Source organism: Cheilinus undulatus, linkage group 24 (assembly GCF_018320785.1).
Source record: "Cheilinus undulatus linkage group 24, ASM1832078v1, whole genome shotgun sequence".
NCBI lineage: Eukaryota > Metazoa > Chordata > Actinopteri > Labriformes > Labridae > Cheilinus > Cheilinus undulatus.
Window position 1 is genome coordinate 3,753,913 of NC_054888.1, and position 538,359 is coordinate 4,292,271.

A 538,359-nucleotide genomic window follows, 5' to 3' on the forward strand; every position below is an offset into this window, starting at 1 on the left:
GCGGCCTGCTGCATTCTAGATAATACAGACAGATCTCACTGGTAATGACTAAAAATGTCCTGTAGTTTCAGGAAAATACAAATACTACTGCAATAATATTTCAATCAGACTAAAATGTTCATTTAATTTTTGTGTATTTGAAAATCCGGCCCCCAGAGTTTTTGTTGAGACTAAATCTGGCCCTTGTGCAGATGTACTTGATGACCCCTGCCTTAGACCTTCCTGTGGTAGCACTGGAACGACCAGGACTTCAACCCTAGGACTGAATCTTCCACCGAGCTGAGTCTGGTGTAAAACGCTTCTGTTGCAGGGAGTTCACTCACCCCTGTTGCAGTATAGACTGCATAAACTAGACCGAGTCCGATGAATGGATCCATCTGGTGTGCACTAAACGCTCAATGGTAGGCCTTACCTCTGATATCAAGGGGGCCAGGAGGCTCGCAACTGCCAGAGCCACCCCCTCAGTGGCGTCCATCAGGGCTGGACCAGAAGTAGGAGTATCCACCCACACTGGTCTCACCAGGGCGCCTCACCTTGATTGAGCAACGGCAATCCCAGGCCTAGTCAAACTCGCCACATCGCTGGCATGTGAGGGTCCTCCTGAAGAAAAGTCACATTCCAGGTGCCGACCTGGAAAGACTGGTCCAAGCTGAGCCAAAACAGAACCGAACACCTCAGCACCCACGAGAAACCTACCTGATCGACTCTTCTTGTGAAAGGATTTCCTCCTCAGCCAATAGCGAGGGTCCCAAGGGCTGAAGTGTCAGGAGTACTCATGTTGTACTCAAGACCAACCTATCCGAGGCCAAGACTTGCCCAAGATCAGAGTGCACCGAGACAAGCTGAGACTGAGACCAAGACATTCAAAATGTGGTCTTGAGACCAGTCTCAAGACCAAGACCAGTCCCGAGTACTACAACACAAAGGAGCACTACCCCTGCACTCATCTTTCATTCATAGGTGCTTATGTGTGATGTAGTTTAAGGGCTGGGGGGTGCAAACCCCATGCCCCGAGGTCCCAGAGGCAAGGGACATGGACTTCTTTCAGATGTTTACTGGGATCTGTAAAGGGGTCTGCTACAAGTAGCTAGCAAAAATCTGTCACAAAAATAATAAGACATTAAAAATAAATAGGTCTTGACTTAAAATCATCAGGAAGTAATCAGCTGTAACTGTGTTAATGCCCAGTCATCAGGCAGAAAGTGGTAAATCTGATAAAACTGTGAGACTCATCAATACTCATCAAGGAGCCTGGTTTGGTGCTTGACTTCAAAAAGAAAAATATACTCTCTGCTTTCAAAGTGAACGGCCAGAATCAATTTGACATAAATGAGGGTCTGGTTCATCCATAGACATAATAAGCTTACACAGATCAGTCAGATAGTAAAAAACACAACAAAAGACAGAGAAAACTGGATCAATGAGCTGCTAACGTGGTTTCTGTAGACTTAATGAGTCTATCTGGGATCACAGTCAACACAGCTCATCCGTCATGTCAGTCGTCCGTCCCACAATGATAAAGGCTGGAGTGAACATAAACCTAGTATTTGAGGAAAAGTTCCCCTTCTGTACAGTTTCTTCTTCATGATTTGCAAAAATACTTTCGTCCTGACAGGAATTGAAGCTGTTATTTATTATACCCATTGACCCTTAAATCAGCTGTTTTCTCTTTGAAGCATGGCTTAGCTAAGTATTTCTGGTGTTCTGCTGTATGGCTCTTTATGTTTTAGACTACAGGATTAAATTGCCTCAAAGTCACTGCAACCTTACAATGTGTAATGTCACATTGACCTTTGACCTCCAAAATTGAGTCTGCTCACCCTAAAATCCAAATATAGGTTTAAGGTCTAAGTCACACATAAAACAAAGGTCCTTCAGTGCATTCTTGAAAGAAGAGTGCTCACAAGATTTAAGGTCTATGACCTCCAAAATGGAATCATTTCATCAGTGAGTCAGCGTGAACACTGGTGCCAAGTTTAAAGAAAATGCCTGAAAGTGTTCTTGAGATATCACGCTCACAAGCCAGGATGAACATGAGGCCCAGTGACCTTACCCTGTGACTTATCACCTCCAAATTCAGCCGTTTTATCCGTGAGTCAGCGTGGGCTTTGTGCAAAGATTCAAAGAGCCTACTTTAGATATCATGTCCATAAGTACACCCATAGAGATGAATCAACTCAAAAACATAATAACTATGACTATATGGGGTTGCAGATGACAGTTTGCTACCAAAACAGTCATGTGTAACCCCAATTCCATAAAAGTTGGGACGCAGTGTAAAAAGTAAATAAGAACAGAATGCAATGACTGTCAAATATAATAATTCCATATTTCATTCACAGTAGAACATATCAGCTGTTCAAACTGAGATGTTGTACCGTTTCATGATAAATATTTAAGTTTGATGGCAGCAACACATCTCAAAAAAGTAGGGACATGGCCACAAAAGGCTAGAAATGTAAGTGGTGTAAATAAAAAAAAAGGCTTGAGGAGCAATTTGGTTTATTAGCAACAGGTCAGTAACATTACTGGGCATTAAAGGAGCATTTTAGAGAGGCAGGGTCTCTCAGAAATAAGGCTGGGCAGAGGTTCACCAATCTGCAAAAGACTGCAGCTAACAATAATGGAACAACATAAGCTAAGGGAAGATAAGCTAAGATAAGCTAAGCTAAAGTAAGCTGAGATAAGCTAAGCTAAGCTAAGATAAAAATAAGCTAAGCAATAATAAGATAAGATAAAATAAGCTAAGATAAGCTAAGATAAGCTAGGCTAAGATAAGCTCAGCTAAGGTAAGCTGAGATAAGCTAAGCTAAGCAAAGATCAGATAAGATAAGCTAAGGTCAAATAAGATAAGATAAGCTAGGCTAAGTTAAGCTTAGATAAGATAAGATAAACTAAGTTAAAATATGCTAAGATAAGATAAGCTAAGATAAAATAAGGTAAAATAAGCTAAGCTAATTTAAGCTTAGATATGATAAGATAAGATAAACTAAGATAAGCTAAGCTAAGATATGCTAAGATAAGATAAACTAAGATAAAAGAAAATAAGCTAAGATAAGATAAAATAAGAAAAGGTAAAATAAGCTAAGCCAAGTTAAGCTTAGATATGATAAGATAAACTAAGTTAAACTAAAATAAGCTAAGCTTAGATATGCTAAGATAAGATAAGATAAAATAAGATAAGTCGCTTTGGAGAAAAGCGTCTGCTAAATGACATTGTAACATTGTAAAATAAGCTAAGCTAAGCTAAGTTAAGCTTAGATAAGATAAGATAAACTAAGTTAAACTAAGATAAGCTAAGCTAAGATATGCTAAGATAAAATAAGCTAAGATAAGATAAAATAAGCTACGCTAAGCTAAACCAAGCTAAAATAAGCTTAGATAAGCTAAAATAAGCTAAATAAGATAAACTAAGCTAAGCTAAGGGTTAGGGACTATTTCAGCAAGACAGTGCTACACCACATACCACATCCATCACAACAGCATGGCTTCACAGGAGGAGAGTGTTGGTGCTGCATTGTCCTGGCTGTAGTCTAGACCTTTCACCAAAACAAAACATTTCATAAAACGAGAAACTCGGGCAAAGAAAACCCAGGACTGTTGAGCATCCAAAACTCCAACAACAGCCTCCTCACTTCCCAGGCATCTGCAGACTGTTGTTAAAGAAGAGAGGATGCTGTACAGTCATAAACATGGCCTAGTCCCAACTTTTCTGAGATGTGTTGCTGCCATCAAAATCAAACTGAAGTGTTTCTTTAATGAAATTGTCAAATTTGTAAGTTCAACATCTGATTTATGTTCTTTCATGAATAAGATATGGGTCTATGAGATTTACTAATAGTTTCATTCTGTTTTTAATCACACTCTACACAGCATCCCATCTTTTATGGAGCTGGGTTTGTAAATATTCATGATTAAAAAGTCCAAATTTAGACTTTGCATTATTTCTACACACTCCATCCTACCACAGCTCTGCTCTGAAGCATGTTTACTCGTCTCCTACATGATCGCTGGTGTTATTTTCAGTGACAAGCAGCCGACTCCTTGCATACCAAACAGCACTGTTTAATTTCCTATCATTGTCTTTTTAATGATCTGAAGTCTGGATTTAATGAACTCAAGAATGTAAGTAACAAATAAAGCAGAGCGAGGATGGGAATACGGCTGCATGATTTAGCTTTAGAAGAATCAAATTCCAGCGTGTAAACAGAGGAGCGGCATATTGAAAATGTCACATTAGCTATATTTATTAAAATCTCCCTGCTATGCCTCACTGTGCTCTAGATTTCCTGGTGGTGCGATAAGTTTTTTAATGAATTGGCCACCATCCAGCAGCACACTATTACCCCGACAATAGCAACCTCTGCTAAATATCTGTTGCCGATTTCAGCGCTGATGTGGAGTGCTAAATACAGAGATGCCATTAGTGGCAGTCCCCAGACATTATCTTGGCTGCGCCATCTTGACATAAACATTTTGGAGGCAATTAAAGATTGCGTGCGTGTGTGCGTGCAGAGCTGTCAAAGTGCAATTACAATGACGATGTCCTTAAAGCTGCGGACAGCTCAGAAGAGGCCGTGATGTTTCTGGAATGTGATTAATGTGTTTTCAGAAGGACCCATGCAAAAATCCCACCCACACGCACACATGAGATGGATGTGAGGCAGTAAATGGCTCCTAATTGATGCTCTACAGCCTTTGTTTCATTATTTACAGGCTCGCCTCATTATTCCAACATTCCCGGCTCTAAGTACTCCACAGAGCTGCTTCCATGATATAAACAAATAAAAACAGGAGACCAGAATAGCAAATGCTCCGCTTCATCATTATGGAAGATGTATGAGTGTGAGAGTGTGTGTGGTTGTGTGTTGGAGGTTTGTTTTATGAGAGCGACAGTCACTTTCAAATGTTCTGGTTGACCATAATTGGAATAGAGTGAGAGTGTTTATGCATGACTGTGAGTTTAAGTGATAAATACGGTCACCAACCCAACCAAAACGGAAAAAAGTTCAAGTTTCTGCCCAAAATAAAACAAGAGGATATCAGTTCTTTTTTAAGTTTCTATACTAATCCTGTAGGACACTTCACACTTACACAGCCCAAAAGCACGAGGACAGGGACTGTCACTCTGGAAAGGGTTACAAACCATTACTAAAGCTTTAGGGCTCCAGTGAACCAGGGTGAGAGCCATTATCCACAAATCGAGAAAACTTACCTACCAAAATGACTCCGATGGAGGTAGCTGGGGTGGAGGACGACTCATCCAGCAGGTCTGAAAGGAACCCAGAACATCTAAAGACCTGCAGGCCTCACTTGACTCAGTTAAAGACCCTGTAAAGTAAAAATAAATCTGTGTTTAGGTTTGTCGTATGATAGATCACTGTGTTATGAACCCCCAGGTCAAATTTCAGTCACATAAAGCATCTCCAAGTTTATAAAATTAAGCTTCAAATCATGAAAAATGAGGCAGTAAAACCTGCTCCAGGATGGTGTGGGCGTGTCTGTTGAATGAGCTGAAACCACGCCCACTCAGGACACGGGTAGTCTGCTGCATTAACCCCCTCACTCATGGTGTCATACCTGGAAAAATATTTTCCCCTAAAAACATGAACCAATAAACAAAACATGCATAACTATAACTTTGCAGTGAAACATGAACATTATAGAACGGTACAAGAGTACAAGACTGAATTCCTTTGCACAAAATGAAGCAGAAGTCCCTGCTCCAGGTGACAGCTTCCTTCCACAACACTGTAGTGTTAGAGGGGCGGGGTCATTCTCTACTGTGGGCTCATGACATCGTGAGCCCAAATATTGGCCCCGCCCACATGAAACCAAGCCAGGAAAGAGGTGAAATGGCCTAAATCCAGAATTCAGTCTCATGTAGATCTCAGAGTTTTCACATGTTTACAGCAACCAGATTCCAACATTTCTAGAGTTTCAAGACAAAAACTTTGGATTTCACTTTACAGGGTCTTTAAGGTCAGAGTCCATGATTCAACAACAAGAAAGAGACTGGGCAAAACCACTGCTGACCAACAAGAGCACAAAAAAACATCCTGATGTTCCAAGACTTTTGGGAAAATATTCTGGGGACTGATGGGAGAAAGGTTGAACTTCCTGGAAGGTGTGCATCCTGTTACATCACACAGGACCAGGACAACGGCGTGTTGAATGGAGAAGGCTGCTTCTGCGAGTAAACGACCAGTTAGCTCAGCCCAAACACCCACACAAACTCTGCGAAAACATAAAAAACTAAGATAGTTTTATCTGCTGAAGCCTTTCAAGCTAAAAGAGAGTGTGACGGACGCAGGGGGAAATCGAGGATAAATATCGGTGGAGCATTTGAGAAATGGAGGGAGCTTCGCTCGGCGCTCGGGATAAATACCGATCCAGAGATGGCCGTCTTTCTGTTGAAAAGGTAAGGCATCACTCTGGACCATGAAATACAATCTAGTGATTTATGTTGTATAAACCATACGCTACATCACGTTAGCTTGCTTACAAAGATGCTATCCAAACAACAAGATGTCACGTTGCTCATTTAGTGTTTTCCAGATGATATTGCATCTTTTTCTTGCTTCCTGGCGCTGGACTCGACTTACTGAGTTTATGTTTTAATACTTAGTTCGTAAAATATCTTCAAAACATAACTTCAGCCAGCTGATATCTTCGATCGAGGCACCATTATCAGAGCTAAACAATGTTAGCCCTGTTGCTTCTGCTCAACAACTCAACTTCACTAACCTCCTCTGTATACATGATGCCGGTAAATCACCTTGGTCTGTGTGTGTATCAGCTGATAAACCGGAGGCTCGTCCATGAGCAAGGAGCACGCCGTCGTGGACAAGCAACACAATGTTGTAGTTTGGCTAATGGCTGGTGGTGTCGCTACACTGATATTTTTCTAAATCTTGCATAGAGCCCCTTTAATGGGCACTTGGTATGCTTTGGAAGGATCTGCAGCATGCATCATGGAGGGATACCTGGAGGGATGGGGAATGGGCCTGGCGCAGGTTTGGACGATGGCCATCAGGAGGATGTAGCAGGACAGGGCCAAGGTTGATCCCAAAAAGGTGCCGAACTGACATGCATGCCCATGCCTGACCTGACATATTTAAATCAATACAAATCAACCTGGATTTTAATTAATAAATATAATGAAATCAGGAGACAATTAAGATTTATTTTTGGGCTTTTTATACCTTTATTTGACAGAGGAGGACAGTGGGTTGATTCGGAAACAGGATGAGAGTGGTGAGGGACATGCAGCAAAGAGCCACAGGCCAGATTTGAACCCAGGCCACTCACGTACATGGGTCGCACCTTCGACCACTAGGCCGTCCTCATGCTCCATTATTTCACTAATTTAATGAAAGAGAAACATGCAAAGTCTTTGGTCATTAGACTCCATCATGAAAACTTCACGTACTTTAAAAGGTAGTGAGGAAACTTATGAGGTGGCTTGGATGAGAAGGCTGAGGAATTCAGGCTGAAATGAGGTAGCTGGGGTGGAGGAGGGTTACAAAACGACTGGCTGTCAGTGAAAGAGAGAATGACAGACTTGAAATATGATGGGTGCATTATGATTGGTCAAACAAGGTTGTGGCAGAATCTGATTGGCCTGGTACCTAAGAGAGTGAACACCCGTAATCAGCTGATCACCAGAGCGGGACAAAAGACAGAATGGAAGAAGCGGTGACTAATGAATAAGTAGAAATAATCTTCCTGCTTGGGCTTTCGCTGAGCTCACAGACTCAGTTACCATCGTAACTGACTCAAGGCTTAAGTTAGCTCTCTTTCTGGAACAGGCCTGGCTCACCCCCCATTTAAGGGTTAACAAATTCAAGGTCTGAAATAAACCTGGCCTCCACAGTAGTAGTAGTATAGGGACATCTCAGTCAGTGAGGCTGCACAAGGACTGGCACCCTGGGCAGCTTTAGGTTTGGTGTTGTGCTTAAAGCCACTTCAGCAGTGCTCAGGGAGACTTACTGAGGTAAACCTGATAGACAGGGCTGTAGCAGGAAGGAGATGTAGCTAACATGTAGCACACATGCAGCTTATGCTAAAGCTGTGACAGTGCGAGTCAGATCTGAGCTGCAGGAAAACAGGCACTCAGTTTGAAACAGCTGTGGGACAAAAGTTGTTGGGACGGAGCCAAAGAAGCAGAAAGAGTTGTCTCCTTAACTTCACAGTCTCTAAGTGTCCCTGAGAAGGCTTCCATCACCATTCAGCAAAAAGGCTTCATTATAATCAGCCACAGTAAAATCAAATGACGTCGTTTTCACATTTACAACCTCTGGAAACGTTTCCGAAAAGTTTGAGACGTAAAAAACTTTGAATTGCTGCCATAAAAGAGGAAAATGAAATTATACTGTCTTGACATTTGTAAGGTGCAGGTATTTTCTAAACCATTACTTCTGTAACATTAAAGGTGTTAATATGTCTCATAATGCTAATAATGAGCTGTAAGCTGCTTTACTTCCCTGCCAGCAGTCATCGTATAAAAGAAGGCGTCGATTTTTCCACATGATGTAAACGCCACACTCTGAGACACTTCTGCTTGAATTGTGATCACGTCCGGGTGTGAGTGAGATCATATTTCTGTGATGTGAAGGTGCGAGGTGTCGCTGTGGATCTTAATTTAAGGAGGGTGCTGTGCCAGACAAGCCATTATGAGGCTGAATCTGGATCTAATCCGCAGAGTTAGTAGCCTTAAATAGATAATGCTCACGTACTGGAGGAGGCTGAACATATGCTGCATGGGAGAGTATGTGTGCAAGTACAGGAGAAGACAGCTGAAGCGGAGCCAAACGTGGAGCGGCATGCCTGTAGCATGAGCAGCAAACTTTCCAGAGTAACTGAGACCCCCAGCTGGTCTCTGCAGAGCGCCGTAGCGTTAACGCCGCTAACTCGGACGGAGATTCCAGATCCAGGAGGCAGGAAGCAACCTGAAGAAGATGAAAATAGAGATAGTGATGGAGAGCAGGAGCAGGGCGGACAGATTGACAGCAGAACGGGCCTGGAAACACAGCGGCAGACAGATGAAAACACAACAAGAGAGAAAAACGCCAACAAGTGTTTAAAAAATGAAGGGAAGAGAATACCTGCCAGACAAAACAGAGCAGAAAAAATACCCAAGCTGGGCATTAGAGTAGGTTGTCAATCACGACCCCCCTGACACGCTCAGAGCAGGTGAGCCGAGGTTTAACTGATACACACACCGACGAGTCAATTACAGGCCAGCGAGGCAGAATGTCACGGCCGCCTGGACACTAAACCGACGGTTTAGCCTCCTCACACCGCATCAATATGCCTCTGTGGAGAGGAGGGGGGAGGAGGGGGAGGATGCTGCTGGAGAGCATGGGTACAGGGATTCTCAACAAACATCAAATGCACCTCAAATATAGCAATACTTCTCAAATTTCTGCAGGCAGATCAAAATTACTAATAACTTTCATCATATCTTATGGTATCTGTCACCTTCTCTTCTGTCCTCTTCTATATTGTGTTAATCTGGCTTCTCTGTCAGGAGTGAAGGAGTCGAGGTGGACTCAGGTGGCGGAGTCGTTTTCCTGAAAGGCAGCTGGTGGTCTCTGCACAGGCTGCCTGTTATAAAGCTGCCATGACATACTGCATGGAGTTGTATTATATCAAACTGTATGGGATGGAATGATATTGTCTCCTAAACACTCCCCTCCAAAAGTATTGGAACAGTGGGCCCAATTCTTTTATTTTTGCTGTGGACTAAAAACATTTGGGTTTGAAACTAAAAGATGAATATGAGTTAATAGATCAACATGTCAGCTTTTAATCCCAGGTATTTACATCTGGATCTGATACTCATCTGACTTTGTAACGGAACACCACATATTTAGGTAAGCAAAAGTACTGGAACAGAGGGACTTAAAATAGATTAAAGTGAATAAGATTAATATTTAGTTGGAAATCGTTTTCTTGCAGTAACTGCATCAATCCTGTGACCCACTGACATCACCAAACCTTCCACTTCTTGCCCCTGATGAACTCCTTTGTTGTTTTGCCAGTGTGTTTTGGGTCATTATCTTGCTGCATGATGATCTCCCAATCAGTCTGGTTGCATCTTTCTTTAAACTGGCAGACAAAATGTTTTTGCAGACTTTAGTTCATTTCTACTGCCATCATGTGTTACATCATCAGTGAAGATTAATGAGCCCATCCCAGAAGAAGCCATGCAAGCCCAAGCCATGACACGATCCTTTCTTTCTCCAGACTTTAGGCTTTCCATCACTTTGGTAAAGGTTCATCTTTGTCTCATCACTCCATAAAACTGTGTCCCAGAATGTTTGAGTCTCCTCTGTACTTTTTTTTAAACTTGTTTAGTCTATGGCACTGATCATCAACTGGCGGCCCGGGGGCAAATCAGGCCCCCCAAAGCTTTCTGTCCGGCCCCCAGAAGATCATTAAATTCAGAAAAGGAGGAAAATAAGATGTTTTGGTTTTAGGAGTGTCTTTTGGCTTCAAATGTCTGCAGCTGTTAAGTCCATCCAAAAAAATGACTATTGAAATAGTTTTAGAATGATCTGATGTACAGAAATTTAGTCGTCATCAGGGCTTGACATTAACTTCTTTGCTCACTGGCCACTGTGGCTACTTGTTTTTTGAAAGTTACTAGCCACTGAGCGTTTCCACTGGCCACAATTGTGTTGATGGGAAACTGTGTGTTTCATACCAGATTGGGTATGTCTGGTATGAGATGAAACACATGCTCCATTTCCTTCCTTAATGGATACTAAGTTTATACTAATATTCAAACATTGACTTTTAATAAACTTTATTCAGAAAATCAGAAATGTAGCTGGTTTCATCTAATTCTCAGACAAACCTCCAACAGAGAATGCTGAGGTTGTGACACTGATAAATTCCACTGGCCAAAGTGGCTAGTTGAAGTCAATCTGGTACCTGCCACAGCTGAAATTCACCTGCATTTGGCTAGTTGGCCAGTGTAAATGTCAAGCCCTGCTCATCATTCATAATTAGTAAATGTATTTTTAAAAATGGGTTAAGACTGGCAGAAATGTTGCAAACATGGCCCGAGTAAGTGATGAAAAGGGGTTAGAGAGTGGCAAAATGGGTTGTGGAGAGACACAAAGGGGCAAAAATGTGCAGGATAAGAGGTTAAAATGTAGCAAAAAATTGGTAAAAGAGAAAAAAAGGGGCAAAAATGATAAAAAATGAGTTGTTAGTAGAAAAAAAGGTGCAAAAAAGTAATGAAAAAGAGTAAAGAAGTGGCAAAAATGGACACAAGGATGGCACACAGGGGCAAAAATTTGCAGGAAAATTGGTTTAAAAGGGTAAGAGGAAAGAAAAATAAATTTAAAGAGTCAAAACGTGATCAAAAATGAGTTAAAAGTGGCAAAAATATTGCAAAAATAGCCTGGCAAAGTAGTGAAAAGGGGTTAAAGAGTGGGACACGGGAACAGTTATTGACAGGAAAGTTACAAAAATGGGTTAAAGAGTGTCAAAATGGGCAAAAGTGGCAAAAAAAATGTTTTTAAAGTGGCAAAAATGATCAAAAATAAGTTGAGGGGCAGAGAATGTTGCAGAAATGCCAGATGAAGTAATGAAAGGGGTTAAAAGTGTCAAAAATGAATCAACATTAGTGCTCAATCACAACTGTGGAGGGCCCATTATTTGGGATTTTCAGCGGGCTGGCCTGTCTCTCTGTGGCCTGCTGCAGTATAGATAATATAATAGGGATAGATCTCGCTGTAATACCTAAAAATTCCCTGCATTTTGAAAAGAAAATACAAATACTAATACAATAATATTTTAATCAGACCAAAATATTTATTTAAATTTTGTTTATTTTAAAATCTGGCCCCCAGAGTCTCTGTGGAGACTAAATCTGGCCCTTATGCAAAAGTGGTTGATGAGCCCTGGTCTACAGCATTGTTCCAATACTGTCCTGTACTGTATCCAATACTTTATCATGTATCGTATCCTCGTATCGTATTCAAATAGAGATGTCAGCAGTCACTGGACCAACTTTTTATTTTTCTGACAGCTTTAAACTGTTTACCTTCACATTTTTCCCAAAATATCTATAATTTCTACCCCTCCCATTCTCAAAACAGCTTGAAACTTTTTATTATTCATGACTTATGTACCAATTTAATTTTGTATCGTTGAGGACAGCCTTTCCAACTTCAAGAGAGATTTCCACTGAAATGGATCAGGTAAAAACACAGAAAAATGTCCCGCTGCTGAACTAACCCCAGATTCTAATATCACCTAACTCCAGGACTACAGAGCCGGTAACCTTATGGAGATACAACTGTTGCAAAACTATTTGCAAGTGTGTACGAAAATCTGTACTCAAATCCACAAACCTGTACAAGAGGTTGCAAATGCATGCACAAATCCACGAATGTGTTTACAGATCTGCAAATGCGTGCAAAGATTTGCAAATGTATAAACCAATGAGTAATTGTGGACAAGTTGATTTTGGTTCAGAAAACTCACTCTTTTTTGGTTTGAGTTGTTAATATACTGACATGCCATCAGTTACAACTGAAATATGCCTCTCAACTGGCTGTCATACACATGTGGCTTTTGCAACACTTCTGCTGCACACAATCTGCAAATGTGTACTCATCTGTAAGTGTAAAGACTGGGTTTGTTGCCCTCAGCACAGGCTCACAGGCAAGGCTGCCTCCCTCATGGCATAGGCATCCCACCAAAGGCAGCAGTTTGACCTAAAAGCTCTATATAACATCAAAATGAACGGAGAAAGATTCTTGTAATATACTGTTATTGATGTTCATATTTTCATTTAAAAAGTGGAAAAAGTAATGACTTCTTTTCTCCTGAAGAGTAAGTTTTCTTAACCAAAATAAACTAAGTCCATAAATTATGAATCGGTCTACACATGTACAGATTTGTGCACACATTTGTGGATTTGTGCATGCATTTGCAAATCTATCTATGCACTTGCAGATTTGTTCATAGATCTTTGTATGCATTTGCAAATACTTTTGCAACAATAATAGCTCCATATAACCTTACCCTACATGATACATTTACATGTTCTTGTTACCTGAATATTCCTCGGTGAATGTAAAACTCCCCCTGTCTGTGGGGTTTGTGTGACTCACCGCCCTGAGACGCCGTGCCTGTCACAACCAGCTCACTCTGGATTGGCCAACACTGGCGGTCTCCCGCAGCCAGCCAGCTCTCGCAGCTGTCCGTTCAGTCATGATGTGCTCCCAACATCCGTGTCGTGTCGACAGAGGAAAAACTGTTCTGAATCAGTATTGTTTGTCTTCTGAGTAGTGGCGTCCATTACCCTTCAGCCTCCTTTCTCCACCACCAGAGGTGTACCTCATACAGGCGGATCAGTCAGAGCCTCCTCACCCTCCACTGGGTGACGTCAGCCATGACCCTGCTTCTCTGCCAACCAACTACATCTACCGCTACAAGACACTAAAACCAGACTAATTCCCTCAAACAGTATCATAACAAAAAAGACAGTGTGCATATTTATCAGTGCACATTGCATACCCCAATGTCTCAGCAGATGTAACAAAAAATCAGACCTTTAGATAGCTCAAACATGGGAATCATTTTTAAGGTAAAGTAGCAGCTGTTGGTGCTGATTTGAATGTTTAAAAAAAAATCCTCGTCTAACTATTTCTTAAATTGGAAAAAAGTCGATATGATTTCCACTAGGGGTGTAACAATTCATCAATCTGGATCAATATATCGATTGTTTGAGCAATAATTCAGTCAAATCGATTGAAAGTATAAATATCATTATTAATTGCCATTTTTACCTTACACTTTTAATTTGAAAGTCCCCCACTTGCTTGGTTATGACAGTTTCTGCCCATCCACTAGTCACAACACCACTAGGCGCGGATAGCAGGTAATGGCTCGCAGCCGAGAGTACCAATGTTGTTTTGTTTTCCTTTTTGTGAAAAGTAACAGATTGTGGTAAATGGGTTCACAATATTGTCTGATATCAATTGCAGGCCTCTAAAACGACTCAAATTGAAATCGAATAGTGGCAGACTTTGTGATTTCGGCAAATATCAAATCGTTGTTCTGAGAATTGATATTGTATCATATCGTGATGAAACTGGTGATTTACGCCCTGAATTTCCACTGTGTCCCTGTTACACTTTTTGGCTGACCGCCAGGGTGTGTTTGTGACTGACTGACTGACTGACTATACTTTCAGAGCCCCATGGACGGGGTTTACACTGCAGTGATTACCTTGGATGTAGCTTTAGCATACTAGAACTGGACCACATTTCTGTATGAAATAAGGAATAAAAACAACACTCAAAGCTTTTCATGATGTGAAAGATGTTTTCACTCTTCAGCTGACCTGCTCCAGCATGAGTTTGTGACAGTGTGGTTGCATACAACGTGCTAGTAGAGTGATTAGCTCAGACTGAAGCCTGATTTATGCTTCTGTGTTGCGTCCATGGCGTAGGTACGCTGTCGACGGGACGCCATTGTTGACTATTCAAAATTCTGCGTTGAGGGAACGCAGCGCTCTGCATTTCACCACCATGATGCTAGGAGGGTGTGGCTGTGTGTGTGTGTGTTTCAGAGGGGTCACATCCGAGCGGCTGTGTCGCTCTCCGCTGAACTGGGCAACGACTATTTTTAATGAAAGAGTGGATGCTTGGGTGTGTGATTACAACCAGTTGTTGATATTACATGTTGTTTGCACATGAGCACAAACCAGAGGTTGCGCTGGACTTTTTTATTGTCCGTCACTCCTTTAAAATCCCGCTGGATCCATCCTGACAGAGAGCTTCGTACAGCACACAGCGCTGAGACAGGTTGGAGAGATGGAGAACAACTTTTTAACTCTGTCTCCTTTATGACCTGTGAGTAGGCTACAAACGTACGCTTTTATCTGTTATACACTGCCTGGCCAAAAAACGTCGCCACCAAAAAAAGGTCACACACTCTAATATTTCGTTGGACTGCCTTTAGCTTTGATTACAGCACGCATTCGCTGTGGCATTGTTTTGATAAGCTTCTGCAATGTCACAAGATTTATTTCCAACCAGTGTTGCATTAATTTTTCACCAGGATCTTGTATTGATGATGGGAGAGTCTGACCACTGCACAAAGCCTTCTCCAGCACATCCCAAAGATTCTCAATGGGGTTAAGGTCTGGACTCTGTGGTGGCCAATCCATGTGTGAAAATGATGTCTCATGCTCCCTGAACCACTCTTTCACAATTTGAGCCCGATGAATCCTGGCATTGTCATCTTGGAATATGCCCGTGCCATTAGGGATAAAAAATCCATTGATGGAATAACCTGGTCATTCAGTATATCCAGGTAGTCAGCTGACCTCATTCTTTGGGCACATAATGTTGCTGAACCTAGACCTGACCAACTGCAGCAACCCCAGATCATAGCACTGCCCCCACAGGCTTGTACAGTAGGCACTACCCTGATGCACCCATCACTCTGGAACAGTGTAAATCTGGACTCATCAGACCACATGACCTTCTTCCATTTCTCCAGAGTCCAATCTTTATGCTCCCTAGCAAACTGAGGCTTTTTTTGCATGCCAATGATTTGACCCTTCTTAAACAGACTAACATCTTTTCCACGACCACAGGATGTGTCTTTCGACATGGTTGTTTAAGAAATGAGAAGTTACTCATTGCATCAGCTGGGGTTAAATAACTTGTTGCCAGCTGAAAGATAATAGCCCATGCAGTAATTATCCAATAGGAGGCTCGAACCTATTTGCTTAGTTCAATCCGGGTTCTTCAGGTGCTTTTTTTTTTGTCCAGGCAGTGTATTTCCATGAGTGATATCATGGAAACTACGGTGTTAAAGTGAGGTTTCAGAGAGAGAAAGAGAGAGAGAGAGAGAGAGAGAGAGAGAGAGAGAGAGAGAGAGGAGGGTCTGGTGGGGGTGAGCAAGCGAGAGAGAATAAAGCAACAGGTGCTGTTCTGAATCATAATTCACCCATCTCTTTTTTGTTCTATTTCCATGGTTGAAATCCACATGATAAATGAGCAAACTTTGGTGTTTAAAGTGAGGTTTCAGTGGTGAGCAAGCGAGGTGGAAGCAGCGGGAACTGTTTTGAATCATTGGTCACCTTGAACACATACGAAATTTTGCATAAAATCGAACCTGTTACGAAAGAAACGGGAAATAAAACGACAATTTCGGCATCAGTGTGCAGACATGATCAGAACAACATGAAACAGGCTCATTGTGCAAAGGCCTCCACATGCCGACCTGTGCACTGAAACACCTGCAGGCTCAGCATGGAGACCGACGTTGAGAAAAAGCGACTGCTGGAAATGGCGTTCTGAACGGACCAATCACTGCCTTTGTGGTCCGCGTCACTGCGCCGCGTAGTTAGAGTTTTTTGAAGGTGCGCGTCAGGCTACGGTGTAGGGTAGACACAGAGGGCTACGCGTGGCTACGCCGTCGATGCGACGCAGAAGCATAAATCAGGCTTTAGCCACAGCCACTTTTGTCTTATTTTTACATTTACTGTGGTTAAATTGGTGCGGTTTCTTTTGTCTCTTTTTTGACACATGCATCCATACATATTTCTATGCAGCTTGTAAAAGAAAAAGATCTCAACATATTCTGTTTTTCTTGGTAAAAGCAAAGTTATGAAAGTGAAGCGGCTGAAGAGTGGGTGTGAATGTTGTTCAAACTGGAGCTAAAAAATCCCTTACTTTATGTGATGCACCTATACAAAAATGTTTATGCTTTTGCACCGCTGGTTCTTATAGTGATGATAAAGGAAGCTTACAGGACAGGTGATGTCGAATTGCCAGGCTTAATTCCCTTCAAGTGGCTGCCAATAAAGTTATCACTTCAGAATAAAATGTTATCACCATAAAAGTACGTGGGTGCTATAAGATGCTGAGAATGCACACACATGGTGTCAGTGCCAAGAAGCAGTTAAACATGTCCTCTAAATAGTCCCCCTGCAGTGGAACCTTACAGTAATACACAGTGACATAATGCACACTACTTCATCTAGCATGAGATCACCTCTTAAAGGACATATAAAGACATACGGTGCATTCAGTGGACACTCTGTAAAAACGAACACCTCAACAGGAAAAAACATCCCCATATATGTTGGCCTTACAGGCTACTGTAGAATTAAAGGAATAAACAGCTTAACTTCTCCTTGCTGGTAGAAGATGATAAGAAAAAGTAATCAGAGAGAGACAGACAAATACAACCTGGATGTTTTTTTTGTCTTGGCAATGAAATGAAATCCTAGTTTTCACTCTCTCATTTCCTTGAACAAACATTAACATTGTGCTCAATGACTTTCACCCCTAACCTTGTCAGAGACTTTTTTCAGCATCATCCAAAATCACTGTTTTGTTTGGCGACGGGCTCGTCTGACTCCTAGCTAAGAGGAAGTGTGAGCTCAAGTATTATCAGTGTGATTCTCGACAGCTGCTCCCAAGTATGTGAGTGGGCCTTTTAGATTTTTGTGAAACTTTGGTGTTTTAAAAGTTAGCTCATAGCCAAAAAAACAACTTTCCAATAGTGGCAGCAGTTTGTCTGATGCACGGTTGCTCTAGGAGTTAAAAATTCTGCTTGTCAGTAGAGTTTGGTAGCTTTGAAGAAGGCAATATAACAACAATTTCCCATTTAATGACAATGTTTATCTCTGAAGGACTCCTCTTTGTAATGTCAGACACTTGGGAAACCAATTTTATCCTGTCAGCTGAAAAAAGGTATGAAGACCCTAAGAGGACATGCATCCACTGACTTTATTCACTTTATTTACTCTGTTTTAAATATCAGTTAATGTCAGCTGATCCCTTCTTATGCCAGGCTAAGAAAACTGGATTTTTCCTGGGATCTAGAGAACAAAACAATCATCTGTTCACTGTGATATGTCAGATTACATCATGCCTCTCTGCACACTCTGGAATGGGTGAGTGTGATGCCCTCAATCTTGGTGCTGCCATTCTTGTCTTGTTTCTTAACACATCTCTGCAGACTTTTGATGTTTTTTCCTCTAGGTTTTTGGTTGTGAGGCCATTTACCTGGAGCATGCATGTGTGGCAATGCTGGCAGGCTAGGTAAGATTGTCTGATGGTGGGCATTGAGAGCTAGCATATGAAGGGGGTGGCTCTAAGACGCTTACTGAGAGACTAACTGGACAAAAAGCCATTTAGGGGGGTGCCCACTTGATGACCCCTTATTATTTTAGTTCTACCCATTGGTCTCATGGTTGGGTTGTAGGGGTCATATGGTGGGGTAAATAGTATCAGCGTAGTCACAACCTGGCTGGCTCGCCAAAACAGAGCCTTGGTCTGTTGAGGGTAACAATGTTGGTAGGATAGGTAAGATAGTCTGATGGTGGCATTGAGGGCTAGCATTAAGCAGAGTGGCTCTAGGACACTGGAGCTTACTGTCCAGCCTTCCCATGAGACTTACTGGACTGGGGACTTACTGGACAAAAATGCCAGTTAGGGAGGTGCCCACTTGATGACCCCTTACTTTTTTGGTTCTTTCTATTCACTGGTCTAAATGGTTGGTTGTAGGGAGCAGTTGTGGTCATGTGATGGGTAGATAGTATCAATGTTGTCACAACCTGGCTGGCTTGCCAAAACAGAGCCCTGGTCTGTTGAGGGTAACAATGCTGTGATGGTGGGCATTTAGATGCTCTTGGACACTGGAGCTTACTGTCCAGCCTTCCTGAGAGACTAACCAGATGGAGGACTAACTGGACAAAAACCTCAATTAGGGAGGTGCCCACTTGATGACCCCTTATTTTTTGGTTCTACCCATTGGTCTAATGGTTGAGTTGTAGGGGTCATGTGGTGGGGTAGATAGTATCAGCGTTGTCACAACCTGGCTAGCTTGCCAAAACAGAGTCTTGGTCTGTTGAGGGTAATGATGTTGGTAGGGTATGTAAGATAGTCTGATGGTGGGCATTGAGGGCTAGCATTAAGCGGGGTGGCTTTAGGACACTGGAGCTTACTGTCCAGCCTTCCTATGAGACTTACTGGACTGGGGACTTACTGGACAAAACCTCAGTTAGGGTGGTGCCCACTTGATGACCCTTTGTTTTTTGGTTCCTACCCATTGGTCTCATGGTTGAGTTGTAGGGAGCAGTTGGGGTCATGTGGTGATTAGAGAGTATCGGTGTTGTCACAACCTGGCTAGCTTGCCAAAATAGAGCCTTGGTCTGTTGAGGGTGATGATGTTGGAAGGGTAGGTAAGATGGTGTGATGGTGGGCATTGAGAGCTAGCATGAAGGGGGTTGGCTCTAGGACACTGGAGCTTACTGTCTGAGGCCATTATAACTGCAAAAAGTGGCCACCTCCATATTAAAGTACATGTATGTGAATACATGCCATTACTGTCCCTGCTGGTGTAAAGGTCAGTCGGCTGAATAATTTTGTCCACATAGTGTATGAGAGGCAATTAAACCTCTGCTAACAGGTCATTCAGTGTTGTTATATCACATTATAGAAGGAAAATAAATCTCCCCCTTGTTTGAGATGTTCTTCTCCTGTGCGTCTAAACAGAAAGCAGAGACTGTTCTTCACATTTTCTCATCCTTGCAGAGGCAGAAAACAGTGCGTCCTCACACTTCAGGCTGTCAGTGGTGCTTAAATGACTCACACATCTCCTGTCACTCTGCAACAACTAGACACAGTTAATGAATAAAAACAGACAGTCATATAGGAAGAATCGCCTTCTATAGGGCTTTTGCTCACTTTTTTCTCCACTCAAGAGGACAAAAAGGACACGAGTCTTCACGAGCACCCAGAGGCCTCATGAGTCAGCCCGCCCGCGGCTCTTCATGTATGCAGACCCTCGCCTCGGTCTGTCTGAATGCCCACACACACTGATGCAACAAGAGCAACACTATTCTGCATGAACTCCTGACAAAGTGCTGGTTATGTGCACGTATGTGTGTGTTAGCTGGGAATTAAAGCAGACACACAGGGAATCCCCAGCTCAGCCCCCCCCACCCTTCCCTCTGAAGTGGGGTGGGCTGAGATAAGGCGCGTTACAAAAACACTCTCTCTCAGAGGGTGGTCAGAGCTGGCAGGTCACATAGCTCTGATGTTTACAGGGGAAATCCATGATGAGAGTGGGTCCAAGGAGGCAGAGCATGTCTGTGTGCAGGGGGGTTTATTTACTGAACTCTAGCTGGATCCTTTATATCGTTTGTTAAGGAAAGACTGTGCAGCACTCGAGGCCATGGTACACTCTGAGAGCGAGGCCATGCCAGGGAATGTGCATTAAAATCAGGGGAAAGGTCACTCAAGTACAAAGTGCAGTGGGGTAAAAGGGACTGTGCCCCCTACAGGACAACACCAGGATCAAAACTAGGGTATCTAGCTGTGATGTGCAAAATGTGAAATACATAGAATGCATTGATTTGCAGTTAATTTCATGCTTAAGTAACACAAAGTCAAGATATTTAATGTTCAAAATTGATAAATATATGAATATATTTTATTAGAAAATATGCAAATATTCTGAATTTGATTATTTCAACACGTTCCAATAAAGTTGGGACCCCTTTTAAGAAAAGGGGTCCCAATTGAACGCATGAAATTTGAATACTTTCTCATTCTTGCTTAAGTTGTGGGTTTTTTATTGTCCTATTCTGCTCTTTTTTAATGTGCCATACATTTTGAATGGGAGACAGGGCTGGGCTGTACACAGGCCAGTCATGGCCCTGTCCTCTTTTATTGTGAAGCCATGTTGTTGTAACCCTAGAGAATGCCACTGAAAAAGAAGCTTATGTTGCTCCAAAATTTGTACGTACTTCTCAGTGTCAAAGGTGCCTTCACAGATGTGCAAGTGACCCACTAATACATCCTCACACCATCATAGATGTGGCTTTGGAACTTTGCATTGATAACTATCTGGATGGTCCTTTTCAGCTTTTTTCCTAGAGAACTCAACCATTTTTCCAAAATCAACTTTAAATGTGGACTCGTCAGAGCACAGCACACTTTTCCACTTTAGGTCAGTCCATCTCAGATGAGCTCAGGGCCAGAGAAGTGGCTGGAGTGGTGTACTGTGATAACTGACTATGGTTTTCTGAGGTGTTCCTGAGCCCATGTTCTAATATGCATCACAGAATGATGCCTGTCTTGATTGCAGCACATGAACCGGAAAGACCATCCAGCTTGTTGTCAATGCAACAAGCTGGATGGTCTTTCCGGTTCATGTGCTGCAATCAAGCTTGTTGTCAATGCAAAGTTCCAAAGCCACCATCTGTGACAGTGTGGGGGTGTATTAGTGCCCATGGCACTGGTAACTTACACATCTGTGAAGGCACCATAAATACTGAGATGTGCATTCAAGTTTTAAAGCAACATAAGCATCCTTTTCAGGAACATTCTGCAGGAGTTACAACAGCATGGCTTCACACTGGACTGGTTGTGGAGGCCATTTGAGCCCCCGTAGTAGGATCAACATTGTCACAACCATGTGAAGGTGGCAATGCTGGTGGGGTAGGTAAGGTAGGTCTGGTGGTGGGTATTGAGAGCTAGCATAAAGGGACTCTACTGTACAGCCTTCCTGGATGGGGGACTAACTGGACAAAAAAACTGATGACCCTTTTTTTTTGTTTGTTTTTGTTTTTGTTTTTTGTTCTTTCTACCCATTGCTCTCATGGTTGAGTTGTAGAGTAGTTGGGGTCATTTAGTGGGGTAAATAGTATCAGTAGTATCAGTGTTGTCACAACCTGGCTGGCTCGCCAAACTGGAGCCTTGGTCTGTCAGGTGCTGTGATGGGCATTGAGAGGTAGCATGACGGAGGTCAGCTCTAGGACACTGGAGCTTACTGTCCAGCTTTCCCATGAGACTTACTGGAGTGGGGACTTACTGGACTGGCTTGCCTGTCTCCTACTGAAAACATATGGCACATCATGAAGCACAAAAACAATGGCAACCCCAAAACTTAATCATTCCACTTTCAGATTTTCAACAATTATTTTCGCCAGATGCTTACAAGAGTGCTGTTCAAGGAAAAGGTGGGGTCACATCGGTCCTGTCCTAACTTTTTTGGAACATGTTGAAGTAAACAAATTCAGAACATGTGAATATTTACAGAAAAGCAACGCTTGAGGATCTTGGTTTGTGCTGTAATTAAATGAACGCAAAATTATTGTATTCAGTATTTATTCAATTTTTGACACTGTCCGTACTTTTTTGGAACTGGGGTGGAAAGTGGCTGATTTGCAACCTTCTAGATACAGAAAACATGCTCTGAGGGAAACATAATGAGGACCAGTGTTGTTGATTAATGTCCGTCACAGCAGAATTGTGCCATCATATAACACAAAAGTCCTGGACGGTGCCACGGTGACTTTCTCCATCATTTCTCCAGACTCTGATTGTACCTCTTGCTAGAGTTCTTGAGGGGGTTGCTCACTACAGAGCTGCAGCCTGAGGGAGATAATGAGGGAGAACTTTTCTAGCTCTTTTGATGCCAGACTCTTCTTATGGCAGGAAAGACTTTGTGCATAATTGTTTACTTGTTTGTGCAGTTTGCAGCTTCTCCTGCAGAGTCGTGCGGTGCCGTACACAAAGAAAAAGCCATAATAGGGAGCTTCGTGCCTCATTTTATTGTTCTCCATTAAAGTTTGTCTGCAGACAGAACAGCCTCACTACCACAACTCCACTTTCTCTTACACACTCGAACAGAAGCAGCCAACTGCCTGCCCTTCTCACTCCGCAGCTCGACTTTCCATCCCTTCGTCTCCCTTCTCTTTCTCTCCCGCCGCCACACTCCTACGTCTCCTCTTTCCATTCTGTCACTCCTGTCCCTTCGTTCTTTACAGTCCGCACGTAAGCGCTGTGATCGGGAGGAAGTGAGGCCGACATGTAGATGTACACAGGCACAGTAAGGCCAGATACATTGTAGGTTTTTTGGACAATTTGGCCTTCTGCCAACATTTTGCATGTCAGCACACAATATTTGTCCAAATAATTCTCTAATGCTGTGGCAATACAATTATTCTACAGAGCCTTCCTGATCTCAATTAGAAGATATCAAACATGTTTGATATCAACTGTTCCAGATCGAGCTGCCTGTGACGGAGCCTGAAGCCAGGAGGGCTCAAAAGGTTCAAAATAACTTCCAAATATGGCAAAAGCCCTGGATTGTAAGACTTTTTATTAATACAACCCCAATTCCAAAAAAGCTGGGACACTGTGTAAGATGTAAATAAAAACAAATGATCCACAAATCTCATAAACCGATTTTTTATTTACAATAAAACATAAACAACAAATCAGATGTCGAGACATTTACCATTTCAGTCAGGAAAGACTTGGCTGAATCCCAGTTCTCCCCTTAACCCTCAATCTTACCCTCAGGCTCAACCCTCAGTCTTAACTCCCCCCCAAAGCCAAGTGTAAGGACCATCTCAAGACTTAGAAATGGGACATCCCTTAATAGCAGTTAGGATTTTAGACTGTAAAGGGCAGTAATGTGCCAAAACTGCGTAGTCTGTTGATTCAGAGGAAGATGAACAGGAACGTGTTAATATTCAACCAAATAACGTGTATAAACTCTCCAACCACGGAAATATTCAGCTGAAAGTCACCGTATACCACGGCCATCAGCTAACACCAAACACCAGTTGTAACTCACACTTTCCAACACCTTCAATAAACCTGGGCACAAGCTGAGAAGGTCCTCAGAGTCTTGAAGTTAGGAAAGAGTTTAGTTGTCTGTCAAGTTATATACGGCACATGTACTGAGGACAGAACACGGAGAATTGGGATTCAGCCTTAATACAAGTTTAACTATAATTCAATTTACAAATTTAATGAAGGAGAAATGAGTTGGCATGGAGGAGGAGACTTAGGTATGCAGAATGAGATGAGCAGAGACCTGTGAGGACCTGGACTAGATGCTGATTAACTGAATGGAGGTGGCTGGGGTGGAGGAGGGTTGCAGCGTCCGCACAGAATGACAGGCTGTGTAGGAGAGAATGACAGACCGGAAATCTGACAGGTGCATGATGATTGGTCAAACAAGGTTGTGGCAGAACCTGATTAGCTGAGTAGACTGAACGCCCATAATCAGCTGATCACCAGATGGGAAGAGAGAAAGCATGGAAAAGGGAGAGATATGAATGACTAAAGAACTAGCAGAAACAGTCTTCCTGCTTGAATTTCACTGAGCTCCATTTCATGAAAAGATATTAGCTCATTTTAAGTTTGATGGGAGCAACACAACTCAAAAAAGTAGGGACACGGCAACAAAAGGCAGCAGAAGTAAGCAGCAATAATGAAAAACAGCTGGAGGAGCATCTCTGAGAAGTAATGATGGGTGGAGGTTCACCAATCTGTGAAAACTGCATCTAAAAAGTGTGAAGCAATTTCAGAGAAATATTCTTCAATGTATAATTGGGAAGCCTTTGAATATCCCACCATCTACAGTCCATAATATCATCAAAGAGTCAGGGAATCTGGAGAAATCTCTGTGATCATGGGACAAGGCTGAAGGTCAATAGAGCAGCACTGTATTAAAAACAGACGGGATTCTGAACTGTAAATCACTGCATGGGCTCAGGAACGCTTCCAGAAATCATTGTCTGTCAACAGTTAAAGGTGGATCATGCAAAGAAGATGCCCTGTGTCACTGATCATCAACTGGCGGCCCGGGGGCCACATCATGCCCCCCAAGGCCTTCTGTCCGGCCCCCAGAAGATCATTAAATTCATAAAAAGAAGAAAAGAAAATGCTGTTGGCTTGTTAAATCTAACCCAAAAATGATTAACATTGAAAATTTTTTAGAATGACTTAACATCTGATTGTTCTTTATAGAAATGTACTTTCCAGCCATTATGAGTTAAAAAAATATTTGAATTGGGTTAAAGTTGGCAGAAATGTTGCAAAAAGAGACAAAGTGGTGAAAAGGGGTTAAAGGGTGGCAAAAATGAGTAATAAGAGACACAGTGGGTTGTAAAGTGGCACAAAGGGGCAAAAATTGACAGGAAAAGTAGTGAAAAGTAGTGAAAAGAGGTTGAAATGTTGCAACAAAAAGGTAAAAAAAAAGGGAAAAGGGTGAAAGAAGTATCAAAATGGGTTAAAAGTGGCAAAAAAAGCAAAAAGTAATTGAAGTGGGATAAAAAAATGGAAAAAAATAGAAGAAAAGTAGCAATAATGGATAATAACACAAAGGGGATAAAACATGATGGAAAAGTGGTTTAAAGGGGATTAAAGAAAGGCAAAAATTAGGTTAAACTACCAAAAAGGGGCGGAAATATAGAAAAAATAGCCTGGCACAGTAGTGAAAAGGTGTTTAAGAGAGGCAGACAGGAAAATAATTAGCAAGAAAGTTGCAAAAAGGGTTAAAAAGTGGCAAAACAGGTGAAAAGTGACAAAAAATGGTTTAAAAGTGGCAAAAAGGGTAATGAAAAGGGGTTAGAAAGTGGCAAAAAAAAGAGAAGAAAAGTGGCAAAAATTGATCAGAGTGACACAAAGGGGATAAAACATGCAGAAAATGTAGTTCAAAAGGCATCAAAGAATGTCAAAAGAGGAGAAAGAGTATCAAAAAGGGGTTAAAAGTGTCAAAAATGAGTCAATACTGGTGCTATATGGGCAGGCCTGTCTTCTTGTGGTCTTGCTGCACAATAATATGTTAATCAGACCAAAATATTGATCGAATGTTTGTTTATTTGAAAGTCTGACCCCAGAGTTTCTGCCGAGACTAAATTTGGCCCTTGAGCAAATGTAATTGATGACCCCTGCCCTATGTGAACAGGATCTGTCGCCATCTCCTCTGGGCCAAAGCTCATCTAAAATGGATCAATGCAAAATGGAAAACTGTTCTGTGGTCAAATGAATCAAAATTTGATATTCTCTTTGGAAGCTGCAAAATGCTCCTCAGCTATTTTGTCAGTACCTCTTACTTTTCCATCCTTTTGTTGTCCCTACTTTTTTGAGATGTGTTGCTGCCATCAAATTAAAACAAGGAGGCAATAAAATAGAAATCTTTCCAGTTTTCATGAATCCAAATCAGCTCTAGGCTGATTCTTTGTAACTCTCTGCTGTAAACTCGCACAATAAGTGGTCACTTCAGGAACTGCATTTTCTTAACCAGCTCCAGGGTTGTTGTTGGGGGTAAAATACTGAAATGCATAGAAAAATGCACTCACACTCCTGGGAAGGCTAAAAGAAAAGGAGCACAAGGAAGCAAGTTTGTCTTCACTGCACAGAGCTTCTCAATTAGCCACTAATTGCCTCGCCTTAACGAGCAGGACATTTCTTAGCACTAATGAAGCTGGTGGCAGGCGCTCTGTGTATGTGTGTGTGACTCACAGCTACAGTGGGAGGTGTGTGTGTGTGTGTTTTTGAAAGATAGAAAGCAGAGTGAGAGAGACAGAGCGGAGATCTAATGGAGTCGGGTGCACAGCTCATTTTCAGCGAGCTGTTTGGCATTCTCTGGAAGGAATGTGTGGATGGATTACACTGCTGGCTGCGACAGAGACTTTCCAATGAGGCTCCACTTTGTCTTCACCCTTATCTAATCCATGTTGGAATGACCATCTCTGCAAAATGAAAAAGAGGGCGGAAATCAAATGACCTGCCTGTTTGTTACAGACGTGTGATTGCAGGAAAATTAAACGCTACTTGGTCCAAAAAATGTGAAAGAAAATCCCGATTTGCATCGCCTGTTGTGTCCAAATGGGAACGTATTTAATTAAGTGCTTCAGTCTTCTCCAAAAAACAAGATTATACGCTTTAATATGAACCAACCTTTCAAAATTCAAGATAGCGTGATACCAACATGGTGAAATACACACTGTATGCAAAAGTGCTCGTCTCCACCACAATCAAATCTCTGTAATATAAATAGATCGTTATTGCATTGTAAAAACACAATGAAATTTCTTTTAGCAGTCTCCTCTGCTGCAGCAAACACAGCCGTTGTTAGAGATCTGAAGCCCCACGCGTCCATCCTGCTGGCGAGGGAGCGGGCACCTGTGAGAAAGATGCTCGGTACAGCAGGTTTGTGTGGGACTGCTCTTAGCCTAGCCTTGTTTGCCCCTCTTTTGCCTCTCGCACAACGCCGTCTGTGCCTCCTCTCCCACCTGGCTGTAGGTGTCGCGCTGCTCCAAGTCCTCCTCCTTTTAGTCTCCAAGCGCCCCGTTCTCTGGATAATCTCTGTCAGGAAAGATGCAAACTTTGCAGGCATGCTTCCTTTGCAGTAGTCAAAGATGCAGTCTCTCATACACAGAATGTCAGTTCTGGTGTAAGTGCAGGGCTTTGTTTTGCAGCTAGTGATGGAGGGCCAGGCCGCTGCGTTGGTACGCGTCGCCCCATGCTACCTCACTAGGTAGCATTCAGTAGTCTCTGTTGATCAGGCAGTGTTCTGTGGCAGATACTGGCAGTTGTTTTGCTTTCAAGCTAGCCAGGAGTTGTAGTTGAGACTGACGTCTTCCTTTTTGTGTTTTTCTTGATGGAAATTTCCCGTTCTTTCTCTTAGAGGGTTCCTGGACTATCCGTCTTCTTTGCTGTCATAGATTTCAACACACGTTGTCAACTTCATTGTGAAAAACACTACATTTCCAAGATTTTTAAGAGCGCATCTTTCTTGCTGCCAACTGCTCTGGTTGCCTGGTAACAGTTTTATCATCATTATATCATCATCATGATGATATTATCATATTATCATTATCATAATGTGATTCAACTGGGAAAAATTGAAAAAATTTAGCTTCTGCTGCATAGACTTTGACAATTTCCTTTTTATGATGTGCAATATTAAAATGTTGTAATTTAATTACCTTTTGTTATCTTTTATTCTCAAATCAGGTCCATACAAAGCAGGCCTTTAACAGCATGTATATATATATATATATATATATATATATACAGTTGCAAGAAAAAAGAATGTGAACCCTTTGGGATTTCTTGGATTTCTGCATAAACTGGTCGTGATCTGATGCAGAAATGTGTTAAAAGATGTTTGTTTCATTTATATTCATGCATTTAGCGTTAGTTTTGTAAGGAATATAATTTTTTTGAAGCACTTAAGATATTTCTGCTTAAAAAAAAGTAAAGAAAGGATGTATTGCAGTTAATACTGTTTATCTTTTCTAGTTTAAAGGAAATATGAGTGCTACCTACCTCTGTCTCTTCTCCTGTTGCAAAAAACATTGTAAATTGCACATTGCATACTTTATTAAATGTTTGTTATCTGTAAATGTGTTGAGAGATTCTACTAAAAGCTCCTGATGAGTAACCTTGCGAAGCAGATGGATATGCCTGTTTCCGTGTTTCTCACAGGCGAATCCATCTTGAGAGGCTACCGTCTGAACCATTTGGGCCCGGTTACAAAGTGATAGGACCAATCAGCGACGAGGGGCAGTACTTTCACGTGCGGTGGAGCCGTGACGTAAGCAAGCAGCAACAGGAGATCGGTGCTATTATGGCGTAAGACATTAGCGTGGATGCTGCTAAAGCGCCAGTTTTATCAGAACTTGACGACATTTCTTCATTAACAGAAGAACAAAGAACAGCAGTGAGCTGTTTTCTTTTCAAAAACCACAAAAGTCGTGTACTGACATGTCTACAGTCGCCATGGTTCGTGTTATTCCTTGGTAGCTGCGCATGACACCTTGATAGCGGCTACGTCACATGTTTTGTTGCTCTGATTGGCCCGTAAAGACGCGACAGACAGAACGTTCATTTCAAATCCTCTGCCATTTCCAAAATGCTCAGTATTGAAGGTTTTCCAGATGGTTGTGTGAGACAAATCCATCTGGCATGTCAGGTTAGCAAAACATACATTAGAAAAAAGGAAAAATATTTACACAAAAATACATTAATTAGACATTTTTATTTGGGGTCAGGCTGGCCCTTGTACAGCTGGCCTTGCTTCTGTACTTGCATGTGTTGCTCAGTAGAGAGCTGACTGCCCTCTCCAGTGGCTGATAAAGCCTTCTTTCCTGGACAAACATCACTGACTTTACCACCTGGATGAACTGGTTGAGTTTTGCTCTTCCTGGGCATGTTGTCTGATTTTTAGACTTTCAAGTTCCTAACATCTCTTTGAAAAGTAAGCGTAGTATCACAACAGTAACCCAGTAAGAGGGTCTCACCTGACCTCACCTGCTTCTGTCTTCCTTTGGAAAGGAGTTTCTGTGCCTAAAAGCCAACCATGCATCTATCAGCAGAGCTGAGAGCAGACACTAAAGACTTACCTGGGAAAAGTCACCAGACTGAGAGGCTCTGACAACCTGTGGCTGAGGAAAAATGGATTTGCACACAAAATACTTGTCATAACTTTCCTCAGCATTCGTGCTTGAGTTGTTTTTGGGGAATCACCTGAGATACCGCGACTTGCCGAGAAGACACCCTATCACACGCCGTTCCCAAGCCCGTACGGAAACTCAGCGTCTCCAATTCCTCTCGGTCCTTGCAGCGCTCGGTCTTTGCCAAACGGCCGGGCTAACAGGGACACACGACACATTACCCCATCCTTTCCTGGCCGTTCACAGCAACCGGACACTCCTGACACAAGCTCAACCCCAGCAGCCCCCGCCTGCCAAGCAAAACACCTGGCATCTGCAGGAGAAGGGCGCCAATTTCACAGTGACTGCCAGGCGGTCAGCTGAGCCGCTGCCACACACATATGGGCGACATGTGAGCGAGGGCAAAGTGATACGGAGGCGCTATGTGGCTGCAGAGACAGCTCGAGCGTGTCCATGCAGAAAGAAGCCTGAATTCGTGAAAAAGGATGTGTGAAATACGAAACTTAAAGGGTAAGTCCAACATTTCCAAAACCTTGGGCCTATTTTAACAGAAGAAAGGGTTTAAATGAGTAGATGGGACATGATGTCATTGGAATTCCTCCAGGACATCACTTCAGCCCAAATATTGTAAAAGTCTGTGAATGCTTTGTAGGGGAGTGTGAGTATTAGTCGACTAAACGTCATCACCCTCACTATTCAGTGCTAGAATTAGCAGTAGGCCCTCAATGATGGTGAAATGTGAGGCTCAAACTGTGGCTGCAGCCATTAGCTGGCCTCTGCTCTCCTGGATGTAAACAAGCAACGCAACTCATAGGAGACATTTTTTATCTCTATGCCCAAAGTGAAGGAGTTCAAGTATCTCGAGGTCTTCTTCATGAGTGAGGGTAGACAGGCCTGGAGGTTTCCAGGTGGATTGTGCAGCATCAGCAGTATTTCATGCGTTGTTTCCAGACGTCTTAGTGAAAGCGTTCAGTTTACTGGTCGACCGGTCACAGATAAAAGTGGTGAAAAAGAGATTCCTCTGACGGGTGTCTGGGCTCAGCTTTAATGATACGCTGAGGAGCTTGGGCATCTGGAGATGAGCTTCGTGGAAATGACGCGATTATGCCGCAATATAAGAGTGATTTCAGTTTCATTTTTCTGTGAAGTCTGATCCAGAATTCAAAGAAAAATGGCTTTTTTTCATGGTGAAGACTGAAGGAGCTGGAACACACAGCCTTAAAAAAATGTATCAAGTATTTACATGGAAATGTAGGGAATATGTTAGCATAGTTTGGAGAATTTCATTGGAAGATTTAGAGAAATTGCAGTGATTTCTTTTTCTCTTTTTGCTATTTTCCTTCAATTATTTTCTAAAAATTATATTTAAAAATTTAAGGGATGTTTTGGGATATTTGTTGCTTTTTGACCGTTTTTGCCCATCTTGGTCACTTTTACACTCATTTTTTGCCATGTTTTTGCTGTAATTTGGCCATTTTTTTGCCACCTGTAACTCTTTTTTAGTAACTTCTCAACCATTTTTGCCACTTTCCACTCTATTCTGCCACTATTTCTCCCTGTTTTTCCACTTTTGCCATTTTAAGCCTACTTTGCCCCTTTTTGCCCCTTGTTGCCACTTTTTTGCCACTGTTTGACCGTTATTTGCCACCTTGTACTTATTTTTATAGCCGCTTTAATCGGTTTTTGCCACCTTTCACCACTTACAGTGTGGCTCTTGCAAAGGCATTTTTCACTATTTGGCTCTTTGGTTGAGGAGGGTTGAGTAACGCTGACAGAGAGTAATCTATAAGAAAGGTTAGGTCATTTAGACCCAAACATAGAGCAGGTTTAAAACACCGGGATACTCCTTTAATATGCAGGTAGAAGCTTGTATGCGTGATGGACAGCTCAGACTAGAAACATTAAACTGCAGCTTGGCAGCATCAGTACTGCAGGAACATCAGTACCTGTGTATTTGCATGTCTTGCATGCAGACACAGTGTGCATGTATAATGTTGGACTTCATGTGGTTTTATATGCTTTCAGTGTCTCTCTGACACCGATGCATTCCCCTGTTGCGTGCTTCCATTCCCTGGCTGAAGTTTTCTGTGTGTCAGAGGCCAGGGCTGGTGCTGAAAGCCTGATGGACGGGGTCCAGGGGTCATGGACTTCAGCTGTTGCTGGCCACATCACAACCCGGTGAACCACGCTGTTAGCCTTGGGTTAGCACCAGTGCGCAGCGCCTTTTTGGTGTTTTTCATTGTGAGAGGGACAGACGAGCTGAGAGGGTCGAAGGGGAGGTATAAAGGGAAGATTCTGGAGGCTTTGGATGCCAGGGGCTTGCAGAGGAGCAGAGCTGATCAGTTCAACAGCTTTCAGCCTCTTTAAAGAGGAAGTAAATAAACAATGTGGCCGCCTCATCCTGAGAGAGAAACCTGCTGCTGCATTCAAAGACAGCCTGCAGGCAATTAAAAGCACTAAACACACTCAGTAATGTTGAAACGTCTGGTTGAAAAAGACTCACTGTACGTGAACACGCAGCTGATTTCAATGAGAAAATGTTAGCTCAGAAATGAGAGCAGAAGTGCTGCATCCCTGAGCGTCTGCATTTACACTCCCACCAACACTGCTATTTTCACTATTGAATCTAAAACTGACGGCATTCAAGCTCTTTGCTTCTTTTATAATATGAGGTTAGAAAAAATGCACATCTATATGCAACCCCATTCCAAAAAAGTTGGGACGCTGCATAAAAACAGAATGATTTCAACACATATTTGATTCACAATTGAACATAAGCACCAATCAGATACTGAAACTGAAACATTTGACCTTTTTATGATAAAATATTTGCTCATTTTGAATTTGATGGCAGAAACACTTCTCAAAAAAGTCAGGACAGGGGCCATGTTCACCATTCTGTTCCCCCTCTTCTTTCAACAGCAGTCTGTAAACTTCTGGGAAGTGAGGAGGCTGGTTACTGTAGTTTTGGGAGAGGAATGTTGTCCCATTCTTGTCTGATGTAAGATTCAACTGCTCAACAGTTTCACAATAGGCTAAATGTTTTCTACTAGTGAAAGATCTGGCCAGTTTCAGACCGGGACTCTTCTGCTGTGAAGCCATGGTGTTGTAAAAGATGTGGTATGTGGTTTAGCATGGTCTTGCTGAAATAGTCATACCTTCCCTGACAGAGACGTTGTCTGGATGGGAGCATATGTGTCTCTAAAACCTCTCTCTACTTTTCAGCATCGATAGTTCCTTCCCAGATGTTAGAGCTGCCCACGCCATAGGCCAGGGGTCATCAAGTACATTTGCACAAGGGCCAGATTTAGTCTCGACAGAAACTGTGGGGGCCAGACTTTCAAGTACACAAAAATTAAATAAATGTTTTGGTCGGGCTTAGTATTTGTATTTTCTTTCAAAACGCAGGATATGTTTAGGCATTACCAGTGAGGTCTATCCCTGTTATCAGTAATGCAGCAGGCTGGGCCTTTGAGCCGCTCTTTTATCCATTCTTGCCACATTTCTTCTATTTTTGCCACTTTATAATCCATTTTCATTGTTTTTTGAACTATTTTTGTAATTCGTAACAAATTTCTGACACTTTTTGCCCATTTTTCTGTCTTTAACCAATTTTTGCCACATTTGAACCTCTTTTCACCACTTTACCTGGTCGTTTTTGTGGCACTTCTGCCAACCTTAATTTTAAATATCAACTAATTATGACAGTAAATTTTAGTAAAAACAGATCAAATGTTAAGTCATTCTCAAACTATTTAAATATTCGTTGTTTGTGGGATGGATTTAACGGCTGCAGACATTTAAAGCCAAAGGATACTCTTAAAACCAAAGCATCTTTTCTTGATTTAATGATCTTTTGGGGGCCGGACAGGAAGCTTTCAGGGGCCTGATCTGGCCCCCGGGCCGCCAGTTGATGATGAATGCCATAGGCACTAATGCAACCCCATACCATTAGAAATGCAGGCTTTTGAACTGAGCAAGGAAAACAATCTGGATGCTCCTCTTTAGTCCACAGGACACGGCGTCTGTGGTTTCATCTGACCACAGAACAGTTTTCCATTTTGCCTCAGTCCATCATGAATGAGCTTTGGTCCAGAGAAGATGACGGTCTTCACGACTTCTTCCTTGCATGATCCAGCTTGAACTGTCATTTGTGGATGGCACGGCTAACGATGTTAACGATGTTAACGATGATTTCTGGAAGTGTTCCTGAGACCATGTACAGAATCATGCCTGATTTTAATGCATAAATAAATATAGGAATTTGTTTGCTTCACAGCTGAAAAAAGGAAAGAAGAGTTGAGGCTTTGTACTGGCAATCAAACTGTGATACTCCTAACAAAATCCTGAGTCTGACAGCCCTGGATTCTCTTTATTTCATCAGGATTTTACAGACTAGGAGGTTTCTGGAGCTGGGTGACCCTGGACAAAGAAAAAAAGTCCAGCTTTTCCCCTTAATGGGATATATAAACCTTTCATTGTTGCCACAAAGATGTCATCAGCTCTGGGAGGGTTTCTGCTGTGCCAGGAGCGGCCATGTTACCATGGTGACGGCTGGTGTAAAACAAGAGGTGGTGGCGTGTGTGAGAGTGGGCAAAATGAGAGGCACTGCTTTTAGGGGTGAATATGGCTGGAATGAGGAGTGAGGCTGCTCCGATTCAGCAGCAGAAGAAAGATGAACAAAGATGGACGTCTCAAACCAGCACAACCGAGCACCATCACTGTGCAGAATATGAAATTATTCCCAATATGAGCCCAACTGTGGAAATTCAATTTCACAGCTCATGAAGAACGGGAGACAAACATGGTGGCTGGGAGCGCCCACTCCTGCATGAGTGATGGTGAATCAAAAGGATGAGGTGGGTGAAGGGCAGGCTAACGGCTAATGCTAATCCATAACTCCAACAATCTCCATATTCAGGCCGTTTAAACTGCACATTAGCCACCAGATACTCCTTTAGCCTGGGGGGAGGGGGTGGCCCCGCTTTCTAATGAACTGTATAATTAAATGAAAGCTCCGCTCGCTGGGCTCGGCCTGCTCCGCCGTACTCTCCATTCTGAGACCACGATGCCTTAACGAGCGCTGAATTGAAATGAACGGCAGCAGGTGAAGGACAGAAGGACGGTGGGCTAATGCGGGGGAATGCGCCTTTAATGAAGAGGATGAAAGAGGGGGGAACGGGAGTAAAGGGAGGTCACTGTGGGCGTTCACCCGTGCTTTCATTCTGCTTGGCGAGGGGTGTATCGTCCCCGCGCACGGCCTCCCTGCGCCTGCCTGTCGTAGTGTGAGAGAGAGATAACCGCTCCAGCTCTCCGCCCTGCCCTCCCCAGAGCTCCCTGGTTTGATTGACACATGCTAACAAGCTAAGGTGTTCGACAGGAGCGCCGGCAGAATCGCTAATGCTAAGAGAACATAACCGGGGAATTCTCCCACAACCGGCAAGTTCATGACAATCGACAGGGGAGCCACACTCACGCATTTCCTCCTGAATTTTTCTGCTTTTCCAAGAAGTGGAACAAAAATGGGGCTTATGAGGTGTCAAATTAAATCAAAGACAGAGGAAAGTCTCAGAAGAGCATGTCAGTGAATTTAAAAAGACCAAAAAGAACCTGGAGGAATAGAGAAACTTCAAAAATAGAAGAAGAGAGAGTAGAAAAAGGACAAAAAGCTTTAGAGAAAGAGTAAAATCTTCCTTGTGCAGTGAGGGAGGAACAAAGAAGCCTTTCTCACACATGCTAATTAACAGAAAAAGGATGTTTGCAGATGACCTCACGTTATTTCTGCAGAAAGATGCCCGATCAGAATGCCAAAGTTTTGTGCCAGCAGTTCAAATGTGAAAAAAGAAGCAATCTTGAGCTACTTGTAAGTCCAGAAAGTAGTGATGGATGAAAGCCTCCATCTGAAGTCAGACATCGCTCCATTTCCATCCACCAGTCCAGTATGGTTCAGTAAAGTGTGTCACTGTAGATCCTCATCTTTGTTTCCACAGCTGATGTCAGTCCGGCGTCACTAGCTGTGATGGTAAATCTGTGTCTCTGCAGAGATCCAGATCATTCAGCTCAGCTCAGTATCAGAGCGGTCTTTAGGCTCCAAACAGCTCTCGTCCGTTCAGCTTTTTAAATCTGTATTTAGGAAAGAAGAAGGGAAACTGGCTCTCACACAGGAGCCAGTTCCTGTCATTCATGTAAAAGAGCCAGCTCAGTGGTGAATGATAAATTATTACTAGTTGTTAATAAGGCTATAAAAGGCTTTTAAAGTTAGGCAACTTTAAAAAACAAAACAAAAGAATCCTAATCCAATCTCAATCCAAATTATGAGATAAAAAATCTAAATTGTGAGATAAAAAGTCAAAATTATGAGATAAAAAGTCAAAATTATGAATTAAAAAATCATAATTATGAGATGAAAGTCAATATTATTAGAAAAAAGTCAAAACTATTAGATTAAAGTCAAAATTACAAGATAAAGGGTCAAAATTATGAGATTAAAGTCATAATTATTAGAAAAAAATCAAAATTATCAGATAGAAAGTCATACTTATTAGATTAAAGTAAAAATTGTGAGATAAAAAGTCACAATCATCAGATAAAAAGTCAAAATTGTGGAGGACAGGATAGAAATACATGATGACAGTGATGAGCAGGAAGTGACCTATGAAGCAACAGTGTCCACCGTGCGACCCTGTAGTGTAGTATGCTTTGCTTTTACATCAGTGCTTCCTGTATGCAGAAACATTCACAACAGCAACAAACAATAGAGATTAACTGACAACTTAATGAAGCAGTTTACAGCCTGGCAGGGAAGCGAAAGGTTAAAAGGTTAAAAGGTTAACATTTCATCTCATAATTTTGACGTTTCATCTCATAATTTATTTCAGGTATTCCTCAAAAACATGTTTGTGATAGTATGTCTCATCGGTCAGCAGAGTATTTCCCAAAAGTCTTGTTGGTGACAGGGTGAGTCAGTGAGACCTGCAGGTCTTTAGATGTCGTTCTGGGTTCTTTTGGGACGTCCTGGATAAGTCGTCCATGAGCTCCTGGAGTCATTTTGGCAGGCCAGCCACTTCTGGGAAGGTTCACCACTGTTCATAGTTTTCTCCATTTGTGGATAATGGTGCTCACCATCGCCCAAAGCTTTAGAAATGGCTGATTTTGTTTCTCATCTGTTCTTGAATTTCTTTTGATGTCACCATGATGTACTACTGCCGCTGCTTCACACTCTGCCGTAAACTGTCCCAGTGCCTGCTGGACGTCCCGGCTGAGGAAACCAACAGAACCACATCATCTGCAAACAGGGATGAGATTCTGAACTACCTGACCTGGAAACCCTCCTCCCCTGTCCATGAAAATCCATCAGCTGGTTTAATGGTGACACAGGAAAAATGAGATTTGAGAGCAACCCCAACATCAAAAAGTCACACTCTCAAAACTTTAAAATGATTCTTAAAAACATGAAATCTTCAGGTGTGGGTCAGAATATAATACTGAAGAGGATATTTTAACCAAAAATATGGCAGTCTCATATACGGACTGGTTTCTTCCTTTAATTCTCTGACCAGCCAGAGCAGCCTAGAGTTTTGTTTTACTCCCTTTAATTCACTGAGGTTAAAACAACTCCCAGCTCTTTATTTTGTCCTCCTCGTCTCCTCCCTGTACTTAAAAGAAGAAGGTTGCAGTAAACAGCCTCCTTCAAGTGCTTGTGGTCAGTTCTCTGCCAGAGACAATAAACAACGACGACCCAACATCCCAGAATTAATTACGTCCATTAAACAAAAGCAGCGCGATCACTGTCAGGCCTGTTTGGCTGTAACACACATCTTCCTGGAATTACTCCTCCATCCGCTCTGCATGTAATCAGCTGCAGCATGAGTGTAAAGACGAGTGTGTCGTATGAGTGTCTTCTTTGTTAGCTGGACGGCACTCATGGCTGCTCATGCACGTTTTCATGCCTCATGTCTGAAGTGTTTTCACACATGCTCAGAACTGCTGAAAAAATCCTGGAAGCTGCATAATTATGAGATTAAAAAGTCAAAATTATGAGATAAAAATTTCAAAATTATGAAATAGAAGTAATAATCATGAGATGAAAAGTCAAAATTATGGGATAAAAAGTCATAATTAAGAGATTAAAAAGTAAAAATTATGAGATAAAAAGTAAAAATTATGAGGTAAAAAGTCATAATTATGAGATAAAAAGACATATTTATGAGATAAAAAGTCAAAATTATGGGATAAAAAGTCATAATTAAGAAATTAAAAGTAAAAATTACGAGATAAAAAGTCATAATTATGAGATAAAAAGTCATATTTATGAGATAAAAAGTCAAAATTATGGGATAAAAAGTCATAATTATGAGATAAAAAGTAAAAATGATGAGGTAAAAAGTCATAATTATGAGATAAAAAGTCATATTTATGAGATAAAAAGTCAAAATAATGGGATAAAAAGTCATAATTAAGAGATTAAAAAGTAAAAATTATGAGATAAAAAGTAAAAATTATGAGGTAAAAAGTCATAATTAAGAGATTAAAAAGTAAAAATTATGAGATAAAAAGTCAAAATTATGGGATAAAAAGTCATAATTAAGAGATTAAAAAGTAAAAATTATGAGATAAAAAGTAAAAATTATGAGGTAAAAAGTCATAATTATGAGATAAAAAGACATATTTATGAGATAAAAAGTCAAAATTATGGGATAAAAAGTCATAATTAAGAAATTAAAAGTAAAAATTACGAGATAAAAAGTCATAATTATGAGATAAAAAGTCATATTTATGAGATAAAAAGTCAAAATTATGGGATAAAAAGTCATAATTATGAGATTAAAAGTAAAAATTATGAGGTAAAAAGTCATAATTATGAGATAAAAAGTCATATTTATGAGATAAAAAGTCAAAATTTTGGGATAAAAAGTCATAATTAAGAGATTAAAAAGTAAAAATTATGAGATAAAAAGTAAAAAATTATGAGGTAAAAAGTCATAATTCTGAGATAAAAAGTCATAATTCTGAGATTAAAAGTCAAAATTATGAAATAAAAAGTCAAAATTATGAGGTAAAAAGTCATAATTCTGAGATAAAAAGTCATAATTCTGAGATTAAAAAGTAAAAATTATGAGATAAAAAGTAAAAATTATGAGGTAAAAAGTCATAATTATGAGATAAAAAGACATATTTATGAGATAAAAAGTCAAAATTATGGGATAAAAAGTCATAATTAAGAAATTAAAAGTAAAAATTACGAGATAAAAAGTCATAATTATGAGATAAAAAGTCATATTTATGAGATAAAAAGTCAAAATTATGGGATAAAAAGTCATAATTATGAGATAAAAAGTAAAAATGATGAGGTAAAAAGTCATAATTATGAGATAAAAAGTCATATTTATGAGATAAAAAGTCAAAATAATGGGATAAAAAGTCATAATTAAGAGATTAAAAAGTAAAAATTATGAGATAAAAAGTAAAAATTATGAGGTAAAAAGTCATAATTAAGAGATTAAAAAGTAAAAATTATGAGATAAAAAGTCAAAAATTATGGGATAAAAAGTCATAATTAAGAGATTAAAAAGTAAAAATTATGAGATAAAAAGTAAAAATTATGAGGTAAAAAGTCATAATTATGAGATAAAAAGACATATTTATGAGATAAAAAGTCAAAATTATGGGATAAAAAGTCATAATTAAGAAATTAAAAGTAAAAATTACGAGATAAAAAGTCATAATTATGAGATAAAAAGTCATATTTATGAGATAAAAAGTCAAAATTATGGGATAAAAAGTCATAATTATGAGATTAAAAGTAAAAACTATGAGGTAAAAAGTCATAATTATGAGATAAAAAGTCATATTTATGAGATAAAAAGTCAAAATTTTGGGATAAAAAGTCATAATTAAGAGATTAAAAAGTAAAAATTATGAGATAAAAAGTAAAAAATTATGAGGTAAAAAGTCATAATTCTGAGATAAAAAGTCATAATTCTGAGATTAAAAGTCAAAATTATGAAATAAAAAGTCAAAATTATGAGGTAAAAAGTCATAATTATGAGATAAAAAGTCAAAATTATGAGATAAAAGTCATAATTATGAAATATAAAGTCAAACTTATGAGGTAAAAAGTCAAAATTATGAGATAAAAAGTCAAAATTATGAGGTAAAAAGTCAAAATTATGAGATAAAAAGTCATAATTATGAGGTAAAAAGTCAAAATTATGAGGTAAAAAGTCAAAATTATGAGATAAAAAGTCATAAATTTGAGATAAAAAGACCGAGGCATCTTTGACCCTCCTCTACGTCTTCATGTACAGATAGTGTTTTGATCAGTCTAAGTACTGACTGTAGGGGACTGGTTTGAAATAATGTAGAAACTTCTAGAAGTATCTTGCTTTGAAACAGTGATGCAGGTGTTAAACCCTACAACAGCAGCATCATGTTAAAGCTTTGTTTTGCTGCTGCATCTCTGCACATAGCATGCTTCATGTGAACATAAAATAAATGGCAGTTTATTTTGAAAATCCTGCAGAGTCACGTCAACATTTTCTTGTAAAATGAGAACCAAACACAGACATGTTGTCTCCTCATCATGTTTTTATTCAACAGTCTGCATGTTTTTGATTATTTAAAGGAGGTTTCCCCCCATTTTAGTCGTACAGGATGGTCTGCAGACAGCCGCTGTGCATTTTCCTTTTATTGTTATTGCAGCTTTTGTCTGTTTCACTTCATGTTGTTGCTCTTTTGATTCCATATGAAGAGGAATGTGTTGTTATAACAGTGTGTTTATTATCAATAAAGGTGGAAAATCTCCTGAGATCAGCCCTGGATCTGTCACTGTTAACTCTCTGATTCTGGATACAGAAGAAATAAATGAATACAAAGATGGAGTGAGGATGTGCAGGCTGCTTTTAAAGGTCTGTTCCAGCTCAGTCTGAGACGGTCAAAGCGCTGCAGAGACGAGACGGATCAGCAGAGGCCTGGTCCCCGCTGGCCTCGGCGCTAATTAAACACTAACTGATAGAAAAAAGCCTCCTCCACATTCTAATTATTCCCCATTTCAAGTCTAATTCCACCAATCAGTGCCATCTTTATTTCTGAGAGCAAATTGGGCACTAATCATTTTCTAGTGGAGATTTCCCGGCCTTTAATTGTCGAAGATGATTTAGTCATTATCAGAACGCCGGCTACTCTTATCAGTCATCTCGCAGGGCAAATTTATCTACAGATTGAGCTCGCAGAAATTAAGCAGACTATCATAATGAATTTTTAAAGTGATGACTCATGGTGTTGTCTTAGTTTGACCGTGCACTTTAAATATGCAGAGTGTGGCTAATTCCTTACAAATGAAACAGTGAGAAGACGGAGTGATTAAAAGCGGCACAAGCAGGGATTTTAAAGGATTTAATGCAAAATATCTGTATAAAAATCATGCATTTATATTTGACAGCATGTTTCAATCACACCACCATTTAGTTCGTCTTCAGTGCAGTGACTTCATTAGTTTAAAGATAAAACTGTGCTTTTATTAGCCGTGATGCTTGTTTTTAATCAACATTTATACATTTCATTAGAAAAACCACAAAAATATCTCAGATAAATTCATTAGATTTGTACAATGGGAGTATTAACAGCTACATTTAAGGAAAAACAGCAGAGATGTAGAAGACATCATGAGAGTAAAGCTTTAAGATCACAAAAATACTGGTTACAGGAATGAAGCTGTAATCAGAGAAGCTTTAGAAGATCAGACCTGATAATTATACCTCTGTATTAAATCTATGCCGTAGCATGCAGCATTCACTGAAGGTCTGCAAAGCCCTGACTCATACACAGAGATGGAGCTGACGCACACTTCCATAAAAATGTGACTTTGCATAAAAATGACGGCAAGTCTCTAAATGACACCTAAAGGTGTTTACTCTGGTCTAACATAAGGACTCACTACCGCCTCCTAAAGCACACATCATGACCCAAAACCGTTCATTTTTCAACCATAACCAAACATTTTTAATGAAAAATGGAGCAGTTCAGAATTAAGATAGAAGAAAATAGTAAATAAAATTATCCTTCAAAATAAAGCATACCATGGATTTTTATGCCACACATATTTGTTAATTTTTTGACCAGTTTATTTTCCCTCTCATAACAAGTAACTTCTGGTCTTTTTCTAGACCAGTGTTACTCAACCCTGCTCAACCAAAGAGCCAAACTGTTGAAAGATACCTTTGCAAGAACCACAATTTAAGTGGTGAACAGTGGCAAAAACAGCTTGAAGTAGCAATAAAAGTAACTTAAAGATGGAAAAAATGGTCAAAAAGCAGCAAAAATGGGTGAAATGGGAAGAAAAAGTGGAAAAAGGATCAGAAAGAAACAAAAATGGTTGAGAAGTGACAAAAAAATGAGTTACAGGTGGCAAGAAATGGTCTAAAAGGGGCAAAATGTGGCCAAAAAAAATTGTAAAGTGACTAAAATGGGCAAAAAGCAGTAAAGAGTGGTAAAAAATGGACAAAAAATAGGAAACAAGTGGTATGCAATGGCAAAAGGTAGCTCTAATGGGAAAACATGGGGAAAAAGGGCAAAAATGAGATAAGAGCAAAAGTAGCAAAAATGGGCAAAACATAGGAAAATAGGGGGTATTTAATGTCAAAGGTAGCTTGAATGGGCAAAAAGTGGCAAAAAAACTGTGAAAAAGGGCAATAAAGTTTTCCTTTATTTAGGTTTTCTGGGGCAATAATATTTAAATTTTAGACATTAAAGAGCCACAAATAATCACAAAAGAGGCACACGTTGAGTATCGCTGATCTAGAGTGTTCAACTAACTGAACTCCTGAAGTTTCCCGTTATAACGAGGTAATTTCTCAGGAAAATTTTCCGGCCATCTTGGTGAAATACAGTAAAACTAAATGTCAGGGATGTGCTTTTAAACTACGGTTGTTTTATCCCATCTCTTTGTGCAGACATGTTTTGTGCATCATTTCTCACTGTGCAGTTTAAATTTCTAGGACAACATTGGTCGCAGTTTCTCATGGAGAGGTAGAATAGATTCAGGCAAACCAACCTACAATAATGCAGCGCTCACAGTGACAGGGGCATAACCTACTACGGCTTGGCCGCAGCATGAGTTTGACACTTAAAGGGATATTTCAGAAGTTTTGAAGTTAGGTTGTGTAAGGCGGTGGTTCCCCAAAGTTGGGGTCAGGATCCCCAAGTGTGTCATGAGACACTGAAGGAGGGTTGCAGGATGCTTTCCAAAAAGCAAAGCAAAATTTAAATTGACTTTAATGGCATATTTGATCCATTATTGTAAAAAAAATCCTTAAAATGAGTTCAATGTAGTATAAAAACAGAGTCAATAAATGAGATTTGTGCTTAAAAACGTCCTAAAATGTAATTTGTACACAATACTTTGTGCAAAATTATACATTTGAACCTCCTCCAGGGATGGTGGGGGTCCCTGGTCTCTGGTGCTAGTGTCTGAAGACATTAAAGTGTGTACTGCCCCTTTAAGGCAAGTGTGCTGGGGGCAAAGAAACTAGGCTGTACAGCGCCACAGACAGGTACAGCTGCTCTGTGTCACTGAGTGAGTTTTAGGTACAAATGAACAATGTCAGCTCAAATGCACATCATCTTGGACTTTTTTAAGTGTTTTATTTTACCCCCAGCGTCTGTGTTTGGGACAATTTAGCAATGCAAATTTCAGTTAACGGTTCTCCCACCTCAGTGTCATCTCCTGATCTGCTGTTTGGATCTGTGGGCTTCTAAAGAGACAACAACAACAAACTAAACTAAAAAAACAACACAAAACAAAAAAAAAGGGCCGTTTAAACTCAAGAGACGATGATATGCTGTTTATATGGAATATCCCTTTAAGAAAAATCCAGGCATAAGGTTTTAAGTTCATGAGAACAACGTTTTTTTGATGCTATCTCAGTGATACTCAACGTCTGGCTCTTTTGTGAGGATTTGTGGCTCTTCTATGTCTTCATTTAAAATGTTTTTTTACCCCAAAAAAGATCAACTTTGACCTCAGAAATATCAATTTCAAGCAACATTAATCAGTTTGTTTCCCAGGTTGCTTTAATTGTCAGCCTATATTTTTTGCTTATATTTCCATTGCCTTTATTTGCAGTTTTTCCCCTTTTTGGCCACTTTTTTAATGCTTTTTAAGCCCATTTATCACTTTTTTTGCCATTTTTAGACCATTTTAGTTGCTTTTCTTCTATTTTTGGCCCTTTTCTTTTTTAATCAGTTTTTGCCTCTTTTATCCTGCTATTTGCTATTTAAATTTTTCCCCCTTTTTGCCAATTTTTGCCACATCTCGCCCATTTAAGCTGCCTTTTGCCACTGAATGCCTCTTTTATTGCCACTCTTGCTGCTTTCTGCCCATTAGTCACTTTTCACTCATTTATGCCATGTTTTTACTGCTTTTTGACCATTTTTGCTGCCTGTAGCTCACTTTTTTCTATCCAAATTTGCCATTTTTTACCCAGTTTTTCAGTGATTGACTGGTGACCAGTCCAGGGTGTACCCCACCTCTTGCCCAATGACAGCTGGGATAGGCTCCAGTCCCCCATGACCCCCAACAGGATAAGTGGTTTAGAAAATGGATGGATGGATGGATACCCAGTTTTTGCAATTTTGTGCCAATTTTGCCCCTTTTTTTACCCAATTTGCCACTTTAACTTTTTTTTTTTTGCCACTTTAACCCATTTTCGCACCTTTTCCCCATTTGATTGTGAATCCTGCAAAGGTATTTTTCAACTTTTTGGCTCTTTAGTTGAGCAGGGTTGAGTAACACTGTGCTATCTTGTCAGATAAAAAGAAATTATCATTGGCCGGCTGATTGTGCGATATTTAAAATAACAAAAGGCAAACTTAACTGAAATTTATTTCACAATTCATCATTATAAATACTGGTTATATCCTCAAAATCTCTGTATTTTTTCTCAAATGTGGCCCTAATACCTCGTGGTATATCTGCATTAAAACATTTCACAAATATACAGTAAATCCATGGTCCACGTCCAGATAATCAAAGGCAAAAATACAAAAAAAACAAACCAGAGAACAAAGAGTGATTGCAGGATGTAGAGGAAGTCCAACCAACACAAACATCAAGGACAAGAAGGTACTTTAAAGGGGTGTTACTTCCTCTTCCTGTTTGTCCACTCCAGCTTCCTGTGTCTCCTCTGGTCGAGTCCATCCCTCTCAGCTTCCTTTAGTTTGTGCAAAAACTGCAAGTCAGCACATCCTTCCTGCCCTATCTGCTGGGATAGAGTAAATCTATACAAGTTTAAATTAAGTTTATAGGATATTTAGTAATAATCATTTCTACATTATAAAATCCTGTCAAAATAAGAGCCTGCTGTTATAAACATGGCACATTTGCAAATATACACAGGCAGCTGTTGATTTATGTACACACAGGTCCATCAGCTCGTTTACTCTCTCCTAAAATAAACGCCATTATTGCTTAAAGGGCTCCTGATCAGATAAATTAATCTATAGGCAGTTCATGTGACATCACACATGAGCTTGGGGTGATTTCTATTCTTCGTGTGACTGGCTGAACTTCCTCAAACCGTCCCGATCACCGGGTTCTTCCGCCGTGGATCAGCTTTCCGTTCATCCCCGTATCCGTAGCGCTCTTGGCTGGCCACTCGGTTCCTCTCTGGGCTGATGTAGCGTCCAGGGCTCGCCTGTCGGTACCCGTCTCCTCGCCCTCCAACAGCTTCGTAGTACTGCCGCCCTCTGCGGCCAGCTGTGGGTGAAGGTGGGACATCCTGCCTCATTGCGGCACGGTGCTGTGACTGAGGTGAGGGGTAGTAACGCGGGTTGTTGGGGGCCTGGTAGGACTGAGTGCCCAACTGGGGGAGCGGCACACGGCTGGGGACATTCGGGTCCTGGTACTGGGGGGCTGGCTCTCTTGGGACAGGTCTGGAGTGGGTGGGATAATCGTAGGGATCCCTCCTGGAAGACACAAAGAAGAAAAGTAAACACAAAAGCTGATTTCATCTTTTTAACTGCTTTCTGACACAAAACCTTGGCCTTGAACAATCCCTGGAAGTTTGGGGTTTTGTTTCTGACTTTTGATTTCTGGATTTATTTAATATAGCTGTTGTTAAATTTAGCTTTTATTCTAGAAAATACAGAAGGCAGTATTTAACACCAGTTTAAACTGGTTTAAAGTGCCACAGACCCCCCTTCACAGTAAGCCCCCTCCTGTTATTCAGTTTACGTGGCCTTGGCAGGATCGAGTTGTGGGGGAGACATGGATGGAGAGATGCCAAGAGATAACAGCAAATGCCTTGGTAAGCATATCTGAGGAGAGAGTGTGTGTTCAGCCTGTGTGTGGAGGAATGGGTGTCTATGAGTGGGCGTCTCAGGGGGTCTGCAGTAACGAGGCAGCCAGCTGGAAGTCTCCGGTTCCCTCCCACTAGCTCCGGGTGATTAGGGGCTAAACCCCCGGGTAAGGCGACACGCGGGACTCCGGGGAGAAGGTAGGAGGAAGAGAGGGGACAGGAGAGAAAGAGAGAGAGAGGGGGGATAAAGATAAAAAAGAAGGGAGAGAGAGAGGGCTGCTCACCTTTCAGGAGACCATTCAAATGTTTTCCATCTTATGTGCTGTTTCCAGTGATGAGAGACACACATGACCAGCGAGTCAGCAAATCTAAAAGTCACATCTTCATCTCTCTCACTACTTTAAAAAGTGTTAATCTGTGGGAACTGTATCAACACCAAACAATTTTTTCAACCTTTAACATTCAAGCTGCCTTTTCCATTGAATGCCACTTTTCCCCATTTTTGCCACTTCTGCCTATTTTAATTACTCATTTTTTGCAACATTTTTACTGTTTTTGACCATTTTTGCCACCTGTGACTTATTTTTAATCAATTTTTGCCACTGTATCACCCCAGTTTTTGACCATATTGTCACTTTTGTCCATTTTAGTCTCTTTTTATTCATTTTTTGCCACATTTTTTATTTGAGTTGGTTCAGTAAGACTGCTGTAACCCTAACCCTGCATGAGCGTCTCATCTAATGCTCATAATATGCATGTCTAATTTGTGCAGAATCAAGAGAATAAAGGGCTCACCTTTTTTCCATGAGCCTCACACGTCTCAGCCTAAATAGACAGGAAGATTATAAAAAAAGACGTATTTACCTTGTTTGCCATTTGTTACTAGTGACCCAGGTGAAAGCCAGACTAGTAGAAACAGGTAAGATAAACACAGTACAAGCACACTTCCTGTTTGTGCTTTCCAAAGTAAAAGCCCCGTTAAGCATTCAAAGGGAATGCTGACAGTGGCCCTGATGAAGACCTGAGTAGGTTGTGACAGGTCGGCTATTTTTAAACGTATGTTTCCATGTAATTTCATAGAAATCCAACAGTGTGCCTCGGACAGCTTTTCTGGAGGAATGTTGTAGTCTGAATTATTTTATAAGACTTTTTTAAATTGAACTCTTTTCTCCGTTCACAACATGAGCTGAGCCCAGGTTAGCATTTCTCTGCAGAAACTCCCTTTATTGTACAGAATGCTTCTATTCTGAAGTTTTCCTGGCTAAAAAATGAATCAAGTCACATGACCCCCTAAAGGTTCATGTCAAATAATTAATCCTCGAGTATGTGGTATGAAAACAATGGTTTTACTGCTCCCTACCACATCAGAGCCTTGAATCGCACCACCTCCATTGTCTGCCCCATGTATTCACAACACCAGAACAAGATATGGATAGCTGTGTGGTTTTGCTCAAAATCCAGGCCATAGTTTGTCAGCAGCAGTAAGCTCTACGACAGCACAGAGACCTGAGTGGGTGCCAGAGTGAGTCCCTACGTATTATTGCTTCAAATGTATATCAACAGTGTTTTTTAAACAAATTGCTTCCGCTCAGATGACACCGTATCATCAGTAACAGAGCAGCCAAACACATTCCAGCCGTTTCCTCTCAACCCTTCAACAAAGGCTCTCACTGCAGTTATTAAACAGAAGCCCTGAGCTCACAGCCTCTCTCTTGTTCTGCAATCGTATCCGTGCGTCTCCTCTGTCCGCTCAGCACCTGTTGACTGGCAAATTAGAGCGACTCACTCACCACAGATTACACACGGCTCCGCTGTGTGTACGCCCGAGTGAGCGGGCTTCCCTGGAGGATACTCAGGGACTGACATGAGGAGGGTTTCTTTTAGTGTGTATTTTCTGACCACCCAAACAGGATACACAGGTGGTCTCAGGAATGAACAGCACCGCCTCGTCAGTCAGCAGGAGACGGACACATGCACACTTTTCCAAGGCTGGAGATAAGAAGAAACGGCAGCAAGATAGGAAGCCGAAAAAAGGAAGAAAAAAGGAATATGAGAGGTAGAAGCAGATTAAAACAGAATTAAGACATATAAAGAAAGAAGCAGATGTGGAGGGAAGCGGTATATTTCTTTATGTAAAGCTCAGCAAGGAGGGGAAGAGCTGGAGAGAGAGACAGAGAGAGAGAGAGAGACGAAGGTCAACTTCCTCATTAATCCAGATTAAACGCTGAAGGCCACCAGGGGAGGCTCAGAAACGGAAAGAAAGAAAGAAGGATGAAGTGATGTAGGAAGAGAGAAAGGGGAACACCTGGGTCCTAAACGTCTCAGGGCCACCCAGGAACCTCCGCCAGCATCAATTTACCCCCTCTGAGATCTTCACTTTCCACATTTTCCACTTGAATATTCATCTTTCTGTCTCCCTCCATCACCTCTGTGACCTCTCCTCTTAATATCTCCCCGTGCACGCTGTTATTTAAATACCAGCGTCCTTATTGCATCTCCTCTCTCTCATCCACAGCCCTGTTCTTAGCTCCTTCAAGGTAATAATCACAGTAAAGCAGTGATATGAGCAGGAATAAATTAACGGAACGTGAACCCGTCTCCTATTATATAGACTCGTGCACACATGCATGACTTCAGCTCTGCATAAACAGAAATTTACATAGGAGAGGATATCTACAACCAAGACATATGTGCTTATTTTTCTGCATATGAAGCACATTTTATACGTCAGCATCTAAATGGCATGCCTTTCTTACCTTTAACTATCCTGATAGGACATTAAACCATTACATTAGAAAACTGGAAATTCAGTTTTAATAAAGATCAGCTAGGCAATGTGCAATAGCCTCACATGTTTCCTGAATTTTATGTTTGTAGTTTCATGTCATATATACTATGTAATTTTTTTTAAATGTAATGTCTAAAGCAGTGTTACTCAACCCTGCTCAACCAAAGAGCCAAACTGTTAAAAAATACCTTTGCAAGAGCCACAATCTAAGTGGTGAAAAGTGGCAAAAATGGGTTAAAGTGGCAATGAAATAGTTAAAGTGATGAAATGGTCAAAAAGCAAAAAAGAAGTGGTGAAAGATGGCAAAAGCTGATTAAAAAAAAAGTTACATGTGGCAAAAATGGTCAAAACAGTAAAATGTGACAAAAATGAGTAACTAAAATGGGAAAAAGTGGCATTCAATGGCAAAAGGCAGCTTAAATATGCAAGAGGGGACAAAAACTGATAACAAAACACAAGTTACAGGTGGCAAAAATTGGTCAAAAATGGTTAAAATGTGGCAAAAAATTAGTAAGAAGAGACAATGATGGACAAAAGTGGCGAAATGGTCAAAAACTGGCAAAGAAGTGGCAAAAAATGGGTGGAAGTTGGCAAATATGGGGGAAAAAGTGGCAAAATTGATTAAAAAATGAGTAACAGGTGGGAAACATGGTCAAATAACTGTAAAAACGTGTCAAAAAATGGGTGAAAAGAGACTTAAAATGGCAAAAATGGGGAAAAAAAAGTGGCATTCAATGGAAAAGGCATCTTAAATGGGTGAGAAGGGGCAAAACATGGCAAAAAAGTGGGGAAAAATTGCAAATAGCAGGAAAGAAAAGAAAAAAAGTGAAAAAAAAGAAAAAAGTGGCAAGTGGGCTTAAAAAGCTGTAAAAATAGATTAAAAGTGGCAAAAAAAAGGGGGAAACATTGCAAATAAGGTCAAATGGAAATATACAAACAAATAAAGGTTGACAATTTAAGCCAAATGTACAAGAGTGGGAAACAAACTGATTGATGGATAATTTCTGGGGTCAAATTTGACCTTTTTAAAGGTTTTCTGGGGGAAAAATATTTCAAATAAAGACATAAAAGAGCCACAAATCATCACTAAAGAGTCACATCTAGCTCAGGAGCCACGTGTTGAGTATCACTGGTCTAAAGGGACCATAATAAACATCAATGCTGCTGTTTGATGTGTTGTACCAGAGTTAGCTTAAAGCTAATTTACATCTGCAGTCCCTTAGCGGGTCAAAATTAAAACCTCTGTAATAAAACGGATCACAAAGACTATGAAAGCTAAAAAGAGCAGTAAATCACCCACACAGGCACATAAACACAGTCAGGCTGACAGCAGTGGTATAAAACCAGTGATTACAGAGCCGAGGGGTTTATCATTATAACCCTAATTCCATAAAATTTGGGTCGCTCTGTAAAATGCACATAAAACCAGAATGCTATGATTTGTAATCTTATAAACCAGGTTTTATTCCCAGTAGAGGGAAACGACATATCAGATATTGATGGCAGCAACACATCTCAGAAAAGTAGGGATGGGGCAAAAAAGGCTGAAAAAGTAAGTGGTTCTAACAGCTGGAGGAGAGTTTTTGCAACTAATTTGGTCAGTGGTACTTAACCCCGCTCAACCAAAGAGCCTAACTGCTAAAAAAATACCTTTGCAAGAACCACAATCTAAAAGGTGAAAGAAGAGGTTGAAGTGGCAATAAAAATAAGTTAAAGCTGGTAAAAAAGGTTAAAAAAAAAAAGGCAAAATGTGGCTAATGTGGCTCCAGAGCCACACGTTGAGTATCACTGGTTTAGGTTAACTGGCAACAGGTCACATCACTGGGTATAAAAGGAGCATTTTAGAAAGGAAGAGTCTCTCAGAAGCAAAGATGGGCAGAAAATCACAAATCTGTGAAAAACTTAATCAAATGTTCCTGGATATAAAACAGCAAAGACTTTGACTATCCCACCTTCTACAGTCCATAATTTCACCTAAAGATTCAGAGAATCTGGAGAAATCTCTGAGCTACAGATGAGGCTGAACGTCAATATTTGATGCTTCTGATCTTTGGGCCCTCAGGCGTGAAAAAACAGGCATGATTCTGTACTGAAATCACTGCATGGACTCAGGAACACTTCCAGAAATCATTGTCTGTCAACACAGTTAGCTGTGCCATCCACAGACAACAGTTAAAGCTGGATCATGCAAAGAAGAGGCCATATGTAATCAGGATCCAGAAACGTCACTGTCTCCGCTGGGCCAAAGCTTTTTCAAAATGGACTGAGGCAAAATGGAAAACTGTTCTGTGGTCAGTTGATTTAAAATGTGAAATCCTTCTGAGAAACCACAGATGCTGAGTGCTGTGGACTAAAGAGGAGAGGGAGCATCCAGCTTGTTCTCCTGGCTCAGCTCTAAAGCCTACATCTCTGATGGTATGGGGTTGCATTAGTGCCTATGGCGTGGGCAGCTCTAACATCTGGAAAGGAACTATCAATGCTGAAAAGTAGAGAGAGGTTTAAGAGCAGTGATAGTTAACCTGTGGCTCTTTGTGATTATTTGTGTCTCTTTTGTGTCTTAATTTGAAATGTTATTCTCACAGAAAACCTTAGAAACGGGAAACTTTGACCTCAGAAATTAATCACATTAATCAATTTGTTTCCCATACTTAGAAGAAGGCGTAACAGACAAATTTAATAGTCCCATTTATACAATTTTTTGCCTTTTTTCACCTTTTTTTTGCCACTTTTCACCCCATTAAGCTACCTTTGCCAGAAAATACAACTTTTTTCCTAGTTTTTGCCAATTTTTGCCACTTCTTTTTGATACTTTTCCTAATTTTTTCCATTTTTCACCAACTTTTTGGCCACATTTCGCCCATTTAAGCTATCTGTTGCCATCAAGTCCCCCTTTTTTCCTATATATTTTTTTGCCACTTCTTTTAGCCACTTTTATCCAATTTTACCCTTTTTCAACATTTATTGCCCATTTAAGCTATATTTTGCCATTAAATAGCTCTTGTTTCCTATTTTTTGCCATATTTCACCACTCTTGACTGCTTATTGCCCATTTAAGTCACTTTTCTCTCATAATTTGCCATGTTTTTGCCACTTTTGGACCATTTTGCCACCTTGAACTTATTTTCATTGCTACTTCAAGCCATTTTTTGCCACTTTTCACCTTTTAGACTGTGGCTCTTGCAAAGGTGTTTTTCAACAGTTTGGCTCTTTGGTTAAGCAGGGTTGAGTAACCCTTTAGAGCAACATACGCTCCCATCCAGACAACGTCTCTGTCAGGGAAGGCCTCGACTATTTCCATTTGACAATTTTAAACCACACACCACATCCATCTGAAGTGGCGTGCCTGCAGTCCAGACCTTTCACCAATCAGAAAAGAAAAATTCAGCAGGAGACCCAGGACTGTTAAGCAGCTAGAATCCTAGATAAGACCAGAATGGGACAACATTCCTCCCCCAAAACTCCAGAAACTGGTCTCCTCACTCCCAGATGTTCACACTGTCCCTACTTTTTTGAGATGTGTTGCTGCCATCATTCAAAATGAGCTAATATTTTTCATTCCTGGTAAAATGTCTCAGTTTAACATCTGACATGTTTTGTTCTGTCGTGAATAAATTCTGGGTTTATAAGACCTTCACATCATTGCAGGTAGAATGCATTTTTCTTATTTACATTAAACTCAGTGACTTTTTGGGACTGAGGTTGTAATCTGAGTGGGAAGAAATGTTGAGATTTAGTTTGGAAACAGGTGTAAATGCTGGTTAAAATGCTTGTTTCCTGGATGTCTGAGTGATTAATGGATGAATTTCTGTGGTGCTGAGGCACACAGATCTTTGACCCGTGAATGGCGCTGCCTCGTAGTTGTGTGTAATGTTGCCTTTTGTCTGCTCATATGGGACTCTTTATGTTTCTGCAGGGAGGTGAGAGTTTTTACATGAGTTCACATGCACTGGAAGTTTCTGGTAGAAATGTGATCTAAACTTGTTTTCTCAGCAGCTTGAAGCGGTTTAATGTTGGCTATTATTGCACAAACATCAGAGGAAATATTTTGGTGCTTGCTGCACAATAAGCATTTGTATATGTGTGTGTTCTGCCAAACAGCTGGGGGATTAGGGGGTCCACGGGCCTCAGTGACCCACAGAAAGCTCCTCATCCTGGGGTCACACAGCTGCTTTCAGCCTGCTTTAAAATGAAGGGAAGTGAATGTGTTTAGTGTGCGGTTTGTGTACAAAATCTTTAGTCTCACATAAATTAGGATTTAATTCAGCAGATCCAAATAAAACATTCCCATTCTGTGTGAGTCAGTGAGGAGAAAGCAGCCAGAGCAGAGCTCATGGCTGTGCCAGAATGAGATCTGCTGTTTACTTGTTCACTTACGTAACTTCATCAGAAAGTTTACGATGAGGAAGAGGAAGAAATACAAACAGTGACTGAATTAAACCGTCAAAACAAGGGGGAATTATAAAAGACAGACTCCATTTCCCTCCCATTATGCAAAAGATCAAGCTGGTTTATGATCTGTCACCAAAGCACAACATGTGAGTCCCAGTTTGGATGGAATATTCCCTCCAGAGTTGTTCCTCCTCACCAACAAAACATGCCAAACGTGGCAGATTCCCGCCGCTATAGAACCGCTCTTAATGACAATTAAAGGAGCGCCGCCAACAGCGCTAATCCATCCTGAAAGGAGCTGCTGACACGGAGACGCACGCAGACAGTAGGTGTGTTTTCATTCGGCTGTCAAGTCATCGTAACGCACACTTTTGAAACGTCAAAATAAAAATATAATAAATATACGGTATGCAAATGAGACGTTCCCCTGAGTGACGCTTAAACAAATAAATAGGTTTGACTTAATGTCACAGAAGAAGAATTGGAAGTCTTTAAAGTCTGGATTAGTACTCGCTAGGTTGTTGTTTTTCTCTGTGATTATTTATTCAGTCTTTCTTTACAAAGAATAAGCGATTTTCTGCACAAGTACCTCATCTTCTTGCCTTTTTAAAATCATGTCTACTGGTAATTTGGTAAATTTTCGAACATTTATGAATAAAATCAAAATATAATGGTATTCTCTGGTTTCCACTTGTTCTACATGGGTTTGAAAAACGATTGTAAAGCTTTCTAAACTAAATAATGATGCCTTTATAGCAGTGATACTCAATGCCTGTCTCTTCTGTGAGGATTTGTGGCTCTTTGTCTTCATTTAAAATGTTTTTGGCCTGAAAACCTTAAAAAAGATAAACTTTGACCACAGAAATTATCCATTTCAAGCTACATTAATCAGTTTGTTTCCCACTTGTGTGCAGGTGGCTTTAATTGTCAACCCTTATTTGTTGTTTATATTTCCATTGCCTTTATTTGCAATTTTCCCCCCTTTTTTGGTCACTTTTTATACATTTTTATGCTTTTTCAGCTCACTTTTGCCACTTTTTTTTGCCACTTTTGGACCATTTTTACCTCTTTTATCCTGCTTTTTGCTATTTGCAATTCTTTCCCCCTTTTTGCCAATTTTTGCCACATTCGCCCATTTAAACTGCCTTTAACCATTGAATGCCACTCCCCCCCCCCCCATTTTTGCCACTCTTGCTGCTTTTTGCCCATTTAAGTCCCTTTTCACTCATTTATGCCATGTTTTTACTGCTTTTTTGACCATTTTTGCCACCTGTAACTCACTTTTTTTCTATCCATTTTTGCCATTTTTACCCAGTTTTTCAGTGATTGACTGACGACCAGTCCAGGGTGTAACCCACCCCTCACCCATTGACAGCTGGGATAGGCTCCAGTCCCCCCGTGACCCCCAACGGGATAAGTGGTTTAGAAAATGGGTGGATGGATGGATACCCAGTTTAGGCAATTTTGTGCCAATTTTCCCCACTTGACTGTGGCTCTTGCAAAGGTTTTTTTTTTTTTTTTTTTACTTTTTGGCTCTTGAGTAACACTGCTCTATCACAGTGGTTCTCAATGTTGTGGTCAGGACCCCCATGTGGGTCACGAGACACTGAGAGAGGGTCACAAGATGCCCTAAATAAAACTAATGATATTTTTAAAAATTATACTGTGTTCACTTTACACTAATTTTAACACATTTTTGCCACATAAAACCCATTTTTTCCCATTTCAAACCCTTTCTACCTGTTTCTGCCGCTTCTAAACTAAGTCTTGCCACTTTACACTTATTGCTGCCTCTGTTGACCCATTACTGCCTCTATTAACCACTTTTTACCACATTTTACGCCCATCTCAACCACATTTCACTATTTGATATGCTCATTTTTGCCAGTTTAACCCATTTCTGCCACTTTCTCCCCTTTTTTCTGTCTTAGATAACCCTTTTAACCAGTTTAGATCAATTTTTCATTCCATTTTAGCAAATCTCCCACCCATTTTTGCCAATTTAAAGTAATTTCAGCCACTTCTTGATTCCCCTTACTATGATCTATGCCAGTTTTAGCCACTTACACCAATTTTTGTCAATTTTTGCTTATTTTTTGCCATTTCTAACCAATTTCTGCTACTTTTAAATCCAATTTCACCACCTTTTCCACCATTGTTCTGACAGTATTAACCTATTCTTGCCATTTTTTAACCCATTTTATTTCTGTTTTGAACAAAATGGATCTGAACCCATTTTAAGGAAGGCTATCTACCATAAAAATGAAGAAAAAATGTACTTGCTTCTTCGGTAAGAGTGTTTTTTTTTTTCAGGTTAAAGCTCTCCCATTTATCCCCCCTTATAGGCGGCCTTAACTGCACAAGACTATTCTAGAATATGCATGGCTGTGTTCAACCACCTTCAGGTACAGTGGGGGTCCCCAGTCTCTTGCACCTTTGTTCTTGGGGTCCTTTAAGAGCAAATAAGATGATCAAGGAAAAGACAAAACTTTCCTAGTTTTTCTTAATGCCTTTCAGCAGGTGGAATCCCCTAGAAGCCGTTTACAGCAGCAGATCTAGAGCTTGACATCACTGTTTCCCCTGCAAAGTTTTACAAATATTTCAAAGGCAGTTAAAGAGAGAATTCCTGGACCTGATGGATTATGAAGAGATATCAAAACTAAGGGGAGAAACAAGAAAGTAAGAAGAACATAAGTTTAGTTTAGAAACAGCAACATGCTAAAGCGTAACGTAAAGACAACCCAAGTAAATACAAATGCAGTGTCTAAATGATTTTTTAAATTTTTTTAAAGGAAAAAATCCAAACCTATCTGACCCTGTGTGAAAAAATAATTGCCCCCTGAACCTAATAACTGGTTATTCCACCCTTGGCAGCAATAACTGAAATCAAGCCTTTGGGATAACTGCTGATGAGTCTTTCTCATGGCTGTGGAGGAATGTTGTCTCACTCTTCTTCTCAGAATTGTTTTAACTCAGCCATATTCAGGATTTAGGTCCAGACTTTGACTTGGTCACTCCAAAACCTTAATTTTTTTTTTTTTTTTTTTTTTGAGCCATTCTCGCTGGGGTACATTTCGGGTCGGTGTCCTGCTTCATGACCCAAGAGCGCTTGAGCTTGAGGTCATGAACTGATGGCTGGATGTTGGCCTTCAGGATTTTATGGTAGACAGCAGAATTCATGGTTCCATCAATCACAGCAAGTGGTCCAGGTCCTGAAGCAGCAAAGCAGCCTCAGACCATCACACTGCCACCACCATGTTTGACTGTTGGCATGATGTTCTTTTTATCAAATGCTGTGTTATTTTTACTCCAGATGTAACGGGCCGCTCACCTTCCAGAAAGTTCAACTTTTGTGTGGTCAGTACTCAGAATATTTCTCCAAAAGTCTTGAGGATCATCAGGATGTTTTTAGTCAAATGTGAGACGAGCTTTTGTGTTCTTTTTTGTCAGCAGTGGTTTTGGCCTTGGAACTCTCCCATGATGCCCTTGTTGCCCAGTGTCTTTCTGATGGTTGAATCATGAACTCTGACCTTAACTGAGGCCAGTGAGGCCTGCAGGTCTTTGGATGTGGTTCTGGGTTCTTTTGGGACCTCCTGGATGAGTCGTCGTTGCACTCTTGGAGTCATTTTGGTTGGCCGCCCACTCCTGGGGAGGTTCACCACTGTTCCCAGTTTCCTTCATTTGTGGATAATGGCTGTGACTGTGGTTCTCTGGAGTCCCAAAGCCTTTGAAATGTCTTTGTAACCTTTTCCAGACTGATAGATTTTAATCACTTTTATTTCTCATTTGTTCTTGAATTTCCTTGGATCGTGGCATGTGTTTCCTACGTTTACTACATGTCTGACTTTTCTAATTATTCATCCTTAAGTCAAAGTAGATATTTGCTCAATTTAAAAGAAAATGCCTTTAAAACTTCTTCAGAAATCACTCTCACTAACAAGGTATGAACACAAGGCCAGAAACCTTGACCTTTGACCTCCACACCTCCAAAATCTGATCAGATATCTTTGAGTCAGAGCGGACATTTGTGCAAAGTTTAAAGACAACCTCTAAACGTGTTTTTGAGTTCACAAAATGTCCCGACCCTGAGAATCACATCTGTCTTTAACCAGTATGACAGTGAATGCACGCTGGCCAGATGTTCATCTTAGCAACAGCAGTTATATCACATTTGTCCTCCAGGGGCACCAGAATCAGAGCTAATGTCTCTGTAGCGGTCATAAATTAGATGCAGACTTACATGGCAGAAGAAAAGAGAGCAGAGCAGGAATAGGGGAGTTTAACATATAAAGAGACAAAAGGAGAAAAAAAATCGATTCCATGGAGAGAGAGAGAGAGAGAGAGAGAGAGAGAGAGAGAGAGAGAGAGAGAGAGAGAGAGACGTCCGTCTGTCCCTGTGAGGTTTATATGGAGCAGCAGAGCAGGGTGTGATGTGAACCACAGGGACCAGGGAGAGTGGAGAGCTGTAATGACACGCCGTGTAATACATCTGACTCACACTTCAGGAACATCAGCACCATGTACCACACTGCCACCACCCTCTGAGAGTGTGTGTGTGTGTGTGTGTGTGTGTGTGTGTGTGTGTGGAGAGCAAATGACAGGCCCAGTATCACATCCATATTTAATTTTGTGAATGTGTGCTGGGAGAGTATATGATTACGTTCTCATCTGGGAAAGGGAAATGTGTGCACATGCCAGCGAGTGTCCATCTGGGACAGCTCTGGCCATATGACAGTGAAGAATGTGAGGATGGTGGTAGTACGGGGGATGATGGGGGTTACTCTGCACCTGCCCCCTGCAAACGGAAGGAGGAAATTAGTAACCCCCTCCTTCAGCACTCAGGACGTTATTAGATCCCCCCACTCTGGAGTCAGATCCCCCAAATAAACTCAACGTTAACAGCTGGAAAGCAGCCATGTGACAGTGTCAGGATTACACACAAAAACAAACGTGACCAAGTGATTAAACTGGGAAAACAGGACCATTCCATAGGCTGAATATGGTGGTAACCAGCACTTGTTCAATCTTCTATTTTTATTTAAATAAATCAGGCATAGCTCTGCCGCTGAAATGCATTACTTACACATGTAACAGCAGATAAAAATGCAATTTCAGCTGAAATTACAGTGTGTGTGTGTGTGGGGGGGGGGGGGGGGGCCTGAACTGAGGAAGAAATGCTGAAAAAGCATAAACAGCTGAAAAAACATGAGTAGCATAAAATAGCTCAAAATAGTATAAAAATAGTTTAAAAAGCATAAATGTAGCTGAAAATAGCATTAAGTTGCATAAAATATTTTTAAAAAGCATAAAATAGCTTAAAATAGCATGAATAGCATAAAAATAGCTGAAAAGGCATTAAAATGGCTGAAAATAGCATAAAAATAGTTTATAAAAAGTATAAAATTGCTGAAAATAGCAGAATAGCATAAAAATAGCTAAAAATACCATAAAAAAGCATAAAATAGCATGAAAATAGTTTTAAAAAGTATAAAAATAGTTTTAAAAGGCATAAAATAGCTGTAAATACCATAAAAATACTTGAAAATAGCATGAAAATTGCAGAAGGTTGTATAAAATTAGCTTAAAATAGTATAAAACTAGCTGAAAATAGTTTAGAAATAGCTGAAATAACATAAAAGCTGAAGAGTGCATAAAAAAATTTAAAATGAACATAAGTACAGGTGGACAGCTGAAGTTGTGTTGTTCCTCATTTTTTTCCCACCTTTTGCTGCTTTTTGCCTGTTTTAGTCCCTATTCACTAATTTTTTTGCCATGTTTTAGCTGCTTTTTGAACATTTTTGCCACATGTAACTCATTTCTTGGTCACTTCTCAACTATGTCTGCCACTTTCTGCCATTTTCATCCCAATTTTTTTCAACATTTTTCTGCTCTAACCCCATTTTTGCAACTTTTTGCCAATTTTTGCTTCTTTTATCCAGCTTTTTGATATTTTTTCAAATTTTTTGCCACTTTTCTCCCATGTAAGCTGCCTTTTGCCATTGAAGACAAACCCCCCATTTTTTCCACCTTTTGCTCCTTTTTGCCCGTTTTAGTCCCTATTCACTCATTTTTTGCAACGCTTTTTCCACTTCATGACTACTTTGCCCTTTAACCTATTCCTGCCCCTTTTTGCACTTTTGACTATTTTTCCACCTTTTACTTAGTTTTACTGCCACTTTTACCCATTCTTGCCACTTTTCACCACTTAGATTGTGGTTCTTGAAAAGGTGTTTCTCAATGATTTGTCTCTTAGTTTGAGCAGAGGTGAGTAACACTGATCTAAGTAGTGAGTAAAGGGTCTGAATTCTCATGTCAATGTGATATTGCAGGTCTTTATTTTGAAATACTTTGCTAAAATGCCTGGTATTCTGCAACAAATGCAATTCACTTATAATTGCACATAACCCAAAGTGCAGAAACAAAGCAACAGACACCATGCCTCTCTAGGCCCTTGCAGCTTTGAACACATTTTGTGTTTAGTATCGATTATGTTCTCTTATCTATGACCTTATATTTAGTACAAGAGTCTCATGTTAGGGTTTTATGTGGGTTTTGGTTTTAAAAAGGGCTGTGACATGCTTACATTTAGGACAGGTTTCTATAAGAGAGGCTGATTTCATGAATTCTAGAGAATATTCCTGATGGAGTGAAAACCTTTAGAAGCAGTTAACTGCACTCTAACATTTACAGTGCTGATTTCTGTAAAGTTTAAGGCTGTTTCTCAGCATGTGTGCATTCTTTTGTTCTTATGTATACATAAATAATTACAGCAAATGCTCAGACATTTACCAGCACTCACCTAAATTACATTTGCACATTTAATTTATTAATGTTTGATTGCAAAGGTGAAGGGAGCACACGGATGCATATGTAAGCACATCTGCCCATGATGTGCTCACCTGTTAGTCGACTGATGACCAACAGACCTGCATCGCATGCAAAATAAATTAATTGCTCTGCGAGAAACAGCTGCTGCATCTCGCCGCCAAACACTCCCACGCATAGACATTCATATGCATGCTTGTGCGCACTTTTAGGGAGCTAATGTTGTAATTTGCAGAGTTTGAAAGCAGCCTTGCAGAAACAGTGGCTTGAAATGCTTTAATTTAGAGAGTTGGCCATTAAAAATGCTGAACTCTAAAGAAGAAATACTGTGTATTTAGTGAGCTGACGTATTCATTAGTGCATGATGCATTCTGCAGCTTCTCTTAATTTATCCCTGTCCAAATCCTGTACACATACACCCAGAGACACACATATATATGTCACAGCACTAATGGCGATGTGCTAGTGGAGTGCTAGAGACGCAGAGCAGGCCCGGCTGGCTCCACAGCAGAGGAAACCATTAGCCGCTTTGGCCCCGGCCGCCGAGGCTGCGCCGCTAATCAAACCAGGCTATGACAACAACAGCAGTGGTGGAAATTGGCTCTCACCTTGACGCACGTGCCTCATCTAAATGGGCCCGTGTTTACTCTGTCTGCTACCATATACTGAGCAGTGACAGGGTGTGCGGGCAGAGTTGGTGGCAGGTAGAAGTGCAGTGTGGGAGCTGAAGTTTGGAAATGAGGAGGTGAAGAGAGACAGGAGGCAGCAAGACAAACAGAGCGTAAATAAAGGAACTCCTTAGGATCATTTCAGCCTCATTCATCAGGTTTGTGATGTCACGCTGCACAAAATCATCCATAACCACCTTTCTGTTCCACTTTCTTTGAGTGATCTGCACATTTAAAAGCAGTCAACTGCAGCTTGAATCCAGGGTGAGTTTCAACGATTGCAAATTAAACGACATTCCTGGAGCACCAAAAATCCCATGCACACTCTGAAAGGAGGTCACATTTACCTCTTGGATGGACCTCCATGAGGGAGAGTGATCACGTAATGGAGACGTGCCGAGGGAGAGCTGCAAAGTTACAGTCAACGACAAAAACAGATGCTCTTCTTGAAGCCTCTTTACTCAGATCTGATTTCTTTGCAGGTCAAGATGAGTTTACAGCATGCATGTTTGCAGTTTTTATGCTCCGGGATCTCACATGATTCTGACAACCACATTATTATATTGTGTTCCAACATGTGCAAACAGAAGATCCCTCGTTTAGGTCATCATTCATGAGCAACTGAAAGAAAATCAGAAGTACAGTAACCTCAAATATTATAAAACAGAGTAACTAACATTTGCATTCAGGCAATTTCCGGCATACAATCACATTTCCTCACTAGCAATGAATAAATGTCATTCAGACCTAAAACGTCAGTCCTTAAAACACACTTTAAGGTTGAAGGAATGAGGATGAACAAAGAGGCCTCAGCAAGCATAGATACGCTGATCCTGCCTTAAAATCCACAAACTTAATCGTACATATGGCCAATATTTACAGCAGATAGAGGCTGATATTTATGGCAGATTTATACACTGAAAATTATCTGCATACATTTCCATATCTGCCAGAACATGCTGATAATACCATGCATCCCTATGGGAGATGATATAACATTTGATAAATCACTGTTTTTCAGGGCGGAGGCTGAAAAAGTTGAAACCCACAGAGTTTTTGGAAAGTTGTAAAGGTTGAATAAAATATTTTCCAGCTCATCAAGAAGCAACATAACAGTTGGAAGTATTATCCATTAAGCAAACATCTCAAGATCTTGTGAATTACGCCCTTTCATTTGTATAATAGAGCCTAAAAAAGGCATTGTTAAAGAGTGGACAATAATACTAATATTAGCAGTTTCCATCGGTTAAAATGATAGGATGCTAATTTAGAACTGTGTCGTCACATTTTTGCCATTCCCTTTAGCTTTGTTTAAACCAGTGTTACTCAACCAAAGAGCCAAACTGTTAAAAAATATAAATCAAGAGGTGAAAAGTTGCAATAAAAATAAGTTAAATGTGGCAAAAGTGGTCAAAAAGCAGCAAACATTGGGAGAAAAATGGCAAAAATGGGTTGGAAGTGACCAAATAATGAGTTAAAAGTGGCAAAAACGTTGCAAAAAACAAGTGAAAAGTTACCAAAATGGGCAAAAATCAGAAAAAAGATGGGAAAAAAGCAGGAAAAAAGTGCCAAAAAGGGGAGAAAAGTGACAAAAAGAAGTGGCAAAAATGGGCTTAAAGTGGCAAACACTGGGAGAAAACTGGCAAAACAGGGCAGAAAGTGGCAAAAATGGGTGAAAACTGGCAAAAGATGGAGAAAAAAATGAGTGAAAAGTGACTAAAATGGACAAAAATCGAATACAGGTGAGAAAAATGGGCAAAAGCATCAAATAGTGGCAAAATGGGAAATTAGTGGCATGTAATTGCCAAAAGCAGCTTAAATGGGTGAAAGGTGGCAAAAAAAGGCAAAAAAAAAAGGTGCAAAAAATTGCAAACAGCTGGATAAAAGTGCCAAAAATGTGCTAAAAGCAGTAAAAATGGAATAAAAGTAGCAAATAATTGCAAATAAAGGCAATGGAAACATGCAGACAAAAATAGAGGTTGACAATTAAAGCCTACTGTGTAAGTGTGGGAAACAAACTGATTGTTACTTGCAATAGATCATTTCTGAGGTAAAATTTTCATTTTTTCAAGTTTTCTGGGGGAATTATATTCAAATGAAGACATAAAAGAGCCACAGATCATCACAAATGAGCCACACTTTGAGTATCAGTGGTTTAAACTGATCAATCTGGTGACACCATGACAGTTGTGATCCTTGTTTTTCAAGGATTTGTACAACATGTGCCCTTTGATTGCACCATGTGAGCGTAGCGTCCTGAGTATGACGTCAAACAAAGAGCCGCCCGAGTCTTTCCTGTCCCGCTCTGCTCAAAGAAAAGCACATTTGAATTCGAGATGACTCCTGCGTCTCCTGCACAGATCTGCCTGTCCATCTGTATTTGCAGACCAGACGTCACGCAGACTGGTACATGACAGTCTCTGTGTTTCTCTCGGAGCTCACAGGGAGCGCCGAGGCCTCAAAGTGTGTATCTTTTGTTTTATTTATAAAGCCACCATTTCATTTTCCCATATACAGACCTGAGAGACCGTGGGAAGACGAGATACGAGGAGACGTAGGAGCGATATAAACAGAAGCAACGGAAGAATGCAGACAGAAGGATTGATGGAATCAGGGAAAAATGCAGAGAACAGAAGAGAAGAAGTTATTGTAAACAGGTAGAGCCACTGCCAGAGCTGCCTTAAGCCCTTTCATTTCCTACTGCTGATTCCATTACGTTTTCTTCTGTCTGAGCCCAAACACTGTTAGCTGGACAAACAGTGCTACCTCTGCACACCAGCGGGGCCTTTTCCTCCATAAAAGGGCCCGCCAATAAGAGAAGGGTCAGGAGACCTCATGGGAAATCAAAGAAAATAATCCACACATTGCTTCAGATGCTCTTGGGGTGCTTATTTAACAATAAAAAATGGGTCATGTCACCTTTAAACCAATCCTGGAAAGACATCAGCAGCTGTCCCGGACTAAAACTGTTAGAAAAGAATGCCTGAGCCGTCCAGGACGCGAGAAATTAAATGAGTTACGGAGACAATAACTCTAACTGAGTTGGGCCGAGTTTGAAAGTGAGTCATTCGACAGCTGGACGGCAGGGAAACTGTTGATCGCTTATGAAACTGTGAGAAGCAGGATTGGGTTTTAATAAAGACAAGGCGAGTGTGGAGAAATATGATTTCTCAGCTGACCTTGAAACACCCGTATGAAATCATTGAGAGCTCCAACTGCGAGCTGTAACAATATTACAGCGCTAAAATAATAACAGACCAATGCAATATATAAAACTGTCCAAGCGTGCGAGGTGGGAGTGAAGTTTAGAAGCTTATTTTAAGATGATGCCGTCAGAAATACACAAGCCTTCATTTTTAATCCCGTCATCTTTCTACAGTAACTCTTTACCTATCAACCTCCTCCTCTCCTACAGTTAGACTGGATTTGAGCAGTTTGTGTCCAGTCCTGGTTTGGCCTCTAACTCAGGGTGAAAAGGTCCACATGTGCTGCGACATGGCAGAGAGGCTGTGAGTGTGGGAAGAGAGTGGAAGCGTTGCACTTTTCAGGAAGGTCAGATGAGAGCCCTTCAGGGACACTTTGCCACATACCAGAGGATACTCAACATGCTGAGGACAATCAAGATGTCGCCTCTGGATTTTTAAGGAGGTGGCAGAGAGTTGCTGTCGAGAGTCCTGGGTGTCCAGTCTCTACCCAAGTCAGTGTGGAAATGATACACCTGCAAGGCTCCTTAAAGTGACTGACAGTAAACATACACGCAAGAAAGATGTGCATAAGAGACAAACGTTTGGCATCCTTTCCTATCCTAGCCCATAGTAATTTATCGTATCGTATCGTATCGTATCCTGTCCTATCCTATCCTATTGTAGTGTATCGAATCCTATCCTATCCTATCCTATCCTATCCTATCCTAATGTATTGTACCGTGTCCTGTACTGTCCTATCCTATCCTATCCTACCACATTGTTTTAGTCCTGATGTAAGTATGTATTTATGATATTCTGCCTTCACTGTGAATGTCTTAATAAGAGGTTGAAGTGAACTACCCTCTCTGTCGTCTTTAGAGGCAGTAACAGAGGTATAAAGAGGTGAAAAAGGGAACAATGAAGCCACTGAAGGGGCACTTTTTTAAGCGGTTGCAGTCTGAATGTTGCAAAGCATAAATCAGGACTTGACTATCTATTTTTCCCCCTTTTTCACACAAATATGTCCTTGAATGGTAGTTTAAACCTCCTTCAAACCTTGAATTTGTGAACAAAGCTACTGGCATGGCTAGCTTAGAGAAAACTGTCCCAGAAGAGACCTGGAAACAGGCCGATGTTGTCTTAAACAGACATGCTGATCCTAGTATCTGACTGCTAGAGCATATTGGCTTAACCTTGCAAAGAAAGGATTGGCCAGATTCCATGTCTTTCGTCAGGTTGATCCATCTCCAATATGGCACGACTGACCAACCGAACCAATCAGCATCATTTGAGGAGAACGGTGCATGTAGGTGGTTTGCAAATCAGCCAACAAGAAGACAGAAGAAGTAGCAGCCACATTTGATATTCTCTGGACACTAGAGTCCATCCTGCAGGCTGCTGTGGATGTTTGCATTATTTTTAAGAGGCTAACAATGACCCTCTTCCTACTTCCACATCCACCACAGGTCAGAGGAGTGCATGCATCTGTACTTCATGGATATATGGTGGTTTTTTGCAAAGAAAGTAGTACTTGCTGAGCTTGCTTTCAAATCCCCTATGAACTGTGCCAGTTTCCACAGGAATCATGCCTGAGACCAGCTCTTCAAGTGGACCTGGGAACATTCACACTGACCAACTGGAGCTGGACTCTGGAGTCAAGAGTGCTCAGATCTGGGCCTGGGTCCCAGAAGTGAAAGCAACCATAGACGGATGCTGAAATTCATTAATGAGCAGCCATGTTTTGATACACTTTACACTCACTACTTTGCTAAAAACCACAAATCACAGTTGATGGTGATCCTCCAAACAATCCAATCAGTTCTGTTGAGGGAAATGACTAGACCACATCCTGCAAACATTGTGTTCTTCTCAGCAGGTCATCGCCATTGTCCATGAATGACCAGAGCTTAATCAGGCCGTTGCTGTCCTCCGGTTTGAGCCCTGTGGTCTGTGGCTCACTGGCCGTCAGCTGCACATTAATCAGCCAATTATCAGCCCCGGCCAGCAACGTTTCCGCGCCAACCTGGCCCCCTAATCCAATCACCTTGGGGGGGTGGGTCAGAGGGCGCTCTGATTGGATAACCTGGGGCTGGGTCGCCGCGCCCATGACCTGCTGCTTTGAATTGGTAATGACGTTAATGTTCTCCATATGGCCTGGTGTGTGCGTGCATTTGTGTCTGTCCCTGAGCATCGAGGCTATCCGCAGGCTGAGCAGCACCCCACCGTTAATGGCCGATGGAGAGGGGAGGTTTGAGCCAAAGTAGCACTATCACCCTCCCTGGGGCAAAGCTCTCCATGCTGACACTTTCAGCTCTCTTTCCAAATCCGCTTTCCCAGACTTCGACTTCTCCTGTTGGCTGCTGTGCAGTAGCCCACAGCAAAGAAAGTCCCAGACCGAGGTCCACTTCTTTTCCGTCAGCCCCTCTACTTTGGCAGCTGGTCCTCCAGGTCCAGAGCAACTCTTGATTTGAGAAGGGGGAGCAGCCAGACAGACCTGGGTAAAACGAGCCCATGATTTGGATTGTTTTCCAATACAATTAAGAAATAAGAAGGTGAAAGGGAAACTATGACGTGCTGCTCTGTTTTTGTTTAACTATGAGTGAAATAGGGAAGCAGTGTAATCCATCAGGGTTCACACAATGAAAAAGTGGTTGCCATTAAAAAGCCGAGATTCTTTCTAGAAGTATCTGAAACCCAAACATAAAACAATCTTTGTCAGTGAGAAGCCACCTGATCATTTGCTGAGATCATCCACTTTGTTTGGATCACCATTTTATCTTTTCATGCATTAATTTTGACATAAAAGCTAAATATTTCATTTCTAAATGCCATTTTTACCACCTGAATTTGTGCACTGTTCTATTGTGGGGTATTTGTAAAGACTTGCTCATGAATAGGAAGATAAAACCACATTTTTAGTTTACTAATTGGTACATTTGAAGTTTTTGTGTTACTATTTTGGATTCCTGTTTGGTTTGTGGAACTGTTATTGTTCCCTGGACTTTCAATCAGAGAAAGCGTGTTTAGATTTGCCACTTCAGTTTTCAGTTCTCTGTTGGTTTGTGCCTAAATAGCTGCTGTTTGTTGAGCTGACGCCATGTTGATGATCGGCTGCAAACTTAGAATGACTTCCTGTTAGAGATATCCAGTCATTTCAAACAAACTAATAAAGCTACAGTGTCAAAATGCTTCCAGTCCATGTATTTTTGCTAGGTTTTCTAGGTTTACCAGGATGTTAAAATATCAGTAGGTGGCAGTGTATGAGACTTCCTGACTTATTTAGACCATTTAGACTGGATGTGGCAGCAGCTGATTTTGGACAATTATCTGATTTTAATGACACCGATACGCCACAGTAACTCTCTTAAATATAATCAGGAAGGTGGAGGGGATTTTGTTTTTGTTTGTAGCCTCCTGAGCCGCAGAAAGCCGACGGAACTGTAATTAGAGTTAGACAAGAACAACATTTTTGACAATAATCCAGATTATGATTTGACTGCAGACCTGCTAGTCACGGCTAAGTGGACAACAGACATGCTTGAAGAGGATGGAGATGTCAATGATTTTGTTGAGATTGATGGGATTTTAAAAATGTTTACCAAGTTGAAGGGCAGAGGTAGTTATCTACAGTTAAAGCCGAGAGTTTAAGCCAGTGATACTCACAGGTGGCTCTTCTTATTTGATTATTTGTGGCTTTTTTGTCTTAATTCTTAATATTATTCCCTGAGAAAACTTTAAAAAAATTGAAACTTTCACAATTTTTGCCACTGTTCACCAATTTAAGCTACCTTTTTGCCATTAAAAAACCCTTCTATCATATTTTTTGCCCATTTTTGCAATGTCTTTTTGACACCTTTTCCCAATATTTGCCACTTTTATCCCATTTTTGACTTTTTCCCATTTTATGCTGGTTTTCATCCATTTAAGCTACCCTTTCCCATTAAATACCACTTGTTTCCTTTTTTTCCAATTTTTGCCTCTTCTTTTGGCCACTTTTTTATCCCCCATTTTTTGCCAATTCTTGCCCATTTAAGCTACCCTTTGCGATTGCATACCACTTGTTTCCTATTTTTTTTTTGCCCGTTTTTGCCACTCTTGACTGCTTTTTGCCCATTTTTGTCACTTTTCACTCATTTTTGTGTAACTTCTCACCCATTTTTGCTACTTTCTGACCATTTTCCCACTTTTTTTTAACCATTTTTGCCTCTTTCCCCCATTTTTTGCTGCTTTTTGGGCATTTTTGCCACTTTTAACCTATTTTTATTGATACTTTAAGCTGTTTTTGCCACTTTTCAACACTTAGATTATGGCTCTTTCAAAGGTATTTTTCAACATTTTGTCTCTTTGCTTGAGCAGGGTTGAGTAACACTGGTTTAAGCATTTAAACGTTGTTTATTATGTCTCTCTTTCGGTCTCAGAGGCTGAGACATTTCAGTTACAGATGAAATCCTGTGCAGTGTTTTAGAAAACCCTTTCAAGCATTTAGTAGAAAATGATTCTTGTCCACTGCAGGGACTTTAAAAGGTTAAAACACCAAAGTCACTGCTTAAAATCACATCTTTTAAACCTTCCTATCATTGTAATCAAGGACCTACAACTCCAGGGTAAAATTTGGAGTTTGGCAGCTTTGAAAATGGCAACAAGCAGGCAATATCTGGAAATAAAGTTTAATTTTTCTTCCATAAAACTGTGTCTCTGTAGGAAACACTTCTAAAAAGCTGCCAGAAATTTTTAATTAAGAATATAAGCTTATCCACAGTAAAAACAAGCTCTTACAGTGAGTGTGTGCCTGTTCCTGATTCACAGTTAAATCAGACTGTTTGGTGGCTGCAGGTTTAGGAAATGTACGGAAGCAATTACTAAACTTTTTTGATTAACTTGTCATAAAATTCTAACCTTGCAAAGCAGATGGGTATGCCCATTTCTGTGTTTCTCACTGGCAAATCTATCTTGCAAAGCTCCCATCTGAACCGTTTGGCCCGGTTAGAAAGTGAGAGGATGGTGGAGTCGTGACGTAAACAAGCAGCAACAAGAGGCCAGTGGAATTATGGCAGAAGAGCTCAGCATGGATGCTGCTAAAGTGCCAGTTTTATCAGAACTTAACATTTCTTCATTAACAGAAGAACAAAGAACAGCAGTGAGTTTTTTCTCTTCAAAAATGACAAAGTCGTGTTCTGACATGTCTACAGTTGCCATGGTTCACGTTATGCAGTTCTCTACAGAGTTTACCAGAGCCGTTTTATTCCTCGGTAGCGACTACGTCACGTGTTTTGTTGCTCTGATTTCCCCGTAAAGATTTGACAGACAGAACGTTTATCCAATCAGTTTTTTTTCAAAGGCTCTGCCCTTTTCCAAACGCTGTGAGTGGTTTTCCAGATGGATGTGTGAAACAAATCCATCTGGCATGTCAGGTTAATAAAATTCAGTGTACAAGATGGACTTTTGACACCTGTTTTCTTTGTTTAAAATGTTGCCTGAATCCTTTACCAATGCCAATATCACGTGTTGACATAGCAGAGCCATTTTCATAAAGCCATCAACACTGCACAAGAGCTCAAGGACTGAAAATTAACCCCCACTCACTGTAAATTTCAGGCAGATACTTTATGCACTTTATACTCTATTATTTCTGACTGTCAACTCTCCTATCTATATAAAAAATATAAAATGCCCCAAAATAAGTCTAAAAAAATATGCTAGGCTACTTATTTGCATACCAGGCTGTCTGAAGCACTTTTTAACAGCTTTTCTCCCTCAGTAAAGACAGAAAGTATCCAGAGGAAGTAGATGGTGCAACTGGCAGGCTGTGGGTCTGTACTATACAACTATCAATCTGTTATTTACATTCACAGTTAAGTCGAGCTACAGTTGAAGCTGAACTGGGATAAATAACCTGACTACTGCCCCGTCCCAGCTTAACACCACTTGGACCTGGACGGAGGTATGAGCATGCAAAAAGAAACCGATCTTCAACCGCATTATCCAGGTGTGTTAGTACACAAAAATACATTTTTTTCTGGTGATTTTTGTCTCTTTAAGCCTTTCTTAGCCCTTTGTTGCAGGCATCCTATTTTTCTCCCATTTTAACTAATTTTCACCACTCTTTGCCTATTTCGACACTTTTTAACTGCTTTTCACCATTTTTCCCCATTTGCCTTTCTTAGCCTATTTTTTTGCTCTTATCCTACTTTGCCACTTTTAACCCATTTTTCGACTCTCTTTGCCTATTTTTAACTGCTTTTCACCAATTTCTGCCATTTTTGCCCCTTGCCCAGTTTTTGCTACCTTCCCATTTTGTCCCCTTAACCAATTTTTGCCACTTCAAAACTAATGTTGCTGCTTTTTTTTTTTGTTAGCCATTTCTACCATTTGCCCCCATTTACCTTTCTTAGCTGTTTTTTTTGCCGCTAACCTATTTCATACATTTTAATCCATTTTTGCCTTAGTTTTTTTTGACACTTTTAATTGCTTTTCACCATTTTTCCCTATTTGCCTTTCTTAGCCCACTTTTTGCTCTTCTCCTATTTTGCCATTTTTAACCCATTTTTGCCTCTCTTTGCCTATCTTTGCCATTTTTTAACTGCTTTTCACCGTTTTTTGCCATTTCTGCCCCTTTTAGCCTCTCTTAGCCCATTTTTTTTGCTGCTTTCCCATTTTTTATCCCCTTTAACCCATTTTTGCCACTAAACCTACTGTTGCTGCTTTTTTAACGTTTTCGTTACCATTTGCCCCCATTTACCTTTCTTAGCTCATTTTTGCTGTTATCCCATTTTATACAATTTATTCCTTTCTGCCTCTCTTTGTCTATTTTTGCCTATTTTAACTGCTTTTTAAACATTTTTTGCCCATTTTTTGTCCATTTAGCCTTTCTTAGCCCATTTTTGCAACTTTTTAACGTTTTTTTTCACTATTTTTTTTTTTTACTGATTCGCCTTTCTTAGTTAACTTTTGTTGCAATCCCATGTTTTAGCTTTTTGTATGCCAGATTAGCATGTTTACATGCATTTTACAGGTTCCTTTAAAGTTGGACTAACACAATACATTGACTTTTCTTACTGTACGCATACCGTAGTCACTGTTACCACGTACTGGGAGCTTAACCACCCATGTACCGCTAGCTAGATGGTTAAAACAGATGCTACTTAGAGAGCTATGCAGACAGCATGCTATGGTTTTTGCTAAAAAGAATGGAAATCGTCAGACTGTCCTAACTAGAAGACAGTTTATACCTTGTTTCACCTCTTGGAGAGCAAAAAAGCAAACTGTGTCTTTATCACCACTATGACTTATATCCCAGATTTTACAGTAGAGTCATTTAAGAGCTCAAATATGTAAAATAATATGATGTGGGTTAAAAAAACAAAAGAATTTCCTATTGAAGCTCAAAGATAGTAAAGTAACACACACCTATAGGAGGGAAAAGTAAGGTGAAACTACTCAAAGATTTGGTAAACAACATTTTAAAAGCCGTCTCCAGAAAGAAGAGCTTGAACGTGCACGGCCATATTGCCAGTTACTGTAGTAACACAAGACTGAGAGTGAAATATTCAAATGTCTGCCTGAAAGCCTCAATTCTGTCTCGATTTCACTCCCATCCTCCTGACTCTTACCTCTCCACCACTCTCTCTCTCCATATGCTCCCATCTGTGAGGTGCTTTGCTACATCTCCTGCTCCATCCACACACACACACACACACACACACTCACAATCACCTCCTTCACTCCCACCCCTCCAGCTGCAGCCCCAGCCGGCTCCACACAAAGGCAGGCCAAATGTATGCTAATGAGAGCCAGGCCAATGGTGGAGCCGCACTCATTTTGAGAGGAAATGGCTTTCAATAATGGCGGCCCCCGGGGGGATTTTGCACAAAGTTCAGCTCCACTTTGAAAAATGCATTCAATTCACCGCTGTGTCTGCTCTCTCTTTTTCTCCTGTTTTTCCCTCCTGTGAAAAAGAAAAAAAAACATTCTGGGAATATATTTCCCTCCCCTCCCTCTTCTTCTTTTCCCTGCTGCTGCTGCTGTATTTATGTTGATGGGGGTGTCGGAGGGGACTCAGGAGTTGTGATTTATCTTTACAGGAACATCAAAACCAAGAACACAAAACAGATGAGTTTGAGTGGTGTTCACACTGGATCTGGCTCTTCTGCTGAGGAAGTGTCCCCTGCAGCATGAAAACTGTACCATATGCATTTCAAACACTAGATATCCGATGGGTTTTAGGCCTAAAAATACTTCAAAGAGGAGATAAACAACAGTTAAATAACAATGAGAACATTTCTGGAGGTAATAAACATGATTCCAACCATATTTATTATCCTCACGCTTGATAAAATATGGCTGCTACCTTATCTTTTCAATTTAAAACCTTTCAGCAATAACAACTCATGCTAGCGCTCCCTGTTAGACCTAAAACTGCTCTCTGAGGCATTTTAGGAGAAATGTGAGATTCTCTTTCTTTTATCATCATCAAACAGAACTGGATGTGTTTTACTGTTAATAAAAACCTTCTTTTTAAAATGACTGATAATACTTTAAACTGATAATCATATCTTATTAACTCTGATTTGGTGATTAGCTTTGCAAATAATTATTTGGTGGATAGATTTCAGAAAAATGGGGAAATCATGCCCATCATGATTTAAGATTACTACATTCAAAAACAAAAATAATTACAGCATTTGGGGGTTTTAGGCCGGTGTTTTTTCTGCTGCCTGCACCCACAAGCTACCCTGTAAAACACTTCTTACTGGAGACTGCCGTTGTTGGATTAAGGCAGTGGTTCTCAACTTTGGGGGTCCTGGGACACTGAGAGGTGGTCTCCAGAAGCCCTAAAAAATACTAAGAATATTTTTTAAATTACACTGTTGTCATTTTTCACCAATGTTGCCAAATGTTAACCCCTTTTCATCATTTTTTCCCACCAATGTTAACATATTTGTGCTATTTAACACCTATTTTTGTTCATTTTAAGCCCTTTCCACCACTTTTTTCTCTCTTTTTGCCACTTCTAAACCAATTCTTGCCACTAAAGCCTCATGTTGCCCGGTGACCCATTATTGTCACTCTTGCCCAATTTAGCCACATCTCACTATCTGATATGCCCATTTTTGCCAGTTTCAACAATTTATGCCAATACCTGCCTGTTTTTTCTTTCTCAGTTGACACTGTTCTGCCAAACCAAACTTCCCACCCATTTTTGCCAGTTTAAAGCCATTTCAGCATCTTCTTAACTCCCTTTCACCACTATTTAGCCCACTTTTGCTGTTTTTTTCTTTTTGTTATTTTTGCCATACTTATCTAATGTTTGCCACTTCTAACCCATTTCTACTACTTTTAAAATCCAATTTCACCACCTTTACACCATTTTTTGCCATTATTAGCCCTTTTAGGAAATTTTTACTCTATTTTAATTCTTTTTTTAACAAAGGGGATTTACATTTTTAAGAAAGCTTTTTACTACACAGATGATTAAAAACAGGTAAGTGTTTCATGGATAAGAGTGGTTATTACTCAGGTTAAATATAAAATATGGATATCACAGCTTAACTTTACAATGAGTCATGATGTTGCTGACCTCCATGGGCCCCCCATTTAGCTGGGCTCCAGAAAGCTCTCCCCTTTACCCCCTTATGGCCGGCCTTGTCTGCACATGACTATTCTTAATTGTGCACGGCTGTGTTCAACCACCTTCAGGTACAGGTGGGGTCCCTTTATTTTGGGGTCGCGGGCTGAAAAGGTTGAGAACCCCTGGACTAAGGAAGTAGACTTCCATGATGGTCTTTTAAGAATAGCTGCATGTAGGGCTGGGCGATTATGGCAAAAATCACGATCAATTTAAGTTTTGTCCTTGATTAATAAACGGTTATTCCACCCCAATTTAGTTTCTACTGTAAATATTTGTAAAATTAAAATATAATAACTGAAATTTTGAATATCATAAAGTACAATGCAGCAATCTTGTGTACTTTGAGGACAGAATTCTGTGGTTTAATCTGTAAAAATGTTCTCTGTAACAGTTTTTTGCCCTTGTAGTGATTGAGACCAGAGGGGTCCTGAATTTTCCCGGTCTGACCTGATAAAGATTTAAAATGATACAGATTCTGTTTCCTTAAAAACTGTTTGACATCAAAAAATACATTTTTTCAAACTCTTTTTTGGGCTAAAGGATGTTTAATGTTATGTCCATGATTACAGCAGCTGTATTTACTACGGTTTGTGAAGTTTCATCCCTGCTGGACATTCCATCATCAACTGTATTAGAGAGTGGAAGAGTTTAGGAACAACAGCAACTCAGACATGAAGCATAAAACCACACAAAATCACAGAGCGAGGTCAATGACTGTGAAGGCTCATGGCAGTAACAGGTCACCATCACTCTGCTGATTCTATAGTGAAGAGTTCTGAACTTCCACTGGCATTAATGTAAACACTAAAACTGCAGCGGGTGCTTCATGAAGGGGTTTTCATGGCTGAGCAGCTGCCAGATGGAGCTGACACTGGGCTGTGGAGCAATGGAAACTGTTCTGCCTTGTGGTCAGATAAGTAAGTCTGGGTTTGGTGAATGCCAAACGATGTTACCTCTCTGAGTGTATTATGCTAACTGTGAAGTTTGGTGGAGGAGGGATGATGCTATGGGCTGTTTTTCAGGGTTTGGGCTGGGCCCCTTATCTCCAGTGAAGGCCAATCTTAATGCTTCGTTTTTATTGGACAATGCTATGCTTCCAACTTTGTGGCAACAATTTGGAGAAGGTCCTTCTCTATCCCAACATGACTGTGACCCTGTGCACAAAGAAGGACTATAAAGACATGTTTAGATGAGTTCAGTGTGGAAGAACTTGACTGGGCCTTCACAGAACCCTGACCTCAACCCCATCTAGCACCTTTATGATGAACTGGAACAGAGACTGTGGGTCAGGCTTTCTCATCCAACATCAGAGCCTAAATGCTCTAAAGAATGAATGGGCACACATTCCCACAGAAACTCTCCAAACTTTTGTGGAAGGCCTTCCAAGGAGAGTTGAGGCTGTTATAGCTACAACAGGGGTCAACTCCATATTTAAGTACATGGATAAAGATGCAATTTTTTTACAGTCCCTGCTGGTGGAATGGTCGGGGGGCTGAATACTTTTGTCTATACAGTGTAAATTTAATTATTCAAAGAGTGCTGCATTTAAAAGAAACTCAGGCTGTAAAGTTTAAGTCTTTAAATGTTTTTTCAACATCATTACCACATGATCTTCAGCACTGATGGCGATAGATCCAAATGTTTCCAAGAACTAGCTGACTTGACATTTATTTTTAAAAAGTTTCTGGTTTTCTTTTACCTGTTGAAACCGTTGTCATCCAGGCCAGGGACAGGGAAAAGGTAGGAGGCTCCAGGCAAAGACATGTATCTTAATATCTTGATCCTAATAGGTACACTATATTGCCAAAAGTATTCGCTCACCTGCCTTGACTCGCATGAACTTAAGTGACATCCTATTCTTAATCCATAGGGTTTAATATGACATTGGTTCACCCTTTGCAGCTATAACAGCTTCAGCTCTTCTGGGAAGGCTTTCCACAAGGTTTAGGAGTGTGTTTATGGGGATTTTTGACCATTCTCCCAGAAGTGCATTTGTGAGGTCACTCACTGATGTTGGACGAGAAGGTATGGCTCTCAGTCTCCGCTCTAATTCATCCCAAAGGTGTTCTATCGGGTTGAGGTCAGGACTCTGTGCAGGCCAGTCAAGTTCATCCCCACCAAAGTCTCTCATCCATGTTTTTATGTACCTTGCTTTGTGCACTGGTGCACAGTCATGTTGGAACAGGAAGGGGCCATCCCCAAACTGTTCCCACAAAGTTAGGAGCATGGAATTGTCCAAAATCTCTTGGTATGCTGAAGCATTCAGAGTTCCTTTGACTGGAACTAAGGGGCCAAGCCCAGCTCCTGAAAAACAAGCCCATACCATAATCCCCCCTCCACCAAACTTTACACTTGGCACAATGCAGTCAGACAAGTACCGTTCTCCTGGCAACCGCCAAACCCAGACTCGTCCACCAGATTGCCAGATGGAGAAGCATGATTCGTCACTCCAGAGAACGCATCTCCACTGCTCTAGAGTCCAGTGGCGGCGAGTTTTACACCACTGCATCTGATGCTTTGCATTGCACTTGGTGATGTATGGCTTGGATGCAGCTGCTCGGCCATGGAAACCCATGAAGCTCTCTACCAATGTTCTTGAGCTAATATGAAGGCCACATGAAGTTTGGAGGTCTGTAGCAATTGACTCTGCAGAAAGTTGGTGACCTCTGCGCACTATGCACCTCAGCATCTACTGACTCCACTCTGTCATTTTACGTGGTTTGATACCTGTTTTAAAGGAAATCACTTTCATATGAACGTTGCTTTACTGGGTTGGAAGGATCTCAGTTTTTGGCCTTGCTTTTATTATATCTGAGAGAAAGTTTCAATGGTCCTAACTCTTCTTTCCTTTGTGTTTCTGTGCCCAAGTTTAGTTTTGTCTGAGCCGTCAAAGGTCCTGAAAGTCTCCCTCCGTCTGTTTGTCTCCATTTGGGTTTGTCTCCACAGTTACAGTCCACTAAACTCTCCGTCCCTCTGCTGCTCCATCATGGCCCTCCTTCTTTCTCTCTCCTCCCGCCTGAGCCCTCATGATGTGCGCACTCTGTGGTGCCTGTCATATCAGGAGGGGCAATAACCCGTGAAATGACTGTTCTCTTTTTCTCACTTTTCCACCCCTCTCCTTCCCTCTCGCCACTCCTCGCTCCACTTAGCCGTTGGTTTGCTAACACTGCAGGTAATACAGGGGGGTAATATTCAGCTGTGATGCATGTGTGCTGTGGAGAACACTTGTATGGAGAAAAGCAGAGCTATTTGTGTACATGTGAGTCTAATTTGACAAGGCGATGTTTAAATAAAGAAAAGGAGAGAGTGCAGTTGCATTAAGCACACACTGGAGGTTATACATCCTTCATAAGCCTCCTCAGTGTCTGTGTGAGATCCTCCTGCCTGTGCCCCGCTCTCCGGAGAGTTGAACGCTCCTATTCCTGGGATGAGTAGACACTCCCAAGGCAAACACTCCAGATTTAATTATAAGCTCCAAAGAGGATTAGTCTCTGCTCTGTGTGTGTGAGAGAGTGTGTATAAGTGGGGGAGACACAAAGGGAGGGAGGGGCATGAAGAGAAGTTTTCCCTTCATTTCCTGCTCTGAGGAGGAAGACAGGGGGGTCTCACCTGGGCTGTGTGGCGTACTGCCGGTCCACGTCATCATAGCCTCTCACGGGGCGAGATTCAGCTCCTCTAGGCGCCATCTGAGGGGACACAGGAAGAAGAAGAGAAGTTTGTACCTAATGTCACTGCAACGATTTAATGTTTTCTTATCTCTTCAGCCATTTTCACATGAAAACAGTCCACTGAAAACATAACCATTTTCTCTTTTTTTATCCACAGAAAAGTTCTAACATTTTAACATCCGTCCTGCACATGCATCTGCAAAAAATGACTAAAAGAACTTTAGTATGCATGCCAAGCCAGGAGTCTGTGGAGTGACTGTGTAATGAAACAACACATGCATGCACACATTTACCCCCCTGTACAGAGTGGGGAGGTGCAAACATACAAAAAATGGCTAATGCATGAACGTGTGCGTGGACGAAGATGAGATGGAGCTGCTACTGCAAATGAAAGTGAGAAACTTACATTCATTTATACAGCACATTTCCCAGACAATAGTCACAAAGAATAAAAATAGAGGTAATACTACAATCAGCACAATACAAACAAACTGTTGCTGTAATCCACCCTCTGTTGAGTTGAACCATGATGCACATGTGCAAAAAAGTCTCTGTTTCCAAAGGAACTATGGGTTGGCAGTATTGAACATAGACGCTTTCTGAAAGTTTCTGCACCCTTGAACCTGTTTTCAAAACTTTCCAGACACCTTAAACATTATTATGTCTGCAAAGATTACAATAACATAAGAGGCTGATTATTAGTTGAAGCACATATGCAAATGTCTGCTGGTATTTACAGCCTATATATCAGAGTATGCATTACTGACATGTGCAGATGAGTTTGAACAGTTAAAAGCTCACCTTTCCCAGTGGTCACATGACTTTCTTTTCCTCAAGAATTCCATTAAATGAAGAAAACAAAATAATGGAATTGAAAAAACTCAAATTGAACCCTGTTTATTAAAATGTTTTTTCGTTTTTCCGTTGTTGTGACCAAAATGAAAAGATGGAAAAACAGCTCATTTTTCCATTTTTGGTCAAGAACAGAAAAACGGAATAGCAGCTTGTTTTTTCCCGTTTTTTCCATTTTTTGTCAAAAACGGAAAAACGAGTTTCTCCTGTTTTTCCAGTCTGGTTTCAACCAGGAAATGAATCTGCCAGAAAGTACACTGACCCATTTGGAACATTCTGTCCAAGGCAATTGATGTAAATAAATTAGTAAATAAAAGTGGACCCAAAACTGAACCTTGAGGTACTCCTTTGTGGATTTGTAGTACCTCTGACGTGACCCCCCTCTGACTGAACAGCCTGGATTCTGCCAGTTAGAAAAAGATTTTGTTCAAAATGATCAAGGCAACCACTGTAGATGTGATCAGAACTGTCATAACCAACACGCAACAGGTTTTTAGCATCCATCTTCCTCACAGCAGCGTCACATGAGAGGAGAATTTACGAGAATCACAAGGCTCATGCTCAAAACTTCCTTTAATGGAAATGTGTTCAAAGCTCAATTGTGCTTAGTTGAAATGTTAGAAATATCATTTCTTTTATGTGAAAAGCTGCAAAGGATACACAGGGATTGGGGAGCATTGCAGGAACTACTTAGTACAACCGAGTTGCAGGTAACCATACCTGTAGGATCGGTTGGATATGCATTGCTTCTTCCCTACTCTTGACGACAAACATCACAGAACAGACCTTTAGAGGTGGACATGCCTAAAACATTCTTTATCTTCTATTTGACTCTAAATTCACCAGAGAATATCAGTGTACTGCTGGTGACCTTTAACTAGACATTGCATTAAGACAGACACAAAGTACAGTAATTTCTCATAGCTTTCTATACAACTAGACCTGTTTTTGCAACCAGTTATGTAGCCCCTAGCTTTGAATTCAAAATAAGTCACATTTAAGACACTTCTTCTCTGACTTTTCTTGTGAAACCAAAAGGCTATGCCCACTTCGTTCCTGCAGTCTATGAACCAGGCCTCGTGTTTACTCTAAAAACAGCCAACATTGACTCAGGAGTTAAAATACGCTGCAGTTAAGGAAGAAAAGTCAAACCTCCCTCACTGGAAGTCACTCAGGAAAAGATTTAATGGCAAAGAAAATGTGTTAAATGAGATGTTTGCAGACTTTTCAAGGCTCTAAAAGGCTGTGGCTGGAGACCACACATGTCTGCATGCTTTATTTTTAACTTCAGTAATATTTCAAACCAGTGGTTATTCAACTCAGAGGATGTATATAAAGTATTTAAAGCATGTCGGTGTCGGTTTGAAGCCTGGTGGTTTGAATGTAAAGGAAAAACAAGAGAGGGAGAAATCATGTGGTAATGTAAACACATGTAAGCAGCGTTCCCCTCCAGAGAACATGTCTGTGTATGCTTCATGCAAACACAGCCAGGAAAAATGACATGGCTGTCTGAAATATCACCAAAAACTCCAGGAGGTGATTGATTAGAGCCACACACACTCAGGCCAGTCACTTCAGAAGTCCTTGATGCAGGAATGCTTTCGGGTATGTCTCTGTACACAAACACAGAAGGACAGCAGCCCGGTGCCTTCTTCTTCTTCATTGTCTTTCTGTTGGCAAACAGCTGTGGATTAAGGCCATCATGTGGTGAGGGAGTAGGACAGTCACAGACAGTTTACTCAGCTTGTTCTCAGCAGGAGAAACTTCTGTTCTGTCACCTCCTGCTCTGCGCGATTACTTACAGATGGGTGACAAATTACAGGAAAGATCTGGACTAATGAGTGAATGCAGATGTTTCAATGTGGGGCACAGAGGGTAATGAAATGGACGAGTCGGGAACTGTATGAACAGTATGGGCATAAACACTCCTGAACACCAGAGATTTTCACTGGTGTGGCACCAGAATTACTCATCAGTTGTAGTAATTATTATCAGTTCAGGCCTTCAGTCCTGATCAAATGCTAACACTGCCGAACACCACTAGTAACCACTAGAGCCCCTGTCTTTCTGCCATAAAACTCTTTAACCTCATGTAGACAACAACGGACGTCTAGCACCAATAGCATCTCATCAGGCAGCACAGTCAGAAAAAGGGATGAAGTTGTACGTAGGCTGTGTAGGTTCTGACTACACAAGTGAAGCACTGAGTAACAACATTCAGTTCAGGAATGTTACCCTGCAAAGAAGACTGAAGGACTGCTGACGTTGGCCACACTGCAAAACATCTTAGCATCGTTTACCCACTGTGAGTGTTTCCTCAACTTTAGACTGGTCAGTGGGCAGTTTAGCTCAGTTACAAGCACCCCTTCAGTCCTCAACGCACCTGACACAGGGTCAAATTCTAAACCTGGCACTGTTTGGTGCCTCTAAACATTTTTTCAGCTGCCCTATCTAACAAAGGCAAAAAGCCCCCAAAGTAATCTTTAAAAAATGCAATATGATTTTGTGTTTAACCTGATTGAATTTATATTCCTGAGAACTTTACTACAATTTACCAAAACAAGTAAAAGTATTTTGGAAAAAACATGCAGTCCATTTGATGGTTAATTCTGTCTTTTTAGACCTGAAACTAAATTAATTTATAAAAGTTAAACTGCTGTAGTAGATCACCTCAGACCAGTGGTAAACATATGGCTCTTTTATATCTTAATTTTAAATATTATTCCCCCAGGAAACCTTAAAAAGGGAAATTTTATTGCCCCTTTTCCCCATTTTTTGCCACTTCTAAGCTACCTGTTGCCATTAAATACCACATTTTTCCTACTTTTTGCCCATTTTGACACTTTTTTGCAACGTTTTACCCATTTGTTGCCACTTTTATTCCATTTTTGCCCCTTTTCACCATTTTTTCTCCCAATTTTCACCCATTTAAGCTACCATTTGTCATTAAATACCATATTTTTCCTAGTTTTTGCCAATTTCAGCCACTTCTTTTTGCCACTTCTATCCCATTTTTGCCTTTTCCACTATTTTCTTGACAAATTTTTGCCCATTTAAGCTACCTTTTGCCGTTAAATACCACTTTTTACATCGTTTTTTGCCTGCTTTTGCCACTTCTTTTTGCCACTTTATTCCTTTTTTGCCCTTTTCTCTCAAATTTCTGCCTCTTCTCACCCATTTAAGCTATCTTTTGCCGTTAATTACCACTTTTTTTCTACTTTTTCAATTTTGACACTTTATTTGCAACTTTTATCCCATTTTTGCCACTTTCCACCATTTTTCTCCCCATTTTCACCCATTTTAGCTACCATTTGTCAGTAAATAACACATTTTTTTCTATTTTTGCCAATTTCAGCCACTTCTTTTTGCCACTTTATCCCATTTTTGCCCTTTTTCACCATTTTCTTGACATTTTTTGCCAATTTCAGCTACCTTTTGACATTAAATACCACTTGTTATCTATTTTTTTTTTTTTTTACCAATTTTGCCACTCTTTACTGCTTTTTGCCCATTTTAGTCAATTTTCACTCTTTTTTCTGCCACATTTGGACCATTCAATGTCACCTTTAACTCATTCTTTTTCTCACTTCTCCCCTATTTTGTGCTACTTCAACACCTTTTCCACTTTTCCTTCCCATTTTTACCTCTTTTCACCCATTTTTGTGGCCTTTTGACCATTTTTGCCATCTTTAACTTCTTGTTATTCCTACTTCAAGCTGTTTTTACTTTACCACTTTGATTGTGGCTCTTGCAAAGGTATTTTTCAACAATTTGGCTCTCTGGTTGAGCAGGGTTGAGGAACACCGCCTTAGACAGAAAGCCACAGAGAGCTTTATGACCCAGAGCTGCTCACAGAAATATCTGGGCTCCTGATCAGCCCACAGAATGGACCATCAGATGTGATTTTATCATTAATGCATGTGTGTTGGATCAGCAGCATTGGTGTTAGCCACCTTTTGCCACCTTTTGTTGGTGAACAGGATCTTAACAAGTTATTGTTGTGTTCAACAGTTCCCTGGAAAGTTTGCAAAGTTTTGTGCATGCTGTGGCATGGCCATGAAGTCTGATATAACTACCTAAACAATCAAATTAAACTCACCCATGAACATTGTTAACCAGGGAGGCACAATATTTTCAGCATTACATCAGTAGATATTCAATTATCAATACAGCAGCTGTACGTATAAGCAGTGTAAATCATATATCAGAAAAATGATACATCTGTAACATCAGGTATAGGTGCCTGGAGCTCCACACACTCAGGGGAGGCTACCATGAGGCCTGAACATTTGAATGAAGTTAAACATAGACCAACTACCAGACTGCCTACTTCTCTCTCAGCTCTGCTTCACTCAGCCTCTCTCTGCCCAGGAGAATCGGCGTGATTTTACTATAAAGTCAGGGATAGATACAGAATGTTGCTACTGCTACTGGTATCATCTAAAATTAGTTTAGAAACATCGACATGTTGATATCCACAAAAATCAAATGTGCTTTTACCAGTTTTAGAAAAGGGTGTTTTACTTTTAGAAACAGCTCAGTCTTACTGAAGCAACAATGAAATGTAGATTTTTGTAATGATAAGTGAGTGTTTAGGTTAAAAGTATAATGTTGTTATTGTCGCTGAACTTCACAATGGATCATGTGTTTGCTGACCTCCCTGGGTCCCTCGTGTGACTGGGCCCCAGAAAGCTCTCTCTTTGTCCCCCCTGGGCTTGAAGTAACTACCCCACCACCCTCGTGATAATAGTCCCAACAGATGTTTAGCTCTTAATGAGTTTACATGCAGTTAGAAAAAGCCAATTTAATGTATTAGTCTGTGTGAAAGTGGACTTTAAAATACAGGAACTCGTCTTAGCTGGACTGAAATCATACCAGATTTCTTGAGGTTGGATTTGGTAATAAGGTTGGAGATTAATTTACATATGTTGATGTTAATACCACAAAGGCCATTTTCACAGCAGACAAAGCCAAAACTTTTTGCTCCTATAAGACAGTTATAAGTCAGAAAATGTAAAAACTCTGGGTTCAACACCATCACATCTTCTATTTATTTCCTTTTCATGACTAATAAAAGTTTGCTGACAGAACTGCAGGGAGGCAATCGTCCCATTTGGTGTGAAAATGTAGCATGCAGAGGTGCAGATGTGTTGCTAAAATATAGTTGCATAAGATGAAACATGATCTCTGGTTAGAACAATAAAAGACAGTTTAAACGGGCCGTCCCTGCAGGCAGAGGGGGAGAGAGAGAGCATACAGTTTCAATTATCTGTAATCTGGGTTCACATACAAACACAGGCTGTTTACTCAACGGACATTTCAGCGGTCAAACACGCCGTTCACCCCTACGGCTTTCCATACACTCACCAGGATGATGGTCAAATACACACAGGGGGCCGTATGTACAATAACTGACATGCACGTGTGTACATAAGCGATCACAGGTTTGGCAAACTCAAACAAAGACACGTTTGATCGCTACTACAGAGAATTTAATATCATACACACACATAGCCATAAAGAGGCTAAATGACTCCATGCAGGGATCAGTCTGCTGCTGTTTAGCATTGCAAGCTCATTCTGAATGTCAGTGTAGCAGAGGAGCATTAGCAGAGATCATTAGCATGTTTCTGTAATGTCTCTGAGCGGGAGGGAGCGCACATCAGAACCAGGACTGAGGCTACGAGTGTGTGTGTGTGTTCATGCTGGCAGTCATGTATGCAGGTTTAATATGATGACAGGAAGTGAACGCTCCATCTTTACATGGCAGCATGTGTATGTGTGTTTGGGGACATTATGCAAAGAGATACATGATGGGAGGTAAAGGGGTATTAGTCTCAGCAAGACGCTGGGACTCAGGTGGAAGACCTTCTCTGTGTGTTGGACCAGGTGTACATCTTCTGAGGGTGAAACAGGAAGGAAAGAGGAAGAGAGCAAAGATGAAAGCAGTCAGACATCATTCAGTGTTAGAGTGACCATGCCTCCATTAAGATGACAGGAATCCTTGAGATGACATTAGCAGTAATATAGCCTAGCTCTGTGGCTCTCAACAGAGGGGGGTCAGGACCCGGGTCGTGGGACACTGAGAGGGGATCGCCAGAAGCCTTAAGAATGATTTCATGTGTGAAATCTTGTTATTTTTCACTTACTAACATTTTTAACATTTTAGAAAGTTAGTTAGCTTATGTTCATTTGTTGATACATGATAATAAGATAATAATCTTTTACTCACTAGTCATGAATGTCACACCGCACACACATTTCTCTGGTAAAAGAGGAAGATAATAGTTACATGTACCAGATCTGGCTGTGTAAAATAATCTTCTTAAGGGCTGTCACCTATGATATAGCCTGTGTGGTCCACAAAATATATGTTCCTGACAGCCACAGTTGATAAGAATCAAAGGTTCCCATGTAATTCCATAGGAAATGAATGCGGGTCATTTCTGACCCTTTTATGAGGAGTGGGGTAAAATCTATAAAAAGTCAATTAAAAAAATCTAAATGGTATGAGATCAATAACATGTTTTTGAGGGATAGCTGGAATATGAATTGATAACAACTTTTAAATATAAAGATATTGCAAGAAAAGGAGCCCCCCCAGCCCGGGTCATTTTAGACCCACTTACGCATCTAAGGGCTAATCCATTTCTGCTCATTTTTGGCTTCGTTTTGCCACCTTAATCAAAATTTTGACACTTCTAACCCCTTTCTGCTACTTTTAAAATCCATTTCTCCTCTTTTTCACCAATTTCTGCCATTTTAAACCCATTCTAATTTTGTGTTTTAAGAAAGGGGTTTACAGTTTTAAGAAGGGTATATACTACAGCACAAATGAATAAAAAAGACATTTGTTGTTTTGATTAGAGTGGTTATTATTCAGGTTAGATATAAAATATGGTTATCACAGTTTAACTTTACAATGGACCCTGATTTTCCTGACTTCCATGGTCCTCCAGCTTGGCTGGGCCCCAGAGAGCTCTCCCCTTAATGGACGGCCTTGTCTCCACATGACTTATCTAGAATATTCATGGCTGTGTTCAACCACCTTCAGGTACAGAGGGGGGTCCCGGCCTCTGGCACCTTTACTTCTGGGGGGTTGCAGCCTGGTCTAGCTGAGATGGACTAGGACTGACTAACTGAACTACATTCCCCCCCTCTGTATTCAAGCACAGGTGGAAACTCGATAAACAGATGAGAGCAGGTCCGACTGTGTTTTATCACCTTTCAGCTCGTTACTATGAACCCCCTCACTGTTGATCATAACAACTACAAGTTAGCAAGCAGCTAACCAGCTGCATGTTGAACGATGGACAAACTTTACACTTTATATACTCTTGGTGGTTTCCTTTAGGTACAAATGAGATGAACACTGTACATCCAGCTTATAGTGATATCCACGACAACACGATTCCAGCTACACATAATATTTATGATATTAAATTCCAGGTCAAAGCCCAGAGCAGAGTCTGTTTTGGGTCGTTGCCATGTTGGAAGAAAAAGTGAAAACTCAGAGCCAGTTTAGCTGCAGACTGCTTGACTTTTTCTTGGGGTTCCACAGAAACAAAGGTTGGGAACCGCTGGAAAAGTTTAAGTTTTTATGAGCACACACTTTACAGGAGGTGTTTTTTGTTTTTTAATGCACTCATTGTAATACTGTTTGCAAAATTAGGGGCATAACCGATTAACTACAAGCCAGCACATTAGAACTGTTTGTCTGGAGACAGCTCAGCCTCTTCTGTTTCTAGATGGATCTAACGTTAGTTTGAGTTCATTTCTATGAGGCAGTTGCCTCTGATTGGACTCAGAAGGCTTCTTAAGTAACCAAATGGCTGAGTGCAGTGCAAAAACTTTATTTAAAAGATGAAGCAGAGCAGCAGATTAGTAAAGTTTGCTTCCACTGTGAATATTGTAGTGATTGTAAAGCATTGCATATGATTTCTCCAGTTCCTTACTGGCCATTAGATTCAGGCTCCTAACAGCTATTAAAGCAGCAGTTCTTAACTGGTGTTCGCCTCAGGAACCACCCCATTAATGAGAAATTACTGCCAAACTGCAGAAAAGTTTTCAACAGTTCAAATGTAAAAAATGTCTCGTTTGGACCTCAGATGGAACGAAAGATGATTGAACAAAGAGTCGGAACCAAACAAAAAAAAGGCATCATTGCAGAAGCACTGCATTCTTACATTTTCATGCATTTTACTCTCTCTCCTTGATAATGTGTATATTTTAATTGTTTTATAAAGATCTAGAGAGAAAATATTTGCATGGGAGAACAAGCTCTGCCATCCCAAGATAGCAAGATAAATAAGTCTAGATCAGTGTTACTCAGCCCTGCTCAACCAAAGAGCCAAACTATTAAAAAAATACCTTTGCAAGAGCCACAATCAAAGTGGTGAAAATGGGTTAAAGTGGCAATAAAAATAAGTTAAGTGGTAAAATGGTCCAAAAGTGGTTAAGAAGTGGCAAAAAATGGGCGAGAAAAAGTGGCAAAATTGAATTAAAAGTTACGAGTGGTAAAAATGGTAAAAAAAAAAAAAAAAAAAAAAAAAAAAAAAGGCAGCTTAAATATGCATTAAGGGCCAAAAATGGCAAAAAGGGGGAACATTTTCAAAATAGTAAAAAGCAGGATAAAAGAGGCAAAGACTGGTGGAAAATGGCAAAAACATTTATTACAAAAAATCAGTAAAAGGTGGTAAAATTGGTCCAAAAATGGTTAAAATGTGGCAAAAAATGAGTGAAAAGAGACTAAAAATTGGTTTAAGTGGCAAAACTGGCAAAAACTAGCAAAAAAATGGGTGAAAATTGGAAAAAATGGGGAGAAAAAGTGGCAAAATTGATTAAAAAATTAGTTACAGGTGGTAGAAATGGTGAAAAAAGGGTAAAAATGTGGCAAAAAATGAGTGGAAAGAGACTACAATGGGCAAAAATTTAAAGAAAGTGGCATTCAGTGGGAAAAAGGCAGCCTAAATGGGTGAGAAGGAGCAAAACAAATAACAAAAAGCAGGACAAAAAAGACAAAAAGTGGCTAAAAGGGGCAAAAGAAGTGGCAACCTCGGGCTTAAAGCTGTAAAAATAGATTAAAAGTGGCAAAAGAGGAAAAACTGCGAGTAAGAGCAATGGAAATATACAAACAAAAAAATAAAGGTAGACAATTTCAGCCAATTGTACAAGAGTGGGAAACAAACTGGTCAATGGATAAATTCTGAGGTCAAAGTTGAGCTTTTTTAAGGTTTTCTGGGGGAAAAAGATTTCAAATAAAGACATTCGGTACTTAACAAATGTATAAGACCACCTGTCATATTTGTCTCAGAGACCATCCAGCATCATGAAGTGCTTTAATGTGGACTCTTTCATTTTCAGTGAGCTCTCCACGTTTTACCATTTTGAACAGGAATGAGGGATTTCAAACTGAATTCACCCAAATTTGAGCCGGCTCACTGGGCTTCTCTGAGAGGTCAGAAATGAATCAAGCATAACATTCAACCACTAAAATGAATTTTTCTGTTCAGGAATGCAAGTAAATAACTATAATTTGACATATTAATCAAGAAATAATTATGCGCTTTACTATTTTTTTTGGTGTTTTTGTAAATCAGTAAATTGGAAAAGTCATGGATAACAATAATAATTATATTTTAGCATTAAAAATATCATTTGGGTTAAAGAGCTTCTACATATTGGTGTATTAACCATTGCAGAAACATAAAAAATGATTTTGGTAATTGCCAATGCTGTTAATTTAGGGCAGCTGTGGCATAAACCTTACTTTGGTTAGGGTTAGGGTGGTCTAATAAATTTGTTAAGCACTGTAAAAGAGCCACATGTGGCTCAAGAGCCATGCGTTGAGTATCACTGCTCTAGATCTTGAGTAAACAAACTATAATCATCGATTTTCACAGCAGTACAAAGTAAAATCAAATATGTATAGATGTTTGTCCCCTTAAAGCTTCCATACATCATAGATTTCAGCCCCAGTTTTTGCCAGACATTCAGCCTGACTCCCTACTAACCAGTTAAAAACCTGTGTGAAACTGTATGGCTGTAATATTTTAGACCCGGCCTTTCCCATTAACAGCCATTCATTTTGGATTTTATGTGCCATCCATAAGGGGGCGGAGCCGCCATCATTTGTGCATGTCACTAGCATCAATGTGTAGGCAGAGAAATATGTGTTTAGATAGACTGAGTGTCTGCATTAACATAACAGCCTGAAGCCAGAGGTCTGCTGCATTAACTCTCATGTTTATTCTAGATGTCGCTCATATGGATGCTTTTCAAGCAGAAGCCCTTTTCCCTAAATTAGACATTGAGCCTCACTGCCAGATGATGTTCCTTGTAATACTGCTGTGGCTTTTGCACACATGCACATAAACAAACACACAGAACAAGTCTCACTCTCACCATGGCAACTGGTGAAACAGCGAGATGAAATTCATCCAGGTTTGCGGTCAGACTTATGAGGAGGCGGTCGCTTTAAGAGCTTCTTCTCTGCCACTCTGGAGGTGGAGAGCAACCATGACGACACTGTTATTTCCTCGCATGCAACGCGGGTTCACGTCCTCGTCCTGAACCTGGTGACATCATGCAGCGGTGTGCGTTTCTCAGGTTAGTGTTTCTGTCCTGTGAGTGAGTGCTTATCAGTTAATGTCTAGTGCAGACGGTAGCGACAGAAGGCCAGAGTCTCTTTAAAGTTAATGCCAGACCAACACACATGCAGAGGAGGGAAGTTCCCTTTTCTCATGAGTGTCTGTGGTCAGACTCAGAGGAAGCTTATTAATCTTGGAGTTCACTGCGGCTGGGTCTACCAGTTCTCACTCCCAGCCCGTCAAACAGAGCAGGTTTGGTCAGGGGCCTAACAGGAACAACAAGGAGTCATTTTCTTTAAATAATCCTTCAACTTTTACCTCCAGATGGCCGTGGGTACTCAAAAAATATGAGAACTCTCTAGAACAGGGGTTCTCAACCTTTTAGACCACAACCCTAAAAATAAAGGTGCCAGAGACTGGGACCTCCACTGTACCTGAAGGTGGTTGAACACAGCCAGAGGCGTCCATGGGGGGGGTTACTTGGGGCCCCGCCAAACTGGGGTCCATCATAAAGTTAAGCTGTGAAAACCGCGTTTTATATTTCACTGAAAAAATCAACCTCTCTTATCAAAACAACAAATGTCTTTTTTATTTGTTTGTGCCGTAGTAAAAAGCCTTCTTAAAAATGTAAATCCCTTTTCTTAACAACAGAATTACAATGGGTTAAAAAAGGCAGAAATTGGTGGAAAGGGTGGTGAAATGGGATTTTGATAGCAACAGAAAGGGGTTAGAAGTGGAAAAAAATTAGATAAAAGTGGCAAAAAAGAGACAAAAAAATGGCAGAAATGTGTTAATGTGGAAAAAAGTGCATAACAAATAGCGGCATGCGGTTAAAATGCAACCTGACACACCAGATGGATTCGTTTCACACATCCATCTGGGAAAGCTTCAATAGGAAACGTTTGAGAAAAGGCAGAGGCTTCGAAAAAAAGTGTGACTGGATGAACGTTCTGTCTGTCACATCTCTACGGGCCAATCAGAGCAACAAAACACAGGACTTAGCAGCTATCAAGCTGCGTGTGTGCAGCTACTGAGGAATAACGCGAAACATAGCATCTATAGACATGTAAGTACTCCACTTTTGTTGTTTTTGAAAAGAAAACAACTCACTGCTGTTCTTCTTTTAATGAAGAAATGTCGTCAAGTTCTGATAAAACTTATGCTTTAGCAGCATCCACGCTAATCTCTTCCTCCATAATTGCACCAGCTCTTGCTGCTGCTTGTTTACGTCACGACTCTGCCGTGCCTGAAAGTACTGCCCCTCCTAGCTGATGGTTCAGAAGGGAGCTTAACAAGATGGATTCACCAGTGAAAAACAAGGAAATGGGCGTATCCATCTGCCTTGCAAGGTTAGTTAAAACGGGCAAAAGTGGGCATTAAAAAGTGGTGAAAAGGGGTTTATAGTGGCAATAGTGGGTCAGCAGAGGCAAAGATTGGCAGAAAGTGGCAAAAACGGGGAGAAAAAAATGGTGGAAAGGGTTTAAAATGGACAAAAATGAGTTGTTAAAATTGTCAAAAGTTGTTGGGGAAAAGTGATTATAATGAGTTAAAATTTGGCAGTTGAGTGGTAAGGAAAAAATGGGTCCAAATTGTGCAAAAACCTTATAAGTGGCATACGTAGGGGCAAAATTGAGTGGGAAAAGTCGTTAAAAAGTGGCAAAATGCAGTAAGAGTTGGACGCACTTTTAAGCTCCAAAATGAGGGAACTGCTAGCTGGGACGCTAACACCAATGCTACTGATCTGACATCCATGCGTTCATATCATCGATAAGTCAGGACTGAGGAGGACCCCTCCCCAAACTATCTGTGTGCAGACTTACTTTTTACTTTATTAGCATTTATTTCACTAAATGAACAAGTTTTTATATAATGTTTAACAAATTGTAAGCATATTTTTTAATCCCAAAAAAAGAAAAAATATACAATTTGAAATCACTGAAAAAATAATTTTAGCTGTTTTTTTTTTTTTTAAGGCATGTGGACTCTCGGTGTCTCATGACTACCAAAGGGGGCCCAAAACCACTGGTCTAGAAGAGGGATCAAGATTCCCACGCTGACTTTTTCTATAGAGCCGTTTCATTACAGTATATGAAATGAACATTAATTACAAAAATAACTGAACATGAATTTTAGGTACAACGACACAGAACGATGTGAACCGTCACAACATGAGCTCTTATGATGTAATATCGGAGGATTTGGTGCATAGGACAGGATAAATGTAACGCTATGATGGTGAGATAAAATAAGGAGACAGAAGAGGAGAAGCTACAACACAAACATACATATGACACGGTGCATTACACTGACCCATCATCCACTACACCAGTGGTTCTCAACGTTGGGGTCGGCACCCCCTTGGAGGTCGCTAGACACTGAGAGGGGGGCTCCAGATGCCCTAAAAAACTAGGAATGTTTCTTGAATGACACTGTTTCCACTCCACAACAGTTTTGTCGAATTTTAACCCCTTCTCGTCAGTTTTTTTCCATTTAACCATTTAACACCTATTTTTGCCTGTTTTAAACTCTTTCCACCACTTTTTTTCTGCCTGTTTCTGCCTTTTCTGTTCTTGCCTCTGTTGAGCCATTATTGCCACTATTAACTGCTTTGTTTTTTTTTTACAACTTTTACACCCATTTTAACCCATTAATGCAAATTTCTGCCTTTTTGTCACCTCAGTCCATTTTTGACAGTTTAGCTGAATTTCCACAAATTTTTGCCACTGTCGATCTATTTCTGCCACTTTTTAATCCCCTTTAAGCCCTTTTTATGCCCACTTTTGCCACTTTAATCAATTTTGACCTTTTTTTAAAATTTCCTTTTTTTTGCTAATTTTAGTCTCTTTTATCGAATTCTTGGTGATTCTAACAAATTTCTACTACTTTTAAAGTTCCATTTCACCACCTTTTCCACCAACTGTTCTTTCATTTCTGGTTTTAAAATAAGGTATTTAGATTTTTAAGATGGTTATACACTACGGCACAAATGAATGAAAACAGACCAAGATGATATGAATTATAATTGCTCTGGTTATTTCAGAAAATATAGGACCCACTTTGCTTTTTAAAAGCCACTTTCATTGCAAAAGTCGACAAAAGGACAATAAAAAAATAAATTTCCCCATCATGTAAAATTCATCTGTGAAAGAAAATGGGTTTGCTGTTAAATAAATACACCCAAATAGGGTCAAAATTCAAACCAAGGGTAAGAAACAGAGGTGGGAGGAGGCACAGTCGCTACCACTGAGTCTAGACAGCATCTACTAAAAGTCTCTACTTGACTTGGAAGTGTCTAGTGGGGCCACACTAGGATTGGATCAGTGGGGTGGAGACTGTGGTAGGTGATATCAGTTCTCCTAACTCTATAATCAGCAGATCTTCAGATCGCTCTTCATGCTTTCTCTTTAGAAAAGCAAACGAGCTTAAAACCACGCCAGCAGACATTAAAATAAAGTGCCTAATTGTGTCGAGTCATTGCATCGTTTCAACCCACCAGCTGACAAACACTCTGACAGAATGCTTGGCTTGTGTGTGACAGTGTGAATGAGCAGAAAGTCACTTTTCCATTTTTCCAAATGAGAAAGCCATGCTTTGACAGTGCCAGATGATACGTGCTGGAACACACATACACACTCGCGCTGCAATCATCTCTAGCAGCACAGCTGTCGCATTCATCACAAAGTATTGCCGGAGCTCAGGAAATGGATTTCTTGGAGCCCTTTTGGCTCTGCTGTAAATCTGCGATGCTCATAAATACAATAAGCCTCAAATGAGAGTCCAAGTGCTTTGACACAATGCCTGAGCAGCTCTTTCATCCTGCCATGGAGATGCTGCGATTTACTTTCTCCAAATCACTTTTCCTCCGCCGTCTCCTTTCAAATGGCATAATTAGCCTCCTGTAATGCCATCCATTGCTCCTTCCATCCATCCATCCATCCTTTTCTCCCTCCATCCATCCATCTCTGAAGCTAATTAAGCATGTGTCTACACTCAGCATGGAGCCCCTGCCTGGCACCCTGAGTCTACCTCCTGTTGGCAACGTCACCCCTACGCCCTGCATCCGGCTGGCACCGTGACGTGAATCTCCTCCCACATCCCCCTCCCCTCTCTTAAATAACTGTGATGAGGTGGCTCCCCCAGAGGAGATAAGACAGAGAGAGGGAGAGGAGCTGGCACAGGATGGAAAAGTGACAGAAGTTTTCTCAAGATGGGAGAAGCTGGACGCAAAACAAAGCAGAGCAGGAACTTTGGAGTCTGACTACTGCTGCCACCAGATGTTTGACAGTTTGAGCACAAACTCGAGCTAAAGCATGACAGACAAAGCCCACCCATACATACATGCACTTTCACTAACATACACATCAATGCAGCGTTTGTGGGTCTTCCTTGCACGGCTTTTGATTTTCTGATGCTCCAAATGTTTTTACTGGTAAAAGGTCTGGACTGCAGACAGGACGATGCAGCACACAGACTCTTCTATTGTGAAGCCATGCTGTTGTGATATGTGGTATGTGGTTTAGCATTGTCTAATGGAAATAGTCAAGGCCTTCCCTGACAGAGACGTTGCCTGGATGGGAGCATATGTCTGTCTACTTTCCAGCATTTACAGTGTAGATGGTGGGATATTCAGTCAATTTCATGTTCAGAAACATTTTCTGAAATTGTTCCAGTATTCTGAGACACAACTTTTTACAGATCGGTGGCTTGAGGCACAGCTTGTCAACAGGCTAGGCAGGCAACTGATCTGGGCCCCGGGCCACAGGGGGGCCCCCAAGGACTGAGACACTTTACTCATCATTAATGTCTTCTGGCAACTGCAGTGACCTACCCCAATGACATCAAACAACCAACGGTCAAATACGCCTTCGTAGCTTTAATGGTAGGTTGTCTAGTGCAGTGGTTCACAACCTCGGGGTTGGGACCCCCTTGGGGGTCACAAGATGATAAGAGGAGGTCTCCAGATTCCCTTTAAGAAAACTAAGAACACCTTTTGAATTCCACTGTTGCTACTAACCAATTTTGCCAAGTTTTAACCAGTTTTCATCATTTATTCCAACAAATTTTAAAATCTGTTTTTACCATTTTAAACCAAATCTTGCCACATAAGCCTAATATTGCCTCTGTTGACCCATAACTGCCACTATTGACCCCATTTTACCACTTTTTATGTCCAATTTTTCCCATTTTAACCACGTCATCATATGATATGCCCATTTTTGCCACTCTAATCCCTTTTTTGCTTTTTTTCTGCTATGTTTTGCCATTCTTATATAATTTTTGCCACTTCTAACCCATTTCTGCTAGTTTTAAGAACCAATTTCACCACCTTTTCCACCCGTTTTGCCATCATTAACCAATTTTTTCAGTTTTAACCCATTTTAATTCTTTTTTTAACAAAATAGATTTACATTTTCAAGCAGGCTATATACTAAACAAATGCTTAAATGAAGAGATTTCTTTCATTGTTAAGAGTGGCTATTTTAAACATATGGATATCACAGCTTGACCTTACAGTGGACCATGATTTTGCTGGCCCCCAGTTTGGCTGGGCCCCAGAAAGCTCTCCCCTTTATCCCCCCTTATGGACGGCCTTGTCTCCACATGACTATTCTTGAATGCGCATGGCTGTTCAATCATCTTCAGGTACTGTGGGGGTCCCCGGTCTCTGGCATCTTTATTTCAGGGGTTGCGGGCTGAAAAGGTTGAGAACCTCTGGCCCAGTGAGCCTGAAACTTGGGTGACTTTGCAGGGCATTTAAAGATTAAAACCGCACCAGTAACTGATATTCAACCTTTTTTTAAACCAGTTCAATTTTCGTTCGTTTCTTCTGCTAGCTTATGGTCCCCCTTGAAAATTTTTGCCTGTGGCCCAATCAGACCCTAAAATTGCCTCGGCCTCTGCCCATCATTACTTCTGAGAGACTCTGCATCTCTGAAAGTCTCATTTTATACCCAGTCATGTTACTGCCAATTAACCCAATTAGTTACAAAATGCTCCCCCAGCTGTTTTCTATATGCCAGCTACTTTGGCAGCCTTCTGTTGTACCGCCCCTAGTTTTTGAGAAGTGTTGCTGTCATCAAATTCAAAGTAAGCTAATATTTTTCATGAAATGGTGAAAGGTCTCTGTTTCAACACCTGATATGTTGTTTATGTTCTATGGTGAATGAAATATAGCTTTATGTGATATTCAAATTTACACAGCGCACCAACTTTTTTGAAAATGGGCTTGTATAACTGAGCCAGGAAATACCTAAATAAAAGCATTATGTACAGCTGAGATGAGTTTCTCTGCTTTTATTTTGAAAAGCACTCAGTGGAAGTGTAAACGAGCTGTTGGTCTTTCTGTGGTGGAACATATCTGTTCAAATAAGCTGCTCTCTGGCCATTATTTATAGGTATGTATGTGGTATTTTAAAAAAAGGTGAGACTTCTGTCCTGAAGATTGTTGGCTCTTGAGGTGCAGCGTCACACAGGCAGTCTGAAGTCCTGACTTGTTAAGACGCATGCTGAAATGAAAATGAAGGCACAGCTGGGACACCCAGGTTGATAGCAACCGTCTTCCTCATGCTCTTCCCAGATTTTAAAACACAAGTCTATTCTTTGATAGCTACATTGTTGTGCACTGATGGACTCTTATTGTGAAAGTGCTTGCTGTTCTAGATATCAGAAATGTCCAAAGGTCAGAGCAGCCTGTAGGCACCAGAGTCCAGAGCAGCCCTGGGTGCAGAAGATTCTGCTCTGTGTGTTTCAATCTCAAACAGGAGGCTCAGCGGCCCCCCAGAGTCCTCTAAACACTCCCACACCTGGACCCCGCTCACTCTGAGCTCGTTAGCAGCAGATGGTTCACACACAGAGAGCGACCAAAGGTTACACACACTCAGACTGGAATGCAGTCTATTCTGGTAATGGGCCAATCTGCTGGTAATTGTCCTCATTGTTAGTGTTTACTCGGGCCTCACTCCTGACCTCAGGACGGCGTTAAACGTTTACATACAGTTGGGCTCACAGCTGAATGGATGCTCTAATTTTACATGTAACAGGTAGTGTGAAAATAATGAATAGTCTCATTAGAAGCCTGTTCACTGTTCATTTAAAGTGTTTTTAACACTAAAACAGAAAAAAAGTGCTGGCTCGTTTAAATTTAGCTTTTAATGGGGAGAAATTAACACTAAGATGCCGATATTGGTCGAAAAATTCAAACTTGGAAGTTGTTATTTTACATATATAAGGACACTTATTATACAAACTTAACATACTTACTCAGTTGTTTATACAAATATCTTTTTAGAAGAAGAATATATACCAACTTTTTCTTTTTGAAACTAAAACAAAGTTCTTGATTTTTGGCAGCCCTTTGTTATTTTCGAGTCTTCTTGAATCGTGATCATGAGGTGTCTTGGATGCGTCATTAATTATGTCACACTACAAGACCATTCATCATCCCCGACACCCTAAATCAGGTCTGAGTTTTGACGACAAGCTGCGACAATGCAGTCGGGCCTAAATCTGGCTTAACTAGTGTAGTCTGAGCCGGCCTTTACAGACGACATGGGATCTCTGTAAACAAGGGAGGCCACTTTAACAGCTTTTGTCCCTCTTAATGTGAAATTCATCCATGAAACAAAAACAGCAGTTCATTGTTTAAACTCCAGAGAGGGCAGATTTCATTGAACGCAATCCTCAATTCAAAACAAGACTTGTGCATATCTCTACTAAGGACTCTACCGTTCTCTACTCTGGACTTGATCCTGCAGCCAGTGCATCAAGGACTGGAGCTGCTGTTTATGGGGACCTGCTACACCAGCTGAACTAAACCAGCGACCCACACGAGCATCTAAACAGAAGGAAGCAACATTAGTGAGTGACAGGTGCTGCACGGGTGGAGTCGTGTTGAAGGGGGTGTTTGTGCAGTGTAATCCTGGTTCATCACAAGAACGCTGCACTAAACAGGAGTCAGATACTAAAGTGTCTCTACTTGTTGTCTCTGGTTAGTGTTTTGATTGAGAAACCCCGGTGATGGAGTTCACATACAGTGAATTTAAAAGAGAATACTTTGCACTAAAACTACAAAATATTAGTGAGAAATTAGTTGAGTTCTTTGCAATAGAAACACAATAAATTCCCTCCTTTATATGAATGAAATTTGCTTTTAGCTTAGACATAAAAACCCCAGTAAAACAGAGAAAGAGCTGCACCAGTGATGAAGGAAGATACAGTACTACAAATACAGTTTGGTTTAATGGATAATTTAAAGTTGTTTAATTATCTGCAAAGTTTGAGCACAATAAATTTTCTTTGGCTTGAACCGTTTCTACAGAGCGCAGACGTTTTAAAAGCCCCACAGGAAATGAACTGGTGTGAGTTTTTCAACCAAAAAGAGTCTGATTTGTTTAAGTGGCGATTAGAAGCAAACGTTCTGTAACTGGATGGTTTAGACGAGCGGTTGAATCTCCTCTGAGGTGGTTAAATAAAACACTTCAGCTCTGATGGGGTGCCGATCAAAGGGCTGAAAATCAGATCATAGAAAATAACCCATGATGACAGGAGGATCTGCACCTGGTTGCATTTTGTGCAGCAGGAAGTTGTAATCAACACTCATGTTAAACTTCCTCCACACGTGTTTCAGTGGGAGCGTGTGCCTGTGGCCATGAGATGTTGTTTATTTACTGAAGTAGTGTCCGTGTTCCTCTCCCCCCTCTGTGAGTTTGTTTGCCTCCCCGCCGCTCGCTGAAATAACATCCAAATACCCCTGTGAGCATGAGTGCATGTGTGTGGCTGCTTTTGCCTCCGTGCTACACCTAAAGCTTTGTCAGAGAGCGTGAGGGTAAGAGAGACGAGCAGTGATAAGAACTCACACCCTGTCATACATCTGTGTCAGCTACAGCACAGGTCCGTCTGCAGTGTGTTGTCCTTTAAATCACAGATTTGTGCATGTGGGGGTTGACACCGCTGCCAGTGATGGAGTCTTTGATGTCTGCTGCAGATGTGGTGAGGTCTGACCTTCAGATACTTTGAAGCATCTCCAGAAGCTCTATGAAGAGCATCATTGGCATTAAAATGTCTGTCAACCAAGGTCTAAATGTTAAAACAATCCTGACAGGGGATCGTCACGATGCTGAACTTTGGAAATCTTTTACTCAACATGGTAGAAGTTTAAGCCTCCAACAGACCAAGAATTAAAAACTAGAACTGAAAATCCCTCTCTGTTTTAGCTAGCTCTTCCACTGGTAAAGAAATGTGATGTTTACTTCAAAGAAGACTGAATGAAAGGACAGCAGGGTAATAAACCTTCATTTAAGAATAAAAGTATTCCCACTGAGATACAAAATTGTGTTTAAGGAGGAGTCCTGGCAAAGAGGGAGAGGAGAGGAAAAATAAAAACAAACTACAATTAGAATAAAAGAACTTGTCCATGAGCTGTAGTCTAAATTCAGATAAATGGGGGGTTTAGTTTTATCATGTGATAAGCAGGAAAAGAAGAGAGAGAGAGCAGCAGGATGATGCTACTGATATCTTTGTGAACTTTATAAATTAACTTGTTACTGTGCTGATTAGATGCCATCAAACATTTCAAACTATGTCCAAAGTTGTTTGTAGTGTAGACCTGGATGAGGGATTCCAGGCTGAAGGAGCCGTTTCTGTTGCAGTTTTGCGAGCAAGAAGTCGGTTTTTGAATTTGACTTGAGCTGCAAAGGAAAGCCAGAGTAAAGAGATGGATAGTGGAGGGAAATGGTCTGTTTTATGTTGGTCGAGGACAAACTGCAGTCCTATGATGCCAAACATAAAATCACAGTTTTCATTATCGTACCCAAAGGAAAATTTAACGTCTGACTCCTGTCACCATACGAATGACATGTTTATAAAATCAATCCTCATAAATATCAATACTGATCTTTTTAGACATTTTTAGTCAACATTAACCGTCATTGACCTGAAGTCCTATAATGAAGTAGAGCAGGGGTGTTAAACTCAAGGCCCGGGGGCAAAATCCGGCCGAGGGTACAGTTACACCCGGCCCGCAAGATCATTAATATTTCTATTATAACTGGCCCACAAGTATGAGGTCTGGAAACTTCTTCAGTATAAAAATGTAAACTTAACCTTGCTGATTTAAAAAATCCTTAAGTCATAAAAATGTGAAAAAGTAGAGAGCAGAAAGAATTATTACTAGATATATTAAATATACTATAAATATTACTATTAATATTACTTTTTATGTACTACTTTGACCTTTAAGATTCACAATTTTAAATTTCACATCACATTTTCACCTTTTAGACTTGTGAATTTAAATGTATTCTCAAATTTTTACCTTTAAAACTCATGATTTTGGCTTTTTATCTCATATTTTGAAGTTTAAAATGTATTATTTTGAATTTTTTCTCATATTTTGACTGATAAAACTTATGATTTCCAATTGTATCTCATACATTGACCTTTAAAACTTCATTACTTGATCAATCTCATATTTGAACCGTTAAAACTCATGACTCTGAATTTTTTTAATCTCATATTTTGAAGTTTAAATGTATTATTTTGAATTCTATCTCATATTTGAACCTTTAAAACTTCATGATTTTGAATTTATCTAATGTTATTGCCTTTTAAAGACTTTTTTGACTTTTAATTTCATGTTCTGACCTTTTCATCTTAGAAGTTTAACTTCTTATCTCAGATTTCGAGCCTTAAAACTTACAATTTAGACTTTTTTTAATCTGAAAATCATCGTATCATCAGTGCTTTGTTTTTGTTTTTGTTTTTTTCCCCCATTATTCATTACTGATGATATGATGTTGACAGTTTCTGGTTTAATGTTGACCCTGTTAGGCCCTCAGGTTAGACCTAAATTCAGAATCCGGCCCCTGCTGTGATTGAGTTTGACACCCCTGAAGAAGACTATTCACCACATCATGGATTGTTTCTTGCGTAGAAAAATCGCAGTTTGTGTTGTTGTTTTGATGCCATAGCTGCTTAAACCCTGCTTAAAAACCGTGGCTCCATCAGACGGGCCTGATCAGCACTACAGTCCTGTAAACGGCTCAAAGCAGTGAAAACTCGTCTCATGCAGCAGAGTATCAGTACCTCAGCTAAGAAAGACACACTCAGAGCTGACCCCGTGAACTTCCTTGTCTTAGATCCAAACACGGAGCGGTGACAAGCTTTGAAGTGAGAGCGGGCGCAAGTGAGGACGAGAATGGGAGATTTCTATCAACTGGCAGGCAGATCACACTCTGCAGTTTGCCTGTAGGCCAGAGACAAGCTGCAGGGATAAAGACACACACCAAATAAGTCCCTGTAGGTCTGCGTCGGCCCAGATGGGGAGGAGGGAGAGGAGGCTAGAACACACTAAAATCTACACCCGGTAGCTGTGCAGCATCGGAATGAAGCGACTTAAAACAAAGGAGCGGAGCGTGTTGAGCCTCAGGGATGAGCTGCAGAGACGAGGACGGAGAGGAGGAGTCCGTGGATGGAATCACTCATCGTGACTTTGCGAAGAGAAAGGTGCTGTACATGTTTGTGGAAAACTCTTGATAGCTGTGGAAACACAGCGCACGACTGAGGTGTTCACTCTCGTCTCTGTCTCCCAGGAGTGCGAGCAAGAGTTCAGGCTGTGCAGGAGTCTGTGGGTGTTTGAGACGGGACGAGAGAGACGGGTGGTGCCAATCAAACAGAGAGATGAAAGAGAGGGAGATGTGAAACCATGCAGGTGGTCAGCAGGTTTGGAATTATGCTGGAGTCAGGACCAGAAATGAAGCTGCGGGAAGGTTTATTTAACTGCCTCTACCCTGATACAGCTCCCTGATGGAGTCAGAGTCATATTCACCATGCAACAGAGGCATTTTAGTCACTTTTCACTCATTTTTCTCCATGTTTTTGCCACTTTGGACCTTTTCTTACCACCTGTAACCCATTTTTGCCACTTTTCTCCCACAGTTTGCTGCTTTAAGCCCATTTTAGCCACTTCTTTTTGTCACCTTTTTTGACACTTTTATCCTGCTATTTGCAATTTTTTGCCCCTTTATGCCACTTCTCGCCCATTTAAGCAGCCTTTTGCAATTAAATGCCACTTTTTGCCCATTTTACCCACCTTTTATTCTGATTTTTGCCCATTTTGGCCACTTTTCTCCCAGTGTTTGGGACTTTTTGACCACTTTTGACAGATTTAACTTTTTTTACTTGCCACTTTTCACCTCTTAGACTGTGGCTCTTGCAAATGTATTTTTTCAATAGCTTGGCTCTTTGGTTGAGCAGGGTTGAGTAACACTGGTGTAAGTATTAAAACGTCATACTGTTTCATAGGAGTCCATGTGGTCAGAATGCTAAATGCTAAATGGTCTTTAGCTTGTGTAGCACTTTTCTTGTCATCTCACAGCTTTTACACTGCAGGTCACACCAACCCATTCACACTAATTCACTCCACATTCATATACTAATGGCATCAGTTCAAGCTAATCCCAGTCATGCATATCCATTCATACACATTTACACGCCACAGATGCAGCAGTGGAAGCAAACTGAGGCCTTGCCAAGGACGCGTCGACATGTGACTGCAGTAGCTGGGGATCAGAGCCATGACCTTCTCGCTGTGAGCCATGGTTGCCCCAAAAAAGCCTAACAGTCCTAACAAGATTAAATATCAACATTTTGATAGAATTTCAAAGTTTCCTGATACTTTTATCCTTGAGTCCCCGATTCTTAAACCAGGGGGTCTCAACCTTTTCAGCCCGCAACCCCCGAAATAAATGTGCCAGAGACCGGGGACCCCCACTGGACCTGAAGGTTGAACACACCATGCACAATCAAGAACAGTCAAGTGGAGACAAGGCCGACCATAAAGGGGGATTAATGACAGCTTTGTGGCGCCCAGCCAAACTGGGAGCCCATGGAGGTCAACAAAACCACAATCCATTGTAAAGTTAAGCTGTGATATCCATATTTTACATTTAACCTGAAAAAATAACCACTCTTATTAAAGGAACAAATATCTTCTTAAAAATGTAAATCCCCATTGTTAAAAAAAAAAAAGAATACATATGATTTGCTGCAATGGCATAAAATGGTGGAAAAGGTTGTGAAATTGGATTTTAAAAGTAGCAGAAATGGTTTAGAAGTGGCAACAATTGGATAAAAATGGCAAAAAAGGCAAAAATTGGTCAAGGGGGCAAAAATGGGCATATCAAATGGTGAAATGGGGTTAAAATGGGAAAAAATTGGGTGTAAAAACTGAGGCAACATCAGGCTTAAGTGGCAAGAATTTGTTTAGAAGGGGCAAAAACAGGAAGAAAAAAATGGAGTAAAGAGTTTTAAACTGTAAAAATAGGTGTTAAATGATTAAAAATGTGTTAAAATAGGTGGGAAAACTGATGAAAAGGGGTAAAGAATTTGACAAAATAGGTGTTAATTGGCAACAGTGTTATTCAAAAAATATTCTTGTTTTTTGAGGGCAACTGGAGACCCCTTCTAAGTGTCTCACGACCCCCAATAGGGTCCAGACCCCAAGGTTGGGAACCACTGCCTTAAATAACATATTAAAATATTTTTTCTGTTGATACTAAATCAGAACTGTTCTTTTTAATGCAACAATCTTAATCACACCAACCTCAAAGTAATCAAACCATTAAATGGATTATGGATATTACATTAATAAGGGGTGTGATGGATTATGTATTTGACCCAAACCATCAGAGTTCAGGGGTCAAGATTCGATGCACAGGCCCAACAGAAAACAACAAAACTGTAGCCAGTGATAAAACTGAGCAGCTTGTTTCTTTGGAAAACTACGGTGGCTGATGAGCAGAATAGCTAGCCCATATCTGTTTATAGAGATAGATCAGATTAGGGATTAAGTCAGCCAAGACGCCATGGTGGATTCAAAGTATACTGAAACCTGATAGGCCGTTACTAATCAAACTTCAAATATACTATAAACAGCCTTGTCTTTCTACAATCCAGACCCCATGTAAAGATATAATATAAATATAATATAAATATAATCAATATAATCGCTCAGGTAGAGCTAAGGACTAAAACTTGCTCCTAGTTAAGGCAGTTTTGAAATGAAATCAGAATTTAGTCCAAAGATGACATAACTGAGACAACTCAAAGGTTTTTTTTGGCGAAGTGAAGTAGTTTGAGCCCTAACAGCACTGAAAAGCTTATTCTGTCCATGCTGTCGACCTTTTATGATCAGTGCTGCTGCTTTTGAATCCTTTTGGTGAGAAATCTGCATAAAAACAGATGATGAATGAATGGTTTCAAGTTATTTTGTTTGCTTCAAAAGCAAATGATGAACTTTAAGAATATTCATGAGGCATCTCTGCAGATTATGAACTTTATTTAGGATCAGTTCAGGGGATTAGTAAAAGAGCTATCACATTTGCATTGCAAAGCGAGGATTTATCTCGTCTCTTAGGCTAATTTCTTAACCTAAAATGATCTTGTAAGATTGAATTCAAGACTAAAAGGCTTTTGAGTGCAGCTCTACTTCTAATTTCATAACACAGACTGCTAGATCGAGCTCGCGTCTTATTTCTGCTCTGTCATTTTGCTCCTGCTCAGCGCGTTTCCAGTCGTCGGTCACAGCAGCTTGTTCGCAGTAATTCAGGGTTGTACGATTCAAACACTAACTTGTGGTGCTGCATGTGCAATTACATGAGCCAGAATAGCAAGAGTCAGAACGGGCCTTTAATCAGGACGGGCCTCGGATGCTGTTAGTGTGTGTGACAGAAAATCAAGGCTACTCTTCCATGCAGAGCTGAGATGATCTTAGCGGAGGTCACGAGGAAACTGGGATCAGCAGACTGGCGTTCTTGTAATTACTGAATTAAGGGATTTTCTTTCAAAGTTTTCAGCGTGTGCTGCCAGCGTGGATGTGACTGCAGCTCCTGAAGGAATGGGCTTCAGTTTGGCCGAGGGTTCTCAGCAGTCTGATGGTGACTCAGTGTGAGGGTTGTGTGAGTTTTAGAGTGTTTGTGGTGTGATACCTCTTAAAAGGCTCTTATAAAATTTGTGAGTGGGTGAACGTACACATTTTACTAAGGGCTTCACTGTTTCTCTGTACTGTGTGTGCATGTGCACGAGGTTTGGGTGTTAAAGAAGAAGTGAAGGAAGTTACTTTGCATTCAAGTGTGCAATGAAGAGCAGAGACGATTCTCAGATGTCATCTAAATATTTTTATTTTCTTTATCCTCTGATCATCTTTCACTATCAATGTGTAAGTTGTCATCTGTTTTTCTCACCTGCATCATAGGTTTGAATTATTCAGTAAATGAAATGAAATTCTCAATCTGGTGTAGTTTGAAAAACTGAGATTTTATTTTCAAGGTCAAATCGCCCAGTCCTACTCCGACTATCATTTATTGTTTGCATAAAAACTGCCTCTTCTGCTACCGACAGGCTCAGATTCTTCATGAAATTATCTGACAAAATCACAGTGATCTTAAAAACGATTATGGCCAATCATTTAAAGATAAAATCATCTTTTTAAAATCATGGACAGCTGCTTCGAGGCTGACTTTAAGACTCATCAAACTCCACTGGGAACCTTGGAGAACAATGCTGCTGCCAGTCCTGGAAAGTTTGTTTGTTTGGTTTGTTTTGTCTCTTCTGAGTTAAAAACAGATCATTTGCACCAGAATCAAAACAAAATCACAAACCAAACACCTGCAGCTGCAGGGATACCCAGCAGCTCCTGCTTTTGCAAGCATAAATGACTACTTTGCAAGATAAAGTCTGGCTGCAGAGAGAGTGGGGTAGCGGCTGTATCAGGATGAAGAAAGAGATTTTTACAGAACAGAAAGGCCTTTCTCTTCTCTAACGTTGTCATAAAGTCTGACATCAATCTTGGGCTTTCAGAGGCAAAAAAAAAAAAGCATTATCAGCAGGGGAATTTGATTGGATGCTATGTGCTAAAAGATTGCAATTGCAGCTTTAACCTTTGGCCAGAGCCTTAGATAATCTACTGCAGGATTTTTAAACTTTCTGGTCCAATTTATCCCCAAAATGAGTGTATATGTGTATTGCCCATTTTAGTCACTTTTCACTCTTTTGTTGCCAGGTATTCGCTGCTTTGTGACCCTTTTTGCCACCTGTAACTCTTTTTTGGTCACATTTCACCCATTTTTGGCACTTTCTGCTCTATTGTAGCCACTTTTTCCTCCCCATTTCTGCCACTTTTCACTTAGTTTCTGCCATTTTATACCTTTATTGGCCATGTTCACCCTTTTACCAGCCTTTTTGCCGCATTTTGCTCATTTTAGTCACTTTCCACTAATTTTTTGCTATGTAACGGCCACTTTTTGACATTTTTTTCCACCTGTTACACATTTTTTTGTCACTCCTCACCCATTCTGACCACTTTCTGCCCTTTTCTACTCTAAAACTTTTCCACTTTCCACAGTTTTTGCCTTTTTATGCCTATTTTGGCCATTTTCATCCATTTTTGCCAGGCTTTCTACTGCTTTTTGGTTATTTAAGTCACTTTTCACTCATTTTTGCCACTCTACTCCAAAATTTTTCACTCAGTTTTTACCATTGTATGCCTATTTTAGCCATTTTAACCCATTGTTGCCAGCATTTTAACTGCTATTTGCTCATTTTAGTCACTTTTCAACCTATTTTTGCCAGCTTTTTTGCTGTTTTTAGTCACATTTCACTCATTTTGCCACTTTTCACTTAGTTTTTGCCACTTTATGCCTATTTTAGCCATTTTCACCCATTTTTGCCACCTTTTTGCTGCTTTTTGCTCATTTTAATCACTTTTCACTCATTTCTTGCTGTGTATGCCATTTTGACCCTTTTTGCCACCTGTAACTCAATTTTTGTTGTCACTTTTCTTCCATTTTTTGCTATTCAATGCCTAGTTTGCCACTTTGTTGCCACTTTTTCCACCTTTAAGTTATTTTTATTGCCACTTGAACCCTTTTTTGGGGATTGTGGCTCTTGTGAAGGTATTTTTCAACAGTTTGGTTCTTTGGTTGTGTAGGGTTGAGTAACACTGTATTAACACATGGCTGTAAGTGTATACATAAATGCATGAAAAAAAAGTACACTTACAAGTCTACAAGCTTGTTTGTGAAAAAATGAGAGCAGCTCTTGGTGCTTCACATGCAGCTTTCCCTGGCTATGTGGGTGTGTGTGCCCATGTGTGTGTGCCCGTGTGTGTGTAAGGAGAGAAAGTGAGAGAGAAAGATGTTTGGTGCCTGTATGGAAGCCGTCTCTCTCTCCTCTTGTGCAGGTAATACCTCAGATAAACACACATATACACACTGGTGCACACAGGGCATATGCTAACCTGATTAACACCAACATTAGGCTAACATTAGTGAAGCCTCCTTCAGAGAAACACCCCCGGACCAGCTGCTCCCTCTCCCTCGCTCTCTTCCATATGCACAAACGAGCATTTCCGCCTCCCACGCTCCTTCTCCTCCAAGTCATCTTCGTTATGAGTCTTCGTCTTTATCAGGTTAGTGGGAAAGTTTCTGACTAATTCCAGTGCAGAGAGAGAAGGTGAGAGAGGAAACAGGGGCATGGCACAGAGCTAGTTCACAGACTTCCTCTTTCACTCTGGTTTTATGACTGTTCTGGCTCTGACTGTCTGATGCAAAAGTTCATCTTTAGTGAAAAATCCATTGAAAAAGTCAGGACAATCTTTTTTTAAATGAGCTTAAATTTCAGTTCTTTTCAAAGCCATTATCAGCCAGTATGAGGACACTGACATTTACGGACCATCCCAGAGGAAATCTTTGAACTGGTCACAAAAACAGGAGAGGTTTTCAGACAGCTAGGCCTCCTCTTTAAAGTCAATATGATGTAGGTGGAGAAACTCTTAGTCAATATCCTTATCTTGTCTTCTTTTTGAAGCCTCATTGGGAACATCATGAGGCTCTTACTAATGTCACGGTGCTACTTGAGCTGCCTTTTCTCACCTGAAACTCTCCTTTCTTTCCCTTCCTCCCCCGCCTCATCTCTTCACTTGTTTATGTCGGTGCCTCCATGTGTCTGTCAGTTCCTTCATCCCATCTGTCTCCTCCTCGTGCCAGTGCAGCTTCTTCCCCCGTTAGATGTGCTATTTCTCATCTCTCCCATCTTCCCCCTCAGGCTGCTCTTTAACTCTGATTTGGTTTGACTCTGCTCTGTTGCTCAGTCATGTTTCCATCTCTTTTTCCACTCCTTTCTTGTACACATATGTCTGACTGGCTGCCTCTACCCCTACATTTACTTGCTCTTCTCTCCGGCTCCTCTCCCCTGGGTGCTCCTCTTGTCTTATAAGCAGCTTTCTGCTGGGCTAAACCATTTCTGTGGCAGCCTCCCTGCAGCAGCACACAGCAGGACCGGGCTGCCAGCACATCCATTACACCTGTTCTCTGTGTGAGTGCGGGTCCGCTGGAGAGGGGCAGAATCGTTCAGAGCAGAATGTGTGCAGTAAAAGGAAGCACTTGTCAGGAGAAAGGTGATGGCCGGTCACTGGGGCATGGTGGGAGCCAACCAGTCTCACCAGTAAACAAACTGCACGTCAAAGTGTTACCTCAACAGGCCCAGGGACACGTTTTGAAGAACGGTACAACCACATGAAGAAGAATAAGCCAAAAACAAAAAAAAATGACGGTGCTGAAGCCGCCTCCTAAAGGGAGTCAACACTCAGAGAGCCCGGTGTAGAAATTAACTATCCAAATTTACAGCCTGGAGTAGGAAATATTCTGTTCTTGACATCCCTTTTCTTTGTTTACAACACCTGTCTGTGGTGTTATTTATAACACAGTTAAGTTCAGGCTCAAACTCACAGTATGTTTATGGTGCTGCCATTTTTGTTTCATAGCTGAACTTCACATTATGAGGGAGAAAAGCTGTTGGACATGCCCTCACAGGACGAACCTGGAAGACCAGGCTAAACTTTTCAGAAACAGAGGTGGAGCTCTGCTCTTGTTAGGGCAGTCAGGAGTGGGATGGTTCCAGGTTTCTGGACCACAGATCCTGCAGCATGTGGCAGAAAAATAACTGTGGTCCAAAACAAGTTAGAGTCACAGAACATGAATGAGATACAGCAACACAACGTCAGCTGCCAGCAGCAGTTCGTGCTTCCTTATAGCATCTCCATGGTTCCGTCACGGCTGCTGCCTTCACAAGAAACGCAGCATATGACGACAAAAACAAGACTTTTCTCTGGCTATGAAAACTGTTTGAGGTAAAGTATTTGTCTGAAAATATCAGGGATCTGGGTACTGGTGGGCTTGATTGGTAGAGCATGTACTGATGCTGCAGTCCCAGTCCATGTACTGGTTCAGGATCTAATCCTGATCCTGGCGTGTTTTTTCTCGTCTCTCATCACATCTCTCCACCAGTTGCCCACCACAGATCTAGGAGATGACTAAAATGTGACTAAAACTGGTAATCGTTTTAATTCAAAGACTAGAGGTCAGTGGGCCGCAGAGCTACAACAGTGCCATTGACGAGGAAAAGTTAACTTTTAAGGACATTCAGCCAAAGAATTTTACATAAAACCACAGATTCTTTAAGCAAATATTAACCTTTTAACTTCCTGATGTTCTCACCCAGTGGTTGAAGCAATAATATCATGGACTTATACCGGAGAGGATGATAAATTAACCCCAAAAGGTGAAATAGTCTGCTGTTGACATATTATTCCTACGTGAACTCGCAGTTCCAGGATAGCATCGTCAAAAAGGCTGTGCTGGAGGCTTCAAAGGGCAGACAACGCATCAGTGAACGTGTCACAGTGGCTACGTCCATTATTAATACAGCTAGTGCATCACAAACAGACTCTCCTGATGTGACTTTATACCTACCACCCAGCCTTAGATCAGTGCACAGATGAGTATATGTGCATTCATTAGGGTACAAAAACACAACGGGGTCTTTTGCCTGTGGGCATGAAGCCCCCCGCACAGATCACCAGCGTCTGCATATGTGTGTGTGTGAGTGTGTGTAGGCCATCTATCATGGTGACAGGCTGCTGCGTGTTTACTTAATGATGTGGGGGTTTATTTATGAAGTGATGGCCGACGTGTGGGAGGGAGAAAGTGAGAGAGTTGGGGGGAGAGATTGAGACAGCCTGAGGATGTGACATTAAAATATCATCAAGGTGATGGATGTCCGCACACACAACATTAGAGAGAAGTACAAAAAACAGCTGCGCAACTCCTATCTGGACTAGTGTGACTGTTTCTGTGTGTGTGTAGGAGTGTGTGCTTTCTGTGTTCATTAATGTGTCACATGTGCTGCCACGGTTGTTTACGATTCACAGGGTAATGAGTCTGAGAGAAGATGCATGAGTTTGTCTGAGTGTCTTTGTTAAAGCACCATGGTTCACTGCTGCATCACTCCTCTCAGCTGCTTTTATGCATGGTCAGCAGAAATGAACATCAAGAGCATTTACATTATAATAAACATGTGATACACCAGAGATCAGGACTACAGTGGACAGTTTAAGCTTCAGCTGGGTCAGAGGATGAAGGTGCTAAGAGCATCAGCTGTACACAGTCCTGGATGCCTGGTGTAACCACGAGGGGGGAAACAGGCCAAGAGTGAGAAGAAGATCGGATGGATGAATGCTAATATTAGAGCGATAACTTCTCTATCACTCTATCCATCTTTGGTTCCTCTTATATTGTTTGGGGTCACAAGGCTGGAGCTGATCCCAGTGGTCACTGGGCGAGAGGCTGGGTAAACCTTCGGTCTCTAAAAGGTTATAAAGTCACTTACAGCCATGGACAAATGTATTGGCACCCCTGGAATTTTTCCAGAAAATGCACCATTTCAACCAGAAATTGTTGCAATTACAAATGTTTTTGGTACACATGTTTATTTTCTTTATGTGCATTGGAACAACACAAAAAAAACAGAAGAAAAAAGCCAAAATTGACCTAAATTTACACAAAACTCAAAAAATGGGCTGGACAAAATGATTGTCCCCATTTTAAAACTGTGGGTAAATCATTTTATTTACAGCATGTGATGCTCATTTAAACTCACCTGTGGCAGTAACAGGTGCTGGCAATCTAGAAACCACACCTGAAGCCAGTTAGAATGTCTAAAAGTTGACTCAACCTTTGTGTTGTGTGTCTCTGTGTGTCACACCAAACATGGAGGAGAGAAAGAAGAGCCAAGAACTGTCTGAGGACTTAAGAAGCAAAATAGTGGAAAAATATGAACAATCTCAAGGTTACAAGAACATCTCCAGAGATCTAGAAATTCCTTTGTCCACTAAGTGTAATATAATCAAGTTTATAACCCATGGAGCTGTGGCTAATCTCCCTGGACGTGGATGGAAGAGAAAAATTGACAAAAGAATGCAACGCAGGATAGCTGGAATGGTGGATAAACATCCTCAGTCAAGGTCCACACAAATTCAGGCTGTCCTGCAGACTCAGGGTGCAAAAGTGTCAGCCGGGACCATACGTGGTCATCTGAATGAGATGAAGCGCTATGGCAAGAGACCGAGGAGAACCCCACTGCTGACAAAGAGACATAAAAAAGCCAGACTGGAGTTTGCAACAATGTACCTGAGTAAGCCTCAATCCTTCTGGGAGAACATTTCGTGGACAGATGAGACTAAGGTAGAGCTTTATGGAAAAGCACGTCATTCTACTGTTTACAGAAAACAGAATGAGGCCTACAAAGAAAAGAACACAGTACCTACAGTCAAACATGGTGGAGGTTCAAGGATGTTTTAGGGTTGTTTTGCTGCCTCTGGCACTGGGTGCCTTGACTGAGACTATCAAAAGTGATGGGCCAGCAATGTAGGGCCTAGTGTCAGAAAGCTGGGTCTGCGTCAGAGGTCATGGGTGTTCCAGCAGGACAATGATCCCAAACATACCTCAGAAAGCACCAAGAAATGGTTGGAGACAAAGCTGGAGAGTTCTGAAGTGGCTAGCAATGAATCCAGATCTAAATTCCATTGAACACCTATGAAGAGATCTCAAAACTGCTGTTGCAAGAAGCACCCTTCAAATCTGAGAGACCTGGAGCAGTTTGCAAAAGAAGAGTGGTCCAAAATTCCAGTTGAGAGGTGTAAGAAGCTTGTGGATGGTTATAGGAAGTGATTGGTTTCAGTTATTTTTTCCCAAGGGTGTGCAATCAAATATTAAGTTGAGGGTACCAATCATTTTGTCCGGCCCATTTTTTGAGTTTTGTGTAAAATTATGTCAACTTTGGCTTTTTTCTTCTGTTTTTTTGTGTTGCTCTAATGCACATAAAGGAAATAAAGACATTTATACCAAAAACATTTATAACTGCAACAATTTCTGGGAGAAATGGTGTATTTTCTGGAAAAATTCCAGAGGTGCCAATACTTTCATCCATGACTGTAGATGAAAATGCCCCATGGAAAAGAAAGTCTTGCAGGTGAATCATTAAACACTAGATAGATTAAACTCTTTATGGAGCATTTAGACAACGACCTATGATACTAGCTGATGGCTTTTCAAGATTGTGTTGGATTGAGTCAGAATAACTAGAGAGAACCCACATTTACACACAGAACATGCAAACTCCACACAGGAAGGTCCTGAGGAATCGAACCAGAGCCTTCTGAGGCAGCAGTGCTAACCACTGCACCAGCGTGCAGCCTTGAATGTTGTCAGAAAGATAAAATAGAACAATTAAAGGAGGGAATATTACACTTTGGCTATTTCTGATAGGATAGCTTTGAGTGAATGTGTCAAAGACAGTGTGGGGTAGATGTTTGTAAAAGGGCGGAGGCTGGGAGTCAAACCAGTCATCAGTGGATCAAAAATGGTGGCCTCTGTACAGGGAAGCATGCTCTACCAACTGACCAAAAACAGGAAGTAAACCATGCAAACAGAATAAGTAATATATTACAATAAATTAAAGAATGTAAAACTGAGGTAAGACTGGATTAAAGACAGCTAAGAGCTGAAAATACTGGATTCTTAATTAGATTGAAAGTGTTGATGTCGGTGCAGGACTTTCTGCGGGAAAGAAGAAACTACATTTGAACATCTCATCTAAAAGAGAGTAATCCTCATCCCTAAATTAGCACTTTCCCTTAAAAGGCTGAAAAATACATTTTAACTAATATACTCTGTAAATTAAAAGAAATATTACTTCAGAACCTCTCTACAACAGCAGCGTGCGAGAAAGTCGTCCTCCACTCATCCCCTAGAACAAAGACGGCCTATAAAAAGAAAGCACTTGGTAGTTTTGCAGCTTAATTGGCCATCAAGGCTTTACAGAGCGCTTATCATTAGCATATAGAGGAAAACGACGGAGAGAGGGGACAGTGTGATTGTCATAAGTACATGAGTGACCTATCCACCGACGGGGAACATGCAGGACAGGTCAAATTAGAGACAGAGAGATGGGCAGAGACATGGAGAAAGAGGAGGGAAATGAGGACGGGGACATGAAGGCTTGGAAAGTTACATTTGGCTCCACATGAGCTGCATTTTCACCAAGCAGTTCAGTCCGGTTCAGTATGCAGTAGTTTGAGTTTCCTCTGTTAGAAGTCAGGAAAGGAACCAAGGTAACGGATCTGGACTCTTCTTTGCACCCTTCTGTGGTAACAAACAAACTCATCTAACCCCAAGGAGTGAGGCTAAATTAATTACAGTCTGCTGATTGGTTGAAAGAATTGTCACTTCAAAAACGCACCATGTTTGTTTCTAGCTGAACAACTTTTCGCCCTCAGTTTGTCAAAAACATGCTCTGAAAATGTAGACTAGTGCAACTGCAATAGCCGTATCACAGATGTGTGATGTTGGCTACATACCTCGATCATGCTGCTGTCTCTGTTGTTTCAGGGAAACCAAAAGTGCCAGTTTTCTCGTTTCTTTGGCTAATCCATGAAAAAAGTCTGCCTGATATCACAACCAGCCAGAGAACTGAGTATGGTGCATACGGAGTCTCATGTAGAAGCAATCAGGCTAAAGGTCACAGATACACCAGCACGACAGTGGAGGCAGATAGTCTGTTATGTCAGGCTGACTTTAGCACAGTGATACTCAACTCGTGGCACTTTTGTGATGATTTGTGGCTCTTTTATGTCTTTATTTGAAATATTTTTCCCCCAGAAAACCGTCAAAAAGGGAAACTACAACCTCAGAAATGATCCATTAATCAGTTTGTTTCCCACTCTTGTACAGTTGGCTTCAACTGTCAACCTTTATTTTTTGCTTGTATATTTCCATTCCCTTATTTGCAATTTTTCCTCCTTTTTTGCCACTTTTTAATCTATTACTACAGCTTTTTAAGCCCTAACTTGCCACTTCCTTTGGCCCTTTTCGCCTTTTTTTGCCTTTTTTGTCCTGGTTTTGCTATTTTTTTTGCTCCTTCTCACCCATTTAAGCTGCCTTTTTCCATTGAATGCCACTTGTTTTTCCCACTTTTGCCCATTTTAGTCTCTTTTCACTTATTTTTGTCCACCTTTTTAACTTTTTTTCACCACCTCTACCACCTGTGACTCGTTTTTGAGTGACTCGTTTTTGAGTCACAGGTTTTTGTCACTTTTTCCCCCTATTTTTGTCAATTTTCACACTGTTTTTGCCACTTTTTGATGGTGTTGCCACTTTTGCCCATTTAAGTCTCTTTTCACTAATTTTTGACACTTTTTTACCTTTTTTGACCAATTTTGCAACCCATGACTCATTTTTTGTAATCAAGTTTTTGCAGTTTTCCACCAGTTTCTGCCTCAGTTATCCTTCCTTTTGCTATTTTGAAAATTTCCCACTTTTTTCCCCTTCTTGCTGTCTTTTTCCACTTTTACCAATTTGAATTACTCATTTTTATACCATTTTTACCGTTTTGGACCATTTTTGCCACCTGTAACTCATTTTTGAATAAATTCTGCTGCTTTTTCTCCCCATCTTTACCATTGTCCACCAGTTTTTGCCTCTTTTATCCTGCTTTTTGCTTTACTGATTTTTTGCCACATTTTACCATTTTTTCACTATTTTTACCACCTGTAACTCATTTTTTAAATTCAATTTTGTCACTTTTTCCTCACAATTTTTGCCAACTTTCCCCCATTTTTTCCACTTCTTTGCTGCTTTTGGACCATTTCACCACTTTAACTACTTTTTATTGCCACTTTAACCCATTTTTGCTACTTTCACTACTTAGATTGTGGCTCTTGCAGAGTTTTTTTTTTTTTTTTTATAATTTGGCTCTTTGGTTGAGCGGGGTTGAGTAACACTGCTTTAGTGTATTCCTGCTATCAGCAGCACCTTGACCCAGAGCCTATTAATGCTTTGGCCTAACTGGTCCACTAATGGCACAGATGTTCCACTGATGTTTTTGTTACAGATGCAGGTGTGCACTGCAGTGTGACAGTCACAGACTTGATGCATATTTGCTGTTATTTAACCCATACTGAAAAAGCCAAACTGCTACTAAATGAAAAGTTGTTTTGGTGCCAAAAGACCGCCTCCTGTTGCTGATCTCAGCCAAATGGCCCGGATCTCTACACAGAGACAGATTTTCTAAGGCTGGACAAACATCAGCCGTGAACACGAGCAAGATCAGCAAGTGTGTCAAACTATACTGAACCAAACCAAACTGTGCCAATGGGTGGAAAACATTCTCAGAAAACTCCACCATAGGTAGACCATGAATTGGAGGATAAACACAGGCACTAACAGCTATCATACCCAGTATTTTATGCCTGCTTTTGTTTCTGTCAGCACAGGTTAGTGTGTTATACTGAAGAGGCGCACATACACTCATCTTCTTTCTGCACACAAAGCACTCAAAGAAAACAGCGATCCTGGCCTTGCATGGAGAGCGCAGAAAGAAAAAAAAACCTTTTTAAACATTCACGGCTGCAGCAGTGGAAAAAAAAGGGCAGCGCGGCACGGTGATAGAGGTGGCTGCTAAAAAGGCTGATCACACAAGGACAAAGTGAACACCGCGCTCAAGTGGTCTGCTTTTAGCTCTCCTCATACCACAGAGAGAGAGAGAGAAAGAGAGAGAGAGAGAGAGAGAGAGAGTCTAAGAGTGTGGAGTGATGAGTTAGTGAGCATGTGGACACTTTAAACTCCAGTCTGTCAGCACCTGAAGAGGAACAACTATCAACAGAAACATTACAACCCTCCATCAGGTCTTCATCAAATTATATTTGTGTAAACACTACAAAAAAGTCTGCTTTATTGTGCTTACTTCAGAGTTATTTAAATGACCCTCAGCTTTAAAAGACAGCCTTTTATAGAAGTTAACACTTTTGGTTTAATTCTCTTTGATGCTGTCGATGAGTCTCTCTACAGAAGTGTTGCTTTAAATCAGTGTTACTCAACCCTGCTCAACCAAAGAGCCAAATTATTTAAGAAAAATACCTCTGCTAGAGCTACAATCTAAGTTGTTAAAATTGGTGAAAATGGGTTAAAGTGGAAATTAAAAAAAAAGTTAAAGTGGTGATATGGTCCAAAAGCTGCAAAGAAGTGGCAAAAATTGGGGAAAGTTGGCAAAAATGGTGAGAAAAAGTGGCAAAATTGAATTTAAAAAATGAGTTACAAGTGGGAAAAATGGTAAAAAAAAAAAAAAAAAAGAAGTAAATTTTGGTGGCAAAAAATCAGCAAAGCAAAAAGCAGGATAAAAGAGGCAAAAACTGGTGGAAAATGGCAAAAACTGATTTCAAAAAATGAGTTCAAGGTGGCAAAAATTGGTCAAAAAACTGTAAAAATGTGGCAATAAATTAGTGAAAAGAGACTTACATGGGCAAAAGTGGCAAAACCGTCAAAAAGTGGCAAAAAAATCTGTGAAAATTAGCAAAAATGGGAGAAAAAGTGGCAAATTTAATTAAAAATGAGTTACAGGTGGTAGAAATGGTGAAAAAATTGTATAAATGTGGCAAAAAATGAGTGAAAAGAGACTAAAATGTGCAACAATGGGAAAAAAGTGGCATTCAATGGAAAAAGGCAGCTTAAATGGGTGAGAAGGGGCAAAACATGGCAGGAAAAACAGCTAAATGCAGGACAAAAAGGGCAAAAACTGGTAAAAATAGGAAAAGAAATGGCAAACTTGGGCTTAAAAAGCTGTAAAAATAGATAAAACTGGCAAAAAAGGAGGAAAAATTGCAAATAAGGGCAATGGAAATATACAAGCAAAAAATAAAGTTTGACAATTGAAGCCAACTGTACAAGAGAGGGAAACAAACTGATTAATGGATCATTTCTGAGGTTAAAGTTTCCCTTTTTGAAGGTTTTCTGGAGGAAAAATATTTTAAATAGGCATAAAAGAGCCACAAATCATCACAAAAGAGCCACGTGTTGAGTATCACTGCTTTAAATAATTTTATTCTACCATGCTGTGTTTATAACTATTTCAAGCTTAAGGAATCATGATGACAGACTAACCTGTGCTGACATAAACAAAAATGAGCCAACTGTAATTAAAACCTCTATTCATATCTCTGCTTATTTTACTGGTGGTCATCTTATGACAAGGTGTCTGCAGGACCGTGCACGGAAGAAACTGCAGAGCTACCCACGACGCAGACAGTCCAGTAAAGTCTTCACCTTGTTTGTCCAACATATCTAGGGACTTTGGATAAATATTTTAGTTTTTATTATTAGATTAACCCATCAGTAAGCACCTAGAGCTGTTTTTTTTTTCTGCAGCAGCATTCATGACTCTGAATTATTGCATATCAGTAGTGGATGGAAAACTTTCGCATTTGCACAGTAGTGTACAAAGACTTTGGAGATTTTCCCTCTCTTTTTGGATGTTATTTGTCGTCTATTTTGAATGTTTTGTTGTCAGTGGACAACTGAGCAGTAAAACACAAAATTTCACAGCACTACAGTAAGACTTGATCAGATTTTATTTGCTCTGTTTAACTGATAAAAGCTGAAGAAAGTGGCCCTACATATGTGTTTCTTACCAAAAGATCACTGTATAAACTGGTTATTAAGTGTTTTATCTAGGGACGTGCATAGTCAAACAGTTAAATTTGTGTATCAAAATAGTTGGAACAAAATTTAAGAGTCAGTCAAAGTAAGTACATATCATTTGTTATTAACACAGGCTTGAAATCCTGGTGTAATGCTCTTTAAGCTGTAATGAACCTCCCACCACTAGTAGTCACTGTAGCTTCAATCAAGGGCAGTTATATCATGAGTTTCTCTCCTTTGATGCCCACAGCAGCCAATGACACAGAGGGATTCTTTGCAGTATGAGATGGTGCATTGTCATGCATGAAGATCATTTTGCTACTGAAGGCATGGTTCTTCTTTTTGTACCATGGAAGAAAGCGGTCAGTCAGAAACTCTGTTACTTTGCCTGGTCATTTTCTCACCCTCAGGGACCCTAAAGGGGCCTACCAGCTCTCTCCCCATGATTTCGGCCAAAACCATGACTCTGCCCCCTCCTTGCTGACATTGCAGCCTTGTTGAGCCATGGTGGCTAAATGGTGGTTTATGGCACTAAAATCCAATTTGCATAATAATATGGAAAGCGGTGTATTTATTCTTTGATGAGCCATTTCTATCCTGATGGTGTCAAAGTCTTCTTTCTTGCCTCTTAATCTCTGAATCCAAACCAACAAGTCTTAAAATTCAGATGTGATTCATTTGGCAGATGTTTTTCTCCAAAGTGACTGAGATTTAATGTCCTTAATATCAGCAAAAAAACAGCAACAACATGTCAGAGAGAGAAAAAACTGCATCCTGTTGTGTTTCAATACCACACTCATTATCATGTTTCTGTTTTTGTTTTGTACCAGTATTACTTCCTGGGAGTCTGACTGTGTCTTTTCTCGCTGTATGTGTGTGATTGTGAGCTGGGTGTTTCATTATCAGGCTCCTCAGGGGAGGAACCCACCGCTGCTTTCCTCAGTGGACACCGCTGTCTTCTTCTGGGCTAAAAAATAACAACCAGACAAGACGTTGAGCCTCATGCTTGCTGTGCTTTAATTGCGTCAGAGATTCTGTACCGACTGGAGCTGCACAGGGGACGTGTAATGAGTGACGGAGCCTTTAAAGACAGCCAGGAGAGAGTGTCTGAGTGTGTCTAATGAAGACTGGTTGGCAGCTTCATCGCTCAATAAACAGAGACTACAATGAGCGAGGAAGCCAGCTCAGCAGGAGGCAGGTTGTGTCAGGTGATTGGTTATCGGGGATGCTTGCAGCAAATCCATCCCATATTTCCCAGATGCCTCTGCTCCTGTTTGCTCTGTTTTGTCATTTATTGAAAAGAAGTTTTAGGAAATGCTTCTGCAAACCGCTGCAGCCAGATTTAGTGAATGTGATGCGGATCAAAGTGTGATTTTCTGCATCCTTGAGCACGCTATTAAATAAATCCTATTCTAAAATGTCTGATAAATGGCTATTGATTTCCATGGGGAGTTGGAGTGAGTACAAAGGTAAATGAAATGATTCCTCAGGCCTGATCGATACAGGACATTTAGCAGAGCAGCTTTTCTAAGAGAGGCAACTGGAGTGAGAGATTTCAGACCATTGTTGTTCTTGACCAGATAAGAAAAGGAAAGGAGAGGCAACAACGAAGAGGAGAAAAATGGGGAGGCCACGGGGTAAGAGCATAAGAGAGAAGGTTGTGGTATATAGAGCTAAAAGGAAAGGGGGGATGGAAATGTCACCGGTCTAATAGATCTCTCCATAAACTAAATGAGGAGGAGAGCGGGCGCCGCCTCAGTGGCACAAGGCACCTCGAAATGTTAACAAGAGAGCTGAAAATAGCCCGAAAGGCTCGGAGGAAACAGGCTGAACACAACGGCGCTCCAGAGATGAGAAAACAAAACTTTCACGTTTTTAAGGCCACAGAGCAGAAGTAAGCTCCTGCAAACTCATTCCCTGTTAGAAAAAGTTTTTTCAAGGCTGCAAAGCCACAGGCGTGAAAACTCACCCTGTTTGGGTCGTACTCCAGGACTCTGCGTCGTGCTGCGTCAAGCTCATCGTAGCCCGGAGCGGCTCGGGCCTGCTGATACTCTCGCCGTAACCCCTGGAGACGCTGATCACTGCAGAGATGGAGAGAGAGGTGTAAATAAGGCTGTTCAGAGAAGAACTCTCATGTCAAACAGGAAGCACCAATGCATTGCTCTAAAGGGGTAATGCTGCATTTTTGAAGTTGGATTGCATAAGGTGTTTGGTGACAGCAGTTATACTTTTAACCACAACAGATTTCAGCCTGTGCCATCCCTTTAAGGACGGAGTAAGGATGGGCTATACAGCACGACTGACATGAACAATTTCTCCGTGTAATTTAGCACATTTTTGGTCAAAACAGGGAAAATCAATGTCAGCTTAAACCAGGGGTGTCAAACTCAGTCACAGCAGGGGCTGGATTCTGGATTTAGGTCTAACCTGAGGATCTAACAGGGTCAACATCAACCATAACTGTCAACCTCATTTTCACCAGCAATAAAATATGAAAAAAACAGCACTGATGATAAATCATTTGGAAATTCAAAAAGTAAAAATTATAATTTGAAAGGCTCAAATCTGAGACAAAAATTCCAATTTATTAGTTCAAAAGATCAGAACACGATATCAAAAATAGAAAAACAATGTTTCAAAAGAACAAATAGACTAGGAGAAAGTTGAAATCATATGTTTTGAAAGGTTAAAATATGACCTAAAACTTTAAATCTGTCTGATAGTTCAAAATATGGGATTAAAAAGACAAAATTATAGTTGAAAATATCATAATATAAGCTAGAATTCGAAATGATGATTTAAAAAGTGAAAAATATGACTTAAATTCAAAATTGGGAGTGTAAAAGGTCAAATATGATATAAAAAGTAAAAAATTATTAATTTAAAATGACAAAATATGAGAGTAGAATTGATATCATATGTTTAAAAGTCAAAACATGGGATTAAAAAGCCAAAGTTAGGAGACGAAAAGGTCAAAAGTTTAAAATTGGGAATCTAAAAGATTAAAATGTGACGTATAAAGTCCAAATTATGAGTTGAAAAGGTCAAAGCATGAAATGAAAAGTCAAAATCATAAGTTTGAGTCATAATCTTGACATGCAAAATTGAAAATATAAAATAAAAACACAAAAGTTAGCCCCCTAACTCTTTACTCTTTCAGGATTTTTATGGCTTAACATGGATATTTTTAATAATCAAGTTGAAGTTCACATTAATATACTGGAGGAAATCTGCAGACCTCATACTGGTGGGCCAGTAACAATACAAATATGATACGATCTTGCTGGCCGGATGTAATCGTTCCACGGATTTTGCCCCGGGGCCTTGAGTTTGACACCTGTGGCTTAAACGTACTCTTTACAGTGCTGTGAAAGAATATTTGCCCTCTTCCTGATTTCTTATTTTTATTGTATCTTTTATCATTATCTTTGTCTAATATTACATCTAAGTGTGACAAACAAGCACAAAAACAAGAGTAAGAAGTGACAAAAAGGGTTGAAAAGTGACAAAAAAGTGGAAAAACTGGGAGAAAGTGACTAAAATGGAGAGAAAATGGCAAAAATGGGGAAACATTATGTTACAGGTGGCAAAAATTGTCAAAAGCAGCAAACACAGCAAAAATGTGTGAAAAGTGACCCAATTGGGCAAGAAGTGGAAAAATGGGAAGAAAGTGACGAAGAAGGGTGAAAAGTGACAAAAAAGTGGAAAAATTGAGAGAAAGTGGCTGAAGTGGGGAGAAAATGGCAAAAATGGATAAGAAGTGACATTAAAAGGCAAAAAAGTGGAAAAAAGGGGCTAAAATGTGACTCATACTCATACTATTGGCAAAAATGTTGAGAAGTGACCAAAGAAATTAGTTACAGGTGGCAAAAATTGTCGTAAAGTGGCAAACACAGCAAAAATGATTGAAAAGGGACTCAAATGGGTAAAAAGAAGCAAAAAGTGGCAAAAAATGGGCAAAAAATTGGCATTTAAAAGATAGAAAGCAGCAAAAATTGATTTAAAGTTGCAAAAAAAAAGAAGAGGGGCAAAATTGCAAATAAGGGCAATCGAAATATACAGACAAAATATTTTTGACAATTAAGTTTGACAGTAAAGCCTACTGTACAAGGGTGGAAAACAAACTGATTAATGTGACTTGCAATGGATAAATTCTGAGGTCAAAGTTTCCCTTTTTAAGGTTTTCTGGGAGAATAATATCTCTAATTTAGACATAAAAGAGCCACAAATCATCCCAAAAAAGCCACGCATTAACACTGCTTTAGTTTCTCAGTGGTAACACGTGATTTAAGGAACAAACTTCATAATCTGTGCAGTGCATTTTTCCTTATAAAGCCTGTTCAGTGTTGAAGAAATTAACATTTTGTGCATGCTCGCCATGTAAGCTACAAAATACTTAAGTATAATGCTGTTTTTGTTCATTTTAAGGGACAAGCAGTCCTATTTCAGCCAGGTACTGAAAAGTAAAGAAAAGCCAGGTGGAACATCTACTTTTATTCTTTGTTATATCCACCGGTTTCCTTTTACTTTGCAGCGACAACCCTTGACAGCACAGGGAGACTGACAGGCAGACAGATAATATCCACAAAGCACTGCCTCTGAGAAAACACTGGTGCCTCAACTGAACTTTCTACAGCTGACAGAGACGACCAAGGTGGAAGAAATGAGCAAATAACAGTAAAGAAACTTTGATGGATGTGTCGTCTTTACTTAGAAGTCACACAGGCCAATGCAGCATTCTCCTCATTTAAACTGCACACAGACAAGAAAACCTGTAAATGATCCTGCAGACCCATGATGAGAAGGTGAAAAAGAGGCAGTGCAGAGATGAAAACGGAGGACAGAATGGGGACAGAACTCAAAGAGAAACATCATCATGCTCACTGGACCTTTCTGCGAGATAAGCTGCAAACACCTGAGAGCACAGAGCCGAGGATGTATGGAGACAAAGGGAAAAAGAACGCGTCTGAGTGAGCATAATCCCCAGGATGCACAGCCACAGCTGTCGTTTATCTGTGTTTGAAAACAGGCATCTAGTATTGACACTGATATCACGTCAGGAGATTCAAAATGTAGCACAAGGAGAAAAACTTGCCTCTACATCTTTAAATTTCAAACTAGGAAAGGCCTTTGTCCGGCTCATAAACACCCACACATGCTGAATCAAACCGGCACCGTGTCGTACATCCTAATGGTCTGACCTCCAGGCAGATATTGACCGTTGCTGAGCCAGGGAGAGAGAGAGCATGGGCGAGAGACAGAGAGGTTCATTAGTGAAGTACATAGCTTACATGTTTAAGTCTCTCCTGTGACCCTGCCTTTAATTAGAAAATCTGGCTGAGGCTCCGAGCGTGTGTTTGTGAGTGAAGACAACCTCAGGATTACATAAATGTGTGTGTGAATCTCTGCAGTTTGCTGCGTGGCACACAGAGGCAGCACAGTTTATGTATAGGTACGCTCTTTAATACAAGCGACCTTTTCTACGACTCAGTGGGGAAGGGGGGGCTGACTCATGCAAACTCCTGCAACAGTACGCTCATCAAAAAGTGCAACTCTGAGGCTGCTGAGTGAAGCCAAAGAAGAAGTGATAAACTGCAGTTCTTCTAATGGCCACCTGACTCCAGGAGACAGCTGACCCTCATTAAAGAGCTCAACAGTGCGGTTCCAGAAGTAAAAATCATTTCCTCATTGTTCGCCATAAACATCCAAGACAGACTAACGATGAGCTACCTGAGAGTGAATTGATGGCTTATGCTCCTGTAGAAAACAATCCATCTGATATCAGCCTCCTTTTTTGAAAATGCATGTTTAATTCACAGTCTCAAGCAAAAACAAACAAACAAAAAAAAAAAAAACTGCAGTACTTGCAATCCCAAGGTGTCATAGAAATGTGAAGCTTGCTGTGGATTAATGCATCTGCAAACGTCAGCTTCACAACTTTATTGACAACAATAAATGCAACTGTACTTTAAAATAACTATACATGCAATTTACAATATATTTCAGCAAAATTATTAACAAAATCAACACTACATTTATTGTAGTGGTTCAAGAAAGGTCTGGGTATGGTTTGAAAATGTGAAAAGCTATCAATAGCATTCATGGAGAGCAGGAAGTGATGTTGGACAGCTCTTCTCAATTCATTTTTTCTATGATATTAAATAGTAAACAGGTTCTTCCAGTAATGCATAAAGGTTAATTCCATACTGCTTCAAAAGTAAAACCATGCAGTTAAATAATTAGAGAATAAATAGAGAGATATGCAGTACTGTGCAGAACTTTTAGGCACATTTGGGCCAAAAGGTCGAGGCTGAAGTAAGACTTAGATGCCTGAGGGCCTCATAGGGATGGAAGGAGGATTGACAAAACCCTGATTGTGCTCTGGCTGTCGTTGCATTATCAGGAGAATGGAAATGATCTGTTGAAAAAATAGGATGCAGTAAGCGATGGATGTGGAGAGTCAGCACAGCCTAATAGGTCGTTTCTACCAAGCAGTCTGGCTCAGTTCGGTGTGGAACTGCATGCATTTTTTTGCATTTTCATGGGAGAAAAACTGACTAACATTTGCTTAAATCAGGAATATTTAGACTCAACAGAGATCAAAACTGTTCTGTAACTGGATCTGGCCACAAATCAAGTGTCCTGACGTTTGTGTGGACCTGATTTTAAGAACACAAAGCAGAGCCCGAAGGCTCACATCAGCCTGGTCTATCCACAATGGATGTGAAACTAAATTAATGCTGAAGTTTTGTGAATACAAAGCCTTAGAACAGTTAATTAGCTATACTGTAACTAGTTATTAATCTACTTCTTACTTTAGGTAACCTGTGAAAACATCGCTCTGTGGTTGTTGAACGTGTTAGTAAAACTTCAGACTGCAGTCAATTTTAAAAAGAGATCAGCGCACCCTGGATTTCTGACTTAATCTGGCTTGATTTTAACACCAGCTGAACTTTTCCTTTATTGTTCTCACAGTACAGCTCTAAACTTTCATATTTTGTTGTATAAACTGTTATAGACTAGATATATTTACATATTAACATACAATTATGACGCAAAATGTTTCTGTATACGTATTTCATCAGCTGAGCATAATTAAGATGTAGTTATTTTTTTAAAAGCACTTTCAGCTGAAATACAGCTGTTTAATGGTTTTCCCTACTGATTTCTGTCACTCATCCTTTCTACAACTCTGAGGCTGGACCACTTTGTATACACCATTAATCAATACTAATCTCTGCACTGTCCACACCCCCCTCTGTCAACATATTCACTCTTAATCTCCTGTGTTATTCATTTACTTACTTACTTATTACTTGCATTTTATAAATCTAAGTCCCAGCAGCCACTCTCCAAACAAACAAGCATACAGACCCTTTGAGAACCAATCAACACAGCCAAGTTCAGGCATTTTTTTTTTCATGCCATTAGCCAATCTCGGGGCCCGTAATTAGGGCTGCCATTTTGATTGAGCGTGCGTGTCGCTCTCCAAATGAAACAACACTGTAATTATCTCATTATGCCTCGGCCTCCATCACTGACAACGCCAAATATTATCATATTAATGGCTGAAGACTGAGGCTGATTCGGGATAAAGCATCAGAGATGGGGTGGGGGGTGTTGAGGTTTGTTGAGTAGCAGTTTGACAGGTTGACAATTCAGCAGGCTGCTTTCCAAACAGTGACAGAAGAGGCAGACATGAGTGTGTGGATGTAAACACACACATCTGTGAGTCCTGTCCTATATATGTGTGTGTGTGAGGGAGACAGGTAGGCTCCAGTGCTGTCATCAGCAGCTAATAACCACTGCTGATTGCCTGTCTGCAGGCCTGAGGCTAGCTGCATAAACACAACAACGCTAAGCTTTTATGATCCCTGATTTTTCAATCCAACAGACTGATAAAAGATCGTGACATAAAAGAAGGGCGTGCAGCTGCTCTTAAATATGTTCTGTCAAGAAAAAGGAAAACAATTAGCCTGATTTGTTTTCGTTTGCATGAAGAGGACGAATATTTAGTTAAGTCTTTAGGAATGACAAAGACCTGGGTTCCCATGGTCCCATACAGCACTCACACTGGTCAAAGGTACTGGACTTTAGACTCAAATGTGACCAGGCACGGGATGGACTGTCTAATGTGAGAGTGCCCTAATAAGTAAGGAGGAGGGAGTGGTTTAGTTACTCTTTAATAGCTATTAGAATCTAAAAGATGGCTTTTTCCCCATAAAGTGGTGATCAATAGAGCTCAACATCCTTGTTCTGAGGTTAGTATTCATTTTTCTTTTCTATTAGTCATAATGTCATATCTATAAAAGGTAGACTCACTATGAGCTAGCTAAATGTGAACTGATGGATTGAAGACACAAATGTGTGAAACATCAACTTTGTTTTTAGGAAAGCATGTTTTTAAAGATTTGGCACACATTGATCTCCTTTCTACAGAGCTAATTATCGGCCAGCAGATCCCAATTATTGTCTCCCAGGTCCCACAGCCAATCACATCTCTTTCTCTAAAAACAGTGGCCAACTGAAATATTCTCACCATGCTTGCATTAATGCAGATGTCCCATGAGGCTCCTGTGGGCGAAGCTAAACCTCCTCCACACCAGCTTCCTCCACTATAGCATAAAGCTGAACCTCCTCCACCCCAGCCTCCTCCTTCATAGCATAAAGCTTCACCTCCTCCACCCCAGCCTCCTCCTTCATAGCATAAAGCTGAACCTCCTCCACCCCAGCCTCCTCCTTCATAGCATAAAGCTGAACCTCCTCCACCCCAGCCTCCTCCTTCATAGCATAAAGCTGAACCTCCTCCACTCCAGCCTCCTCCTTCGTAGCATAAAGCTGAACCTCCTCCACTCCAGCCTCCTCCTTCATAGCATAAAGCTGAACCTCCTCCACCCCAGCCTCCTCCATTATTACATAAAGCTGAATATCCTCCACCCCAGCCTCCTCCTTTATAGCATTAAGCTTCACCTCCTCCACCCCAGCCTCCTCCTTTATAGCATTAAGCTTCACCTCCTCCACCCCAGCCTCCTCCATTATTACATAAAGCTGAACCTCCTCCACCCCAGCCTCCTCCTTTATAGCATAAAGCTTTACCTCCTCCACCCCAGCCTCCTCCTTTATAGCATTAAGCTTCACCTCCTCCACCCCAGCCTCCTCCATTATTACATAAAGCTGAACCTCCTCCACCCCAGCCTCCTCCTTTATAGCATTAAGCTTCACCTCCTCCACCCCAGCCTCCTCCTTTATAGCATTAAGCTTCACCTCCTCCACCCCAGCCTCCTCCATTATTACATAAAGCTGAACCTCCTCCACCCCAGCCTCCTCCTTTATAGCATAAAGCTTTACCTCCTCCACCCCAGCCTCCTCCTTTATAGCATTAAGCTTCACCTCCTCCACCCCAGCCTCCTCCATTATTACATAAAGCTGAACCTCCTCCACCCCAGCCTCCTCCTTTATAGCATTAAGCTTCACCTCCTCCACCCCAGCCTCCTCCTTTATAGCATTAAGCTTCACCTCCTCCACCCCAGCCTCCTCCTTTACAGCATAAAGCAGGTGTGTCAAACTCAAACAGAGGGAGTGTTAGACATGCAAACATCCAGTACTGGACTGTTTTTACAGCAACAATTTTTCGGGTACCTGTGAGACCAATATAAACTTGTCTTAAAGATTAAAATATGTACCCTTAACAAAAAAAAAATCATGGGCCAAGTAGAGGTTAAAAGTATGACTAAACATGGAACGCTGGATTAGCTCAACTGGTAGAGCAGGCAAGTCTGTAGAGGCTGTATGTGTCAATGCACTGGCTGAAGGTTAGCCTTTTCATGCATGCTTTTCCAACCCTCTGCACCTGTCTGTCTTCAACTTTCAAAACTACTTAAGAAAAAAATAAGCAACTTAATCTTGAAAATATAAAACCAAACAGGTTGGGAATAAACACACTTTATATTTGCACACTTGTATGGATGAAAAAAAAAAACATTATCGTTCATACCACAGTAGTTTCTTAAAATCCAATTAATGCCAAGGCTGCAAGGAATCTATGAATAGTGTTCACTGAAAAACATCCAGAACTATTCTAAAAATGTATGTACTATGGTAGGATTCTTGGTAAAACATTAATGATTCTTTCTCTAAGTATTTTTGCAGCCTTACCTCTGATAATGCTCTGTTCTAGTCAGCTGCTAACTACTTTAAGCATTCAAAAGTGCACAACATCTGTCCCAGAGCACTGTTAAAAGATCTTCAATTCTTTTACTAAGAGAGTGAAATCAGAAACAAACCAATAAGGCTCTAACCTTCTCTCTCCCTCTGGTCATAATTTCGGTGTCTTAAATCCTGGTGCAAAAATGTATTTGATTTGAAAACAAGCATTTGGACTCATATAGCCAAATAAAAATGGCGTATGATACACAGCAGTAAATAAATGAAGTGCATGACCTAATTTTTCCTCTTTCTTAAACCCAATAGCTTTTATATGTGATGGATTGAGATCCTTTGAGTTCATAAAGGCATCAGTCTGAGTGTCTAAGATGTAAACAGACTACAACTAATCAATAAATCAATAAAGCCTTCCTCTGCTATATTAACTAAACCACAGAAATTGACACCACTTAAGTCAGACGTGTTTTTCCTTCAAGTATGATATTTCATCCATATTTCAGAGCGTCTGAATATGTACGCTGATCTGAGCGCGCTGTGGGAGAGGAAAAAAAAACTGGAGGAGGATGGAGTCTGCAGGAAGAGAGGAGGAAGATGAGACACGGGAGCAGGAAATGAAAGATGCATCAGACGACAGAATGAGAGCACAAACCAAACAGCGACATGAAGATGGAGAGTTTCAAACTTGGAAAAGAGTGAAAGAAAGAGCGAGGGAACTGGAGTGAGAACAAAACTGTCTTCTGTATGAAAGCGAGCAGGAGAGAGTGTGAGGACAGCATCTATCCCGCCGCGTTCGACAGTGTGGGGGCAGGCTAATTAGGAAGTGTGAGCCGCCGCCGGCTAGTTTGGCGACTTCTTCTTGCTGCGGCCAGCTGATTTAAACACAACACACTGGGGGGAAACAGCTAAGGCAGGCAGTTTCTTTCTTTGCTGCCTGCATGCTGGAGGTAAGCAGACATCAAAGCGCGTGGTCAGTCTTTGGTTTCCTGTACGATTGGAAATAAAGTCAAACAGAAACCCAGTGGAGCTCCAAACTGAAGGCATAAAGGTTTCACTGCTCTGCCAAACTAACCTAAAAAATCCTCCTTTTAATGCTGCAATTACCCAAAATGTAGTAGGATGTGTCCTGTAGTTTTTAAACAGAAACAAAGGCTGGCTGTGCATGAGACTGTTCAAAACTTTACTGCTTTTATGTGAAATTTATAACAAAAGCACATAGTTAAATCTAAACTGATTTCATGTGAGACCACAGACACAAGGACTAACTTTTTAGCATTTCAATCCTCCAGTTACACCAGCGATTCCACAGTGGAGATTCCACAGACATGAGGTCTCACAGAAACTAATGTGAGCAAATGTGACCTGAAAAAAATAAATTAAAAAAGGACAATCAACATCGTCAGCAGGGTGTGTTTCACAAGCTGGTCTTATATGCTGCTATGTTTGTGAGCTGCAAGATCCAGCTGTGCTGCTTCCCTGGATGAAAATACCAGGGACTGGCATAAACCAGTGCAGCACAGAAAGCATGGCCTTAATCTTGAGCCCTCAGATGTCATTTGTATTTCTTTAACTGTTTGGTTCAGGGAGTACCTCAAATGCAACTTGAACACAAGCAGTAATGGTCGACCTCAATTTCATCTCAATGTTTGATGAAAATGTTAAAACAATCAAGAACATGGGGCCACCAGCAGAGATCACTCAAAACTAACACGGACATGATTTGGGAGCCAGGAGGGTCAAATGGTGACATTTTGAGGACACGTTAAGTGTTGAGGACCAATTAAATGAAAGAAGGAGAAGACATAGTGAACCCACAGCAGCTGGAAATATCTGATAATTGAGCTGAGAACGACTTCAGTGTCATTCACCTTAAGAAAAGAAAGGGAGTAGGGTTAAACTTTAATATGATACCAGGAAAAGTCAAAGCATACTGATTTAACACAACGGCAGATTTCCCAGACACCCATTAAAGGGACATTTCTTGGTTTTGATTAGGGGTTGATGGAATATTGACCTGGTCATTTATCGGAGCTGATATTTGGCATTTAACCAATTATCTGATTGTGCGGCTTCAATTTAGGATAGACCATGTTTTTCCTAACCTCCATGACTCTGGATCCCCCCGCTCCCACACACATGGGTGGCCTTGTCTTAACTGCAACAACACCAGTGCTTGGTGGAAAGATTTACGTAACTTCTGTGTCACCAGTATGACTCTTGCAGCAGCTTTTAGTGAAAATGTTAACTGAATCTGCCCTTTTGTAAAGCTTAAGTACTGCTCAACACCACTGATTATTAAAAAACATAATGTATAATGTATAAATCATAGTTTTAGACATACTTTACTGAGGATGTGTCTAAAGAGCTGACTTAGGGAATGATTCTTGCCACACATTAGTCAGAAGTAGCTCATATATTTCTTCATCTTGGCTCATTTCACCCGTCCCCTAAAAATGTGTGAGAAACTTGATTTTTGGCCTCTAAGAATCCTGAAGTAAAAACTCTTCAGGAAGAAAGAGTCATGCTTTTCACAAGCCAAAAAGACTGTGAGACGCTGCCTTACGTGTCATAGTGCAGCCCTGTCTCTACTAAACCTGAGACATTACTCATCACAGATTTTCTGTTTTTAGACACAGCCATAAAATAAAAACTAGATTAATCCACAATCCAACACGAGCCTCCAAACCCATCTGCTTCTTCTGTTCATTTGGCAAGAGAAAAAACTGGAGGCCGCCTGAATGCAAAAGGAAAACTTTAATTGCTCAGAGAGAGAGCGGCATTAAAAGATGCTTTAAAGGCAGAGAAGACAAAACGACTTAATATTCAGCCTGCACTAATGATGTGTTGTTTTCCAGGGAAACAACATCTCCCTTTTCTCTTTGAGCTCCTCCTCAGGCAGGTGCTGCTGACAGCTACACCAAAACAGAAAAACAAGTGGATGCATTTTCTGTTCAAATAAACACCAGACGGAAAAAAGGGAGATCTCAGCGTGTGCCTTAATGGGAAGTATCTGCTTTATAATGTCGGCTTCTTTATCCGTCTATAGGGGAGCAAAGCAGCGGCACCAGTGTCGAACAAAACGGCGAGGAGAGGAGGAACAAGGGAGTCTAGAACCACAGCTACCAAGAGGCTAACAACTACAGGACAGTGTTCTCAACCTTTTCAGCCCGTGACCCCCAAAATAAAGGTGCCAGAGACCAGGGACCCCCACCGTACCTGACGGTGGTTGAACAGCCAGGAACATTCAAGAATAGTCATGTGCAGACAAGGCCGTTAATAAGGGGGGGAAAGGGGAGGCTTCTGGGCCCCAGCCAAACTGGGGGCCCATGGAGGTCAACAAAACCATGATCCCCGTGAAGTTAACCCTCTGGTATCCCTACAAACTGCTGCCTCATTTTCCTCCTAGTGTGCATAAAATGCAGAGGGGGGTTATTACTGTAAATAAAAAAGTTTTCTTAGTTTATTTTTAATTGTTTAATTTTTTCCTTGTTTCATCAACTTGTGCCATTAAAAAAATACCAAATACTCAATAATTGTCATATCTTTTAACCCTTTAATTGCCATGTTTGTAATGTAAACAAACAACAATTTTTGATGAAAAAAAAAAACATAAACTGATTTTTTTCAAGATACTACACTGAAAGTGAATAACTTATTGATGGATGATTGCAGCCTGGCATATTGATTAGTAGCAACATTGGTTAAAATGCATTATTAGCTTTTCTTGTGAGGTCAATTATTCTAAAATACTCACGTTTTTTCACCCTTCTGCGCAAAAAATGCAACCTTTAAATCATGTTATAAATATCATACATTTCAAAATTGTTTTACTGTTATTGAATTATATTTTGCTCATTTAAGGTCAGCCCCGACCATAAATGTCAAATACTCATTCATTTTAAATTCTTTTTAACCCTTTAAATGCCATGTTTCATTGATGATGTCACTGCATTTTTAGATGCAAAATACACATGAAAGTTTCTACATGAAAATTCAATAACTTATTTTTTGATTATTGCACAGACACACTAACAGCCTCACACACTGATCTGCACTTAAACACAACCTCAGAGAGTTAGTGAGAAGGGGAGCAAACAGCAGTATAACACTGAAATCTGGTGGAAACAACATGTATTTCCTGCCCTTGCCCATATATGGTAAAAGTGACATCAAGGGGTAAAAAAAATGGTCCAGGTGCAAATGTAAAGCCCCAAGTCTCACATGAAGCCCAGAAACCAGAAAATGCATGATCCATGCCTTAATGGCGTATGGATCAAAAGAAGTGGATTGAATGGGTTTCAATGCACACTTTTTGCACGCCAGGGATATTAACCTTACAAAAAAGGTTTACGTTAATTATGTTGGGCTGATTGTTGTGGCTGGGACAAAATTTTGAAAACTGTGCAAAAATGAACAAAAAATACAATACATGATAATATTAATTGTAAAAGAGGACAAAGTTAAAAAAAAAAAAAAAAAAAAATATATATATATATATATATATATATATATATATATATATCAACTAAGTGTGCATTTTTGGCACAAGGGGTACCAGAGGGTTAAGCTGTGAAAACCATATTTCATATTTGACCTGAATAATTACCACCCTTATCAAAGAAACAAATAACTTTTTTTATTCAATTTGCCTTCTTTAAATGATATAATTTATGTTAAAACATAATTTAATGGGTTAAAAATGGCTAAAATTGGTTAATAATGGCAAAAAAAATGGTGGAAAAGGTGGTAAAATTGGATTTTTTAAAGAACATAAATGGGTTAAAAGTGGCAAAACATAATCCAAAATAGGTTAAAGTGGCAAAAACGGGCACAAAAATTGCTAAAGGGGATTAAAAAGTGGCTGAAATGGCTTTTAAGTGCAAAAAATAGGTGGAAAATATGTGAAATGAGATGAAAATGGATAAAACTGGCAAACATGGATTAACTGTGGCTAAAATGAGCAAAAAGGAGTATAAAAAGTTGTTGATAGAGGCAATAATGGGTCAACAGAGGCAACAATAGGCAGAAAGGGGCAAGAATTAGTTTATAAGTTGTAAAAACAAGCAGAAAAAAAGAGGTGAACAGGGTCTAAAATGGACAAAAATGGGTTTTAAGTGGCAACATGTGCTAAAATTTGTGATGAAAAAGGGTTAACATTTGGTATAACTGATGTGAAGTGGCAACAGTGTGATTTTAAAAATATCCCTTATTTTAAGGTAGTAAGAGGGGGTCCCGACCCCAAGGTTGAGAACCACTGAACTACAGGACAGTGAAAGCTCAGTGGTGGGTGAAGAAGAAGAAGGGAAGTGTGGTTTCATACTGATGAAGAATAAAGTCACAGGTGGGAGCACTAGCTCAATGGATAACTTCACTCATGGTGCAAATGTGTCTCACATCAAAAACAACAATCCACCAGAAACATGAGCAAATAATGCTTCGGGAAACATCCAAAAACTTAAATTAACTTGTAATTTGAGTAAAAGTAATTACTTTCCACCCCTGCTGAATCGAAGGACAGCCTGCAAACACGTCTCTGGTCTCAGCTCTTGCCAGCACAGAGGCATAAAAACAAACAGCATTCAAGAGTTTTAAAGAAAGCCAGCAAATCTACACCCAAAAGACCTTGTAGCGTCTTTTCTAGCATTTAGCCAAGCTTCTGTGGAGGGATTTAGGAGCTGTCACAGTGTCAGGTAAACTTAAGAGGCTTGAACCGTGGTAGAAATGTAGGAGCATGCTCACTGATGTGCCATGTACTTGTCTAAATCTTCCTTTTCTTTGCACAACTCTCCTTCTTGGCCTCTTCTCTTTCTTCCTCCCTCCCTCCTCTTTCATCTCATCTCCTCATTTCTTGCTTCGGCAACAAAGAGCGCCTTCTGGCTAATAAAATTTGACAAGCATAGCTAACCTTTTTTCTCCACAGGTCAGCCTCTAGCATTGCTCTAATCAAATGTGACGCCCATCACGGCACACACCTGCCATTGAAGGCGTAATGAAAATGTCCAACGGTAAATTAGGGAGACAGAGCTGGGAGTCTGCCGGTGGGGGCCTTGACAGGAAGAGGAGGGAGGGGGGCAGAAGTGTGTCTCTGTTAGCAAAACTATGCAAACACTGGCAGAAGTATTCACATTAACCTTCAAAAACAATTGGATAAAGCTTTATTAGCATTAAGGATTTTACAGGCACATAGCTAATCCCGAGTGTGCTGCATAATGAGCACATTTCTCTCTCATTATAATTAGAACAGCGTAATGTAAAAGATGAAACACAGATACGTTGTTCCCTTGGAAACAATCATCATTTGCATGCAGCAGCGATCAACATTTGCTTTTGTAGGAACTCAGGAATATGGAGGCTCGTTTGTTCTTTAACTTCACTTTTTATTTTTAAATATAAACACAAGGTAAGTAATTTTAGTGCAGTGGTACCAAACACCCAGGACCACACACAGCTGTTGTTGCTAGGTTACCGTGGGTTCCCTTGTTTTACATGTGAGCGTCTGTTTTTGACCATGTCTGTGTGAATGGGTGTACCAACCTCACAGCTAGTGTGTTTAAACAGAGGGACCAACTTTGTGAATGAGTGCCCCCGTCCCACACGCACGCAGGCGGAAAATGAAAATAGATGGTGGTGATGTAAACGGGTGTGACCGTGGAAGACATGTGGGGTCACACAAAGATGGTCAGTATGAAAAGGAAAAGTCTGATAATCTGGCACAACAAGCATCAGATGAGTTAATGGTTTTAAAGCCGAGAGTCAAGGCCATACATCTGAATATAAAGAAAATCTCTCTGTGGTTTACTTAGACAGCCTGCCCAGCAGGGTGGGACATTAGCACCCTCCATCAGCCAAATACGGGTAGTTTTCAGCAGTGTCGGGTGAATCTGCTAAACCTATGAGCCACTGGGACAGGTAACGTAACGTAGCGATGATTTTGTGATGATAAACTGAGCCCCCCTACAGGCTCACTGACCAAAAAGTCCTGCCTCCTCCTCCCTGTGTCAGAGCTGAGGTCAAATATTTACAGTCAGCTGTGTGCTGGGATGGTTTGACTCAATATCATGAGTAGTACTGCAGCTGGTGTATCCATTAAAGCAGGGGGTCCCAAACCTTTCAGCACACGACCCCCAAAATATCAGTGAGAGACCGGGGACCGCCATGGTCACTAAGGGTGCTTGAGGCGTAGCAGAACATAGCTGTGCCATTCAAGAATAGTCATGTGCAGACAAGGCCGTCTATGAGGGGGGGATGAAAGGGAGAGCTTTCTGGGGCCCAGCCAAACTGGGGGCCATGGAGTCAGCAAGATCATGGTCCATTGTAAAGTTAAGCTGTGATGACCATATTTCATATGCAACCTGAATAACAGCCACTCTTATCAGAGCAACAAATAGCCATAACCATCTTCAAAATGTAAATCCCTTTTCTGAAAAAACAGAATTAAGATGGCTTAATAAAAAAATTAATTAATTAATTAAAAAAAAAGTGGTGGAAAAGGTGGTAAAATCGGATTTCAGAAGTAGCAGGAATGGGTTAGAAATGGCAAAAGCCTGATAAAGCGCCAAAAAAAATGCAAAAATTGGTTGAAGTCGCAAAAACAGGCACAAAAAGTAGTAAAAGGGGATTAAATAGTAGCAGTAATAGGTTTAAAGTAGCAAAAATGGGATAACTGAGGCAGAAAATAGGCAGGAACAGGTTAAACTAGCAAAAATGAGCATTAATAATTGTGAAATGTGGTGAAAATCAGCAAAGATTGGTCTAAAATGAGGTAAAAAGGGGTCAACTGTGGCAATAATGAGTAAACAGAGGCAACAACAGGTGGTAAGTTGCAAAAATTGGTTAAGAAGTGGCAATATTGTGTAAAAATGGACTAAAGTTGTTGGGGAAAAGTGATAAAAGTTGGTTAAAATTTGGTAAAATCGGTTTAAAGTGGCAAAAAAATGGTAAAAGGAGGCAAAAATGGGTCCAAATTGTGCAGAAATGATGAAAAGTGGCGAATAGTAGTAGAAAAATTTGGTGGGAAAACTAAATAATGTTCTTCTTCTGTGTAAAAAGCATCTGGCGACCCCCTAAAGGGTCCCAAGCCCCACATTGAGAACCCCTAATCAAGAATGCTGTCAGCAATTTCACTTAGATGCTGAATAAATCTCCACTCTAACATTTTGGAGGGAGTAGTTCACAAACCCAGATCTTATGGCTTTAAGTTACATTCCTTGGTTGAGTATTGTGACACGATTTCGGAGGTTGGAGTCAAAGGTTAAAGCCACTTCCTTCTGAATGACATCTCAAGAATGTTTGTGGGATTTCCTTCAAACTCCTTACCTATATCCACTCTTCAGGGACATGTTGGTCAGTGTCCAGCTTTACTGTGTTGTTTTTTGCGGCATACAACCACCAGGCAGCTCAGTTTGAATTGTCTCTCGACATCTACATGTGCAGAAAGGTTGCTTTAATTCCACAACCGTTACACATTTCTTTCATATTCAGAGTTAACAAGCCAAAGAAAGGCCCTTTATCCGTCATGCTAATGCTTAAGACTATCTAATATACATTACAGGCAGAGAGGGAGAGGCAGAATGGACAAGTGACACGTTAAGAGTGTGAGAGAGATGGAGGGAGAGGAGAGAACAGGCTGGTAATGAAGTACCCAGCACTAGTGGATGAGAGCTAAAGTGGTCTAACAGATCTGTCAGCCTGCTAGACTGTGGCTAATTATCCCTCCTCCTCCTTTGTCTGCATCTTCTCCTCTGTCACTTCTTCCCACTCGAATTTACTCGGCCTATCTCACAGGTTTTCTCTCTCTCTATCTTTCTTCCTTCTATCTTTTCCTGCTTTTTCTTCTTCTCTCCATCTGTCACCGCTTTCCATTCCCATCTGTCTCCTTTTTTCCATGTCCAACCTCTCTGTCGTTCTCTCTGCATCCGCTGCCTTTCTGGAGGAGATTGGGTGTCTGGGGCTTAGTTTTTGATTTGCAAGTCAATAGTAATTTCTGTCAGGCAGTTTAGTTGAGGGAAGTTTTAATGTGGCCTGTATTATTTCATACAGAAAATGATACATTTGCATAAGAATCCTCTCTAGATTCTTTCCCTTTTCTTTCTCACGTATAAAACCGGCTGCAAATTAAACTCAGAGGTTTCAAAAACTTCCAGCGTTATAATAAATAATATGGAGAAATGACAACACTGATAAGCAGAGGAAGTCTGCAAACATTAATCCTTCTATTTCACTGGAAATGTTTGAAAATTCCTCCTTTGGACTAGCTTTGTGTCTTAAATCTCACTATATCTTCATGCTATGGGCTGCCAACATGTTTCTCTGGAGCTGTATCAAAGCTGGCCACTTGTTCTTGAATCCACCTGGAGCACGCTACCATGCAGAGTGTGAGCATACAAGGATCCAGCTGGTAGTCTGAAGACTGTTTGGATTGTAATTCCACCTTTAAATAGAAGAGAGCGCTGAGCAGATGCAACCTTGTGCTTTCAGGATGTGTCATGCAGCACCTGGATGCTGCATGTAGATGTTTGTGAGTGTGCACTTCAGAGTGAGTGTGGGAACCAGATTTTAACTTTGATCGAAGGAGACGTTTCTAACTGAGCTCGTTTTTCTATGAAACCAGTTTACACCACTCAAAATAAAGAAAATAAGAAAGCCAAGCAGCAGTGATTGAAACAGTTATCAGAAAACATAATTATAAGGTAAACAGTCAGAATGATGAGACAGCCAGTCCATGAGGACTTCATATTTCAAATAATGACTGACTCGCTCATGAATCATAATATTTATCAAACAGATATTATTATCTCATAGATTTGACATTTTATCTCGTTTTAAAGATTTATTTTTTGGGCCTTTTCATGCCTTTATTGGATAGAGGAAGGACAGTGGATAGACTTGGTAACAGGGAGGAGAGTGGGGAGAGACATGGGGCAAAGGGCCACAGGCCCAGGGCCGCCTGCACACATGGGTAGCGCCTTAAACCACTCGACCATCTGCGCTCCCAACATTTTATCTCATTATTGTGACTTTTGATTTAAAATATTGGCGTTTTTACGATCATAATTGCGACTTTATATCTCTTCATTTTGCTTTTTAACGTCTTGAATGACAGTTTTATCTCATAAAACTGTCTTTTAATCTCATCATTTTGACTATTTATCCCTAAATTGAGACTTTTGTCATATGATTGAGACTTTTGTCCCATTTTTATCTTTGTATCTCATCATTCATCACCTTCTGACTCATAAATGAGACTTTTCTATTTCTATTTTATTATTTTTGTTTATAATGTCATTATTTAGAACTGGGTTGTCAAACTCAAGGCCTGGGGGCCAAATCTGGCCCATGGAACAGTTTAATCCAGCCCACAAGATGGTCTCAAATTTCTGTTCTAACTGGCTCATCAGTCTGAGGTCTGCAGATTTCCTCAAGTATAAAAATGTGAACTTATCCTTGACAATTAAAGAAATCCTTGTTAAGTCATAAAATGTAATAAAGTAAAGAGTGAAAATAATTAGATAAAAAGTCAGTATGAAAGGAAATAAAATAATTTGTGTTTTAATTTCAAATTTTCAATTTTGCATCTTACAAATCAAACTCAGGATTTTGACTTTTTGTACTTTCAGCATTTCAACTCATAATTTGACTTCTCATTATATTTTGTGCTTTCAAAATTTATAATTTTAAACTTTTAGTCGTATTTTGACCTTTTTAACCATTTATTTTGTATTATACCTCATATTTTCAACTCCTAACTTTGATACCATAATCCCATAGTTTGACCTTTTAGACTCACAATTTAAAATTAATTAAGATAGACTTGAGTCTATCTTGAGTCTTCGGACTCATTACTCCTGTTTTTTCTGTTCTAAGTTGTTAAAGCTTAACTTCCCATTTTTCTTTCTTCCCAGCCCACATGGGTTTCAATACTTTGCAGATTCTTAGCAAGGAGGTAAAAAACATCCAGAGTGTTAAAAACAATCCATATTTTATCCTTGGCTCTGAAACTGACCTCAGACTACCTGTTTTTGCCATGAATATGATTTAAAAATGTAATTTAAAGTCAACATAATTATCATGTTTTTAGAGATTTTAAAGATTTACAGAGGTCAAAGAGATACAGAAATAACAGATGACTGGCATAAATTATGCATGGCGTTGCTGTACCAGTGTGTAGGTGTGTGAATGTGAGTGTTACTACAGCGTAAGCATGCATTCATGTTTTATGCATCCTCTGGCTTGGCAGACCATGAATGTAGATATGTGCAAATACTCCCTCACGCAGAGGTCTGCGACCTTGTGTGAGGGAAACTACACACTCAAACTTTGTGTATTTGTGCAGAGAAACAGACACGAAAAGCTGCACAAACACTTAAAAACAAGCACAAGCCCCTCCCCCATCTGTCTCACCTGTCTGCTTGTGTTTGCAGCTGGTTCTGTTGAGCAGGTGGAGGTCTGCTCTTGTTGACCTTGGCGTAGAGCCCGTCCAGCTCCTCCGCCGAGGCTCGAAGCGGGTTAGAACCTCCTGTCAGCGCCGCAGGAGAGGGCGTGCGACTGATAAATGACTGAGGCGATGGCGGCTGGCGGAAGTTGTTGATGCGGGCATAGTTTGGGTCGGTCTCGTCATCTTCAACATCAGGGAAGGAGCTGGGGTCGGGGGGGATGTGGCCTGAGAGGATCTCGGCGTAACGAGGTTCATAGCTGTAAGACAGGGCAGGAGGAGGCGGAGATACAAGAGGAGACATGACTTTTTCACTGAAGAGTCTATCTTTAGTGCTGCGGTGTGATCGACAGCTGTGCTACACATTCAAATGAGCAGTTGTTCGGATGAACCTGGTGGGTGCATGTAGCTGCAGCAGAATAATTCACAGCTTGTCAAGTAAGGTGTCAATCAGCCTTTGCAACACTGACAAGCACTCTTAGCATGATTGTGTGAAATCTCTGGCTCTTTCAGCACTTTTCTGTGCTGAAAATCTAGTGTTTGATATCAACTGTGCCAAAAACATGCCAGAAATTGAGGCTAGCTACACACTTGACAATTTCGAGTACAGAGCATGGGTGTCAAACTCAAGGCCTGGGGGCCAAATGAGGCCCAGGGTGCAGCTTAACCTGGCCCACAAGATCATATCATATCTTAATTAGACCTGGCTAACCAGAATAAGGTCTGCAGATTTCCTCCAGCATAGAAATGTAAATTTCTGAACTGAACTTTAGGATTTTAACTTTTTATTTCATATTTTGACATTTTAAATGCATGATTTTAACCTTTTCTCTCATATTGTGACCTTTTAGATTTACAATTTTTCATTTTAAATCATATCTTGACCTTTTAAACTCCTAACTTTGACTTATAATCCCATATTTTCACTTTTTAAACTTTTATCTCAAATTTTGAGTCACAATTTTGAATTTTATCTCCTATTTTCATATTTTAAATTCTTGATATTGTAGTCTATCTCATATCTTGACCTTTAGATTTCAGCCCCTTCTCTGATTGAGGTTGACATCCCTGGTATAAAACATTTCAACTGAACTTCTTGTGTAAGAAATATGCATACTGACTGCCCTCTACAGGCTGAAACTCAGCTTCTACGACTGAGTTTTCCACTGGCAGATCCAGTGGTAGGTGATGTTGTTATCAGCTTTCACCACTGTACAGCTCAATGGTTACCACCTATTTTTACTATGACAGTTACCTTCAGCAGTAGTAGCCAACAGCCAAAATTAATTGTCAACGGGGGGGCTCCACCAATCAGAGATGTTGCTATGACACTCTACGTCTGAGGGTAATCTAGTTCTCTTTCCCACAATGAGGAATGAAATTTGTTGTAACTTCACATCTGTCTTCTATAGCAGACTCAGTCTTTCAGGTGTGTAAGGTTAGAGAGATTATAGCTGGGCGATTAATCACAAATAAGATTAAATTGCAATACCGCCCACTGCAATTTACAAACTGCACGAGTTGCAATATTTCTTTAACATTTAATGTGTCAAAAATACCAGCTAAATGCATTTTTGTTTAATGAAGTTTTGTGCATATTATGCAAACATTCGAGCTTCAATTGTTTTTAGATTTGTTTACAAAAATCCTTCTTTATGGTTTTAATTTGAAGTTTTTTAATCGAAACGAGAATGAGATAAAATGAGAATCCCTTCAATAAAGAAATTGATATCAAATTTGCAACAGGAGCAACAAACAGTTGCAATTTAAGTTAGTTTAAGGAAGTCATACACCCTACTGCAATCAGCTGATACCAATTATTGACTCCTAGCTCCCACAGCCAATCACAACTCTTTCCCTCACCACAGCTTTGTATTTATATATGACGTACTTCTCACTAATCCCTGCTTGCATTAATGCTGATGCACCACGCTGATGCTGCTGGCAAAGCTCAACCTCCTCCAGCCCAGCCTCCTCCTTCATAGCATAAAGCTCAACCTCCTCCACCCCAGCCTCCTCTTTTATAGCATAAAGCTGAACCTCCTCCACCCCAGCCTCCTCTTTCATAGCATAAAGCTGAACCTCCTCCACCCCAGCCTCCTCCTTCATAGCATAAAGCTTCACCACCCCAGCCTCCTCCTTTATAGCATAAAAGCTTGCTGCAGCCTCATATTCAGATTCAGCGTGCATTTGTGGATAAATTGCTTCTGAAATAAGTTCATCATTTTAAATACACATTGTCATAAATGTATCTATCCATATAGGGGTTTCTAGTTATGCACTCCATGGAGAGTGAAAGCATGCTGTTGACTAATCCAGAGAGCATCTTTAGAGCAGAACCTTCTCAGTATATCCATTTAGCAATAAAAATTTTAAATGTATGAGAGTGCTCCTGACTGACTGAATATAGGTGATAATATAAAAAGATTTATTGCTTCTATTTGGCAAAAAAAAAAAAAAAAAAAAGAAAAACCACAAGATGAGGAATCTCATAATAAAAATCGCAATCAAAATTTTTTGGGGAAAAAAATCAGTTATATTGTTTTTGCAAATCGTTCCGCCCTAATAGAGATGCACCAAAACTGATATTTAAAATAACAATTTAGCTGCTTACTGATACCAAGGATGTTTTCATCACTTCTTTTGATGCTACACTCCCAAAATGAAGCTATTTCCACTTGTGTTTGACAATAAAAACATGTCAACAGCAGTGTTAATTTTGTCGACTAAAAGTATGACTAAAAATGTTTGTCCACAGCCTTTTTTTCCATGACAAAAACTAGACTAAAACTAACAAAAATAGGTCTGTGATGACCAAAACTGACAAAAACTAAGTTTAGTTTTTGTCAAGATGACTAAAATTAGACTAAAATGTAATATAGTTTTTGTAGGACATTCAAAATTCGTGATAATTCTCCACTATGGTTCTCCACTTTTATGTCTTAATTTCTAATATCATTGCCCCACAAAACCTTAAGGAGGAAAACTTTTTTGCCACTTTTTTACCCATTTGCCAATAAAAAACACCTTTTTCCTAGTTTTTATCCATTTTGACAATTTTTTTGTAACTTTTTACCCATTTTTGCTTTCTCTTTCTTTTTTGCCTGATTTTGCCACTTCTTTTTGCCTTTTATCCTATTTTTGCACTTTTTCACCACTTTTCACCCATTTCAGCTACCTTCTGCTACTAAATACCACTTGTTTCCTATTTTTTGCCCATTTTTGCCACTCTTGACTGCTTTTTGCCCATTTTACTCACGTTTCACTCTTTTTTTTTTGCCACATTTGGACCACGTTTTGTCACCTATAACTCATTTTTTTTGTCACTTCTCCCCCATTTTTTTGTTATTTTCTGACCCTTTTTCCACTTTTCCTCCCCATTCTCACCCCTTTCACCCCTTTTTGTTGCTTTTTGAACATTTTTGCCACCTTTAACTTATTGTTAATGTACCTCAAGCTGTTTTTGCTTCACTGCTTAGATTGTGGCACTTGCAAAGGTATTTTTCAAGAATTTGGCTCTTTGGTTGAGCAGGGTTCAGTAACACTGATTTAAAGACTGAAACTAAGACTATAATTAAAAATAGCTGTCAAATTAACACTGGTCAACAGGAACAGATGATGAACTGATGCACTGATGCTTTCCTGTTGAGTTGCTTTATTTTACAGGTTGAATTCTCACCTGCCCCTAGTTTCAGGAGTCCTGTCCACCTCCTCTTCACTCAGAGCCTCCAGTTTGCCTTTGGCAGCTTTGGCGTCTTTGCTCTTGTCGTCTTTCTTCTTTCCAAACCTGGGCGACACGAAAAGACAGAAATGACACCATCTTAGTTTCAAAAAGCCAAATACTTCCCAGGGTAACTGAAAGTATATGTTAGTTGGGTTGCTGGTGTCCTAGTGGTTTTGTCCATGCACATGGTTTATAGAGACTGGGGACCTTAAGGCCTGCAGCCTGGGTTCAAATCTGGTCCATAGTTCCTTTCCCACACCTCCCTTCTCTCTGTCCCATGTCTCTGACTCTATTCACAGCCTTATTCTCCAAAAAAGGCAAAACAAATCTCAAAAAGAAAGGAAAAAGTGTATGAGTCATCTTTACAATCTTAAAATCTGAAGTAGATAACGCTGTCAGCTGCTAAATACACTTCACAGTAAGGTTTGTCTGCTTTAAAAGAAGTTTTTAATGTTTGCATGAGTTGATGAAAGAGGTGTTTTAACTTACACAGCATGCAAATATACCCAAACCATCTTGTACAACATCTCTAAGCATTGACATAAACATACACATGCACGCACTGCAACACAAACTCACTCCTGTGTGTTCTAACTGCTAGCTTAATGATAGATGTGGTTATAATGTCGCAGCAGGCCTAGTGTGAGTATGTCAGTGTGTAGGGACATGAAAAGTGCTACAGTCGCCACGCAGCATATGGAGCATGAATATTTCAGCATAATTTCCAAAAAGATGGCTGTTTCCTCTCAGTGTGTTATGATTTTTGGATCAACTTTGCCATTAGAACCATCATTATCATCCTCATTCTTCTGTAGCTTTGCAGGAAAATACAGCAGTCACCTCTGTGTGAGTTTAAATGAGGCTTCTTTTCACACTTTAAAGATATTAACAAAGCTTTTTCCCTCTAAATATTTCAGATTTTTCTTTCTCTCCAGGCCCACCACCCTCCTCCGCTCCCTCTCCTCTCCTCTGAGCCCCCGCTGAGCCAATCTAATGTCTGTGTTTATCTCATTAACAGCGCGGCACTTCTCATTACTGCTACAGGCGGAAACGTGGCCTGAATGGTAACCCTGCTGGCCCGGCCGAGAGCATAAGAGCTGCGGCGAGACCTGGACAGGGTTGCCACATTGGCCTGGCACCATCCTGCAAACCAATTAGTGCTGTTTTTGAGCTAATGTGCTCGCCACGTGTACACCTGTGAGTGCTAACCCTGCCAGCAGCAAGGCAGAGAGATGTAATGCCTGTGTTTTGTTTTGAGGAGGAGCACAGAGGTGATGAGCTCATGTCTGATACGGGTAACTGTGCGTTTGTTTCTATATATCCTATATTTAGCCTGACGTAAACACTCAGCATTAAAGCGAATTAACTTAAAGCTCCTACACAGTAATTGTCCACCCACGCAGTCACCTCTCACTAGCAGATCTGACCTCTTCTTGTTTACAGACTCGCTTTAATTGTCATCCTATTTTCCTGCGGGTTCTGATGCACTTAAGTAACCCTCATCCTAGATGCTGCTCTCTTAACACCCACACAAATTGTTTCCTACACCTTCTGACAGCAGTGCCAACGTATGCCACTGCAGCTGAGTTTAGAACTACTAACTAAATTTGTAATCGAGCTACATCCTTCACATAACAGGAAACATTCTCTTTAGTATTAAAAGCCTTAAAACAAAGGTACATCTCTCTAGAATGGATACGCTTAAGATTATTGCATGTGCCGAAAAACGTGCAACTAAACATCTTATGTGAGTCTCAACAAGTACTGTAGAGACAGCTGTGGATGAGATGCAACCTTAAGGTAACACACATTCATATTTCATAGCTCAGTTTTCTCAAATAAAAGTACTTTCTGATCATTCAAGCTCTCCTCTTTGTATCCTAGAGGTTCAAAAGTACATGAAAATAGAGACACGGATGTGTTTTAACTCAATAAAGCAGACAGTGGCTATGGTCAGTACTATTACAGTGAGCTAGAGCTGAGCACTGTGGCTGAAATTCTCATCACACATTTTTATGCTCTCTAGGTTAAACTGTTTTATATCACTGTTCTAGAAAATTAAAGGGAAAAGACTTTCTCCCCCTGAAACATACCTGTGACGGCGGACTCAACAAAATTGTGAGCATAACATTACCGAAACATTTTTTTATAACTCTCCCTAAAAGCCACTCCTGTAATTTTAAGTTTCATTTCTCTCCTGCTGAGAAAAACAAGACAAGAAAAATCAAGACAAGACAAGATATAAGACGAGAAAAGACAAATCAAGACAAGACAAGACAAGACAAGACAAGACATGATAATATAAGATAAGACAAATCAAGACAAGACAAGATAGGATATAAGACAAGACAAGACAAGATAAGAAAAGATAAGATAAGACAAATCAAGACAAGACAAGACAAGACAAGACAAGACATGATAATATAAGATAATATAAGATAAGACAAATCAAGACAAGACAAGATATAAGACAGGACAAGACAAATCAAGACAAATCAAGACAAGATATAAGACAAGACAAGATAAGACAAGACAAGATAAGATTAGATATAAGACAAGACAAGACAAGATAAGACAAGATATAAGATAAGATTAGATAGAAGACAAGACAAGACAAAACAAGACAAGATATAAGATAAGATTAGATAGAAGACAAGACAAGATATAAGATAAGATTAGATAGAAGACAAGACAAGATATAAGACAAGATTAGATAGAAGACAAGACAAGATAAGACAAGATATAAGATAAGATTAGATAGAAGACAAGACAAGATATAAGACAAGATTAGATAGAAGACAAGACAAGATAAGACAAGATATAAGATAAGATTAGATAGAAGACAAGACAAGACAAAATAAGACAAGATATAAGATAAGATTAGATAGAAGACAAGACAAGATATAAGATAAGATTAGATATAAGAAAGGACAAGACAAGATAAGACAAGATATAAGATAAGATTAGATAGAAGACAAGACAAGATATAAGATAAGACAAGATATAAGATAAGATTAGATAGAAGACAAGATAAGACAAGATATAAGATAAGATTAGATAGAAGACAAGACAAGACAAGATAAGACAAGATATAAGATAAGATTAGATAGAAGACAAGACAAGATATAAGATAAGACAAGATATAAGATAAGATTAGATAGAAGACAAGATAAGACAAGATATAAGATAAGATTAGATAGAAGAGAAGACAAGATATAAGATAAGATTAGATAGAAGACAAGATAAGACAAGATATAAGATAAGATTAGATAGAAGACAAGACAAGATATAAGATAAGATTAGATAGAAGAAAAGACAAGATAAGACAAGATATAAGATAAGATTAGATAGAAGACAAGATAAGACAAGATAAGACAAGATATAAGATAAGATTAGATAGAAGACAAGACAAGACAAGATCAGACAAGATATAAGATAAGATTAGATAGAAGACAAGACAAGACAAGACAAGATAAGACAAGATATAAGATAAGATTAGACATAAGACAAGACAAGACAAGATATAAGATTAGATAGAAGACAACACAAGACAAGATCAGACAAGATATAAGATAAGATTAGATAGAAGACAAGACAAGACAAGATAAGACAAGATATAAGATAAGATTAGACATAAGACAAGACAAGACAAGATATAAGATTAGATAGAAGACAAGAAAAGATATAAGATAAGATTAGACATAAGACAAGATTAGATAGAAGACAAGACAAGATATAAGATAAGATTTGATAGAAGACAAGACAAGACAAGATATAAGATTAGATAGAAGACAAGAAAAGATATAAGATAAGATTAGACATAAGACAAGATTAGATAGAAGACAAGACAAGATATAAGATAAGATTAGATAGAAGACAAGACAAAATAAGACAAGACAAGACAAGATAAGATATTCCTTTTTTAGTCCCACAAGGGGAAATTCCATTTTACAGCAGCAAAAGTATCATAGACAAAGCAGGCCATTGGCGACAGAAACACAGTAGAAATAGAGAACAAATAGAAGTAGCATTATTAAAGCAAAACCACATTTCTTAAAATAGGTGTTCATGATAAAAGCCCTCATCAAAATAAAACTAGACTTTTATTTTGAAAAACTCTGAAAATAGCAGGTTTATCATTGAGTAACTTCAGCAGAGACACCCACAGGTGTATGGAGCTCTGGTGTTTATAGCTGTTCCTCTAACCTTGTTTAAAGCCACAGCCAGCTTCTTTGAATCATAGAGGACAAGTGAGCAGGTCACCACTTAAAACACACATCCAGGGCCCTTTTTTGCTATATACAGACTATGCAAATGCATAGAGCCCCAAAAGCCACTAAGACATCTAAGGAGAATTTAAACGATCTGTCTTTATCCTTTATATCAGTGTTACTCAACCAAAGAGCCAAATTATTAAAAAAAAAAAAAAAAAAAACCTTTCCAAGAGCCACAATCTAAATGGTGAAAATGGGTTAAAGTAAAAATAAAAATAAGTTGAAATAGTAAAATGGTCCAAAAGTGGCAAAGAAGTGGCAAAAATGGGTGAAAGCTGAGAAAAAATGGTGAGAAAAAAGTGGCAAAATTGAATTAAAAAATGAGTTACACGTGGTAAAAATAGTAAAATGTGAAAGAAAATCAGTAAAGCAAAAAGCAGGATAAAAGAGGCAAAAACTGGTGGAAAACGGCAAAAATGGGTAGAAAAAGCAGCATAACTGGTTCAAAAATGAGTTACAGGTGGTAACAATGGTCAAAAGAGGCAAGAAATTAGCAACTCAAATGGGCAAAAGTGGCAACAATGGAAAAAGGCAGCTTAAATATTTAAGAAGGGGCAAAAAAGCAGGATAAAAGAGGCAAAAACTAGAGAAAATTGGTAAAAAAAAAAAAAGTTAGTGAAAAGAGACTTAAATGGGCAAAACCAATAAAAACTGGCAAAAAGTGGCAAAAAAATGTGTGAAATTTGGCAAAAATGGGGCAAAAAAGTGCCAAATTGATTAAAAAATTAGTTACAGGTGGTAGAAATTGTGAAAAAAGGGTAAGAATATGGCAAAAATGAGTGAAACGAGACTAAAATGGGAAAAAATGGAATAAAAGTGGCAATCAATGGAAAAAGGCAGCTTAAATGGGTGAGAAGGTGCAAAACATGGCAAAAAAATAGCAAAAAGCAGGACAAAAAAGGCAAAACTGATGAAAAGGGGCAAAAAAATGGCCCAACTTGTGCTTTAAAAGCTGTAACAATAGATTTAAAGTGGCAAAAAGGAGGAAAAATTGCAAATAAGGGCAATAGAAATATACAAACAAAAAAATAAAGTTTGACCATTGAAGCCAACTGTACAATAGTGGGAAACAAACTGATTAATGGGTAATTTCTGAGGTCAAAGTTGACCTTTTTAAGGTTTTCTGGGGGAAAAATATTTCAAATAAAGACGTAAAGGAGCCACATGTGGCTCAAGAGCCACACGTTGATTATCACTGCTTTAAATGCTTGAAAATAAAAGTAGGATATAAGAATAGAAAAGCTGCAAGGATGAGCTGTGGCTAGAGTTTTTATGGCATTATTAAGTCAAAATTGTTGAACAGACATGGATAGATACAGTTTGAGCCGTCCGTGTCAACGGTAATGCCTCATGTGCTCTACAATAAAACTGGTGATGTCGAAATGTTGTTATTAAAAGGGGGTACTAAGGGTGCTGATGGGGGTACGGCAGCACAGAAGCTTCCATTAACCAGAGCTACAGAGGTTACTGGTGTTAGGTGGCTGTGCTGCAGTTCAGGCAGAGCATCTGACTAAATGACTAAACTAATCATTAGCCAGCTAATGCATCCCTAATCCACAGACAAGAAACTAAGCTGAGATTTAAAAAAGGTATGAATGTAAGCCCTCTGAGGGTGTCTGTGCAAACCAACACACAGAAAATACTAGATACGACTAGCCTAGGAGCACTGCTGTCCACAGGAGGTCCAGACAGGAATTAAACATCTTTTCAAGGTCTTACTAGCCAAAATGACTCAACACACCTGTGTAGGTGAGCAGGGTCTTCCACAATGATCTGTTACAGGTTATTCTTTCAGACTTGCCACAGCTCCATTTCTGCTAAACTCGTCCTGATGTGTAAAAGTGGTTGGCTCAGTCTGCCCCCTGTTCTTATAGCAATTTTAGGAAGTTAAATCTGTCATCTGCTCTATCCTTGTTTCATCTTTATTTTCTCCTTCGGGTACTGCGGCTGGTGTTAAGCCCTTTCTGCTGTAAAGTCTCTCCACCCTCTGAGATCAGTTGCTTCAGAAAGTGTGGGCGCTGCTGCAGAATATTTTTCTTCTTTCATGGAACTATTTTAATTTCCTAAGTACTCCCACATTAGGCCGGAGCCAAAAGCAGCATACCAATTAGCTGAATATAAACTCAGTATTGTAGGAAAAGGAATATCAGCACTATTAATCTCTGTGTGCATCAATAGATGTATAATTATATCACACATAAATATATGATTATCCATAAAATCCCAGGTTTATCTGGCTCAGCATGCCTGTGAGATTAGCCCCCCACACACATTTATACACAGAGATCTTCTTAATCAACATTCAGAGGGGGCAGAGGTCCACAGTCGGACCCATCATTATATCTGCATTAATTAGGAAAGCCTCTTTTTCTCACTGCATTGTCTGAAAGCAGGGAGATGCAGGGTGGGGGGAGGGAGTCCCAATTAGAGACATGTACCTGCCATGAGGGAGCCTGTGCCATTATCTCATCCCTTTTTCATCGCCAAAACTCCCATCTTTTCCTTCTGCGGTGAGCCCAGTGTTTGCTAACGACGTCCCTTTGCTTCCTTTTCTCTCCTGGCACATTCTTATTTCTTTCACTCTCTGGTTTATTAATTCTGTCGCTTCTTAAGACACTTTTTGCACTGTCACTCTTTCTGAAATATGACAGTTAATTTCCTGTTGAGTGCCAGACTTTCAGCCGAATGAATGATGAGAAAATACTGTACATGGAAAAACAGCTCTATAATCTAGAAAGCAATATTAGGTAGCAGGTAAGCAGCCTGTGCAGACAGAAATATACATCAACACAGGGAACACGCGTGCAGCAGCGCTGTGGGGAGCTGCAAACAGTCTCATGGAGTAGGACATCTCATTAACTTACTGTTATCTACCTACACAACCACTCCATCAAACTCTCATTAAGGGGGAGGCGAGGGGGTCCGGGTGAGTCAGCCTGCTCTGGTGTCCCATTTAATACACTCCCCACTGTCACACGAGCTACTGGGAACCATTATTAGTGTGTTGCTGTCATCATTAGCCCCCCGCCCCGCATCACCTCTGCAGGGCCTGGACGCTGAGACTGCACTGCACTCTGGGAAAGAGAGTTCTTAGTAGTGCACTTATCATACCCTTCAACATTCACTATTTAAAACCTGTTTCCTCCTTTACTCTAACACCAGTGAGTCTGTTTATATGAAGAATGAGCATGGAGTCTTTTACTGTGTTAACAGGCTAAGTGCACCACTTTAACAGCTTTTCTACATTGTTTTGTAACAAATCTGCTTTACATGAAAACTGCAACACACTATAGAGCAAGTAAACCATGTGGGGTAAGCGACCAAGATGTGATGTTAACAACCAAGCTGGCTCTTTTAAATGAACAACAGGAGCTTGCTCCCATTGCAGAGCCAGTTCCCTGTCTTTTTGTTATTCAATACACATTTAAAAAGCCAAACAGGCACCAAATGAAGAGCTGTTTGGGATTTAAAAGACCAGCTCTTATTACTGAGCTGAGCCAAAGGATCTGAATCTATGAAAGAGTCAGATTTCCCATCCCGACAAGTGAGGCTAGATAGACATCGACTGATCAGGAACAACTTCTTTTTTTTTTAAATGTTTATTTTTGGGCATTTTTGGGCCTTTATTTGATAGAGGAGGAGAGTGGACAGAGTTGGAAACAGGGACAAGAGTGGGGAGAGACACGGGGTAAAGGGCTTCTGGCCAGATTCGACCCCGGGCTGTCCACGTACATTTGGCATGCCTTAACCACTCGGCCACCTGCGCCCCAAGATCAGGAATTTCTGTGCCAAACTGTACTGACCCAAACTGGACTGCTTGGTGAAAACAGACCACACATAAGCGTCATTTGATTCTGCTCTGACAGATTTCAGACTGAGGCTTTTAATCCATGTCTGCTCCCATTTCTCTGCAGGCTTTATAAACTCTATTGACTGAATGTGTTGCATAGCACAAAACTCTTTTTGATAATGCTTCTTTGTGCAGAAAAACAAAATTTTGGGGATGGATGGATGGATATATGGTTGGATGGATTGATGGACAGATGGTTGGATGGATGGATGGATGTTGGATGGTATGGAGGGGTGGATAGGATGGATGGATGGGTGGATGGATAGGATGGATGGGATGGATGGGAGGGATGGATGGACAGATGGATGGATGGATGGGATGGGATGGATAACATGGATGGATAGAATGGATGGGATGGAGGGATGGATGGGTAGACAGATGGATGGATGGATGGATGGATGGGTAGACAGATGGATGGATGGATGGGATGGATGGATGGATGGATGGCCGGATGGATGGATGGATGGATGGATGGCCGGATGGATGGATGGATGGATGGATGGATGGGTAGACAGATGGATGGATGGAGGGATGGATGGGTAGACAGATGGATGGATGGATGGATGGATGGATGGGTAGACAGATGGATGGATGGATGGGATGGATGGATGGATGGATGGATGGATGGATGGATGGATGGATGGATGGATGGATGGAATGAAAGGACTGGATGGTTGGATGGAGGAACAAATGGATCGATGGAATAAACAGATTGGATCAATGTATTGACTGACAGACGGATGCTTCATTAATCCAGATGGAAGTTCAAGACTGAAAACTGGACTTGATTGAGGTTCCTGAAGACTTTTCACCTCTCCTTTAGTTCTAAAGTGACTGGGGGCCAGAGCTATTTCATAAAGCCTCTTTTGACCATTTGTATGCTCATGACCTGTTAGTCACCTGAAAGTCATTAGCAGAGTTGGAACTGGAACAGTTTTATCCATAAAAAAACTTTTATGAACATTTTTTTTCCTAATATTCCTGTAAGAGCTATTTCTTCTCCTTCCTCTTCCTTCCATGTCTGTAAATGTGCTTTCAAAAATAAAACATCAGCCATCACAGGTGATGACAACTTCACTTTACAGGTGGAACCCCCTGATGCGGGTAAGCGTAGCCGGCTGGGCGCGACATAAACTCTCTGCAGCATGAGCAGCTGATGAGATTGGACTGACTGTAATTACTACAGCTACTGTCACTCTCATTACTGCAGAGAGGAGGCGTGATGACGTGCATGGGCTCAGTTAGCCGTGCACTAATAAGGCCTCTCTATGGAACATGAGGATCACAGCTAGCTGTTATGGTGATGTCACAGAGCTGACCTGTGCAATTAGCCCTGCAGGGAGGGAGGAAGTGAGGAGAAACGAGCCAAACTTTACCGTTCAGTGTAGTTTTCTGAACACATTTCTGCAGGACAAACTACAAACGTCATCTCTCTGCAGACTGAGCAGCGTCACAGCGGTCTGCTCTCCATAAATCTTCAAGAAATCATCTCTTTCAGTCCCAGTATTAGGACTGCTTTGTTTTCTGCCACTGTGACAACATCTCTGACGGTGTGCAGAGCGCGCAGAGTGTACTTTTAATAAGCTCTCCTATCTGCTGCAGCACCAAGTCAGCCGGTGGGTGGTTATTGCCGAGCATAACGAGGGATGTGAGAATAACGCTGTCTGGCATTACGGACGCAAAACAGTGTGTGTTTTTGCATATGCGTGCGTTCGGAGGGAGTCGTGTCTTCTGGAGTTTTCAGAGGTTTAATTGACGTGTGTGTATGTGTGCATCATGCGTGTGAGCTCACACTCTCGCAGAGGTGATGAAACTTGTGAACACCTTTCCATGCAGTGTTTGAAGTGAGGCACATTCAAGATAAAGCTCTGAAACACACACAACAAAGGAGGTGGTCAAGTTTAGCATCGGGCCTGCACTGGTGAAATAAAGGAGGATGTAGCATCTAAATAATGGGCAATAAAAGAAACAAATGTAGTAATAACACGATTCTTTATGGATCAGGATTTAGAGGGTTTGAGTCTACTGAGGTGGAAAGAGACAGGACTTCAAGTTCTACGGGCAAAACTGGGATCAGGAAAATTAATCAACATGGAGATACCTCAGCAATTCTTACCAGAATTATAAGGCTCATTTATGCTTTATGATTCTGCTGGACAGAATGTGATACAGTGACATCAGGGAGTACTATGATTGCACAAACATGGTAAAGTGCCTTCCAAAGTGCCTTACCAGCAGATAAAACATGGTAATGTGTCTTAGAGGGTGCCTTCCAAGCACAGTAGTCATGGTTAAGTGTCCTCTAAGGCAGGAGTGTGAAACTCAATCACAGCAGGGGCCGAAATCTGAATTTAGGTTTACCTGAGGGCCTAACAGGGTCAAGATTTAACCAAAAACTGTCTTCACAGGTAATAAATTATAGGGGAAATTAAACAGAGATTTCTAAAAAAAAAAAAAAAAGTCAAAATGATTAAATATCACAGCTTTCATGTTACTATGTGTCCGTGTCAAATAATTGCTAAATAAATGCATAAAAAAATGAGTTAAAGGTTCAGAATCTGAGATAAAGAGTCAACTTTTTAAGTCCTAAAGGTTAAAACACAAAATTAAATATATGAGATAAAGAGTTAAATTCATGAGTTTCAAGGTCAAAATATGAGATAAAATACAAAATCAAGAGTTTAAAAGGTCAAAATAAAAGATAAAATTTAAAATTTGGACTCTAAAAGGTCAAAATTTGAGACAGAATTCTCCATCAGGAGTTTAAAAAGTGAAAATATTTAATTAAAAGCCAAAGTTAGGAGTTTAAAAGGTCAAGATATGATTTACAATGAAAATTTGTAAATCTAAAAGGTCACAATATGAGAGAAAAGGTTAAAATTATGAATTTAAAATGTCAAAATATGAAATAAAAAATCTAAATCCTAAGTTTCAGTCATAGCTTTGGGATGCAAAATAAAAATATGAAATGAAAACACAAATTGATTTATTTCCCTCATTCCTCAATTTTTATCTATTTCTACTCTCTACTTTTTCAGATTTTTATAACTTATCATAATTAGGATATGATATGATCTTGTGGGCCAGGTAAAACTGCACTGTGGGACGCATTTGGCCCCCGGGCCTTGAGTTTGACACCTGTTTGACACCTCTACTTTTTCAGATTTTTATAACTTATCATAATTAGGATATGATATGATCTTGTGGGCCAGGTAAAACTGCACTGTGGGCCGCATTTGGCCCCCGGGCCTTGAGTTTGACACCTGTGCTCTAAGGTGCCTTTCCTCCAGTGGTGGGTGGTAAACCAGCATCAATACAGCCACTGGATAAATTTCTGCGACACCATCATCACTGGTTTACATGGGTGCATTCAGCCGTAGTGCCCACGCGAGGCATAACTGATGCTAGCTTAGCAAAGTCACAGAAAACAGCTCAGTCTGACTCCAGTCAGCTGTAAGTTTTGCTCCAGCATCTTGTGCTGCTGTACTTCATTTACAACATATTAAAATGGTCAAACCTGTGTTTTTCCTCTCCAGGTTTGATGTCAGTAATAACTGCATCATGGCGACTTTACAGAGCAGATCTGACAGTCTGTCCGGGGTTCTAGCACAAACTGTGTCTTCTCTGTTTGTTTTTAGCCCATCGTTGCAGTGATTCAGCTTAAACAACAGTTTGAAAGTGTCTTTAAACTCTTGTTTTGCTTAATTTAAGTCCATACCGAGTCCTGTAGCATCTGAATATGCATGTAAATTCTATTCTGTAATATGGTGCTATAACTGCGACCTGACCCAGGATAAGCAGAAGAAGTCGAATAGATGGAATATGGCGATTATAATACCTTTACTGTGAAGGGCAAGAAAAATGTTGTGATATGATATACAGGCCAAATCACCCAGGTCTAATTCCCACTGCACTAGTTATGGTATAGGAAGTTCCAGGATGCCCTTCCAGTGAACTAAACATGGTATAGTAGCCTCACTGGTAACATTTCTGTGCACATCGCATGTTGAAGGTGCCCTTAAGTTGACAAAATATGGTAAAGTGACCTCCAGGGTGTCGTTCCAGTGGACAAAACGTGCAAACTGTCCTTTGAGGTGGCTTTTCAGTGCACTAATCAAGTTCCAGGCTGCCTTCCATTGGACATAACATGATAAGTGCCCTATAGGACAGGCCTGTCCTATGCACTGAGCTTGGAAAAGTTAGCCACAAGGTGCCCTTTAAGTGCACAAAAATGTCAGAAAAACAGCTCCTATAAATTCCACAGTCAACTGTCAGTGGTATTATAACAAAGTGGAAGCAATTGGGAACGACAGCAACTCAGCCACCAAGTTGTAAGGCCATGTAAAATGATGGAGCAGGGTCAGTTGATGCTGAGGTGCATAGTGCACAGAGGTGGCCAACTTTCTGCAGAATCAATGGTTACAGACCTCCAAACTTCATGTGGCCTTCAGATTAGCTCAAGAACAGTGGTAGAGAGCCTCATGAATGGGTTTCCATGGCTGAGCAGCTGCATCCAAGCCATACATCACCAAGTGCAATGCAAAGTGTCGGATGCAGTGGTGTAAAGCATGCCGCCACTGGACTTGAGAGCAGTGGAGACGCGTTCTCTGGAGTGACGAATCACGCTTCTCCATCTGGCATTCTGATGGACGAGTCTGGGTTTGGCGGTTGCCAGGAGAACGGTACTTGTCTGACTGCATTGTGCCAAGTGTAAAGTTTGGTGGAGGGGGGATTATGGTGTGGGCTTGTTTTTCAGAAGCTGGGCTTGGCCCCTTAGTTCCAGTGAAAGGAACTCTAAATGCTTCAGCATACCAAGAGATTTTGGACAATTCCATGCACCCGACTTTGTGGGAACAGTTTGGGGATGGCCCCTTCCTGTCCCAACATGACTGTGCACCAGTGCACAAAGCAAGGTCCATAAAGACATGGATGAGAGTTGAAGCTGTTACAGCTGCAAAGGGTGGACTGACTTCATATTAAACCCTAAGGATTAAGAATGGGATGTCACTTAAGTTCATATGCGAGTCAAGGCAGGTGAGCCATTACTTTTGGCAATATAGTGTATCTCATGCCATGGATCTAACAGTCCATCTAGTGTGTCAGCGTGATTCACAGGAACCTCAAGGACAAACACAAGGCCTTGACTTTTGACCTCCATATTCTGATCAGTTCTTCCTAAAGTCAGAGTGGACATTGGTGCAAAATCTGAAGACTCTCAAAGGGTCTTTGAAACAGTGAGATCTTAAGAACGGATGAATGAACAGGAAATCCAACAACAGAATGAATGAAGCTAATGCAGATCTGGATTCATAAAAAAATTATTGGACAGTCATCAAAATTATAACTATTTCTTAAAGGAAACTCAAGTTTCAGGTTTTATTTGCTATACAGAGAAAGCAGTGAAGTAAAGGTGAATAAGATGGCAGGTAAGGAGAAGCAGAACTAAAGTCACAGAAAGAATATGTAAGTAAGACTTGTGGAGTTAAGTAAGTGAGGAAGAAAAAATGAGAGCTGACTAAATAGCCTCTATCCACCTCAGAGAATAAATGAGAGACACTAAGAATAAGAAACAGGCCGAGAAGAAAGAGAGAAAAGAGGAGGGATGGATTGGCGAGCCAAAGCTTCCGTGAAAAGTGCGTCTCGGCTGGGGAGGAATAAGGAGCTTAGGAATATATAGAAGCAATGCTGCTGCGTTGAGAGGCACGGGGAGAACAGTTAATCAGCCAAGCAGAAATGTTATCACAGTAATTAGATTGCTCTGTATGTATTTGGAGAAGAGTGTGAGTTTCCCACTGGAGTTTGGAGGGAGAGGAATAAAAAAGGAGAGAGATTAACACTTTGGAAAGTGATGACGTAACATGGACCCTCCTCCTCCTGATCTGGAAACACGGCGCTGCTCACGGTGAGACAAGACGGAAAGTATTCCAGGCTTGGAATAGACGGAATAACATCCGAGGGAAAAAATAGACAACAAGCACTCTTAAAATCGGTGTTGTTTCCTTGTTGAAGCGAGGATCAGGCTACAAGTAGATCACACCCAACAACAAGGTCAAAGCAGGCCACAGAGAGATTTCTGGTGATTGACAGCACAGCTGGCCAATCATACGCACAAGCCCCACCTCTGTTCAATAATGAAAACAGCCAGCAGGTCCCAAGCTTTCCCCCACTGGGCATAATTAAATCTATTTATCTGACTTCCTCTCCATATGCCCCTGAGCCGCACACACCAGCAGTGTGGGCCTGAATCAGCCTCCATTAATGGCTGATACCAGGCCTGAAAAAAAGAGCAGAGAGCGAGAGATGAAAGTGCTGTAAAGGAAGATCTCAGACGGTGCTAATCAGAGAAAAAGGGGCTTCACTTAGAGTGTATTAATAATGCAGAGAGGGAGAGGCGAGTGGAGGATTCATCCGTTAGTTCTTATTTTGATTTCTAATTCTTCAAGCTATGTTAACTCACTTTTACAGCGAGAGAAAGAAGAAGGAAAAAGCTATCACAGAGCAGACTGCAGGTTAGGAAACCTATCTTTTCACTGACTAGATTACTTCATACACTAGAGGGACATGTGGAGTCATTTCTGCACGTTTGCTTCAGTCCCTGCATGAAAAAGGACCTGAATGAAAGGCTGCATCACAAAGATAACTGTCCACATACTTGGCTTTGCATCCTGTCTCACAGTAGGACAGTGATACTCAACATGTGGCTCTGGAGCAACATGTGGCATTTCTTTAAGGATTTGTGGCTCTTTTATGTCTAAATTTGAGAAGTTATTCCCTGAAAATCATCCATTGCAGTTTGTTCCCCACACTTAAACAGCAGGCTTTAACTGTCAAACTTAACTGTCAACATTTATTTCTCTCTGTATATTTCCATTGTCCTTACTTTCTATTTTGTTGCCCTTTTGATTTTTTTAACCTTTTTGCCACTTTAATCCAATTTTTGCCCTTTTCACCAGTTTTTGCCTCTTTTATCCTGCTTTAAACAAATTGAAAGTTTTTCCCATTTTGACACTTTTTGCCTATTAAAGGTGCTTCTTGCCATTACATGTCACTTTTCCCCATTTTCCCCCACCTTTTTGCTGCGTTTTGCTAATTTTAGTAATTTTTCACTCATTTTCCCACCTTTTTGCTGCGTTTTGCTAATTTTAGTAATTTTTCACTCATTTTCCCCCACCTTTTTGTTGCGTTTTGCTTATTTCAGTCATTTTTCACTCATTTTCCCCCACCTTTTTGTTGCGTTTTGCTTATTTCAGTCATTTTCACTCATTTTCCCCACCTTTTTGTTGCGTTTTGCTTATTTCAGTCATTTTTCACTCATTTTCCCCCACCTTTTTGCTGCGTTTTGCTAATTTCAGGCATTTTTCACTCATTTTCCCCCACCTTTTTGTTGCGTTTTGCTTATTTTAGTAAATTTTCACTCATTTTCCCCCACCTTTTTGCTGCGTTTTGCTAATTTTAGTAATTTTTCACTCATTTTCCCCCACCTTTTTGCTGCGTTTTGCTAATTTTAGTAATTTTTCACTCATTTTCCCCCACCTTTTTGCTGCGTTTTGCTAATTTCAGTCATTTTTCACTCATTTTCCCCCACCTTTTTGCTGCGTTTTGCTAATTTCAGTCATTTTTCACTCATTTTCCCCCACCTTTTTGCTGAGTTTTGCTTATTTCAGTCATTTTTGACTCATTTTCCCCCACCTTTTTGCTGCGTTTTGCTAATTTCAGTCATTTTTTCACTCATTTTCCCCCACCTTTTTGCTGAGTTTTGCTTATTTCAGTCATTTTTGACTCATTTTCCCCCACCTTTTTGCTGAGTTTTGCTTATTTCAGTCATTTTTTACTCATTTTCCCCCACCTTTTTGCTGCGTTTTGCTAATTTCAGGCATTTTTCACTCATTTTCCCCCACCTTTTTGTTGCGTTTTGCTTATTTCAGTCATTTTTCACTCATTTTCCCCCACCTTTTTGCTGAGTTTTGCTTATTTCAGTCATTTTTCACTCATTTTCCCCCACCTTTTTGCTGAGTTTTGCTTATTTCAGTCATTTTTGACTCATTTTCCCCCACCTTTTTGCTGCGTTTTGCTTATTTCAGTCATTTTTCACTCATTTTCCCCCACCTTTTTGCTGAGTTTTGCTTATTTCAGTCATTTTTCACTCATTTTCCCCCACCTTTTTGCTGAGTTTTGCTTATTTCAGTCATTTTTTACTCATTTTCCCCCACCTTTTTGCTGCGTTTTGCTAATTTCAGTCATTTTTCACTCATTTTCCCCCACCTTTTTGTTGCGTTTTGCTTATTTTAGTAAATTTTCACTCATTTTCCCCCACCTTTTTGCTGCGTTTTGCTTATTTCAGTCATTTTTCACTCATTTTCCCCCACCTTTTTGCTGAGTTTTGCTTATTTCAGTCATTTTTGACTCATTTTCCCCCACCTTTTTGCTGAGTTTTGCTTATTTCAGTCATTTTTTACTCATTTTCCCCCACCTTTTTGCTGAGTTTTGCTAATTTCAGGCATTTTTCACTCATTTTCCCCCACCTTTTTGTTGCGTTTTGCTTATTTTAGTAAATTTTCACTCATTTTCCCCCACCTTTTTGCTGCGTTTTGCTAATTTTAGTAATTTTTCACTCATTTTCCCCCACCTTTTTGCCGCGTTTTGCTAATTTCAGGCATTTTTCACTCATTTTCCCCCACCTTTTTGTTGAGTTTTGCTAATTTTAGTCATTTTTCACTCATTTTCCCCCACCTTTTTGTTGCGTTTTGCTAATTTTAGTAATTTTTCACTCATTTTCCCCCACCTTTTTGCTGCGTTTTGCTAATTTCAGGCATTTTTCACTCATTTTCCCCCACCTTTTTGCTGAGTTTTGCTAATTTTAGTAATTTTTCACTCATTTTCCCCCACCTGTTTTGCTGTGTTTTGCCAATTTTTTTCCCTTTTCACTTGTTTTTTTCACTGCTTTTTTACCACTATTGCCACCTGTTTGCCATTTTTTGTCATGTTTCACCCATTTTTGCCACTTTTTTCTCGACATTTTTGGTCATTTTTCACCCCTTTTTACCCTTCTGCCCATTTTACCCCTGTTCACCCATTTTTGGCCAATTTTTGCACCTTTTTTACCTATTTTGCCAGCTTTCACCTTTTTTTATTGCCACTTTCACCCACTCAGATTGTGGCTCTTGCAAAGGTATTTTTCAACAGTTTGGCTCTTTGGTTGAGGAGGTTGAGTAACACTGATTTAGGTTATCTCTAAAGGGCACAACAGGTAGTTCAGGCTATATGCAAGTAGTCAGATGTACTGGGTGAAAACTAAGGCTATTATAACGTCCATTATGACATCAGAACTAGCATAATGATCAGTAATGAACATCAAATCAGCTCAGGCTACTGATGACTGGTGGTCAGTTCACACCATTGACATGCTGGACTTTCAGTTTCAACGGCAGCATTCACAAAAATTACACCAGATGTTAAATTTAGGCATAGCCTGTAAAGGTGTGCCAGGTCTGATCCGGTATCGGTGTTGGGTTAACGGCGCTGATCCACGTCATCAATCCAAATTCTGGCGTTTTTGCTGGGCTACGGATGCACAGCGTGGTAGCACGCATGTGTATTAAACAATGTGAATAGTGCAGCAGCCAGCTATATGAGAGACGAGCTGCTATCTCTGCTAGGTTTGTTCTGATTCTGAAACCAGAAATACGTCTGATACTGCTTAAAACGCAGGTATTGGTGTCGGCGAGAACACGTTTATGCACTGATACGTTACTCTTTGGTTTAGCTTTATATTTCGCTTCGTTTAGCCATGCTAAATGTTAGCGCTATAAACCGGACTGTTACCACGGCAGCTAAAGTTAAGTTAAACCGATGATAACTGCAGTAATTCTGACAATCTTTCACAATGAAAGTCTTCAGTTGCTCTTTCTCTTGAGCTGTTTTATAATGAACGCCCACATCAGGATGTGACCTTCTAACTGAAAATGACTACTTGTTCCTCATATTTGTGCTTTATATTCTGAAAAATACCTATGAAATCAGAGAATATCTTTGTCAATAGTCATTTTCAGATAATGTGTCATTTCATGGTCCTTAAGATGAATTCTGCTACCTGTTTTTATTAGCATTTGCAGATTAAGGGATAACAAAGTGACTGCATGTGGAAACATACTGCACAAGAAACAAATAATAGCCACAAAAGTGGGAAAAATCAGGTTAATTCTTCTGTAAATGACTCATTTAACACCTGGAGGAGGAAAGATGGAGGCAGAGAGCTAGACAGGCAGGTATGAATACACAGCAGGTTGTTCTCAAGGGAACAGGAGGCACGAAAAGCTTTTCTTAATCAACGCCCGGCCTGTCCCTTGAGTACAGATGCTCCAGTCAGACAAAGGAGACAGTGAAAGAGAGGGAAGGAGAGAAAGGATCAGGTAAGAAGAGGCAGGGAGAGAAAGGAGAGGAAACTGCTGAAAAGGTAAAAAAAACAAAAGAGGGAAAAAGAGAGGAATTCTGGGTAAAATGATGGACAGGAGCAGGTTTAAGGGGAGAAAGGGGGAAAGCAAAGCAAAATAAAGAGAGCTGTGGCAGATCCAGCCCGAGTGACAGGCAAAAACAGACATTAAAAGAAAAACAAGGAAGTTAAAGAGAGTAAAGGAGGAGGGGAAACATAGAGAGCCAGGCAGGCGATCAAAGTACGAGAGAAAAGGAAGCAGAGAACATTTTTGCGTCCAGGGGCCGCCTGGTGAAATATGGGCTTCCTTTTAATTGTTTGCGTTCTGATTTGTGGCATATTTTAGAGATCCCGCATAAAATCTGTCGCCTCTGGCAATTTGTCTTGTCTCTTTTCTTCCCTTCCCACTTCTGTCGAGGAAGCCATTAATATTAAACGAGACCACTGGGGTGCCCGCCTCGTTCACACGCGCTGCCGCTGCGGAGCGAGGTTGGTGTGTTAGCTGTGTGTAAATAAGGAAAGTTTCATGTTCACTTATACTAAAAACACAGACAGGAACAAATGTGGCTTTTCTTGTGGTGAATGACTGTGCCATGATGATTTGGCTGCAGTATTAGGTGCTCTAAGTGTTGAACTCAGTAGAACAGGTGTACGGTCTTTATGGCCTTTGCTTTTATTTGAGATGGAGGCAGAGACGAGGTGGAGCAGAGAGACGATGATGTGCATCACAAAGCCAAAGGTTGGAGTCAAACTAGTCAGTTAAACTGACATCTAAGATCTGCTTTGTTTGAAAAGAGTCCTGTTATTAAATGATTGTTTTTACATGATGCTCACACAATCCCACGTCTGCAGAAATCTCCAAAATAAGAAACAAAAACAGATTTTTCTTTGAGTTTCTTGCTTCTGCCATTGTTAACTGGAGCTAAAGTCACTCCTGGCCTCTCATCATGGTCTAGTGCAGGGGTTCTCAACGTGGGGTCCGGGACCCCCTGGGGGGTTGTGAAACCCTGAGGGGGGTCCCCAGATGCCTTAAAATAATGCAGAATATTTTTGAGTTTTCCTACCAAATTTTTCTACTATAATTTGCCACTTTTCATAATTTCTGCACAATTTGGACCGATTTTTGCCTCTTTTTACCAATTTTAAATTTACCCAAACTTTAACCAGTTTTTATCACTTTTTCCCAACAATTTATTCAATTTTTACACAATTTTGCCACCTCTAAACTAATTTTTGCAACTTCCCAACTGTTGTTGCCTCTGTTGACTCATTATTGCCACAATCAACCCCTTTTTACCTTATTTTAGACCAGTTTTTGCCTATCAATTTTACCAAATGTTAACCCTTTTTTTATCACTTTTTAACACCAATTTTGCCAACACTAGCACTTGTTTTCACTTAAAACCAATTTTTGTCCATTTTTAACCCCGTCCATCATTTTTTTCTGCTGGTTTTTGCCACTTTCTGACTATTGTTGCCTCTGTCGACCCATTATTGCCTCTACCAACCCCTTCTAATACCCCTTTTGCCCATTTAAACCCCAGTTAACCCAGTTTTACCAATTTATATCAGTTTTTCATCCCATTCCACCTAATTTCCACCAATGTCTTGCACTTTAAAGCCATTTCAGCCACTTTTTAATCCCCTTTTACCACTTTTTGTGCCCTTTTTTGCCACTTTAACCCATTTTTTTGTTATTTTTTTGCCACTTTTATCAAATTTTTACTACTTTCAACCCATTTATGTTCTTTAAAAATCCTATTTTACCACCTTTTCACAATTTCTTGCCATTATTAACCAATTTTAGCAATTTTAAACCCATTTAAATGATGTTTTTAACAAAAGGTTTGTTCATCCAAAGCAGGCTAAATGAATAAATAAAGATATCTGTTTCTTTGATAAGAGTGGTTATTTTTTTAAGGTCAAATATAAAATATGGTTTTCACAGTTTAACTTTACAATGGACCATGTTTTTTTTTTTTAACCCCCATGGATCCCCGTTTGGCTGGGTCCCAGAAACCTCCCCCTTTATCCGTCCTTATGGACAGCCTCATCTGCACAAGACTGTTTTTAAATGTTCCCTTTTTACCTCATTTTAGACCAATATTTGCCCATTTTAACCACATTTCATGATTGTTAATGTTCATTCTTGCTAGTTTAACCTGTTTCTGCATTTTTTCTGCCTCAGTTAACCCATTTTTGCCAGATTAAACCATTTTTCCCACTTATTAATCCCACTTCACAAAATTTTCCACCCATTTTTGCCACTTTAAACCTTTCCTGCTACCATTTAATCCCCTTTTACCACTTCTTGTGCCTGTTTTTGCCACTTTATCAAATTTTTGCCATTTCTAACCCATCTCTGCTACTTCTAAAATCCCATTTTACCACCTTTTCCACCAGTTTTTACATTAACCCATTTTAATTCTGTTTTATAGAAAAGGGATTTACATTTTCATTATCACATTATTCTTTGTTTTTTTAGGGAATCAGGGGACCCCCTCTCAGTGTCTCGTGACCCCCAAGGGGGTCCCGACCCCAAGGTTGGGAACCACTGCTTAGTGTACATCATGCAATGGTTGTGGCCCCGAAAGCACTGCTCCAGAAGGACGGTGTGGACGGTAGTCCCACCCTCCCATTCCTTGAGGTCCAAAACCTGGGTGTCATCCTGGACGCCACCCTCTCCTTCCAGTCCCACATCAAATCTGTGACCTAAACTGCCTTCTTCCACCTCGCCTCTAGAACATCTCCAGACTCAGACCACCACCCTCATCAATGCATTCATCACCTCCAGTCTCTATCACTGTAACAGAGTCCTGTCTGGGGTACCTCACAAAGCCCAGGTCAGGCTCCCATACATCCAAGAATCTGCACATCACCCCTACCCTCATCCCTCTCCACTGGGTCCCAGTTAAATTCAGGATCAAATACAAAATCCTCCTCCTCGCTTCCCTTTACGTCCCTACAGACCGTCTCCACCCATACACAGACCTGGAGCCTCTGATCCTCAGACCCTGGCCTTCTCTCTGTTCACCAAGCTCCATACCTATGGAGACAGAGCCTTCAGGACTACCGCACCCATCCTCTGGAACACCCTCCCTGAAAACATCCACATTTCTGTCCTTATTCTTTAGTGGAGAAAAAGTACCTTCATGCATTCAACTCATGTTGGACAAAAACCGGGCTTTAAAACCCCTGAATCAGTGCAGGGATGCTATATGTGCTGCTGAAAACTAGCTGTGAACTTTGTGCTGCTTATTTAAAATCTTTAACATTTTTCCGAGCTGAAGGCCGAGGGAAAAGGCTAGGTCACCGCCGCAACAGATGAGAGCCATTGGCAGAGAGGGAAAGGTCAGCCGGTTGGCTCCTGTGGCCCTCCACACATCCTCAGACAAGAAACACTTAACCTTCTCCGTCTGGAAGGCAGAGGTCGAACTCTGCGTGCGCTTTAGCGTGAGATAGCGGAGCTTGAGGAGAGAGAGAGAGAGAGCGAGCGTCATTAGCAGACCTTAAATGACAGAGGAAGTCCATCCATCACTGGTGGCATGAAGATGACTGCAGAGGACAGAACAGCCATTGGAGGTGTAATCACTTCCTGGCGCCCTGTGCTTTCTGTGCATGTGTCTGTGTTTGAGTAGCTCAGATCAAATGCTAATTGGTCGTGACTGTTTCCTGTGGCCACATGAATACCTTTAATTGGCCGGTGAGTGATGGGTGGGCGCTCGCTGAAATGTCGCCGCGCTGTCTTGCTGATACGAATGTGTCTGCGCTGCAGAGCGCCCGTCCCTCTGGGTCAATTCAAATGTCATAACTCCAAAGAAACTGATGGATCATGAAGCTGATCAACACAAATGGGACTGGGCTCACTGTCTCATTTGATAATTAGCCTTATGGGTAATAATTCATTTTACAAACACTGGTATCATGTTTCTCAGTTGGGACGAGTCACAGACCGATGAGAGCTCTGCCATCTTTAAGACTGGACTGATTCTCATTCAGAGTGCTTTGTATCAGTCACAAAGACAGGAGAAGTCAGAGCAGGTGAGCTAAGCTGCTGATAGCTACTCTGCTGATACTCTGAGTTATTTTGTGTTCTGAAAGCTTTAAATCAAGGGTGTCAAACTCAAGGCCCGGGGGCCAAATTTTGGCCCATGGTACAGTTATACTCGGCCCACCAGGTCATATATTTTAATTATAACAGTCCCACTGTATGACATCCTCCAGTTACTTAACCCTGACAAGTCATAAAAATGGGAATACATAAAAAGTTTGACATACATACATTTTGACCTCTTATGTCCTCAATTTTACATTTTAAAGTAATATTTTAACCTATTAACTCATGATTTTGAATTCTTTTCTCGCGTTTTGACCTTTTTCAACTCCAAACTTTGCCTTTTATCTCATTTTTTACCTTTGAAACTCGTGATTATTAATTTTATTTCATATTTTGACTTTGAAAACCCATTAATTTGAAAATTAATCTCATATTTTGACATTTTAAACTCATGATTTCAATGTTTATCTCATATTTTGACTGTTAAATATCATGCTTTTTAATTTTACCTCAGTTATGCTGATCATTTCAACTCCTAACTTTCACTTTTATCTCATTTTTTGACCTTTAAAAATCATGGTTTCAGTATTCCCTCATATTTTGCATTTTAAAAACATTATTTTGACTTCACATGTCATGTTCTACTATTACAACCTTTAAGTTTGCCTTTTTATTTCAGATTTTGAGATTTAACTTATCATGTTGACCTTTTAATCTCAAAATCATTTAGCTTGACACTCAATGGTTAAATATTGACCCTGTTAGACTCTCAGGTTAGACCCAGATTCAGAATCCAGCCCCCTTCTATATTTGTTGAACTGGGGAACACATTTAGACCCATGAACTTCCAACTTTGACATTTATCTCATCATTTGATCTTTGATATCCTAAATTTTAAACTTTAAGTCGTATTTTGTCCTTTTAAACTCAATTTAAAAAAAAAATTCTTTCACTTTGACGTTTTAAACCAATGATTTTGAAATGTTTCTTATTTTGACCTTTAAAACTCATGGTTTCAAATTTTTAATCTCATGTTTTGACCATAAAAAATCATGATTTCAGCTTTCTATCTGATATATTTGCCTTTTAAAAACATTATTTTGACTTTAAAATGCCATGTTTTAACCTTTTGAGCTAATAAGTTTGATTTTTTATCTCAGATTTTGGGCCTTTAAAGTTTTTTTCACGCTTTATTCATTGCTGGTGAGAAGTTGACAGTTAATGGTTAAAGGTTGACCCTGTTAGGCCCTCAGTTTGGACTCAAATTCAGGATTCGGCCCCTGCTGTGATTACGTTAGACATACCTGCTTTAAATCATTGAGAGGCGGAGCTAAGGCAGGACTTAAGGGTGGTTGTAATCATATTGGCCACGCCCTAATCATGAATAACTCGGTCTATTTTTTAAATCAAACTGAGGAGTTATAAGAAATTTCACCGTCCTACAGCGTGTCCATAAAGACATTATCTATTCCACCTTAAATCCTTTTTCCAGGCCAGGATGTCACATGTTTATTTCTGCTTCTTTAACATTGGATGTGTTTGTGGCATTTAATAGTTCTGCAGCCACCCTCTAGTGCAGTGGTTCTCAACCTTGGGGTCGGGACCCCCTTGGGGGTCACCAGACACTGATAGGGGGTCACCAGATACCTTAAAAAAAACAAAGAATATTTTTTTAGGTAACACTGTCACCACTTCACACCAATTTCACTCCTTTTTCATCACTTTTTAACACCAATTTTGCCAATATTAGCACATTTTTTTTCACTTAGAACCCATTTTTGTCTATTTTTAACCCCGTCCATCACTTTTTTCTGCCTGTTTTTGCCACCTTCTGACTACTGTTGCCTCTGTTGACCCATTATTGCCTCTATCAACCCCTTTTTATACCCTTTTTGCCCATTTAAACCCCAGTTAACCTAGTTTTACCAGTTTATATCAATTTTTCATCCCATTCCACCTAATTCCCACCAATGTTTTGCACTTTAAAACCATTTCAGCCACTTTTTAAACCCCTTTTACCACTTTTTGTGCTCATTTTTTTGCCACTTTAACCCAATGTTTTGGTTATTTTTTGCCACTTTCAACCCATCTCTGTTGTTGAAAAATCCTATTTCACCACGTTTTCACTATTTCTTGCCATTATTAACCGATTTTAGCAATACTAAACCCATTTAAATTGTTTTTAGCAGAAGGTTTTTTCATCTAAAGAAGGCTAAATGAATTAATAAAGATATATGTTTCTTTGATAAGGTTGGTTTTCTTCTAGGTCAAATATAATATAAGGTTTTCACAGCTTAAATGCACAATGGACCATGGTTTTGCTGATCCTCATGGACCCCAGTTTGGCTGGGTCCCAGAACCCTCCCCTTTATCCCGGGGGTCCCCGGTCTCTGGACGTGATTTTTCCTTATTTCTCAAGGAAGAAGTTGATATTTTAGTCGGTGGAGTCTTGTAGCTTTGAGATAGTGTTGTAACAGCGGTTTTACGTTAAAAATCAAGATTCTTTCATTTACTGCAATGTCCCTCTTTGCAGGGATTCTCCAGGAAAGCACACTCAGGCTGTGTTCTTCAGTAGGGCACATTTGCCCTGAAAGATGAAGCTGCAGTCATCACAGCTGTTCTCATGGCCTGCAGCAGAAACAATTCACTGAATAAAGTTTATTTTGTATTTCTCATTTAAAGATAAAACCCCTTAAAGTGAAAATAAAAGCTCTGTTTAATTATAGACTATCTCGCTGACTGAGGAAGAGTGGTTATAATTTAAAAGTGTAGACCTTGTGTCTCCAGAACTTCCGGGGAAACGCTTGAAGGAGGAGGTAAACAAGTTATTTAGAGGTCTATGAATAAAGCAATTAATGGTTTAACTGCTCTGCTGGAGCTTCTTCACGGTCAAACAGCAGAGGAGTACATCTCTTCCTCTGCTCCTGGAAGAGAGAAGGAGGCGCGAGCGTAACGCTGGTTAACGAAGAGGAAGGAGGGCAGGTGTGGCCAAGGCATGAAAGACAAGAAATATAAAAGGCTTTGGTGTGAAAAGGAGGGCGATTTCAAGGGGAAGGCATGAGCGATGTAGAGAGAAAGAGAGAGGAGGAGGAGCAGGGAGGAGAGGCAGAGGCCTGTAGTGACTGCCCCTTTATCAGCTGATATATATGCATGAGGATTTCCTCATCATCTCCACTGTCGATTCCCCCATCCTTCTGATATTTGACTGACAGCTCACATCAACACCAATAAACCCGCACATCATTTTCAGGAAAGCTGCCCATCGTGCTGGATGGAGGGGGAGAAACGGAGGGAAAAGTTAATTTGTTTTTCCCGGCGGCTGCCGACGGTGATAGCGCCCGTGTCTGTTTGCGTCCGAGGCGAAGTTGTAAATTAGAATTTTGCCTCAGCAGCGTCATACAGGAGGCTGTTTCCATTGACGGAAAGCTCATTTTCAACCACTGGAAAAAGACTTGGCAGCTTTCTTCTGTTTACAGCGGCACCAGCCTCGCAGGGAGCAAATTGTGCACGAAGATGAATTTGTGAAACGGGAAAGGAGAAGTTGTCATTTAAGAAGACATTTCCTCCATAAAGGCTGATTTACCAACAGCTGCTAACAGTGTTTTAATGTCGCAGTACATTTTAGGGTGTTAGGGCTCTGTTGGACCATAATAGATCCAAAGAACAGGAAGTTATGTTTCTGGAAACACAAGAAAAGCTAAGGACATTTTTCAGACTGTGTATGTAAAGAATTTCTAGTTAACATGTTCCTATGAATATCTCTACAACATCACCTGAACTGTCATCAGGCTCTTTCACAGTAAATACAAAGTGGTTGTTTTTACCATGGGCTATCTCTGATTGTGCTTACATTGACTTATCCTGGTTTAAATCACAGGAAATAGTTAGAAATATACTGAGAAATACTTCAACCGTGGTGTCTGATTGCTGGATCGTTTTAATCTGTGGCCATTATGAAACCTGAGAAAGAGAGACCACTGTGACTCTTCACAGGTTTGGCACTATTCCTGTTGCAGATGAGGTTTAAACACCTCAGTTTCCCCGTCAAGCACAGTTAGCAGCAAATATCAAACATGTCCTCTCCTCTGACAGCCTGTCCATGCCCCTTCTCTCAGTACTGAAAGACTAAACTTAGTTCCTTTCTCATTTAAGATGTAGCAAAACAAGCACAGCAAAGTTTCTGCCACCATATTTATTTTGCTGACTCATCTCTTGAGTAAAACGGCGCCTGCACAGCTAGTCAGCAGCAGTCAGGAAACAGGAAAGGTGTACACACGCAACAGTGTCCCATTATCCAGGTAGCAAACCTGAGATCCTCAGGGTCAGGGCAGGGTTCACAGCTGAGTCTCTGACCTGCTTTCTGAATCAGGATATGACATCCAGGTTATAACAGTCTTGGATTTTTCTTTAGTTTTATATTTCACTTTAGTTTTTTAGTAGGTTTTACTGCTGTTTTGTTAGTGTAGTCTGGTATTTGTTTTGCAAAAATGCTTCGATTTAGTTTCGTTTTTATCAGATTTAGTGTCAGTTTTAGTTTTTTTCAGCATATGGGGCACTTGTTAGGGGCGAGACCCAAAATAGTAACCTGAAACACCAGATGGATTTGTTTCACACATCAATCTGCTAAACCTCTCATAGACGGCGTTTGGGAAAGGGCAGAGCCTTAAAAAAAAAAACTCGGAGGGTGATTTGATGAACGTACTGTCTGCCACATCTTTACGGGCCAATCAAATCAACTAGACACGTGACGTAGCTGCTACTGAGGAGTAAATCCATAGAGAACTGAATAACATGAACCATGGCGACTGCAGACATGTCAGTACGTGACTTTTGCCGTTTTTGAAAAGAAAACATCTCACTGCTGTTCTTTGTTCTTCTTCAAACGAAGAAACGTCATGAAGTTCTTTTGTTTTTAAGATTTACTTTTGGGCCTTTATTTGATAGAGGAGGACAGTGGATAGAATTAGAAACGGGAGAGAGAGTGGGGAGAGACATGCAGCAAAGGGCCACAGGTCGGATTTGAACCGCCAGCATACATGGGTACAACTTAGACCACTCGGCCATCTGCGTGCCCCAAATGCCATCAAGTTCTTGTAAAACTGGCGCTTTAGAATCATCCACGCTAATCTCTTCTGATATAACTGCACCGGCCTCTTGTCACTGTTTGCTTACGTCAGGACTCTGCCCAAAAGTACTGCCCCTCGTCGCTGATTGGTCACGAGGGGTCACGATGATGCTGATTGGTCCTGTCACTTTCTAGCCGGGCCCAAACGATTCAGACGGGAGCTTTGGAAGATGGATTCACCAGTGAGAAACACAGAAACAGGTGTATCCATCTGCTTTGCAAGGTTACCAAAACAGCTCTTCACTTTTCATTTTATTTATTCAGTTTTGACATTTATAAATGACTCAAGACCCAGAGTAGCCACTGTGTAAAGTATTTCCATCAAAAAAATCAGGTGACTTCCCACTCTCCATGTCAGTCAGTCTACTGCTGTCAAAAACTAAAACTGAGCAGATTTTGTCTCTTATTTCATTTTAGTTCGTTTTGAAAGCACAGAATGGTTTCAGTTGTTTTTTTTATTTTTTTAATTCTTAGATTTTATTTAGTTTCAGTAAACTAAAAGGATTTTGACATTTTAATTATTTAGTGAGTTTTAGTGAACTATAATAACCTTGGTTTACATGTTCACACGTAAAATGAGAAACTAAAACCCATGTAAAAAAATGATCATCAATAATAATACTTTTAGTGGCCCAACCACCCTCTGTTATAAACAAAGGCAGGCACCATCCTGCATATTTGCTTCTCCTAAAAATGAACCTTTATTATTGGCCCATTGTCACTTAACTCCTCCCCTTCAGGGAGAAAGGATAATGAAATCAACTGCTAAAGAAGAGCAGATTTTAGCATCTCTGAACGAGCACAGACTTCAGGCTGTGACGCGTGATGTCGGTATCAGCTGATTATTTTTAAGACTGGGCCAACAGACCGACATCAGCGGAAGTCTTCGTCATCATTCTTCATCTTTCCTTACACTTTGAAGTGTGTTTGAAGGATGAGACTTGTGTATTTGTTCATCCTTGAACCTTAAGTTATGTGTTTGAAGGACTGTGGTTTAAGGCCTGAATTACATTGAAATATTGGTATTGATACCAATATTACTGATACCATTACATAACTTTAGAGACCAATTGAGTCTAGCTTCTCAGTGGCACAAAATAAGGAGTATTTTCCATAAATGACTGCAGTCAACAAATAATCCCTTTCCTTTTAGACCTAAAGATCTATCAAAGTAGTGCCCAGATTTAAAAATAAACGCATTCACAGTTATTGTATATGTGATCTTTCACGCACACACAAATTATTGACTCTGGTTTCCTCAATTTGCTGCCTGAATCAGCAGCAGAGGAGAGTTGACATGAGCTTGATTTGCATGATTGCTGTCTCCACTTCAATCATTCCAACCTTTGGACGACATAAACAACAGTTTCCACGTGCACAAGTGAATGAATATGGTTTGCAAGACCTCGTATCCCTTGAACAGGCAGCTAAGGCAGCCCTGATTAGTAAGCCACACAAGTCAAGTGCTGCAAAGAAAGTGATTTGTGGTTTCGCATATATTATTTATGTAAAGATGAATACAGATGAAGCCAGGGTGAGCGATAATGCTCCGCCACAAGAGATAGGTTAGTCCCATGTGCAAAATGTATAGCCTTATGCATATTTTACTAAAGAGAATACCAACATTAATAAATATTCTCCAGGAGGCTGTGCTTCATACCACTGCAGCTAACAGCCCTTAAACGCCAGATGAGATGGTGGATCAAAGAAATCCACCTGCAGTGCATTAACCAACGATGGGATTAGGTAATGCACCTCCAATTTACCCCTGTCACAGCTTAGAGTCAGCACTAGGACGCCCACACAAACATGTCACAGGGATTTTGGTATGCCTAGCAACACTTATGACAACCAGAGACTGGAGAAAACACCACATACATCCTTCCTGCTTTCCTAGCTCACTCTCTTTTTTTCTCCATGCTGGTCTTTTGTGTTTAACTTCACAATTTGGGATTCTGTCATAGCCCGGTTCAGTGCTCCAAATTAACAGAAAAACATTGTTTATGCAGAGGCAAACTCATCACTAAGTCTGAATTTAAACTGACGTATCCACTAAGTACAGGAAACTATATGAATAAACAGAGCAATAACAAGGTTGTTACTAGTCTTATCTCAGTCTTATATTTACGCTTTAAGAGTTTTTAAGTAGTAAGTCCAATATAAGATGTGTGCAATACCTGCACAGACCGGAACATCACACATGGTTCATATAAACTGTTAGAGTTGGATTTTGTTTGATTATATTTGTATTTACTAATGCTAAAGGAGGGAGGCTACATGTGTGCAGCACTTTAGTCCAAGAGAAATTCCCCAAAAGAAACAAAAAAGTATATCATCTGGTCTGGTCCAGTCTGGTCTGGTCTGCTATGGTCTGGTCTGGTCAGGTCTAACATTCCATTGTGTTGTGTTATGTGTTATACCTCATTACATCCATCTTATCACATTATATTCCCTAGCATTTTGTTTTTTTATGACTTAATGTGACCTAAAATAATACAACATAATATAATGCAGCATAACCTTATGCAAAATAACTTAATCTGTCAACATAATGTCATAACATCATGTCAGCAACACAACACTGTGTAATGCAACAAAACGAAATGAAACGTAATGTTACAGTGTACGGAACAACATAATGTAACACCAGATAGCCCAACACAATGCATGAAACTATCATGACATACTGTGACGTAACATAATGTTATGTAATTTTACATTATGTTATGTAACCTAACATAAAGTAGCATGAAATATGTAACATAACATAACCTGACGTAACATAACTGAACAGAGCGAAACAAGGTGGAACATAGTGTACTGAGAAATAACATAAAGTAGCTTAATGTAAGATGATGGAATGTAATAAAACAGACCATGATGGGTCGTAATGTAACATGACATTACGTAAGGAGATGAGACTGTACATGACCCACTGTGACATAACATTACGTAAAATAATGTAATGTGACGTATCGTAATGTAAGAAGAGGCCTAACATAACATGACAAAACATAATGCTAAGGGGGGTGAGGGAATGTAACAACATAGCATGAAGTTGTATAACAATGTAAAAACACAAGAGTAATGTGACATAATGTAACAGGACAAAAGTTAGCATGACATAACTTCACATTACATAATGTCATGTGATAATATGTAAGGTCGGAGACAAGACCTAGCATGACGTTATATAACCTAATGTAAAAAACGTGACAAAACATAACTTGACAAAACAAAACAAAACATAATGTAACATAAGAAACATAGCATAACATGACATAGTATAATTTGACATAATGTAAGGAGACCTAATTTACATAAAAGAACTGATATCTAGTCACAAAATGTAATAAGACATAATGAAACAAAACAAAAGAGACCTAACATAACATAACATAACAAAGGTAATGTAATGTGAGGGAACATAACAACATAGCATGATGTTTAAAATGGAATGTGATAAAACACAGGGATGTGATGTGATGCAACAAAAGTTAATATAACAAAATGTAATGAAAAATAATGTAATGTGACAAAATGTTGTATTATGTAACATGACATAACCTAATGTAAAACAAACATGACGTAACAAGACATGACTTGATATAACATGATATATGACATAACAAGACGTAACATAACGAGACATAACATAACGAGAAATAACATAATGAGACATAACATAAGAAGACGTAACATAACGAGACATAACATAATGAGACATAACATTAACTGATGTAACCTAACGAGACACAACATAACAAGACATAACATAACGAGGCAAAACATAACACAAAACATAACAACACATAGCATAACGACACATAGTATAACGACACATAGCATAACGACACATAACAAAACGAGACATAACATAATGGGGTATAACATAACAGGGCATAACATAATGAGGCATAACATAATGAGGCATAACATAACAATGTTAAATACATAGAGTGATGTGACAATGTTATGTGACAAAAGTTAACATGACACAAGTTCAAGTAACATAATGTAATGCGACATAATGTAATGTTACATACGTGAAATGGCGAGACAAGAATCAATTTAATGTGACATAACCTAATAGAAAAACATGTAACATAACATAATGTTAAATTATGTAATGTGACATTATGTAATGTAATGTAATGTAACAGACTGAAACCTAATGAAGCATAATGGAATGTAGTGTTACTGAATGTAACAGCGTTACATGATGTTGCATAATGACTGTTTTAAAACACAGCATGATGTGATGTTATGTGACATAGCGTAACATTACATACGTGAAGCTGTGAAACAAGACCTAACTTAATGTGACATAACCTAATGGAAAAAAAGCATAATGTGACATAATGTTACATTATGTAATGTGACATTATGTAATGTAACGAGCTGAAACCTAACATAATGAAGCACGATGGAATGTAGTGTGACTGTAAACAAACATTCAAGATGTCTGCCTGTCTGTATGCTTTGGTGAAAAGTGATTGAATATAATGGCAAATGTCACCTGTTTAAATGGGAACTTTAAGTTTTGAAAGATTTTAACACTTGCCACATTCTGGTAAAACCTTTAACTATCACAGCACTATTTATTCCTAGGGCTGACAGCTGTAATGTGTTGTTTAGAGTGGCTGAATTAATAACAAAACATTATCAAAACATACATTTCAATAGTCAGTGAATCAGATCTAGCCTGTGAATCCAGATTGGAAATAAACAGCCATGTAAAAGTGAGATTTGCACTTAGAGCATGCAGGCTTTTCCCTCCTACTTAGATCTTTCACAAAGAAAATTTAGAGTCAATGCTTTTGTACTTTTTCAAAATTTTAATCATTGAAAAAAAATAGATGGTATCATTTTAAAATAAGGTATTGAGCAGTTTTAAAAAAGCATCAATTTCTAGATAAATCACTGCATTTTTTCCACATTTGAGTTCCATATTAAGAGAATACATCTAAAAAGTACAACTGTCACATAATAAAATCTAAAAGAAGTATAATTTTACCATCTTTGGACTTCTTCCCCAGTTCTTGCAGGTTCATGTTGCCATGTATTGTGTGTGTAGGTGTGTGTGTTTAAGACTCTTTCACAGTAAAGCTCTAAAACAATAATCATAGCTAAAAAAGCACATTAAGGCCAAAAAGAAGGCAGAAGAAGATTTCGGGACAGCCAGAGGAAAGTGAAAGTAAAAGAGGAAGGAAACAAGGGCACAGGGAGAGGAAACGAGGAGGCGGTGAACACAATAACAGCAGTAATCCATCAGAAACCATCTTGCAGCTGGCGCCTCCAGTTTGACAACAAGGCTTTGGTTTTGTAGAGCACAGCCCACTAGTGACTACCTTTCAACCCCGCGCATTCTGCTGCTCCGCGATAGGATAAGAGCGGAACGGACTGCGCTAATTGGCTTGCATCCCTGTCGGATTTCTGCAGCGCTGCAAACACAGGAGTGAGGGGAGAGGATCTATCATGTTGTATGTGGATTTGTAAACAGTGGATCAAAACGCCCGCTTTCAGGTCCCTCAAATTGGTGTTGGTGTGTTGTCACAGCGGGGCGGGCGCTGATACGACATTGATCCTGAGTGACTGACGGGGACACTGGGACAGACGGGATGTGTCAGGGCTCAGCAGGACTGGTGGGGCAGCTGAGCAATGACACACCGGGTGATTTATGGCACATACTAGAGCAGATAGAGTCAATTCATATGAAAAATAAACACATAGCTTCAGCTTTCACTCACTAAAGACACTAAGTTGATGACACAATCAGAGTCACATGTTTTATCCTTCAAACCCTGACCTCCTTAGAAGTCATAACCGTAATATGTTTAATCCTAACACAATAACAAGATCAAGCATAAGCTGCAGAATTAAAGCAACTTCTTAAAAGATGAAATACCTCCAAAAATAAACTCTGTGGTAGAAGTCGTGATAGGTGGTAAAATAACCACCACCACTGTGGTTGTAGTTTGGTGTACTAGCAAGGCAAATCCTTAAAAAAGCACGTTTCTGTGATCTTACACAAGGACATGGCTTCAGAACAGCATTGCAGTTTATTTAGAGGAAGTGGGGTCGTCAAACTTGAATATGCTTTTAAATGTCTGATCCCGCATTAATTTGTAATACTGGAATATAATGCTATTACCACAAAGAGTTAAAATAATCAAACATATAAATTTAAGGTCTCAGCTCGAGATAAAGGCATGGGGAATTCAAGCCTTTACTTAAACATTTATCTTTGGCTGAATAGAATCAGAAAGCGGAACATAAACATCCGTGTTTGATAAAGACACTGGAACCCTCTGACCAGGTTATCGTCTTTGTTCTTTGTAGAGAGAAAACAGCCGAGCAGCCTCAGCTCCAGTGTTAGTCTTTTCTGTGGTCTGTCAGCACCGCAGCCCCCTAGGCGACGTTCCGGGCGAAGACTCGACTGCTGTCTGCTGAATACAGACAAGAAGACAAGCAGCCAACCTCAGAGGAGAGGAAGGTCTGAAGGGCACTGCCATTTGTCTTGGCTTATTTAGCAATCAGGGAGACGAGATGGCGAGAGAGGCTGCTGATGAAAAAGTGGAGGAGCCACATCTGAGGCCGCCTCGCTCCCAGAGTAGAGAGTGCAGAGTGAGGACACCAACACTCCTGACTAATTCACACACAAACAACATCCGCCTACACCATTGTTCACTTGAAAACAATTAAAATATGGATGCTTGTACATCTCTGAGTGTTCACCATGATGCATTTCTTAAATTTGCATAATACGTCGCACCTCTTTGGCTATAAATGTCTAATTTGATGTAAGTCTTCTCTCCATGTGATAAAATACATAAAATATTGGCATCTCCTCAAGTAAGGCTTGGCATTATGGGTAAATTAATGTCACGCTTGAGGAAAATAACCTTCTAACAGGGTCTAATAGATCGCTGTGGTGGTGCATTCAATCACACCACATCTGCATCTCAATCAGCTGATTGACTCGTGTGCTTTATAATCACATTTGTTTCCTCTTTGTGTTTAACAAGATTTTTAAATCATTTTTAGCTCTGTTATTTCACTTTCTGTCAAAACGAAACGTTGCACACAAATCGGTTCATTCATTCAAGTTCTTTACAGCATGTTTGACTCTTCAAACTGATAACTGAAAAAGCTCTTTACATGGGGAAAAGAAAAGTTAAAAAGCTGATTTTAATCTTCATAGATGTTTGTCCTTCTTTGATCAAATATCTTCATTAGTTTAACATAAATGTCTATAGTCATAAAAACTTGTGCTCTCTTTCTACAATGATGTATTCATTGACTGCAGAGTGCTTCAGTCAGTTTACTTTGTTTTTATTTGCTACACTGCATTGACGTAATGCTTGACTATAACTAACTGATACAGAATAAAATTTGAATTATAACTGAGATAAGGGAGTGCTGGTTTGGCTCAGCTGCTAGAGCAGGTGCCCATGTAAAGAGGCTGTAGCCCTTCACGCCCTGGTCTTGGGATCAATTCTGGTCTCGGGGCAAATTTGTTGCATGTCTTCCCCCACTCTCTCGTCCCATGTTTGCTGTCTCTTTTTAGATGTCCTGTCAAATGAAGGCAAAAAGGCCCAAAAATAATCTTAAACTAGAAAAGCACTCGGAGAGCGCAGACCTCCGCCATTTGCCCTATCTCCCAATAGTGAAGAATCCTTTAAAACAATCCCTGGATCCGTCCCCATGTGCCCCCCACCACGGCATTTGCCAATTACTCCCTCCCCAGTGGGGTGGAAACATGGTGAGGCAAAGCATTGGCTTAGGGGTTAGGGGTAACCCTAACCCTACTGGCTTCGCTACGGGTGCCAACAGATACACCCATAATCTCACCAGACGACTGAAAGTCATGGTAGAGGGTGAATATTCCTCTATTCCTCCCAGCATTGTGGGTATTCTCGCCACAATTCACTGTCTTTCTCTCTGTTACGCTCCGACTCGTCTCCTCATCCGGGCATGCGTATTTCAAACTCTATAAACTCCAAAACTTTGAATAGAAACACACCCAAAATGCTACTGGGATTGAGCTTACTCATGTCTGCCATCTCCTGGTGTAAAGTGGTAACAGCGCAGACCTCCACCATTAGCCTTATCTCCCAATAGCACAGAATCCTTTAAAAAATTCCTGGATCCAGACGGTGATCCAGATCACTCCTAAAATCTAATCAGTTCTTCCTTATGCCATTTCTCACATTTCCTGAAAATTTCATCAAAATCCGTCCGCAACTTTTTGAGTTATATTTGCTAACAAACAAACGAACAAACCGACCAGATCACATAACCTCCATTAAAAAAAAAAAAAAAAAAAAAAAAAGAACTAACAGGCTGTAATGTAAAGCTGTAATGCAGGCTGAGGCATAGAAAATACAGCGTTACCACAGCTTGAATTTAAGTTGATGGTCTCAAATTGCTATTTAAAGGTACAATATATAAACAGATTTTACCCTTAAATATGTCTTACATTTCTCCAAGCCAGATAAATCTGTAGCTTTTATCGTTGTTACGGAGCATATTTTACATCATTCCCTTGCACTAATGTTGCATAAACTCATCAAAACCCCACAAAGTCAGCATGGAAGTACAAACACCAGGTGCTATCTAACAAACTTCTAGGAAAAGTCAAAGACTTACAGTCTTTAAAACTGTAAACACATCAAGTAAGATACAATTCAAGAACAGCCTTGGGTAATCTTTTACCCATTGGCAGTTCTAGTGTTAAATGTAGGACCGTCATCATGCCAACAGACGTAAGGAGGGAAAACAACAGAACTTTTCAATCAGATTATTTCAGAAAAAAAAACTGAATTATACGTTAGGACAAACTTTTCATAAAAAGAGGATCACAGACAGATTTATCCACAAAACAAATGTTCCCACAACAAATATGTGCTCTGCAGAGGTCACCTTACACCCAGCTGTTTGCAACATACTCCCGCCAAAAACAACATGTTCTCCAAACACTGGCGCGGCTAAACCAAACATTTACGGCCGCTGAAAGGACAGGGCTGGCTTCCAACATTTGTTGTGCAAGCTGCCGCTGCGAACACTTTCCTTTGCAGAGGAAAATCGAGGTCACATGTTTATAATTTGCCCTTTTCCTAATGCTGCCATTGGAGTAAAATAACATTTGAGGGCTGCAATTAGATTGAACAGTGCAATACTCCGGCTAATTAAGTCATATTTCAAGTTCAATAACGATCAAGCCGGCCAGATAAAGGCCAGGGAGAGAAAGGCGAGCGTGTGGAGCGACGATCTGGAAGCTTTTTACAAGGCTCACTTCTATTGTTGAGTCAGAAAAGCACTCAGCATCTGCGCTCGGATGAACAGAGGGCTGGTTTTCAGTGTTGCACTATTGTTGCTGATTCAAAAGGCTGAGTTATTGGTCTTAGAGTAGCAGAGGGTGCTTCCGTCTGTGTTTGCTCTTTAACTTCATGCATTGGTGCACTAGCATACACGGTTATGTCATAAAATGCATTGGAGAGGGCACACGGATGTGCATTCCTTTGGTTCTAAGAGACATTTCTAAGAAAAACCAACATTGCTCTGTAATGCAATCAGATAAATACATCTCACCAAGAAAAATATAAAACTGATATATCATTTTTATGTAATTTAAGTACAAACCATTTGCCAAATATCTACCACACAGCAATTCCCTTACTCACAATGCAGCAGGTCCGTTGTTGGGATGCTCTTGATCAAAACAATAACAACAGATGATGTTTAGGGTGGCGGGGAATCATGGAGGTGATTCCCTGTGATTCCACAGCCTCACTCCTCCAAATGGACCATAGTCAAGATGGAAGCACAGGGTCTTCATCTGCTGTAACACCAAAGCTAACTGTGGGGCTAACACCAATGTTTTTATCTGTCAGCAGCAAGCAATGAGTAATAGTCTTTAGTTGAATACCAAGAATTAACTAACCCCCTTGATACACATCCATTCACATTCACATACTACTAATGCAGTGGTGGGAGCGATCTGGGGTTAACTGTCTTGTCCAAGGACATATTCATGCGAGTGTAGGACTTGGGGATCAAACCTTTGATCCATCTTGAGAGAACAATAGAAAAAAAAAAAAACCATTGAGACCAAGTGCAGTGCTCGGCTCTGCCCACATCTGCTGCATAGTTCTTGTTTGGGGTCGAGGAATCAATAAAAACTGCACTCCATAAGGTGAATTTTCTAAACAGTGAGAAAAGCTGTTAAAGGTTAATGCTGCAAGCTACTTGCAAAGCATTTTGAGATCACTTACAGGACGAACCAGAAGGGCCAATTCAAACAGCTTTTCTCCCTCGTTATGTGAACTTTATCTATAAAACCAAAATGGTGGTTTATTGTTCAGTAAATTCACTGTATGGATTGAAGTTTCCATTGAACAGAATCCTCAACTCATAACAGGAAGTAAGCAGTGAAGGTGGACGGAGCTGAGCACTACATCTCAGTTTGTCTTGTTTTGTTATTGCTTTGACTGAGGAGAGTGGACTCATCTGGTCTGGACTTGGCTGCTCACTTCTTCACATCTAAGGGATTCAAGACATTCCTTTGCAGACAGCATCATTCAGATATGGGCCAGAGTAGACCACTGGGTTGAGAGAGGTGTCAAGGTAGCCATATGTCAAACTGGAAAAACTATCCTTGAACAGAGGTGGTGGACTGAGCCACTTCTTATCCCCTATGTACAACCTAGTCTTTGACTCCTTTAATCAGCGTTTCACATGACCCCACATCATGTGACCCTTGCAAACCTGGCAAAGCCCAGGACGACATGCCCTAGTTACTAGATTCTAGGTCCACTAGCAACTTTCAGGTGGCCATTCAAATCGTTAACATAGGAATGGCTAACAGAGGCTTTACTTTTAACCCTGGCCCCAGTAACTTTGGAGAAGCCTTAACCTCAACCAAGTACACTTGCCCCCATTGGGCTGAGATTTGGGGTCTCAGCTGGTGGGGCAGGAACCCAAAAATAGTTGGCAGAGCAATCTCCAGCAGGTCACAAATGTGTTCCTGAAAAAAGTTTCTACAAAACACTTTTTAATGTTTGTTTTGTTCTGTCTCTGATTTCTGCCAAGTCTTGTACTGTCAGGTAAAAACTGCATCATTTTTCATTGAAAAATTATTTTAAAAACATTTCTAAAAAAATAAAAAAAAAGAAAAGGTCAGAAATTAGGGTTGAGATGCCTCATCATGGAGTTGTTTTTTTATGAAGAGAAGAACCACAGGTCACAAACGTGGTTTCTATTCATGATGTGGAAACTTCTAGTTTTCCCTTAAAGAAGTCAAAGTTTGCCTTACAGTCATAAACCATTAAGGCAGAGTGGCTACTGGATGGCCTGAAATCCTTATTTACATCTCAGTTAGGTATACAGTCATCATTTTCTCCTAATATTGTACTTTTTCTATCTGTGCTTCTTAGTCTCATAAAGAAGAAGGAGAATCACAAGGAGTGAGGTGGAGAAGGCTATAAAAGAGAGGAGATCCAAAAACCTCAGCTCTAACCTATAAGCAGAGAAATGAGAAAAGCAGGATATGATAGTGTATGCTTGCAGAGTACAGATGTAGAGATTTCCTTCCAAACACGTAAACACAATCTGTCACACAGCTAGCAGTGTCAGCCTCTACATATTCACCCGTTTCTGCAGCAGAGAAGCAGCTGAAGCTTGGATTGAGTAATAAACGGAACTATTTTAAGAGCCAAAATGGAAAGAAGAGTACATTCTAGAAGAAATGAAGCCCTTGGTTTACCTGTACAACCTGTGTGACACGTCTAACTGTGCCTCCGTGTCCTTCATGTTGCCCTTCTTCCCACTCCCCGCTTCATCGTGTGAACATCTCTTCCATTACTGCCCTTGACACTGCGGCCGATTGGATTCTTATCTGCCATCTGTGGGCCGACGCTCAGCCCCGCGCTATCTCTCGCTGCAGCCTAATTGAATCTCAAGTGTTGGAAGAGCAGTGATACACTGACCACACCGTGTCACTGCCAATAGATAAGGACTGCTGCTGGAGGATTGGAGCGCTACAATCACGATGGGGACACGTTGATAAAGAGGGTGACAAGCGCGCTTGGTTGGCACGGTGATCGCTGGGACTTTACTTGGATTGAGAGATAATGGATACCCTCCATTACGGACAAGGTTGTGTTCATAGCCAATGAGCCGATATCCCATAATCCTGCTGTACTCAGTGGGTAATTTACTGAAAGTTAACCAGGGTAAAGTAGGCCAGAGCACCACTGTTTTCTAGTGATTTTCACATAAATTTACAGGATCGATACATCTCTACATGCAATCTGAAAGCAGGTGGCCCAACCTGAACTTCAACTTTCTACAGAGAAAAAAGAGGAAAAATGCAGTTTATCCTCTAAAAGATGACCACAAAAAGTGAGCCTCCACCAGAAGTACACCGAACTTTTAGTAGCAAAAGCAACTGTTGCTAATTAATTGAGCTGTTAACACGTTTTAAGGTTGATTTTTAACAAGTTATGTGAAAAAGACTTCACACAAAAGCCTTTTTATCAATAAATACAAAACAGACATCTTAACTCCCTTAACAATGATCCCTATCATAGCATCCTGACAGCTCGCTAACAAAGCAGCACAACATGACCCAAAATTTTCCCCTGTCACCCTTTTCCTAATTTCCTTTTTGTCCCTTGCATTGAGATGAGTGACGAGCAGCAAGAGGGAGATGAGAAGGCATCAGGAGTGTTGGACAGGAGGATTTTTTTTATTTTACAGATGCGCATTAATAGCAAACAGTGAGTGTGTAATGTTTGCTATTAATGCGTAGTCAGACACTGTTAGGACCCAACTCGAAACTCAAAAATCAGTGCTACACAAACAAAATGGATCTAAAACGTTACAATTTTTACTAGAAAATGTGTTCAGCCTCAACACAAAAGCTTTACTTTCCCCAAAAGTACAGAAAACTGAGGGAGATCATTTTCAGCTGGCTAGAAAAGTCCCTCCAATTCACTGAAGTCTTGGTCACAATTTGAGATGAGGCAAATTAGCATGCTAATGTGCTGAATAAGACAAATTTTATGCACTTGAGAAATCTTTCGTTTACTAAATGTGATGCGTGGCAAGACTGCAAGATATAAAGTGTTACAACAGCAAGTTACAACTGCATGTGCACTTGTGACATTGCAGGACTTCAAAAATATGCTCCTGTTTTCACAGTCATTTGGTGCAATCATTAAACTCTGCTCCAGGGTGCAGATAGCCCAGCAGTTAGGTTGAGCCCCACGTATGCTGGTGGTCTGGTAAAAGTCCCGTCTGTGCTTCTTTCTGCATGTCTCATCCCTGTTTTTCTGGCTCTGTTCACTATTCTCCTCTCTGAATAAAGGTATAAAATGGCCAAAAATATATCTTTAAAAACCCTGCTCCTTCTTAGGTCAGCCTTTTTTAACTTGACCCTGGTCGGAGCAGTTTGAGGGGTCAGAAAAGACAAAGGTGGATGCTAAGCCCCAAAGTGTAAGCAGAATGCAATAATAAAAGACACTTCAATTTACAACAGACCATACTCTCACAGCAGCCGTGCTCCGACTACATTTAAAATCAGCTTTTCTATAAAGCCTGTCACTTGATGTTTAAAAAATAACCTAAACCACCGTTTTGTCACTTTATACGAAAGAAAAACTCATGTTTTTATTCTAATAGCTAATTTAAGTCAAAGTCTAATATCACTTTAGCTTCCTGCTACAATCACACACACTGGCATGATGTTTGAAGCAGATTTACAGTGAGTGCATAACTGCTCTCAGTGCTCAGTGCTCGACCAATCAGAAACCTCTGTCACTGCAAGGCCAACTCCTTAGTCCCTTTATATTAGAGTTTGCAGAAGTTTATTCAGACCTTGCAGCTTTAGCACTGACTGCCTTTAAAAAACATCACTTTCCTAGATAGAGTCTCCCTAAAAACAAAATAATCACAGTTTTGTTGATCCTCACAAAGACCGTGGATCTCTTCAAGGGGTGCTGAACCCCAAGCCTCACTACCTGCTTTTTTCTCACATTTTTCTCCGATGACACTGTGCATAATTTATGCTCCACTAAATGATCAACAAGTATCACCTTGACAGAACTAAAGACAACCCTTTGTGAGGACGGACTTGTGATGATTAAGTCTAAAAGCATTCATGTGTCCTACCTTAGCAGGTTGAATCCCTTCTTTTTGGTCTTCTTCTCCAGATCCTCTACAGAATCGTCCTTCTTCTTCCCTTTAGTCTTCTTCTCCTTCTTCCCTTTGGTTTTCTTCTTCTTCTTGCCTCCGTCCTCAGCGTCCAGGCCGTGGCGAGAGGAGCTGCTGGCAGGTGTTTCCTGACCAGAGCTGGGCTCTGAGAGGTCGTCATCTGAAGATCAACAGTTGGATGTTTATAGAGGGTAGATGATGGACAAGGCTGGTGAACATATTCATAACTGCAGCTGCTTGAATCACATTAACCTTTTAGTCTATATGTATGCATGTTTCACTGCTTTTGAGACATCTGTTCAAAAATCTAGTCAGTCCCACAGGAAGCCTCCTAGCAAAGCATGAAGATGGCCAGAGGCAAGTCTCTGAACATGGATGGGTTAATGTGCAGTTATATCATCTTATTAAATATTCAACGATGTGCAAAGACCAAACCACAGAAAAACAAAGTGGGTGGCACCATATTTATGGGTAAAGAGTTATTTTAAACTACGGTTTAAATGAGCAAAAGCTCTAGTTGACTGCTTCAGAAGGTAGCTCTGAAACTGGCTGACATGGCCACAACTAACACCTAGTCCACACGTACAGAGCTGAGAAAAGAATGTACCCCGTCCTGATGTTTTTTTCAATTTTTGCACATTAGTGTTTCAGCTCATCACTTTTGTCTTGTCAGCTGATTTTCCCAAAAGTCTATGGGATCATCAGGATGTTTCTTGGCAAATGTGAGATGAGCCTTTGTGCTCTTTTGGTCAGCAGAAATTTTGGCCTTGGAACTCTCCCATGATGTCATTTTTGCCCAGTCTCTTTTTTATTGTTGAATCCTGAACTCTGACCTTAACCAAGTCAAGTGAGACCTGCAGGTCTTCAGATGTTGGCTACTCCTGGGAAGGTTCACCACTGTTCCAAGTTTTCTCCATTTGTGGGTAATGGCTCTCACTCTGGTTCTCTAGAGCAGGAGTTCTCGACCTTTTCTGCCTGTGACCCCCAAAATAAAGGTGCCAGAGACCGGAGACCCCCACTGTTCCTGAAGGTGGCTGAACACAGTCATAAACATTCAAGTATAGTCATGTGAAGACAGGGCCGCCCATTGGGGGGGGGAAATGGGAGAGCTCTGGGGCCCAGCCAAACTGGGGGCCAGCAAAATCATGGTCTATTATAAAGTGAAGCTGTTGTATTTTATATTTAACCTGAACAATAACCACTCTTATCAAAGAAACAATTTTTAGATCATTTGTGTAGTAATTAGCCCTCTAAAAACATAAAGCTTTTGGTTAGAAACAGAATTAAAATATTTTAAGAATAGCTAAAATTGGTTAGTAATGGCCAAAAGAAAAATGGTGGGGAAGGTGGTGAACTGGATTTTAAAAGTAGCAGAAATGGGTTAGAAATGCCAAAAATGAGATAAAAGATGGAAATATCAAGTGGTAAAAAGGGATTCAAAAGTGGCTGAAATGGCATTAAAGAGGCAAAAATAGGTGCAAATTTTGTGAAATGGGCAAAAAAGGGTTAGCTGAGGCAGAAATAGTCAGAAACTGGCAAAAATGGGCGTATCAAATTATGAAATGTGGCTTAAAAAGTGGTAAAAGGGGTTAATAGTGGCAATAATGTGTCAGCAGAGCCAACAATAGGCAGAGAGCACAATATTTGGTTTAGAAGTGGCAAAAACAGGAAGAAAAAAAATTGGAAAGGGTTTAAAATTGAAAAAAAAAGGGTTTTAAGTTGCAAAAATGTGTTAAAATAAAAGCGGATTAAAATTTGGCAAAATTGGTGTAAAGTGGCAACAGTGTAATTCAAAAGTGTTCTTAGTTTTTTTAAGGCATCTGGAGACCCCCTCTCAGTGTCTAGTGACCCTCAATGGGGTCCCGACCCCAACTTTGAGAACCCCTGCTCTAGAGTCTCAACACCTTTGAAATGGTTTTGCAACCCTTTCTAGAATGATGGATGTCAATGACTTTGTTTCTAGATTCAACTGGTCCGGCAGTAATCAGGCTAAAGTAACCCAACTTCCCAAAAAAGAGTGACTAATCACAGTTAGTTAATGATTCAATAAAGGAAATTCATTTTAATAACTGAAATCATTATTTAAAAACCTCATTTTGTATTTACTTGGGTTATTGTCCAATATTAAGATTAGCTTGATGATATGAAACATTTAAGTGTGACAAATATGCAGAAATAAGAAGTCTGTAAAGAAACTGTGCTCAATTTGAGCATTTTTGGGTTGTTTTCTTAACTTTGGACTATTTGACTACTAGTGTTAAAAATCTACATTTGACCCAATATGAAACTGTTTACTATAAACATTCTTGACACACACAGTCTACCTCATCCAATCAGCAGCAGAACAACAACTCGTCTCATTCTTTGTGGTGAAGTTGCTTGTTTTTTTAAACAGTGTGGATCAGTTGTTGTATAGAGTGCGATTTGAGGTCTATGTGCTGGGATTCTCAGTGAAGTCTTACCTCCCATCTCTTCCACTTTTCAACTTTTCTAAAGATGGTAAGTCCACATCCAGCTCACATTAAGGATAATTCCCTCATACACTCAAGCTCAACATCCAACACAAGGTAGAGCATTAAAAATATGCTGCTGTAAGAGGTAAAGTTGCTCATCCTAAATTGCTGAGTGGATGAATTCTTGTTGCATTTCATTAAGGTACTTAGGCTAAGCACCGTCCCTTGGCAGGCCTCAGGCTCCTTCTAAGTGCCAGTGTGCTATAAAGCCTAAGGGATGTGCATTGGCAGTGTGGTGTCTCATTTCAAACGGCCACAAAGTCTAAGAGAAGAATCTTATATTATCCCTGCGTTGACAGTCCTACATTAAAAAGGAACATTCTTTAAGGGAGATGGTTTGGTGTCTCTTGATTCTGGCAGAAGCAGCTCTCACTTTTACATCTCTGCTGTTAAAATGCTAACAAGAGGTCTCACCGTCTTCAGAAGGTCCGTCGTAGGACTTGTCGATGGCGATGCGGAAACTCTGGTTGCATCCCCGCCCTCGGACCATGTGCGGACGCGGACGGTGGAAGGGCACCTGGGCTTTGATGTGGCTCTGCTCTGCTTCGGATACGGCCGTCTGAAGGCTCTCCAGGGAGCTGGACTTCATGAGGCCGAGGGTCGGACCTAGAGCTCCACCAGCCGCAAGCTCTGAGACACAGAAAAAGGAACATGAGAGAAGGGCGGGGGGTTAGATGGATGGACATGAAACATACGAGACACAGAGAGAAGGGAAAACAGAGAGGCTTTCATGACGGATGAGGAGGCAATTTTCCTTTAAAATGAGCTACACTTCAACTGATAGGATGAAACAGAGAGACTTTTAAAGGTTCAAGTGACTCTGAGCACTGAGATCAGAAGCTTTTAAGAAAATTTACCCAAATGCATTTAAAACACATAAGTCCTGCAGTAATATTTCCTTATTTATAGTGCATGTGCATCAGTTTAGTTTAATGCTCCTGGAGATTTAGAGCAGTAAAGATCATGTTTTACTGATTTATAAATTAAAGTATGGCTGGAAGGGGAGAAGGAGCCGGGACAAGAAGTTTCAAAGGTATATGAGACTGTACTAGTTTATCCAAGTGTGCGATGTTAGAAAAAAATCCAGCATGAAGGTATGCATTCAGTCAACAGGAACACGTCAAAGCTGTAGCAACATTTAACCAGACTGTAAAATGTCTAGGATTTAAACCATCAGCCTGCATGATGACTCATGAGCTGCCCTTTAACATGAGACACTGAAGAAGAAAAAAACGCTAAGGAAATCAGATTTGAAGCTTTTTTCTGACAATTATGTCCCAAGAAATTTCAAACTGAGAGAACGATAAGCTCACAAACCTTCTCCTTAAAGCAGTGATACTCAACACATGGCTCTTTTTAGTCTTCATTTGAAATATTTTTCCCCCAGAAAACCTTTAAAAAGGTCAACTTTAACCTCAGAAATGATCCATTAATCATTTTGTCTCCCACAGTTGGCTTAAATTGTCAACATTTATTTTTTGTTTGTATATTTCCATTGCCCTTATTTGCAATTTCTCCTCCTTTTCTGTTACTTTTAATCTGTTACATCTTTTTAAGCCCAACTTTGCCACTTCTTTTGCCCCTTTTCACCAGTTCTTGCCATTTTTGTCCTGCTTTTTGCTATTTATTTCCTTCTCAGCCCATTTAAGCAGCCTTTTCCACTGAATGCCACATTTTTTACGCTTTTTCACCATTTCTTCCACCTATAACTCATTTTTGCCACTTTTTGTCCCAATTTTTCCCAATTTTCACCCATTACTTTGCCACTTTTTTTTTAAACTTTTTGATGGGTTTGCCACTTTTGTAACTCTTTTTGTTCAATTTTGCAACTTTTTCTCACATTTTTGCCCACTTTCACCCATTTTTGGCCACTTCTTTGCTGTTTTTGGACCTTTTGATCACTTTCACTTATTTTTATTTCCACTTTAACCCATTTTTGCCTCTTTTCACCACTTAGATTGTGGCTCTTGCAAAGGTATTTTTAAATAATTTGGCTCTTTGGTTGAGCAGGGTTGAGTAACACTGCCTTAAAGGAGACAAGCTTTTGGACTCTATTAATATGAATCTATGAAGATGAAATGTAGAAAGCAGAAGGACGGATGCTAAGAGGGGAAAACAGGCTTAGACAGAAACGGGGTAAGTTATAGACCTACAGGAGAAACATAAAGGAAGGAAAGAAAACGATGAATGAGGTGAGCAGCAGAGGGACAGGTGAAGAGCAGCATTATGGGAAATGACAGGCTCATGCATAAGTAAGACAGAGAGAAAGGAGGGAAATAAATGAAGTGCCATCGTACTGTACTCGGGTATGGCCTCCAAGTAGAGGAAGGAGGAAAAAAGGGAGGATGGAGCAGGAGGGCGATGAAGGCCACCGCTGATTCAGCAGGGAAGGAGGGAGGACTTGAGGAAAAGAAGAGCTGGAAGAGAGAAGGAAAAATGAGACAAAGGAGGACAGGAAGTTAATCTCATGCCAAATGGAAGCCGCCCTACACGCTGGGAGAGAATGGAAGGTCAAGTGACGAAGAGAGGAAAAGAAGACCAGCAAAGAAACGAACTCTAGTTGTGTATCTCAATGAAAGTGAATAGAGGCTCAAGCAGCCAACTGTGGGTTCGAGCCCTTAAAGCTAAAAACAGCAAAGCAGAGTGAGTCTCAGGATTAACAGAGTGGAAAAACTCCACTTTAACCCTCTGAGCTCTACCGTATTTTCTTAACCATTGTGTCTCCACTGGACTTTTTATCTTAAAAAGCTTTTAAAACATCAACCCTGTGCTGCACTGTCAAGCTCGAAGCATCCTTTATTCAGAACAACCTGGGCTTCAAGAATCTAAGTGCTGCTGTAATGTCATCTGAATTTTATGTTTGGGACTACAGAGGCAAAAGAAACTAAATGGGGGTTAAAAAGATTTTCATCTATTAAACACAGGAAACAACGACTACCACTTTTTTTGCACAAACTTCTCCCATCTCTTGGAGGGAAAAAGTGGAAACATATTCTCTTTTGTAATTGGCTTCATTTGAGTCATTATTCAGAGCAGTTCCTGTCTGCAGTGACATAGAGGGACACATCATGGCCTCTCTGTGTCTCTTTCTCTCCGTTATGAGTCATTCAGGCTCCACTTTCAAGGGTCTGCACAGGCGCTTTTCAGAAAAGCATGGCATGACGACAGCCTGTCACAGCCCATGTGACATCTGTTTAGGGAACTCAAGATTGTGGCTAATGCTAAGCTAGCAGCAGAGATGATAGAAAATAACCCTATTAAATAATGGATGACAGATGATCAATATCAGATTTACTGGTGTGGATTTAATCTTTGAAGACCCCAGAAAGTCACCACCGACCCAGGCTTACCAGAAAAGCATGTGTAAGAGCTACAAAGGCAGAGCTTCATTAGAACGGTGAAACGGATGGTTTTCAGAGGGAAAAAAGGACATAGCTACAATTAATGGTTCAACAGTTATCGTATTGGACAGCGCTGGGCTCACAAGGTTAAGTTGATTTAATTCACTGTAAAATAAAAAGAGGAAGAACAGTCAAACGCCCCTTAGTCAGATTTTAGAGAAGTGTGGCGTGCATGTTTAAAGCTTGAATATGTAACATCCAACAAGAATCATAGAGAATCAACTCTACCCCCCTCCCTTCCTGTTCTTTTCCGTGTTTGGGCTCCATAGCTCCGCCCCTCTTCTCACATACCTCCTCGCAAATATGCACATCCGCTGAATCGAATACTGACGGTGGCAAAGCTCTCGTGGAGTGATTTTGTTCAACTTTTCCACTGAAATCAATGGCTGAATCACAGGCTAGAAAACACTTCGTCTCAGCATGAACAAATTCTACATAGGACCAAACACCGCCGTAATGCCGCCATTGTATCAACTTCTCACTGAGCTGAGGCGCAAGCGCACCTACTAAAGCGGCCAATAGGAACGCTCCCTCCGTCCTGAGCCGTGATTGGCTGTGAGTACTAGGCCCCTCATTGGCTGGAGCATCGTCCCTTGCTGGTTTTCCTCAAGTGAGAGTGCAGCATTCAGTGCAGGACGCGTTGCAGAAGCGTGTTATTCTTTTAGGTGGCTTCAATAACAAGCCCCTGACGGGTTGTGCTGTTTCTGTGGGCATAATACACTAAAAATAAATGGCTTACTGCAGCTTTAAAACACAGTTTAGCATGTCTCCAGTGAGTTTCATCAGGATTGACTGAGAGCATTTAAAATCTGAGCAGAGACCCCCCCTCCACTTTCACCACCAAGAAGGTCTTTCAGACTTAAACACCCCAGAGCACATCGCTGACTTTGGAGCAATTCCACTTACTGTTCTGGTGCAAATGTTTGGCGCAGTTGGTGCACCCAAAAGAAAGGGATCAAAACAATTACACAGACATATTCCCAGTCACTGCCTGAAGCTACACATGAAGATTCATGATGATTGGACTAATTGTTAATGACTTAAGGCCATTTTCTTTCCAATCTCCAACCCAGTCAAAGTTTATAAGTCAATAGCTTGAAGATGAAACAACAGATCAACAAGCCTTTGGCTACTTAGAATGAGTTTTGGCTCACTGGATGCAGCATATATGGTAGAAATCAAACAAACACTTTAGGGCGGCTTTTATGGTCAGGACGAAAAATTGTAAAGGCCCATAAGCTCGATTTGAGTGTCAAATTTAAAGCCAGTCAAACGTACCATATGAGGGGCGTGGCCTCTCAAACATGGCTTCTTCTGTCAGTAACTAATGCGTCATCCTTCGGCCTACTGGGTTCATATTTCTTAGTGTGGCGATGAATGAGAGCTCCAGTTATACTTGCAGGTTTAATTGTTCTAGCACATTCCATATCATGGTAATTTAAATGTTTCCAGCATTATAATAAAGATTATTACCAAATAAAATTAACATTAACAATAATATAAATAGTAAGCTTAAGACAACAGAGAATGAGATGAGGACAAAAGAGTAAGAAGAACACAATAAGAGGACGTCTAAGGAGAGGAAAGAGAAGACGAACAGAAGACGAAGAAAAGGGTGAAGACGAGGAAGATGACAAAGAGCAAAACAAAGGAGAAGGCAACAAAAAGGAACATGAAGATGACGAAGGCAAAAAGAAATGATGATGACAAAGAAGGAGAAGATGAAGAAGCAGACGAAACTGAAACAAAAACTCCGGAGCTCTTCCTCCTCTGGGTTCAAGTCCTCTTCAAAGCAGTAACAGACAGGTGGCAGGCTGGATTTCTGCTCTCAAACTTTCCTGTAGGGATGACTTTCTGCATCATGGCTCCCTCTTCTTAAGTCATATTTTTTATTTTTGTCATTTCAGAGGCTTCAAAGCTCCAAAGCAGAGCAGGGGAGAAAAGGGGGGAAGCGAGACTGAAACAGGGATGGAGTCTGAAGAGGGGGGAGAAAGTAAGCAGAGCGTCGCTGCCTTTTAAGTCCTAAATTGACTTTCTGTGAGGAAGTGGGATTTATGGGGAATAAGGGGTTATAAATAGAGAAGGGGGGAGCGCTCAGGAATAAAACGCTCAATTTGAGAGGCAGGATTTGTGTCACAAATGTAATTACGGCTGTCCAGCTCGCAGCCTGATAGAATTAAGCTCCTTGCCAGCACACTGCTGTGCTAAACACAGAGAAAGTGTGTGTGAGTGCAGAATGTGAGAGTTTCACCCAAGAAAGAAGAAATTAAAGTCATGATACTGCCTGAGCATGATAGCGGCGTGTGTCCTTGACCGCCTAGAAGAAGAAATATGAAGGAGTGTTTGTGTGTGCAGAACTCATTCCATGCATGTCAGGCGTTTGAGGCTGGAGGTAAATGAATAATGAGGGTTTAATAGGATGGATGAGCGGGGGAGAGGTGGCTATCATCGCCAGCTCGATCCAATGGAGGGTGAAATCAGCGTTTATCACATATCGCTGCCCGCTGTGCCAGCAGATGCTCTCACGGATCCGTTCGCATCACGTCTGCCTGATTGCCGCTGATTCAAGCTGGTGCACAGATTTGACAAACAGCCCGACAGCCAAACTGGCCAGGACGGTGGCGGATGCCCTTCACAGCTGTACCAGGCTGCCATCCTGGATGAAAGGGATATTGTCACGTTTTCAATTTCTGTTTTGGAGATTTTCATTTCTCCTGATTAGAGAGGTAGGGGTTCCTACAGGTGTCCAGGTTTCAGAGGCTGCCTTTTACACAAATACAAAGTTAGGCGAGGATGTTCAAAGGCTTGGATGGACTAATGAACCTCTGTGGATTAACAAGTTCAAAAAGACTGGCAGGAAAATAAATGCTCTTGTTTAGAAAAAGTTTGAAAAAGCTTGTGTAAACTCCGGGACATTAGTCAACAATGACAACAAAGCTGCATGTCAGTAAAGCATCCAATAAGATGTGCAAATACGGACTGAAGAGCTTTCACCCCCTACTTCACACTGCAAGACGCAGGAATGCTTTCCACATTTTAACAGCTTTTCTTCATCATCAGGTCATAATCCTTACACTCAGGAAAACCGGGATGTTCTATTTAGTAAATTAAGCTTGTGATACCTCCATGCGGGCGTAAATGAACTGGTTCTGTTCAGTGGGTCCACTCATAAAGCTAAATATACAAACCCAATTCCAAAAAAGTTGGGGCACTGTGAAAAAATAAAACAGAATGCTTGGCAAATCTCACAAACCCGTATTTTAAAAACGATAGGACATAAACAACATATCAGAGGTTTAAACAGAGACATTTTACCATTTTATGAAAAATATGAGTTCACTTTGAATGTGATGGCAGCAACACAGCTCAAAAAAGTAGAGACAGTGAAACAAAAGGCTGGAGGAGCATTTTGCAGCTAATTAAAATATTTGGCAACAGGTCAGTCACATGACTGGGTATAAATGGAGCATTTTAGAGAGGCAGAGTCTCAAAAGTAAAGATGGGCAGAGGTTCAAAATTCTGTAAAAAAAACTAAGTCTAAAAATTGTGCAATAATTGTTGAAAAATGGTCCTTAACATAAAATTTGAAGACTGAATATCCCATCATCTACAGTCCATAATATCATCAAAAGATTCAGAGAACCTGGAGAAACCTCTGTGTGAGAGGGACCAGGCTGAAGGTCGGCAGTGGATGCTGGTCATCCTCGGGCCCTCAGATGGCACTGCAGGATTTTGCCATGCAAGGAGAGGCCATATGTGGTCAGATGACAAACAATCCAAGCAGATTAGGATTGTTTGATGCAAAGCATAGTTGCTTATTTTACTGATAATATTGTTTAATCATAACATGTTGTTTATCGCGACTGTTAAAGCAATACGATAGCATTGCAAATGTTGCACATTGGTCCACCAGAGAAGTTTTGCACCCTCTGTAAGATGATCAAGGTAGATGATACTCATTGTTCATGCTGTAAATAGTGAGAGTTTTTTAACTGTGTTACAATGGTATAAATGCTAATAAGCTGTGACAAAGACAAAGCATGTCTAATCAAACTTATAACTGGTTTCTGGATAATCCAGAGCAACAAAACCCTAAATGCAAAGACAATGTTAGCCGATGGAAAAACCATCTCTCAATGTACTCTTTTCCTGTTTTAGTGTGAACACATGCATACGCATGCACGTGCAGACATCACTGTGGTCTGCATACTGTGACTTTAGCAAAGGGTGACTGCTGTGCTGAGCAGACAGCAGTGAAATCTTTGCCTGGAACGTAGCCGTGGGCTGCTGCTGAGCTGACAGGCCCTGCAAGGACTAACGCTGCTCCATGAAGCCGCTTTGTAGCTTTAAAGTGAAACCTCAAAAAGTGAGTGTAATACAGCCGCAACCTGTGACGGAGGGATGATACAACTCTTTAGTTCCATGTCATTGGGTCACAACATTATGAATAATATTATTCAGAGGGAATTATTTAACTAAAGAATCCTATTCACTTAATTTCAGGAAAGAAAATATGGGAAATTAGAAAAACCATGCCACCTAAATGTCCCCCCAAAAACAGGGGTTTCTCCATGAGGAAATGTTGGAAATCTAACATTAAATTCTGCAGTAGGACTTCATTTTTTAGAAAGAAAGCATAAAGAAAGCGATTTTCTCATAAGTAGGTTCCCAGAGCATGGATTAAATTATAACACAGGCTTAACACTAGAACTGCCAATGGGTCAAATTTACCCAAGGCTGTTCTTTAATTGTATCTTACTTGATGTGTTTACAATTTTAAAGACTGTCAGTCTTTGACTTTTTCTAAAAGTTTGTTTTATAGCACCCGGTGTTAATGACAGGTACATTTGACCCGTTGGCTGTTTTAGGTATGTAGAGATCCACAGCGGTTCTAGTGTTAAGGCTGTTCTTATGTGATTCTGTGACTGGTCCAGGTGTAAGAGGGTCAAAAATCTTCATAAAAATTAAAGGAAAAAGACACTATAAAAACAATTATGATGTACTGATTTAAGAAAGCACAAAGAATCAGGAATATTTCTATGAAATCTGTGATTTCCCATCATCAGACATGTTAAAATTTAAATAAAATTTGTTCAAGAAAAATTCTAGTTATTCCATAAATAGCCAAGAATTACAGGCTTTGGTAAACAAACTCATCCTACAGCACATATTTAGCACATGCTAACACATTAAAGTGGGCAGTAAAATGATTCTTTAGCTGGATTTAATTATCTATCAGTCAGATTTAAATGTATTTTTGCAGTCAGAACATACAAACAAGCACACAGACACTTACAGACAGCCAAATATAAACCCTGGCACTGTGCTGCACCGCCCTACTGTGTCTCAGCAGGGTCTTAACACTTACCTATCAACTGGACCACAATGTGCTCCAGCTTTACAGCAGCCTGGATGAAAGGTTGCCACAGTTACAAGAAAGTGCCCCCTCCATCAAAACGGCCAGGGGTGGAAAGAAGAAGAAGGTGTGTGTGTGTGTGTGTGTGTGAATGAGAGTCCAAGAAAGAGGGGTGACGGCGAGCTGCCGAGACAACACAGTAAAAAAAAAAAAAAGCTTTTTTCTCCTGGATGTAGATCTTAAAAAGGACACTACAATGCTCACATATATGCTTCTAGAAACACACACGTCACATCCACACTCACACTTTTCTATCTTCTATCCAATCTCAGCACCGACCAATAAAAAGCTGCAGCCATTTCTCCCTCCGACAGTAAAACACGCCCTGACCTGCTCTCTGCTATAAACACACATCCATACCACACACCTGTAAAAGAAGAGCGTCACCCTCGTCTGTAAAGGTTACTGAATTTAATCCAGCTCAAACATTAAATATGCAGTTACAAGGACTCCAATGGCCCTGGCCATGTTTTAATAAAAGTGGTGTAACTCAACAGAAGCTCTAAAAACCCTGAATTACCAAAAGGCATTAATAATCTCATCTCTATAAACGTTTATAGATGGATTTAAGTTCTTTAAACGACACAGAGAAATGGACAGAGCACAAAGGTCTCTCCTGATGTTAATCTTCACTGCTTCACCTTAGATTGAATGTGCAGAATACAGGCCTTTAAACCTTTATTGACAACAAGGCATGATGACATGAGAGATGCGTTTTATGTGAAAAGCATGAGTGGTATTGGGTCTATGTCTGGGAATGTTTTATATCACTGTTTATAAAAAAAGACTCATTCTTCTTTCTGTATCACTCCTACTCACGTTCCTCTGGCTCCTCTTTAAAGATGTCATCTTTAAGAACAAGAAAACATGTGGGGTTTTATTTTTCGGGTAACTTCCATATATTGGAAACAATTTGTTTTCTTTTAAAGATTTATTTTTGGGTCTTTCTGTGCCTTTAGATCAGTGGTTCTCAAATGGTGTGGCAAAGGCACACTAGGGTAACGTAAGGCAAGTCTAGGTGTGCTGTGGGAATTTGTATGTTATTACTACAACTTTATGATAAGTACCATAACCAGGCCTGCCCCTAGATCTGGCTGGACCCCTGAAAACCCCCCCAGAGAATGGGACCTCCCCAGCCGGGATTTATTGATGATATCAGTGCATATGTGTTGGAACAGTAGCATTATTGCTAGCATCCTGGCTAACAGTTTCCTCCTTAAGAGCTAAAAAGCATGGCAATCTATTATTGGGTTGAAATTGGTGTTGAAATCATTCATTCATGCTAATTTTAACCAAGTTAACCAATTTTTCCACCCATTTTTGCAACTTCTTTTGACAACTTAAATCATTTTGCTGCTTTTTTTTTTTTTAGCATTTTTGCCACTTCTTATGAATACCTTTGACCCATTTTTGCCACATTTAACCCATTTTTGCTACCCATTTGACCTGTTTTTACCCCCTTTAAGCAACTAAAACCCTTTTATTGCCACTTTTCCGCCACTTGTAAACTATTTTGCCACCTTTTTGCCAGTTTTTGCCCACTTTTGCCTTTGTTTGACAAATTTTTTGCCCAAATTTGCCCTTTTTTTATCACTTGTAACCCATTGTTACCACCTTTTTACAAAATTCAACCCCTTTAAGCCACTTGTAACCCATTTTTGCCACTTTTTTGACACTTTCAACAAGTTTTTGCCAATTTCAATGCATTGTTTGGCCAATTTTTTCTTTCTTTTTTTTTTTTTGTTTTTTTTTACCAATTTTCACCCATTTCTGACTTTGTTTTGCCACTTTTTGCCTAATTTTGCCATGGTTTTTTCACCCCTTTTAACCTATTTTTGCCACCTTTTGCCCACTCTTTCTCCATGATTCTCCAGTTGGCTGGGCCCCAGAAAGCGCTCCTCTTTATCTCCCCTTACAGTCCACCTTAACTGCAACGTTATTTAAAATGTCTATTTTGTATCGATATAAATATGGTGTGCCTTGAGATTCTGGCTTAACCTTAGGTGTGCCTTGGGCAAAAAAAGTTTGAAAATCACTGTTTTATTGGCTAGAGGAGGACAGTGGATAGACTTGGAAACAGGAATGAGAGTGAGGAGAGACATGCAGCAAAGGGCCACAGGCCGGATTCAAACCCGGGCCGCCCGCATACATGGGTAGCACCTTAAACCACCTCGACCATCTGCACGCTCATCAGAAGCACTATTTAACTTGAAAACTAACTGTGCACTGGTTTGGGACAGCTTTCATTCAAGGAGTAAAGCATATCTGATCACCCGCTGCATACTGAAATATCTCTTTAGGGGTTGGCTGCAGCCTCATTGGTTTCCAAATTTTTTCCCTCAGCTAGTCAGTGCTCCCAAATCCTTACCCTTGACCCTTAACCCATAACCCCTGACAGCATGAATCAGGAGTGGTTCAGTTTAGTTGTCTGACCCCGAGGAAACAGCCGTACAATGCAAAATGTTTTTATTAAGATTGATTAAAGAAAAGCACCCGGGCTAACTTGAACAGAAGCATCTGAGCAGGATCGTCAGCAGACAAGCTCAGAAACAGCAGCTCTCACTGCCTTATTTGTGGTAGTTTAAAGGAATTCAGGGTTTTATTTCTAGGCCAGCCTGAATGCCACATTTAGGTGCAGAAAGACGTCACAGAAACAGAACTGGTGCCAGAGCAGCTTTGTGTCTCGCTGCCCTGATGCTCTGAAATGTTATGTTGTTCTGCGTTATGTAAAAAGCCACTTTGAAATCCTTTTTGAGCTGCTGGGACGTTCATGCTAAGCAGAATTTAAGAAATCCCATTGGTAATGCTTTTCAAACACCTTTAAATGTGGCTTAGATCCATGCGTTTCATGTGTTTGTTTCATGTGCTTTAACAATCACTCTAGCCTGGATAAAATCTGGTTCTAGCAGCAGATGAAGGCTGGCAGCCTTAACAAGGCCAAAATGAACAACTGTGCACATGCTCATGGTAATAACGGGTCAGGCGGTGCTAGGTTTCTGCTCGTTTGTGTGTTTTTAATAAATCTGGACAATAAAAGAGCACTGAGGCAGTGTGCTAGCATGCTGTTTAGGCCTTTTTTTGTTAGTAGGATTGAGTTTTCACCGTTGGTTTTTAGAGGATTAGATAAATATAAACACGTGTCATCCTTGAAAAAGTATAAGGACAGCAGAATGCAATTAACGCTCTTTTTTCCAACCACATGACAAACCAGTCTTCAAAGGGAATCACTTCAGACAACTGTATACCCAGTGAAAGCAAATCTAATTCATGTTATGTCCAATCAAAGCTCCACTCCAATTAAAGAGCTGTCCGATCATTAAGCGTCCCTCCATCACTGTTTGAACGCACTCAGCTCCATCAGAGCTAAAGGACGGAGCTGCACCCAGGCGCTGCTCTGCCAGTAATTGGGTTTAGCTGTTTAGATGTATGAGAGAATGGGGACATATGGGCCGTATGTATTTAGCCTCCAACTAGATGAATGGCTTTAATAACTGGAGGGGACTTAAAAGGCCATTTCATAATTACTGCTTACCTCTGCTGGATTAGAGCGGCGCGGGGGGTTGGCAGGGTATGGATGAGGGCTGGAGCGAGCTGTGAGGAGCGGGACGCGTGCCATTTATAAAAACACAGAGGATGGAAATGCTGGTGCATCGAGGGAGAACAAACATACACAAACCTGCAGAACGCCTCATTAACCACAGCTGACCGTCCACCTCCAGCTAAGGCACGGATCAGACGGTACATGACATCTGTGTCTCTAAACGGCACGCCGTGACTCAGCTTAGAGAGCCGTCAGAGAGCAGACTGAACCCTGACCAATCATGGCTTTCAGTGTTTAATTAACAACATGACTGGCAAAATTTTGATTGTTACAATCAGCCAGACTTGAGGTGGATTATTTTACCAGCAGTGCTGGAGATAAAAAACAATTTCACAATTGTTTCAACAGGTTGATCTGTAATAAGCACTTCTGCTTCAGCCGATCCATCGACTAGAGGACAGCACCGATGTTCAAAGCGGACGTTTATCTTTCTTTTCTCCACACAAACCACAATTGAATTTTAAAGTTTTAAATAAACAGAAGCTAAAGTTGAGTTCTTAAGCTTGTGAAGAATACAACGGTGAGACCTCAGTTTGACTGAAAAACTGAGATTTAATGTGGTGTCTGATGAGAACTGACTGCTGGTTGGCTGTTTGCTGTAATAGTTTGTTGGTGTTCTCTCTGGAGTAGGGGTGTCAAATTCAAGGCCCGGGGGCCAAATCCGTTCTGTGGTACAGTTATACCCGGCCCACCAGATGAGATTATTTTTTAATACAGCTGGCCCACTGGATTGAGGTCTGCAGATTTCCTCCAGTTTAAGAATGTAAACTTAACTATGATGATCTAATATTTTATCCTTTTGAAGTCATAAAAACTAGAAAAAGAAAAAAAGTTAAAATACTTAGATAAAAAGTCAGGAATGTGGGAAAATACATTTATGTTTTCATTTCATATTCGTAATTTTGCACCTAACAGTTATGATGCAAAGTTAAGGTTTTGACTTTTTATTTCATATGTTACCTTTTCAATTCTCAATGTTGACTTTTTATCTTATTTTTTGACCTTTCAGGTCCTTTTTGAACTAATATTTTGACCTTTTAAACTCATGGTCTGGAATTTTTAGCTTCTTACTTTGACTTTTATCTCATAATTTGACCTTTTAGATGTATAATTTTAAATTTTAAGTGTTGTTTTGACCTTCAAAACTCAAAATTTAAATCTTTTTCTAATGCTATGACATTTTAAACCAATGATTTTGAATTTTATCTCATATTTTGACAGTTAAGAATCAATTATTTTACCTTTCCATCTCATATATTTGCCTTTTTAAAACATTATTTTGACTTTAAATGCCATGTTTGAACCTTTTGAGCTAATAGGTTTGAATTTTTATCTCAGATTTTGAGCCTTTAAACTTCTCATTTTGACTTTTTTCAATCTCATCTGCTGAAAGCTCCTGTGCCTCCTGTGGATAGTTACCGTCGCTAACCTGGGAGTGGACAGTGGCCCTTTCGGGGGGGGGCTTAGCAAAGAGTAAATTCTATTTTCGTCACATTGGGAACTTATTGTTTTTTATCATCAATGCATATCAATTTCAAATACAGTGCTTAACAAATTTATTAAACCACCACCCAAAGCAAGGTTTATGCCACAGCTGCTCTAGATTAACAGCATTGGTAAAAATTGATAAAACTAAAATAATTTTTTATGTTTCTTCAATGGTTAATACCAATATGTTGAAAGCTCTTTAACCAAATGATATTTTTAATGCTAAAATATAATTATTATTGGTATCCATGAATTTTCAAATTTACTGATTTACAAAAAACCCCTGAAGAATAGTAAAGCACATTATTATTTATTAATTAATATGTCAAAAATATAGTTATTTACTGTCATTCCTGAACAGAAAAATGAGTTTTAGTGGTTGAATGTTATGCTTGCTTCATTTCTGACTTCTCAGAGAAGCCCAGTGAGCCGGCTGAAATTTGGGTATAAAAAGGTGATTTCAGTTTGAAATTCCTCATTCCTGTTCAAAATGGTCAAATGTAGAGAGTTCACTGGAATGAAAGAGTCCGCATTAAAGCACTTCATGATGCTGGATGGTCTCTGAGAGAAATATGACAGGTGGTCTAATAAATATGTTAAGCACTGTATGTGGTCTCATGAACTACTAATCGATATAGACTCCAAGTAAAGTGTATCAGAGAACCTCTAATTTGGATTTTTTTTATTTGACAAAGTTCAAGCCAACTATTCCATGTTAAACTGGTGCTAATTAAGTAGTGGAAAAAGTTATAGCTGTAGTTATTCAGACTATTTTGGATTCATTACAGACATCTTGTAAGCACAGATATGTTGGCAAGTTAAAACCTGTAAACCTGAATTATTATACACTCTGTCACTGTGTTTTAGTAATTTCACTTCATGTTTCAATTGCAATACTGAACAATTTTTCCATGCATTGTGATTTTTTTTTTTTTTTTTTGCTGCAACGTGGAAGCTAAATTTGCCCATGGATGCATGGGTTCTCTCAGACATCAGCACTGGTGGACTCAGAGGGGAGGCTGGGTGGGCAATCCCCCCTAGGAGCCCTAGTGTTTAGAAAGCCACTGTTAAAATTTCCTCTGGGATGCACCTGTGGTGCATAAACAATGATGAAGAGCCCTGCAGGATGTCCCACCAGTGGATGAAATGTGCCTTCATAGGTCCTTATTTCCAATGGGAAAATTGATAAAAGTCCAGACAGGCTGTTCTTTCAGTAGGCCAATGGTGAAGTGCCCTCGAAGGTACCCTTCCAGAGGGAAAAACTTGATCCATTTCTGCCCTCTGGGATGCCCCTTTAATGGACAAAATGTGATGAAGTGCACACTCTTCCAATGAGCCAATGATAAAGTGCCACCCAGGGCACCTTCTAATGAAATCAATGGATAAATACTGAGAACACCTCACCTGTTTTTGACAAAGGTGAGGCAGGTGCCATCTCATAATAAAACAGGTTTAAATTTCAGAGAGATTCTAGAGTATTCCACCATTAATGTATGACGACTTCATGTGCCCTGATGTCCATTACACACATTACAGAGTGTTTTTAACATTAAAACCTTCCAAGGGTTAGGGTTTAAGTCTTATTCTATTCAAAGCATGTTAAATATGCAAATGCATTACAGAACACTTTATCCTCTCAGTACTTGATGATCTAAGTAATAGAGCACTAGAAAGTTCTGGGAAGTGGGAAGCAGATATGGCCTAGTCTAAAAAAGATATCTAAGAGAGAGTGCAGATGTTTGATACAGAAGAGGAGATAACATCTGTTTGTCACTGTTAGCAGAGCCTCTTGTCTACAGTACACACTTCCTTCCTCCTTCTCTGCAGACCACATCACACATTCTTAACTGAATGTTTTAATAATGACAAGGATGCACACTTGCATACATTTGCATCCAAGCTCTGCCTTTCTCTCCTGGCTTCTCTGATTTTGGTGACAGTGACGGTGGTTGGTGAGCATTTTGTGATGGAGTGATACATGCTAGCAGAGAAAAGCTTCATGTTTTTCACTGGTGCTTTAAACAAAACAAGAACAGCTGTTATTCATCTTTCTATCTATGTCTATACAGGCAGACAAGCAGAGAAAATCTGTAAGAACATTTAAACATCGATCAAGTCAAATCAGAGCAACATGTTGACTTTCAGCTTAAATCAACAACAGCACACCAGATGCAAAGAACAGAGGAAGGGAGGGGAAACGAGAGAGAGAGTGAGGAATGACAGCGAGAGGCAGAGTAACGCAGCACCCAAACAAAGAGAGTGAAAACAAAGCAGCGCTGGCAGGAAGCTGGCTGGATTTAAAGCTTATTGTGCAGAGAAGAAACGGCGTCAGCTAATGGGTGCAGGGACTGATGCTGCAGGGTTTGCTGTAAGCCAGGATACTGCTGAGCATGCGCATGATTCAACAGTTTTTTCTACTGATCATGAAAAGAACAAAACACACCTAAATACAATGTACAGAAACAATCCCTGATTGATCCAAAAACCAATCATTACTGGCTGATTTTCATTAAAAATGTCTGATCTGTGGATTGGGCATGTGAGGAATATTCTGGTGTCAAAGGTTGTGTAGTGTGATTTTAGAAAGAGAGAAGAAGGAGATGAAGAAAAAGAGGTGATGGTGATGCAAGAAAAAACAAGGGGTAGGTTTTAATAGGACGAAAGGGAGATGCAAATGCTGAAAAAGGGCAGAGGACGATTCAGAAAGGGGGAAGAGGCAGTTGAGGAAAAAGACAAGAGGGAAATGTACAAAGAGACAAAGGGAGATGCATAAAGAGAGAAAACAGTGATGCAGGAAGAATCAAGAGGGAGATACAGAAGAAGAGGAAGATGCAGAGAGGGGGAAGAGGGAGACGAAGAAAAGAGAGACAGATGAAGGAAGAGAGAAAAGGAAGATGCAATAAGAGAGGACAAGGGTGATGCAGCAGGAATCAAGAGAGAGATGCAGAGGAGGATGATCAAAAAGGAAAAAATAGGGAGATGCAGAAAAAGTGCAGAGGAGAATGTAGAAAAGGAGAAGATGGAGGTAAAGGAAGAGAGGAAGGAGATGCAAAAAGAGAGAGGAAGGTGATTCAGGAAGAATCAAGTTGGAAAGGGAGAAGGGGAAAGTGGAGTTACAGGAAGAAAAAAGAGAAAAGAGCAATTTACAGAAAGAGAAACAAGGGTGCTGCAGAAAGCGAGAACAACAATGAACTAGGGCTGCAAGCAGCACCGAAGGGCCCTCGCACCCCGGCACACGTTGGGGTGTGCGGCAAATGCCCATGTGTGTGGCAACAGTGGGGTGTTGCATTGTGCTGCTGGCAGAGTGACAAAGGTGGATGCTGAATGTAGAAGGGGTCAGGGAAGGATTATTTGTCATGTAAAATTGAAAAAAGAGTAAGCATTCTATGTCCAAGGTGCTTCTGGTGGGTTACAGTAGGGGGCGCTACAGCAAAACCATGAAACGAACATTGAAATCTGTAGAGAGGCAGACCCTGATCATACATGTGAAAATTGAAGGCAATCGGATGTTTCATATGAGAGTTACACCCACTTCCTGTCCAACGGCAAAAGATCAAAATGGCCGACATGGCCATCCGGGCATCTGTTAACAATTCATGTCAATGTGGGGACAGATATTTAGGAGTTGAGCTCAAAATCACAGCATGATAGGTTGAACTTAGTAAAAGGAATACAGAAATGACCCATATTCGCCACTTCCTGTTTGCAGTAGGGGGCGCTGTGATGAGCTGTTTGCAGATGGGCGTGTTCAGTGTGATACTGATGTCTTGCCATAACACTGTGAATACCATAGATTGATGTCCCCCAACGTTTTGGGGGTTTTCGGTGGATAATTGTCCAAAAAAATTGCCTTATTTGAAATTCCAGTAAAGCTGGTGGACTTCCTGTTGGGATTTTGGCATGGGTCCATGAGGCTTTTTTGTAGCTCTGATGATGATCCATATGCAGACCGAAAATCACAGGCCTAGGATGAATGGTGTACGGGGGCTGAATTTTTATGTAGCAACCCATAATTCACACATGAAAAATCAATAGGTAAATGTTCACCTGGCAGAAGGGGGCGCTGTGACAAAGTGCTGATATTGATGCATGGATGTATTCAGGACCATTGTGTGATTATCCATGGGACATCTGGTGATGATTGACATGAGCACTAAAAAGTTATAAGGAATTACTGTGTAATTTTTACTGTAAAAAACACACCAAAAATAGTGTAAAATCAGGCCCCTGTTAAGGCCCCACCCCATGTAAAAAGTCACAGTTTTGATAACTTTAGATCTCCAGGTGGACTGATTTATGCAAAAACATTCTGGAGTCCATCAGATGAAATCCCTTGGACTAGTTCATTAAAATGCGAAACGTGTGGTGTCGTGAAAACACCAGAATTGGACCAAAATGGTTTGTAGTTCTATTCCTGTACATTTTAGAGGATGGTCATAATGTGATTTTTTGTTCGTCACATCATGATACATATGGGTACCAATTTTCATGCATGTAGGTTTTACCCAGGGCCCTATCTCACTTTTTGTGATGGATTTGCGAAATTCCACCACCAGGTTGTTATTTCTCGAAGGGGACAATTTTGGGTAAAGTTTTGTGAGTTTTTGAGCATGTTAAAGGCTCCAAATTAGTGATTTCCCAGTCAGGATAATAATAATAATAACGGCTACAATTTCAATAGGGTTCTCACTGATCCTGGGTTGGTGCTCGGGCCCTAATAAGATAAATGCATGACTTTTATGGCCCTAAATCAATCTTAAACTTATCGATTAGGTAGGATATGTCTATGAGAGTAATGATGGTCACAATATGTGACAAATGAGGTGTATTAGCCATGCTTGATAGCATCTTAGACTGCATTTCTCCCACCTAACTAGACCAGTTCTGAGCCATGACCCCAAAACTGAGGTAGGAACTTTTATGAATCCTTATATGAAGGTAAATAAAACATCATGACGTGTAAAAATGTAATTTCAAGAAGAGAGCGTAGGGTTAAGTGAGAAGATTAAATACAGCAATACTTTTGTGCTCCTTTAATCAGGTTACGCTGACACCTAGAGGAAGTCCCAGTGCACTACAAAGCTTAGTAGACTGACCAAGCACTGAACGAGCTGCCTTGACCAAACCCACATCAGTGTCAGTCAGTCTCACTTACAGGTGATTAGTATCAACAGCAGCAGTAAAACCCTGATCAGAGCGTCCCTATTCCAAACAGAACAGCTGCAAAAGCAGACATCATTATAAGCTAACTACAACACATGAGCACAGAGCTGCAGCACTGCAGTATGAGTATGTGTGAAAAGTGTATGTGTAGCTGGATGAGCTCCCAGGTGTGCTGTAGAGAGGGCAGCCTTCTGCCAGGGGAGATGTTAGACTCTAAGGGAGAGAAATGGAGGGATGAATGAAGGGATATCTCTCCATTACTCTTCTGGCTGTCTGCAGGCTGTTCACACACAAACACACACACTCATACACACTCTTTTAGAGAGTCTAGGGGAGAGGAAACTCCAAGACTTGGAACATGTTCACCATAATCACATAAAGCTGGAACAGATACAGCTGCAGAGGATGGAGGGAGACAAAGACGGAAGGAGAGAAAGAGAGAATAAGAGAGGATCAGCCTGTTGGGGAGAAGAATAAAAGTGATCAAAAAGAGAGAAGTGGAGGGAGAAGAAGAAAGAGAAGTGATGGTTTGGGGATTGAGAGGATGCTAAAAATGGGGATGAGCCTGGTGACAAAGAGCAGGAGACGGAGAATAATCAAGACAGAAATGATTGGGAAGAGTGGGAGCGAAGATGAAAGCAAAAAGAGAGGAAAAAACTAAAAGCTCTATTGAAGACGGGGACTGGAGTGGCAGAGAGAAAGGATGGAGAGAGAGCGGCTCTAGCCAGAGAGAAAAAGGGTTTTAGCCAGATTAAAGAAGCCAGGCAGGCCCTCTTAAGACCATCCGCCTAATGAAATATGTCAAAGCCTATAAAGAAACACTGAGGCCATTTAGGAGGGAGGGAGGGTCGGTGTGCAGGAAGCTCTGCAAATACACTGTGTCAGCAAAAATGAAAAACACGCAAAAGCCCTGTCAATACGCATTAGCTGAGACGTCAGCGGGAGAGGGGATGAAAAACCAACGAAGAAGAAAAGAACACCGCAGCGTAAGAGGGAGAAATGGATAGCTTTATTTATCACGGGCCATAAAGGGTTAGAGGAGCTGATCAGGAATTCCAGGAAAATCATAGCAGGAGGAGGAGGAGGAGGAGGAGGAGACACTTGTGGGAATGCTGAGTGTGGGGGATCTGAGGTCAGCCAGCGGTGCTCATGGCATCAGTATTCCAGCAGCAACAGGCTTAGACGGCTGTATCAGGTGGACTTAAGAGATGCTGTATATAATGTGTGTGAGCAGAAAGGGAGCCAGGGCTTTGTTCTGAAACAAGGACCAAAAATCTTACTCATGATACAACCCCAATTCCAAAAAAGTTGGATGCAATGTAGAAGCCGTGGCCGTGTTCATCTCTGTTTGTTTGATGTTTTTGTCTTTTATATATTCACTAAACAAACATTTCTTAACACGCATCTTCTATAGAGAAAGCCTTGAGTTATATTTGGATCTGCTGCACCAGGAGAGAGGAATATCACTGGAGAAAAGCAGTCAGTTAAAAATTGATGACATCTTAATAAAGTTTTAATAGATCTGGGTATGGATGAGAAATCCTTTGAGAATTTTGTCGTTACATTCATCAATAAGTACAGCTTCCAGTTCTTCTCTTCATTAAAGAATTTTCATTTTTAGCGGCGCTGATATTAGATGTCAGTTTTAACTTCATTACAGCACTCTTCTAAAGGAAATCAAAATGAGTAGCAATTATAACAGTTTTAATTAGGATGACTGCTTTCACTCCAGACCTCTGAGTTTGTGCAGCAGTGTTTATGGTTGGGAGTGGTTCAGACTGCACACTTCTTTAAGCTACAATAAGATTTATTTGAGGTGTGTGTGAAAAAGAGGCTGTAGTCCAGGATTATCATTTATTGATGCTGCATACACAGAACGTTTAGGAACGGGTGTAAATTTAAGCACAGCTCTGCTTTGCTTTTACACAGAATCTACTGGTAGAAGAAAGCATTATGAGCATAATCACTCTTATCCATGTATGTTTCAGGTTTTCTTTAATAAAAAACATGCAGTTAAAATGATTTCTATTTTGAAACAGACAAGGTGGTTGAACCAAGCCATGCACAATTAAGAATATAATGTGTGTGGGTGTGTGGGGGTGTGTGTGTGTGTGTGTGTGTGTGTGTGCACTCGTTTTTATTACTTGGTGGGGCCATACCACCGGTAGCCCACCAACGGTATGGGGCCATGAATCCTTGTGGGGCCAAAATGCTGGGCCCCAGACCGTTTACTGCTTGAAACTGGCTCTGGAGCCTTCCCTGATGCTCCTCATGCTTTTTTCTAACTTGGCCCACAAAGTGACAAAAACTGGAAATGTGTGTGTGAAGTGTGTTTGCTCTCTGGCCCCCTAGAGGTTTTTTGATGCCACTGCAGCCACACACACACTTCCTGAAGTGTGCGTGATATTAGCCAATGAGACGCCTTGAACATTAAGTGTCATAGTCTCGCGGGATTTTACAGGATTTGTTTGAGAGCTGAAATGCTGTTATCACATCACAGAGCGATGCTGTACCAACTGAAGAATTTCTCAAATTAAGTAGGTAAGTTTGTTTCCAGTTTTATACTATTTTTAATTTACATGTTTTTGACTATATAGAGTTTTGTGGGACTACAAGAAACAAACTATTACAACATTACTATTACTACAAACTGTGCCATTTGATATAGACGCTTATTTTAGCCGCTAGAATTAGCAACAGGTTGCTAGTTTTTATTTTATTTCTAAATTAACTTAAATAACGTTTTTTTAATTTATTACATTAAACAGATGAATATCTGCATATAGAAAGCATTGTTCCCAGGATACCAATATGAAAGACCGTTTCTGTTATCTTAAGCTAGTTAGCTGCTAACCATTAGCTTTGGAGACGGTAGCGTATGTGCTCGGCCGGATATGCGTCATCCGGCTGATGACGCATATCCGGCTGAGCACATGGCTAATTAACCCGGTGAATATTCATGAGATGGCCGAGCTGGGAGACGGTGGAAGAGTCGATTGCAATACATGAAGTGCGGAGTTTCAACTTGCCGTCTTACGTGAACAGATGTCTGATAAGGTATTTGATAAATGTGTTGTTGCCGTTTTCTACGGAAACGCTCATCTCGTACTTTACTATAGAAGGTGATGTACGGTAGAAACTGTTGTGCTAAGAGCGATCGTCCAGGGTTCAACGCAGGCTTAAAGGGGCATCCGATCACACGTAGCGTCATGTTTTAGTGGTCAAAAACTTCACATACAGCCAGATAAATCATTGTAAAACAAGCTCTGTGCTTCGGTTTACGTTATATGCGACGCGGTAGGCACGGGCCCGGTCAGGGAGCTACCTGTCGCCCGGGGCCCGGCCCGGGCCTCGTCAGAGAAGCTACCTGGGGCGAGAGGCTCGGGCCCGGTCAGGGAGCTACCTGTCGCCCGGGGCCCGGCGCGGGCCTGGTCAGGTAAGCTAACTGTGGTCCTGTTGTGCCAATGTAGTAAGGTAGTCGTTTTGTCAGTGGTGTTTTATTAAAGAGCACAAAAGTTATCTGAGTTTTGACTGCTCTTGGGGATATTTTTCATCGACTACTGTAACGTACGATCTTCCGGAAGTTGTCTCCACACTTTCAAAACAATAAAAACGTGAGAAATTGACCTAGACGTAAGACAAGGAACACATCCAAACAAAAGCTTGTAAACAATTATACTTTTTAGAGGCACTATTTGGAAGCTACGTTTAAGACTCTGTCATTATCGTTGGTAAGAATTTTTTTAATCTGCATATTCAGAGCATACAAATTATTTCAGACCTCATTTTTGAGCTTGCTATAAAGTGTTTCCCCCCTCCAGAATGCTCAAATCATGAACAACATTCATAAGATTTATTTTGTGCTCATTTCTGACCAAGCCTGATAATATTGGTTTGAATAGGTTAGCTCACTTCTATCCTGAGTTACAGGGGCATACAAATTATTTCAGACCTCATTTTTGAGCCTGCTATAAAGTGTATCCCTCATTGCATTATAAATTGCATCAAGGTAATTGTTTTTATTACAGGGGTAATAAAAATACACATTCAATATCCAATGGTTGGTATAGCCAGGTTTTATTATGCAAAGTTAAATTAGTATTAACGAATAACGCTGATAATGCTGTATTAAGTTTATAATGAATTTCATTTCAAGTGAATAATGCAGCCTCAATGGTGCGACCAATGTGCTAAGATGGAGCAGTGATGTTCTATTTTTTGCTCTGAATATGCAGATTAAGAAATTCTTACAAACGTGATGACAGAGTCTTAAACTTAGCTCCAAAATAGTGTCTCTAAAAAGTATAATTGTTTACAAGCTTTTGTTTGGATGTTTTACCTGTCTTCCGTCTAGGTCAATTTCTCACGTTTTTCTTGGATATGTGCTATTGTTTTGAAAGTGTGGAGACAACTTCTGGAAGATCGTACGTTACGGTAGTCGATGAAAAAGTATCACCAAGAGCAGTCAAAACTCAGTGTATGACCATGGCACGAAGAGACATAAAGCATTACATGAACACTACTACGTTCTAAGATCCGTTTTTAATGGTGCTTCACAGTGTAATAATGTACGACAGTTTGGCAACCTTAAGAATTTCAAAGAAGAAAGTCATTTATTTTGATAGATATGTTTTGTACTCTTTAACAAAACATCACTGACAAAACGACAACACTTAAAAGAGATATACAACAATCTTCATGATAGTATTTTTCCATTCAGTAGTGTGAAATCCCAGCCTTGTAGCACTCTACTTCCTCTCTGTTAAGACGTGCGCGCTCCCGCAGACAGGGGAAACACTTTCTATCAGGGATAACTACCTTTGCACAACACTGGGCCTGGTCAGGTAAGCTAACTGTGGTCTGAGGCTTGGGCTTGGTCAGGGAAAGTGTTGCGGTAGGCTCGGTTAGCTCAGGTAAGCTTTCTGGGGTCCGGGCCACCCCCTAAAGTGTAACAAGCGTTGAGTAATAGTCAACCGATGTCATTATTCAGGGGTTAATGATCTGTGTGAGTCACAAAAATTGAAGCATGAATCCAAGATAGCGATATTCGTACCACATGCTATGTTCTCATAATTGAGAAAATAAATAATGACGTGCAAAGCTACAGTTCAACGAATATCATAAACCTTGGGACATAAATGTGTTCTTGTAATTACAAAATTAGTTAATGAGCAATGTGTTTTCTCATGCTGCACAGCTGTTTAATGATATTAAAATATTTTCACAGAGCCATGATGTCCAAAAGGAAGGCCAGGATAAAGCCTGTTGAAGATGCAATCTCATACATTCTGTCAGAGACAAGCCATGGTTTGCAGAGAGATTTATCAATAATATCAAAGGTATGATCTGAAGTCCTTTTGGTAGCTGCAAATGACAGCAACAGATTTTTAAATACCATTCATTAACACTCTTCATTTGGAATGAAGAAGGATTCAGGCTACTTTTCAGAAGATATCTTATAGAAATTACTGGCTTTAATCTGCTGTCTTGTTAAAATCCAATGCGTTTAGGTATAGGCATGTATAAATGAGCCTGATTTCCATCAGAGAAGTTTCAGGTACACATTGGTAAAATCAAATATAGAAATGTAAAGTTATTTATTTTATTTTGCTGTGTATAGTGTCCAGCACATTCAAGTACCATTAAGGTAAGTGCTGGACCAATAGAAGACTGTAATGAAAATGTGAAAGGTCTGAACACTGTGCAACTGTTTGGCATATTCAGAAGTGACATTTTAAGTTAATGCATAGAAGTAGTTATACAAACGGAGAACCAGAATACAGGCTTGTAGGTCATGTGGTCATCACATGATGGTCCCTGTTAAACAGAAAACCCTCGTATTTAAAAAGTCATGTCACATTCTAAACATTTTTAGAAAGAAAACTATTCAGAGAAGATGCTCACAGAACAAAAGTACATCATTAGACCTGTGACAATCATGAATTCAATCTGGCCAATAACTAGATAAAGTCATCTCTTTGTTTGAGATAGTATGTCCCCAGAGCATTTAGGAAATTAAATCCAGCTCACAGGTCTTCCCAAAGGAGGGGGGTGGCATATTAATCTGGGGTCAGTTCATGGGAGCTACAGTGTACAGACTTTTTTCATGCTGTATGAGAAAGGTTAAAGCAACTTGGTGTGACTTTTACTTAAGTTTATTTAATTCTGTGTTATTATAGGAAGAGGAGTGTTTGCTACCGAACCAATCGAGCACAGAGTGCATTTCTGTATGAGTTTGATTGGAAGAAAAGCCAGTGGTGAATGTCATATATGCAGATGTATTTTTAGTAGCAATAAGGGTGTTCTTGTTTAGACCTGGAACGATGTTTAAATATTTGATAAATGAATGAGTAAAATATTAGACTTAATGTACTTTAAACCTCAAGTGGCTCTTCTAATAAAACTGTGAAGATATATTTTATAAAGTTTATATTTATTTGATGTATTGTTTTTGTTTATCTTTAGTATTGATGCATCCAAGGAAGACGGCTCCCTTGGAAGATTAGTGAATGACAACCACAAATATCCGAACTGCATCATGAAAAAAGTTATAGTAAACAACAGGCCACATTTGTGTCTGTTTGCTGTGAGGAACATAGAAGTAGGAATGGAACTTGATTACAACTATGGTGATTCAAAATGGCCATGGCGTCAAAAGGTGAGCTTGTTAGATCATGCATTGGTTACACTACATAATTTTTAAAGATGTTAGTTTCCCTTCACACAACGTTATGTCTCTTAAATGAGAATCTTTGAGTCATAGTAAGACCAGTGTCCAAAGTATATTTTTCTAAGAAAAAATAGTGACATGGGAAGTTCCTTTCATTCACGCTTTCATTCAAATTAATGAAACTGTCTACACAAGGTTGAAACCAGCACTTGAAAAGTGGTGTGTTGGTGCAGAGGGATCTGCTTTCCAAACTTAAAAATATTCCAATCTTCTATGTCATTTTCTGCATTATTATTACATAGAAATGGATCATAAAGTCAGGTGTCTTTGAGGACATTAATAGTAGTTACACATAGTAGTAGAGTAGTAACATGATGTTTCAAAGGCAGTTTTTATGTGAGGAAAATTTTGTGACCTGTAAGATTGTCCAGACTCATGATTCCTGTCAGAGCTCACTGTCTTCTTGTTTTATGTCTAAACACCAGGTGACATCTAAGCAGGCTCCAGCACCAGAAGAAGAGATGGCTGCGCTTCCTGTTAATCTGTCTTCCTGTGTTTATGATGATGATGAGAATGCTGCTGCTGCTGATGGACCAAAGGTAATGGAAAGAATGAATGTGATTGAGTTCTTTACAGGGTGCACTATTAACTTGACAGACTAGTTTCTATTTGATCTCCATTTGGTCAGCTAACTTGTTTCACACACACACGTTTCAGATCATGTCTTCATGGGGCCCTGTATGGTACTCTTCCTACAAAAGGTTTTTCCAACTTTTCTCTTCCACACACACAAGTTTCAGTTCGTGTCCTTATGGGGCCCTCCGTATGGACCCCTCTTTAAGTGATTGTTAACCTATAGGACAACACTTCTCAGCATCCAAACTGAAGTATTTATAATACAAATAATGCACTTTCTGAGCCGCTGCATGATGAAGAAAATATTTTGGTGTGAGACCCCTTTTTAGGCCTCTTTTAAGATGTCAAGATAGAAGAACTTCTTAGACTGACCCTCATGGGGCACTAGATTAAAATGTCTTTGTGCCCTGTAAGATTGTCCAGACTCATGATTCCTGTCAGAGCTCACTGTCTTCTTGTTTTATGTCTAAACACCAGGTGACATCCAAGCAGGCTCCAGCACCAGAAGAAGAGATGGCTGCGCTTCCTGTTAATCTGTCTTCCTGTGTTTATGATGATGATGAGAATGCTGCTGCTGCTGCTGATGGACCAAAGGTAATGGAAAGAATGAATGTGATTGAGTTCTTTACAGGGTGCACTATTAACTTGACAGACTAGTTTCTATTTGATCTCCATTTGGTCAGCTAACTTGTTTCACACACACACGTTTCAGATCATGTCTTCATGGGGCCCTGTATGGTACTCTTCCTACAAAAGGTTTTTCCAACTTTTCTCTTCCACACACACAAGTTTCAGTTCGTGTCCTTATGGGGCCCTCCGTATGGACCCCTCTTTAAGTGATTGTTAACCTATAGGACAACACTTCACAGCATCCAAACTGAAGTATTTATAATACAAATAATGCACTTTCTGAGCCGCTGCATGATGAAGATAATATTTTGGTGTGAGATCCCTTTTAGGCCTCTTTTAAGATGTCAAGATAGAAGACTTCTTAGACTGACCTCATGGGGCACCAGATTAAAATGTCTGTGACCTGTAAGATTGTCCAGACTCATGGTTCCTGTCAGAGCTCACTGTCTTCTTGTTTTATGTCTAAACACCAGGTGACATCTAAGCAGGCTCCAGCACCAGAAGAAGAGATGGCTGCACTTCCTGTTAATCTGTCTCCCTGTGTTTATGATGATGATGAGAATGCTGCTGCTGCTGCTGATGGACCAAAGGTAATGGAAAGAATGAATGTGGTTGAGTTCTTTACAGGGTGCACTATTAACTTGACAGACTAGTCTCTATTTGATCTCCATTTGGTCAGCTTACTTGTTTCACACACACAAGTTTTAGTTCGTGTCCTTATGGGGCCCTCCGTATGGACCCCTCTTTAAGTGATTGTTAACCTATAGGACAACACTTCACAGCATCCAAACTGAAGTATTTATAATACAAATAATGCACTTTCTGAGCCACTGCATGATGAAGAAAATATTTTGAAGTGAGACCCCTTTTTAGGCCTCTTTTAAGATGTCAAGATAGAAGAAATTCTTAGACTGACCCTCATGGGGCACTAGATTAAAATATCTGTGACCTGTAAGATTGTCCAGACTCATGGTTCCTGTCAGAGCTCACTGTCTTCTTGTTTTATGTCTAAACACCAGGTGACATCTAAGCAGGCTCCAGCACCAGAAGAAGAGATGGCTGCACTTCCTGTTAATCTGTCTCCCTGTGTTTATGATGATGATAAGAATGCTGCTGCTGCTGATGGACCAAAGGTAATGGAAAGAATGAATGTGGTTGAGGTCTTTACAGGGTGCACTATTAACTCAACAGAATAGTTTCTATTTGATCTCCATTTGGTCAGCTTGTCTTCATGGGGCCCTGTATGGTACTCTTCCTACAAAAGGTTTTTCCAACTTTTCTCTTCCACACACACAAGTTTCAGTTCGTGGGCCCTCCGTATGGACCCCTCTTTAAGTGATTGTTAACCTATAGGACAACACTTCACAGCATCCAAACTGAAGTATCTACAATAAAAATAATGCACTTTCTGAGCCACTGCATGATGAAGAAAATATTTTGAAGTGAGACCCCTTTTAGGCCTCTTTTAAGATGTCAAGATAGAAGACTTCTTAGACTGACCCTCATGGGGCACTAGATTAAATATCTTTGTGCCCTGTAAGATTGTCCAGACTCATGGTTCCTGTCAGAGCTCACTGTCTTCTTGTTTTATGTCTAAACACCAGGTGACATCCAAGCAGGCTCCAGCACCAGAAGAAGAGATGGCTGCGCTTCCTGTTAATCTGTCTTCCTGTGTTTATGATGATGATGAGAATGCTGCTGCTGCTGATGGACCAAAGGTAATGGAAAGAATGAATGTGATTGAGTTCTTTACAGGGTGCACTATTAACTTGACAGACTAGTCTCTGTTTGATCTCCATTTGGTCAGCTTACTTGTTTCACACACACACGTTTCAGATCATGTCTTCATGGGGCCCTGTATGGTACTCTTCCTACAAAAGGTTTTTCCAACTTTTCTCTTCCACACACACAAGTTTCAGTTCGTGTCCTTATGGGGCCCTCCGTATGGACCCCTCTTTAAGTGATTGTTAACCTATAGGACAACACTTCACAGCATCCAAACTGAAGTATCTACAATACAAATAATGCACTTTCTTAGCCGCTGCATGATGAAGAAAATATTTTGAAGTGAGATCCCTTTTAGGCCTCTTTTAAGATGTCAAGATAGGGAGACTTCTTAGACTGACCCTCATGGGGCACTAGATTAAAATGTCTTTGTGCCCTGTAAGATTGTCCAGACTCATGGTTCCTGTCAGAGCTCACTGTCTTCTTGTTTTATGTCTAAACACCAGGTGACATCCAAGCAGGCTCCAGCACCAGAAGAAGAGATGGCTGCGCTTCCTGTTAATCTGTCTTCCTGTGTTTATGATGATGATGAGAATGCTGCTGCTGCTGCTGATGGACCAAAGGTAATGGAAAGAATGAATGTGATTGAGTTCTTTACAGGGTGCACTATTAACTTGACAGACTAGTCTCTGTTTGATCTCCATTTGGTCAGCTTACTTGTTTCACATACACACGTTTCAGATCATGTCTTCATGGGGCCCTGTATGGTACTCTTCCTACAAAAGGTTTTTCCAACTTTTCTCTTCCACACACACAAGTTTCAGTTCGTGTCCTTATGGGGCCCTCCGTATGGACCCCTCTTTAAGTGATTGTTAACCTATAGGACAACACTTCACAGCATCCAAACTGAAGTATCTACAATACAAATAATGCACTTTCTTAGCCGCTGCATGATGAAGAAAATATTTTGAAGTGAGACCCCTTTTTAGGCTTCTTTTAAGATGTCAAGATAGGGAGACTTCTTAGACTGACCCTTCTGGGGCCCATTATGTGGATCTTTCTTTATGTGATTTTTTTTTCTCAATGGGTGACACCTTTCACTTCTAAAGTTACCATAAGTTTTCCCTGTACTTATTTTACACTTTCTAAACTGCTGTATGATGAGGAAAACTTTTTGGAAAATGAACTGTGCAGCCTCTTTTCTTATGTTGTGAGTTTGAGACCCCTAGAAAAATAGTTGTACTTGGCCAACAGTTTTATGCTTATCAGAATAGTGTCATCACATATGCAAAATTTTCTTTCTCTTGAATATTTTTACTTCCAGGAATATACCATGCTTTTTGTTGATACTGAGGGACTGTTGTGCTAAAGGACTGTGCCACTTATGCACTTTTTCAACTTGTTAAAAGGAGCCAAATCCACACCTTTTAATTCGAACAGCATGTGTGCCTTCATGTGAAGAAAAAACAGGCTTTTTTCTTATTACCTGAGCCTCATTGCAAATAATGGCTTAATCATGAGCGCTGGTGCTAACAGCCCAGCACAGTTAGAGTGAAACATGTACAGTCTGCTTGTGGTAACTGCACCACAGTGTTTATAAGATATGTTATGCTCAACCTCCCTGATTAATTTTTCTTTAATGATGTTTAGGAATTTACTATCAGAGGGTCATCCCTGGTGGATTATTCTGACACTGATGAAACCGATGAGGATTGTTTAAATGACCAGCCATTGGGTCCACACTGTGATGAAGTTTCAGATGACAGATGACAAGCTTTAGGTAGCATTATTTAGCTAGCTATTTTGTTGACTAAAATGCTGACTAAAAAGACTAAATAACTATGCCAAATACAGCTTAGCCAGTATTATGGTAAACCTCATCACTTACCAATAGGGGATGAGCCTTAAACCCAGGCAATAACTTCTGTGGCTTGGTAGATTTTTCTCCTCCTTGAAGCAGCTGCCATCTTGACAAGCTTGTACAATTGCCTAAGTCACATTGTCTTTTGACTTAGGCAGAAATAAAACTGCCTAAGTCACACTCCTGACATAGGCAATATGCTGAAGGTGTAAAATCACATGATCTGTTAAACTGAGGATGTAGACGATTTTACCAGAGGTGGGCAGCATCATAAGGAGTTGATTTATTCCAAATAAAATCATTTTTGTCAAAAAATGACTTAGGCAATTATTCTAAGAAGGCAACGATATAATTGGTCAGATAGTCATGATTACATGTCTTTTGCTCTAGTTGGTGAGTTTGGTGTTGTTGTTTTTTTTTTTGTGGGTGCTGCCATTTTAGTTGTAAATATTGCTATTGCTTTCATTCATATTTTCTGAAACATTCCAGTACATTTCTGCCAAGGGTGTGCCTTTTTAATTCTTACTTCAACATTTGACAAACAAATTGTGATATATTTACTCCATTTTTGTGACATAACTAGAATATTTTCTTCTAACATAATGGTTAGCAAAACTAAACAAAAATAAATAACCTTCTCCTAACACAACTCTCTTTGTAGATGCATAAATTAGAAGATTTCGGTCAACCTCTCAGTGATTCAGATGAGAGTATTGTGGAAGACACCGATTATGAGGATTCTATAAAGGATTATTCTGATGTGCAATCAGACATTGAAGTTGTTCCAAAGCTGAGAAGGGCAAAAAGCATTCAGGTATGACCCTGACACTTTAAATGCCAATAACTAAGTGACAGACCTTTCCCCTCTAAATCTGTCAACTGTCATTTATTTTGATGGTTAGCGAAAAAGGCTGACCACACACTCTTTTTACAGATGAGAAAAGTATCCAAATATTCTGATGCCCTCTACAATTCAAGTGATGACATTACAGAGGACACATCTACTTGGTCTAAGTCTGAGATGGCTTCACAAAGGCCAAAGAGAGGCTGCGTCCATCCTGTAAGTCTCCTAGCTACTTTTTCTGGGTAATCACTTTGAGGATCGTGCCCCCCAAACTTAAAACAGAGTTCCCTTACCGAAGTTCCAGACATGCTTATGGATGATGCAGTCTTAAAGACTATCATCAATGAGCATGTCTATTGCTCTTGTGAGTTTAATGTTTGAAGGTATTTTTATTCAATTTTTTAAGTTATTAATGTTATCTACCTAATATTGTAGTAGATTTGTGTTTTTTTTTTTATAATATAAACTTATAAGTCAATTCTTTTTAAATTTGGCTTCCTTAGTCTGATGTAACGCAACAGCGTTTCTCTTAATATGTGAATTTTCTTGACTGAAAGCACCCTGAATTTTACTCATACCACTCTGAACATAATTTTAACACATATTAAACTGCCTAGACAGTTATACATTTTAATCATATTTGGTATAAGGGAGGGAGGAGGTTGAGTTATTAATTTAGGTTTTCTTTTTCTTCTCAAGATGCAAAAGATTCTTGTAGGATCAGATGCCTCAAGTGCAGATAGTGGAGAGGAGTATATTCCAGGTCCCATGGAGGAGAGCACAGACAGTGACTGCAGCTACCCATGGCAAATAAGAATATGAAAAAAGTATCTACTATTCCAAAAAGATGCAAGTCTTCCAGTAAGGATAGGTTCAAGTCTTCCAGTCAGAGCCAGTTCAAGTCCTCCAGCCAGAGCCAGCTTGAGTCCTCCAGTCAGAGCCAGTTCAAGTCCTCCAGTCAGAGCCAGTTTGAGTCCTCCAGCCAGAGCCAGTTTGAGTCCTCCAGTCAGAGCCAGTTTGAGTCCTCCAGTCAGAGCCAGTTTGAGTCCTCCAGCCAGAGCCAGTTTGAGTTCTCCAGTCAGAGCCAGTTCAAGTCCTCCAGTCAGAGCCAGTTCAAGTCCTCCAGCCAGAGCCAGTTTGAGTCCTCCAGTCAGAGCCAGTTCAAGTCCTCCAGCCAGAGCCAGTTTGAGTCCTCCAGCCAGAGCCAGTTTGAATCCTCCAGTCAGAGGGGGTTTGAGTCTTCCAGTCAGAGCAGCAGCTTTGAAACAAACAATGGTCCTGCTGAAAGCACTTGTATGAATGAAGAGAAGGTGGGGCAAACATGTACTGATGAGCATGAGCTTGAAAACCATGAAAACAATGCATCTGTCTATGTTAATCCAGTTTTGAAGAAGGAGGATGGTTCAAGACGGTATAACAAGAAGCATCACTGCTTTTATTGTAAAAAAGTAGTTCAAAAAATGTCAAGACATTTGTTACGTAGCCACAATGATGAAATTGACGTTTCAAAAGCATTCAGTTTTCCAAAAAACTCAAAAGAAAGACGACTGCACTTAGATTTAATCAGAAACAAAGGAAACTTTGAACATAACACTGAAGTTTTGGAGAGCCAGAAAGGAAAGCTAATACCATTCAAGCAGCCAAAGAAAAAGACTGAGGGACAAAAATTTCTACATTGTGTGTACTGCTATGGACTGTTTACAAAACGAGTCATGTGGCGACATTTTCAGGTTTGCAAATTCAAGCCTCAGGACAAGACATCTAAACCAGGTAAAACAAGGATCCAGACACTGTGTGCTTTTGCTGAACCAGCTCCTCCTGGATTTAGTGATGCATACTGGAAGTTCTTGAATGATATGAATCAAGACGAGATTGCAATAGCTGTAAAGAAAGACCGCTACCTTCTGGAGTACGGCTACAGACTGTTCAAGAAGAACGAAAGGGTAATCAGCCAACACTAGCATATTCGACAAAAGCTGAGGGAGCTTGGCAGGCTGATACTGGCAGCAAAAAAAGTTGCACCAGCGAAGACTATAAAAGAACTTATAAAACCTGAAAAGTATGTTCATGTTGTCACTGCTGCAAGATGCTTAGCTGGATTCAGTGATGAAACAGGCAAATATAAATGTCCATCACTGGCTCGCAGTTGGACACAGCTTGCTTGCTTTGGCCATGTTTAAGAAGTCTGAAGGATTGAAGGCTAGAGATAAAGAAACAGTCCAAGACGCTGAGGAATTTGCACAGCTATACCAAGAAAGCTGGAAATTTGACATCGCAAGCCAAGCACTGATTCAGCTCGACCAGTCGAAGTGGAATTCTCCTCAACTCTTACCATTCACACAGGATGTCCAAAGTCTTCATGCCCAGTTGTCTGAAAAACAACAGCAACACTTAGATGCCCTGAAAGAAGAGGTTTCCCCCTCAAACTGGAAAGACCTGGCAAAAGTGACGCTGGCACAAGTTATCCTCTTCAACCGACGGAGAGAAGGAGAGGTATCCAAAATGCCCTTGTCTGTGTACTTGTCAAGAGACCTATCAGAAACGCATGAAGATGTTAACTTGGCCCTTACAGAACTTGAGCAGAAGCTTTGCAAACATTTTGTCCGGATAACCATTGTTGGAAAGAGAGGAAGGAAAGTTCCTGTTCTCCTCACTCCACTCATGAGGGAATCTCTTGATACTCTGGTTGAGAAGCGAGAAGAATGTGGGGTACTGACTGAAAATGGTTTCTTGTTTGCATTGCCTCATTCTGTCCACCACCTCAGGGGTTCTGACTGCATAAGACAGTTAGTGCATGAATGTAGTGGTATCAAAAATCCCAAAGCTCTGACCTCAACAAAACTCAGGAAACACATTGCAACTATCTCTACTGTTCTAAATCTGAAGAACACAGAACTTGACCAGCTGGCAGATTTCCTTGGGCATAACATTGATGTACACAGAAAGCACTACCGCCTTCCAGAGGGGACCCTCCAGCTAGCCAAAATAAGCAAAGTTCTTCTGGCATTGGAGCAGGGAAAGCTAGGCAAATACAAAGGAAAGAGCTTGGATGAAATTCACATCGATCCAAATGGTACTTAGTCATATATTCATAATCATATATGTATATATATATAATTTTTTTTTTTTTTTTTTAATGGAAAGAGGTTTGAACAGGGCAAGTTTGTAGTGGTTAGAGTTTGACTATAACGGCACAATTTAAATTTAACTGTTTATTTAATCAGTCTAGCTGTTTATGTTCCCCTTGTTGTACTCTTGATTGTCAGAGGTGGATCACTACACTTTCAGCTGTCCAGCTCATTCATACAGTATTTTGTCAATTCACATTTCAGAGACTGTTGAAATTGAAGCTTGTTCACAAGAGGACATGGAAGGTATGTGTGAGGCATTTTTGACACTGGTTATGAATTATCAGTCATTTGATTAGAATGTTTGGGTCTATATCTTCTTTGGCTATACAATGACAGCAGGTTCCCCTACTTAATGTCAATTATTGGGAATGCACATTTGGAAATAGGGAAAAGAGACGATATCACACAACATTTAGAGCTTTAACATATTTGGTGACTTTATAGACTCACCCTATATACTAAATTATCATGAAGAAAAGGATCAAATGCAGTCAGCTTACTGAAAGCTAGTTCTGTCTTGTTTATTTATTTTAACTTTTTTCTGTTGCCAGATGCCACCATGGCAGAATTCCACGGGACTGAAGATGAGACAATAATAACGTCATTAAAAGAAACGACTTTTGCCCAAAAACAAAGGTCTGAGTTTGAGAAAAAGAGAGGTAAGCTTCTTGAATTTATTCATGGGGAACATGAGGAACTTGGTTCGTACAGTTTACAGATAAAACAAATTCAACAAACACAAACCAGTTATCACTTAGGTCATCTATGGAATATGTTGTGTTTGTAAAATTCTTAAAGGACCTTAAATAACTCTTTATTCATAAATTTAAAAAAATGCACATTTCTACAACAGCCCTCTTAATGGTGCAGAAGTAGGTGCAAAGGTTATTGTGTTGTTAGCAGGGGGGCTTAAGGGTAGAGGGAAGAAATCCTTTTAGTCTGAGTGACAAGGAACTATATAGATGCACAGAGTACATGGGGGGCCTAGTGGGTGTTAGGTATGTGTTTCCTACTGCAATTTATGAGGTCTTCCTGTAAGTCTCTTGTGGATGCTGCAGAGAGGCTCCTGTCCCTCTCTGATGATCTTGTTCATAGTCCTCACAATCTTGTTCAAGGGTTTCAGTTCAGCACTTGTTGCTCCAAACCACACTGGGTTGTTAAAGGGTTGGTAAAGGTTCCACAAAGCATCCATGAAAAGCTCAGAATACTTTTGACTGGCCCAGAAACTCTTTACTGAAAGTGAAAGCATTTACTGCTGCTCTTCAAAATAAGCTTGTCGTTGATTTGGTTGCCAAGATATCTACATACATACACTCTTAAAAATGCTTAGTTTTATAGCTTTTTACCTTCAGTGTCAGTTATAGTCGAGCTCCAAAAAGGCATCTGCTTATATTGTCAGGCACAGGGGCTTTATTCACGTGTATTCTCTTGAGCACCCCCTCAATATCCCTTGGTTGAAAACTCTACAAATATCAGTGTAAGCAGGCACATTGTACACGAGGTTGGTACTCAGTTCCTCCCACTACAGTTCGAAGCTGCGCGTATGTTGGACTTCGGTGTTTGGAAAGCCAGTATGTCTTCACACCTTTCAAGACATCCCTGGTTTTGGTCTCTTGCAAACCTTTGTCTTAAAATTCCTGTATTATTTCATTATTTAGCCTGCCTTAAATAAGTTCAGCCTCAGTCCTGTGTCCTGAAGCAAAGGCTAATTTTTTTTGTGTCTTTCAAATTGTTAGTGGTCCTGGATTCTTATCATCATCACTTTTAATACAATAACCCTGTGTTTACAAAGATAATATGATTTGTGAGAACATCAATAGCTTCCTCCACACTTGTCTGAGAGATGAGCACTTCCCAGTCAGTGCAATCATTGTCTTGCAAGGTCTCAGTGGCCTCCTCATTGCATGGTTCCTTTTAAAATGGACTGTCTTTTTACACAGTTGCTGGCATTACAGAGACACAGGAGTCAGAAGATGCGGACAGTGTGACGCCACTGCCAGACAGCACATCTGCAGCATCTGCCCAAAACCAGAGAAGCTCTGCAAAAACTAGAGGTGAGCTAAGAAGAATCAGGCAGGTTAATGGACAAATTCTGCCTGTTTATCTGTTAAAGACACAGGCACCATGTACAAATTATATGAAATCTTTACTCTCTATTACTACAATTTTATAGTTGTCGCAATGACAAAATGAGGTATGCATGACAGACAAAAATGCAGCCAGCTTACCAAGAGCTACTTCATATTCATATTTTAGTCTATAGCTGTCTTGTAACTATTTTCTCTGACCAGATGGCAGTATACCAGAAGCTCAGGAATCAGAAGATGAGGCCAGCACCGCATCACTACAAGAGAGGACCTCTACAGCGTCTGCCCAAAACCAGACAAGGTTTTCAAAAAAGAGAGGTACGTTAAGAACACGGCAGGTTATTTGACTGTGCGACATTTAATATGCAACTTCAGTGCCTAGTGTGTAGTAAGCTAGATAGATGGAGTACAGTGAAAAAGCTAACTTCTATCAGACCAAGTTAGCCTGTAACTATCTGTTGCAATCAGAGGTGCAGGAACTATATCCACTAAATTTAATTCTCAACAAAATATGTTGTTTTTTTTAATTACTCTGACATGTTTTCCAATGAAATAATTGATCATAATTTCCTTTTCACTGCAAAAGTCAGCAAATTCATCAGAATAGTGTATGAACAGATATGCAAACCCACAAACTCTGTGTTAACAGGAAAAAAACGCATTTAAATTTCATGTAGTTGCGGATTGTGAATGTGATTGTGATTTATAGACAAGCTTGAAGCTCTGGTATCTGCATCATGGTATCACAGAGGCTACATGGCTTTCTATTACATGATCAAGTTTTAAGACTGTGAAAACCACAGGTGAGGGAGGAATATCCCTAAATATGCATATATTTAAAGCTGGGAGAACTGTGGTGAGTTGTGGGATAAACAGATTTATTAATTATCTGTAAAATCCTCCATCTTGAAAAATAAAAACAGCTTTGAACATTTTGTTCCCAAGTTTTTAACTGATATTAAGAATCTCTGAATCAAGGAAAATAATAATAAATAAAAGCTCACTAAATGTCACCATCTTGGACATGCCCAATGTAATAAAATGTTGTTAGACATGTTAAACTTATTGGATTTACAGTTATCTTTACCTGATGCAGTAAAAAGAAATACACAAATTAGCTTCACTTTCAGAAAATAAATAATAAATTCACTTGATGACTCCTATTAATATATATGATCTGCATGCTTTGGGGAAATTCTCTGTTGAGTCTCTGTTAGTCTGGTATTTGCAGTCTCATCTTTGTTGGGCTTTAAGTAACTAAAGCACATGGCTGTAAGTCAGATTAAAAAACCAGTTACAGGAGCTGTCCTTATGGCTGAGCCCATATTTATCTTTCAAATAATTTAATATTACACCCTTCAAATAGCTGATGGATTGCAATGATCCCTTTCTTTGCCCTGCCCTGAAAAACCAGGTCCATCCTATTCGGCAGAAAAGGTGCAGGAGAGCTAGAGCTTTCTTCTAGTTCTGCGTCCTGTTTTGACGCAAAAAGCTATCGATACTGGGGTGGCTATTGTGTACCCTTGAAAACATACTCTGTTTGGTTTCCATACATGTGAATGTAAAACATTTTATTGTGAAATATTTTAAACATGTCTGCCATCACATAAAACACACACACAAAAAAACAACCCTAAGTGCCCTCTTTGATAAAAAGACCTCCAAAAAACCATTGGGATGACTAAGAAAATATACAAAATATACAGACTCCTTAATATTAGCTATGTCAGCCCAACCCTGCTGTACTTTGGGCAGAAAATTCAATTTCTCTGTGGTGCACAATGAGTAAAAATGCAACAAACCATCACTTAAAAAGTCTGTCATGTTGCTGGGTGGGCATCGCTCTTCTGCATGCTCGCTGTGGCTTCCTGAGGTATTGTCCTCTCACCAGGTCTATTCTCATTTACCGGTTTATAGCATTCCACCCTCCACCTAAAATAAGATGAGGGAAGTCTGGATTTTGCCCTGAAACTTAACATTATTCTTTAATGTCTCTATTACAACAAATGTCTCACCATGTGATCTCAAGTGCTCACCAATGTGTGTGTCTGGGGACCTTGAAGCGAGTTAAGGAACCGTAGTCATAATGAAGGTGGTTCTTGTGCCCCTTCTGAATGATTGTTGGTACCTGCATGGATTGATTGATGAGCCAAAGATTTTCCTCGTACCTTCTGTATTGTCCATCCTAAATACTGCTGATCCCTCTCAAGTAAGTCCTGGTCAGAAACCTCCTTGTTGATCTCCAGTTCAGTCGGAGTTGGCTGGGCCTCCCCGATAGAGCGAAGATCCTTGTACCAGAGTCCAAAAAAAGTTAAAGCAGGGCTGGGTAAAGGCAGTGTGCCTTGATGTCTTTCCTCTTCAACATTTTGATCACCTCTCTAAATGTTTTTCTCTTTCTTTGAACTTCCACTGAGTAGTTGTGATCAAAGTAGACATTCAGACTCTGGAACCGGATGGTCCACTGCTCCCAAGCCTGCGGTAATATTGTTTGTTTTACTCTGTAGTCAGTAAAACGTATGATTACCAGTCGTGGAGGGGCACTCAGCCCCCTCTGCATTGTTGCAGCTGATCTGTGAGCTCTCACTATGTTGATGTCGAGATTGTCAGGGAGTTTTAATGAGGAAAGTAAAAACTCAACTAGAAATGCGTGGATGTTTTCTCTTTCCGCAGATTCTCTGTTGGAAAATTCTGATATTATTGCATCTCTGAGCATTGTCCAAATGATTGATGTTAGCTGTTATACTAGCCTCCTTTCTGAGCAGGTGTGCCAATGTCCTCTCCTGCTGTGTGCTCCTGTCCTCCGTCTCACTCACCCTTTGCTTCGTTGGGGTGATTCTTTCATTCAGCATATCAATTCTCTGTTTTATCGCACTCACCAATGATTCGAGTCTTTCGAGTGAGGCTTTAGTGTCTTTGAAAGAGTGGTTATTCTCTTGTTGGAGGCTCCTTAGTTCGGTTAGCATCTCCAATACTCCACTAGCATGCTTGTTAGCCTCCTGTGGGGATGAATGCTGTTGCAGTGCTGCTGGCGTTCGCTGCCTCTGGTCTGACTCTTGGATCTCTTAAATGCTCACGCCGCGTTTCGTTTTGTTCGGGGTTTTATTGTTGTTGTGTTTAAGTATTCTGTTAATTTGCTCTGACTCTGTAGTCTGGTTTCCATTTGTTGAAGTATAATAGGGCTATTTAACTTCTCGGGCCCGGCAGAGTGGAGTAAGTAACTCAGGCATCGGATGTGAGGTCACCAGAAGTTGACTAGTAGCACTAGACCCTGGCAACACATCACTCCGACCCTCATCCACCTCCACTGGCTCCCTATCAAGTCCCGTATCAACTACAAAGTCCTCCTCCTCACATACAAATCTCTCCATGCTCTGGCTCCCCAGTACCTTTCTGATCTCCTCCATCCATACACACCATCCCACAACCTTCGATCTTCAGACACCGGCTTACTTTCCATGCCCAAAACCAAACTCCGAACCTATGGAGACAGAGCCTTCAGTGCTGCAGCCCCCACCCTCTGGAACACTCTTCCTGCAGACATTCGTAGCGCTCCATCTCTGGACATTTTCAAAAAACGTCTCAAGCACCACCTGTTCACCACAGCCTACAGTCTTCACTAAACCACGCTAACACTCATCCTACCCTCACATAGTTAGTCCATGTCTATGTGTTCCTGTAAAGCGTCCTTGGGTTTCTTGAAAGGCGCTATATAAATTCAAGATATTATTATTATTATAGTATATATAGCTTTTTTATTATACTGTTTATTATTCCCCATGTAGCTAGTATTTTTATTGTTTTCTTATTATCCATACTAACTTATTTTTATATTTCTTATGCCTATTTTCTGCCTCTTTTGTTATTATTTTTAAAAAGAATCTAAATAACTTTTTTTTCTTTTTTTGAAAGAGTTTTTCAATCCTTATGCCATCACTTGTTTGTCAGTCACATTCTTCTGGGCAAGACATTGGATTTTACAGTTTTTTTCATATAAACCTATCGATATTTCCAAAAATGTCCAATTTCTGTTTTTTTAGGTCCTCATTTAATGTCATCAGTGCTGCTTGTGACCTGTTTCTTTTTGAATATCTCCTTTTTGATTTCTATATCAGTACAGTCATGGTTTTTATAAACAGCAAAGAGAGGCAGATGGTCACTCATATCTGTCATCAGTATCCCACACTCCACTTTGTCTGTAATTCTTGTTGGTTATGTAATTACTGGAAAAAGACTCAAACTTAACATTGAATTTATGAAGTCAGTTGATGACCTCAAATCACAAGGATTTTCTAGATCAATATTAAAGTCCTCATATAGAAAAACAGCCTTATTATAAGTTCTGTCAAACATCTCCATAATTAGATCTATAAATGACTCTACACAGGTACCTGCTGCTCTGTAGACGCAACTGTAACTCATGTGTGTGGGACCAGGTTAAGTCTTTCTGGGCAAGTGGGCAAATTATGTTTTGCATGGCAGTGGAAACACTGCACACCCAGTAGGTGAACAGTGACATGGGATTAACTTGGGTCCCTTTAAGATGCTGTGTCTATTTGATGAATTATTTCATGGATTAATTATGTGACTTTTGTAGTAACAGGAAATGAAGGACATCAGTTTTATAAAGGGGACATGTCAGAAGTTTTGAAAAAAAAAACAAGAATTTGTTCTGTTGTAACCCTGGTAGGAGTACAACAAAAACTGAAGCCTTTTTGGTCTGCATATGAATGAACAATACTCTGCATTTTGAACATTTATTAGCACATAGTGGGGTGGATAATATTCGAAATCTGGGCTTGATTAAGCCATTGATAAGCTATTTAAAAGCCCTCCGTCACCTGGCCTTTAATAGATTTTAGTTCTGTGACACCTAGGGGGTTGTGTGTGCAAGAGGTATTTAGTTAAAGGTGCAGTGTGTAATATTTAGCCTATTAGCATTTAGCAAAACAAGCTTGGTTAAAATGAAACATAACATTTATAAGTAGATTGATCTAAATTAGTGCTGACATCTGATAACACATTTTTTAAATTTATGTTTTAAATTAACTCAGAATAAGCCTTTTATTCATACATAGGGAGGGTCCCCTCCAAGGACGCTGCAATCTTGGATTTTTGCATTTTGCCTGTTTCTATGGCACCATAGAAGGAACCAAATAACAGTTAAGCATGTATTGATTTTTAAACTTCACTTGTTTCCACAGTTATCACCAGAGAAATGAGCATCACACTCCAGAATTGACTGTTAGATGTTGATAGTCCCATTTTTACACACCTTTAATGGTTGGTAAAACTATGTATTTTTCCTGACTGTGGGACAGTCCTGTATGGTCTCAACCAAGTCAGTACTTCATTGGATGACCAATGGAATCAATCTGATAGTGTTTCAGTTCTAGTTAGAAGTTAAAGTTCTTACAACTCTGTAACTTGTCCTTTTTATGCCCATTTAGGTAAACAAACTGTTGTTAAAAGAACCTGGACACCAGAGGAATGTGCTGCAGTAGAACGCCATTTAAAGAAATTCATTCTGATGAACCAAGTCCCAAGGAAGGAGGACTGTCAGCGCTGCATCTCTGCAGAACCTCAAGCCCTGAAGAGTCGAGACTGGACGGCAGTGAAGTACTTTGTTAAAAATCGAATTGCTTCTCTGCGAAGAAAGTTAGAGTGAAAGTGTTTCACTGTACAGGGTAAAAGATAGGCTTGTAGGAGGAAGTGCTATAATATTTGAGATAGCCCTACTGGAGGCAGAACAGAACACGAAAATGTTTTTATATTCTCTGAAGTCTCATATATATAAAATAGATTCTTGCATTATAACGTACACTGAGCCCAGGTGCATCAACTTCCCACTCAGTCTGACTATTTATTTCTGAAATTATTCAGTGAATGTGCTGCAGTATTCATAAATATAACCACTTTACATTAAAATGTTTATTCCAGAATCTACTTAATATATCTGAGACTGAAGAGCATCTGAAAACATGTTTGTGCTCTGTTTTACCTCCAGTAAGGGCATCTGAAATACTAAAGCTGTCAAAGTTGCCAATGTTATCATGTTTTTATGTTATTATATTTTGTTCTTATCAACACAAGGAGCTGTCAGACTGCTTTCCTGTAATCAAAGCTCACAGTAATAATCAGCAGTTGATTCATGTTCAGCAGGTGATTGTTTTTTGATCATCACTGCCCTGTCTACCCAATGTGAGGAGAGAAGATGCAGGATGTAAACCTCTGATGCAGCCTTGCAGTATTTTGTTAATAAAAAAACCTATAGAAACAACTGATATCTCCATCTAGTTTTTGGTCCCTGCAAAGGTAGAAGGACTAGAAATATCTGTGTGTGTGTGGAAGTGGATCCCACAAGTGACAAATGCTAGAAACGTGTCCCATAAGTGACCAAAAAAACTAGCACAGAGAAAAAAAGTTTAGAATATGGCTAACCTAAAGTGATTGAAAATTTTGTTGATTTTTTTTAAGCTTGCCTGATTTTTTACAGAGGTCTAAAAAATTAGCACAGAAAAAAAGTTTAGAATATGGCTAACCTAAAGTGACTGAAAATTTTGTTATTTTTTTTTAAGCTTGCCTGATTTTTTTACAGTGGTCTGGGACCAAAGGAAAGGGTGGGCCCCACAATTGGGTAAAAAACGTGGGGCCCCGCAAAGTGACAAATACGAGTAGGGGTGTGTGTGTGTGTGTGTGTGTGTGTGGGTGGGGGGGGGGGGTTGATAATGGAACAAAAAAATGGTGGAAAAGGTGGTGAAATGGATTTTTAAAGTAGCAGAGATGGGTTAAAAGTGGCAAAAAAGAAAAAGGCAAGAATGGGTTAAACTGAAGAGGTGAAATGGCTTTAAAAGGGGCAAAAATGGGTGGAAATTTTGTGAAATGGGATGGAAAATTGATATAAAATGGCAAAAAAGGCTAACTGAGAAAGAAAAATTAGGCAGATATTGACAGAAATTGGTTAAACTACTGGAAATTGGGCATATCAAATGGTGAAATGTGGTTAAAATGGGAAAACATTGGGTGTCAAAAGGGTTTAATAGTAGCAGCAACGGGTAAACAGGCAACATTAAGCTTAAGTGGCAAGAGTTGGTTTAGAACTGGCAAAAACAGGCAGAAAAAAGTGGTGGAAATGGGTTAAAACTGACAAAAATAGGTTCTAAATGACAAAAATGTGCTAAAATTGGTGGGAAAGATAATGAAAAGGGGAGAAAAATGTGACAAAATTGGTGCAAAGTGTCAACAGTGTAATCTAAAAAATATTCTTATTTTTTTAGCCAATCTGGAGACCTCTCTCAATGTCTTGTGACCCTGAAAGGGGTCTCGACCCCAAGGTTGAGAACTACTGCCCTAGAGTGTAACTAAATTAGTGGTACTGTTTACAATTTGATTGGCTAATCACAGCTTTCATTTTTTTCCTTGTCCCACCTGACCATAAAGATTTTGGCTGATACTGATTCTCTTTAAAAAAAAAAAAAAAAAAAAAATGTTATTGACAGGTAAAGATTACTTTTACCCTGTTTTTAGTGGATTTTTATTTTCATATTTATCATAAAACAACCACTGTCTTTGAATTTAATTTTAAATAAGTAGACATTAAGACCACATGCTATGCGGTCCTCATGCATGTGAGAGAGAAACGGTGGGAGGATGCGAGTCCACAGGTAAACAGATCCTTTTTAGGTGAAAAGGAACAAATATTTCATCTGGAATGTTTTGAGGTTTTGTCTCCTGTTGCTTGAGTGTCTGAAGCTCAGTCACACAGTACAGAGCATTAGCCCAGGCCACCCTCTGTGCATGCAGGAGGGCTTATGTCAGACTATGGCAGAGCTCCTGGTCTATATTATTATTGGGAAACCCGGGGTTCACTGGAGGCATTTCTAAATGCAATGTCCCGAATGTGCACAAGCTTGCTTGCAAAGTACATGTGAGATTTATCATTATTGACAACCAACCAATGCAAAATCAGTTTATTTTCCATGAACTGTTGATTTATGAGGGTGTCCAAACTTTTTTTACTGAGGGCCACATGCAGATAATGCAAGGATAACTGATCTCAGTCAGGATGGTTAGGGTGGTTAATCAGATTTCAGGGATCCCTGGTGGGCTGTAGCTACCACTGGATCCAGCCCTGGTCTGACTGAGAACGGTGCTCCATGAAGCAGAGCAGGGAGACACTGATGGCTCATCGCTACATTCAGACACAAAACAACCGTAAGCTACATAAAGCAGCTGAACTTTACCAGACTGTTGTAGCATGAAGAGGATTTCCAAGATCGGGATTGAGATGGAGCAGATGGGAGCCACTGTGCTAATATTTGCTGCCATAATGTAATCTTCATGTTCTAATGCAGGAAATGCACCATTTTTTAGTATTGACTGCAGGTCAATTAAAAATGGGCAGGGCTGCTATTGGCCTGCCTCTGTAGTTTGGACATCCCTTTTAAAATCAATGAAAATTTTGAATTATTTGGTTTTCTTGCAGTTAAAAGCTTTAGTCCTTTAAAGCAAAGAAGAAATAGAGTAGTTTAAAGCACAGCCGTGAAATCTCACTCAGTAAAGAGAATAGTAAAACAGACTTTTGTCAAATAAAACCAGCCCAGAGAAATAACCCATCCTGGAGTCATTGTAATGCAATGCGGCTGCTGTCAGCCGGGTGAGGATTGAGCGCCATGTGCCCGCTGACCTGCACGGCTATAAAGCAGCCAGAGCTCAGACAATAAGGGCTTCACAACTCAACTTTGTCGGCCGAGGAGCAGAGGGAGGAGGTGGGTACATGGGAGGAAGAGGAACAAATAAATGGGAGAATAGATTAGAAGAAAATGAAGGAATGAGAATCTGCAGAGAGCGGGTTCATTTGTCTTTGTGTGCAGAAGATTTCTGGTGTTACACTGAGAGAAAATAAAGAGTGGATGGAAATATAGAGGAGTTTGACTTCATAGCATGAATGTGTATAGGAATCAAACACTCACCGTTCCTATGCCTATTCAGTGATCCCATGTTCATCTCATCGGCCACTAGAACAAAAAAAAGACAGAATTAGACACTAAATCCCAGCTGGTCCCACAAATATGACATCTTGGTCAGATAACTCGAACACTTCCAAGTATTCTGATCAACATAATCATAGCATAGGATTTTTCACCCTCGTGTTTACATGCACATTTTAAGTCAGGTGAGCAGTGTGTGGGATAGAAAAGGTACTGAGGGAGGGAGCAAAGAAAAAAATCAAACAAAGCTGAGGGTTACATCCAACAGACTGGTTATGATTCAGAAGTTAAATATCTAAGACTGACTCCTTTAAAGACCAGTCTAGATCAGTGTTACTCAACCCAGCTCAACCAAAGAGCCAAACTGTTGAAAAATACCCTTGCAAGAGCCATAATCTAAGAGGAGAAAAGTGTTAAAGTGGCAATAAAAATAGGTTGAAGCTGGCAAAATAGATGAAAAAGCCGCAAAAAAAGTGGCCAAAAATGGATGAACAGGGGTAAAATAGACAGAAAATGGCAGAGAGTGGGTGAAAAGTGACAAAAAAAGGGGAGAAAAAGTGGCAGAAATGGGAGAGATGTGACAAAAAAATGACTTCAGGTGGCAATAATAGTAAAAAAGCGGCAAAAATGTGGAAAAAACGAGTGAAGAGTGACTAAAACTGGCAAAAGCAGCAAAAACATCTTTAGAGCCATGAAAAGTGTTCAGTGTTGTTTGTATTTTTTATTTCATACAGAAACGTGGTCCAGCTATAGTAAACTGACGCTGCGATAAAGCTACATCTGAGCTGATCATCTCACTGTAGGCCAGGGGTGTCAAACCCAAGGCCCAGGGGCCAAATCCGGCCCTAGGTACAGTTATACCCGGCCCGCAAGATGATATCATATTTTTTTTATTACTGGCCCACCAGTATAAGGTCTGCACCTTTCCTCCAGTATAAAAATATAAACTTAACCTTGAAGATTTAAATAATTAGATAAAAAGTCAGGAATGTGGGAAAAGAAATTAGCTTGTGTTTTTGTTACATATCTTCAATTTTACATATCACAATTACTTTGTAAACTTATGATTTGGTATTTTTATTTAAAATTTTGACCTTTTCAGTTCATAATTTTGACTTTTTATCCAGCATTTTACCCTTTATATTCAGTTCTAAAGCTTAAGTTTTAAATTTTCTGTCATATTTTGACCATTTAAACTCATGATGTTGAATTTTCTCACATTTTTGTCTTTAAGAGTCACAATTAAAAAAATAACTCACATTTGGATCCGTAAAACTCGTGATTTTGACTACTAATCTCATGTTTTGACCTTTAAAATTCACAAAATTATTATTTAGACTTTTATTTCATATTTTGACATTCTAGATTTTTTTATTCCATCATATTTTGATCTTTAAAACTCATGATTTTGACCTTTATCTCATATTTTGACCATTAAAACTCATTATCTCGAATTCATCTAATATTTTGATCTCGTCAGCTCTCAACTTTGACATTTTATCTTATATTTTCACTATTAAGATTCACAATTTTAAATTTAAACTCATATTTTGACCTTTAAAATTCAATATATGAAATTTTACGTCATATTTTGACTTTAAGAACTCATGATTTCTTATTTTATCTCATATAATTACCTAATAAAAACATCATTTTGTCTTATAATTTTGTTCTCTGACCTCTTGAACCAATAAGTTTGACTTTTTATCTCAGATTTTGAGATTTTAAACTTATCATTTTGACATTTTTTTTATCTCAAGATCATTTATCATCAGTTGTCAGGTTTTTTTTCCCATAATTCATTACTGGTGAAAATGAGGTTGGCAGTTTATGGTTAAATGTGGACTCTGTCAGGCTCTCAGGTCAGACCTTAATTCAGATTCTGGCCCCTGCTGTAGGCAGCCATAGAAATCAGCATCGAGTCCAGCTAAACCCCAGCCCTGACTGGTCTGAACAGTGTTCGCACGGCACAAACGTTATGGAATGGAACTTTTACAGATGGATTTGCCTGATGACTGAGATGGAGTCTGACAAACCCCTTTGCTTTGTAAGGTTATCTGACCACTGTTAAATCTTTAAGGGCCCTATGGCTTTTTTGTTTTTTTAAATAAATCTGTTACAGAAGCCACCACTATCAGCTGGTCATTGCTTCATATTTTAGACTACATTTGCACAAGGTGTTTGTCGAAATATTATTTAAAAACTGAGAGATATTGTCCAATCAACACACTAACCAGAGATTCAAGTGGGCATAACTTCATCAGTATGGATGCAAAACTGAAAATAAAGGAGGCAAAACTGTCATTTTTTTAAATTTTTAAATGATGAGGCTGCAGCCTGAGCTGCACTTTTGGACTGGCTGGGATTCGTCGTACATGGCACACATACTGAACACACACAGGCTTTGAAAATGGTTATAAAGGTATCTTCTGGTGCTGGTACACGGTGTAAATGAGTCCCTGCTGGAGAATCAGACAGAGGAGGACGAGTGAGGGACAAAATGAGACAGACCGGGAGAGGAAATGAAAAAGAAGCCGAAATACGAGAAAGCAAAGATTGTGAGGGAGAGAAAAATAACAGATAGAGGTGAGACAATGAGAGAAATAATAAAGGGAGAGGAAAAAACAACACCCCACCCACCGGCACGTAATCTAACTAAACAGGATTGCAGCAGACTCCACAGGCGGTGCACCATGGGATACAATAATGGGTTTTCATTACGCTGCTATTTCTCTTAAATAATCCTTTCTATTTTTTATGAGGTCAATTTTCCCAGCGGACAGATGGGCGAGAGAGAGAGAGAGAGAATGAGCAGACGGGAGAATATTGAAGGAGAGGAGGCTGAGAAATGATAAAGAGAAGGGAGAGCGAGCCGGGAGGGACAGATGCAGGGTGATAGGGTGTGACAGAGGTTGGAAAGAAAAACACAATCAGGGAGAGCCAACCTGAGATCAAAAGAGGCGGCTTCATACAAACATCTGTAGCAAGAACAACCAAGACACAGAAATAACTTTCCTGTGCTCAAAGGCTGGATAAAATAAAAAGCCAATACTTTCAAAGTTTGGGGGGAAAGTTTTCCAGGCTGTAGACTTAAGGAAAAGCTTTTTTATTTTATGGAAGAAGGATAAATGTCTGATCAGCCAGCAGCCAAATTTGTGCCCTGCTGCTACAGATGAAGGTGGAAAATGTGGATATCCACGTCTCCCCTGCAGCTACACAACTTATCATAGATGTGTGTGTGTGCTCGACAAAATATAACCATATTTACTTCAAACTGCAGAGGTTAGCGTCTACCAACATTTCTAACCTCTGGTGCAAAAAAAAAAAAAAAAAAAAAATGCAGTTCCACAAGTGGCCACTTGGGCTGTCTCCAAAAGTGAGTCAATCCTCATCTGAGCCCATGTTAAAATGCTCATCTTCAGAGGAGATATAAAAACAGTCACAGTCCAACAAAAATGTGTTTTTGGTCTTCATAGCTCATTTCCTGACCTGCTCCAGGTGTAGACCCTTTAAACTTTACTCACATTCAGTATATCAACCCTAAAGTTTTAGGCGTGGTCTTTTTAGATGCTGATGGTTGTCTGCTGGAAATAAAAGCAGCATATTCAGTCTTCAAACGTGTCCTCCCTCAACCGTATTTGTGCTTCTTTTTGGATTTTTTAACGTCCTATCTGGCTGTCAAAGCAGTCTGAACTCAAGCTTTCTGGCTGAGTTGAAATCTTGTATCACTGTAGTGATGATTTAGCACTTAGCCTGTAAACTCCACTGGCCATATCTGTCTTGTAGTGTTTATTGATCACTGGCCAGCCAGTGCAAAGTGGTTGGGAGTTGCTGTTGGCTGTTTTGATTTAATTTGATAGAACTTTAGAGTACTTCAGCCTGATCTTATCAGAACCCTGACAGTAAAAGTTCACAGCTGAGAGCATGGTCAGGGTCAAAGACAATGCTGTTAGCTAGGCTTAGCATCCTTTCATTGAAAGCTGATTTAAAGAGTCTCTGGAGAGTTTGAAAATAAGACGCTTACATCCCGTGGTGACTGGATCCAAACTGAACAACTATAAAGAACCTAAAAGTCAAAGACAGAGCATGTCGGGTCAAAAAGTCACTTTCTACGGCTAAATATCAGCCATAGAAAGTGATGTTGCATTGTGCTGCAGATGTAAACAGTTCTGCATCAATGTAGAGGCAGACAGTTATCAATGTGTACTGACGTTGCTCATATATATTCATCCCCTGTGAGTGGACTTAATGTAAAAAACAAACAGTTACCTGTTTACCCATGAAACAGGGCTGATTTTGGTGCTTCACAGCACTGCACAGAAGCCAGCTGGCTTTTTATATTTCCTGTGAAACCAAACATTAGCATTGAACTAATCTATTAACTGAAATGTGTGTCTTTCTATCCTTCTTAAACTGAACAGAAGAAATGGTGAATGGATCATGACAACAGGATTGCTTTGGTGCTCCTTTATCAGGTTACGCTGCCACCTGTAGGGGGTAAAGAACACTACAAAGCTAAGTAGACTGACTCACTGCTGAACTAAAAGTTATATTAAAACACAAGCCAGGACATCCTTCATCAAATTTATCCTCATCCTACTCTAAAGTTTTGGTTACATACAGATAAAAATATGAATTTTAACACGCTGTTTTCCAAGATTTGATCCAATTAGATCACATTAGCCTCATCAGACCTAGGGCTGGGAAATTAATCGTAAATTAGATTAAATCGTAACATTACCTGTTGCAATTTTCAAATTGCAGAAGGTGCAATATTTCTTTAACCTGAAATTTGTGCCAAAATACCAGTTTACACCTTTTTCTTGCAGCAGGGATGTTATACACAACATATCATGAAATCATTCAAGTGACAATTTTAGAACATTCTGCAAAAAAAAAATCCTTTCTTCATTTCTGTACATTTTTCTTATTGAATATTAGAATTATATAAAAATGACCACTCCCTTCAATACAAAGAATCATATCCGATTTGCAATATGAGTCAAAATCAGCACAATAAGTTATTCATCTAATACTGTGTTGGTTATAGTATGGACTGATTTATGGCATGTTTTCGTTGGAAGTAACATAAGATGAGGAAAATTCAGGAATAATCGCATATCAAATCACAATATTTTGGGGGATAAATTGCAATTAGATTATTTTCCAAAATCATCCATCCCTAATCAGACCACTCTTAAACAACACCAGCCCAACAGACGGGTTAGGGTTAGGGTTGGGGTTGGGGGTGGGGTGGGGTTAGAGTCATGGAGTCATAATCACAGAAATAGTCTAATCACTTTGTGCTTAACCTGGATGACTGTAGATCAAAAATAGCAATGATTTCAAAGTGAAGCACACAGTGGTCTAAAAGGTCTGACGTTGTAATGCACTTCGATCATCTAGAAATCAATCCATAAGGAGCATTTCCCAAAGCAGACCCTGCTTTTTAGACTAAATGCATTAGTTGCCATTATTGCTCTTTGAGTGAAAAAAATCCAGCTACAGAGACTTACTGCCAGACAGGCTTGAGGGAATTCTGGGAACCTTCTTACTTTGGGTGAGAGTCAAGCGCAGGTAGTGTCGCTGACTTCGTCTTTTCATACGATGACGGATTTCTGTGCCTGAGCGCGATCTCTAAGTCAACAGACAGTTTGCTGAGGCATTCAGGGTCAATACAAGAAGCTCACCTCTTTGTCAAGTGGTGTTTAATAAGAGCTAACCTGCCTGGTGGATACGGCTAAAGCCTGGGTATATGTGAGCGTGTGGGTGAAAAAAAGAAGCATCTGTCGTATCTGAGGTCTTGTCATGTTTACACAGCTCTGCTAACTAGCTTTTTTCAGCCTTTACAGAAGGAAGGGGTGAATGGAAGCAGAGAGATAACACAAAAACTGATTGAAAACAGCCAGAGATGGAGGGGAGGACAGATAACGGCAGGTATTGGAGTGGCTCCTGTGTGTGGGTTTGCAGACCACCCTTGTCCACAGTGAAAGCCAATCAGCTTTGGGTGGCAGCGGCGTGTGCTGCAGGAAGAAAGCCAATCCTCTGAACCTAATGAAGCACGATTGGAAATCACAAAGAGGTGGACAGAAGAGAGCAATGAAGTCAGAGATTTTGGGAGAGACTGAGAGGAAAATAAGGAAAGAAGAGATTAAAAAGCAGTGTAAAAGATGGGAACAAAACCGGGGAAAAAATCAGAAAAGAGAAAATTAGGTGATAAAGAAAGATCGGAGAAACAGACAGGAGAGGTCGGCTCAGGTTAATTCGAGGAAATAAGCGCCTTCTTTTCTGGCTCCAGAGATTGGAAACCTCACACCCTTCATTCGCACAAATACACACAGAGTAGACGGCATGTTCATGCAGTCTGGTGGAAAGCCCCTGGGTTTATGAGTTCAGGAGGTCAAATCCCCTCAGGGCCAAGGATAATAGGCAAGGGCTACATATCACAACACAGAAACGTCCTGATAAAAGGCATGTGATCACTGTTGTGCTTGTGTTAGTGTGGGTGTAGTCTAGGTTCATGATTAGACACGTATGTTGGCTGCTTTGTGATGGCTGGGGCAACAATGGGGGTTTGAACCATTTTCTCCTGGAGGAAACAACAGCTTCTTTCATTCATGAAGAGGAACAAGTTTGGGATGAAGGGCCTCTAGCTTTAAATACCAAAGTTAGAACTACTGCTTGGTGGTTATTTGCTCTATGAGCCATTACTCCCAGCATAGAGAGTGAAAGAGTGGTGCAAAGACTGACCAAAAGTGTTCTTGAGATATCATGTTTACCACTAAAGTTGGCTTTATAGGTCCATGTAGCCCTGAACCCTATGCGGAGCTACGTAGTCTACATGCACCTTCTCAAAAATGCCCCACAAGCCTTTGGATTGAGACAGAGTTACTGTGGACAACAATACGACTTAGACTTAGCAGTTGTACCTCTCATCTCCACCCACGCTCCTCTCTTTTCTTCTTTGCAATAACTGCAGTCCAATCATCTGCCTCTGAATATTTATCAGCTCCAACATAACACACTTGGATTTAGTTACCATGGTTTCCTGTACACAAACAGCAGGAAATGTGCTGGTGGGACTGGGAACAGCATTAAGTTTGCTCTGTTGAATAGTGTTTGGGCAGAGTATTACAGTAGTATAATATGTATGTAGAGCTCACATCATAGGCCACTATGACTTAATCAGTTAGGACAGGCAATGAGTGCTGGGACAGCCGATGCTGAGGATGTAAGCCGGATCCCATGTCGTCTATTCATCAGTCCTCGATCTTCTGTAGAAGCGGAAGTAGTTTCTGATCCTCCATCCCAAAGACCCTTAGCTGGTCTGAAGACCAAGATTTAGGACAGAGGACTGAGATTTGTACACCAATAAGCAGCGACACATGAGAGCAGCCTTCCCAGAACTCTTTCAACTCAAAGACACGCCCCCTTACTGGATATCACTCTCTGATTGGATGTCAGTGATACTTCACAACACCAGCAGAGATAAGTAATGGAGGAGAAACAGAGTTTATAACAGATGATAAACAGACTGAATGGACTCTCGAGAGAATATAAACATCAGAAGTTTTAAAAGGCTCATTAACTACTGGGCTGGGATTTTAAAGGGATTTGAAATAAGCATTGAACGTGAAATATGGAGACTAAATTTAGTAAAATAAATGTGAACGAGTGAATCAGTATGGAGTTTAATATTTGATTAGTTTTCTGATTCACCTTCAAACATAAAACATGCTTAAGCTCATAAAATCAAAAGATTTTGATGTAAATCTTTCCTTCAGTAGTCAGTTATTTCTGTTTATTAGATCATGAAGAGAATTAAAGTCCGACAGCAGCAGTCTGTCTGTCAGGAAGAAAACCGTTCTGAATCAAAACGTGATCAATAAAGTTTCAATCAGTCGGATCATTAGTGAGCGTCAGGTTTGATCATTAGACCTCACACTGAATAATTAGAATAATAACTAATTTTATAATAACACATTTGCTGGTAGAAAGAGTCTGCATGTTTTTTTACATACTGCAGGTTTCTCTTGATGTTCAGGTGTTTGTGATCTCACACTGAGACAAAAACACTGTAAGTGTGAAGATTTGTTTAGAATAAATACAGTACAACTGTATGCAGACACAATCAGCTGTTTATGCCTCCTGACAGCTGATTGATGATCAGCTGACTGATGATCAGCTGGTTGATGATCAGCTGGTTGATGATCAGCCAGCACCGTCGTCATAATCTGACGTCGCTTCACATGATGCTGCAGAGGAAAGGACGTCCCATGGGACGTTAAACATTGGTCTGTTGGCTTCAGTCCTCTGCTTCGATTCCTCCAGTCTCTTCATGAGTCCTGGTGGGATGGACTAAGACTCAAGCCAGAGACCCAAGCCATATAGTAATAAATGTGGGACGCACCCATGGAGGGGCAGGAGAGGGTCAGGTGACATCTTTAATGGTAGATTAGTCCCCCAGAGGAACCACAGTTAATAGAGGTAAATACTGTGGGAAGTTAAAATCTTAGTCATTTTCTCTATAGTAGATTTGATTATTAGCCAGAATATTAAAACCATTACAGGTAAATCTTAGAAACATAAAAATCTGGGCAATCACTGTTGGGCTACATGGAGATAAAAGCTGCAAAGTGAATTGATCTACACCATGAAGCACCAGCACACATAGGTGGTCTGGGGATTTAGTTACTCTTTAAGTGTGTCTGTGTGCATGCACTCACCCAGGTCCATGCTCTTAGACGCCCTGTTGCGTGGAACATTGTCCCTCTCTATGTAGAAAGCTGTATTCATGAGTTGCTGCTTCTGAAACTCGCTGTAAAAGATAAAAAAAAGTTAGATTACTTCTTACCAATCACTCAGGAAGTCAATAAAGTGATCACCGTTTCTTTCTGTGCACTCAAAGGTCCTTCAGTGACTCTTTTGCTGAATCACCCAAACAAGTAAATCCAATTTCAAATTCACCCACAGACAACACATCATTTCATTTCCTGCACTCCAGATGACTTAATTCAGTTAAACAAAAACTTGTTACGTCTCCATTAAAGCCACAAAGAAACGCTTTAACTGAGGCCTGATTCTGACCACATGATTTACTGTCAATACGAACACAACCGCTTTTCTGAAAAGCTAGGTCCAGAAAAAGAAGAGGGAAACTTTAGAAATCAATCTTTAATTTTATGAAATTCTAGTAAGTAATTCCAATAAAATGGGGATTTCAGACCAACTCTTTAAACGAGAGTTACATTCTGATGCTGTTAGGAAATAATCAGTGTCATAGTAGTCTGGGTCATGGGTCTTGTGACTTAAATCTGGACTCCAGCATCCTGGATTTTTAAGATGGAAAATAGGACCTGGACTATTTTATTAATAAAGACTATTATTGTTTTAAAAACTTTTGTGTAAGGCCAGAAACAATCGCTGAGTTTTAAGCAAATGTTTAGGTGCATATTCAGCAACAGTTCAGCCAGGATGCCTAAAGAAGCATCAAGGGTCATGTGTCTTGAATTTGGCTTTTTTCTGATTGGTATCTTGATCTTATTATATGTACAATTTATTTGTATAAAAACACAAACAAAGCACACCGGATTAAACTGAATTAACCTGACTATAAGACTTAAGAGAACCACTTTTTTTTTCTTATAAACCCAACCTTCACCTTCACTTTAAAGAGTCTTGCTTGTAGTGAACTTTATTACCTCCATAACAATAAAGGTTAAAGGAAAGGGGAGGGGGGATGAGTGCCAGCTCCAGTCAGGGTACTTCACCCTAGCTGTGCCTCCCCCATCCTTATTTTCTCTTGTGTATCATATGTACTGTCAGTGAGAGGAAGAGTAGTCTTGTTGTAATCTGATTCATGCTAGGGTTGGTAGAATGTCTCTCAAATAGCTCTGGAACGACATGAAAGACTGGAAAGTAAAGCAGAACTAGACAAACATTTTAAATCCCAGATGTTCAAAAATTGGATTTTTTTGTCCCGTCCTGACAGTGACTTTTAAGCACAGAGAGTGTTAAGAAGGCAGATTTTGTTGTCTTAGTTAAGAAATAATACTTGAAATAATAAAAAACTGCGCATATTATATAGGCAGTAGTACTAGGCTTGGCTTGGCATATGTTAAGCCTCATTACAACATAATAAGGCTGATTTGGGTCTGATTTCCCTTTTGGACCAAACTCAGCAAAGGCCTGATTATCGTATGGTTCTTAAGATTAGCTTACCAGATTTTCCTGTGGCTTTTGGTGTGTTCAGAGTGTTTTTTTTCTCTCTAATCTGCTTGGGAGGGGTTCAGAGCTGCTCTGATTTGCAATTTTAAATTTAAAATGTGTTAATATTTACGATCAGAAATCCTATTGTGTAAACACAAAGCATAAAGTTAGATTATGTCAAAAATGGAAGAGCAACGTCTTGACATCAGGTGTCCAGTAAAACAGACCGCAATCCAAATGACAAGGAGATGAGCGGGCCTGAAAAGAGAGACAACAGTGGATGTAGCACGCTGCTAACAGCTAGCCACATTGTACCTGTACTCTGAAGTCCCTTTTGACTAGTGATGTACAGTTTGGTAAAAATGTGCAACTGTGATTATAATGGGCAACATTGCGATTGAAATTATGATATAAATCATAAGTGGTATCATGAGTCTGCTTGGTTGGTTTTCAAGGAAAATAACAAATAATGATGAAAAGTTTATTTCTCAACTCGAAACACAAGAATATTAAGCAACATTTAAAAAAAACAATACAAACATGACTTTTTTACAGTTCTGCTTCCAAAATAAATATCTTCCAAAAAAAGAGTTCTTTGTTTTGTTGAAAACACAGTTTCTTCTACAAAGTGCAATACTGGCACTGTTGTAAACTAAAAGCTTCCTGCAGGCAGCTTTTAACCTTACAAGTACAACTGAATATAAGAATAATTGCAGCGTTTTATGTGATCATGCAATGGCATAGCCTGACTTCACGACTGACATCAGATCAGATGTGCAGCACTGATTTTCACCATGTGAGATTTGGAGTTTTGTTAGTTTGTGTTCATCACATGACAAACCACACTCTATAAAAAATAAACAGTTAAATCTGTCTTTACTTGTGGTCATGTGTGGGATGGCTCAACAGAGAAGATCAATCATCACTGCTTCTTATCAATTAGTCTGTTTACTAGTCTCATTTAAAGACAAAACCTTTGTTTTCTTGGGTATAATGCCATTCTTTATACATTTTTTTTAAATAATGCAAGGTTTTAACAGCTGGCAATATGAACATGAAAAGTAATTGCATAATTTCATAACATTTTGACAAAAAGTTTTCCTCATAGAACAAAGCAAATGCACCTTTTTCAAAGTCTTGACAGAATTAATGCAATCCAGAAACCTCAAAAACAAAAATACTTTGATGTTTTGAAGGCCATTTCTATTGTTTAAAGATTCTAACCTCCTCCAGAGCCCTTGTTTGATTTCTGAGATGCGGTCTCATGAGTAAAGAGTGCTGCTGTGGCAGCAGTTAGAACTGCAGCTTACAAACACAGTATCATAGCTCTTTATAAGCCTTGAAACTCCAGCAGAATTTACTCCATAATGCTATCACCATAATTACTTATGCATAATGCAAATAGGCTGCTGCAATTAGAGCGTATAGTCTAAATAATGCATTGTAATATTTACTGTAATGGCTCTTCTTTATCTCATAACACAGCAGCCCATATTGAGTGTCATTAGAGTATAATAACTCCAGCCCTGTGTGTAGTTTAACAGTGTGTGTTGTATATAGCATGTGTGTTATAAGAGGGGTAGGGGGTACCTGTGAGGTGGGGGTGTGCCTGGAAAGTCTCTATTCATTTCCTCCACAGTGCCCGGGGAAGGAGGCGGGGGGAAGCTCTGCTCCAGCTCCTCACTCTCGTTGCCGTAGTGACTGTAGCCACCGTTGGTGGTCGCAGCAGGATACCCAGCTGAAGAAAAACACGACAAAACCATTCATTTGAAAAACAAAGGAAACTTGGGCAACAAGCAACACGTTTATTGTTTGGTCAATTTGAACACACTTCCAGTTTTAACTTTGGGAGTCAGATTTAGAGCTTTAATCCATCCAAAGTATAAAATAGTGGATTTAACTTATTGTCTCTGAAGAAAAGGCGATGCTCGAGTGCCTCAACCTCACAGCATTTCACAGGTAACTCACTACAGTGCCATGAAAAAGTATTTGCCCCCTTTCTGATTCCTGACGATTTTGCATATTTATCACTCTTAAATGTTTCGGATCATCAAACCAATTTTTATATTTCACAAAGACAACCCAAGTAAATACAAATGCAGTGTCTGAATGATTATTTAATTTTTTAAGGGGGGGAAAATTCAAACCTATCTGGCCCTGAGTGAAAAAGTAGTTGCCCCCCCTTGTTAAATCATGAGTTAACTGTAATTAACCACAGTTCTTGGAAAGCTGAGTTCAGTTTCACTGGCCACACCTAGGCCTGATTACCGCCAGATTAGTTGAATGAAGAAATCACTTAAATAGAAGCTGTCAGACAAAGTGAAGTAGGCTACAAGATCTCAGACAGAAACCCAAACTCAAGAACAAATGAAACACAACGTGACTGAAATCTATCAGTCTGGAAAAGGTTACAAAGATATTTCCAAGGCTTTGGGACTCCAGAGAACCACAGTCAGAGCCATTATCCACAAATGGAGAAAACTGGGAACACTGGTGAACCTTCCCAGGAGTGGTCGGCATACCAAAATGACTCTAAAAGTGCAACGATGACTTAACCAGGAAGTCACAAAAGAAGCCAGAACCACATCCAAAGACCTGCAGGCCTCACTGGCCTCAGTTAAGGTCAGAGTTCATGACTCAACCATCAGAAAGACACTGGGCAACAATGGCATTATAGGAGAGTTCCAAGGCCAAAACCACTGCTGACAAAAAAGAACACAAAGGCTTCTCTCACATTTGACTAAAAACATCCTGATGATCTCCAAGACTTCTGGAGAAATATTCTAAGTACTGACCACACAAAAGTTGAACTTTCTGCAAGGTGTGCGGCCCGTTACATCTGGAGTAAAAATAACACAGCATTTGATAAAAAGAACATCATGCCAACAGTCAAACATGGTGGTGGCAGTGTGATGGTCTGAGGCTGCTTTGCTGCTTCAGGACCTGGACCACTTGCTGTGATTGATGGAGCCATGAATACTGCTGTCTACCTGAAGGCCAACGTCCGGCCATCAGTTCATGCCCTCAAGCTCAAGCACTCTTGGGTTATGATGCAGGACAATGACCTGAAACATACCAGCAAGACCACCTCTGAATGGCTCAAGTTGGAGTGGCCAAGTCAAAGTCTGGACTTGAATCCAACTGAGATGCTGTGGTGTGACCTTAAATGGGCAGTTCATGCTGGAAAACCCTCAAATATGGCTGAGTTAAAACAATTCTAAGAAGAGTGGGACAGCATTCTTCCACAGCGATGAGAAAGACTCATCACCAGTTATCACAAACGTTTGACTTCAGTTATGGCTGCCAAGGGTGGAACAACCAGTAATTAGGTTCAGGGGGTGATTACTTTTTCACACAGGGTCAGATAGGTTTGGATTTTTCCCCCCTTAAAAAATTAAATAATCATTCAGACACTGCATTTTCTATTTACTTGGGTTTTCTTTGTGAAATACAAAAATTGGTTTGATGATCTGAAACATTTAAGTGTGATAAATATGCAAAAGAAATGAATCAGAAAGGGGGCAAACACTTTTTCAGGGCACTGTATGTGCAAAACAGTTTGATAATATAGAAGCTGATGGGAAAATCACTGCTTGATTTCTTAAGTATTTTCCTTATTAGTTTAATGTCTTAAACCATTAATTTTCTTTAAATGTGTACAGTTATTTCAAAGTAAACTGTCATATTTTGATTGAGTTTGTGATAGTTACAGGGTTTACTTGTGCTGGTAAATACAATGGCTGCCACCAGTGTAGCGATTAGCTTGGCTGTAGCTATAGTGGCAGTTTTGTCAGAACCGGGCCACCTTTCTTTAGTAAAACAACAGCAAAGAGCCACACTGTAAGCTTCTCTTGGTGGTGATGTTTTTGCACCTCTCGGCTGGCTTCTGCATGACGTTTATCCACCAAATGACTCCACCAATCATAAACTACGGTAGTGCATTCTTGGCCTGTCGAGCTCACTTAACCACAGAAATATTGAATCTGATAAGTTGGCTCGAAAGAGAAGATTGGATAAAGACACAAATAAAGTTTAAGAGTTAAAATGACATTTTCAGAATCCACAGAGCCCCTGTTGATGTTCCTGTGTCTAATTTCTTGTTTGCGTATGTATACTTGGACAATAAAGCTGATTCTGATTGGTAACTGTTATGTAAACTGGTCAAATGATCTCTGATCCACGTTTAACAACTTTTAAAACCAATACAACACCAAAATAGTGTATATGTCCTGATATCCAAGCTGGGGAAAGAGAATATCAATGAAGATGGTTCTTCTGCACTGATATTTGTCCATCAATAAAATAACAAATAAATACAAATGGGAATAAATAATCAGATTATCAAATGTTGAAAGTTTCTGAAAATAGGTATAAAAAATATTTTGCATAAATAAAGTTGCTCATTTGTGACAGGCTGCACATTTAAGGTTGAATTCTGTCAACAGAGTGCTACGCAAGGTCAAACATTTAGAAAAAGGCTCTACATAAAAACAGCAGACGCACACAAACACACAATGCTCCTTTAAACAAAACCCACACAAAAATAATCATTTCCATACAAAAGCCTCATTTTAACTTCCTTCAACATTTCCATAAAGTGTAAACCCCGGGAGTGCATCATTTCCCCGCCGTAGAGCCTTTGTGTCTAAATCCCAGCCCCCCCCCCATCTAAATGTCTGGGACTGTGCTGCCACTGCAGCCTGATGGAGAGCTGACAGAGTCTCAGGAAGAAAGAAAAGCATCTCCAGCTCCCTGCATCCCAGTGGGTGAGGGAGGAGGAGGGGGGAGACGAGGGAGAGAGATAAAGAATGAATTTAAAGCAGTTTGTTAGTCTTTTTTTTTTTTCTCCTTAACACGGCGTGCTGCACAATACCCTGTATGCAAATCTGGCCCACTTAGAAGCCGTTTCATCAGCGTAATGATTCCAAGGTCAGATCTTTAGCACATGAAAAGCAAGTGCTGCGTTCAGAAAAACACATTTAATGACTTCCCTTTCTAACAGCTATAAATATGCAAGGGTGAGAGTGAGATGAGATATAAAGACAGAGCCGGGATGAGTTTGTAACGTAGAGCTTAAAGTGGCCGCTATAGTGTTCGGGAAAACAACACGGCAATGTCACAAGCGTTGGCTGAGAGTCATCGCAAACACACACGTATGAACACACACACACAGGATAAACAAAGTGTGTGTACACTCTCAGAGGCAGATAGCGCGAGTACACAAACACTCCAAGCCTAATGTTGACTATCTGACAGTTCAAATGGACAAATGTTGTGCAGAGAGCGATTTTTGTCAAGTATTTGCTCACCACTTCCTGCGTCTCTGTAGCTGTTAGCTGCCATCGGAGGGGGAGTCGGGCCATTTGAGGTGGGCTCAGTATACGGGGGTTTGGAGGGTCCTGAGGGTCCGTGCTGGTAGGTATTTTGGCTCCAAGGCTCCTGTTGACAGAGAGAGAGACGGATGTTAAAGGATCATACTCAAAAATCTAATCCCGAATCTCAAAAACTGATGCTTTATCCTTTAAAACCAGATGATTATGATCATTTCTTGTATTATCAAGACAGATTAGACCAATGACTTATTTTTTCTTGTCGAAAAAAAGGGGCTTGGACATTATAATAATGATGTATCCAGATCCATTTGCTTACAATCAGTCAATCTGGGGTTTTAGTGAAAGGTACTTTCATAACACTTGGAGCTCAATTAACCCCCTTTCCTTTAACACTAGAGCTGCCGTGAATCTCTATATACCTAAAACAGCCAACGGGTCAAATGTACCTGTCATTAAAGTGCCTTGATTTTCATAAATAGCACTGATCAAGGACTGTTAATTAACCACTGACAGTGAACAGCTTATTAACCACAGACAGCAAACTAGATCACTGTTGGAAGATGATCCGTCACATATTAATTCTTCTTTTTACTGATTGCTAATCCGGAAACTTCCTCATCACCAGATTCTTCTTTATTAAAAGTAATGAGATTACCTTTAGACATTTAATAACGGTAAATATCTGTTTTCCCTGTTGTATCCATGTTGAAGGTTGATCTATCGACCTCTGATTAGGCATTCCTGCAATAGAGAGAAGGTGTTTCCATTGCACCATCTATTTATGAAATAAAACTGTGAAAAAATCAAGGCTGTCTTATGGGTTAAATTTGACCTGCATGGTGGTTCTAGATATAAATGTCCATTAACAAAATTAAGTTTAGGCAAAGATCTTTTTTATGACACCAGGTGCTAAAAAACAAACTTTTAGGAAAAGTCAAAGACTGATAATCTTTAAAACTGTATACACATCAAGTAAGATACAATTAAAGAACAGCCTTGGGTAAATTTGACCCATTGGCAGTTCTGGTGTTCAAGAACCCCTTTCAGAGAGAAACAAAGTCCAGTCTAGTTTAAGTAATTTACCCTGAACTTTTAGGGCTCAACAGTGTGGTAAAACTATCAAGTCAGGCTCAGAAAAGCCAGATTTCAGCAGCCACAACAGAAAACTAGATGCTGCAGTGGTCATCTGCAAACACATGCTTGATGTCAATGTGAGTATGTGAATCAGAATTTACCTTTTTAAAAAAGCTCCTACAAAGAGCATGAAGCTCTGCATAGAGCAGTTATATCACCGCTAACACCGTCAGTTCATTTACATTTCAATTTAAAAACAGCATCCATCTTCATTAAATCACATAAACCTACACCATAATCAAACAATACTTAAATATCAAGGAACAATGTAAGATCCTAATTCCCAAAAAGCTGGGGCGCTATATGTAAAGTGCAATTACAAACAGAATGGAAATCCCATAAACCCATATTTGATTGAAAACAGGACATATCAACTGTTGACACTGAGATATTTAACTGACATTTTATTTTAATTTGATGGCTGTAACACATCTCAGAAAAGTAGGAACAGGACCATATTTTATTGTGTAGCATCCCATTATTTTAACAACAGTCTAGGAAAAGAGGAATTTTGTCCCATTCTGGTCTGATGTAGAATTCTAGCTGCTCAAGTCCTGGGTCCTCTGTCCTGGTTCAGCATTGTCTAAATTAATCACAGTTTTCCCTGACAGAGACGTTGTCTGGATGGGAGCATATGTCTCTACTTTTCAGCATTGATAGTTCCTTTCCAGATGTTAGAGCTGCCCACGCCATAGGCACTAATGCAACCCCATACCATCAGAGATGCAGGCTTTAGAGCTGAGCCAGGAGAACAGGCTGGATGCTCCCTCTCCTCTTTAGTCCACAGGACACTGCATGAGTGGTTTAAAAAATAATTTCTTTTTTTTTAATAAGCTTTGGCCCAAAGTAGACAGTGGTGTTTCTGAATCCTGTTCACATACGGCTTTTTCTTGCATGATCCAGCTTTAACTATCATTTGTGGATGGCATGGTGAGTTGTGTTGACATACAATGATTTCTGGAAGTATTCCTGAGCCCTTCAAGTGATTTCCAGTACAGAATTGTGCCTGTTTTTAATTCAGTACTGTCTAAGGACTCAAAGATCACAGGCATCCAATGCTGACCTTCAGCCATGTCCCTTATGCACAGATTTCTCCAGATTCTCTGAATTTTCGACAATATTTTGCACTGTAGATGGTGGGACATTCAAAGTCTTCACAGTTTTACATTAAGTTTACATTGCAGTTTGTGAACCTCTGCAAATCTTTCCTTCTGAGAGAACCTTCCTCTCATAAATGCTCCCTTTATACCCAGTCATGTTACTGACCTGTTGTCAATTAACCTAATTAGCTGCAGAATTCTCCTGCAGCTGTTCTTTATTGGAACTATTTACCTTTCCAGCCTTTTGTTACCCTGTCCCTACTTTTTTCAGAGGGGATGCTGCCATTAAATGAGCTTAAATTGTTCATAAAACAGTAAAATGTCTTAACATCTGATATGTTATTTAAATGGTCTTTAGTGAATAAAATATGGGTTTATGAAATCTGCAAATCATTGCATTCTGTTTTTATTTACATTTTAAACAGCGCCCCGACTTTTTTGGAATTGGGGCTATTTTTTTTTTTTAGACAAAAGCCTGAAAAATTCAACCCTGCTTACAAAACCTCTGTCTTATCTGTAGATGTACCAGCTGGGATGAAGATTGTGGTTATTTATGCCACATTTATTCTGCAGTAATTCAACATCCAGATAAACATCAGCTGAGAGTCTCTCGACTTTTCTTGTAGAAGGAGCAATCGCTGTTAAGTCCAACATACATCCACTCAACAAAACAAGAAGGATTTAACATCCTTTTTGCAGTAGCAATGTCAAATTTGCCGCGGATCAATTATGATTCTCCTCAGATGGTGACAGGAGAACAGAAAGGAGCAGATTTAGAACAACTCTCTGTGGATTTTGGCTAGACATACAGACAGCAGGGGCGATGAACACCATCACAGAGTGGAGTTGATCATAATTGGGAGAGAAATTTGTCACCGGTACGGATAAAAACAGAACGTTTGTGTAACAGCATCACATTAAGAAGGAGGATGTCCTTACAGGGAGATGGTAATAGATTAGCTGTTAGCATCAGCAGCTGTTTATACAGATGTAACAGCCTGGGAAAGAAAGATCGCTATAGAACACTAAAAAATAAGCATTTACAGTCAAGCAGGAGGTTTTGGTGTTCTCTTGATCAATGTGACGACTTTAAAATATCTATCTGATGTCTGCAAAGAAATTGTCACTCTTGAATTGCACACACACTGGATGTCAACTTTCTACAGAGCCCCTGAGGTGACAGGAGCAGAAAAAGTTAAAGGTGTGCGGGAGAAACTGGTCCTTGAGCAGGAGGAAGTTTCTCGTGCAGTTAAGAAAATTTTGTAAACTCATAACAACAAACATGTATAACACCCTCTGGAGCACAACAGTCTTTATCCAGCACACAAAAGAGTTCCCCTTGCACACCTAAAACTTTCAGTTCTGCCCTAGGGGACTCTGTAGATTCATAGTTTGACAGCTGCATTTGTCTTTTGTGTGGGATTTTTCTTTTTTACATATGAAAAATTGCTTATTACTGTCGCTTTCAATTGATTGGACAACAATGTTAATGATGCCACATGTTAATAAGCAGAAGGGGTGGTAGTTTGTCTCGTCTCTTTCAGTGCAGTCTTGCATATGAAGACATCATCAACATCATTAAAGGTACAGCACATATGAATTTTCCGCTGAAATGTCTGTTTTTATAAAACAGAATAATGATTCTATGTTATGTATATTGAGAGACCAGGCTTTACTGCAGTAAAGTGATCCACTGTTTTGGTTTCATAGATGAATTTCACATCATGAGGAAGAAAAGCTGGTTAACGCTGCGAGCTACTCGCAAAGCATTCTTGGATAGCTGGAAGCATGAAACCAGGAAGGCAACATTTAACCGCTTTTCTCCATCATTACGTGAAATTCATCCTGATTTAATGACATACCGTAACATACAGTACATATTTGCCATTTAAATACCATGAATGCAATTTGTTGGACTTTAGTGTGTTTCTGTAATGATGGGCTCCATCCATCAATGCTTTAAAGAGATACTCCAACTTTTTGGCAAATTCGCCCATAATTCTTTGAGTCTTAGTAATAGGTTCGTTACCTTTAGTTGTCGGTGCAAGCTATTTTTAGATCAGCAGGGCTGAGATGCCAGCTGCTCTGCCAACTCCATGGAGTCTTATGGTAATTCCGGCTTTCCCTCATCAAACTCAGCAAATAAACAAACAACTCCAAAACGCTCTCGTGGACAAGCTGTGACCTGCACATTCACCAATTCACCAATTCAAATTCAGACAAATCTGTCAGAAAACAATGCATCTGTATCTATTCTGCCTCTCAGCTGTAGAAAGCAGGGACCCCAGGTTTGGCAGGGTGCAGAGAACACACTACCATGATTTGGTACCAGATTTAGGCAAGAAAACAAATGCTTGGATTTAAAGTAAAGACTAAAATGTGAGGACTTTTTTAATGGACTAAAACTACACTAAAATGTAAGAAGTTTTTGTCGACTAAAACTAGACTAAAACTAAAAAGATAGAAATGACTAAACTGTGACTAAAACTAAAATGAATTTCATTTCAAGACTTAAACTAAGACTAAAATTACAAATAACTGCCAAAATTAACACCGATCCAGCATCTCAGCTGGCAGCTGAGAGGAGAATCAGAAGAGGGGGGCGGGACTATCTTGCAAGCAGGGAGGGCCAACCAAACTTATGGGTGGAGCTAACTCCCAACGACATCATAAGGGGAAAATCTAATAACGGCTCATTTCAGCACACATTTTCTGAAAGGTGGAGAAAGAGAGGGGAGGAAGGAATGGATTTTTCTGGTAGTTGAGGGGATTGTGGACAAATTTTACCCAGAAAGCTCAGGTCTGTGGCACTACTTTGCAATGCAACTTTCAGCTATGTGCTCTTCCACCTAAACCTAACGTGTGTGCATTACTGATTAGGGCTGTAGGGATGTGGAGTAAGGATCTTTGGGTAGATTGGAGAAGGCATGAAGTTAATAGATGGAGAACTCGTTATGGATTATAAAGGAAAGAATTGAGAGTAAAATGGTTGATATCTCCAGGCACAGACGATTTTCCACTTCTCCACTAAGCTGTCTGAGAGCTTTTTAAAGTGAAATGAGATGTTAAGGAGCACTAAAGGACTCATTTTACATCACTGTGGCTGCAGGGAGAAGCTGCAGCTTAACCCAAGTGTGCTGAAAATGCATAAATGCTGACAGCCCTATTAACCATATCTCATCATAAATCCATGCATTAATTTGTGATCATTTATTGATAATTTGTGGATCCTTAACTTAAGAGATAACAAATCTATTAATTACCTTAAAGCAGTAATTTTAATGAACATATGTTCAGTCTAATATGGGTTAAATCCTGCCGTTATCTTTACTGATCCTTGTTCTATATTGCTGCATGTTTTAATGACGTCAGCGTCAGCAGCGGTTCACAGTCCACTTCAGATTGCTCACTATTGAAGAATGTGTGACCTCAGCCTAACTTAACCAGTAGGACACTGATCATCAACTGGCGGCCCAAAGCTTCCTGTCCGGCCCTCTAAAGATCATTAAATTCAGAAAAGGAGGAAATTAAGGTGTTTTGGTTTTAAGAGTATCCTTTGGCTTTAAATGTCTGCAGCTGTTAAATCCATCCCATAAACAATTCATACTGAAAATGTTTCACATTTGATCTGTTTTCACTGAAATCATAATTAGTAAATATTTTAAAAAAGGGTTAAGATTGGCAGAAGTGCTGCAAAATGACAGATAAAGTGGTTAAAAGTGGTTAAAAATGTGGCAAAAATTTGTAAAAGACGATAAAAAGGGGCTAAAGTATGAAAAATTGGTTACAAATGACAAAAAATAGTGCAAAAAAAAGTAATAAAAAGGGATAAAAAGTGGCCAAAAATAGAAGAAAAGATGCTAAATTGATAAAAGCGTGGCACCAAGGGGATAAAACATGCAGGAAAAGTGGTTTAAATGGGTAAAAGAATGGCAAAAATTGGGTTAAACAGGCAAAAAGGGGCAAAAAGTATCTATAAAAATTTACAAGAGCCAAAAATAGGTTAATAATGGTGCTAAATGACAATTGTTGAGGGCCCATTCTCTGGGATTTTCAGGAGCCCAGCCAATTCTGTGGGTACGCCTGCTGCATTATAGATAATAGGCATAGATCTCAGTGTTAATGACTAAAATGTCTTGAGTTTTGAAAGACAATAAAAATATAACTACAATAATATTTCAATCAGACTAAAATATTTATTTAATTTTTGTTTTTGTGAAAGTCTGGCCCCCAGAGTTTCTGTTGAGACTAAATCTGGCCTTTGTACAGATGTACTTGATGACCCTGCAGTAGGATTTGATAAGACTCCCCCTGTTTAATGAGGCAGAAGTTGAATATTGTAAACATCACCAAATCCTACTGTTATATTGACATGCTGTTTATTCTCCTGTTAAAACTGTTTCCAACTCTTTGCAGCTTCAAAAAGCAGGAGAATCTCTTCATGTGCACAATTGGAAACGCAGTAATTAAGATAATCCTGAGAGCAGTGACAGGCATGTTATCGAACGGCCATCCACACTACAAAGGACCCCCGCCCTGCTGATGGAGATAGGTGCTGCTGGAGGATGAAAGGAGCTTTTTCTACAGCGTGGTCAAAGAGATGGGAGCTACAGCTGTCACGCTAACACAAAAATAATCCTGAGTACAATAATAAAAGGTGTTTTAATATCTCCGTCATATCAAAGCTGTGAGTGGGGCGGACTCACAATGTCACAGAATCCCCGGGGTATCATTAGTACCTACCATACATGTTAATACGTCTCCACATCGTAGCTGTCAATCACTTTGAGCTCATATATGTGTGGCGTATGCGTGTGCACGCAAACTTCTGACAGCTCTTCTGATTTATGTGCAAGAAATCACATCACATCCCTCCGTTCATCCCTCCATCCTCCACATACAGGCGACTCGCCTCAGGCTTTTCAAGCAGCCTGGCAGACAGGCAGTCAGATATCTTAATCCCACAACAATAAGTAAACAGGGAGGGGGGGGATCCATCTATCCAGCCAGCCCCCAACCTACAGCTGCATACAATAGGCTGCTGAGAGGCTTAGCATTGCCTCACCCGGCTGTGTCACCAAAACGCACCCACATATCACACAGCTGAGGACGGAAAAAGAGGGAGAGACAACTGAACAGTATCTGTTTGTCCAGATCTTTACTATTCATCACTTTGTTATAAGTATGGTTGTTTGTTCTTGGATTAAAGAGTCTAAAAAAACAACCTCTTTTCATGAGAGCAAATGTTTTCATCAAAAATTTAGAGAAATTCATAGTGGCCTAAAATCTTTGTAGTAGTCCCAAATCTTCTCGTATGACTAAGTGAGAACAGGAGGGAGGGAAGACACAAAAGAACCAAGCTGTTGTCATCCAATTTTCCGGCAGCGTTTTTCAAAATGTTGTTAAAGCTCGCCAGAATTAAAAAGCGACTTTCCATCACGCATGTGGGATAGAAACCGCTTTGATAAAAAAATCAAATCTAGCAGGAAAGAAAAAGTATCAAACTGGTGGATATGGTGGAAATGTTCACAGTCCAGATGTTAACCTCTCTGCCAAAACAGAAACACAGGGCAGTATTCAGAACAGCACAGAACTTTCCGTTAATGCATAAATCTAAGGCTGCTGTAAAGATGGTGTGTCCTGATGAAGGTGTGTAATAAGCTACAGCCAGTATTATTCTGCTCTCTGTGTTTTCTATGGTTATTAACAAACCTCTTCACCCTTCCACACAAGCTCTACCTGTCAGGAAACTATTTCACTCCTTTACAGAGGCAGACAGTGATGTCTGTGAAGTCTGGACCTCGGTCATTATTAAAATGCTTTAAACACTGTAATCATTGAGCTCAATGCTTTTATTTACAGACTGTATGTGCTGTATAAGCGATCAGAGCTGCAGCTCCGTCTCTTTCTCCTCCTGTTCTCAGCGGGTGACATGGTCAGATGATGAGACACTACCCAAAATGCAGTGTGGACTAAAACATGACCTGGTTAGTTGATTTAAATTTTGATTTCAAATTTCTCAAATGCAGATATCAAGCGAGCTTTGATTTTTCAATATACATAAAAGAGAAATAAATATCCGTCCAATAAGGTGACTGTCTGACTGCAGAAGAAGTAGACAGGAAATGCACAGCAGTGAGAGACAAACAGAGAGGGAGATCTGCTAGTGGCAAAGCACTTATACAGAGAATTAAAATAGTGTTTTCTGATATTTTCACGGTTGTTATGCTCTAAAAGCAGAGACAACTCTGCACAAATGTGCAAGAAGGTGCAGAACTTTGATTGCTTGCTGCTGAAGTCAAGTCTCTGCTATGTGACAGCCACTACACTGCTGTTTATTCTCTGGTTGGCTAATGTGTTTTATTGAGTCTCTTTTGTGTCTCATAAAGATCCCAAGTCAACATTAGAGTCTGTAACAGAGAGAGGAGGAGAGAGATAGTGATGTTTCCTGGTCTCTATAGGTTTTCTTTACATCCCAACCTGGAGACTTCTGAATGTGAGCTTCACATCATTACACAAAGGTTAATGAAGATAAAAATGTCCTAAATAAGAGAAATGAGAGACAGAGAGTAGCGCCACATGCTTCTTCTGGATTATCAAGAATTATATTTAGGAAAACCAGTTCATGAATGGTCGGTAACTCTAACTCAGTGATACTCAACGTGTGGCTCTTAATTTTAAATTTTATTCCCCCAGAAAACCTTAAAGGGAAATTTTGTTTGTCCTTTTTCACAATTTTGTTCCACTTTTCACCTATTAGAGCTACCTTTTGCCATTAAATACTACCTGTTTCCTACTTTTGCCCATTTTTGGCACTTCTTTTACAACTTTTTTCCCCCAATTTTGCCACTTTTATCCAATTCTTTTCCCGTTTTTTGCCACTTTAATCCAATTTTTTTGTCTTTTTTATGCCACTTTTCACTGCTGAGATCGTGGCTCTTGCAAAGGTATTTTTCCACAGTTTGGCTCTGTGGTTGAGCAGGGCTGCTCTGACTTGAAGGCTGGAAATCAGAAATTACTTAATCAGTTTTTGGTGTCCATCTTTTGTTGTGTTTTTGAAAAAAGGTATCACTATTGTTTGATTTTTACTGGTATTGTTATGAAATTGAATATTATGTTACCATGGCAACTCTAAATGACAGCCATAGAGAACCATGTCTTAAGGAGGACTTTACACCCACTCTATCTCAGCTTACAAAATAAATGGTATTTTTCATTCTAGCTCAAGGTAAATGATTAAAAGAAATATTTCTTGTGTGTTTCAAAGCAGATAATGATGGAAATTCAGCTAGCTGGAAAGAATGAGACAATGGGGGACTATAAGGGGTTTGGGGAGTTTGTTTAAGCCGCCCTGCGGCGGCTGCGGCTCGGCTGTCCTGTGATGACAGAAGATGTCTGTGCAGATATAAAGTGAACTTTGAACTGGCTTTGATAGGATTTATTTGCAGGCTTGGATCCCAAAAACACACCCACACTGATGAGAATACGGCCCAGATGAGATGTAAATACCAAGCTGCACAGGTCACACATGTCGACCTGCCGCCCTCTTTTGTACACACATAATGACAAAGCATCGGCTCAGCGTCAGTCATGGTCCATCATGAAGCTGAAAAGGCAGATTTCACTAAAAGAACTATTTTTTCACCATCTGTCATGCTTGATATCTTCATCAGCCTCCTCACTGACTTCTCTGTAGCTTTTCTAGTGTCGATTGCATGTGAGTCCTTGAGTGACTTTGTGATTGATTCTAATTTTGCCCACCAGAAATTAAAGAGAGTGCTGCAGCAAAGACAGGAGGGTTTTAGGGTGTTAAATTAAGGCTTTTGTCAACAGCATCACAAACAGAAACAAAAAAAAACACAGTAGATTAAAATAAACAAAGGTTAAACATTCTGTGCAGGCAGATTTTTGCACACACGACCTGTCATGGAGGTGATCAAATCTATCGTGAATGAGCCAGTGTGCTCCATTACTGACCTCCATGGCCATCCAGGCTGGTCTGGAAGTTTCTGAGCCACAGAGGGCCACAGCTGCTGTTGTGATGTAGTGGATCCGCATGATTCTTTCTTTGTGCAGGTTTAAGGCACAGACTGTAGACACTGTCTCACAAACCATGGCTTTAATTTTAGATTGAAAAAATTGTTTGTTTTTCTGATTTATGCGCATATGTGTGCAGGTAACCACAAAGATAACAAGAAATACTTTAGGATAGGAAATAATCTCCTCTTTATATGCAGTTTACCTTATTACAGAAAGAGTGACAGCCTCCTGCAGAGTAAAAAATGATGCAGAGAGCATGCGGAAAGTGCACTGCAGTATTTATGAGATCACACAGCAAACTTTCCAGTGATCTGAGGTCTGACTTCATGAATGATGCTTAGCCTAAATCAGCGGTGTCAAACTCAATCACAGCTGGGGCCGGATTCTGAGTTTAGTCCTTACCTGAGAGACCAACAAGATCAACATGAAACCATAAACTGTAAACCTCATTTCCACCACTGATGAATTATGGGAACAAAATTTAGCACTGATGATAAATGATGTTGAGATCAATAACATTCAAAATGATTTTTAAAGGTTAAAAGGCTCAAAATCTGAGATTTAAAGTCAAAATGATGAAGGTCAAAACATGAAATACAATTTAAAACCATGAGTTAAAGGTATAAAAATGAGTTAAAATTTAATTTATGATTGTAAAAGTTCAAAATAAGGAATTAAAAATCAAGGCTAGAAGTTTAAAAGGTTTAAATATAAAATAAAAGTTGAAATCACAAGTTTAAAAGGTCAAAATTTGTTATAAAAGTCAAGACAAAATATGAAATACATTTTTCAATTTTGAGTCTAAAAGGTCAAATAAGGAATTAAAAGTCAAAGGTAGGAGTTCAAAGGTCAAAATATAAATTTAAATTGTGAAAAGATTAAAAATTCCAAAATCATGAATTTAATAGGTAAAATTATGAAACACTGAGTTCAAGAGATAAAAATATGAGATAAAATTCAAAAACTCACCAGTTTAGATGGTTGAAAAATGAAATAAAAATTGAAATCATGTATTTTAAAGTTCAAAATATGAATTCATATGTAAAACTGTGAATCTAAAAGGTCAAAATATGAAACAAAAAGTCAAAATTATGGGTTTATGTCATAATTGTGAGGTGCAAAATTGAATATATGAAATAAAAATTCAAATCAATTTCTTTCCCACATTCCTTACTTTTTATCTACATATTTTTTTTACCCTTTATGTTTAAGATTTTTCTGACTTAACAAGGATATTTTAAATCATCAAGGATACATTACAGTTACATTAAAGTATGATATGATCTTGTGAGCCGGTAATAACTGTGCCACAGGCTGAATTTGTTCCTTTGGCCTTGAGTTTGACACCCCTGGCCTAAATGAAGCCCACTGTATTATCATTATTAACATAGGAGTTAAACAGGTCAGAAGCTTCAGCTGCTGCACGTGTGGAGACAGTCCTCGCACACGGTGAGGAGGATGTGATCTTCACATCACAACCCCACGGTCGTCGGTGGAGGCAAATCTTGCCTCAAACTGGGCTTAAACTCATGTAGTGTGTAGTCAGCCTAAGTCAAGTTTCCTGCGCGTTTCTGTACACAGGAGGGCATGAAGCTGACCATGCATGGTCCCATACGTTTGAAATGTTGATAATGAAGAAAGGAGCACACTCAAAGTGACAAAAAAAGGCTCTATGAACATAACAGCTGTCACACAAAAACACTCTTTCTCTAAACGGCAAGAGCATTTACTCCTGTGCATTTGTTTCCTGTAATTTCCATAGAAAATGATCCCATTGCAGTCATTTTCTTACTACTGGACGGCTATTAAGTGGACCAATTCTAGGTCAATTTCATTGGTTTTGTTTAATTCGTACTTGTGTTTGCTTGCAGCAAAGGTTGAAAAGAAAAGAGGATAAAAAGATCCAAACCGAGGAAGCAGGGCCCAGATATCACTGAATAATCAGGGAGAGGAGCAAAGAGGAAAGCAGGAAGTGAACCCCAACAGAGAGACAGAGACAGGCATGCAGGGGGCTTCACATGAGCTTTATTGAACAGAGGAGAAACAGTGCAGGTGAGGCAGAGAAGCAAAGGTACATTCACGTTAGAAAACATGGAAATTAAAAAAAAAACGGGAAAGTCATACAAAACTTTTTTACACAGAGACAACACAGGAGAAAGCAAAAATAAATGTACAGAGTGGAAAACCCCAGAAATGAATCAGAGCCGCAGCTAATTAGTGAGTTTAAATAAATGTGACAGAAAGGAAGCAGTGAAGAATTTAGTGCTGGGTGATATTTGAGAAAGTTCATTTGGTGTGAGTTAGTGATGTTGGCAGAGGGAAAAAAAGCTTTCAGCCAGATTAATCTGCTTTAGCAGTATCAATCACTAAAACGGACTCTATTTACTCTTTAAGGATTTGTAGCAGAGGAGGAAAAGCAACATTTTCACTGTCATTTTATTAAAGATATGATCTAAACGGATGGGGTTTAAACTGACAGCAAGCATGCAAACCATCATATGACTGCAGAAAAGTCCTTTTGGCACATTTTTAATGAATACTTTCCTTCAAGTTCTTTGTTTTATCACCATTTTATCACTTTAATGTGAAAAAATACTGACAAGGTTTAAGTTTTCCTTCATTAAGGTCAGCAAACAAAGACATTTTTGCAAAGATTACCATTTTCTGCACTTGCTTAAGTCGGTTTCCTTTTATTCAATTAAATTACTAGATTCATAAAATAAGCATTGAAATGACTGCAAGGCTTAGATTATGTTATAAATTTGTTAAACATATGAAAACCTAAAAAATTTTACTCTCAATTAAAACATTCCTCCCTCGATTGTTCTGATTTATGATTAGAAATATTTTATTTGAAACATCTGATGGAGAGAAATTATAAAAATTACATTCTTGGCATCAGTTTTAATCATTCTATTCCATAATTAATATTTTTATTTTAAGCACTTTATAATTATATGTCTGATTGTTTCACTTTAAAAGAGCTGATAGAGCCTAATAATCATTTAAACTGGTACAAAATAACTGCAAATTATAATATTTTGGCAGAAATGACCCTAATGCAGTAATTTGCATTGAGTTTATTTTGTACTCCAACCTTTCAAACTGTATCATTAAACATTTGTTTTCTACATACCTGCAGGAGCTAAAAACTCTAAATATGTTTCAATATTTGATCATTTTCAGATTTTATCTTCTGACATTTGTTTTAAAAATTTTGTTGTACTGACATTTGAAATGTTTAAATTTAAAACAGCTTACAGAGCCAAATAGATCTGTTAGTTGGTTTAAATGATGCAAACACAGATAATTTGTAGAAATCACCCAAATCCACTTCCTAATATTTTATTGAGCTTGGCTTTCAAATAACTAGCAGAAGCAAAATAATGTTGTACACTTATTAAAATATATGCAAACCATTATTCTTTCAAATTTCAACATTGGTGACCTTTTAAGTCTGCTTTTCTCCAGATAATTATTTTTATCTTAGTTGTGTTTATTCAGATGATTGAAATTATGTTTTTTAAACACCTGCAGTAGCTGCAAAATTATTTAAAGCGCTAAAACTAGGCAAAGCATTATATCTTTTTAGAAATTACATTTTATGGATCATATTTTTGATAACCATTTAAAGCTTGAAAAATACATTTTTAACTTTCAAACAGCTGCCAGAGTTACAGAACTCCAACTTTATTAAAACACTAATTCATTGTTGCAGAAATTCCCTGCAGGGCACTCAAATGCTTAGAAATGTTTCCCTTGGTTTATTTTAATTAACACTTTGATTTCATCAATAAAAATGTTCCTAAAACAGCTGCAAGAGAAAAGAGCATGCTTTATATGTCTTGAAATGTGTCTAAACAAAGATACTATTGTAGAAATAAGCTTGTAAAACTCATCTTAATTCATATTTTAGGGGAGTTTATGCTTTAACATTTTTTTTGTACTATTACTACTACTACTACTTATCCTTACTGATGCTGTGTTGAATATTTTACCTGATTACTGTTTTATACTTCATCTTTGAAAGCAAAATGTTGCTTGTAACATTTTCAAATGATTGCAAAATGACAAATATCTGCAGAAATGACCATTCTGACTGAATTAAACTTTGCTCTATGTGATTATTCTGACATTTTATTATTAAAAAATGTCTTTGACATGGTTGTGGAAGCTAAATAATGCTCTTTATCTCTATAAATGTATGCAAAAGGCTTTCAGTATAAAAATGACTACTGTACTTTTGTTTTATATATGAAAGAGTTAAAAATGCTCTAATCTGAAGTGAAGTTGTCTTTGAAATTCGAGGTATGCATTCACAGCCTTGGTCAGAATCCCCCTGAAAACTGGAGCTGATGCTGTTTCATTAGCGCTCTGTTGTGAGCATAGTTGTGTGTGTGTGCGTCTAAATATCTGTGTGAGTTTCTGTTGGGACTAGGCGAGTGTATTCTGATGTGTGAGGGAGGGTCACCGTACATCTGCCCCGCCATTGCACGGATGTTTTCTGTGTATGTTTTGGGGTTACCCGTGTGAATTGTGTCCAGTGTGCGGCTGCGTGCGTGTCTGGACCTGCGGCTGTGAGCGTCAATGTACGTGTTGTTGACAGTGGTGTGTCTGTGCATGTCTGCGAGTGTTTGGCTGCGTGTGTGTCCATGAGTGTATTCGTAGTTTCCCTCTGTGTGTGTGTCGAAGCTGCTCACTGTGTGGCTGCGTGAATCAAACCCAAACTCATACCTGGATGTTGGTCTGTGCACCTCTTTCTCATCATCACTGAACTCAGCATCTCTCTGCACGAACCCAAACCTGTACTCACTCTGCCGCTCTCTCTGGTTGAACCCGCTCTGCCCCTCCCTCTGGTTGAACCCACTCTGCCCCTCCCTCTGGTTGAACCCGCTCTGCCCCTCCCTCTGGTTAAACCCGCTCTGCCCCTCCCTCTGGTTGAAGCCGCTCTGCCCCTCCCTCTGGTTGAACCCGCTCTGCCCGTCCCTCTGGTTGAACCCGTATGTGTATCTGGTGTGCGTCTCCCCTGGCCTGTGCGTGTGTCGCTGCCTGTGGCCGTGGGGCAGCGGCTCAGACGCTCGCCTCCTCAAAGTGGGGAGGAGGGAGGAGGAGCGGAGAGGGGGCGGTGGCTGATGCTGAAAGGAGGCGTCGCCCGTCCGTACCTGATTGCTGGAGGATGTTGGGGTGTAGGGTTGATGCATGTCAGGTCCATTTGTGGCAGCTGTTGGTGCAGGGTTGGCACCTCCAATCTAAAATAGCAATTAAAACATTTGTTAAGTTTTGCATGTCAAACTACATTACTAATCTTTGCTGCAATAACGGCACTTTGAAGAGGAAAAATCAGCCTAACTTATCACTGTAGTCCATTTAAAAAAAACTGTGAAGATCATGAAGCGTTTCACTGACATGATAATGTAGAGCAGTGTTACTCAACCCTATGAAACCACAAAGCCAAACTGTTGAAAAATACTTCACAACAGCCACAATCCCCAATAGGGTTGAAGTGGCAATAAAAATAACTTGAAGTTGGAGAAAAATGGTCAAAAAGTGGCAACAAAGTGGCAAAAATGAAAAAGGGCAAAAAAATGGCATTGAATGGCAAAAATTGGGTGAAAAGTGGCAAAATTTAGGAGTAAAGTGGAAAAAATGGGTGAAAAGTGACAACAAAATTGAGTTAAAGGTGGCAAAAAGGGTAAAAATGGCAAATAAATAGAAAACAAGTGACTAAAATGAGCAAAAGGAGCAAAAAGGGTGGCAAAAAATGGGTGAAAATTGCAAAAATAGGCATAAAGTGGCATCAATTGGGTGGGAAGTGGCAAAAGTTTGGTGCAAAGTGGCAAAAAGGGGTGAAAAATGACAACGAAATGAGTTAGAGGTGGCAAAAATGGTCAATACATATACGATAGCACATAGCACATAGCAAAAGGGGAGAGAAAAGTGATTAAAATGAGCAAAAAGCAGCAAAAAGGGTGGCAAAATGGGTGAGAAGTGACAAAAAAAGAGTTACAGGTGACAAAAACGGTCAAAAAGCAGTGAATACCTGGTAAAAAATGAGTGAATAGAGACTAAAATGGGCAATAAGGTTGCAAAAATGGGCAAAAGCAGCAAAGATTGGAAACAGTGGCATTTTATGGTAAAAGGCAGCTAAAACGGCAAAAAATCCACAAAAGGGGGAAAAAATGCAAATTGCAAAAGGCAGGACGAAAGTGGCAAAAAACTGGCAAAAAGTGGCAAACATAGATTAAAAGTGGAAACAAAATGAAGAAAGGGGCAAAAAATGTAAATACGGTCAATGGAAATATACAGACAAACATAAAAGGTCGAATTAAAGCCTGCTGTATAAGTGTGGGAAACAAACTGATCAATGTGATCTGCAATGGATAATTTCTGACATCCAAGTTTCCCTTTTTAAGGTTTTCTGGGAAATAGTATTTTAAATTAAGACATGATAGAGCCACAAATTATCACAAAAGAGCCACATATGGCTCCAGAGCCATGCATTGAGTAACACTGATGTAGAGACACATGTAGGTCAGCTGCTTACAGTCTGAACAGTAGACATCCTTTCCATCAGCATAGATCCCAATAGAGACTGACGCGTCACTGATTCTGCTGTCGTATTTCTGCCAAACATTTTTGAACAATCTTTGAACAGATCAGACTCTGCAGAATGCTTCATAATGCATAAATAATTCCCAAATGTCTTCATGACACCAAATTCATCCAAACAAACCCAGTGAGTCTAAAAATTTAACAGGATGCCCCACATTCAGAAGATTAAGAGTGACTGCTTTTATAGATTTATTTAAAGGTTTCTTACATGAGACTTTAACACTGCACTGTTCTTGTACGTTGGAATATTCTACCATTGGACTTTTGCAGGGTGTGAAAACATACATGAATCATGATGTCAATGCACTGAAATAAAACCTCTCTGTCTTTTCCATGATCTAAAGGACATTTGAGCATCTCCATGACCCCAAAATGTCGCTGACTTCTGTTAATGTTGTTTCTACATTTTGAAGGGGAGTGATTTACACTCCATGATCAAACATGCAGAACATGATGAAAAAAAAGATGTTCACTGAAACATGGAGCTTCTCCTGTTGAGATGTTTAAAATGCAAACTCTTTAATACCTGTTGTGCCTGTCGAGGGGCTCGGAGCACAACGAGCTGGATGGTTCCTCTGGAGTTTCCCTCTGATGACATGGAGCGCCTCAGCGTCTCCATGGCAGCGTGGTTGGAGCGTCCGAGGAGCGACTCGCCGTTAACTGCAATCATCTGGTCGTTCACGTTCAAGCGGCCGTCCTGTGGAGAGACAATAACAGTAAAGTTATTGTTATTTGATTTAAGCCTTTTTGGAGTTCTTCTACTGGAAGAACAGAGGTTTTAAAAACTAGAGTATTCTCAGTTCTATTTTCACTTTTTAGGATTTCCACAAATCTGCAGCAAATGCATACTAAATGCCTGAGTTCAACTGCCACTCATATTGCTTTTCTTTCTTAAATGACTTTAATATAGGTACAAACAGAAAAGTTGATAATAACTACAAAAATACCAGGATAACCTAAGGAAATTGTAACCCAAAAGTCAACATTTCTTCTTTAATTTGAACAATTGGACCAGAAAAACTGGTGATGTGATCTCGCTTCTCTGTGAGATATAACTGCTTATTGGGGGTAAAAATCAGGAAGATATTCGAAAATGATTGTTATGTCCTCTTTATGTGCAGCCTGCCATTTAAGATAGTCGTTTATTGTTGTTGCATTGTAGAAAAACACACTGGCTGTAGGTGTCATGCTGCTCTGCATCCTTCTCCTTTCAGTCTCCGAGTCTCCATCAGGAAAGATGTGAACTCCGTGGGCACGCTGTCAGTTCTGGTGTAAGTGCAGGGCTTTGTTTTGCTGCTAATGATGGAGCGCCAGGCTGCTGCATTCGTCCGCGCCCCCCCCCCCCCCCATGCTACCTCAATAGGCAGCATTCAGTAGTCTCTGTTGATAAGGCAGTGTTCCGTTGCAGTTACTGGCAGTTGTTGTTAGCTTTCAAGCTAGCCAGGAGTTGTAGTTGAGACTGAGGTCTTCTTTTCACCTTTTTGGGGGTTTTCTTGATGGAAATTTCCCGTTCTTTCTCTCAGAGGTGTCCTGGACATCCATCTTCTTTGTTTTCACAGGTTTCAAAATATGTTGTCAACTTAATTGTGAAAAACACTACAAGTCCAAGATATAACTCAGGCACATTAGGCACATTAAAACTACTGCACTACCTGCTGAAAACTACTGAAGAACTGTGAAAGTACTGTGGTGGGTAATGAAGTTCAAGAGTGGTTTCTGTGGTCATGTGATTTGCATAAATCTCTCAAGCATGGAATAAACACAAGACCCACTGACCTTTGACCTATGAGCTCCAAATTCTAATCAGTTTATCCTTGAGTCAGTGTGGACATGTGTGCAGAATTTACAGAAATCACTCAAAGCGTTGGATATTGATCCCAAGAACAATCCCAACAACACGCACAACCCAGATGAACAGAGGGCCTCTGCCTTGTTGTTGCTAACACTATGGTTGTCAGAAGTTGTTTTTTATATACCTTTTGATACCATGTGCTTCAAAACCATACAATATCCATAATTTTTGCATTTGGTAGTGCCAAAGTTTTGAAGAAAAACAGTACAAGAGAGCAAGCGTTGATATCCAGTTGTTAAAACAGAGCAGTTAAACAAAGAGAGGATGTAATTTGCTGATTCTTTCACTGCTTTTACACTATAAAGCAGTGGTTCTAAACTGGTGGGTCACAGCCCAAAAGTGTGTGCGTTTATCTAGGAGGTACAGACATTGTCAGCAATAAAGGTCTATTACTCTGGACAAGGAGTCATTGCTGGTTGTTTACCTAGATTTTGACTCGTTTATCCTGTATCTAGGACAAAAATACCTTGAGGAAAGCTGGATTTCCCACAATAATTTCTTCATTTCTCAAGATTTATTAAAAACAACAAAAAATCCATATACACTGGGACAGTAAAAAGGGTGAAAGAACAAGCTTGCATGCATGTCCTCACAAAAGTTTTTCCAGCCTCTTATTCATTCATGTTTTGTTTGAAATAGGGTCCAGAAATAAATGAATTTAAATGGCTGAAAAATGTGGAAATTCGAGGCATAATTCCACATTAAGGAGGTGGTGGAGGGTCATATGGCTAGACCAGTTGAGAATCTCTAAAGAATTTGTAAAAAAAAAAAAAAACACCAACACCTCTGCACAAACATGAAGGAGGTTTAAGGATTTTGCTCGACTGATGCTGAGGACGCGCCCCTTTCTGTGCTTCATGCATGTCTCCCCAATCCGTCCTCGTTCAAAGCATCTATTGTCACAGCCTCTATCGTCATGGCCTCTACGGTCACAGCCTTTATCGACACAGCCCCCATTGTGATAGCCTCTATCCTCATAGCGTCTATCATCACAGCCTCTATTGTGATAGCCTCTATCCTCATAGCGTCTATCATAACAGCCTCTATTGCGATAGCCTCTATCCTCATTGCCTTTATCCTCATAGTCTCTATTGTCATAGCCTCTATTGTCACAGCATCTATCGTCATAGCCTCTATCGTCACAGCCTCTATCGTCACAGCATCTATCGTCACAGCCTCTGTTGTCATAGCCTCTATCCTCAAAGTCTCTATCCTCATAGCCTCTAACATCACAGCCTCTATCGTCATAACCTCCATTGTCACAGCCTCTATCGTTATAGCCTCTATCATCACAGCCTCTATTGTCACAGCCTCGATCGATATAGCCTCTATCCTTATAGTCTTTATCGTCATAGCCTCTATCCTCATAGTCTCTATCGTCATAGCCTCTATCATCACAACCTCTATCGTCATAGCTTCTGTTGTTACAGTCTCTATCGTCTTAGCCTCTATCGTCATAGCTTCTATTGTCATAGCCTCTATCGTCACAGCCTCTATCGTCACAGCCTCTATCGTCACAGCCTCTATCGTCATAGCCTCTATCCTAATAGTCTCTATGGTCACAGCATCTAATGTCATAGCCTTATTGTCACAGTCTCTATCATCACAGCTTCTATGGTCACAGCCTCTATGGTCACAGTCTCTATCGTCATAGCCTCTATCGTCACAGCCTCTGTCGTCATAGCCTCTATTGTCACAGTCTCTACTGTCACAGCCTCTATCGTCATAGCGTCTGTCGTCACAGTCTCTGTCGTCATTGCCTCTATCGTCACAGTCTCTATCGTCATAGCCTCTATCGCCATAGCCTCTATTGTCACAGCCTCTATCGTCATGTTTCATGCAAAAATGTTTTATAAAGTCTGTTTGCATCTCATACAGGTGCAGGCATTAGCGTTAGTGTCTGTTACAGTCAGTCAGAGAACAGAGGGGAGAGACAGGGATGTCTCGTGGTCCATAAAGGTGAATCTCTTCTGACACGCCTCCTGGATTATTAATGCTAAGTGTTTGATTTAGGTAGGCTCTATACATTTTATTAGGAAAATCTAGTTTATCTTGCCTTTGAACAGTTTCTGTTTTTATGTTTACAGTTCAGGGAACCTTTCTCATGCTTATGTTATATTTAGCCTAAATTCATCAGTTTAGGGTGTCTAGGGCACCATCATTATGAAAATGTCAAATTCTGATATTGTCAAGAGGGTCTGGCGGCAGCCCTCGAGCAAACCTCTACGCTGGGGCGTTCGGCTGGAGACCTCTACGCTGGGGTGAAACCTCTTCGCTGGGGCGTGACGTACATTGTCCAAGCCTACGCTGGGGCGTGCAGCATGTTAGCTGTTGTTAGCATGACCTAGCTGTTGTTAGCATGACCTAGCTGTTGTTAGCATGACTACACTGCTGTGCTTATGACACATTAGCATAGCCCCAGCGTACCGGGCTATATTTGAGCATGCAGCAGCACACCCCGACCCCTATGCTGGACCGTGCAGTAGCAGATGCCAACCCATACGCTATTAAAACCTGACTGGTTCGGTTTAGGTGTTTAAATCCAACTGGTTAGATTTAGGCATTAAAATCCGACTGGTTAGGTTTAGGCATTAAAATCCGACTGGTTAGATTTAGGCATTAAAACCCGACTGATAAGATTTAGGGTCAGCCTGTCGGCAAGCGGATAGAGCTGAAATTTCATCACCGGCACTATACGTCACGCCCCAGCGTAGAGCTCCATGGCTTCGGCAATGTCACGCCCCAGCACAGAGGTTTCGCCCCACTGTGGAGGTCTCCAGCCGAACGCCCCAGCATAGAGGTTTGCTCGAGGGCTGCAGCCAGATTCCTCTTGATATTGTGCAAGTCTATTTGGCAAAACTGTCAAACCCACAAAGGTAGTAGAATAATAAAGTACAATTGGATGTTGACTGCTGCTGTATTTTTTTCACTGATAGGCTCTATTATTTTCTTTGATTATTTTTAATGATCAGTGTGTCTGTTACTTGTTTGTGTGTTGAGTTTTTCTTATTCTGAGGCCTGAGGGAGCAGCTACAAATACTTTCTATGTCTGCTGAAAAAGCAGAAGTTACTTTTTTCATTCTCCATACGTTTTAACTTTGTTGACTTATTTATGTGTTTCCATGCTGATTGTACATGAGAAATTAAAGAAATAAAAAGGTACACAGAAGAGATATAAAATAATTTGGTGGGTGTGATAAAAACTAGTACATGGCTTATTTGGAAAACAGCCAACAATAGAAATGTAGGGATAAAAACCGACAAAACCTAAATAAGAAGCTACATAAATATCTGAATGAGAGAAAATACATTTTAAAACATGCATAGTGCCAAATGAAGGAATGACGGTGTAAGGATGAAAATACTGGTCCTTCTCCTCTCGTCTCGTTTTCCTTGTACCTCTCCTTTGGTTTGGTATTTCTAACACTAATTGATTTACAAAGTCTTAATTACCCTGTTTTCACATTTGCTTGGCATTTATTCTCGTCTGAAGATAACAGGTCTTTTTTAATCTTCTGTCACTCGTGCTACTGTCTTAAAAATATTGAAGTGCATTAAAATGCCAGGGCGAAAACAAAAGAGGAGCACAGTGCAAAAATGCCCCAGTAAATAAGACATGCAAGACTGGTCAGTAATAAAGCTTTAAGAGAGGAGAACAGAGATGAAGAGGAATAGAGAGAGCTGGGAACTGTTTGTGTGTGCGAGAAAGTGAAGAAGAAAATGAAAGAAGGGGGAAGGCAAGAAAATTGTAGAGTTAGCAATCTGGCGAGAGTGGGAGAGCCATGATAAATACATAGAGCAGCTAATGGAATAGCCTCCGTGGGCCCTAAATCACTTCTAAGTGTTTTAAATAGCAGCCTCTCATACAGAGGCAACAGTGAATATAGTGCCCTGGAGGGAGAGAGGGGGAGGAGGAGGAGGAGGGAGGGCCGATGGGTGAGTGAGCAAAAGAAGAGAGAGGATCAAATGAGTAGAGCGATGCAGAGGGCAATTTTTTAAAAGAACAATAAAGATAAAGACACTTAAAGATGAGCTGAAATCTGTCTTTGTGTGTATGTGGAGTCATGATCGCTCCATTATGGTCAGTCGTGACCTTTGACCCCATCTCATTAACAAGGCACCGCCCAGGCTGACCTTTGGGATGACAACATGGACACAAACATCCAGGAGGGACTGCAGAGGACTACCACTGTTGTCCAAGATTTGGCTTTTCAGATCCACAATCTGCTCCTTTATTTTTCAAACTCCTACAAAACTCCTACTCAAATGATCAGAATCTCGGTGGAAAGTTTTTCTTTTTCTCCAAAGTTTGATTCAAGAATGAAACTTTCATCTGTATTAGATTATTACACATAGAGTGAAATATTTCCACCTTTTTTCTGTTTAAATCTTGATGATTTTGGTTTACAGCTCATGAAAATCAAAAATTTGGTATCACAAAGTATTTCTTTTTTTTTCTAAAAATGATATTAATACAAATATGTTGAAATGTCAAAAGTATGTTGATTTATGCACTCATTACTTAGGCTTTTGCATGAATTACTGAAGGAATGCAGCGTGGTATGGAGTCGATCAGTCTGTGGCACTGCTAGGGTGTAATGAAACTCAGGTATGTTTGATAGCAGCTTTAGCTAGTCTGCCTTGTCAGCTCTGCCGTCTCATCATCCTCTGGATGGTGCGCTAGAGCTGCTCAAATACGGCAAAAATCCTAATCACAATTACTTAGATTGATACTGATTGGATGTAGTCACAGCTTTGTTACATTAAGTCTTGAAATGTGTTGGTTTTATAAATCCTGTAAGGACTAATTCTACAAAGGAAATCTACTGACCTCAGGAAAAGCATCTTATTTACATTTAAAAACAGGAGCATTAGAAATAAACATACTGCATGCTCTGCAATAGTCAGAGAGAGAGGGACAGAGTGATGTCTTAGATGAACAAATATCACCTTAACCCAATGACTTGAAAATTAAAACAGCCTGTGCAAACAGTGTTTGTGATTTACGACTGTTTTGTTTTGTTTTGCTTTTTTGAAGAAAGTTTGACAGGGACGTGAAGAAAGGTCTGCAACAGCCCCTGGAACAACTTCAGAATAAATTGATAGAATTTTCATAATGAATTATGCATGTTGATGACTCAGTATACACTAAGTATTGTTTTTTAGGCTGTCAAATAGCAACAGATTTATACGATGTCTGACCTGACACCGGGGTTATTTCACCTGACCTGGTATCAGTAAGCGACATTAACTATACAGAGCCCAGTGAGGAGGGGGAGAGAGAGGTTCATAGCGGTTCATAGCCCCTACAGTCATTCCTCTGCATGTCCGTCTACTATCTGAATAGTAGGACTTTAGGCTAAAATGTGCCCAGGCACAGTATGGGTGGCCTAGTGTGTGTGTGTACGCCCATAGAATCTTACCAGGGAAATATGGACAGCAGGCTGTAGATGGTGATTCTGCTGTTCATCTCTATATTACTGTGCATGTATTTAGTAAACTGAAATATTTCATTCACTGTTCAGTAAAAATATGGACATTTAACCTGTCACTGGGAGCATTTGCTGTGTTTTAAAGGACTATTTTCCACACATTTTCACCACGTAGCTCACAAACCTCTCCTGGAGTAATACAGCTGATATATACCAGGAGATAAATTTAATGTGAAACTTCTATCTAAGTCTTATACTGTGCCTGATGTTTTTTAAGAATAGAAGACCTTTGTGTTCATTTGACACTATATATTTGTAACTGAACACAGCTGACCAATCAGAGAGCCCTCTCTCATAGCAACCGTTGCTGGGCTACTTCTGGTTAGACAAACTTAAACATGAGCCAAGTCTTTTAAGAGCATCAGGGTGGAATTTTGCTGTGATTTTATCATTTCACTGAGGCCAAGTTTATTATAACAATCATAACAACAGAAAATAAATGCAAAATAGTAAAACTGTAGGTATTCATGTGTTACAAATGGGAAGAAGCCTAGTGTTTTTCCTGACTGTTGCTCGTACATCTCCACAGCACGGTAACAGAAGTGTGATAAAGCAGACAAAAGCAGGTCTAATGTGAGTCTTGTCAGCTGAGGATTTGTCTACTTTTAGGGGGCAGCCATAGACACATGCCTTCTTAAAATTCGAGGATTTCATGAAATATTGATGCTTGTGCCAAAATCAGCGGATGCCTGTGATACTCCCTATTAATATCTCCACTCTCCATGTAAGCTGTAGCAGCACGCTACATGTAATTTTAATTTGTTTTCTTTAGCACTCTCTTTGATACGATCATTCGACAGGATCAGGGATAAAGTCAACGACCATTTTTTAAAAATATAATCGAGGCTGCTGTCTCTGACAGCTCCAAAACTCTTTAATGGAAATAGGTTAGATCTCTCCATGACTCTTCCTCATCTCCTCCCTTTTTTTGTGTCAGTCAGACTCGGGGGACGCCCAGCTTCCCTGCAATGTCCCGGCCTTGGCTCTGCAAAGTCTCTTCGGACCCCTTTAGCTGCTTTTCATTAGCATGCATCAAACTGTAGGAGGAGACGCTCAGACACCCTGATGTATTGTGTTCCTGCTGAGTTTCTCTTTCTCTTTTTCTAGTTCCATCCTGATCCTTTTTTCCTTCAGATTTCCTCCTTCAATTCTGTTTATCTCCTCTCTGTCTCCCTCTTATGTGGTATCTTGTCCCAGAAACCTGTTTCGCAGCCAGTCGGAGATCTTTTTAGGCTGCTCTGTCGGAGCTCTATCACATCAGCAGCTGTCGGGAGCCTCTTTCTGGCCGCCCTGTTCCCAAACCAGCCATTTATCTATAAGGCCACACTTGTCTCTGTGCAGCGTGGTTATGCGGCGCAGATCTGGGAGCAGAAGAAGATGTGATGTGTGAAACAGGGGGGAGATATCGAGGCCAAGTGGAGGAATCTCCAAAGTGCTGAAATGGGATGTTTCTCCTTCCTGATGCACTCACAACTTGAAGAGAGTGCTGAGTGATAGAGATAAGGCGGCTGCAGTGCTGATGTGAGAGGGCCGTTTGAGGTCAATGGGGGTCAGAGATCAGGCAGAGAGGAGGTGTGGTGTTGACTCGGAGAAAGGCAGGAAATGAGATGGAGTTGTGAGGAGAGCAAAGGAAGGAGATAAGAGGAAAGACATCAAAAAGAAGAAGAAAGAAAGCAATGTGTCCACCTCCATGTGCTGCGAAATTCTTGTTTGATTTTATTCACATACTCCTTTCACTAGTTATACAACAAACTTTAACACGCTGAAATTATGGATGTGCACATGATGACGGCTGCTCAAGACTGGTAGGGACAAAAGCAGCAGGGACAGTATTAGCAGAAAGTTTTAAAAACAAGCTGACACCCTGGCCCCATCACTTCGACCTTCTCCTATGTTTTGTATGCGCCCATCTTGGGGTAGGGTGCCCTGATTCCTGTTGGAATAAGAAGGTACAGCAAAGTGCTGACTCTTTACAAGGAGATCCTCCAGAGGGACACTCTAAACCAGTGTTTCTCAACACAGCTTAACCAAAGAGCCAGACTGTTCAGAAATACCTTTGCAAGAGCCACCATCTAAGAGGTGAAAAGTGGGTGAAAGTGGCAAAAAAAAATAAGTTGAAGCTGGCAAAATAGGTGAAAAAGATGCAAAAAAAGTGGCCAAAAATGGGTGAACAGGGGCAAAACAGATAGAAAATGGCAAAAACTGAGTGAAAAGTGACCAAAAAAATGACTTACAAGTGTCAATAATGGTAAAAAAGCAGCAAAAAGGTGGCAATGAATGAGTGTGACTAAAATTGGCAAAAAGCAGCAAAAATGTGGAGGAAAATGAGTGAAAAATTAACTAAAATTGGTAAAAAGCAGCAAAAGCATGGGGGAAAATGGGAAAAATCACATGTAATGGCAAGAGGCATCTTAAACCTAGTCTAACTCTAGTGTTATGGGAAATCTCCCACTATACCTTTTGAATTATCTGAAAGATCTGACATTCCTTCAGCAATCTAATGTCATAGTTTATTGTTGTTTAAATGCATTATTAATTTTGCACAAGCACTTAAAAAGACTGCTTACAGAGGAAATGTTTGTGCCTGCTTCTTCATCATTTGTTGTTTTCTAGTGGTGAGGGAATGGTTATGAGCATCAACACCACCTGGATTGAGGTGTGGATAATGTAGAGGCTGGTCTATAGTTGTCTTTCAACCTCATTTAGATGTAGACACATAGCTAATCTGCCAATCACATGGCAGCAACTCAATGCATGTTGCATGTAAACTAACATATGTATGACTGTTGCTTTTCTTGTGTGGAAGCAAACGTTTTCTGAAGGAGGCTTCAAAAGGCCCCAGAGCGAGGACTGCAGACATCAGAGAAGTTTTCTTTACCTTGTAAGCCGCTCCTCCGTGTATGATGGACTTGATGAAGATTCCCAAGTCCTCCCCAGTCTCCCTGGACCTGTTTCCCTTCAGGCTGACCCCGAGGCCGGCTGAGCCGGTTTCATTTAACGGGATCTCGTACATGAGCTGCTCCCTGCCGTCTTCATACACCAAGCTGCCAGCGTCTTCACCCTTCTGTAACACAGGGGAAAAAATGAAACAGGGGATTTATTTAAGTCATGTTTAAGAGTTTCACCCAAGTTTTCTTGAAGTGTTACGTAAAAAGCTGCCATTGTAGACAGGAAAAGCCTGTTCATACAAACACCTAATACCTACTTTACATAAGAACTGCTGTGTATGATGGCTGACGATTGCAGAGTGAGCACCGTATCGAATGCACTGATGCTCCTACGGCAGGATGATTATGCTCAACAGAGAAAAAACTGTAGGAGAAGGGAAGGGGATTAAAGAGTCGGATGGAAGAGAGGAGGAGGTAAGGGAAAGAAAAGGAGCAGGTGTTGTGTAGCAGACAGAGAGATGCAGGCGAAGAACGGAGGAGAAGAAAGCAACTTTATTTGGAGATGAAAGGTGCAGACAGAGAGTGAGCTATTTCTAAAGGAAACATAATAACCTTTTCATACCTCTTCCTGCAGCTCAGTAGGGGAGGTAGGGGGAGGAAAGGAGGAGGGGGAGGGGGGAGGATGGAGGCGCAGAGGAGCATTTAAAAGTAATAACCTTCCCTGAGGTACACCCGCTCTTCTCATTCACACTCCTCCTCCTTGCTCTTTACATTTCACCCTAGTCTCTCAATCTCACTGTATGTCTCCCTCCTCTTCCCCTTCCACAGGTCCCCATCTCCATCTCTCACCCACCCACTGCCATCTAATGTGGAGAAAATGACCGTGGCAGTGGCAACCGTGGCATCGGAAGAAGATGGAGGAGGGAGACAAAAGGCGACAGGAGAGAAAAAGCAAAATGCGTGTCATTAGACAACGGTAAAATGGAGAGCAGGAGGGACAAAAATGCCAGGATCAGTCACCCAGAGAGAAGAGGGGCCTCCGCAACACCTCACTCCAAAGCCTGATTCTTCTTTGAAGAGGGTTAAGAGGCTGAGATGCAAGGATTCACACATTCTTTATTTTCTGGCTCTTTTTGCTACTCCTCAAGAGCAGAGAATTGATTTATTTCAGGATATATATATACATATATATATATATATATATATATATATATATATATATATATATGTGTGTGTGTGTGTGTGTGTGTGTGTATATATATGAAGACAAAACCCCACTATGATTCAAGAGATATTAAAGACAATTTTGCAGGAATTAGTGCTGACGGTGAAATTTCCTTTGAAATGTGCAATCAACAGATCCCAAAGACGTCCATGCACTTCACAACCAAAGCTTCAATTACACCAAGCTGTCTGGTTCAGCTTGGTGTAATATGGTGCTCAGTTATTTGCATTTCTGTAAAAAAATAACAGATCCATACATCCTACTTTGTGGCATCCCTCTAATGGGTTACCAAGCATGCCTATCTGACCCTAAAGAGTGGAGCTGGTCTCTCTGCTGTCCGCTGATTGGTTGACAGAATCTGTGCTGTACATCAGTAATGGAAAAAATAAAAACATGCCAAGTTTACATGAAGCTAAACATCGCTTTTTCTCTCATAAAAGTGCACAGTATATAAATTCCACCACTAGGGGGCTCTCAACCTTATTAAAAACAAAAGATGACAAGTAGAGCAAACCCACTTTTCCTGAATTTCTCCAGTTACTTCTTGTTTTGAGTTGAGGATAATTGCTTTGGATGAAATCCACACACAGAGGGAGAAAAGCTGTTAAAAGTGGCATTTCTAGCAGATGCTATGACTGACCTACAAAGTATACTGGAATGGCTTGCATTGGAAACAAAGGAGGGCACTTTTAACAGCTTTTCTCCTTCATTATGTGACATTTAGCCATGAAACCAAAATGTCAGTTCACCATTTAGCAAAAACACTGTAACCCTTAAAATACAGGTTTTAGTTATATTCAATGAGAGTGCTTTCACCAGCTCCACTGCTCTGCATCTCTCCTCCAGCAGAGCTCCTGCGGTCCGGAGCCCTCTGCAGCAAATATGCTGGACTTCTATGTCTGCAGGACGTCAGAGCCCTGTGCATAAATTCAGCACGGAGCAGATCCAATGGGCAGGAAGTGTTGCCAACAACACATTAAAATATCGGGTTAAATTTCAGAATAAAATAACCCGTGTTGACGCCAGACTCATGGCAGACTGTGTTTCCTTTCACTACATCGATGAAAAGTCTAAATGGGGCCTGTAGCCAACAGGTGAGAGGAGCAAAAAGAGTGTTACTAACCCACAGTAGAAGCAGAAAAATCTACATGAGGACAAAACAGAGACAATCAAAGCAAATTCATCCTACTCCTGAAGTTCAGAACAATGGCCCTGGAAAGCAGGACACATAGTCAAACTGCAGCGCAACCATGATGGAGCAGAGATGTATCTGGTGTATTTTAGGGGTAATGAGTGCAGTTTTAATGAACAGAGGAGACACAGAGGTGGGCAGAAGTAAACATGACTGAGCAGTGGTCTGGTTTTGTGGGTTAGGGTTAGGCCATAACTTTACTGGGGTGAGCTCGGGCATGTAAACTAAAAAAAACAATGGCATAGAATAATCCATCACAAGTCAGAAGCACAAAACATGACTGAGATACAGCAACAGAACAGCAGCCTTCAGTGCCAGTTCCTACTTCATTATGTAGCTGTCTCTGACATGAAATCCAGCGGTTTGACAGCAACAAAAAACAAGACGTCCCATTAACATTACAAGAATTAAGAGTTAATCTGGCTGTGAACGCTGCTGGAAATATCTGAGATAATGTGAGAACTCTTCTAAAATAAATAGTTCCAAACACTTTGTGAATGACTCAACACTTGGTAACTTGGTGCTATACATGTTAGTGACGACAGTGTAGACAACGATGGTAAGAGGTTTCATGCTGATGATATGTTTTACTGCTGATGTCTACATCATTTGATCTCTGCTTGTGTTTGTACTTCCTCTTAGATTTACCCTGTTAATTTGACTCGCATAGTGTTAAAGAATATAATCCTCAGAAGTTCTGAGTTACATGAACACTTTGGAAAGTGTTGCTATTTTAACTCTCTTGAAGTGTTAATTTTTCAAGTGTCCTCTTAATAGAATAATATGTTACAAAACTTCACTTTGTGTGAAAATATGAGGTTTTTACACAATGGGAAGCACTTCACATACTTGATAAAGATTCCCTCTGCCACTTAACAACTGTGTCTAAGTCAGGTGTCTTCTATCAAGGATGGAGCAAAGAGCAAGATGCAGAGCTAGACTGACTCCTGAGGTGAGAGTCTGCACTCCATCTTTAAACAGACCGACCGCTACCACAGGCAGGAAGTAACCAACTCAGTGATTAACTACACTCATGGTGCAGAAGTGTTTAACATCATACGGATGGAGTTACAGCAGTGATCTTTGTACAACAGGCAACAACCAAACACAAGTAAACACATATAAACACTGCCCAAGGGAATGATGGGAAAACTCTGCCTAACGCAGAAAAATTCAGATTTTTGCAGCGTAACATTTGTGCACCTCATAATCACTGCTTGTCCATGTCACCTCCTCCCTGTATTTTCATCTTGAAGCCAAATCCCGTTCAACTTTCTTGAATCCCATGTGTTTAGTGAATGTGTGCATTCACTTGGGGGTCGCCAGACACTGATAGGGGGTCTCTAGATGCCCTAAAAAACTAAGAATATTTTTTTAAATTACACTGTTGCCACTTTACACCAATTATGTCAAATTTTTTACCCAGTTTCATCATTTTCCCCACCATTTTTAACACATTGTTACCATTTAACACCTATTTTTGTCAGTTTTAAACTATTCCCACCACTTTTTTTCTGCTCATTTTTGCCACTTCTGAAGCAGTTCTTGCCACTTAAGCCTAATGCTGCCTCTGTTCACCCTTTACTGCCACTATTAACCCCTTTTTACACCCATTTTTTCCCATTTTAACATCCCACCATTTGATATGCCCAATTTTGCTCGTTTAACCAATTTCTGCCTGTTTTTCCTTTCTCAGTTAACCTTTTTTGCCACTTTTTATCAATTTTTCATCACATTTCACCAAATTTCAACCCATTTTTGCCATTAAAAGCCATTTCAGCCACTTTTTAACTCCCTTTCACCACTATTTATGCCCATTTTTGCCACTTTAACCCATTTTTTGCCTTTTTTGACAATTTTATCTAATTTTTGCCACCTCTAACCCATTTCTGCTACTTTTAAAATCCAGTTTCACCATCTTTTCCACCATTTTTTGCCATTATTAATCCATTGTAGCAATTTTTAAATTATGTATGTAATACGAACACCACAGCTTATTGTAAGAGATGTTAAACTGGCATCTAGGCCCACAAACTCTTTAAAAAAGAGATTTAGTCCATGTAAACTAAAGTATATGGGTATAATGGGATAGCTTACATGCACTTAAAGCTGTGGGTTTTTTTGTCTGCACATCCCAGATTATAATCATGTCATGTAGGCCTAGAGGAATATGTCTATACCAACCATACCAGTTGTCATAGCTTTAAAGATCCGTGGACCTGTACCAGGATTGCCGGGGCTTACATCAGGCTCCTCACCCGCCAGTGAATCAAGAAATCCATGTTCACGTTTCCTCTCTCATCTTGGCACAGCACTGAAGGAAGTGGGAGTCAAAATGTCCTCCGGTATAATGTTGTGGGAACTCACACTTTCAACGACGCTATGATCCCTCATCCCCTCAAATTCTGTCTCCCTCTGTCAGCGGCGCCCGGCGCTGCTTCGTCGAGGTGCTTAATTAAAACAACAGCCTGTTAAAGCCTTCAGGCCGAGAAGGGTTACTCTGCTCCAGAGTATGAGTCAGAGCTCCAGTGAAGGTGTCTGCATCAGAGTCAAGATATTCAAAGGGAAATGAGCCGACCCACTGGATTTAGTCACCGCTTTCATTTTGAACTGAAGATGACTGAGTGAGTATTAATTAGAGCAAAGGTTCTCAACCTTTTCAGCAGGCAACCCCTGAATCAAGGTGCCAGAGACCGGTGACCCCCACTGTACCTGAAGGTGGTTGAACAAAGCCATGCACATTCAAGAATAGTTCATACAAGGCTGTCCAAAAGGTGGGAAAAGGGGGAGGTCTCTGGGACCCAGACAAACTGGGGGCCGATGGAGGTTAGAAAAACCATGGTCCATTGTGAAGTTAAGCTGTGATATCTATATTTCATACTTAACCTTATAAAATAACCACTCTTATCAAAGAAACAAATACCTTTATTTATTCATTCATTATGAAAAAAACATAATCAAAATGGGTTAACAATTGCTACAATTGGTTAATAATGACAAAAATAGGGGAAAAAGTGATGAAATAAGATATCTGAAGGATATATTTGGGTTAAAGTGGCAAAAATGGGCACAAAAAGTGGTAAGAGGGGATTGAAAAGTGGCTGAAAGGGCTTTTAAGTGCAAAAAATGATGGAAATTAGGTGGAATGGGATGAAAATTTGATATAAACTAGCAATAATGGGTTAAATGTGGTTAAATGGGCTAAAATGGTTGTAAAAAGTGATTGATAGAGGCAATAATGGGTCAACAGAGGCAACAAAAGGCAGAAAGTGGCAAGAATTGCATTTGAAGTGGCAAAAACAGGCAGGAAAAAAAATGTTGGAAAATGGTTTAAAAAGGACAAAAGTGCGTTTTAAGTGGCAAAAATGTTCGAAAATTGACAAAATTGGAGTTAAAAGTGTTGAAAAGGGGGTGACATTAGGCAAAATTGGTGTGAAGTGGCAACAGTGTCAATTAAAAAATACTCTTTGTTTTTTTAAGGCATTCTGTGATCCCCTCAGGGTGTCTCGTGAATCCTAAGAGGGTCCCAACCCCAAGGCTGAGAACCACTGAATTAGAGGATGAGCAGACACGGGTTGCTAAGGGTTGACAGAACTTTAGATACAGGCTGGCATCATTTGTTTCTTCTATAAACTAGCTGGTCAGTGCATCTTAAAAAAAAAAATTTGGCCAAAGTTTGAAGAAATTCTCCAAAGGGTTCTTGGGATATCGTGTTCACTAGAATGGCCCAGGTGGACAACACTAAAACATAACGGCTCTAGTTTTGGCACTCTCCAGCACTGAGGCATAAATATTGGAGGTGAAAGAGCAGGCCGTGGGCTGAGCTCAAATTTCATGTATTATTTGTAAGATTTGAATGACTTTATGTGGGTGCTGGGGAAATGAAAGCATGACTAAATCTATGGACAAAACAAGGCATGTGGCACAGTGACCTCGTGTTTTCATGATCATGGAGAGTTAAAATCGTAGCGGGAACTAAAACCTGACCAAACAGTCTTCTTTACCAGTGATCCTCAACCTTTTCAGCCTGCAACCCCCAAACCCAAGGTACCAGAGACTGGGGAGCCGGGAAATTGGTTAAACGAGCAAAAATGGGCATATCAAAAAGGGAAATGTCATTAAATGGGAAAAAATGGGCATAAAAAGTGGTTGACGGTAGCAATAATGGGTCAACTGAGGCAGCATTAAGCTTAGATGGCAAAAATTGGTTCAGAAGTGGCAAAAACAGGCAGAAAAAAGTGGTGGAAACGGTTTAAAATGGACAAAAACAAGTGAAAAATGGCAAAAAAAAAAGGTATTAAAATTGGTGGGAAAAAATTATGAAAAAGGTAAAAAAAAAAGTGACAAAATTGGTGTTAAGTGGCAACAGTGATATTTAGAAAATATTCTTAGTTTTTTAGGGCATCTGGAGACCCCCTCTCAGTGTCTTGGACCCCCATATTGAGAACCACTGCTCTATACTGCCCAAACACCTCATGTACACGTATGTAGCAGCATGATCTCAGCTTCTGATGATCATCATCCAGCCGTGGCTTATGTTTGGTTTCTTGATGTGATGAGAACAAGAAAACGAAGCAGAAATCATTCCTGGAAAGTCATGGGAGCCATTTCTATTTCAGTATAACCTCAGATGTTGAGTCACGGATTATTTTTATCAACAAGGTGTTTCAGAGCGCCGTAACTCAAAACCGGAGGAATTACAAAGACAATCCACCACTTCCTGCTTGAGAGACAATTGAGAAGACTCAGGTGGCAACCTGGGAGGTTTTAAATACCTCTGTGATGGAGCTGCAACAACACACAGGAGGTGAAGGTGGCTCCATCAAAGACGAGGAGGATGATGGAGTTATGAAACAGCAAAGTCTCACCATGTCAACTTGTTTATCTTTTCGTTTTCTGATCTATTTACATAACAAAGTGGATCTCAGCGGTGGTCCACAGCATGCACACACTCCAATATCCCCTCTAATGCCCTTACCTTAGGGGCAGAATGTGTCCCCGGGGTGTCTGAGACCCCATGGCTCCACTCTGGGACCCCTCCTCCCCCCAATATTAGCCTTCAGCAGTGGTTCTTTAACACGCTTTTAGCCAGGAGAGAGACCACCCTCTTCAACACCCAAATGAGGAGACAAAAAGACGCTTTTTCCTACCCCAGGGTGGGCGGCGAATGTGGCAGAGGGGGGGTTGATACACAGCGATTACACAGAGGCTTTTGTCCAGGAGGATTTCTAAATGGGGGGTTTCAAAGCGGTGGGATTAGCGGTGAGAGCGACATTCAATTAAGATGAGATCTCAGCGTGCTCGGCAGCGGCGACAGAGCTGCCAATTAATCGCCTTAATGTCTGCATCTTCGCCGCTTTACACCTTTACCTCGTAACGAAGAGAAAGGGAAGTGAAATGACTGATAGAAGGATAACTCTGGTGTGTTGGAGGGGGAGGGAGGATAATGGGAAAGTGGAAGAGGAGCTTTAGAGTGACAGAAAGAGGAAAAAAGTCAAGGAGAGGCAACAGAAACAAAGCAAAGTCCATCTCTGTCTGCCGACCCTCTTCCTGTGGAGTGGCTGAGGTTCGAGGGTCGCACATGTGCAGATTGACCCTACATCCTGTCCTTGGCAAACTCATAATTCTGCATCCAAACTCACTAAAACCAACAAAAACTCCACACGACAAAGAATCTGTGAACACAACGAGGCCCTGTGAAATAACAAAAGTGCAGAGGGCTGTGGAGACGCAGAAACGCTGACAGGAATTAAAGCGTGATTAGAAGTTATCACTTTTTAATTACTCAGAGAAAGCAGGAGATGGGCTAGAAAATCGTCCTTCCTTTGTGCCCTAATAATGTGGCTAATTCACAGCCTTTATTGTTGCTCCTTTGGCTGAATGAGACTGCTCTGCCTCACAGCGCTGCCTTCAGAGCGCTTTCACAGAACCACGCGCGGCTCATGAACATCAACACCCGCTCTATTGAAACTAATCAGTCATCGGTTCAGCTAGTTCCTCTGACTTTACTTGTATGAGAGGGATGAAAAAGACTGTGTGAATGCTGGGAATAGGGTATAAATCTTGTAGAACAGAAACCACCAGCCTTGACCTTGGATCAAACTGCTGCGTCGTCTCTGCCCGAGTGTCCCTTCAGAAAATCCCCACAGTTGCTGCTTCTGTTCAGCTGAGCTGACCTCTGTTCTTTGAGTGTCCTTTAGTCAAGTATCCGTATTTCTCTGCTTTGAAGAGCCTAACTCTGCATGCACAAGATCCCAGACTCCCTCCTTTATCACTAATTATCATCCATCATTATCAGCCATCTAGCTGCAGAACTCTTGGGATGGCAAAGTTGGCTAGCTGGGTCCTCCTTCCACCAGTTTAGATGAGATGTAGGTATCTAGATTAGTTTTTAATGCACTGCTCTTAAATTTGGTAAGTACTATCATGTTTGGCGCTGAAAATACACCTGCAGCGTATCTTGAACAAAGCAAAGTGGCGCTCCAGGCACGCGCTGCTGCCGGTCTGGAGCACCGGCTGTGGACCTGCAAGTCTAGAGAGGGGAAGATTTGCTCCGCAGTACGATTCGCCAGTGGATCGCGGTGCGGTCACTGTAAGTGGAAACTGGAGGTTAGACAATATAAGAGTACACTGTTCTGCTCATTTGCGCTTTCCTCTTTGGCATAAACAGCCAAGTCAAGAGTCTTTAAAGGAGACGATAGTCCTAAAAGTCGCAGTTTTTAGCCGAAAGAAACGCCTTTGTTACTTCAGCAGTATGTTTAGGATGCCTTTTCCAGTGAGAAACATATCTCTGATTTAGAGCAGGGGTTCTCAACCTTTTCAGCCTGTGATCCCCAAAAATAAAGGTGCCAGAGACCGGGGACCCCTACTGTACCTGAAGGTGGTTGAGCACAGCCATGAACATTCTAGAAAAGTCATGTGCAGACAAGGCTGTCTATAAGGAGGGATGAAGGGGGTGGTTTCTGGGACCAAGCCAAACTGGGGGCCCATGGAGGTCAACAAAACCATGGTCCATTGTGGAGTTAAGCTGTGAAAACCATATTTGAAATTTGACCTAAATAATAACCACTCTTATCAAAGAAACAAATATCTTTATTTATTCAATTCAATAATCTTTAAATAATATGATTTATGTTAAAAACATAATTAAAATGGGTTAAAAAGGCTAAAATTGGTTAATAATGGCAAAAAACGGTGGAAGAGGTGGTGAAATTGGATTTGTAAAGAACATAAATAGGTTAAAGTGGCAAAACATAACCAAAAATAGGTTAAAGTGGCAAAAACAGATACAAAAATTGCTAAAAAGGAATTAAAAAGTGGCTGAAATGGCTTTAAAGTACAAAGTGGAAATTATGTGGAACGGGATGAAAAATGGATATAAACTGGCAAACATGGATTAACTGTGGCTTAAAAGGGCAAAAAAGGGGTATAAAAAGTGGTTGATAGAGGCAATGATCGGTCAACAGAGGCAACAATAGGCTGAAAATGGAAAAAATAGGTTTATAAGTTACAAAAACAAGCAGAAAAAGAAGTGGACAGGGTTTAAATTGGACTAAAATGGGTTTTAAGTGGCAAAAAATAAGTTAAAATTGGTGATGAAAAAGGGTTAACATTTGGTATAATTGGTGTAAAGTGGCAACAGTGTGATTTAAAAAATGTGCATAGTTTTTTTAAGGCATCTGGAGACCCCTCTCAGTGTCTCGTGACCCCCAAGGGGGTCTTGACCCCAAGGTTGAGAACCACTGATTTACAGGAGTGAGTTAGTAAATATTTCAGCCATCAAGGACAGTGGGTAAAGTTGTGGTTAATTAAGACATGTACATCATGAACTGCCATGGTTTGAGGTTAGGCATGTATTTGGTGTGTTATGATGATAGAAGGGGTTTTACCTTTTTTGCCTGGATCAGTGAAATGGTGCTCACACTTTATCCTTAAAGAGCAAAAGTGCCTGAATTTTCTGAACACTCTCCTGTTCAGCTATGACAGCCAACTTTTCAGGACTTATTTCAGTGTCACTTTCAGGTTCAGTCAGACGTTAAATTTAATTATTTTGGATACAAGGACGCGACCCAGTGAGTAATGATCTTCCTTTCTTCATCCCTCCACACAGCTTTGACTGATATTTTCCCTGGAGTCTTTGTCATGGCCCTTACCCACGTTTGTAACAACCAGAGCTAAAAATACATGGTTTCTGAGCTGAATCAAGCCACTTTAAACAGGTTTTTCTTAATCCCCACACCTATTTATGACTTTTCAAGGATGAATAAAGAAATTTGAGCAAACTTTTCTTCAGTAAATCAAGTTAAGGAGAGGCTTTTTCGGGTTTTAACCCCCGGGAAGAGACAGGCAGGGCTTTCCTACTGCACCACCTGCAGGCACAGTCATATACAAAGTGATTTCAAGCACATAATCAAGCCTTTCTTACTGATCATTTCATTAGAAATTTAACCTGATTCTGTTTATTGATATAAGGATAAGCCAAACATGTAGAGGAGCACGTTAAACCTTGATTTATTCAATGAACTGATATTGTGGATTAATTATCTGTGGCAGCAACAGCGAGGTTACTGGAGGAAAACTCTGAATTGTTTTTCAGCCAATTAAACTCAGCAGCTCCTGCATGTAAGACTGCGATAATGAATTGCTGATCTGCATCTGATGGTTATTTTTAACAAATACAAGCCTGCTCCTGTGGATGCATAAAGGCAGCTTTTACATGATAAAAACAGTCATAAATATTCATGTGCAACCACGCAGACAAACAGACAGACACCTACACACTAAAATTTAAGGATGGGCAGATGGCCACGTTGGTTTAATGCGTCTCAATCATCATTACATCTTTTGTGCGACTTAATCGTAGGGAGATGTTCTTTGCTAGTGTTGCACATAAATTTCCACAATTCACTACTTGAGCTCAGCAGGAGAAAGAGTGAGGCAATTAAAAACAAGCAAGGAAGGAGAGAGACTGAAAATGGAGGAACAAAATCCTTCTTTTGTTTTTTAGAGGAGAGTGAAGTTCTGTTTTTAAAAGGTACAGATGTGTGTAAAAACAAAAAGATGTGTTGCTGCATCCGTCTTCTGTTTTGTGATACTCAACGTGCGGCTCATTTATGATGATTTGTTGCTCTTTTATGTCTTCATTTGAAATATAATTCCCTCAGAAAACCTTTAAAAGTAACATATGACCTCAGAAATTATCCTTTGCAAGTCACATTGATCAGTTTTGATTCCACACTTACACAGTAGGCTTTAATTGTCAACCTCTATTGTTGCCTGCATATTTCCATTGTCCTTATTTGCAATTTTTGCTACTTTGATTCCATTTTTACTGCTTTTACCCCTTTTTTGACATTTTTATCCAGCTGTTTGCAATTTTTTTGCACCTTTTTTGCCACTTCTCGCCCATTTAAGCTGCAATTAAATGCCCCTAATTTCCCATTTTGCCACTCTTTAATGCATTTTGCCCATTTTTACTGCCTTTTTCTGATTTTTGCCCATTTTAGTCACTTTTCACTCATTTTTCTTCTCCATGTTTTTGCCACTTGTGGACCATTTTTGCCACCTGTAACTCTTTTTTTTTTTGCCACTTTTCACCAATTTTTGCCACTTTCTGCCCTGTTTTGCCACTTTTCTCCTAGTGTTTGCCCCTTTAAGCCCATTTTTACCACTTCTTTTTGACACTTTTATCCACCTGTCTGCAATTTTTTGCTCCTTTTTGCCCATTTAAGCAGCCTTTTGCAATGAAATATCACCAATTTCACATTTTGCCACTCTTTGATGCTTTTTTCCACATTTTGCCCACCTTTATTCTGATTTTTGCTTATGTTAGTCACTTTCACTCATTTTTTTCACCGTGTTTTTGCAACGTTTGGACCATTTTTGCCACCTGCAATTCATTTTTTTTGCCGCTTATCTCCCATTTTTGCCGCTTTAAGCTCATTTTTGCCACTTCCTTTTGTCACTTTTCTCCCCTTTTGCAATTTTTTGCTCCTTTTTGCCACTTCTTGGACATTTAAGCTCCCTATTGCAATTAAATGCTACTTCTTGCTCATTGTTCCCACTTTTTATTTGATTTTTGCCCAGTTAGTTTTTTTTCACTCGTTTTTTGTGACCTTTTTGGCCCTTTCATTATCATTCATTATATAGTCACTTCCCACACATTTTTGCCACTTTTCTCCTTGAGTATTCCGCTTTTTGAACACTTTTACCACATTTAACTTATTTTAATTGCCACTTTTCACCTCTTAGATTGTGGCTCTTGCAAATGTATTTTTCAACAGCTTGGCTCTTTGATTGATCAGGGTTAAGTAACACTGGTCTAGAGTCTGCTGGGTCAAAACCTCACAGCTTGGTCTGTGGGATCTAAAATCCAAATGTCTGCGGTCAGCCTTTTATTGACAGTGTGTTCACTATATCCAGAGGGTTAGATTGTTTCAGGGGAGCAAAATGTTGGGACAACTGAAATAATGTTGGGTTTAATTCATCTACATAACAGGCAACTGCACCAGGTAGCAAAACAGATCTAGAAAGGATGTCAGACCATTAAATGGGATTATTTATCAAGGCTTTTATAACAAACAGAGAACAACAACAACAACTTCTCTTTTAAGTTTATTAAAGATATTTTCTTATCAACTGACAGTGATGTTTAAATGTGGAAATCCTGCCCCTAACTAAGACCTGACACTGAACATATTCATGGGCAAACTTAGGTTTTCATCTGGATAATGCATGTGATGTTGAGGTTGATTGCAGTGATTGCCTCAAAGGTCGTGCAACAAAATATTACCACCCAGGCCAATTCTGTTGAACCACAATTCAAAAGCAAAGTCTGGCTGACCATTCTGAAACAGAGAGGCACCAACAGTCTGTCCACATGTGTATAAACCTGGCTCTTCACTCCAGTCTCTGCCTGATTGTTCAGTTTCACCTCTGAATTTTTTGCTTATCTTTGTTCTCCCTAATGTAGGACTACTTCTTCCTCAAATCATCATGACTACTTTCCTCGCCCTGCAGAGCCATCAGTTCCTTCTGACCCCTTCAACTTCAAATAACCCCTTCATCATTCGTCAGCACACTTCCTGCAGCCACAGTGATATAAAAGAAGTCCACTACGGCTCCTTAATGTCTCCTTTTAAACCAAAAAACAGACAGCTCAGTGGACAAGTCAAAGTTCATCTACAGCTATAGCTTTTAAAAATCCTATTTTCACATTAAACCCATACAAGTTCATATCGTTATATTCAAATTATCTCATATCCCTTATCATCTTTCCAAATAAAGCAGGTTTTTATCCCAGCAGGAAGTCAATTAACCTTAGAGTAAAACAGTACAGAAATAAGAAGTGAGACAAAAACAGTTTTAAAAGCAAAATGGTGGAATTTATGGCATAAATGAGTTTAATATTATAAACTGTAGAAAATCTTACACTGATTGTGGTTTAAAAATGTTATCATTTGAGAGATCGGAGAATTTTTTAAAGCTTTGATACTTTTTAGATATTACTGATCATTTAAATAGCACAGATTGTATCATTTTAAAACACATAACTACTGAAAATTATCTAAAAAGTATTAGAACACTCTAGTTATTACTCAAATGTTTGGCTTGTCGCCCCCTACAGGCTGGGAGTGCTTACACTGGCTTGAATAATGGAGATGCTGTTTTCAGTATTTGTTTTCTGACTTGTTATAATCTTTAAATTTGCAGCATTTTGGCAGTTTAGTCAGCTTCTATTGGTCTTTTGCAACATGTTGCAAAATGTTGCAGACTGTTGACTTTAGTTTTCTTGATTTCTGCATGTTATTGACTTGCATCCTGTCTAAATCTGCAGCATTTTCCCCTTAAATGTATGTTGCAGGTTGACTGTCCTTATCATTCACCAAAACTCTTTTTCATGGCATTTCTGCATTTGTGTGTTTATGTAATGCATCACGTTGTGAGGGTCTGCACATCTGAATTTGATCACTCTTGAGTGCCTGTGTGCCGTTGTCTGTAAATATGTGAGTGCATGTCTGTGTGTGCTTAGGGGACATCAAACCGTCTTTGAGGTTTGAGGACTGTGCTGCAGATAAGGGGCCAGATCTCACGAGGGCACCGACTACTTCAACAGCCTGATAGAGACAGGAGTGAAGGCTCTCTCTCACTCTGCCTCCCTCCTCCTCCTCCTCCTCTTTAAGTCTCTAATGCACAAATACAAGCAAGTGTTAGATGAAGACTGTAGAGCCTCTTCAAAAAGCACTTGTTATGCCAAGACTGCTGGGCCATTAATGAGGGCAAACTATTTTAGGAAGCAGTAACTTGGCTGTTTAAAGACTGTGTGCACAAGTTTCTATCAAGGACTCTGTGTTAAGGAGTGTCTGCAGCAGAACTCTAGGTGTGAATATGCATCAGTCACTACAAAGGCCCAGCGTGTCTCTTTTACAGCTCTTTGAAGTAACGGAGAGGGAATAATCAGAATAACCGCAGAGGACAGAGGGGAGAGAACAAAAACATCATTTAGAGAGAGCAGATGACTTTCACAAGGCCACCTGGCTCCGTCTGTGGGTTTTAGAGGGAGTGTTTATTGTTCAAATGTCCGCCATTCCACAGCCTTTACATCGACTCGTGACCTTGCGAGCGGCCACAGGTAAACGGTCACTTAACACCCGCGGCGTGTCGACATGAGCTGACATGCTAGTGCGTTTCCTGCGGGGCTGCTGGGGCTTGTGTGTGACTTCCTCGTGCATTGCTGTGTCAACAAACTGAAGCGGGACAGGAAGGGCCGGAGCGTGCTGTGGGTCTGTTTGTTCTGTGCATCAGTGTGTGGTGTTCATGGGCACAAGAGGGACAAGGAAGTATGTTGAGGTTTTTGAACAAAGATTACCAAAATTGGTTTGAAACAGAACAAAACGGCTCAGCTGTTAAAGCATCAAATGCCTCAGTACTTTTGATACACTAATATTTGAGATGTTAGCACTTTGGGCATGAAAAACTTTGAAATGCAGAAATGCTGCAGATGTTTTTGTATAATTTTGACATTTTGCAGAAGTTTTCAGTAATTTTGGATTATGCAAAACAGAAAAAGTGACGTTGCTGAATGAAGAGAAGCTAACAGAGCAAAGACGACGCATAGAGACACTGTGAGCTTTTTGTGTTTTACATGTTCACACTCTCTTACCAGTTCCCGAGGCAGGAAGATGTCCTCCTGCCGTGCCACCACCACGCTCACGCTCTCTCCCTGCTTGGTGCTACGCAGCATGGCCACCAGCTCCTCCTGGCTGCGCCCTGTCATGTCGACTCCATTCACCTACGCACACAACAGAAGGAAAAAAAACAAACGCACAGGGGAGTAGATTAAAGCAAAGTGCGTAATCCACTGGCAGCGCTTCAGTAACACGCTTGTAGAGGAAGACACTTAAGACGCTTAGACACTTTGAGGGATCGATTCCTCAGAAACGGCAGAAAACAACACTTCTGCCCCATTCTTGTTATGATAATTTGGGTTTGTTTGTTGCCAGCCATGTTATTTTAGGAAAAACCTTACAAGATTCCAGCCTTTATCATGACCTTTAAGGGGACTTTTTCACTTGTGTGATTGTGCACTTTTGGCTAGCTTCCCTGCCTCCAACACTCTCATAGACAAGGTCCACAACAACCATCTTCTTTGCAGCTATGTAGCTCTTCTATCTGTTTATGTCATGTAGCTTCATGGTATAGTAGTTGGGCTTTTCGCCTACAATGACAGTTGTGAACTACAGACCTACAGACCCAAAGAAATGTTGCTCATCTCCCCTGGTTGTCTTTATAGACTCTGGCCCGGGGGTGGTACAATCACAACTGACCCCCGAGTGGCAATAATGGGCTAAAAAAGGTAGTATTTAATGGCAAAAGTAGCTGAAATGGGTAAAAAGTAGTGAAAAATGGCAAAAATTGGATAAAAGTGGCAAAAAAATTGCAAAGACGGGCAAAAAAAGAGGAAACAAGTGGTATATAATGGCAAAAGTTGCTAAAATGGGTGAAAAGTGGTGAAAAATGGCAAAAATAGGATAAAAGTGGCAAAAAGAAGTGGCAAAAATGGGCAAAAAAAGTGGTATTTATTGGCAAAAGGCAGCTTAAATCGTCAAAGAGTGGCCAAAAAAAGGTGAAAAGGGCAAAATTTGGAAAGGAGTGGCAAAAAGAAGTGGTTCAAATGGACAAAAACAAGGAAAAAGTGGTAAAAGTGGTATTTAATGGGTGAAATTGGGGAGAAAAAATTTGAAAAAAGGCAAAAAAAAAAGGTATAAAAGTGGCAAAAAAGTTTCAAAAGTGGGCAAGAAAGTAGGGAAAAATGATATCTAATGGCAAAAGGCAGCTAAAATGGGCAAAAATGGGATAAAAGTGGCAAAAATTTGGAAAAAAAAATGGCAAAAAAATAGTAAAAAGTTGAAAAAAAGTGGAAAATATGGACAAAATATAGGAAAAAGTGGTATTTAATGACAAAACGTTGCTTAAATGGTTAAAAATGGGATAAAAGTGTCAAAAAATTGTGAAAAAGGGCAAAAAAGTTTATCTTTTTAAGGTTTTCTTGGGGAATAATATTTAAAAATTTAAAATGTTAAAATTTAAAATATTTAGACATAAAAGAGCCACATTTGGCTCCAGAGCCACAGGTTGAGTATCAGTGCTCTAGGGGCACAGTGCATGTTTACCACAGATCTCCAGGATCCTGTATTTACCTTGGCTAACAGGCTTAAATTTTAGCCTCTGGGGTTATCCTCCCTAACGGAAAGTGCCAAGTTTAGCTTATGACAGGATGTGAGTCATTTAAGTCAATGCCAGTCAACCTGTATAACCCTACAGAATCATGTTTGCATGTCTAAACACATGGGACAGATGCCAGCTCTCAAACTCTCCAAGAATTTGTTTGCCCTGTGATTAACAATTTAAATATTTAACGTTACATAGAAGACACAGACGTCTTTGTCTCCAGGTATTATCGTCAGCCTCAGCAGAATTGCCTCAGTCATTTTTTAAGAAAAAAAGAAAAAACATATTTTGGCAAACACACAGGATTTTTCTTTATTTATACTGTAACATTAAGTTCTACCAGATGCGTAAATATTTTTCTTAAAAAAAGAAAAGCCGCAATGAGGACTACATAACAAATTAAAGTGACTTACTAGAAAATAATCAGGATGACTTAGGCATAGTGATTATGGACTGTAACAAACTCTCTGATTGGCTGAGGCAATGAGGCACAATGAATCAGCAGCGTAAGGAGGATAGAGTTAGGCAAATATCCCAATTTAGGCAAAAAAAGGCAATAATGCTATGAGGCTAATGACAGAACAGGTGATATTTGCTGAAATGCTGTTGGTCTTTATGAATGACTGACACAAAAAAAACTGCCAAGGTGAAGCGGTTCTTTAGTAAGCATGCTTTTTTTCTTTTTGCTACTGATGGATGTCTTTTAATGTTCTCTGAATAACAAGACCAGGGGTGTCCAAACTATGGCCTGGGGGCCAGCTATAGCCTGTGGTCCATTTTTATTTGAAGTTCTGCAGCAACGTCTGAAACTAAAACGATTATGGACGGGACTCTTGTACTGTCATCTAATTTTAATTTCCACTTTTGGTTGTCTTGCTAACTCTGTAAACAAACATTTTGACTCACTGTTATTCTGTCATCTTTTCTGTTTAAGCATTTTCAGTATCTAAGCATATCTTTACCTACACTATATTGCCAAAAGAATTCACTCACCCATCCGAATAATTGAAATCAGGTGTTCCAACCACTTCCATGTCCACAGATGTATAAAATCAAGCACGTAGGCATGCAGACTGTTTCTACAAACATCTGTGAAAGAATGGCTCGCTCTCAGGAGCTCAGTGAATTCCAGCGTGGTACTGTGATAGGATGCCACCTGTGCAACAAGTCCAGTGGTGAAATTTCCTGGCTCCTAAATATTCCACAGTCAACTGTCAGTGGTATTATAACAAAGTGGAAGCCCTTGGGAACAACAGCAACTCAGCCATGAAGTGGTAGGCCACGTAAAATGACGAAGCGGGGTCAGCGGATTCTGAGGCGCATAGGGCGCAGAGGTGGCCAACCTTCTGCAGAGTCAATCACTACAGACCTCCAAACTTCATGTGGCCTTCAGATTAGCCCAAAAACAGCGGTAGAGAGCTTCATGGGATGGGTTTCCATGGCCATGCAGCTGCATCCAAGCCATACATTACCATGTGCAATGCAAAGCATCAGATGCAGTGGTGTAAAGCATGCCAGCACTGGACTCTAGAGCAGTGGAGACGCGTTCCCTGGAGTGATGAATCACGCTTCTCCACCAGATTGCCAGGTGGAGAAGCGTGATTCATCACGCTTCTCCACCTGGCAATCTGGTGGACTAGTCTGGGTTTGGCAGTTGCCAGGAGAACTTGTCTGACTGCACTGTGCCAAGTGCAAAGTTTGGTGGAGGGGGGATTATGGTGTGGTGTTGTTTTTCAGGAGCTGGGCTTGGCCCCTTAGTTCCAGTGAAAGAAACTCTGAATACTTCAGCATATTTGGACAATTCCATGCTCCCAACTTTGTGGGAACAGTTTGGGGATGGCCCCTTCCTGCTCCAACATGACTGTGCACCAGTGCACAAAGCAAGGTCCATAAAGACATGGATGAGGGATTTTGGTGTGGATCAACTTGACTGGCCTGCACAGAGTCCTGACCTCAACCCCACAGAACACCTTTGGGGTGAATTAGAGCGGAGACTGAGAGCCAGGCCTTCTCGTCCAACATCAGTGTGTGACCTCACAAATGCGCTTCTGGAAGAATGGTCAAAAATTCCCATAAACACACTCCTAAACCTTGTGGAAAGCCTTCCCAGAAGAGTTGAAGCTGTTATAGCTGCAAAGGGTGGACCGACATCATATTAAACCCTATGGATTAAGAATGGGATGTCACTTAAGTTCATATGTGAGTCAAAGCAGGTGAGCGAATACTTTTGGCAATATAGTGTACATTGGATTGGTATTCCTGACTTTAATTCACAAAAAGTGAGAAATATCAAAGTGGCTCTGTCATCCTTATTTTCCCTTGAACAAGATTATCTTGATGTGATAGGTAAAACTGGTATCATCTGGTGCTGTTCTGATGATGATGATGATACTGATGAAGGTAGAAATGTACCAAAAGCTCAGTCTTGCCGCAACAAAGATATCTGTTCAAAATAATTAATATTGCATGGACAAATTGAGCTCCTTGATTATGTCTGATAAAATAAAAGTCCTAAACGTGGATGCAGATACTCAGCTCAGCCACCAGGGAAGCTCAGTTTGCTCCTACTGTAAATAACTAAGTCCCTGGTTTTAGCTACTGGAGTCAAGAAATGGAGATCCACAGGCTGTCTTACCTCTAGGATGCGATCACCAGGCTGCAGGCGACCATCTTTGATTGCGGCGCCACGAGGCAGGATGTTCTTCACTAGGATTGGGCCCGGCCCGTGGACCGAGGAGTCCCTGGTGACGACGGTGAAGCCCAGACCCTCAGCACCTAGAAAAAGCAGATTAAACATGTTATTTTCATGACCTTTTGATCTATTTGCCCCTTTTCTCTCTGAAGTTCTCCCCTCTCTTGTCCTGTTGAACCTGGCCAGCATTTTTAGCCTCTTCCACCACATTAACTTCACTTTAAGAGCCTGTTTTCCTCTGAGGGTGGGGGTCTGTTGCCTGGCTCATCCTCTGAGCCGCCGGGAGAAGCTTCTCTCCGAGCCGGATTAGACAGACTCTGCCTTTAATTTCACGTGTGAGCAGGCCGAACGGTGCCTGATGAAGGGAGGCAGAGGAAGAAGATGGGAGGAAGGTGGAGGCGGGGGGGGGAGAAAGAGAGAGAGAGAAGAACCTGAGAGATATTGTTCCCTTCTCGAGCTTCCCTCCCCAGGGATGCAACGTGATTTCCACAAAGATTTTCCTGGTGGGTGTGAGCCTGGTTTATCTGTGTGTGTTTCTGAGCCCACACATGAGCCATCGGCCCCCAGAGCCTCCACCCTCTCCCTTTTTCACGGCCTCACAAGCCCCAAGCCATGAGTGAAATGTGCCACGCTCTGTGTGTGTGTGTGAGTAAAGCCGGCGTGGCATACTAAAGGCGGTGAGCGATGCTATCTGGTCTCCGAGCTAAGCCTCTGCCTGCCCTACATTAGCGCACCTAAAACCTCACCGCCTGTCAATCACAGCCAGAAAGAGCCTGTTGCCAAGGGAGAGGGTGTTAGAAACCCCATAATATCCTCTGCTCTGATCTGAGTGAAAGGGATCGAGGCAGACAGAGGGAACAAAATCAAACAATGGAGAAATGGAGGGAAAATGGGAGGGACAGAAAGGTGCTGAGAACAGAAAGAAACCATGAAGAGGCTGAGGGCTGCAGCAGAAATGTGCAGAGACCATTTTTCTCCCTTCCTTTCTTTCTTCAGGGTGTCGTTTGCTTTTCTTCGGGCACCTGTAGCGAGCGTGTGTGGGCGTGTGCATGCAGCCCAATTACACCAATCCCTTTCACTGCCCCTTAAACTACAGGTTGCTAGAACAGAGCCTATTCAAAGTCCTAAGAAGCTATTCCCATGCTATCAACACATCAGCAGCTCCAGCATGGATGTGTTTTAGGGGGATAAGAGATAAGGCGGCTGGGAAGCCAGACGGATTCAGGCTGGGTTAAAATCTAAAGGCACAAACAGCCAGATGGTATGTGAGTTTATCCTAAAGAAATATCTCCAAAAAGGAAGTTACTTTAAATATAGACTCATGTTTTTGACTGATGTAGAGCTTTATTTAACTTTATAAAAATATGATTTCTTTCTTTTTTAATTGATACCTCTAATAAATCCATGAGCTGCTGGGAAATATCTCAAATTTCAATACCAGCTGCTCATGGGATCTGACATTCCTTGTAGTTATATCATACACAGAAATATAGGGGGGAAACATATGCAAGCTTGGATTTCCTGGGAAAGATGTAGAGATAAAAAAAGACATGGATTATCTGGACTGCCTGAGCAGGAATGACAGAACGCAGATTGCACATATAAAGTACAAAACCAAGCTTTGACTACTAAATTTGTCAAGTTTTACCTCACAATAGCTCCAAGTAACAATGGTGCCATTTTAAAAATTCTTCTTTAAATCCCCAAATTAAAATAACGAAATGTCCCTGGAGTTGTTCTGGACTTGAGACCCCTCTCCTACCAGATGTTTTAGTGATAATTAGGGCGGAACAGCTCAGGGATCATGGTTCAGTGTGGGTGCAGTTCATTAGGCCAAAATAGACATAAAGGTCCTGATTTATATTTCCTTTATTTATTATTTTAACTGAAAGCAGTGAAGCTTACAGTTAATTCCATCTAGTGTAGTTTAACTACCTGTGATAGCTGGTACAGCCTGTGGTGTACTAAACAAAAGACAAAACATGGAAAAGAAAACACGATGCAAAAAAGCAACACGGATATGATAAGTCCATTATCAGCTGATTTAAAATGAAAATGTATAAAATACTATATAAAATACGTGCATTCAAAAGCAATGTTTCTGTTTTTGGAATATTCTTTATTGTGAGAAATTACAGCTTCTGTTCAGCAGAGCAGGCAGGAAGGAAGGAAGGAAGGCAGGAAGAAAGGAAGGAAGGCAGAAAGAAAGGAAGGGGGAAGAAAAGAAGCAAGGAAGGCAGGAAGGAAGGAAGGCAGGAAGACAAGAAGGAAGGCAGGAAGGCAGGAAGGAAAGAAGGAATGAATGAAGGAAGGAAGGCAGGAAGGAAGGAAGGAAGGAAGGAAAGAAGATAGGATGGAAGGAAAGCAGGAAGACAAGAAGGAAGGGGGGAGAAAGGAAGGCAGTAAGGAAGGGTGGAAGGAAGGAAGGAAGAAAAGAAGGCAAGAGGGCAGAAACGAAGGCAGATAGGAAGGAATGAAGGATGGAAGGAAGGAAGAAAGGAAGGAAGGCAGGAAGAAAGGAAGGAAGGCAGAAAGGAAGGGTGAAGATAAGAAGCAAGGAAGGAAGGCAGGAAGCAAGAAGGAAGGCAGGAAGGAAGGAAGGAAGGAAGGGAGAAAAGAAGGATATTTGATATTTTTAATGCTAAAATATAATTATTATTGTTATCCATAAATTTTCAAATGTACTGATTTACAAAAAAAAGAAAAAAGTAAAGCACATTAATATTTCTTGATTAATATGTCAAATTATAGTTATTTACTTGCATTCCTGAAGAGAAAAATGAGTTTTAGTGGTTGAATGTTATGCTTGATTCACTTCTGACTTCTCAGAGAAGCCCAGTGAGCCGGCTCAAATTTGGGTCTAAAAAGGTGAATTCAGTTCAAAATTCCTCATTCCTGTTCAAAATGGTAAAAAGTGGAGAGCTGACTGAAAATGAAAGAGCCCGCATTAAAGCACTTTATGATGCTGGATGGTCTCTGGGACAAAGAGGGAAAGACATAAAGTGTTCTCACAGTGTGGTCAAGTATGCTTTGGAATCAATTGCCGAGACTTGTACTTAGAAAATGCGCCAAGGAAGAGGCAGGAAACCAAAGTTACCTGAAGCAGATGTCAGACACCTCAAGATTTGAAGTACTACAGACAGAAGGAAGAGCACTGCTGATCTTCAGGCAGAGATGAATGCTTCTAGACCAGAGTCTGAGAAAGTCTCCAGAATGACCATAAGCAGACGACTGTCAGAACAAGGCTTAAAGTGAAGAATAGCTGCTAAGAAGTCATTATTGAGACCTGCAAACATCCAGAAACGTCTCAGATTTGCCAGGGAGCACAAACACTGGACTGTTGATGACTGGAAGAAGGTACTCTAGATGGACCAGTCCAAGTTTGAACTCTTGGGTCAGCATGGTCGTGTTTATGTCTGCAGAAAAGCTGGAGAACGTTTTGATGCCAGATGCATTGCACCCACCGTGAAACATGGTGGAGATTCCATTATGGTATGCGCTTCCATTTGTTGATACAGCGTAGGCAAATTAGTGAAAATGGACAGTATCATGAACAAGAACGTCTACCACAACATCTTAGTGCATCATGGAATCCCTTCTGGATTGAATCTGATTGGTCGTGGGTTCATTTAACAACAAGACAACGACCCCAAGCATACTTCAAAGTTGTGCAGAGACTATTTGAGCAAGAAAAAGGAATCTGGAGTACTGGAACTGATGGACTGGCCAAGTCAAAGTCCGGATTTGAATCCTATTGAACAAATTTGGGATTTAGTAGATTCAAAGATTAATGGCACTAAAGTTTCATCTAAAGCAAGTCTGTGAGAACAGCTAGAAACTATTTGGAACTCAATAACAAAAGAGTGTGAAAAAGTCCATAAAAACAATGGCAGCAAGAATGCAAGCTGTGGCCAAAGGAGGCCATACAAAATATGAAGTTTTTTAGTTATTATGTGTGAAAAAGGACTATTTAGTTGTTTCAGTTTGTTATTTGCCAAATAGATAACAATAACATTTTGAGTTTTAAACAGGCTTTTGAAAGATTTCTAAAATATTTATGTTTTCTCGTTTTTATGACAGGTGGTCTAATACATTTGTTAAGCACTGTGTATCTCAGTCACAAATGCCTGAGAGATTTTCTAAAAATAATCTTTTTTTTGTAAATAAAGGAAGATAATCTGGTGATTTGACAGGCTAATGCCCTTCCTAATGTTAGGAACTAAAAGGATACTGGATAGAAATACTTTAAAGCATTATAACTGACAGTATCAGCACTAGAAGTATCACTTAAATCCAGGAAATTTAACCCTACAACACTATAATTTAGCTGGAAATGAAGCTTTGCCCAGTTGATGCATACCCAACTTTTACTCTTCAAGTTTGTAATGCTTACTTCAATTTTACCTCACATTAATATACAACTGAACAGTCACACATATGTACCTTTCTTCAAGTCGATTTTGATCCTCTTGCCCCCCTTTTTGTTGGTCAGGTTTGCCAGGCTGGCTGGAACAGGGCTCTTACTATTCAGCGGGCTCTGGCTGCGGTTGTCTGGAGAAGGGGACAAGCTCCCTGCTGGAGCTGGAGATGCAGGAGAAACCCTTCCAACAGGTCCAGACTGAGGCAGTGCAGGTGGTATTTTCGCCGCCACTGGCTCTGGAGTCTTCGCGTGCGTCTCTGGCTGCCTCACTTCTACTCTGGTGTTTGGTTTGGGTTCTTGTTTGGGCTCTGGTTGTGGTTCTGTTCTAGCCCGGACCACCAAGGGACTCTTTACTTTTGCTGCAGAGTCTTTATCGTCGAAAAGCTGACCGATGAAGCTCTTCTCGTACCGAAGCTTATTGGATGCAGGGAGGACTTCAAGACGCACGGAGGAGGTACCCATGGCTTGGCGGAAAACATCCTGAGACCTGAGGAAGGAAAGAAATATGAGTGAACAATACAGGAATTACACACTTTTAGTAATACTACATTGTCAAAGTGGAATTTCTTGGGACTACAATCTTGGAAAGCAATTGTCATCACCAGGATACCCCTTCAGTTATTAAATGAAAGTACATTACAAACAGCAATATAGAAAAAAATACATCATGAGTATATTTTTGGCCGTATTCTGCAACAAAAGATGAGAGTAAACCGAGCCAATTTGCCTCAAGGAAAGCTAAACAGCTAAAGTCAAGCAGCTCACAGAAGGAGAACGGCTTGTGCATTGTAAAAGGAGCTGTGTTTCAATTTGGATCGCACTCACAGTGACTCCTCCAGCTGGTTTGGGACACTGAGGCGCCTATCAGATGAGGGAGAGACCTTACAGCAGGCCTCTACTGCAGCTTTAATAGACTACCATCAGCAAAACATCGCACAGCACAGACAGCACAGTGGGACGCAGTTAAATGGACCTATTCAGCTCCAGCACAGAGAGGACGCAGAAAATGGAGCGAGGACGGCGACGACGAGGGGGAGAAAATTAGGAACTAGGAGAAAGAAAGGAGAGGAGATGTGGAGGCGAGATAGTGAAGACAGACAATGAGGAGGATTTGTCTTTGGCTGATAAAGGAGACAAAGAGAGCGGCAGGTGAGATATCCTGCAATAATGGTGGCAGTTAAGAAGCAGGACGTGCACACAAACAGAATGATGCTATTTTTCTGCCTTTTCTTGGTGCCTAATTACATCCTTGGCTTAAAAAAAGAAACAGACGTTTATTTCTAGGATTGGTTTCGATTGGTTTAAGGTCAAGCTGTAATCTATGCTCAGCTTTGTCAGAGAGACAAACTCTGCTCTGCAATCATAAGTGGACCGCTTGTTTAAGACAGAAAAAGACAAACAGAGTGGTTTGTTTCTGTTCTCTTCACTGAAATCATCTCACTGATTACATCCTGTCAAATTCAGGAGTAAGAATCAATCAGTTTCATCATCCTGGAGTGGATCCTCTGGTATCATTCAGAGGCATGCAGCATGTAGATAAAAAAAAATTACATGTGTGTACATATTACATCACGTCTACACACCTAAATCTGCTCACTCTCATATTCAGCGTGAGTGAAAGAGGAACTTAACCCCAAGACTAACGTATGCAGTAGCTGATAATCTAAATTTGCAGGTAAAAGCGGCTCCACCAATCAGAGATGTGGCTGTGATACGTTAGTTATTCTCCCAGGATCAGGGATAAACCATGTTTTCCTTAAAATGAGATGAACTTTAGATCTCTACAGGAACATAAGTCATCTCTTCACACTCATGTAGCTCAGAGTAAATCTTCCTTCGATGTTACAACATCAATGCTGATGATCAAATCTGCAAAAGCACCACAGTGAATGATGCTATGTTCAGGATTGAAGGAGTAAGCGTGTCTTATACCTTCTGCCTTTTTTGGAAATTCCCAGGTAGGGCCAAAACTCTGGGGTCTAAAGAGTAACTACCTCGGAGTTTCATTTGAGAAAAGGGGATAAGACGCATCCAAACCCTCCTTCCTACTGTCCCTTATCAGCCACAGCACCATTTGGTCAATGCTGCTTTTAGATTTCATCATTAACTGAATGTGAAAACCATGCAAGGTAGATTTACCCCCAATTTCTACATCCTCTGTCTGAACAGCATCTGCTCCTGACTTGCAGTGTTTCTTTTTCTAGTCAGTCACGTGCTTTGGTCAGTCCATGGTGCTTCTCAGACGCACCACTTTACTCCACATATGCACCAGCTCTATTTTCAGTGATGGCAATAGCCAAACCACAACAATCCATGTTGAACAGATGGATCCAAAAAGTTAGAAAATGTGCAAAGCATCTGCTCATCTTCAAGATTTGACAAAATGCACAGACTCCTCAAATTATCAGTACATCAACATACATCTCATCCCGTGGCTAAAGCTGTGAGTCATCAGGAGGTCAGTGGGTCACAAAGCCATTCATGAAGAAAAGTCAACTTCTGAGGTGGGAGATCACTGAATTTTACATAAAAGCACAGAGGCTTTGTAGAAAACATTCACATTTAAACTTCTCGTCCATAGAAGCAAGAAAATCACGCAACAATGTCAAAATGAAAGACAAATCAAATCCAGAAGGCAAAATAATCTGTTCTTTATACTCTTCTTGCTTGAGCTTGTAGTTCTCAAAATGCCCAGAGCTGCGCTGCACTCCAGGAACACAGCAGGCAGAGGGTCCAGATTTTAGGGGTTACTACGAGCTACCTGACTATGAAACGATGATATACGGTCGGTTAGAAGACAAAAGTATATATATTTCGTTGCAATCTCAGGGAACAGCACATCATCTCTAACATCTTTGCCTGGTCTCTGAAGGGTGGAGTCCAGTTTTATTCACAAACTAAAGCTATCAGCAGCTACTAGAGAAGTTAATGTTCATGGAAGAGTGGTCAGTAACTGCTGAGCTCTGTGGTGATGAAAGCAGGCACCAAATAGTAAGTTTTTTCTTGAGTTGCAGTAGATGATTCAACCTGTAGAGGGCCATCGCTTTGCACATTTTAAACACAAAATGTAGAATTTAACACTTTTTGCTTGAATGGATAGATTTGGACCCTAACTGATCAGCAGTGCCACTGAATATCCACAGGTTTTCTTCTGAGAATGTGAGCTTATCTCAGGATGTTTGTCAGCTCAGCCCCACAATTAGCAGGGCTAATATGGATGTACTTAGTGAAAAAGCACTCATCAGCACCACTGAGGTGCTTGTTTGGCATCCAAAATCTCAGACTGAGAGTAAACAGGGCACTTTCTGAGATACGAGTGTCTAATTGTGTGGGTGTAAACCAGGGGTGTCAAACTCAATCACAGCAGGAGCCGGATTCTGAGTTTAGTCCTTACCTGAGAGACCAACAAGATCAACATTAAACCATAAACTGTGGACCTCATTTTAACCACTAATGAATTATGGGAACAAAACTTAGCACTGATGATACAGGATGGTGAGATTAATAACAGTCAAAATGATTTTTAAAGGTTTAAAGGCTCAAAATCTGGGATTTAAAGTCAAAATGATGAAGGGCAAAATATGACATACAATTTGAAACCATGAATTAAAGGTATAAATATGAGACAAATTTTTAAATTATGATTGTAAAAGTTCAAAATAAGAGATCACAAATTAATTTTTTTCCCACATTCCTGACTTTTTATCTAAATATTTTTAACCCTTTATGTTTCAGATATTTTGACTCAACAAGGATATTTAAAATATTTTAAATCATCAAGGAAAATTTTCATATATATACTGGAGAAAATCTGCAGACCTCATACTGGTGGGCCAGTTACATTACAGTATTATATGATCTTGTGGGCTGGTTATAACTGTGCCAGATGCCAGATTTGGCCCCCGGGCTTTGAGTTTGAATTTAAAAAATGAGAATAGATCAGATAAGTGCTTTTAAGCTTTAGACATTTCAAACTTAACTAGCTTGGAAAAAAAAAACTCTACTAGTTGCAGGTTTCATCTCTAAATCTGTGTTAATGCTTGTGTCACTTTTTCATATTTGCACACACAAACACTCAGCATCCCAGCACACTCACTGTGCAAAGGTCTTGTCCTGGAGTGGCGTGTCGTTGATCTGGACGATACACTCATCCTCTTTGAAGAGCTCCTCTTTCTTGGCTCTACTGTTTTCCTCGATGCCTTTAATGTGGAGGCCCAGGGCCCTTGAAACACACACAGTAATGCAGAGAAGAGTCAATATGAATCTATGGGGGTAAACACACACACGATTGTATGCCAGCGCCTGAATTCTTTATGCATTTCTTTGAGTCAACATTGCCATCTGCCTCTCCTTATGGATGTCACATTAATTATGAGAGGATGTCTGGCTGTCTGTGTGAGTGTGTGCTTACCGTCCACTCAGAGAGGAGCAGTATGGGACGACATGGATACCCAGGGGGCCCCAGTTACCTGGAAACTCCACCGTCCTCGTCAGGGTGCTGTCAAACAAAAGCACACATCCAAACACACTTTAAAGCCACTGAAAGTGAAGATTTACAGAATGTATTATATTATGATCAGGAAGAAGCCAGATGGAGGAGTCATCATGCTACTCTCCTACTGTTCAAAAGGAAGTTATTCACTGTAGTCTTAAGAAACTGGTTACCATTGTTAAAAAAAATGACAGTTCTGTAAGTGGAAATATGAACAGCCAACAGGTGAATTTCCATATGGCGTTTATGAAGCTGATGCTTCTGCTTCCCCAGGTAAACATTATTTTAAAGTCATAAATTGAACTGATAAACACCTGTAAAATTAACCATAACGGTTATGTGCAATCTGCAAATGCCTGTTAGCTGCTTAAAGGCACATAACCAAGATTTTGCTACAGATACTGGGTGTTTGGTTCTCTTATCTCCACCTTGTCTTTTCTGCCTCATCTCCCTCTCTGAAACTCCCCATTGTTTTGCTCGTCTTTCATCTCATCTCTGCAATTCCCTCTCATCTTTCTGAATCTGCTCCATTCTTACTCTACTTCCTTCTTAACTCTTTTTATTTCTCACTTTTCTTGTTTCTGCTTCTTTCTCTTCTGTCTTTCTGCTCCTCTCTCTTCTCTTCCCCTTTTCTGCAACCCCCTCTTGAGTCTTTCTGCATCTCCCTCTTTACTCTCTTTGCTTCGTCCTCCTCCCTCTTTCTAAATCTCCTTTAAACTCAAACACAGCTTTAGCAGACGGCTCCTTAACAGGAGTCTGGTCCAGCTCAAGGTTTCTGCCTGTTAAAAGGAGGTTTATTTCCAAGGTACGGTATCAGAGCATCTGCTGGTTGGTGAAGATAATCTGCTAGAAATGAATATTATTATGGCTAGCATTAGAATGCACACAAGTGCACAGTGCTGCTATCTGAATATGAAGCTGCAAAGACTGAATAATTTATAAATGAACCAGCGAAGGAAATCAAATCAAAATTATTATGTTTCTTTAAGCAAAAATGTTCAAACCAGCTGTTTTCATTATCTTAATGAATCAGTTTGCTGTTGTTTCAGGATCTTTTATCGGCTTAATGATAAATTAATTATATAAAAAGTAAAGTCTACGAAAAGAGTACCAAATTCAGTTTTAGTTAAGGTAGATGAAGTGGAAGAAAAGCTCATCATACTTTCCAGGATGCAGTAAAACACAGCTGCACACACACTCCCAGTCTCGTCTTCATGCAAGTTCTTCAAAATCTATTTGCATTTTCCTCCAGGCTGTACAGATAGGGAAACAAATTAGCTTACAGGTATTCCAGAGCCTGTGTGTTTGTGTGGAAGAGGGATGCAGGTGGCCGTTTCACTGTTTTATCTACCTGCTCCTCAAACAGCTAATCTAGCCGGTGGACAAAAGACAAGAGCAGGAGATAAAAGAGGAGACGGACAGAGGAGAGCTGATCAAGATGAAACAGAACGAGCTTCTCTAATAATCTCTGCAGAGTCCTGAACTCTGGCTTTTAACACAAGATAAACAACGACAACAGGAGAACAGAGAGGAAGAGGCTGCTTTACGGAGTTGCATAGAGGGATTGTTATTGTTTTGAGGCATCATTATACTAGTGTTCAGTGTACGTTAAATGTGCATTCATTACTTCAGAATTTCATATTGTGAAATCCTACTTTTCTTTGCATCCAGAGACAATTAAGTACTTTTCTTACACCAAATGTTGCTCTTTTTATGTTCTCTTCTTTGTATTTTGCAAAATGATCTAATATCTGATCAATTTTCATATCAAAATTACGTCAGATACGGTTTCTGCAGGCTATCGCTGAACATTTACACTAGCAGGTCCTCATCTTTGTATTTAAAGCCTACTTTACATCTGCTGAACTCAGAAGCTACAGACCACTCTCTGAGTGGCTGTTCAGCTAAGCTACTAAATACAAAAGAAATCTCAGCTATCTTGTGATAATGATTCGTGCCTCTGAGAATTAAAACCAACATCATTGGTGTTCCAGTGTGTATGCCGTTGTTAGCAATAAGTAAAAATTCTAGCCCAACCCTCCACCAGTCTGTGCACGTTCTCTCCAGGCTGTCCCATTAATTGTTTTATGGGCTTGAGTCTGATTTAAACAATTCCTGACAGTTGCCTTAATGACAGAAACCAGTTCGGATGAGATCATACAAAGAGCAACATGGAAGCATGTATGTGTATACTTACACATGTTTATGATAAAAGAAGCAGTGAGGATGAGGAGCTGACGCGCAGACATCACATCACTGAAAGCACAGAGCTCTGCCATACCTCTCAGTCTGTTAACAGAGACTACAGCCTGCACTCATCTTCACTCATTACATCGGTTACAACAGAACAGATGATCAGTTTATGCTTCTTTGTCCTCCACCTGTCCGTAATCGAGCGCTGTGCTCCCTCTTCCTCACTTGTGTCCCACTGCTGCACTGTTTCACTGTGTGTTTACAGAGTGGAGGAGGCTGGCAGTGCCACTTTTTAACAGCTTTTCCCCCTCATCATGCCAAAAATAAACTCTTAAAGTTATATACATGGGTATAATGTTGAGTAATTACACTGCTCGGAATGTGGGTTTTTAAAAGGGTTCTTAAATTAAGAAATGTGGCAAGTGGACCTGGCAGTACATCTTGTAATCTGCAGTAAAGTGAAGTGGCTCTGCACTGGTGGAAAAATAGAAAAACTGGTTCCCAAGCACGCCGTATCTGGCTGGCCTCAGGTTTGAGATGGGAATCACACCTCTAGAGTCATCTTCTCTAAATAAAACAAAAAGGCCAAAAAAATAAATACATGAAAACAGAGAGGCAAAGTTAGTGGAAGCAGAATAAAAGATAGCAACTACAAGCTAGCTATGAGGACTGACAGCACCAGTGTATTTTACTCTATTTCTCCACAATTAACTCATTATTTGGTCTTCAGTAAAACATATAAAAGGAGAAAATCAAAACTTTTTTTTTTTTTGGCCATTTTGCAACTTCTTTTTGCCACTTCGATCCCATAATTGCCCTTTTTTTTTAAACCATTTTTTGCCACTTTTCGTCCATTAAAGCTACCCTTTGCCATTAAATATCACTTGTTTCCTTTTTTTCCCAATTTTTGCCTCTTCTTTTTGCCAAATTTTTCCCATTATTGCCCTTTTTTTTTAAACCATTTTTTGCCACTTTTCATCCATTGAAGCTACCTTTTACCATTACATACCACTTGTTTCCTATTTTTGCCCAATTTTTATCACTCTTGACTGCTTTTTTGCCCATTTTAGTCACTTTTCACTCATTTTTGTCACTTCCCACCCATTTTGCTACTTTTTGACCATTTTTCCGCCTTTTCCCCCCATTTTCACCTCTTTTTACCCATTTTTTGCTGCCTTTTGAACATTTTTGCCACCTTTAACTTAATTCTATTGCTACTTCAAGCTGTTTTTGCCAGTTTTCACCTCTTAGATTGTGGATCTTGCAAAGGTATTTTTCAACAATTGGGCTCTTTGGTTGAGCAGGGTTGAGTTACGCTGTACCAGAAGCTAAACTCAAGCTAATCTCACGAGGTAACTGTATGAGTAAAAAGTGAATTCAACCAAGTTTATTCACATGGCCGAGCAGATTTTAAAGACAGCCTTTGTGCTGCATCCAGGTCAGATCTTCATCATGGCCCCTGTCATTGCTTTCACACCTATGTTGAGTAAATGTAGACTGTGAAATCCTCAGGAGGATGGAAACTGAGAGGCAGCATTCTTGTCAAGGTAGGAACTTGTGACAGCAACAGGGCCTCTATGAGGAGACAGAAACCTGTCCATCTCCCTATGAGATCATGTACATAACATCCACATGTTGCGGTACATTCTTTGTTGTTGCTGAGCTGAATTCCAGTGCACTACATGGAAAAAGCAACCTCATCCTTTTCAAAAGGATTCCTCTCATTCTTTCAGCATTCTTAGACCTTGTTTTAAACATTCTCAGCAGAACTAGAACCACTTTTCTCCCACAGAGTCTGAGCTGCTTGAGACGGAGTAAAGACGAATGAACCTGAAAGACTAAACTCAGGTGGAGGCAGAGAAACATGCAGGTGTTGTTTTTCTGCACAGTTCCCCCGCACGGCTTTTAATGCAAAAAGAAAGAAACTCTGAGGATAAAAGGCTGCAGAAGTTCAAGGTTTATGAGCCTGGTACCGGAGCCCAAGGACTCGCTGGGATCATTATAACACACTCCTCTGTCACTGTCACCGCTGCTCTCGTTAACCTCGGCCTGGGTCACACATACCAGCTACTGTACACCCACACGCACACATCATTTGCATTCTTATTGCTACATCTATTGCATGCTCACAAACACCATCAGTCACATTCCCCTAAATTGAATTCACAGATACACACATGCATCCCATTTACATCTATTAGAAAACACAGTTACAGCTAAATTACACATGTGCACAGCCCATGAATGCACACACTCTCAGTTTGGTAAACAATGTGGATGCAGACGCTCATGTACGGCTCCAAAGCTGATCCTGAATGATGGATTTACAGAGTATGTGTGGCACAAACACATATCCCATTTACATTTGTATATAAAACAAACGACGGCACAAACAAGCTCATCAGAGGCAGCAGTAGCTTGTTAGCGCTGCACGCTAATATGCAGAATAGCTCCACTCACCCGTTTTTAGCATCCCACTGACACAAACACAAACAGAGCTGTTCCACTGGGGGTGAGAGAGAAAGGGAGAGAGAGCGAGGTGAGGGACAGTGGGATGCATGATAAGAGCAATGAGGAGTGAGACAGATGGAGCTCCCACTCTTGGTTGACTTCCTCTACATCAACGGAGGCCGAGCGCCGAACAAACTCGCAGCCTCAGAAAGAGCCCTTGCTTCGCTCACCATAGCTTCTTCCTCTGCCAACCATCTGTTAGCACGGCAAACTATCCGTGGGAGCCGTGCCTCCATTGTATCACAGCGCTGTCAAGACGCCGCTGCACGGCGAAACACTGAAAAATCACCATCTGTCATTCCAGCCACTCAAGGCTCTCCCAAAGCATCCGGAGTTATTTTTAAAGGAGAGGTTTGCTAACCAGAGAATCACTCAGCTGCAGATCACGGCCCTGAAATGATCTTTTACTTTAGTTATAAGCCAAGGAAAGAGCTTTGATCCAGGTTTTACTGTGCTGTATTTACACAAAGCAGTCCGGTTTGGTTCAGTATAGTTTGGTATGGTAAACCCAGATCTTTCTGACGTCAGGCAGGCAGCAGGGTCACAGTCTTCAGATTAGAGCTGCAGTCAACCAAAGAAAAACTCTGCTGACTGAAAATACTCCCATCCACTAGAGATGTTCTTAGACATATAGATTCCCATCTGATTGAATGCAAATATCAGAGCATTTGGTTGACTAATCCAAGGTTGAAAAAAAAAAAAAAAAAAAAAAAAAAAAAAATTACCTTCCATAAACCAACTTCACACTGCAGCAGTAAAGAAATGTCACACCTTAACAGACTGAAGTTGGTTTGCAGAATGCGGCTAATATTAGCAGGGTTAGGACTACCAGCCTTCAGTCCTTCATGCAGATTAAAGTCCACATCCCTGAGATGAATGTAAGATCTGCCGTAACTCCTGAGCACTTAAACCCTCTGGGGTCCAGGTTATAATTGGCTGTTTTTGACTACTTTTGATTTTATGTTTATATTTCACCTTAAAAACTGTTTACCCTGCCTTGTCTGGTATCATATTCTTCAGCTACAACCTCACGTGCGTGATTTCAGTTCTTCAGACTTTCAGAAGTCTTGTGTGATCTCGTCTAAGCAGAGGAGAAGAGGGAAGAGTCAACTACCTGCCGCCAACTAGTGGTCAGGGGGTGAAATTACACCACAAACTACCGCACCAGCAAAGTAAGTTATTACTTTAAAAAATATTAATATTGCATTTTAAAATATCGATACAGCTTTGCGCCACGAAATATTGCGATACATCAGAGTATCGACACTTTCTAACACCTCTATTTTGTCCCCACAGATTTAATAGATTTTTCTATTACTTTTACCATTATTTTATGATTATGATTATTTAATATTACTTTATAATGATTTATTCTTATTTCATGGCTTGCCTTTTATACTGTGAAGCACATTGGTCAACCCTGATTGTTTCAAATTGCCAATATAAATAAAGTTGAATGGAACAGATTTGACTTGAATCAGACATTCAGCTCAGGGATGTGGATGTGGATACTTGGGTTATGTGAGTGGACCCAGAGATGCACACAAGTCATTTTTTGCAAGTCCAAGTCAAGTCTCAAGTCTTTGATAATGTCCAGTCTGCTTAGACCACTGCATTTTTCTGAGGATTTTAAATCCTGTACTGTATTATCACCATCATTAGGGTGGGGTTTTGTCTGTGGCCGGCTCGCTGAGGTGTGCACATGTGTAAACTTATATATTAACCAGGCTTGACATTAACTTTTTTTCACACCAGCCAATGTGACTTTTGGCTAATAGCCACTGTGTTTCACTAGCCACAGTTCTGTTGTTGGGAATGTATGTGTAATATTTATCATATGTACCTCTGCTATAACATCCCTCATCAACATGATCAGTATCAGCTCTCCTCTTATTAAGCTCCTCTCTGTGTACATATGAAACACTACAGACACATGAGTCAGACTTCACTGATAGAGACAGACACTGAGACACTGGAGATTAGATGTTCTTGTCATTTGTCCGATATATTTCTTCAATGGTAGTAATTCTAATCTAACACAAAACACTTACTGTTAATGAACTGTTTATTCTGAAAAATAAACAAATAAATAAATAAAAACTCAATCAGCATTTCCAATTGTCACTCAGACAGATCTTCAACAGAGTATGCTGAGTATTTCTCCATTCTCCTTAAGAAACTGTCATTATTTATGGTGTAAATGTCTTTATATGGGTAAAATCAAGCTAAATTTTACTTTATTCAGCTGAACTCTCCTGGACTCCTTAGTTACTGATTTATCTGTAACAGCCTGGTACCTATCTGTCTCTGTTTCTCGCTGACTCCATCAGCCATATTTAAAGTTCTAATGTTCCTATTGTCTTTTATGTCTGTTTATTATCAATAAGCGGCAATGCAGGAGCGCACACAAACAGCGCTGACGCTGATCCTCAGTGGTCAGAGGAGCTTTAATGCAGGACAAAAGAGTTTAGGTATTCTGAAAGTTTTGCCTCAACACACTGAAGTCTAAAGTCTGCAGTCTGCCAACATGTTAGCGTGCGTTTCAGAGTAGGTGTGTGTGTGTGAGCGTCCTGGTTGTGTGTCATTGTTATGCAGCATGAACGAAGATAAGGGAGAGAGGAGAGCGGCTGTTGGTGCTGCATAAAAGACGCACGAAGCGTCAAACGGAAGAGGAGGAAAGGGGCAAAAAATAACAGGGGGACAAGAGATCATGATGGCAAAATTAGAAACCGGAGCACGAGTCCCAAATCACGAGTCTGAGTTGAGTCTCGAGTCTTTTGCGCACAAGTCCAATTCAAGTCCCTGATGTGTGCGACTTCAGTGTGACTCAAGTCCAAGTCGCGGACTCGAGTCCCCATCTCTGAGTGGACCTAGCACGGCATCTGGACAATGTATCCCCATTTTCTACATCAAGCTAGTGCTAGACTGCGCTGTTCCTATGAGATGCTAAGCAGTTAGCAGTTCTTTATATCAAATTAAAAAGAATTGTGACAGCAAGTCAGTGGTCATAAAGAATCAATCAATTAAAAAAATCAATTAATCTTTGTACGTATAGCACCAATTCATAAGTGAAGCTGAGCTCAGCAGTAGCTATGTTTAGCACCATTACAGTGGCAAGGAAAACCGTCTACAGAGGCTACTAGTGTTGGGTGGCTGCAGTACAGTTCAGATGGAGTGTTTGACCAGGATTTTACCAGAAAAAAAAAAAAAAAAAAACTTCTAATAATTACTTTAACCAACCTGTACACCACATTTCGAATTATTATGCAAATGATGTTTTTCCTCTGATTTTCCTAAATAGTCGATGCAAATGACAGTCAGTATAATTTTCAAGTCATCAACCATCAGAGCATAATTCAAATGTTATTAAACAAAACATCCCAATGATAACTTTTTTTTTCAAACACTCAAAATGCACTGTTCCACTTTATTAAGCACAAAAGAGTTTCAAAACATTTTTTAGGTTGTAAAGAACTGAAAATGGTCATGTGTTGAATTTGCTGCATTAGGAGGTCATATTTACTGAAATCAAAGCTATTTCAATCAAAAACATCTTAACAGGCCAAGTTCCATGTTACAGTGGAGCCCTTCTTTGATATCACCTTCACTATTCTTGCATCCATTGAACTTCTGAGTTTTTGGAGTTTCTGCTTGAATTTCTTTGCAGGATGTCAGAATATCCTCCCAGAGCTGCTGTTTTGATGCTAACTGTCTCCCACCCTCATAGATCTTTAGCTTGAGGATGCTCCAAAGGTTCTCAATAGGGTTGAGGTCAGGGGAGGATGGGGGCCACACCATGAGTTTCTCTCCTTTTATGCCCATAGCAGCCAATGACACAGAGGAATTCTCTGCAGCATGAGATGGTGCATTGTCATGCATGAAGATCATTTTGCTACAGAAGACACGGTTCTCTTTTTGCACCATGGAAGAAAGTGGTCAGAAACTCTGTATACTTTGATGAGGTAGTTTTCACACCTTCAGGGACCCTAAAGGGGCCTACCATCTCTTCCCATGATTCCGACATAAAACATGACTCCGCCCCCTCCTTGCTGACATCACAGCCTTGTTGGGACATGGTGGCCATCCACCGGCCATCCACTACTCCTCCACCTGGACCATCCAGGGTTGCACGGCACTCATCAGTAAACAAAACTGTTTGAAAATGAGTCTTCATCTATTTCTGGGAACACTGCAACCATTTCTGCTTGTGAGCATTGGTTAGGGGTGGCTGAATAGTAGGTTTATACATGACTGCATAAACTGTGGCCCACTTAATAATGTGGAACATCCTTCTTAAGTAGTAACTCACCTGGCAAACTAATGATCACAGGTGTCTGAGACTGACTTCAGTGATCCAAAGAGCCCTGAGACACAACACCACCCATGAGTGTCATTGAAAAACAAAATTGAATGTTTATGACACTAAAATCCCATTTGCATAATAATTTGGAATGCGGTGTAATTCAGGCATAACAGGAAATTTTAAGACATTTGGAATGAAATTTGCTATTAAGAGCCACTGGTTTAAATAATGCATGGATTACAAGAACTACATAAAAGTAACTAGAATGCATGCTTTAAGTTTAGAGTTTCACACTTGCTCAAGTTCATCAAATTCAACTGAATTCACATTGCCAGGATTGAATTTGCATTTTCTTTGCATGTGATAAGGTTTGACTAATTTAGATCTGTTTTTGCAGTAAAGGTAGAATATGTTCTTCTGGCTTATATTTCAGTTCAAGCACAGCCACATAAACAACAGCAGCCACCGACACAGACAGCACACTCACAACGTCACACAAACAGGAGACTGTTTAATCCCGCAGAAGTGTCAGGCTGTCAAACAAAGACTGTTTACGAGCGTTAATCCTCGTCTCCATCACTGCAGCGTACTTAGCTACAGTATGATCTGCCTGCCACACAAACACCTGCGCTCACTCTCACCTGAAGTTCACTTGGCTCATCTTGGCAGGGGCGTCGTAATGAGCAGGAGGGTCTTCTGTGCGCAGTCGCTCCAACGTTCCTTTCAAAACATGGTTGATTTCCTGGAGAAAACATAAACAAACGAGTGAGTGATGTTGCTCGGGTTAGATTTTCTAAACTGAACGCACATAAAGACAAGTCAAGGAGGCCAATTGCCAATTAGTAAAACAATCTAACGTCACAATCAATCACCTTTGGACGGCGAAGGAAGAACGGCGGCCGGACGCTGCTGTCCCTCCTTCAGTCTGTGTACATTTCTATCCGTCTACCTCTCCCTCCCCCCTCCCTGCCACCATGTCAGACAAGGCTCTATTTTTAAGTCGACAAAATCAACAACCCCAGGGGGAAAACAAATAAAAATGAAGACAAGAGGGGGAGAGAGCGACAGAGAGAGGGAAATGGAGGAGCGTCAAACTGCTGCGAACACACTCAAGGAGCGGGAGAGCCAAATTACCCCCAAATCACTAACGACAAGAAGGGTGCAATTAGGTCCTTCTGCCTTGTCACTTTCATTGTGTCACCAGTACTAATGGCTAAAAAGCTCCCGCCCACCACCAGTCCTGCTCCTTAGCTAACCCCCCACAACTCCCCGATGGACTCTCTGTCACACACGCTGAGTAAATACACAACACCCACACATCAAATCCCTGCAAATATTACCTACACTGAAGCGACTGCAGAGCTGTAAAAATACAAAAATGACGGGTGTTTATGAACAAATGTGTATGCTGCCAACACAAATAGTGACCCACTTATCTGGGCAGTGTGAGATTACCCCACAATAGAGCGTGGATGTGCATGTGCGGGGGCAGAAAAGAGGAGCTGGAGGCTCTATTGTTGCTGTGCATCTTCCCCGCAACGCCATTAGCCAAGGCTTCTCCTCCTACACGTCATCACCAGCGACACACAGAGCAGGTGAACGCTCAGCAACACAGCTGCACTTGTTGTACATCAGGAATGTAACACAAAACATGACACAAAAACACACCTCTGTCTGTTTGACATTTACACACAAAAATCACACAAACCTTTGTCTTTAATGCTTCAAAAGTTAAGGGATCACGACATAATGCCCAGTGAGAACACTCCCCGTACATGCAGACATAAAAACAGCAGCTCCGTGAATCAGGCACCCTGCTGCTGCTCAGCCAATCAGCTCGCACCGCCTCGCTGCTCGTATCTCCACACACAAAGGAGAGGCATTAGAGCCATAAGCATCCCTCCCACTCTGTCACAGCCATATACCATGCTATAATGCTGTAATATGCTCTAGATCTCATTATAGAGATGGCATTTATGGATACTCGGGTGACACAGCTCACTTAAATGTTCACTTTCTTTACTGCTGCTGCTACTGACTGTCATTATATATCTACCTGTGTGACCACAGTGCTACATCTCTTATCCTGGTTCTGCTGAAGCCCAAAGAGCACAGGATGGATAGTTATGATTCTAACAGTGATTAAAAGTTAAATAAAGTCTGATTAATAGAATGGCTGCTTGAACTGTTGGTTGGAAATGCCAGGGGACACCTGTCTACTGCACCTCTCTAACCTGACACACAAGACAGACCGTTTCACAGCTCTTTCACAATACTTTGCTAACATTAGCAACATTAGCTATCATGGCTTGATCCCGTGTTGTTGTTAGCATCTTTGCTAACATTAGCAACATTAGCTATCATGGCTTGATCTCGTGTTGTTGTTAGCATCTTTGCTAACATAAGCAAAGATGTGCTTTACCTGAAGGTGGAAATTAAGACTCATGCTTCAGTGTAAAGACAGTTCATCACTGCAGCATGTACACAGTTTTATCTTTACTAACATTCTCCAGCTTTTTAAAAAGAAGACTGCCATTAAGCAGACCTGGGTCTGTTTCCTCACTCATCACTGCTGGCTGTGTCTGACCCTCTCACCTCTTCACCCCAAGCATTTAAACATTCGTGCTGGAGGACTACGGGAGCAAGCTGTGGTCAAACTTAGTCATATGATTCAGGGCTGAAGTTAGGAGTTAGCACTGTTGCCTCACAGCAAGTACGTTCCTGGTTCGCTTCCTGGTCAGGGCCTTTCTGTGCGGAGTTTGCATGTTTTCCCCGTGCACATGTGGGTTCTCTCCAGGTGCTCCAGCCTCCTCCCACCACCAAAGACATGCTCATTAGGTTAACTGGTGACTCTCAATTGCCCGTAGGTGTGAGAGTGAACGTGCCTGATTGTCTGTCTCTATTTGTCTGCCCTGCGATTGACTGGTGACCAGTCCAGGGTGTACCTAGCCTCTCGCCAAATAACAGCTGGGATAGGCTCCAGCGCTCCAGAACCCCCCCAGAATTGGACTGAATTATCTTGTGCTGTTTATTCCCACCCCCCTTGTGTGCCAGGGCACATGACTAAAGTAAAACAGGATAAACTAAACATGCTTTAACCTCCTATGAGCCTTCTGACAACATAATTGCAATTTTCTACCGGTAGATTTTTGAGAAAATTTTCTATACTGTCCATTGAAGTTTAAGTTTTTCATTTGAAATACTGGGAGAACTTGCTATCAAATTTTCAGGAATTTTCATAGTGAATTTTTTGAATATATCTTGGAATATTTCCCGATTTTTTACGGAAAATTTTGTTTATTTTTGTATGTTTTTGAGAGCTTCTTTGGAAGTGTTTTTGCATTGAAACTTATGAATATTTGCATGAAGAATTAGGATTTTTGGGGGGGTAAACAGAGAATTGTTTCAGGATTGTTATTTTGTGTAAATTCAGGAAATTTATTTGTAATTTTTGGGAAATTTTATGTGACTTATCTTAGGAAACTTTGCATCAAAACTTTTCTGGAAACTTAGGACATTTATTTTTTAATTGAGGGAATCTGATTTGGATTTGGGAAACAAGGTGTCCTTTAACATTTCTAGAATTTAATGGAATTTTCAGGGAATTAGTAGGCATATTTGGAGGAATGTTCCATCATTTTTCATGGAATTTTGGGAAATACATTTGTACTTTTGGGAGAATTTTCTTTTAGAATTTTCTAGGAATGTAAATAGAATTTGGAGAGGAGGGGGGGTTTCATTAAAATTTATGCTTTATGATAAAATTTCAGTGAAACATTTGAGGATTATTTAAAGAAATTCAGGGGTGTTTTTTATGCGACACTTTAATAATAAAAAACTAAAATAATACTAATGGATTTTCAGAACTTTTCAGATATTTTAGGAAGTTTCTTTGGAATTTTTTGTTGATTTTGGACTTCATTTGTGGTCTAAATTAATTCCTGTTCAAAGTCAAGGCTGAGCTTTCAAACATAAGAGGTTCAAATTATCCTGATTGAGTGGGAGAAAATAAAAATGCATTCCACACAAAAGCTCAGGCCTGAGGAGGTTAAAGGAACATCAATGCTGAACCTGGTACATGTTATTTTATGCCAAAGATGACGTGGTCATTTTGGTTGTTCATATAATTTCAAGTAAGTTCAAGTAAGTTCAAGTAATTACATCATTATGAAAGGTAAACCAGCTTTGTTAGATAACGTGATAAATGAGTAAACTTTTCTTGTTAACACAGAGTACAACAAAATATGTGGATTAAAGTCCACTTAGGGCTTTCATACATCATTTGTCTATAGTTCCACATTCTCAGCCCACTGAAAGAAGCCCCCTTTAGGGCTCTCACCCACCAGTTAGGAACCACTGATTCAGACCAATGGTGGTATGTCATCATTAAGTTAAACCTGCATAGAGGAGTCAGACTAAAGAATAATTCTGACTTGAATAGAGTGAAAAAGCTCCAACTTGAAAGCTGTGAGAGACTCAGAAGCCCTTATTCTAAAGAAACTCCAGCCTGCAGTTATTTTGTTCAAAATGATCTGTTTTCTTCACTCAGTGACAGGCTTTGTGGTCCCAGGACAAACGCACAAAATAATTTGTGAAACCTGTCGAGAAGCTCGTCTAAGCACAACTAACAGACTGCTATTGTGCCGCTCGCCGCCGTGCTCAGGTTTTTCTGGATGTTTGGGTGCTGTTTGCACTCTGAGGTGTGGCTGAGTGACAGCGCTGTGAGCACCTATGAGATATGAGGTGTGTGGTTCTTGTCAGATGGATGAGTAATGAGGTGTGTTCTTCTTCTGTGTGTTTCCTCTGCAGCTGGAGTCATCTGCTGAGTGTCATGTGGTTGAAAAATATTATGTGTGTGTTGTATGTTTGCACTCCGCAGGATCACAACTTCTGTGTGTGCGCCGCTGCTCCTTGACCCTCGTCATATCCATCACGTCAACAGACTGCCGTGTTCACACTCGTCTTCTCTGGGAAAACACAAACTTACACGCACTAACGCAGGACGGTCCTCGAGGGACGGACTCCAAGAAACACACCGCATCCAGCTGTTAGCGTGAGAAATGGACAGAGGAAGAATTTATAGAAAAACAGCAGAGTTCTTCAGCTCACACAGTCAGCAGGTGAAGAGGAACCTCTTTGTTGTCTCTATTGTGACAGCATAAGGATGCACTGATGGCAATTATTATCAGAACAAGGACAATTTGGGTACTGATACAGAGTAGGAATAAGAATTCTCAATAATACCATTAAAGTTCCTAAAATTATTTTCAAAGTTTGTTTTATTTTCATGGGACGTTGCTTACCCTCCTCTTGATAATTTAGCAGTGCATGTTTAAAAATCTTCTCCACTTTTTGACCCTGAGTTAAGTTGAAACACCACCAAACTGTCGACATAGCTCCAACTTTGTCTTAGTGGCCATATCAAGAGATGCTAACATCACACTGTAAAAAACTGGTTCTCAACCTGAGGTCTGTACTTTATACTGGTATATAGCGAAACACCCTTACCACATTTTTCCAGATCAAGTACGAGTACTTAGACTGAGCACTCACTGATACCAAGTCCAAATATGAGAACTTAAAAATACCATAAATGCTTGAAATACAACAAATGAACTGGACATGCTGACATTGTCAGAGTTAGAAATAATGATTCTAATGAAAAATGTTCTTTAAACTTTGCTTTCATAGAAAAAAAAAAAAAACAAACACTTTTTGCAGCAGTTAAAGCCGTGCAGACCTGAGGCATGCTAGCTGTCAGTTTTTCAAGCTAATCTGATGAGATTTCCCCCCATGCTTTCTGGAGAATCTCCTACAAGATGGATTGGCTTGATGGATTCTTCCTTCGTACCGCGTTCAGATCTGAAGACTGTGCTGGCCACTCCATTACAGTCAGAATTCTGTCTGCTTATTCTTTAAATATTTCGTAGACACCTTGGAGGTGTGTTTTGGATCAGTGTCCTGCTGTAGGATGAAACTGGCCCCAAGCAAGTGCTGTCCACAGGTTATGGCATGGCATTACAAAATATTGTAATAACTTTCTTTCCCCAAGGTCCCTTCCACTCTTTACAAACCTCCTATTCTACCATCTCCAAAGCTCCCAGACCGTCACGCTGCCTCCACTTCTCTGACTGATGGTTTTAAGCTCTGTTCTTGCATCTTTTCATGTGTTCTGTGTCTCACAAATGTTCTTCTGTTTGATCCAAAGTCCTCAGATTTGGACTCATCCGTGCACACCTTCTTCCTGTCTTCCAGTGTCCACTCTTTTTTCCCTTATTAGTAAAATGGTTTGTAGCAGTGCAACAGGGTTAACTTGGATTAGCAGCCATGCGAGGAGATTGATGCAGAGGACTGACAGTTGCTGGGAACTGTTTGTGAACTGCATGAAAATGTTTTTCTTTGGAAAACATGGAAATTTTCCAGTGATCCCAAGCTTTTGAGCGGTAGTGTATGTGTTCGAGCACGAGTGCTTAGGCTGCAGCAAACTTCTTAAATGAAGAAAACTGGTTTTAAAGCAGAGTTACACATCACATTTTTTAAATGTCTAGAGTGTGTTGTTGTACAACAAACACAAAAGAGATTAAAAAGAGTAAAATAAGGCAATCATGTCTTAAAAGGAACCCAACATGATCAGACAAGTTCATCCTATTGGATAAATATTTCTATCTCTTAAAACTGAACAAAAGAACTCACTAGATATCTGCATTTTAAGTAAATGTGAACACGCCGAGATGCAGAGAATTTGAAGAATTGAGGTCTTGCCTATTATTTCCACAGCGACATTTATCAGCCATTATAGACAGGATAATGATAGAGAGCCATAACTTCCCTGTTGTAACAAATCTGTACGTCCACAACGGTAGAATATGTTTGCAGCCTGTTTGTTGACACAGATGAAGGACAGGACGTTAAATGCACCTGTTCTCTAAACCTCTGCTATTTGTGAAGCTTTCTGTTTCCATATTTATGCTACAAGGAAAGATAAACACAGTATGAGTACACTTCCAGTTTGTGCTTTTCAGAATAAAAGCCTGCTTTAGTGTTTCTTTGGGGAAACTCCTTCTGTTTGTAAAGAATGCTTTTATTTTGAAGAGCTCCCGGCACGGTTCCACTATAGAATGAATCAAGTCATCACTCCTTGTGAAGTTTTTGTTCTGCTCTGTTGAAGAAAGTTAGTAAAAGCATGCTGTTGACTGATAGGATGACTTTTGTGCTCATTTTGTCAGGTTACACTTACTGTATGGGGTACACTGATTGACTGCTAAACCAGCTGTAATAACAGAGTGCTGAAGTAACTGTATCGCTAACGGCTAATCTGGCTTGCAGAACAATGTGATCGGACACCCCTACTTTTCTTTGACAGAGAGCATCATAAACAAGTATCATGTTTCAGCTGATTTTGTAGCTGCTAATTCAGCTAAAAACAGGAGCAACCCCTTGTTTTTGTACCTGTTAGCCATCCAGACTCAGCACCAGGTTTAAAACACCAGAATCCTCCTTTACAGTGTCAGCGTTTTACATCACAGCTGAGAGAACAGCAGACAGACTGTAACATATTAAAGTCTGACTTTCTGCTGTGTTAACATGCATTGCATCAGTGCACCTCGAGGTGTTGAAAACCAGCCAAAAAAACGTGGGAGGCAGAGCTGAGGGAGCAGGACAGAGAGAGAGGACGAGGAGACGCAGAAGAATCCACCGGCTACTGCTTATAAATGTCTCGTTTATTAGCAACGTACATGGCAGAAAGTCTGGACCAATTAAAAGGCTGACTGCATGTTTAGCACTGCTGGCTAGTTTCATTAGCACGCCTGATCAAGACGAACAGAGAGCGATATGTGTTTAGACTTAATGTGAGTCAAAGAGAAGCAGGCTGACCTCTGCCTTCACTATAACAGGCAGCTAAATCAATTAAAAGGGCAGGGCGCATATTTATCACTGTACCAGCCTTAATTAGACTTTATCTGGCTTTCAGTACCTCCTTCAAGACAAAAGCAGCACACAAGAGTGTGTGAGTGTGTGTGTGGAGATAAGGGGGTAGCAGAGGAGCGGTACAGTGGATGGATGAAGTGATTGTGTATTGATCTTTAGAAGTCCATCAAGTTCCAGACTCAATATGGCCAAGAGCTGTGACGAACCTCTAGCTTTACACACTCCAAACACATAAAGCACACACACACACACACACACACACACACACACACACACACACACACCACAATAGTCATTGTTTGCCTCTGTTTGGGTGTCTAATTTATGATTTTAACAGTCTTGAACATATCTTTCACTTCATAGATTGTTCAAAACCATCAGTTTCTGAATGCCAAGATTTCAGAATACTCAGACGTACTTCATTCACAGAGCTTCAGCTAAAACCCTCATATTTCCTCAGTGCTAACTTTCAAATGAAGCCCAACTTTTCCATATTATCCATAAAATAAGGATGAGAAGGATATGAGAGTGAGTTGTTTTAGATGAGGGAGCTGTAATCCCTCAGCTGAAGGATTACATGCAGAGGAACTCTATAATCACAGAAATCTGATTCATCACTTTATATTTGCATGTTGATACCTTTTGTTGTGTTTACATGCATAATAGATATCCTCATTGTAAATGTAGATTAGTGATATTAGGGAGACTGAAACACTATGGTGATTTACATTTGAATACATGCATCAGAAACTCTTAGTAAGAGACGGTTACAGAGGCTGATCTTTATCCTTAAATCAAACTCTTTCCTTACACTGAGCACACAGTATTCAACATTTTGCACATAGTCTATATCAGTGTTACTCAACCAGCTCAACCAAAGAGTCAAAATGTTGAAATACCTTTGCAAGAGCCACAATCTAAGTGAAAAGTGGCCATAAACATAAGATAAAGCTGGCAAAATAGGTGAAAAAGATGCAGAAAAAGTGGCCAAAAACGGGTGAACGGGTAAAATAGGCAGAAAATGGCAGAGAGGGGTGAAAAATGATTAAAATTGCCAAAAAAGCAGCAAAAAGGTAGAGAAAAATGAGTGAAAACCAACTAAAACTGGCAAAAAGCAGCAAAAAGGCAGGAGAAAATGAGTGACAAGTGACTAAATTGGCAAAAAGCAGCAAAAAGGTAGAGAAAAATGAGTGAAAACCAACTTAAACTGGCAAAAAGCAGCAAAAAGGCAGGAGAAAATGAGTGACAAGTGACTAAATTGCCAAAAAAGCAGCAAAAAGGTAGAGAAAAATGAGTGAAAACCAACTAAAACTGGCAAAAAGCAGCAAAAAGGCAGGAGAAAATGAGTGACAAGTGACTAAATTGGCAAAAAGCAGCAAAAAGATGGGGGAAATGAGCGTGCAGGTGGTAGAGTGGTTTAAGGCCCGTACCATGTACCATGTACATGGGCGGCGCGGGGTTCGAATTCAGCCTGTGGCCCTTAACCACGTGTCTCTCCCAACTCTCTTCCCTGTTTCCGAGTCAATCCACTGTCCTTCATCTATCCGAAAGGCATGAAAAGGCCTAAAAATAAATCTTAAAAAAAAAAAAAAAAAAAAAGGTGGGAGAAAATGAGTGAAAAATAACTAAAATTGGTTTAAAGCAGCAAAAATGTGGGATAAAATGATAAAAAAATAACTAAAATTGGCAAAAAGGAGAAAAAAGGTGGGAGGAAATGAGTGAAAAATAACTAAAATTGGTTTAAAGCAGCAAAAAGGTGGGGTAAAATTATTAAAAAAATAACTAAAATTGGCAAAAAGGAGCAAAAAGATGGGGGAAAATGGTAAAAAGTGACATTTACTGGCAAGAGACACCTTAAATGGGCAAAATGTGGCAAAAAAAGGAAAAGATGGGCTTTCCCTTTTTTATGGTTTTCGGGGGGAATAATATTTCAAATTTAGACATAAAAGAGCCACATGTGGCTCTAGAGCCACGTGCTGAGTATCAGTGGTCTATATCGACTGTGTGCATATGAAACTGTAGTTTTCCCACTGTATCATCTGTCTATTTAACGCTGTTTTCAATTACACGCCCTTTTATACCTAAAAAGATGAAAGATCAATAAGGCATTCCTTAATCGCAGAAATTTTAAAAAGGGGGCCCTGATGGACAGTGACCTCAAAAATCGTGACCTTTGGGCCAGGTTTAGCCCACCAGCACCAATGATCTGGCCAAAACTCCTGCTTCAGTTCTTTCTTCCGTGATCAGTGACATCTAAAAACTGTAGCTGTGCTGTGGAGGAAAACTCAGATGTTTGGGTCAGATCATACCCCTTATATTGACGCTACAGACTCAGAGCTGCTGCTCCTCTACCGCATGCAACTCCAGACTCTCTTTCCTAATAACCTGTCATTGCCCCCTTAAAATGGGGCCAAAAGCCAGACCCCCAAAATCTTTATATATTATGTTGTTATATTTGCTCTGATGTATTTTAATACTGCACATTTTCACTGTGTGATGCCCTTTTAGTAAAGCTCCTTAGGCTCATCAGCAATCCAATGCATAAAAGTAAACATTTAATCTTTCATTCTGTTTTAAATTGTGTTGCACAGACATTTTGTCAACAATGGCACTGTTTCTTTCCACTGATAGTGCTCACAACCTCAGTGGTCCTCAACGCGGAGGTCGGGACCCTCTTGGGGGTTGTGAGACACTAAGAGGGGGTCGCCAGATGCTTTAAAAACAAATCAGGTTTTTTTTCAGTGACTTCAGATTTTATGATTTACCCATTTTAATCAAAATATATAAAATTAGTTGAATGAAAAAAAACGTTGGTCATTTGGTAAATTTATGATGAAATCAAAGTATTTAAAAAAGCTGTAAAAATTAAGTCTGCACACAGAACTGTCTGGGCCCCTGAAAACCCAGAGAACGGGTCCTCCCAGCTCTGATTTATTGATGATATCAATGCATGCATGTCGGACAGTGTTGTAGGACTCGAGTCGGGCTCGAGTCCGAGTCCTGGACTCGAGTCCTGATTTGGCAGACTCATGACTGGACTTGGACTTGAGCACTGATGACTCAGACTTTGACTTGGACTTTGACTCGGACTCAAGCTTTAACTGTGTCAGGACTCGAGGATGAAGAGGTAATCCCGCGGTAATCTTTACAAGAAGTTAAACTAAATGCAGCCAGCCTACCATTGAATCACGGAAAATCTCCATCAGCCGCTCAGGCTGGTCATATTAGCTGCTGTTGCTGCTGTACAGTAATCCTCCTCAGTCTGGGACAGAGTGATGAAAACTTGTAGTGAGTCCCGTTAGTTAAAAATATTAATCCAACGTTGAAATCTGCATTAACGACGACGAGGTAACGCTGATTAGTGAGCTAAACTAGGTGACACATGGTAAAATTATGATGTGTTTAATGACAACTCAGACTTTGGAGTACCGAAGGGAGGGCGACGTTAAGACCTTTTCATGATGTGTTCAAATGTCCCGCAGAGAAAATTGAAATTTTAGTTTTTAGTGAGAAATCTGAATAAATCCAGTCATTTAAAAGGAGGAATATTTAGTATAAGATGGATGTCGAGCATGAGTTCAGTTAAAAACATGTTTCATTTTTTAAACACTAAATACACAAATAATCTGTTAATATCACTAATATTATGTATGAAGAGTGTAACAGCTTCTTTAGCCCTTCAGATTAAAAAGTTGAAGAAATTCATACATTAATGAAACACGTCAGTGCGGCCCACCTGGAAAGCTGGAATGGCTTGAAAATAATTGATCATTTAATTTAATTTAGCTCCAGGTCTTAGGAACTGGGGACTCGTCTAGGATTTGAACACAGGTAATGGGGGCTGGAATCAGACTCGGACTAAGGTAAAGAGGACTCAACTCTGACCTGACTTGGATTTTTCTTTGATGACTGGGACTTGAACACTAGGGACTCGGGACTCGACTCTGACTTTTCTTTGGTGACTCAGACTTGAACACTAGGGACTCTGGACTCGACTTGGACTCAGGTTTGGTGACTCGACTACAACACTGATGTTGGATGCTACTTTTTAAAGACTTTCTTCCCATTTTTGCCACTAAAATTGTGCCACTTACCACAATTTTTGCACAATTTGGACCCATTTCTGCCAATTTACACAAATTTTGACTTATTTTAACACATTTTTGCCACAGTTTTTGGCAATTTTAGATCTTTTCCACCACTTTTTTCTACCCATTTTGCCTATTGTTGCCTGTGCTGACCCACTATTTAGAGTATAAATCCCTTTTCACCCCTTTTTAACACTCATTTTGCCCATTTTAACCTCATTTCATCAACATTTTATCAACATTTCACTGTTATGCCTGTTTTTGCCACTTCAACCCATTTTTGGCTAATTTTTTGCCACTTCTTACCCATTTGTGCTACTTTTAAAACCCCATTTCACCACCTTTTCTACCAATTAACCCATTTCAGTAATTTTAAACCATTTTAATTCTATTTTAAGAAAAGGGATTTACATTTTTTAGAAGGCTATATACTCTACAGCACAGATGAATAAAAAAGACATTTGTTTCATTGATAAGAGTGGTTATTATTCAGGTTAAATATAAACTACAGTTATCACAGCTTAACTTTATGATTGATCATGATTTTGCTGACCTCCATGGCCCCCCAGTTCGTCTGGGCCCCAGAAAGCTCTCCCCTTCCTCCCCCCTCATGGACGGTCTTGTCTGACTATTCTACAATGTTTATGGCTGGGTTCAACCACCTTCAGGTACAGTGAGGGTCCTGGTCTCTGGCACCTTTAGTTTTTGGGGTTGCGTGCTGAAAAGGTTAAGAACCCCTGCTCTACAGCACTTCCTGTTGCTTGAATACAAAAGCTGACTTCTGACTTCCTCCATTGGATCCGTAAGGCATTTATAAATATGTCTCCCTATATCTCCATAGGAAGGATCAGATTTGCCTTTAAAACATTATAAATAAAAGAAACAATAGCACTGTAGTTTATTTAGATCCTCTATAATGAGCCCGTTCTTTGTGGTCTGCTCTCTCTGACAAATATGAAGCCTGACATCTCTGAGACAGTAAATATGGCCTGTGTCATCGTGTTGGCTCGCCGCCTGCTGATGCCTGGGTTCTGCTGAGTCACCGCTGTGTGGAACACGGCGGGGGACAACACCAGGACTCCCTTTCTGTTTCCCTGACATAACATTGTGACCTAACATGCCTCTCTCCTGTCCAGCACACATGTACACAGGCCAAAGGAAGAAGAAGAAAAGGCTGTCCCTCTTGATGGCGGTGTGTTGTGAAGAGGGGGAGAGCACTTGAAAAGCCGAGTCTCTAAAAGTATAGCCTGAGGCCTGCAGCTGGACTACAAGAGGGAATTCACTCCCTGGCTTTCTTTATCTTCATTGAGGGAACAGCACATGTCAGGGATGGAGAGGGACATGTAATATGTTCATCTCTACATTATTCACTTCCTGTCTTCTATCTTTTTTTCATTTCCTTACCTCTGTTGAAACATTTTGACTTTTTACCATACTTGAAGTTAAGATCAGTTGTCCAAATTTACGGAAACTGAGCTTAAATGATGAATGAAAACTATAAAAACAATCTTTTTTGGCTATGTTTTGCCTTCTTCTGCAGTCACTGGTAAAAGAAAAAGCCTTACTGGTTCAGGAGTCCCGTTTCTGAGGTCTTCAGATGAGGGCGAGGCTTTCACTTCAAGGGGCGGAGCCAGGGCAGAGTCACTGCTGCTCCGTACCAGCAGAGGTGTGTCTGGAAGGAGAAAGATGAAGACTCAGAGTTCATGGACATATTTATATACTAAAGTAAGAAAGATATGTTTAAGTGTGTTTCATAGCTTTGGGGATTTGGATGAGTCGGAAAACATGACATTTCTTTGGTCCATAAGCAGCAGGTGAATCCAGCAGGGCTGACCCCGCAGTCAGTTTGTTGATGAGCTGGTCAGCGTGCTATTTTCTTACCGAAGTGTCATTGTTTAGACCAGTGATACTCAACGCATGGCTCTAGAGCTACATGTAGCTCTTTTGTGAGGATTTGTGTCTCTTTTATGTCTAAATTTGAAATATGATTCCCCTGGAAAACCAATAAAAATGGAAACTTTGACCTCAGAATTATCCATTGCATTTTGTTTCCCACACTTGTAAAGCAGGCTTTAATTGTCAAACTTAACTGTCAACTATTTTTTGTCTGTATATTTTCATTGCCCTTTTTTTGCAATTTTTTTGCCCATTTTTTCCCTTTTTGCCACTTCTGCCCACTGAAGATGCCTCTAGCCATTACATGGCACTTTTCCTATTTTCCCCACCTTTTGGCCAATTTTAGTTATTTTTCACTCATTTTCATGATTTTCTATGTGACGGAACTAGGGATGCACCGATCCACCTTTTCTGGTCCCAATACCGATTCCGATACCTGGGCTTGGGTATTGACCAATACCAATACTGATCCGATACCAGTGTTAAAAGAATAACCTGCATGCCCTACTGTAAAATAAGACTAGTAATTGTTTTGGGTAAAAGGCAAAAAATGAGTACATGAAGTTGATATTTATTTAAACTATAAAGTGTTTAAATGTTTACCAGCAGTTTGGTAAAAAGAATGCTTCAGGACATACAGAAATTACTATTCAATTGTAAACTTTTATACCCTGTGGACTGGTAATGCAGCAAAAAACAAAGACAGTGCATCAGAGGTAACATTCCAATACAAACTGCATTACACAAGTGTTTTTAACCACATACTGTAAACAAAGTAACAATTCTGTGAGAAAATAGTGCCAACAACCTTGTAAAAAAGGCTTAGAGCTGGTTGCCTGGATCGCACCGATACCCGATCCAGCTTTGAGGGGCTGGATCAGGCCGATACCTGGTACCAGGATCAGTATCGGTGCATCCCTAGACGGAACATCTTCCTACAGTGATCTAGTTTGCTATCTGTAGTTAATAAGCTGTTTAATGTCAGTAGTTAACTAACAGTACTTGATCAGTGCTATTAATGAAAATCAAGGCACTTTAATGACAGGTACATTTGACCCGTTGGCTGTTTTAGGTATATAGAGATCCACGGCAGTTCTAGTGCTGAATATGCTCAACATTTTAAGCTTTGAAAGCCTCACTTCAAACTTGTTCCAAAGACTGAAGAAACTGTTGCAGAGCAGGAAAACCTTAAAAATGTACTCTTTCCATCAGCAGTTAATCCAAGGTTGCAGTCTCAATAAGGCCGGCCACACACTACAGGATTTTAAACCCGATTTCAGGCAAGATTTGATGCCCCCAACGATTGTGGGGGCGTATGCCAACTAGAGCCTTGTTGCAAATGATTATTTGTTTGAGTAGTCTGCATGTGTGTGGTGTCAACACGATTAATTCACTGCTCCAAATCACGTCGTAGCCTCCCAGACCCTGAATCATAAATATATATTTGATATTTATGATTCTAGGTCGTAATGCGGCTGACGGAGTACCCACAACAACCAATGAGAGCGAGCAGACCGGGTAGCGTCACTAGACAGATCGTACATACTTTTACAGCTCACAATGGTACCTTAATTCCGACCAGGATTTCATCCTGAGTCTTTCCCCTGTTTTATGATTTTTGCGGCACCTGTAACCCATGCCAGGGCAGCCTGTTATGGAGAGACAGCAAGATGGTATCGACAGACATCCGTGCTTGTTTGTTTTTTCTGAGGTCACATGATCACTTCAGGTTGTAGAAAGGTCAGTAGGTGTGTGGTCTCCAGTGATCTGACAGTCTGGCTGAGTCGTCTAGAGTGTGCGTTCAGAGGATTAAAGATGAAAAATCTTTGGAAACTGAAGTCTGTAGTCTCCCACGGTTTTAAAATTGTTTCAGATTAAAAAATCGTCTAGTGCGTGGCCGGCCTAAGCTCAAATAACAGTTGTCATCTGTAGTGCTGTCATTACGCTTTCCCTTTAATTCTACAGGATTCTAGAAAAAATAAAAGAATATTAATCCCTACCGACACCACAGAGAAAAATGTTCAATCCAACCAAATACTGATAATTTCTTCTCTTAATTACTAAATACTGCCAGTAAACTCTTCCATACCATCTAAACTGCACAAACACCACTGGCCAAACTTTATTTGTATATTTAAGTCAGTGTTCAGGGGCTTAGCTGCAATTTTTGATGGATTTCCTGTCTAGATAGATAGATGTAAGGAAACTGATTTTTTTCTCACCTATAGATCAAATAAATGATGGATTCTGTTTTTAAACAAGGTATCAAAGTCCTGTTCTGACATCCTGAGTTTGCTTCTTTCAGAAGACCAGATAACTGCAATCTTTGCTTTATTTTCACCACAATGCTTCAATCAATGATGATATAACACTGGAAGTACATCTCCACCAGCTGTTAAACTTTCAGCACATGGCCAGCATGTAAAATTACAGTCACATCCTGGATTTACTTCAGTAATTAATGGCTGTTCTTGTTATTTTTTGCCAGTGTAACGGGAATAAACGATGTATAACAATGATTTACAGCTGCATGTCAAAAAAGGAAACACAAAACGGAAATCACACAGGAGTTCAAAAATAACATCCAGCACAAACAATCCTTTAACAGAACAATTAAAGTGTTTAGCTCAAGGCTTTCTGAAGGACAGTCATTATTTTAACTCTTAAGAGTCAGACACCCACACCCATTCATTTTCCTACAGCCAGCTGTTGCCTCCATGCCCACATAAACACACACACTCCCAGCAGAAGGAGTGAGAGGGAGCGGTACCACAGGGAGGTCTGACTCCACAATAAAACTATTCTGAAGAATCTAATTTGGATCTTTGTGCTGCCTTGTTTTTCATATCCACCCTAAGGGAGCGGGCTGGATGTAAAAGCAGAGCGGGGCGATTTTTAAATGTAACCTGACAGAGGAGAAAATAAAGAGAGGAGGGAAGTAAACAAACACAGAGCCCACAGAGATAGTAACGGGAGGCAGAAACCTCGAAATCTGGAGACACCCAAAGAGGAAGGCAAAGAAAATTCTCTTCTTTCCTGTAATCAATCTCTCTTTGGAGGGTCAGTGACAGGGTCCTGGTCCAACGTGGTCAGAATAGAGAGAGCAGAGGAGGAGAGCACGGAGAGAAGAAACAACTGGCAGGGGTCGAAGTGTGTGAAGAGTGTGTGTGGTGTTAGATGAAAAACGGTCGTTCAAACTATCCCAGACACAAGCACAAATATCTTTCAGAGCTTAAACTAACTCCATGTCAGCTATGCTGATGTTAACAGCATGAATGTGTTCATGATGAGAGTAAGGTCCAGAACCAACACTCGGTCTGTTAGAGCAGGGGTTCTCAACCTTTTCAGCCCACGACCCCAAAAAAGGTGCCAGAGACCAGGACCCCCGCTGTACCTGAAGGTGGTTGAACAGCCATGCACAGTCAAGAGTAGTCATGTAGAGAAAAGGCCATCCATAAGGAGGGTAAAGGGGAGAGCTTTCTGGAGCCCAGCTAAATGGGGGGCCCATGGAGGTCAGCAAAATCCTGGTCCATTGTAAAGTTCAGCTGTGATATCCTTTAGTTATATTCAACCTGAAAATCCCACTCTTATCAAAGAAACATTTTTCATTTTGTAATTATTTTTGTAGTAAATAGCCTTCTTAAAAATGTAAATCTATTTTGTTAAAAAAATGTCTGAAAAAATGGGCTGATAATGGCAAAAAATGGTGGAAAATATGGTGAAATTGGATTTGAAAAGTAGCAGAAACGGGTTAGAAGTGGCAAAAAAAACCAAAAAAGGCAAAAATGGGTTACAGTGGCAAAAACAGGCAGGAAAAAAACTGATGGAAAGAGTTTCAAACTGACTAAAATAGGAGTTGAATAGCAAAAATATGTTAAAATAGGTAGGGATGGGACCGATCTGATCCAATATCGGTATCGGGGCGCGATATGGACGTAATTAATAGATGGGATATCTGACTGATGGCGCCGATCCAAGTGACCAATCCAAATCCATCCTACTGTTTGCAGTAGACCATGAACGACCGCAGTCTAACACGAGACAGTCTGTGTGTAACTGAGCTAGTATCAGTCAGGGATGTTCTTAGCCGTATAATCACCTAGTCGATTAAACGTACGTCTATATTTAGAATAGTCAAAACTAGTCTAAAGACGAGAGAACACAACAAAGAGTGGGCGTGACGTTAGCCTGATAATGCTAGTGTGGCTAGCATTGAAAGCTAGCGCTGCCCGCCTTCGGTCCTCTTTGCAGATTAATGTCATACTTTGATATTTGGCCTCTTTTCACTTCGGGTGAGTAGTCATACGTGAGCTTAACCCTCGACAGCCCACATACCACTTTATTTCCATTTACTACTTTGGAAAACTGTCGTACAGCGGTCTTTCTACTATACGCTAACAGCTTAGCGACCGCCGACATTCTCATTGTTTACATCTGATGAAGGGTCAGAGTGGAAGGCTGCGGCCATTACCTGAAGCTACAGCGGTCTGTAGTGGCGGGAGGTTCATTAAAGTTTAAAAGAGCATCATAGACAGGGATTTCAAGCAGTTTTTTGGATAATGTTGACATTTATTTTTTAGTAGTAGTTCAAATAAATGGCTTTTTGCTTTTTAATAAGAGGAGCTGGGTGGTTTTCTACTGCCTCATGTAACCTCACACATTATACCAACAACAATAATAATTGTTTAAAAAATATATAAATATACATATATATATTTATATATATTGGTATCGGCACATATTTATCAGAATCGGAACTGAAAAAAGTGGATCGGTGCATCCCTAAAAATTCGTGGGCAAATGATAAAAAGAGGTTAAAATCTGGCAAAATTTGTGTAAACTGGCAACAGTGGAATTTTAAAAATATTCTTAGTTTTTTTTTTAAGGGCATCTGGAGACCCCCTCCCGGTGTCTCCTGACACCAAAGGGGGTCCCAATCCCAAGGTTGAGAACCACTGTGTTAGAGAACACCGTGATTGAGCTACAGCAGCAAGGCAGCAGCTGGATGATGGTCACTTGAGCGTTCTCCTGCTCTCACAGTGATGGAAAATAAGGACAGCCCTGTTTCTTTGAATGTCTTATAATACCTTTAAAAACTCCCAGACAGCTCAGCAGTGAATCGGCAGAATTAAAGTACATTTGACCAATGTTATGATGTGTTCAAGGTCAGGTTGGTAAAATGGCTACTAGGTGTCTTGAGAACGAGACACGTTGAAGCAGGGATTAAAGTTACAAAGAAATCAATAGCAACACTGAGCGGGTATGCATGTGCTCATAAATGAACTAAATAAATACTTTACTGTTGTCATTAATGCTCTGCACAGGTATTTGGCAGCAGCATTTGATTTCACACCGTTACGACTGACTAACTATCAGTTTGCGGATCATTGCCATGCATGGAGGGAGCGGTCACAGAGCTGCTTGGTTTCTCCTCTAGCTGCCACACCAATAATTTAAAGTGTCCGGAGCATGTTTATGATTCTTGATATTTCCAGTTTGGCTTTGTTTTCTGCCATGACAGTTGCTGCCTCTGCTGTCTGAGTGCAATATTGATTTGTGAGACCAGGGTTACTCAACTCTGCTCAACCAAGGAGCCAAACTGTTGAAAAAAACCTTTACAAGAGCCATGTCTAAATGGTGAGAAGTGGCAAAAATGGGTTAAAGTGGCAATAAAATAAGTTAAAGGGGGGCAAAAACGGTCAAAAAGTGGCACAAAAACAGGTGAGAAGTGAAGGCAAATGATCGAAAAGTGACTAAAATGGGCAAAAGGCAGTAAAAAAAAAAAGGGGCAAAAACTGGGTGAAAAATGGCAAAAATAGGTTAAAGTGGCAATTAGCTTAAGTTAAAGGTAACAAAAATGGTAAAAGAGTGGCAAAAATGGCAGAAAGGGGGCAAAGTAAGTATAAAATGGCAAAACTAGGTGAAAAAAAAGGCAAAAATTGATTAAAATAGCAATAAAAATGGGGCCAAAAATGGTCAAAAAAGTGACAAAAACTGGGTGAAAAGTGCTATTAATGCGATAAATAGCAATAAAGATAAGTTAAAGGGGGCAAAAATGGTGAAAAGTGGCAAAAATGGGTTCAAGTCGCATTAAAAATAAGTTAAAGAGGACAAAATGGTCAAAAAGTGGCACAAAATGGGTGAAAATAGCAAAAATGGGTAAAAACGACGATACAAAGAAGTTAAAGGGGCAAAAATGTTCAAAAAGTGGCAAAGAATGAGTGAGAAGTGACAGAAAAGTGAAAAGTGGCTAAAATGGGCAAAAAGCACCAAAGAGTGGCAAAAATGGGATAAAAAGTGGAAAAGAAATGGCGGGGGGGGGGGTTGCAAAAAGCAGGATGAATGAGGCAAAAACTGACTTAAAGGGTCAAAAAAATGGCAAATAAGGGCAATGGAAATATATAAACAAATGAAGTTTGATGATTAAAGCCAACTGCCAAAATGATTAATGTGTCTTGCAATGTGTCATTTCTGAGGTCCAACTTTCTGTTTTGAAGATTTTCTTGCGAAATAATATTTGAAATTAAGACGTAAAAAAGCCACAAATCATCACCAAAGAGCCACATGTGGCTCTAGAGCCACGCGTTGAGTATCACTGTGTTAGACTGTGCTAGGTAGTTTTTACCTGGTTGGGAAATCCCATGGCTTTTTGATTTCATTAAAATGATGAAAGGATTAAGAGACTAATGCACACCAAAATGAGTTTAAAGTAGAGACAATTAAATAAAAAAACAGAGATAAAATGCAAGATAAGAAAGAATTAATAAAGACTAAGTCTAGCTAAAAACAGGTGATAAAAACACTGACAAAAAAAATGAACTCTTGCATCTTTTTGTACCTACTTGTTGACCCAAAATAAGCAAAAAAAAAAGTTAGTTTAAAAATGCCAGAACCCCCCGTACTGAGAACAGAGTTGACTGTGAATTTAATTGTTGAAAAACACAAAAAGTTCCAAAGTTGTTTCCTCTAATTAGACCTGGAGACTTCCTCTGGTGTTCTCTAACTTTGTGTTTCTGATGTTCTGCTTTACTGGGACAAGCAGCTGTATGTGTGGTCTGATCTGAAATGGAAAAGCAGACAGAAACAGTCTGATTTGCTCTAATGAAATGTGCTTTGATTCAACACAGAAACATCTTTGGTAGGAAAAAAGGACGCTTCCGCAAGCTGGCATCAAAAGGCATCAGAAAACTACATCACAGAGCGCTCAAAGGTAACAATGTCTTCATCTGATTATCTATTTATCTTGTCTGCATCTAAAATAGGTCAAAGACTGCGGATGTCTCTCAGTGCCATTACATGAGTCTTTTGTTAAGGTGTGTTCCGATAAGGTGAGTTTAGTTGGATAGAAAGTCAAAAAGTCAAAACTGCAGGTAGTAACAATGAAAAATATGAAAAATGGAGTCAAAGACAGACCAGGGCATGATTACTATGTCTGAGAAGGAAATTAGTGTTAATGCTGGGGCATAAATCTAGAAAAACAATGTTTATGGTGATCTTTGAGGCTGAAATTGAGATTTATATTCATGCAAATATACACTGCCCACACAAGGTCAGTGTCTAAGTTGTTGGCTAGCTTGCAGGCAAAGTCAATATAGAGTTGGTATATATTCTGTTTGAGGCAAAAACTTGGACTCTTACAACAGTTTTACAAGACTAACACAAGTATTTCCTTCATTCAGCCTGAGGACAATTTGGAATTTGCAATGATAATAAGCCAGAAAACATTCACTCAAGTAACTTTCACATCTGCAGGGCAAAAGTCAATGTAGCATACTTAGAGGAAAGTTATCTGTCTTCTTGTTTATTTAACTTGGATTTGTAAACTTTTAAAAGAAAATGTGCTGCTTGACTGTTTCGCCTCTGAAAAATCTATGTGAATGTATGACATCCATGCAGGACTGGATCGAATGGGAAAATCATACTCCTCCAAACTGAAGGTGAAGTTGGGCAAGGGAAGATATCAGTCTCCACTGGCTGTAAATGTTGGTCAGTATTGGCTGTAAAAACCGGCCAACATTGGCTTCAAAAATTGGTCTATATAAGCTGAAAATAGCCTACATTTGCTGTAAATATCAGTTTTTATTGGCTGCAAATGTCAGCCTCTATTGGCCATAAATATTGTTCTATACTGGCTGTAAATATCAGTCTATATTATCCGTACACATGAGTCTATATAGACTGTAATTATGGGCCTATACCTGTTGTAAATATTAGTGTTTATCAGCTGTAATTACAGGCCTACATTTGTTGAGTATGTCGTTCTCTATAGGCTGAAAATATCAGTCTATATTGGCTGAAAATATCAGTTTATATTAACCATACATATGTTTGTTTATACACTGTAATAATAGGCCTTCACCTGCTCTAAATAAAATTCATATTAGCTGTAATTACAGGCCTACATTTTCTGCATGTATTGGTCTACATAGGCTGAAAATATCAGACTACATTGGCTGTAAATATCAGTCTATATTAGCTGACAGCACAGAAAACCCTGAAGCAGCAGCAATACATGCTTGAAGCCACATGACGATCGTCCGATGTCCTTGAATGATATTATTGCACATGCACACATAACAGTTGCAGCTGAAAAATAGTAACTGTACTACTTTGCACAAAATGTAAGGAAACTTGTGTTTTGTAGATTGTTTCTTTCTTGTAATGCTTCTTGGCAATAAATCTTATACCGTTGGAAAGCCTGTTTATGCACCTGATTGGCAGCACCTGGGGGTACCAAATGCGCAAACAAAAGTCAGCAGCAACAGCAAAATAAGCTGTTCGGCACTGGCTGAGAAGATTTGGCACATTTTTCATGGGCACAACCCACATACTCAGCTCTGCTGCTCATCCCACAAATGCATGATCCTTACCTACCTTTTGGCAAGCCAGCAAGGTAGCCCCATGCTAAACATTTAGATGCTAACTTCTGCACTGGCACCAAGAGGGGTCCATTTATTTTGTACAGAGAACGATGCTACACAAACTTTTTGTGTCTACTGGTTGAATTTAAAATGGGGAATCTTTGGTTATTTTAACAAGTCTAACAGATGAAAAATAAGAATCCTAAGGAGGTAAAAAGAGGGCACAATACACATTTATAAAAGGTAAAAATGACGATGTGAGAAATTATCAGGGTACTTTTCTTCAGACATTTTAGACCTACACATGCAAATGTTTACGAGGTCACAGGGTCTGTGTATAGAAAGCAGTAAAACTAAATGCATGGTTCTCTGCTTCACTCCTAAACCCACCTGTTTATTACACACATGTGAATAAGTGCAACTTAAAATAGATACACATGGGCACACTGGGTAGCAGTACCAGGTTTCAAAAAGGTGAATGCTGACACAAACACACTTTGGTAATGCTAATGAATGTTTCTACCATCTGGGAGAATACTGGCACAGTAATGCACTGCACAACATTAAATAAACTGCAAGGACAATGGGTACATTTAGAGCCAAATACATCATCAACTGCAAGGACAGCTGGGCTAAAACCCAGTTCATGATAAGAGTCAGTCTTGTAGATTTTAAGGATACTGAATTATGGAGTGTATAATTTTCAAAGTGGCGACACTGGATTTTTCAAAATGAGGTCTGCAAATAGGCTTTTTGACACCACACACTCTTATAGAGGTTACCACGATGTCAGTGATGTGACTTTGTTAAGTGACCAAGGCCACTCCATGGCCACAGTCAGGGTCCATTACCCAGCGGTCAGTGCAATAAATCCTCCTCCATTTAGCCATCTAGTCAAATCCTCCTCCATCAATCCTCCCACCACTTAAGGCACCACTACCCAGCCCAGTCATGTGAAAGAACCTGAGCTTTGATCTTTGACCTGCACTGACCAGCAGAGGGTCAAAAGGTGTCCCAGAGGGTCAGGCATATTGATAAAATCGACAGTTTTAACTCTCTTAGGTCAGAAACTGTTTGGACGGTCATAAACAAGATCGTTTCAGAGCCATTACTAATCAAAGGTGACTGAGCTGGTGGACACGGCGTTAGCCTGGATCAATACTTAAAAGAAAGTACCTATCAATTGATTCTAACTGAACAAGTAACATCTAAATATAGGGGCTAGAATATAGGGGCTAGAAGGACCGTTACCTTGGGGCCACTGTGGCTCAGTTAGTAGAGCTAGTCGTCTGGCATCAAGAAGCTTGTGGGTTCAGTCTCCAGCTCCTCCAGTCACGTCGATGTGTCCTTGGGCAAGACACTTAACGTGGAAATGGGCACGGATGCACTTGAATGAGATAAGCTTATACTGATGGCAACTATCCATAGCAACTTCTGCCATCAGTGTGAAAGGGTCTGAATGGGATGGTGCAAAACCAAATGTAAAAGCGCTTTGACTATTCAGTCCAAGTCCATTTATCATTTACCTGCAGGTAAATGGTAAATGGACTTGGACTTTTAAATGAGGTTCTGCATGATGGGGTTTTACTGGGATGGTTGTGAAACACTCTGGAGAAAAATGATTAGGAGATCAGTTGGTGAATTTTTTCTGCTGACTGCCTTTTAAAGCTGAATCAGATGCAAATATACAACAAGGACGACTAAAAGTGCACTTTTTTTTAATCACTGATGGACTCTAAATTGTTGTTCAAAGTGTCTACAGAAGGGGTGTCCAAACTGTGGCCCATAGCCCGATTTTGATTGGCTCCCCAAAAATTCTTTAAATTGTATTATATAACGCCCTGAATAGAGCATGAAGCTTGTGCTACACTCTTTTTCTTCTTAGTTTCAGCACGAGGCAGTGCAACCATGCTAATACTGTAAACAAACATTTTGACAAGGATCTACAGCTGTTTTTTCAGGACTGAAATGACATAACACAGTAAATAGTAGAAATATTGGCAACCAAAATAATGGATATATTTTGATTTATAATGCCCTAAACGATTACAGCAGCAAATAGCTGAACCAATGATGTTCCAGGGGCGGAGCCAGTGGTAGCCAGAGCTGACTAGGGCCCCCTGAACTTTGATTGCCCTCCCTAAAATCCTTAAAATTATTGCCCATTTACCTTGTCAGCCATCAACTAGCCATTTAAGCATACCCAGTCCATGAGCATATCTTAACCAACATTAAATTGGTTTTATTCATTTTAATATGGAGGTGAGATGAATAAAAGTGGCCCAGCCCTCCTTATATATTTCTGTATGAGGCCCCTCGATGGAAAAGTTTGGACACCCCTGGTCTAGAGTGAGAAAGGCAAGAAAATCTTTAAGAACAGATGCTCTTTTCTCAAACAGAAACAGACATTACATTGCATTCTTCAAAAGAAATTTTACAATATTCCTAGAACTAACAGTGGTTAACAACAAGGCAGCCGTAGACAAGCAACTCCTTTTTTCTGCCTGTTAAAAAAAATATATTTGTTGCTGGCATTATGTTTATTTTTAATATCTTAAAGCATTTTAAACTTCCCAAAATACTTTAAGAGGTCTCTGTAAAGATCATGCCACAAAATTAGATTGATAGAGGCTTTAAATTAACCTTGCAGTACATGGGAGTCGCTCGTCTACTGCTGTCTCAATCTGGTTTCATATTTTTATTAACAGACAACACTTACATTTTACATAAATCTTTTGAGAGGTTTCTTTAGAGATCCTGGCAAGCAAATTCCAGCTTGAACTCTCTTAGCTCAGAAATTCGATAAACAAGATTCCATTGACAGAAGCTGTAGAACATGGGTGTGCTAGTCTACCACTGCCTCAATCGGCTGAGTAGGATGCCAAAAAAAAAAAAAAACGAAAAACAGAGCAGTTCCTGTTACTTGTACTGAAAAAGCACTGTATTTTTCAACAATCTTTGTAGGGATCCTCCACTCTACTAGAAATAAAGATAATTTTCCTGCACAGAACATGGGAGTTGCTTGTCTACCACAGTCCCAATATGCAAGGTTGTTTGCTCCAATGTGCAACTTTCTCTACATTTGTAGACTAGATTGATGATGGGTTCCTCTCAAAGCTTTAGCATTGCTGTATACTATAAGAGCTGAACATCATGTCTGCAGCATGTTCTGTTTACTTGATGATTACAGAAAGTTTTTGGTCTGGCCCCAAAGAGGTGGAAGCACAAAAACATCAGAGGTATTTTAGAGTTTCTGATTTAGAAACAGAACTGCAAAGCCACAACCACAAGGTACCCAGCATCTTCAAATAGCCCTATTCCAGCACGCTCATCTTGGCGACCACTTCAAGGCCACGAAAACAAAATAGAAACACGCTGAAACACACCCAAGTTATGTTCCTCCCTTATCTTCCCGTTGAGATTTGTGTAATTGGAGAGACCTGAAGAGGCTTTGTGAACTTTGCCAGCTCTGTTTATCTGCCTCCGACTCTTCATCTGCAGCTCTAACTAGGCTGCTTATGCAATTCAGGTTTATTTTAAGAATTTGCTCCTGTTTTTGGCTGTGCATGCTGTAGTCCGAGTTCACCGGCAGGGCAGGATGAAAACAGGGATGCATCATGTTTCTGTCTGACTGCTTGTGTGTGTTTGTCATTCTTCACATAACAATCAGTGTGTTTATGTGCGCTGCGAGTGTGTATATTTGTCATGAGCGGTGACTGGGCTTCTGTTTGGATTATATTTGTGTGTGTTATCCTGCCACGGGCCAGGGTGGTCTTGTTTCTCTCCCAATCGATAGCTCAGGCTGCTCATGGGATGATGCGATAAGGACTCTCTTCCTAGAAAGTGTGTGTGTGTGGTGTCTGTGCAGCAGCAGATCAATGCAGGTCTAATCATCCCACTGGGGCAGTGTGAAGTCCAATCACCCTGTTCAAACAAGCAGCCAACCTGACACACAAACACTTTGACGCCTGGCTGATTACTGAGTCACTTCTTGTTCTGTCCACCAGCACTCGCAGTGATTACATGTTCACCATGACCAGATTATTAGGAATTAATACATTCAAGTAAGAGGCTGAATAGGACGGCCATGCTGTTTTAAGCAATCTCCACAATCATCTAATCTGCAGCTGTCCTCACTATTTTGAGTTATGAAGGCACGCCTAACTAACCTGACACGCCAGACAGCCTTTAATTTCACATTATTCTGGGAAAGCCCGAATAGAGGGCAAACATTCTTGGAAGGTAATTGGAGGAACGTTGTGTAAGTAACATTCATGACGGGCCAATCAGAGCAGCAAGACAAAATTACGTTTCATGCATGCTACTTCAGAGCTGACAGGCTACTGCTACCATAGATTGTTAATGGTGGAGCTGATCAGAGAATAAAAATAATGCCAAGGCCGGTCAGGAGACGTGCAAAAACCCCTTCTATGCCAAGACAAACTTTTGATGCTCTTGATTTAAAACGATGTGGTCCACTTCTGATTAAACTGCCCCTTTTCTATAGCAACATCTGAGCTAACAGTTACCGCAGCAGCAGCCGTTGGATACATCGACAAGCCCCACTCATAACAATCACAAACCCATGCTGAAGCAGACCAGGAGAGGAGTGAAAACATCTTTTCCATCATGAAAAGCTTTCAGTGTTGCCCTCTGTCCTTGTTTTAATAAAGGCATGTTGTCCAGTTCTGACAAAACTAATCTTGATTTTCTGATTGGTATTCTTACTTATTAGGTGGTACCAGGATATAAGCCGCTGTTTTGGCCTGCAGCTTGTGTTTTATTTTGATTTCTAACTATGCAGGTAATGATTTGTTGATCAGTGTTTTGTGAAAATGGGGCAGATAGTATAAGACTATTCTCCATTCTGCTCCTTTTCATTCAAAGTGGAAGATTTTTATGTTGAATATGAATTGTTTTTTGTTTTATTGAATGAAATAAATAATACATAAATAAAAATAATGAACTGCCGCTGTGGCTACGTCCGAGCTAATCACTCCACTAGCAGCCGTTGTACACAACCACTCACACTTCAACTAACCCTTCCCCCCATAGCTCTCACATACTCATGCCAAAGCAGGTCAGCAGAAGAGCAAAAACATCTTTTACATCATGAAAAGCTTTGACTGTTTAGACACGTGGTCCAGTTCTAGTTAAAACTGGCGCTATGCTAAACCTACATCTGAGGTCATCACTGCATAGCAAACAGCAGCAGTGTCAAACTGAGTCACAGCAGGGGCCGGATTCTGAGTTTAGTCCTTACCTGAAAGACCAACAAGATCAACATTAAACCATAAACTGTAAACCTCATTTTCACCACTAATGAATTATGGGAACAAAACTTAGCACTGATGATAAATGATGCTGAGATTAATAACAGTCAAAATGATTTTTAAAGGTGTAAAGGCTCAAAATCTGAGATTTAAAGTCAAAATGATGAAGGTCAAAATATGAAGTACAATTTGAAACCATGAGTTAAAGGTAAAAATATGAGATAAAATTTTAAATTATGATTGTAAAAGTTCAAAATAAGGGATTAAAAATCAAGGTTAGGAGTTTAAAAGGTCAAAATATAAAATACAATTTGAAATCACAAGTTTAAAAGGTCAAAATTTGTTATAAAAGTCAAAATCATAAATTCAAAGGACGAAATATGAAATACATTTTTCAATTATGAGTCTAAAAGGTCAAGTAGGGAATTAAAAAGGACTTCAAAGGTCAAAACAAATTTAAATTGTGAATTTAAAAAAAATGCCATAATCATGAATTTAATAGGTAAAATTATGAAACACTGAGTTCAAGAGATAAAAATGAGATAAAATTTCAACTCACCAGTTTAGATGGCTGAAAAATGAAATAAAATTTGAAATTATGTATTTTAAAGTTCATAATTAATATGAATTAATATTTATAACTGTGAATCTGAAAGGTCAAAATATGAAACAAAAAGTCAAAATTATGAGTTTATGTCATAATTGTAAGGTGTAAAATTGAATATATGAAATAAAAACACAAATTAATTTCTTTCCCACATTCCTGACTTTTTATCTACATTTTTTTTTACCCTTTATGTTTTCAGATTTTTCTGACTTAACAAGGATATTTTAACTCATCATGGATACATTTTCACTTTTATACTGGAGGAAATCTGCAGACCTCATACTGGTGGGCCAGTTAAACATAAAAGTATGATATGATCTTGCGGGCCGGTTATAACTGTGCCACAGGCTGAATTTGGCCCCCGGGCCTTGAGTTTGACACCCTAGGCAAATAGTGTTGAGTCCAACTAAACCCCACCCATTGCTACCACCTCGTTCTCCTAAATGACGCTGACTGGATTGCAAAGCATCCAGTTAATTTCAAAATTCTTACAAGATGAGGAATGACAACTGTATCAGATCACTAACAACATTACGCCCCATCCTGTGGCAAGCCAAGTCAGAAAATGTCCACGCTTCAAGTAGAAGCCAAAACATATTCATAAAAATGACCTAAAAGCAAAAATATGTACATTTATTTTTGATGAACACTAAAGAATCTGAACCAAGAAGAGTCTCTCTAAAGTGTGTGTCTTCTGCTTTGACTCAGTTTGAAAAAGGGGGTTAATCCTGTTATGAGGGTAAAATCTTCAGCATGCGTGAATGCTAATCAGTTAAACATAAAAGAGCAGACTTAGAGAATATTTATACGTGCTCACATATTTAAATCTCTGCTCAGAAGAAGAAAAAAAAACTTGGAAATCTACCATGTCCGGCTGTCTCCCTCCCTTCGTCACACTCCCATGAAATGATGTTATTACCAACGGTCTGCTTACTAGAAGTGATGTAACAGCTGATCTGGTTACAGAAAAAGGGGGAGAAAACCCACACACTTCTCTAAAAGCGTCCCAGCGGTAGAGGGGCACCCAGTTCTGGGTGTGCTGGTCTGCTTAACTCGCTTCTTTTGTCTTTTTCTGAATGTGTGCGTGCGTGTTAGGACGACAAAAGCAGCCTTATTGCATCTGTTTGGCTCTATATGAGGGGCGTCACAGGGTCACATCATAACTAAGTTAGTCAGGGTTCAACAAGGCTGGAGTGAGGGATGCAAGGGGAGGGGGGTCCCACTGGGTTAAAGACAAGACGGGTGGGAGGGGGAGATTGGAATTCACGCTCAGTTGGACCCTGGGCATGCTAACAGGCTACAGTGCTAATCTAGTTAAGGCTGGAAGTCATGCAGAGACGGAGAGAGCGTGGGGATGGAGGATTCCAGGGTGATGGGGTCGGGGTCTAGAGGGCTGGACGGCAGGTGGTTGAAGCTGAATAGTTGAGTAGCAGAGAGATGACGAGGTGGAGAGGAGAGGGGGGCCAGACAGCAGGGCATAGGGCAGGCTGGGCAGAGGGAAAGGGGTGGCAGAGGGCAGGTGTGAGTATGAAGGAGAGGGGGATCTGTGTGTTTTACTCCAGCCAACAGATGGAGGGAGGAAAACGAAAGGGGTGGCCAAGAGATTAAACATAACCTAGCTACAGCATTAAATCATTCTTATTTTGCATGTTCTGTGCTATAAAGCAAGAATCAATACATTAAAACAACTGTAACAGATGAGAAAGGCTATACATGCAGAGAGCATGCTCTAGATTATTTACAGTCTCTACAGCTGGAGCAGACTGTAACTCTGAGCAAATATTTCCCCTGATTCTCTCCTTGTAATGGACTCTTCATGTGATCTCCATCAACCATGACCCACTAATAATAACTTTATTTGACCACTGAAATACTGTAAGTCAGTATCCATTCTAATTTCCACATCTGCCCATGTAGGTTAGACTTTGCTGTCATTATCTCAGAGCCCATCAGATGAGTATCAGTGAGTTTGTTACATGTAGAAACATAGAAGAACCAGCAGACTGCTTTTGCTATACAATGCTTAAGCCGTCATAACAAAGGTGCTGTGTGATGAGGGAATATTTAGGATAAATTCCTTTAAAATGTGTGTCTGTTTCCAGCAGCAGCACCTCTGTCTGTGTGATGCTTTAAAAGTGATGATAAAACTCCTGTTAATAATGTTGGAACAATTTGGCTAACCACAACACACACTTTAAAAAACACGACATATCACTCATCAGGAATTTTTTGTGATGGTAAAATAAGGCAGGGGTTCTCAACATTTTTAACCAGCGACTCCCAAAAGTAAAGGTGCCAGAGACCAGGGACCCCGCTGTACCTGACGGTGGTTGAATATCAGGAATAGTCAAGTGTAGACAAGGCTGCTTATAAGGGGGGATAAAAAAAACAACATTAAAATGGTTTAAAATTGCTAAAATGGGTTAAGTGGCGGAAAAGGTGGTGAAATGGGATTTTAAAAGTAGCAGAAATCGGTCAAAAATGGCAAAAAAAATTAACCAAAGGTGGCAAAAATGGGTTAAAGTGGAAGGAACAGGCATAATAGATAGTGAAATGTTGTTTAAATGCGGTTAAAATGGGCATTATAAAGTGGTGGAAAGTGTCTAAAATTGACAAAAACAGGGTTTCAGTGACAAAAAATGTGTTAAAATTGGCAAAAATCGGTGGGTAAAAATGATGATGAGTTAAAATTTGCCAAAATTGGTGTAAAGTGGCAAAAAATGGGTCCAAATTGTGCAAAAATTGTGATAAGTGGCACAATTTTAGCGGCAAAAATGGGAAGAAAGTCTTTAAAAAGTAGCATCTGACATGCATGCATTGATTTCATCAATAAATCAGGACTGGGGAGGATCCGGTCTCTGGATGTTCAGGGGACCAGACAGTTCTGTGTGCAGACTTACTTTTTACAGCTTTTTTCATTATTACTTTGGTTTCATCATAAATTTCACCAAATGACCAAGTTTTTTACATATTTATATTATCTCATCAAATAAACATTAAAAAAATTTGTATTCTTTCATTCTTTAGTATACAGCCTTTTTTTTAAAACAGAATTAAAATGGGTTAAAAAAGCTAAAATAGGTTAAAATGGCAAAAACTGGTGGAGAAGGTAGTGAAATGGGATTTTGAAAGTGGCTGAAATGGGTTTAAAGTGGCAAAAATGGTGGAAAATTTGGGTGAAATAAAATGAAAAATAGGCTTAAACTGGTGAAAAATTGGTAACCTGATGCAATAAACTGGCAGAAATGGGTTAAAATGGCAAAAGAGGGCCAAATACAAACACAAATGCGGTTAAAATGGGAAAAAGCTGTAAAGGGGGGTAATAGAGGCAATAATGGGTCAACAGTGGCAACAACAGAAAAATGGACAAAACTGGGGTTTAAGTGGTAAAACTGTTAAAATATTTTTCCCACAAATACAATATTTGTGGGAAAAAGTGATAAAAAAAATGTTAAAATTTGGTCAAATTGGTGTAAAGTGGCAAATGTGTAATTCAAAAAAAATATTTGTTTTTTAAGGCATCTGGAGACCTCCTCTCAGTGTCTTGGGGTCCCGACCAAGGTTATTACAGTTAACTAAAACTAACTAAATAACTACAACTGAAATTCAAAAATCATTTTAGTTAACTGAAACTAAATCAAAACTAAGATTTACCAAAAAAAAAAACAAAAACTAACTAAAACTGTATAGTGCGCTTACAAAACTAAACTAAAATAAAATAAAAATAGAGACTAAATATCCTTAGTTTTAGTCTTTGACACAACCAGACTGACTGGCACCAAGGTCTGGGGAGTAAAATGGCCTGATCTGTTTAGTTAAGACTTCATACAGCGGCAATTTTATGCCTGGAGTTGTATTCACACATCATCTTTAAATAAATAAATGATGAATGAAGAGTAGCCTGTTAAAATATATTTTAAAAAATGTATGACATTCCCTCCGCCCCGACATCTATCCATAAAAGAACTAAAACTAATACAAAAATAAACTAAAATGAAGCATTTTTGCAAAATAAAAACTAAACTAAACTGACAAACCAGCAGTCAAAACTAATGAAAACTAAACTGAAACTGAAAAAAGAAAGTGAAAATGACATTAAAAATAAAAACTATTGAAAAATCCAAAACTATTACAACCTTGGTCCCGACCCCCACGTTGAGATCCACTGATATGAGGTATACCTGGACTATTATGAAATACGCCCAGGATAACTAACAAAACCATCCTTACAGTTTTTATCAGAAGAGTTAGCTTGAGGGCAGCATCCAGAAAATACCTTGAGGGGAATTCACAGGGCTGTATCTGAATAATGTCTCTGCACACACTGTTTGACTCAAATTACACTCGCAATCTGCTCCACGGACGCGACCTTGATCACGTTACCGAATCTCTACAACAGCCTAAGAAGATTTTTCCTGCAAGAGTTAAGAAGACTAAGATAAAAACCATTATTTATGACTGCAAAACTCCTTAAAACAGGGCCATTTAATGGACGAAGGAACACTTATTACATCTATTCAGCCATTACAGTCTGACTCCACTCCAAAGACTGCTCGACATTGAAATGATTCGTCTTTCTGCTGTTGAATTCACGGATAAAAAAAGATAAGAGCAACAGCTAGATACCGGGGAGAGTAGAAGAATCAGAGAGGTGTAAAAATAGACTGAGGAACAAAAGTAATGGTAGACAGAGGAAAAAAGAAACGCTGCTTTTCCAGCTGTTTGTGAGCCGTCATATCAGGTTTTAGGGTCAATTATTATTTCATACAAACACAAAAATCTCATCATCCACTGACATGTCACTCTTTAACATCAAGTTGGTAATATTGTGAACTTTGAGCTTAAATCGAGGAAGCTGCCTTCTTTAATTAGGGTCAACTTTAATTATTTCTAACTTCTGTCTTCAGTCTCTAAAAAAAGGAGGCTCTGAAGGATGATTAGCTTGGTTCTAAGTGTCCTGATTCATTTTAAACAACCTATAAAATGACAAAATAATCAGTTAAGCTTTATTTAATCAAGATATTTAGTATTTCAGCAGCAGGATGGGAGTATATCCATCACCCTAATGAAGCACAGAGGGAAGCTTCTGTCAGTATAGGAAGAACGAAGACATGACAAAGACTAAATGAAGAAGCAGAGCAGCTCTTATTAATCTCCTGTTCATCATGAAGTTAAATCAAACAGCTTAATAGACTTCCCTTAGCAAAGAGGGGAGGAGTGACAAAGTCAGGCTCGATAGCAGTGTTACTCAACCCCGCTCAACCAAAGAGCCGCATTGAAGGAAAATACCTTTGCAAGAGCCACAATCTAAAAGGTGAAAAGTGTCTGAAAGTGGCAATAAAAATAAGTTTAACCTGGCAAAAAAGGTGAAAAAGCTGAAAAAAAACATGGCCAAAAATGGGTGAACAGGGGCAAAATAGGCAGAAAATGGCAGAGACTGGGTGTGAAGTGACAAAAAGTCTGGAGAAAGACTGGCAGAAATGGGTGAGACGTGACCAAATAAGGCTTATAGGTGGCAATAATAGTAAAAAGTGGCAAAAACGTGGAAACAAAACAAGTGAAAAGTAACTAAAATTGGCAAAAGCAGCAAAAAGGTGGTGGAAAATAAGTGAAAAATTACTAAAATTGGCAAAAAGCAGTGAAAAGGTGGGGGAAAATGAGTGAAAAATAACTAAAATTGGCAAAAAGCAGTGAAAAGGTGGTGGAAAATGAGTGAAAAATTACTAAAATTGGCAAAAAGCAGCAAAAAGGTGGGGGAAAATGAGTGAAAAATAACTAAAATTGGCAAAAGCAGCAAAAAGGTGGTGGAAAATGAGTGAAAAATTACTAAAATTGGCAAAAAAAAAGCAGCAAAAAGGTGGGAGAAAATGAGTGAAAAAATAACTAAAATTGGCAAAAAGCAGCAAAAAGGTGGGAGAAAATGAGTGAGGAGTAACTAAAATTGGCAAAAAAGTAGCAATAAGATGGGGGAAACTGAGTGAAAAGTAACTAAAATGAGCAAAAAACAGCAAAAAGGTTGGGGAAAACGGGTGAAAAATAACTAAAACTGGTAAAAAGCAGCAAAAAGGTGGGGGAAAATGAGTTAGGAGTAACTAAAATTGGCAAAAAGCGACAAAAAGATGGGGGAAATGAGTGAAAAGTGACTAAAATTGGAAAAAGCAGCAACAAGGTGGGGGAAAATGAGTGAAAAGTCACTAATGAAATGGCAAGAGGCACCTTTAATGGGCAAAAAGTGGCCAAAAAGGGTAAAGACGGGCAAGAAATTGCAACTAAGGGCAATGAAAATACACAGACAAAAATAAATAATAGTAAACTTAATAAATTAAGTTTGACAATTAAAGCTTGCTGTATAAGTGTGTGAAACAAACTGTAATGGATATTTCTGAGATCAAAGTTTCCCTTTTTTTATGGTTTTCCGGGGGAATAATATTTGAAATGTAGACATAAAAGAGCCACATGTGGTTCTAGAGCCACGCGTTGAGTATCACTGATCTATAGAAACAGCTGAAGGGCAGAATTCTGGGATTACAAAACCAAGGCCCTATGGTTACACTGGATGAGATGTCTAGATGATGTTCACTAGACATACAGCCTTTTACACTAACTAATGCTAAGTACTAAGTAATGTACTAAGTAATGGTAGTACTACGTAACGCTTATTTCCAAATCTTTAAACTGCATTAGTCGTTAAGATCACATAAAACTTTGTGACAAACATGAAGACAAAAATAAACTCAGTAAAGAACATTGGGTGAGACTTTGAGGGCTGTTTTCACACGTCATCACGTTGAGTTCTGCTTACAGCTGTTCCATAAATTCACGTCTTATTTCTCTCCTCACACATACACTCACACAGTTGCTCAGGTTCACATCTCCAGCTGTTTCACCACAATACACTTTCTCACATGTGGAAAAATGGTTTAAGTGTTGATTAGGCTTTATAGAGAGTTATTGGAGTTTTGCAGAAACTTGTCTTACATTCAAAACTGCAACATGAAAACTGTTTGAATATTTCATATGAAGTAGAAAAGAATCATCACAACACCAGCAAGGTTTTTAAGAAAGGAATTTAAAGATAATAGCTGAATAAACATTTCCCTAATGTGTGTGTGGTTTTCCAGAACATGAGTGTTCTGTGTTTCTACCATTTTCAAAAAAACCCTACAGAGCAGATGGATCAGACTGCATCTCTGTCATCAGGAAAATCCATCTTGAAAAGCTCCAACCCCAAACTTCTGTGCCAAACCCAACACTGTTCAGCATCCTTTAAGCAGAACGAGACGGTAGCTATGGGCGGGGTTTGGTCTTACTAGCTGATAGCAGTGGCATCAGAAACACTAAGATGTCTAGGTAGCTACCTAGGTTTCTTTGATACAATCTGAAGAAGAAGAAGCTAGTTAAAGCTACATACTGGCTTTGAGGCTGGCCTCGTTGACCTCGATTTCCCCTCTGGCTGGCTCCTGGTACTGCAGGTGGGGGTAGTAGGCGAGAGGTTCAGGGCTGGCAGTGGCACTGGAGTAGCCGTTGGACATGGTCTCTCTAGGACTGTCAGCCCTCTCATGCTGGACTTCATCAAACACCGCCACCAGCTGGAGAAGACACAAACACAGCATGTCAGGATTCACTCTTAACTTTGACTAACTTTGTGACAACTCAAAGATCTCACATTTTCAATTCTTCTGACTAATCGGAAAATGTTTCGCACAGTTACTTAAAGCCTTTTAATGAGGTACTAAAATCTAAAATAACTATAATCAAGAAATCTTTTTTTCTTGGCTTTAAATAACGAGAGATGTTCCAGTACCTTTTTTTCCTTACTGATACTGACCTGACTGTTGGGTAACGGCTCATACCAAGCACCAATCCAATAACTGGACCAACTATACTGTGAGAAAATTATTTTAGCTCTACAGTGAACCCTTAAACACTTTAAGTTGTTTTTCCTGCTAATCTTTTGAGTTTTGCTGCTAAATATTAAAACAACAATGACACATCACTGGCTTTCTATATCTTTGTCTCTCCATTCAGGCCTTCTCCATAATTATCTGCGTGTTTAAGCTTGCCCAGTATGACTTGATGATGGCACAGCCTACCATTGGTTGACAAGAAAACAATATGGCAATTAGCATTAAAGCTAGTAGCAATAAATGATTGAAACTGGATAAAAGGCCACCTATTCTCTTAGAGTTTACTCATTTTCGAACCAGACAGCGTTGCATCGCCCGCAGCTTTAATGTTATGCTATGTTGCATCACGGTGACTGGATTACATACAACTTTCAAGAAAGATTAGGGAAGATGTGAGATGGCTCACTCCTGATCAACCTCCGCTACAGGGAACAATGTCATGAATCACTTTGAGCAAGAAAAGAATGAACAATGACATAAACTAATCATGGACAATTAAATCTATCTGCATTTAGTTTTGTCATCAACTTTGGATGAATCGTTTCACCCCTAACAACAACACCTATCCAAATAAGTAAGCATACTAGAAATAAGATGTACAAAATATGTAAGCAAGCTCTCCTTCAAGTACAGCAGACTAAACAAAGAGATTTGTGGAACATGAACAAGCTGGAAACAAGCAGCCAGGTAATATGGTGCCTCCACTGTGCCACAGTCACAGCCATGCTTTTATGTGATTTATCTTGCAGACAGTGGGGGCGAGACCTGCGTCATTCTGCCAAGTATGCACATGCATGTGAGACACCAGCAAACAGAGCTAGATTCACTCTCAAACCTCTTACAGTGCAGAACAAACCAGCAGACGCCACTTCAGGGGCATAATCCTCCTTTAGTTTGGACCAAGGATTGTGCAGATGAAGGTACAGAGTAGTTACAGGGCAAGGCGAGGTGTGCATACATGAAATTAGGAGTCAAATGAGATCTGACAGGAGAATGAGAAGCTGTCAAACACAATGACATGGCTGACACAATGAGACAGGAGCGGCCGGATGAGGAGGGGATGGAGGGCAGAGGGACGACAAACAATCCTAATTGAGACAGGGACATGATGGCAGATAGAGCGGGAGGATATATGTGTGTGTTGGCCGAGACGTCGCAGCTACGTGGTTTGATAAATTGGCGCATGGTGGCGTGACGCTCTCATTAGACGAAGGAAATGACCACTTAATGAAAAGCAATAACCACAGCGGAACAAGGGATGGAAATAAAACAACAGACGAGTGTCAATTAACAACACAAGGAGCATGCAGGCTTTGTGTGAGTGTGTAAACAAAAAGCAGAGGGGGGGCGGTGAGATATGTATCATCCATCACCTCCACCTCCAGCGATTCAATATCCTTGTGACACCTGGACGGCGCCATGCAAAGGAGATTTTAGCGTGAGCATTAGAGAGAGAAAAGATGAGGAACTGAGGCAGAGAAGAAGAAAAGAAATGACACAACGGCAAGAAAACAATCAGATTGCACCGCTTGATGGATGCTTCTCGAGCTCTTTCTCTCTCCTTTATCTGCCTCCCTCTTCCTCTCCTTATCTTCCTCCGACTCTCTTTCTCCAAACTCGCTGACAGCATCAATCAAAGCCAGAAGTCTCCGAGCGTGGTGTGATGTGCGCGTGCAAAAGCGCGGTCATGAGGCACCATCAAAAGCGATTTATTCATTTTGAACAACAACAACTTCTTTTAATGCGACGGAACGGAGGCGGCTGATGATGATTTGCTTTTGGGTTTGAGTTTATTTTTTTATAGGCTGACACAGGCAGGGGAGCAGCGCGGATGAAGGCCGCCCTGCTGCTTCCTCTCATCACTCAATCAAAAACAAGTATCAACAGAATGAATCACGTGTCGCTTCATTTGGAGCGAGCTGAAGTTTGGAGAAATGGACCTTTTGAGGAAATGTTCTCGTTCTCATGATCACATATTTCTGAACTCATAACCCTCAAAAAAATGACAACCAAGGGTGACTTTGATTTCTCCAGTTCAAAAAAGTCCCTTTGAAAATTTAACATTTGCACAAATTAGTCCCACAAAACTGACGAATTTATGAAGAAATAAACTCACAGTAGGTACATACATCATGTCACAGATGGGCGCAAACATAGCTGACAAATGATGGGTGCTGACAAGGGTCAAACTAAGGTGAGGAAAAGGGTATGTGTCACTCTAAAAAGCAAACACTTGTCACTCTCTGATTCTGGAGCAGATGACAACAACATCAGAGTGCTGATAAAACATCAGAGAGGTGAATTTTAACGTCTGGGGTTGAAAGAAAGAAACTTTACAGAGAAGACACAACATGAGGGAGGCTTCAGTGACGCCACAGTAGTGCTGTCACTATACCCACATTTGAATTTTGATATGATGCTAGCAAAAAATAAATATTGACACCTGTGTCGATACCACAGCAACAAAAATGACCACCTGCACGACCAAAACTGCTTAATTTAGCAAAATATTTTTATTTCTGACCTGCCTAAAAGAAAGGTCTATTAATCAACAAACCAAAATTTGACATACTGTTTATAGTAATAACAAACCAGTCTGCAGGGCTGCACAGCTGCTCAGGGGTTAGCGCTGTTGCCTCACAGCAAGAAAGTTCGCTTCCCGGTCAGGGTCTTTCTGTGTGAAGTTTGCATGTTCTCCCCTTGCATGCGTGTGCTCCCGCTGGGTACTCCGGCTTCCTCCCACCACCAGACATGCTTCTTAGGTTAAGTCTGATGACTCTAAAATTGGCCATAGGTTTGAGTGTTAGGACTTTTAGAGGAGTCGGTTTTTATGCAGGTCTGTGAGGCTGTCTGAAGTCTGCATGTTGAGATGTTAAGGGCACCTTTTATTGACCAGGAGACATCGCTGTCTCTCTCCTCTGCTCTCTATCCGTCTGTAACAGACACGATAGCACGTTCATCTTCAGCAGACACTAAAGAAACAGCCAACCAACTATGAAAAACACAGCGAGTGAGGATAGAGGCCATGATGGAGGACAGACCTGAGAGACAGATGCACAAGGCAGAAAGAGGCACGTCTTCAGCATCAAACTAAATCCTCAATCTTTCTTTATGTCTGTGCAGAGGTGTTGGGGTGCTTCTAATTTCTATAGGAAGTGTCAGCTAACACTCACATAACCTGCCTGGCCAAAAAAAAAGTCGCCACCAAAAAAGGTCCCACACTCTAATATTTTGTTGGACCGCCTTTAGCTTTGATTACAGCACGCATTCGCTGTGGCATTATTTCGATAAGCTTCTGCAATGTCACAAGATTTATTTCCATCCAGTGTTGCATTCATTTTAATATTGATGATGGGAGAGTCTGACCACTGCGCAAAGCCTTCTCTAGCACATCCTAAAGATTGGGGTTAATGAAAATGATGTCTCATGCTCCCTGAACCACTCTTTCACAATTTGAGCCCGATGAATCCTGGCATTGTCATCTTGGAATATGCCCGTCCCATTAGGGAAGAAAAAAATCCATTGTTTCAGAAATGAGAAGTTACTCATTGCATCAGCTGGGGTTCAATAACTTGTTGCCAGCTGAAAGATAATAGCCCATGCAGTAATTATCCAATAGGAGGCTCGTACCTATTTGCTTAGTTAAATCCAGGAGGTGACTTTTTTTTTTAGCCAGGCAGTGTATAACCAAAGAATTGAGTGAGTGAAGCTTCCCAGTGAACTCACGTTAAAGGAGACACATTATACCTTTTTAAGACAAGCTTAAATTGGTCTCGGAGGTCCCCAAAACATGCCTGTGAAGTTTGTTGCTGAAAAAACACTCCAGTATAGGATTTTTGTACGTTTAAAACCCCCTCTATTTCAGCCCTTCCCACTGAGCTATCCAGCGTCTCAGCTGGTGGTTGAGAGGATCAGTAGAGGAGGGCAGAACTTTCCCCCAAGTGGGGGAGGGCCAACCAAACCTGGGGGCGGGTGCTCATGCTCCTGGTGAGGTCACCAGGAGCTAATCTGAGAACAGCTTGTTTAAGCACACATTTTCTGAAAGGTGGAGAAAGAGAGGGGGAGAGGGAATGGATTTTTCTGGTATTTGAGGGGATTGTGGACAGGCCAGGGACACATATTTGTGTTAGAAAAGCCTGAAAAAGTGATTTTTGCATAATATATCTCCTTTAAAACAGAGCTCACCATTGATGTTCCAGGTGGCGACTTCCCTGCCTGGATAAACATGCATTTAAACTGCATTCGACAAACTAGTCTGATGTAAAGAGAATGCCCAGAAAACAATGACATTCATTGCAGGGTCATTGTGTCAGTGGGTATATGATGTCAGTAGAGTGTAGCTAAAGTCAGCAGCTAGCTCCGCTAGCTCAAATGCTGCCATACAGTGCTGTTCCTACAACATGCTAACCGCTAACATCTCATGTTTACCTCCAGAGAAGAGCTTGGGGAAAGCTCTGGCAGGAAGGCAGCAGTCAATAACTGAAGTTACAGCAGCTACTAGTGGCGGGAGGCTTCATTACAGTTTTACATTAGGGTTTAACATCAATTTTAGCCCTGTGTTTACATAAAAATTGTAGGTAAATAGTTCAACCAACTCATAAATCTTGCACCAGCTAATTTATTATCTGAATTTAGGTGTTTAGCCTACATGCATCCCAATTTACAGCCTGTATTTATCCATTTAAAAGCATGGGCCATATGACATCACACCCTGCATCATGTCTGATAATAGTCTTTGATGACTATTTCTCATGTAAACTCTTAAGGAGGGGACTTCACTTTTAAAAACTCAGCTTCGGTGAAGGTATAATCTTTCCCTACTGTATAGCTATATAACTGAGTTCTTTGCTAAGATGCCTTCCTGAGCATCCCGTTGAAGTTTAACCCGGCTACGCCTCACTTCAGTGGTGGGTCGTAACAGTGCTTTTCCAGCTTGTACCCATCATTTGTGTGTGTTAGTTAATGTGACGTCTTATGTTGTAATGTACTGAAAATACACACTGGAAGTGTGCACAAAATGCAGTGTATTCTTCAAGAAAGTTTTTCCTCTCCTGGAGCTTAAAACTGACATCCATCATGGCATGACAGCTAGTCTAACTGACGTTATGCTTCAGGTCCAGTCGCTACTCTGAGATTGACTGACACATGTACCGACAAATCAGGAGTGAGCTTTGACGTGTAGAATGTTAGTTTTGTTCTACTGTTTGAACAGCAGCTGTCTTTGCAAAGACAATGACTGACATATATCAGATTAATACTGAGAACGTGGTGCAGGTGATGTAGAAATTACACAATTCTGTGGTTGGAGTTTTATTCCCTGAGCAGTGGAGAGAAGAATCTCACCGCGTTGCTGTAAGGTTCTCTTCTGCTGAGATGAGGTTTTTAAGCAGTTTTGGATGAAACAGAAGGCTGATCAAAGGAGACTGGCAAGACAACATTGGGTGACATGAAGCAGTGGTTCTCAACGTTGGGTTGGGACCCCCAAGGGGGTCGCGAGACGTTGAGAGAGGCTCGCAAGATGCCCTAAAAAAAACTAAGAATATTTTTTAAATTATACTGTTGCCACTTTAGACAAATTTGGCTAAATTTTAACCAGTTTTTGCCACTTCAAACCCATTTTTTCACATTTCAAATCCTTTACAACACTTTTTTCTGCCTGTTTTTGCCACTTCTAAACTACATTACATTACCTGTTTTTGCATTACTGCCTCTATTAGCCACTTTCTACCACATTTTACACCCATTTCAACCACATTTCAACCACATTTGATATGCTCATTTTTGCCAGTTAACACAATTTCTTCCCATTTTTCTGTCTTAGTTAATGCTTTTTGTCAGTTTATATCAATTTTTCATCTCATTTCACCAAATTTTCCACCCATTTTTGCCAATTTAAAGCCATTTCAGCCACTTTTTGATTCCCCTTACCACTACCTATGCCCATTTTGCCACTTAAACCAATTTTTGCCACCTTAACCATTTTTTTTTCCACTTCTTGCTTAATGAGATTTTGACACAAGCATGGTGCATGTTGCAGTGTTTTGGTTTTTCTCTATTTCCATTGGCTAAAATCTGGACAGGTGTTGTTCAATGATACTGGCGTTCTATTGATTTTTGTCAGGACGTGGGACACAAAGCCTAAAAACTGGACTGTCTCAGGTAAATTGGGACGTATGGTCACCCTACATTACAGCCTTTAAACTGGTGCTGCTATCCGTGCTTCTGAAAAGTTTCCACAAACTCAAACTACCTGTAACTTCATCTCCTGGTATCATAATTAACAAGAATTAGTATTACTGTTTTGTTTTCCTGTTATTTCACCAAGTTTAATATTCCAAGTGTCGTCCCCTGTTGAAAGCGAATATATTTGCTTAATGTGCTGCAAGAAAAGCTGATTTCAGATGACTCTTTGCAGATTGTTTTCCAGCCATCAATCAGAGGATTTTTACAGCAGGGACCTCAGTCATTAAAACGGTAATAGACGATAAGGAAACCTGGGAAAAGCTTAGTTTTCAAAAACAAACACAGGATTTAAATTCAGCCTGTGAAACGCAGCACCGCTGTGGTCTTCTGGAGGACCCTGTAACCCCGAGATGAAGAGCAGCACCTTGACGGCTCGCTGTATTTATCACAAAGGTTCGCCTCCTCCCTGCTGACTGCGATTAGTATTCCAGGTAACAAATCACCTTATTTTTCCTGCTGCGTCGTGGGGGGATATTGATATGGACCTGGGGAGGCTGCATGTCAACTACTGCTGAATAATGTGACCCCTTTGTCTCATTTCCATAACACATACATAAAAGACACACAATCACAGACACACACCAATGCCTGTGCCAAATACAAATGACTGAAGCCTTTTTATTGTCATGTTATGGTCGTCTGTAAATCAGGACGTGGCGGGGTATCCGACGTGACCAGACTGTGCGTGCATAGCCAAAGTGATTATCATGACATACATGAAAGCAACACACAATAGCATGCGTGAAGCAGAGAGCGAGATAAACGCGGTGTCTGAGAGGATCCTCATACATGCTGCCTTGGGCACGGAGGTAGAAAATGCAGCAGTATACGTGGCCTTCAGCACAAATACACACTTACTCCACCCAATCTTACAGAGCAGAAAATACACACCCACCCACTCATATCCTGTAATACTAACACACATTAGTATTTGCTTAATTTAGATTAACCAATGCATGTCATGAAGCCTTGTGGGTCGGTTTTGGTTTAACCTACATAACATCAAATGACTTTTTCCTGTGCCAGAAGAGAGACTCGGCTGAAATTAAGGTAAACCACATTAACAACAATGCATGTCAACAACCCTGGAACAATTGAAGACAGCTTGTTACATTCAGAGCAGAGATGTAGGCTGAGAAAACAAAGACACTGAGGTCAGGATATGATTAAGAGTGTGAACTTTAAAAAAATATGGGAGTTATGATCAACATAAACACAAAAATGCTTGGGTTATTTAATGGATGCATCACATCCAAGTCAAATAAGGTAAATGGACATCAGTATCTCTTCATCTTCTTTAGAATTCCCAAAGGATTTGTTAAATATTATTGTTTGTTGGCCCTTAAGACAAAATGTTAGAATAGGTTATCATTGGTAACACTATGATACGATACAACACAACCCTTTATGGTCATCACAGTCCGCTGCCACCAGTTTATGCTGTAACCATAACAACCATTCCCACAGCTGCCAGCTGTAGAAATCTACTGGAGTACCTCAAAATCTTTCTAGACCTCTGAAGCCCAAAAAGACTAAAAAAAAAAAAGAAAAAAAACCCTGAAAACCAATCAATGCCCTGTTTATCTCAGGCTGTAATTTCCACAATACCCTAGACCAGTGATACTCCACACGTGGCTCTTTTGTGATGATTTCTGGCTCTTTTATATCTTTATTTTAAATATTTTTCCCCATGAACATTTTTAAAAAGGTCAACTTTAAACTCAGAAATCATCCATTAATCAGTCTGGCACTTTTGTCCATTTTAGTCTCTTTTCACTCATTTTTTTGCCACATTGTTACAGTTTGTTTTTAAACTATTTTTGCCACCTTTAACTCAATTTTAAATCAGTTTTGCTCCTTTTTCACCCAAATTTTGCCAATTTTCACCTTTTTTTGCCACTTCTTTTCCAATTTTTGACCAATTTGTAGCTTTTGTCCATTTTAGTCTCTTTTCACACATTTTTTGCACATTTTTGATTAATTTTGCGACCTGTAACTCATTTTTTTGTTTTCAATTTTTGACATTTTTCACCAGTTTTTGCTTCGTTTATCTAGCTTTTTGCCACTTTCAATGCTTTTCCCCTCCTTTTGCCATTTTTTGCCCTTCTTGTACATTTAAGCTAACTTTTGCCATTGAATGCCAGTTTTTTCCCCCTATTTTTTACCACTTTCACCATATTTTACAGTTTTTTAATTATTTGCCACTTTTTGACCATTTCACCGCTTATTTTTATTGCCACTTTAACCTATGTTCACCACTTAGATTGTGGCTCTTGCAGTAGTATATTTTTAATACTTGGGCTCTTTGCTTGTGCAGGGTTAAGTAACACTGCCGTAGAATAAGCAGTTGAGCAAAGAAGAAGTGAAAACATTTTAAACCTACTTATATACAGTAAATGTAGGAACCTGGTGACTGATTTGTCCCTCGGGGCTCAGGTAAAATTTGTAATTCTGTTCCATGAAGTCAGATGGCCTAACAGTTAGGTTAGGCCCTACGTACAGAGCTGAACTCCATGATTCCAATTACATAAGGTTACAGAGGCGAGTCCACCTGAAGTTCATTTATATCTATTTTAATTTCTGTGATATCCACCTTGCCTGTGAAAATCCTCCCCTCTGTAGTATTTTTGTCCCAAATGTGGAATATGCTGAAAAGTTGACCTTCTATGGACCAATGACAGCTAAGACAACAAGATGCTAACTAGCTAACACGCAACAACAGATAATAATTTATAAGTCTGATATGAAAAACAGTCAGATTCATCACACTGATATGAATAAAGCATGTTTTATTAGTCAAAGTCCATTCAGCTTGTCTTGGCAGTTTGAAATATATATCTATAAAAATCTTACTTAATGTAAAGCTATACTTTACTAATATTTCTTGACATGTATTATTCATCCTGTTTTTTCAGCATTTTTCATCGTTTTTCATTTTTCATCATTCACCAAACACATATTCACTGGATTCAAAGGCATCAGTAGCATAGCACCTAGCTTCAAGAGGAAAAACAAGTAAGAGGCAATGATGTATGGTTCAAAAGTTATTTAACTTTGGTAAACTGTGTCACTTCCTGTCGTGTACGACAGCGCCGGTCTGGAAGGCATTTTAACGATCACATTCAGAGAAAAACTGTCCTACAGCCTCCATGCTGCAGTGGGGCCTTTGGTTCGTCTTCTTTGCTCTAAAATGGTAGCCCGTGCATGACGTGCTTTCCAGCAGCGAAGAAGAATTGATTACTGGTTTATAGTGCTAACAGTTAGCACGGCTAAACGAAGCTAAATATGAAGCTAAACTAAACAGTATCAGATCAGTGCATAAACTTGTGTACTCGCCGATACCAGTACCAGAATCTGATCAGAATATCAGAATCTGAACAACCCTAGATGACAGTCAGATACGTAAGTGCAAATGAGGAGTAAAATCCAACAAGCAGCCTGAGTGTGAGTCCAGCCCACATTTCATCCCTCACACTGCCCTCCTCTGTAATGAAGGCACAAAAAAGCCAGAAAATAAATCTGAAGAAGAAATAATCTGCTATGTTAGTAATCCATGCACACTGGTTAGTGGGCATGGGTTTGTAAACTGGACACACAGATTTGTAAACCATGAGCATAGATTATTTCACCGGATGATAACAACCCATTGGCACAAATTTGCAGTTTCATAAAGATTGAAACTGTTCATACAGTTTTGCAATTCGCTGACATGGACTGGGATTACAAACAGCTTGTGAAACAGATTTTTTTCCTCTAAAAGGGGGTCAGTATTAGGGCTGGGAAATTCATTGCAAATTAGATTTAATCGCAATACGGCCTGCTGTGATTTACAAATTGCACAAGTTGAAATATTTCTTTAACTTGAAATGTATAAAATACCAGTTTAATAAATCCTATTTTCTGCAGCTGCAGAGATTTTTTATGCAAACATGTGAGTTTCAAATTTTTTTAATGGTTTACGAAAATCCTCCTTTTTTGTTTTATTTTTTTTTTCTTAATCAAAACAAGTGCCATAAAATTATAATGCCCTTCAATAAAGCAAATGAATCACATTTGCAATATGAGCTAAATTTATTAGTTAATTCTTTCTAAAATTGATGAAGCTTAGCGTTAGTTCATGAAAGTCATACCTCCAGCTGCAATCAGCTGATAGCCAGCCTCACCTCCCCCACCCCAGCCGCCTCCTTTATAGCTTAAAGCTTGTTGCACCCTCATATTCAGATTCATGCCACTATGGAACAATTGCTTCTGAAATAATTTCATTGTTTTCATTACACATTGTCATAAATGCTTCTCTCCATATGAGGGTTTCTAGCTATGCACTCCCTGGAAAGTCAAAACATGCTGCTGACTAACCCAGGGAGCGTCTATAGAGCAGAGCCTTCTCTGCCAAGAAAAGTTCCAGATCCATTTTGCAATAAAATCGTTAAATCCAGGTAAGAGTGTTCCTGGCTGCACGTAGGTTATAATATTGAATGGTTTGTTGCTTGAAAAATACACAAGATGAGGAATCTTACAATAATCACATAATAAATTGCAATTTTGGGGGGAAAAAAATTACAATTTGTTTTTGCAAATCATTCAGCCCTAATCAGTATATTAGTCAATTAGACCGTAAACTATTAAATCATGTTGCAAATTTTAGAAATATTATAATATTATAATATTATAATATAACACCTGGGACAATAAAGTGAAAGCATAACAAAAGTTTATTAACAGAATTTAAGACTAGAACTACAGTAAGAAGTCATATCTTTTGTACCGTTGCTATTTGGATTACATTGTGGTTTTTACCTGGCAGCGTCTTAACCTGCTTAATCAACCTTGTGCAGGTCTCTGACCCTCTTTCCAGTTCCCAGGCTGCTTTGCTGTAGCCAAACATGACCTTACACCTCTTGTCTTTCTTTACAGTAATCAATACTCATACGCATCATTCTGATCACTGTCAGACAGCCTGTGTTTTTATGCACTGTGCTTCTTAATTTTAAACAGGCTGGATATGAAATGATCCCAGCTGTTGTAAACAGTAGATTAGTTTACATGTTGCAGCTTCCAGATGGAACAGTTGAGAATTTTTAATAATTGATGCACTTCCTTTGAATTGATCAGCCAAATGCTGCAAACAAACATACTTTTATGAATAATAAAGGGTGTGCATGCACTGTAAAATGTGATTTACACATAGAAACAACACAAAGTGGTTCAGACATGTGGACACAGTCACTTTTTACAGTAGGAGGGTGAACAGTGCCCCCTTGCTTTAGTGAGGCACTACTACATGCTGGTAACTCTTCAGCCTGCAGCCTTTACATAAACAGAAGTAACACACACACAGACACAGCCTCACAAACAAACATACACACTTCCCTATTTCATTCTAGCGTACTAATCAACCCATTTTTCTTCCCCTCTCTCATCGCTGTCTAGCTCTGCGGCGTGGGTGTGGGTTGCTGCGTGTGGTAGAAGTCTATTGAGATGCTCTGCTTTGTGCTGTTGTCATTTATCTTACGACTGCCTCCCTCTTCTGCGTTTTCTCCCTCTCGCACTATTCTTCATTCTCTCTTTGAACGAGGGATGCATAATTCAGAAGGAGCACGCGGCATCCTGACAGTACTGTAGTGGTAACCCAATCATCTCACATACATAAACACTGAGGCAATCATATAGAGAGTACACAGCACGCCCAAATACACACTCTAAGCTCTGGGCTCGCACATTCATTTCTGCCAAAGTACAGGTTTACAAGGACTATTCTGGACATCTGCTTTTTCAAGCGTTAAAATCTGAATCAGAGAAAATAATCCTTCCACTTTTAGCATCTTCACTTGGCTGCAGAAAATGAAGGCCTGCTCTACCCGACAATTTAACTGGATGTTTTCTGATAGCACCAGAGCTGAGAAGATTCTAACGCCTCTTTTAATAAACTGGTGGAACCAACATGTCCTCATCTCATCTTACACGAACAGAAAAGCTTGTACCATTCAAACGCACAGTTTGTAGATTCAGACGCACAACAAACAACAAACGATGACGGGCAAAGACGTGCTTGTTTCTTGTTTTGAACTGAGGATTCTGTTTAACAAACTTGTACTCCACAGGGTGTAGTTACCAAACAGTTAACTCCCATTTTGTGTCATGGGCTGATTTTGCTTGTAATGAGGTAGAAATCTGTTCAAAAGTGTCCTTCCTTGTTCACACTGCAAGCTGCTCACAAAGCATTTTGGGATCACATGTTGCACGAACCAGGTCAGCCACTTTTAACAGCTTTTCACCCACAGCATGTGACATTCATCTATGAAACAAAAATGGTGGTCTAGTGCTTAGTATGGACACCCGATACAGCAGTGTTATTCAACCCTGCTCAACCACAGAGCCAGACTGTTGAAAAATACCTTTGCAAGAGTCACAATCTAAGTGGTCAAAATGGCAAAAACAGCTTAAAGTAGCAATAAAAAAAAGTTGAAGTGGCAAAAAATGAAAGAAAAGTGACTAAAATGGGCAAAAAGCAGTCAAGAGTGGCAAAAAGGGGAAAAACAAGGAAACAAGTGGTATTTAACAGCAAAAGGTAGCTTAAATAGGCAAAAAGTGGTGAAAAGGGCAAAAATTGGATAAGGTGGCAAAAAGAATTGGCAAAAATGGGCAAAAAAAAGTGGTATTTAAAGGCAAAAGGTAATTTCAATGGCTAAAAATGGGATAAATTGGAAAAATGGGGGGGGGGTTAAAAGAAGCTGAAAAAATGGGCAAAAAAGAGGAAACAAGTGGTATTTCATGGCAAGAGGTAGTTTTAATGGGCAAAAAGTGGTGAAAATGGGCAAAAAGGGATAAGGTGGCCAAAAGAAGTTGCAAAAATTGATAAAAATTGGAAATAAGTGGTATTTAATGGAAAAAGGTAGCTTAATTGGCTAAAAATGGGATAAAAGTGGCAAAAAATGGGGGAAAAGAAGCAAAAAGAAGTTGCAAAAATGGGCAAAAAAGAGAAAGTAAGTGGTATTTAATGGCAAAAGATAGCTTAAATGGGCAAGAAGTGGCAAAAAATTGTGAAAAAGGGCAAGAAATTGTCTTAATGTGTGAAAAATGGGATAAACGGGACAAATCAGTTTGACAATTAAAGCCTTCTGTATAAATCTGGGAAACAACTGAGCAATGTGATTGATTTCTGAGGTCAATTTTTCCTTTTTCAAGGTTTTCTGGGGGGATAATATTTTAAATTAAGATATAAAAGAGCCACATGTGGCTCCAGAGCCACACGTTGAGTGTCACTGTTACAGAGTGAAACTGAAAAAGGAAAAGTAAGCAGTAGAGGTGCAGCAGATGTTAGTGGAGCTCTGAAGTTCTCTTGACCTGATTCAGAAATGTGTAGTTGGGCCACACTGTTATAAGGGTTGGAGGGCTGTCACCCTGCTACAGAACTCACAGCCACCAGCAGATCATAGCTGTGGTTGATTAGGGATGCACGCCAAACTGATAAATTCCCACCCCTGACCCCTGACCCCTGTCAGTATCTGGATCACAAGTCAGTTAAACTATTAACATTTTTTTTTTTTTACAAGTTTAGGTCCATGACCCTGGTCAAACACTTCTGTTATACAGCCCCCCACCACTAGTAGCCACTGTAGTTGTTCTTATTGACTACTTCGTTACCACAACAATTTTACTGCTAGAGCTCCAATAGCCTCTCATAGGAACAGCACTATTCTGATAGGGAACAAGTTTTCCAGAGGCTGTGTCAGCTCAGGAATGTGGACGTTAACCTGCAGAAAGAACGAAAAGCCTGAGACTGCCAGCACTGTCAGTCTGCAAACCAAATTAGCATCTTTACAGTGTGATGTTTACTGCTGCAGGATGTATTTATTTGACTTTAGACATGTAAATATGTATGAACGTGATTGTTATTTTCTCTCTATCTGACAAATGTTAAGATCTGTTTGAATAACAATTTACCTGCTATTTTCATGCTTTCAACATCCCTTCTACGGTACTCTTCATAGTCAGTTTTCATATCTAAAATCCCACAACCAAGTTTCCTTTTCAGTATGTATTTTCCTGACTAACATGTTTACAGTAGTGTGCAGAACTTTTAGGCATGTTTCGACGAAGTCTAGATGCAGTGAGTAAGCTGCCAGAGGGCTGCATCAGGCAGAAGAGAGGACTGACACAACCCTGGTTGTGTCTGGATGTCTTCGAGTATTACCAGGGGAATGGGAGAGTAATCTGTTGAAAAAAAAAAATAACCAAGTCTACACCTTTAGGGTGGAGAAAGGTCTGTTCATGTGGTGAGTAGGCACAGCCTAGGGTACTGTCCAGAAGGGTAGCAGACTGGTCGTGCTGTGGATGTCCTGAGGCCCCGCTAACTGCTAACACTCTCCGGGCGTAGTACCAGGCATGAAAAGGCCCGGGCACAAGAGATGCCATTGGGCTTGACCTTGGCTGCAGAGTAACATGTGTGTCTACAGGTGTCCAGCTTGACTCTGGTCTCCCTCTCTCTTTGGGCCGTCCCACTTCAGGCCCTGTGATGAATCCTAAGTGCTCTACATGCCTAAAACTTATGCACATGGCTTTATATTTTAAAGTGTAGGTAAACCTACATTTTTACTCTTTCTAGCACATGGACAGGGTTATTAACATCTATTTTTTAACTGTAGTTTTTGTAAATTTGAAAAAAAGCATCCTACGTTCATAGCTGCATTTGCTAAAGGGATGCTTTTCTGTCTTTCTCTGTCTGCTGCAGGATTCCCCCTCCATGCATGAATGAATTACTTCTGTTCAACAAAGAGCAGACCTAATGTGGAGAGAATGGGTTTCTCCATGGTTGTAAAGTGTGATGATTATTGACAGAGCTCAGGTACAGAGAGGTGGAATCTTTGCTTATTATATCCATGGCATCATCAGTTTGAAACTAGACTCTGCCTGTTATGTGCCTTTTATAAAACCACATGCAGGTAATTGTCATTAGTTATACTCATGTATGAAGAGCTGCTTTCTTTTTGGATTCAGATGCAGGTTGGAGAATTAACTTGCACCTTTTCCTGCCATATTAGAAATGTGCCATTACAGGGGGAAATGTATTTATTTATGTTTTAAGTTTATATCCTGGAAACAGACATGCACATAAAAAATACACATAACACGAATTTATAACATGATTTGAAGCGTATAATTTGCTTCAAAAAATGCACCTTCTTCCAGCTTCTACCTCCAATTTTTTGCAACCAGACTTACAAACTGGATAAATCAGTCGGATTTTATTTTTTCATCAATAATATTAATTGCTGTATGACTAAAATAAATCCAAGCCTGTTCCTGTTCTCCAAAGAGACTCCAAAATTCCAATATCATATCAGTTTCTAGCTTTCATTAAAATGCCTATAACATGAATTTATTAGTATTAAAAAAAACTTAAAATGGACGTTTTGCAACTGTAGAATTCAACCAAGAAACTGTACTGTATTTGACTTATTGATGGATGTAATTGCTTTATGATCTTTATATGCCTCACAGGTGATAGCAGAGCCCAGAGGCATCATGTTTTTGTGATGTCTGTACATCTGTCCTGGTCATTGTTGAGAACATAATATCTCAACAACACTCGGGTGAATTTTCTGATAATTCTGCATAAGTGTTCATGATGGCTTAAGAATGAGCTGATAAGAATTTGGAGGTCAAAGCTCAAAGGTCAAGGTCATGTCCTTCATGTAAATCAGTGTTGTGATCAAGACGTCTCTACAATGCTATGACGACATTTTTCTTCAAACTTTGCAGAAATGTCTGCTCTGTTTCAAGGATAGACCAATCAGAGTTTGGAGATCAAAAGTAAGAGGTTAATGTCATCAGACCGCATGTTTATTCCTGGATCAGGAACGCGATACCTCAACAGTTGGAAGGACTTTCTTCAAACTTTGCAGACTCTGACTCAAGGAGGATATTAGATGGAAAGGTCAGCGTGACTTCAGATATTGTGAGCACAATATTTCAAGTATGCAATAGCGGATTGTTTTTCCCATTAAATGTGTTAAAAAAAATCTAAACATGGACTTTTACATTTCAGTTTTTATTGTTCACAATCTAAAAAATAAATAAAAACAACAAAAATAGATAATAGACAATGGAAGTGGCCAAACACAGAACAAAATTGATATATAATAACACCCTAACATTTAGTTGTCTGTAATTCAAAGTTCACTATAAAAACTAAATGCACCTATAACCAAGAATTCTACTATCCCTACCCTCCTCTTTATCCAACACTCTTTTCACTGTCTGACAATTGTGCTCCTTGCAGATGCATATAACCAAGTGTTCTTGTGGTTTAAGTTTTGGCTGTTATTGCCTTAAATTGATGGGACAGTGGACAAAGTAGGACATCTGGGAGAAAGAGAAGGTTAAGAGCCACAGGTTGGACTTGAACCAAGGCTGCTCGCTTGGAAGCCTACAACCTCCTGATTTAACCGTAAGGCCATCTGTGCCCCAAATATTTCTTTTTAAACCACATGAAAATTTTAGAATATGATGCAACAAAACTAACTGCCAAACAACAATTGTTTAATCTGAATAACAGCTGTTTTTCAGGCATTTTTGGCGACTGATGTCATTTTCTCTTTGTTATAGTGCACCCTACAGCAATGGTTTTTCAAACTTTTTTTGCCCGAGGCACACCAAAAATCAAGCTGAAGTCTCAAGGCACACTATATTCATGTCCTTGCAAAATAGCCTCTTTAACACGCGTCGCAACATGTCCCAACTGCATGTGATGTGAGTGAGCGCCAGCTCCACAATCAGTTTGGTTACAGTTTCCTTTTGTAGCATCCTGACACCATGTGAGTGATGCACTGCAGCTCCACAGGTTTATCCCCAGTCGCCCTGTTCCTATTTTCCTCTCTGTTGCTTGCATTGAGATGGACAAGTAACAAGGGAAGAGGTTGCACAGAGGATGACAAGGCACCAGGAGTGTCCCACCAGAGGATATTCTTAATTTTCTTCCACTTTTCTCACTCTCAAAACTTGTAAGCTTGTTTTACAAAGTGGAGTGTGATTGAATGGATATTTTCCTTATCCATTTATGAATTCTTATGGTCTGACTTGTGCTAGCATGGAGACAAAACTATGTGGCTCACAGCTGTTAGAGACACCATACCTCAGATTTTCCACCTTCTAAGTAAAAGCATGAGATGTCATATTTTTACATGTAAATTTACAGGGCAGAGAATTGCATATTTAACAGGTAATAGATGGACAGTTAGCATGCAATGCTGCATGATGCAATGCAATGTTTAACACTTGCATGCAGTAAGGACACTGGCTATAGTGTCTTTAGCTGTTGCATAGTTGTAGTACTAATGTATAGTCAGACAGCTTCCCACGGCACACACAGACTTGTCTCAAGGCACACCATTTGAGGACCACTGCCCTACAGTATACAGGGATGTGTCAGACTCAGTTTAGATACTGTAGCACAAAGCAACGATATTCTAGCATGCACTCAAGCATGTTCCACTAACTAATCCATGTTCAAGGGCACAAACTGCACACTCAACCAACACAAACACACATGCGGACACAGTAGTTTCCTGGGCACTCCAGGGTTCATCAGAGGAATGTTTGCCCTGTGTTATTCAAACAAGTAGAAAATTGGTTGTATTACCGCAGAGAGTGAGGCTAATCCTTCGTCTACTCCAGCTTCGATCTATACAACACACTGCCAGATGTGGAGGATTACCTCTCAGGAACACACACACCTGGCTGCAGGCCCACACAACCACAGTCAAAAGAGACATGGCTGCCACTCCAACGCACACAACACAAACGTACAATGCAACTTGTCGAGCCTGTGGAGCCACTTTCAAAATAATGAATCATATTCAGAGACGTCACGACTTGAACCTTTAAATGTGTCATTCTCTGTGTTTGAAGTGAAGCCAGTAGTTTCAAACAGCAGCGATATTGAACATTACATCTCTTTGATGCTTCAGACAGACCGATCTAAACACTGTCATACCAAAGAAGATACAGTGTGTTTGTGCAGCGGGTTAAGCCTCTGCATTCATGCAAATTTAGCAAATGATGACCCAGATTTAATGCTATGTTTCCACAGAGGTAAAAATACCACAGAGAGACATGGCAGAGCAATGCAAAGGCAGATTTTACTGAACTGTGCTGTATGTTTTAGCTTGTTGTCAATGGTGGTTGTGCACTATTGACAATAAAAATAATTAGACTTGTTTTGGAAGGTCCTAATCTTGTTTTTTTTCCCATTTATAGAAATTGATAGGCTGATTAGTGACCAGTCTACAATGTACTCAACCTTTAAACCAATGACAGCTGACTTTGGCTCCATCTTTCTCACAGCAATTATCAGGATAGGTGGTAAAGACTAGATAGATAGCTGAATAATTCACATTAAATATGAATTTGCAGCACCTGAAAAAGAAACATATTTACATCTTTGTCCCCTATTAGTGACATCAGCAACAACCTCCAGAGGACAGGAGTGAAGGTATCACCATTTACTGTTAGATACATCAGCAACAACCTCCAGAGGACAGGAGTGAAGGTATCACCATCTACTGTTAGTGACATCAACAACAACCTTCAGAGGACAGGAGTGAAGGTATCACCTTCTACTGTTAGTGACATCAACAACAACCTCCAGAGGGCAGGAGTGAAGGTATCACCATCTACTGTTGGTGACATCAGCAACAACCTCCAGAGGACAGGAGTGAAGGTATCACCATCTACTGTTAGTGACATCAACAACAACCTCCAGAGGACAGGAGTGAAAGTATCACCTTCTACTGTTAGTGACATCAGCAACAACCTCCAGAGGACAGGAGTGAAGGTATCACCATCTACTGTTAGTGACATCAGCAACAACCTCCAGAGGACAGGAGTGAAGGTCTGCTCATTATCCCAAACAAACAAGCTCATCTGTGCAACACAGTGGAAGTTATGGCTTCTTCTGGGAGGGGCTCATTAATGTCTGTTGATGTAACACATGATGGCAGCAGAAATGAACTCAGAAGTCTATAGAAACATTTTGTCTGCCAATTTAAAGAAAGATGAAACCAAACTGATTGGGAGATCCTTCATCATGCAGCAAGATAATGACCCAAAACACACTGGCAAAACAACAAAGGAGTTCATCAGGGTCAAGAAGTGGAAGGTTTTAGACTGGCCAAGTCAGTCTCCAGACTTAAACCCTATAGGGCATGCATTTTAGCTGCTAAGGAGGAGACTGAAGGGAGTAACCCAAAAGCATCACAAAAGAAGAATGCTAAAGTTTGGTGATGTCAGTGGGTCACAGGATTGATGCAGCTACTGCAAGAAAAGGATTTGCTACTAAATATTAATCTTATTCACTTTCATCTATTTTAAGTCTCTCTGTTCCAACACTTTTTCTCACCTAAATATTTGGTGTTCTGTTACAAGCAAGGCTATCTCCTAAGTTGTGTATCAGATCCAGATGTAAATACCTGGAAATAAAAGCTGAAATGTTGATCTCTTGTCTAATATTCATCTTTTTGTGTCAAGCCCAAATGTTTTCAGTCCACAGCAAAAATAAAGGAACTGGCCTGTCTGTTCCAGTACTTTTGGAGGAGAGTGTATATTCAACAGGTGAAGCAGGCAGAGGGGAAAACTATTCTCAGAAAAATGTTTGAACCACAGCTACACAAACATGACCACGCACACACGCTAACCAAAATTGCTACCTGGGCAGAGGTTTTGGAAAAGGCATTATTTGTAGACCCACATCACTTACAGTTCATTTTTCAGGCTAACCGCTGAGGAATAAAGGTTTTTTTACAGCACAGAAACTTATTATTTTCTTCCCCTCTCTCTGTGCGTCCACACACACTCACATCTGTCCTATCAGCCGCAGTGATTGAGCATGTGTGCGCCTGTGGAGAGTGTGTACACTCTCACAAAGCGAGCCACCAGCTGAGGCTCTGCAGCGCCGGCTCTGCACCGTGACAAGTCACATTATTATTTATGCACACTCATAAAGGGAGAGGGTAAACTCTTCATAAATCACACATGCCCAAGAGGCTGGGGGAGAGGAGGCGGAGGGGGAGGGGAGGGAGGGAGGTGGGTGACAAGGGAGCTCCAGGCCTCATATTTCTCAGTCTGGCTACACACAAATATCAAGCGGGCTCGTTCATCATTCCTGCAGTGCAAACACATCGATGGTGGTTACACTGGTCCAGTGTCTCACACAAGTATTCACCTTTCTAGGGCTGGGAGTTGCAGGGTAGACCACAGAACCATATGCAATAAACGCTCCATGGTGGGGACAATAACAGGATTCAGAGACTGCAAGAAAATCATACAGAAAGTCACAGTAGTTGTTCACTGAAGAATATAAAATGCTAGAGATTGAGATCACATTTGAGTATACAAATATCTGTAAAAATAAGGAAGTGAATATGACAAACTTTTTAAATAAAGACCAAAAATAAACCGACACATGCTAACAAGAGATTCTCCTGGAATCTCAATAAAGATTTTAATAACAATAGAAGCATGTTTGACTTTTTCACAGCAAATTTTAAGAGCACCATGTCTTTAAAACAAGAATATTGATGCTTGGAGCAAGTCTATTGATAACTGGATTACAGGCTACAGGATGACGCTCTGTTGCTGTATCACTGTTCTGTCCCAGCCCTAACGTTTTCATATAAACATGCTGAGAAGTGTGAGCTCCCTCTGCACATAGAGTCATGACCCTCCTTTCTCATAAAAGTGCATAAAGACGTGCCCACAGAGGAGGAAATCACACTCATGTTCCAGCTCTCTACCCCAAAAAGTCAAGAGCCGGAGACTAATAATCAGCTTTCTTTTCCCTGTGGCCGCTGTGAGGCCAGCTGCTCCCACCAACCACCCCTCCTCCTCCTTTTCCTCCTCCTCTTCCTTCCTTCCTTCCTCTCGGGATCTGACAGAGAAATAGAAGGAGTGATTAACTCAGAGCTGGGAGGCTGGCGCCCTCTCACCTGTGGCTCTCTCTCCTCCACAGGCCTCCTCCTCCTCTTCTCTCCATCTGCCCTCCCTTGACATTTCAAACCATGCGTCACCTTTTTCTTTCTGCCCTTCGCCTTCCTTTCTGTGCACTTTCAGAGTGATATTAATGGTGCTTTAAAGGTATAATCCATCCCTTTTTTATTATTATTCATTCAATCATTAATAATTCAGCCTTTTTCATCTGTAGTAATGTAAATTTATCCATTCCTGGGTCAAAGGGCTACCGCCCCCACAGATGGTATTTCTCAGCTCAGATTACGTCTTTAGGGGTAAACATGCAGCTTTATACCACATCTGAGCTTGCTGCTACATATATGAGCCATATATTCAGTGCCTGCTGTTGCCATGGAGAGCCAACATCAGTCACAGCCTGAGGGTGTTGAAAAAGCCGCTTCACCTGCACGTTTTTCTCATACCCATCAACATATGTGTTCCCTCCAACACACCTTATTAGATCGTTATTGACTCAACATCAAAGGCTGCAGGGGATTTGTGCTGCATTACATGTCTGCAAGACTCACAAGTACCAAACAGCACCTGACAGCACCATCCATCCAGGTATATGGAGGGGAAGGGGCAGCGCTCATGCAGCATGACAAGCTTTTAAGTAAAACCAGGAAACAGGAAGACTGCCAGCATGATATTACATTCCAGTACGCTTAACTCCACTTAGCCCAATATTTCAGCATGCACAAGCTTCTGATCAACAATGAAAGTGAAACCAATTATAATGTGGCACTCTAACAAGTAGTTGATAATCCAGGATTAATTAACAACCATTTTCTTTTACTGGTAACCCTCTCCCCAGTTCTCACAATACTAGCTGTGACTAAGACCTATTTATTTACAGTAATTGTAAAGGTCGTCTACAATGTGTAATCATGAATCATGTCTGTGATTTGAATTGTAAGAAATGGTTTTGGCAAATACTGAAAAGAGGGCATGATGATATGAAGAAAACGTACACAATACAACATCTTTTCTCTCTGAGATATCCATGGCCGTTTCATTTTATTCACCTCCACCACTGCTTACTAGTAGACATGGTCAGGATGATGTGCTGAAGATCGAACCAAAGGAAGGATTGGATTTAGATCAGTGATTCTCAACATGGGGTCTGGACCTCCTTGGGGGTTGCGAGACACTGAGAGGGGGTCTCCAGATACCTTAAAAAACTAAGTATATTTGTTAAATGACACTTTTGCCACTTTACACCAATTTCCCAAAAGTTTTCATCTTTTTTTTTCACCAATTTGAACACATTTTTGCCACTTAAAACCCTTTTTGTCCAATTTAAACCCCTTCTACCACTTTATCTGCCTGTTTTCTGCCACTTCTGAACCAATTCTTGCCACTTTCCACCTATTATTCCCTACAGTGACCTATGAATGCCACTATTAATAACTTCTTATGCCCATTTTTACCACATTTCACTTTTCGTTATGCCCACTTTTGCCAGTTCAACCCATTTCTACCAATTTCTGCCTATTTTTCTGCCTCATTTAACCCATTTTTTGCCAGATTTAAACAATTTTTCCATCCCATTTCACCAAATTTTCCCATGAGTACCTGGATGCAGCTGAGGACCTCAACCCCTTACGAAAATTGGTGCCATATCTCATCTTCTAGTACCGGAAGTCACTTGAACTGAACGTCTTCTTCGTTGTTGTTGTAACTTTACAATTGACCGTGATTTTGCTGGGCCCCAGGTTGGCTGGGCCCTGAAAGCTCTCCCCTTTATCCCCCCTTATGGACAGCCTTTTCTGCACATGTCTATTCTTGAATGTGCATGGCTGAAAAGGTTGAGAACCCTAGATTTAGATGAATGAATGTTTCATCTAAGGTGGGGATTTTATCCAGAAGAAGCAAAGCATGCAGCGCAGTAACAATTTCATCGAGATCAGTGTTACTCAACCCTGCTCAACCAAAGAGCAAAATTGTTGAAAAATACCTTTGCAAGAGCCAAAATCTAAGTGGTGAAAAGTGGGTAAAAGTGGCAAGAAAAATAAGTTGAAGCTGACAAAATAAGTGAAAAAGCTACAAAATTAGTGGCCAAAAATGGGTCAACAGGGGTAAAATAGGCAGAAAATGGCAGAGACTGGGTGAAAAGTGACCCAAAAAATTACTTACAGGTGGCAATTATGGTTAAAAAAAAAAGAAAAAAGAAAAAAAAAAGAAAAAAGGTAAGAGAAAATGGAAAAAGCAACATGTAATGGCAAGAGACACCTTAAATGGGCAAAAGGTGGCAAAAAAGGGAAAGATTGGTAAAAAAAAAATTGCAAATCAGGGCAATGAAAATGTACAGACAAAAAATAAAGGTTGACAATTAAATCTGACAATTAAAGCCTGCTGTATACATGTGGGAAACAAACTGCTATGGATAATTCTGAGGTCAAAGTTTCCGTTTTTTATGGTTTTCCAGGGGAATCGTATTTCAAATTTAGACATAAAAGAGCCACAAATCATCACAAAAGAGCTACATGTAGCTCTAGAGCCATGCGTTGAGTATCACTGGTCTAGATTATCTTGTTTTCATGATTGTAAGAGGCCAACCATGATTAAAATTGGGCTCGAGACTTGATTTATTGTACAGCACAACAATCAAGGATAAAGAAATTAACACCGAAATAACCAAGCCTAGGTATACAATCACTTGGACAGCCCCAGGCTGCATACGTACCTAATCAAAAAAATGTCCTCCATTATTATAACCATCAGTCCTCTTTTCCATATGTCCCTCCTATATCAGAAAGCTCTCTAATGATTGGAGTGGCCAATTCAGACACATTACCGCTCACTGAGCTCTATCCATTAGGCCAATCAGTTCAGAGAGAGGCTGAAAAAATGAATAACAATATCAGTGTCTGTGTGTGTCTTTATGGTGTGTGCAAAACAAAGGGCACAGATGTGATGTTTGCAGCACAAATCATTAAATACTCCAGCCTAAACGAGCTAAATTCACTCTTCCACACAACCATCCTTCGGTTGCAGTGAACAGACACACCAACATGCACATGCCCGGGAGTGTGACTTTCTGCTGATTTGAGTTATTAGCAGTTTGAGTGAGCTGAGACTTGGAGAGCAGAGGGAAAACACACCACACTTCCACACACCGGCAGTAAAACACACACATAGATACACCAGTCTGGGGCAATGTCATGAAGGAAAACAGATGGTGTGAGGCTGCTGAGGTCAGGGAGTAGATTTGCTGTAAACAAGTTGATCTATACGAGATCATTAGCTGCTGTGATTAGCTTCTCTGCAGGCTGCTGTGCCAAAATCCCAGCCAAATGATAAAGATAATACCGGAAAACACAAGCTGCAGGTTTGCATCAACAATGTGAGTATTAACTCTCTCTATCCTTGTCAAATAATGTGAAGGCGACAGATTGTGTTTTTGGAATTATATCCAATGTCCACAGGTTTTTTTTTGTTGTTGTTGTTGTTTTTTGTTAAGATTATTTTGGGGCTTTTTGCCGTCAGACAGAAAATATTGGGCGAGAGAATGGGGGAAACATGCACCAAAGTGAGCTGAGACCAGGAATCGATGCCTTCTCCACCAACTGAGCCAAACTGGCCCCCTTTCTCCCTGTTTTGATGTAATGTTGATTCAGTGATAAGATTTATTAGCAATGATGGTGTTTTATTTTGAAACTGACCGGATGATGAGTGTGTTCCAGTTCCTGACTCTGGGGTCAATATGCTCTGTTCAGACAGCCATGTGCCGTCAATGATTCTGCTGAAAACATACTCAGCACAAATCTCATGGAGCAATAGCTGTGGAAATGCAAAGATTGACACAAAAGAGTGCAATTTGCCCCAGAATGTGCAGTGCAGAATGAACGCTGTGCAGATGGAAATTGCAGGTTACTCTTCTGCTGTTGTCACTGGGCTTGAAGTGGGGGAAGTCTGAATACTTATTAAATGTAATTTATGCAGACAGAGCTATCTGGATGCAGTCTCAGATTACAGATTTTCTCATATGCTGCAGGCCCGATTGCTTTTGGTTTATGGTTTTTGTCATTTCTGAGGCAAAATGTTGATGATTTGCACCTTATGCAGGGAGATTTGCTCATTTGTCGTTATTTGCATTAGGATTATTGAGATCATAGTTGTTGGGAAAGCAATCTAAATCAATTTTGGATTGCATTTCATGTGAAGTTTTACATCATTACTTGAAATATTCCTAAAAGTACAGTCATGGCGCAAAAGTATTGGCACCCCTGGAATTTTTCCAGCAACTACACCATTTCTCCCAGAAACTGTTGCAATTGTAAATGTTTTGGTATACACATGTTTATTTTCTTTATGTGCATTGGAGCAACACAAAAAATCAGAAGAAAAAAGACAAAATTGACATAATTTTACACAAAACTCAAAAATAGGCCGGATAAAATGATTGGCACCCTCAACTTGATATTTGGTTGCACACCCTTGGGAAAAAAATAGCTGAAACCAATCACTTCCTATAACCATCAACAAGCTTCTTACACCTCTCAACTGGAATTTTGGACCACTCTTCTTTTGCACACTGCTCCAGGTCTCTCAAATCTGAAGGGTGCCTTCTTGCAACAGTAGTTTTGAGATCTCTTCATAGGTGTTCGATGGGATTTAGATCCGGACTCATTGCTGGCCACTTCAGAACTCTCCAGCTTTGTCTCCAACCATTTCTTGGTGCTTTTTGAGGTATGTTTGGGGTCATTGTCCTGCTGGAACACCCATGACCTCTGACACAGACCCAGCTTTCTGACACTAGGCCCTACATAGCAGCCCAAAGTGTGACATTCAGTCACACCAATTCAGTCCTGGTACTGGATAGTCGCCTGATCCAGACCCAAATAGCTCGATCAATATGATAAAAATGGGCAGATTCATGGGGCTGATAATTGAGGTCTGTCAGTACAGCTCAGTTCTATTCTCTCCTGTGCATATGCAGCAATCATGTGTTTGTGCAGCATCTAGGGCTGGGAAATTAATCATAAATTAGATTAAACTGCAATATGGCCTGCTGCAATTTTCAAATCACAGAAGTTGCATTGTTTCTTTAAGTTGAAATGTGTCAAAATACCAGTTTAACAAATCTTTTTTTTTTGCAGCGGCAGAGATTTTATGCACATCATGCAAACATTCAAGTGTCATGTTTTTTAATAATGGTTTACAAAAGTCCTCCTTTTAGTGTTTTATGTATGTTTTTCTCAATCAAAATGAGTGACATAAGAATGATAATGCCCTTAAACAAGGCAAATAACATCACATTTGCAATACGAGCAAAAATAGTTAGCTCATTCAATCTAAAACTGATGAAGCCTATCGTTACTTCACGATATTCAAAACCCCAGCTGTGATCAGCTGGTAGCCAGTCTCAACTCCCCCACCCCAGCCGCCTCCTTTATAGCTCCCCCATATTCAGATTCATGCTACTATGGATTAATTGCTTCTGAAATAATTTCATTGTTTTCAATACACATGGTCTTATCTATGCAATTATTATTGCTTGAATTTGTTGAAAAATAAATAAGATTAACCCAAGAATAATTGCATATTAAATTGCAATATTTGGGAAAAAAATTGCAATTAAATTATTTTTGCAGTTTGTTCAGCCCTAGCAGCATCTCTGGCCTCAGTGCATCTATAAGTCTGTGCATAGCATGCAGGAAGCTAACAACAAAGGCTAAGCAGTTTACATGTACAATAGCATCTCAAAAAATGTGACTTTCATGAAAAACTAAATTTTTTCCTGTGATCTGTTTGTTAAACTTTCACAGCAAACATTACTTCAAGCTCTTGGGTCCAGTAATTGATATTAATTATGAGTTGTTTGAATTGGACAGTGAGAAAGAAAACTTTCAACATAACAGTTTTCTGGTACAAATTTAAGATGTAGTACATTTAGGTAACACCAGTAAACAAAACCAAACACGATAACCTCTGCATGAGCTTTTCCTCATGGTGTGGGCTTGGATGAGACTCTATCAGCTCTTTATAAACTCACACTACTTGTTTGTTTACATGGCGGGCTCATCACCACTTCCTACTTCATCACCGCTAAGCCTGCTGGCTGACTGCTGCTTTAAACTATTAAACATTATGAAACTAGAAAGTACTGTGTGAGCTGTGGATGTAGACTGTTTCTGAACTTGTTTCTGTGGACAAAAGATGCATAATCTCACAAATGAGCCATGACTAAGCAGTCATAGTTGTGCCCTGGTACATAAACAAACACGGCTGCATCTTTAAACTCACGTGGCCATTGATTCATGCTGCCTTTGCTCAATTCACTGTGGATGACTCGGAATTTTTTAACTGTCAATCAAACATTTGGAAAACAGGGATTTGTGCATGGGGTGCAACCTAACCACTAGCCATACACATGTCGTTTTGCTGAAAGCAACCTGCATCCCTAATGAACTTGTATACAGCTAATTTTCTGATGATCAATAGGTCATATAATTTCAGTTCTACTGAGTTTACTTTCACCAGGGAAACATGACGATTATCTGGCAGCATCACAACATATATATTTGGCGTTGGGGTGTAAAGGTTCAGCTCTGGATTACACACGTAATTGGAAACACAGACCGTGACACAGACAGCCTCCTCCATGTCTTCATGCCTCATCCTCTCCTGCCACTCTCATTATATCCACGTGTTGTAAGAAAACAAGTCCACAGAGCATCATACACCTCTGGCCCGGACACGGCTGCCCTCCTCCTGCCCTACCACAGCAGGTGGAGGCAGGTCAGGTTACTGCCTGACCGTCTCACTCCATTAGGAGCTAATGGGTGGTGTGATGGGGACACAGAGGGCAACATGGAGTCGGTGTAATTAACAGGAGGAGAGGAACCAGAGGACAAGATCTGAGGCTGTGATGACCGAGCGTAACAGCTATAAGTCAACCACAGAGAAAACTGAGACAGCCTTATCCTAACCCAATCCCAGTCTGGTGCTTCAGTGAGCTGATAAATCACTTTGGAGAGGTGCCATTATTCAAAGTCAAAACGTGGAGCAATGGATCATCTGAAGGAATTAAAATTCCAAAGTGTAACTTTATGAGAAAGTGCATGCGGTTAAATGAAAAGCAGACAGGCACAGCGAGAATCCTCTCTCCTTAAGCCTTCCTCCAGTTCTCTAATTACAATCAAACTGGGTTTCACTGAACGTGTGTGTGTGCAGAGTGTGTAGGGGGTATTGTTAATTGAATATAATCAGATGAAGAGCTGTCGTGGAGCTCCAACGAGGAGGGGGTTGAATCAAGGTCGAGACTGATGAGATCAAATCAGCTCAAGTGACCCAATCCCGCCGGGCGAAACATTCAGCCGCTGGAGGCTGATCTGATCTGATCTGCAGGCTGCTGAGAGACACAGAGATAATCTCACTTTATTTAATATACTGTATGTTTACTGCAGATTTAAATGTATTAATCTATCACTGTCTGCACCTCCTGTTTATTATGCATTCCTCTAAACTTCTAAGTAACAGATTTTCCCTCCTTACATTCATCTCTGTAACTTCATACAGCTTATATAACCAAAAACCTGACCTTCAACATGCCTCAAGTAAAGTCTGAAGTCATTAGAGACTCAAAACTGCCCACAGTTCCATCTCCAGGTTTGAAATAATTGACTGGAAATATTAAACAACAGCCTTGCACAATGATAAATCAAGATATGCCTGAAAACCATTCTAAAATAACCTTTTCCATAATAGAATTTAATTTCAACCAATCAAATCAACAATGTTAACACATCTAGTGCCTCCAGGGTTCAATAATGATGGGGCCCTCAAGAAAAAACTGGAAAAATAAAGGTAAGGATATATTTAGTTGTTAGGATGGGAAAGAGCATAAGAAGCTTCAGGTGAATTAAAGCAGATTTAATTTACACACCAGGCGTGTACAGAACACAGGTTATTAAGGGATGGATTCATGTGTAACTGTCAGAATTAAACATGTAGGTTCTGATTGGGCTGGCCTGTGTTGTCAAGTTTCCAATAAAAATTAAATGCATTTAGAGAAATTCTCCAAATGACAAGGTTTATTACTGATGTTTATAGTCATGTCTGTTTTTATAAGCCTGTAGGTCACTCAGAAGGTGGCGCTACTCATGAAAATGAAAAAAAAAAATGCAGATAAAGAGGGAACAACATTACATGGAACATCTAAAGATTATCCTAAAGGCGAGAGAAGACAAACCAACCAAAGTATTTTATCCACTAACATGAAAAAAATCAAATTTTTCTGACTTTTCCACCTCCTAGCACAGATTTTTCTAATTCTTTTCAAATTTCCAGTCAGGGTTTAATGTGTAAATTGAAAATGTTTGATTAAAAATATCAATCCAGTGTTGAAATCTGCATTAACAACAGCGAGATAACACTGATCAGTGAGTTAAACAAGGTGTTTCTATTGGAACTGCATTCAAATATCAGTATTGATATCCATATCAGCTAAAATTAATTTTAGATATCGGTAAATCAGATATGGTCAAAAATATAACATCTTGCATCCCTAGAAAGGTGATTTGGAGAAAAATAAATCCATCAAAAACAGCAGGCAAACTCCTGCAAACTGTCTGCATTGCATGATGACCTTCCAACATGTTGGTACGTCGCCATCATACTCACACCGCTAATGCAGTTTAGACCGAATGCAGGAGTTTGCCTACAATTTTCAACAACTGTCAACAAAATTTACCCAATATTGGGTGTCTACTTTTGTTGCTTCGGTAATGAAACAGGTGTCATCATGTTGCATTTTTACTATCATATCAAGGTTTCAGACTCTGGAACTGGACAACACTACTACCACCAACCAGCCTCTTACCTGCAAACTTACACTGGCCTTTCTGCCTTTGTTTTAGTCAGGAATAGACCTTTAAGGAAAATGTGGCCCCATGTAAACAAGCTAGCAGCAGCTCAGGTTGCAGCCCCTATCAAGGCCTGCTCACCAAAGAAGACTGGACCAACACGATTTCCCCAAACAAACTTCTTGTCCTGAATTTAACCTGTTAAATTAAAGCACCTGTCTGCTCTGGAGAGAAGTAGGCCTCTGCTTAGAATGGGGCTTACTTAAAGTAAAGTACAGAGCCATGTGTGCAGAGACATTTTCTTTACAAATCAAACTAATCGCATCATAACTTCTGCTTGCTTTGCATCATTCTTTGAGAAAAAGGATAAAAACTTTCCCCTTTTTGACTGAACACTCTTACCACATGTTGCTGTTCTATTTGCATTTTAATCATTTCTAAACTCTTTTTTCATCTTTTTCATGCATCATAAAAAGCACTTTCTGTGAAAAATATTCTAAAAATATCCCTGCCTCACCTCTCTGTGCCATTTTCTAATCAGCCCACTTGAACCTCATGCTCCCGCTCATCACTGGCCATTCAGACACCGTGCACAGTTATGTGACTATTTAGATGCCAATCAAACACTGTTCACGCTGCAGTGAATGCTGGGAGCGGAGGTGAGGCAGCGACATGTCACAGAGCGTCAAAGGCTAATCAGCACGTCTGCACCTCGCAATCATGTCCCATTCACTAAACTTTTTCTCCAGTGGTCTGGCACCTTTTAAGTGATGCCTTATCATCAGCTGTCAGAGGAGCTGACATCTAACCCGTCAGAAATAAGTTCAGGAAAAACACCAGAGATCATTCAAACTTCCTACTCAACAGGTGGGAACAAGATATATAGCAGCATTACTTCATTATAGAGATAGGTATGAGAACTAAAGCTCGAAAATCAACTCATGTGTCCGGTGTGGGTTTAAATCCTGTCAAGATGAAGACGTGCACATGTCCTTTTTCTTCACATGTTCAGAAATGACAAAAAAATGTGAAGGTGATAAAAACTTCAGTAAACTAAAAAAAAAAAAAGTGGTCATATTAGCAAAGGTGCTAAAAACAACACGGGACCAAGCCATGGTAGCTAATGTAGCTAATGTTAGCAAAGATGCTAACAACAACATGGGATCAAGCCATGATAGCTAATGTTGCTAATGTTAGCAAAGATGCTAACAAAAACACGGGACCAAGCCATGATAGCTAATGTTGCTAATGTTAGCAAAGATGCTAACAAAAACACGGGACCAAGCCATGATAGCTAATGTTGCTAATGTTAGCAAAGATGCTAACAACAACATGGGATCAAGCCATGATAGCTAATGTTGCTAATGTTAGCAAAGGCGCTAACAAAAACATGGGACCAAGCCATGGTAGCTAATGTTGCTAATGTAAGCAAAGATGCTAACAACAACATGGGATCAAGCCATGATAGCTAATGTTGCTAATGTAAGCAAAGATGCTAACAACAACATGGGATCAAGCCATGATAGCTAATGTTGCTAATGTTAGCAAAGGCGCTTACAATAACACGGGGTCAAGCCATAACTACGAGCTACACCGGTGCTGTCCAGAAGACCTTAATTTGTCCCCAAAACAACATCTGAGCTAACTAATGCAATCACTAATGGGTCACAAGAGACAGATGACCCATACTACAGAACACCTATGAGAACTACCGTCACAAGAATCCGTGAACTGTATGACAGCTAAAAAGACAACTAAAGTGGAGCAGCTGGCAGAGCTACATTTCTTACACTCACCAGAGACCACTGGACATCAGTCACAAATATTATTGCTCAGTGAATTAAAACACTCTGATTTACAAACCACAAATAAGTTTAAAAACTCTAGTTTGTTTCTAGTTTGTTGTAGTGATATGTCTTCATTTAAACACTATACTTGTACTAATTTGTCTCAAACAAAAATGCAAGTAAATGGTAGTATTTTAAATGTTAATTCATAGATATTAATAATAATAATAATAATAATACATTTTTTGTAAAATGTGCTTTCAAATTGCTGTACATTAAGTTAAAATAATGAAAATAAACACTTGATAATAAGAGCGTTTAAAAATCTAAAAAATACTAAAACTAAAGTAATGCTGTGATTAATCAAGATTAACTTGATTATTTTTTTTAATCAATTAACAGCACTAGTTTTAATTAAAAGATGAAGTGATAAACTAGGATGTGATTTTGTCAATTTTAGAGCTGCATGGGACAATATTGTGAACATTTCTGCCAATATTTGGCGGTAAAATTCTGCCTGCATCAGCTGTAAATATTGACCATAGGATTAATAAGTTAGTGGAGTTTTAGGCTGGACCAACAAACCTACATCGGTCTTTTTATTTATTCATCATCATTCCCGTTTTAAGGACTGACATTTGTTCATTTATTTATCCTCAGTCTTTAAATGTTGTGTTGTAAGGATTGAATTTTTAGGTTTGAACTACATTTACATATCTAAATAGATATTCTATTAGCTAAAATTATGTTGTTTATATCATCATATTGGAAATTAGCATCCCTTAAATTTATACACCCCTACACCCAAATACATAAAACAAGAATAGTTGCAGCTGATCACAAACTGAACACATTATCTTATTATCTATTATTTTCATTTATCATTTAAGGAAAGGGTGAAAGCTACAACAAGTGATGGTAAAAATTAAGGTCATGAAAATTTAAAGAATTTGAAACATCAACCATTGAAATGAATGTGAATTTAAAAATTAACAGGAGAAAATATTTGTGAAGAGGAAAATTACAGTAATTATAATATCCAGGGACAAAAAAAATCTCTTTTTATCAGGTACAATATAACTTTTGTTACTTCCACCTTAAAAAACAGGATATACTCCCATCAAAACACTTGACGAAAGTTGAGAAACAAAATGTTTTTAGAGACTTTTTATCAATAAATTTACTTCTGAGAATGATTCAGAAGGGAGAAACAGACATTTGTGATTGCTAGTATTTACGGTTTTATGAAAAACCAAAGTCAAATCAGTAATGTGCACGGCTGTTTTCAGAGTCGGTAAGCACAACCAAGTTAAGATGGCCAGCGGGCCTGTCAGACATGCCTCCTTTCCCCACAATGAGTCTTATAATCCAGAGCCCTGTTGGCATAGGACAGACTTTAGATACCCAAACATGGACAGAATTTCAGTTCTTAGGTCTATTATGAAAAAGCAGAAAAATATGCCTCCTGCTCAGAATTTTAAAGGTTGCTTTCCTTATCCAACCATATTTGTTGTGGTAATGCCTTTTATTTCAGCACCTCACCTTATTCTAAAAGATCAGAAGTTCCTTGATTGGTTTCAACAGAATTAGCTTTACTGTGTTAGATGAATGAAACCATACAACTGTGATTTTTTTTACTCTCCTGATGTGTGGACTCAGTCTCTCTGTTGAACTTGTGGAAGAAATGCAGCACTTTAATGCACATCTATTTAATCAGCAAAGTGACGTGTGTAAAAGTTCCTTATGAGGTCATTACTCAAAAAGATGTCATTTTCTCTTTACAGGATATGGAAGATGCTTGTGCCTACAGAGCTTCTTTAAATACCATCAACACATTTCCATGTGGCTGATTCATATTTCCAGCCTGGCGTCCCCACTGTGACATGCATGCAGAAGAGATGGATGATGGGACAAGGTCTCGTAATCAAGCGCTGACATTTCGCAGGGAGATCAGCTGGGATCTGCAGCCATACCATCTAAATTCCAGCAAGCAGAGGCAGCACAGGAGGCTCATAGACGCTGTGTAAGCATGGTGATTAAAAAGAGCTAATTAAAGAGAGGGAGATGAAATCATTCCAGTTTTTTTTTTTCTCACTAAATTTTCCATGAAATTAGATTTCTCGTTTGGCTGCATGGCATAGAAGGTTGGGGTTTTTATGTGTTTTCTCCCCTAGAAAACAAGGTCCATGTGGGGTAATGTGTGTGTCTCTGTGCACATGCAATGAGGAGTGACAGTCCACTTATGAGGAGATGTTATGCACCCTGAGTTTAATTCCCAGTGTGGAGGAGATTTACATGACGAGAGAGGACATTCACACATGTAGAACATTCAAACATCAGCAGCATTGTGGGTTAAAGAGAAGAACAGTGCAAATGCCTTCACATCAAGCTGCATAAACGCATTTTAAATCTCTGCACAATCTCTCCAGAATCATGGGAAGCTGCAGCAGCTATATGCATGACATACATGCAGGAGGCCTTACCCGTTTAAACCAGGTCAATAGCTTATATGTTAATGCTACACTGACACTGTAAATCCTGGCTGACGGCTTCTGTGGAGCAAGGAGACGTATGAGAGTAATGGCCGCAGCTAATGCAGGACCCCAAAGGACCGTGAATGGGAGACAGTGACAGCTCTGGTGGAGGTAAATGTGGGCGCATGTGCGGCGGTATAATGCTACATCTTTCTATAACTGATCAAGACGAGTGAGAGGGAAGAGATGGAAGACTGTGGGTAAAAGGAAGGTGAAGGTAAAGCAGGTAGGAATTTTGGGAGGTAAACAAAGATCCTTGAGCACATGGATGCAAAATCAAACATCGCAAAGGTGGCTTGATTATTTTCTACAATTCATAGAAATTCATGTCTGGCACCAGATTTCCAACCCCTCAAAACCATGAGACCAGTGCTTTAGGTGGGAAAAAAAGTGCCGGTACTCCCCTAAATCACATGTTGGGTGATATGGAACAAAAAGCATTTCTCAGTCCATGTGGATCAATTCACACTGAACAGCCAGCCAATCAGTGTCAACATAGACATGGAAAATTACATGTTTGTGGGGGCGACACACACCATTAAACAACGGAGCTCCTTAAATACAAGTTAAAAAATGCTATTTCTCTATTAAACTCAGCATTTAACACAGATTTTTTGTGGTCAGTAAGCCTATTACTGTTAGTGGTTCATACTCCTAGTGTTCCTGGCTCTTTCCATGATTCCCTACACCCAGGCTACTCAATTGGAGGCCCTGGGGCCAGATCAGTGCCCCAAGGTCATTTTTAGTGGCCCTTTAAAGATCCAGTATGTAGAATTTCTGCCCCTACATTTACAGTGCTTAACAAATTTATTAGAAAACATAAATATTTTAGAAATCTTTCAAAAATTTGTTTAAAACTCAAAACGTTGTTATTTATTTGGCAGATAACAAACTGAAACAACTAAATAGTCCTTTTTCACACATAATAACTAAAAAACTTCATATTTTGTATGGCCTCCTTTGGCCACAGCTTGCATTCTTGCTGCCATTGTTTTTATGAACTTTTCCACACTCTCTTTTGTTATTGAGATCCAAATAGTTTCTAGCTGTTCTCACAGACTTGCTTTAGATGAAACTTTTTTGCCATCAATCTTTGAATCTACTAAATCCCAAATTTGTTCAATAGGATTCAAATCTGGACTTTGACTTGGCCAGTCCATCAGTTCCAGTACTCCAGATTCCATGAAGGGATTCCATGATGCACTAAGATGTTGTGGTAGACATTCTTGTTCATGATACCGTCCATTTGCCCATGCCGTATCCACAAATGGAAGCCCATACCATAATGGAATCTCCACCATGTTTCACGGTGGGTGCAATGCATGGTGGTTTAGTGAAGACTGTAGGCTGTGATGAACAGGTGGTGCTTGAGATGTTATTTGAAAATGTCCAGAGATGGAGCGCTATGGATGTCTGCAAGAAGAGTGTTCCAGAAGGTGGGAGCTGCAGCACTGAAAGCTCTGTCTCCATAGGTTCGGAGTTTGGTTGTGGGCATGGAAAGTAGGCTGGTGTCTGAAGGTCGAAGGTTGCGGGATGGTGTGTATGGATGGAGGAGATCAGAAAGGTACTGGGGAGCCAGAGCATGGAGAGATTTGTATGTGAGGAAGATAATGACTTCTTAGCAGCTATTCTTCACTTTAAGCCTTGTTCTGTCAGTCGTCTGCTTATGGTCATTCTGGAGACTTTCTCAGACTCTGATCTAGAAGCATTCATCTCTGCCTGACGATCAGCAGTGGTCTTCCTTCTGTCTCTAGTAATTCAAATCTTGAGGTGTCTGACATCTGCTTCAGTTAACTTTGGTTTCCTGCCTCTTCCTTGCTGCATTTTGTAAGTACCAGTCTCGGCAATTGACTCCAAGCATACTTGACCACACTGTTGAGAACACTTCATGTCTTTCCCTATTTATCTCAGAGACCACCCGGCATCATAAAGTGCTTTAATGCAGACTCTTTCATTTTCAGTCAGCTCTCCATGTTTACCATTTTGAACAGGAATGAGGAATTTTGAACTGAATTCCCCTTTTTATACCCAAATTTGAGCCGTCTCACTGGGCTTCTCTGAGAAGTCAGAAATGAATCAAGCATAACATTCAACCACTAAAACTCATTTTTCTGTTTAGGAATGCAAGTAAATAACTATAATTTGACATATTAATCAAGAAATAATAATGTGCTTTACTTTTTTTCATTTTTTTTGTAAATCAGTAAATTTGAAAATTCATGGATAACAATAATAATGATATTTAGCATTAAAAATATCTTGTTAAGCACCGTATATATATATATATATATATATATATATACGGTGCTTAACAAATTGATTTGACCACCCTAACCCTAACCAAGGCCACTAGCACTAATCTCACCACCCAAGGCAAAAAATTATTTACATTTCTGAAGGGGGAAAAATAATTAAACAATTATCTGTTAACCGGACCAAAATAAATGCTTAAATTTTGTTTTGGAAGTCCAGCTCATTCTTTGTCTTGCAAGGGTTCCTGTAGCTAAACAGTTCAAGTTCGGGTTAAGGCTGAACATTTGTGAAGAGTTTAAAGAAAATTTGTCACTTTTACAAGAATGGTCCAGATGTACATTGCTATGAATAGACAACCTGAAAGTGTAATTCCTCCAGCCTCATCTATTCCAGGCCTGGAGGCATCAAAAGCATGTGTGTATGTACAAACTGTGCTTACTGAGAGAAAACAGGTGCATGCAGACAACTATGTATATCTTAACGCCACAATAAACAGTCAAAACTAATCACAAAAACCTCTGGAGGAAAGAAAAACAGATTAACAAGTCTTTCAGCTGCAGAGATTTCCCTAAACTCTGTGACAAAACAGAAAGGGAAGCAAAAGCCACATCTTCCCGCCTTATATCAACAAAGACGAAGTACTGGGATGGCTGACAGGTCAGTGAATCCAACCGCCATTTCTCCAGCTGTCATCTAAGAGTTGCAGGCATCCAGAGACATAAAACACATAATACACAGAGAGTCAAAGGTCAAAAGCTCCTAGGGTATAATAGACTGAAGCCTGACCCTCAGGTCTGTCTTACTGCTGTGCTCCTTTGTGTCTGTGACTGTGAATTCTGTGTAAATGTGGTCACACCTTTAGCCCACACCCTGCAGCCTCCTTCACATTCATCAGATTGGCATTAATATTCATGAGGAGGCTGGTGGCCGGCGTCTCGAGCTGGGGCGCTAATGAGCAGAGTGCGTATGCATGTTGCACAGATGCAGGGGGCAGAGCTGTAATCAAATCACAGCCGCCCCCTCATCTCCGCCCTCATCAACCACCAGTGGTGCTCCTTCCTCGCACGCTGATGCTAACACACTACACAAGCCTGGCAGAGTTGTGTGTGCTGAATAATGTTCGTGGGCTTGCCCAGATAAAGAGGTCTGGACTCACGGCTAGGCTAACTACCAGGCTTACAAATAGCCAACTATTATCTCTCATTAGCATCCGCGGCTAACACAGGGCCCATGCTGTGCAGCGGCGGGCCTTCACAATGGGGCCACTGCAGTATGATTGATGGTGAAACAGCATCGTCCACAATAACGGAACAAAAACAGAAAAGAAAAGCACTAAAGATAGAATCTGTCAGCTGCGGCGGGGTAATAAAAACGTAGACAAACAAAAAGAAGTCAGACTAATCATGAATGCCAGGCACAGCTCATTAATCTGAGAGAGCCGACAGGGTTTGGAAGCCCGCAGATAAGTCGGATGAGTGGCACATTTTCAGCATCACGTGCGCTCGTCCTTTTTCGTCTGCTATCTTTTCATCATCAGCAGAAACAAAAGGATAAAATGAGGAGGGAAAAAGAGGAGTGGAGGGGGCTTTTGGAGAAGAAATAAAAGGTAAATAGGACGCTTCTTTTCCAGGTTCTAGTGAAGCTTAGCAGAGTCCTGTAATCACCAAAGAGGACCGCAGCTCTAAGAAGAAAGCAGACGTCAGGGTTACTTGTTAGCGGAGGAATCTGATCAAATACTACAGCGGGATTTGATCTCCAGTGCTCCATCATAACTGAGAGAAAGCAGGTTGGAAAAAAACGACTCATTAAAATCTATGACTCACACTATTATTCACAAATAAGATGCAGATCTTGTGATTATAATTCCATCATGCCAGAAAATGAAGCTCTGTGATTGCAAAAACTGTTTTTTCTTCCTCTGTTGAAGTTTACACATCTATTATTCAGCTGTGTCCTCTTTTTCCAAAGCCAATTTTGCCAAACTTGCAGTCTTCACAAGCCTGCTATTGTTCCCAGAGTTTAAAACAATCATTGTTATTGCACATCGGATATTCCTTTTTTCATTTCTTTTGCCTTCTTGCTGAGTAAGTGTTGATAATTCAGCATTCATCAGGGCTTGAGGCTTATGAATATAGATTTCAGGCAGTTTATTAGCACATCTTAAGAATGCATTATGGAAAATTAGCAGGAGGAATGAAATCTGCTCTTTATTTAGAAATTGGGCCAGCGCCTGTGTGTATGAAATGCGAACATCAACTCCCAGCCGAGTTTTGTGAAGTTACATCACTCCTGTTTGGGAGAACTTCCCCCGTCTTCAAACGGCTGATTTGTTTTAAATCTGAAAATTGTGTCCTTTCATATGTCTGAGAGAAGAATGAACATGACAGCTAAATCACACGGCACCGTCATCGCTCATACTCCTCCGTTTTCTTAAAAACAGGAGGGAAAACAAGTTTGCTTCCTTACCAAACATACGGCGAGGCCACTTAATCCAATCAGTTTATCCTCTGTGGTGAGAAAAACTCTTTCTGTCACATCCTGAATTTGTCTGTTTGGACTTCTAACAGCCACTGACAAGCTAACCAAGGTTTGGATTTACAAATACCTGCTTTATTGGACATCCTGTCATCCTGCAAGGCTGGAGACTTTACAGAGGAAGTCAAAACAAATCCAAAAGAAGCTCAGAAAACTGCTGAAACTTGTAGGTTTCTCTGCTCTCCTTTTACCGCAACTTAAAGAAAATTCAAACAGCCAAGAAACAAGTTCAGCTTTAGATCACAATCAATTTGTATGACAAACTTTTCAGAAGCCCTTAAGATGTCACATACGACTGCTACAATAGGCAGAACTCACATTTTTCCAACAGTTCTCAAAGCCAGTGAAATCATCATTTTAATATTTTTAACTGCAAGTCTTCTCACCTCCTTCACCATGACAGAGCTGCCTTGATGAGCTGCTATCGTTGCTGGATGGATGATGGATGCTGCTTTAAAGACCGCTGCATTAATTTATGCTCTACATATAAAACATACAGGTGAGGACGGAGCTTTCTGTATGTACTCTGCATTCATTTCATCTGTATTCCCACACAATTTCTTAAAGTTTACAGACACAGACCTATTCCTGCAAAAACACCAGGTAGTCATGGAGGCTGTGTTGAGCCTACAGTTCAAGTGCAGCAAAACAAAATTAAGAATAAAAACTTGAGAAATGGCAGTTTTACTTCATCTTTATTGCTAAATATGTGAGATGGAGCTGTCCACGCCCTGCAGGTGCTGATTCTCCATTAGAGACGTGTCAATATTTATCAGATATTATCATGCCGCTTCATCAGAAGCATTTCTTTTGGCTTAACTGTTGTGTCGCACATCAGTGGCGAGCTCTGCTCAGCCACAAGTTCTCTGTGACCAGTGGGAAGCTTGTAAACACAAGAAACAACACAGAGCAACAGAGCAGCAACAGGAAAAAAAGGATGTGATATCATACTGTGTCTGTGGCGCCTCAGTGTTGACTGGCTGGTACTACTGTAACATCTAGCCAATCAGATCATGTTGTGGGTGAGACAATACAGAGCAAAAATAAAGCCAGAGGGAGAGACATATCACAGTAGAGCCAGCGTTGAATTTAACTGAATGAAGGGCAGAGATTGGATGAACTGGACCCTTTCTTCTAGAAAAAGCTGAAGCAGCAGCTTGGGTTTCAAACCACTGAAGATCACCTTCAAATTCCTGCTTTTTAACATGACGGTGATGTTTTCAGTTGTTAACCAGTTTTAATTACTGAGTTAATTTGTCCTGGAGTGGGATGCATGTTTACAGATAATCTTGCTTAGGGTGAAAAGCTTTCAAATAAACACTTTAAAATCCTGACCCAGAAACCAGGCCTGACACTGAAAACAAGCAGAACACAGGTCAGAGGGATAGACTCTCCAGATATCCTGTCAGCCAAAAGTGCAGGGGAGACTAAAGTTTGTTTTATAACTGTTAATTCTGTTGGAAGTTTGATTGAAGAGAAAGAGACCGATGTAGTTTAGATCTTGGGTCATTTGGAGACTGGAACTGTGTAGCTGTTATATTTCTCTATATTCACACATACATGCAAAGTTATGACAGACACAGTCTCCTTCACGGATGATTTGATATTCTGCTTTAATAGCAGCCCTAATAGTAAGAAGCCTTTGTGTAGAAGAGGCGAAGCAGCAAGGAAAGGACAAGACTGTGCAAATCTACATGAACCAAAGTAAAAAAGAGGTAAGCGTTTACTTTATTCTTCAGGTTTGAATAAAAAAAATCAAGACAAGCTGGAGAAAGGAGTACATAACATGTATTATTTTCTCCTCACCTTGTCTCTGTCTTCCACCAGATCACTCAGCAGATCGTCCATGTCCAGGATTCCTCCGTCAGTGTACTCCAAGTGATGGGTCCTCACTCCCGTCTCTCCATGCTGCACAAAAACACCAGAATGTAAACCAACAATACACAAAAGAAATGCATATCTATAATCCTGTAAAATTTAACTGACAACACTTACAGCTTCACTAGGATGTCTGATGTAATTTGACATCAAAACAACCAATCAGCTGAAATTCAATTTCACATATCATGACTATCTTACTCGTCAAACTTGATTTAATATGAACATGAAAAGAAAGCCAGGGCATAACACTGAAACAAGACAAAAGAATGACCCACATTTTGTTACTTAGTGTTTAGAGACAAATTCAATTCAAGAAAATCCACTCAAACTGTTGAGAACACACAACAACATTTTTGCACTGCAGGATACATTTAAATAGTTTCACTGAGATACAATAGTGATATTTACATGGAACAATGCTTATTTGACTACTGTCTGGCCAAACAAAGACATCATCCACGTAATGTGTAAACTGTACAGTGGCAGGTTCTTCTCTTCGGTGATAACAGCAGAGTTCCCTCTATAAGAGTATTTTTTTTTTACAGCTAAGGCTGATCTGCTGAAAGGGGGTCTCCAGATCAGTGTTAATCTTGGCAGCTATTTTTAACTTTATTCTTAGTTTTAGTCTTTAAATGAAATGCATTTTAGTTTAGTCACATTTTAGTTATTTCTACCCTTTTAAGTTTTAGTCTAGTTTTAGTCGACAAAAACTCCTTACATTTTAGTCTAGTTTAGTCCACAAAAAGTCCTCACATTAGTCTTTACTTTTAGTCTAAATCTGATACCAAATCATGGTAGTGTGTTCTCTGTACCCTGTCAATCCTGGGGTCCTTGTTTTCTACAGCTGAGAGGCAGAATAGATACAGTTGCATTGTTTTTTGACAGATTTGCTCACAGTGGAGAAATATCAAAGATTCTGAATGTCCGATGAAAACTAAATTACATTTTAGTCTAGTTTTAGTCATCTTGATGAAAACTAAACTTACTTTTAGTCAGTTTTAGTCATCACAGATCTATTTGTGTTAGTCTTAGTCTGGTTTTTGTCATGGAAAAAAGGCTGACGAACATTTTTAGTCATAGTTTTAGACGATGAAATAAACACTGTTCCACGTGCCCTAAAAAGACTTTAAATTGCACTGTTGCATCTTTACACCAATTCTGTCAAGTTTTTTACCCCTTTTCATCAGCTTTTTTCCTCCAATTTTAACACATTTTTGCCATTAAACACCTATTTTTGTCAGCTTTAAACTCTTTACACCACTTTTTTCTGCCTGTTTTTGCAACTTCTAAACTAATTCTTGCCACTTAATGTTGCCTCTGTTGACCCATTATTGCCACTTCTTATACCTAATTTTTCCCATTTTAACCATATTTCACCATTTAATATGCCCATTTTTGGTAGTTTAACCAATTTCTGCCAATGTCTGCCTATTGTTTCTTACTCAGTTAACCCTTCCTTGCCAGTTTATATCAATGCGTCATCCCATTTCACCAAATTTACACCCATTTTGCCAATTTAAAGCCATTTCAGCCACTTTTTAACTCCCTTTTACCACTATTTATGCCACTTCAACCCATTTCTGCTACTTTTAAAATCCAACTTCACCACCTTTTCCACCATTTTTTGCCATTTTGTTGTAGAAATTTTTAAACCATTATTTTATTTATTTTTTAACAGAAGGGTTTTACATTTTTAAGAAGGCTTCTTACTACACGAACGATTAAAAAAAGACAGGTTTCTTTGAGTGTGGTTATTATTCAGGTTAAATATGAAATATGGATAAGACAGCTTTACTTTACAATGGACCATGATTTTGTCGACCTCCACTGGCCCCCAGTTTGGCTGGGCTCCAGAAAGTTCTCCCATTTATCCCCCTTATGGGCAGCCTTGTCTGCATGTGACTATTCTTGATTGTGCATGGCTGTTCACCCTCCTTCAGGTACAGCAGGGGGCTCTGGTCTCTGGCACCTTTATTTTGGGGGTTGCGGGCTGACAAGGTTGAGAACCACTGCCCTACAGGACAGAGGTTTGGAGGCGAGGCCAGCACAGGCCCAACATTTGGAAGCAACATCAGAGTTTCTGTTCACAATGCCTCTATTAAAAACCAGTATGAATTCTGTGGATTTTGGGATGTATTTACTGCATCATCAGACTTGGCTTTCATTGACATGCACCATTTTCACCAATCTCCCCAAAAGATCCATCTAACTATAAAATAAATCTATGTTTGTGGACTGCCAGTTAAAATTATAATCAGAAGGCCAAACACAGCAGCAGGTCTGCAGATGAAGCACGACACATGAGCTTCATAACAGCGTGCATGCTCACAAGGTGAACTCAGACTTTTTACAGAAAAATGTCAGCAACTAGGAAGGAAAGCAACTTTTTCCAGTTCTGCTGGTCTGTGGGAAATGGCGGTGGGCACATTCCTGACTAGTTTCACTGTCACCAAGAAGACAAGAGGTCAGGGCGAACACACCCCTCAGAGCAGGAAGCACACAGAGCCAGCCACAGAACCAACATTTTCTGACTGAGCTGCAGTCTGAAAGTGTGCTATTTACACATGAATAGAGAAGTATGCGAACAATGGCATCTTCCTCTTTTTGTAACAAAGTGTACACTTGATTTTGTCGTTGTTCAACAATGCTATCTGCCAGAGAAGTGGAGCAGTGAAGTTAAAAGATAAGGATGATAATAAATTGTGTGAATTCTAAATAAAAAAAGCTATTCCGAGCTCCTAGATGGTTTCCTTGTTGAATAATATCTGCCACATTTTCTATTAAAAATAATTTCAAGTCCAAGTAAAAGAAATGTTTGACAAGCCTTATCGTTTCCAACAACGTGCACAGCAGAAAATGGCCCATTAGGAACAGCCCAGACCAATAAACAATCTGTCAAGAGCAGCACAGGACTACATTACCAGCTAAATTAACAGCTATAGGCTATAAGCCTCAGAGGCTGGAATGAGTTTGGCCCAGACCCAGCCATCGGCTTCTGCTGTATCACTGAGCCCCGTCCTAGTCTTGAATGGGCTCCTTCTTGCTTCGCTGCATCCCAATGTGAATTGCAGGACACAAAAAAAGGAGGGTGTCCGCCTTTCACAATGGGCCAAGTCCATTCTCTTAAAACAAAATGGTTGGGAGAGTCTGGGATTTCAGTCACAGGAATAAAGCCTGAAGCTCCCTTTCTTTAGAAGTTCCCATGATAAGCAGCGCCAGAGCAAGGAGAAATAGAGCGGGGAGAGGAATCTGCAACTACAACAAACATAGAAAATTCACTGCATAGTAGTCATTGCAAAGTTGCAAACAGGCATGTAATCCAAGGCTTCAGAGCCAAGAAAACTCGGCCTGGAAAAAGAATTAAACCGTGGTGACAACAATAAAAAACAAAGACTCACAATAACAACAATGAAGCACTTTCTCAATCAGTTAATGAGTATACTACACACTTTTTTCATTATTTATCTAATGTTTCATTTAAAGCAGCTTACGTGTACAGCATTGAGGTCCAATGAAGTGCATTTTATTTAAGGCTCTCACCAATGAGTACTTTGGAAGACGACGAATCACTGATTATTAAAATTATCAACTCAGCAAATAATGTTTCTAGTACAACAAACAGAAAACAACTGCTAAGAGTAGTTGAGAATCATGATTGCTGTTACTGATACCAATATACACACTTTTTTATTGTGGGGAAAAAACACCAAGTTCACTCCTTGTGCAAAAAGAGTCTGAGTCAAGCAGAGCTGAGAGAGGAGCGGGGAAATAGTCTGGTAGTTGTTAACGTCTAACGGGCTTCATTTAGAAAATAATCGAACCAACATCTAGAGCTTCTAACCGGCGTTAACCTGCCGTGTCAATTATTTCCTTTTTTTCCTGCGTAATTCTCTCTCTACTAATGCACCACCCCCTTAAAAACAGACTACTGGCTGTGTAGTCATGTGATAGGCAGCCAGGCGTTGCAGGGCCTGTAGTCTGCTGGAAACCCAAGAGAAGAAGAAGTACTGCTCATGTGACACCATCCCATCCAGCCCACTGAAACACAGAGCGACTGTGCAGCGTGAGCAGCAGTTATTTTCAATGTAGTATAAAATTATTTATGTTGTGAGCAAGAAATTGAAGTTGTTTATTTTGACTTTTTACGAAAAAACATTTTCATTTCAGCTGATGTGTGTTTTGATTTCAAATGTTTCAATAAATGACCAGATTGTTAATCTGTGTGTGTACCTTTCAATTGTTTTAATTTTTTAATTTTATTTTTGTTTTAAATTCATACAAATATTTGCGAAACAGCCTACGTCAGAGGTTGGGGGTAGAATAATCGCTCATTAAACTAGGGCTGAACGATTTTAGAAAATAATCTGTGATTTTTTTAACCTAATATTGCAATTTTACATCTCATGTATTTTCCAAAAAAAAGCAATAATTCATTCTATACTATAACCAACACAATATTAGATTAAACAAGGGCTGGACAATTTTGAAAAAAATATCTAATTGTGTTGATTTCAACTCATTTTGAAACTTGGATATGAACTGTTGTATTAAAGGGAGTATTTTTAATGTAGTTCTCATATTTAACAAGACAAACATAGAAAAATGAAGAAAATAGGATTATTTTGTATACTATTTTAAAAATATGCCACTAAAATGACTGCATGATCTGTATTACATAACGTTTCTGATGCAAAAAAAATTACATTTTGCCACAAATTTCAGGTTAAAGAAATACTGCACTGTCTGGGATTTGAAAATTGCAGCAGGTCATATTGCTTTTCAATCTTGTTTGCCATAATCACCCAGCCCTAATCAGGGCCCACGCTGTGTGTTCAGCAATCAGGGTCCCCACCTTTATCTGATAAAATGGTTGTATATTTTGCAGCTATCAAAGGCCAATATATGATTTATACTGCTGATATGTATGACCGATATATTGCCAGTACCGATATGCTGATAATATATTATATCCCTACTTCTCAGCAGAGGTTGAGGATGCAAGATGGCTAACACCTCAGTAACTCCCCTCTTAAAAAACAATACTCCTAACAGAGCATAAAATGCATATGCCAACATAACAAAGGCAACAAATAAGACCATTAAATTTCCTGAAGAACATTCAACATTCAAGTCAGAAACTTCACTATCCTGATTTTATCAAGGCATGAATTAATCTACATTTGTGCTCATTCATTTAGCAGTATTTTAGCGTAAAGCGTATGATTAGTGTCCTGCAGTAATACAGAAAATAAGGATTTGTTAATCCAGCTTGGCCTAACTAATACAGCAAATTTGAGATTTGTCAACAGGTTTATTTAGACATTTTCTGGGACTGAAACCAAAAATACACAATCTGGTACCCATCACCGTTGTGTTTCTTAAGTTTTCTTTCCTAATGTGTATTTCAGGGGTAGCATTCTTTGGATAGGAGCACTGAAAGCAGCAGCTGGAGCAGAGGCGTCAGGGTGAAGCAGAAAAACTGGTCCAACTTGAACCTGTGCCTGCATTCTTCTGCTGATGTTTACGAGTCTGAGTCTGTGAGGCGCTATGGCAGACGAGGGGAGGGCATTAATTGGCTCTTCTGCGATTACATCATATCATAAGCCCATTAAGACACACACACCTTCTGGAAATGAGAGGCATTAGAGTACATTTTAGGGGGAAAGGATTAGTTCGCATAGTTGGATTAGAGCAAAACAATGGCTGAGTGTTAATTAGGATCACCTCTGCAGGCCTCGGCACACCTGGCACATTTTAGCTCCAGTTTCCTCAGCCAAGGCCCAGAGAAACACACGCTCCTCTCTGTCTACTTGTGATGAAAAGGGATGACTGTACAACACTTCAAGAAGAAATAATCTATAGACGAAGAAAAGGGGGGAATAAAACACTCTTCTGAAGTTCCTTATATTCAATCCAGGCTAATTCCCCTTCATATCCTGAACACTTCACATGAAATAAAAAACAAAAGGAGTTAAGAGTCAGTCAGTCACTGAGGAGGAGAATTACGTTGACAGTTTGAAGAGTAAATTCCCCACAAATTACACCATTAAGTCCTTCACCATTTATCTCTCCTTCCTCTCTCTCTCTCGTGAGCAAACATGACACCACTGGAGAGTGGCGGAGAGCAGGAGCGATTAGTGAAGCTAAACTCGGTGGTGGTGGTGGTGGTGGTGTTGGGGGTGCTATTTCACACTTTGATCCTCAGAAGAATGTGTAATTACACAGCTGAAGGAGGACGGCGTGGATTTAGCCGTGACAAAAACAAAATGTCTTTAATGAACGTGTCAAAGAGGAGCTGTCTTCATGTCGGAGACGTTGGCATGCGTGAAAGGAAAGAGAGAATAAAGCTGTGAAGAGCTTTTTTTCGCTCTGAAGGAAGGAGGCTACTTGACCTCTGCTGACATGAGAGTGTAACAAAGGACAAAATTACCCCTTTACTCACTTGACTTTAACATTTTAATCCTCCTTTATCAGCATTTAAAAGCAGCAGATTATAGATATTTAAAGCCATGATGAAAATTATGCTCATCTACAAATGTTAGCCAAAAAACCCAGCCTTTTAAACACTTTTCTTTATTCTAAACCACTTAGTATAGTCTATTCTAAGCTGTGATATATTTGCTATTTTGAGTTTTGCTTTATCCAACTGAAACAAGACATTTCTGGAACTTAGTTACAGCACTTTATCTTTTTTTGCAAATGTTTATTGATATCAGCACTCACTGAGAAGACTTCTATACATCTTCTCTGTAATGATAGACACTTTTATTATTATTATTATTAATAATAATAATAATAATAATATTATTAGGGGTGTAATGGTTCATAGTGACCATGGTTCATATCTGTTTTGCAGTCACAGTTCAGTATGGGTTTGTTTCAAGAAGAGAAACGTTTAAATCAAGGAAACTCTTCATTATATTGAGCATGAAGAAGTGAAAAGTGGTTTGTTTCTTGTGTTGCTAAGAACTACCAGTGAGAGTTGAAAAGGACTCCATTATATTAAACATTAAACAAAAAAGAGCAAAACAAAAGATGTGTTTCTAATAACAATGCATTAACACTCTTGATTAATCTGGAAAGCTTAACGTGTTATAAAAATAATAATGCAATTTAATCAAATGACTAAGTTTGACCACAACTTCCTCCCGTAGTCCTCCTGAGCGGATGTTTACATCCCTGGGGTGAGAAGGTTAAAGACGGGTCAAATGCAGCCAACAGTGATGAGTGAGGAGCCAGAGCCACGTCTGATTCAGGGCAAATTTAGATTTAAAAAGCTGTCTAATGGAAGTCTGGATGAAACACAGGTTGTGTGTACATACTGTGGTTTGTTGATGTCAGCAAAGACGCTAACAACAACGAAGGATCAAGCCGTAACGTCAAGCTATATATAAATGTAAATATATATATATATATATTTTTTTTTTTTTATTATTATTATTATTATTATTATTATTATCATTTTAAATATATATATATATATATATATATATATATATAAACAAATTTGGTCCCTGGCCTAGATGAGGCTCACATCATTAGTAACATCACATAGATACCACTAATATTTACAGAGCCCAACAAACAAAAGTAAACACCCTACCTGCTTTAATATGCTCCTAAAATAAGGGATTTGCAATTTAAAACAAATACAGCTATCAAAATATGAATTTAACTATCATCCACAGCTTACCAATGCTGAGTAGGGGTGCAGCAAATGTATTTCATCTCTTTCTGCACTCAACATGCAAGCAAATGAAATCAAAAAGAGCACCAAAACTTGCAACGAGGCGCCACAAACCAGAAAACAGAGCCAGAGCACACTAAACCTTCATTCTGACACATACAAGTTAGAAAATCACGGCAGAAAATCTAAAACTATCCAATGTTTCCTCACTTGCATGTTATGATCTCCTCTGGTTACAGATCTGTTTGCAAACATCAACTTCTTACTGACAAGCACAGTGAACTCAGGAAGGGTTGCATTTCAATTCAAAGAAAGTAAAGGTGTCTTTAACGGAAGATTGTTACAGAATCTCTTCTGTCTTTATGCCATCATGTCTGGGATTCCCATATTCTAAGTCACATGCCAGCAGGAATCTTTGTTGCAACACTTCCCTTCAGCTAAACAGTGAACACCCAGAGTGAGTATGCTGCTCTGCTTTACTGGTTTTCAAACTGGGTGAGTATTTGCCTTCAGGGACTGAAAGATGTAACACAACATACATTTACATTACACGCATAAAGAGAAGTACAATTCACACGATACTTTCGCTGAACTCTGGACAGCAACACAATGACTTCAAACCTCTCAGTGAGAAAGAAAGCAGGTTGGATAATTACATCGAACTTTAAAAATGTCTTTTACATAGCTAAGTTCTGACGCACTTACCGACCAACACCGGACAACTCCTACACTCCCACACACACAGGACGGAGTAGAAGGACAAAGTGCTCTCAGAGGGCTTTAATGTGCTGTCAGGTGTCAGCAGGGAGTTGGTATAGGGGCTGTAATCTGAGCTCAACCTGCACAGACATACGCTGAGACAGAGGGAGACAGCTACAGTACCTGGCTGATTCCCCTGAGAAGGTACTACACTCACAGGCTTCATGCTGGTCCTCCAGGCTAAAGTCCTAGACTGATGCAGTGATTCACAAAAACAGGAGCTTGTCGGTTTGTATTTTACTTTATCACAGAGAGGGCTGTAGAGATGGCTTACATGGCTTGTATCATCCACTGCATCAATGATGAGCAGAAAATCATTTTCCCAACAAATACGACAAACAGTTTTGCTGCATGTGACTCAAACATGAGGATTAACTGCTTGAGCACTTTGTAAACTTGATAACCTTGCACTTTTTCAATGTCACAAAGACAATGAAAGTCAGCAATTTCAGACCACCTTTTTGGGAACTATGTTCCCCAGGTTATAATTTATGACAATTTTCTTTAACTTAAAACCATCTGAATCATCAGGTACAACAACCCCAATTCAACTATCATTTTCTTAGCTCAATATCTGCACTTTTCTTTGACTTAAAATGAGTTATTTAAGCTCCCTGTCTTTCCTTTCCAACTCATTTTTCAAAAGACATATTTTGGAGCTTTTTATGCCATTATTTAGAGAGGAGGACAGTAGATAGAGTCAGAAATAGGGATGAGAGAGTGGGGGAGAGACATGCGGTAAAGTGGCTTCAGGCTGAACTTAAACCCATACATGGGGCGTGACCTGTCCACTAGGCCACTGGAGCCTCTTCCAAACAGTTTGATAGCAGCAGAATCAGCCTCCAAAGTCTCCTCTCTTCTAAAACAAATGCACCAAGTTTGATCAATAAAGGCACAAAAAACAATGCCATTACCTAGGAGAATTTTTTTGTTTAAACTACTTTAGAAAAAGTGGCAGTGCTCTATATATTTATCAGTTACTCCAGTTTCATGCATTGAGAGTCTATGTGGCTAAACACTAGGGGTGTGAAGGTGCACGTCTGCATGCTATACCAGTTCGCTATGGGCCTTATACAGACCAGGTATGTGCCGAACACATGCAGAGCATAAGCTCCCACACAGACTGGAAACTGGAGTGCAACCCACACCACCCCGGCAACCACACATCCGTAAGAAACGATAGCAATAGCCGGAATATTCCCAGCTAAAACATCTCATAGTTTGTTTCCCTGTGAAATAAAATAATAGATAAAGACAAGGACAAGACATACATTGAGAACGCAGCATTTAAACACCCATTAAAGTTAACTGAGCCAAAATTAAGAAATTCTTCTTCTGCTCTTTAAAGAAAAAAGTCTCAGCAGCCCTTTATGAACTTGATCATGTATAAGGCTGTGTCATAGCATTGGCGAGACGGTTACCCTCAGACTCCAGACAGACTCTGGGCTGTAAAAATGTTCCAAAACTATGTATTCATCAGTTAAAAAGTAATCCCACGCCAAACTCCATGTTGAAACCAGCAGGATAGATATGATGTTTATTAGCTCAACTGAGAGCAGTTAAATTATGATGTGTTCAAGGTTGGATGGGAAATTTAAGGATTAGAGGAATGGGTATCAATATGTCAATAAAAATAAACAACCTAATTCTTAGTATTTTCAAAAATCATTTCAGTATGTGTATTGATCATCTCTTTGGCAAGAGGCTGCAGCTTTATTCTGAATGTTGAATGTGATTTATTTGAATAAAGCCTTTTATATTCTTTATAAATGTAGAAAAAAAAGAAAAAACCCAAAGTAGGCTTGAGAGCCTGAACTACAGATACTGCAATGTGAACAATGTTTACAAGGGAACTTTTAAAGTTCCCCATACAAAAAAGAAATTCCATGTTGTGGTTCCTTCATTATCGTGCCAAAAAGGTACCGAAACACGACGTCAAAACTTTAACACCTTGCTCTCAGCTGTCATCATTAAATGTGTAGAATCTACATGAGAAAATCTTTTATCACCAACATGGTGGCACATATATTTTTATTTTACAAATCAGTCTTGTGTATAATGAGCAGGAATGCTCTGTGCACTTGGTCAGAGGTTTTGCTGATACTGTTTTCTCACCAGAGGAGCTGAAAGCAGCTGAACACATACAAAGTCACAGCTGAGATCACATTAGAATAAACTGCTAATTAAGAAGGTCTGCATGCCAGTGCTGCAGTGCACGGTGCACGGTGCAGAAGCTTGTCCAGCACGACTATAAACCAACACGCCCTCCGTGATTAAAACCAGTTTTTTTGACGCTGTCCTTGCTGTCAGAGAGAGAGGAGAAATGTGCGGTTAATGTGGGCACTAAGTGGATTCTGCTGGCAGGAGCTGGTCAGATCTATTCAGCCCTCTGTGACAGATACAGCACCGGACTGTCCTCATCATAATCCACCCCTATTAGAAGAAAAGGCAAGAGAGTGCTGAGTCAACGTCTAAGAAAGGCTCCTAATTAAAATGCAACGTGAACAACCAAGGGCTGGGTTTATTCTGATCGCATAGCAGCATTTAGCAGCATTTTTCAGCTAAGGGATGGGCAATATGTACAACTTTGTAGATATATATCAGTTTACAATTATCTGTTACAAACATAGATAGATGCCAGACCTAATTCTCAGTTAAAAAAAAAAAAAAGGATTGTTCACAGTAAGAGCCACTCATGGTAATATGGTAATATACCTATTGACCAAAAAAAAATGATCTATTTGAAATGTTTAGTCTTACCGAGGAATTACCAACCATCCTTCTCTACCTGGAAGAACATGAGCCTGCCCGCATTTTTTATACATAAAAACAATTAAATTATCAAGTAGTGTGTAGCCATGTGTTACCAAGCTGGTAAACAGTAAGTTTTGTTGACAACACATCTTTTGTCTTTGCATTTTGTTTCAAGATGAGGTTGTTGTATTACAGTGAATTTTGTAGATTCTACTGGGGCTGGGCAATTAATTGCAAATAAGATTAAATCGCAATACGGCCTGCTGCAATTTACAAATTGCAACGCTTCTTTAACTTGAAATGTGTCAAAATACCAGTTTGATAGAATTTCTTTTTGCAGCAGCAGAGCTTTAATGCCCCTTATGCAAACATTCAAGGTCCATTAATATGTGAGGTACTTCATGCTGATGCACCACCTTGCTGCTGGCAGCCTCCTCCACCCCAGCTTCCTCCTTTATAGCTTAAAGCATGTTACACGCCTTCTCAGCCCAGTAACACTGCATGTCCAATTTGCAATAAAATGGTAAAATGTACAAAATGTATGATGACCATGTTCTGGATTGAATGTAGGTTATAATATAGAATGATTTATTGCTTCAATGTGTTGAAAAATAAGATAAGGAACCTAATAATCGCATATTACACTGCAATTGCAATATTAGGGGGAAAAATTGCAGTTAGATTATATTTGCAAACCGTTCAGCCCTAGATTCTACAACTTCTTTCAATGTTAGTCTATAATGTTCTACTTTAATTGATTTTGCTATCATAACATCATATTATAATGGTGTAGTCTTATTTCAAGTTTTCATTTTTAGTCTGTAAAGCCCTTTAATTCAACCTTGGTTGTTCTAAACATGCAATATGAATAAAGTTGGTTTGACCTGATTTGATTTTTACAACTTACAGGGAGTGCACAGCAATTCTAAGCAAAGTCATCGCTCAAAAGCACTAGGGATGCAAAATATTATTGTCATGATATCAGAATCAGCAGATGTCAGCTTAAAAAGTTAAATATATGAAAAGTTTAAGGTCTGAAAATTTCTGCTGAAATATCTGTCAAACATATTGACAGTATAAATCATATATAGGTCTTCAATATTGGCAAACTGTACAACTGCACCACTGGTGCCAGTTGTATGTGTGGTTGTCTTGGGTGCCACACACTTATGGGGGCCCATTGTACACCCTGAACATTATGAAAGAAGCTCCAAGCATAAAACAACTACCTGACTGTCTACTTCCCCACTCCTTTCTTAGCTCTGCTCGGTATTTCAGTTATTGGCAAGGTTGTCCATTATTTGCTGCGGTATCAGACAGGTTTCAATATCATTTAATTTTTACAATAATTATTTCAAAGATAGTAATCCTGGTATTGGGATAACCATTTTGATGATATTTCTATGATTTTTGGTCCATATTGTCCAGCCCTACTCCGAATTAACATGCAATGTGACACGCAATCAAGGGCTTGGTTAATTCTGATCACACAGCAGCATTTAGCCTACTTCAGCTTGTGTGCTGCAGCGTGTCTCAACGAGGATCAACAGGGAGTGCTGCGAAAAGAGGGGCATGGCTGCAGATGTCAGTGGAGCAGAGATGTGGCTCAGGGGAATAAGATGAGCTCCCATGAGTGTGGAAGCAATCCACCCAGCCAAAAAAAAAAAAAAAAGAAAATCAGCCCTGCCACCACCGCTTCCAATGCAGCCCCTCGCATCTCCATGTGCCAGCCTGCCGCCTGGCCGAGTGGGAGGAAGCGTGGGCGTATCTGTGAGGGGGACCAGCCAACCGATAAGACACAAGCCTGTCACCAATCCTAATCCCCAATCACTCACAGGACAAAGCCTGCTGTCCGCAGCGCACCTCCCTGACTGCGGCCACATTTAGGAGATCAAGCAGCAAACTTCCACCTGCCCGCTGAGATACCAACACTTAAACAGAGAGCTATTGTACAGGTAGACAGCTGAGACTGCAGCTGAAACACACATCAGCATCCTATCACACTAGGACAGCATGAACACACAAAGCTGCTGATTAATAAAAAGGTCACCTCGGCAGAATGATTTATGTTCAAGTGATTGCACCATCAGGGTGCAGAACACAGGGGTTTCACGCCTTCGTGTGAATGTGGGACATTAAAATAACACAAAAATGTCACGAGTAAACAAAACTCTAAACCTGCGGTTAAGAGTAAGTCAGTTTGGTACAGATTGTTCAGTGCATGAAAGGGGATCTTCTTTTATTGACACATTGCGTTAAAGTTTTGTACTTCCCCTCCACATGTCGACTTCTACACTTCCCAACACCTCATGCCCATGGGAGGCACAAACAACGAAAGTCACAACCCCTTCCTCACACGTCTCTTCATGTAACCTACCATCTGCAAAGCGGTTAAAGTAGGGATGGATAAAAGTAGTCAAGCACTCATGGTTTACATCATTATTTAAGCAAAGTTTCACACCTGTGCACACATGGCTTTAGGCTGCAATAGCTCAACTCAATTAACAATATTTGCACCACGTCAGACCGGGAAAAGAAACATCTAGAAAACCATAAAACAAAAACGACAATAATGTTAAGTGCCAAATGTGTGGCATTAAACCTGCATATTGTAACAACACTGATCCAGAGAGTAAAGCACAAGGACAACAGTCAGTCTAGAACACAGGTGTCAAACTCAAGGCCCGGGGGCCAAATCCAGCCCGTGGTGCAGTTATACCCGGCCCACCAGATCATATGATATTTTTATTAGAGCTGGCCCACCAGTATGAAGTCTGCAGATTTCCTCCAGTATAAAAATGTAAACTTAACTTTGATGATTTATAACATCCTTGTTGAGCCATACAAAATAGAAAAAGTAAAAAGTAAAACTAATTTGATAAAAACTCAGGTGCATGAGGAAGAAATGAGTGTTTTCTCTTTATTTTCAATTTCGCATCTCACAGTTATGTCTAAAAGTTAAGGTTTTGACTTTTTATTTCATATTTTAACCTTTACATCTCATAACTTTGACTTTTATCTCATATTTTTACCTTTAAGATTAATCATTTTAAATTTCAAATCCTATTTAGATCTTTCAAAATCATAATTTTGACTTTTATCTCATGTTTTGACCTTTTTCAGCTCCTAACTTTAAAAACTATCACTTTTTTTAACCTTAAAGACACATGCTTTTTAATTTTATATCATATTTTGACATTTGAAACTCATGATTTTGATCTTTACCTCATATTTTGACTGTTAAAAATTATGATTTTGAATTTTATTTCAGTTTTTGACTTTTAAAATTCATGGTTTTAATATCCTTTCTTATATTTTGCCTTTAAAAAACATTATTTTGACTTTAAATGTCATGATTTTACCTTTTACACTTATAAGTTTGACTTTTTATCTCAGATTTTGAGTTTTTAACTTGTCAAGTTCACCTTTTAATTGCAAAATCATTTATCATCAGTGCCAAGTTATTTACCCCCATAATTCATTTCTGGTGAAAATAAGGTTGACATTTTGTGGTTAATGTCGACCCTGTTATGCCCCTCAGGTTAGACCTAAGTTCAGAATCCAGCCCCTGCTGTGATTGAGTTTGACAGCCCTGGTCTAGAATCAGATCACTGGCATCTTATAGTGTTGGAAGGCCACAAGGAGAGCAAGAAATCTTTTTTATTTCCATGTTGCAGTTGCCAAACAGCAGTGTTCCCATATGGATACCACTTAGATGTCAAGCTTTCAGAGTTATTTTTGAAGGCAGCAATTACAGTTAAACCTGGAGGATAAATCACCCCAGCATATAAGCCAAGGTCTGTTTTTAGGAGTTTCCCACAGGCAGAAGACCCTTGGTTTTCAACTGGTGCGTTGGGAAGCCCTTTTCAGTGCATTCTTGGAAAAATATGTGGCTTAAAGGGATACTTCAACATTTTGACAAAGTCGCCCATTGCTATAATTCCTATAGTCTTAGTAATAGGTTTGTTTCCGTAAGTTGTCGGTGGAAGCTGTTTCTAGATCTGGGGGGACCGATATAACAGCTGCACAGCTAACGCTATGTAAGAAGATGGTATTTTTTGCTTTCCCTCATCAAACTCATCAAATACACAATCCAACAACTCCAAAACGCTCTCGTGGACAAGTTGTGACCTGTACATTCACCACACTATGAAATAATAACGTGTAAATATGTAACATTATGACACATGAAGCAAATACTCGGAACTATTTCTTGAGTAAATCACTGACACAGTGCAGCAGCCATGTCTGGAGTGTAGTTCCGGCTTTGCATTTAACTTTAAAGCATCTCCGTCTCGTAATGTTCCATGATTATTTCTCAGCCAAAGATTTGCTCTAACCTCCACCACTAGTCACTTGTCGGTCAAACCAACACTTTCTAAGGTGTAAGGTACACTCCGCATTGTCTTAAAATGCAGAATTATCACCTAACAAGGGAGAAAAGTTGTTAAAACTGCTGACAACCTCTGCTGGTCTGGTCTGTGTTACATATTGTGTTATGTATTTGCTTGCAATGCACAATGAATGGGGCAGGTGTCAATCGCATTGTATGAAAGATGCAGACGCACACACATGTGTTGATGATGGCGTATTCCTCAGGACTTTATACGGGTACTCTACTCTCATCAGTAAAGAGGACTAGACCAAATTTATAGACGATATGCTTCATTTCATCTTCTGTTATTGATTTTGTGTGATTTTTGAATAGGTTTACACAAATCCACCTTCACTGGCTCCCTTTCAGGTCCTGCATCAACTACAAAATCCTCCTCCTTACATACAAATCTCTCCTGTACCTTTCTGATCTCTTCCATCCATACACACCATCCCACAACTTTCAGTCTTCAGACACCGGCCTTCTTTCTATTCCCACAACCAAACTCAGAACCTTTGGAGACAGAGCCTTCAGTGCTGCAGCCCCCACCCTCCAGAACATTCTGCCTGCAGTCATCCGTAGCACTCCACCTCTGGACATTTTCAAAAAATGTCCCAAGCACCACCTGTTCACCACAGCCTACAGTCTTCACTAAACCAGCTCTTACACTCATCCTACCCCTCACATAGTTTGTCCATGTCTAATGTGTTCTTGTAAAGCATCCTTGAGTTTCTTGAAAGGTGCTATATAAATTCAAGATATTATTATTACGATTATTATTATTCAAATACAACCGTAAGCTTGGCAATGATGTCCTCAGGGTTACTTGCCTATTGATAAGGTAAACAGAAACTGTCATGCGCAGAATCTTTTGTTGCACTGGTATCCCAGGTGTTTGAATTATTATCCAAACTAAAAAAATAGATTGAATACATGTATGGTTAATACATTCTTTAATGTGTCTACTGAAAAGGCAAAAAAGGTCTTATTTATGTTATCTTAACACTTCTTTCTGTTAAAAAAAAAAAAACAAAAAACAAGGCAAGGAAAGGGAAAAAACATTTAAAGTTAAACCCACGGGGGAGTAGGTGGCCTAGTGGTCAAAGGCGCTCCCCATGTACGCAGGCAGCCTGGGTTTGAATCCGGCCTGAGGCCCTTTACCGCATGTCTCACCCCCACTCTTGATCCTGTTTCCGACTCTATCCACTGTCCTCCTCTATCTAATAAAGATACAAAAATGCCCAAAAATAAATCTTTAAAAAAAAAAAAAAGTTAAACCCACTGCCTCATCGGCTAAAGGAGTGGTTCTCGTGGGGTCGTGACCCGAGACCCTGTGAGGGGGTCGCAAGATGCCCTAAAAAATAACAAGAATATTTTTAAAATTATACTGTTGCCACTTTACACCAATTTTACAACATTTTAACCAGTTTTAATCATTTTTTTCCCACCAATTTCGCCAATTCTAACACATTTTTGCCACGTAAAACCCATTTTTTTCCCATTTCAGACCCTTTACAACAATTTATTTCTGCCTGTTTTTTCCACTTCTAAACTAAGTTTTGCCACTTCACACCTATTGTTGCCTCTGTTGACCCATTACTGCCTCTATTAACCATTTTTACCACTTTTCACTGTTTGATATGCTCATATTTGCCTGTTTAAAGTCATTTCAGCCACTTTTTGAGTCCCTTTACCACTGTCTATGCCAGTTTTAACCACTTAAACCAACTTTTGCTGCTTTAACCAATTTTTTGCCACTTTAAGCTTATTTTTTTGCCAAGCTTATCAAATTTCTATCCAGTTTTTGCGTCTTTTAAAATCCAATTTCACCACTTTTTCCATCAATTTTTGACATTATTAACCTATTCTAGCCATTTTAACCTATTTAATGTCTGTTTTCAACAAAAAGGATCTGAACCTGTTTCTAAGAAGGCTATCTACAACACAAGTGAATAAAAACATATACTTGTTTCTTTGGTAGGAGAGGTTATTTTTCAGGTTAAAGCTCTCCCCTTTAGCCCCCCTTACGGGCGGCCTTGTCTGCACAAGATTCTAGACCGTGCTTGGCTGTTCGACCACCTTCAGGTACAGTGGAGGTCCCCAGTCTCTTGCACCTTTATTTTTGGGGTCCTGGGCTGAAAAGGTTGAAAACCAGTGGGCTAAAGCACCTAAAAGCTAGCAGTAAAAAAGCAAGTCTTGACCCAAACATTTTTAAAATAGTTACTTAATAGACTTGTAGCTACTCACTTTCTCAAGACTTGAACCAATAGAACTCAGTTAAATTCGCAGAAAACTGAATTACTTTATTGACATGGCATAACGTATTATTTTATTTTATTTAAGCTAGCAACTAAGCTAGCTAACGTTAGCTTTAATTCAATGAACTAGGTAACCACAATTCTGTGACGTCACCCACGTTACGTGAGCTAATATGAACAAAATGTAAAGAATGACTGGAATTTAAATGTGTATGGGCATTTTAAGATGAAAGGGTGCCATAATAATGTGCCTTAAGTGTCCATTAGTTCACTTTCTGTTTAGAATAAAGACAGGGTTACCTGCTCCAAAATCCTGTGGTATCTCCGCGTGGCTTGGTCGATTAAATCCCGGACATTCCATCCAGGTTTGCAGGGTACAACCACCGAAGTGTCTCCGAAAGTTACTGTAACCTTCATGTTGTCTGCAAAATATAATATGTTGAAAAAAATAAGAGAAATTAATCCAGGTTTCGGGTGTTTCTCTCCCCGGAGCTGCTCCCAGTAGCACCTGTCTGTCGAAACTGGAGCAACAGGTGTCTCAGGATGAAATCACGGAGAAGTCACTGTCCGCTTTCACCGAGCCACAGCGTCGAGTAAAACTTCAAAAGATGTCATATTTGTAGCTAAGCCGTCTCTAAAAGTGGAGAAAAGTCGAGACTACAGCCGCAGAGTGACACTTTGAGTCATGTTGAGCTCTGCTGATACACCCAAACAAAACAAACTGCTGCAGGAACCCGGAAGAAGAAATCACAGCGACTCCCGTACTCCAGGAAATCTAGATAACCATTCACACCACGACACCCAAGCTTTCATAGTACATGCTTTTGTCTCGATTCAAACATGCTTTTTCTATAAATATTCAGATCAATTTCAAAAGTTTTAAACTTTATTAAAGTTGTTTAAGGATAAGAGACAATAATCCTCATCATTCATGAGAGGAAAAAGGAAAAAATGGAAACCCAGTTGATAAAATGAGGACTGGATCTGGTTTTATTGTTTCAAAATCTTAGTTATAGTCTCCATAAAAGGCTCTTTAATATTTCAAATGGAGGTGATAATTACACCATTTAGTCAAAATAATGTATTTGTGCTCTCCCAAAGGCTATACTATGCATTTATGATAATATTATGTCATATTTTTTTATAACAGACTGAGAGGGACTGAGGTAAACTGTCCACATGCATTAAAGCAGAGAAATATATTAGCTTCCATTACTCCATTCCCCCTCGAACACACACATCACACAGTCTAATTACCTCCCTGTTATTGTCCGTCATTTTATGTCATTAGGTGTGTTGTGAAATTGCTTTTATGGATATTAATGGCCCCTGACACGCTCCTGAGCCTTATTCCTCCACATTGTTTGCCGTTGCTCTCGGGAGTTCCCTCCCCATCAAATCAGAGAGCTACAACGGCAGATGGATTCATAATTGGGACAAGCAATTATTTCCGCTTTCACTGTAATTTCCCCCCTAAAATGCACAAAACAGAACAATGAAAGGGTGTGACAGCCTCTTCTGCTCTCGTTTCATCTCGGTCCTCTCACAAACAAGGTGAGTGTGGAGGTATATGAGGACAGAACAAACAGGGGGATGAAGAGAGACACAGAAAGGAATGATCCCTAATTAGTGAATCCTACAGTGGCTGCGTCCTCTGTCTATAATCCCCCAGCTCTGATTTTTAAGAGAGAACATCATTTCATACCTGGTTTAACACAGTGTTTGAGGATCCTCTGAGAGTTTATGATGCTGGTTATGTTTCCCCAGTGAAAAGCCAGCAGCTGCTGACTCATCCAAAGCTTCAAATTTGCTACCTTTTGGCTAGAACAGGCTTTATGATGCTGGTTTTTATTAGGTTATTTAAGCTATTCTTAATGTTTGATTGTTTTAAATGCCTGCACATATGCTCCATGCCACTTGATGTCTCATTTTGGACAGCTTAAAGTAAGAGGATATGGCATTTCTATTTCATGATCTGATATCACATTAGGTCCTAAACCAGATTAGCGTAGATTTGTATTGTACAATTTATTAAACTGGGTTGAGGTCAGGACTCTGTGCAGGCCAGTCGAGTTAATACACACCAAACCATCCATGTCTTTATGGACCTTGCTTTGTGCACTGGTGCACAGTCATGTTGGAACAGGAAGGGGTCATCCCCAAACTGGTCCCACATAGTTGGGAGCATGGAATTGTCCGAAATCTCTTGGTATGCTGAAGCATTCAGAGTTCCTGTCACTGGAGCTAAGGGGCCAAGCCCAGATCCTGAGAAACAAGCCCACACCACAATCTCCCCTCCACCAAACTTTACACTTGGCAAAATGCAGTCAGACAAGTACCGTTCTCCTGGCAACCGCCAAATCCAGACTGGTCCATCAGATTGCCAGATGGAGAAGCGGGATTCATCACTCCAGAGAAGGCGTCTCCACTGCTCTAGAGTCCAGTGGCACATGAAGTTTGGAGGTCTGTAGCGATTGACCCTGCAGAAAGTTGGTGACCTCTGCGCACTATGCGCCTCAGCATCCGCTGACCCCGCTCCATCATTTTACGGGGCCTACCACTTCTTGGCTGAGTTGCTGTCGTTCCCAATCGCTTCCACTTAATACCACTGACAGTTGACTGTGGAGTATTTAGGAGCGAGGAAATTTCACCACTGGACCTGTTGCACAGGTGGCATCCTATCACAGTACCACGCTGGAATTCACTGAGCTCCTGAGAGCGAGCCATTCTTTCACAAATGTTTGTAGAAACAGTCTGCATGCCTAGGTGCCTGATTTTATACACCTGTGGCCATGGAAGTGATTGGAGCACCTGATTTCAATTATTCGGATGGGTGAGTGAATTCTTTTGGCAATATAATTATATCATATATCAAATTCAACCACATTGTATCTTTTCACATTGTAACATGAGCGACATGAGGGATCACACACTGGGATTAAATACACAGACAATCAGGGACTGACGGATACAGGTGCAGATAATCAGGGGAGATATAAGGAGCAGGCTCTGGAAGACAGACACAAGGGTAAGTGCAACTTTAAAATAAAACAGGAAGTAATAAAAAACACAAGGAAGATAAGCACTTAACCTCAGGTGGCTTGACTAACTGTGTCAACTTACCAAATTTCACATTAAAACAGGTCAAATTAAAGGTTTCGATGCATGTCCAATAAGGAATTCAGGATTTTGGCCCGATTATTATTATTATTATTATTTTTTTTTTTTTGGACACCTAGTCGCGGCCCACTGAAAACTGCTCCATGACCCACTTTTGGGTCCTGACCCACCAGTTGAGAACCACTGGAGCGGTGGTTCTTAACTGGTGGATTGTAAAGCCCTTTTCAGTGGTCCACAGATGTGTGCCAAGGGGAAAAAAAGCACCAAATTGTCTATGAGACTTTATAAAACATGCACGTTGTCTGATTTCATTGTTTTGTTGCACCTGTTGTACCATCTTAGGCCCAAGCTCTACTATTTTTTTATTAAATACATCTGATGACTAAAAATTAGCCAAAATGTGGGTCGCAATTCTCCCTCAGGAGTTGATGGTGGGTCCCACGACTGATCTAGAGCCTTGGTTCCCAACCTGGAGTCCGGAAAATTTAGGGTCATTCAAACGGCCAGAAACCATGATAAAGCATATGAATGGTTCATACAAAAGTCTTTTGATAATAACACTATTTTGTTTGGCTTTAAATGATGAAAACAATTAAATTAATGTGTTTTTGACAGCAATAAGTCACTTTTTTCTTTTGCATGGATCGTGGGGGGTCTGAATTCATTAAATTTCTGAATTAAAAACCTATTTCAAATGCTTACAGAGATGAAATTGCAGATTAATTAAGCAAGTTACGTGCTGGCAAAAACATATTTTATTTTAAATATTTCAGAAACAGCTTCTCTGCTTTAATTAACTGTTGATTATTCTGTATATTTCTACTCTAGTACATCACATTGGTGCTGTACTTTAACCAGTTAAAACAGCCATTTTTCTAAACTCATGAACAAACACACAGTATAAGACAGGGGTGTCAAACTCAATCACAGCAGGGGCCGGATTCTGGATTCAGGACTAACCTGAGGGCCTAAAAAGGGTAATCTTTTTAACCATAAACTGTCAACCTTGTTTCACCAGTAATAAGATATGAAAATAAACAAAACTTAGCACTGATGATATCATATCAAGCATATCATGCTTTAGCATAGCATGGCATCTTTTTGGATCTTCTCCTATTGTATTGTATGAAATTGTACCATATTTTATCCTAATGCATTAGATTGTAGTGCAGGGGTTTTCAACCTTTTCAGCCTGTGACCCCCAAAGTAAGGGTGCCAGGGACCGGGGACCCCCACTGGACCTGAAGGTGGTTGAACTCATGCACATTCTGTAATAGTCATGCGCAGACACGAATGCCGATAAAGGGGGATACAGAGGAGAGCTCTCTGGCTCCGTGCCAAATGGGGGTTCAAGGAGGTCAGCAAATAAAGGTCCTACTCTAACCTGAATAATAACCACTCTTATCAAAGCAACATTTGTGCCATAGTACAGTGCCATGAAAAAGTATTTGTCCCCTTTCTGATTCCTGATGTTTTTGTATATTTATCAAACTTAAATGTTTCAGATCATCAAACCAATTTAAATATCTCACAAAGACAAACCAGGTAAATACAAAATTCAGTTTCTAAATGATGATTTTATTTATTAAGAGAAAAAAAATCAAAACCTATGTAGACATCGCATGGATGGACAGAGCTGGATCTAGTCTGCTTGTGATCCTAATTACTTTGGTGTCTATTTTAAGATGTAAAACCTATTTCAGTCCAAAGGTTTCACTGAACTTCACAGTTGAATAAAGTTTACACATATGGAAATTGTTGTCATGGTAACCTACGTGCCTGATCATTCCTCAGATTTCAACATGTGTTATTTTTCTGCTCTTCTGTTTGCTCAGGGTGTCTCCTTCCTCTCTACACTTCTCATTCATGTTACAGCAAAAACAATAGCGAGCGTTTTGTTATGCATTACGGAGGCCCCAATATGTCTCCACTTTACAACATGTGGAAGAAGAGAGTGATGAGACGTCAGTGTCAGAAATGTGAAGTGTTGTAACACTCACACAGACACACCAACACTGGGAATCTGTTATCTTCTCCTGCGTTAGGAAGAAAGGAGCTGTCGTCTGACCTGAGAGCAGACGAGTTTGACAGCAAAGCCTCGCCTTGGAGTTTGCACAACATGTTGAGTCTGTGATGTCACTTCCTCTATTAATAGATCAGTCAGCTTTTTTTACCACACTGTCACCTGTAGGAGAGGAACTCAGGATGTTTTTATTGATCAAATCATTTTACTCTGATAAATAGCTCCAAACTTTTAGTACCTCTTCTTTACTTCATATCTCATTCAGCCGCACTGCCACTGGAACAAAAGTAGGCCAAGTTAATCAGCAACTAAGGCAGAATTATAATGCCAGTTAGAAGATAAAGGTTATAAATGCTGCATTTAATCTTAGTGTGATCACAATCTAGATCTACAAACTTGTGGACAACTTCAATCCATCTGCAGGGGCATGCTCTGCAGAACAAAACAGAGAGATAGTTAGTCATGTATCACCACAAGAGGGACACCCTAGAGGGCATGTTGTCATCCGTCCTCTCTGAATGGTCACTTTAAAGGGCAACTTGTCATATGTCCTCTCTGGGGGGTCACTTCAGAGGGCACGTTGTCATATGTCCTCTCTGGGGGGGTCACTTTAGAGGGCACCTTTTATATGTCCTCTCTGGGGGGTCACTTTAGCGGACACTTTATCATATGTCCTCTCGGGAGGTAATTTTAGAGGGCATTTTGTCATATGTCCTCTCTGGATGGTCACCTCGGAGGGCACTTTATCATATGTCCTCTCTGGCTGGTCATTTTAGAGGGCAACTTGTCATATGTCCTCTCTGGGGGGTCACTTCAGAGGGCATTTTTCATATGTCCTCTCTGGGGGGGGTCACTTTAGCAGGCAAATTGTAATGTGTCCCCCCTGGGGAAGTCATTTTAGAGGGCACGTTGTCAAATGTCCTCTCTGGGGGGGTCACTTTAGAGGGCAACTTTCATATGTCCTCTCTGGGGGGGTCACTTTAGCGGGCGCTTTATCATATGTCCTCTCGGGAGGTAATTTTAGAGGACACTTTGTCATATGTCCCCTCTGGATGGTCACCTTGGAGGGCACTTTGTCATATGTCCCCTCTGGATGGTCACCTTGGAGGGCACTTTATCATATGTCCTCTCTGGATGGTCACTTTAGAGGGCACTTGGTCATATGTCCTCTCTAGAGGGTCACTTTGAAGGGCGTGTTGTCATCCATCCTCTCTGAATGGTCACTTTAAAGGGCAACTTGTCATATGTCCTCTCTGGGGGGTCACTTCAGAGGGCACTTTTCATATGTCCTCTCTGGGGGGGGGGGTCACTTTAGCAGGTAAATTGTAATGTGTCCCCCCCTGGGGAAGTCATTTTAGAGGGCACGTTGTCATATGTCCTCTCTGGGGGGGTCACTTTAGAGGGCACCTTTCATATGTCCTCTCTGGGGGGTCACTTTAGCGGACACTTTATCATATGTCCTCTTGGGAGGTAATTTTAGAGGGCACTTTGTCATATGTCCTCTCTGGATGGTCACCTTGGAGGGCACTTTATCATATGTCCTCTCGGGAGGTAATTTTAGAGGGCACTTTGTCATATGTCCTCTCTGGATGGTCACCTTGGAGGGCACTTTATCATATGTCCTCTCGGGAGGTAATTTTAGAGGGCACTTTGTCATATGTCCTCTCTGGATGGTCACCTTGGAGGGCACTTTATCATATGTCCTCTCTGGCTGGTCATTTTAGAGGGCACCTTGTAATGTGTCCTTTCTGGGGGGTTCACTTTAGAGGGCACGTTATCATATGTCCTCTCTGGGGGGTCACTTTAGCGGGCACTTTATCATATGTCCTCTCGGGAGGTAATTTTAGAGGGCACTTTGTCATATGTCCTCTCTGGATGGTCACCTTGTAGGGTACTTTATCATACGTCCTCTCGGGGGGTAATTTTAGAGGGCACTTTGCCATATGTCCCTTCTGGATGGTCACCTTGGAGGGCACTTTATCATATGTCCTCTGAGGCTGGTCATTTTAGAGGGCACCTTGTAATGTGTCATTTCTGGGGGGTTCACTTTAGAGGGCACTTTATCATATGTCCTCTCGGGAGGTAATTTTAGAGGGCACTTTGTCATATGTCCTCTCTGGATGGTCACCTTGGAGGGCACTTTATCATATGTCCTCTCTGGCTGGTCATTTTAGAGGGCACCTTGTAATGTGTCCTTTCTGGGGGGTTCACTTTAGAGGGCACGTTATCATATGTCCTCTCTGGGGGGTCACTTTAGCGGGCACTTTATCATATGTCCTCTCGGGAGGTAATTTTAGAGGGCACTTTGTCATATGTCCTCTCTGGATGGTCACCTTGTAGGGTACTTTATCATACGTCCTCTCGGGGGGTAATTTTAGAGGGCACTTTGCCATATGTCCCTACTGGATGGTCACCTTGGAGGGCACTTTATCATATGTCCTCTGAGGCTGGTCATTTTAGAGGGCACCTTGTAATGTGTCATTTCTGGGGGGTTCACTTTAGAGGGCACGTTATCATATGTCCTCTCTGGAGGGTCACTTTAGAGGGCATTTTGTCATATGTCCCCTCTAGAGGGTTCCTTTAGAGGGCATTTAACCGTACCTCCTCTCTGAAGGGTCACTTTAGAGAGCACTTTGTCATATATCTTTTCTGGATGGTTCCTGTAGAGGGCACTTTATCATATGGTCTCTCTGGAAGGTCTGTTTAGAGAGCACCTTGTCATATGTCCTCTCTGGATGGTCACTTTAGCGGGCACTTTATTATATGTCCTCTCTGGAGGGTCACTTTGAAGGGCACTTCACCATATGTCCTCTATCGATGGTCACTTTAGAGGGCACTTTATCATATATCCTCTCTGGGGGGTCCCTCTAGAAGTCACTTTATCATATGTCCTCTCTGAGGGGTCACTTCAGAGGGCACTTCATCATATGTCCTCTGTGGATGGTCACTTTAGAGGGCACTTTATCATATGTCCTCTCTGGATGGTCACTTTAGAGGGCACTTTCTCATATATCCTCTCTGGGGGGTCCCTCTAGAGGTCACTTTCTCATATATCCTCTCTGGGGGGTCCCTCTAGAGGTCACTTTATCACATGTCCTCTCTGAGGGGTCACTTTAGAGGGCACTTCATCATATGTCCTCTCTGGGTGGTAACTTTAGAGGGCACTTTATCGTATATCCTGTTAAACCCATTGAAAAGTCACCCAGGGGGCACTTTATCATGTATCAAAATATATGATATAAATATATGAAAACATCAAAATATGAGATAAGCATCGCAATTGTGAGTTTAAAATGTCAAAACCTGAAATTAAACTTCAAATCTATCTGTTTTAACAGTCAAAATATAAAATTTAAAAAAATCATGAGTTTTAAAGGTAAAAAATGAGATAAAAATCAAAGTTAGCAGTTGAAAAAGATCAAAACATGAGATCAAAGTCAAAATCATAACTTTTAAAGTTTAAAGTAAGGTTCAAAAAGTGAAATAATGAATCTTAAAGGTAAAAATCTGGGATAAAAGTCAAACTTATACATTTTTAAAGGTAAAAACGTGGCATTTAAAGTCAAAATAATGTTTTTAAAAGGCAAAATATGAGATTGATTACTGAAACCATGATTTTTAACAGTCGAAATATGAGATAGGAAATACGAAGTACAATTAAAATCACAAGTTTTAAAGGTAAAACATGAGATAGAACTGAAAGTTAGGTGTTGAAATGATCAGCAAAACTGGGAAAAAAATTCAAAATCATGATATTTAACAATCAAAATTTCAGATAAACATTGAAATCTTAAGTTTAAAAAGTGAAAATATAAGATAATTTCAAATCCACCGGTTTTAACACTCAAAATATGAAATGAAATTTAAAATCACAAGTTTTAAGGTAAAAAAACGAGATAAAAGTCAAAGTTAGGAGTTGAGAAAGGTCAAAACTAGGGCTGTCAAAATTGTCACGCTAATGCGGATTAATCCATCTTTATGATTAATCTGGCTGAAAATTTTAATGCAATTAATCCATCTACAGTGCAGAATGACTGAAAATCCTTGAAACATCTCTGGCAATGCATTTCAGCACTAGTAAAAACAAGAGGTAAAGTCAGAATCATGACTTTGAAAGGTCAAAGTAGGATTCAAATGTAAAATTATAATCTAAAAGGTAAAAGTATTAGATAAAAGTCAAATTTATGAGATGTAAAGGTTAAAATATAAAATAAACAGTCAAAACCATAAGTTTTAATTGACCTTTGAGATGCAAAATCAAAATATAGAGAAAACACACATTTCTCCTACATTCCTGACTTTTTATCAGTTCTTATAAACTGACCATATGATCTGGTGGGCCGGGTATAACTGCACCACGGGCCGGATTTGGCCCCCGGGCCTTGAGTTTGACAAGCCTGAGCTACCTGAATACTCACGACTATAAAACATTAAATTTGACCCAGAAATGACATTCAAAAATGAAGGCAAAAGTACATGACTGGGTACAAGGAACTACATCTCCACAATCTCTCGAAATACTTTACTTCACTTTAATGGACCCTGTGGAACACCTTATTCAGTCTGTTCCTGAAACAGAGTCACCAAGACTTTTCATCAGACAAGATTGAACAAGACTAGCTAAGCACTGTTCTTAGAGACCTATCAACCAGTTTCTATGTAATGATCGTCTGTATCAAACGCAGTCAGAGAGGAATGCCACACTGTTAGAATCAGCTGTCATTTTCATGTTGTCTATCACCTTCAGTAAAAAATGAATTGCATGGGTCCTCGCCTAATCAGGGTTGTATATTACAGTTAATACGGTAATTTCAACTGCTTTGAGCTAAGCTCACCTGTAGTTAAGGACATGAGAAAGCAGCACAAAAAGGTTCTGAGTGTGTTTGTTGATCAGAATTGAAAAAGCTCAGGTTTACAGACATCTTAGAGCTCAAGTGTTGTTCCAAAGTACACACCGTCTGTGTCTGAACGCTCTATCAAACCTTTCTTTTCACTCTTTTCAGTCTTCTGCTCCTCTGGAAGTAAAGCGTGCCAGCCAAAGTGTTGCCCGTCGATAAAAGCCCAGTGATGGTTTTTGTTGTTTTGTTCGTCTCTCCGAGTGCAATTTACAGGCTTGGCTTGTCTGGGTCGATACTCGTGTTGATTTGCTTTCAGTCTTCAAGCAGTGCCCCTTTTCTAAAGAGCAAAATTGACATGTTCTCAGCGGCAGTGCCACCACCCCTGTGTTTTAGCTCAGTGTGAGTCTGAGGCCGGTCAATAGCTGAGACTTGCTTCACTTCCTGCTGGGCTGCTTACAATTACAGGCCTCAAATCAGTAGTGAGGATTACTCATAAAAACCAACCCGCTCCCTCTCTGAGTGTGTGTTCAGGGGGGATACTGTTTGCAATCACAAAATAAGACTTTCCTTCAGCGTGAGGATTTCATTTCAGACCTCAGGTATAATATTCATGCTGCAAAATTGCATTTCTTTTGTGCGCCGCTGCTGAAAAGCTCCAATCGAACGGCTAAAGGCACTCGCCTGTGAATTACAAGTGTTGCGCGAAGTTGCCTGAATTGTTGTCTGGAATAATCACAGTTATTCAAAGCCAAACAGCTATCATCAAGCACCATGATCCATGGACACACAGGCTGTAGTTTGGAGAATATTACCAGTGCATAGCTTAGGACGAGTGTTTGTGAAGCTCTGCTGGCAATCCATTTCCTTTTCAACTTGATTTTTATTTCAACTGGAGGTAACGGCTGAGGACAGGTGTGCAGAAATGTAAATGTAAGACTTTCAGGAGTGCTCAGGTCCAATAAACCAACACCATGAAGATGCATTTGACTGTACAGCTCAGATTATTTATCTTTTTTCTCTCATTAATCTAAACTCAGTAACCTCTTATTACAAAGCGACAACAGAATTTTAGAAATGTTTTCAATTTGATTAAAGAGAAAAAACTGAAGTACCACATTGACATAAGTGTTCAGACCCTTTACTCAGTTCTGAGTTGGAGCACCTTCAGCAGCGATTACAACCTCTAGTCTTTTTGAGTACAAGCTTTGCACACTTGGATTGGGGATTTTCTGCCATTCTTCTATGCAAATCTTCTCAAGCTCAGTCAGGTTGGATGGGGACCCTCACTGGCAAGGTCGCCCATGAGGGGGATATAGGGGGAGCGCTTTCTGGAGCCAAGCCAAATGTGAGGCCCATGGAGGTCAGCAGCATTATGGTCCATTATAAGTTAGGCTGTGATGGTCGTATTTCATTTATTGGGCCTGGATCAGTGACACTCAGCGTGTGGCTCTTTTATGATTATTTGTGGCTCTTTAATGTCTTTATATGAAATATTATTCCACCAGAAAACCTTAAAAAAGAGGAAACTTGTTTGCCATTTTAACCATTTTTGCCACTTTTCACCCATGTAAGCTATCTTTTGCTTTTAAAACCCCTATTTCCTACTGTTTTTGGCATTTTGCAACTTCTTTTTGCCCCCTTTCATGATTTTTCACCATTTGCCAATTAAATACCCCTTTTTTCCTATTATTAACCCAGTTTTGCAACTTCCATTTGCCACTTTTAGCCCATTTTTGCCACCTGTCACCCAAATAAGACACCTTTTGCCATTAAATACCACCAGTTTTCTTTTTTTCAAAATTTTGCCTCTTCTTTGTGCCACATTTTGCCCATTTTTGCTCTTTTTCTCCACTTTTTGCCAATTTTTTCCACTTTGATCCCACTTGTTGCCATTTTTTGCCCATGTTAGCTACCTTTTGCCAATAAGTATGGCTTTTTTCCTCTTTTTCCCCAATTTTCCTCCTTTTTACTATTTTTCTGCCCTTGCCATTACATGCCACTTGTTTCTTATTTTGCCACTCTTGACTGCTTTTTGCCCATTTTAGTCACTTTTCACTCATTTTTTTGGCCACGATTTTGCCACTTTTTGACCTTTTTTCCATCTTTAACTCATTCTTTTTGTCACTTCTCACCTGTTTTTGCAACTTCTTGACTCTTTTCCTCTTTTTCTCCCCATTTTCATCTCATTTCAGGCATTTTTGCTGCTTTTTGACCATTTTTTTGACCAACTATTTTTATTGCTTCTTCAAGCCATTTTTGCCACTTCTCACCACTTAGATTGTGGCTCTTGTAAAGGTATTTTTTCAACAGTGTGGCTCTTTGATTGAGCAGGGTTGAGTAATGCTGACCTGTATAATAACCACTCTAATCAAAGCAACTACTATTTTTATCTATTTATGTTGTAAAAATGGATTAAAAGTGGCAAAAAATAGGTAGGAAAAGTAGTGAAAATAGGTAAAAAGTGAAAAAAAGGCATAAGGTGGCAAAAATGGGCAAAAAAGTTTGAAAGGACTTCAAAATGGTCAGATAAGTCCAAAAAAGTTGAAGCTATATTGGCCTTTTTTGCTGAAATTGGGCCCATAAGGATGCTGTAACAGAAAATGCTGACCGACTCTGAGTCTGATATGAAGCACAGTCAACTTTATCCTCACTAGAATTTGTCTGGAGCCTTCTCAAAGTGATCTCCTTAACCTTTCTCATATTGGACGAGCGACCCAGGAAACACTCAGCTCTGCTCAGCGTTAACCCCGGCTGAGGGCTGGGTGCTAGGTCAGGCTCAGCACAGAAAGTGTTTAACCTGTCTGCAGAGGCCGGCCGTGCAGCAGAAGAACAGAACACAACCACCACAGAGCTTTAGAGGGAAAACTGGTGGGTTGTATTGATTTTGCAGAGAGATTTACTCAGCCGTCAAGGATTTGTTCATGTTTTTGTTCCCGAACGATACAATACTTTACCTAGTATGTGTCTAAAATGACTTTTTAAATGTGGTATCAGGTATTTATTTAAATTAGGCTTCAGTAATTTCACATAAAAGTTGCTCATCCTATCTGCATTACTATAAAAATCCACCCAGTTTCCTACAGAATGATCCAACAGAAGATTTCCAGCCTCTGTGCCAGAGAGTCTCCAGTCTGTGATAAAGGCAGACAACAGAGGAAAAATGTTTCAGCGCTTTATTCTTTGGAGCACTGTTAAAGTCAAATGTTTGCAACCTCTGCAGAAAATCAGGAACCACATAAAATAAGCATGGTGGTCTACACTTCCGTAGTCCTAAGCTGGCAGTTAGTGATGGGAACTCCAGCCCTTTAGTGATCTGGATCATTCGGTCTGGCCCGGCTTGGTGAGAAGAAACATATCTATAGGTGACATTTTATGCCAATAGAAGTCCAGATGGACATTAAGGTGACAAACTGCAGTCCTCTTCTCTGTGGTCTAAACGTGCCATGCTGAGGTCTAAATATATCAGATCCTCAGAGGAGGTTTTAGATCCTGATTAACCTGACTGTTTAACAGATCACTGGATGGGAAATACCTCACATCTATCTGACCAACACCCCTTATGGTGTCTCAGTATTTTGACCTTTTATTTCATTTGTTTGACTTTTACCTCATATTTATGACCTTTTATTTTGTTATTTAGACTTTTTAACTCATAATTAATTTATTTGTTTTTATTTTCCACTTTTATATCATTTTTCTTTTACTTTTACCTCCTAAATTTGACATTTTATTAAATAATGTTAACTTTTTATCTTGAAATTTGGACTTCTACCTTAAAATTTTGACTTTCTATCCCAGAATGTTGACTGTTACCTCAAATTAAAGACCTTTTTTGTTATTTTGACTTTTATTTCTCATAGTTTTGAGTTTTACCTCATAATTATGACCTTTTCTTTCTTTTTTTAAAATTTATCTCATAATTTTGACTTTTACTTGATATTTAGTAAATTAAATTTTGTTATTTTGACTTTTTTCTCATAGTTTTGAGTTTTGCCTCATTATTATGACCTTTTCTTTCTTTTTTAAAAATTTTATGTCATAATTTTGACTTTTACCTCATATTAAGGACCTTTTATTTTGTCATTTTGAATTTCTTTCTCATCGCTTTGATTTTACCTCATTATTATGACCTTTTCTGTCCATTTTAAAATTTTTATCTCGTAATTCTGACTTTTACCTCATTTTAAGGACCCTTGATTTTGTTATTTTGACTTTTTATCACATATTTTTTGGTTTTACATCATAATTATGACCTTTATTTCATTTTTAAAACTTTTTATCTCATAATTTTGACTTTTACTTCATATTGAGTACTATAAATTTTGTTATTTTGACTTTTTTTCTCATAGTTTTGATTTTTACCTCATCCTGATGATCTTTTCTTTCTTTTTAAAACTTTTTATGTCATAATTTTGACTTTTACCTCATATTAAGGACCTTTTATTTATTTATAATGGCTTTTTGTCTCATAGTTTTGAGTTTTACATCACAATTTTGACCTTTATTTCATTTTTAAAACTTTTTATCTCATAATTTTGACTTTTACCTCATATTAAGGACCTTTTATTTTGTTATTTTGACTTTTTATCTCATAGTTTTGATTTTCACATCATAATTATGACCTTTATTTCATTTTTAAAACTTTTTATTTCTATTTTTATCTATTTTTTGACTTTTACTTCATATTAAGGACCTTTTTTCATTTGGAATTTTAATCTGATAGTTTTGAGTTTAACGTCATAATCATGACCTTTCTTTTTTTTTTTTTTCTTTTTTACTTTTTATGTCAATTTTTAAATTTTTTATCTCTTTATTTTGACTTTTAATTAAATAGTTTACTTTCAGGTCATGGTTATAACTTTATTTATCTCACAATATTTTAAATATATATATAATTACCCTAGTCTCATTTTTTGTTTTCTAGTGTCATGAATGGGCTTCCATAAGAAACACATGCTACTATAAACATTTCCTCATACCAAGGATCAGCTGCACGTCTGTTTGTCCCTCATTTTGGGTCAGAATAATAAAGCATCAACCACGATTCTCTGCAAAGACATGGCTTTTTTCTTTGAGCACCAGGAAGGATGCTGTTTAAGAGCCAGATTTCTGACTGAATGCCTCCTTGTTATGCAAGCGGATGAGTACGATTTTCCTGTTAATGGTTGACTTTTGGATCAGAACCCAGGAGAGAGTTCTTCTACCATCACAGACCAGGTCATGGAGCTCTCAGTCAGACACAGGATGTGAATTTTGTCGATTGCGTCGCTGTGTCTGCACATGTTTTCACACTCTCTCCAAAAGTGAAAACATATTCTCTCCCTTTCGTCTGGAGGCGAGCCACAGACGAGAAGCTGTTCCATCTTTGACTGTTGCACACGCCTAATTAGACTAATTAGAATTTTCTCAGCTGAAGCCTGGAGTTTAACAAGACACAAGTCTCACCCCTTTCACCCCATGCCATGATGGGTGAGAATGAGACTTTCTATTCACCAGGCAGGTAGCACATCACACATACACACAGCCCCTAATGGATCAAATTAGCGCTCTGGCACATAAACCCTGTTTTTCACTCTTTCTTCCTCTCTCCTCCTCTTCTCTCCCCTCTGTCAGAGACAATCGTCAGGTAATTAAAAATCCACATCCAGACAAAAGTTGCTTTCATTTAAGTTCATTACACCGTGTCGTTGTCGGGCTACGGGAAGAGATCTTTTTTGGAAATGCGCTGTCTTGAAACCATGGAAACTGCAGCATATAACCTCATTTTCTGCCTAATCACAGCAACAGAGACTGCTAAACATTGATTTGGACAATTATGGGGCTACATTTGCAACAAAAGCAAACAAGGCAGAGGCAATGGATGGGAAAGGTGAAGAGGGGAGGGTGGAGAGGGAGACTTAAGTGCTTACAGGGAAAAAAAAGGTTTAATGGCTGTAAAACAGCACTTTTTTCTCACTCTGCTCCTTGTAAATGTCTGCATGATGTCTTTTTTCTCAATAGGGCCGACATTATGTGGCTTAGCACTCAGCTTTCTGGCTTTTTCAACCAGGTGTTTAATGCTGTTCTGTTAACTGAAGTTTATACAAGTCTGTCATCAAATTTGTGCCGGTATTTAAACATTTCCAAACTTATCATGAAAAGAAAGAAAGGATACTGTCACTGAAATAATTCATGCAAAATTATGCTCAGAAAAACAACAATTACAGCCAATGATTTTGCTTAGATCCTCAATAGAGTCTGGCAGTGTTGTTTCAACAGGGAGAAAGTCCACTTTGGGTGGCGTCTGTGGAACAGGAAGGGCGCTGATGGTCGGGGGGTTCATGTGGTTTTTGGACCTCACTGGGGCAAACCAGGGCCATTCAAAGAGGGGAAAGAGGTTCAGTAGGCTGTTGCTGTTTCACCTTGTGTTTGCAAATCCATCCCACTGTGTCATGTCATTCTTGTAGCTTTATTTGCAGTACGTCACACATGTTACTGGATGAGACCTCCAGAGGGCACCAGAGAGCTCACTTCATATACAGCGACCTGATGTGTGGGATGTAAACTACAAACATGGAGACACTTGAGGAGGTTTCATCATGTTAATTCTGAGATCAGAACTTACTTTCCAGTAGTCTCTGTGATCAACAGTGTTAAAGGGATATTTCAGTGTTTTTGTAGTCGTGTTGTAAAATAGTAGCATTAGCCTCCAGTGATTTCAGACTCTGCCAGGGAAGCTAGGCTACACAGCGTATCAGATTTTTATCTCATATTAAGGACATTTGATTTTGTTATTTTGAATGTTTTTCTCGTAGTTTTAAGTTGTACGTCATGATTATGACCTTTTATTTCATTTTTTGACTTTTGATCAGGATAGGTCCTCCACATAATTTAATGAGTTTTCACTAAAAAGTGGGCCAAAAATCAATGCTGGCTCAATTGTATGTTATATCGAAAATTTTTAAGCACTTTAACTTTCACCCAGAAAGCGTCGTTGTTTGGCACTATTTTGCAATGCAAGCTGCGTGTCCTTCCGCCTCAGTGTGTCAGCTGTTTGGGTCTGCAGGCTTCATCAGAGGAAACAACAACAAACTACGCTAGCAGCGACAAGAGGCCGGTGCAGTCATGGCGGAAGAGCTTAGCATGGATGCTGCAAGTTTTATTGGAACTTGACAACATTTCTTTGTTAAAAACAGAACAAAACAACAGTGAGTTGTTTCCTTTTCAAAAACGACAAAAATCGTGTCCCTGTAGTTCGTGTTATTCCTCAGTAGCTGCGCAAACACACCTCGATTGCAGCTACGTCATGTGTTTTGTTGCTCTGATTGGCCCGTAAAGATGTGGCTCGTCCAATCACACTCTGAGTTTTGTTCAAATCCTCTGCCTTTTCCCAAACATTAAGTATTGAAGGTTTCCCAGCGTGTCAGGTTATTCACACGCCTCCTTGGACCCAGTTTGGCCCAAAGGATCAGTGGCAGGAACCAAATTAAATCTTGTTGCAACAAATTATTTATCAAAATCATCTTCAACTGTAAACGTTGTTACAAGTATTTTACTGCTGCTTTGGTGCAAGTGGAGCTTACCTAGTCTCAAATTATTAATACTGTTTGAGATAAACTTTTTCAGAACAAAACATTACTACAGAAAGCATCGCAATAAATTAAAGTCTTAAAAAATTATCTGAGAGGAAATGCTGAGAGTTCATCAGGTTGCTGCATCAAATGTTCAATGTCTTTGATTTCAAAAGCTTTAAGTGTCTTGTGTGCTTAAAATCAAGGAAAAATCCTGGTTATGTATAAACACAGTACATATTAAATATATGGTGCTGATTTTGGGGGCCAAACATACCCTCCTAAAGCAGCTTTAATCTCACTTCAACAACCTGGATTTTATTGCAAACACAAGGTGCTGTCTGATTGGCTGGGGCCTCTCAGGTCAAAGGTCAAAGAGTGAAAAGGATGAGGAAGGCTTTACTGTAATAACACCGGCTCATTATGGAGTTTCATTACCGTTCAGACTGGGTCAGACTTCTGTTTTGGTTGACCCTGCTTCAAAGAGGAACGGCCGTGGCGTGACCTGGGATCATAACGTGGTGATTATGAGTGGACCCACTGAGAACAATGGGGTAGGTTTAAGGAGAGGTGATAAGCTGGGCAACATTTTAACAAACTTTCTGGGCTAAATGACTCATGGGTAGAGATGTTTAGGATTAGCTTTGGTAGATTCCCTCAGATCAAACACAGACACCTTATGTTGTTAGAAGACAGCAAAGAAGTTGTTCAAAGAAACGTCATTATTAGGAGATAAAGGATAAAGTGGTAGATAAAGTGGTAGATAACCAACGTCCATGCTCTGCAAGGTAAAATGACTCTTTGGCAATGGAGTCTTTAGGCTTTGAGCAAGCTGTGTAACAATCCTGCCTAACTTTAAACACAAACGATAACATTAACAAAATGACTGAGGTAGACTAACAACTCTTATATTCTGTCATTCAAAAACAAATGTTTTTGTCAAAGCAATCTGGTCCCTTTAAAGACAGTTAAGACATGAATGTACAACAGAAAGCTACCTAATAAAGGCAGGGGTAGAACAGCGATTCTTCTGGTTCTACTGTTTCAAATGATTGTTTTTGTTGGTAGAGTCTGGGGCTTTGAAAAGTGTGACGTGCCTCTTATGCTAGTTTGGGGTAGATACTGTAGCACGGACTAACTGATGAAGGCAGTGGTAGACCAACAACTCCCATGTTCTGCTTGTTAAAATGACTGTTAATGGAGTCTGATGACTGTGATTAATGTTATGTAACAGCCATTCTGTCTAAATTGCTGCACAAACTACAACATGAGCAATCTAATCCTGAAAGGTTGCTGTAGACCAGGGGTCATCAAGTACATCTGCACAAGGGCCGGATTTAGTCTCAGCAGAAACTCTGGGGGCCGGACTGTCAAATACACAAAAATTAAAGAAATGTTTTATATTATTTTAGGCATTACCAGTGAGATCTATCCCTATTATCTATAAAGCAGCCGGCCACAAGGAGACAGGCCTGACAACAGAATAGGCCGGACCCCTGAAAATCACAGAGAATAGACCCTCCCCAGTTGTCATTTAGCACCAATATTAACCAATTTTTGACACTTTTAACCCTTTTTTGATACATTTTTCCCTCTTTTGCCTCTTTAACCCAATTTTGAAAGATTTTAACCCCATTTAAACTGCTTTTCATGCATGTTTTATCCCCTTTGTGACACTCTCATCAATTTTGGCCAATTTTCTTCTATTTTTGCCACTTCTTAACCCCTTGTCATTAAATTTTTTTCAACAATTTTTGCAACTTTAAAACCAATTTTTGCCACTTTTAACCCATTGTTAATATTTTTTGCCTCTTTAAACCCAATTTTTAAAAGATTTTTAACACAATTTAAAACACTTTTCATGCGTGTTTTACCCCCTTTGTGATACTCTTATCAATTTTTGCCACTTTTCTATTTTTCCACTTATTAACCCATTTTTATTACTTTTTTCAACATTTTTTGCAACTTATAAACCAGTTTTTGCCACTTTTAACCCATTGTTGATACTTTTGCCCCTTGTTGCCTTTTAAAATTTTTTTTTAAAGATTTTAACCCAATTTGAAACACTTCCTGCATGTTTTACCCCCGTTGTGACACTCTTTTATCCAACTTTTGCCAAGTTTTAACCCCTTTTCATTACTTTTTTAAAACATTTTTTGCAACTTTTAAACCAATTCTTCCCACTTTTAACCCATTGTTGATACTGTTTGCCCATTGTTGCCTCTTTAACATGATTTTTTGGAAGATTTTAACCCCATTTAAACCACTTTTCCTGCATGTTTTACCCCCTTTGTGACACTCTTTTATCAATTTTTCCACTTTTTAACCCCTTTTCTTTACTTTCTTGCATTACTTTTTTATCATTTGTAACACATTTTTTATACCCTTGTGCCTTTTTTCTTCTTTTACCATTTTCTTTCACCACTTTTCCTGGTCATTTTTGCAGCACTTCTGCCAAAATTAACCCTTTTGAAAATACTAATTATGATAGTAAATCTCTGAAAAAACAGATCAAATGTTAAGTAATTCTAAAACTTATTCAATGTTATTTTTTGTGGGATAGATTTAACAGCTGCAGACATTTAAAGCCAAAAGATGCTCTTAAAATCTCCTTTTCCTCCTTTTCTGAATTTAACGGACAGGGGCCGGACAGGAAGCTTTAGGGGGCCTGACATGGCCCCCGGGCCACCAGTTGATGATCAGTGCTGTAGACCAACAACTTCCATGTTTAAGTTCATGTTTGATTGGTCTAATTTTTAGAAAATGATGCTATGCAAATAAGCGCTAACATGTTCTGCAAGACAAATAAATATATTTATAAAGGAATGCAATCGCTTTCAAGTGAGAAATTTAATTTTATCCAGCTAATTGTTACACACACCGTAGTAGAGCAAACTAAGTGATCAAAGCAGAGGTAGAACAGCAACTCCCATATCTTACTTCTTAAAATCACTGTCTTAGTCAATGGATTCTCTCCGTATTTGTAACTGCAATGTAATAGCAGCTCTTCTTTATTTGGCACACTGTGACACAAGACAAGGGTAGACCAACAACTCTGCAGGTTAAAAGCACTGTTTTATAGATGGAGTCTGGTTGCTTTAAAGAAAGGTACGAATGGTTGCTTTGGCTAATTTTTGGCACACACTATACCACAAAAAATAGCCAATAAAGGCAGAGCTAGACCAGAAACTCTCATGTCTAAACTAGTGTTTAAGTCAGTGGGGTCCTGTGGTTTTGACGAGAACAGTGCAATGGCCCTTCTGGCTAGTTTTTGGTTAAATAACACAAAAAACACACCCTAGGAAGAGGTAGACCATCAACTCCTAAGTTCTGGTGGCCCTAAAGGGACTGATGTTATGGCTTTTGTGGCTTATACTATTACAGACTAATTGATAAAGGCAACAGTAGCATATAAACTGCAGCATCATTTTTTTCAGTGGTGTCTGGTGGCTTTGAATGGAAAGATTTAACAGCTGTTCTGGCTTCAAAAGGTGTGTCTCTCTTCATGTCTGGCTTTAGAAAAAGAATCCTGCTGTATTTAAAAGGTCTGTATCTATAGGAATCCATATCTATGACATTGTTACACACTATGTTTAACAATCTGAGCAATTTCACAACAGATTCAGCTCACCTTTAAATGCCCTGAAGAATAACATTGACAATTACTTCCTCACAATCTAAGCACTAAACCAAGTTTAAAATACAAGGATTTGCCCTTTAATTTAGCACTTGATGCTGAGCTCACTCAATATCCTCGCAAAGATGGGAGGACTAATGAGGATCCATGGACCAAACACTCTCAATTAAGTTATGCTAATGCAGTAATTGCAAATGCGAAGCTGTCCTGCCTCATCACTTAACCCCTGCTAACCTGTCTAAAGGTTTCCATACCAGCTTCTACTTTGGTGTGAAGATGGCTCTGTCTCTGGCATTCAATACCAGATGAATAGAGGGTGGAGAGTGAAGGGGAGGAGGATGAACATAGGCAGGGGCAAAGAAGAAAGGAGAGATCAAAATTGCCCCTCTGCCAATCAAAAAACCCAATTATCATCCTCAATCAGCGCTGGAGAGACACAAAGAGCTGCTCTCACACAATGGATCAGTGGTCTAGACCAGAACAATTACTGCATAATTAGTTCATCAGACACTCCCAGATTGATCCAACTTTGATTTGCATGAAGAAGTGGGTCGGAGAAAAGCCAGGATTTGAGCATCTGCAAGATGTTTCCCATCATGCTGGCTGAGGCTCAGGCTTTACATCCTGTTCTCAGAACAATCCCGCCAATTAAAGCAGCTTCATCAGAGGCCCAGGGAGTCAAAATATGGAGCTCTGCTGTCATGTTTGATGTTAGCGTTTAGCTTAGCGGCTGGTGTAGCTCTGCAGTCAGGTATTGTCAACAGAAGTGTTCAGGACTTTTCATGTTTTTGAGGTTTGTCGTCGTGGACCATCTGCTTGACAATTACTTTAAGCTCCAATCACAGTATTTGTTCCCAGCAGGCATCTGTGATGTTGTGTGGGTGTTTTCATGTCCATGGTATGGGTCACCTGCACATCTGTGAACAGTGTTAATACAGGACCTTTATGCTTTGTTCTAATCCTTTTCAGGGATTTCCCTGCAGGACAATGCCAAGACATCCTGTACGAGTCACAACAGCATGGCTTCACATGGCATGTACCTGTCTGCCATTAAAATATATGATCCATTATGACGCAGAAAATACAACAACAGAAACTTCCAAATTGAAGCAAGAACGGAAAGAATTTAACTTTCAATACAAGATACACTTAGTATCTTTAGTGTCATGTTTCAAAAGATAAAAATTTAACTAGTTAAACATCTTTCATTGTCTGACTACTGACATTGTAATTTCTAAATTTGGAAATCTAGACTAAATTGCACACTTGTTCAGCTTGCACATGCAAAACTGAGGTTCGAATGTAGCCGCCTCCTATTTTGAATCCTAAGGCCACAGACCAAACTACAATTTTTTTACAAGTTTGAATGTGACAGCATGGCAGAAAAATGAGTTTAAGTATCAAAGATTGGGGCTGTTTGAATGACACAGTGGGGAAAAATGTCTCCATCACCCTTTATCGCCCATTATCGGAACTTCTGCACCACTTTTTAGGGGAGATGGAGAATCCTGGAGCGTAGAAATGACTTCAGTATCCTTTGGTGAACACAGCACAGAGTGATGAAGCTCTTTTTAACCTAAATGACCTTAATCTGAATCTTTCTCCATAAGTGAAGATCCGGGTGATGAGGCTGCCTGCCGTTATTATGGAGCAGACTCTCTGCAGTGTGTGATTGTGAGACAGAGGGTGTTATTCACTTGACCGGCCTGGACTTGATCCTGAAGCGAGTGAAAGGAGCCCGCCTGATCAATGACAAGGAGGAGGTGGAAGGAGGAGAGAGTGGTCTGAACTTGTCAGGGGGAAAAGCTTCATGCTGCGCTCCTTTCAGGCAGGCTTGATGACTTTCGGGGAGAGAAAGGACGCCCTACTTTCTGTGGACTGTGAATAGGCCGTGATTGCCTGGGATACAAAGGGACGAGGGTACAGGTAATGACTGTGTGCTTTTTGACTGACGCCACCCAGCAGCGGCTACATCCAGGGCTGCTCCATCATTTGGTTTAGGAGAGCTGTTGCGATGGAGACGGCAAGTTGATTTCTGCCCTGCTCTTTTAGGGTGGGGGTGGGGGGGTGGGGGGGGGGGCTAAGAGACCAATGAGCAAAGCACCCATGTGTTCTGTCCCTCATTCTCCCCCCTTGCCCCTCAAAATAGAGTAACAAGTAGTGAAGTGAGACAACACTTAAAGCTCCTGCTAGGTCATCACTAGTCGTCAGTGGCATTTGGAAAATCAGATATGAAGAATTTCAAATACAAACTAGGGCTGCACACAGCATTGAAGGGCCCTCACACCCCAGTGCACATGGGGGTGTGCCCATGTGTGTGGCAACAGTGGAGGTTTAGCAAACCTGTGCATTGTGCTGCTGGCAGAGTGACAAAGGTGGATGCTGAATGTAGAAGTGGTCAGGGAGACACATTCTATCATGTAAAATTGCAGAAAGAGTACGCATTTTATTTTAAAGGCGCTTCTGGCGTGTTACAGTAGGGTGCGCTACAGCAAGACCATGAAATGAACATGGAAATCTGTAGGGAGGCAGACCATTATCATACATGTGAAATTTGAAGGCAATCAGATGTTTCATATGAGAATTACACCCACTTCCTGTCCAATGGCGAAGGATCAAAATGGACGACATGGCCACTGGGGCATCCGTTAATGATTCATGTCAATGTGGGGACAGATATTCAGAAGTTGAGGTCAAAATCTCAGCATGATAGGCTCAACTCAATAAAAGGAATACAGAAATGACCCATTTGCAACACTTCCTGTTTGCAGTAGGGGGCGCTGTGATAAGCTGTTTGCAGGTGGGCGTGGTCAGTGTGATTCTGTTGTCTTGCCATAACACTAAATACCATAGATTGATGTCCCCCAAAGTTACATGAGTTTTCAGTGGATAATTGTTCAAAAAATTTCCTTAATTTGAAATTCCAGTGAAGCTGGGCTTCTGGTCCAGGTGAAGGTGGACTTACTGTTGGGATTTTGACATGGGTCCATGAGGCTTTTTTGTAGGTCTGATGATGATTCATATGCAGACTGAAAATCACAGGCCTAGGATGAATGGTGTACGGGGGCTGAATTTTTTTGTGGCAACCCATAAATCACACTTCAAAAATCAATGGAGTAAATGTTCACCTGGCAGAAAGGGGCGCTGTGACAAAGTGCTGATATTGATATCAATGTATTCAGGACCATTGTGTGATTATCCATGTGACGTTTGGTGACAATTGAAAGAAGCACTAAAAAGTTATAAGGAATTATTGTGTAATTTTTATTGTAAAAAAAATTACCAAAAATAGTGTAAAGTTGGGCACCTATTATGGTAAGAAGTCACAGTTTTGATAACTTTAGATTTCCAGGTGGTCTAGTTTCTCCTGTACATTTTAGAGGATGGTCATAATGTAATTTTTTGTTCGTCTCATCATGATACATATGGGTACCAATTTTCATGCATGTAGGTGTTACCCAGGACCCTATCTCACTTTGAGTGCCCCCCAGTGGCGACTGTTTGATGGATTTGGGAAATTCCACCACCAGGTTGGTATTTTTTGTGGGGAAAATTTTGAAAAGTTTGGTGGGTTTTTTAGCATGTTAAAGGTTCCAAATTAGCGATTTCCCAGTCGGGATAATAATTATAATGGCTACCAGTTCAGTGGGGTCCTCACCGACCCTATGTAGGTGCTTGGGCCCTAATACACATTATTTCAAAGAGGAAGCCTAATTAATGGGTTATTGTAGCAGTTATAGGCTCAGCATATCAGAATCTGTCCAGTGATTTACACTAGGCTTCCTTCAGAAGGTTTCTAAAAAAATTTTTCCCCTCCATGTTGGAAAATCAAGCCTGGGTACAGCCCTGCGTCTTCTCCAAAAGTCAAGGCTATGCTACCGTGTGTATTGCAATTTCCTCTAATCCGCGGCCCATGTACCTCCACTAATTCACCAATACACGTCTTCTTTTTCCCATCTCTCTAAATCCAAACCGCACTTTCCCAAGGAGTCGTATAAATATGGATCGAGAAAAAGCAGCCCGAGCATGGAAACCAACTCCCTGCTCTCTCTCTCTCAGCTCTCGAGTCGATGGCGGGGTTAAGTCCCGGCTTACGGCTGCTTCGTGTAGACTGCACCAAGGCTGAGGATGAAAGGAAGCGCTATTTCTGTCCAGCTCTCCTTTGTAATTAGGGACCAATCCATACGGCAAAGTTTCTCAACCAAGTCTACAATTCTACCGAACCATAATTCACTTAATTACTCCGAGACGCCTCCTTGATTCAGTCGATATCAAAAGGAGCTTTTCTGGAGGAGAGGTAGGGAATGATAGTAATTTTGAGGCTCCTGTTTCGCTGCTGTGAGGAGCAATAAACTGATTACAGCTGAGAGCTTGTCAGATATGTCTGTTGTGCCTTTTTCACTCGGTGACAGGGTGATTTAAAAAGTGAGGACTTAAGTGAAGGAACACTCTGAATGCTACAAAAGCTTGTATTGATCCCATCTTTCTGTCTGCTTGATATCCTTCTGCTATTGTGTAGACCTGGAATAGGTGCAATTTACTCTAAATTGATTGAAAAAGTGAATTTGAAATGAAAAATTGAGATAGAGACAGAGCTGCAGCCAGATCATGCTTTTAGAGAAAAATAAATCAGATTCAAGAGATCAGAAGCTTGAGTTAAAAATCAACCCAACCCAAAGGCTGTAAATATGATTGTCAAGCCTTAAATTTGGCTTTTAGGTTATTGCCATGTTGGTTTTCTGACCATTTGTGAAAGGAGAAGAACTGCCTAATTTTTAATGGAAAATTAAATTATTTTTTTTATCTTCAGGTCCACAGCTCAGATCTGTGATCTGTGATCCCCATCATCCCATCATCTCAAAGGTGTTCCTCCTGGATCAGATGGATGCCCTGTAGGAAGTTCATGGATCTAAATGTGTTCCCCAGCTCAACAAATACAGCAGGGGTGTCAAACTCAATCACAGTAGGGCCTGGATTCTGAATTTGAGTCTCACCTGACGGCCTAACAGGGTCAACATTTAACCATTGAGTGTCAACCCAAATGATTTTGAGATTAAAAGGTCAACATGATAAGTTAAAAACTCAAAATCAGAAATAAAAAGTCAAACTTACAGTCGCTAGGAAAAGCATGTGAACCCTTTGAGATTTCTTGGATTTCTGCATAAATTGGTCATCAAATGTGTTCCAATCTTCATCTAAGTCACAACAATAGACAAACACAGTCTGCTTAAACTAATACTGCACAAAAAATGACATGTTTTCATGTTTTTATTGAACAAAACATGTAAACATTCACAGTGCAGGGTGGAAAAAGTATGTGAACCCCTAGGCTAATGACTTCTCCAAGAGCTAATTGGAGCCAGGAGTCAGCCAACCTGGAGTCCAATCAATGTGATGAGATGGGATGTGTTGGTTAAAGCTGCCCTGCCCTATGAAAAACACACCTGTTCTTAAGAAGCATTGCCTGATGTGAACCATGCCTGGCACAAAAGAGCTCTCAGAAGACCTACGATCAAGAATTGTTAACCTGCATGAAGCTGGAAAGGGTTACAAAAGTATCTCTAAAAGTCTTGATGTTCATGTGTCCACGGTAAGACAGACTGTCTACAAATGGAGAAGGTTCAGCACTGTTGCTGCTCTCCCTAGATGTGGTCGTCCTGTAAAGATGGCTGCGAGAACACAGCACAGAATGCTCAATGAGGTGAAGAAGAAGAATCCTAGAGTGTCAGCTAAAGACTTACAGAAATCTCTGGCACATGCTAACATTTGTGTTGACAAATCTACAATAAGTAAAACATTAAACAACAATGGAGTTCATAGGAGGACACCATGGAGGAAGCCACTGCTGTCCTAAAAAACCATTGCTGCATGTTTGAAGTTTGCAAAAGAGCACCTGGATGTTCCACAGCACTACTGGCAAAATATTCTGTCCATTGATGAAACAAAAATTGAGTTTTTTGGAAGGAACACACAACGCTATGTGTGGAGAAAAAAAAGACACAGTACACCAACATCAAAACCTCATCATAACTGTGAAATATGGTGGAGGGGCCATCATGGTTTGGGGCTGCTTTCCTGCCTCAGGGCCTGGACAGATTGCTGTCATTGATGGAAAAATGAATTCCCAATTTTATCAAGACATTTTGCAGGAAAACTTAAGACCATCTGTCCACCAACTGAAGCTCAGCAGAGGATGGGTGATGCAACAGGATAACGACCCAAAGCATAGAAGTAAATCAACAACAGAATGGCTTCAACAGAAGAAAATACGCCTTCTGGAGTGGCCCAGTCAGAGTCCTGACCTCAACTCGATTGAGATACTGTGGCATGACCTCAAGAGAGCGATGCACACCAGACATTCCAAGAATATTGCTGGACTGAAACAGTTTTGTAAAGAGGAATGGTCCAAAATTCCTCCTGACCGTTGTGCAGGTCTGATCTGCAACTACAGGAGACGTTTGGTTGAGGTTATTGCTACCAAAGGAGGGTCAGCCAGTCATTAGCCTAGGGGTTCTCGTACTTTTTCCACCCTGCACTGTGAATGTTTACATGTTTTGTTCAATAAAAACATGAAAACATGTCATTTTTTGTGCAGTATTAGTTTAAGCAGACTGTGTTTGTCTATTGTTGTGAATTAGATGAAGATCGGAACACATTTGATGACACATTTATGCAGAAATCCAAGAAATCTCAAAGGGTTCACATGCTTTTTCTAGCGACTGTATAATTTTTAGAAGTAAAACCATGACATTTAAAATCAAAGTAATGTTTCTGACTCAAAGCTGGCACCATTTGATCCAGATCTGGCTCAAATCAGGCACAGTTTAATCCAGATCGGGCTTAATTCGATCCAGATCTGGCTCAAAGCTGGCACAGTTTTTCCCAAAGCTGGCACAGACTGTGCCTATAGGCCCAACGTGACAAAAAAACTCTTGGGTGGACCTGTTTTCCGAACGGAAAATTAGAGCACATCCAACCCATGTCTGGTCCAGTCACTTTATGCCTTTTATGTAATATTATAAACTAGGGCTGGGACTTTATCGTGTTAATTAAGATGAATTAATTACAGAAAAAATAATGTGATAAATAAAATAACACATTTAATCTCAATTATTTTTACACTCCAAACAGCGCGGAACGTTTCTCGTTGCATGAGTTCCCAGTATACCCATAATACTGGTGCACAGGACACAACACAACAAACACCATGGAAACCAATGAGAAGTCATTGCTGGGTTTGATAATTTAGTTTTAAAAACTACTGGATGGACACCTGGATAAAAGCACAGTTGTGTGCAAATTGTGCAAGAAAGAATTTGCCTATCACCGGAGCTCTTCTAGCCTCCGATGCCCCCTCAATGCCAAACATGCTGTAGCTAGCACAGACAACGTTCCTAGTTCGAGCAGGCAGTGTGCCAATCCACACTCGATAAGATGACTGGGTTCAGAGCCAAAATGAGTAAGTCCACGACTGACAAATCAACAAACTCACTGGCAAAATGGATTGAAGTGGACTGTCGACCACTCTCAGTGGTAGAAGATAAGGGGCTAGAAGTGGTGCTACAGATAGCGTCGTCTGAACCAAATTATGAACTGCCATGCAGAAAGAAAATTTCAAACAGTGCAATCATAATATTCCTTATTCATATTACACTTCATGTTAACACTCAGTGATGAAAATCAACACGATTTTGTTGTTTAAGCTCATTTATGTGTCTTTTCATTGATTCAGTCATATACCAAAATCCATTTCAATTGAAAAATGTTGCTTCTTGTGTCAAATATTGACATGTGATTAATTGAGATTAATTAATTACAAAGCCTCTAATTAATTAGATTAATTTTTTTAATCGAGTCCCACCACTATTGTAAACATATTTTATCAAAGTTGACATACATATCTGCCAAAACAAGATATGGCCCTCTATTTATAATTTTCCCTTCTATTTTGGCTGGCAGATGCCTGCAGCTCACTAAAAAAGGAAGACGAGCCTTCTATTCTCTTGCAGGTATGTCTGACAACATTCACGCTGAAATGAAAATCAAACTGTGATGCTGCTGTGACGCTGCTGAGATGCTGCTGAGACGCTGCTGAGACACTGCTGTGACGCTGCTGTGACACTGCTGTGACGCTGCTGAGACAGTGCTGTGACGCTGCTGTGACACTGCTGAGACGCTGCTGAGACACTGCTGTGACGCTGCTGTGACACTGCTGTGACGCTGCTGAGACACTGCTGTGACGCTGCTGTGACACTGCTGAGACGCTGCTGAGACACTGCTGTGACACTGCTGAGACGCTGCTGAGACACTGCTGTGACGCTGCTGTGACACTGCTGTGACACTGCTGAGACGCTGCTGAGACACTGCTGTGACACTGCTGAGACGCTGCTGAGACAGTGCTGTGACGCTGCTGTGACACTGCTGAGACGCTGCTGAGACAGTGCTGTGACACTGCTGTGACACTGCTGTGACGCTGCTGAGATGCTGCTGAGACGTTGTTGTGATGCTGCTGAGACACTGCTGTGACGCTGCTGTGACACTGCTGTGACGCTGCTGAGACAGTGCTGTGACGCTGCTGAGACACTGCTGTGACGCTGCTGTGACACTGCTGTGACGCTGCTGAGACAGTGCTGTGACGCTGCTGTGACACTGCTGTGACGCTGCTGAGACACTGCTGTGACGCTGCTGTGACACTGCTGAGACGCTGCTGAGACACTGCTGTGACACTGCTGAGACGCTGCTGAGACACTGCTGTGACGCTGCTGAGATGCTGCTGAGATGTTGCTGTGACGCTGCTGAGATGCTGCTGAGATGTTGCTGTGACGCTGCTGTGACGCTGCTGAGACACTGCTGTGACGCTGCTGAGATGCTGCTGAGATGTTGCTGTGACGCTGCTGAGATGCTGCTGAGACACTGCTGTGACGCTGCTGTGACGCTGCTGAGACACTGCCACCATGCACCCCGTCTGAAACAGCCATAAGTGTTGACACATTTTCAGTGACAAGAAAGGGACTCTATATTCAGTTTTAAACTCAGTGCCATAGCAGTGTTTATCAGTCACTAAGTGAGAAATTTGTCTGATCTGTAGTTTCTGTTGTTATGTTATTCACAATAAACCTCTAATATTCCCCAAACCAGCCTCTAGACTGAAAATACCACAGACCTCCATCCAGGAATGATTTTAGATGTATTTATCACAGAAAGTAATTAAACCATAATAAAAAAGTTCATATTCTGCCATTTAAAGATAAAACTATCATCTTGAGACCCCATGAAAGGTTCTTATTGGCCTATGACAGTCCCAGGACTCCACTTTGAGAACTACTCTAATAAACCTTGACACAAAGTAGAAGATAAATCACATGTTGAAACCTTATGATCAAAAAAAGAGGACTGAGCCTCTAAATTCACTTTGTCTTAAAACTTATTGCTCCTCTTGCCAGCTAGTTATGTTCAATTCTGCTGTTAGCTGGACATTTTAGTATTGGGCCAAATGGAGATTAATTCACTTTTGGAGCCAGCCTCTAGTGGTTACTAGAGGAACTGCTGTTTTTAGTACTTTTGTGTTTCTACAGCTTTCTGCCACTTGATTCCACTCAGCAGGGAGCAATAAACAGAGAAATTCCCTAAATGTATATCCACTTAGTTACATGAACCTTGGAGATTTTTGCGACCTCTCTACAGGATCCTTGCTGGGACAAAAAGCAGGGTGCCACTTACCTCCTGGAAACCCTTTGAGCTTTTTCCCCTCTAAGCACAGAGGGAAGACGCCAGGTCTGACTTGAAAGCCTCTCTCTGCAGGGCTGAGATTAGAGGCCATTCTTCTCTGTTTCCACTCGTGTAGGGAGCACGCCAGCGGTCACCGCGGTCCTGATGTAACACGCCGTCTCCAGCGTCTTTGAAGTGGGCTGGATAAGCCGGCCTTGGAATGATGGTGAGTTCAAAGCGGTCCAGGGAGGGATATTTTTTTTATAAACAGAGGAAGAAATCCAGCTCTTCCTCAGATCATTTCCTGCTTCATTTCCCACCGTGTCAGCAGACAGTGAGCCAAGGAGGAGGAAAAGGAAAATCCTCGAAGGTTTGGAGGCGTTTGAGTGACTGAGACATTTAGGTCGTGTTAGAAGGACAAAGAAAAGGAAATCCCTCCAGCGTTTCTTCATTTGAACATCTCTATTGCTCTGATTTTGAGACTTGAGGCTCATTTGTGCCCTAAGTTTGAAACACACATGGATACGGATGAAGCTTTCTGTCTGTACACACATGTTTCTGCACACGTGCTCACAGCTTTCAAATACAGACCAAACATTGCAATACCACTGATAATTCTGGGGCCAGCAATGAGCCATGCAGTACATCAGTGACTTTGGTATGGGAGACTGGGATTTGAATCCAGCAGTTAGTATCCAGTGTGGGCCCTTTGGTCTACTACCTGCCTGTGAGAGCTATACCGGCTCGAACAGGTGTTTGAGAATCAGGGCAACCTGATGACAACAGGACTACCAAACAAGCAGAGAACATAGAACTGCTGAAATGCAGTGGTAAGGGGGCACTATGATGATGTTTGCATGATGGTGTGCAGGTGAAGATGGCTAATTTAGGCGTGTGAGTATTCATCACATCAGTGCGGATGATGCCAAACAAAGCCTAGCACTGGGGAAGTTTAGAGCTACTGAAAACTATGTAGGGAAATCTTGGCCAGGACACTCTTGAAAAGGAGATTTTTAACCCCAATGAGGTCGTCCTGGTTAAATAAAAGTTAAATAAAATCAGTGGTATGGAAGGACTCTGAATTAGTCATTGCTGCAGGGTATAAAGAAAATGAAACTAAGGCAATGACATTTTATTCAAATACATGTACTTTATGTTTTTTCTCCTTTTTGTAGCTAATAAAAGCCTCCATTTTTCTTGGAAAGCCCTCCACTCTTCTTGGAAGGCTTTCCACAAGATTTTGGAATGTGTCTGTGGGAATTTGTACCCATTTATTCTGTAGAGCATTTATGAAGTCAGGCACTAATGTTGGATGATAAAGCCTGGCCCAAAATCTCTGTTCCAGTCCATCCCAATGGTGCTCAATAGGGTTGAGATCCATCCATCCATCCATCCATCATCCATCCATTCATCCATCCCTCTATCCATTCGTCCATCCATCCATCCATCCATCCATCCATGGAAATTTGTGTTTGGTAGATGATCTCTCTGTTGTAAAAATGCTTCTTGGCAATAAATCTTATACCCCAGGAAAGCCTGTTGGTGCCACATTTGTAAGGAACATGCATTTTTGGGATGAGCAGCAGAGCTGAGTATGTGGGATGTGCCCATGAAAAAAATGGCCAAATGTTTTCTTCCAATGCCAAACAGATTACAACAAATCTGTTACATATTTTTTTATTTTATTATAGCCTGCATATATAACCATATAGCATATAGCCACATATAAAAATGGAAATCCTTGAAGCACATCATAATGAATCCACACAAACTGTGTAGGTTTATATATTATAATACCAAAAGTATTTGTTCACATGCCTTGACTCACATATGAACTTATGTGACATCCCATTCTTAATTTGTAGGGTTGTAATATGACGTCGGTCCACCCTTTGCAGCTATAACAGCTTCAACTCTTCTGGGAAGGCTTTCCACAAGGTTTAGGAGTGTGTTTATGGGAATTTTTGACCATTCTTCCAGAAGTGCATTTGTGAAGTCACACATTGATGTCGGACGAGAAGGCCCGGCTCTCAGTCTCTGCTCTAATTCATCCCAAAGGTGTTCTATCGGGTTGAGGTCAGGACTCTGTGCAGGCCAGTCAAGTTCATCCACACCAAAATCTCTCATCCATGTCTTTATGGACCTTGCTTTGTGCACTGGTGCACAGTCGTGTTGGAAAAGGAAGGGGCCATCCCCAAAGTGTTCCCACAAAGTTGGGAGCATGGAATTGTCCAAAATCTCTTGGTATGCTGAAGCATTCAGAGTTCCTTTCACCGGAACTAAGGGGCCAAGCCCAGCTTCTGAAGAACAAGCCCACACCATAATTCCCCCTCCACCAAACTTTACACTTGGCACAATGCAGTCAGACAAGGACCGTTCTCCTGGCAACTGCCAAACCCAGACTGGTCCATCAGATTGCCAGATGGAGAAGCGTGATTCATCACTCCAGAAACTGGTCTCCACTGCTCTAGAGTCAAGAGGCGGCGTGTTTTACACCACTGTGTCAGACGGTTTGCATTGCACTTGGTGATGTATGGCTTGGATGCAGCTGCTCGGCCATGGAAACTCATTCCATGTAGCTCTCTACCACTGTTCTTGAGCTAATCTGAAGGCCACGTGAAGTTTGGAGGTCTGTAGTGATTGACTCTGCAGAAAGTTGGCCACCTCTGTGCACTGTACACTCAGAGGTGGCCAATGTGAATAATTTTGGCAATATCGTGTATATCTCATAATCATATTGTGTATTCTTGTAAATGTTTTCCTGCCTCAGTTGTATATTTGGCATTTTTCCCTGAATATTTGATGATGATTAAGAGAGTATAATGCCCTCTGAGCTGTGTTGTCATGGTTGATTGATGCTGTCCATGATGCTGATCATGGACTTCACCATGCTCTACGTCCTGACTGAGGTCTCAGACCCTTTGTGTATCTCCAGGATATCAAGTTTGAGTGTTCTTTCATCGCTCACTTTACCATGTAACTACACTATCAGGTGCCGCTGCAGGTCACAGGTATGCCATGATGTTGTGTGTGTCGTTATGTGCAAAGGCAGGCGAGGGTATGCTGAATGGTGAATACTCGCACATGAGGAAGAGTGCAGCGTAAAGGAAAGGAGAGGAACAGCTGTGTGGTTTCCCTTTATTTGCACACAGTCTGTCTCACCTTCTTCATGCAGCCTAATCAGAAACAGCCTGTCCTACAGTCACAGCAAACATGACTTCTTTTTCTCCTGAGCCAGCCCAGCAGCCCACAAACCCACCGGGAAATCCTGGTGTCCATGTACGTCAGTAAGCCTCTGATGGAGACCCATACCATGGAGCACCAGCTGAGCTTACATTAATGCCAGTGGTATGGCAAACATGTCAGAATTTTAAGCTGCAGGTTATTAGTTTTATCAGGATTCATTCATGATCACTTGCTAAGCATTTGTGGCAATCATACTGGACTTTTTTCACTGTGTAAGGATAAATTTTGGCCCGGTGATTGCAGAAGATGAGAAGAGGAAAAACTTAACTGTAGTCTATCCAGTTACTGAGATATTTCTGTTAAAGTGCAGCGCCATCCATAGTGTTGAGCTGACCACTAGTACGGCTTAAAAAACAGATATTTTCCATCATGTTTTCCTGCTTCTTCCCTGCCCTATCATGCACCTCTGCCTCCTATAAGCTGGATCATGCTGCTGTCATCATTTAGCCTCCTCAATCACTGCAGAAAGTGCTGACAGTCAAAGAACAGCAGGACTGAGCAGAGCAGCCCATAGAGGAGGAATCCGAGTCTGACCTTGACGTCAGGCAGCCAAACAGCTGGAGTCCAGGCATGCTCGCCAGGCGTCGACTGCCCTGGAAACAGTCTGGAAGTTAGAAAAACATGCTAAGTATCACATGTAGGTAAGTGAATTATACAAAACCCGGGAGACTTCCATGCATTTGGCTGCCAAAATGGAAAATGTTTCACGTCTTCTGTATCACCTTACACACATTTCCTTCTAATTCGGTTTGACGTGTTTGATATCTTTGGAAACTTGTGGATGTTGACGAGAATTCAAAATGAAGTTCAGTGGGTTTGATCAAAGCCTGGCTGCGCACCAGATGCTCGATCTGTGTAGGTTGTAGGAGGTTAAACCAAAACTGAGCTGGCAAATCTTCCAAACTGGAAACAAAACTGTTCGATAATCATACAAGTGTTATTTTTGGGGATGCTCTAGAGCATGAATAATGAGGGGGAGCTGGATGACGCTCAGATACACACAGGGCAGGGATTTAAGAAGGAATAGACAAGCTGTACAGTTATCAACACCAACATCCCTATTATGACTCATGCAATATGAAATGCATGTAGGTGCAATGATGGGAGTTAGGTGGGGAAGTTGTTCCAACCCTGATCTGCCATCAGACAAGAGGAGTGACGCAGCACTGCTTTTATCAGCTGTTAGCATTGGAAGTACAGTGGTGGAGGAGAGGAGTAAATTGTTTTCTATAGTAGCGTGTAGAAATCTTGTAGACAAGGGCTGAGCTTGAGGCCTAATAACCTCGAGATTTGAGTTGAAAAATCTAAGGAATCCATCTTTGAGCCAGACTGGACATTAGTGCAAATTTTAAGGAAAGCCCATCGAAGCTTTTGTGAAATATTGCGCTCATAAGAATGGCTCAGACAGTCAGCTATAGAACGACTCAGCATCTGGTTGGATATGCTTCCTGGTCTGCCTGCTCTTGTTGGTTACAGGTTGTTTGCAGTCTGAATGCCTGATGGGGGTCAGGAGGTGGAGGACAGCTGTAAGGATGAATGGGAACAGAGGGAAGTTAGTAGTTTACAGCAGTGGTTCTCAACACTGGGGTCGGGACCCCCTTGGGGGTCGCCAGACACTAAGAGGGGGTCACCAGATGCCTTAAAAAAAAATGTAGAATATTTTTTTAATGATATCAAACTGTATATTTTAGCCATTTTGATTATAACGCATGATATGCATGGGATTTGTTAAATATAAAATAAAAAAATTTGATGAGTAGCATCCTGAATGACTGTTCCCTCATTTAGGAGCTGAAAAGCGTGTCAAATTGTAATGAGGTTTTTGTATTAAAAATATTTTAGTGCCACTGTTTAACCACTTTAACCACCAATTTTTGCTCAGTCTGGACACTTTCTTGCCACTTTTTACCCATTTTTGCCAATTTACACCAATTTTGCCTGATTTCAACCAGTTTTCACCATTTTTTTCCCACCACTTTAAAACATTTTAACATATTGTTTGTTGGTCAAGTTTTGCCTATTGTTGCTTCTGTTGGCCCATTATTAGAACTATTAGCCCCTTTTACCACTTTTGACACCCACTTTTGCCCATTTTAACCACATTTCACCATTTGGGATGCCAATTTTTGCCAGTTTAACCATTTTCTGCCAATTTTGGATTATTTTTCTACCTCAGTTATCCCATTTTTGCCAGTTCCAACCACTTTTTTCCACTTTTGAATGCCCTTTCAACAAATTTTCCATGTGTTTTTCAACTTTAACCCGTCACTGCTACTTTTAAAATCCCATATCACCTCTTTTTCCACCAATTTTGGCCATTTTTAACCAATTTTATCCCACTTTAATTATTTTTTTAAGAAAATTGGTTTACATCTTTATGAAGGCTATATACTAAAGCACAGATGAATAAGTTAAGATGTTTGGGGTATTTGTTGCTTTGATAAGAGTAGTTATGGCTTAACTTAAACATGGGCCCCAAGTTTGACCATTTTTGAATGTGCATGTGTTCAACCACCCTCAGATACAGGGGGGTCCCTGGTCTCTGGCACCTTTATTCTGCGGGTTGCAGGCTAAAAAAACCCTGGTTTATAGCTCTTAATAGACCCGTATGCTGCAATTATCATCAGAAAATTTCTACATGCATTGAGTATGATCCCTACACTTTACAAAAAGTGATCGTTAACCACGGTTTACCTCGGTCTTGCAGACCTTCACGCATCTAGCATCGTCCATCCAGAAGAAAGGAGACTTGAGGAGCCCATACTAGGCTAAGAGACTAGCACCGAGTACACCTTGGGTGAGCGACTAAGTAAGGATTTCAAGTTCACAAACAAATCTGTGCTCATCTGAGTGCCAGTTTCCTTTCCTCCATCATTTGTTGTTAATCCACATTTTAGAAACCAAACCAGTGAAGAAGAATTTGGGAAGAGATGAATGGGACAAGCAAGACTTTATAGATATCAGCAGAGAAAGTACTGGTAAGGTCAGAATTTAATGAGAAAAACTTTACTGACCCAAAACAGACTGGGTCAAAACATGAGCGTCGTGTGACACCACTCACCCTAGAGGCTTTTTTCATTCCTGCTTTTTTGGCCTGAATATGTCCTTACTATCGGGACACAAAAGTAGCTTAAGAATGTTTTTATTTTCACACTTTGAACTCTTGGCATAATCATGGACAGCACTAAACATGGCCTCTATGCAAAAATCATTTCTTGTCTATCTGGGGTTCTGCACCGACAAACCTGTTGCAGGGATTCAATTGGAGGCAGTCTGCTCTGGGATGTGGATGTCAGAATTTGATGTCAGTGAATAAACAGGCAGATGGAGCAGAGGCTGTGACCTTCCTGCACAATTGTGCAGAGTTGTCGACATGTTTCTACTGTCTTTAAAGCTTCGTCTTCCAACCAGTTAGATTTTGGTTAGACTAGAATTAATCAACCATCCAACTACAAATCTCCCCTCTGGAAGGATTTTTCAAAGGGTGTGTTTTCAGTGACGTAAATGCTCAGAGAACCCAGCGAAAAACTTGTTCTCATTAAAACTCACAGCATGTAAGCTAGGCCAGCTGTGTCACTGCAGGTAAAGGAGAAAATATTCCTTTTTAATTTTGGCTGACCATCCCCTTTAGATAAAGTGTTCTCTACAACATTAAGCAAAGCAACCCCTTGAATATTTCCATCTTGGTTTGATATTCCAACGCTGACTTCTTAGCACTGAGTGTTCCGTAGGAGTCGGTTCGCTTACAGGAAAGGAGCTCTGCCTTCAGGGGAAGCAGAAGTTACTGACTTAACTCCCTGTTGCTGCACTGTAAGTTGCAAATCCAAGTTGCCCTTAGCTTGCTGCCCTAAAGCATAAAAAAATACTGCTCCAGATGGGGTCTGATCCTTCAGCGTGGTACCCAGTGACCACCTGCACCAGTGGAGCCTGTACTGCGCTTTATGCATTTGATCCAGCATACATTTCCTCCTCTCCACTGGCTTGTCAAATTGCCTGCTGGAGGTAAAAATGGAGGAGCCTGAGCTCTTTTTTTTTTTTTTAAACACACAGACAAAAAAAAAGACCCACAGGTTGTCTGTCCGTGTCTAACTGACAGGTGTCTAAGGCTGAGAGTATGTGTGGTCGCACGACAGATCCTGCTAATCCGGTGTGTCCCAGAGGACAGGCAGTGTGACTGGGTAATTGGCCACTGACTGAGTAGGCCCACTCTGGAGGCACTGCTTATTGAACCACTGTCAGAGAGAAGGAGAGGGCGAGCGAGGAAGAGGAGAGGTGGAGGAGGAATAACGAGGATGAAGAAGAAAAACGCAGAAGAAGAGGACAGAAAGGAGTAATACGAACTGGAATAAATAAAAAAATGAGTAAGAATGAAAGAACAGGTGGAAATAAAAAGAATAAGAGAGCAGAAGAAATAATAAAAAGTGAGAGTGGGGAATTTTTGAGCGACCCTGAAGGCGTCGTCACTGAAATGTGACACTTTCATGATTACACTGGACCTTGTTTTTTTGGCAAAGGGTGGATTAATCTTAAAAGGATGAGGCAGAAAAAGAGGGAGCGATGGTAATGGAAGTGTAGGTTAATACTTCCCTCCTCCAGTCGGCTGCCTAACAAATTGCCTTGTAAAAGCAGCAGCGATGGATAAATAAAGAATAAAAAAATAGATCCCTCCGGCAAATTGGCTGTCATTGGATTATCCCCTATAAAGTGGGATTTGTGTGAGTGTTTGTGTGACCGCTTTCTTGCATCATATAGGCCTAGGCGTCTGCTCAGTGTGATGCTAGTATCAGGCCTGGGCAGAAAGGGCAGCAGGCGAGAGAGGATTGGATGAGCGATCATTGCTTCATCGGCTCCATTAAACACACCAATGGCCTGTAAATCAGGCTTCCACGGATACACACACCATACACACACCCGGAGACAAACAGTGACAGAGCGTATCATGATGTAGGAGTTGGAAAAGTTATGTAAAGTTTACCTATTTGGTTGTTTGTGTATGAAAGTACTGAAGACACTAAATGGCATTTACAACTCATAAATCTGCTGTACGATGTGAGGTCAAACTTTGAGACTATTTCGTCCAGATAAAATCCTTTAGATCTGAAGAACTGACCCTACTGGGCTCTCTGATCTGGGTCCCAGAAAGACCCAGAGAATGGGCCCTCCTCAGTACTGATTTAGTGACATATGAACATATATGCATATGTGATCAAGCTGTTGGGTTCTGATGTTGAAACTACTTATTCATGCCACTCTTTAACCAGTTAAACTTTCACTGGTTCTGCCCATTCCCCCCCCCCCCCCCCTTTTTTCCATATTTATCCCATTTCTGCCACTCTTGAACCACTTTTCACAATTTTCTCACCCATTTTTGCCCTTTGTTGCCTTTCTTGACCCACTTTTGCCTCTTGTGATTAAATTTTGCATCTTTTAAACCACTTTTCACCATTTTTTGACCCATTTTGCCTGTCTTGACCCCAGTTTGCCTGTTTTAGCCATTTTTGCCACTTTTTAACCAAATCTCACTATTTTCCCCACCTTTTTTGCCATTTTTTGCATTTCTAACCCATTTGTGTATTGTTATACAATTTTAACCACTTTATAACCATTTATTTTACAATTACCTCCCCCCATTTTTGCCTTTGTTTACCCACATTAGCCCAGTTTTCTTCCCATTTTTGCCACTTTTTATTTTTTACCACTTTTTGACATTTTCCAGCCCCTTTTTGCCTTTCTTGACTTACTCTTGCCTCTTTTTACCCATTTTAGCTACTTTTTAACACTCTTCACCATTTTCCCCACCCAATATGCCATTTTTTAAATTTCTAACCCATATGTCTATTTTTATGCCACTTTTTAAACAATTTTCACTATTTTTCACCTATTTGCCCATTGTTCCTTTCTTGGCCCATTTTGTCTACTTCTATGCCATTTTTAAACATTTTTCACTATTTTTCCCCTATTTGTCCATTGTTTCCTTTCTTGGCCCATTTTGTCTATTTCTATGCCATTTTTAAACATTTTTCACTATTTTTCCCCTATTTGCCCATTGTTTCCTTTCTTGGCCCATTTTGTCTATTTCTATGCCATTTTTAAACATTTTTCACTATTTTTCCCCTATTTGTCCATTGTTTCCTGTCTTGGCCCATTTTGTCTATTTCTATGCCATTTTTAAAACACTTTTCACCATTTTCCATCTCAGTTTTGCTCCTTTTTGCCTTTCTTGACTAACTGCTGCCTCTTTAAACCAAGTCAAGCTACTTTTAACCACTCTTCAACATTTTACCCACCCATTTAGCCTCTTTTTCCTCGACCCAATTTAGTCTATTGTTATCCCATTTTAGTCATTTTTTAACCATTTTTTTTTACCACTTTCTCAACCTATTTTTTTTGCCCTTTTGCCTTTATGACCTACTTTTGCATCTTTTAATCAATTTTTGCCACTTTTTAACCACTTTTCACCATTTTCTCACCCCCTTTTTCTATTTCTTCATGCAAAAAAAAGGGCAGTTAATTCAACTCTGTTCTCTGGCATTCCTGATGTTTGTGCACATCATGCCATAACTATAAGGGCCGACATTACTTTCCAAATATTTTAGTCACTTTGCCCATCCATATTGTTTACATTAGTAGAAAAAAAGAGGTAATTTCAGTTTAAGAAGGGGGTTTACATTTAGAAGTAGGCTATACTAGAGCAAAAAGAAAGTAGTTTTTTTTGTTTATTTGATAAGAGGGATTACTATTCAGGTCATATTTAAATAGTTAGCACAACTTAACTTTAGAATGGTCCATGATTTTGCTGACCTCCATGGGCCCCCCATGTGGCTGGGCCCCCGTCATCCCCCCTTATGGGTGGTTGTGATGGCCTCTGATTGGTCTGCTGATCCATCAGTCAAAGATTCCCTCTTATAGCAACCACCAAGCTACTTCAGCTACTACAGAGCGACTTTGGACAAGCTTTCGTCTGGTGCCAAGCCTTTTCAGTTCATGCTCCACAGATACGAAGGTTGATTGGTTAGTAGTGTAGGAAAACTCCTGATAGACTTTGTCAGTCACAGTCAACAGTGGTGCGAGGTTCTCCACTCTGTGAATGACTGTCATCAAACAGCCCAACAGTACACTGACTATGCTCATACATGTGCAGTAGAGGGCCAAGTGGCAAAACATTCTGTCTGTGTGGGAATGAATGAAAACAGAAGGTGATGACTGAACATAAATCCTGCTGATGGAGGAACTGTAGGCCTCAGCAGTGCTACTCTAAACCTGAACCCACCAGTTCTGTTATGTCTTCATGTACAAAGCCTCCACCAGCTCATATCTCTATAAGAATGCAACAGTTAGTGTTTCTGTTTAATATTCTGTCCTCTTTAAGACAAGCTGCCCTCCAGCTGATCCCAAAGTGAACAGTGTTTTTGCCAAAGCCTGACTCAGCACCTTTATGTTGTTATCTGATATCCTCTCACTCCTCCAGCTCCCCTCAGAGAAAGCAGCGCTGCAGAATCAAAGGCTTGTCATCTTTGAGAAAGTTGAGCCAGGTTAGTGAAAACATAAAAGGACAAGAGAAGAAGAACCAAAAGGTCGTGTCATGGTCAGAGGAGGAAAATGTGTAGAAAAATCAATAAAACACTTCAGAGTCAACAAATGTGGGCGGTCAGTGGCATGATTCAGGCTCATTAGCCGAGAGTTTGACTCAAGTGTTTGACCTTCTAGCACCACGCTTTGCTCTGGCGTTTTTAGCCTGAGTGGAGGAATTTTTGAGGGATAATGAGCTGTGAAGAAACTGCTCACTTTAGCTGTGTAATTAAGACAAATCCAAGCACAGTAAAGCAAACCAAACTCGATGAGGAAACTGGAAAAACAAACATTTTTGTCAACACATTACAGGAAGAAGCAATATTGGAGCTGCATTTTCCTTCAGGGAGGGAATAGACTTTGTGTTTCTGCTGCTAATATTCTCTGAAAGAAAAGCAATAAGAGAGAGGAAAGTCCCCGTGAGTTTTCCTCCTTCCTTACAGTCATTTAAAATTAAATTTAAATGACTGATGGCGGCCAATCAATGGCAGTAATTTCAGCAAATGATGCAGCGCCGTTTCAAACTGTAGTAAAAGTATTGATTCAGCTGCAGCCTGCAGTCACACATTTATCTTCCATTAAAAACAATCCCTTGTAATTACCTTAAACTGCTTTTTAGTATCATGGCAGGAGGAATTAGCCGCGGCTACAGTGTGCAACAAATTACACCTCATTAAAATAAAATATATTAATGTATGCACTCTTCTCCTGCTCCCGGAGATTTGGAATAAAATTCAGTAATGTATGCGCTCATTTTCAATTCCCGGCAGTTCCTTCAAATTACAGCAAGCTTAAAGATCTGCCTTTACAGTTCAGGCTGCAGTGTCTAAGGCACTGATACTCAACGTGTGGCTCTTTTATGTCTTCATTTGAAATATTATTCCCCCAAAAACCTTCAAGAAGGACAAACTTTTTGCCCTGTTTTTCTCCCCATTTTCACCCATTTAAGCTATCTTTTGCCATTAAATACCACTTTTTTCCTATTGTTTTTCCCATTTTGACACTATTTTTTGCAACTTTTTACCCATTTTTGCCCCTCTTCACCATTTTTTCTCTAATTTTTAACCAATTAGGCTACCCTTTGTCATTAAATACCACTTGTCTCCTAGTTTTTGCCCATTTTTTTGCAACATTTTACCCATTTTTGGCATTTTTTTTTCCCATTTTTGCCCCTTTTCACCATTTTTGTCTCCATTTTCAGCCATTTAAGCTATCTTTTGCCATTAAATATAACTTTTTTCCTATTGTTTTTCCCATTTTGACACTTTTTTGCAACTTTTTACCCATTTTTGCCCCATTTTCACCCTTTTTTCTCCCCATTTTTACCCATTTAAGCTACCTTTTGCCATTAAATATCTATTTTTTTCCTATTGTTTTTCACATTTTGACACTTTTTTTGCAACTTTTTACCCATTTTTGCCCCTTTTCACCATTTTTTCTCCCATTTTCACCCTTTTGGGCTACCCTTTGTCATTAAATACCACTTGTCTCCTAGTTTTTGCCCATTTTTTTGCAACATTTTACCCATTTTTGGCATTTTTTTCCCCATTTTTGCCCCTTTTCACCATTTTTGTGTCCATTTTCAGACATTTAAGCTACCTTTTGCCATTAAATATCACTTTTTCCCTATTTTTTCCCATTTTGACACTTTTTTTGCAACTTTTTATCCCATTTGTGCCCCTTTTCACCATTTTTTTCCTTCCCATTTTCACCCATTTGAGCTACTTTTTGCTATTAAATACCACTTTATTTCTTTCCTTTTTGCCTATTTTTACACTTTCTTTTGCAACTTTTTATCCCATTTTTGCCTCTTTTCACCATTTTTTCCTTCCCATTTTCACCCATTTGAGCTACTTTTTGCTGTTAAATACCACTTTTTTCTTTCTTTTTTGCCCATTTTGACACTTTTCTTCTTCCAATTTTCACCCATTTACACTACCCTTTGTCATTATATACCACTTCTTTCCTCTTTTATGCCACTTCTTTTTGCCACCTTTTTTTCCCCCATTTTACCCCTTTTCACCACTTTCATCTTTTTCAGCTACCTTTTGCCATTAAATACCACTTTTAGGGCTGTCGCGATATACCGATATTGACGATAATCGTGGTATTAAAAAATAAAATTTCAATATCGTGTTAAAAATGTGCATATGATAATATTGTGTAAATGTTCCAGTGCCACTTGAACACAGTTTGTTTTCTACATCTGCCCCTGTTTTCTTCCGCCCCGCTTCGTCTCCCTCTTGTAGCACCCCAACAACCCCTCCCCCTCCCCCTTCCTCCTCACACACAAACACTGATCCTCCGCAATGACACAGCAGCTGCATTACCTCCTTAGACAGGGATTTTGAGTGTAATTCATCTGCCAAAAGAGAGAACACAACATAAATAAAGTTAAAGATAAATTTGATTGTCTCATTATTATTTAATTTTTTATTGAAATCGTGATAATATTGTGACAATTTTTGCCAACGATAATCGTGAAGTGAAAATCTGATATCGTGACAGCCCTAGTCTCTTTTTTCCTAGTTTTTTTTCCCATTTTGACACTTTTTCAACTTTTTACCTATTTTTGCCCCCTTTCACCATTTTTCTCCCCATTTTCACCCATTTAAGCTACCTTTTGCCATCAAATATCACTGTTTTCATAGTTTTTGCCCATTTTAGCCCCTTCTATTAGCCACTTCTTTTTGCCACATTTCACCACTTTCACCCATTTCAGCTACCTTTTGGCATTAAATACCACTTTATTCCTCTTTTTTGCACAGTGTGGAAAACACTTGACTGCTTTTAGCCCATTTTAGTCACTTTGCACTCATTTGTTTGCCACATTTGGACCATTTCATGCCACCTAGAATTAATTTTTTTGTCACCTCTCATCCATTTTTGCTACTTTTTGACCCCTTTCCACCTTTTCCTCCCCATTTTTGCACATTTTCACCCATTTTTGTTTCTTTTTGAACATTTTTGCCACCATTGTTATTGCTACTTTAAGCTGTTTTTGCTTCACCTCTTAGATTGTGGCTCTTGCAAAGGTTTTTTTCAACAATTTGGCTCTTTGCTTGAGCAGGATGGTCTAAGGCAACAAGATCATTGTGGCACAAGTTCTCTCCTTCCCAACCAGAAAGGCCCGACTTTCAAAGGTGTCTAAGATCCTCTAGCATGATTTTCCTGTGGTTTGATAGAGATGATTTTACCCTCCCAGATTGCTTGGAAGATAAATTGAGCCACTCTGATTTGAGCTGTAAACAACAGACATGTTCAGTATTTATGGTCACAGATCCAGCTGAGTGTCGGGAACATTCAGGACCGATGAGCAGACATGGAATGGAAAGATAGCCGATCAGGAAGCAAGCTTACCAAAGAAGGACACTCAACAACCACAGCTATGGCCGTGGGCGTCAGACATGGAGGGGCAGTTTCTTGAATTGTAGCAGCAAGAATGTTTCTACAGTGTGTGCCACGGTCAAACAGACAAGGAGAGAAGCTAGACGCTAACTGCAGGTAGCTAACAGCTAGCCACATTTAGCCATAGATATCAATACGTAAATGCCACCTGGGCTGCTGGCTGTCTTTAGAGAGGTTGCATTAAGTCAATGACAGCAGTATCATAGTGGAGTTTTGTGCCGGAAAACAGAATCAGAGTTCACCATAAGGTCAGGGGGCAGGCTAATTGCTGGGTGCTCCTCTATTTTTCTCTTGAACCAGGTGCAGCAGGAGCAAACTTCCTACCTGCTGAAGGTGTGTTTTTATCCATGTTTCATTGTCTTTAGTCCTGGATGAGTAAAGGAAGTGGGCTGTGGCCGTCTCTCTCCTAACAGCCACAGTTCAATCCCTCCTGTCTGTTAGTGTAACCATACTTGAGTTTAGTATCTTATGATAGACTAGTTCTATTCCTGCTAATCAACATTTAAAAAATACATTTTCTTAAACAAAAGTTTAATTTTCTTGATCTTTTGAAGGCCATAACAGGTGCATTTTAAAATATTAGAAAATCATGAAAATGTTCATTTTTTCCCTGTTATTTAATTCAAAAAGTCTTTACAGCTCAAAAAACCCACGATCTCATAATTTTAAAATATTGCAAAACATTTGCACAAAAAAAGGATTGATATTACAGAAATGTCTGCCTTCAAGAAAATTCTTCAGCTCGTCTGGATTTCTCCAGTCTGGTGTCTCTCATCTTCCTCTTGACATTTCCCCAGAGTTCCTCTACAGCAGGGGTGCCAAACTCAAGGCCCGGGGACCAAATCCGGCCCGTGGTGCAGTTATACCCGGCCCACCAGATCATATGATATTTTTATCAGAACTGGCCCACCAGTATGAGGTCTGCAGATTTCCTCCAGTATAAAAATTTAAACTTAACTTTGATGATTTATAACATCCTTGTTGAGTCATAAAAATTACAAAAAGTAAACAGTAAAAATAATTTAATAAAAAGTCAGGAATGTAGGAAAAATGTGTTTTCTCTATATTTTCAATTTTACATCTCACAGTTATGACTAAGAGTTATGGTTTTGACTTTTTGTTTCATATATTGACCTTTACATCTCATATTTTTACCTTTTAGATTTATAATTTTACATTTTGAATCCTACTTTGACCTTTTAAAGTCATAATTTTGACTTTACCTCATGTTTTGACCTTTTTCAACTCCTAACTTTGGCTTTTATCTTGTTTTTTTTTTTTTTAACCTTTAAAAGTTATGATTTTTAGTTTCATTTCATATTTTGACTATTAAAACTAATGGATTTGAAATTTAATCTTATAGTTTGATAATTAAAAATTACTTTTTTGATGTTTATCTCATATTTTGATTGTTAAATATCATAATTTTGAATTTTTTCTCAGTTTTGCTGACCATTTCAACTCCTAACTTTGACTTTTATCTCATTTTTTACCTTTAAAACTTGTGATTTTTAATTTTATTTCATATTTTGACTTTTAAAACTCACGACTTTGACTTTTATCTCATATTTCAACTGTTAACAATCATGTTTTCAGTATTCTATCTCATTTTCTGCCTTTTAAAAACTTTATTTCGACTTTAAATGTCATGTTTTTACCTTTAAAACTTAAAAGTTTGACTTCATATCTCTTTTTTAAACTTTAAAATGCATGATTTTGAATTTTATTGTAATGATTGGTGTGATGTTTTAGTTGAACCCAGAAGCAGACTGGAAACAGTAGAAGCAGTTTAACAGATTTATTGGTAGGGGATATGGAGGAGGTGGGGGGGGGGGGGTCCAGGGTCCAGGGTGTGAGGAGGGAATCCAGGAGATTGTGAGGGCATGAGGCGAAAGGTTCTGTGCAGGAGGTAGGTGATAGAGTCCGTAGTGAGAGTGTGGCAGAGTGGCAGAGATTGGGCTGAGGCACTGGCAGCACAGGAGAGAAGGACCCAACTGCAGTCAAGATGGCCGACATGGGCATCGCTATACATCCAATCCATGCCAGAAGTCCCTAGAGGAAGTCTCTTTTTTGTGTTGGACTCAGCTGCCAGTGTTTGTCAGTCTTTTTCGCGCCTAACCCTAACCCTTGGCGCTGGATCTCAAATATATCACCTTCCCCACTGCCTTACCCTGAACCTAACCACTCAGGTTTTCATGCCTAAGCCTAACCTTAGACGTACGGACTTCCGGTTGGGACTTCCGGTATGGATTGGATGTATGATGGCCATCTTGTCTGCATCAAGGTACTCTTGGCACTGGAAGGCACTGGAAAAGGCGGAGGAGAACAGGATTAGTCAAAGGCACAGAAGAACACTGGCAATACTTGCAATAATTAAGAGTGAGTCACGAAATGCACGAGCGAGAGGCCGATACCGCATGAGATGCAGGAATAATCTGGCGCCTGAGAAGCCTCGCTGCAGAGCTTAAGAGGGAGTGGTGACTGCGGTGATTGAGTACCGTGAAAACCAGTGCAGGGAGGTGCCCAATCTCTGTGAAGACAAAAATCAAAAACACCAAGCAGGAAACAGACATCCAGGAAATTTTCAAAATAAAACTGAAGAGTGCCACAATCACCACTTTTATCTTATATTTTGATTTTTAAAACTCATGATTTTGACTTTTATCTCATATTTTGACCATTAAAAATCATGATTTTGAATTTTATTTATATTTTGACTTATAAAACTCGTGAATTTAACTTTTATTTCATATTTCCACTGTTAAAAATCGTGGTTTCAGTATTCCATTTCATATTTTGCCTTTTAAAAACATTATTTTAACTTTAAATGTCATGTTTTTACCTTTAAAACTTATGTTTGACTTTTATCTCAGATTTTGAGTTTTTGACTTTTCATGTTGACCTTTAAATCTCAAAATCATTCAGGTTGACACTCAGTGGTTAAATCTTGACCCTGTTAGGCTCTCAGGTTGGACCCAAATTCAGAATCCGGCCCCTGCTGGGATTGAGTTTGACACCCCTGCTCTACTGGGTTACAGTCAGACCAGTTGGCTGACCAACCAAACACAGTACTACCAGGGTCAGTTTCTGGAAGTTCTGGCTTCACTGTGGGACAGTGAAAAAGAAATCAGAATCTCCATGAAGCTTCTCAGCAGATGGAAACATGAAAACTCCTGATGGACGCCTGACAGCGTTGACTCTTCAGTCTTCAACCATCACAGACTGTGGACACTGAAAACACAGGACTCAGACACCTTGGATTCTGTACCACTTAGATCTTCCTCCAGACTCTGGGACCTTGATTTACAAATGAAATTCAAAATTTCAGGATTTGGGATCTTGCTGTCTCTAGCATGCAGCTGCTGCCTGGTGGGCTCTCTGAGGCGGGTCCTCTTGTTGTTACTTCACGCTACGTCACATTCCCGCGCTTGTGCTCCTTCATTTGCATCGTGCCGTGCCTAGGCCCACCTCGTCCATCCGTGCCGAGGCTGCGAAGCATGCCGCGCCGAAGCACGGAACAATTGCACTCACGCTGGCCAAACGTACCAGATTTTAGGCTGAAACGGGCCCAAGCATGGTACGGATGGCCTAGTGTGGGTACACCCTAAGTTAGAATTTTCCATTACAAGTGTTGTCTGTGGTTCAGGAGTGGCTCCACACTAAGAACATCACACTTTTAGTCGTCTACCTCGTCGTGTACCAGGGTTCAGGATGCATTTGACCGTAAAACACTGGAAGTTTCCTAGATTCCTAGATCATTTTGTACTGTAGTGTTGGGAAGAAAACACAAATATGGAGGATGATTTCTAGCATAAATACACTGGTGTTATTGCCATAACCATGCTGATAAGGCCAACAACTGGTGATAACTGAAGTGTTTTGAATCATTCCGGTAATGAGCTTCCTTGTTTGAAGAAGGAGCCTGAGCGGAGCACCTGTACTGATGATGAACCCATCAGTGCTTCAGTATTATTCTCTCTGCTGCTGTTAGTCTCCACAGCTCAGTATCGATTGATCCGTCTGACATCTCCTGAAGCACGTGAATGGCGCTGTAGGCTGGATTTTTCCTGCTTTGATACAGAAATCACAGCCTCTCTGATGACCACGCAGGATGCCCCCGGCCAGTTTGAAGTAGCGGGCGCAATCTTTTGACAAGGTTAACAGACGATCAGTAAAGAGTGGCTCCCTGTGGCCCGCCGCTCCTTCCTTCCCCTTCAGTATCAATCAATACCTGTTAACAAAAGCTCTGCGGGGCTCCTCTTCACTCGGAGCGCTCTTACTCATATTTCAGGATGTTATTAGAGCGCACAGCGAAATGTCAAGATCTTTACAAAGTAAATACCTCTGCGAATGTCACACGGAGAGTCAAGAGGGGGTGAAACTACTTTTTCTCTGCGCTCTGTTTTTCACTGTCAGAGCTGCGAGCCGCCGACATTTAGGGCGAGAATGATTTCTCTGCCAGCGGCTATTTCACACAGTCGTTTGTTTCTGCCGTGATTTCAACGATCATATTGGTGAGGGTGTTTTGCATTTTAATGGGGGGGGGGGCTGGTTTTAATGCCAAAGGAACCTTTAGCAAGAATATGAGGAGTAATGACTCAGATCTGGACGGATAGCAGAGGAGAGAAATGTTCCAGAAGTGTAAAAAGTTCACTGAGATTTCACTCAAGTAGAAGGAAAGATGAGCAAAAATGAAGAGACTTGTAGGAAGGATTCAACTTTTCTATCATGCTTGTGCATGCTTGTGAAAATCACTGAGTCTTTTTAACAAACGTTTAGTCTTTTAGGGAATACTTACTAACAACTAACCGAGATCTGCCTGCAAAGTGCACTACAGAGCAAATCACTCACTCTCTAGTCCAGTGATACTCAACATGTGGCTTTAGAGCCACAGGCGGCTCTTTTTGGATGATTTGTGGCTCTTTTTGGATGATTTGTGGCTCTTTTTGGATGATTTGTGGCTTTTGTTGGATGATTTGTGATCTTGTATGTCTTAATTTGACCCCAAAAAACCTAAAAAAGGTAAACTTTGACTTCAGAAATTATTAATTGCAACTCACATTAATCAGTTTGTTTCCCACAATCATATAGTTGGTTTAAATAGTCAACCAGTAATGTTTGTCAGTACATTACCATTGCCCTTATTTGAAAGTGTTTCCCCTTTTTTCCATTTTTATGCCACTTTTAATCCATTTTCCCACCTTTAATAATGCTTTTGGCTGTTTTAGTCACTTTTCACACACTTTTGCCATGTTTTTGCTGCTTTTTGATCATCTTTGCCACCTTTATCTTATTTCTTTGTTACTTCTCACCCATTTTTGCTATGTTCTGCCCATTTTTACCAGTTTTATTCTGTTTTTGCCTTTTTCATCAGTTTTTGCATCTTTAATCCTGCTTTTTGCTATTGTTCTCTCTTTTTTTGCTGTTTTTTTTCCCCACTTGTCACTCATTTAAGCTGCCTTTTTCCATTAAATGCCACTTTTCCTCCAATTTTACCCATTTTTAGCCCATTTTCCCACCTTATAAAATGCCCTATGCCTGTTTTAGTCAGTTTTAACTCATTTTTTAACATGTTTTTGTGGCTTTTTGATCATTTTTGCCATTAAATGCCACTTTTACCCCATTTTACCCACCTTTTGTTTATTTTCTCACATTTTCTCAATGCTTCTTGCCTGTTTTAGTCACTTTTCGCACATTTTTGCCATGTTTTTGCTGCTTTCTGATCATTTTTTCCACCTCTCATTTCTTTGTCACTTCTCACCCATTTTGCCACTTTTGTTCCGTTTTGCAATTGTTCTCTCTTTTTTGTGTTTTCCCGCCACTTTTCAGTTATTGAAGCTGCCTTTGGCCATTAAATGCCACTTTTCCTCCCATTTTACCCACTTTTTATAATGCTTTTTGCCTGTTTTAGTCACTTTTCACTCATTTTTGCCATTTTTTGCTGCTTTTTGATCATTTTTGCTATATTTTGCTCCTTTTTGATCATTTTTGCCATGTTTTGCTGCTTTTTGATCATTTTTGCCATATTTTGCTCCTTTTTGATCAATTTTGCCATATTTTGCTCCTTTTTGATCATTTTTGCTACCTCTGTCTCATTTCTTTGTCACTTCTCACCCTTTTTTGCCACTTTTATCCCATTTTTGCCCATTTTCACCAGTTTCTGCCTCTTTTATCCTGCTTCTTGCAATTGTTCTCTCTCTTTTGTATGTTTCCCTCACACGTTTCACTCACTTAAGCTGCCTTTTGCCATTAAATGCCATTTTTACCCCTGTTTGAGCCGCTGGTGCACGCCTTGGCCCCCGCCCAATAGCGACACAGCACACCTGCAGGGCAGAAGACAGAGGAAGCACATAGACAGAGAGGAGGAGGAAAAACCCCACTCCTCTCCAACAATAACAACAGTATACAAATCAACAAAACAATAATAAATGAAGGCTCACAGCCATTACAGGCCAAACAGAACCTTAAGTAAAAGCCCCTAACAAATGAAGTCACGCAGCCGCAGAGGACTCTACAAACTTTCCTCTATTCCCTTTCATTTATAACAGCTGTTCACCACTTCCTCATCAGGCGCCCCCCTCATTGTTGGGATCACATGACTGCAAAAATAGCTTGCAGCCTATAACTGCATCCGAGCTAGTTGTTTCATTGGAAGTCATTGTTTAGCGGCTTGCAGCACAACCGGGCAAGATGGATGATCTGCCTGATGACAGACACGTAATCCGGCTTTGCAGGCTTATGTTTGAGTTATTTGTTAATTGCACCTTTTTTAAAACTCCCTAACTGGATTTTAGACATGCCTACACATCTAACACAGCTGCTCCCCCACTGTGTTGATGATCAGAGATGTGAGAATGTACTGCAGAGGTTACTGCTGCTTATGAAGACACAGACACTGTCGCCAATTTTGGCAGTTCTGGATGAGACCTGGTTCAGGTTCTGGTCCACGTTGATGGGACGACTTTAAAAAATGAGCTGCTTCAGCCACACAGTGAAGGACGGACTACTGTTGACATGTTACAACATGCTACGCTTATCCATTTTCATTCAGACAAAGACATTTCTGAGAATGTCGAGTCCTTAAATAAAATGTTGATTACTGCAGCTTCTACGTTGCTTATGCACGATGGCTGCAATGTTCTGAGGATAAATCCGCCCTCTCAGCACCTTTATCGAGCTCAGCTGCAAGAATCAAATAAGGCAATGAGGTCGCCTTTCTTCCAGCTCCACTCCTCCTCACATGGCTTTTCTTTTATAAATCAAGAGGATGACAGTCGTGTCTGGAAATCTAACCACCTGATCAAAGCTGTGGCATAAAAAAAATGGCCGTCCTGCAGGTAAGAAGCAGTCAGAGCTCATTTCCAGGCATGTGAGGTGGTCTCAGCTGCACGAGGGGCCTGTTGATGGCATCACAAAAGGGCTTCTTCTTCTCTGTTTTACACATCAGCAGTGACAACAACAACACCCAAAGACATGAAACGAGTGTTTCCACCAGGGGATCGTGTCTATTTTTGAGCTGTTTGTGTTTCTTTTCCACGCTGAACATCTGTGTGATTCTCCCGAGCGACAGCCTGATCAGCCGAGCAGAAAGGCGGCGAAAGAGAGAGAGAGGCAGGCGGGGAGAGAAATGGTGGTGTTTTAGGTGATGACAACACCACAGTGGGATTGTGGGTAATGAATCTCTCGTGGGGAAGCTGGGCGCTGTCGCCACCTTGGTGATGTCACGAGACAAACAAGCACAATCAAAGATCCGTTTGACAGCGAGAGAGGAGGCAAAGGAGCGTGGGTGAGTGTCACTTTTTTAACCATTTTTCTCCTTCTTCTCTTCTTCGTTGGTATCAATTTGAGCGGTGACAACAGCTCCTTACTGCCCTCACCCATTGTAGGATGTCTAGTTTTATAACTGACATTCTTCTGTGTTTGCTTATATTTACACACTGCTTCTCCTGCACCAGCGTGTCATTCTTGTCCCATTTTAAGGGACCTTGCAAAGGTGTAAAGGACAATATCTCCCATCCAATCTGAATGATCCTAACCTCTAAAATAAGTCAGGTCAGGTATGGGAGCATATACCAGTTCGGCATTTCCCCGCAGAGCTGGAGAGTGTGCTGGACCAGGCCAAGTACAGCTGCTGCTCCCGTATCCAGCAGCTTCCCTTCCCATCCCTGCTCCCCAGAGCACGTCAGCATCTGATACACAGTCTAACAATGACACCCAAAAATGAGCCGAGGAGAAGTCGTCACAAAGGAGCCCAGTCCGGTCAGTGTCCAGGTCTCACAAGAGTACAGTAAGACCAGGAGGACCGTCAGCGCATCGATGGATTTTACTGCCAAGATAGCTGAACTACTCCACACTTCTGTGCTCTCACCATCTACAGACACAGATTGGATGTTTCAACCTCCTCACTGCTCCCACATCGTCCAGCATCAACAAATGACACTGCACAGTTTGCTGCTTATAATGTTAGAAATATGCCCCGAGTGCAACATAGCACCCAAATAGTGTTAAGTAGTCAAAAAAACGTTTTCTTATGGTTTGCCTGGTCAAAGTCCCTCAGAATGCCCCTTAATTAACCTGGGTTACACATACTATTTAGGATGAATGGTTAAAATGCATTTAAATGTGCATTGTAGTCATATCTTTGGCAAAAAGAGGGCATGAGCAAGAACTGTGCTCACTTTTTAGTACAGTATGTTCTGTGGCTTTACTAACTAAAATTAAGAGCTTCAAAAATGTTTTTTCTTCACTAGCTTTTCTTCATACAGGACTGTGCACAACTTAAATAAGGCGTAGATGTGGCGAGTAAGTGGGCAGGAAAGAGGATCGACAACCCTGTGTGTGTACTGGAGGCCCTTGCATTTACCAGTCGGATGGGGAAATAATCTGTTGAAAAAATAACAAAGTCTACACCTTTAGGGCAGAATAAGGGCTGGGTTTACATGGTCTAGGGCAGGGATTTTCAAACAAGGCACACCTGAGATCATACCAAAACTTCAAGGCAGACCACCTTCATATCCATGCAGAATCACCTCTTTAGATTTTCTTACACTATCTTTAGTTGATGCATAGTTGTAGCAAGAATGCATGGTTGTATTTACACAATAACATGCTAAAATGTTTATTCGTGCAGGATACTTCTCAGCCAAATCAGCCTTATCCACAGTTCTTGTGTAAAGCAATCTGCTATAGCAAATCTAAAACTTGTTTGCTTGTTACAAGTCATTTTTACACCAAAATTTAAAAAAGTGAAACAAGAAAATACCAGAAAAACTACAGAAAAGGTTGATTTACTCAGAGGTGTCCGTTTTTTGGATACTTTTTTAGTGATTGCAATAATGCATGGTTGTACAAATACCCAAGGCAGACCTCGACTTGCCTAAAGGCACGCCATTAGAGAACCATTGGTCCCCAATGTGAGGTCTGAGAACCCCCAGGGGGAGGCACCAAAGATCTTACAGGCTTTCTCTGCTCTGAGGCTGCCAAAATTAGATTTAAGTATTGACTAAAACCATGTGAAAGCAGTTCATAAAGACCCTGTAAGTGAAAATGAATGTGTATTTAGGTTTGTTATATGACAGGTTACTGTGTTATGACATCTCTAAGTTTATAAAATTAAGCTTCAAAATCATGAAAAATGAGGCAGTAAATCTGCTCCAGGATGGTGTGGGCGTGTCTGTTGAATGAGCTGAAGCCACGCCCACTCAGGAGAAAAACAAACCTCTCAGATGAAAAAAAATGCTATAATCTGAATGTTGACCTTGTGAGTGGAGTAAAGCTGCCTGGCTCTGTGCCAGATCAGAGACAAAGTCCGTTTTCTGGCTCAAATCTCTGTTATGATGCTTTAAATGATCCATTGACCGTTAGATAGACTGTGGCTGATAGATTTGGTAAATTTACCTCTCAATGAACAAATAAAACAACGTTTAACTGACTTTTAACCTTTAATAAAGGCAGTGACATCAGCTAACAACAGACTGGACTGTGATCGACTGCTCTGTGATTTTAGATTGTAGTCTTAGAGGGGTGGGGTCATTCCCCACTGTGGGCTCGTGACATCATGAGCCCACATATTAGCCCCGCCCACATGAAACCAAGCCAGGAAAAATTTGAAAACCTTTTTAACGGTCCAAATGTAAAAATTCAGTCAGAGATCTCAGTGTTTCACATGTTTACAGCAACCTTATTCCAACAGATCTAGAGTGTTAAGACAAAAACTTTGGGATATTTCTTTACAGGGTCTTTAAGTAGTTTATACAAAAGTCTTTTAATTTTTGATGGCAATGTTTCACTTTTTCTTCCCTCTTGGGTAAAATGATTGGGAAAATGCTGGTCTAGGGCAGGGGTTTTCAAAATGTGGAAGAGTGAGCCTCCCCTAAGAAGAAATTATTCATTCGGTGGACCCCCACCTGCAAAAAGATTCAAATTGAAAAAAAATTAAACAATGTTTCGAACATTTATGTCTAATCTTTAAACATTTTTAACATTAATATATTTTGGATATTTTGGTTTGCAAATGTCCTTAAATATCTGCCTTTCCCTCTTATTCAGTTATAATACCATTAAATACCCCTTTTTCAAATACTTTTGACCAATTTACAACTTTCTTTTGCCATTTTCTCCCATTTTTTCCACTTTTATCCCATTTTTGCCCTTTTTCACCTTTTTGCCCGTTTAAGCTACCTTTCATCATTCAATATCCCTTTTTTCCAATTTTTTTGCTTATTTTTACTATGTCTTTTTCAACTTTATCCCAATTTTTGCCACCTTTTCCCATTTTTTGCCCCCCCCCCATTTTTTTAAATTTTTGCCACTTTTTGCCCATTTAAGCTGCCCATTGCCATTTAATACCACTTGTTTCCCTTTTTTTCAATTTTGCCCTTCTTCCCAATTTTTTTTGCCACTTTTTCCCAATTTTTGCCACTTTTATCCAAAATTTTTTCCCTTTTTTGCCACTTTTTGTCCATTTAAACTACTCTTTGCCATTACATACCACGTGTTTCCTCTGTTTTTGACCATTTTTGCCACTCTTGACTGCTTTTTGCCCATTTAAGTCACTTTCCACTCACCATTTTTCCACTTTGTCTCCCCATTTTTGTCCCTTTTCACCCATTTTTTGTTGCTTTTTGACCATTTTGCCACCTTTAACTTATTTTTATTGCTACTTCAAGCTGTTTTTGCCACTTTCCATTGCTCAGATTGTGGCTCTTGCAAAGGTATTTTTCAAAAATTTGGCTCTTTGGTTGAGTAACACCGCTCTATAGAATAGTCCCTATAGTAACTATAAGTCTATCCATTTTGCTCAATGCACAGCAGAGGTTCGCAAAGCATATCACCTTTTTTCTGGTTTATGGTTCCGCGCCCCCCTTGAAGCTCTGTGGCATGCCCCAGGGGAGGCCCGCCCCCCACTTTGAAAACCACTGGTCTAGGGTATAGTCCAGGCAGGTAGTAGGGTTACCATGAGCCCCTAGTCAAGCTGTGAATGTCCCAAGAGCCAGAAAACTGCTGGTGGTCTCCGGGCGTATTACCCGGGGTGGAAAGACAAAAGAGATGCGGTGGAGGTTGACTCCTAGCTTCAGAAGGGCCGTGATCTAGCTAAAGCCACTGCAAGCCTGTTAACAATGGCGGCCACTAAAGAGGCTGGCATGGATGCAGCTTTGGAGACAGTTTGAACAGAACTGGACCTTTCTCTATTAAAAGAGGAGCAAAGAACCACACTGAAAGCTTCCTTGGTGGTCTAGGGTAATTGCTCTGAAAAGCCAGAGAGAACATTCATTCAGTCACAATCATCTATCTGTCACTCCTGCTTTTTCATTCTCAGATGAATATTTTCGTGCACTGGTTTGCTCTGTTGCTGTCATTTTACATGAAGTCAGACGTTGTAAATATGCACAAAAATCGCAAGAACTTTCCAGATTCATCCCTGTGTTTAACATCTTACCTCTGATGGTTCGGCTTCTTTGAGGCCTCGTCTGTTGCTCTGTTTTGGCTGGAATCATGCTGTCTTCTTGTTGTGTTGCTTTACATGGAGAAAATAGGGTAGAAGAAGCTAAGAAGAGCTACACAACTCATTTTACCTCACAGCTCTGCTCTTCTGAGGTTTCCATGTGGTTTGCTCCTCTCTGAAGCTGCAGGAAGTGTGTGCTTCTGGAGCCACAGTGCCATCTAATGACAGAGTCAGGAACAGACAGTGCAACAGTGCAATTCTTCTTTTGTGATTTTGAATGCCAAATAAGTCTTAAAAATGCACTATTTCTGCATAATGTTGTTGTTTCAAAGAGGAAGAGGTGGTTTAACTCATAAAGTAAGAAACGATTCTGCTTAATTTGCTGTAAAACTACACATTTATTGTTATTCCGCCTGATTTGTCCAATATAAGAGCTCCAGTGTTGCTGAGGTCACCACAGAGGGAGAAAAACAGAGCAGAACTATTAAATCTTCCATCATTTCCTACTCTCCTGTAACCTTGTTGCACTGCTGGAGCTGAGGTCTAGACATGGTGCAGAGGCAATCGCCATCCATCATGTCCCATTATGCTGTTTAGATGTAATTGCAAACCCTTAAGGATCGCTCCTCCGTCTTTATTCCTTTGACATAGACACACACATGAAACACAGGATGAAAACACACACCTGAAGGAAGGAAGAAAGAGGAGATGGAGAGAGAAGGGAGGAGGCGGCCATCTTTATACACATTTCACACACAATCGAATTAGAGCAAGCGTTCGATACATCACTGACAAATTGTTTATTAAACAAAAGCTTGAATTGCAGCATGACTGAGGAGGATCGGAGCGTTTAGGGAGAGAGTCTGTGTGCACGCATTACACGCCCTTACAAGGAAGACGCCATTTATGCTCTTAAAAGCCTGCAAATGTTCAAAAACGCTCCCAGGATGTGAAATAAAACCACGGCTGTCTTCAGGTATAGCATGCATTCTGAGGTGTCACAGCCCTTTAAAGTGGGAAGCTCCTCCACGAGCAGGTTGATGTGTGCTTCAACAACATTATGCAAACATTTAGCATTTCACAGATCCCCCTCTGAAAAAGCTCTACAAAGACGAAGATGTCAGGCGAGGATATTTCAAAGAGCTGATGTGAGAAGAAGCAGCTTGTAAAGTCGTCCTCACAGGAGCAGCGAAAGCAAAAAAATGTGTCAGAACAATTTAAAACATCCATTGAAAAAACTAGAAAAAGCTGCTATTTTAATGGATATGAAGCGAGGAGGCAGCAGAGGGAGTAAAACTCTCTCAGAAAAATCAGATTTGATGTCGCCTCCTCAGAGCTGCACAAGTAGAGAATGAGATATCGCTCCTATGTTTTTGTCTCACTCCCTTAAATCAGATTATTTCATCACAAAAACATCTTACTATTGTTCAAAGCTGCTGATTCATGGTTTTCTGCTGTCTCACCTTTTTAAGGGTTAATTTCTGCTTAAATGTAAGTTAAGTTATGACTCCTGAGACCCTGCTGTGGACATCGGAGTTTGGCTTTCCTACGGTATTGTATTCACTTCTGCTGTTTGAAGATCTGACATCATTTTCCAGGATGTCCACTGAAGGTGAAGTTGAAATGTTGGAAAAGTTTGCTAGAACATTTTCATGCATCATAGCAGAATTTGCTTTGAAAATTTGCTTTAATAGAAAATTTGGGAAAGTTATTTTTCTGTTTTGTGAATGAGGGCGGGGGTCCTTTAAGATTTTCAATCATTTTTAATGGGAATTCCAGGGTATTTGTTTGGGCTTTTGAGGGAATTTTTATGGAATTCTGTAGAATGTATTTGTAAAGTTTTAGAAATCTGATAAAAAATCTTTAGAGGATCTGCTTAAAAATCATCAGGAATTTATATGGAATTATTGGGAAATTCCTTTTTGATTTTTTAGGCTTTATGATTAGTTAGTTTAACTGAAAATTTGGGGAATATTTGGGAAAACATTGGAAACTTTAAGGGATACTTTGAAAATAAATTTGAGGTCATTTAAGGTAATTTAAATTGTTGTTCATGCTTGGCTTTGACCAGTCTCTGTGGCCCATCAGCACCATCCCTCTCTCACTGACACCATTACTGACTGAGACCCTCAACAACTGACCAACAGGCCGACACTCAACCAAGACATCTACTCTAAAACTGATCCAGGTCTCTATTTTCAGCAGAAACAGGACCTTTAGGAGATTTGTGGACATCATTTTTGGTTAAAAGCCATCCCTGTTCAAAGACAGAGAATGAGTTTATAACTTGTTAGGTTTTACTGACTCAAAACAAGTGGAGGAAACTAAAAAGGTATTCCAAGCAGAAGATCAGAAAAAAACACCTTTTCAGTATTTTTGCTTATATATTTTGGTATCAGGAGGACAAATAGACCCACAAAATGTGAATGAAAAAACTGAGTCCTTGATTTGCCAGACCAATCAGAATCTGCTCTCTTTGTGTTGTCAGAATAAAAGCCATAATAATACCAACCCCTCATTGGCTCTCCACCGTCTTCTTTGAAGTGTACTAGCTACTAGAGAACTGCTCTACAGCTTGTGGTAGCCACAGACAGGCACCACAAGTTTCTCCTCCGTTTTCTGGTTGAATGGTTAGACAGTTACATAGGGGCCACTGGTTAAACAGTTACATAGGGGCCGCTGGTTAAACAGTTACATAGGGGCCGCTGGTTAAACAGTTACATAGGGGCCGCTGGTTAAACAGTTACATAGGGGCCGCTGGTTAAACAGTTACATAGGGGCCACTGGTTAGACAGTTACATAGGGGCCGCTGGTTAGACAGTTACATAGGGGCCGCTGGTTAGACAGTTACATAGGGGCCGCTGGTTAGACAGTTACATAGGGGCCGCTGGTTAGACAGTTACATAGGGGCCGCTGGTTAAACAGTTACATAGGGGCCGCTGGTTAAACAGTTACATAGGGGCCACTGGTTAGACAGTAACATAGGGGCCGCTGGATAGACAGTAACATAGGGGCCGCTGGTTAGACAGTAACATAGGGGCCGCTGGATAGACAGTTACATAGGGGCCGCTGGTTAGAGAGTAACATAGGGGCCGCTGGTTAGAGAGTTACATAGGGGCCGCTGGTTAAACAGTTACATAGGGGCCGCTGGTTAGACAGTTACATAGGGGCCGCTGGTTAAACAGTTACATAGGGGCCGCTGGTTAAACAGTTACATAGGGGCCGCTGGATAAAAAGTTACATAGGGGCCGCTGGATAAACAGTTACATAGGGGCCGCTGGTTAGACAGTTACATAGGGGCCGCTGGATAGACAGTAACATAGGGGCCGCTGATTAGACAGTTACATAGGGGCCGCTGGATAGACAGTTACATAGGGGCTGCTGGTTGGACAGTTACATAGGGGCCGCTGGATAGACAGTTACATAGGGGCCGCTGGTTGGACAGTTACATAGGGGCCGCTGGTTAGACAGTTACATAGGGGCCGCTGGTTAGACAGTTACATAGGGGCCGCTGGATAGACAGTTACATAGGGGCCGCTGGTTAGACAGTAACATAGGGGCCACTGGTTAAACAGTTACATAGGGGCCGCTGGTTAGACAGTTACATAGGGGCCGCTGGTTAGACAGTTACATAGGGGCCGCTGGATAGACAGTTACATAGGGGCCGCTGGTTAGACAGTAACATAGGGGCCACTGGTTAAACAGTTACATAGGGGCCGCTGGTTAGACAGTTACATAGGGGCCGCTGGTTAGACAGTTACATAGGGGCCGCTGGATAGACAGTTACATAGGGGCCGCTGGTTGGACAGTTACATAGGGGACACTGGTAAAACAGGTACATAGGGGCCGCTGGTTAGACAGTAACATAGGGGCCGCTGGTTAAACAGTTACATAGGGGCCGCTGGTTAGACAGTTACATAGGGGCCACTGGTTAAACAGTTACATAGGGGCCGCTGGTTAGACAGTTACAAAGGGGCCGCTGGTTAAACAGTTACATAGGGGCCGCTGGATAAAAAGTTACATAGGGGCCGCTGGATAAACAGTTACATAGGGGCCGCTGGTTAGACAGTTACATAGGGGCCGCTGGATAGACAGTAACATAGGGGCCGCTGATTAGACAGTTACATAGGGGCCGCTGGATAGACAGTTACATAGGGGCTGCTGGTTGGACAGTTACATAGGGGCCGCTGGATAGACAGTTACATAGGGGCCGCTGGTTGGACAGTTACATAGGGGCCGCTGGTTAGAGTTAGACAGTTACATAGCTGGTTAGACAGTTACATAGGGGCCGCTGGATAGACAGTTACATAGGGGCCGCTGGTTAGACAGTAACATAGGGGCCACTGGTTAAACAGTTACATAGGGGCCGCTGGTTAGACAGTTACATAGGGGCCGCTGGTTAGACAGTTACATAGGGGCCGCTGGATAGACAGTTACATAGGGGCCGCTGGTTAGACAGTAACATAGGGGCCACTGGTTAAACAGTTACATAGGGGCCGCTGGTTAGACAGTAACATAGGGGCCGCTGGTTAAACAGTTACATAGGGGCCGCTGGTTAGACAGTTACATAGGGGCCACTGGTTAAACAGTTACATAGGGGCCGCTGGTTAGACAGTTACAAAGGGGCCGCTGGTTAAACAGTTACATAGGGGCCGCTGGATAAACAGTTACATAGGGGCCCCTGGTTAAACAGTTACAAAGGGGCCGCTGGTTAGACAGTTACAAAGGGGCCGCTGGTTGGACAGTTACATAGGGGCCGCTGGTTGGACAGTTACATAGGGGCCGCTGGTTGGACAATTACATAGGGGCCGCTGGATAGACAGTTACATAGGGGCCGCCGGTTGGACAGTTACATAGGGGCCGCTGGATAGACAGTTACATAGGGGCCGCTGGTTGGACAGTTACATAGGGGCCGCTGGTTAAACAGTTACATAGGGGCCGCTGGATAGACAGTTACATAGGGGCCGCCGGTTGGACAGTTACATAGGGGCTGCTGGTTAGACAGTTACATAGGGGCCGCCGGTTGGACAGTTACATAGGGGCCGCTGGATAGACAGTTACATAGGGGCTGCTGGTTAGACAGTTACATAGGGGCCGCTGGTTAGACAGTTACATAGGGGCCGCTGGATAGACAGTTACATAGGGGCCGCTGGTTTGACAGTTACATAGGGGCCGCTGGTTAGACAGTTACATAGGGGCCGCTGGTTGGACAGTTACATAGGGGCCGCTGGTTAGACAGTTACATAGGGGCCGCTGGTTAGACAGTTACATAGGGGCCGCTGATGGACAGTTACATAGGGGCCGCTGGTTTGACAGTTACACTCATTGACGAAAGTACTGGCACCCCTGGAATTTTCCAGAAAATACATCATTTCTCCCAGAATTTGTGGCAATTACAAATGTTTTTGGTATACATGTGTTTATTGCTTTATGTGCACTGGAACAACACAAAAAAGCCAAATTTAACACAACTTTACACAGAACTCAAAAAATGGGACAAAATGATTGTCACCCTTTTAAAACTGTGGGTAAATCATTTTATTTACAGCATGTGATGCTCATTTAAACTCACCTATGGCAGTAACAGGTGCTGGCAATCTAGAAACCACAGCTGAAGCCAGTTAGAATGTCTAAAAGTTGACTCAACCTTTGTGTTGTGTGTCTGTGTGTGTCACACCAAGCATGGAGAAGAGAAAGAAGAGCCCAGAATTGTCTGAGGACTTAAGAAGCAAAATAGTGGAAAAATATGAACAATCTCAAGGTTACAAGAACATCTCCAGAGATCTAGAAATTCCTTTGTCCACTGTGTGTAATATAATCAAGAAGTTTATAACCCATGGAACTGTGGCTAATCTCCCTGGACGTGAGCGGAAGAGAAAATTTGACAAAAGAATGCAACACAGGATAGCTGGAATGGTGGATAAACATCCTCAGTCAAGGTCCACACAAATTCAGGCTGTCCTGCAGACTCAGGGTGCAAAAGTGTCAGCTGGGACCATACGTGGTCATCTGAATGAGATGAAGCGCTATGGCAGGAGACCAAGGAGAACCCCACTGCTGACAAAGAGACATAAAAAAGCCAGACTGGAGTTTGCAAAAATGTACCCGAGCAAGCCTCAATCCTTCTGGGAGAACATTTTGTGGACAGATGAGACTAAGGTAGAGCTTTTTGGGAAAGCACGTCATTCTACTGTTTACAGAAAACGGAATGAGGCCTACAAAGAAAAGAACACAGTACCTACAGTCAAACATGGTGGAGGTTCAAGGATGTTTTGGGGTTGTTTTGCTGCCTCTGGCACTGGGTGCCTTGACTGTGTGCAAGGAATCATGAAATCTGGAGACTATCAAAAAATTTTGGGCCTAGTGTCAGAAAGCTGGGTCTGTGTCAGAGGTCATGGGTGTTCCAGCAGGACAATGACCTGAAGCAAACCTCAAAAAGCACCAAGAAATGGTTGCAGACAAAGCTGGAGAGTTCTGAAGTGGCTAGCAATGAATCCGGATCTAAATTCCATTGAACACCTATGAAAAGATCTCAAAACTGCTGTTGCAAGAAGCACCCTTCAAATCTGAGAGACCTGGAGCAGTTTGCAAAAGAAGAGTGGTCCAAAATTCCAGCTGAGAGGTGTAAGAAGCTTGTTGATGGTTATAGGAAGTGGTTGGTTTCAGTTATTTTTCCCCAAGGGTGTGCAACCAAATATTAAGTTGAGGGTGCCAATCATTTTGTCCGACCCATTTTATGAGTTTTGTGTAAAATTATGTCAGTTTTATCTTTTTTCTTCTGATTTTTTGTGTTGTTCCAATGCACATAAAGGCAATAAACACATGTATACCAATAACATTTGTAATTGTAACAATTTCTGGGAGAAATGGTGTATTTTCTGGAAAATTCCAGGGGTGCCAATACTTTCGTCCATGACTTTATATAGGGGGCGCTGGTTTGACAGTTACGTAGGGGGCACTGGTGTAGCTCACTGGGTAGAGCAGGCACCTATAAGCAGAGGCTATAGTCCTTGGTGCATGCTCTCTCTGCTAATGCCCCCTAGTGGATTGATGTGGAAATGCTTTGGGAATAGGGGACAAAGGGGTCCACTCTGACGCAAACATCTAAATACCATCAGATCTTTTAAAAATCTGGCAAAACAAAAAGTTCTTCCCTTGAGAGAAACTTTTAAGCTCCTGAAGTGAGCAGAGCTGGAGGTTAAAGGTCGTCTCCTGATTCTCTGTGAGGTGATGACACCCTTCAATCAAACCCAGCTGAAGACCTTTATCCGACGACAAAAGCCAGCTTCAGGCTATTGAATGAGACGAGCGTCCCTTTCACCACAAATGTCACAGCTGTTTTGATAACAATGACGAGCACAGGAAGAAAAGAGCAGCTCATGTCAGAGTTAGCTGCTGGTGTTGGAGCCTGTTTGTGTCAGTGTGGCCTTGCCGCGTCACCACCGCTCTCAGTTAAATGATACATCAGATGTTACTGCAGCATGGGGAGATCATTATCTCCTGGAGTGTTTGTGTGGATATGAGTGTGCTCTCTGGATGTGATGCATGTTTTTAATAACAGTCCATTAGCTCTGCAGCATGTACCTGTGTTACTCCAGTGTTAGGAATGGCTGCTGCTATTGTTGCTCCCACTGGGACGGACAGGGCAGCACCATCACCCCCAGGTTCACGTTTCTTTCTTTCCCCTTTTGTTTTCACTCTCTCTCACTAAATGTGAGATTTCTACCCTCCTTAGAGATGCCACACTCTCTGCTCTCTTTCACACTTCTTCTTCTGCTTCTCGCTTTCTTCTTTCACTTTTTACTTTTTCACAGACACCTAGAAATCGCTCCTGAATATGGCACAGGTACTCTAGCATGAATTCTAAGAGTTAGACTAACACATTTGCCAGTAATGCAGTAGTGTAACACGTTACTGCTGCTAGCTTAGTAATCACAAATCAGGTGCTCTTGCAACACTCACTGACTCAGGTGAGAGGCACATCAGCGTGGAGGAGGAAGAGGGAAACGTTGAAGAGCATCAAATAAGGACATCTTTAGACACACGGAGATATAAACACTACTCTGCATCAATACTGTTCAGACACCTGCAAAGGTAGCACGCTAGCACAAAGGTAGCACGCTAGCACAAAGGTAGCACGCTAGCACGCTGGCACAAGGGTAGTAAAGACCCTGAGTGATGCAGGCATCTTCATGGAAAGTTGGGAAATTATCATTTTAAGGGAATTTGCTTCGAAAATTTGCTTTTCATAGAAAATTTGGGAAAGTTATTTTTCTGTTTTGTAAATGGGGGGGGGGGGGTAAAATTCCAAGAATTTTAATGGGAATTCCAGGGAATTTGTTTGGGCATTTGAGGGAATTTTCATGGAATTCCATAGAGTGGATTTGTAAGGTTTTAGTTGTCTGATTAGACATTTTAAGGAATTTACATGGAATTATTGGAAAATTTCTATTTGTGTTTTTAGGCTTTATGACAAAGTGAATATTTGGGAAAAAATTGGAAACTTTAAGGAAAACTTTAAAAATAAGTTTAAGAATTTTAACAGAAATTTAAGGCAATTTCAGGAAAACTGTTATTTGGGTGTTTTGGTGGAATTTTCCTTTTAAATATCCAAGAATTTTCATGTAAATTTAAGGAAATTCCTTTGGATATTTAGGGGAACTTTCATGGAATTTTGTGGAATGTATTTCTACATTTTTTTTTAAATCAAAGAAAATTTAGGAGGGGATATTCTTAAAAATTATAGGGAAATTGCTTTGAAAATGTTTGGCATTTTCATGGATTTGGAGAATTTTATTTGTATATTTTGGGGATGGAGGTGGGGGCTATCCTTTTAAATGGAGTTTTGTGGAATTTTTCTTTTAAATATCCAAGAATTTTCATGGAAATTTCAGGAAACTTGTTTGGATATTTAGGGGAACTTTCATGGAATTTTATGGAATTTATTTCTATTTTTTTTTTTAGGTAAACTTTTATGGAAATTTTTGGTTAGGTATTTGCAAAGTTTTGGAAATTACATAGCACTTAGATAATTTGCTTGAATTCTTTAGGCTTTATGATCATGTTTAACTGAAAAAGTTGGGGAATATTTGAAAAGAAAATACTTTATGGGATATTTTTTTAAAATGAGTTCAAGAATTATCACCAATGCTTGGCTTTAACCAGTCTCTGTGGTCTATCACCGCCATCCCTCTCTCACTGACACCATAACTGACTGAGACCCCCACAACTGACCAGCAGGCCGACACTCGACGATGCTAAGCTAACAGCATGATCCTGACACCTACCAAGCAGCCAAAGGCCGCTTTTCAAATTCAGCCAAGGGTAAACACAAAAGCTGTCTCTGTCTACGTCACATACAGGAATGCAGTAGGAAAGACGCCTTCAATAAACAACAGCCTCCATGATCACTGGGGCACAGACTGCATCAGCAACAAAACAATCTGAAAGCCATCAGGGCAATCATAATAATCATCTTATAGTAGAGTAGAATAATCTGTTTACAGCCTTTGTCTCTCCTTCTCTCTCTATAAGTGACAGACGTCAGTCAGCACCATGGACAGCACCACATTAACACACATTTAACACAATCTCATCTTTTACTCGTTCCCACACTGTACCTAACATTTATTACATGCCAAAATATTTAAATCATCATCAACTTCATCAAACTTCTGAACAATAATGAAGACTTCACAGCAGCAGAGTGGAGAATAAAAATAAACATGAGCTTACCTGTTTATTTAGCTCAGACAGCCCACTGTTGTTCTCCTGGCCTCCTGTCTCTCTTTCTTCACCTGTTCTGTGGGAACTTTTCTTAGCTTTTTATGCTGTTGTTAATGTTGACACCACTTTTCTCCACTGACACTACTCAGGGTCTGACCGCTGCACCAGTTTAATACGAAACTTGAATCTCTTTTTCACATTTCCTCCATCCCTTTTGCTGTGCTAAACCAGACTACTTAAAAATGTAAATCCCCTTTGTTAAAAAAAAAAATTAAAATAGGTTAAAAAGGGCTAAAATGGGTTGATAATGGCAGAATTAATGGTGGAAAAGGCAATGAAATTGATATTTAAAGTGGCAGAAATGGATTAGAAGTGGCAAAAATGGAAATATATAGTCATAAAAGGTAATTAAAGAGTGGCTGAAATGGCTTTAAATTGGCAAAAATGGGTGGAAATTTGGTGAAATGGGATTGAAAATTGATATAAAATGGCAACAAAGGGTTAACTGAGAAAGAAAAAATAGGCAGATTTTGACAGAAATGGGTTAGACCAGTGGTTCTCAACCTTTTCACCCCGCAACCCCCAAAATAAAGGTGCTAGAGACCGGGGACCCCCACTGTACCTGAAGATGGTTGAACAGCCAGGAACATTCAAGAATAGTCATGTGCAGACAAGGCCGCCCATAAGGGGGATAAAGGGGGAGGTTTCTTGGACCCAGCCAAACTGGGGCCCATGGGGTCAGCAAAACCATGATCCAATGTAAAGTTAACCTGTGAAAACCATATTTTATATTTGACCTAAAAATAACGACTCTTGTCAAAGAAACAAATATCTTTATTTATTCATTTAGCCGTCTTTAGATTTAAAAAACTTTTTGTTAAAAATTAGATTTAAATGGGTTCAATTTGCTAAAATTGGTTAATAATGGAAAAAAATGTGAAAAAGGTGGTGAACTTGTTTTTTTAAAGAACATTAATGGGTTAGAATGGCAAAAATAAGAAAAAAAGTGGCAAAAAAAACACAAAAATGGGTTAAAGTGGCAAAAATAGGCATAGAAAGTGGTAAAGGGGGATTAAAAAGTGGCTGAAATATTTTTAAAGTGCAGATAAATTGGTGGAAATTACTGAATGGGATGAAAATTTGATATAAACTGGCAAAAATGGGTTAACTGTGGTTAAAATGGGCAAAAAGGTGATGAAAATAGGGGTTGATAGAGGCGCTAATGGGTCAAAAGAGGCAACGATTGGCAGAAAGAGGCAAAAATTGGTTTAGTAGTGGCAAAAACAGGCAGAAAAAAGTGATGGACAGGGTTTAAAATGCACAAAATGGTTTACAAGTGGCAGAAATGTAAAAATTGGGAGAAGTGGTGTTAAAAAGTGATGACAAAGGGTTAACATTTGGTAAAATTGGTGTAAATTGGCAACCGTGTTCTATAAAAAATATTCTTAGTTTTTTTAAGGCATGTGATGACCCCCTCTAAGTGTCTCGCAACCCCAAAGGAGGTCCCGACCCCAAGGTTGAGAACCACTGGGTTAAACTACCAAAATCAGGCAAATAACAAATGGTGAAATGTGGTTAGAATGGGAAAACATTGGGTGCAAAAAGGGTTTAATAGTGGCAGTAAGGGGTCAACAGAGGCAACATTAAGGTAAAGTGGCAAGAATTGGTCTTGAAGTGGTAAAAACAGGCAGAGAAATGTGGTGGAAAGAGTTTAAAACTGGCCAGGTTTGAAATGACAAAAATGTGTTAAAATTGGTGGGAAAAAATGAAGAAAAGGGGTAAAAATGTGACAAAATTGGTGTAAAGTGGCAACAGTGAAATTTAACAAATATTGTTCATTATTTTAGGGCAACTGGAGACCCCCTCTCAGTGTCCAGCGCCCCCTCTCAATCTGGGGTTCCCGACCCCCAGGTTGAGAACCACTGGTTTAGATGGTGTAAGCTTCTTATTTTTACTGAATCTTCACATTTTTAATCCAAAACAAAGCATTGCAGATGCATCAGTATTTGTGAAAATTGTAAGATTTAGTGGGAATGATGGCTGCAGACAAAACAAATCTTCAAAGCGTTTTATCTGACATCAGAAAATAACAGAAGGCTCTTTCCTTAAACATGCTGATTCAGCAGCCATACTCTTTTCTTCTTTGCAATAACTGCAGCATAATTGACTGTTGATCAGTACCTATCAGATCCAACATGAACACAACCAGCATTATAATAGAAATCACACCGCCAGCAGGGTGGAGTATTGCAGGGGCTACATGGACACATTGATGCTGAAGTATGGTGCAGATTCCCTCCATTTCTACACTCCTGCATCGTCTCTGTTAACAGCAGCTAGCATACAGAGAGAGTAAAGCATCAGCACTGCCAGTGTCTACAAACCCAGTCAGAGCACGTTGGAAGGCAAAATATCCCTCAGAAATAAACTCCTGTCCCACACAAACCTATCCGCTGACAAAATGCATCGAAATCCGCTGATCTTGAACGCTGCTCGCCCACCACAACAGCAGGCTCTAACTAATCCATCTCCCACTACATGTTTTTAATGAGCCTCCATCACCGTTATCCGTATGGCGCAGAGCAGCGAGGGCCAAATCGAGCCGTTTGCATGACTTTGTGCTGTCAGCAAAACGAGACGAGGGACGGAGAGAATGAGTGTACGTTACTGTCATGGAGCATCTGCGTGGTCGAGTTCCCATCTGGTGGATGTTTGTGAGTGTGTTTATCGTCTAAACACAGAGAAGGCCTGTTTACCTGCATCATCCTGTCCGTGTCTCAGATGCAGCAGGATTATTGGAAACAGAAGCTGATGGGAGTGGCAGAGAGTGTGGATTTAGGGGCTGCCAGGCCCTTTTCACAAGCCCCCAAGGGGGCCACATTAAGACCCTCTGAGGGCCAAATTAGAGGCAGCTAACCAAGTTAGAGATCAGCAGTAGAGGGGGTCTGACTGGCAGGGATGGACTCATTTCACTCCCCCCAAACCAACACACACACATTTATACAACACACACACCTCCTCTCTTTGTTTTGTGGCTGATCAGCAGAAGATAAAAGCTGCTTCCTGACAATAGCAGTCGCTCTGCAGGGACGTCCTGACAGAAAGAAGGGCTGTAATGTTTATCTGCAGGTCAGACCAGATGATTGTTTCAATAAGACCAGATTTCAATGAACAGTTTCTTCAAATTTAATCTGATTATAAACTTCAGTCACATTCTTTCAAGCAAAAGTTCCAAAGGTATTACTGTGGATGACAGGAAAGGTGTTTTTGTTTTTGGTAATATCGTTAAAATTGATTACATACCCCAGTTAGAAAGAAAAACAGCTGGGACATAGAAACAGAATGCTGTGATTTGCAGATCCATTTAACTTATTCCACTGAGTACAGCACAAAGACATGCTATGTTATGTTCAAAGTGATCAACTTTATTATTCACTTTATTATTTTTTTTTTGGAAATATATATGAATCCTGACTTTGATACCTGCAACGCGTTCCAAACAGTTGGCACAGGGCCATGTGTCCCACTGTTACATCACTGAAAGTGGACTTTCCCTTATTCTTTCTAAGGTTTCCATTGTTGTATTTTGTGCTTCATTATGCACCATACATTTTCAATGGAAGACATGCATCCAGGCTAGACTTTTTTATTGTGAAGCCATGCTGTTGTAACTCCTGTAGAATATGGCCTGGCGGTGTCTTGCTGAAATAAGCAGGGATGTCTCATCTAGATGCAAGGAAATGTCGCTCCAAAAGCTTTATGTACCTCTCAGTGTTAATGACGCCTTCACAGATGTGCAAGTAACCCATGCCATGGGCACTACTACACCCACGCACCATCACAGATGCTGGCTTTTGAACTTTGTGTTGATAACCATCTGATTGGTCCTTTTCCTCATCAGCCCTCAGGAATCGACTGCCATTATTTCCAAAAACATTTTAAAATGTGGACTCATCAAACCACAGAAAATTTTCCACTGAGCTCAGGGCCCAGATAAGTGGGCGGGGCCCAGATGAGTGGGTGGGGCCTCTGGATATCATTAATGTACAAAATGGCTTTTCTTAGCCTGGGAGAGCTTAAACTTACATCTGTAGATGCAGTGAGGCACTGTGATAACCCCAGCAGGATTATCCATCACAGAATGATGCCTTTATTGGGAGCGGTTTCAAAGGTCACAGGCATTGAGCATTGGTTTTCAGCCTCGCCTCTTTTGTGCAGAGATTTCTCTGATAATGAAGATGGTGAAATCTCTAAATTCCTTGCAATGCACTTGTTTGAAATTGCTCATAAACTGTTAGTTTGTTAGAGAACTTTGCATGGTCTTCATTCAGATTTGCTTCTTTTATACTGGTGGAATTTTCCAGGTATTCTTGAACATACATCAACTTTCTCAGTCTTTCCTTGCTCCTTGCTGTCCCAGCTTCATCAAATTCTGAATGTGTCATTTCCTAAAATACAATTAAATTTATCACTTTGATGATAAAATATCTTGTTTTTGTGCTGTAATCAGTTCATGTATGATAAAAGGGATCTGATTTTTTGTTAGAAAAATGCTATTAACAGGACAAAAATGATTCATATTCAAAAATGTCACCATTATTCCAAGTTCAAACCAAAAATGTCACAAAAGCTATTTATTTATTTATTTTTTGTGTGAGAAATAACAAGACAGAAGAGTGATATTCAAGTGTTAAATGAGGGACAGTGAGAGATGGGGGGGGGGGAATATATATATATATTTATGTGTGTGTGCGTGTGTGTTTGTGTTAATACATATTCATAATATTAGAATATAATAGTAAAAACTACTAATAATACAAAAATAAAAATCAAATACACAGGGAAAACATTATTAAGACAGCAGTACAGACTACTGGAGGCCTAAAGCAAAGATTTTCCAGTTGGAGAACTGTTATGATATTAGAGTGTTATGGTCAGTATGGGGAGTTATATGCAGAGTAAAAAAAAAAGAAAAAAAATATAATAATGATAAATACATAAATAAATAAATAAATAAATAAATAAATAAATAAATAAAATTAACAATAAAATTCAAAACAGACAAAAATGTATGTATATTAATAATAATGGATGGGATTAAAGATTTTTTTTTTAAAAATTGACAAAATTGAACAAAGAAATACACAAAGAGCAAATAGCTTACATGAAAAGATGAATATACTAACTAACAAGATAATAATAATGTCATTAATATTAATGATAACAATAACAGTGATAATACTTATATTTATAATGTCACAAAAATGTTTAAATAGACACCGCAGTAATTCTACATGGGTAGATCTAAACTATCATCTTGAGAAAGATCCGTCCTTTTACATGTATCCTGCAAAACTTGAACATTCTCATGATAATAACTTCTCTTCAGGCTCTCAGTGCTGTTTAAAATACATCACCAAGCTTCACTTTGCATTGACTAACATGCTGCTATTTTGCAAATATAATGGGCTCTATGGATTCAATCCCATATAAGACCAGCACTCTCCCTGCTGCTGTACACCCTCTGGTATCAGATGTGCATTAATCCGTCAAAGAAAGTAGTGCCCAAAAAGTGCTCCTCTGCTATCAGAATTACATTAGCTAAAAGCTTCTGATGGAGATGACTTTTATGGTTGATCTTTATTTTGGATATTTTTTTATGAAGATTTACTTTGATGGGAACAGTGACCTTTCACAGCCTTCTCTACTGCACTAAGACACACAGAGGTCTGCAAAAAATCTATCCCCAAAATCCAGCAGATGTCTAATGTGTCTTGCAAAAAAAAATTGCTCTTGCATAAACTGACTGGCAAGTGCTACCCTGCAGGTACAGAAAGACTTTAAACACACCCCCATAAATGGTTAACAAATAAAAATAATCCAAAAACCACCAACACATGGCAAAGAATCATGACAGATTTACACCGCGTTCCACATTATTATGCAAATGATATTTTTCTCTGATTTTCCTAAATATTAATGCAAATGACAGTCAGAATATTTTTCAAGTCATCAGCCGTTAGAGCATAATTCAAATGTTTTTGAACAAAATTTCATAATGACAAAAATTATTTTTTTTAAATAAAAACCTCAAAATGCACTGTTCCACATTATTAAGCACAACAGCTTTTTAAAACATTTTATAGGTTGTAAAGAAGTGAAAATGGTCATTTGTAGAAATTGCAGCATTGGGAGGTCATATTTACTGAAATCAAAGCTATTTCAATCAAAAACATCTTAACAGGACAAGTTCCATGTTAACATAGGAGCACTTCTTTGATATCACCTTCAATATTCTTGCATCCATTGAACTTGTGAGTTTTTGGAGAGTTTCTGCTTGAATTTCTTTGCAGGATGTCAGAATATCCTCCCAGAGCTGCTGTTTTGATGTGAACTGCCTTCCACCCTCATAGATCTTCAGCTTGAGGATGCTCCAGAGGTTCTCAGTAGGGTTGAGGTCAGGGGAGGATGGGGGCCACACCATGAGTTTCTCTCCTTTTATGCCCATAGCAGCCAATGACACAGAGGAATTCTCTGCAGCATGAGATGGAGCATTGTCATGCATGAAGAAAATTTTGCCACAGAAGGCACGGCTCTCTTTTTGTACCATGGAAGCAAGTGGTCAGTCAGAAACTCTATATGCTTTGCCGAGGTCATTTTCACACCTTCAGGGACCCTACAGGGGCCTATCAGCTCTCTCCTCATGAATCCGGCCCAAAACATGACTCCACCCCCTCCTTGTTGACGTCCCGGCCTCATTGGGACATGGTGGCCATCCACCAACCATCCACTACTCCTCCATCTGGACCATCCAGGGTTGCACGGCACTCATCAGTAAACAAAACTGTTTGAAAATGAGTCTACATGTGTTTCTGGGCCCACTGCAACCGTTTCTGCTTGTGAGCATTGGTTAGGGGGGGCTGAATAGTAGGTTTATACACGACTGCAAGCCTCTGGAAGATCCCACACCTTGAGGTTGGTGGGACTCCAGAGGCAACAGCAGCTTCAAATACTTGTTTGCTGCTGTGTAATGGCATTTTAGCATCTGCTCTCTTAATCTGATGTTTCTGTCCGTCAGAAACCTTCCTCATTATGCCTTTATCTGCACAAACCCGTCTGTGCTCTGAATTAGACACAGTTTTCTTCAAAGTACGATGATCATGCTTAATTTTTCCTGAAATATTGAATATTTTCATTCCTTGTCCAAGGCATTACACTATTTGACACTTTTCAGCAGCAGAGAGATCCTTTTTCTTTCCCATATTGCTGAAACCTGTGGCCTGCTTAATAATGTGGAACATGTGAAAAGTGCATTTTGAGGTTTTTATTTAAAAAAAAAAAAGTTATCATTATGAAGTTTGTTCAAAAACATTTGAATTAGACTCTAACTGTTGATGACTTGAAAAATATTGTGACTGTCATTTGCATTAATATTTAGAAAATCAGAGAAAAACGTCGTTTGCATAATAATGTGGAATGCAGTGTAGAGATTACACCACAGAGGTCATAACTGCTATTTCCTATCCTTACATACTGCTTGTGTTTGCCAGTTTTAATAGTATCATCTCTCTTCATTTCTAACTAAAAATAGAATCTTGCATTCACTGCAAAAGACAGAATATTCCTATGATGGTACTTACTGAGGGAAGCTCTCCCTCTCCTGGAGCTCCAGGGAAATCCCTGACTCCTTCTCTTGTGTGAAAGCTAGCCACACTGCAGATTCTGTCAGTATTAACATGCTGAGACTGGGTGACACATTTACCAACAAATCAGTACTCAGCTTTAGATATGGTGTGTTAGGGATGCTTTTCTATTGGTCAAAACATTCAAAGCCTCAGCAACGACTGTGATTGACATATAAACAGACCAAGAGCTGCAGACATGTTGCATTGTTTTGGTTTTTCAGTTGGATAAAAATGTGACCTGACAGACTTACTTTTGAAAGACTGGCACTTTCTCTGAGAGTACAGGAGCCTTTTCATTAACCAGGATTTATTTAACTGTTTGCTGTTGTGTTAAAACTACAAATTCACTGTCAGAGAAGGACATTTAGGGATCTTTTCCTATATATCTTTTTAGATTTCAGATGAATTTTGGGGAGATGCAGGCATTTTAGACTCCTGAAATAATGCTGTGCTGTCACATCCTTAAGCCCCGCCCCCTGCCTCCTGTCTCATATCTCACACAGGCTCAAACATTTGTTGGTGGTGACATTTGTGAAGTCTCTCAGAGGAGGATCATAAATCGGAGTTTTATGAGCTGCAGACTGCTGACCTCGACGTTCAGAAAGAAACAAAAATGGCACAGGTTCCAGCTCCCTGGGAGCGATGAGTGATGGGTCTCAGAGGGGCAGTGAACGGAGCACAAGGTTAGGGTCAGACATGTTTGTGTTTATTAAAGCCTGTGTTCATTAGCTGCAGCATGCAGACCCCAGATTTTACATTTAAACTTCTAAACAATGTGCAATATTCACCTGTTCTCATGAGTGTCCATGGCAGAAATGTCCTCATTAGTCATAAAATCAAAGTCAGTGATACTCAGTGCTTGGCTCTGGAGCCACATGTGGCTCTTTATGTCTTCATTTGAAGTATTGTTCTTTTAAACTTTGACCTCAGAAATTTATCATTGCAAGTTACATTAACCAGTTTGTCTCCCACACGTATACAGTAGGTTTTAATGGTCAAACTTAATTGTCAACCTTTATTTTTTTTCCCTTTTTAAACATTTTTTACCACTTTGAATCCATTTCTGCTGCTTTAAGCTCATTTTTGCCACTTCTTTTAGCCACTTTTATCCCATTTTTTGCTACTTTTATCCCATTTTTGCCCTTTTTCATCACTTTTAGCCACTTTTATCCTGCTACTTTGCAATTTTTCACCCATTTTAGCTGCCTTTTGCAATTAAATGTTACTTCCCCCCCATTTCCTCAACTTTTTACAGCTTTTTTTGTTCACTTTTCACTAATTTTTGCTGTTTTTTGACCACCTGTAACTCATTTTATTTGAGACTTTGTGCCCATTTTTGCCACTTTTCACCTAGTTTTCTCCAGTGTATGCCTAATTTGCCCCCACACCCCCAATTTTTGCCACTTTGAATCCATTTCTGTTGCTTTTAGTCCATTTTTACCACTTTTTTTTAGCCACTTTTCAACCATTTTCTGCTACTTTTATCCAACTTTTGCCCTGTTTCATCAGTTTTAGCCACTTTTTTCCTGCTTGTTTGCAATTTTCCACCTATTTCAGCTGCCTTTTGCCATTATAACCCTTTACCTACTGAGTCTAAAAATGGCAATTTGGACATATTTTGTTATTATGGCTGTAAAATAGTCAGGAAATGCCCAGAGTCTGAGAGCTTTGGTCCCTTTTCCCAGGAGTACTTGAGCTTGACTTTACAACATCTGATTAATGATTATTGCACATTATATGGAATTGTCAGCAGTTTAAAAGCAGAAAAACACAAAAACAGATTTGTTTTTCATGGCTTTTATGAGAAGAAATTTTATTATTGCTCATGAAGTTTTGATTTGACATTTGAAATGTGAACCTATACATGTTTAGAACAATCACCCGTCATTTTTTGAGTCTAGGACTCTGGGTGTGCAAAACACAGTGCAAAAGATAACTGTATACATATTAGTGCAAATAAAAATGTAAAAGTGCATTCTCAACATTCTCAAGTAACATATTGTTATTGCACATGACAGACACGCACAAATGCCACTATCTAACGCTATTTTTTGAAAACAAAACACCACTCTCGCTCTCCTTTTACTCTCTTCCTTCACTCTCCTTTCTCACTCGTCTTCTGCCAAAGCTGCCGTTTTCGTGGTGCTGTTCAACATTACCGTAATATATATACCACATATCATATATTGCCAGAAAGCATAGATTCTCAGCTCTCTGTCAGCGTTGGAATTTTTTAGATTGAGCAAACTTTCAAGGAGTTACAGTGTTGAGAGTATGTGTAGCGGTCTCGTGATACTCCTTTTGCTATGAATGCCCACGTCATATGGTTGCGAGTACTGTAATGAACCATATATGTGCGGGTTAAATGCCACTTTTCCCCCATTTCCCACCTTTTTACTGCTTTTTTGCTCATTTTAGTCACTTTCACCATTCAGATTTGTGGCTCTTGCGATGGCATTTTCCAACAATTTGGCTCTTTGTTTGAGCAGGGTTGTGGAACACTGATCTAAATGATTTCTCCATGAAATAAGTTTGGTCTTACTTTCACACCATTAGTGGGCAGTAGAGAAACATTTCAGGTTATATCTGCCTCGAAAAACCAACAGAGAAGAGGTCAAGATTGAGCTTTGCAAGTTTGAATCCAATCAAGTCATTACAGGTGGGCGTGGCTTCAATCAGGCTCCATTCAGTTGTTTGTGAACAGACAAACAGCATCAGCTCTCTGCAAAACATCAAAACTTGGATTTTTGTCTGAAAATTTGCAATGGGCTTCAGAGAGGTGGTTTTGTGGGTGTTTGTGCTTCTCCTGTCTCGAGCTGCCACTCAAAACTTCACTAACTTGAGCGCAAATGAGACTTTAAGCCCACAAGAACAGGAGACAGCAAGCTTCCAGCTGCCCAGATCTCTGCAGACAAAAGACCATCAGTCAAACTGGTCTAAGCACAGGGGTCCGGTTCACACTCCTGTCAGCTACCGGCTCAAGGTCTATGAGATCTCCAACCCCGCTGTGAGAAAACACAAACCAGTCCAGGATTTTGCACAACGGAGACTTCAAGACCCGCAGAGATCGAAGGCTAGAGAGCTGACCTCGGAGCAGCTGGAGCTGAGGGAAAACGTCCAAGTTCAGGAGTTTGTGGCCCTGATCCAAGGCCCCGATCTAAACCCGCCTGTCAGGAGGGAAACAAAGGTGACTTAAAAACATCGACTTTCTCTCCTTTTTACTCTTGAACCTAATTCTGATGAAATATTTGTGATATTCTAGGTGCAGGTGAAGTTTGAAAAGCAGGTTCCTGTTCCAGCTGGCAGTGTGGCGGTGCAATGTGACGAAGAAAAGGTCACCGTAGAGGTCAAACAGAACTTTCTAGGTAACTGTTGTTTCATTAATATAATGTTAACATACAGGATTAGCCTAAAGCAACAGTTTAGAGCAGTTTAATTTTCAAATATTGTTTTCAACAAAATCAGTGAAATGTGGGTTTTTATTTGTTCACACTGGCATGTTTAAAATAACAATATGACTCATAAAGGAGTGCTGTTATACAAAATACTGGCATGACTGTACTGATGTCTGACAGTAGAGGACTGCCATATCAAATATCAGCACTGCTGTTTATCTAGGCAAATATTATACTAAAGAAAAGTAACTTTCTCTTTTATATTTCTTTTTTTAAATGATGAAATGTGGACAAACAAATTTTCTTACTTTTTCTAAGTTTTAATCCTCCAATAAGGAGTGCTGTTAATCAGAGTTTACTTTTTGTTTTTATTCATTCATTTATTTTCCACATTCAATCAGGTCAATCATAGAAATCAGGAAAAAATGCCTTAATAATGTTTATTTTATTTTATCTTTTTACAAAATTGATTAAATGTGTGTGTTTCTTTTTGTCCATTGTTTTCAGTAATGTAACATGAGTGCAGTTATACCAGATAATGGCACAGCTAGGGTTAAATAAGCACATACTCTCATTTTGTGCTATGAAACTAAATAAAAAAGTTTGTTGCATACTAAATTATGTCAAGAAATTAAAAATCAATGTATTTTTTTCTACAATAATGTTGAAGTCGTAGCTTTGTTGCTTTTTCATTGATTTTACATTATTTTAAACACTGGTGCATTTTATTTAGCAATATGAAATCATTGTGTGTGCTTTTATACAGAATATTGGCACAGCTGGGATTCCGTACATATAAAGCAGAAAATGCAGGTTTTGAGAAAATACTCCCCATGGAGATTTTTCTTCACATGGGTTTAGTAAGCTCTGTCATGACTGAGAGAGCTGTTATACTGGATATCAGCATGACTACAGTTTTGTCTTTGTTTTTACCAACAGTGGTAATCTTTCACATTTATCTTTTTAACTAAGTAAAGCCTCACAGTATGGTGCTGTTATACTGATTATCAGCATAGTTGTGATTGAATGATGACTTAGTATAAAAAGGCATACTTCTGTTAGTTTTTACTGTAAAGATGTAATGTGGAGACGTTTTGGTCAGGTTAGGCCGGCCACACACTACAGGATTTTAAGCCCGATTTTAGCCAAGATTTGACTCCCCCGACGATTGTGAGGGCGTATACCAACTGGAGCCTCGTCACAAACACTTATTTTTCTGAGTAGTCTGCATGTGAGTGGTGTCAACATGATTCATTTACTGCTCCAAATCATGTCGTAGCCTCCCAGACCCTGAATCATAAATATCAAACATGTTTGATAGACTATTTACGATTCTAGGTGGTAGTGCCACTGACGGAGTACCCACATCAACCAATGAGATCAAGCACACTGGGTAGTGTCATCAGACGAATCATACGTACTTTCACCGCTCACAAACAATAAACACAACTGTACCTTAATTCCAGCCAGGATTTCGTCCTGAGTCTTTCCCCTGTTTTATGATTGTTGCTGCACCTGTAAAACACAGGTCATAGGTCAGCAGGTGTGTGGTCTCCAGTGATCTGACAGTCTGGCTGAGTCGTCTAGTGAGGATTAAAGATGAAAAATCTTTGGAAATTGTCCTGAAGTCTGTGGTCTCTCACGGTTTTAAAATTGTTTCAGATAAAAAAATCGTCTAGTGTGTGGCCAGCCTTAGTGTACTATATAAGCCATATCACACAGTATGGCAGTGTTACTCAACCCTGCTCAACCAAAGAGCCAAACTGTTGAAAAATACCTTCATAAGAGCCACAATCTAAGTAGTGAAAAGGGGCAAAAACTGTTTGAAGTAGCAATATAAATAACTTCAAGGTGGCAAAAAGGTCCAAAAGTAGCCAAAGCATGGCAAAAAAAATTAGTAAAGTGACTAAAATGGGCAAAAAGCAGTCAAGAGTGGCAAAATAGGGCACCAAAATGAGGAAACAAGCAGTGTTAATTTTGGCAGCCATTTTTGGTTTTTGTCTTAGTTTTGGTCTTTGAATGAAATGTTTTTTAGTTTTAGTCACATCTGAGTCATTTCTACCCTTTTTAGTTTTAGTCTAGATTTAGTCCAGAAAAAGTCCTCACATTTTAGTTTTTGCTTTTTGTCCAAGCATTTATTTTCTTGCCTAAATCTGGTACCAAGTCATGGTAGTGTGTTCTCTGCACCCTGCCAAACCTGGGGTCCCTGCTTTCTACAGCTGAGAGGCAGAATAGATACAGATATATTATATTCTGACAGATTTACCACCAGTAGAGAAATGTCATGGATTTTTAATGTCCAACAAAAACTACATTACATTTTAGTGTAGTTTTAGTCATTTTGATGAAAACTAAACTTAGTTTTTGTCAGTTTTAGTCATCACAGATCTATTTTTGTTAGTCTATTTTTTGTCATGGAAAAAAAGCTGTCGACAAATAGTTTTAGTCATAGTTTTAGTCGACAAAATTAACACTGGAAACATGTATTCAATGGCAAAAGATAGCTTAAATGGGCAAAAAGTGGTAAAAAAAAAAGCAAGAAGAGATAAATGTGGCAAAATGAAGTTGCAAAAGTGGGCAACAAAACAGGAAACAAGTGGTGTTTAATGGCAAAAGGTAACTTAAATAGGCGAAAAGTGGCAAAAAATTGTGAAATAGGGCAAAAATGGGGAAGTATCAAAAAGAAGTGGCAAAAATGGGCAAAAAGTAGGTAAAAATGGTGGTATTTAATGGCAAAGATTGCTTAATTGGGTGAAAAGTGGCAAACATTGTGAAAAAGGGCAAAAATATGATAAATGGGACAATTATGTTTGACAATAAAAGCCTTCTGTTTAAGTCTTGGAAACAAACTGATTATTGTGATTAACATCTGAGGTCAAAGTTTCCCTTTTCTAAGGTTTTCTTGAGGAATAATATTTCAAATTAAGATATGAAAGAGCCAGAAATCATCACAAAAGAGCCACATGTTGAGTATCATTCCAATAGAGAGAACCATTATTCTGAATATTAGCACATCTTTGATTTTATAGACATAAAGTATAAATTAACTTTTTGTTTCCTGTTTTTTTACATGTTCTCAACTTTCTCCTCTTTACATAGGCAAGGATTAAATCTGAAGTAGCTTTTATTAGCTGAATTTAATATTTTTACTCATCCAAACTTCCTTGTAAGGTAAGAAAAATACACCTGAATATGATGCTGTAGTGCCAAGCTTTTTTCTTCCGGTTGATGTTTTTAAGATTAAATTAATTTGCACATTTTTGAAAAAAACATTCATTTTTGTGGTTGAAATGTAGTTTGAGACTGGTATTGTCATTAATATAATTAAAAAAAGAACAGCAGCAGAACAGAACACCAGCATTGGTCCCAGTGCTGTTATACATTATATCAGCACATGTGGACTCCCTCTCGTCCAGTTAAATGACTGAGAGTGCTGCTTAGTGTTCCTGCTCTGATGTCTCCAGAAAGGAGAGTTAGAGGCCTTAATGGGGACGATCCAACGGGACAGAGAGGATGAGACTCATCTGTGATTACAGCAAACAGCACAACGATCAATATTCAGTTTCCTTTTATTTCTTCACTTAGAAAAGCAGCTTTCTGCAGAGCCATTTGAAGTACAACCGCTGACTTTACAGCGGGGAAACCTTTTATTCGGCCTGTTCCTGAGTGGTATTGACTGGACCAAAATAAGAAATGGCTTCTCAGTAATGTCCCTCATTTAAGCTCGTCTATTTTCACTTCTTTTCCAGGTAACAGTCAGCTGATCCGTGCCAGTGATCTGACTTTAGGAGGCTGTGCTGCAGTGAATGCAGCTGACCACATCCTACGGTTTCAGACCGAGCTCCACGGCTGTGGGAGCAAGCTGAGGGTGTGTTTTTGCTCTCTTTAGCATCATCAACTCCTGTGCAATTAAAAATAACAGGTTTGTCTTTTTCAGATGACTGAAGACGCTCTAATCTACTCCTTTCATCTGCTATACGCTCCAAAACCCATTGGCAGTAGCTTCATTTTAAGGACCAATCATGCAGAGGTGGCGGTCCAATGCCACTACAGAAGGTAATGCCTCATTATGGAGGGAATGTGCAGCACGTAAAAACACTTAGGTGTTATGAAATAAATGGTTTTATATGTGAGGGGAAGCTGTCAGAAAGCATTACACAGAAATACACTCACAAGTGGGATGTTTTGATCAGTTCTATGTTTAGGTACATTACATCCAGCAGGAGCAGGCATTTTTTGGGGGTTATTTTTGCCTCTTTTATCTAATTTTGGGCACTTCGGCTGGTCCCCAGAAAGCTCTTCCAATACCCCTACTACATTACTCAACCCTCCTCAACCAAAGAGCCAAACTGTTGGAAAATACATTTGCAAGAGCCACAATCTAAGAGGAGAAAAGTGGCAATTAAAATAAGTTAAATGTGGCAAAATTGGTCAAACAACACTGGGGAAAAAGTGCCAAAAATGGGTGGGAAGTGACCGAAATGGGCAAAAATCAGAATAAAGGTGGGGAAAATGGGCAAAAAGGGACATTTAATTGCAAAAGGCAGCTTAAATGGGCGAGAAGTGGCAAAAATTGCAAAAAGCAGGATAAAAGTGTCAAAAAGGGGAGAAAAGTGATAAAAAGAAGTGGCAAAAATGGGCTTAAAGTGGAAAACAGTGGGTGAAAAGTGGCAAAACAGGGCAGGAAGTGGCAAAAATGGTCCAAAAATGCCAAAAACTTGACTTAAATGGGCAAAAATCAGGATAAAGAAGGAAAAAATGTGCAAAAAGCATTAAATAGCAGCAAAATTGGAAATTAGTGGCATTTAATGGCAAAAGGCAGCTTAAATGGGCAAAAAGGGGCAAAAAAGGTGGAAAAAAAGGTGCAAAAAATTGCAAGCAGCTGGATAAAAATGTCAAAAATTGGGCTAAAAGCAGTAAAAATGGAATTAAAGTTGCAAAAAACTGCAAATAAGGGCAATGACCAAAAAATAAGTTGACAATTAAAGCCTACTGTGTAAGTGTGGGAAACAAACTAATTAATGTTACTTACGATGGATGATTTCTGAGGTAAAATTTTTCTTAAGGTTTTCTGGGGGAATAATATTTCAAATTATGACATAAAAGAGCCATAAATCACAAATGAGCCGCATGTGGCTCTAGAGCCACACGTTTTCACTGATTCAAAGTATTTTAAATAAGACAGTGTTGCAGCAGTACAGCCTGTCTTGTGCTGTGGTATTTGTGCAAAACTTTTTCTACTTATTAGTCAAGTTGGCCTCGAATTTTGTTAAGAAAAAGTCTCAAAATGTAGACGTATTAGTCTGCTTAAATGCTTTTGAAGGGTGCACTCACACTAGGCCCAGTTGTCCTGCACTGGCCTGCACTCATATTGCTCCAGCCAGGCGCAGCAGGAACAGATATGTCATGACGATGCAGTTTTACACTGACAATAAGGCAGTACTTTAATTCTCTTTGTGGCTTATTAGAGCAGTTTTGGGCAGATATGGCCCTCTACAACTCTAGAATGACTGTTAGGAGGAATGTCTGTTGTACATCCACATGATGCTTCAGGTATGAGCAATCATGCCAAAGCACACCTCTTAATCTGGGCCAAAGAAGTACACCACGGCTAAGTGCTCATTCTAGTCAAACAGTCTGGACTTTGGGGGTCGAATGCACAAAGCCAGGGCACTTCAAATTACATGCTTTGCTATGAACAAGTCTAAATCTGCACTGGTTGTGTTCTGCAGGAGCGGTCATTTTCTCCTTCTATGTTCATCTCTCTGCTCTCCTCTTTAATGCGACTGAAGAGAAACTTTATTGACGAGGGTCGTCCTTCCTGTGATTGTCCCCACAGGAAACACCATGTGAGCAGCACCGCCCTGAGGCCTACCTGGACAACTTTCGCCTCCAGACTGATGGCTGAGCAGCAGCTCCACTTCTCCCTGCGTCTCATGACAGGTGGGCGACGACACTTGAAAACAACTAAAAAACAAAACTGCCGTGCTGTTTGAGAAACGTTGATTTGCAGCAGACGGTTTAGGCTTATTTCCCTAGTGGCGGTGACTAATTACAACCATTCGGAGGCCTTGCTGCTGTTTAAGATGCTGAACAGAGACCGGGTAAACAAGGAGGGAACCTTTCTGATGCGTGAGCTGGAATTACAAGCTCCAAAGGCTGAAGCTGACCCAATAAAGTGATCAATAAACAGCTGATTATGTTTTCTAATGAATCCTCAGCTACATGCTGAGGAGAGCAGCTGCACAAAGCATCATCTTAGGAGGAAACTGACCGTAAAGCCCTCCTTGGTTTCTGTTACAGAATAAAGACAAAGATCAGAGAGATTGTAGGGTGGATGAGGATGAATCAGAATGTTTAGAAAACTGGTTAAAACTGTTCATATTATTACTGATGTCTGATGGGGTTTTCTTAAAACTTTGCACGAATTGCAAGAGTGACTGAAGAAGAAGAGTGACTGGAGAATAGATTGATGGGATTTTGGAAGTTAAAGGTCAAAGTGGCCGAGCCTAAAGCCTAGTCCACATGTAGGCAGGTATTAGGATCCTCTTGTACCTGGCAGTATCATGAACATTGTTTCAAATATAACCCTTGCCTACACATGATGCATGTCACCATAGGACACCACTGGAGGGCACACCAGAGAGCTGGGGGAAAGGAAAAAGATTCAACACCCCTAAACTTTTGGAGCATCAGCTGTCAGATTTGCAGCACACCACTGTGGCATGCTAGCTTCTGCTGGAAGCTTGGCAGGCCTCACCCTCTCTGGGGTTGCTGATGGCCTGCTTCACAATGATAGGAAGAGTCGACATCGAAGGATCAAAAAGCGACATCGCTATGAACGCTTGGCCGCCACAAGCCAGTTATCCCTGTGGTAACTTTTCTGACACTTCCTGCCTAAAACCCCAAAGGTCAGAAGGATCGCTCCCCATGTCCAGTGTTTAGATCAGTGATACTCAACGTGTGGCTCTTTTCTGAGGTTTCCCACAGAAAACCTTTGAAACTTTAACCTCAGAAATTAATCACATTGATCAGTTTCCTTCCCTGACTTTTACAAAAAATGCCAAATTTGATTTTCTCATTCATCCCATTTTTGCCCGCTTTCACAATTTTTTTTGCCACTTTTCTCCAAATTAAACTACCTTTGCCATTAAATACCAATTTTTTCCTATTTTTTTGCCCTGTTTTGCCACTCTTGACTGCTTTGTGCCCATTTATGTCACTCTTCTCTCATTTCTTTGCCACATTTTTGCCACTTTTGGATCATTTTTGCACCATCTTTGCCACTTTTTATTATTTTTTAACCACTTTCCACCCATTTAAGCTACCTATTGCCATTAAATACAGTTTTTTTTTTGTATTTTGTGCCCTATTTTGCCACACTTGACTGCTTATTGCCCATTTATTGTGCTTTTCACCAATTTTTCACATTTCACCCATTTAAGATACCTTTTGGCATTAAATACAGCTTGTTTTCCCTTTGCTGCTCTTTTTTGCAACTTATTTTTGCCACTTTTATCCCATTTTCCCCCCATTTTCACCACTTTACGCCTATTCAAGCTATCTTTTGCCAGTAATACCACTTGATTCCTATTTTTTTGCCCTATTTTGCCACACTTGACTGCTTTTTGCCCTTTTTAGTCACACCACTCTCATTTTTGCCAGGTTCAGGCCACTTTTGGACCAATTTTGCCAACTTCGGTTAAGCAGGGTTGAGACACACTTGTTTAGATTAATAAATATATCTAAAAAAAAAAACCATGAAATGTCCCATCTGACTTGACCCACTGTCTTGACCCACCACAACACTGTCTGGTGTACCTTTTGGAAGCATAGGACCACCAAGCAGCATATCTGGGTCAAAACTGAGCCTCAATTTTGGAAGCAGGATGAAAATTTAACCCCAAACCCATACTGTTTAACCCCAAACCCACACAGTTTAACCCCAAACCCACAACGTTTAACCCCAAACCCACACAGTTTAACCCCAAACCCAAACTCTTCAGCCCCAAACCCACACCTTTTAACCCCAAACCCACAGCTTTTAACCCCAAACCTACACCTTTTAACCCCAAACCCACATGTTTAACCCCAAACCTGCACCTTTTAACCCCATAACCACACCATTTAACCCCAAACCCACACCTTTTAACCCCAAACCCACACCTTTTTACCCCAAACCCACAATGTTTAACCCCAAACCCACACCTTTTAACCCCAAACCCACACTGTTTAACCCCAAACCCACACTGTTTAACCCCAAACCCACACAGTTTAACCCCAAACCCACACCATTTAACCCCAAACCCACACCTTTTTACCCCAAACCCACACTGTTTAACCCCAAACCCACAATGTTTAACCCCAAACCCACACCTTTTAACCCCAAACCCACACTGTTTAACCCCAAACCCACACTGTTTAACCCCAAACCCACACCTTTTAACCCCAAACCCACACCTTTTTTTCAACCCAAACCCACACAGTTTAACCCCAAACCCACACAGTTTAACCCCAAACCCACACTGTTTAACCCCAAACCCACACAGTTTAACCCCAAACCCACACCTTTTAACCCCAAACCCACATGTTTAACCCCAAACCCACACCGTTTAACCCCAAACCCACACCTTTTAACCCCAAACCCACACCTTTTAACCCCAAACCAACATTTTTTTACCCCAAACCTACATGTTTAACCCCAAACCCACACCTTTTAACCCCAAACCCACACCTTTTTACCCCAAACCTACATGTTTAACCCCAAACCCACACCTTTTAACCCCAAACCCACACCTTTTTACCCCAAACCTACATGTTTAACCCCAAACCCACACCGTTTTAAACCCAAACCCACACAGTTTAACCCCAAACCCACACAGTTTAACCACACTGAAGTAAAGAAATTTAGATCACCATTTCATGAAAGTCGCCGCCCACTGTTTGCTCTCTAAGTGCTGGGCCAATCAGAGGGCCAACAATGGTTTAACTGTTAAAGTTTCTGCTCTTTTTGCTGCATTTGTTTCCCACTCAGGTTAATGATAATGCTGCATGTATACTTCATTTTTTTCTTCTTTTAAAGCACTTTTCTCCTATTGCTGCTCGACCTGTTTCCCATTCACTGCCCTCACTCTGCCCCACAGGCATCATTTAAGCTTCATGTAATTAGATTATTATTTTTCCACTTCTTCTGTATTCGATTAGAGGACTGGCAGGCGCAGAGGTCCTCTGCTGTTTACTTCCTCAGTGACGTGATGCACATCGAGGCGGCCGTCCTGCAGGGTCACCACAGGCCGCTGAGGGTCTATGTGGACAGCTGCGTCGCCACCGTGATGCCTGACCCTGAATCTCAGCCTGGATACACCTTCATCAGCAACCACGGGTGAGCAGACGTTGAGAGAAGACTCATATCTAAACGTTTAAAGAGGAAGTGTTTGCCTGAAAGAGTCAGCTAGTCATAACAGTGAGGATTAAGCTTTGAAATTTGCAGCTCTGCAGCTTTTTAAGAGTATTCATTGTCCCATGGAGAGCTGAAATGTGTTTATAAGTCGCCTGTATTCTTTACCTTTTAAGGTGTTTAAATGATGCTAAGCTGACAGGAGCCAAGTCTTACTTCATGCAGCGGAGTCAGGAGGATAAACTTCACTTCCAGCTGCAAGCTTTCAGCTTCCACCATGATCACAGGAATTCAGTGAGTACAGAAAGTTCCAGAGAGGTGTTTGCACACTTAGCAGATCATGTATCACAGACGCACACATTTCTTCTCTTTCCTGTCGAGAGGATGTGGTCACTTGATTCTTGCCAGCTAAGGTGTCACTTCTCTTTCTGTTGGCACTTAATGTAAACTTTAGTGAGTGTTGCTTAAAGGGTCTAACCCCCTCTAGTGATATCTCATTCCATTTGATACAAAAACATTGCAACAAAGGAAATGAGCATCCTCTCAGGTAGTATTAAACACAATACATTTAATATCCTGTGTTTATGGAGTCTGTGCCATAAATACGAGCCAGAAAAAGCTTAGAAATAATGCCTACAATCAGAATTTTTGGATGAATCCTTTCATGAAATTAAGTGTGAGTCTGACTAATGGGAAAGACCGTATCCAAATCAAACAGGATGCTTTAAGAATATTTTCACTCTCAAAAAAAGTCTTTTAACCGAGGTTTAGGTGCATAACTACAGAAAAAATAGCCTACTAGTATTACAAAGTGAAAAAAATGAAAGGGGAAGATTTGATGAAGATCTGAAGATGTCCAGCCAGCCAGCCAGTCTCCATATATTATATATCATATTATATCAGTGCTCAATGACATGTGAATTGGGATCATAAATCGAGTCATTAAAATTAATGTAACGTAATCGCTGTGCTTGTTAACCCAAAAACTCACAAATTTTTCATCTACTAGTATTTCCTTACTTTGAGGACTTCCCTCTATTAACATGGCGGCGACACACAGAGAAAACAATGAAGAAGACATTCAGTTCAAGTGATTTCCAGTATTAGAAGACAAGATATGGCGTGGTTTTCCAACTTCCAGTATGAAGTGGAGGTCCTTGGATGCATCCAGGTACTCTTGAACCTTCCCGGCCCTATGTGATAAGTCATTCCCCCAAGTCTGATAACTGGTTGTGTGCAAACAAGTTTTTGCAATAAACGGCAGTGAGGTTTCACATCACTGCTGAGGAGTTTAGGGCCACTCTTTTTGCAGAATTGTCCTAATTCAGCCACATTGGAGGGTTTTCAAGCATGGGCTGCTTGTTTAAGGTCATGCCACTGCATCTCGATCAGATTTGTCTAGACTTTGACTAGACCACTCCAGAACCTTCATTTAGTTTTTGAGCCATTCAAAGGTGGTTCAGATCATCGTCCTGCTCCATAACCCAAGTGTTCTTGAGGTCACAAACTGATGGCTGGAAATTCTCCTTCAGGATTTGTTGGTTGACAGCAGAATTCATCGATTCATCTTCGATCAATTACACCAAGTGGTCCAGGTCAACTTTTGTCTCGTCAGTCTACAGAATATTTTCAAAAAAGTCTTGGAGATCATCAGGATGTTTTGGCAAATTTGAGAAGATCTTTTGTGTTCTTGTTGGTCAGTAGTGGTTTTGATGATGATGCCATTTTTGCCCAGTTTCTTGTTATGAAAAATTGTGTCTTAACCTTGTGAGCTTGTATTTACCCAACCTAAACCTTTGCCTAATCTTGAGAGTAATGAAAACAATGTCTGACCAGGTGTCCCCCCTTGGAGAAGTTTTGGGGGCAATCCGGTGTGGTGAACAAAAGGATCTTTGATCTGAGGGTTTCTAGCCCAGGAGGGGTTAAGCGTGGAGATACGTGTTTGCCCAGTAGGGGTTAAGCATGGAGATACGTGTTTGCCCAGTAGGGGTTAAGCGTGGAGATACGTGCTTGCCCAGTAGGGGTTAAGCATGGAGATACGTGCTTGCCCAGTAGGGGTTAAGTTTGGAGATACGTGTTTGCTCAGGAGGGATTAAGCGTGGAGATACGTGTTTGCCCAGTAGGGGTTAAGCATGGAGATACGTGTTTGCCCAGTAGGGGTTAAGCGTGGAGATACGTGTTTGCCCAGTAGGGGTTAAGCATGGAGATACGTGTTTGCCCAGTAGGGGTTAAGTGTGGAGATACGTGCTTGCCCAGTAGGGGTTAAGCATGGAGATACGTGTTTGCCCAGTAGGGGTTAAGTGTGGAGATACGTGCTTGCCCAGTAGGGGTTAAGCATGGAGATACGTGCTTGCCCAGTAGGAGTTAAGTGTGGAGATACGTGTTTGCTCAGGAGGGATTAAGCGTGGAGATACGTGTTTGCCCAGTAGGGGTTAAGCTTGGAGATACGTGCTTGCCCAGTAGGGGTTAAGCATGGAGATACGTGCTTGCCCAGTAGGGGTTAAGTGTGGAGATACGTGCTTGCCCAGTAGGGGTTAAGTGTGGAGATACGTGCTTGCCCAGTAGGGGTTAAGCATGGAGATACGTGCTTGCCCAGTAGGGGTTAAGTGTGGAGATACGTGCTTGCCCAGTAGGGGTTAAGTGTGGAGATACGTGCTTGCCCAGTAGGGGTTAAGCATGGAGATACGTGCTTGCCCAGTAGGGGTTAAGCTTGGGAACGGGTTTTCTATGACATATTTTAAAATCTGTGTGTAACCTGAATTGTAGGCATGCAAATGATTTTTGTAAACTGGAATATAAAAGAGCACCAGATGAAAGGTTCAGGGCACATTCTGCCATGGCCACTCTGTGGTCATGGTTGGTGTGTTCACCTCCAAGTGTCAGAACAAATCCAGAAAGTTTCTCCTTTCTGATTGTTGTTGGTGTTTTAATTTTCCTGCTTTTTTAGAAATTCCCACCACACTCTTTCTTATTGTTCAGTCATGAACTACGACCTTAACTGAGGCCAATGAGGCCTGCAGGTCTTTAGATGTTGGTCTGGGTTCTTTTAGGACTTCCTGGATGGGTTGTCCATGTGCTCTTGGAGTCATTTTGGTCAGCCAAGCCACTCCAGGAAGGATCCACCACTGTTCCAACTTTTCTCAGTTTGTGGCTAATGGCTCTCACTGTGCTTTGCTGGAGTCAAAGCCTTAGAAATGGCTTTGTAACTCTTTCCAGACTGATAGCTGTCAGGGACTTCAGTTTCTCATCTGTACTTGAAATTCTTTAGATGGCACCATGATGTCTTGGAGATCTTTTAGCCTACTCCACTTTGTCAGACGGGTTCGATTTAAGGGATTTCTTGATTCAAAAGGTCTGGCAACAATCAGACCTCTTAAGATCGATTTGATGAATTTTCCTCAAACTTTGCACAAATGCATTGCTTTGTAGGTTTGAGCTTGTTAGGCCCCATAATCAGCCCTTACTTTAAACATTTTTGCAGTTCCACTACCATGAACCCATGGTGACAGTGGTGGGTCAAGAAGAGGGCTGTGAGATAAGCCTAAGCCCTAGTCCACATGTAGGCAGGTATTAGATCCCCTTGTACCTGGCAGCATCACGAACATCCTTTCAAATATAACCTTTGCCTACACATGATGCATGTCACCATAGGACACTACTGGAGGCACACCAGAGAGCTGGGGGGAAAGGAAAAAAAACAACACCCCTAAACTTTTGGAGCATCAGCTGTCAGATTTGCTGCACACCACTGTGGCATACTAGCTTCTGCTGGATGCTTGGCAGGCCTCACCCTCTCTGGGGTTGCTGATGGCCTGGTAGTTAGGTCGCTCCCCCAGGCCCTACATTTAGATCAGTGATGCTCAACGTGTGGTTCATTTCTAAGGTTTCCCAAAAACCTTAGAAAAGGAAAACTTTGAACTCAGAAATTAATCCCATTAATCAGTTGTTTCCCAGACTTTTACTGAAGGCTTTTGTTGTCAAACTTAATTGTCCCATTTATCCCATTTTTGCCACATTTATCCCATTTTTTGCCCTCTTTCAAAGTTTTTTTTTGCCACTTTTCATCCATTTAAGCTATCTTTGCCATTAAATACCACTTTTTTTCCTACTTTTTTTGCCCATTTTTGCACTTTTTCACCCTTCTTTTGCCACTTTTTGCCCATTTAAGCTACCTTTTGCCATGAAGTGCCCCTTTTTTCCTCTTTTTTGCCTTATTTTGCCACTTTTGACTGCTTATTGTGCATTTAAGTCACTTTTCTCTTTTTTCTGCCACGTTTTTGCTACTTTTGGACCATTTTTGCACCATTTTTGCCCCTTCTCCTCAATTTTTTTTAACACTTTTCGCCCATTTAAGCTCGCTTTTGCCATTAATTACCACTTGTTTTCTCTTTTTTGCCCATTTTTGCAACTTCCTTTAGCCACTTTTATCCCATTTGTACCCCTTTACACCATTTTTTGCCCATTCAAGCTACCTTTTGCCATTAGATACCACTTGTTTCCTATTTTTTTGCCCTATTTGCTACTCTTGACTGCTTATTGCCTATTTAAGTCACTTTTCTCTCTTTTTTGCCACGTGTTTGCCACTTCTGGACAATTTTTGTGCCATTTTTGCCCCTTTTCACCAATTTTTCACCACTTTTCACCCATTTAAGCTACCTTTGCCATTGAATACCACTTGGTTTCTTGACCCACCATGTGTTTATGCATTGTGAAAATACCTTATTTTGAGATTTTATTTAAAAAGTAGCATGAAAATTTTTAAGATTTTTTAAATCCAAGTATTTCAGAACTTTAACATAACTTGTATTGGAGTAATATTTGACCATGGTATCTCTATTTTGACTCTTTTTGTCCACCACTGATTGCAGAAATGCATATTTTCTACATACAATACTAATTTTAGGGTGTTTTTAACATATCCTCCTCATAGTTCTACATCACATGTCGTCTGAAAGCCACAACCATCTCCATTCCTGTCAACTCGCAGCACAAAGCATGCTCCTTCCTGTCTGAAGCTAAAAGGTCAGTTCACACAGAAATAATTCAACTAAATGAAACACGACTTTGACATTTTCTGTTCATTGTATGCATATGCATATATCCTTAAGCATCTAACAAGAAATGTTTGTCTGCTATGTTATGGGTGTGTCTCTGTGGCTCTGCACAGATGGGTGGCATCAGGTGGAGACAACAAGGTGTGTGACTGCTGTGAGAGCAGCTGTAGCCGGCAGAGACGGAGGAGAAGTCCCACAGTAGCTGCTGGTACATTTACACAAGAGACACTACGTTACACCACCCTGGGATTGACTGGAGACCAGTCAGGGCAGGGTGCACCTTGCTTCTTGCCCAGTGACAGCTGGGAGAGGCTCCAGCCCCCCCGCAACCCCTAAAGGGATGGATGGACACTACATTACACTCCAGGATGCATCCAGATTAACTGAAACAAACCCAGGGAACATCTACAGTGCATAAAAGCTAATTTCTTTTCTCAAATCTGCAAAACATAGCATAAAATGGATATGTTTAAGTTGTTTTGGCATTTTAAACATTCCCAGGAGGATTTGTCTGACTGCTAAACACATTAGAGGCAGACCTTGAAGTCTGCAAGCAATAAAAAGTCACATTTATTCAGCTGCAGACGAACCTGTGCAAAGCTCCAACCCTTATTTAGACAAGCTAACTTGCTCTCCTTTGGCACACATGCATGTGTGGAGGATTTATTTCGAGCTGATCCCTTTAATTTTCCAACCAACCAACCAATCAGTCGCAGCATATGCGCTCGGATCAGCTGGCTAAACACGCTCAGGAGTTTTTCTTTTAAATTCTAGGGCTTGATTCAGAGCTGGAGTGGGAGGGGGTGGCTGCTCTGGGCCCCATCATTCTGGAGGAGAACATCCTGCAGGTGGAGGTGCTCGAGACGCTTCCAGGGACGGCTCCTCTGCTGCAGAGACAGGAAGTGACTCCAGAGGGTAACAAAAAAGACACTTTATTATCTCATCTCATTATTATAGTGAACTAGTTAATGTCGTAATCTTTCCTCTTTAGACTCGTCTTCATTCCTGGCCCTGCTGTGTGGAGTGAGTGCAGCGCTGGCTGTGGTGTTGTTGACATTCATGGGTGCTGTCATCTGCAGCAGGCTTCGCAAACCCGATGGGTATGATGTTTGCACCTGATAGCAGACAATAAAACATTACAAGCATATTTTCTTTTTTTGTGTGCAGAGGCAAATTACCTCATAAAATCATCTGAAATCACATGTTCTAAAATGCAGGCTTATTGCTCCGTTAGCAGGAGATTCTACTAATTTTGGGCTTTGTGCACCAAGTTTTGCACACAGACGTAGCATTTCTAGTGTATCGGTTTGATTCATGACTGTGTTACCTGGTGACTTTCAACACAGCACTGTTGGAACAGAAAAGGGCCCTCTCCAAACTGTTACTACACAGTTGGAAGAACAGCATTTCTTCACTGGAGATAAGAGGCCGAGTCCAAACCCTGAAAAACAGCCCTGTTCCATTATCCCTCCTCCACCAGACTTTATTTACCTTTTATTTGACCAGGAAGTAGTGCTGAACTGGCACATGCCTCCAAACTTGACCTGACCTGACATAGTGAATTCTGCCACTAGGGGGCGCACAATCAAAACACTAACAAAAAAATGACATCAAGGGAAGCAGGGAATCATTGGACAAATTCCCTTCTACTTCTACTCACTTTCACCCCCATGAAAATAAACTCTGAAGGGACGAAAGTCAAGATGAATGGGCGGAGCCTCGACGCACAGCCAGCGGCAGAGAAAAGTTGAGGTCAATCAGCTGGTTGCTCATCTTTATGCTGCAGAATTCAACATATAATGTATTTTCATGGCAACGATAAACATGTTATAGCCACGAAATACACACACAGTTACAAGTTTAAAAATTGATAATTTATCATTTAAAAAAACTGCTGGAAATATCATTATAGTAGAAAAGATAGATTCACATAAGAGACATTTTTCTAATTTATGCAAGAGTACTTGAATGCATCTGAGGACCGCCACCTCACACCGGGAGTGGGAAAGTTGCCACCATATTTCATCTTCTAATACCGGAAGTCACTTGAACTGAACATCTTTGTTGTTTTCTCTGTGTATCGCCGCCATGTTAATAGAGGCAAGTCCGCCACATAAGGAAAAATACGTAAACAAAAAATCTGTGAGTTTTTGGGCTAAGAAGCACAGCAATAACGTTACATTGATTTTAATGAATCGATTTGTGATCCAAATTCACGTATCACTGAGCACAGACATAATATGAAATGGCTGGCTGGCCAGATGTCTGCATCGCCGCCATGTTGCCAGAGGCAAGTCGCTACATCATTCAATACAGTAGACAAGGATTGTGCAAGATTTCGGAATAAAAAGCTGAAACGATGAGATAACATGGGTTTTACTGAATCATTTATTAAATCATCCATGTTAAAATAATAACTGATAGTGAGACATAAAAGCAGAATTTGCTTTCTTGTATTTTCTCAGTGAAATGAGAAGATGTACTCTATGATTTTAAATAAAATAAGTTTATATATAACAGTTTCATGTGTGTATAGATATTTTTATTTTGAATATACAGTGCTTAACAAATGTATTAGACCACCTGTCATATTTGTCTCAGAGACCATCCAGCATCATGAAGTGCTTTAATGTGGGCTCTTTCATTTTCAGTCAGCTCTCCACATTTTACCATTTTGAACAGGAATGAGGAAAAGGTAAACTACTTAAGAATGACGTTCCACATTATTGAGCAGGCCACAGGTTTCAGCAAAATGGGAAATAAAAAGGATCTCTGCTGCTGAAAAGTATCAAAAAGTGCAATGCCTTTGACAAGGTATGAAAACATGAGATATTTCAAGAAAACTAAAGCATGATCATCGTACTGTGCAGAAATTTGTGTCTGATTCAGGGCACAGATGGGTTTGTGCAGATAAAGACATAATGAAGGTTTCTGACAGAAAAATTCATCAGATTAAGAGAGCAGATGCTAAAATGCCATTACAAAGCAGCAAACATGTATTTGAAACTGCTGTTGCCTCTGGAGTCCCACCAACCTCAAGGTGTAGGATCCTCCAGAGGCTTGCAGTCATGTATAAACCTACTATTCAGCCACCCCTAACCAATGCTCACAAGCAGAAACGGTTGCAGTGTTCCCAGAAACACATGAAGACTCATTTTCAAACAGTCTTGTTTACTGATGAGTGCCGTGCAACCCTGGATGGTCCAGATGGAGGAGTAGTGGATGGTTGGTGGATGGCCACCATGTCCCAACAAGGCTGTGAAATCAGCAAGGAGAGGGTGGAGTCATGAGGAGAGAGCTGGTAGACCCATGTAGGGTCCCTGAAGGTGTGAAAATGACCTCAGCAAAGTATATAGAGTTTCTGACTCCTTGGCACCAAAAGAAGAACCGTGCCTTCAGTAACAAAATGATCTTCATGCATGACAATGCTCCATCTCATGCTGCAGAGAATCCCTCTGTGTCATTGGCTGCAATGGGCATAAAAAGAGAGAAGCTCATGGTTGTGGCCCCCATCCACCCCTGACCTCAACCCTACTGAGAACCTTTGGAGCATCCTCAAGCTGAAGATCTATGAGGGTGGAAGGCAGTTCACATCAAAACAGCAGCTCTGGGAGGATATTCTGACATCCTGCAAAGAAATTCAAGCAGAAACTCTCCAAAAACTCACAAGTTCAATGGATGCAAGAATAGTGAAGGTGATATCAAAGAAGTGCTCCTATGTTAACATGGAACTTGTCCTGTTAAGATGTTTTTGATTGAAATGGCTTTGATTTCAGTAAATATGACCCCCTGATGCTGCAATTTCTACAAATGACCATTTTCACTTCTTTACAACCTATAAAATGTTTTAAACTTTGTTTTTCATAATAATGTGGCACAGTTTTGAGGTTTTTATTTTCTAAAAATAATTATCATGAAGTTTGTTCAAAAACATTTGAATTATGCTCTAACGGCTGATGGCTTGAAAAATATTCTGTCATTTGCATTAATATTTAGGAAAATAAGAGAAAAATGTCATTTTCAAAATAATTTGAAATGCAGTGTATATGGATCATTTATTAAATGATTCATTAAAATCCATGTAAGCTCATCCTTTCAGCTTTTTATTCCAAAAACGTGCACAGTCCTTGTCTTCTGTATTGAATGACGTAGTGGACTAGCCTCTGGTAACATTCGGCCACGATGTCAGCGTCCAGCCAGCCAAACTCCCGTCGCAAATTACGTCTGTGCTCCGTGAAACTTGCATTTGGATTATAAATCCATTTAGTAAATTTAATGTTATGTAATCGCTGTTCTTGTTAGTCTTAAAAATCACATATTTTTTGTCTACTTCTATTTCCTTATGTGACGAACTTGCCTATATTATTATGGCAGCGATGTACGAAGAAAACAAGACATTCAGTTCAAGTAACAAACGGTATTAGAAGAGGACATGGCGGTGCTCGTCTGACTACAGGTGTGAAGTGGAGGTCCTCTATCCAGGTCCCTCTCAATTCATGTGGACATTTAAGGCAAAAATTCTTCATAATGTATTTTCAAATTCCCCTTTAGGCCCTATATTCTCAGCTTTTCAGAAGTTATTTTTGCAGCATTACTTTGCAGCAGAAGCTTTCCTCAGTTGCATCTGTCTGCCTCTGTGGCTCCTCTGCACTGTAGTCCGTGGTTACAGGCCTTCAGGGTTAAAAGGGGTTAAACTGTCGTGTCCAGCCTTGCAGAAAATGACCTGGCTGTAAAATGTATGCTGTGTTCACAATGAGGAACTGTATATTGCTCAATAAATCAGCATGCTTTAATACCACACAAGCTGGAAACACCACTGCTTTTCAGCTGTGATGTAAGGAAAAAAAAACGTGGTTTTTGTGTGCTGCAGGGGCGTGTCTGCTCATGACTGGGGTGTTCAGGAGAGTTATTGATCAGTCTTTACACATGCAAATTATTAAGATGGTACATATATTAGCCATGCAAAAGTATAAAGGCTGCATGAGCTGGCTTTTGGGTTAAATTCATGCATGGATGATTTGTTTGCTTAATATTTCCAGCTGCTCCAAAGCTCTGTGATATAATTTATACACATTATGACTACAAAGCTGGCATGCAATTCAAGAAAGCTGCATGAGTCTTTTCTATCTTTGTTCCCATCTAAAACAAAGAAAAACCCCGAAAGATGGGATGAAAAAGCAGCCCCATGCTGCGAGCTAAAACATAAAATAGCACTGCAGTAACAACGGTCATATTTTATCTCCAGGCCATGTTCGCCTTTTTCTCTTTAATGCCCCCCCACCCCCACCCCCAGCTTTGTGCCAGTGGCGGGAGTATTCGTGAAATGGGGCTCATCATGAACTGTTGCTCACGAGCCCGGGAAGACGAATAGACATAATTAAAAAGCCCATAAAGGCGAGAGCAGGGGCTTTTATTACAGTAATATGTGAAGGCCTCGGTTTAATGGGGTGTTTGTTCCTGTGTGTAGGCCTGACGGCTACGCTGGTTTACTGCCAGAGCGATGCTGACCCCCCTCCCATCTGCAGCTCACCAGGGGCTAATAAAAAGCCACAGCTAACGATGCAATAGCAGGAAGTGTGACAGTGGCTAGAAATGCACAGACAGACACACACCTATGAGCCTGGCCCTGAAAAACAGAGCCTTTCAGGATCTTATAAGGATCTTTTCATTGTTGCTGTATGAGGAAAAATAAAAGAGGAAAACAGAAAATTGATGGTCACAACAACTACTTTAAAGCACCTTTAACTATGTTAAAGTCTGCATAAATTCCCTCTGATTTTTGTTTGTTCACCACAGAACTATGGCTTTTTTAATGCTACAATTGTAGTAGTACTAAAATAAATTCACATAAGAGCCATTTTTCTCATTTCTGTAGTAATTTAAGGCAAAAATTCACATGTAGCCTTAAAAAGCAAATCTGAAATATGCATAAAAAAAATAAAAAAAATAAAAAAAATTCAGCTTTAATCATTTTTTCTTTGTCACTTCTGGTAGCACTTCTCCATAACAGAAAAGGATTTTATCTTTGGTAACTGTAAAAATATTGCTTAATGCAGCTTTAAAGGACAGTAGCTTTAAGAGGACATATACTCATAGATCATTTATTTGGTCAACTAGGATGCCTTTTCCTTTGATAATGGCTTAATTTGAGGAGAACCATGACAAATTAAATTATTATCACAGGAAAACCATCAATAATATTAAAGAATTTAGTCAAATTTAATGGATGGCCCTCTTGAGTAACCTGACACGCCAGATGGATTTGTTTCACACATCCATCTGGGAAACCTTCCATAGACAGCGTTTCAGAAAGGGCAGAGCCTTTGAAAAAAACTCAGAGGGTGATTGGATGAACGTTTCATCTGTCACGTCTTTATGGGAAAATCAGAGCAACAAAACACGTGACATCATAGCCCTAAACCGAGGCGCAAGAGTAATCTCCATAGAGAACTGCATTAAGCTAACCATGGCGACTGTAGACATGTCAGTACATGACTTCTGTCGTTTTTGAAAAGAAAACAACTCACTGCTGTTCTCTGTTCTTCTTTTAACAAAGAAATGTCAAGTTCTTATAAAACTGGTGCTTTAGCAGCTTCCACGGTCAGTGTATTTTCTGCCAGATCCATTTCCTGGTTGAAACCAGACACGAGAAAACAGGAGAAACTGTTTTTTTTATGTGTTTTCATTTTAGACCAAAAATAGAAAAAATGAGTAATTTTTTTGTTTTTCTGTTTTTGACTAACCTTGCAAAGCAGATGGATACGCCCATTTCCTTGTTTTTCACTGACTAATCCATCTCGCAAAGCTCTTGTCTGAACTGTTTCGGCCCAGTTAGAAAGTGACAGGAACAATCAGCGACAAGGGGCAGTACTTTCAGGCCAGGCAGAGTCGTGACCTGACGTAAATAAACAGCAGCAAGAGCTGGTGCAGTTATGGAGGAAGAGATTAGCATGGATGCTGCTAAAGCGCCAGTTTTATCAGAACTTGAAGACATTTCTTCATTAAAAGAAGAACAAAGAACAGCAGTGAGTTGTTTTCAAAAATGACAAAAGTAGTGTACTTACATGTCTATAGTCGCTGTGTTTTGCGTTACTCCTCAGTAGCTGCGCACGCACAGGTTGATAGCAGCTACGTCACATGTTTTGTTGCTCTGATTGGCCTGTAGAAATGTGACAGAACATTCACCCAATCACACTCTGAGTTTTTTCAAAGCCTCTGCCTTTTCTCAAACGTTTCTTATTGAAGCTTTCCCAGATGGATGTGTGAAACACATCCATCTGGCGTGTCAGGTTAGGTCTTGTACACACATAGCCGGGTATCTGGGAAACTGCATATATATTTTTATACTTTTAGGCCTGTCATCCACACGAAACCGCAGTTTTACATCACTAAAAACAATCTTTTCTGAAAACTCCAGCCAAAGTGTATGATAATAGTTATATATACATACACAAACACACAAACATATAGATGTATATATTTAAATATATATACATACAGACATACATACATACATACATACGTACATACATGTATTTATATATGTGTGTGTGTATGTGTGTGTGTATGAAATAAGAATATAATATATTCTTAAAAAGGTAATAACATTACAGTCTATCAAATTTTCAGTAAATAAACAATTTACATTATTTATCATACGTTGTATATAGAGCATTTTTGCTTATTATAATGGGTCACATGATTTCCTTTTCCTCAAGTATTTCATTATTCATATTTCAAGAAAAAAAAAAAAACGGAATTGAAAGAACAAAAATTGGACCCCTTTTTTAAAAGGTTATTTGGTTTTGTGACCAACATGAAAAAAGCGGAACAACAACTGGCTTGTTTTTCTGTTTTTTCCTTTCTTGGTCTTAAACGAAAAAAAAAAACAGAATAATGACAGTTTCTCCCGTTTTTTGAGTCTGGTTTCAACCAGGAAGTGGATTTGCCAGAAAATACACCGACCAACCACGCTAATCTCTTCAGCCATACTTGTACCGGCCTCATCTCGCCGCTTGCTTACGTCACGACTCTGCCGCACCCAAAAGCAACCGCTGATTAGTCCCGTCACTTTCTAACCGGGTCCAAACAGTTCAGACAGGAGCTTTGCAAGATGGATTCGCTAGTAAGAAACGAGGAAACGGGCGAATCCATCTGCTTTGCAAGGTTACAGAGGGACTTCTGGTTCCCTCCACTGAAAGTCTACGGGATTTTTGAATGAGCCTGAAATAAGGTCGTTGGTGAACACAAGCTCAAGAGAGTTTAATGATTTATCTTACAACATAAAATACACCTGAAATGTGCCCCACCTTATGTCATCATCCGAAGCACAGCAACTGAGCCTGCCGTTAACTCGTATCCACAGGTGATGATGTTAAATTCAGTTGACCATGTTGTAGTTTACTATAGAATGACATAAGCTTTTTACTTTCATTAGATTAACGAACCAGATGTGATGCCAGTGGCGGCTGGTCAATAGGGGCTGCCCCCCCGCCGCCCATGACTCTCCAAAGAGAGGACAAATCTTCGAACGTTCGAAGTGTTTGCCTATACTTTCTGTGCCTGGAGCCTTCTATTCACTGCCGTTTTAAGGCTGTGGGTGCGCATTCGCTCCTCTTCAGTACAAGCGATAGGAGCCCTCTGGGTGCAACATGACAGCTCGCCAGATGCCAACAGGTGGCAGCAGAGAGATACGCTTCATAGTTTGAGACACACAGAGGAAGTCATGCACCATCGGGGTAAATACTGGCTTTCTGCCAGGTATTGCGCCTGCGTTTGTTGTTTAGCTCATCAAGAGATGCTAGGAAGACAGTGAAATGCAATAAGAAAACTCAGTAGAGTGTTTAAGAATAAGGCGCTTTGAGAGGACAAAGAAGAGCTTGGACCTGACTGGCCAGATATCAGGATAAAGCAACAAAACTGTGACTAACATTAAGAAGTAAGTAAGTAAATCAATCAATAAATAATATTTTTGTGGGTTTAAGTGTTGTTGCTGCATTCAGGTCTGGTATATATATTTTTTTACTCAACCAGTCACTATTGAAGCAGGGACTAGTTGCACCTTATGCCTTCTGTAAATTTTTCTATTGAAAATAAATATTCAATCAGCTCTCTTTAGGTTGACTGTGATAAGAGTTAGCTACTTGTGGCTGCTGATGACCCTTATTATAGCTATCTTATTTTAATATTTGCTCACCAACCAAACAAGTGCAGATGCAAAAAGAGCATATTGATATGACTCATCTCATGGTGTAGTAACATCTTTTGATGTACCTTACATACATAACATATCAAATTGGGATTTTGTTGTAGCCCCCCCCCCCCGAAAAAAATGCACCAGCTGCTGCTGTATGATGCTTATATTATCAATATATGAAGATTATCTTTATGAACAAAATGCAGCAATAATCCAAAAACCCATTGAACATTTCCATAGGCTTGACGTCAAAATTCATGAAATTCAGAAAAGCAGGTTAAAATAAAGGTAGTTTTAAGAGTGTCTTTGGGCTTTAATTGTCTCCAGCTGTTAAATTCATCACACAAATGATGAATATTTAAATAGATTTACAATTACTTAACATTTGCTCTGTTTTTACAGAAATTTCATAATTAGTAGAAAGTTTAAAAAGGTTAAGGTTGGCAGAAGTGCTGCAAAATGACCAGATGAAGTGGTGAAAAGGGGTTAGATGGTGACAAAAGTGGGTTGAAGAGTAGCACAACTGGACAAAAAATGGCAGACAGTGTGGTTAAAAGGGGTTAAAAATGGGCAAAAAATTGGTGAAAGACGGAAAGAAAAAGGCAAAAAGTATTACAAATTTGTTACAAATAACAAAAAAAACCTTGCAAAAAAATCATGAAAAGGGTTTAAAAAGTGGCAAAAAATAGAAGAAAATTGATAAAAGAGTGGTTTAAAGGGGTTGAAGAATGGCAAAAATTTGGTTAAAAAGGCAAAAGGAAAGTTGCAAAAATTGGTTAAAAGTTGCAACAATTGTAGAAAAAAAATGTAATGAAAATAGTTAAAAAGTTGCAAAAATAGAAGAAAAATTGCAAAAATGGGTAAGTGTGACATAAAGGGGATAAAACATGAAGGAAAAGGGGTTTAAAAGGGGTCAAAATCTTGCAAAAATTGTGTTATAGAGGCTAAAAGGGGCAAAAAGTAACAAAAAGGGGTTAAAAGTGTCAAAAATGGGTTAATTCTGGTGCTAAATCACAATTTTTGAAGGCTAATTCTCTGGGATTTTCAGGGGCCTTGCCAGTTCTGTTGTCAGGCCTGTCTCTGCCTGTGTTCTACGGCATTATAGATCGGGATAGTTTCTCTGGTAATGCCTAAAAACTTCCTGCATTTGGAAAGAAAATACGAATACTACTACAATAATATTTCAATCAGACCAAAATATTTATTTATTTTTTGTGTACTTGAAAGTCCAGCCCTGTCAAGACTAAATCTGGCACTTGTGCAAATGTACTTGATGACCCCTGCTCTAGCTGGTCCCAGACCCCGGGCTGGAATAAGAGGGGGGCGCTCCTATCTACCCTCCTTACCATCTCCTATCTCTTATTCCTTTGACTGAGAGCCTTCTGGTGGTGGAATTTAAATACTTCAGTTATTCTGTAGACAAAACCAATTAATATTCACATAGTTTTAGAATGACTACAGAAATTCAATTGTCAGTCATTGTGAGTAAATATTAAAAAATGTGTTAAAACTGGCAACAATGGCCAGATAAAGTGGTGAAAAGGGTCTGAAGACTGGCAAAAATGGGCAATAAGCGTCCAAAATGGGTTGTGGAGTGGCACAAAGGGACAAAAACTTGCAGGAAAAGTGGTGAAAAGAGGTTAAAATGTGGCAGACCGTTAGTATAAAAGAAAAAAAAAGAGGCAAAAGGTACATCAAGAATGGGTTAAAAGTGGCAAAAATGGTGCAAAAAATAATGAAAAGTGGCAAGAATAGAAACAAAGTGGCAAAAGGAGGATAAAGGAGTGGAACAAAAGGGATAAGACAGGCAAGAAAAGTGGTTAAAAGGGAGTTAAAGAGGCAAAAAGGGCAAAAAGTATCAAAAATGGGTTAAAAGTGGCAAAATTGTGCAAAAATAGCCAATGGCAAAGTAGTGAAAAGGCAGGAAAGTGGGTAAGGAGAGATATAATAGCAAAACTTGGTTAATTGTCGAGGGCCCATTTTCTGGGATTTTCAGGAGCCCTGCCAATTCTGTGGGTACATCTGTCTCCTTGTGGTTATATCGGGATAGATCTCACTGGTAATGCCTAAAAATGTCCTGCGTTTGGAAAGAAAATACAAACACTACTGAAAAAATATGTCAATCAGAACTAAATATTGATTTAATTTCTCTTTATTTGGAAGTCCAGCCCCCAGAGACTCTGTCAAGACTAAATCTGGCCCTTGTGCAAATGTACTTGATGACCCTCGCTATAGACCATACAGGCTGCATGAGCACTTAAAAGTACACTTCAAAGCCATCTTGTCTCTTTCTGCATCTTCCTCTCTCCGCCTCTGCATCTCCTGACAGTAATGTTCTCCGTCTGACAGCTGATCAATAGGCCTGGTCTGGGAGGTCCGTCTGTGTCAGAGGGACTGGACACATAAACTTCTGTGGTTCCACAATTACGTTTTTGCCTTAAAATGGTTAACTTTGCCTCCCCAAGAAAGTCCAGATGATAATAAACAGGTAAAAGATGGATAGTTAAAGGAGAAGAGATGACACAGAGCCAGATGTGCAACAGAAAACAATATAACAGGCAAACCATTGTCCAGCTTTCTGAATGAATTCAGGGGTGTTATAAAGCTGAATGTACACATTTTGAATGAGGTCTATGCAAACAGTAGTCTTCAACAGGGAGGTGTTCAGAAAAAGTACAGTACAGCTGCTCTATTTGAGAATAAAAGGCTGTATAAATAAAGCTGGCTTGGCTTAAAGATGATGATAAAAGACACCTTTGTAAAACTGTGTTGTGTCACATTTGCAGCCAGAGTACAGTAGAGAGGGATTACTATCATTGGATGGCCATCAGAGGCATGACAGTTTTTGACATTTACATGTCAATTTCCTGTTTGCACTTTCTAAATAAAACACACTTTCATTTGGAGAAGTAAGATTCTCCATTACAGCCACACTGGGATGTTGGTTTTTTACATACAAACTGGCCTGCAGCTTTTTGAGGAGCCAGCAGAGTGTTAAAGGTGTAAATGTGTTGTTATGTCTGCAGAGAATCATCATCATCATCATCATCATAGTGCAGATAGTCTCCCGCCCACAGATGTCTAACGGTTATGGCAGCATGGAACCAAGTTGACGAGCAAAATGGCAGAGTCCTGAATCAGCCATTTTCCCCCCCAACAGGATGTGTGACCTCAGGGCACGCACACACACAGGCCATCAGAAGTAATGGTGTGTGTCCAGTGGCAGACAGGGAGAGTCTCCTCATGTCTGGCAGCCACAACGATATTATTGCTGTAGATGGAGCATGCTGGGGAATATTGTTCCACACTGTTGGTATTCTGCAGACATCCACTCGCCCCACACATACACGGCGGCGGCAGGAGTCGACATTAACACCAGACGTGTCTGTTGATACTTTTGACAAGAAACCCAACATGTGGGTCCCTCCTGTAGAGAAGCAGACAGCAGGAATTTCAGGCCCTGTTTATATGACGTTTTCAGATGAAATCGCAAAACTTTTGCAGTGTTCTGGCTGTCTGGCTGGTCAGTGTACTTTCTGGCAGATTCATTTCCTTGTTGAAACCAGATTGAAAAACAGGAGAAACTCTTGTTATTCTGTTTTTTTCCATTATTGACCAAAAGTGGAAAAAAATGAAAAAACGAGCTGTTATTCCATTTTTCTGTTCTTGACCAAAAATGAAAAAAATTGGAAAAACAAGCTGTTTTCCGTTTCTTCATTTTGGTCACAAAATCAGAAAAATTGATAACAACATTTTTTTTAAAAACGGGGTCCAAAGGTGAGCATTTCAAAATAAAAGCCTCCATGTCAAGACAAGAGCCATTCATTGTGTTTTACAGTATTATAATTAGCCAAAATAGTCTTTATACAATGTATGATAAATAATTCAAATTGTAAACGTACTGGCAATTTCATGGATTGTAATTTAATTAACTTTTATTATCTTTTAATTTCAGTTCAGGTCCATACATAGCAGGCCTTTTACAGCATGCATTTGCTGATATATATATATAACTATTATCATACTGCTAATACCATCATAGAAAGTATTTTTGTTCATTTCTGCACAGTTTTAAAAGTTCTGTCCCAGCCACAACAATCAGCCCAACATAAATGAAATAAACCTCTTTTATAGCGTTCATATCCTTAGAACCTGGACCAACTTCTGTTTCCTGCTCCACAATAGGCATAGGGCTGGCACTTATTTCTCTCTGGACAACATCATGGAGGTTTTGAAGTCTTTCTGTTATCATTGGTACCCCTCCTGTCTGCTCAGAGAACGAGTAAAACAGAATTAACTCATGGCGAGTCAGGAACTCCAAATAATCCAGGTTACGTGGTTGCTGGTCTAAGGCAAGCTGCAGTTTGGTGAGGAGTCTCTCCATCAACGGCTGTCTCGTTATGTCCTGTTCGACTGAGAGAGCACAGATCAGCAAAAGAAAAAATTGGGTTTTATAGTCAGCCATGTATTCTATACTTAAGAATAAACTACATGGGTGAGATAATGGGCAATGTGTTGTGGAAATAAATAATAATAATAATAATAAATCATTGCTTGTCTATTTTGCCAAATATCATGGACGTGTTAGCTTCTGTTTGTCTCCCTGACATAAATAAGCTAACCTAGCATTGAACAGCTAACTTAGATCACAAGTTAAAAATATACAAACTAACATGAAAACACAATATAATAAAGTTTCTCACAACATGGTAATATTATAATACTAAAACACAAACTACTTACATGTGGCTGTGGTGTAAAACTTTGGTCTCGCTCTTTAGACACGGTATGTTTACGGTATGGTTTCCCTTCCTACTTTTTCTTTGTTGGTTATTAGACGTACTTCCGGGATGCTGCAATCTAATTGGAGCCGAACCAACCAATCAGAGTTCAACACCCCCCGAGTTCTCTGATTGGTTAATTTGGCACATTTGTAACATTGTGCACGACTTGAGTGAGCACATAGGGGGAAGTTGAGCACGGACGCAATAGGCAGATTGAGAGTGAGGGAGAGACGGTTTGAGCGAGTGCGCTACTGTCTGCCTGCGCACAGAGGAAGAGTCTGTGAGAAAGCATAGAAAGAAACTGATCACAGAATAGATTTTCAATTGCTCAACCTAAAGTTTTTCTTCGCTCAATTTTATTGTTTTCTTCGAAATATGGTTAGTGTGCTCGCTCAATATTTTTCATATTTGCTCAATTTAATTTTTTCTTCAAAATATGAACAGTGTGCTTGCAGGATTTATTCTCCTGGGTTCAAAGTTTTTCCCATCGCTCGCTCAGAATTGTGACACAAATACAACTCATAAATAAGCCACTGTATCTGCACAGCGTGAGCCCATTTAGTCTTCTGAGCTACACGTAGATGTGTAGATAAGAAGAGCGACGTTGCTGACATCTTAAAAAGTGATTTTAAATCATCCATGGTGGCAGGCTGGACATTTTTTCCAGGTCTAAAACAAACAGGCGTTGCTTAGGTCATGACCCGAGTGATTGCTGCTGGTAGCTGCTGAGTGGTAGCATCTTCTTCTTTCTCCTCCTTGGCAGGTTCATAACACGCTAGATGTGTACCATCACCTGCTGTATAAGATGGAGTACATTTGCAAGTGGGCCTGGGCACAGATCGATGTTTCAAGTATGAAAGCGAGCCAACGGTTCGTTTCAAAACGGCTGGGCCCCTGACTCAGACACCATCACTGCAGACTCCGATACCAACTCCGCAGTAATGCATATTAACCAATGTTGCTACTAATCATTGACACATGCCAGGCTGTAATATTAAAAAAATTAATCTGCTTTGCATGTAGTGTACAAGAAAAGAAAAGAAACTGTGTATTTTCTATCTAAAATTGCAGTGACACCATGATTAAAACATGGCATTAAAGGGTTAAAAATGTAACATGAATAAGTATTTGACATCTATGATAAGAGCTGACCTTAGTCAAGAAAAATATAATCAATAAAAGTAAAACAATTTAGAAATGTGTGATATGTCATAAGATAATTTTAAGGTGTGCATTTTCCCACATAGAGTGATAAATGTATTTTAGAATAATTGATCTGACAAAAAAAAAACAAAAAAAAAACAACAATGAATTTAAACCAAAGTTGCTACTAATCACTGACATATGTCAGGCTGCAATAATCCCAAAAAAAGTAATCCACTTTAATTGTATTAATTTTTGTTGCCCCCCCCCCCCCCCCCCAAAAACAAAAATCAAAAAAAATAGTTTGTTTACCTTACAAATATGGTGTTAAAAGTGTAAGATAATATGACATAGATTGATGATTTGTGTGTATTTATTTATTTATTACACTAGCTAGCTCGATACTATAGCTAATATTTCAACTGTTTATCTGTTACTGTAGCTAACAGTGTAATTATTTATTTATTACACCAGCTAGCTTTATACCATAGCTAATGTTTTAACTATTTATCTGTTACTCTGGCTAACAGTGTATTTATTTACTTATTACACTAGCTAGCTTTATACTATAGGTGATATTTTAGTTATTCATCTGTTACTGTGGTTAACACTGTATTTTTTTAGTTATTACGTTAGCTAGCTTTATACCATAGCTAATATTTCAACTGTTTATCTGTTACTGTTGCTAATAGAGTAATTATTTTTTAGTGACATTAGCTAGCTTTAAACTTTAGCTAATGTTTCAACTGTTTATCTCTTACTGTGGTTAACACTGTATTTATTTATTTATTACACTAGCTAGCTTTATACTATAGCTAATGTTTCAGCTGGTTATCTGTTACTGTGGCTAACAGTGTATTTATTTATTACACCAGCTAGCTTTATACTATAGCTAATGTTTCAGCTGTTTATCTGTTACTGTGGCTAACAGTGTATTTATTTATTACACTACCTAGCTTTATACTATAGCTAATGTTTCAGCTGGTTATCTGTTACTGTGGCTAACAGTGTATTTATTTATTACACCAGCTAGCTTTATACTATAGCTAATGTTTCAGCTGTTTATCTGTTACTGTGGCTAACAGTGTATTTATTTATTACACTACCTAGCTTTATACTATAGCTAATGTTTCAGCTGGTTATCTTTTTCTGTGGCTAACAGTGTATTTATTTATTACACCAGCTAGCTTTATACTTTAGCTAATGTTTCAGCTGGGCATCTGTTACTGTGGCTAACAGTGTATTTATTTATTACACCAGCTAGCTTTATACTATAGCTAATGTCTCAGCTGGTTATCTTTTTCTGTGGTTAACAGTGTATTTATTTATTTATTACACCAGCTAGCTTTATACTATAGCTAATGTTTCAGCTGGTTATCTGTTACTGTGGCTAACAGTGTATTTATTTATTACACCAGCTAGCTTTATACTTTAGCTAATGTTTCAGCTGGGCATCTGTTACTGTGGCTAACAGTGTATTTATTTATTACACTAGCTAGCTTTATACTATAGCTAATGTTTCAGCTGGTTATCTTTTTCTGTGGTTAACAGTGTATTTATTTATTTATTACACCAGCTAGCTTTATACTTTAGCTAATGTTTCAGCTGGTTATCTTTTTCTGTGGTTAACAGTGTATTTATTTATTTATTACACCAGCTAGCTTTATACTTTAGCTAATGTTTCAGCTGGTTATCTGTTACTGTGGTTAACAGTGTATTTATTTATTACACCAGCTAGCTTTATACTATAGCTAATGTTTCAGCTGGTTATCTGTTACTGTGGTTAACAGTGTATTTATTTATTACACCAGCTAGCTTTATACTATAGCTAATGTTTCAGCTGGGCATCTGTTACTGTGGCTAACAGTGTATTTATTTATTTATTACACCAGCTAGCTTTATACTATAGCTAATATTTCAGCCGTTTATCTGTTACTGTGGCTAACAGTGTATTTATTTATTACACCAGCTAGCTTTATACTTTAGCTAATGTTTCAGCTGGTTATCTGTTTCTGTGGTTAACAGTGTATTTTCATATTTCTTGGGCTAATATTTTAACATTATCTGTTTAGCTAATGCAGCAACGTTTATTTGTCTCTTTGGCTTTCTTAACTTTTGCTGACATTTTAACTGTTAATCTGTTTCTTTAGCAAACAATATGGTTCTAGAGCTAGCATGGCAAGCTTTTCTTTTATCACTTTGGCTTTTAATGCTGTTCTCTAGCTATTTCAACTATTCAGCCCTTTGGCCAACAATGTTTTTCTTTGTACTGTTTTTATTACTAGTATTGCTGATGGAGACAGGCAACTGCAAACTGATGCCAAGACTGACAACCCACAGTATTTTAATCACCAGAGTACTCTGTTTTCTGGTAAATTTTTAAGTTTTTTTTTAAGTATAATCACTCAGAATTTAATGAACATCCAATAGAACTCACATCTCTGATAATATCCTCATTTTTTTCAATTCCAAGCTGAGTTTCCAGAGGCTATCAATGTATCAAAGTCTTTGATTTGAGCCATAAAAGCTCACTGTTATTATACCCCTCTGACTGCACTATTACATCTGCTCTAGAGAATAACCGTGCACACAAACATGCACGCGACCTCTGTCCGAGTCCATAATTAACCCTCTTAATTAAGAGGGAGAAAAGTTGCTAACGAAGGAAATGGATTTAATTAGCCTGGTTTAGCTCAGACACATGTGCATGCCATTAAAACACATACACGTGCACACACACACAAAACAATTAAGCCTCTTTTATCCTGGCTAATGGCTTCAGTGACTCAGAGCCTTTCTCATTAAGACTATCAATAATATGCTGATTACATGCATCCACCGCTCTCCTTTATCAGGGCACAAAGGGACGAGCGTGTGTCTCGGAGGTTTCAGAGGTGGGGCGGACCGTCTGTGCGACCTTATCTGCTCAAGTCGAATTGTTTGGCTGAAGAAGCTAAAAGAGCCTTCACTCTGCTGTGTCTTTATTTTCTGTGGTTTATCTTATCAAAGAGGTCTCGTGTGTCTTTCACAGGAGGAAATGCCGATGAACTTGTTCTGCTGAGGGTTTTATTGTGGCAGAACAATAGACAGAGGAGTGATGGGCTATAGATCTGACTCTGTGAGATCAGATCGTGCCGGCTTTCACTCTAATGAGTTCCTGCCTGATTGCATAACTACCTGACATCTGCATTACTTTACAATGTGTATCTAAAGATATAACTTCAGTTAATTTCTATGGCCAAATGTAAAATCAACCATGTATAAAATAAAAACTGCAACCCGAACACAACAAATATTGTATAGCTCACAAACATGGCATTGAACAATGATGGTAGTCCTCCATATTTGCTTTTCCTCTGAAGTTACATTTGACCACGTGAGTTTCTGAGATCTCACGTCTGTGGAATTGCTACCATTAAATCATTGCTACAAATGGTTAGCATGGTGTTTGGCAGTCCAAGTCATTTACCGTAGCCTTTCCCAGACTTAAATTGTCCATTTATGTCAGCTTTGCATGCCAGTTCGTATTTTTTTTAATCTAAATTTTGCTTTACTTTTACATTTCTGCCGTAGAATTCACTGTAATTACACGTCTGACCTGCTCATCCACCTCCATTCTTTCCTGGCTTTGTATTTTCCCTATACATTAATGTTTGTGTGCTAGAGACAGAGATAGTGGATCAGATAGACAGGCATCTGTCACACGGGCAGGAAGACGACAGCTCTGTGCGTTGACCTCCACTCTCTTCCTGTTGTAACAGACATGGGGGCCCCTCCCAGAGGGGACCAGAGGAAGGCGGAGGTTTGACCTACAGAGACACACCTTCAGCCCCCCCTCCTCACTCCATCTCTAAACATCCCTGATGGGGGCCGCTGCCTGCCTCTGATCTCACTGTTTTCCACTCTCTGCTATTGTGTGATTTGTTTTCCATTTGACTTCTGAAGGTCTGGTCTAACCACCTGAGGAGCTGACAGACGGACAGAAAGCTTTGTGTGGTTCTCACAGTCCTTAAGATAGACTCTGATACTTCAATGAAGAGGAAACTGAGTAAGGCATGCTGAGAATTATTGGGATTCTCTATTTGGAAAAAGTCAGCAATCTCTTACTCCATATATGTAGGGCAGGGGTGTCAAACTCAATCACAACAGGGGCCGGATTCTGAACTTGGGTCTAACCTGAGGGCCTAACAGGGCAGATATTTAACCATAAAATATCAACCTTACTTTCACTAGAAATGAATTGTGGGGGTAAAAAACTTGGCACTGATGATAAATGATTTTGCAATTAAAAGGTGAATATGATAAGTTAAAAACTCAAATCTGAGATAAAAAGTCAAACTTATAAGTGTAAAAGGTAAAATCATGACATTTAAAGTCAAAATAATCTTTTTAAAAGGCAAAATATGAGATAGAATATTAAAACCATGAATTTTAAGAGTCAAAAACTGAGATTAAATTCATAATCATAATTTTTAACAGTCAAAATATGAGGTAAAGATCAAAATCACGAGTTTCAAAGGTCAAAATATGACATAAATTAAAAATCCTGCGTGAGATTAAAGTCAAAATCATGATTTTAAAAGGTCAAAAAACTGAGATAAAATTAAAAATCATGCATTTGTAAGGTAAAAAAATGAGATAAAAGTTAAAGTTAGGAGCTGAAAAAGGTCAAACTATGAGATAAAAGTCAAAATCATGACTTTAAAAGGTCTAAATAGGATTTATGATTTAAAATTATGAACCTATAAGGTAAAAATATGAGATGAAAAGTCAAAGTTATGAGATGTAAAAGTTAAAATATGAAATAAAAAGTCAAAACCATAACTTGTATTTATAACTGTGAGATTCAAAATTGAAAGTATAGAGAAAACACTAATTTCTTCCCCATGTTCCTGACTTTTTATCAAAATATTTTCACTGTTTACTTTTTCTAATTTTTATGACTCAACAAGGACAATCATCAAGGTTAAGTTTACATTTTTATTGAAATCTGCAGACCTCATACTGGTGGGCCAGTTTTGATAAAAATAACATATGATCTGGTGGGCCGGGTATAACAGCACCAGGGGCCGGATTTGGCCCCTGGGCCTTGAGTTTGACACCTGTGATGTAGTGCAAAACATTTAACAGTTACCGCGAGCACTGTGGTTATTTTAAACTGTCACTATGTCCTACTTCTGAATCATAGTTTATATAAAAAAAAACATCAAATCCTTAAGAAATATCACCAGTTTGCATATTTTTACATTTGAAGAAGTTTGATTACCAACAATGATGTTTCTTTGGCTTCATGGACTCACAACTCAGTCTACATCTAAAGGTGGAGTTTGGTTAAAATAAATATGTCTTTCAGTCTAGGCCCCAACCCCTATTGTTGTGAAGCCATGCTGTTGTAACTTGTGCAGAATGTGTCTTGGCATTGTCTGTCTGAAAAGGGCAGAGACATCCTCTTCTTCTGCTTATCGCAGTCATATCAGGCTAAGCAAGTCAACCCAGACAACTCTCTCTCCCCAGTCACGTTTTCCAAACTCCGTCTGATTAAGTGTTGCTGGACCAGACAGGATAAATGATCCCTCCAGCACTTTCTGAGTCTTCCCTGGGGTCTCCACTAACCGGACGTACCTGGAATACCTCCACAGGGAGGCACCCAGGAGGCATCCTCAACTGGCTCCTTTCGATGCGAAGGAGCAGCAGCTCTACTCCTAGTTCTCTCCAGATGTCTGAACTCCTCTCTCTATCTCTAAGGCTGAGCCCAGCCACCCTCAAGAGAAAACTCATTTCAGCCACTTCTACCTGCAGTCTCATTCTTTCAGTCATTACCCAGAGTTCATGACCACAGCTGAGGAGTGCTTTCAGCACCCTAGAGTACACTTTTTGAAGTAGGCAGAGTAGTGTGATACCCCAATAAGTTGAGCACACCCTTCGGTCCCCCTGTGTAAATATGGGCACCATCACCCTGGTCTGCACCTCCATGGGCTCTGTCCCAGACCTCCACGTGATACTGAAAGGCATTCCAGCCATGGCAGCCCAACAATGTCCAAAGCCTTCAGCATCTCAGAACAAATCTCATCTACACCTGCCGCCTTTCCACTGGGGAGCTTTTTGACTACCTCTATGACCTCCACCAAGGACATAGATGAGCTTTCCCCCGACACATCCGACTCTGCCTCCTCCTTGGAGGCCACGTTGACCAGATTAAGGAGTTCCTCAAAGTGTTTATTGCACTGTCCAACAGCATCCAAGTCTGGGTCAGCAGTTCCCCGTTCCTGCTGAGAACAGGGTGGAGGAGGGTGTGAAAGATTTCATAGACAGGGGCCTCAGTTAGCCGTTCCCAGTTCACTTGCTCGCAATTTCCACAAAGGACAACTGCACCGCGCATCGAAGCGCCACGGGTTTGGTCTGACCGAAGGTGAGCAACCTTGTCTACTGGAAGTGAGCCTAGAGCGCTGCACCGGGACGCGCAGCCCTGATCAGAGGGCAGAGATCACTAACTGCGAGGTCAAGCAGGAATAGTATGTCAACATCAGACTATTTCAACTTTTGGAGTTAATTTTCTGGTATAAGTCCACCGCTTTCCACATTATTATGCAAATGACATTTTTCTCTTATTTTCCTAAATATTAATGCAAATGACAGTCAGAGTATTTTCCAAGTCATCAGCCGTTAGAGTATAATTCAAATGTTTTTGAACAAACTTCATTATGATAACCATTTTTTTTTTTTTAAATAAAAACCTCAAAATGCACTTTTCCACATGTTCCACATTATTAAGCAGGCCACAGGTTTCAGCAATATGGGAAAGAAAAAGGATCTCTCTGCTGCTGAAAAGTGTCAAATAGTGTAATGCCTTTGACAAGGAATGAAAACATGAGATATTTCATGAAAAATTAACTGTGATCATCGTACTGTGAAAAAATTTGTGGCTGATTCAGAGCAGGGTTTGTGCAGATAAAGGCATAATGAAGAAGGTTTCTGATGGACAAATTCATCAGATTAAGAGAGCAGATGCCATTACAAAGCAGCGAACAGGTATTTAAAGCTGCTGGTGCCTCTGGAGTCCCACCAACCTCAAGGTGTAGGATCCTCCAGAGGCTTGCAGTTGTGCATAAATCTGCTATTCGGCTGCCCAATCCAATGCTCCCAAGCAGAAACGGTTGCAGAAACGGTTGCAGAATCATTTTCAAACAGTCTTGTTGACTGATGAGTGCCATGCAACCCTGGATGGTCCAGATGGAGGAGTAGTGGATGGTTGGTGGATGGCCATCATGTCCCAACAAGGCTGTGAAATCAGCAAGGAGGGGGTGGAGTCATGAGGAGAGAGCTGGTAGACCCCTGTAGGGTCCCTGAAGGTGTGAAAATGACCTTGGCAAAGCATATAGAGTTTCTGACTGACCACTTGCTTCCATAGTAAAAAAAAGAAGAGCAGTTCCTTCTGTAGCAAAATTATCTTCATGCATGACAATGCACCATCTCATGCTGCAAAGAATTCCTCTGTGTCATTGGCTGCAATGGGCATAAAAGGAGAGAAACTCATGGTGTGGCCCCCATCCTCCCCTGACCTCAACCCTACTGAGAACCTTTGGAGCATCCTAAAGTTAAAGATCTATGAGGGTGGGAGGCAGTTCACATCAAAACAGCAGCTCTGGGAGGATATTCTGACATCCTGCAAAAAAAAATCTAGCAGAAACTCCAAAAACTCACAAGTTCAATGGATGCAAGAATAGTGAAGGTGATATCAGAGAAGGGCTCCTATGTTAACATGGAACTTGTCCTGTTAAGATGTTTTTGATTGAAATAGCTTTGATTTCAGTAAATATGACCTCCTAATGCTGCAAATTCAACAAATGACCATTTTCACTTCTTTACAACCTATAAAATGTTTTAAAACTCTTTTGTGCTTAATAATGTGGAACAGTGCATTTTGAGGTTTTTATTTAAAAAAAAAATAACGGTAGTCATTATGAAGCTTGTTCAAAAACATTTGAATTATGCTCTATTGGCTGATGACTTGAAAAATAGTCTGTCATTTGCATTAATATTTAGGAAAATAAGAGAAATATGTCATTTGCTTAATAATGTGGAACGCGGTGTATTGCTTCCACCACTGGGTGAGTACATTAGGAAGTTAAAAGGTTAATGTTTGCTTAAAGGATCTGTGGTTTTATGTCAAATTCTTTGGCTTAATATTCCCAAAGTGAACTTTTCCTTATCAATGGCGCCGTTGTAGCTCTGTGACCCACTGACCTCTTGGTGACCCTTTGCTCTCGCTGCAGGAAAAGACGTAATGTTGACATGGTGATGATTTACGATCGGGAGTTCATGCATCAGGTTTTATTTTGAAGGAACCAGATATTCTACGCTTCCTCTTCTGGAGCTTTCTGATCGACAGGTATTGATGCGGTTTGGCAGCAGCCAGCGTTAAAAATAGACCTGCAGCAAGGTGTTGGTCCAGGCACATGCTGCTGCCGGTCTGGAGCACCGGCTGTGGAAATGCACTGATAGACTAGAGAGGGAGCGATTTGCTCCGCAGTACGATTCGACGGGGGTTTGCAGCACGTTCAATGTATGAAGAAATTGGAGGTTACACTACACGTTTAGGTTTATCAGGTCTGTCATCCCCAGCCATCCAACACACCACCAGGGGATGATCAGTTGGCAGCTCCACCCTTCTCTTCATCCAGGTGTTTAAGACATACCGCCAGAGAGCTGATGAAACGACAACGAAGCCGATCATAGATCTTTGGCCAAGGGTACTTTGGTACCAGGCAGACTTATGAGCTCGAACATGGTGTTTGTTACGGAAAGTCAATGACTAGCACAGAAGTTCAACAACAAAACACCACTCTGGTTGAGATCGGGCAGGCTGTTCCTCCCATTGTTCATAAACTGTTGGATTATCTGCAATCTTCAACAAAGTGGAAAACCTCTAACCATCATTTATTTTGAATGACTGGGCCTTTCAGGAGTGATCTTATACCCAACTGTGATACCATCCCTTATTACCAATTAATCTACTTACCTGTGGAAGGTTCCAGGTGTTATTTATGTATCTTAAACCCTAAGTAATTTAAGATTCTCCCATCTACAGTGACCAACAGTCCCTCAGGTGGTACTGAACCAAAAACCAATCTGGGTTCATAGTTACAGAGAGTAAGTTAAGACTACCATGCAATGACAAAAGAATATATTAACATCCAGAAGCTTCTCTTGGCCGCTGCTCATCTTGTCTTTGTGCTGTATTCATTGAAATGCAGTTTGAAAAGGATTTCCAAATCGTTTTATTTTCTTTTTAATCACAAAACATCCCAGCTTTTTTGGAATCTGGGCTTGTAAACAGAGAGAATAAAAGTTGCATTTCTTTTTCAGAGTCCAATTCATTTGTCTTGGCCTTCATCTTTTGGAGAAAGTTTTAAAAGTCTGTTATCTATTAACTGACTTCAAATGACAGGCTATAAATATTAGACTTGGTCTGAATTGTTATACCTCTGGACAGCCTTTTGGAGCTAAAGATTGCAAAATAAGTGATTAAAATTCACAGCAACCTTTTCCTGAGAGTTGCAGCTCCATTTCTAGCGAGTGATGTTCTTCCAAAGGAGCATTCTTCTTAACCGTATGTATCCATACAGAAAGAGCCAAACCCAACAGCTCCCAGAGCGAAAATAGATCCTTTCTTGGAGGCCTCATGTTCCCATGGATCCTCGTCAGCTGTGCCAACAGCTCGGTATGAAACCTCCTCACCGGCCCCAGAAAACACCCACCAACACCAGATAAATAAATCAGCACCACGCTGGGAAGCATCTGCACCAGGGAAGTTAACGCGGATGTGAATAAGTGCTGAACAGATGTCTTTTCTGACTGGAATAACATCAGATCATCTCAGAACAAACCCTACACCTTCCTTTAAAGCACCAGGAGGATAACCACAACAAAAGGCCCTGCTTCCGTTTAATTCCCGCTTCTGATGTGGGTTTTTCTGCAAACAATGGGTGAAAATAATCTGGCCTTGATGTTTGATGTGGACTTCTTCTAATGGGAATTGATCCCAGCTCTCAGATGCAGAAAATTCAACCTCCATAGCTCGACCTTTAATCCTGATTGGCACGCTAAAAGTGGCTGCACACACGCGCCGCACAAATGCACGCCTCTTTTATCATTCAAAGTGCGCCAGAGCTATCAACCTGAATAAATAAATCCCCCTCTTATCTCACTACGCAAAACTGGATAAGCGCTCCTGCCGGGTCTGGATGGAGGAAGCTGTCAGCACCTCTATTTTGGTTTTCCTTTGCCTCATACCGAGTCTGAATCCTGTTTTCCTCTCCATCCCAGGAGAGGCATTTTTCCCTCCAACGTAAATGTCCCTCCACAGCTTCCATATTTGATCATGATCCCCCTCTTTTTCCTGCTTATCTCCAGCGTGGGGACTATATCTTTCAGCAGCCAACAAATCCCCAACACAGCAGAAATGTCCAGCTTAAGAGGAAAGAAAACAGGATTTAAACCTCACCAGGATACCATCATCTGCATTATTACCTCCATATCATAACATTTTGGGTCCTTTTGACACCTGTAGCTGCTCTAGAATGAGTTTTATCTGCCCTCTAATACAAGAACCTACATCTTACAATGATTTTGTGCTCTCCCTGCTCCTCTATTGTAGTGATTTGTGGTCTCCACAATGCAAGATCAATTCATCAGAAGTAATAACTGTGTGTTTGATTCTGTGAGCATCCATGACGTCCATGTTCTACAAGTTTTTCATTCATCAGAAGAACAAAAGGAGCAGGAAAAATAGCACAAGGAGTGAGCATTGCAGGTTTTCTCACAGAGTAACACTGCCACCTGCAGCCAATAGAAACTGAGAAATGTACAGGCATCACCAGGTGTCCTCAGTATAGCACTGAGGCTTTTGCATTAAATGCAAAATGATTATGATGACCTTACATATACATATAAATATATATACTGTAATAGTGTTACTCAACCCTGCTCAACCGAAGAGCCCAATTGTTGAAAAGTACCTTTGCAAGAGCCACTAAGTGGTTTAAAGTGGCAAAAGTGGCTTGAAGGAGCATTAAAATAAGTTAAAGGTAGCGAAAATGGCCCAAAAATGTGGCAAAAAATGAGAGTTATAGGTGACATAATAGGGGCAAAAAGCAGTGAAGAGTGGCAAAATAGGGCAAAAAAATAGGAAACAAGTGGTATTTGATGGCAAAAGGTAGCTTAAATTATCAAAAGGTGGTTTCAAAAAAGGGTGAAAAGGGGCAAAATGCGATAGAAGTGGCTAAAAGAAGTTGCAAAAGTAGGCAAAAAAAAGGAAACAAGTGGTAATTAATGGCAAAATGTATCTTAAATGGGCAAAAGTGGTGAAAAATTGGTGAAAAGGGGCAAAATGGTGCAAAAATGATCAAAAAGTGGCAGAAACATGATAAAGAATGAGAGAAAAGTGACTTAAATGGGCAATAAGTAGTTGAGAGTGGCAAAATAGGGCAAAAAATAGGAAACAAGGGGTACTTTATGGCAAAAGGCAGCTTAAATGGGTGAAAAGTGGCAAAGACGGCTTGAAGTAGCAATAACAATAAGTAAAGGGGGCAAAAATGGTCAAAAAGCAGCAAAAATGAGTGAAAAGTGACAAAAGTTACAAGTGGAAAAAATGGGCAAAAAGTGGCAAAATCATGGCAAAAAAAAAAGTGAAAAGTGACTAAAATGGGCAAAAAGCAGTCAAGAGTGGCAACATAGGAAACAAGATGTATGTAATCGCAAAAAGTGGCAAAAAGAACTTGCAAATATGGGCAAAAATAGGAAAAAAGGGGCATTTAATGGCAAAAGGTAGCTAAAATGGGCAAAAAGTGGGAAGAAAAATATGGAAGAAGGGCAAAAATTGGGGGGGGGGGCTGGCAAAATGAAGAGGCAAAATTTGGGGAAAAAAAGGGAAGTAAGAGGTATTTAATGGTAAAAGGTAGCGTATTTGGACGAAGAGTGGCAAAAAATGGGCAAAAGATGGCAAAAATAAGAGGCACAAATGGGCAAAAATAGGAAAGAAAAGGGCATTCAAGGCAAAATATAGCTTAAATGGGCAAGAAGTGGTCAAAAAAAGGTCAAAAAAGTCAACTTGGGTTTAAACTGGAAAAAATGGGGGAAAAGTAGCAAAAAGAAGTTTCAAAATGGCCAAAAAATAGGAAAAAAGGGTGTGTTTAATGGCAAAAGATAGCTTAGAGGAATGAAAGGTGCATAATAGGTAAGTTCCATAATAACTTCACAAGTTGCGGCTGCCTTTTCCTTTGCTGCCCTCTTGTGGCACTCTGGGGTAGCACGGTCAAATAAACAGTCTACTTTACAGGGAGCCAATTAAAGATTTCTCCTGTGGGGTATTCCATGAAGGTGAATAAAGGGTTAAGTCTCCTTACTTCTGTTTGTCCGTCGTCATTTAGTTGGAGCTCTATTCCATCAGCGTGGCAAATTTGAGTCTCTTCTGAGTAACACTAGAATTTTAATGTTTTGGATCATCAAACCAGGAGAAGGAGAAGGGGTGAAGTGTGAAGGCTCATGTGAGAGAAATGAGGATTGCAGAGTCAGAAGCTCTGAAGAGTGAAGGAGAAGTCTGGGGTCATCTAGTGGACTAGTTTAGAAATACAAGGAATAAAGGGAAGTGTCGGACGGAGACAGAAGACGGATGAAGTTTCACAAAATAGGAGCCTATAAAAACTAAAGATGTTTGCATCCGTAATCTGATTATGGCTTTTAGTGTTATTTACATTCCTGATACACCTTTATTTGTTCTTGTTACAGGTAGTACTTTAAAGGGTTTTCATGCATTTTTCCTGCAGAAAACAAGAAGACGTTTGTTTTGTTTTTTTTAGAAACTTAATGTAACATTTGTCAGATGAGCCTTCAATTGGTTGTATTTAGATAGCTTTTACATAAATACACTATTAAACTGTTATTGGGGATTTAAGGTAGATGGTAGATGGGATTGAGCTTGTGTACTGCTTTTATAGTCGTCTTAGTTGTGGAAGTGCTTTCACACCACAGAGTAGTCGATTTCACCATGTATTAAATGTGACTGTGGTTGTTTTACAGTGATGATGCTCGCTGCATTAATGTAAGCCACACTAGTCTTCCATTTACTGCATAACCTTCCTGTTTTCACCTGTAGTAGACTCAGCATGTTTGAGGGGCAAGGATGAAAATAATGAAATGACATCTTTTGAATACAGTGACACACAAATGCACAAAGAGTATGCCTCTGTGATAAAACAGATGAGAAATTTTAACTATTTAACATTTCTTTTGTATTAAGATTACTGAGAGGGCACGTTGAAGGTGCTTTGTCATATTTTGTCCAAAAGGGTTTACCCTAGAAGGCACTTTACACTTCTGTCCAGTGAAAGGCGCTCTTAGAGCCGTTTATCATGTTTTGTTTTGTTTTGTTTTGTTTTCCATTATAAGGCAACCCAGACGGCACTTTACCATATTTGTCTGCTGGAGTGTCCCCCAAGCAGGGGCTCTGTCCTGATTTGTCCAGTGGAAGGGCACCCAAAAGGGCATTGTTATGCCCTATAGGGCTTTTTGACATGTTTTGTCTACTGGAAGGCCACCAGGGAGGGCACTCTGTCCCTTTTAGTCCACTTGAGGGACACCTAAAACAACACATTATCATGTTGTTCATTGGGAAGGCATTTTAAACGATGCTTTGCCATGTTTCGCCCACTGGAAGGGGACTCTAGTTCCCTCATTCCCAAAGTCTTAGTTAGGACCCATAGTTGGGCCCTGGGAGATGTTTTTGGGTTGCTTAATGAGTTTTCAGAATTTCTTTGCTCCAGTATTTAATGAGACATTTATGATTGATAATTTATAACATGATTGGTGCAGCTTTGGTAGTATTGCTGACACTGTACCCAATCGTTGTGGTGAAGAGGGAGCTGAGCTGGAAGGCAAGGCTTCAAATTTACCCGCCCATCTTTGTTCGAACCCTCGCTCAAGGTCATGCACTTTGGGTAATGACCGAAAGAATGAGATTGCAGGTTCAAGCGGTCAAATGACATTCAACCACTCCACCATAACAAAACACAAAACAAGGCCAATGGATGGCAAAAGAGCTAAAGCCACTGTTACTGAGACCTGGCAAATAAGAAAGAAACACACTGTTCCAGACCAAACAGCCACTGAAGGCCCACTGGGTAGAGTATGTAGGTAAAGTGGCTTCTTCCAGTCTTGTAAAACAGGAGGTGCCACTTCAGTGCCAGACTGAGCCTGGAATTAACGTTACCTAAAGCTAACACCAGCCATCAGCTCAACCTGGAGCAGAAGGCAGATTTGATAAGCAATAATATGTGGAAAACAAAGTTGTTGGGTCACAATGGGTTGTAACTTGTAAAAAGTAGGTCCCCAGAAATTTTGGCAAACACGCTCTAGACCAGTGTTACTCAACTCCGCTCAACCAAAGAGCCAAACTGTTAAAAATACCTTTGCAAGAGCCACAATCTAAGAGGATAAGAAAAAACAGCTTGAAGTAGCAATAACAATAAAATGGTCAAACAGTAACAAAAATGGGTGAAAAGTGGAAAAAAGGGGGAGGAAAAGTGGAAAAAGGGGTCAGAAAGTACCAAAAAATGGGGGACAAAAAAATGAGTTATAGGTGACATAAAATGGCCCAAATGTGGCAAAAAATGAGTGAAAAGTGACAAAAGCAGTCAAGAGTGGCAAACATGGGAAGAAAAGAGGAAACAAGTGGAATTTAGTGGCAAAAGGTAGCTGAAATGGGTGAAAAATGGAGAAAAAAAAGGTGAAAAAGGGCAAAAATGTGATAAAAGTGGTAAAACGAAGTGGCCATGAAGGGCAAAAACAAGGAAAATAGTTAACCTAACCTGAGGGAAAGCTTCAATAGGAAACGTTTGAGAAAGAGAAGCGGCTTTGAAAATAAACTCAGAGTGCGATTGGATGAATGTTCTGTCTGTCATATCTTTTCGGGCCAATCAGAGCAACACAACATATGACATCATATCCCCAAACCGAGGTGCAAGAGAAATCTCCATAGAGAACTGCATAAAGCTGACCAAGCTAGCCAATCAGAGCAACAAAACACAGGACCTAGCAGCTATCGAGCTGCGCGTGCGTAGCTACCGAGGAATAACGCAAAACATGGCAACTAAGAAATGTAAATACTTGACTTTTGTTGTTTTTGAAAATAAAACAACTCACTGCTGTTCTTTGTCCTTCTTTTAATGAAGAAATGTCATCGTTTCTGATAAAACTTGCGCTTTAGCAGCATCCATGCTAAGCTCTCCTGCCATAATTGCACCGGCCTCTTGCTGCTGCTTGTTTACATCACAACTCCGCCGTGCCTGAAAGTGCTGCCCCTCGTCGCTGATTGGTCCTGTCACTTTCTAACCGGACCAAAACAAATCAAATATTAAGCTCCATACTGATTCACTCTTCATTATTGATTTTATTAACTATATTCTCAATATTTCACTATAAATGCTTATTTCAAACACTTTTTAAAATCCCAGCCCATCAGTTATTGAGCCTTTTAAAACTTCTGATGTTTACTGCAGGTTTCTCTTCATGCAGGTGTTTTCTGATCCACACTGAGACCAAACACTGTCAATGTGGAGAGTTGTTTAGAATACAGTACAAATTATGCAGACATCTGTTTCTGCCTCCTGACAGCTGACTGATTGATGATCAGCTGATTGATGATCAGCTGATTGATGATCAGCCAGCACCGTCACCATATGCTGACGTCTTCAAGTGACGCCACAGAGGGAAGGACGTCCCATGGACCATTAATCGTTGGTCTTATGGCTTCAGTCTGGTCTCTCCATGAGTCTCTGGTGGGCGGGACTAAGACTCAAGGAAAAGACTCACACCAAAGACCCAAGCCATATAACAAAAGAAGTGAGACGCACCTAGGGTGCAAAAACTGAAGGCATTAAAAAAGCATAGCTTGATTTCCTTGTGCAACTCAGCCATGGCCACTAGATGGAGCACTCAAATCACTACTGAAGCCTAAAATCCACAGAGTGACAGATTTGTATTAAGGCTAGAGGCATTTAAGAGATAAAAAATGCAAGAACAAATAAGAATGAATGAATTAATTAATACATAAAAGATGCAAAGATGGGAAAAAATCAACATGACCTTTAGTTCCTCATAGATCTCTAGAAATAGTGACCATACTGATACAGAACATTGTGTAACGTGTAGGAAGGCTGTATATGCTCACATTTTTATATCTTTTTCTGGTTGATACTCAGGATGGCACATACAGCTCAGAGGTCAAACTATATGTGTGAGTGCAAGTCTGTGTTTGCAAGGTATTAGCCTCCAGCGCTCTACTACCATAACAACACACATGCTGATCCTCCTCCCACTCCCCTCCATAAATACATCTTCACTGCAAATAAATCACCATGGTTACAGTAATATAATAATTGCCGTACTTGAAGGAGCCTCTGACTGATGATGCTTGCAGGGCCACTTAGAAATCGATGATTAGAGAGCAAAAAAAGGATTCATTCAGCAGCAGAGCGAGTGTTTGAACGCCTGTTTGATCCAACGAGGAGCAGGAAAAACAGAGCTCTATATTTACGCTGCTCTGAGCGATCTATGGCACTGTTTTCTGCAACCTTTTAGCACTCCTTAAGGTCAGATTTCTTTGAAATTTTACAGGATTCATGGCCAAAGATGCAGATGAGCTTACTTTTGAGTGTTGTACAATGAGATTTCAATTCCCAGGTTGGTGAAATTTGAGGAAATGTGGACACATTGAAGGCTTTTTTGACAACAGTAGAATAAGAGTAGATCACTTTGTTGTCCTCCCTCTTAGCTCTGTTTAATTTAAAGCTTGTATTTGTCCCTTCTTTCCCTCTCTCCCCTCCCCTTCTCCTTTTATCAAGCAAAAACACGTTCTAGGTATGAAATGCAGCAGAGCAGCTGAAAAGACAACACAGTTTTAAAAGAACAACATGTAGAATATTGGCAGTGAAATAACGTCTGCAGTAGTCCTCTGGTATCAAGTCTATGTTTGAACATTAAAGCCATCCATATCCTTCCATCCATCTATCCATCCATCTATCCATCCATCTATCCATCCATCCATCCATCTTCTTCCACTCATCCAGGGCCAGGTTGCGATGGTAGCAGGTTGAGCAAGTCAACCCAGACATCTCTCCCCCCTGCTTGGGGATCCCGAGGCGTTCCCAGACCAGACAGGAAATATAATCCCTCCAGCACATTCTGGATCTTCCCCAAGGTCTTCTCACAGCTTGATGTGCCCAGAAAACCTCCAACAGGAGGCACCCAAGAGGTATCCTTATCAGATGCCTGAACCACCACAACTGGCTCCTTTCAATACGAAGGAGCAGCAGCTCTACTCCCAGCCCAGCCACCAGCCACCCTACGGAGAAACCTCTTTTTGGCCGCCTCTATTTGCAATTTCATTCTTTCGGCCATTACCCAGAGTCTATGAACACGGTAACACTCAATCCCCACCCGGAAGTACTCCAGTGTATTCTGGCAGAGAACCATGGCCTCAGATATGGAGCAACTCTCATCCCGACTGCTTTGCACTCAGAGACAAAACCGTCCCAGCACAGATATTAATGTCACTGATAAATGATAAATATTCTGCCTTAAAAGAAGGGATTGAAAAAATTAAGAAATGTATTATTTATAATAATTATTTATAATTATTCTAAACAACTTCTTTGGGTTACATTTTTGAATCCAGAATATTTAAACAGTCCCATGTGACCCAACATAACACAGTCTAAGTTGACATAATGTAACATGATGTGAACTTTAACAACTAAATATTACAAACTTAACGTAACATAACATTGCGTAATGTAACATAACTTAACGTGACATAACTTAACGTGACATAACGTAATGTGACATAAACGTAACATAACATAACGTTACATAATGTAACACAATGTATCATAACATTACACAATGTAACGTAACATAATGTAACGTAACATAATGTAATGTAACATAACGTAACGTTGCACAAAGTGACCTATCATAACTTAATGTAATATAAGATGACTTTAAAATGGCTTTAACGTACCAAAACATAACGTAACGTAATGTAAAGTAACGTAACGTAACGTAACATAACGTAACGTAACGTAACGTAACATAACATGACATGACATGACATGACATGACATAACATAACATAACATAACATAATGTAACATAACACAAATCGGTTCTAAACGTAACAAAACATAACATCACGTAACAAAACATAACATAACATAACGTAATGTAACATGACATAACTTAACATGATGTAACTAAACTTTCATTAAACATGACTTAGATGTTATGTGACGTAATATAACCTAATGTTACCTGACAGTCAACCACTGTTTTTGTTTCATGGGTGCATTTTGCATAATGAAGGGGAAAAGCTGTTAAACATGGTCCTGTCTTCCTGCTTCAGGCTGGGAACAATCCCAGATTGCTTTGAGAGTTGCTTGTGGTGCAAACCCGAAAGGAAAACCATCTCAACAGTTCTCTCCCTGGTTTATAAGTGTCCATCCATCTATCCATCTTCTACACCACCAATCCATTTGGGGGTTGTGGGGATGTAAACAGTGGTTTATAATTGTGTGGCCTTAAAATGTTCTGTTTCCAGCTACAACCACAACTACCATGTCAACATTAGCCCTTGGTATGCTAATAAATAGCATATTTGAGTTGTGAGATTAGTATATAAGTGCCAACATGAATAAAGGGTGTTTCTATCTGAGCAATTTAAAAACGTATTACCAAGTGTACTAAAATACAAATAATTCCACTAAAATAGATAAATTCCTGTTATAGATCCAGACACACATTTTAGAGTTCATCCTGTGTGCTAATGGGGGGGGGGGGGGGGGGGGGGTTACTTCTGTACAGGCATCAGACATGTCCTTGTAACCTGCTGCAGCAGCCTGCAGCCTTGCAGCAGCAGCATTAATATTTCAGCTGATGGGTCGCCTTCACATCAGTTATTATCATCTCTTACATGAAAATATTAATCTAACATCTCACAAACACTCATTCATTTTTCATTCACAAAAATCCCAGCGTCATTACAGCTTGTCAGTGTGTGAAATACTTAATTACCTCTAACTTAGGAGAGAAATGGTGAGTGAGCATAATTAGCTGACTTCTCTCTGATCTTTAATGCATTATTGAATATTTCAAAGGAGGCTCGATCCTTGGGGCTAAGTGGCCGCCAAGTCAGGATCACAGGGCAGGTTGGGCTATTCTGAAGGGCGGTGCAGCCATTAAGGAGTCTGGGCTGAGCCGATGGCCTTGTGTGAACCTGGATCTCATGAATAATACACATTCCTATACTGTATTTGGAAGCACTTTCAGATGGGATGGGGACGCCGCATCGATTTTGCAATTTCAGGGAATGAGTCAATTGGATTTGGTGGTGGATAATGGCGTGCAGAAAATAGACAATTATTCCTGATGGAGAGCAACAGTCAGGGTTTGAACTCCACAAAGTGCAACCTTGACAAGACAAAAGCCATGTTGTCATGGTAATCTGCCATTTCTTCCTGACATTTCAGAGATTTTCATCTCTCACAATTACTGCCAAACTGTTTTCCTCTCCTGAAATGCCACCGTTCATTATTAGATTTACTTTTCATCATTATGAAATACTCAAAATAAACGACATTTGTGCAGCAAATAAATCCACATTGTTCTTTTTATTCATATTATTTTGTTAAAGTTCAGTAATGATGAAAGTTGTCCTCTTCTTAAGCTACAGACAAAGAATTTAATGTTCTTGGTAAAATACTGAAAAGGTAAAATACTGCAGTTACCTCACATAAATCCAGCAGCCAGACAATTGCTTTCATCGATCCATTGTTTGTCATAGTTGCCACCATGTCAGCATGTTTCTTTACCATAAAAACAAGATGTAACACCAAAGACTGCTACCTAAGGCAGTGGTTCTCAACCTTTTCAGCCTGCGACCTCTAAAATAAAGGTGCCAGAGACCCGGGACCCCCACTGTACCTGTAGGTGGTTGAACACAGCCATGAACATTCAAGAATAGTCATGTGCAGACAAGGCCACTCATGGGGGGGAGTTTTCTGGGATCCATTCAAATTTGGGGCCCATGTTTAAGTTAGGCTGTAATATCCATACGTTTAACCTGAATAATAACCACTCTTATCAAAGCAACAAATATCACAAATGTCTTCTCCCACTCTTTTTTGCCTTGGTATGAAAATATAAACCCATTTTCTTAAAAACAGTATTAAAGTGGGTTAAAAAAGGCCAAAATGGGTGGAAAAAGTGGTAAAATGGGATTTTAAAAGTAGAAGAAATGGGTTAGAAGAGGCAAAACAAAGAAAAGAATGGCAATAATGGGTTAAAGTGGCAAAAAATGGGCATCACAGGTGGTAAAATGTGGTTAAAATGGGCAAAAATTGGTGCCAAAAGTGGTAAAGAGGCATAATAGTCTTAATAATGGGTCAACAGAGGCAGCAATTGGCAAATATTCACAAAAAAAGTGTAAACAATGTGTTAAAATTTGTTAAAATTGGTGGGAAAAAATGATGAAAACTGGTTAAAATCAAAAATTGGTGTCAAGTGGCAAAAGTGGTTAAAAAGTGGCAAAAAAGGGTCCAAACTGAGTAAAAATTGAGGAAAAGTTGCCACTGATAGTGACAAAACTGGGTAGGTAAAGTGGTTAAACAGTGGCGCTAAGATATTTTCAATATTAAAAACCCCAAAACACGCTTTTCAGCTCCCAAATGAGGGAAGAGTTATTCAGGATGCTACTGATTAAACTGTTTTATTTTACATTTCACTAATTTCATGCATACATTTTCATTAAAATGGCTAAAATATACAGTTATATATCTTTGAAAAAAAATATTCTCAACTTTTTTAAGGCATCTGACGGCTCCCAAGAGGGTCCCAAACCCCAACATTGAGAACCACTGACCTTAAGAACCATGGGCTGCTATGGGAAACTAGTGTTCTGTTGCTGTATCTCATTCTTGCTTGTAATGGATGATGTTCATTTTCTGTCACTGTTCTGTTGCTCAAGCTCCTCTAATCACTTGCTACACATTCCCCCAACCCTTGACCCCTTTAACTATGTGGCCCCACTAGACTCTTCCAAGACAAGCCAAAACGCACTGTTCACCTCCACTGCTTACTAGTTTTTATTTAAGGATTCTATTCAATAAAAACAACTCTCTATATGGTGTATTTACCATTCATCTCTATACAGAGTACCCACAAGATGCAGAATTTACATTCTGTATGTTTAACAGTCTGTTCCTGCAGACTAAAGTGTTGTGAAAATGTATTTGCCTCCTTCCTAATATCTTATTTTTTGTGTAATTGTCAAACTTAAATGTTTCAGATCATCAAACAAATTTTAATATTAGACAAAGATAACCAGTGTTAAGACACTATGCTGTTTTTAAATGTAAATGTCATTTATTAAGGGAAAAGCCATCCAAACCTACCTGGCCCTTTGTGAAGAAGTCATTGCCGCCGTTGTTAATTCATAAATTAAATGTGATTAACCACTATATTTTTTGGAAAGCTGAGTTCAGATTCCCTTGCCACACCAAGACCTGATCACTGCCAGACCTGCTGTTACTCTTAAATAGAACCTGTCTGATAAAGTGTAGTAGGCTAAAGATCTCAAAAAGAAATGCATCATTCTGTGATCTTAAGAAATTCAAGACCTGATCAGGAAAAAAATAGGTGTATGTATATGTGTCGACACAATCATTTTACTGCTCCAAATTGCGTCGTAGCCTCCCAGACGATTCCAGGTCGTAGTGCTGCTGACGGAGTATCCACAACAACCAATGAGAGTGAGCAGACCAGGTAGCATCACCAGACAGATCATACGTGCTTTCACAGCTCGCAACCATAAACACAACTGTACCTTAATTCCAGCCAGGATTTCATCCTAAATCTTTCCTTTGTTTTAAAGATTTTTGCTGCACCTGTAACGTACGCCAGGACAGCCTGTTGTGGAGAGACAGCAAGACAGTATCGACAGACATCCGTGTTTGTTTGTTTTTTCTGGAGTCACATGATCACGTGAGGTCATAGGCAGGTCGGCAGGTGTGTGGTCTCCAGTGATCTGACAATCTGGCTCAGCCAGATCACGTGAGTCGTCTAGTGTGGGCATTCAGAGGATTAAAGATTAAAGAATAAATGTATGTATATATATAGGCTATACACACAAGCACACACAAACACACACATATATATGTATATATAAAACATCATATATAAACAGGTCTTACTAGAAAGATTTTTGCATACACCACCTAGTTTGTGTAAGAGTCCCTACTATGTTTACAGCTAACTTTGATGACATCAGAGCAGACTAAAGGAGATGGATGACTATTATACTCCTTTTGTCAGGTTATGTTGCCACCTGTAGGAGGTCCCACTACACTGTAAAGCTAAGTAGACTGACCAGCTGTAATATTAAAACTTTAAATATGATCTATATCAGTGCTGGAAGATCTCAGAATATTATATCAATAGCAAAAAACGAGACTGGGGTGTCCCAATATTGAAAGCTTGTGACCATTTAAAGCTTCTTCTGTAGCTGTATAATAAACAGAATGGCTTAAAATTCCTGTGTCTGAACAAATGAATTTTAAAACAGTACTGCAGCAATGTACAGAAGTCAAATGTTTGAACTTCTTTTGAATTGATACAGTATTATTCCTTCTTTATTATCCCACAGTATCTCCCTGTATGCTGAGCTGGATCCTGGAGGAATGGATGAAGCAACATGAACAAACAGCTGCAGCGTGATGATTTATGGAGCTGCATAAACTCGTTTTCTCTCGGCGGATGGATGAGTCGGCCTCAAAATGGGACCTCTCGGCGTGTTGAGTAAGCTCTCCAGCCTCAGCGTGCACACATTCAGGGATCGGTTTGTTTAATGATGGCAGGAGCATCTTCTATATCCATCATTACTTCGACTCAGTGATTAGTAAAATGTTCATCATAGTCATATGGGGAGTGAAACGTCCAGGTGGGCTCTGCACAATCAATCAAATTGACTAAACCACACTGGAAGCACATACACAAACACACTCCTTCTCTCTCTCTAGTGAGCTTTGTGTCAGCCGTAAGCTCTTTCCATTAAACCTGTGCTGCATTAAGCATTTGGGTTAAAAGCTTTCATAATCAGGTGTGTTCTCATTTAGTGAATAAGATCAATACTGTCCTTGACATGAGGGGTTTGGTGCATTATGTGTAGGTGTAGAGAGGCCTCAGTGCATCAGATTTAGCCTGAGCATGTTGGTGTGCTGGTCTTTTTTCCTGTCTGAGATTGTTTACTGTCTTCAGTCTGCGGGGGAAAACTGTTTCCTACAGTGATCTCTTCATTCTGCGTTTGTGAGCAGCTAACAGAGGTTGTTCTCTGGATGCTGCAGTTGTTTTTTTTGCTGCCTGACACCCCCGCAGTTGATCCAGAGGTCCACTCTGCAGACTGCAACTGCAACAAATGTAGAAGTAGAGTCTATTAATGAGCACGGAAACATAGGCTTTAGTGAGGTTTTAAAGTAATTTAATGCCTGGAGAGAGTGCTGTCTTTTCTAAGCAATATAATTGCAATATTTGTAAAAGT

General features: G+C 40.2%; 2 protein-coding genes and 1 long non-coding RNA gene across 4 annotated transcripts; 2 read left to right on the plus strand and 1 right to left on the minus strand.

Annotated features, from left to right (window-relative positions):
• Positions 1–43,876: 43,876 nt before the first annotated feature.
• Positions 43,877–408,030, minus strand: pard3ba (par-3 family cell polarity regulator beta a). 2 transcript variants are annotated; one of them, XM_041781937.1, is made up of 25 exons: positions 407,801–408,030; positions 407,593–407,714; positions 389,385–389,486; positions 347,915–348,092; positions 325,432–325,538; positions 312,491–312,591; positions 302,762–302,848; positions 302,447–302,572; positions 298,374–298,837; positions 293,874–294,013; positions 289,671–289,799; positions 274,082–274,267; positions 264,386–264,556; positions 262,410–262,496; positions 246,950–247,079; positions 243,231–243,378; positions 240,158–240,249; positions 231,414–231,458; positions 186,206–186,421; positions 183,237–183,438; positions 141,282–141,389; positions 137,572–137,862; positions 117,980–118,091; positions 76,648–76,724; positions 43,877–45,223 (listed from the first exon to the last, which is right to left on the minus strand). In XM_041781937.1, the coding sequence occupies exons 2-25, from the start codon at positions 407,707–407,709 to the stop codon at positions 44,830–44,832; spliced, it is 3,810 nt and encodes a 1,269-aa protein (XP_041637871.1). In that variant the 5' UTR covers positions 407,710–407,714; positions 407,801–408,030; the 3' UTR covers positions 43,877–44,829. The 2 variants fall into 2 exon arrangements, with proteins under 2 accessions (XP_041637871.1, XP_041637870.1); XM_041781936.1 differs by having other exon boundaries at positions 407,593–408,030.
• Positions 222,296–227,849, plus strand: LOC121506232. The gene is made up of 3 exons (XR_005991628.1): positions 222,296–222,411; positions 222,649–222,762; positions 227,646–227,849. It is a non-coding gene; the product is annotated as an uncharacterized LOC121506232 (long non-coding RNA).
• Positions 408,031–484,411: 76,381 nt separating the features above from the next.
• LOC121506000 (zona pellucida sperm-binding protein 3-like) lies at positions 484,412–500,739 on the plus strand. Its single transcript, XM_041781467.1, has 11 exons — positions 484,412–484,933; positions 485,009–485,111; positions 488,891–489,009; positions 489,079–489,197; positions 490,981–491,084; positions 494,346–494,523; positions 494,715–494,832; positions 499,469–499,560; positions 499,706–499,800; positions 500,367–500,507; positions 500,584–500,739. Exons 1-11 carry the CDS (start codon positions 484,511–484,513, stop codon positions 500,709–500,711), a joined length of 1,620 nt encoding a protein of 539 aa, XP_041637401.1. The 5' UTR covers positions 484,412–484,510; the 3' UTR covers positions 500,712–500,739.
• The last annotated feature ends 37,620 nt before the right edge of the window (positions 500,740–538,359 follow it).

What these genes read in the sequence shown, in the direction of transcription:
- LOC121506000 (XM_041781467.1), top strand. Translation starts at nt 484,511, where the DNA reads ATGGGCTTCAGAGAGGTGGTTTTGTGGGTGTTTGTGCTTCTCCTGTCT. An exon ending in GCTGTGGGAGCAAGCTGAGG is followed by an intron (nt 489,010 to 489,078) that starts GTGTGTTTTTGC and finishes TGTCTTTTTCAG; the next exon opens with ATGACTGAAGACGCTCTAAT. An exon ending in CTCCCTGCGTCTCATGACAG is followed by an intron (nt 491,085 to 494,345) that starts GTGGGCGACGAC and finishes GTATTCGATTAG; the next exon opens with AGGACTGGCAGGCGCAGAGG.
- pard3ba (XM_041781937.1), bottom strand. Translation starts at nt 407,709, where the DNA reads ATGAAGGTTACAGTAACTTTCGGAGACACTTCGGTGGTTGTACCCTGC. An exon ending in CTGGTGATCGCATCCTAGAG is followed by an intron (nt 289,800 to 293,873) that starts GTAAGACAGCCT and finishes TTGTGTGCGTAG; the next exon opens with GTGAATGGAGTCGACATGAC. An exon ending in CTACAGAGACGCAGGAAGTG is followed by an intron (nt 243,379 to 246,949) that starts GTGAGCAAATAC and finishes GTTTTTCTTCAG; the next exon opens with CTGGGTATCCTGCTGCGACC.